Source organism: Ahaetulla prasina, chromosome 16 (assembly GCF_028640845.1).
Source record: "Ahaetulla prasina isolate Xishuangbanna chromosome 16, ASM2864084v1, whole genome shotgun sequence".
In the NCBI taxonomy this organism is placed as follows: domain Eukaryota; kingdom Metazoa; phylum Chordata; class Lepidosauria; order Squamata; family Colubridae; genus Ahaetulla; species Ahaetulla prasina.
The window spans coordinates 10,546,168-11,109,953 of NC_080554.1; the positions used below are offsets into that span (position 1 = coordinate 10,546,168).

A 563,786-nucleotide genomic window follows, 5' to 3' on the forward strand; every position below is an offset into this window, starting at 1 on the left:
TACACAAACACCCACACTCCCCCTGCTTTTGACACGCAATGGGAAAAAGATTAGCCATCACTGCCCTATACCAGTGCAGACAAACGGTTGTCCCATCTCTTCTTAAAAACCTTCACTGATGGAACGTCTACAACTTCTGGTGGCAAGCCGTTCCACTGATTAATACTTCTAATCTCCAACCCAGGGGTGAAATCCAGCAGGTTCTGGAGAACCGGTAGCAGAAATTTTGAGCAGTTCTGAGAACTAGCAAATACCACCTCTGGCTGGCCCCAGAGTGGGGTGGGAATGAGGATTTTGTAATATCCTTTTCCTGCCACGCCCACCAAGCCACGCCCACCAAGCCATACCACGCCTTCCAAGCCACGCCCACCAAGCCATACTATGCCCACCAAGCCACGCCCACAGAACGGGTAGTAAAAAAAAATAGATTTCACCACCAACCTCCAACCACTTTCTCTCTGCCCCACATCGGAGCTTCCCCATTGCCTCCAGAAGTTGTGAATGCTCCAAAACAAATTACAGGTGTTGAAGTTAAAGCTGGAATCATGTTTAGTTGTAAGTTTTTGGGGTTTGTTTTTTTAATACAAAGGTGTATACAAACCTGTATACAAACCTGTATACAAACCTGTATACTGCACGAATCAAGAAGAGGGCCGTGAAAATATTTGCAGATCCCTCGCATCCTGGACATAAACTGTTTCAACTCCTACCCTCAAAACGACGCTATAGAGCACTGCACACCAGAACAACTAGACACAAGGACAGTTTTTTCCCGAAGGCCATCACTCTGCTAAACAAATAATTCCCTCAACACTGTCAGACTATTTACTGAATCTGCACTACTATTAATCGTTTCATAGTTCCCATCACCAATCTCTTTCCACTTATGACTGTATGACTATAACTTGTTGCTGGCAATCCTTATGATTTATATTGATATATTGACCATCAATTGTGTTGTAAATGTTGTACCTTGATGAACGTATCTTTTCTTTTATGTACACTGAGAGCATATGCACCAAGACAAATTCCTTGTGTGTCCAATCACACTTGGCCAATAAAATTCTATTCTAAGTTATCTGACTCCAGGCAATTGTATGCTTGGATTGTTCCTTTTAAGATGCGAGAAGGACCATGTCTATGGAGTCCATGTCTCATCCAAGAAGCTTCTTCAGCTCTGACTGTCAGAACTGAAGAAGCTTCTTGGATGAGAAGCGAAACACCTTCGAAGGAAAACCAGAAAGTCCAGTTGTCTCTTGAAAAAGCACTTTTGGTCCGACATTGGAAGCTTTTAAGTAGAGATTGGACAACGATTTGTCTGAAATGGTAATAGGCTTTCCTGCCTGAGCAGGACTTCAATCAGTCAGTAATGGTGTAGGGTCTCCTGCTTGGATGGGGGTTTGACTAGATGACCTCCAAGGTCCCTTCCAACACTGTTGTTATTAATTCTAAGTCTGCTTGAACTCAAAATTGATCCCAGAAAGTCCTCTGTTCTCCCAAAACTGGAGCTCAAGAAAATTGCAAACAACCCGTGCCAGCAAACAGTTTACGATTAGATTAGATTAACAAAGTTGGAAGGGACCTTGTAGGTCATCTAGTCCAACCCCCTCCACCCCCCGCCCAAGCAGGAGACCTTACACCATTTCTGACAAATGGCAGTCCAATCTCTTCTTGAAAGCTTCCAGCAATGAAGCTCCCGCAACTTCCGAAGGCAACTTCTCCTCCGCGCCTTGATTGTTCTCCCTGTCAGGAAATTCCTCCTTATTTCCAGGTTGAATCTCTCCTTGATCAGTTCTCATCCATTGTTCCTCGTCTGGCCTTCGGGTGCTTTGGGAAATAGATGGATGAGAATAGGTCAATTTCGTTATTGAGAATATTTGAGGCAACAGCTTTCGGTTCTCCCACGGCAACTTCCCTACTTTTTTCCTGGACTCTTTCTTTCTTTCTTTCTTTCTTTCTTTCTTTCTTTCTTTCTTTCTTTCTTTCTTTCTTTCTTTCTTTCCTTTCTTCCTTCCTTCCTTCCTTCTTTTTCGTGCTTTTTTTCTCAAAGAGTGACTCAGCTTCGGTCTCCATGCCAATAGCATCCTTTGCACCCCTGACTCTGTTCATTTCCGTCAAGGATTTCCTGGCTGGGCTTCTGATCTGGATTAGAACAGGGTGGGCTCCTGCCCTCCTTCCGAAATGATTTGTCTGTCCCACCCTAGAGGTTTCCAAAATGCAACCTCACCCCTGTTAATTTTGCAGAGCGGCTTGTCAAGGATGCGACTTAAGGCGAGTGCAGAGATCAAGCCCATCCTTTCAGCAGGATGGGGAAGGAAAAAAAAAAGTATTTTACTAATCCATATTTATTGGTGTAAGGAAGCAGGGGAGGGGGTTTAAGCGAGGGCAAAAAGACAGGAGGAGCATCCGAAGAATGCTTTCTTACTGCGGGGGTTACCCAGGCCACAAAACTTTGCCTTTGTCTCTGGATCAGTTACATTTTGTTCTTTTTTTTTTTTAACCCCTTCTTTCCTTTCCTTTCCTTCTTCTTCTTCTTTTTTTTTGGAAGGGGTTCCCTCCACCCATCAGAGGTTCCCAGGCAACAAGAGAAGACTAACCAAGATATTTTCTTTCTCACAAGTGGAGCAGAAAAACATTACAGACGGGAAAGGAAAGGAAAGGAAAGGAAAGGAAAGGAAAGGAAAGGAAAGGAAAGGAAAGGAAAGGAAAGGAAAGGAAAGGAAAGGAAAGGAAGAAAGAAAGAAAAAGAAAGGAGAAATAGAAAGAAAGAAAGAAAGAAAAAAGAAAGGAAGGAAGGAAGAAGAAAGGAAAGAGAGAGAAAGAAAGAAAAAAGAGAGAAAGAAAAGAAAGGAAAGGTAGAGAGACAAGAAGGGAGAAGAGAAAGAGAGAGAGAAGGAGAGAGAAAGAGAAGGAGAGAGCGAGAGAAAGAGATGTTTTAGGCTGAGAAGAGAGAACGAGAAAGATATGGGAAAGAAAGAAAGAAAGAAAGAAAGAGAAAGGAAGGAAGGAAGGAAGGAAGGAAGGAAGGAAGAAAGGAAGGAAAAGAAAGAGAGAAAGAAAGGAGAAAGAAAGAGAGAAAGAGAAAGAAAGAAAAGAAAGGAAGAAGATAAGGAAGAAAAAAGAAAGAAAGGAGAAGAAAAAGAAAGAGAGCAAGTGAGAAAGAGAGCGAGAAAAAGAGAGAAAAAAAGAGAGGCTTTAGGCCCAGGAGAGAGAGCAAGAAGGATAGGGGAAAGGAAGGAAGGAAGGAAGGAAAGAAGATAAGAGAGGAAGAGAAAAGAAAGAGAAAAAAGAAAGGAGAAGAGAAAGAAAGAGAAAAAGAAAGAAAAGAAAGAAGGATAAGAAAGGGGGAGAGAAAGAAAGAAAGTTAGTTTTGTACTTGTGGACTGCAAACCCAATTAGCTTGGTGAGTTTTTGGGAGAACAATCCTGCGTGCCTCGCCTTTTTCGAGTCCTATCAACTGCCAAGAGTTAGCTGATTAAAAACCGCCATCTTCGTTATGGTTCCTCCAAAGTTGCTGCTCTCCTCATTCAATACTGGGGTAGCCGATGCTACTTGTAAGAAAGCCGCCCCTAGAACCTGAGGTGACACCTTTTACAAGCTCCCACGGTTTGTCACCAGGAAGTTCTGCTGGATTTCCTGCTTTTTTCTCAACGGCATCGAATTGCTGGACTTCATCCTTCGCCACTCCGCTACACCCCTCAAGGCGAAGGGCACAGGAAACGCACGACTATCACCAAACCATCATCTGGATGTTTTGAGATGCTCAGAAAAAGAGCTTTCTTGGTGCCGACACGCCAGGTGAAGACATGGTCTCTCTCTTTCCAGAGGCTTCTCTCTACTCAGAGTGACTTTAGAGAATAAATGGCCTTAGAGAACATATGGAGTGTCACCAGAGAAAACAGAATAAGAGTTGGAAGGGACCTTGGAGGTCTTCTAGTCCAACCCACTACTCAAGCACCATTCTGGACCAATGGTGATCTAATCTCTTCTGAAAAACTTCCAGTGTTGGAGCATTCACAACTTCTGGTGGCAAGTCGTTCCACTGGTTAATTGTTCTCACTGTCAGGAAATTTCTCCTGAGTTCTAAGTTGCTTCTCTCCTTGCTTAGTTTCCATCCGTTGCTTCTTGTCCTGCCTTCAGGTGCTTTGGGGAATAGCTTGGATCTCTCTTCTTTGTGTTGTTGTTGTTAGTTGCGAAGTCGCGTCTGACCCATCGTGACCCCATGGACCACGTTCTTCCAGGCCTTCCTGTCCTCTACCATCCTCTGGAGTCCATTTAAGCTCATGCCGGCTGCTTCAGTGACTCCATCCAGCCACCTCGTTCTCTGCCGTCCTTCTTCTTTTGCCCTCCATCGTTCCCAGCATTCGGCTCTTCTCCAGTGAGTCCTTCCTTCTCATTAGGTGGCCAAAGGATTTGAGTTTCCTCTTCAGGATCTGGCCTTCTAAAGAGCAGTCAGGGTTGATCTCCTCTAGAACTGACCAGTTGGATCACCTTGCAGTCCAAGGGACTTGCAGGAGTCTCTCCAGCACCAGAGTCCAAAGGCCTCCATTCTTTGGCGTTCAGCCTTCCTTATGGTCCAACTTTCACAGCCATCCATCGCAACTGGGAACACCATCGCCTTGAGTATACACACTTTTGTTGGCAGGGTGATATCTCTGCTTTTTAATATGCTATCTAGCTTTGCGATGGCTTTCCTCCCCAGGAGCAAGTGTCTTTTAATTTCTTGACTGCAGTCCCATTTGTGACAGCAGCCCCTCAAAAATTAAAAGACTACTACCATGTCACCTCCCCAGTCCTTCTTTTCTCTAGGCTGGCTATATATCCAATTCCTGCAACCGTGCAAAAGTCCCACGACGGGGAATTTTGATTCTTGGACCTTTTCTTCGAAGGGATCACTGGACATAACATTCATTGGTTTGTACACCAGGAAGGGGAGCTGAGCAGATCAGCTACAGATGGACACCTCTTAAAGTCAACCCAGCTGATCCATACGCGTTTCCAGTAGGCCCCGGTAGGAAAACTTGTCCTTTTCACATTGCATTTCGAAAAGATGCAGATGTCTGCAAGGAGCTTAAATCCTTCCCCACCATCATCCAGTCAGAGCTGAAGAATAGAATAGAATAGAATAGAATAGAATAGAATAGAATAGAATAGAATAGAATAGAATAGAATAGAATTTTTATTGGCCAAGTGTGATTGGACACACAAGGAATTTGTCTTGGTGCATATGCTCTCAGCGTACATAAAAGAAAAGATACGTTCATCAAGGTACAACATTTACAACACAATTGATGGTCAATATATCAATAATAATCATAAGGATTGCCAGCAACAAAGTTACAGTCATACAGTCATAAGTGGAAAGAGATTGGTGATGGGAACGATGAGAAGATTAATAGTAGTGCAGATTCAGTAAATAGTTTGACAGTGTTGAGGGAATTGTTTGCTTAGCAGAGTGATGGCGTTTGGGAAGAAACTGTTCTTATGTCTAGTTGTTCTGATGTGCAGTCCTCTATAGCGTCGTTTTGAGGGTAGGAGTTGAAACAGTTGATGTCCAGGATGTGAGGGGTCTGTAGATATTTTCACAGCCCTCTTCTTGATTCGTGCAGTATACAGGTCCTCAATGGAAGGCATTAGATAAGGCAATGAAGGCAATGGATAAGCAATCAGGAAACAATATCAATATAAATCGTAAGAATACAAGCAACAGAGTTATAGTCATGTTGTCATAAGTGGAAGGAGATGGGTGATGGGAACGATGAGAAGATTAATAGTAGTGCAGATTCAGTAAATAGTTTGACAGTGTGGAGGGAATTATTTGTTTAGCAGAATGATGGCCTTCGGGGAAAAAACTGTTCTTGTGTCTAGTTGTTCTGGTGTGCAGTGCTCTATAGCATCGTTTTGAGGGTAGGAGTTGAAACAGTTTATGTCCTGGATGTGAGGATGTGAAGAAGCTTCTTCCATGAGAAACGAAACGTCTTCAAAGAAAAACCAAGAAAGTCCAGTTGCCTCCTTTGAGACAACCATGACCTGGAGGATTGAGAAACAATCCACAAGAAACAAGCCACAAACAAACCCCCAAAACTTACAACTATAAACATGATTCCAGCTGTAACTTCGACACCTTTAATCTCTTTGCACTCTTGCTCGCTCAAATCTAATTACCTTGGGTAGTTTGTGACGTAGCAGCATTATAGCGGACTGCACACCATCACATAAAGATAAATGTAAAATAATATACACTGTTGTTTGGCTGGTGCTGGTGTTTGTGTACTTTCTAGAGTGGGGATTTAGCAGTTGCTTCTTATAATTCTTGACTTGGGGAGGTCCGTGAGTTGAGGCCTGCGTATTTCTGCGAGAAGAGACCTAAAGCTAGTTTGCGTGCTTTGACACCTATCTCTGGGTAAACCCACTTCCAAAATAGAAAGATGCTTATAACAAACCAGCATTTAACACAAGCACGTAGCATCCAGCAACGCAACCAAGCTTAACCAAATGGTTTAAATATGATGGCTACCTCCTCTTCAGTCCACATTTGCACGCTGAAGGAAGGCAGTTAGCTTTGATCAAACCTTTGATCTTGCAACACTGTAAACCATGGTGAGAAACTCCAACTGCTGCTGCTGTTGTTGTTTTTTAAAACAGAGCAGCGATCCAACCAGCCGCGCAAGAAACGCCAAGAGTGTGGAGTGTGACCCACGGAGGTTGTGTTGAAAAGAAAAACCGATTGCTAACACACTCGGGGTTAAAAAGACATTTTGCAGAACCAGCGTTCTTTTTCTCTTGGAAACCTGATCCATTATTTGTGTGTTTCTGCCCGTGTGTGTACCAAAACGACATTTACAAACTGTCTTTCTACCGCTCAAGAGGAACTTTTCCAGGGTCCTTTTAAAATGAGATCCGGCGAGCCCCCCTACTTCCCTCCTAAAACGTGTTTTTAAAAAAAAAAGAAAAGAAAAACCCCGCCATTCTAAAATCTGATGGATGCACTTCTTGGCTCCATCCTACCCACATGGTCCAGCCTAGCTTCCCTCCAGGCCAGGCCAGACTCTGGAGGGGGTGGCCTGTGTCTTTAAGAGACACCCCAGCCTGCAGCTGCCGAGTGAAAGGAGTAAAGATTCATGACCCCTTGAAAACACAATGGACATTTATCACCCTGTGGTGTTATTCAGGTCCAGTACCAATTGAATCTCATCACGATTCTCTCCTTTGCCATCCACTGCAACACACGTATTGTTGCCTGCCTCCACTAAAAACCGTGGCCCTGCACAGAAGCCGCCTTCAGTTCGCAGGCGCTTTCGGCGGGGGAGTGCTGCGCGGTGCCCAGCAGAGAGCGAAGGGAAGACAGCAAGCGGAGAGAAAGAGAAGAAGGAGAGAGAGAGAGAGAGAAGAAGAAGAAGAAGAAGAAGAAGAGAGAGAAAGAGAAGAAGAAGGAGAGAGAAAGAGAAGAAGAAGAGAGAGAAAGAGGAGAAGAAGAGAAAGAGAGAGATAAAGAGAGAGAGAGAGAGGCTTTAGGCCCAGGAGAGAAAGAAAGAAAGAAAGAAAGAAAGAAAGAAAGAAAGAAAGAAAGAAAGAAAGAAAGAAAGAAAGAAAAGGAATAAGAAAAGAAGGAGCAGGAGGAAGAAAGGAAAGGAAAGGAAAGGAAAGGAAAGGAAAGGAAAGGAAAGGAAAGGAAAGGAAAGGAAAGGAAAGGAAGGGACCAGGATGTTAACGGCTCCTGCGCGCCCATCCCTTCATCCCCGACAGCGAATGAGAAACGGCAAGGATGCTGAGCTAGTCTTGGAACGCTGCAGCTGCAGAAGATGAAAGCCGGGGAAACCAAAGCGGGGAAGCCCCCAGGAGCAACGAGGGGACCCCCCCCCTCCCAAGTGCCAGGGACCCAGCCGCGTCGAAGGGCAAGGAGAGGAACCCGGGAGCCAAGCGGAGAAGACCCAGACGGCGGCAGAAGAAGGATGGATGGATGAATGGATGGAGAGGGAGGATGCAGAAGGGAGAAAAAGCATTTTCAGCCGCATGGTTTTCCTGGGGTCTCTCTCTCTCTCTCTCTCTCTCTCTCTCTCTTCCTCTCGCCCCCTCCCTCTATTTCCTTCCTCCCTTCCCCTCCTCCCCAAATCCTGCCTGGATCTGGGGGAGGGGGGGGGGGCTACCGCAAGACAGGTATCCCTCCCAAAATCCTTGGCTTGGAAGAAGGCTAGAAGAGGGTGGTGGGTTTTTTTTGGTGTTTTTTTTTGAGAAACAGGTGTATTTGCAGAGCAACCGGGCCGATGTGGGGAGAACCCCCCCAATCGATGGAGCAAGGCAGAGGGCGGTGGGGAGAACCTCTTCTGCTTCCCGGGCTTTCGGGGTGGGGGCAATGGCAGGGCCACCATCATCCCCCCTTATTATTATTGTTATTATCATCATCATCATCATCATCATCATCATCATTATTATTATTATTATTATTATTATTATTATTATTATTATTATTATTATTATTATTGCTATTCTTTTTATTGGTTCTCCTTCAACGTTTTAGTCAGCCTGTCCCCTCCGAACGGCTTCCTTTAGAAGCCCTCCAACTGACCCACTCCCAAGTCCAGCTGGGCAGGGAATTCGAGGTTGGGAGGGGCGTTAAATTTGGGGTGGGGGGGGAGAGCTGGCTCCCTCCCTCCCTCCCTCTCTTTGGAGCCACGCACCGCCAACCAAGCTTTGCCAACTACTAGCGTGCCGGCAGATTTGATATTTCTCCCTTTCTCTGGGACTGGGCTGAAACCCCTTAATTTGGGATTTTTACACCCACCCACCGCCCCAAATTTCCTTCCTTCTTCGCTTTCGCCTGCGTCCCCCTTTTATCACCCCGCGGTCCGGCTTTTCCAAGCGGGAAGGGGAATTTCACGGGTCCGGGCGCGAGAGGTGGGGACGGGAAGACCTGGGTGTCCGGCTGTGTGTAAAGTGTGCGTGCATACACACACGCGCAGACAGACAGACAGACACTCATATACACATAGCTCCCAGTTTTCTGGGCAGGCTTCCTTCGCCTGCATCCAAAAAGATCGACCTAAACCACTTCTTTTAAGCAGAATCAAATGGCTTTCTTATTTACGGGTCTCTGGATTGATGCTTCTTTTTCATAGGGGTTTTTCTTCCCCCCAACCCCGTAGGATTGGGGTGGGGGGAATCTTAAGTTACTCAAGGAGCTTCCATTTTTGGGGGGAGGGGGGGATCGGAAGAGAAGACTGGCAGAGAGGGGAAAGGAGTAGGGGGGGGGTTTGAAAAAAAAATATCCCGATAAGGAAGGGTCGCTTGGAAGGCTTGTTGCGACCCTGTTTTGGGATCCTTCTGCTAAGAGATGGCGAGGGCAGGTAAACGAGCAGAAGTGGATTTTGATTTGAGCATGTTGGGGAAAGAAAAGTTTTTAGGGTTTTAGGATGAGGATGAGATTCTCGCTCAAAATCGCCTAGCGAGCGGTGCCCATTGGGCCAAAGGGAAAGAAGGAAGATGGGAATTAAGGAATGGATGGATGGATGGATCGATAGATAGATGGAAGGAAGGAAGGAAGAAAAAATATCTTGGGTGTGAATTAGGGAAGGAAGGAAGGAAGGAAGGAAGGAATTGGAAATGAGAAGAAGGAAAGGGAAAATATATTGAATGTGAATTAGGGAAGGAAGGAAGGAAGGAAGGAAGGAAAGAAGGAATTGGAAATGAGAAGAAGGAAAGGAAAGGAAAAATATCTTGAGTGTGAATTAGGGAAGGAAGGAAGGAAGGAAGGAATTGGAAATGAGAAGAAGGAAAGGAAAAATATCCTGGGTGCGAATTAAGGAAGGAAGGAAGGAAGGAAGGAATTAATTGGAAATGAGAAGAAGGAAAGGAAAGGAAAAATATCCTCAGTGTGAATTAGGGAAGGAAGGAAGGAAGGAATTAGAAATGAGAAGAAGGAAAGGAAAGGGAAAATACCTTGAGTGTGAATTAGGGAAGGAAGGAATTAGAAATGAGAAGAAGGAAAGGAAAAATATCCTGGGTGTGAATTAGGGAAGGAAGGAAGGAAAGAAAGAAGAGCGAATTCAGAGAAAAGCAATCCAGGAAATGGATAAAAAAAATAATTTCTCAGTTGCCTTTGTAGGTGGGTCCATCATTCTCAAAAAAACCAGAGCAATTCCTTTCAAAACGTTTCATCGCACCTTCCCTTCCAGTACCCTCTTTTTTTTTTTTTTTCTTTTGCAGTTGTGGGGGAACATGGCCTCAGAGTTGGAATAATTAAGAAAAGAAGATTCCCCCCACCCTCCAGAACCCAATCTCCTCCTTGAAAGCCCTGAAAGGTTTTCAGGGTTTATGGTTTTTTAAAATTATTTCTCTCCAACGAAAAAATGGCAAATCCTTATTGGAAGTTGGGGGGGGGGAGCATTGGTGATGGTGAAAGCTCTGCCCCCCTCCCCAAATAGGGATGGCAAAGCCCCTTCCCGCCCCCCCAGCTCCCTCCCGTAACAAACACGAAGGCCTTTTCATCTTAAGGTAGCCTCTTCATTGGAAATTAAAACACACCCCGATAATTTATTTTCCTGTCTTCAGCAGTTGGTGCGGGGTGGGGGGTAGACACCATAGGTGCAATGAAGGCCAGATTTAAAAAAAAATATGGGTTTTTTCGAGCATTCTGATTCATTTAATTCGTTTCTTTTCTTTTCTTTTTTTTTTTAAAAAAAGAATTTTCTTTCCTTATTTTTCGGGCATCGGGGGAAATGAAACAGGGTGGTGGACAAATCAAGAGAAATAAAAGGCAGGAGAAGTTCTTGCTGAATAGTTTGAAGAGGTGCCTGAGTGAAGAGCTTTTTAATTTTATTTTTTTAAAAAAATAATCTCTCTTTCTCTCTCTCTCTCTCTCTCTCTCTCTTTTTTTTTTTGCAAAGCCTCGTCAAGCCCAAAGCTGGAACCTTTGCTCCTGATTGTCCAAACGCAATTCTTGTCCAGAAAAACGTGCAAACCAAGAATTGTGTCTGGACATCGGTGGCTAAGCCTTCAAAGTCATCCATGTCGCCTGCATATTCAAAAAAAAAAGAAAAGAAAAGAAAAGAAAAAAAAGACACAAACCCGGATTTCCTCCATCTACGATGGATAGCCAGGTAATTCCTGCCGCTGTTTATTTACGGTTTTTTGGTTGGTGTGGTTCCTCTCTCTTTTCTCTAGAATGAAAATGTCTTAAAACTTGAGATTTCTGCTTTAACCCTAAAAAGATAAAAACAACAGCAGCAAATTCTCCCTTTTTCTTTTTTTAAAAAAAGCACCCAAACGTTTGTCAAATAACTCTTGTCATTTATTGCAAGTTATATTGCTTCAAAAAACGATGAAGATGCCTAAAAGTTGATTTTCCATTTCTAAACTCTTGTCTTATCGGTGCATATTTTACATCATATTAATTGACCTTTGTGTGTCTTGCTTTTATCAGCTTAATTTCACTTGAATTGTTTAACCTGCATCGTCGGCGTTTAACCGAAGAGTTGTTTTTTTTTAGGGGCTTTATTTTTTTTTTTATTTTTTTTGTCGGTTTGTTTGGTTGAAGCCGCTGCGTTTGGTTCTCCTAGTCGGGATGGAATTGTATTTTTAAAGAAAGAGCCATGCCTTTTGATAGGAATGCCTTTACAAGAATCGATTTGGAAACGTTTTAACCATCGGGGCTTCCCAGGAGAACTTCTTGCCTGGAATAATTTTTGCAAAATGCCCTGGTTAAGTGTATATGAGATATTATATATTTTTAAGCTTCAGGTTAAGAAGGAGGGAAAAATAAGGAAAGGGTAGGAAACCTTTTGATAGATAGATAGATAGATAGATAGATAGATAGATAGATAGATAGATAGATAGATAGATAGATAGATTTATTTAAGACCTGAATTATTATTATTATTCAGACCTCCTCTTTCAGGTCTTCCCCTTTCTTTCTTTCTTTCTTCCTTGCAAGAGAAGAAAATACCTTTATTTTATCTTTATTTTATCCCTTTCTAATCCTTTCTGAGTGCTTTTCATTGGTAAAAAGGGGAGTTAAGACTGCAAAACACGGGGGTGGGGGGTGGAGGGCGGGGAAAAGGGATTTTTACTAGGAGCCAAAGTTGATGCTGCTCAATTTCAGGTAGAGGAAGAGAGGTCTCTCTCTCTCTCTCTCTCTTTCTTTCTTTTTTTTTCTCCATGATGTAATATCAGTGATGGAAGGGGGAAGGAGAAAAAAAAAAATCTGGAGCAGAGATTTGTAGTTACCACGTGGTTGTAAATACTCTTATCAGAGGCCAGGGCAGAGGATGGGGAGGGAAAAATGCATTCCTACTCTTCTCTCTCCCTCCCCAAAACCCCTTTTGCAGAATTTCCCTATCTTCAAACCACTTTTTATGGGCTTCCCCTCTCCTTTTAAACCCCCTCCAATTCTGCCGCTCCCCCACCCCCCAAAAAATGTGGTTTCCCCCCCCTCCCCTTTCTTTGGATCCTTCTAAGATTTAACAGCATGGATTTTTCCCCCACTTCTTCTTCTCTGTCTCTTTCTCTCTCTCTCTCTCTCTCTCTTTTTAAAGGCGGTCTCTTTTGTAGCTGCCCCTACACCCACAAAGTCTAACTGTCTGTGTGTGTGTGGGACTGCACATTTTTAACAGGGCTGGATGTCCCTCTGTCCGTGGGGGAAACCCTCCTTCGAGAAAGGAAGCCAAGCTTGAATTAGAAAATCTTAGAGGTTGGCTGAGTGTGTGTGTGTGGGGGGGGGGCAGAATAGAATAGAATAGAATAGAATAGAATAGAATAGAATAGAATAGAATAGAATAGAAATATTTTTTTATTGGCCAGGTGTGATTGGACACACAAGGAATTTGTCTTTGGTGCATAAGCTCTCAGTGTACATAAAAGAAAAGATACCTTCATCAAGGTACAACATTTACAACACAAACGATATCAATATAAATCATAAGGATTGCCAGCAACAAAGTTAGTCATACAGTCATAAGTGGAAAGAGATTGGTGATGAGAAGAAGAAAGCACAAGGATAAAGGTCTGTTTTTTTTCCAAAAATACAGAAGTGTTATCCCTATCATTCTACAGACTTTCTCGGGGTGCAGTTTTGCACAAGACTGCATTCCTATTCTCAACCCCCCCCCCTCCAGCTTTGCTTCCAGGAGACCCAAATCCAGCTGGCAGGTGGGGTGGGGGGAAATGGCTCATTTGTGCATCTTCCAAAAAAACGAAAAAGAAAAGCTAATTCTCAACTGGTCTACTCTGGAGCAAGTGCCCCTCCCATCAGTCCCGCCCCCCATTGCCAGCCTGCAAGCCAAGAGGGGTTTGCTGAAGGAAACACATTCTGCCATTTCTTAGGGACCTAACAAGCTTTGTCTTTGAGAGTTGACTTTTTCAACTCCGCAAAGGATTTAATCCCCGAGCACCCCCGGGGCCCAAATCTCCCAGCAAAGAAATAAAATCAATAGCAATTTTTTTTAAAAAAAAACCCAAGTTCTATGAAGTATCATCAGCAAGAGAGAGAGAGAGAGAGACCAGGGTTGGAAAATAAAAAAAGAAAGAAAAGCGAAACAGTTCTACACCCAACAGAATAAGAAATAGAGAAAATAGAGGACAGGTTATTCCTGGAAGTTTTAAAATCCTATCCTTCTCAGGATGTATTTTATTGTCTTTCAAACATCCCCAGGGCAAAAAAACAAAACAAAACCCAAACTCTCAGTCTACCCATCTGTAAAATGGTCCCTTCTGTGAGAAGGAGAAGGAGAAGAAGAAGAAGAAGGAGAAGGGGAAGAGAAGAGGAGAAGAAGAAGGAGAAGGAGGAGGAGGAGGAGGAGGAGGAGGAGGAGGAGGAGGAGGAGGAGGAGGAGGAGGAGAAAATAATAACAGGGAGCATTCCCATGGAGCTGCGTTTCCCACTCTGCAAAATTCTTCTCTCTTTTTATACAGCCAGCCAAAGTGCCCCAAAACGGGAGAAACGTGGACGGTCCAATTGGGATGGGATGGGATAACGTCCACACTCCCCAGTCCGTCTGTCCTGCCCCCCCCCCCCCCAAGAAAGAAATCTAGCTGAGGGAAGAAACGTAGCTCTCTGCTGGGCAGTTAAGTCACCTGGTTGAATCCCCCCTTGCGTTCTAGCTTCCACGCCCCAACATGGGATGGAGATGCACAATTGGTGCGTCTGCTTGGAGAAACTGCAGGGTGTGTGTTGTCTTTAGGGGTGGGTGGGTGTCTTGTGTGGGAATCCCGGTCTCTGGAAACATAGCAAAGATTGTGGAAGTGCCGCCCGGAGGCCCTCAATTAGAACCATGGATGCATTTGGCAAACGTATTGGAGGGTTTGGCTCTTGCCATCTCGTGTTGTTATTATAATACGGGCCAGATTCCCAGCTCTGTTGTGCCAGGAAGCTGCCCTTTGTGTGCCTTTCTCCAAAAATCACCTGGTGTGCAGTCTTGCACGCACAGTTTGAGGCCACCAGACACATCACACAACGGCTGTGAGAAGGTCTCCCATCTATAATCCGCGTTCTGGCTCTTTTTTGAAAACAACAACCATAACAACAAACACCCTGTTGCTTGCTCTTGGCTTAAAATCTTGGGGTGTTTTTTTTTGGGGGGGGGGTGTTTAGGAGTTGCTTCAATCTTGCAGGGCAAACTTGCTTCACCCAGATGGGCTGGACTTCAACTCCCATGATCCCCCCCCCACCCGCCAGCGTGGAATTATGGAGCTACATGGGATATGAAGTCCCAACTGATCTGAAAGGTGGGTGGAGAAATGGCTGTAAAGAGGCTATTAATTATTTATTTATTTAAGTAAAATACATCCGAGCCATCGGAATTGTATTCTGTTTGCGAAGACCACGCTTTTAAATATGGCAGATATGTGGCTGGCTTGTTTTATGAAATTACTTTATGCGTATTATTTTTTTAAAAAAATGGAAATTACAAGATGTTCATTTTTGGTGATTGCTCATTTTATTCCTTTGCAATGTTTTTACTCCCTTTCCAAACGCATTTACAATCGGCAAGGAGTTGAAACGCAATCCACCAAAGCCATTTGACAGAATGAATGCCACAAATCTTTTGCCATGATCGCTTGGTTGTGTTTTGGCGTCTCATGACTCTCTAGGCCTTCACAGTTTAAGGATTGGTATTATATTATAGTTTAGACCGTGTTGTGTTTTGCTGATGTGCAACTGACCGATTGGATGCCAAGTTATGATTTTAAGAGATATTTTATTTGCTTTATTTATTATTTTATTGTAGAATTTTTAAGCGGATATTCCTTGAGTGTTTTTTTTTTAATTTGTTCTGGTCCTTTGACTGTAATAAACAACTGACTTGGCCTGACAAGGAGTTATTGTATGTTTAAACTGGCATTAAGTCAAACAACATACTGTTCCTAGATATGCTACTTTTCTACATGCAGGGAGGTTTCATTGGAATCTGTTTATCCGAGTTCTCTTGATTTACAATTTAAATGCTATAGTACGGCCAATCTAGCTAGCTCAGGGTTGCAGGCAAAACTCTAAATGGAATAGTTCAGTTTGAGGATCTGGGTTTAGTGAAATTTAGGGCTACAGTGTGTGTGTGTTTATGTGTGTGTGTGTGTGTGTTTGTGTGTGTATGATTATGACTGTATCCCCAAATTTCACTGAATCCTGATATATATATATCTTATATTTTATAATAATATGTACATACACACACACCCATATATATAATAATATAATACACCATGTTAGTGCAGCTATTCTGTAAATTGCTATCTCAAGATAAAATTCTCCTTCAAATCATACCCTTTGCAGCAAAAGGAATATTTTCCCTCTATTTGTGTAACTAAAAAGCAATTTCAAATGGTTCAGAAATCAACATATCGCCTTACGGGGGGGGGGGGAATACTTCTAAATACAAACGTGTCTTTAGCAGAGCAACTCTTAAGACAGTGCGTCTCAATTTTTTCTTTACCATGCATCCCTTTAAATACCTTTCGTGGCCGCGGACTATGGCCACGGACCCCCAGGGCTTAGCTCAAGATTTAAATCATGACATTTCTTCAAGACTTCACAGACCCCATGGGAGGGCATCGCGCCTCCCCACCCCAGGAGTTCATGGACCACAGATTGAGAACCAGTGACTGTTAAGACATGATCAGAGAGAGAAGTGAAAAAAGGATGAATTCAGCACACCTTGAAAAAAAAAACACGATTTGAGACGGAAAAATGGCAAAAAACGTGACAGTAAATTGATTTAACAAGGGATTTTCTTACCCAAGGTAAGAAGCAACTTAAACATTGCAATGGATGAAACAATTATTATTTTTTTAGTCATATTAACCAGCCATTAAATTCAAAATTGACCAGAATTTAAAAAAAAAGAAAGAAAGAAAGAAAACAGGCCTGGTTCGAATGGCCTGGGGATTTCTGGAATTGTTTGAAGGAATTATTATTATTATTATTTTTTACCTTATACTAGTTAACTATAACTGGGAAACCTGCAATTGGAAAACCATATGCGATTTGCGCCGATTTTGCTTCGAAACACTGGCTAATTAGCAGCGTCAGGAACGAGTAAGTTTTGCAGTTTTCAATTTTAAAAAGAAGAATTTTGGTTTTGAAGAGCATGGCTTCCAGGAGTCACTGGAAGCTGGAGTCACACACAGTCATTATATAGATCTATATCTCCATTCATCCAGGATTCACAATTTTTTTGTGAATTTTCAGCACAATTCCCTTGTGTTAAAAAGTCTAGATGCCTGACCATCTTTACTTAACCATCATGCGCTCAACCTAGGGCTTCATTACACAAACTTGGTTCAGGCCCCGTGCTAAGATTGGGAGGAATTTCGCGGGTTGCTGGGTTAAGAAACAAAAATCGAGAAGCCACCATTTTTAGCTTGCATCTTGTAACGACTTTGAAAATTGAATCCAGTTTATTTGGGTGCCGCTGGCAACAATATTGCTGTGAATTAGATAAAGCTGTTTTGTTTCTTTCCCGGCCCTGTTTGAACAAAAAAGCTACACAAAATGTACTTTTTTTGTAACTCATGGGAACCATTACCTCCTTGCAGTGCTGGGAAAGGGGGTGTGGCTATTCAGTGCCCCGCCTCTTTTCCAGGGTCAACTTCCTGCAGACTTTTTTTGCCCCCTCCTATTTCCGAAGCTATGTTTCCTCAAGCAATCTTATTGAAAAATTTATTTTTTATTAAAGGTATTTTGTATCAAACTGTTGTTTAATTGTTCTTCTGACTTTGCGGGCACCTGAATGAGAAAGAAGTGATTGTTGAAAGCTGTACTTGGAAAGGCTTCTTAATGTTTTTTTTTAAAAAAAGATTTTCTTCTCATATATATATATATATATATATTTAGTTTTTCATCCTGCTCTCCTGGCCTATCATGGTTTCTTGGGATGTATTCCAGAAATATCGGTTCATTTTTAACTGGCTTCACAAGCCGTTCCACCGTTTCTGTTTTGATGGAATCAGAGAACAAATTGCTTTAAAAATCGTCGAGGATTTGTTTCATTTGCTTTGTGGGTTTAATATTAAAAGAGCAAAATAAATAAATAAATAAAAATCAGCCTGTTTGAAGACAATACAGAAGAGAGGAAAAATCAACCATGGTTGACAGCTGGGCCCAGAAGATATGAGAAAACATTTTTAAAAAGGCAACATTTTTGGGCCATTGTGAGTAAAGATTTGCTAGAAAAGGAAATGATTTCAGAAGAGAATGTTTTGTCCAGTAATTTGTTCCCTCGGTCTTATTCCCTGGAATTCAGAGTCTTTTAAACAACTTTTTTTTCCCCATGGGTCCAAAGTATTTTAAACATTCCAATTCCCCCCCCCCACCCCGCTTACTCTGTCTCTGGAGATTCTCAGTCATCCAAGTCATGGTTGTCCCCAAAGATGCTTTTTCAAGAGGCAATTGGGCTTTTCCTGTTATTCTTTTGAAGACGTTTCGCTTCTCATCCAAGAAGCTTCCTTAGCTCAATAACAACAAAATAACAAGAAAGTCCAGTTGCTTCTTGAAAAAGCGCCTTTGGAGAATTTCTCTTTACTCCAAGAAATTCTCTTAAGACAGGGGCCTAAATTTCACCCCTTCTTTAAGCATCAGAAAGAATCTGGCAATACCCTCCCAGGCTAACGTATTTTATTAAAAAGCGCAACCTTTCCTGAATTAAGACGAGTACAGTGATGGCTAACTTTTTTGCCATCGCGTGCCAAAAGCACGGGGAGCGTGGGGGCGGCGTGCCCCACCTCCCTGGGCATGTGCACACAAGCCCCCCGCACTCCCCACTTTTGGCACGATAGGTTTGTTTTTTGCTCTCCCCAGGTTCCAGAGCCTTTCTAGGAGTCTCGGGAGGGCGAAAACGGCCTTCCCCACTCCCGGAGGTTGGAAATAGCCCGTTTGGCGACTTCTGGTGGGCCCAGAAGGCCCGAAAATCAGCTGGCCAGAACACGCATGTGCTCCGGAGCTGAGTTCACGTGTCCACCGATATGGCTCCGCATGCCACCTGTGGCATACGTACCATAGGTTCACCATCACGGGACTAGTACATAAAACATGTTGGTAATTCTTCCGAATGGATCCCAAGACTTGCCAGATCCTTTGCAGGATTCTATCTTTCCCAGGTTTTTAACAGCGCTTGGACCATTCCCCTTAAAACGTTTACAGCTTTGCTAGATAAATATGTTCAGCTCCGCAGATTTTACTGGGCTGATACGTTAAATCTGCTGATTCATACAATTCGTTGTTTTTTTTAAAAAAAGGATTCACAGCTCTTTAATCATCCTAGGAGTTTCCTTCAGCATTTATATTGAAAAATCATGTGTAATTTACACATCCAGAATTTGAACAGGGGTATTTGCTGGTTTTTTTGTTTATTGTTTTTGCAGACCCCATTAAACACGAAGTCAATTTTGCCTTCTGGGTTTAGGCTTTTTGAACAACTGGTCTTGGGGAAAAACAGAAACGTGGCCAGTTCTTTTGAGTCCTCTTCCAAATGTCTTGAGGTCAGCGGTGGGATTCAGCCAGTTCGCACCACTTCGGGAGAACTGGTTGTTAACTTTCTGAGCAGTTTGGTGAACTAGTTGTTGGAAGAAGCCTTGAGGGCAGAGAACCAGCTGTTAAAATCATTTGAATCCCACCTCTGCTTGACGTTTGGATTCTGCCCCACAAAAAGGCCCTTTCTGAGCACGTACAAAAACCACCAATTAATAGCGAACTTCTGAAGGCTTGGGTTCAAATCTCTCTGCATCTCCCTTTAAGCAACAGATTCTTCAGGTTGGCCAGCTGACAGGAAACCTGCAGCAATTTTGGGGGGAAAGTTTGAATTTCTTGCTCAACCTTAATAGCTCAGGCTGTTAAGAAGCCTGTTATTAGAACACAGCAGCCTGCAATTACTGCAGGTTCAAGCACGGCCCAAGGTTGACTCAGCCTTCCATCCTTTATAAGGTAGGTAAAATGAGGACCCAGATTGTTGGGGGCAATAAGTTGACTTTGTAAAAAATATACAAATAGAATGAGACTATTGCCTTATACACTGTAAGCCGCCCTGAGTCTTCGGAGAAGGGCGGGATATAAATGTAAACAAAAAAAAATAAATCTTGAATGGAAAAGCAAGAGCAAAACTTCACGATCTGCACCATCGTCTCTTCGGAATGTCGTTTGCCGTTTCGAGAAAGATTGCTTTGCAGAAAATAAGCTTGTGGTCTCTTGAGATATTTGTGTTTATTTCTCTTTTCTCCTCTTCGGTCAGTCGATCGCCTGGCTCTGCCTCTGCGGTGGGTGTATCTGATTTTTTTTTACAAAAATTGAAATAACCAGAACTTAACTATGCACGCAGAGAGAGAAATTACAATTCTGCCTTTGCAAACGCGCTCAGCTTTTCGGTTTGCACAGGTGACAAGAGGTTTGACGTCTCTCGTTGGCTGTGTCGTTGGGAGTTTATTAAAATTACCTTTCTGCCCTCGCTGCGGGGAAATAGGGTGCAGTAGGAGATCTACCAGCAAGTGATCCAGAAAAAGTCAACAATTGGTAAAAATTAAGTCCCTTGCCCCCATGAAACAGTTACCTTGTGCAAGACTATTCAGTCCTAGGCTGGACGGAACCGAAGTTTTCAGTCATAAAAACGAATGTCCTGAACGTTAAGATTGCCTTTCTCCAACCAGGTGCCCTCCAGATGTACCAGATCTCCAGTTTCTAGAATATCGTTTGGGAAATTAGGAGGATTTTATCACTGGGTTCTTCTGCAAATGTATATGCCACACACGTCCGCCATTTTGCATTCTAGGCAGACCAGTGGCCCAACTTCACTTGCGGAAACCGTTAAAAACAAGAATTATCCGCAGATGAAATGGGCGAATTAACATTGGAATTGAAAAATCAAGGCGAGTCAGAGTTATTACAAAGATATGGAACGAATTTTATCAATGATTGGAATGGAAAGGACAGATGAAAAATGTGAACTGACTAGAATTTATAGAAGAGAGAACTAAGGGTATGTATGTAATTGCAACAGAATGGAAGAGGATAAGACAAATGTATAAATAATAGAGACAGAAAAATGATGTCTTTATATATGTAAATACTGAATAGACCAAATGTATATAAGTAGCAAGTTATAAGGTAAAGGTAAAGGTTCCACTTGCACATATGTGCTAGTCGTTCCTGACTCTAGGGGGCAGTGCTCATCTCCGTTTCAAAGCCAAAGAGCCATCGCTGTCCGAAGATGTCTCCGTGGTCATGTGACCGGCATGACTCAACGCCAAAGGCGCATGGAATGCTGTTCCCTTCCCGCTAAAGGTGATCCCTATTTTTCTACTTGCATTTTTTACCTGCTTTCCGACTGCTAGGTTGGCAGAAGCTGGGACAAGTCACAGGAGCTCACCCCGTTCCGTGGCGCTAGGGATTCGAACCGCCGAACTTTCGATCGACAACCTCAGCATCTTAGCCGCTGAGCCACCGCGTCCCTATTAGCAAGGTGTATATGATCCTTATTGTTTATTTTAGTATGTGTTTAATAAAAAAATTTCAGAAAAAAAAAAGATTTATCCGCTGATAACACAGGAGCAGGGGGGGCTAGCCATTTTATTCGTTGCTACAGACGCTGGCAACAGAGCGGGCCTCTGGCGTCCCTGATGAAAAGACACACAAACCGTGGTTCGTAGGTGAAATATTAGCAAAGAAAGCTCTGCACAATATTTATTTAAAATATAGGTACAAGAAAGGCAAGTGGGGGAATCAGAATAAGAATAACCAGAGTCCAACCCCCTGCACAAGCAGGAGACACTAGACTAGTCCAGATTTTTGCACAACCTTGGCACACGCATAACGCACCACCCTAAATTCAAAGCAAGCATTTTTTAGGTGGGCTGGCACAGGTAATCTTTCAGTTCGGCTACCGAAATGCCGGTTGGGAGGCCTGCGGATCAAACGGAGGGGTAAGCCAAGGGGTGCTGTGGTCCTAAGGCCTGGAAGGCTGGATCAGAGGCGGAGAAGGTCCCTCCCTGCCTTTATCTCATCCCAGCCCTGGGATTGTCTCTCCTGGCTGCTAGAGAGAAAGAACATGGCGGCGTCTTGTTCACTTGAAAGCAAACAGGCACTGCAAATAACGACGGGGCTCAGCTGCAGACCTCTGGTTTCCCTCATTTCTCAAGAGTCAACAATGGCTCGGGAGGTGGGGGCTCGCCCGACCCACAGCCCAAGAGAAAACGGTCCAGGGTTACGTTCTTCCCATCCAAAGCTGGGATTCAACCCTGCAGGGTCCAGACTCTCCCCCCAAAAAAATTTTTGGGGGCTTTCTTACGAAGTCGGCTTAGCCGAAAGGCTGTTTGGTTTTGTTCTTGCTGTTTTGGGATTTCCCCCCACCCCCCCGGCGGGGTGGGGCCTAACCCCCGTGTAAGGTGGAGATAAAAACCACGTGATCTTGGTCTTGCAGTTGATAGTCCAGGTTGCCCTGAAGGAAGGAAGGAAGGAAGAAAGCAAAGGAGAGTCAGTGAAGGAGACGAGCAGACTGAGCTGGAAGGCAGAGTGAAATATGTCATAAGTTTAGCATCCTTGCGCTGCCACAAGAGATCCACGTCCAGCCGCCATGGAACTCTGCTTATTTATTTATTTATTTGCAAAAATTATTGGCTGCCCATTTTACCCAGGGTAACTCTTTCTGTTGACCTTTATCTAGTGCTGACCGATAAGTTAACCGGGTTTTTGTATATCGGTTTAAAACAATCAATCTTGCTGAACTACCTCTTGACCTGGGGTCCCGATCCTTTGCGCCTAACAGTCAAGGGATGGTTTGGAAGGTGCTGAAGTCCATGTTGTTCCTCCACCATCCAGGAGAAATGCCCCAAACTGGTAAAGGAGGAACTGGACACCCCAGTGGGCATCCAATAAGACAGGGATGGTTCATTTCAGCACCCAGAAAGGAAAGGGGAAGGGGCACCCCCAAAACCTGACACAACCTCTTTTGTCCTCCCCTTCTGGCCGCCGCAGAAAATAGACCCCCCTCGGCATAACCAAAATGAGACATACCATCAGCTCCCAATCTGCATCATTAATAAGCACCAGGATTCCTGGGCGCCTACAGGTAAAACAGAGAAGCTGTTAAGAGAACAGGTTTTGGGTCTAGAAACATGTACCGCAGTGGAAGGGTTTGTTGGGCGCACGTTCAAACCGTCTATTTCCGCTCACAAAAAAAAAAAAATTCTCCCGAGGTTCAGCCAAGATCTATTCCCCAGACATAAATTGAATTCGGGTTTTAGAACGTTTGTTGTTCTGCCGGGCCTTGGAAATGTTGCCGTATGCCGGAACTCTGACCCTTCCTGCTTTTAATCGTCTTCGAAGGAGGACAATCCCTACAATTTTCACGGCTTTCCTTGCTAGGCATTTACTCTGCCCTCTCTAACTAGCGACATCCATCAAGGAGGACCGTCAGCACGGTGAGCTGCAAATCTAGTCCAGCCTACTTAGCTTCTTTACGGGCTGTGCAGGCCGCTTGCAAATCGGTTTGCAACAGCTGAAGTTCACATCCGTTAAGGACCAAAGCATTTTTTTCTTTCCTTTCCTTGCGGGTTTTTCGGATTCGCCCGCCTTACAGAAGTTTTTGGGGTGGTCTCGTTTTTTTGAAGGTCCTTGGAGGCTAGTGCCCGAAAACTTGAGTGGCAGACGGCCTTGAGGCCGAGCAACCCTGGTTAGCATCAGTCTAGGCTGTGACTGATAGAGAGATACCCTTCCTTAAAACGCTCCGAGGCAGCACGTCATCAGCGGCTTGGTACAATCCTGTTCATGCCTGTTAATTTAAATCTGCCCTGCGGACTGAGCACGGCGGAAACCGATGCAATGGGGGGGGGAAAGCTAAGTAGCAGCTGAGATCCCACAGAAAGCCTGCGGATGGACAGGAATCCCCCATCTATCTTCGGCTTCCTAGGGATCGTTTCCCCCCCCCCCAAGGGTTTGGAGGGGAGGGGAAGAACTGGCGCCCCACACTGCCCTTCCCACACCGAATTGTGAGGTGGGGGAACTGGGATGTACGCTAACCAGGCCCGTCCTGGTCTCACTGCAGAGAGGAAATTTAGGAAGGGATGGGGGGAAGGATTTGAAAAGGGAGGAGGATTTCCACAAAATGGAAATGCGTGAAGCGACCCCTCAAGTTTCTTCCAGGATGCTAATGGCAGCAGCCTCTGCATGAAGACACCACCGAAGACGTCAGCTACGGGACAGCAACGCTCTCCCACGGACAGGGGCAGCGTGGCGTGGAGGATTAGGAAGACAGGCCCAGCTCAGGGAGCGATAATTGTTTCCCTTCTCTGCTTAGGGCTGAACGTTAAAGCCTCTACAATCGGAGGGTGCTTAACAAAAAAAAAAAAGAACATACAGTCAAGCAGACACAGGATCGATGCAGCCCTCCCCCCATCCTACAACAGGCACTGGCTAGGTTTAGTTGGCTGCGGGGTGGGGTGGGGGGAAGTAAACGGCTCGTAGCTGGGCTTCCTTGCAAGAGAAATTTCCTAGAAGGCGATTTCCCTCTCGGCTGCCAGTTTGCAAATGATAAAAGCTGCGAGTGTCTGTATGTGTGTGTGTTTGTGTACTCACACAGAGTCTCCTTGCACAAATAATTCAGGCCTCTCCTTCAGCAGGTTCCCTTTGATCCACGTCAGCAAATGTCGGAGGTTCCCTTAAAAAACAACCACAACACACAATTAAAAAAAAGAGAGAGAGGCTGGGAAGCCTATGGCAAGCCCCGAGGTTGGCTTGTCTCCCCTGTTTCCTTAATTCAGCAAAATCTTTCCTTTCTCCATTTAGGAAAAGCCCCCCCCCACTTCCCCCTCCCTGCAGGGAGGTCCCACCCTCCCTTTCCCCCCTTTCTTGTTTTAGTATCAATTGAACCGACAAAAGGCCCGAAAACAATTTTCGTTGAGGGGGGAACGATAACATCAGCTCATTTTGTCCTGGGGAGATGAGAAGAGGGCTGGGTGGGAGGCGGGGAGGAAATTAATTGGTTAAAAGGGTCTTTTTAAAAAGAAGGCTGGCTGGCTTATACTTCATGTGGGTAGGGGGGGGTTTCCTCTCCCCCCCCCCAGTATTTATGCTTGTTTTGTCTTTCCGCAGGGGTTGGTTCTTAAAAAGTCACTCAGCTGGACTACTCCGAGTGTCTCTTAAGGACACTGCATCAGCCCTCTGCGTAAAGTAGGTGTTAATACTAACGCTTTTAATACTAATGCTCGGTTAAAATAACAAAGACCTCCCCGCCCTTGCCCCCAGGGCTCATATAATTTCAGCCCACTCCATCTTCAAATTATCTTGAAATCCTACCGCCAATCCTTGGTCAAGACAGAGCTGTAATATAATACCTCTTACCGCAGGACGGGATAGATATAAGGACAGTTATTCAGGTCAGTGTCCATCAACAAGGATCTCCTTGATTTTATTCACTTTGGGGTTTCTTCCCCACCCCGCCCCACCCCAACCATCCACAAAGGTGCTCCTTCGTGGAACGTGGTTTTTAGAAGAGACCGAGGCAGTTTTTTTTCATTTTGTAAATAAATACTTTTTTTTATAACTCCTACCCTCAAAACGACACTATAGAGAATTGCACACCAGAACAACTAGACACAAGAACCGTTTTTTTCCCGAAATGCCATCACTCTGCTAAACAAATAATTCTCTCCACACTGTCAAACTATTTACTAAATCTGCACTACTGTTAATCTTCTCATCGTTCCCATCACCCATCTCCTTCCACTTATGACAACATGACTGTAACTCTGTTGCTTGTATTCTTACGATTTATATTGATATTGTTTCCTGATTGCTTATCCATTGCCTTCATTGCCTTATCCAATGCCTTCCATTGAGGACCTGTATACTGCACGAATCAAGAAGAGGGCCGTGAAAATATTTACAGATCCATCACATCCTGGACATAAACTGTTTCAACTCCTACCCTCAAAACGACGCTATAGAGCACTGCACACCAGAACAACTAGACACAAGAACAGTTTTTTCCCGAAGGCCATCACTCTGCTAAACAAATAATTCCCTCAACAAACTATTTACTAAATCTGCACTACTATTAATCTTCTCATTGTTCCCATCACCAATCTCTTTCCATTTATGACTGTATGACTGTAACTTTGTTGCTGGTAATCCTTATGATTTATATTGATATATTGACCATCATTTGTGTTGTAAATGTTGTACCTTAATGAAGGTATCTTTTCTTTTATGTACACTGAGAGCATATGCACCAAGACAAATTCCTTGTGTGTCCAATCACACTTGGCCAATACAAAATTCTATTCTATTCTATTCTGATTGCTTATTTGTAGCCTATGACCACCATTAAGTGTTGTATCATTAAGTGTTAAATTTGTACCCTATGACTATCATTAACTGTTGTACCTTAGAATTCTTGATGATCTTTTCTTTTATGTACACTGAGAGCGTATGCACCAAGACAAATTCCTTGTGTGTCCAATCACACTTGGCCAATACAGAATTCTATTCTATTCTATTCTATTCTATTCTATTCTATTCTATTCTATTCTATTCTATTCCATTCCATTCTTCCTCCCCCACCCCCACTCCGCCTGCAGAGTAAAATGTAATCGCTTGCCTCAACTTCCACACACAGGATTCAATTTCTAAAACTGTGATCGCCTTTTGAAGGAAACTTAAGGGCCTCCCTTAGTACGAGGGTCCTGTCTTTACAGGGTTGAGTGGAAGGATTGGGAGATAAGGGGCGTCCCCCACCTGCCCCCCTCCCCTCATGCAGAGGTCATTAAAGCAATTGAGAAGTCAAACCTAGAACACTTGGCTGAGCGGAAAGGAAGCTGTGGAAGGATCAAGGCTTTGCTCGGGACCATCACTGGGGATCCAGATTGTTGGGGGGCGGCTGACTCTGTAAAATGCTTAAGAGAGGGCTGTGAAGCACTGCGAAGCGGTATATAAATCTAAGAGCTACTGCTATTTCTCTCTATGTCTGTCTGTCTATTATGTCTCTGTCTGTCTGTCTATCTACCTACCTACTACCTACCTATACCTACCTATTTATCTAAGAGATTGTGATGGCACAGTGGTTAGAATGCAGGATTGCAGGCTAACTCTGTCCACTGTCAGGAGTTCGATCCTGACCGGCTCAAGGTTGACTCAGCATTCCGTCCTTCCGAGGTAGGTAGAATGAGGACCCAGATAGTGGGGGGCAATATGCTGACTCTGTACACAGCTTAGAGCTGGTTGTGAAGCACTCTGAAAGGGTATACAAGTCTAAGCACTATAGTTATCTATGTATCTATCTCTATCTCTGTCTGTTCTATCTATCTATCTATCTATCTATCTATCTATCTATCTATCTATCTATCTATCTATCTATCTATCTATCTGCCCTGTTTTCCCCAAAATAAGACATCCCCTGATAATAAGCCCAGTTGGGCTTTTGAGCTCATGGCAATAAGGCCAAATGCTTATTTCAGGGTTCAAAAAATATGACAGGATCTTATTTTCGGGAAAACACGGTATCTATCTATCTCATCTATCTATCTATCTATCTATCTATCTATCTATCTATCTATCTATCTATCTATCTATCTATCCATCCATCCATCCATCCATCTTCTATCTATCTATCTATCTATCTATCTATCTATCTATCTATCTATCTATCTATCTATCTATCTACCTCTATATTTATCTGATTCTAAGAGCTGAGGTGGTATAGTGGTTAGAATGCAAGATTGCAGGCTAACTCTGCCCACTGCCAGGAGTTCAATCCTGACCGGCTCAAGGTTGACTCAGCCTTCCGTCCTTCCGAGGTTGGTAAAATGAGGACCCAGATTGTTATGGGGGCAAGAGGCTGACTCTGTAAACCGCTTAGAGAGAGCTGTGAAGCTCTCTGAAGCGGTATATAAGTCTAAGTGCTAGTGCTATCTATGTCTGCCTGCGTGCCCCCTTACCTACTTTAGCTATCTATCTATCTATCTATCTGTCTGTCTGTCTGTCTATCTACCTACCTACCTATCCATCATCCATATCTATCCATCCATCCATCCTTCATATCTTTCTATCTCTATACATCATATCTATCTATCTATCTATCTATCTATCTATCTATCTATCTATCTATCTATCTATCTATCTATCTACCCATCCATCAATCATCCATCTCTCTCTCTCTCTATCCATCCATCATATCTATCTATCTATCTATCCATCCATCATCCATATCTATCATCCCCTATCTATCTATCTATCTATCTATCTATCTATCTATCTATCTGCTCTATCCATCCATCCATCCATCCATCCATCCATCATCCCTCTCTCTCTCTTTCTCTCTATCCATCCATCATATCTATCTATCTTCTACCTTCTACCTTCTAACTATCTATCCATCCATCCATCCATCTATCTTCTATCTATCTATCTACCTCTATATTTATCTGAGGTGGTATAGTGGTTAGAATGCAGTACTGCAGGCTAACTCTGCCCACTGCCAGGAGTTCGATCCTGACCGGCTCAAGGTTGACTCAGCCTTCCGTCCTTCCGAGGTTGGTAAAATGAGGACCCAGATTGTTGTGGGGGCAAGAGGCTGACTCTGTAAACCGCTTAGAGAGGGCTGTGAAGCTCTCTGAAGCGGTATATAAGTCTAAGTGCCATTGCTATCATCCTGTTCCAAAACAAGCTCTTCAGTAGGACAATGAGGTCCCCTGATTGGGGCATTTAACAAGATCTCACCGGCCAGACGAAATAACACAGGGCCACCCCAGGTTCCGTGCCTGGTATCCCAGGAACGGGACCATCCTGGGTCACACCCCATAGAGGTAGTCCTCGCCTTACAACAGTTCATTTAGTGACCATTCAAACTTACAACGGCACTGAGCAAAGGAACTTACGACCGGTTTTCCACAGTTATGACCTTCGCGGCCTCCCCATGATCAAAATTCAGACACTTAGCAACTGGCTCATATTTATGACGGCGGCAGTGTCCCAGGGAGGGTGTGTGTGTGTGTGTGTGCAAGATCCCCTTTTTGCGATCTTCTGACGAGCAAAGTCAACGGGGGAAGCCAGATTCACTTAATGACCAAGTTGCTCGCTGATCGAGTCTGGCAGTTCACTTCAAAAACCGGCGGCACAGAAAAGTTCGTAAAATGGAGCAAAGCTCTTTGAACGGAACAACGGAAATGGCGGAGAATCCATCACGGTCGCAGGTTGAGGACGACCTGCATCTCACCTTGTCTGCAAGGCCCCGGCGGAAGGCTGAGGCACCCAGGCCACCGTATTGCGGGTGGGGGAGAAGAAGGAGAAGGAGGAGGAGGAGGAGAAGAAGAGGAGGAGGAGGAGGAGCAGGAGAAGGAAAAAGATGGAAGAATGCCAGAAGAAAGGAGTAGGTGGGAGGAGGAGGAAGGAAGAAGAAGAAGGAAGAAGAAGAGGAGGAGGAGGAGGAGGAGATGGAGGAGGAAGAAGAAAAGAAGGAGCAGGAGAAGGAAAAAGATGGAAGAATGGCAGAAGAAAGGAGGAGGTGAGAGGAGGAGGAGGAGGAGAAGGAGAAGGAAGAAGAAAGAAGGAAGAAGAAGAGGAGGAGGAGGAGATGGAGGAGGAGGAGGAGGAAAAGAAGGAGCAGGAGAAGGAAAAAGATGGAAGAATGGCAGAAGAAAGGAGGAGGTGGGAGGAGGAGGAGGAGGAGAAGGAAGAAGAAAGAAGGAAGAAGAAGAGGAGGAGGAGATGGAGGAGGAGGAAAAGAAGGAGCAGGAGAAGGAAAAATCAATTGAATTCAACTATCTATTCTTTAGCTGTTTTTAATCTATTATATGTTTTCTGTTGTTTTTTGTCTGTGAACCGCCCTGAGTCCTTCGGGAGAAGGGCGGTATACAAATATAATAAATAAATAAATAAATAAATAATAAAAAGATGGAAGAATGGCAGAAGAAAGGAGGAGGTGGGAGGAGGAGGAGGAAGAAGAAGAGGAGGAGGAGGAGGAGGAGGAGGAGGAAGGAGGAGGAGGAGAAGGAGAGATGTACGGCCAAGCTAGTCAACCAGGCATTAGGGCGTCAATGCTTCCATCAAGTCTTTGAATGGGTTACTCAGACGCTTTGCTGGGGGTGGGGTAGGGGACCTGGAGCCCTCCCCTAAGCCTTTCACCCCGGTCCCCAGGGGAAGGGGATCATTTATCACAAGTGACCACAGCCCAAGCTTCAATTTGCTGAGGTCACTACCTCCGACCAATTGTCATCCCGTCGCCATGACAAAGCAACCCCCTCCCCTCCCCTCCCTCCTTCTCCTCCTCCTCCCTGAACGCTGTAGCACCTCTGTGGATTGATAGATGACTTATTCTTCACGTTTAAAAAATAATAATGAGGGGGGGAGGAGGAGGAGGAGGAGGTGGGACCCACTCGGTCTGGGGGAAGCCAAATGTGGCATGGCTGAATGAAGAGGGGGTGGGGGGGCCAGAAGGACGGACTCAGCAAAGGTCATAAGCTGAAATGAGGTAGCCTTGGGATGGCGTTTCTCATTTGTATCTCCCCCTGACATCCCCCCAAAAACCTTAAATATAATCGTGCAGGGCTGGGGTGAGGCCCCATAGGCAATGGGAAGAACCAGCCCGAAGTGTGGCTTGATAGGGAGTTAGTTGGCGTATTAAATTGAATGAACAAAACTTTTTTTTTTTTAAAAAAAATCAGATTTGTTTCAACTCTGCATCAGGGCTACCAGATCTCTCTGCTTAAATAAAACAACATCCATGGGAGGAGGAGGAGGAGGAAAGAAGGAGAAGGAGAAAGGAGAAAAAGGAGAAGGAAGAAAGAAGGAGAAGAGAAGGAAAGAGAAAGAGGAGGAGGAAGTAGGAGGAAGAAGAAAGAAGGAGAAAAGGAGGAGGAAGGAGAAAGAGGAGGAGAAGGAAGGAAGAAAGAGAAGAGAAGGAAAGAGAAAGAGGAGAGGGAGGAGGAAGAAAGAAGTAGAAAGGAGGAGGAAGGAGAAAGAAGAAAGAGAAGGAGGGAGAAAGGAGGAGGAGGAGGAAGGAGAAAAGGAGGAGTAGGAAGAAGAAGAAGGAGAAGAGAAGGAAAGAGAAAGATGAGGAGGAAGAGGAAGAAAGAGAAGGAGGAGAAAGAGGTAGAAGAAAGAAGAAGAGGAGGAGGAAGGAGAAAGAGGAGCAGAAAGAAAGAAGGAGAAGAAAGAGAAGGAGGGAGAAGAAAGAGAAAGAGGGAGAAAGAGAAGGAGGAGGAGGAAGGAGAAAGAGGAGGAAGAAAGGAGAAGAAAGAGGAAGGAGGAAGAGGAGGAAGAAAGAAGGAGAAGAGGAGGAGGAAGCAGAAAGAAGAAGGAGGAGGAGGAGGAAGGAGAAAGAGGAGGAAGAAAGGAGAAGAAAGAGGAAGGAGGAAGAGGAGGAAGAAAGAAGGAGAAGAGGAGGAGGAAGGAGAAAGAAGAAGAAAGAGAAGGAGAAAGGAGAAAGAGGAGGAGGAGGAAGAAGAGGAGAAGAAGGAGAAAGGGGGAGAAAAGCAGGAGAGTCCAGGGTGGTGTTTCACCTCAAGAGGTCACCTTCCCCGAGTATGCAGCAAAAGGGACGAAGGAGAGCAAGAGAGCCGTCCAGCCAGCCAGCCAGCCTCAGCTGCAGCCTGGTCTGGATTCAAATTCTCCCCAGGGAGTAAAGTTGAAATTTCGCTCCCTCGGCAAGCCAGCCAGCCAGCCAGCCAGCCAAGCTGGGCATCTGTTACGTTTGTCAAGATATACAAGCCATGGTAATGAGATGCAGCCCTTGGAGACAGGAGTTCTTTCGTATCCGTCTCTCCTTCCCCTCCTGCGCTCACTCTCCCCACATTGGAAGTCTCGGGTGGGGGGGGGGAGAGGGGTCTCCAGAGCCTCAGCCACGGCAGCGAAACGTGGCAGCTCAGCCAAATTCAACTCAGGGAAACTGCTTTGCCTCCACGGAGCTCTGGGAACCAAGGTCGACCCTGTGAACTTGGTAGGCTGGTCAACTTCTATTCCCCATAGCGGAAAATGGGGGATCATGAATCTAGGATTTTTCTAGGGATAGAGAAGACACCCTGGAATACTTTAGCCAACCACCCCCACCCCTTCCCACCTTTCAACCATTAAAAAAAGAAAAATCCAACAAGCTTGAGCGACATCCGTGCGAAAGAACCAGGAGTGTGGGGCTCTTTGGTGCTCTCTGAGCTTGGTGGTTTTCTTGCAGGCGTTTCATGACCCAACTAAGTAACGTCATCAGTGCTAGAAGGGAGGAGGAGGAGGAGGAGAGATGAAGGAGGAAAGAGAAAGGTGGGAGGAGGAGGACTGTGGGGTCCTTGGTGCTCTCTGAGCTTGGTGGTTTTCTTGCAGGCGTTTCATGACCCATCTAGGGAACATCATCAGTGCTACCAGTAGAAAGGAGGAGGAGAAAGAGAAGAAGACTGTAGGGTCCTTGGTGCTTGAGTAGAATGAAGGAGGAAGAAAGAAGGAAGGAGAAAGAGAGGAAGTCTGTAGGGTCCTTGGTGCTCTCTGAGCTTGGTGGTTTTCTTGCAGGTGTTTCGTGACCCAACTAAGTAACGTCATCAGCGCTAGAGGGGAGAGGGCGGGAGGAGGAGAACAGTGACTGTGGGGCCCTTGATGCTCTCTAGTTGGGTTCTCTAGTTGGGTAATGAAATGTTTGCAAAACCCCCAAATTCAGAGCACCAAGGACCACACAGTCCTCCTCCTCCTCCCTTCTTCTCTTTTCTTCTTCTCCTTCCTCCTCCCCACAAACCCCACTCCCTTCTAGCACTGATAGTGTTCCCTAGTTGGGTCATGAAATGTCCGCAAAAAAAAAAACCCATCAGGCTGAGAGAACACCAAGGATCCCACAGTCCTCCTCCTCCTCCTTCCTTCTTCTCTTTGCTGCTTCTTCTTCTTCCTCCTCCTCCTCCTCCTCACCCCCCCCCACTCCCTCCTAGCACTCATGATGTTCCCTAGTTGGGTCACGAATGCTTTGGCTGGAGAAAGAAAAGTCTACAATCAAGCTAATTTAATCGAGGATGATAAAACTTTTTTTGAGTCATTTCATTCAAGAAATCTTAGCGGGTTCAGCGAGTTAAAAAAACAACAACTTTGAAGCATTTGCATACATGAATCAAAGGCTTTTATGTTGGCTTATATATAAGCCAACACAATTCTAGGTTGCATAAACAGAGGGATAGAATCAAGATCACATGAAGTCAGTGGTGGGATTCAAGTAATTTAACAACCGGTTCTCTGCCCTAATGATTTCTTCCAACAACCAGTTTGCCAAACTGCTCAGAAAGTTAACAACCGGTTCTCCCGAAGTGGTGCAAACTGGCTGAATCCCACCACTGCATGAAGTGTTAATACCACTTTATAAGGTCTTGGTAAGACCACCTTTGGAATCCTGCATCCCGTTTTGGTCGCCACGATGTAAAAAAGATGTGGAGACTCTAGAAAGAGTGCAGAGAAGAGCAAAAAAGAGGATTAGGGAACTGGAGGGTAAAACATATGAAGAACGGTTGCAGGAACTGGGTAGGTCTAGTTTGATGAAAAGAAGGACTAGGGGAGACATGAGAGCAGTCTTCCAATATCTCAGGGGTTGCCCCAAAGAAGAAGCAGTCAAGCTATTCTCCAAAGCAGTGGCCACCAACCAGTGGTCCGTGAGAAAATTTGGGTGGTCCACAGAAAAATTATTTGCATTTTTTATATTGCACTAAATACTATTTATCTTTTTTTCAAAAAAATCATATGATTGGTCTGTGGGATTTAAAATTATGAATTTAGTAGTCCCTGAGGTCCCAAAGGTTGGTGATCCCTGCTCCAAAGCACCTGAAGGCAGGACAAGAAGCAACGGGTGGAAACTAATCAAGGAGAGATGCAACTTAGAACAAAGGAGAAATTTCCTGACAGTTAGAACAATTAATCAGTGGAACAACTTGCCTCCAGAAGTTATAAGTGCTCCAACACTGGACTTTTTAAAGAAGATGTTGGGTAACCATTTGTCTGAAGTGGTGTAGGGTTTCCTGCCTAAGCAGGGGGTTGGACTAGAAGACCTCCAAGGTCCCTTCTGACTCTGTTATTCTATTCTATTCTATTCTATTCTATTCTATTCTATTCTATTCTATTCTATTCTATTCTATTCTATTCTATATCCCTTTTGGCCTTGTCTTTAAAGAGAGTCCTTCTCCCTAAAGAGGCATTAATGTAGAAACGTCTCCCTTCCTTCAGGGATCTAGCAGCGATGAGCGCCTTCAAATAAGATTTAGGATGATGAATCTAAGTGAGCAGCAGGTCATTTCCAAACCCAATGTAGCCCAAGATTAAAGTCTCTCTTGATTTTTATCGAGTGGAGCAGGGAAGGGGGGGGGGAGAAAAAGAAAAGGATTTTTTGCTATTCAGGGGAAGCCCTTCCAAAAAAAAACACACACACACAATTCCATCTCATCCCAGCTTTGCAAAGTGGTCAAATTTTCAACTCTGACCATCCCAAAAGTTTCTACCCCCCCCCTCTCTCTCTCTCACCCCTCCCCTCTGCCCCGATCTTCAAGAAAAGACAAACAGAAGGCCTTTAAGGCAAACAGCTCCATTCTCAAACTATTTACCCCCCACCCCCAATTTTTTTTTATTTTATTTTTTTAAATCGAGACAATGTCACCCAGCTTCTCAGCAGTCATCTGAAAGGGGAGAGAAAAGCAAAGAGGAAAGGGGGGGGGAAGGGAAAGGGGGGGGAGATTTACAAATGAAAAGGAATCAAGAATGGAGCACTTTGTGGGATAAAGTTGGAGGGATAAAGAGCCAGGGCCTTTACAGATGTGTGCGGGGGCAGGGGCGGCCCATTGTTTAATTAAGCAGAAAGTAGCTCTTTTCAAAAGCAATTTTGCACAGGACAGACCGTCCCCCCCCCCACAACTCCCTTCTGCAAACACAGCCCCTAGCGAGGGAGGGAGGGCTGCCCGCGGAGGAGAAAGGAACAGCTGGGAGTGTGAACTGGGCAAAGCAAAGACCCACACAGTTTAAAGGTCTGCGGACCCACCTCCCACCCGCCCCACACTGGAGGCAGGTGGGTGGGTGGATGGGGTACACCCTTTTCTGCTTTGCGTTCGTTCTCCAGGCTGTGAATCTGTTTATTTATTTATTTTATTTTGTCACAACAGTATATATAAGCATAAGCATGAAAGTAACTATATAATATGTAAGCATATATATGAGCATAAGTATGTAAAAATTCCCACCAGACTTGAAATCCTAGGCTTAGAAAACTTGGAATTCCGTCGCCTTCGACAAGACCTAAGCTTAACTCACACAATCATCTATTGTAATGTCCTTCCTGTTAAAGACTACTTCAGCTTCAATTGCAATAATACTAGAGCAACTAATAGATTTAAACTTAATGTCAACCGCTTTAATCTAGATTGCAGAAAATATGACTTCTGTAACAGAATCATCAGTGCTTGGAATACTTTACCTGACTCTGTGGTCTCTTCCCATAATCCTAAAAGTTTTATCCAAAAACTGTCTACTATTGACCTCACCCCATTCCTAAGAGGACCATAAGGAGCGTGCATAAGTGCACAAATGTGCCTACCGTTCCTGTCCTATTGTTTTTCTTTTCTTCTTCCTATATATATGCTTATACCTCCTTATATTTACCCATATATGTGTTTATTTACTATATAATCTTTTTGTATGATACCTACATATATTGTTGTGACAAAATAAAATAAATAAAATAAAAATAAATAATAACTATATTAATTGGATATAACGAAAGGAAACAATAGGACAGGAACAGTAGGCACGTTTGTGCTCTTATGCACGCCCCTTACAGACCTCTTAGGAGTGGGGTGAGGTCAATAGTAGACAGTTTTTGGTTGAAGCTTTGGGGATTTTGGGAAGAGACCACAGAGTCAGGTAGTGTGTTCCAAGCATTAACAACTCTGTTACTGAAGTCATATTTTCTGCAATCAAGATTGAAGCGGTTAATATTAAGTTTAAATCTATTGTTTGCTCTTCTATTGTTGTGATTGAAGCTGAAGTAGTCTTCGACAGGAAGGACATTGCAATAGATGATTCTATGAGTTAAACACAGGCGGCGGAGTTCTGTTTTCTAAACCCTACTTCCTCTCTTGGAGAGTTAGAATCCTTAACAGGAACTTCCCAAGTTCGTTTGTGGGATTTTTTTCTCTCTCTGCCCCCCTCCCGCCGCCCCCCTCTTCACTTTTCTTGGGCTCCGCTCCTCTCTCTATGCAGGACACCCGGTCCTGAGCTGCCTCTTTGATTTGATACGCCTCACTGCTGGGCGACTCTGTGCAGGCCCAGCTCAGGAGAACCTGGCAGGAAAAGGCCTGGATTTTTAAAAAAAAGAAGGGAAAAAAAAACCTGGATAAAAATCAGGATCACAAAGGGCCACGTGGTCTCTCTTTCTCCACCAGCTTGCATGACGCTTTACTGCTGGAAAACCACGGTTTGCAACTCAAGGGCCAGAAAATCCTCCTTGCATGTTAACGGAAGGAGGAGGAGGAGGAAGGAGTATCAGTGCCCAGGTTTCTCTCAGCCTGGGAAAGGGGAGAACGGTTTTGAATTCCTCCAGTGCTCTTGACTAGAAAACAGCCTGAAATAAAATTGGTTTTGTTTTGGTCACCTTTCAAGCCAGCAAAGAGGGAAAACTAGTGTCTAAACACGATGAGAAACAACCAGAAAATCTTTTTAGGTAAAGGTAAAGGTTCCCCTTGCAGATCTGTGCTAATCGTTCCCGACTCTAGGGGGCGGTGCTCATCTCCATTTCAAAGCCGAAGAGCCAGCGCTGTCCGAAGACGTCTCCGTGGTCATGTGGCCGGCATGAATCAATGCCAAAAGCGCACGGAACGCTGTTTCCTTCCCACCAAAGGTGGTCCCTATTTTTCTACTTGCATTTTTTTTTATGTGCTTTCGAACTGCTAGGTTGGCAGAAGCTGGGACAAGTCACGGGAGCTCACCCCGTTACGCAGCGCTAGGGACTCAAACCGCCGAACTGCCAACCTTCTGATCGACAAGCTCAGCATCTTAGCCACTGAACCACCGCGTACCCTATAAACCTGAATTTTTTTAGGTTTAGCTTTACTTCATCCCTCAAGGTTCCTCTGTGAAGAAGAAGAAAAAATTCTCCCAGCAACTTCAAAATAATCTTTGGGCATCAGAGGTTTTTACAGCGTCTCAAGAACCCTTTGGGCATCTTAGAATCGTAGTATATATATATATATATTTTAAATCATTTTACTTTGTGAGGGATTGTCATTACGAACATCCTCCTAGGATGGTACCCTGTATGTAAATGTCTGTGCGGTTTCTAAAGATGGCTATTGTGCTGCTTTTCCAAGAGTTTGACATACATTTATGTGTTAAGGCTGCTGAGAGAGGTTGTTATGTGAATACCGTATTTTTCGGACTATCAGACACACCGGAGTATAAGACGCACTAAGATTTTGAAGAAGAAAACAAGGGGGAAAAAAGTTTTTGCCCTCCCCGGCCCCCAGGAGCACTCTGCAGGCCTCCCAAACCCTCTGCGTGTCCTGTTTTTGGCCTCCCAAACCCCCCATGTCGCAATTTTTCCCTCCCCAGCCGCCAGGAGCACTCTGCAGGCCTCCCAAACCTTCTGCGTGTCCCGTTTTTGGCCTCCAAAACCCATCACACATCGCATTTTTGCCCTCCCCAGCCCCCAGGAGCACTCTTCAGGCCTCCCAAACCCTCTGCGTGCCCCATTTTTGTGAAAAACGGGCCTATTTTTGGTGAAAATGGGATGCGCGGGGCAGAGTTTTGGGAGGCCCCAAATGGCTGTATTCGTTGTGTAAGGTGCACCAACATTTCCACCTTTTTTGGGGGGGGGGGAGTGCATCTTATACTCTGAAAAGTACAGTAAATTAGCACCTGCAAGGACTTGTTATCAGTCAGACAATACTCACAAGGTTCGGACTGCTGGGGCAAATTCACCTGATGTTTTCTCACCCCATCAAACAGGAGTTCGGCTCCACCTCTGAAATCCAAAGGGAGGGAGTGGGGAGAGAAACATAATTGTATAAGCCTGGTTTGGGAAGCATTAACGTTTTAAAGCTAAAAAGTACAGTAGAAAAAAGCAATTGCAGATAGAGAGAGAGAGAGAGTCTGGAAAGCCCGGAAGGAGAATTCACTAAGGCCCAGAATCCTTTGGTCCTTTCCTTGACCCAGACTCAAAACCACAGCTGAGCAGGTATTTGTTTTAAATCCCATTTTCTCCATTCTGCGTTTAAATAGGGGGAGTCTCAGGAAGCCTTGAGCCTGGCTTAGCCTCGGATTTTGGGCTCAGCTGTCAAAAATATCCCACTTTAATATAGACGAGGATCATGGCTAGGTTTGAAGATATTGTCAGTCCTGCTTAAAACATACAGGATAATTAGAACTGCAGAAAAAATAATTGCTACCAACCTGCCTTCCATGGAGGACCTATATACTGCACGGATCAAGAAGAGGGCCGTGAAAATATTTACAGACCCCTCGCATCCTGGACATAAACTGTTTCAACTCCTACCCTCAAAACGACGCTATAGAGCACTGCACACCAGAACAACTAGACACAAGAACAGTTTTGTCCCGAAGGCCATCACTCTGCTAAACAAATAATTCCATCAACACTGTCAAACTATTTACTGAATCTGCACTACTATTAATCGTCTCATAGTTCCCATCACCAATTTCTTTCCACTTATGACTGTATGACTATAACTTGTTGCTGGCAATCCTTATGATTTATATTGATATATTGACCATCAATTGTGTTGTAAATATTGTACCTTGATGAACGTATCTTTTCTTTTATGTACACTGAGAGCATATGCACCAAGACAAATTCCTTGTGTGTCCAATCACACTTGGCCAATAAAATTCTATTCTATTCTATTTAGCCAAGATTAACAGAAAGCAGGCATCACCAAAAACGCCCTTAGAGAATAAGTTTCAAAGATGTCGTTTCTTTTTCATGGGGGTTGGGCTAGAAGACCTCCAAGGTCCCTTCCAACTCTGTTATTCTTTACACCCCACCTTTTCAGCTTCAACGTTTGCAAGAGACCCAGCAAAGGAATATGAAAACTTTAAAATATTCTCAGTATCTTTAAATCCAGGGATGTGAAAGAGTTTTGGCTGTACTTTTTTTGGGAAGACAGCGCTTCCTTTGTAAGGCTATGATTTCTGGGTAGTTGCTCTCCTCAAAAGAAAGCCGTTGGTCTCGTCCAATTTTTCTCCCTTCCTCTCTCCCTCCTCCAAATTGTTATCTGAAAACTGAAAATAGCAATTATTAAATGTTGGACAGACCTAGGGAGTCATGCCAAATGCCAGCTTGAGCAGTGGCTGGAGAGGGGCCTCTTTTCTGCTTGCCTGCCGTGAAAACAAGCTCACACTTTGTGCGTTCCCATAGACAGTGAGGTGGCAGATAAGGTCCTTTCTGTAACATGCTAGTGGGGGGGAAATTCAGCTGCGACACTTATACATAGAGGGACCATTTAGGCTTTTCCAGGAAAGGAAGGGAGCTGACGAGAATGACTACACTCATGCCTTTCTGGAGAGTAAGAAAAGTATCAGTGTCTATAGGGGGAAAGATGCAGGTGGGCTTATCTCAAAAGGATCCCCTCTTCTCGGTCTTCCCTACCATCCTACGAGACTTATGACCCAAGAGGCATCTAGAGCAGGGGTCCCCAACCCCGATCTGTGGACTGGCACCGATCCGCGGGATGCCAGCAACCGGTCCTCTCAAAACAAGCAAAGCCCCATCCGTGGGATGCAGGCAGCACGCAAAACCTCACCCCCTCCGGTCCATGGGAAGACCTTTCTCCACAGGCCCTGGTACCCAAAAGGTTGGGTGGGGGGGAGGCACTGATCTAGTGTGCATAAACCTGGGCTTACTATAAGATGAAACGTCGGATATCAACTCACACCAGATTTAGCTTGCCCCATAGACAGGGAGGATGGGACCTGCAGTTCCACAGTCCCCGGTGGATTGCTTTTACAAAGGGGGGGGGGATTTGATTAACCTTATTTTATGACAGTAGATCAAATTAACGCTGAGAAGGTTAAACTCTGAATCCAGACTTGCTTTAAAAAATTCATTACACATTTATAAATGTGAAAAGTAATATATATATTCCAACCACGCCTCTTTATACAGTAATAGTTTAAGATGCGCACACACCCCATATGTTTAATGAATCCTGTATAGTAGAAGCAATAGAAGCCGTACTGGCCAGCTGGGTGATTTAGAAAGAGCATTAATAAGAGCAATAGTACCAAAGGGCTACCCGTGATACTGTATATACCGGCCTGTTTTGTAAGAGATAGTTCTCTATTCTGTGAAAGTCAACAGAGGGTATAAAGGTCTAAATTTTTTAAATTGTGCGCTCTTCTTTAAATGCCTATAATACTTCTCATCGCTGTACATATATGTTTCAAAGACATAAAATGCATGTTTGAATTTTAACATAGTACATCTTTCTCTATTTAATATGAAGGAATTATCCCACCTCTTCATAATGGAAAGACTGCTAAATAACTAGAAGCAATTTTTTAAGTCTAGTTTTTTTTTTAAAAAGTATATCTATATCTCAGAGAAAGAAACTTTCAGTGTGATCAACTACATATTATGGTAATAACGTGCTGGGATTTCTATTATTATATGAAAACTTTTAAATGTTAAACCATATATAAAGGAACCATTTTAGAGAATAATGAGAAAAAAAATCACTCTCTGCACGTTCATATTTATTCTTTACGGCTACTTTAAACGTCCTGCTACTCATTTAAAGAACCTTAAATTCTGGAGGCATGGACTAACTCTCAATACAGAAAGTAAATAAATAAATACATACGATGGCCCCAGGGTTCTTAACAGTTTACCAAATTCTCTAAGACATTCCACTGTAGCCAAAACCTCTTGCCTTATCACACTCTCCAATAAAGACCTTAGGAAAAAAACCTGACATTTCCAACCCCAAAGACATGAAAATACATGGAGTTTGAATCTGTTAACCTTGCCCTTGCTTTAAAAAAAAAAATACAGCATTTTTATACAAGGCCTCTTTCCAGACTTTTGTTAGACCCAAATTTAAATCTGAATGCAAATTAACCTCTCTCAGTCATTCTAATTGGGCGTCCATTTCCCCCTCTTTTAAAGTTTTTTTTTTTTAAGTTTCCTTTCTTTTAAAGTTTTACAGCTGGATCACTTCCCACTCTCCCTCCTCCTTGGTTTCTTAACGGGCCTGAGGATGAAAACTATAAAATGGCTTGAAATGGGAGGGCAGTGGGTGCTTTATTTTTGTTTGCTTGTGTTTTTTGCCTTCTTTTGGACCCAGGCAGAATAACTTTCATATCACAGCTCCCCACCTGTTCTCCCATCTTATTCCCCCACCCCCGCTGAAAGGCACCAGAAGAAGAAGTCAACTCACCATCTCCCCCATCCACAAACACGACCCCTTTCTGATATTCTCCAGGGCTTGAAAGGAGACCCCCAAAACCCCAAAGATGCTTTAAATATGGGTGGGGTAGGAACCCCCAGGAATATATTATTTTATTTTATTAACTATATTTCTACGCTGCCCTACATAATACTACTACTACTAATAATAATAGTAATAATAGGTTGATATCTAAGAGGATGGCAGCAACCCATATCAACCATGAGCATCAATGATATTTGTGATGCATTTTTGAATGTTCAGTTGACTGAGTTTCAGGTTTAATGAACAAAGTAAATAATAATAATTTATTTTTGAATGTTCAGTTGACTGAGTTCCATGTTTAATGATTAAAGTAAACAGTAATAATTTACTTTTGAATGTTCAGTTGACTTTCAGGTTTAATGAATAAAGTAAATAATAATAATAATAATAATAATAATAATAATAATAATAATAATAATAATAATAATAATAATAATAATATTTTAAGAAGATACTTGGTTAATAGCTAGGATGCTGGCAGCAACCCGTATCAACCATTAACACCAGTCAATGGTATTTGTGATGCATTTTTGAATGTTCAGTTGACTGAGTTTCATGTTTAATGAATAAAGATAATAATAATAATAATAATAATAATAATAATAATAATAATAATAATAATATATTTTTGAATGTTCAGTTGACTGAGTTCCATGTTTAATGAATAAAGTAAATAATAATAATCTCGTTTGCTGTGTATACTGTCGTTTTGTGTAATAATAATTAATAGTAATAATAATAATAATGTTATTGTTATAACTTTATCATGGGGGGGGCCGTCCACCCTCAATGAAAACGTCAGCCAGGTGACCAGCCTGCCAAGGCCTGGCTGGGGAGGATGGGAGTTGTAGTCCAAGCCATTCAAGAAGCCCCCATGGTGGAGGGATTAAAGGGAGGGGGTGTTATGTTATTACAGGGGTCCCCCCCCAACTTTCCTGGGTAACAAGAAGCGTTCTGCTACCCCCAACCTCACCCCCTGCCCCATTCCCTCGCCCCCAAGCCCACCTCCCGCTGCCCAAGCCCCCCCCTCAATCCCACAAGGGACCCCCTCCCCAAATTCCCCCTCCCCAGTTATTTTCTCCCCCACCCCCTCAGCCCCGTCGTGGGTTTCCCTCACCCGAACTCCAGCTGGACAGACAAGGGCGCCGCCATCTTGTCTCAGGGAGCCACGCTGCCCACACCGGAAGCGTCCCTCCGCTTCCGGGTTAGGCGCGCGGTCGCCAGGCAACGCCGGGGAGGACGCGTGGTTGGGTGGAAAACAGAGAGAGAGAGAGAGAGAGAGAGAGAGAGAGAAACCATAGAGAGGCCAAAGGCGGCGCTCGGTCTCTATGATCGGCTCTTTCCTCTCCCCCCCCCACTCCCGCCCCTTCTTGGAGAAGTGCTGGATTGCAGCAGCTCCCATGATGCTGGGCAGGCTGTAGGTGGATGATGGGGGTTGTAGTCCAGCGCTTCTGGAAGGGAGAGGAGTTTAAGTCGGCAAAAAGTGTGGTGGTGTTGTTTTTCTCCCCTTTGCAAGTGTTTAATGAGAAAACGAGCAACTCTGATGGTGTTAAACTGGGACACCCAATAAACATTTATTTGATAAAATGAGGGTAAACAATGAAAAATGCAAGACACACCTTGATGTATGTGGATTAAACTGATCTCCTGGTTTAGTTTCTGTACAGCCACGGCTCCTCGTGGCTCATTCTCACTAAAAACCCAAGAAAGAGAAGGGAAGAGAGAAGAAAGAGGGAAGGGAAGGGAAGGAAAAAGAAAAGTGAAGGAAGGAAAGGAAAGGAAAGGAAAGGAAAGGAAAAAAGGAAGGAAGGAGAGAGGGAGGGAGTTGGGAATGAGAGGAAGGAAGGAGGAGGAGGAGAAAGAAAGGAAAGGAGGAAAGGAAAGGAAAAATGAAGGCAGGAGGGAGGGAATTGGGAATGAGAGGAAGGAAGGAGGAGTGGAGAAGGAAAGGAAAGGAGGAGAAAAAGGAAAGGAGGAAAGGAGGAGAAAAAGGAAAGGAGGAAAGGAAAGGAAAAATGAAGGGAGGGAGGGAGGGGAAAGGAAAGGAAAAAAAAGGAGAAGGAAGGAAGGAAGGAGGGAGGGAGTTGGGAATGAGAGGAAGGAAGGAGGAGTGGGAGAAGGAAAGGAAAGGAGGAGAAAAAAGAAAGGAGGAAAGGAAAGGAAAAATGAAGGGAGGGAGGGGAAAGGAAAGGAAGAAGAAAAAGGAGAAGGAAGGAGGGAGGGAGTTGGGAATGAGAGGAAGGAAGGAGGAGGGGGAGAAGGAAAGGAAATGAGGAAAGGAAAAATGAAGGGAGGGAGGGGAAAGGAAGAAGAAAAAGGAAGAAGAAAGACGGAAGGAAGAAAGTAGGGAAGGAAAAGGAACTAAAGAGAATGGAAGAGAAGAAAAACAAGGGAGGAAAAGGGAAGGAAGTGAGAAAAGAGAAGTCCAGGGAGTTTAGAAAAAAAAACACCAATTAATTTCCAATCAAGCCTTTGGAGGCCTCTGCCCGCAGCTGCCAGGGCCCTTCACCCTGACAAGCCAGCCCGCCAGCCCGCCAAGCGCCATGGGGCATGGGCGGAGGCCTCCAGAGCCCTTGCAGGAACAACCCTGACAATGGGGGGCTTCCTGGCCCAGGGCTTTGTTTGCTTTTGCCAGCCTCGGATCTGCACCTCCCCTCTGCAGCCCAGAACAAGGGTCTGACGACAAGGACTGGGGTGGGTGGGTGGGTGGGGGAGAACCAGCCCAGCCACTGCTGCCGCTGCCCCCCCCCCCCGGGGAGGAGAAAGGTCAGAGGGAGTGAAGCTTTCTTCTCCCCCCATTCATGTGGTAATGGGGTGTCACACAGAGATCAGGGAGGCAGAGGCCTGCTTGGAGCCGGGGTTAAACTGCCAGGGAGAAAGAATGCAAGCTAGAGACTCCCGTCTGTCAACCTTGCTTGCTAGAAAACCCTTCCAGCTGCATTGGCCTGGAAGGAAAAAGAGACCTGTGCACGCATACACCAGCACACACCAACACACACACACACACACACACACACTGGCGGGCGTCCTCGGAAAGCTGCCAAACAAAGGCCCGGAGAGTGTTCAAACAATGCCAGACCCCTGCCTCAGCCTTCAATAGGCCCCTTTAAGCAGGCGTTTAACCTTTGGAGTCCCTGAAAATGATCTTCAAAAGCTGTTGGCCTCCCTCATTATCCGTCTCGCGGCAAAGGCCACTTGGCTGGCTGTGAACGCCCGAGGAAAACACACACGGAAGGACGCAAAAGCCGCCTTCCCGAGAGAGATCTGCGTCTTGGCCCAACAAACACTGGGAAATAAGGAAGGAAAAGGTGAAGCGTTTTAGGGTTTGGTTTGCTTCCCTCCCCCCCCCCCACCTTTCCAAAACAATAGCTTATCTACCAAAGAACGCTGAGAAAAAATTAACCGGTGGAACGGCTCGCCACCAGAAGTTGTGAGTGCTCCCCTTAAGGGAGGTTTTGAAGAAAAGACTGGACAGCCATTTGCCCAGAAGGGTATAGGGTCTCCTGTTCGAGCAGGGGGGTTGGACTACAAGACCTCCGAGGTCCCTTCCGGCTCTATTCTGGTTGCTTGATTGAACCAACAGAATGGCTTGCCTTCAGAAGTTGCGGGCGCTCCATCACTGGAGGTATTGAAGAGGAGACTGGACAGCCATTTGCCCAGAAGGGTATAGGGTCTCCTGTTCGAGCAGGGGGGTTGGACTAGAAGACCTCTGAGGTCCCTTCCAGCTAGGGAACTGGAGACCAAAACATATGAAGCTCTATTCTGGTTGCTTGATTGAACCAGAACAGTTTGCCTTCGAAAATTATGGAGGCTTTTAAGAAGAGACTGGAACTGTCTGGAATGCTACAGGGTCTTCTGCCTTTGCAGGGGGTTGGACTAGAAGACCTCCAAGGTCCCTTCCAACTCTATAATTCTGTTTTCTAATGTAGAGAAGGACTAGTAAAGACATGATAACAGCATTCTAATATTCGAGAAGGGAGGGTGGGTGGGGGGTCAGTTGCAAAGCATCAGAAGGCAAGACAAGAAGCAACCTAGAACTAAGGAGAAATTTCCTGACAGTGAGAACAATTAACCAGTGGAACAGCTTGCCACCAGAAGTTGTGGATGCTTCATCACTGGAGGCTTTGAAGAAGAGATTGGACAACCATTTGTCTGAAATGGTGTGAGGTTGGACTACTAAAAGACCTCCAAGGTCCCTTCCAACTCTTTTATTCTGTTTATTTTGAAAGATTTCAGAGCTGCTTTCAAAAGGCCAGAGAAGAGCAATCAAGATGATTAGGGGACTAAAATATATGAAGAACGGTTGCAGGAACTGGGTAGGTCTAGTTTAATGAAAAGAAGGACTAGGGGAGACATGATAGCAGCCTTCCAGTATCTCAGGGGTTGCCACAAAGAAGAGGCAGTCAAGCTATTCTCCAAAGCACCTGAAGGCAGGACAAGAAGCAATGGGTGGAAACTAATCAAAGGCAGAAGCAACCTGGAATTGAGGAGAAATTTCCCGACAGTTCGACCAATGAATCCGTGGAATGGCTTGCCTTCAAGAGTTGTGGGTGCTCCGTCACTGGAGGTTTTTTTTTAAAAAAAAGAAGAAGAAGAAGGAGACTGGGCAGCTGCTTGTCCAGAATGGTATAAGATTTGAGCAGAGGGGTTGGACTAGAAGACCTCCAAGGTCCCTTTCAGCTCCGTTATTCGGCATTCTGCAGGAGCTGCAATTTTTGGTTTCTTTGCAGAATGCCACTGCAGGTCTGGTTGGTATTTTCCGGGGCGCACAACTCCCAATTTTTCCTGCCTTGCTTTTTAGGGGGACGTCAGACCCATCTCTATGCAAAATGCAGGCAGGGGAGGCACACTAGAGTTCCCTCAATCAAGGTGGGACGATCTTGCGCCTTTGCACGCAAGACATGGGGGTATCCCTCTGTTCTTTCATCCTTCCATTAAAACTCTCTCTCTCCTGATTTCTTAGCAGCTTCAGGAGCTACGCTGAGCTAAGGCAACGATCCGCAAGAGAGGTAAAAAACGGGTACGAAAACCTGGCGGAAGGAAGCGCTCGTGTTTATTAGACATCGTCAGCCAACGGCACGTTTCCCCACCACCACCACTCCATCAATTCTTCTGCAGCTGCCCCAAATATTTTCAGCCCCCCCCCCCACTTCCAGCTTGTAATCAACAGACCGAAGGAAACATATTACACACTCAGAACACAGGAAATAAAAGAGGGGGGAGTTGTGTAGCCAATGCATAGAAATCAGGACCATGGACAGTACATGGCTATGCCAGTTTGGCCCCTCTGCAAAATTGTTTTTTTTTTTAAAAAAAATTGCAAGCAGTCCCCTTTCGTTGAGGGGTCATTAACCCCTGAAAGACCCTCCCCTTTGGAGCAGTGCTGGGGCTACCCTGCTGCCAGCAAAATCAAGGTTGACTCAGCCTTCCATCCTTTATAAGGTAGATAAAATGAGGACCCAGATTGTTGGGGGCAATAAGTTGACTTTGTATATAATATACAAATGGATGAAGACTATTGCTTGACATAGTGTAAGCCGCCCTGAGTCTTCGGAGAAGGGCGGGATATAAATGCAAATAAAATAAAAAAAATATCTGGCCAGCAAAATCAAAATCTTCTTTTATGGGATGAGAAGATTCCAACTGGCCTTTTCCAAGTTTTCCGCCGGAAAATTTTCTAAGCCGCGAGGGTTGGGTTCCCGTGGAAAATGGACTTTTTTTTTTTTTTTTTTGCGTGGGAAGACCACAGGGCAGTTGTGAGAGGGGCGATCAGTGATGCCTTCCATCCAGGCCAGAATTAAGATGAATCTTGGAAGGGGGTGGGGTGGGGAGGTTGCAAATGCCTCTTCTCCAGACCTGTCCCTTCTTAGCGGCCACCCCCCTCTGGTTCCCTGAGTTGGTGCTGCAATAGCACCCATTACACAAAAAAAAAGACGAAGACAACAATGAAAATCATTTGGCCTCGACGTGGAAAGACAATCGGGGCAGTGAGGGGTCGTTGGCCCCAAAGCCAGGCCCTCCAAAGCCATTATTGCTTGGATTATTATTATTATTATTTTGGTGAGGAGTGGGTGGGTGAGAAAGGGAGTTTGGGAATGACACAAGTTATCTTCAAGAAGGGAGAGGGTTTTTTCCCGTGTTCATCGCTCCACAGCATCCTTTCAAATTTCTCATCCTGCGTGAGTGCTAAGCATTGTGGGAAATTCAATGGGTGGTATGGTTTCAAAGAAGCCGGGCGGGAGGGATTTAACACCACCGGAAACCAATTCCTTGTGTGTCCAATCACACTTGGCCAAGAAAGAATTCTAATTCTATTCTGTTTTCATAACATAGACACGTTTCCAGGAAGTTGGTGTTAACACCCCACTGGAACCAGACTGCTGCCTGCGTTGTTGTTGTTTTTCAAAAAACCATTTATAGAAACCGGTTTGGCCAGTCTAATTATCTCCACTCCAAACCCAAAGCTTGAGCAGAGGCCTCCAAATTGCAAAATATCAGGAGGGGTGCCTGTTTAGCGTTCGTTTCTCAGGGATTCGACCAGGCACCCTGTAATTCTGTTTCCTGATGCATTGGACCTGTGACGCTCTTTGCCAGGTGCGTGTTTTGTCCGTCTGCTGCAGCTCGGAGTCTCCCTCATGTGAGCATCAGAAAGAACTCATCACATTTAAAAAAAAATACAGCAGGATCCTACTCGAAAAAGCTACCGGTCTCAAAAATGTTTTGGAAACGTCCGGTGGAATATAAGCAATTCCAGCTTCAGTTTTCACGGCATCCAAAGGGAAAAAAAATATGAGTGGGGGGAAGCTAATTTGAGCTGGACTTGCAGGTTGCTTAAGAGAAGTTAGGGGCCTCTGGTGGCTCAGACTGCTAAGACAGTCTGTTATTAACAGCAGCTGCTTGCAATTACTGCAGGTTCAAGTCCCACCAGGCCCAAGGATGACTCAGCCTTCCATCCTTTATAAGGTAGCTAAAATGAGGACCCAGATTGTTGGGGGCAATAAGTTGACTTTGTATATAATATACAAATGGATTGCTTAACACAGTGTAAGCCACCCTGAGTTTTCGGAGAAGGGCGGGATATAAATTCAAATAAAACAAAAACAAAAAACGTTGCCAGTCTTTCTTTGGAACGGTGGTTAATTAAAACAACAACAGGGGCCTCTGGTGGCTCAACAGACTAATGCAGTCTGTTATTAACAGCAGCTGCCTGCAATTACTGCAGGTTCTAGTCCCACCAGGCCCAAGGTTGACTCAGCCTTCCATCCTTTATAAGGTAGGTAAAATGAGGACCCAGATTGTTGGGGGCAATAAAAGTTGACTTTGTATATAATACACAAATGGATGAAGACTATTGCTAACATAGTGTAAGCCGCCCTGAGTCTTCGGAGAAGGGCGGGATATAAATGCAAATTAAAAAAAAAAAAAGGAAAATCCGATCACGGATCTCAAAACTTCTGAGCCAGATCGGAATGCTCGCTTGGAACGTTGGGAATGGGCAAAAAACTGGATAAGCAAGCAACTGCTCAGGGCACCAATCAGCCTCTTTCGCAGCCTCTTGCTCCTGGTTTTTATTTCTCTTTTTAAAAAAGCCCTTTTTGTTTTAAAAAAAGAAAAAAAAGTCGAAGACCAGAACAAGCTTGGGTGTGCATTAGAAACAAACCAGAGGCCAGCTAGATACATGTGTGATACAAATCCTCCCCCGTTTGCCACCGGTTTGCTGCCCAGGCATGCGCAAGCCAAACGCACGCTTCATGCGGAAAAAGGAGGCTTAGGAAGGTAAGTAGAACAGTGAGGGGGGGCAAACAGCTGTGCCGTGCGATTTAGATTATATATATATATATAATTATGTTGTGTCTCGCTCGCTTTCCCCGCAGCTGGGTCCCTCTTATCTCCTGCCGAACACTGAGGAATGTCCTGGCATGCCTCTAGGCCCCAATCCTGGCACCATGCCCGGACAGGCTGAGCAAGAAGAAGGGCCTGACGTGCCTCCAGCCCCTAGCCCTGGCTCCATGCCCAGGCAAACGGAGCAACTAGACCCCTCCCCCTCCCGCACAGCATGTGAGCCTGAGGAATGTGAATTACCAACAGCTGGAGGCTGGAGAGATCCTCGCTTCCGGAGAATTGATAGGCGACGTCAGCAAAAGGAAGGGAGGGGCAGGCCTGGATAAGTGCTGAGTCATGGAGCCACACCCCATGGCCTATATAAAGGATCTGCTTTCTGGCATTCTCTGAGTCAGGCAAAGTCTACCTTGGATTGCTGAAGTCACTTCCTGGTCTCCTGCCTGCCTTGAGAACTTTGCTAGGACTTTGGCAGAGCTGCAGAGGCATGCCTGATACGGACTTCCCCGACCCGGCCGTCAGCGGAGGAGTGGGACACGACAAATTATATATATTTGTTTTTGTAGGTTTTCATTTGTATATGTATGCAGGTTTTGGTATGTTCGGGTCTTTTTCCCGTGTAAGATTGGAAGTATTTAGGCAACGTTTCGATGAGATCTCACTCGTCATCTTCAGGCTTTGGCTTTGTTCTTATGTGAGCAAAGCAATTATCTATATACATACATACATACATACATACATACATACATATATATATATATAGGTCTTTGGTTGTTCGGGTTTTCTCCCGTGTAAAATTGGAAGTGTCTTGGCGACGTTTCGACGAAGTCTCATTCGTCATCTTCAGGCTTCAGCTTCGTGCTTCTGGGAGCAATGTGTGATCGCAGCTGTTTCTTCCTTTTAACTGCTAGTGGGGGTTTGAACTGATTGGGTGGGAGCTTGGCTGTGCTCTGATTGGATGGGGTTTATATATATATATATATATATATATATATATGTATGTATATATGTATGTATATATATATATATATATATATATATATATATCTTTGGTTATTCGGTTTTCTCGCGTAAAATTGGAAGTGTCTTGGCGGCGTTTCGACGAAGTCTCATTCAAACGTCGCCAAGACACTTCCAATTTTACGTGAGAAAACCTGAATAACCAAAGACCTATATACAAACACCTGCGAAACCTCAGAAAACATATATATATGTTTATATATATATATGTTTTCTGAGGTTTTCGCAGGTGTTTGTATATATATATATATATATACAATTTATATATAATAATCTAAATTATTTATATATATATATAATTTATATATATATATATATATAATTTATATATATATATATAAATAATTTAGATTATTATATATAAATTGCACAGCACAGCTGATCGTCAGAAATACCGGTTCAGAAGAATCGGTAGCTTTTTTTTACTACCAGTTCGCCGGAACTGGTAGCTTTTATCACTATCGGTTCATCCGAACCGGTGCGAACCGGTAGCATTTCACTCCTGGTGTGCAGGTCTGGGTGTATTGCATTATTAGAATGGGAAAAAAAACAAAACCCAATGTTTTCTGATTGCTCTTTCAGCGAGACCCACCCACCCCCCAATGTGTGGAGGTCTGACTTTGGAAAGCAAATCCCCCCCCCAACCATTTTGGAAAACACCCCCCCGCCCCCGTGCGATTAAAAGATGGATAAAGCAAAGCACACGCACCCCCCCCCAAAAAATCCTGAAATAAAAGCAGAGTTGGGGTGAATAAGCACCTTCCTCGTCCAGGCTGGCTCTTTTGTGCTTTTGCAAATAGCAACCCGTAATAATGAAAAGGAAAATTAGAGAGGAACCCCACCCCACCCTCTTATAAAATAAATATAAGAATGGCTGATCAGCAGAGAAAGACAGCGCAAGGGCGCCCCTTGGAGGTAATTCCCAGCACAGCAGCTCTTGGGAGATTTCAGATGCCTTGGTTGTAAGAGGAGAGGGGAGAAATCACCCCCACTATCCTCCTTCTAAATCAGGGGTGGGTGATAAGCTTCGGAGTCCCAGCTAAGGGACAAAGAAAGACAGTCCTTGCTAGATCCACTGGAGATTCACCCTTTCCCAAAAGGAGAATGAAAGCCATAGGATCCTCTGTCCTTTGGTAAAGCTGGCGCTTCCATGCTGCTGGAAATCACACAATTAAAAAAAAAAAAAAAAAGCAAACCTAATTTTTGCGGGGTACCTTTTTTTCGGGAAACGCTCATCGCAATTCCCACCCCCACCCCATTCTAGTCTGACATCACGTCGGGAGGTGATTGGCAACAAGGGGGTGGGGAACTCAAAATCCAGAAACTGACTTGGGCGTTTCCAGTTTTCCAACCCCATCATCGTAATCCCGGTCCTTCCGCTGAAGGATGTGATGAGTTTTGGAAGGGGGGGGGAAAAACGTCGTTTTGATTTCCGTCGTGTCCCCCACCACTTTTTTTTCTGTCTTTTTTCTTTTTTTTTTACAGTTTGATCTGTCCCGATTGGATCTTTCTGAAGGTGTCTTCGTCCAGTGGCTTATATCGGCATTCCCGAGGGTCCAAGTAGAATAATTTATCTTTTACCACTGTGGGGTCATAGCCTTCTTTGCGCAGATCAACTTTCTGGAACTTGAAGGTGCCTAAGAAGAAAGAATAGAATAGAATAGAATTGTTTATTGGCCAGGTGTGATTGGACACACAAGGAATTTGTCTTGGTGCATATGCTCTCAGTGTACATAAAAGAAAAGATACGTTCATCAAAGTACAACATTTACAACACAATTGATGGTCAATATATCAATATAAATCATAAGGATTGCCAGCAACAAAGTTACAGTCATACAGTTGTAAGTGGAAGGAGATGGGTGATGGGAACGATGAGAAGATTAATAGTAGTGCAGATTTAGTAAATAGTTTGACAGTGTTGAGGGAATTATTTGTTTAGCAGAGTGATGGCGTTTGGGAAGAAACTGTTCTTGTGTCTAGTTGTTCTGGTGTGCAGTGCTCTGTAGTGTCATTTTGAGGGTAGGAATTGAAACAGTTTATGTCCAGGATGTGAGGGGTCTGTAAATATTTTCCCATCCCTCTTTTTGACTCGTGCAGTATACAGGTCCTCAATGGAAGGCAGGTTGGTAACAATTATTTTTTCTGCAGTTCTAATTATCCTCTGAAGTCTGTGTCTTTCTTGTTGGGTTGCAGAACCGAACCAGACAGTTATAGAGGTGCAAATGACAGACTCAAGTTGCAGGAGGCAAAAAAAAAAAAAGAAGAAACCACAGACACATTAAGGGAAATCGCCCCTTTTGGTAGTTTCTCTCTGCTTTTGGCAATGCAGAGACACTAAATTGAAAACGTGTTGTTTCAGGCCTGCCAAATATAGTCTGAGCCCCTGCTCTGCTCGCAATATACCGTATTTTTCAGAGTATAAGTTGCACTTTCTGCCTCCCATAAAAGAGGGTGAAAATTTGGGAATGTAGCCCCATCCACCCGCTGGCCCCACCCTTTGGCCTCTGCCGCCCAGCAATTTACCTCCTTGCAGCAAGCAGCAAAAAGCAAACAGCCCGTTTCAGCTTCAGCACAGTCTGATTAGAACAAGAAAAAAAATCTGCCTCCCAGCAATTTACCTCCCTGCAGCCAAGCAGCAAACAGACCGTTTCAGCTTCAGCACAGCTTGATTAGCACAAGCAGCTGATTGTTGGTTGGATCGGCCTCCCGATCATCAGCTGTTTCAGGCTGCAGGGATTGCCTATTGCTGCCTCCGCACGCCCCATTTTCAGCCTTTGCTGTTTGCTGCAAGGAGACAAACTGCTGGGAGGCAGATTTTTTTCCCCCTTGTGCTAATCAGGCTGTGCTGAAAATGAAACTGAAAGGAGGCAAATTGCTACCGGTTCTCCTGTTATTCTGTTCTGCTAAGAACACAGGTGGTTTATAAGAAGATAGTGGACAATCATTTGTCTGAAATATTTAGAATAACAGAGTTGGAAGGGGCCTTGGAGGTCTTCTAGTCCAACTCCCTGCTTAGGCAGGAAGCCCTACACCACTTCAGACAAATGGTTATCCAATCTCTTCCAGTGTTGGAGCATTCACAGCTTCTGGAGGCAGGTTGTCCCACTGATTAATTGTTCTCATTGTCAGGAAATTCCTCCTTAGTTCTAAGTTGCTTCTCTCCTTAATTAGTTTCCATCCATTTCTGCTTGTCCTGCCTTCAGGTGCTTTGGAGAATAACTTGACTCCCTCTTCTTTGGGGCAGCCCCTGAGATATTGAAAGACAGCTATCATGTCTCCTCTAGTCCTTCTTTCCCTTAAACTAGACATGCCCAGTTCCTGCAACCATTCTTCAAATGTTTTAGCCTCCAGTCCCCTAATCATCTTTGTTGCTCTTCTCTGCACTCTTTCTAGAGTCTCAACATCTTTTTTACATCGGGGCGACCAAAACTGAATCCAGAATTCCAAGCGTGGCCTTACCAAGGCATCATAAAGTGGTATTAACACTTCACGTGATCTTGATTCTATCTCTGTTTATGCAGCCTAGAACTGTGTTGGCTTTTTGGGCAGCTGCAGCACACGGCTGGCTCATAGTTAAATGGTTGTCATACTAGGACTCCAAGATCCCTCTCACAGTTACTACTATTGAACAAAGTACCACGTATACGGTACCTGTGCATTTTTTTTTTTTTGCCTAAATGTAGAACCTTCCTTTTTTTCACCCCTGAATTTTATTTTCCTAGATAGCGCCCAATGTTCAAATCTACAGGGTTTCCTGCTTGAGCAGGGGGTTGGACTAGAAGACCTCCAGGGTCCCTTCCGACTCTGTTATTCTGTTCTGTTCAGAACACAGGAAGTTTACAAGAAGAGACCAGACCACCGTTTGTTTGCTTTTCTGACGTTCTGGCCCTCAGAATGAAACTTTCCGTCTCAATGATGCAACGTCGAATCGTATAACTCTGCACATAATGCCAACCAACACGGAGTTTGTTTTAACTGCCCAGGAACTCACTTGTCTGGTGCACTTCCTTCAGCAACCGCAGGAACACTGGCCGGGCGTAGGCGGGCAAAGATTTCTTCATTTCTGCCGCAAAGTTCTCCAAGTCGCAGGAGTGTTCCTTATCTACGACGGCAGCCATGCCGGCTTTCCCTTCTGTGCCTAAAAATAAAGTTTAAAAAACCCCAGGCATCAAAATTCTCTTTGATTGAGTATAAGGTAAAAGGTAAAGGTTCCCCTCGCACATACGTGTTAGTCATTCCCGACTCTGGGGGGGCGGTGCTCATCTCCGTTTCAAAGCCGAAGAGCCAGCGCTTGTCTGAAGACGTCTCCGTGGTCACGTGGCCGGCATGACTCAACGCCAAAGGCGCACGGAACGCTGTTCCCTTCCCACCAAAGGTGGTCCCTATTTTCCTACTTGCATTTTTTTACGTGCTTTCGAACTGCTAGGTTGGCAGAAGCTGGGATAAATCACGGGAGCTCACCCCCGTTACATGGCACCAGGGTTTCAAACCGCTGAACTGCCAACCTTTCGATCGGCAAGCTTAGCGTCTTACCCACTAAGCCACCGCGTCCCTGCTAATTCAGTACAGGGGGGCTCAATTGAGTAATAACTATTTAAATAAGTTTTTAAAATTGTATTTTAACCTGTATATTGTATTGTTGGTTTTATCTTGCCTGTACACCGCCCTGAGTCCTTCGGGAGAAGGGCGGTATAAAAATCAAATAAATAAATAAATAAATAAATAAATAAACCCCTCCCCCTCACTCCCAATCTTCCCCCCCCACCCCTCCCGTCCCCGTGGGTCTTGGGGTTTTCAGGTTTGATTTTAACATTTTTTTTGTTTTCACTAAGATGTAACTGATAGTCACCCTAGGGTAAGGGGGCAGCCAGCAGTGAAATCCAGCTGGATCTATACAGCTCACGCGAACTGGTAGCACCAGTGGTAGTAGGCTCCATCCACATGTGCAGAAGGCTCTGCCCATGCGCAATACAGGGCCCATGCACATACAGGGCCGTGGTAGCTCAGGCTGGTAAGAAGCCTGTTATTAGAACACAGCAGCCTGCAATTACTGCAGGTTCAAGCCCGGCCCAAGGTTGACTCAGCCTTCCATCCTTTATAAGGTAGGTAAAATGAGGACCCAGATTGTTGGGAGGGGCAATAAGTTGACTTTGTAAATATACAAATAGAATGAGACTATTGCCTTACACACTGTAAGCCGCCCTGAGTCTTTGGAGAAGGGTGGGATATAAATGTAAATTTAAAAAAAAAGAGGTGCGCGCGCTCACATTCCTGAACTGGTAGCGAAGATAAGTGCATTTTACCACCGGGGGCGGCCAATAAACTTTATAAATAAACAAATGAACGAATAAATAAATAAAAATGTAAGTAAATCAATAAGTAAGCAAGTGAAAAAGTAAGTAAATAAACAAGTAAACGAATAAATGAATGAATAAATAAATATGAAAATAAAACAATAAGTAATCAAGTAAAAAGTAAGTAAATAAATAAGGAAACAAACAAACGAATGAATGAATAAATAAAAATGTAAGTAAATCAATAAGTAAGCAAGTGAAAAAGTAAGTAAATAAACAAGTAAACAATAAATGAATGAATGAATAAATATGAAAATAAAACAATAAGTAATCAAGTAAAAAGTAAGTAAATAAATAAGTAAACAAACAAATGAATGAATAAAAATGTAGGTAAATCAATAAGTAAGCAAGTGAAAAAGTAAGTAAATAAACAAGTAAACGAATAAATGAATGAATAAATAAATATGAAAATAAAACAATAAGTAATCAAGTAAAAAGTAAGTAAATAAATAAGTAAACAAACGGATGAATGACTAAATAAAAATGTAGGTAAATCAATAAGTAAGCAAGTGAAAAAGTAAGTAAATAAACAAGTAAACGAATAAATGAATGAATAAATAAATATGAAAATAAAACAATAAGTAATCAAGTAAAAAGTAAGTAAATAAATAAGTAAACAAACGAATGAATGAATAAAAATGTAGGTAAATCAATAAGTAAGCAAGTGAAAAAGTAAGTAAATAAACAAGTAAACGAATAAATGAATGAATAAATAAATATGAAAATAAAACAATAAGTAATCAAGTAAAAAGTAAGTAAATAAATAAGTAAACAAACGGATGAATGAATAAATAAAAATGTAGGTAAATCAATAAGTAAGCAAGTGAAAAAGTAAGTAAATAAACAAGTAAACGAATAAATGAATGAATAAATAAATATGAAAATAAAACAATAAGTAATCAAGTAAAAAGTAAGTAAATAAATAAGTAAACAAACGGATGAATGAATAAATAAAAATGTAGGTAAATCAATAAGTAAGCAAGTGAAAAAGTAAGTAAATAAACGAATAAATGAATGAATAAATAAATATGAAAATAAAACAATAAGTAATCAAGTAAAAAGTAAGTAAATAAATAAGTAAACAAACAAACGAATGAATGAATAAATAAAAATGTAGGTAAATCAATAAGTAAGCAAGTGAAGAAGTAAGTAAATAAACAAGTAAACGAATAAAGGAATGAATGAATGAATAAATAAATATGTAAGTAAACCAATAAATAAGCAAGTAAATAAGTAAGTAAATAAGTAAACAAACAAACAAACAATAAGTAAATGACACCAGGACACTGCAGTTGTCATAAATGTGACTCAGTTGTCAAACAGTTAAATCTAAAATCATAGGACCATAGGGATGCTGCAACAGTCACACGGGTAAAAAGTCACTTATTTTTGGAACGGTCCCTAAATGAACTGTGTAAGTAAAATAAATAAATAAATAGATAAATAAGTAAGTAAGTAATAAGTTAATAAACAAGTAAGTAAATTAAGTAAATAAATAAAGTAAATAAATGTAAATAAATAAGTAAATAAATAAGTAAATGATAAGTAAAGTAAGTAAGTAAGTAAATGAATAAATAAGTAATAAGTAAGTGAAGTAAGTAAATAAGTAAATAAAGTAAGTAAATAAATGCAAATAAATAAATAAGCAAGAAAATAAAAAGCTAAATGTTAGGTAAGTAAAGTAAGTAAATAATAAATAAGTAAATAAAGTAAGTAGATAAGTAAATAAATATAAATAAATAAATCAGCAAGTAAATAAATAAATAAAAAGGTAAATGTTAGGTAAGTAAAGTAAGCAAATAATAAGCAAATAAATAAAGAGTAAATAAAGTAAAATAAGTAAATAAATGTAAATAAATAAATAAGCAAGTAATTAACAGTAAGTAAATAAATAAGGAAATAAATAAACAAATAAATACATAAACATTTGGGAGCTCTCTACGTGAGGTGAGACAGATTGTGTGTGGGGGGGGGGGAAACCCCACTCCTAACCTCCATATTTGTTTCCCGCCCTGCCGACTGACCTGGCACCGCCACGCCGTACACCACCACATCCGCCATGCTGAGGAGGCGGCTGAGGGTGCCCTCCACCTCCGTTGTGGAGACGTTCTCGCCCTTCCAGCGGAAAGTGTCGCCGGTGCGGTCGCGGAAATAGAGATAGCCCAGTTCGTCCATCACCAGAACATCACCTGTGGGACGACACCGCGAGGGTCGCGTGGGAAGTTCGTAGCGGGCCTCTCCTTCTTTATCAAGGAGGCATCCGCGGCTTACGGCCACAGTGGAGCCAGACTGTTACTAAGGGGGTCGGTTGTTCCCTCTCTCCCTCTTTTCCTTCCTTCCTTCCTCCCTCTCTGCCTCCCTCCCTCCCTCCGTCCCTTCTTTCTCCCTCTGTCTTCCTTCCTTCCCTCCCTCACTCTTTTCCCTCCTTCCTTCCTTCCTTCCTTCCTTCCTCCCTCCCTTCCTCCTTCCCTTCGTTCCCTCCCTCACTCTTTTCCTTCCTTCCTTCCTTCCTTCCTTCCTTCCTTCCTTCCTTCCTTCCTTCCTTCCTTCCTTCCTTCCTCCCTCCCTCCCTCCCTCCCTCTCTCCCTCCCTTCCTTCCTTCCTTCCTGTCTGAAACAGTATAGGATCTCCTGCTTGAGCAGGGGTCTGGGCTAGAAAACCTTCCAGCTTCTATTCTATTCCATGATATATTCTAATTTTTCTGCATTTTTTCCGGCTCCGACTAAACAACCTTTGGGCTTATTTTTTTGTATAGGTGAGAATGATTATATCCCAAAAGACAAATGGAGGAGGAAGGTTCACCTGACAGGTAAGCAGAGTCGCCTTTGGTGAAGACGTCTCGGGCGATCTTCTTGTTGTTGGCCTCGCAGTTGAGGTAGCCATCAAAACGCTGCAGCGGGTCGCTTTGGACGATGCGCCCCACCAGCTGACCCGGCTCCCCTGGGGGATAAAGAGAGAGGAAGAGGATGGATTTGAGATTTTGCAGGATCCTGGGAAATCCAACCAGGCTCTCAAATGCTAAAAATTCCAGACAGGAATTTCAAAGTGAGATTTAAAAATTTCCCAGATGAGCTACTCAGGAGACCCCCGTGAACAATATAAAGAGCTTTTATTCGCCTTCTGCAAAAGGGACCCCTTTGGGCTCATTTGAGAAACACCAAAGAGAGCAAAGAATACAGGTTTAAATACAGTTTCAGAGTAAAATCTCCTCCGCTTAATGCCCCTTATTTTCATACATTGTTGTGGTCCGCCAGCAGCCTGCAGAGCTGGCAATGGAGTCGGACAGCAATGAGGCTGAGGTGAGGCCAGGGCCATCGGGAAGTGAGGTGCGGACTCCAGAGCCTCCAGAGACTGATAGTAGTGAGGCAGAGGAACAGGAGGAGCCTGTTCCTAATGCACGCATGAGAAGAGCTGCCAGAAGGCAAGAGCAGCTCAAGCAGAGAGGACGACTCAGGAGTAAAGCCAAGAGATGATTGGCCCCTCCCATAAGGCTTAAAAGACCAGCAACGGCGTTTGGGCTTTGCCGGAAAACAACGTTGGTAGCTTCGTCTTCTTGCATTTATTTTTGTATCGGTGTCTTCTGAACTTTTGCCAAGAAAGGCCTTTGGCAGTTTGCCTAATTGGACCAAGGTTTGCGATAGGACTGAGGAATTTGTGTTGGGAGGAATTTGCTTTAATTTAGTTGGACTATGCTGAGAATGAAGTAATTCTCGGCTGTTCTAATAAAGTTTGTTTGTTTTTTACACTGACTTGAGTTTCCTACTACCTACTAGGGCCTGGGTCATAACATACATAAGGGAAGTATTTGGCTACATAACAACTGTTTTCCTCGGACAAGAACGTTTTTCTGATAATTGGTCATAACAACATTATCAGTCTAAGCAATGGTGGGTTTCAAAATTTTTTACTACCGGATCTGTGGGTGTGGCTTGGTGGGCATGGCATGGCTTGGTGGGCGTAGCAGCGGAAGGATACTGTAAAATCTCCATTTCCTCCCGATCAGAAAAATAATTTTTCTGTGGACCACCAAAATTTTCTCGCAGACCGCCAGTGGTCCACGGACCACCAGTTGGTGACCGCTGATATAAAGGATAAATATGGCTTCGCTCTGCTGTTTTACAGGAAGAATTCATCTATCTCTCAAGAACGTAGCTTGAAGGCATCTAAGAAGCTTCCACCATCAGCCAGAGAAGAACACACAATGGAATGGAGGGGTGTGTGTGGAATCTCCCTCTGCTACCTTCCAGGGCCCATTCATTTGTGTCTTAGGGTCCCCACCTTCTCTCCGCACCTATCACCACCACTTCCTGACCTCACCTGGTTCACACCTCATGCAAAGCCCATCTGGTCCCCGGATGAGCTCCATGGTGTCTTCGTTGACTCGGACGAGCTTGATGGGATAAACGTGGGGAAAGATTCGGCTGTTGAAGCCACAGGCCCCCAACTGCAGAGGGGAGAAATTTAAGAGAAGTGGGCTCAGAAGAAGAACCTTGGCACCTTGAGCTTCTCCGGACAACTGCTCCTTTGGAGACTTTGGTGCTCTCTGAACTGGGTGGTTGGCATTTCATGACCCAACGAGGGAACATCAACTTCATCATCAAGGTCATCTGATGCCTCCCACTCCTCCTCCTCCACTCCACAAACCCCACTCCCTTCTAGCACTGATGATGTTCCCTAGTTGGGCAATGAAATGTCTACAAGGAAGCCACCCAGCTCAGAGAGCATCAAGGACCCCATAGGCCTCCTCTTCCTTTTCTCCTCCTCCTTCGTTCTGCAAAACCCATTCCTTTCTAACACTGATGATGTTATCTAGTTGGGTAATGAAACGTCCACAAAAGAAAACCACCCAGCTCAGAGAGCATCAAGGACCCCACAGTCATCCTCCTCTTTCCTCCTCCTCCTCCCCCCCTTTCTCCTCCTGTTTCCTTTCTCCTCCTCCTCCGCTCTGCAAACCCAACTCCCTTCTAGCACTGATGATGTTCTGTAGTTGGGTAATGAAACGTCTACAAGAAAACCACACAGCTCAGAGAGCATCAAGGACCCTAAGGTTGTCCTCCTCCTCCTCCTCCTCCTCTTCCTTCTCACAGCATTCTCTTCCAGCACTGATGATGTTACCTAGTTGGGTAAAGAAACGTCTACAAAAGAAAACCACCCAGCTCAGAGAGCATCAAGGACCTCAAAGTTGTTTTCCTCCTCCTCCTCCTCCTCCCTTTCTCCTCCTCTTTCGTTTCTCCTCTTCCTCCTCCTCCTCTTCCTTCTCCTACTCTTCCTCCTGCTCCTCCCTTTCTCCTCCTTTTCCTTCCTCCTCCTCCCTTTCTCCTCCTCTTTCCTTTCTCCTCCTCCTCCTTTTCCATTCTCCTCCTCCTCCTCCCTTTCTCCTCCTCTTTCCTTTCTCCTCTTCCTCCTCCTCCTCTTCCTCCTCCTCTTCCTCCTGCTCCTCCCTTTCTCCTCCTTTTTCCTTCCTCCTCCTCCTCCCTTTCTCCTCCTCTTTCCTTTCTCCTCCTCCTCCTTTTCCTTTCTCCTCCTCTTCCTCCTCCTCTTCCTCCTCCTCTTCCTCCTGCTCCTCCCTTTCTCCTCCTCCTTTTCCTTCCTCCTCCTCCTCCTCCTCCTCCTCCTCCTCCTCCTCCTCCCTTTCTCCTCCTCTTTCCTTTCTCCTCCTCCTCCTTTTTCCTTTCTCCTCCTCTTTCCGTTCTCCTCCTCCTCCTCCTCCTCTTCCTCCTCCTCTTCCTCCTGCTCCTCCCTTTTTCCTCCTTTTTCCTTCCTCCTCCTCCTCCTCCTCCCTTTCTCCTCCTCTTTCCTTTCTCCTCCTCCTCCTTTTTCCTTTCTCCTCCTCTTTCCGTTCTCCTCCTTCTTCATTCTGCAAACCCCATTCCCTTCAAGCACTGATGTTCCCTAGTTGGGTAACGAATCATCTGCAATAAAACTACCAAGCTCAGAGAGCACCAAGGACCCCACAGTCATTCTCCTCTTCCTCCTCCTCCTCTCTGCAAACCCCACTCCCTTCTAGCACTGATGGTGTTACTCAGCTGGGTCACGAAACGTCTGCAAGAGAACCACCCAGCTCAGAGAGCCTGGGAACCAAGGGCTCCCCAATTCAGCCCTGAGCGCCAGAGGGTTTGGGGACTCCCCTCCTTTCTTCTCCTACCTTGTTGTCAAAATTCCCGACGCTGCAATTGCACTCGGTGGAGCCGTAAAACTCGGCAATCTGAGGGATGCCGAAACGTTCGCTGAACTCCTTCCAGATGGAGGCCCGCAGGCCGTTCCCCAGCGCCATTCGAACTCGGTGCTGGCGCTCCACCTCTTTCGACGGCTGGTTCAGCAAGTACCGGCAAATCTCTCCGATGTACTGTACAACCTGAAAGCCACAAGAGGCAAAATAATAACAATAATAACAATAACAACAACAATAACAATAATACGAGCAGAGGCCAACTTACTGGGATCTGCTCGCATAATTCGCCGATACATCACGCAGTCCTAAACGCTTGGGAAGTGTTCGACTAGTGATCTGTGATACGAAATCCAGCATAGTTATCTCGTTTGCTGTGTATACTGTCATTTTGTGTGAATAAAAGAATAATATCTATTCATTAAACATGAAACTCAGTCAACTCCGGAATAGGCCGGAATAGCTCAGGCTGTTAGAGCCTGTTATTAGAACACAGCAGCCTGCAATTACTGGAGGTTCAAGCCCGGCCCAAGGTTGACTCAGCCTTCCATCTTTTATAAGGTAGGTAAAATGAGGACCCAGATTGTTGGGGGGGCAATAAGTTGACTTTGTAAAAATATACAAATAGAATGAGACTATTGCCTTACACACTGTAAGCTGCCCTGAGTCTTCGGAGAAGGGCGGGATATAAATGTAAACAAAAAAACCCCAAAAACTCAACATTTAAAAATGTATCACAAACACCATTGACTAGTGCTGATGGATGATACGGGTTGCTGCCAGCATCTTAGGTATCAAATTATTATTATTATTATTATTATTATTATTATTATTATTATTATTATTATTATTATTATTATTATTATTATTATTATTTACACAAAATGACAGTATACACAGCAAACGAGATAACTATGCTGGATTTCGTATCACAGATCACTAGTCAAACACTTCCCAAGCGTTTAGGACTGTGTGATGTATCGGCGGATTATGCGAGCAGATCCCAGTAAGGTGGCCTTCTGCAGCTGACCAATGGTGATCTTGTCAGCGCCAATTGCTTTTAAGTGCTTGCCTTGGTCTTTAGGCACAGTCCCCAGTGTGTGAGTACCACTGGAACCACTTGCCCTGGTTTATGCCAGAGTCTCTGCAATTCGATTCTCAAATCTTGATATCTGGTGAGTTTTTCAAGTTGTTTCTCATTGATTCTGCTATCACCAGGTGAATTTAAGTTATTATTATTATTTAAATTATTATTATTATTATTATTATTATTATTATTATTATTATTATTATTATTATTATTTGCTGGCAGCAACCCGTGTCAACCATCAGCGCCATTTTTGTGATATATTTCTAAATGTTCAGTTGACTGAGTTTCATGTTTAATGAAAAAAATAATAATAATAATTTTTCATGTGTCATGTTTAATGAATTAATAATTAATTAAATTTAAATTAGATTAATGAAATTTATTAATGAAATTTATTAAAACGTGAAACTTTAATTTAATTAAATTTAATAATAATTAAATTAATTAATTAAAGTTTCATGTTTAATGAATAAAGTATATTATTATTATTATTGTTGTTGTTGTTATTTTACTGAGTTTCATGTTTAATGAATAAAATAAAATACGGTAAAAATGAAGGAGTTTTTTGGGGAGGTTGAGGGAAGCAAGGCAGGGAATACATAAGACCCACGTCTTAACCTCGTCTTATGACCCACAATTGGGGGCAGAATTTGCTACGAGCTAATACAGCGGCCACATCTCTACATCCGAGAACTATGAAGGCACTCCTGGACTTACAGAGATTCGTTTAACGACCGTTCCTAGTTACGAAGGCACTGAAAGAAAGCCACTGTCCACCAGTCCTTCGGACTTACAACGGTCGCAGCATCGCAGTGGCCAGAAAGGTCGTAGAATGGGGTCGAGATTCACTTAACGACGGTCTCGCTTAGCCATGGAAATCTTGCGGCTCAATCGTGACCTGTACGTCAAGGACTATTCGTAGTTTGTTTTCAGACAGGCCCAGAATGGCCTCGTTGAGGTACGCTGAGTTTATGATGTGTTTGTTTTGTTCAGAGATATATCTGACTTTTAAGACTGTGTTTAGATTTATGGCTTAGATTTGCGTTTAGAAACCCGCAACCCACATCTAAAACCTTTGCATCCGTTTTGGAGATTGTTCCTTTAACTCATTTGAATCTTGTATAAAACAAATTATTTTTCTTCTCTCTCTGCTGTATTTGTTCTAGAAGGCTTCCTCTGCCTAGGCGTCAAAATAAATTTAAAATAAAACCACAAGGAAAAAAAAATTACCTCATGCAATACGTTCCCTCCTTCGTTCATAAACTATTTGATAATAAATTTAAAATAATAAGCCCATGCCGGGTGAGAATTTCCTATTCATGAATGATCCGAGGGGCCAAGTCTACACCCTCGTTTTTTTAATTTAAAAAAAAAAATGCAACACCAAACGGGGGAAAAAAAGGCAGGCCATTTATTAAATGTTTACCCCCCCTTTGAGAGCGGACACCACCGGGATATTTAAAAATGTGAACGGGAAGAAAAGCCAGGATTAAGCTGGAAGGCAAACACGGGTCTGATGTGGCATTTGATGAGCTAAGCTGCTCTTTTGCACGGCTATTAAACAGAATCTCTCTCTCTCTCAGTCTCTTTCTCCTCTCTCTCTATTTTCTGTCTTTCTTTTTCTCTCCTCTCTCTCTCTTTCCCCTCTCTCCCTCTTTCCTCTTTCTCTCACCCTCTCTCTCTCACTTTCCTCTCTCCCTCCCTCTCCCACTCTTTCTCTCCTGCTCTCTGTCCCTCCCTCTTTCTTCTCCCTTTCTTCTCTCTCTCCTCCTCCTTTCTCTCTTCCTCTCTTCCTCTTCCTCCTCTTTCTTCTCTCTCTCTTTCTCCCTCCCTCTTCTCTCTCCCTCCCTCCACTGTCTCTCCCTCTCTCTCTCTCTTGTCTCTCTTCCTTCTCTCTCTTCTCTCCCTCTTCTCTTTCTCTCTCTCTCTCACTCCCTGCCTTTCTTCTCTCTCTCCTCTTTCTCTCTCTCTTTCTCGCTCTCTCTTTCTTCTCTCCCTTTCTCCTCTTTCTCTCTCCCTCTCTCTTTCGTCTCTCTTCCTTCTCTCTCTCTTCTCTCCCTGTTCTCTTTCTCACTCTCTCTCTCTCTTTCTTCTCCCTCTCTCCTCTTTCTCTCGCTCTCTTTCCTCTCTCTTTCTTCTCTCTCTTTCTTCTCTCTCTCTTTCTTCTCTCCCTTTCCTCTTTCTCTCTCTCCCTCTCCCTCTCTCCTTCCCTCCCTTTCTTCTCTCCCTCTCTCTCTTTCTCTCTTTCATATCTCTTTCTTCTCTCTCTCTCTCATCTCCCCTGTCTCTCTAACAGACTTGTGATCCCTCTTCCTTCCCGCCGAGGGTCCCCCCGCCCCCGCCTCACCGTGCAGTTGTACTTGACACAATCATCCCAAAAGTGAGAGGCCGAAAACTTCCTCCTGATCACCACCGTCATTCCATGCAGGAGACACTGCCCGACCCCGACAATATTCCCTAAAGACGGAATGAAAGGGGATAAAAATGAATAGCAAGGGAAGGACAGAGGGAGGAGAGGGAAAGAAAGGGAAGGAGGAAGGAGAAAGAGGGAAAGGGAGGGAGGAATAAGAGGAAAGAGGGAAGGAAAGAAGGAAAGAAGGAAAGAAGGAAGGAAGGAAGGAGAGGGAAGGAAAGAAGGAAGAAAGGAAGGAGAGGGAAGGAAGGAAAGAAGGAGAGGGAAGGAAGGAAGGAAGAAGAGGGAAGGAAGAAAGGAAGGAAGGAAAGAAGGAGAGGGAAGGACGGAAGGAAGGAAGGAGAGGGAAGGAAGGAAGGAAAGAGGGAAGGAAGGAAGGAAGGAAAGAAGGAGAGGGAAGGAAGGAAGGAAGGAAGGAAGGAAGGAGAGGAAAGGAAGGAGAGGGAACGAAGGAAGGAAGGAGAGGGAAAGAAGGAAGGAAGGAAAGAAGGAAGGAGAGAGAGGGAAGGAGGGGGAAGGAAGGAAGGAAGGAGAGGAAAGGAAGGAGAGGGAGGGAAGGAAGGAAGGAAGGAAGGAAGGAAGGAAGGAAGGAAGGAAGGAAGGAAGGAAGGAAGGATGACAGACAGAGAGACAGACAGATTTTGGTCAACTTTCCCCTTTTTCAATGCCTTACTTGGGGAAGGCTATTTCAGGAAGAAGGGGAGCAAAGAGAAGAAGCATCAACAGGGGATGAAAAATAAAAGTATGCGAGGGCTCTGAAGCCCAGAGCTTTGGCGTTACCTGCCGCATGGTAGAGAGGGAGGCTGTCATAAACCACATCGTCAGGCGTCATGTGAAAGCCGCCATAAACCAAGGTCGCCATCCGGAAATACCTGCTCGGAGGAAAGAGAACCCCGAGTCAGTTTGGGTGGGTCAGCCCGTGTAGAGGGGGGCTCTTGAGGAAATGGGGCCCAGATCAGATCCGAACTGCAGGAATATCTCTCTTTCTTTTCACTGACCTGCTGTGGACGATGATGGCTGCTTTGGGCAAACCGGTTGTTCCGGAAGTGTAAATGTAGAAGAGTTTATCTGGAAAAAAAAGAACGACACGGAGATTGGCAAAGGACATGGAGAACTTCAAGGGTTTGCAAACAACATGGAGAACTTTGGGAGTTTACAAAAAACATGGAGAATTTTGGGAGTTTGCAAAGAACATGGAGAACTTCAGAAGTTTAGAAAGAACATGGAGAACTTTGGGAGTTTGCAAAGAATATGGAGAAGTTTGGGAGTTTAGAAAAAACATGGAGAACTTTGGGAGTTTACAAAAAACATGGAGAATTTTGGGAGTTTACAAAAAACATGGAGAACTTTGGGAGTTTACAAAAGAACATGGAGAACTTTGGGAGTTTACAAAAACATGGAGAACTTTGGGAGTTTAGAAAAAACATGGAGAACTTTGGGAGTTTACAAAAACGTGGAGAACTTTGGGAGTTTAGAAAAAACATGGAGAACTTTGGGAGTTTACAAAAACATGGAGAACTTTGGGAGTTTAGAAAAAACATGGAGAACTTTGGGAGTTTAGAAAAAACATGGAGAACTTTGGGAGTTTAGAAAGAACATGGAGAACTTTGGGAGTTTAGAAAGAACATGGAGAACTTTGGGAGTTTGCAGAAAACATGGAGAACTTTGGGAGTTTGCAGAAAACATGGAGAACTTTGGGAGTTTAGAAAAAACATGGAGAACTTTGGGAGTTTAGAAAAAATATGGAGAACTTTGGGAGTTTAGAAAGAACATGGAGAACTTTGGGAGTCTAGAAAAAACATGGAGAACTTTGGGAGTCTAGAAAAAACATGGAGAACTTTGGGAGTTTAGAAAGAACATGGAGTACTTTGGGAGTTTAGAAAAAACATGGAGAAGTTTGGGAGTTTGCAGAAAACATGGAGAACTTTAGGAGTTTACAAAGAACATAGAGATCTTTACAACCTTGGCTAAAGGACATGGAGATTTTCAGAAATCTGTATTTTGTAGCCAGATCTATCTCCGGAGCGCCAAGTCTCCATCATCCCAGCCCCAGCCCGCCCCTTTCCTGGGAAGATTTTCTCTGCAGGTTGGGGAACAGAGCTACCTCTGGGAGGTGGGCACCGAGAGGGACCAGCTCTTTGTGGGTTTGGGGCGCGTACCTAGGAATCCCTTGTCCGGTGGATTGGGCGGCTGGCGCTGGGCTTTCTCAACCTGAGAGTCGAGATCTACCACCCCAGGCAGGGAGTTGGCGGCCTGCCGATCCCCGGAGCAGAAGAGACCGATGGACTTCTCCAGGGCGGGCTGGACTTCCTTCAAGGCTAAGAGAAGAGGAAAAAGAAGAGAGAATTGTGGTCAGTTTGTCTGGTTACATTTGGGAGCTGGGGAGGTTTCTTCTCCTAACGACAACCCTGTCAGGTAGGCTGGGAGAAAAAGAAGCAACTGGCCCCAAAGCATCCCCCAGGAGCTGAGCCATTGTGGATTGCAAACAACCGTTGCGCCTTAAAATCGGAAGTTTCTGTCTTGGCAGTCATCCTAGTTCAGAAAACAGACTCCAGATAAAACAAATCGGAGCTTAATGCTAATCACCATCATTGGGGCTCCTTCAGGAGGCCTGGGATTAAAAACAACCATGGCTGAGTCCTTGTAAAAGATAACAGAATAACAGAGTTGGAAGGGACCTTGTAGGTCATCTAGTCCAACCCCCCGCCCAAGCAGGAGACCCTACACCATTTCTGATAGCAGTCCAGTCTCTTCTTGAAAGCCTCCTGGGATGAAGCTCCCACAACTTCAGAAGGCAACTTCTGTTCCACTGATGGATTGTTCTCACTGTCAGGAAATTTCTCCTTACTTCTAGGTTGAATCAATCAATCAGAATAGAACTGGAAGGGACCTTGTAGGTCATCTAGTCCAACCCCCTGCCCAAGCAGGCGACCCTACACCATTTTTGACAGATGGCAGTCCAGTCTTTTCTTGAAAGCTTCCATTGATGAAGCTCCCACAACTTCTGAACGCAACTTTTGTTCCATGGGTTGATTGTTCTCACTGTCAGAAAGTTCCTCCTTATTTCTACATTGAATCTCTCCTTGTTCAGTTTCCATCCATTATTCCTTGTCTGGCCTTCAGGTGCTTTGGAAAATAGCTTGACCCTCTTCCTCCTCTCTGTGGCAGCCCCTCAAATATTGGAAGACTGCTATCCTGTCTCCCCTGGTCCTTCTCTTCACTAGACTAGCCAGGCCCAGTTCCTACAACCGTTCATTGTATGTTTTAGTCTCCAGTCCCTTCCTCATCCTGGTTGCTCTTCTCTGCACTCTTTCTAGAGTCTCAATTATAACGTGGTGACCAAAACTGTACGCAGTATTCTTAGTAAGTGGCCTTACTAAGGCTTTATAGAGTGGTATTAGTACTTCACATGATGTACTAATATATGGGCTAGTCGTTCCTGACTCTAGGGGGCGGTGCTCATCTCCATTTCAAAGCCGAGGAGCCGAAGACATCTCCATGGTCATGTGGCCGGCATGACTCAACGCCAAAGGCGCACGCTGTTCCCTTCCCACCAAAGGTGGTCCTTGTTTTTCTACTTGCATTTTTTTAACGTGCTTTCGAACTGCTAGGTTGGCAGGAGCTGGGACAAGTCCCGGGAGCTCACCCCGTTCCACGGCAGCACTAGGGATTCGAACCGCTGAACTGCCGACCTTTCGCTCGACAAGCTCAGCGTCTTAGCCACTGAGCCACCACGTTTTTTGGCGGCTGCTGCACACTCTTGGCTCATATCTAATCTAATCATATCTCTCAGTTACTATTAAGCCTGGTTTCTCCCAATCGATATGCGTATTTTTGGTTTTTCTCGCCCAAGTGTACGACTTTATTCTTCTCTACAAGAAAAGAGTCAACCATCTTTAGTTGACCATTCAGGACCAACCCAGCCTCTGATCTCCCTTCCTTTTTCCCCACCCTGCGGTCACCTCACCTTCCGCCAGCTCGCTTCCAAAGATGACTGCCTTGGCGTGGGAGATTCTGACGCAGTGGACCAAGGATTCCTGACGCACGTTGGAGTTGAGGAGAGCCACCTCCACCCCGATCTTGGCCAGCCCGAGCCAGAGGCCGACATACTGGTTGCAGGACTCCATGAAGAGGGCGACGGCATCCCCTGAGCGGAAGCCCTGCTCGTAGAAGAAGTTAGCCACCTGGTTGGAGTAGTCATCCAGCTGGCGAAAGGTCCACGTTTCTCCTGTGCTTTGGAAGACGAGAGCCACCTTCTCCGGGTGTCTCTGCACCGTCTGCTGGAATAACTTGGGGATGGTGGCCTGGCGTTTCACGTACCACCAGATCTTCAGGCGGGTTGACAGGACAGTTCGGGCGGTCCTACCAAGAAGAGGACAAAATGCAGAAGGGTCAAGTTAAATGCCTATGGAGATTCTCAGTCATTCAGGCCCTGTGTTGTGCCTCGCCCGCCCCCCTCTCCGCAGCCGGGCTCCTCCCATCTCCTGCTATTTCAGCCAGAGACTGATAATGAAGACGAATGGCCTGGCATGCCTCCAGCCCCCAGTCCTGGCACCATGCCCGGACAGACTGAGCAAATAAACCTCCCCCACACAGTGTGTGAGCATGATGAGCATGAAGCCAGTCACGAGCTAGAATTGCCGGCAGCTGGGCAGGCAGACGAAGGGTGGACAGATCCCCGCTTCCGGAGAATGGAGAGGCGACGTCAGCAAAAGGAAGGGAGGGGCAGGCCTCGATAAGTGCTGAGTCATGGAGCCACACCCCATGGCCTATATAAAGGATCTGCTTTTTGGCATTCCTTGAGTCAGGCAAAGTCTCATCTGGTTGCTGAAGTCACATCCTGGTCTCCTGCCTGCCCTGAGAACTCTGACAGGACTTTGGCAAAGCTGCAGAGGCTTCGTGGCCACGCTTGATACAGACTTTACAGGCCCGGCCGTCAGAGGAGGAGTGGGACACGACACCCTGGTTGTCCCAAAGGTGCTTTTTCAAGAGGCAGCTGGACTTGGTTTTCCCTGGAAGACGTTTCGCTTCTCATCCAAGAGGCTTCTTCAGTTCTTCAGAAGGCAACTGGACTTTGTTCCTCCTACAAAAAGTTTCGCTTCTCATCCAAGAAGCTTCTTCAGTTTTTCGGAAGGCAACTGGACTTGGTTTTTCCTGGAAGATGTTTCGCTTCTCATCCAAGAAGCTTCTTCAGTTTTTCGGAAGGCAACTGGACTTGGTTTTTCCTGGAAGACGTTTCTCTTCTCACCCAAGAAGCTTCTTCGGTTCATGAATAGAAAAAGCTACTTGGATGAGAGGCGAAACGTCTTCAAGGAAAAAAAACAAAGTCAGTCCAGTTGCCTTTTGAAAAAGGACCTTTGGGACAAGCGTCAAGGCAGACCCAATATGGAAACCAAAGACCTCCGTGCTAATACAACTTTTATTATACAATTACAGTTAAGAGAATCTTGTTGAGTCTGAAGACGCTATGCTTCCACCTCCCTTTATCTTCACAAAAATGTGGTAGGGTCGTGTCTGAGACCAGGGGTGGGATTCAGCCGGTTTGGACCAGTTCGGGCCAACCGGATGCTAATTTTACATCTGGTTTGCCGAACCGATAGTTGCAAGGACTGGCTGGCCCTTACTACCCACCCCTCCCTTCCCAGGAGTCTCCACACGGCCTACAGGGCCCGCGTGGAGGCTCTGGGACGGCGAAAAACGGGCCTGTTTCTGGCCTCCGGAGGGCCTCCAGAGCCCGGGGGAGGCTGTTTTCGCCTGCCCGGAAACTCGAGGAAAACCTCCAGAGCCTGGAGAGGGCGAAAACGCCTCCCCCCCTCCCCCGTGGTGCAGGAGGCTAAGTAGGCCACGCCCAAACTTCATTCCCGGAGGCTTGAGGAAATCTGGAGCCCAGAGAGGGCGAAAAACGGGCCTACTGGAATTATCAGAAGTCCAGAAACAGAGTCCCATTTCTGGTCTCTGGAGGGCCTGGGGAGACCATTTTCACCCTCAAGGAAAGCCTCCGGAGACTGGAGTGGGAGAAAACGGACCCCCCCGCCCCGTGGTGCAGGAGGCTGAGTAGGCCACGCCCACCATGGCCACGCCCACCCAGCAACCGGGCAGAGAACCGGTTGCTAAAATTGTTTTGAAGCCCAGCCCTGCGTGGAGATGCTTTCTCGGGTTACCACTTCTGGCCTGAACTCAAGATTTCTCTTCTTTCGTCTTGGCTGCGGCTCTTTGTGCAAGATGATTCCTTCTGCCCATCATGAGCGAAGGAAGGGATGTCGTCCAGTCTTTTTCAGGTGGGAGGCGGCAGGGAAGACAAATCTTTTCGGACTGTCCTCCGTAGTTGGCATTCCCCCCCCCCCCCGCAATATAAGGGAATCTCTGCAGGCTCAGGATTGGACGGTGGAGTCCTTGGTACTCTCTGAGCTGGGATATTTGTTTGCAAAGATTTCAGCTAGATAATTAGCAAGTAGATAACCGGGCCAACCTAAGAAGGAAACCAAAAGAATAGAACAAAACCTCCCTGACAACCAACACCCAAGATAAGCAGGGATGAACACCAGACAAACAATCAAGAAGAAAACAATTCCCTCATCAAAGAACTGCCAAGGAGAAAACCACACGGCCCCAAATACTGGCAGGGCAGGCTGCTTTATATAAAGCAGGGAGATAACTCCACACTCGCTAGTGCTGCTGGTGTTACCTAGTTGGGTCAGGAAACGTCTGAAAGAAAGCCAGCAAGCTCAGAGAGGACCAAGGACCCCACAGTCATCGTCCTCCTCCTCCTCTTCCCATCTAGTTGGGTCATGAAATGTTTGCAAGCTAAGACACCAACAAGGACCCAACTGTCATCGTCGTCGTCGTCCTCCTCCTCCCCCTCTTTCCCCCCCCAAATCTCATTCCCTTCTAGCACTGATGATGCTACTTAGTTGGGTCACGAAATGTCTGCAAGAAAATCACCAAGCTCAGAGGTCACCAAGCATCCCACAGTCATTCTCCTCCTCCTCTTCCTCCTCTTCCTCCTCCTCCTCCCCTTCCCCCCCAATCTCATTCCCTTCCAGCACTGATGATGCTACTTAGCTGGGTCACGAAACGTCTGCAAGAAAACCACCAAGCTCAGAGGTCACCAAGCATCCCACAAGTCGTATCTCGAAATGAAGGAAGGGTCAAGAACGTTCAACAGGAGCTGGGCCAGAAAGAGTCTCATTCTGGATTTTTCGCCTTAGCCAGGGGGTTAGTCTAGACAGCCTCAAAGGAGCCCCCCCCGCCAGCATTTAGAGTTCAGTGAATACAACCTTTTATCGTCAACTTTGGACAAGATTGTCCCCAGATGCTGGAAACTCTGCAGAGGAAATCACCCATGGTCAATCCCCCAAGCACGCACCTCCAAACCACAGCTTAGCAACTGTGCAGTGCACAAACACACACACACACACACAAAAAACCCCCACCTCCGGTTCCATGTCGAAAGCGGGTGGAACAGCTTCAACTGTCGGCTGCTGATGAATTTAAAATATCTTACTCAACGACTGCCCGGCCTACGCAGGTCGATTCTGGTCGTCGGCTTCCCCTGGCGTCCGTCCGACAGGAGTCAGCACGCCTTTGGCGGCGTCTGCCGGTTTCCCAGGTTCAAATCTCTGCAGCGTTGCAAATTCTCGGCTTTTAATCTTATGTGTTTTTTTTTTATTTGCCGGAAAAACTGGTCGGGCTAGAAGCTCAGGACTCCTTGGCATCGGCTTTTATGGGGGTTGCGATGGAAATCTGGCACGTCTAGAAGAAAAATGGCTGGGGGAAGGGGGGCTTTAATGGCCAGAGGTGGGGGCAGGTGGGCAGCGTGGCACAAAAATGTCAGCATGACACAAAACGGGTCTTCCGGGAAGATTTGGTAGCTGTTTCGAGAACGAATCACGAGCCACGTTTTTTTTTTTTTTAAAAAAAGTTAGCCGAAAGAGATAAAGCTGTCTGCTCTTTCAATGCGTCTGTCCCCCATTCAGTTTACCTGGCGTGTCAGGCAGAAGAAAGGGTTTTTGTTCATGGCTGCGAGCCTGCGGAACTCCCTGCCTCTGGAAATCAAGTCGGCCACCTTTTCTGACCTGTTTTGCCAACCGATTAACAGGCATTCCTTAACTGAGAAGGCGTTCGAAAGGGCAGGCAGCCCACGCTGGGCTGATGTAATCTGCCAGCGTTTCCTGAATTTGCCTTCTGTTTTTCCTTTTCAGGCCTTTTCAACTTTGCGTATATATATATATATATATTTTGTTCTCTCCCAAATCCAAGAGAGTCGTTTTGCAGAGGGAGAGTTAATAAATAAACACAATAACCCCTGAAAAGCAGGACACCGGGCCGACATTTCACCCTCCTTTTCTCCTCTTTGCTCTTATCCAGCACCCGGTTGGAAAAAAAACAAAAATAAAATGAGAAATGCGACCAAACAAGGGAAAGGAATTCCCTCAACCTTAGCAGCTTGGTTTGTTTTTCAAAGTTAAATCAAGATTATTGTTATTTTCCTCCTCTGTGCCTATTTTCTAACCGCTAATAATACCCAGGAGTCATTTTTCCTTTAACCTGGTTCTCGATCAAGCTCATTTTATGGCGCGGAAAAGGACGCCGGCAAAGGTTTTGGCTTACAGATAGTCCTTGGACTTATCACAGTTCATTTAATGACCATTTCAAAGTTACGACGGCACCCCCAAAAAATGACTTAGGACCGTTTTTCACACTTATGGCCGCTGCAGCATCCCCAGGGTCACACGATAGAATTCCTGAAGTTTGGCAAACACTGGCTCGTATTTTTTTTTATTTATTTACATTTATATCCCACCCTTCTCCGAAGACTCAGGGCGGCTTACAGTGTATAAGGCAATAGTCTCATTCTATTTGTATATTTACAAAGTCAACTTATTGCCCCCCCAACAATCTGGGTCCTCATTTTACCTACCTTATAAAGGATGGAAGGCTGAGTCAACCTTGGGCCTGGTGGGAATCGAGCCTGCAGTAATTGCAGGCTGCTGTATTTTAATAACAGGCTATCTTACAGCCTGAGCCACACCGCAGCCCTGTATTTATGACGGTCGCAGTGTCCAGGGATTATGTGATTCCCCTTTGCGACCGTCCAACAAGCCAAGTCAAGGGAGAAAGCCAGATTCACTTAACGACCCTGGGACTAGCTGAATAACCGCAGGGATTCACTTAACAATGGTGGCAAGGAAGGTCATAGAGCGAAACAAAGCTCACTTTTAACTGCCTCCCTTAGCAACAGAAATTGTGGTTATAAGTCAGGGACTACCTGTATCCGGTGGTGGGATTCAGACGGTTTGGGAAAACTGGTAGTTAAATTGCTGGCTGGCCCCTCTCCTCCCCGCTCCTTCTAGGAGTTCCCACGCACCGCCTTTTGGCTCCCAGGTAAGTGCCGGGAGTCCTACTAGGCCCAAAATGGGGCTCAGGGAGTGCTGGTGCCTCCCTGCAGCCCATTTTTGCCTCCCAGCCAGCCCAGGCGGCTGCAGGGAGGCCTTCTAGTATCCAAAGGGAAAGGAAGGAAGAAACAGCGTGACTTACATAAGATCTCGTTTGATGGTCTTGGCGAAAATGCGGAAGAACTTCCATCCACCGGAGCCCAAATAGAATATGAAAAGGGCAGGCAGAACTTGAACCAAGGGCAGGCCAAAAAACAGCCAGAAAATGACGGAGAATGAAAGGAGGCTCAGCCAACGCATCATATTGGCCTGAAAGAAAAAAAAAACACAACAGGAATAAAAATATTCCCATTTTAAGTCGCCGGAGGTTTTCAAGAAGAAACTGGACAGCTGTTTATCCAGAACGGTTTGGGGGGGTCTCCTGCTTGAGCAGGGGGTTCGACTAGAAGACCTCTGAGGTCCCTTTCCAACCCTGTGATTCTATATTCTAAATATGGGCACCGCAACGATGCAGATAGAAATAAAACCAGCGCAAATATTTCTTTAAGCTGGATGAATTCATCTCTCTTTGCTACATTTGTTCCTTTGGAAAAAGAAAACAAACATATTTAATTGGATGCAACGTACTGTGAGAAATGCAGGCTCCCGATCTTAGTTAATCCTCCGATTAGTAAATTTTTTCCTTCGCTTCTTTCTTCCCTTCGCTTTCCCCAACTAGAGAGAACGCTCTTAGGATCATCACCTGATTTAAAAAAAGAGTTTAGAAAGTCCAAAGTTTTAGGCCAAAAGTCCAAAGGCATTCCAGGACACGACAGCTGCTATTACAATAATCACAATCTTTTAATTATGACTTTGGTCTTCTTTGATGAGGGGAGATTCTAGGCGAGATAAGGTCCCTCTTGAGTTTTTCCTTGATTGCTCATCTCTGAAATAGTCACATTTATCTCCAATCTTTATGCTGGTTATGACTGTAATAAAGATTGATTCGAATCGATCTTTCCAACTTTAGGAGCGTCAGAAAATAATACCGGTAAAAACCTTTGCTCCCAAGCTGGGCTCACTTCGATTTTCGATACTCACATGTCTATTATTTACTTAGTCGAGGCCGAAAGAATCTTATTTTAAATAAAGCAGACCCAGCATATAATTCTACCTTTCCTAGCTGAATATCAACACCAAATCCAGCAAGTCAAATGTCAAAAGTGATGTAAAAAAAGATGTGGAGACTCTAGAAAGAGTGCAGAGAAGAGCAACAAAGAGGATTAGGGGACTGGAGGATAAAACATAGGAAGAACGGTTGCAGGAACTGGGCATGTCTAGTTTAATGAAAAGAAGGACTAGGGGAGACAGGATAGCAGCCTTCCAATATCTCAGGGACTGCCCCAAAGAAGAGGGGGTCAAGCTATTCTCCAAAGAAGCAATGGGTGGAAACTAATCAAGGATAAACAACTTAGAACTAAGGAGAAATTTCCTGACAGTGAGAACAATTAATCAGTGGAACAACTTGCCTCCAGAAGTTGTGAATGCTCCAACACTGAAAGTTTTTAAGAAGATGTTGGCTAACCATTTGTCTGAAGTGGTGTAGGGTTTCCTGCCTAAGCAGGGGGTTGGACTAGATGACTTCCAAGGTCTTTTCCGACGCTGTTATTCTAAAAGACTTTCTAAAGCCGGAAGTTATTGAGACTTTAGACCAGCTAGCAAATTTTAAAATGTCGCAGACAGAAGAAACTCGCTATCCAATGAAACACTTTAACTAAAGCTATTACGTTCATTAAGTTAAATTAATAAGTATTCATTTAAGCATATTCATAATAAAAAACATTTCACTGCATTTATTGGCAGTTCATTTCACTGTAAAGCAAACCGAAGGCTTTCCACCACCCGTCCTGAAGAAATAGCACTGTGGGAATCCAACTTTCTCTCCCTAAAGTGGAAATTTTCAAATAATGAGTCTTCAGGTGGTTTGCGAAAAGAGCACGTAGGTGAGGAGATTTAATTCCAAAAGGTAAAAAATAGAGCAGAGTAGAGTAGAATAGAATAAAGAATGAAATAATGAGTAGAATAGAGTAGAGTAGAGTAAAGTAGAATAAAGTAGAATAAAGAATGAAATAAAAGATAGGATAGGATAGGATAGGGAATGAAATAATGAGAATAGAATAGAATAGAATAGAGAATGAAATAATAAGCAGAGTAGAATAGAATAGAATAAAGGATGAAATAAAGGATAGGATAGGATAGGAATAGAATAGAATAGAATAGAATAGAATAGAATAGAATAGAATAGAATAGAATAGAATAGAATAGAATAAGGACTAGGCTGGACTGGACTGGAAGAGAAGAGAAGAGAAGAGAAGAGAAGAGAAATCAAAATAAAATAGAATAGAATAGAATAAAACTTTATTGACACTTTAAATGTATACTAATGTATACATTCAAATGAAATTGTGTTGCATTCGGCTCTCAAAAGATAACCATTATGCACACAGACACACACATGCAGGAAAAGTGCAGAGTTTAACCCGAAGCTGGGGGAAAAAAATTACACCTTGTCCAGGCTTATAACTCACATGCCTTACAGGGAAGTCAAAAAGTTCCCTACAGGATGAAAACGTTTTTAAGAAAAGCAAAGGCAACAAATTATGCCTCACGGCTGTTTAAGATGCCGCTGGAAAAATCATATTCGTAGCCGTTTGCCTTGAAGTCCCTCTTTTTTTTTTTTTTTTGGCTAAAGCCACCCGAAGCTTTGCAAAACAGCTTGCCAGATCTGCTGGAAAGATCCATTTATGTTTTGGGATGCCTTCCTCGCCTCTTGCAACCCATGCGCAGAAGCACGTCTGAACGTCCCCCTGGCAAAGATAGGAAGAAACCAGCTGAAATTGTGAGCCGCCCACCCTAAAAAAAACACACACTCACAAAATGAATGAAAAGATTTTGCCCGGGGGCATCTTGGGGCGAAGGGGAGAAGGATTTGCAAACCTTTGATTTGATTTGATTTGAGTCTGCTGGACTCAAGAGAGAAGAGAGATTTCTCCTATCGTACAAGATCTTTTGATCGCCTTGGCTTCACATCTCGACCACAAAAGTTTCCAGGCTAATCAATGTTCACCGATAAATAAAGAAATAAAGGCTCTTTGTCCCAGGACCTTCTAAAACAGGGGTCTCCAACCTTGGTCCCTGTAAGCAGTGGTGGGATTCAAGTAATTTAACAACCGGTTCTCTGCCCTAATGATTTCTTCCAATAGCCAGTTTGCCAAACTGCTCAGAAAGTTAACAACCGGTTCTCCCGAAGTGGTGCGAACTGGCTGAATCCCACCACTGCCTGTAAGACTTGTGGACTTCAACTCCCAGAGTTCCTCAGCCAGCTTTGCTGGCTGAGGAACTCTGGGAGTTGAAGTCCACGAGTCTTAAAGGGACCAAGATTGGAGACCCCTGTTCTAAAACCAATGTTTGAAGAAATGTCTCCATCTGGGAAAAATGTGCCAATCCAGACTTGAGGTTCTATGGAGGTGCTCAGTCCTCCGGGTCATGGTTAGTCCAAAGTTGCTTTTTCGCCCTCCCCTCCCCCAAAAGACCACTGGCCTTTGTTTTTCCTTGAAGACGTTTCGCTTCTTCTCATCCAAGAAGCTTCTTCAAGTTCTGACTGAAGAAGCTTCTTGGATGAGAAGAAACTTCTTCAGTTCTTCAGAAGGTAACCGGACTTTGTTTTTCCTTGAAGACATTTCACTTCTCAACCAAGAAGCTTCTTCAGTTCTTCAGAAGGCAACTGGACTTTGTTCTCCCTTTGTTTCGCTTCTCCTCAAAGAAGCTTCTTCAGTTCTGACCGAAGAAGCCTCTTGGATTGGAACTGAAGAAGCTTTTTGGATGAAAAGCGAAATGTCTTCAAGGAAAAACCAAAGCCCAGTTGCCTTCTGAAGAACTGAAGAAGCTTCTTGGAGGAGAAGCAAAACGTCTTCAAGGAAAAACCAAAGCCCAGTTGCCTTCTGAAGAACTGAAGAAGCTTCTTGGAGGAGAAGCAAAACGTCTTCAAGGAAAAACCAAAGTCTAGTTGCCTCCTGAAGAACTGAAGACGCTTCTTGGAGGAGAACCGGAACGCCTTCCAGGAAAAACCAGAGCCCAGTTGCCTTTTGAAAAAGCACCTTTGGGAGAACCCAAACTTGGAGGATGGCAGTTAGAAATCATTCCCTCCCCTCTCCCTGAAAGAGGAACTCAAGATGGCTTTTTTTCTCATCCCAGACCTTCGTTTTTCCTCTAATTAATCTACCCTCCCGTCTCTACGGTTTCCGCCATCTCTAGTGAGTTTTGAACACTCTCTCCCTGTCTTTCTTACCTCCTTGCCTGGGAGCTGGTGGTCTTAGCTTTGCTGGGCCTTCCAGAACTTCCTTCTTGGAGGCCACCTTAGGACCTACTCCGTAGCCACGTCCTCATCTCCGCTGCTACCTTCCTGAATATGCTCAAGGACCGCGAGCAGTTCCTTCCTTCCTTTCCATATGCTAACCAGGCGTCTTCATTTCCAGCTGAAGCATCCTTTTTAATTTTACTTTTTCCAGGATTGCTTTTGACAACGGGGCCCTGCCCCAGATTAGATGCTCAGCCTTCCCAAATCACCGCCTTCGTTGCCGTTTCGCTCTTGGGCAATCTTACCGCCCTGCGGGCCCTTCCATAAAACTCCCTACTTGGCTAAGCAGAAAATTATGCCCTTTGCACGGCTTGCCAAGTCCTCACTGCTACTGACTTTGATAGCACAATAACTGGATTTTCTGCCTGTTCATTGCGAGGAAGGCCGGTTTCCCCTTTTTAAAATGCTTCATCGATGCATTTTTTTTTTTTAATGGCAAGCGGCACAATTGCATTTCCCTTCCTTCTCTCAGCCCATCTTCCGGATCACCGTTTTACTATTAGCTGCATTCACACAATCTTCTAACCCTTTTAGCCGAGCTAAAGTTTTCTGAATTCACTCAATTGCTCATTTCCCCCCATATTATTAATTAATTAATAATAATAATTATTATTTGCATTTATATCCCGCCCTTCTCCGAAGACTCAGGGCGGCTTACACTATGTCAAGCAATAGTCTTCGTCCATTTGTATATTATATACAAAGTCAACTTTTATTGCCCCCAACGATCTGGGTCCTCATTTTACCTACCTTATAAAGGATGGAAGGCTGAGTCAACCTTGGGCCTGGTGGGGCTTGAACCTGCAGTAATTGCAAGCAGCTGCTGTTAATAACAGACTGTCTTACCAGTCTGAGCCACAGAGGCCCTATATACAACGAGACCTTAAATTCATCACACAGACAAGGGTTAACGCCAAAATTTTTGAAACCCACCAGGCAGAGTCAAGTTTGATCCCGATTTCGGGTTACCCCAAAACCTTTCAAACCCACCAGGCAGAGTCAAAGTTTGATCCCGATTTCGGGTTACCCCAAAACTTTTCAAACCCACCAGGCAGAGTCAAAGTTTGATCCCGATTTTGGGTTACCCCAAAACTTTTCAAACCCACCAGGCAGAGTCAAAGTTTGATCCCAATTTCGGGTTATCCCAAAACTTTTCAAACCCACCAGGCAGAGTCAAAGTTTGATCCCGATTTCGGGTTACCCCAAAACTTTTCAAACCCACCAGGCAGAGTCAAAGTTTGATCCCGATTTCGGGTTACCCCAAAACTTTTCAAACCCACCAGGCAGAGTCAAAGTTTGATCCCGATTTCGGGTTACCCCAAAACTTTTCAAACCCACCAGGCAGAGTCAAAGTTTGATCCCAATTTCGGGTTACCCCAAAACTTTTCAAACCCACCAGGCAGAGTCAAAGTTTGATCCCGATTTCGGGTTACCCCGAAAACTTTTGATATCCATCAAGCAGAGTCAAAGTCTGATCCCGATTCAAACTGGATCCATAAGTTTTTAGCCTTGCCTGACCTCAAAAATAATGTTGGCTTATCCATGGATCCACCAAGGAAAATCTTCAGGAATTTGAAGAGGGTTTTTTTTTTTACTTATGACCATTTTACCTTCGCGGAATAAGGAAGAAAAAAACCCCAACCCAACCACACTCTCTCTGACCTTGCAAAAGCGGAAGCAAAATTCCAGCTTCCAACAGGGCCGAAATCAGAAGCAGGAGAGACGGAATGGGATCCGAAAACTTGTAAAATGTGATTTGAAATATTGAAGTGGGTTGGCTAAGACCTTCCCACTCCTTGCCCTGTGCTAATTTTTTTTTTTAAAGAAATCATTGTTGAGGGGGGTGAGGAAGGAGGGAAAAGTCCATTTTTAGTCGCCGAAGGTTTTCAGGAAGAAACTGGACAGCCGGTTTGGGTGCAGGAGGGTCTCCTGCTTGAGCAGGGGGTTGGAGTAGATGACCTCTGAGGCCTCCTTTGCAACCCTGTTATTCTAATATTCCGAGTAAGGCACCGAAGCGATGCGGGTAGAATAAATCCAGCGCCACTGTTTTATAACCGTAAAACATTCATAACCGACCTCTCTTCCCTAACTAGGAGGCTGATCTCCCAGCAGACTGGCTGGAAGGCGATGGGCTTTGTAGTCCAGGCTGCTCTGAAGGACTGCGGAGTGAAAGCTGGCAAGGCAGGGGGTGGGGGGTGGGGTGGGGAAGAAGGGGCTCTATTTTGCAACCTCACCCCGCATTTTCTACCGCAGGGGCGGAGAAGAGCCTGCTAGCCTTGTCCAGCCGTCTGATTTTGATGCTCTCGGGGGGCTTAAAGATGATTTAAAGCCATGGGGAGGGGAGGGGGAGCCACCCACCCGCCGTTCCTCATCCTATTCCTCCCTTTCTCTCCTTCCCTTTTGTGGACTTGTTGGCAAAGGCTCAACACATGGTGCTTCGGCGGGGCGTTCTTGTCAACACACACCAGCAGCAGACCCGCAAACACACTCTTTCCCTACGGCAATTGCCATGCAAACAGGCCAGCGTGGGGGCACCAGCTCCCATACACCCGTTAAGAGGGCCGGAAGAAGACCCCCCCCCATAGTCATCCCAATTTGAGGGAGGGGGTGTTTACTTCTGAGTAAAGTAGAGCAAGGATTTTGCTGCAATGCTTGGAAAGGGGGGGTGGTTTGCATTCTTCACTTGCCCCCCCCCCCGCCTCCCTTTGCTGGGCCTGGAAGAACTCCCATGTTGGGGCGGGCGGGGGGGGGGGGCTGATGGGGAATATAGTCCCCCTCCCCAACCCAGGAAGGAGAGTCTCGTTTCTTTTGGGGTGAAGAACCAGGCTGGAAGGGCAGCGGCGGGGGGGGGGGAACCCCTGGATTATCCCCCTCCCCTGCATCCTCAATTCCAAAGACCCCCTTCTCTCCCCCCTCCCCATCCATCCTGGCTCCTATTTCCAGACGGTGCATTTAATTGGAGGAGGGGGGCAGCAAAAGATAGGAGAGGAGGGGGGGGAGGAACCTCTCCCTGGGATGGAATGGGTGGGGGGTCTTGGAGGGGGGGAGAGCACCCCCCCCGTTTTTGTTCCCCATGATCATATACCCCTTCATCAGGGACCCCCCCCTTCCCTCCCCGTGCCCTGCCACCCACCTGCAGCCAGGCTTGGGCGTTCCCCGCATCCCTTTGGAAGCGAAGGGGCTGCTCGCCCCCCCCCCGCCCCTGCGTGGCAAGGCAGCCCCAAGCGCAGGATCGGGCGCTTCTTCCTCCTCCTCCTCCTCCAGCAGCTGCTGTCCAAGCCCAAATCTGCTGAGCCACCGGCGTTTCCTTCCCGTCCCGGCTCGCACCTGCCTGGCCCAGCCTTCCCCATGCGAAGGGCAGCAGCGGCAGCGGCGGGAGGAGGAGGCGGAGGAGGCGGCGTAATTCCGAAGCAGCCTCCGAAGGGATGCTGGAAAAAAAAAGCCGCTCCGGTCTCTGGGCGCTGGCGGAGCCCCGAGGACCCGCCAGGGGGCGCTCTCGGCAACCCCTCCCCCTCGCCTTCTCCCGCAAGGCACGGCGGGAAGTGTAGTTTCTCCCGCGTTCCCAGCCACGGGACTCTGGGGGCAAAGGGGAGGGATGGGGGGGTTCCGTTTCTTCTCCCTCTCTTTCCCTCCCTCCCTCCCTCTTTCTTCTATCTTTCTTTCTCTTTTTCTCTCTCTCTTTCTTTTCTCCCCCTCCTTCCTTTTTTTCTTCCTTCCTTCCTTCCTTCCTTTCTCTCTCCCTCTTTCTTCTATCTCTCTTCCCCTCTGTCTTTCTCCCTCTCTCTTTCCATGCTCTTTTTCCTTGCTCTCTCCCTCCCTCCTCCCTCTTTCTTCTATCTTTCTTTCTCTTTTTCCTCTCTCTCCCTCTCCTTTCTTTCTCTCTTTTTCCTCTCTCTCTCCCTCTCTCCTTTCTTTCTTTCTTTCTTTCTTCTCTCTCTCTCTCTTTCCTCTCTCTCCCCCTCTCCTCTTTCTTTCTTTCTTTCTTTTTCTTTCTCTTTCTTTCGTTGCTCTCTTTCCTCTCTCCTTTCTTTCTCTCTCCCTCCTCCCTCTTTCTTCTCTCTCTCTCTCTCTCTATTTTTCCTCTCTCTCCCTCCCCTTTCTTTTTCTTTCTTTCTTTCTTTCTTTCTTTCTTTCTTTCTTTCTTTCTTTCTTTCTTTCTTTCTTTCTTTCTCTCTCTCTCTCTCTCTCCCCCTCTCCTCTTTTTCTTTCTTTCGCTTTCTTTCGTTCTTTTTTTCTGTCTCTCTCCCCCCCCACCATTTTCCTTCCTTTCTTTCGTTCTTTCGTTCTTTCTTTCTCTCTCTCTTCTTCTCTCCTCCCCTCTCTCTCTTCCTCTCTCTCTCTTTCTCTGCAAATTGTTCCGGAGTTCTAGAACGGCGCTGTCGAATTGCATGGGTGGGGCGAAGAAACCCCCTCCCCAAAGACCACCCCCCCGCACAGGGATTTGCACCCGTGCAACGCACAATGCACATCACGCACCAAGTTGCACGCGAAAAGCAACGGAGGGGGGGTCGGGGGGGTCGGGGGAGACCCTCCTTCTGCAAAAGGGAAGGGGGGGGTCGCGGCCGGCGCTGCTTCCCACGGATGGCCCCCCCCTCCTTCCCCCCAACTCCAGCGAGGCCAATGCAAAGCAAGGGTTGGATGGGGAAGCAGCTCCGCCGGGGCTTATGGGCCGGAGCAGAGGGCGGGCAGGCTGCGCTGCGAGAACGCGTAAGGCTCTGTGGCGCAATGGATAGCGCATTGGACTTCTAGATCAATGACGGGACGGAGTCATTCAAAGGTTGTGGGTTCGAGTCCCACCAGAGTCGCATTTTTTCCCCCCTTCCTTTTTGCGGCAGCGTTCAACAACAAAAAAGAAGAAAAGGAAAGGAAAAGACCAAAAAAAGAAGAAAAAAAAAGCGCCGCGTTTGCAAAGAACTTTTTGGGAAGGAGGAAAAAAAAAAAAAAAAGAAAACTTCGGAAAAGTTTTCTCCTACGCCGGGTTGCACGCTTTCTCACGGGACGGAGAGAGAGAAAGAGAGGAAGACCTCCCCTCCTTCTTTGCTTCTTTCCCTTTCTTCCCTTTCTCCTCCCTTGCACTCCCCCCACCCACACCCCAGGAAAGGGGTGCATTACGCCAGCCGGGCGCACGCGGGCGCACAGGGGCAGCGCCAGCGCTAATAAAGCACAATTCAGAAAGAGAATCAGGACAGAACTGGAAAGGACCCTGGAGGTCTTCTAGTCCAGCCCCCTGCTCAAGCAGGAGATCCTATACCATTGCAGACGAGTGGTCGTCCAGGCCCTTCTTAAAAACTTCCAGTGATCCACAACTTCTGGTGGCAAGCTGTTCCACTGGTTCAGGGGTCTGCAACCTTGGCAACTTGAAGACTTACGGACTTCAACTCCCAGAGTTCCTCAGCCAGCAAAGCTGGCTGAGGGACTCTGGGAGTTGAAGTCCGCAAGTCTTCAAGTTGCCAAGGTTGCAGACCCCTGCACTGGTTAATTGTCTTCACTGTTAGGAAGTTTTCTCTTTCTTTAATTCCAGGTTAATTCCAGGTTGCTTCTCTCCTTGGTTAAGTTTCCTCCCATTGCTTCTTGTCCTGCCTTCGGGTGCTTTGGAGAATAAGTTGACCCCCCGTCTTCTTTGGGGCAGCCCCTCAAATACTGGAAGACTGCCGTCATGAGCCGTGGTGGCGCAGTGGTCAGAGTGCAGTACTGCAGGCAACTTCTGCTGCCTGCCTGCAATTTGGCAGTTTGAATCTTACCAGGCTCAAGGTTGTGACTCAGCCTTCTGTCCTCCGGAGGTTGGTAAGATGAGGACCCAGATTGTTGGGGGCAAGAGGCTGACTCTGTAAACCGCTTAGAAAGGGCTGCAAAATACTTGTGAAGCGGTGTATAAGTCTAAGTGCTATTGGTATAGCTTACTTCTCTACCTTCTTTCTCTCCCTCTTGTTTCTCTTTCCTCCCTCCCTCCCTCTTCCTAAAGGTTGACTCAGCCTTCCATCCTTCCAAGGTGGGTGAAATGAGGACCCAGATTGTTGGGGGCAAGAGGCCGACTCTGTAAACCGCTTAGAGAGGGCTCTGAAGCGGTATATAAGTCTAAGCGCTATTGCTAGTTGTCTCTATGTCTGTCTGTCTATTATCTCTATCTATCTATCTATCTATCTATCTATCTATCTATCTATCTATCTATCTATCTATCTATCTATCTATCTTCTATCATCCATCCATCCATCTATATCTAAGAGCCATGGTGGCACAGTGATTAAAATGCAGTATTGCAGGCTAACTCTGCCCACTGCCAGCAGTTTGATCCTGACCAGTTGAAGGCTGACTCAGCCTTCCATCATCCCGAAGTGGGTAAAATGAGGACCCTGATTGTTGGGGGCCAGGGGCTGACTCTGTAAACCGCTTAGAGAGGGCTGTGAAGCGGGATATGTCTTATTGCTATTGCTCTCATGTCCCCCACACCCCAGTCCTTCTTTTCTCTAGACTGGCCAAACCCAAATCCTGCAGCCATTCTTCCTATATTTTAATCTCCAGGCCTTTAATCGCCTGCTTCCTCAGCTTAAGAGAAGGGACCCCAAATGAGAAGGAACTCAAAGTGAGAAGGGACCCAAAGTGAGACAGGATCCCAGCATGAGCAGGGATCCAAAGCGATGGGCAGACAGAGGCAACCTCTACAAAGTTGGGCGAGGGGAGAGGGGAGAAGACCCATGAAGAAGGGCCTCTGGTGGCTCAATGGACTAAGTCTGTCTGTTATTAACACAGCTGCTTGCAATTACTGCAAGTTCAAGTCCCACCAGGCCCAAGGTTGACTCAGCCTTCCATCCTTTATAAAATAGGTAAAATGAGGACCCAGATTGTTGGGAGCAATAAAAGTTGACTTTGTATATAATATACAAATGGATGAAGACTATTGCTTAACACAGTGTAAGCCGCCCTGAGTCTTCAGAGAAGGGCGGGATATAAATGCAAATAAATAAATAAATAAAAGAGAGATCCAAAAATTGCATTTGGGGGTCGGAGAAAAGAGAAAATCGGAAGGACGGGCGTTGAGATGGTGGTGGGGGGGCAGCCAACTTACATGGCAGCTGGCATCACGAACCACAGGGCACCAAGCTGCTCCTTCTGCATGCTGGCTGGGTTAAAAAAATAAATACGGGAAGCCCTGGACTTACAACAATTCATTTAGTGACCGTTCAAAGTTTAGAATGGCACTAAAAAAAGGGACTTGGCTTCACACCATTGCAGCATCCTCATAGTGACGTGACTTTCATTTGGATACCTGATAATGGACTCATACTTATGACCGTTGCTGTGTCCCAGAGTCACGTGATCCCCTTTTGTGACCTTCTGACAAGCCAAGTCAATGGGAAAGCCAGATTCACTTAACAACCGGGTTACTACTGCAGCGATTCGTTTAACAAACGTGGCAAGGAAAGTCGTAAAACGGGGCAAAGCTCACTCAACCGATTCCCTCACTTAGCAACGTAAATTCTAGGCTCAGTTGCGGTCGTAAGTTGAGGACCACCTGTCATTGCTTTTGCTATAAGGAAGAGGGAACTGTTTCACAGCTACCAACCTACCTCTGTGTAATTTAGAATTTAGAATAACAGAGCTGGAAGGGACCTTGGAGGTCTTCTAGTCCAACCCCCTGCTTAGGCAGGAAATTCTATACCACTTCAGACAAAGGGTTATCCAACATCTTCTTAAAAACTTCCAGCTTTGGAGCATTCGCAACTTCTGGAGGCAAGTTGTTCCACTGGTTAATTGTTCTAATTATGGCCCTCATGCTCAAGTATTTTGCATAGTTGTTTTTTTTTAAACCTTATCTAAGATAGGAATATATAATAGATTCCTTCCTAAACGTTGCATTCATTCTCCCAGGGGAAAAATGTGCTTTCCACACGCTCACCAAAATATTTATTACAATAAAGTTATCTTTGTCCCACGAAGCCAAAGTTGGTTGCCGAGTTGCCCAAAACGTACAAAATCATACTACGAGGATTACAAGCTACCATGGCTGGCTTCGAACACATGTTTTTTAGCTCGGTGTTTGAATTTAGACGATCTTTAACATCTGTAAATATATATATATTGCTCCCAGAAGCACGAAGCTGAAGCCTGAAGATGACGAATGAGACTTTGTCGAAATGTCGCCAAGACACTTTCAATTTTACGCGGGAGAAAACCCGAATAACCAAAGACCTACATACAAACACCCACGAAAACCTCAGAAAACAGATATATATATACATATATATATATATATAGAATAGAATATAATTTTATTGGCCAAGTGTGATTGGACACACAAGGAATATATATATATATATATACACACACACATATATATGTATATGTATATGTATATATATTTCCTGTGAATATAAACCATGGTTAGCAAGATCATTCGTAACAAAACGAACGTCGTGCTCACAGAAGTTAGCCCATTAGTTATTAAGTCGCGGTTTTGTCGAACCACCACGAGTATTGAACAATTCACAACAAACCAACCATGTTGTTGGCTTCAGTATGCCTGTGTGAGCCGGGCATGGTACAAACCATAGTTTAAAAACACAGATGCCATTTCGCAAACTTTATTTAGAAACTGGAATTTGAAACCATTTATAAAGATACTTAAGGAGAAGGTTTGGGACACAGAGGGTATTTTAAAGGAACCAGGAACCCTGGAACGTAAGATAAAAATCTACCACCCTATGGAGAATGTAAAGACAAAAATACACCCCTTGTTGAGATGCAAGTGATTAGCTCTGCGTATTCGCACCTGCCCTGTGATACAAGGGCTTGTGTAATCCAATTTATCACTTCCATCTGCTCTAATGGAGGGGACTTCTTGTAAACAACTCAATGGCAGAAATAAGATCGTCTCCTGCGTTTTGCTAGGCTGGGCATCGAAATAAATCCACTGGGGTTTGAGCGAGAAGGGCTGAAAATCATTGGAAAAGATTCAGGATCGATGGGTTGGAGGCAGGAATGTTCGCTCTACCTTCTCTACCGGTTCGGAAATGTGAGCGTGCTCACACTCGTCCATGCATGCGCACGGCCTTCCGTGCATGAGTTTAGCATGCGCGTGTGGCTTGCACGCATGCGCATGGCTAAAAAATGTGCCTACATAGAATAGCATGAAGCCGGAGTGGGTCTATCCGCATATATCTGAATAGCACCTCTAGTTGAGGTGAGGCTTTGAAGAGCATCCTACACGTTGAAGGACTCTCCAATCCAAACCCACGAGAATGAACAGCATGCTAAAAGGCATTATCCATTTTTGGCTTGTGAAAACTCAGCCATAAAAACAAAACAACAACCCCAAAACTCTACATGTCTCTGGAGCCGAGATCTAATTTTCGACAGCTGTTTTCCATCTTTTCCCACAAGGGCAGCATCAACATCACCTCCGTTTTTATGGTCGAGGTTGCGATATTTCTGGGTTTTGTATGGATGCTTTTTTGTGGTTTTTTTTTTCCTTTTAAACTTTCTTTTTAACAGCTTCACAGGTCGAAGAAGAAAAAGGTGGGGGATGGGGCCACTGATGAAGAAGACGGGGGTCCCAAATACCCTAAGCTTCGCCGGAGGGTTTAATTTCCAGAATTTAATTCGGGGGTTTCCCAGAATTGGAAGCCAGTGGTTGCCTCAGTAGAAGCTCAAACCTGAAGCCCGGGAGGCGACAGAATGCCAATTTCGCGGCGAAGCGATTCTACCGTTTGCTCCCAACGTTTCTCGTAGTAAAAATTCAAGATGCAGGTTGCGTTTTGTCCGCTCTGAACGGCCCACGGGATGAGCTCCGCGGTCAAAAGGTGCCACTTTCTGGGGAAGGAAATAAAAAAAATGGGGAAACGATTTATTTTATTTATTTAAAATAGGAAAAAAAAAAGTAGAAAATTGAAAAGGTTAAAAAGCTGCTGCATTCGAGACTCAAAAGGACTTCTTCGCTCCTGGGGAGCCGACCTATATAAACTCGTCTTTAACAGGTGGTGCCGTGTTTAATCCAATTTAATCCTAGCGATTTAACAAGAGCCCTGTATTAAAATTTAGGCATCGGATGAAGGTTGCGTTTGTCTAGTTTATTTCCCCAGATTGTTTTTAGGCCTGGATAGTTAAAAAAAAAAAATCAGACAATATTCTTTCCTCTGTTTAGCTGACTTTTTCCAGGGATTGCGTAGCTGCTAAGATTTTACACAGCGTTTTTACCCGCTGCTGCAAAGCAGTGCCCGATAAATTCTTACGCTTTTTGCGTGAATCATGCAGCTGCCGAAACTCCGAGAGAAAAAGAAGACACAAAACTTCCTCATATATTGGGGAACATTCCTTATTAAGGATGCTTTTGGACCGAAAACGAGATCTTTTTAAAAAGACTTTTGCAAATCCCGTCTTTCGTGTGACCTTTTTAATCTTCTCGGATTTTTTTGAAAGATGAAAAACTATAATTAAAAGTTACGGCAGCTGCTGACACTTTGAAAAAGGCAAGGCAATAATTTTCAAGGTGCAATTAGCAAATCCAATCGATCAATCAAGGGTAAAAGTTTCACCCACGCTCCCTAATGCAATGTGTGTGTGTGTTATCAATGGGAATCCAGGCCGTGATTTCGATCGAACGATATGCCAGCCAGCAAGCTTGCATTGATAAAATTCTCGACTGACCTGGTGTTTAAGCGTAAAGGACCGAAGAGGGCTCCCAGAATGCACATGGGCAGGCCAGTCTGGACAGCCTCAAACCACTTGACCACCACTTCCCCTAAGAAAGAGCATCAGAGAAGCAAGAAAATCAGACAGCCATCCTGGAGGAGCCATTAGAGAATTAGAGAAACGTGGCTTGCGCCCAGCAAAGGATAGAAAACATCAGAAAGAAACTTTTAAGTCTTTGCCTTCTCTCTTCATAGGGATAAACAGGAAACAAAACGCTTTTGAGATTTGGATTCTATGGCCCGGGTTGCCACAGGAGAGATACACAGGAAGTTCTCGCCTTACAACAGTTTGTTTAGTGACCATTCAAAGTTACAACGGTGCTGAAAAATAGGGACTTACGGCCGTTTTTCACGCTTATGACCGTTGCAGCATGGATACCTGACAACTGGTTCATACTTATGACCGTTGCTGTGTCCCTTTTGCGGCCTTCTGACAAGCCAATTTAATGGGGAAAGCCGGATTCACTTAACAACCAGGTTACTGATTTTAATAACTTCAGTGATTCGGTTAACAAACGGGGCCAGGAAAGTCGTAAAAGGGGACAAAACTCAACATAACAAATTTCTCACTTAACAACCTACATTTCAGGCCTCAACTGTGGTCGTAAATCGAGGATTTCCCATATTATTTCTTTTGGCGTCTCGTTTCCTGACCTAGCGTAGCTTGAAGGACTCATATTCAGTACCCACGTCGCTGCTGAGCTTCAGGAGACTGGTATAAATCCGGATTTTAATGGGGCAGGGTTCACCCTCTGTCTTCCAAGTCTCAAAGAATTTTGTGAGGTGTATTCACCACAGCAGTGAATACGTACAACATTTGTAACTTTTGACTATTGGTTGAAAATCCAGAGCACGAGAAGGTCACCAGCTTCCCAGGCTTGCACCTCAAAATGTTGATGAACTTCAATTCAACTACCTCTTTTGGTTCTAATTTTGGCTGTGGCCATCGGGAGTTGGCTGTTGAACTCCATTTGCTCCGTCAAACTTGGTTAACAGCCAATAGGTTAAAAGAGACTCTTAAACTGAGATAGCGAAGGAGAGCCTTAGAGCAGGGATCCCCAACCTTAACAACTTTAAGACTTGTGGACTTCAATTCCCAGAATTCTGGGAGTTGAAATCCACAAATCAGCAAAGCTGGTTTAGGAATTCTGGGAGTTGAAGTCCATAAGCCAGCAAAGCTGGCTGAAGAATTCTGGGAATTGAAATCCACAAAGCAGCAAAGCTGGCTGAGGAATTCTGGGAGTTGAAGTCCACAAGTCTTAAAGCAAAGCTGGCTGAGGAATTCTGGGAATTAAAGTCCACAAGTCTTAAAGCAAAGCTGGCTGAGGAATTCTGGGAGCTGAAATCCACAAGTTTTAAAGCAAAGCTGGCTGAGGAATTCTGGGAGCTGAAATCCACAAGTTTTAAAGCAAAGCTGGCTGAGGAATTCTGGGAGTTGAAGTCCACAAGTCTTAAAGTCGCCATGGCTGGAGACCCCTGCCTTAGAAGGCTGGTCTCTAAGTGGCTAATTTTTTTTGATCCAGGGAGAAACGAAATGGGGTAGGTTGGTGGTGGTGTCAAGAGAAAATGCCCACGTAATGGAAAGAGAAAGGGAATGTGTGTAGAAGGGCAAAGATCTCAACCCCCGTTGGTCTAAAAATAAGGCATATCGGAACCCCTCAGCCAGGCTGCTGCTCCGAGGGAGACCAGGGGGTGAGTCATCCTCTCCACCAAAGCTTTCTTGCTTCAGACCCAGCATGGGTTGCTCAAAAAAGTGTTTGGAAAAGCAACCGTGACTTCTTTTTAGCTCTGAAAAAATCCCAGTGAATCAGAGCCCAAAAGTAGGCTAAAGGTGCCCGAATTTCAACACCCTTGGTCCTGCATTATCTGTGGTCCATCAGCAGTTCTTTTTTTAAAAGGGAAGGCTGACCAGCTCTTGTGGTTAGAGCAATTATAAAGCCACACAAATCATACATTCTGTGGGAATTAAGGAGGAGGTCATTTAAGCACCTGTTTGATGGCATGGAGGCTGGATGTTTCAAGAAGAAATGAAGTGGAGGAGGAGGGAGGATGAAAGGGGGAAGAGAAGAGAAGGGAAAGGGAGGGAGGAAGGAAGGAAGGGAGGAGTTGGAAACAAGAAAAGGAAAGGAAAAAGGAAAGGATAAAATGAATGAATAAAGGAAGGAAGGAAGGAAGGAGTTGGAAAGGAAAGGAAAAAGGAAGGAAGGAAGGAAGGAAAGGAAGGAGTTGGAAATGAGAGAGGAAAGGAAAGGAAAAAATGAATTGAAGGAAGGAAGGAAGCAACTGGAAATGAGAGGAAGGAAAAGAAAGGAAAGGAAAAAAGAAAGGAAAGGAAAGGAAAAAGGGAGAAGGGAAGGAGGAAGGAGTTGGAAACAAGAGAGGAAGAAAACAAAAAGGAAAGAAAAGGAAAAAAATGAATGAATAAAGGAAGGAAGGACGGAAGGAGTTGGAAAGGAAAAGAAAGGAAAGAAAAAATGAAGGAAAGGATGAAAGAAAGAAAGGAAGGAAGGAGTTGGAAATGAGATGGATGAAAGGAAAGGAAAGAATGAATGGAAGGAAGGAAGGAAGGAATTGGAAATGAGAGGAAGGAAAAGAAAGGAAAGGAAAAAAGAAAAGAAAGGAAAGGAAAAAGGGGAAAGGGAGGGGAAGGGAGGAAGGAAGGAGTTGGAAACAGGAGAAAGGAAAGGAAAAACGAAAAAGGAAAGGAAAGAAAAAAAATGAATGAATAAAGGAAGGAAGGAAGGAGGGAGTAGGAAAGGAAAGGAAAAATGAATGAATAAAGGAAGGATGGATGGAAAGAAGGAAGGAAGGAGTTGGAAATGAGACGGACGAAAGGAACGAATGAATTGAAGGAAGGAAGGAAGAACTGGAAATGAGAGGAAGGAAAAGAAAGGAAAGGAAAGGGGAAAGGGAAGAGAAAGAAATGGGAAGATCCAAAGATTTTGATAAGAATTGGGAGTAGTAGAACCTGACACGTCTATGGGAGGGCAGACGACTGACATTTCCAGAGTAGCGACACAATAAAACCCTTCTCTGGACAGCCCTGCCTCCTTGTGCAAATGAAAATCCCCACCAGACTGAGAATTTTAATCCAGCCCTGAACCCCCGAACTTATTTTCCGTTTTGGCGAACATCGATCTCAAGCAGGAACGTGATTCCTTCTCATCTCCTGCTTCTCGTCCCCCTGGGGCTCAGGGCTCACCAATCCCCCGCATGGTGGCGTGAAGACCCCAAGACGTAACAGCCCCTGTGTTGTGTCTGCGGGGCCCGAGCTGGGCCTCCTGTCTGAGAGTGACTCAAAGTGTGAGGGGGAAGAGCCGACAGGGCTTCCCCCTGCAGAATCTTCCTCTCTGGCTCCGCTCCAGGTCGCAGAGGCAGGCCAGGTGGAGGAGGAGGAGCCGACACGGCCTCCTTCCCCCGACCCCTCCTCCTCCTCCCTGGCAGAGCTCCAAGAGCCAGCTGAGGGGGATCCAGTGTGGCTAGATGCAAGGCAGCGACGCCGAGCGAAGCGTGCGCAGCAAAAAGAAGGAAGGGGCCGGCCCAGGGAGTGCTGAGTCACAGAGCCACACCCCACAGGGTATAAAAGTGGGTGGAGCTGCCTTTGGGCTCCGTGACGGACAAAGACTGACTTCTGGGAGCTTCGGCTGTGTTATTTTATGATTCAGACTTTGACTTCTATTTATTCCTGAACTGCAAATTACGCTGGTCTGAGGAGAACTTGGCAGGCAATCACAGGTTCGTTGTCAGGACTGTTATCTGTTGTTGGAGTAAATTGCTGGCAAGGAAAGTCAGCTCGCGTGTCTTTTTGGGTTGTGGTTGGGAGGGGACAGAACACCCTGTTGGCTGTCAAGAGAACTCACCAAGCATGTTGGTGGGCATGCCGAGGAGGGTGTGTAGCAGATCGTGGACTTCTCGGTAGCGCTGGATGACGTACGCCAGGTCTTTATCGTCTATGAACCGGGCGGGCATCCTTGTGTCTGGAGAAACCCTCTGTCCGTCGGGAAAGGAAAAAAAAGGAAAACCAAATATTAAATTTCCTAGATAGGGAAGGCCCTAGCCAGGGGTGGGCTGATGACAGTTCTCCTCCTCCTCCTCCTCCCCCCCTCCTCCTCTCCACGATCCCCATTCCCTTCTAGCACTGATGATGTTCCCTATCTGGGTCATGAAACGTCTGTAGGAAAACAACCAAGCTCAGAGGGCACCAAAGACCCCCCACACACTCCTATTTGCTTTGCAAACGAAAATAGAAATAATGAATCTTCGAAAGCCAAGTTGTCACGGTACCCACATTGTTATCCAAAAAACGAATGTATTCTCGGCCGAAGGTCCCGTCGGGAAGCCCCCGAAGTCCAGCTACATCCAGGGTGGAGAGGCGGATCCGAGGCCGTTCTCTGCGAAGGGAACCAATGGAATTGAAGGCAGCAACTCAGCTCGTGAAAAGTGGACACTGGATACACAGTGGACGATGGGTATCATCTTTAGGGATGGTTCCAGAAGTGGTTATTCAGCAGGTTCTGACCAGTTCTGGAGAACCGGTAGAGAAAATTTTGAGTAGTTCGGAGAACCGGTAAATACCACCTCTGACTGGCCCTGCCCCCATCATTTCTCTGCCTCCCGAGTCCCAGATGATCAGGAAGGAATGGGGATTTTGCAGTATCCTTCCCCTGGAATGGGGTGGAAATGGGGATTTTGCAGTATCCTTCCCCTGGAATGGGGGGGATTTTGCAGTATCCTTCCCCTGGAGTGGGGTGGGAATGGGGATTTTGCAGTATCCTTCCCCTGGAGTGGGGAGGGAATGGAGATTTTGCAGTATCCTTCCGCTGGAGTGGGGTGGGAATGGGGATTTTGCAGTACCCTTCCCCTGGAGTGGGGTGGGAATGGAGATTTTGCAGTACCCTTCCCCTGGAGTGGGGTGGGAATGGGGATTTTGCAGCATCCTTCTCATGGAGTGGGGTGGGAATGGAGATTTTGCAGTATCCATCCCCTGCCATGCCCACCAAGCCACGCTCACCAAGCCATGCCACGCCGACCAAGCCACACCCACAGAACCGGTAGTAAAAAAAACTGAATCCCACCACTGGATGGTTCGATCGAATGGAGGTGAGATCCACTGCCCCCGATCCAGCTGAATGTCAACTTCCCTTGGTTTTGGTGGGATCAGGCAGTTGGTAAACCAAGATTCGTCTTTTTGGCTCGATGGGGGATTTTAGAAGGAATGCTTGGTTAAGCACCAGCTGCAAAGCCCACCAATGTGACTAGACCAGCCTGTTAAGCCAAAAACCTTCGCTGGCATTCTTTCTGCGCCGTAAAACGAGCTCGTTCGATAAGCAGGTTAAAGCAAAAATGGCTACCTTTAGTGAAAATGTATTCAACTAATTCACACAGGTGGGTTTTTAGATTTATCTCCTCAAAACCACTCATTTGTTCAGGCTGCAGGCTAAAAGAAAGGGGGGGGGGTGTCACTTACAGTAGGACTTGTCTTCCTTCTGGGTCCCTCTTCATCTGTTCCCAAAGATTCTGTAACGCTATCGAACCCGTGGTCTCTCCAAGAACAGCTATCATATCTGGAAGAAGGAAGGAAGGAAGGGAAGAAAAAGGAGAGAGAGTGATACAACGCAGCGATAATAGCAATAGCACTTAGACTTATATGCCACTTCATAGCGCTTGTCGTGCCCCTGTCAAGAGTCTGAATCTATAGAGGAAGACGAGCCGGAACTGGAGCCGACGTAGATCGAGGCTTCGTAGGCTTGGGAGGAAAATGGGGAGGAGCAGGCTCTGTCAGGTCAGGGCTTGTCAGGTTTGGGGGCGGCTTGTAGGCAGGGAGGAAGGGGGGCAGGGTGACCAAGAAAGGCTAAGCAGCGAACATGAGAGACAGAGCTCAGGCAATGATGGTGGGCTGCTGCCGGTTCGGACCGGTTCATGCGAACCGGTAGTTCTGATGATCAGCTGGCCCCACCCACCCACACCCGCCAAATCCTGTCCTATATTTCCTTCTTTCTGATTCAGCTGATTCACGCAGCTCAGGCGATAAGCAAGAACCACTCCCTCCTGATCCTCAAACATGGAGAGTGGAGAGAAGGCAAGAACAGCGCAGTAAAATCGGCCGCGCTTAGCTCTCTTGCTTAGCGTTGTGATCGTAAAGGGATGACTACCTGTGCAGAATTTGCAATGTAACTAGACCAGGCTGTAAACCATCAGGGCAGAGAGCTGGCGGGACAGGGGAGGGGGAGATCTTCACCGTTGCCGCGAAAACCACAACCCCCAGCTTACCGTGACGATAGGGGTTGTAGAGAGACATGAAGGCCGATCCGGCAGTCAGCAAGCATTTTTGCAAGAAGCTAGTGGGGATGTGGTTCGGATAGAGGGGGAAAGTGTTCGCTTCTTCCAGGGGTCTCAGGAGGGCTGAGAGGGGGCTGGTATGGCAAATCGTGCGTCCTGTAGGGAAGAGAAAGGGTTAAGGTTAGAGAACCAGAAATATTTCAAGACACCATCTTGCCTTCAGAAGTTATGGGAGCTTCAGCACTGGAAGCTTTCAAGAAGAGACTGGACTGCCATTTGTCAGAAATGGTGTATGGTCTTCTGCTCGGGCGGAGGGGTTGGACTAGATGACCTACAAGGTCCCTTCCAGCTCTATTCCAATTGATTGATTCAGCCTAGAAATAAGGAGAAATTTCCTGACAGTGAGAACAATCAACCCATGGAACACAAGTTGCCTTCAGAAGTTGTGGGAACTTCATCCCTGGAGGTTTTCAAGAAGAGACTGGACTTAGAAGGTTATGGTTTGTTATATGGATGGCACGCATATGTAATATATGACAAGAAAATTGATAAGACATTTAAGAATAATATGGTCAGAAGTGCGTTGTTGAGGATTTGGAAAAAATATCAATATAAGTTAGATGGAAAGATACCAATATGGACCATCCCCAGACATATGATAGAGAATATAAATATATTACAAAAAATGGAAGTTATCACTTACAAAGAGCTTTTGACTATGGAAAAAGGGGAATTACAGTTGAAATCTAGGGAGAAATTGAGGGATGAAGGAAGAAATTATACATGGTTCCAGTATGGACAATTGCAATCTAGATGGAAAATAGATCAGAAAATTGGTATAAGGCAAAGTGATGATAATCTGGTAAAACAAATAAAAGATCAAGGTCAACAGCATATAAAGAGATTATATAATGTATTGGTTGAAATTGATTCAGAAATGGAGTTGGTTAAAGATTGTATGGTAAAATGGGCACAAAATTTTCAACAACCTATAATGTTAGAAACATGGGAAAAATTTGGGTGAGGAATGTTAAATTCACAAGCACAAAATTTAAGAGAAAATTTTATAAAATGTTTTATAGATGGCATTTAGATCCTAAAAAACTGTCATGTATGTATCCAAATGTGAAAGCAAAATGTTGGAGATGTGATTGTGAGGATGCTACCTATTATCATATATGGTGGACTTGCAAAAAAGTTAAAGCCTTTTGGATTAAAATATGGTGGATTATGCAGAACATTTTGAAAAAGAAGATCAAGTTTGTTCCACAGTTCTTTTATTAGGAATAATCTCAGATTGCACTGTTATAGAGACAAAACTGATTCTGAATTTAATAACTGCTGCAAGATTATTGATTGCACAATATTGGAAGAAAGAAGACTTACCTACAATTGGAGAATGGATTAGTAAAGTATCAAATTTAGCAGAAATGGCAAAAATTTCTGCCTACTTGAAAGACTGTACACAAGAAAAATATATATTGGAATGGAGGAAGTGGATTGATTATATTCAAAATAAGTATCAGATTAAAAAATATCAATTAGTTTTTGAGTGAAGTTAGGAATTATTATGTATTAGTTTAAGAAAGAAGGGAATTGATAGTGTGATGGTGTGAAATGGAATATGTTTTATGTTATATTTTAGATTATGTTTGTTAGTTACAATACCCTGTATTCTGTTCTGGGAAGTCTCGGGGGGGGGAAATGGGGGAAGGGAAGACTATAAATTGGTTGGTTGCCATTGTACAGGAATAATGGTAGAATTAAACAAGTTGGAATGGTGTAATGTCGGGACTGCTCGGCAAACACTCCCGAAGGAAAGGGTAAGGAAAGAGGAGTAAAGAAGGAAGAAAGTAGGTAGGTAGGTGGGTAGGGAGGAAAGAAGGAGGAGAAGAAAGGATAGGAGGAGGAGAAGGAGAAGATAGAGGGTTAGAAAGGATGGTAGTGAGAAGTGGGAAAGAGGAGGGGAAGTAGGAAAGCGAGGAGAAGGTGGTGGGGGAAGTTTAAGAAGGATGAGAAGGGAAGAAAGGATTAAAGGGGGGAGTGGCAGTCGAGCAGGCCTGATTGAGTATAATTTGAGTATAGGACTGATTGTTGGATAAGTGATTGTATTGTACACTGGTCAAATTGTGGGAATTATTATGGAAAAATAAAAATTTTGCAAAAAAAAAAAAAAAAAAAGAAGAGACTGGACTGCCATCTGACAGAAGTAGTGTAGGGTCTCCTGCTTGGGCGGGGGGCTCCCAATACTTCTGTTCCATGGGTTGATTGTTCTTCTCCTTATTTCTCCTTATTTCCAGGTGGAATCTCTCCTTGATCAGTTTCCATCCATTATTCTTAGCCTGGCCTTCGGGTGCTTTGGAAAACACTTTGACCCCTTCCTTTCTGTGACAGCCCCTCAAATATTGGAAGACTGCTATCCTGTCTCGCCTGGTCCTTCTCTTCCCTAGACTAGCCAGGCTCAGTTACTGCAACAGTTTGGTTTCCATCCCTCGTTTCTTGTCTTGCCTTCTGGTGCTTTGGAAAATAAGTCGACCCCCACTCTTCTTTGTGGCAGCCCCTCAAATACTGGAAGACTGCTATCGCGTCATTAAAATCAAACTGAACTGAAATGCAACACTGCTAATGTTGAAGTATTGGTAAGAACGCGTGTAAAATATCGTGACCACTGCATGATCCGGTCACCTGCAACAAAAGAGCATGACTGCAAGGTGAGGGCAGATAAATGCGATATTTTTTTAGATCAGAAAGTGAGGAGTTTGGGAACGGGATCTGGAGCAAGACTTGCCTGCGAGCCAGCTGGATTCTAAAACGTTTCCCTCATTCCCTATCCAAGACAGGAATCTCAAAGCACCTCTGGACAGCAGCCTGTGCATGGTTGGGATTTTCCTCTGCGAGGCAAAATTATGCAAAAAAGAGTTTTAGTTTTTTGGGTTTTTTAATGCATTTTTTTAAGAGCAGGGAAAGGTAGCCCAGCGGGCTATCAAAGGCATTGCCAATCGAAGGATGGGAATAAAGATGTTTTAAGGTTCGGATGCGGTGCTGCAGCGCCACCCTCTGGCCAGAAGTGGCAATCAAGAGCAAAAGAGAAAGTGGAGGAGAGCGCCCTCTAGCTGCCACTCAAAACAAGCCTCAGACTCCAAAGGAATCCGCAGCGTAGGCAAAGCAGGGGATTTTAGCTGGGATTTTAAAGAACAGAATCATGCAAAATTGCTGCGGATTTTGCGGGCTGGTGAAGCGGTGCAATTCCCCCGTTTTGCAAAGCAAGAGGGAGAAAGGAGAGGGGGGACAATACACGCATATAGGACCCCAAACACCCCCACCCCACCCCTAACTGTTGCATTCTGCTCTGAAGGCCAACATCCACTCTTCCCATCCAGCAGAAAAAAATCAATAAAGCAAAGCAGATCCACTTTGTCACCTGAAAGTACAGAACTTAAATTATTCCATGTAATTAACCAGAAAGTAACCAGAATTTAAATTACTCCATATAATTAAGCAGAAAGTAACCAGAACTTAAATTATCCCATGTAATTAATCAGAAAGTAACCAGAACTTAAATTATTCCATACATGAACCACACAGCAGCAATCTCAACCTTGGACCCTTTAAGGTCCACAAGGGCAAGTGCCCATCAGGGCCAGGTCTTAAAACAGCCCTGACCCAAGGCAACGTTGCTCGACCTTGGCCCCTGAAGATGGGTGGACTTCCACTCCCAGAATCCTCTAGTCAGTAGGCTGGGGGAGGGGGATTCTGGGAGTTGAAGTCCATCCATCTTCGGGAGCCAAGGTCGAGCAACGTTGCCTTGGGTCAGGGCTGTTTTAAGGCCTGGCCCTGATGGGCACTTGCCCGTATGGGCCCCACAAGCATAAGTGGCCCCATACTAATCAGGTTATGTTAACCCTTCAATGCACCTAGTATCATATAAATTGTTGTTGTTAGTTGCAAAGTCGTGTCTGACCCATCACAATCTCCTATATCTCATCTGTCTGTCTGTCTGTCTGTCTCTCTCTCTCTCTATATATATATATATATTTATACAGGATTAGTTCAGTTTCCATTCTACCGGATTGTGTTTGTGTGTGTGTGTGTGTGTGTGTGTGTACATATATACACACTGTCTGTCTGTCTATTTATCTGTCTGTCTATTATCTATCTATCTATCTATCTATCTATCTATCTATCTATCTATCTATCTATCTATCTATCTATCTATCTATCTATCTATCATCTATCTACCAACTCTTAAATACATCCTTATCTATCTATCTATCTATCTATCTATCTATCTATCTATCTATCTATCTATCTATCTATCTATCTATCTATCTATCTATCTATCTATCTATCTATCTATCTATCTATCTATCTATCTATCTATCTATCTATCTATCTATCTATCTATCTACCTACCTACCTACCTAAAATATAAATACAGCAACATATTTATTACATTATACTGCATTTTAAAAAAATAATACTAACATGCATTAATAGAAATTAACCCTGATAAATATATCTTTAATTTTACCGAGCAGTTACATTTCTATCCCTGCGAGTAGTCGTCGTAGGGGCTCCGGAGTACACTGCTCTGCCCCAGGAGGGGGCATAATCCTGTTAAAACGGCCCTGCCTTGCTGGCATCAGCCGCCCCCCCCTCTCCACCCCGTTGCGTTCCATATCCCATCCTCCGCAGCCTGCAAGGACAACGGCGAGGGAGGGAGGGAAGGGACCCCCGAGGGACCCGCAAAACCCCCCGAACCAATTTTTTTTTCCCTTTTGCCCGAGCCACTGACCTCCAGACGCCTTTGCGCACCGATTCTCCCCAACGCGGAGTATTCTGGATTTAGGGACCGGTGTCTGTATCTTGTGTTGTGTCTTTGTGTGTGTGTGTTGTGTCCGTCTGTGTCTGTGTGTGTGTGCCTTGCCTGTTGACGTGTTGCAAAGACCCCCCTCCCCAAACCCCGATCTTCCAAGCAGCCCACCCCCCTCCAAAACAACCCGCTTTTGGCACGGCTCCTGGGGGTTTTACGCGCAGCAACCGCTTTTGCGCTTGGATTGGAGAGGCGGCTGCCGGCCGAGCGAGCGAGCTCGTGTTCCGGGCGGGACTCTATTTCCAGTAGTGCTGAACCCGGCAGTGCTAAGGCGTGGAGGGGGACCGGAGAGGCGGTTGCGCCGGCCGAGGCAGGGCGGGCACCATGCGGGCGGCGGCGGGCACGGCTTTGCAAGGGCTCTTCGCGGTGTACAAGCCGCCGGGCATGCACTGGAGGGCGGCCAAGGCGACGGTGGAGATGCATCTGATAAAAGGTGAGCCGCTTCCTCGCCTTCTCCCCCTCCCCATATTTCCCCAGTCCCCTCCCCCCCCCCGACCAGAGGCTGCTGGCAGCGCTCCCCCTCCGCCACCCACCGGTGCAGATTCTGCAAGCGCGTCGCCCGCGGGCGACTCGCCTTTCCACTCTCCCCCAAATCCCCTTTGCGCTTTGAGATTCCCAAGGGCGCGTTTGGCTCCGCTGCTTGTTCGTTGGATGGGTGGGGTGCCCTTCCCAGCTACTGCACGCAAACACAGGCCCGGCTAGAGTAGTGGCCACAATCGTGGAAACCTTTTTTTTTTGGGTGGGGGGGAAATGTATTTTCTAAAACTAGCTAATCACGCCACTATTTTGGAAGGGGGAGGAGTACCCTAAAATAAGCATCTTTCTTTCTTTCTTTTTCTTTCTTTCTCTCCCTCTCTCTCTCTCTCCTTCCTTCCTTCCAGCCTGCCTGCCCTCCCTAACCCACCCTCCTCTCCTCTTCCTTCCTTCCTTCCTTCCTTCCTTCCAGCCTGCCCTCCCTAACTCATCCTCCTCTTTCTTTCTTTTCTTCCTTCCTTCCTTCCAGCCTGCCCTCCCTAACCCACCCTTTCTTTCTTTCTCTTTCTCTCCCTCTCTCTCTCTCCTTCCTTCCTTCCTTCCAGCCTGCCTGCCCTCCCTAACCCACCCTCCTCTTCCTTCCTTCCTTCCTTCCAGCCTGCCCTCCCTAACCCACCCTCCTCTTTCTTTCTTTCTTTTCTTCCTTCCTTTCCTTCTGCCTGCCCTCCCTCACCCCACCTCCTTTCTTTCTTTTTCTTTCTTTCTCTCCCTCTCTCCTTCCTTCCTTCCTTCCAGCCTGCCTGCCCTCCCTAACCCACCCTCCTCTTCCTTCCTTCATTTTCTTTTTCTTTCTTTTCTTCCTTCCTTCCTTCCTTCCTTCCAGCTTGCTCTCCCTAACCCACTCTCCTTTCTTTCTTTCTTTCTTTCTTTCTTTCTTTCTTTCTTTCTTTCTTTCTTTCTTTCTTTCCTTCCTTCCAGCCTGCCTGCCTTCCCCTAACCCACCCTCCTCCCTCCCCTTCCTCTTTCTTTCTTTGGGGGGGCGGTGTATTTTTTAAAAGTAGCTAATAACACCACTTTTTTGGAAGGGAGTAGTACCCTAAAATAAGCCTTTCTTTCTTTCTTTCTTTCTTTCTTTCTTTCTTTCTTTCTTTCTTTCTTTCTTTCTTTCTTTCTTTCTTTCTTTCTTTCTTTCTTTCTTTCTTTCTTTCTTTCTTTCTTTCTTTTCTTTCTTTCCATGGCTAAGACACTGAGCTTGTCGATTAGAAAGTTTGACAGTTTGAATCCTTAGTACAGGGGTTGGACTAGATGACCTACAAGGTCCCTTCCAACTCTCTTACTGTTACTGAATAGCAGTTACAGTATAAAGAAGAGTGAAACCCATAGAAAAAACAAGAGATACAAAAATGATCACCATGTCAGTGAATACTTAGTTGGGTAACCTTTTAGCATGAATTATGGCCTTACAGCATCTTCCCATAGAGTGAACCGAGTCTTTTAACTCTGCAGCTGCTATCATGTGAAACCAAGATTGAATGATGGCTTCTATTAACTGGATTTTATTGCTGGGTCGCTTCTGACTAACAAGTTTCTCTAGTTGGCTCCATAGATTTTCACTTGGGTTGAGGTCTGGGCTCTTCCCAGGCCATTCCAGCAGTGGAATAGGATTTCTTGAAACTCCAAAAAAACAACAACAACAAAAAAGTGGTGTCATTAGCCATCAAACTTCAAAAATACACTTTTCCCAAAAGGTTTCCACAATTTGGGCCACTACCTAAGTTAGACACACGCACAGGATTTCTAGCTTTGGAGGGAGGGGCTGCGCTGGAGCCCCTCCCAAACGACCCTGGTTTAGGTAGGAAGCCTGCTAGATACATAATCAGTAAAGGAGAATATTTGTAGCTCAGCGTTGAAATGAGGGGTCCTTGGTGCTCTCTGAGCTGGGTGGTTTTCTTGCAGACGTTTCATGACCCAACTAGGTAACATGATCAGTGCTAGAAAGGAGTGAGATTTGTGGAGGAGAGGAGGAGGAGGAGGACTGTGAGGTCCTTGATGCTCTCTGAGCTTGGTGGTTTTCTTGCAGACGTTTCATGACCCAACTGGGGAACATCATCAGTGCTAGTACTGATGATGTTACTTAGTTTGGGTAATGGAAGGCCTGCCAAAAAAAAACAAAAAACAAACCCACCAAGTTCAGAGAGCACCAAGGACCCCTCAGATACATAATATGCCCTTTCCTAGATGTTGAGAACATCTGAAGAGCTCCAAAGGAGCAGAATGGATGGCTGTAAATGTTACCAGGAAAACTTCGTCCAACCGGACGACCATTTCCTTCCTAAAAGGCATTTAGCAAAAGGGGATGAGTTTCCAGAAAAAATAACAAAGAGTTGGAAGCCTCCTTAGAGGTCCTGTAGTCCAACCTCCTGCTAAAATGCAAATTCCTGCGGTCTGGAATCGGAAGAAAGTTCGGAACAATTCAGACATTACAGTTTGGGGATAAAGATAAGAGAAAAAACAACAACTGTGGTTTTGTTTTCTGCTTTCAGACTTAAACTCCTTAAAGCGTCCCGAACCGCGTCAACAAATATGCTTTCAGCCCACCATGTCTGAAAAGGAGACCGGGAAGGAATTGACTCTGATGGTTAGCCAGGTTCCTATGCTGGCTGACCATCCTCTGGGTAAGATGGTGTGAAGAGGATTTGTAGAAATCGGGATCCAGATAAAAGTGGACAAGGATCCAGGACCGAAGGAGAAACACAGTGTTGAGGCCTGCCAGCAGATCTGGCAGCAGGTTCGGACAGTGAGGAGGTTGGGGAGAAACATGGACCAGTCCTGGAGTCTGCGGAAGGCTCTGACAAGGGCTCTGCGTCGGAGGCAGAGAGGGGGCCAGGGCCGTCTGACAGGTATCAGCTGCCTTCGGAGTCTGGCATCAGTGAGGCAGATGAACATCTGGAGCCTGTTTCCAGTGTGCGCATGTGCAGAGTTGCCAGATGAAGGGAATAACTAAAGAACAAGGGTCGACTTGGGAGTAAGGCCACAGGTGGATGATGAATGGCCCCTCCCAGAGGGAATAAAAGAGGAGCAAAAGGGGAGGGGAGTTTGCAGGAGACAATTAGTTCACCTAATTGGTTTGTGACTCCCCGAGACTCTGCCAAGTTTTGAAGATATCGGCCTGGCAGCTCCCCAAGCCAGATGAGGTCTGTGACTGTAAATTCTCCCTTGAAAGACTTTGCTGGATGTGAATGAGAGGAATTCATTGTTTAATAAAAGTGGTTTCAGAATTCTGCTTCTGGAGAAGGCCTAGGTCAGAACACACGAACCCCTTTCCGGTTGTGTTTTGTTAAGTAACTTTTGGCTGAGCGTTTTCATGGTGTGAAATCAACCTAGCCAAACGTTTGCAAAATATTGGGCTTTTCGGGGCTGAACGGCGTGGTTGAGACCATCCGGCATCTTTAAAAATACAAACTTGGGCACTTCAAAGGAAAAAAAAAAAACAATTAAAGGAGGTAATGTTTTTTTTTTTGCTTTGCACAATGCAAGCATCCTTCCGCTGTTAAAATCCATCTTGGTTTTCTTGCCCAGTTTCAGGACCGGTTTTCACGCAATTAAAAATTGGAGTGGGAGATCTCCTGGATATGCAGTCTTCGGGAGTTTTTGGTAAGTAAAAAAAAATCTAGGCCGGTGATAACAAACCTATGGCACTTGCTGAGCATCCACGCGGGCCTTCCACTGGCCAGCTGGTTTTCAGGTCTCTGCTGTGCATGCGCGAGGCACATGGGGGGCCATATGCGCACGGGCAGGGCACCTGCGTGGGGCCGCACTGTCATGCACAGGGAGCGGGGTCAGTCGTGAAATCTGAACCGGTTTACTACCGGTTAGGTGGCTGCGCATGCGTGCTACATAGTGTGCACCACACACCAAGTGCGAGATGCGCGCATGCGCAGTGCGTGCCAAAAGGAGGCAGGGGAAGGAAGGTAAATAGAACACCATGCGGGGGGTGGTGATTAGCTGGGGCGCGTGATTGTCGGAACCTTTTTTTAAAAAACTTTTTTAAAGCATTTTTTACTACCGGTTTGGGCGAACCAGACTGAACCAGTAGCATTTCACCCCTGGGAGAGGTGCATGTGTGGGGGCCGCACAGGCATTCATTTGGGGGGGGGTCCAGGTGCACGCACGTTTTGGGCACTCGGTCCCCAAAGGTTAGCTATCACTGACCTAGGCATTAAAATCCCCCCCCCCTCGGGGTGGAGGGGCTTGATCAAACTTACTAGCCAGTTTTTAACTGGGATATCAGCAGAGCACCAATATTCTCCTGCAATTCGCATGGCTTTTAGACAGCGGTTCTCAACCTGTGGGTCGGGATCCCATTGGGGGTCGAATGACGATTTGCCAGGCCTTGCCTAAGACCATCAGAAATATGGGAAGTATACTTTGCGAGTCGAAGAATCGCACTCCAATGGTTGACTCCACAAGCCAGCTGCAGGCTCTTCAAATTGCTAGCCGAATTCGGCTTCAGGCGCGATGAATTAAAAAAGAGAGAAATCTTTGCTCTGATGTCTCCCTCTCAAGCCAGCTGCAATCACTCCCAATCGCTAGCCTAATCTGGCTTCAGGCGCGATAAACTTAATAGGGGAGGAGTCTCCGCTTTAATGCTTCCGTCCTCAAGGCAATCGCAAGCAGGTCAGATCGCTAGCCAATACAGCTTCAGGTGCGATAAATTCAAAACTAAAATAATTTTACGGTTGGGGTCGCCACATCGTGGGGAATTGTATTAAAGGGGTCACAGCACTATAAAGGTTGAGAACCACTGCTTTTAGAAAATGTTTCCGTTACCATTTTTTTCCAAATCGCATAATATTCCAAAATGGTATAGGTTAGGGGTCTGCAAAACTTAGCTCCTTTAAGACTTGTGGACTTCAGCTCCCAGAGTTCCTCAGCCAGCAAGTCCACAAGTCTTAAAGGAGCCAAGTTTGCAGATCCCTGGTATAGGTGGATAGAAAAAAGAAACAAAAATAGGTAATATTCATAAGAAAGTTGAGGAGGTATATATGTGTATATAAATGTAGATTTTACTTGAGCTGTTAATTCAAAGTATATAAAAACGACACTGTCTGTTTGACTATGTACTAGAGTTATGGAAAAGAAAAACTACAATAAAAATCTTTATAAAAAAAAAAAGAAAAGGAAAATGTTTCCATTAAACTGTTAGGAAGAGTTTGTTCAGCTTCGTCAGATTGGTTTTTAAGCTGCTCTCATCTGGAGCTTATCCAGAATTTTTCTAGGATGGGGAAATTACAATTTCGCACCATCTTTTTTGGGGGTTCACTTTGACTTGTCCGGTGCTCTGTGTTCTTCTTCCTGCCCGGATTAATTTAAAGCCAATTTGATCGGGCTGTTAGAACCTGTTGCTAGGAAGTAATGGAATTTTTAAATTCTCAATTGTTTGCATTCTGCGTTTTACTCCACCAGTGCTCGGCGTGGGTTATGGCACTAAGCTGCTCAGAGACTGGCACAACGCACATTTTACCAAGGTAAGCCATGCCCTCCGTTTCTGATGCTTAGGGTGAGGGTGAGGGTATGAGCTGTGGTGGCGCAGTGGTTAGAAGGCAGTAGTTTGATAGTTCAGTCCTCCCTGGCTGAAGGTTGACTCAGCCTTCCATCCTTCCGAGGTCGGTAAAATGAGGACTCAGATTGTTGGGGGCAACAGGCTGACTCTGTAAACCAAAGAAGCTTAGAGGCTGTGTAGCACTGTGAAGCGGTATATAAATCTAAGTGCTATTGCTATCTATCTATCTATCTATCTATCTATCTATCTATCTATCTATCTATCTATCTATCTATCTATATCTTCTCTATTTCTATATCTATCCATCTCTATCTTTATCTTCTCTATTTTTATCTCTATCTTCATCCATCCATCCATTTATCTATATCTATCTTTATCTTTATCCTTCTCTATCTTCTCTATCTTTATCCTTCTATCTATCTATCTATCTATCTATCTATCTATCTATCTATCTATCTATCTATCTATCTTCATCCATCCATCCATTTATATATTTTATATCGATCTTTTTCATCTATCTCTTCTTTTTCTCTATCCTTATCTCTATCTATCCATCCACCCATCCATCCGTCTCTGATTTATCTCTATCTTTATCTCTATCTTTATCTATCTCCATCCATTTATCTATCTTTATATCTATCTTTTTCATCTATCTATCTATCTATCTATCTATCTATCTATCTATCTATCTATCTATCTATCTTCTACAGTATCTATCTCTACCTACCTATCTTTATCTTCTCTATCTCTATCTCTATATCTATCCATCTCTCTCTCTCTAATCTCTATCACTATCTTTATCTATCTTCATCCATCCATCCATTTATCTATATCTATCTTTATATCTATGTTTTTCATTTGTCTGTCTGTCTGTCTGTCTGTCTGTCTGTCTGTCTGTCTGTCTATCTATCTATCTATCTATCTATCTATCTATCTATCTATCTATCTATCTATCTATCTATCTATCTATCTATCTATCTATCTATCTATCTATCTATCTATCTATCTATCTATCTTATCTATCCATCCACCCACCCCCCACCTAGGATCTAGTGCTAGAAGGGAGAACAATAGGTTGAGCTGTTTGTCTTTTCTTGGGCTGACATTCTGTTTTTAAGTAATTTTGCCCTGGGCCTTCGCAATCCGCAGTGTGTTAATTGGGATGTTTTCCTTTTCAAAGGCCTACACCGTTAACGGCTTGTTTGGCAAAGCCACCGACGATTTCTCCGACACGGGCAAACTGATTGAGAAGAGCACGTTTGGTAAGGGACTTGTCCGGGTGGGGAACCTAAGGTGGCCGGCACTAACAGTTGGCGATTTTTCAGGATTGGGATTTATTTTTTTTAATTGCTTTGGGAAGAAAGACGGGGAAAACCAGGGGAAAGGAAACTTAAGACTGCTTATCTCCTTCTTCTTCGAAGATCACGTAACACGGGAGAAGCTGGAGAGGATGGTTTCAGTGATCCAGGGATCCAATCACAAGGCGTTACTGCAGTAAGTATCAAAATGGCAGCGATCGTGTTTGAAAGGGCACCACGCTTCCCCCAAAGTTAGGGACATTCCAGGAAGGGAAAGGAGCTAAAGAAAAGAGAATATTTGTAGCTCGGGGTTGACAAGAAGGGTCTGTTGTGGTCCATCAGCAGCCTAAGGAGCTGGCAACGGAGTCGGGCAGCGATGAGGCTGAGGTGAGGCCAGGGCCATCGGGAAGTGAGGTGCAGATTCTAGAGCCTCCAGAGACTGATAGTAGTGAGGCAGAGGAACAGGAGGAGCCTGTTCCTAATGCACGCATGAGAAGAGCTGCCAGAAGGCAAGAGCAGCTCAAGCAGAGAGGACGACTCAGGAGTAAGGCCAAGAGATGATTGGCCCCTCCCATAAGGCTTAAAACAGACCAGCAACCGCGTTTCAGCTTGCCAGAAAACAACATTGTAGCTGTGTCCTCTGCTTCGTATATGTCTTTGCTTTTGTGGCTTCTGGATGTTTGCCAGGAAGGGCCTTTGGCAGTTTGCCTAGTTGGACCAAGGTTTGTGAGATAACTGAAGAATTTGTGTTTGGGAGGCATTTATTTTACTTTGAGTTGAACGAGGCTGGGAATGAAGTAATTCCCAGCTGTTCGAATAAAGTTTATTTTTCCACGGACTAAGTTTATTACTACTACTTGGGCCTGGGTCACAACAGGATCCTCGGTGCTCTCAGAGCTTGCTGGTTTTCTTGCAGATGTTTCATGACCCATCTAGGTAACATCATCAGTGCTGGCGATGATGTTACCTAATTAAATCTGCAAGAAAACAAGCAAACTCAGAAAGGATCTAGATGGAGGTAGGGGGAAGAAACCCTTTAAAATCTCCTTTCTGCCTGAGGATTGTTAAAACAAAATAAGCCCACTGAGAGCAGCTTTCGAAACTGAAGACTTGAGGTGTGGTGGACTTCTGAGAGAATTTCTTAGCGAAAGAACCTATATTGTACACGCACGTTTTAGACCACTTCAATTTCCCGCTACCAGCCACTTGGTAGTTCTTGACTTCTGACTGTAACTGAGCCAGGAATTACAGCTGTCAGTTGCTGCAGTCGTACGATGAGGCCTCGCAGGACCAGATTGGAAGCCGCTGCTGTTTGATTTACAATGGTCCTTAAGCGAATGAATGCAGCAGTCGTAGAGCGAAGGCATTCTCTGGGCCAGGAACAACAAAAAACTGGAAACGGGCAAAAACTGTTGAAAATCGGACATCACCTGGCCGCAGGATGGTGCAAAAGGCCATCCAGGTGAGCCGGTTGTTAAGGGCTCAAAATGCTTGACCACGTACCCGCGCAGAGGTCGTAACTCTGAAAATGGGTGCGTAAGTAGCTCTGACGTAACTTCGAATGTTCGTTAAGCGACCGGTCATAAGTCAAGGACTCCCTGTCTAAAATCCGCAGAGTCTGCCTGGAAGGTTGGAAGGTGGTTGGCCTGGCGAGGTGACACGGAGGCTCTCACCAACCTCCTTCTGTTTTCTTCGCAGGCCGCCCCCGTCCCTCGGCTTCCTCCCGCGCCGTCTCTACAGCCCGCCCAAAGAGAGCGAGGAGCCCGAAAGCTCTGAGCCGCTGCGCTTCACCAAGAGCCCCGGCAATCCCCGCCGATGGACCACGCGGCAATCCATGGGCAGCGACGACCAGCAGCCTCTGTGGCGGGCCCTGTTGATCAGCCTGACCATGACGCTGCTCCTCCTCTGGTGCTATTTGCGCCCCGAGACCGAGGCGGACAAACGGGCCGAAGAATTATTGCAATTCCTGCAGATTATTCCAAAGCAGGAAGAACTGCCACCTTCCGCCCCTTCGGGAGAGGATGGGAAGAAGCCTTAACCAGGACATGGAGGATGCGGAAACTGCCGTTCTGTACCGGCCAGGGATGGCCAGGGATTTGAATCCCTCCTGGCCCGGTTGCTTGCTTGTAAGGACCGAAGAGGAAAATGATCAAGAGACGGTTGATAAGAGTGAAGGCCGAACACAGAAATGGCTTTTAATCTAAAATAAAATGAACGGTGCCCAAGTTGGCGATGGCTCTGAATTGAAGTGGTCTATCTCCTGCGTGGCCAAATTTTTCGTTTATTTAAAACAACAAACAAACAAACAAACAAAACCAGAGAAAAGAAGATTGGTTCCCCCAAACTGCGAAATTTTCTTAGTTGGGAGATGAGGCTGAAGGGCAGCGAAACATCATTAATTTATTTTTTGGGGGGAAATGGGGTTTTAGAGCAGGAGTGACTTCCGCAGCATGTCGTATCGTAAATAAAATATTCCTATGTTTGAACCGAGCACCAAGTCTTGTAAAATGGGGGTGGGTGGGTGTTTAAACATAGGGGCCAGGTTATTGCCCGTAAAACATTTGCGACCGTGCCAACTTCTGCCTTTATAACTCCACTGAAACAGATTGTTTTAATTGGTGGCCACTTTGACCATCATGTGGGGACGCGGTGTGCGGTGGCTCAGGGGCTAGGACGTTGAGCTTGTCGATCGAAAGATCGGCAGCTCAGCGGTCCGTGCTGCCGTGTAACGGGGTGAGCTCCTGTTCCTTGTCCCAGCTTCTGCCAACCTAGCAGTTTCGAAAGCACTTAAAAAATGCAAGTAGAAACATAGGGACCACCTTTGGTGGAAAGTAACAGCATTCCTTGCGCCTTTGGCGTTGAGTCATGCCGGCCACATGACCACGGAGATGTCTTCGGACAGCGCTGGCTCTTCGGCTTTGAAACGGAGATGAGCACCGCCCTCTAGAGTCAGCAACAACTAGCACATATGTGCGAGGGGAACCCTTACCTTTACCTTTACCTTGACCATTGTAGCTACCGTTGACTTTCCAGCAAAATGTGCAGTCGGGGACTGATGGGAAAAACAGTTCCAACATAGCTGGGGCACACCAGGTTAGGGAAAGCTAGCTTCTCACAACGTACACACACCCTTGTTACAACCCTTAAGCTAGTGGTGGCGAACCTATCGCATGCATGCCAAAGGTGGCACTCAAGAGTCCTCTGTGGGAACATGCGCCATCGCCCCAGCCCAGCTCCATTGAGTTTCTCCCATGGGGGGGGGAGAGAGAGGGAGGGAGGGAAAGAGAAAGAGGGAGGGGAAGATAGAGAGAGAAGGAGGGGGTGGGAGGGAAAGAGAAAGAGGGAGAGGGAGGCAGGGAGGGAAAGAAAGGAAGTGGAAGAGAGGGAGGGAGGAAGGGAAGGCGAGGGAGGGAGAGATAGGGAGGGAGAGATAGGGAGGGAGGGGAAGAGAGGGAAGGAAAGAGAAAGGGAGGGAAAGAAAGGGAGGGAGGGAAAGAGATAAAGAGGGAGGAAGGGAGGGAAAGAGATAGGGAGGGAGGAGAAGAGAGAGGGAAGGGAAGAGAGAGAGGGAGGGAAAGAGGGAGAAAGAGAAAGGGAAGGGAAGAGGGTGAGAGATTTATGACCGTCGCAGTGTCCCAGAGTCATGTCATCCCCCTTTGCCATCTGACCAGCAAAAGTCCACGGGAAAGCCAGGTTCACTTTAAGGACCGTGTTACTAACAACTACAGTGATTCACTGCACAAATGTGGCAGGAAAAATCATAACATGCGGGGGTGGAGGTGGGGAAACTTGGTTAACAATTTTCTCACTGAGCAACATAAAAAATTTAAGCTCCGTTGCGGTCGTACATTGAGGACTTTCCTGCAGGCTTTGATCATCGCGGTAAAAGGATGCCAATCTCGCATCCCAGACTGACCGGTTCCCAAATAATTATGCTTCTGTTTTTTATCCTCATCCCTTCCCAGGTGGGCTAACCTTGACCTGAAAACTCAAGAATCCTATGAGCTGGCGGTCAAAGGTCTAATTCGGCCCATGGACAAAAGCCCCCCTTTGATCACGGCAGTGCGATGCCTCCGTTTTGAACCGCCTGAATTCCAGCTGGGTATGGCTTTCTCTTTTAGTGGTGCGGTGTCCTAGAGGTGGAGCTCTTGCTTCACAATCAGGAGGTTGGGAGTTCGATCCTAGGTAGAGGTGGATATTTCTCTCTCTGGGCACATTGAGTATATTTATATATATATATATCTGCTGACGATAACTCCGCATTGGCAATAGGAAGGACATCCACCCAGTAAACCCTCAGCTCCATTCAGTTGCCCAGACTCCACCCGGCAAGGGATTATGGGGTCATTAAAAATGATGATGATGGCCTTCTTTCTTAGATTAAGGCAGATATGGAGCCTTTGTTTTATTTAAAAATAGGAAATCAAGCTCCGGAACGCTCTTTAAATCTTTAAACTTTGTTCCTGACGCTCCAAACTGAAAAAGATGACTTTGGAAGGAATGACCGAGCAGTGGGATGGATAGCTAGTGGGGATGCGGCAAAAATAATCAGCATTGGTTTAGAGTTAATCGGTGTTTCTCAACCTCGGTCAAGAGATATTTAAAATATCTGGACTTCAACTCCCAGAATTCCCCAGGCTGGGGAATAATGGGAATTGAAGTCCAGACATGCACCAAAGGCAAATTCCTTGTGTGTCCAATCACACTTGGCCAATAAAGAATTCTAATTAAAGTGGGCAAGTTTGAGAAACTTTGATGGAGACCTGGTGATTCTTCACTTTGTCCGCCGTACTGAATTTTCAGCAACATCCAAGGAAGGTGAAAATGCTGCGATTAAAGGCAGAACCTTTAACCTGCTAAAATTCTTGATGCATCCAGTCAAGAAAAATAAAAATTGGGCCCATAACAATGCCTTTTACTCAAGAGTATAAACCTGATCCACCAGAATTGGGCTAAAAAAAAAACAACCCCAAAAGAATGAGAGCTTTCAGTAAGATGCCTAACGGCTCAAAGATTATTTCTTTCTTAGCCAGGCCGGTCTGAAATCATCTATCTATATAAAAAAGGCTGTATGTATGTATGTTCCAGCATAACTCTGGAACGCCTTGAACAATTTCAACCAGAGTTGGTACACAGATGACTTACTATCTGGAAACAAATACTGTGGGGGGTAAGACACCCTTGGTGTGTGTGTGTGTGTGTGTGTGTGTGTGTGTGTGTTCCAACATAACTGTGGAACCCCTGGGCTGTTAAGGAGAGTGAATGCGGCATCTTAAAGAGTGGTAATTGTTTGTGATGTCATGGGAGGCGGAAGGGAGACCCTGGGCCGTTAAGGAGAGCGAGTGCGGCATCCTAGAGCGGCAATTGTTTGTGATGTCAGTTCCTTCGCAGCTTCCTCTGGAAAGGCAGCAGTGATGTTCGCCCTCCAGTGGAGCAATGGGGAAGGGCCTGATGGATTTGAGGCAAAGTGCCAGGATTGTAGACAGGGCGGAATAGAGAAGCGCACAGGAAAGGGAAGGGAGAGGGCAGGGATGATGGACATGGGAGTAGGGGGAAGAAAGGCCCTTCTCAATGGCTCCCTGTCAGACAAAGGCTTCGACGTCTATAAATACCCGGGCAACGCTGGGTTTCCAGCTAGTTAGTTTAATAAACCGGGAGGGGGGGGGGGGGGAACAGATTTTTTAAGAGACACATTCAATTCTTCAAGTGGTAATTATGAATTTACAACTTTCTTGCCTTTCTTAGAAATTCACTGCTTGCACGAGACCCCGCAGTACCTCCGCAAGATCGTTCACGAAATAGGGCTGGAGCTGAAGACCACGGCGGTGTGCAGCCAAGTGAGGCGGGTACGGGACGGTGTCTTTGTGCTGGAGGATGCCCTGCTGAGGACGCAGTGGGACCTCCCGAACATCCAGCGGGCAATTTTGCAAGCCAAACAGAAAGTAGAGGCTGAACTTCAGAACAGCCTTGCGCATCGGAACGCTAGAGCGGATTGCGAAAGGGACGGAATTTGCGAGAGTTCTCAGAATATTGGGGAAAAGCCATACGAAACATCCAGGGATTCCGATTTTTAGCTTGGATCGGAAGATTCCAAGTTGGCTGGTTCCTCTCTAAAACTATATACAACATGCCAAGGGTATTGCAATTTGAAAGACAGACAGACAGACAGACAGACAGAAAGAAAGAAAGAAAGAAAGAAAGAAAGAAAGAAGAGGGAAGGAAGGAGTTGAGAGAAGGGATGGAAGGAAGATAGGAAGGAGGGGAAGGAGAAAAAGAAAAAGAAAGAGAGAAAAAGAGGGAGGAAGGAAGGAAGATGAGAGGATGGATGGATGGAAGAAAGGAAGGAAGGCAGGCAGATTGGACACTGTGCCCACATCCAGCACAGCAAAATTAGTTTTTGTGGCTGAAATGAGATATTTCAAAGTAACAGATTGTTACTACAGTTGTGTATTTCAAACACCCACTGAATTTCAATTAAAATAAGCTATTTTGTTTCTCCCTAGCACAGAAATAAACATTTTTAGCAGATATTGCTTACTAAAGGGAACTCAAAAAAAGTTTGATTTGCTTTTTCAAATTTATGCCAACGTCTGTGGAATGCAGTGTCTGGATTTTAACGCAAAAACACACCCCTTTATTTCAGCGTCAAAACTTAAACCATCTCGCAAACGCTTCTGAAACTCACTCCCAAGCAAATAACGCAGCATTTTTTTAGACAGGGTTGTTTTTCTCAATGTGTTCCAAAAGAACGGAATCCCTTGCTTTTTTCAACAGCCATTATTTGAAAAAAAACCTACATTTCAGATCATAGTTTAGTAATTTGTGGCGATTTGGAGAAGATTCCACTTTCAAATCCAGCCCTCTTTGCGGGGAGAAGAGGGCAGAACTTCAATGGACCCAAGGCTGCAGGGACTTCCATTTAGATCAGGGGTCAGCAACCTGTGGCTCTGGAGCCACGTGTGGCTCTTTCATCCCTCTGCTGCAGCTCCATCGCTCAATATACGTCACAACTGCCAATGTGCGACACCACCAGCACACAATTTATTGAGCTTTTCAACCCCTGGTAGGCTAACCATGGATAAATCCAAGAAAAGTTTCATAAGAAAACAGAATGTTTAATTCAACTACATATGCTAGTTTTGTGGCTGCTCAGGAAATAGTCAGGCACCGGAAGGGTTTTGTGGCTCCCGATGTTTTCTTTTTGGGATACGGGTCCAAACGGCTCTTTGAGTTTTTAAGGTTGCAGACCCCTGATTTAGACCATCAATCACATCTGCAACATTTATACGATTAATAAAATCTTTGCTATTTTTATGGTTGTATATTTTAAGCCTGGTCAACTCTTGCAACAAATAGCACCGCTAACAATTCTTCAATCCAGTGCAGAAAATTCTACTCCGTCCATCTCCAAATGGCAGTAATAAGCCCAACAGCTTCTCCATCCATTAAATGATTTATTTTTGCCCCTCAAATTAAAGCTATTGTTTTGTAAATATTTCTGGGGGGGGCATCATGAACTTACAGTGGTTGCCTTTTCACCACGTATTATATTTCCGCAGTCTAGGTGGTGTGTCAACATTTTGCATTCCTCCTAATCGTTAAGGTCCAGGTCAAATTCAGAGTAGAGGTCTTTGGTGGTGACACCCCGGATCGCAGCTAGGAGAAAAAACACACAAAGCAGCTTGTGTAAATGAGCGCAGAAAGAGAAAACACAAACAAGGCAGTAATTGCTTCCACAAACTCTCTGTAATTGGAAGGTTAGTCAGATTAACAGAGTTGGAAGGGACTTTGTAGGTCATCTAGTCCAAACCCCCACCTCACCCAGGCAAGAGACCATTATTATTAATTTATATTAAATAATAACAACAACCACCCAGTCAATGATATTTGGGGTAAATTTTTAAATGTTCAGTTGACTTTGTTTCATGTTTAATGAATACAAGAGATAATAGTAATTATTATAATATATACATTATATATAATATATACATTATATACAATATATATTATATATAATTTTATAATGTAATATAATATAAAAAATCAGTTGACTGAGTTTCATGTTTAATGTATAAAGTATATAATTGTAATTATAATAATCTGCACCTCTAACTGTCTGGTTTGGTTCTGCAACCGAACAAGACAGACACAGACTTCAGAGGATAAATAGAACTGCAGAAAAAACAATGGCCACCAACCTGCCTTCCATGGAGGACCTGTATACTGCACGAATCAAGAAGAGGGCTGTGAAAATATTTACAGACCCCTCACATCCTGGACATAAACTGTTGCAATTCCTACCCTCAAAATGACACTACAGAGCACTGCACACCAGAACAACTAGACACAAGGACAGGTTCTTCCCGAAGGCCATCACTCTGCTAAACAAATAATTCCCTCAACACTGTCAAACTATTTACTAAATCTGCACAAATATTAATTTTCTCATCGTTCCCATCACCTTCCACTTAGGACTGTAACTTTAGCTTGTATCCTTACGATTTATACTGATATTGTTTCCAGATTGCTTATTTGTACCCTATGACTATCATGAAGTGTACTTTATGATTCTTGATGAACATATCTTTTCTTTTATGTACACTGAGAGCAGATGCACCAAAGACAAATTCCTTGTGTGTCCAATCACACTTGGCCAATAATGAATTCAATTCAATTCAATTCAATTCAATTCAATTCTATTCTATATGTTGGTGTGCATCTTAGAGGCACTAGGTGGTGAAGGACGATGCTAAGTCCTTACCCAATCTGCCTAAAAGCATTTGTCCGGTGTCTTTGATCTCGTTGTATTCATGAAGCAGAGTAATGTGGTTTTCCAGTTCCTCCAGGTTGTATCCTCTGAAAAAAACCACCACCAAGATCAGAAAAGTCAAGACAAATCAGATGTGTGGTTCTTAACAGCTGTTGGGAGGAGGAACAAGATTTGAGAAAAAATATTTATGATTCTATTTAATATGTATTTCTCCTGTAATTTCTCTAGTAACCCCAGCCTTGCTTAAATAACATGTACCAACCCCATTCCCGAGATACTAAAATTCTAAAATACTCCACTTTATTCATTAATCTCTGGCAATCAGGCTGTGCTGGGGTCATTCAATGGTTCTCCAGAGGCTAAAACAGGAACTGGGCATGCCTGGTCGAGTGAAGAGAAGGACCAGGGGAGACATGAGAGCTGTCTACCAATATTTGAGGGGCTGCCACAGAGAGGAGGGTGTGTGTGTGTGTGTCAAGCTATTTTCCAAAGCACCAGAAGGCCAGACAAGGAATAATGGATGGAAACTGAACAAAGAGAGATTCAATGTAGAAATAAGGAGGAACTTTCTGACAGGGAGAACAATCAACCCATGGAACAGAAGTTGCCTTCGGAAGTTGTGGGAGCTTCATCACTGGAGGCTTTCAAGAAGAGACTGAACTGCCATCTGTCAGAAATAATGTAGGGTCTCCTGCTTGGGCAGGGGGTTGGACTAGATGACCTACAAGGTCCTTTCTAACTCTGTTCATCTGTATCTGTATCTGTGGAAAACAGCCTCATAATGTCAAATAATTTACTAGGACTGTATTACTATTATTCTTCTCTTCCTTACTAGTATCTATCTCTTCCCACTTATTACTATAACCATGTTGCTTGTATCTTTCAATTTATATTGTATTTTTTTCCTAGTAAGATTTGATAGCTTATTAATAATCTTGACTATCACTAAGTGTTGTATCTTGAATTTTCTTAGAAAACGCTAAGCTGTGAACCCGTATTATTAGTTGGATTGGATTTTTTGTGAGTAGGGAATGTTGCAACCTAAGAATCTATTCTTGATGAATGTATTTTATTCTCCTTGGGTACACTGAGAGCATATACACCAAAGACAAATTCCTTGTGGGTCCAATCACACTTGGTCAATAACAAATTCTATAAAAACAGAGACTACAGAACAAAAAGAGGGTTTTGGAGTTGTCCACAGCAGGGGTCCCCAACCTTTCGGACCTCAGGGACCACTAAATTCATAATTTTAAATCTCACGGACCACTAATCATCTGCCTAATGACCGGCTGGGTGGGCCTGGCTAGGTAGTCATCTGACTGGGTAGGCGTGGTCAACGATGTCACTCAAATTGAGGGGCACCTCACCGGTCTCTACTCGCCCCTCCCCTCCCAGCCCCTCCTCGCCTGCCCGCCCAGACTCCTTAGTGTCCCAATAGGAAGCAGTTGCTGGAGCTAAGCAGCCACTGGGAGAAAGAGTTGGCAAAACAGCTCATTTCAGGAGGAGGCTCAGCAGAAGCACCTCACTAAGGACTAGGAGCTTTCCAAACAGGGAAGACCTGCAGGAGTGCAAGGCCAGATACTGGTGCCTGGAAGCTCAGCGGGCTGAGAGGGTCAGCCAGTTCCAGGCCATGATGCAGTCCCATTAGAACAGGGCCCTTCTGTTCTTCGCCACCAGCGGCGCTTCCCCCCAGCCTTCGCCCAAAGCCCCACACCAGGAGGTTGAGGCAGACCCTAAGTCGGAATTTCTGTCCCCCTCCGACCCACACAAAAAGACCCCAAAGAGGGAGTCATTGCACGTATCCGGCCCAGGGGGCGTAGTTTGAGGACCCCTGAGTTAGTGCAATATAAAAAGTGCAAATAATTTTTCTGCGGACCACCAAAATTTTCTCGCGGACCACCAGTGGTCCACGGACCACTGGTTGGTGACCGCTGGTCCAGAGCACTCCATTCCCCAAGCAGTAGGTTTGGCCCACATAAATTAACTCAACTTTCCTCCTGAAAAAGTTACTGCACTCAAGCTGCCGCTGCCCACCCATGCAATATAGCAGTTTGAAACAGATGCCTTAAGGTAGGTGAAATATGTATAAAATACGCACTCGGTCTTGATTTGTGCTATTTCCTGATCCACAGCAAGCTCCTTGCGTTTAAGCTCTTCGACTTCGTGTTGCAAAATGTCCTTATCAGCAGGCTGACAGCTCCTCGGAGGAAGAACCTGTGGAACAGAGAAAGACGGACAAAGTTAAACGTTTTTATGAGGGTGGGTGGCAGAAAGCAAAGAGGAACTAAAAAGCCTCTTGATGCGGGTGAAGGACGAGAGTGCAAAAGTTGGCTTGAAACTCAACATTAAGAAAACGAAGTTCATGGCATCTGACCCTCTCAATTCCTGGCAGATAGATGGGGAAGAAATGGAGGTAATGAAAAGATTTTATTTTCCTGGGTTCCAAGATCACCGCAAATGGGGACTGCAGCCAAGAACTTAAAAGACACTTGCTCCTGGGGAGTAAAGCCATGGCAAAGCTAGACAGCATACTAAAAAGCAGAGACATCACCCTGCCAACAAAAATATGTATAGTCAAGACTATGGTTTTGCAATGTATGGCTGTGAAAGTTGGACCATAAGAAAGGCTGAGCACCAAAGAATTGAGGCCTTTGAACTCTGGTGCTGGAGAAGACTCCTGCGAGTCCCTTGGACTGCAAGGCGATCCAACCGGTCAGTCCTAGAGGAGATCAACCCTGACTGCTCTTTAGAAGGCCAGATCCTGCAGATGAAACTGAAATATTTTGGCCACCTAATGAGAAAGAAGGACTCACTGGAGAAGAGCCTAATGCTGGGAATGATGGAGGGCAAAAGAAGAAGGGGACGGCAGAGAACGAGGTGGCTGGATGGAATCACTGAAGCAGTAGGCATGAGTTTAAATGGACTCCAGAGGATGGTAGAGGATAGGAAGGCCTGGAGGAACGTTGTCCACGGGGTCGCGATGGATTGGACACGACTTCGCAACTAACAACAACAAATGAGGGTGGGTGGGATGCCAAGAGATTTTAGAATAGCTTTACAGCTATCAGGCTGGGGTGGAGGATGAACACCATAAAGAGAGAACCAAAATCTACTCAGCCCTATGTAGTATATATATATCTATTGCCAAGAAAATAGATAATTTTTACTCTAAAAAAATGTTATTGCACCATATCTCCAGTTTTCCTGACAATATTAAGACTATCAAAATAATTTTGGGTTTATAAAAAAAATAAGTCGCGATTCCAAGCCATTCTATTTACAAGCAAAAGACTTGCATATCCTGCAAAAAGGTTGCAACCTTCCCTACTCACTAAAAATCCAACCCAAGCAATAATATGGGTTCACGGCTTAGCGTTTTCGAAGAAAATTCAAACAAGAACCTCCAAGAATGTTGATTTCCCTTTAAAAAATCGATACGGTTTAGTTTTATGATTGCAAATAAAGATACAGAGCCAATCAACACACATAAATCTTATTTTGACCTGTTGAATGTAACTTTTAGTCCTACTTGGTTTACAGCCAAGAGATAACCACCAGGATCCTCCTGGCCAGGTACCAGAATCATCTACAGAACTCCTTCTCAGAGAGAGAGGGATGGAAGAAAGGGGAAGGAAAAGAAGATAGGACAGGGCAGGGGTCTGCAAACTTGGCTCTTTTAAGACTTGTGGACTTCAACTCCCAGAGTTCCTCAGCCAGCTTTGCTGGGAGTTGAAGTCCACAAGTCTTAAAAGAGCCAAGTTTGCAGACCCCTGGGATAGGGGATAAGAGTAGGGGAGAAGGTGAGAAAGGAGGGAAAGAGGAGAGGAGTGGGGGAGAGGAAGAAGAAGTAGGAGGAGGATGGAGAGGAGGAAGAAGAAGATAGGAGAGGCGAGGAGGAAGGGAGGGAAAAAAGGAGAAGGTTTGTTGTGAAATGAAAGGAAAGAAAGGGTAGAAGAGCAACCCCGAATGTAATTAAAGTGTGTTATCTTTGTGCTTTCTTTAGAAAAAAATATCTATGATTATTTATGGACAAGAGAATGTACATTTACAATATGTATATAAGAAAAGAAAAAAGAAAAAGCTTTTTTTCAAAAAAAAGAAAAAGAAAAGAACCCCTTCTCAAGGAATCTGGGCTATAAGTGTGGTTTCCAGAATTGCTTCCTACACATCCCTAGAATGTCAGACCCATCCATCAATGCACATTCTATAGAGGGATGAGAAATTTGATTTTACAGACACTTACCGGAGACTTAAAGCTTGCATTACAACTTCTCCGGGCTGCTTGAGGTGTCCTGAATTTAAAAGGAAGAAAAAAGAAGGTCAAGAAAATTTTAAAAAAAATTCTTCAAATGAGTCAGGACAAACCTGAATCGTTACGTTAAGGGCCTCTGGTGGCTCAGACTGCTAAGACAGTCTGTTATTAACACAGCTGCCTGCAATTACTGCAGGTTCAAGTCCCACCAGGCCCAAGGTTGACTCAGCCTTCCATCCTTTATAAGGTAGGTAAAATGAGGACCCAGATTGTTGGGGGCAATAAGTTGACTTTGTATATAATATACAAATGGATGAAGACTATTGCTTGACATAGTGTAAGCCGCCCTGAGTCTTCGGAGAAGGGCAGGGTATAAATGCAAAATAAAAAAAAAAGTTAGCCAAGAAATGAATTAAACCGCTCTTACCTCCCTATTAAAGGTTTGGGGGAGATTTTCCCCCTTAATCCCAGGTTAAGCTTGCCCCCTTGATTCAAAGGAGATTCATGTTCTTGTTTAGCCGGAATATTTCCCAAGCCAGTGGTAGAACTGCAATCCGCAACAACTCCCTTTTCCTTCTGCATCTGGTGAGTCATACAGTTGTCAGGCACAAGAATAAATTGATTTTTGCAGCTCACGGTCGTGCGTAATTCATAAGCATCTTGTTTGCTAGGTTGCGGTCCAAAAACTGAGATTGTTGGCTTATTTCTTGCAGGTATACCTCTCCTCTACTCTGCCAAAGCTGTGACATTAAAAAAATTACATTTTTTTTTGAAAATCAGAATGATTTAAAAGTAAAACATCAGAAAACAATGGCCAACATACAAGGGACTAAGTAAAGATGCCAGCAAGGCAAACAAGACAAAAAAAACCAACACAACAGAAAGTCAAGTTCCTTCAAGAAAATGCAAGGCAAACATCATACTAAAAAAGCCAAATTTAGATTTGTTAAACTAGGAGTTAGTGGTGTGAATAATTGGGAAGTTTTGGGACAGTAATGACATCCATGTTAAGGTGGTGCTTAAAAAGTCAATGAAGGATTTAAGGCTGGTGAAAGTCAGTATTATGGATTCCTCAACTATTAGGCGAAATGTTGCAGCCCCCTTACAATAATAATAAAAATAATTTGTTCAAGGTATTTGCTGGCCCAACTTCCACCTTTTCCATCTAAAATAGAGCTTGAAAGGACCTCGGAGGTCTTCTAGTCCAGCCCCGTGCTCAAGCAGGCAAGTGGCTGTCCAGTCTCTTTAACAGACCCTGCCTTTCTCGTTGTTTTTTTTCCCAGCAGTTTCCTTTGCATTTGGAAAAGCACCTTGGTGATTCAACCCAGCCAAGAGCCAAATATTCTGCCACGCTCCTTTATGACATGCAAGCTGCAGGCTAGTCAGTGCAACTTGGGTTGGGTCTCTGCAGGCTTGGGAAGGCGTATCTCCACGAGGAAAAACATGTTCTTTGATGGTCCTTCCCTAATCCTGTGCTCTTATGAGCCCAACCTGATTACAGAATGACTCAATGGGAAGGGACCTGATGGAAGCACCAGCTTTGATCGCAGCCATCTGGCAGACGCCTTGCCTTGCCTTGGTTAGCTAAACCAGCTTGCAAAAGGGCTGCTCAGAATTAGGGGATTTGGAGGCTGTTGGGAAGGGGGAAAATTTTTTTTAAAAAAGGAGGGGATGTTTGCAAAGCTTTGAAGATGCCTCTCTCGGCTCCCCCTTTTGGAAAGCAAAAATCACCTATATTTAAATAAATCATCATAAAAAAAAATTGTGGAAAGCAGCCCAGCAAGTTGGAACCGATATTGTAATGAATGACATTTCCCAGAAAATAAGTTTTCTTCACAAAAGCTCCTGGTTTTTTTTTTTTTTTGGTTTTTTTTGGGAGGGGTGGGTTATTGCAAAGCTGCAGCCCTCTCCCCTAATATTAGCCCCCACCCTTTCAGGGCAAGGGGACTCCAACTCCCATCTCTCTCCTGGAGTCAGGCTGGGAATGATGGGAGCTGAAGTGGGGGAAAGCCAGAAACCCCCACAGGCAGCCCCAGGAAGAGCTCTGCTGAGCCTCCAAGCTCTTGTTCTGAGGATGATGGGCGAGGTAGCTGCAGGCTCTGGGTAGCTGCAGGTGTCTCTCCCCAACCCCACTACCACCAACTCCAGAGCCCATCATCCCCAGCCTGACTCTGTCGGACTTCCCCCGCCGTTTCCCTTTGAGCCTTTTTTAAATCCTCTCTCTCTTTTTTTTTTTAACAAAACCCTTTCTCATCCCAACATTATGCGTCAGAAAAAAAGAAAGGCAGAGGCGCGTACATCAACGAAGGTGAGGAAAAATAAAAAGGGCACAACTGCCACAGTAGGGCGGCCATTACAGGCGGAAAGCAGAAGAGGGCGCATGCGCCTCCCGCCGCGCCTGCGCGGACGCGTCTCGAGCGAGCCCAGCCTGGCGGGGCGGCCGAAGCGGGCGGGGACTCCCCATTGGCCCAAAGGCAGCGCCGCCCCGCCCCCTGTCAGCCCCTCCTTTCCCCCCGCGCGCGCGTGCGCAGTAAGCGCCCGTGGCCTAAGTGGCCCGGCTGCGGGTGGAGCCTCCGTCCTGCCCAGCCGCTTTGCTGTCGCGTCGCCTGGCCGGGTTGACGTGGCCGGGCCCGGCGCGGAGATGGCGGACGACAGCAGGCAGAACAAACTGGCGGCGGCTAAGAAGAAGGTAAAGCGGGAAACGCGGGAGGCAGGAGCGGCCGGGCCGGGTTGCGTCCTGAGGCGGCGAGGCCTAGTCCGGGCCTGGCCTGGCTTCGTCGGGAGCCGCCCTCCGCCTCGGGCCCCCCGTGGAGGGACGACGCCCACCCTCCTTGGCTTGCCTCTTTCTACGCCCTCCAGGGCCCTCGCACTACAAGCCCCATCCTCCTCAGGCCTTCCGGCCCCGGGGACTACAACTCCCATCCTCCCCTCCCCGCGGCCCTGATCGCTTCTGGGAACCGGGGTGGGTGGGGAGGGGCAGGCTGATGGTCCCGGAGGTCGTCTTCGGGGAGGCGGGTGCTGCTGGAGGATCATTTTCCCCGGAAAGCGTGGCCTTTGGATGGGTGGAGGATGATGGGACTTGTAGTCAAAGGTGCGGAGGGGGGGGAAGTCCTGGGTTGTGTGTGGGGGAGATGTTTGGGGTGAAGGCGGGGTAGGAGGAAAGACTCGATCTTAGGCTTGGGAGGCTGGAGACCCTCCCCGTAGGTTAACCACTGTAGGGGTGGAGGCTGATGGGAGTTGTAGTTAAAGGTGTGGGGGAGTTCTATCTTGTAATAGGGGTTTGCGATGCTGGAGACCCTCCCCATATATCAGCCCCCTCCTCTGGGATCCAGGAGATCCCTTTGCAAACCCGGGAGGGGAGAGAGGCTGATGGGACTTGTAGTCAAAGGTGGTGGGGAGTCCTGAGTTGGGGGGGAGATGTTTGGGGTGAAGGCAGGGGTAGGAGGAAAGACTCGATCTTAGGCTTGGGATGCTGGAGACCCTCCCCATAAATCAACCCCTTCTATGGGAATCCCTTTGCAAACCTGGAAGAGAAACCATTGGATGGTGGGGGGGAGGCTGATGGGAGTTGTAGTTAAAGGTGCCGTGGTGGGAATTCTGACTTGGGGGTGCTTCTGTGGGTGCCTGCACAGAGTTTAAGTTGGGGTGACTCTATCTTGTAATGGGGGCTTGCGATGCGAGGACCCTCCCCATAAATCAACCCCCTCCTCTGGGATCCAAGACATTCCTTTGCAAACCTGGGAGAGAAGCCTCTGGAGGGGTGGAAACTGATGGGAGTTGTAGTTAAAGGTGGGAGGGAGAAGTTCTGAGTTGGGGGTGCTTCTGTGGTGCCTACAGAAGTTAAGTTGGAGTGACACTATCTTGTAATGCGGGAGACCCCATAAATCAGCCCCCTCCTCTGGGATTTAGTACATCCCTTTGCAAATCTGGGAGAGGAGCCCCCTCCTGATGAGGGCTTGGAAAAGAGGGGAGGGGGGTTTCTTCCAAAGCCTTCCTGGGGGCTAAAACTTGGATGCACCCCCTCCCTTTATTTGCCCCTTTGCAAAGATTCACTCTGTGTGCACATGGGGGAAGGAGGAACAGACACCATAAGTGGATCCCCATACAAGGGGATCCCCTCGGGATTTAGTAGAAGGGGTGGGATTCAAGTGGATAGTTTCAGGGAGGGTGAGATAAATCTGCTTTTCCTTAAAATATTTCCTTTGTTGTTGGGATTCGGGGTGAGGCCAGAGAATGGCAGCTTTTTAAGCATCAGACAGGCAATCCTCAGTTTATGACCACATTTGGCACCAGAATTTCCATTGCTAAACAAGAGGGTTGTTAAGCGAGTCACATATAATTTTACGACCTTGTAAATTGAATCGCTCCATTTAATCCTGTGAATCCAATGTTCCCCGTTGACTTTGCTTCTGGGAAGTTATTTTTAAGTTTAGAATCTGTCCCCAAATTCTCCCTGCCCTGAAATTATTGTAATAGTTTTTGAAGGGCAGAAGTTGTTCCTCCCCCCCCCTTACATAGAAAAATCTATATAGATAGTCCTCGACTTACAATAGATGGTCACACAATTTACATTCGGATGCTTGGCAACTGATTCATATTTATGACGATTGCAGTGTCCCCGGGCGATATGATCCCCTTCTGACAAAGTCAGTGGCGAAGCCAGATTCACTTAACAACCGAGTTAACTAGCTGCTGTGATTCACTTAACAGTGGCAAGAAAAAGGTCGTAAGATGTTGCAAAGCTCATTTAACCAATGTCTCGCTTAGCAACGTAAATGTTGGCCTCAATTGTGGTCGTTAAGTCGAAGATTACCTGTAGTTTTTAATCTCTCGAATGTGTTTGAGCGACGTATCCTGAAACCCAAATGGCCTGTAAAGCCAGGTGAACCATCTCTGAGGTGAGAGTTTTGCATGCCGGAAACTCCAGGCGTTTTTTTCCCCAAACTCCTGGATAAACAGACACCCATCCGTGGCATGTGCTGATTTTTGTGGCGTTTTGGTCCTTTCATGTGGATGCCTCTGGGGCGGCGCTTTCTGTGAAATAAAGACAGGATCATCCGGAATGCCTTGAAAGCCAACCCTCACTTGTGTATGTATGTGTTTCTAAAAACTAGCCATTGAAATTGGTGACTATAACATCGAGATCCTGAAATTTTCCCCTAGTGCAGAGATCAGCTAAGATTAGTTCCCGATCTCTTAGCAGAGAGTTTATTTAATCATGTGTGCTATGCGTGGGTGGCTGACTTGTTTGTGCAGGGCAGCTGGGTTCTAGAAAATAATGAATTATTTTTTTGGGGGGTGGGGCTGGTTTCATATTGTCCTCTACTTAGGAAGAGTAGACACCTACCTTAAGATCCTGGAGTATTTATTTGTAGAAAGCACAGTAAGAAAAGTAGAGACGTTTGTTGTTGTTTGACTCAACTCTCCGTAGGTCGCAGCAAATTTCCTAGCTGTTGAAGGTAGCTGGTGAATTTTATTCAGCTTGGTGGGTAGCAACTTACGCTATGCTAAACAATGCTAAATTACTACAGGAGGTTTTAAAGAAGAGATGGGACAGCCATTTGTCTGGAATGGTCTTGGGTCGCCTGCTGGAGCAGTGGGCAGGACTAGAAGACCTCCAAGGTCCCTTCCAACTCTGTCGTTCTATGATCTAACATAGAGAAAGACTAGGGGTGACACGATAGCAGCATTCTAATATTTGAGGGGCTGTCATAGAGAAGAGGAGGTCAAGCCATTCTCCAAAGCACCTGAAGGCAGGACAAGAAGCAATGGATGGAAACTAATGAAGGAGAGAAGCAACCTAGAACTTAGAAGGAATTTCCTGACAGTGAGAACAATTAATTAGTGGAACAACTTGCCTCCAGAAGTCGTGAATGCTCCAACACTGGAAGTTCTTAAGAAGAGATTGGACAACTGTTTGTCTCAAATCACATAGGGTTTCCTGCTTGAGCAGGAGGTTGGACTAGAAGACCTCCAAGGTCCCTTCCAACTCTGTTATCCTACTCTGTTATTATGTCTAGTGAAGTTGGGGTAAACGGAGAAAAATACACCCCTTTTTTTTGTCTTGTATGAATGAAAGAGTTTAAAGGCAGCTTCGGCAAAATTTCAAGGACAAGTTTGGTACAAGGACGCCCTTGGCTTCCAACCCAAATAACAAGTAAATCAAATAACAAGGTAGACTATTAGGGCACTAAGTTTAGTAGTTGTTTGTTTTTCTGTGGCTATGGCTGTGTTGTAACCTTCCGTCAAACAATGTATGAGAAATAGGTAAACAGAAGAAATCTATTTCATTTGGATTTTAATTTCAATCCAATTCTGAAATGATTGAAGGGAGAAAATGCTTCATTGTTTTAAGAAGAACAGAGTAGGTTTTGATTCATTTTTGTGATACTATATAAAGAAAGATTGCACATAGAACTGGAAAAAATGCTTCAAATTGCAGACTCCTGAGTATCTGGATGTACTTAATAGATTGTTTAAATACTTCTTTAAAAGGTTGCTATGTGGGTTTTATCCAGTCTTCAGACACTGGTTACTGTTGGTGTCACTACGTATTACAATCCTTTGGAGTGTATGAGCCTAATATCTAATAGCTAATAAAAACAGGTAATTTATATGAGAATATGTAGTAAATGCCTGGAAAATTTGGATTGAACAGTAATAACAGTTTCATATGTTGGGGGTGGGGGGAGGATTTTTGAAGACTGTCTATAAGCCAGTTGTATAATTTTCCAAAATATATATGGATATTTTTCCTTTTTTTTTTTTAGTTTGAATTTATATCCCGCCCTTCTCCGAAGATGGGCGGCTTACATTGTGTTAAGCAATAGTCTTCATCCATTTGTATATTATATACAAAGTCAACTTATTGCCCCCCCCCCAACAATCTGGGTCCTCATTTTACCTACCTTATAAAGGATGGAAGGCTGAGTCAACTTTGGGCCTGGTGGGGCTTGAACCTGCAGTAATTGCAAGCAGCTGCTGTTAATAACAGACTGTCTTACCAGTCTGAGCCACAGAGGCCCCTATGGATATTTTTCCTTGCCGCTTTTGCTAGGGATGTAACAGGAAACGAGCTTGTGAAAGCGTGCAACCACATCATCAGAACTGTTAAAATGTCACCTAACGGAAATTTAACGGATTAGGAGATCTAATATTATAAGCGATTGTTCAAACTATAGGGACCATATACTTAGCTAGTACCAACTCAGGGAAAAAATTCACCTGAATAATCAATACATTCAATAAATAAATTCCTCCTTTTCCTGAGGGTGCCCTGTTTTGTTTTATTTTTTTATTTTTCTCTGCTATATTTTAGTTTTGCATGGAGACTGTTGCAACTTCAGCTTAGATGAATTTCAAACCGTTCAACCTTTTTTTTCCCCCCTCTCAGCTGAAAGAATATCAGCAGAAAAACAGCCCTGTGTCCGCAGCGGGGGCCAAAAAGAAACGGAGAAGTAAAGAAGCAAGCCGCCCAGAGACGCCTGTTAGTGATGGAGTACAATCTCCTGAAAACGTAAGTTTTCTCTACTTACAGGGACTGGAGGCTAAAACATACGATGAACGGTTGCAGGAACCGTGCATGGCTAGTCTAGTGAAGAGAAGGACCAGGGGAGACAGGATAGCAGCCTTCCAATATTTGAGGGGCTGCCACAGAGAGGAGGAAGGGGGTCAAGCTGTTTTCCAAAGCACCCAAAGGCCAGACAAGGAATAGTGGATAGAAACCGATCAAGGAGAGATTCAACCTGGAAATAAGGAGAAATTTCCTGACAGTGAGAGCAATCAACCCATGGAACAGAAATTGCCTTCGGAAGTTGTGGGAACTTCATCACTTGAGACTTTCAAGAAGAAGAAACTGGACTGCCATTTGTCAGAAATGATGTAGGGTCTCCTGCTTGGGCAGGAGGTTGGGCTAGATGACCTACAAGGTCCCGTCCAACTCTGTTAATCCGAATCTTGTGCCACGTGCTCCAGGGTCTGTTGCTTCCTGGATTCTGCTTCAAGCAGAGCAGGGCTGGCTCAGGGATTATGGGAGTTGAAGTCCGTAGGTGATCTACGGGCCATAGTTGCGTTTCTCCTGAAATAGAGCTACCAGTTCTGAGTTGCAGATCTCCAGATGACCATTAGCTTGTAGCAAAGATTAATGGATACCTGCTGGAGTTTTTAACCTTGTGTTAAAATTGGATTGTAATTTTAGTATAGTTAGACCATGTATAATCAATCAATCGACAGACTAGATCTGATCATAGATTTTCGTTGTCATTTCTTATTTGATCACTAGAATTTTTAACTGTATATTTACTGAGTGTTTTTATTTGTTCTGGTCTCTGGTCTAGGAGGGCAATAAAACTGAATTGATTGATTGTGTAAGTCACAATGGAGGCCAAAATTTCTGTGGCTGAGCGAGACGGTTGTTCGCTGGGTTTTGTCCCGTTTTACAACTTTTCTGGCCACGGTTGTTAAGTGAATCGCTGTCGTTGTTAAGCTAGAGTCACAATTGTTAAGGAAACCTGGCTCCCCCGTTGAGTTTGCTTGTCGGAAAGTTTCAAAAGGTGGTCACATGACTCCGGGACGCTGCCACAGTCATAACTATGAGCCAGTTGCCAAGTGTCTGAATTTTGACCGTGTGACCACAGCGATGCTGGAACAGTTATAAGTGTGAAAAACGGTGCTAGGTTACCTTTTTCAGTGTCGTGGTAGCTACAGACGGTCACTAAATAAACTGTTGTAAGTTGAAAACTGTCTCTTTCTCTCTCTCTGTCTTTGTCTCTCTTCCTCTCTTTCCATCTGTCTGTCTGTCTCTGTCTCTCTCTCTCTCTCTCTCCATCTCTCTCTGTGTGTTTCTGTTTCTCTTTCTCTCCATCTCTCTCTCCGTCTGTCTCTCTTTCTCTCCATCTCTCTCTCCGTCTGTCTCTCTTTCTCTCCATCTCTCTCGCCGTCTGTCTTTCTTTCTATATATATATCTCTTTCTCTCTCTCTCTCTCTCTTTTTCTCTCTCTCCATCTCTGTCTATCTGTCTCTCTTTGTCTCTTTCTGTCTGTCTCTCTCTCTTTCTCTCTCCGTCTCTCTCTCTCTGTCTGTCTCTGGTATTAAGAAACAATAGACAACTGTAAGAAAGAATGTTTGATTGTAGAGTTGTGTCCTGGCAAGTCAGAACAAAAGTGTTCCCCCCCCCCCGCCTTAAATTCGCCATCCAAATCCTGAAAGAAACCCAAGTGCCAGCGAGTTCCACGGTCTTCAGTGGGGCCCTTGCTTGTCTTCCTTCACTTTTCCTGTGCAGGCTCTCCTTGGTCTCGTTCCTTTCGCTTTGGGGGAAAATCGACCGTTCTGTCCTGTCCTTTTTTTTTTTTCCTCCTCTCAGCTCTTTCTCTTCCTCCCTTTTTCTCTTTTGCTCCTGTAGATTGAGAACCTTCTGAAGGCGCTGGTGTCCGACTTCAACTGCTCCAATGGGGTAGCCATACCTACATTGGACAAGTGGAAGGTGAGGCAGCTTTCAGAATCGATCCGGCTGGGCTTGCTCTCCATCCATACCGCCGGCTTCCGATCCCGGGCTGAGCCCGTGGCGTCGTGCTTTTATAAACGCTGACGGGGGGCGGGGGGGGGGCAGGGAGGTTGGCAGGCTGCCTTTGCGGCCCGTGCTGGGAATGTCGTCGTGGCTTGTCTGTGCGGCATTATTTTTAACCACCTGCTTTCTTCACTCAATTCCTCCCTGCATGCAGTTCCTTAACCCGGTTCAGATTACAAGGGCCAAACAGCCCCCCCGCCCCCGCCCCCCTGGGGTTTTCAAGGCAGGTAGTCCTCGACTTTACAACCGCAGTAGAGCGGGAAGCCTTTGTTAAGTGAATTTTGCTCCGTTTTACGCCGCCTCTTGCCGCAGTTCTTAAGTGAATTGCTGCAGGTGTTAATGTTGGTCACCTGATTGCTAAGTGAATCTGGCTTCCCCTCCCCCACCCTCCCCCCCAGGGTGGATTTGATTTAAATCAAGTCGATTTAAATCCCTTGTAAAAAGGCTTTGATGTAAATCATAATTTTGAAAGCGCAATAATCATCTCTTTCCCGCAGTGGCTCCTCCTCTGACCCGCTGTTGACTCACCGACCGTCCCAGTCACTTTAATGGGACAGCTGGGGATGCGGCAGGGAGACAACAAGGTGAGGGAGGTGGCGGGCAGCAGGTGAGTGGATGCCCGCTAACAGGGCGCTGCTGCCATGATGGATCTGAAACGACAAGGCGCTCTTGAAATGGAAGGACTCATTCTTGGCTGGCAGTTAGAATCTTCAATATGATTCTTTGCAAACAAAATGAAGGCTTCGTATTTAGTTTGCAGAGCTTGGATTCATGGAATGAGTTTACCCAAAATGTAAATATTGCAGAATATAGAGCCTCATGCTATGTAACTCAGCCCCATTTCATGGTGGATAAACTTAAATTATGAATGTATCTGAAACAAAACTATCTTATAATATAATATAACAACAGAGTTGGAAGGGACCTTAGAGGCCTTCTAGTCCAACCCCTTGCCCAGGCAGGAAACCCTACACCATCTCAGTCAGATGGTTATCCAACATTTTCATATAAACCATCTTTATATAGATTTTTTTATTCCAAAAGCATTTTATGAAAATAAAGATTTTAAAAAAAACCACACGATTTAAATCTTTAAAAAAATCCGACTTTTTTGATATTTTTTTTTTAAAAAACCATCGATTTTTATCCACCCTGCCCACCCCTTGATTTTGCTCGTCAGAAGGTCGCAAAAAGGGGACTCCAAGACCCTGCAACTGTCATAAATACGAACCAGTTACGGAGCGTCTGAATGTAAATTGCGTGAATGAAAACACTATAACGGTCGTCAGTCTGAAAAAAAAACCCAATCCTAATTCACTTTTTCCCCCCAATTGCATTCTGACTCCCGACGGTCACTAAATGGAACGGTTGTAAGTCGAGGACTACCTCTAAGTAAATCGCAAGCATCTTGACCAGAGAGAAACCTCTTCCCCCATCCCCATCCCAACTTCCTTTCCGAAAGCGAGGTTCTCATAAACGAAGTGGCCTTGGTCATAGTGAATCACCAAAAGAACTGAACTGTTGAGATTCTTCTCTGCACATGCGGATTTATTTTTCCCTTAGAAACATCTCCCTAAAACTTGTGTATTCCTGTATATCTGGAATTCGGACTGTTCAAGGAGGGAAGGAGGAAGGATGTGTGTTTTCCATAAGTAGTTTAGTTTAGTTTACTTGATTGTCATTGCATCTCGTACAACGAAATTAAGTGCCATCTTCAGGGTAAAGGTAAAAGTTCCCCTCGCATGTATGTGCTAGTCGTTCCTGACTCTAGGGGACGGTGCTCATCTCCGTTTCAAAGCCGAAGAGCCAGCGCCGTCCGAAGATATGTCTCTGGTCACGTGGCCGGCATGACTCAACGCCAAAGGCGCACAGAACGCTGTTCCCTTTCCACCAAAGCTGGTCCCTATTTTTCTACTTGCATTTTTTACCTGCTTTCGAACTGCTAGGTTGGCAGAAGCTGGGACAGGTCACGGGAGCTCACCCCTGTTACACAGCGCTCGGGATTCGAACGCTGAACTGCCAACCTTTCGATCGAGAAGCTCAGCGTCTTAGCCACTGAGCCACTGTATCCCCCTTCAGTGTACATTATACATAAAAAGTCCTCCGGTTTTGAGTGGTTCTGAAACTCGCATGCCGTCTGATCTGAAGATTTCTCTGTGTGTGTTATCACATTTACATTCCGCCCATCTCACACTCAAGCGACTCTGGGTAGCTACGGACACACAAACACAACACACCAGAGGTAGGCCTCTCGACTTACGGCCACAACAGTGGAGCCCAACAACATTTCTGCTGCTAAGCAAAACATGTCTTCAGCGAATTTTCTCACGTTCTACGACCTTTCTTGCCACCGTCGTTAAATCAATCGCTGCACTGTTAAGTTAACCCCGTTGTTAAGTGACTCCGGCTTCCCTCCCCCTTGCTTGTCAGAAGGTCGCAAAAGGGGATCACATGACACACACACACACACACACACACACACACACACACACCTGGGACGTGGCAACCGCCCAAAATATGAGTCCCAAGAATTTGGATCCGGTTTCCTAGAGGATATTGCAACTGTCTTAAGTGTGAAAAAATGGTTCTGAGTTCCTTTTTCCAGTGCTGTGGCAACTTCGAACAATCGCTAAATGAGCTGAACGTTTCTTCTTTTTTCGTATTTTCTTTGACGTGTACATAGCTTGTGCAGAGTCAAATTCCATTCCCCCGCCCCCCTTTCGGACTTCTCCCTCATTCCAGCAGGCATGTGATTGTAGGTGTAGCTTCCATTCCCCGTGCAAATATTACAAGAGGGGGCCTGCCTCATAAAGCAGCGGTCGCCAAGTGGTGGTCCGTGGACCACTGGTGCTCCGCGAGAAAAATATCTGTATCCTCTTCCCACTTCAGCCTAACTTAGCAGCCCTCCGAAGCGGCAGGCTTAGTTTCCCATTGTAGAACCTTAGTGTTGTGCCTCGTCCTCCTCAGACGGCCCCTCCCGTCTCTGTTATCAGACTCCGAGTCTGATAATGAAGATGAACAGCCTGTCATGCCTCCAGCCCCTCGCCCTGGCCCCATGCCCGGAGAGGAGTCAAGGAGTGAAAACAGAAACCCAATACAGCTCACTCATACTGTGTGTGTTCCTTCGATGCAGCTGTCAGAGCAGGAATTCAGCCAAGTGGTGCAATTACCCAGACCTGCTCCCTCTGACCCCTCCCTTTCCCAGATGCCGAAGACAATTTAGAGTGGGAGGATCCTCGCTTCCGGAGATCTGAGAGGCGACACCAGCAGAAGGAAGGGAGGGGCAGGCCTGGATAAATGCTGAGTCGTGGAGCCACACCCCACAGCCTATATAAAGGACCTGCTTGTGGCATTCCAACCTTGAGTCAAGCAAAGTCTCATCTAGTTTGCTGAAGTCACAAGTTGGACTCCTGCCTGCCCTGAGAAACCTGGAAGGAATTTGGCAAAGCTGCAGAGGCTTTGTTGCCACGCTTGATACGGACTTCCTAGACCCGGTCGTCGGAGTGGGAGGGGGACACAACACTTAGCTGACTTTGGGCATTAAGAGGATTAGGTTGGGTTTTCTTTTTCTTTTTTTTTTCTTTTTCTTTTTTTTTTTGATATTAGGATAATCTTTGTGGGACAGGTTTCCAAGCGAAGCTGTACGTCTGCTTCCTTCCCCACCTCCCAGCCTGGTGGGTTTAACCCTTGTGGTGTTGTGTGTTTTCTGACAGGCCCACAACGATGGCGACATAGCCGCTGGCGTCTCCTTGCTGTCTAACAGCAAAGACGTGTCTGCCTGTGTTGCTCTAAACCCCGGGCAGCTGTCACAGGTTGGTAAACATCCACTTCTCCCGGTAGTCCTCGACTTAACGACCACAGTTGAGCCCAACTTTTCTTTGCCGAAGTTTTAATTGTGTTTTGTCCCATTTTGAGACTTTTCTTGCCCCGGTCGTTCAGTGAATCCCTGCAGTGGATTACTTAGTCACCCGGTTGTTAAGTGAATCGGGCGTCCCCCTTGACTTTGCTTGTCAGAAGCTTGCATAAGAGGATCCCAGGGACACATAAATATGAGCCAAGGGTCTGAATTTTGATCCCCTGACCGTGGGGATGCAGGAACGGTCGTAAGTGTGAAGATTCAGTGGCCCTGATAATTTTGAACGGTCACCAAATAGACTGTTGTAAAAAATTGAGGGCTTCCTGTACTTGATAAGATAGAGAGACGTTCCCTGAGGATGAGCTCCAGCATGTGTCCGAAAGCTCGGAAGACTAAACCTCTGGTCCCCATGACCGACCCAGATTAGGTCCTGCAACATTATCCTGGGACACCTAGATTCACCTTCATTTGTGAAGATGTCCTTGATGACCGGAGGCACGGCACAGAGAGCAACACAGGCAGCTGCCAGTTCAAACCGCCCCCTTTATTGCTCCCAAATTTCCCCAAATGCTTTCATGTTTCTGGCAAGCCCCAGAGCAAAGTGATGGCACAGACACACCTCAAGTAGCTGTTGTGACTCGGTAGTAAACGCAATCAGTTCAAAAAGAAAACAGACTTTATTCATTCTCAGCGTCGTCCAAACTAAAAGCAAATTCTTCAGAACACAATTCTTCAGTCTTTATCACCAACCTTGGTCTAATTAGGCAAGCTGCCAAAGGCTTTTCTTGGCAAAAGTTAAAAAGCAGAAGATGCCAACAAGAAATAAATGCAGCAAGACAAGGAGCCATTCTATCAACCTTGTTTTCCGGCAAAGAGCCCAAACGCCGTTGCTGGTCTTTTTAAGCCTTATGGGAGGGGCGAATCATCTCTTGGCCCTACTCCTGGGTCATCCTCTTGGCTTTAGCTACTCTTGCCTTCTGGCACCTCTTCTCATGTTTGCATTAGGAACAGGCTCTTCCTGTTCCTCTGCCTCACTACTATCAGATTCTGGAGGCTCTGGAGTCCACACATCACTCCCAGATGGCCCTGTCCCCATCTCTGCCTCCGACACAGAGGCCTCATTCGGGCCTTCCCCAGCCTCCAGGACTGGCCCATGCTCTTTGTCAGCCTCATTGCTGCCTGACTCTGTTGCTAGCTCCACAGCCTGCTGGCGGACCACAACAGCAGCCTCTAACTGCAAGTAGTTCAGCCCAAGCACTGTGAGCACAGCGGCGGCAAAGCAAGAAATCCAGCAGGGCAAGTCAAGGAGTCCTGGAAGCAAAGGAGCCAGGCAATTAAGCCAGAAAGCCAGAAAGAAGGCAAGAAAGTTCAAACGTCGGCACTCAACACTCCCATGAATTCAGCGTTTGTTCCCAACAAATATCCCTCCCCACAGCGTCTCCTTAAGTCTCAGACCCCAGGTGTGCCTTGCGAAGAGGGGGCGGGGTGCTCTCCTCCCAAATAGCCAGCTCAGTCTGCGCTGTTCTCGCCTTCTCTCCACTCTCCGTGCTCGAGGACCAGGAGGGGGTGGTCCTTGCTCATTGTGTGAGTTCTGTCTCTCATGTTCACTGCTTAGCCTACCTTGCCCCCCTGCCTACAAACAGTCCCAATCCTGAAAGGCCCTGGCATGAATGGGCCTGCTCTTCCCCATTTTCCAACCAAGCCACCCCCCTCGATCTCCGTCGGCTCCGGTTCTGGCTCGTCTTCCTCCGATTCAGGCTCCGATAGGGGCCCGACAGTCTCTCCGCGTCTCCCTGTGCTTTATGTGCTCTTTGAAGTATAATCTTAATTGTGCGTCTCTCTCTTTCACAGATCGGTGACGCTGATCGTAATACTGTGTTGGACGAAAATAGGTGAGAGATGTTTCTTTGGTTTCAATTTCTACGACAGAAGATCTTTCTCCCGCTCTCTCTTTTCCTGGCCAGGGACGGCCAGACGAGCGATTCCAGCTTCCTTATTAATCCCTCGTCTCTCCTTTAGGTCTCTCTCCACAACGGAGAGCCTCCGCAAGCTCTCTGAACAGTTAAACGGCATGGTCAGCCAGGTAAGAGGCCAATCTTTGAGTTTTTAGCTAATTTCTTTAAAGCTCAGAAACAAACCTCGGAATGTCTAGTTTAATAAATAAATAAATAAAATAAAATAAAAAATCTAGTTTAATAAATAAATAAAACTCGGTATGTCTAGTTTAATGAAAAGAAGGACTAGGGGAGACATGATAGCAGTGTTCCAATATCTCAGGGGTTGCCACAAAGAAGAGGGAGTCAGGCTGTTCTCCAAAGCACCTGAGGGCAGGACAAGAAGCAATGGGTGGAAACTGATCAAAGAAAGAAGCAACTTAGAACTAAGGAGAAATTTCCTGACAGTTAGAACAATAAGTGGAACAACTTGCCTGCAGAAGTTGTGAATGCTCCAACACTGGACAGTTTTTAAGAAAATGTTGGATAACCATCTGACTGAGATGGTGTAGGGTTTCCTGCCTGGGCAGGGGGTTGGACTAGAAGGCCTCAAAGATCCCTTCCAACTCTGTTGTTATGTTATGTTATGTTATGATATGATATGATATGATATGATATGATATGATATTATATTATATTATATTATATTATATTATATTATATTATATTATATTATATTATATTATATTATATTATATTATATTATATTATATTATATTATATTATATTATATTATATTATATTATATATAATGTGGGGTCCTTGTTGCCCTCTGAGCTGGGTTGTTTCCTTGCAGATGTTTCACGTCCCAACTAGGGAACATCATCAGTGCGAGAAGGTAGCACTGGGTAGAAGCTAGCGCCTCTCCAGCACTGATGATGTCACCTAGTTGGGTTGTGAAATGTCTTCAAGCATACAGCCCAGTGTTGTGGTCCGCCAGCAGCCTGCAGAACTGGCAGCGGAGTCAGACAGTTAGGAGGCTGGGGAGGACAATGGGTCAGTCCTGGAGTCAGGGGAAGGCCTGGACAAGGGCTCTGCGTCAGAGGCGGAGATGGAGCCAGGGCCATCTGGGAGCGATGCGTGAACTCCAGAGCCTCCAGAGTCGGATAACAGAGAGGCAGAGGAACAGGAGGAGCCTGTTCCTAGTGTGCACATGCGCAGAACTGTTTAAAGCAGGGGTCTCCAACCTTGGTCCCTTTAAGACTTGTGGACTTCAACTCCCAAAGTTCCTCAGGGACCAAGGTTGGAGACCCCTGCTTTAAAGAACAGTTAAAACTAAAGGGATGACTTGGGAGTAAGGCCTGGAAATGATTGGCCCCTCCCATAAGGCTTAAAAGAGGAGCAAAGGCCTATGGGCCCTTTGCAGGAAAGCAACGTTGTTAATTCTGTTCCTAGTTGGCATCTCTGTTTGATTCTGGACTCCGTGTGGCTTTGCCAAGTAGATCTTTGGCAGCGTGTCAAGGGAGATAAAGGTCGGTGATTATCCCGAAGGAGTTCTCCCGAAGGACTTTTTTGCAACTAATTAAGACTCAGCTGTGAATGAACGTAATTCACAGCTGTTGGAATAAAAGAGGTTTTTGGGACTACTCTTGTGTTTTAATGACTCAGGAAGCCTAGGTCACAACACCCAGCTCAGAAAGCACCAAGGATCTCAAATTCAACTCTGAGCTACAAACAGCCTCTTTTCTTGAAATTTACAAGGGTTCCTGATAATCAGAGTAAGGGCACCTTGACAGTGAAGCAATAAATAAGTTTTGCCATGGGGTCTGTGCAGGGTGAAATGCTCTGAAGTCTGCTACCGGTTCGCTTTGCTACCGGTTCACTGCGGATGCACAGTGCGCGCCAAATGTGCTTTGCGTGCATGCGCACTGCAGGCACTACTGCGCAGCCCTGAAAAAGGAGGATTAAGGTAAGGTTTTCTAAGGTAAGTAGAACAGCGAGGGAGGGAACAGCTGTGCCGCGCGATTTAGATTCACGAGAAAGCAGAATTTCCTGCTTTCTAGCGAATATAAATCGCGCGGCACAGCTGATCGTCGCAAATACCGGTTTGCCTGAATTGGTAGCATTTTTTTTTTACTACCAGTTCGCCTGAACCGGTAGCTTTTATTACTACCAGTCCGAACTGGTAGCATTTCACCCCTGGTTCTGTGGGAAACGTATGGGAAAACATTTTCAAGCCTTATCCCTTTTCGGGGGGGGGGGGGAATAGCATTTAAGCAGAAATTGGATCCATGAAAATAGAACAATATTGGAAGGAGAAGGGAGTTGGCACAATCAATCTGTCTGCCTTCAGGGCTCTGAAACGCCCTTCAGCTTATTTATTTATTTTAATTCTTCGATGGGCTTAAAAAGAGCCAGTCGTACTCCCATGCAGTTTTGCATTACCTTGAAATACCAATCGAACTGTGGGAACAGAATCCAGATTCTTAGGTAAAGGTAAAGGTTCCCCTCGCACATACGTGCTAGTTGTTCCTGACTCTAGAGGGCAGTGCTCATCTCCGTTTCAAAGCCAAAGAGCCAGCGCTGTCCGAAGACGTCTCCGTGGTCATGTGGTCAGCATGACTAAACACCAAAGGCACATGGAACACTGTTACCTTCCCACCAAAGATGGTCCCTATTTTTCTACTTGCATTTTTTTACGTGCTTTCGAACTGCTAGGTTGGCAGAAGCTAGGACAAGTCACAGGAGCTCACCCCGTTACGCGGCACTAGGGACTCGAACCGCTGAACTGCCGACCTTTCGATCGACAAGCTCAGCGTTTCTTACCCACTGAGCCACCGCTTATTGTCACCCTTAACCCATCTTTTGCAGACCACAACTTACATCAACGGAGAAAACATCATGCCGTCGGCGGACATGAAAGAGATGGCGGTAGGTCCGCCTTTCCGGTCGCCCCGTCAGCCAGGATTTTGTAACCATCCCGCCACGATGTGTCACCCACAAACTGCAGCTCCCGCAATGCCTTTTAAGGGGGCTTGCTGATTTGGGGGGGGGATTCTGGGTTTTTGCCTTCCCTGCTAGAAGAGCTTGGGTTGGGGGAAAGGCTTTGAGTTCAAGAGATACCCATCCCCTTGGCAGGAAAATCGGCATAGAATTTGGACCACAATTTCAGCCCAGTCGTACAAGGACTGGACTCTTCAAGGTTGCATATCTTTGATTCAGTTGTCTTGGCTTTGAAATGGGGTTGAAATTTTTAGGATGCGGTATGTGATTCAGAGGGCGATGGGTTTGGGGTTCTTTTGTTGAGGAGGGGTTGAAGAACACTACTGAATTTTTTCCCCTCTTTTTTAAAAAAAGTGTTTTGCCTTTTTTTCCCTCTCCTCTTCTTCTCCTCCTCCTCCTTCCTCCTCCTCCTCCTCTTCCACCTCTGGCTGTCTGCATGTGCCCCATCAGACTCGTTACCAGGAGCTGGCAGTAGCTTTTGACTCCAGCAATTTAACAAACAAACAACTCAGTGCAGAGATAGAGGAATTGGTAAGGAATCTAACCAGATCGTCCGATTTGGCTTTGGCTGACTGCTCTTCTCTGCTCTCTGGGCTCCTGTAAGGTCCTCCGTCCTTTCACTGTGCCACAAGACAAGATGTGCAGTGTGCGCCGCTATGAATCCATTGATTGGCATCCTTCAATAGTCACTGTCCTCAGGAACCCCAATTAAAACTATGTTCAGGGTTACGTGTTCACACCCAAGCCTGTGTGTGAAGGGCTCATTGGCTAATTCCTGACCGAGTGTCTCTGCGTTAGAATGTCAACTCGCAAAGCATCCTTCGCCTGCTCTCGAGTTGCCATAGGAAAGGGGGGAGGATGGGAAACTGATGAAATGGCACGGCAGCCCAAAACAGATGCAACATTCCAAATGTATCTGTCTCAAGGCTGTATCCCAGGGTTACTTACAGCGGCTGGAGGGGAGTGATCTCTACAACCACGAAATTGCTCCCGTTGGCGAATGTGATTGATGACACACCCTGGGGGGAGGGGGGAGAAACGGGGGCATGATTGGGGCCGTAAATTACGTGGAGTCAGAGCTGGCTTCATTTGGGAACGTGTGGACATGAAGCTCCTAATAAATAACCGGGTTTCTTTTGAAGCTTGGCTCCAGGCAAGCCAGCTCTGACCCCACATAATTTATGGCCCAATTTGCAAGCAGTTCGTTCAGACCCGTGATGGCTCTTCTGCCTGTCTCCCAACAGCCCCCCCCCTTCCCCCCCCCGGGTGGAGATCAAGTGGATTCCCAACCTGTCTGTGCTTAATCTCTGACAGGTTAATACTACTAGGAGTTTCATCGTCCTTGGAAGTGAGATCTTCAGCCTTTTAGTAGCAGAACTGTCAGAAAGGGCCAGCTTGGAGGACAGGCAGAGATTTGCCAGGAGAGAAATTTGCCACAAAATAAGGAACGATGGGCTGAATAGAAGCAGCCAGGTAACTTTAAGAAACCGCAGGTGCTTTTGGGGAGAGGGAGAAGCTGTAGGTTAAAAAGATAAGTAGTGGAATCCTTGCAGATTTTACTCCTCTAGTCGTCGCCAACTCTAGGGCTCATCTCCGTTTCAAAACGTTTCCGCGGTCATGTGGCCAGCATGATGTCACGGAGTGCTGTCAACCTTCCCACCGAAGTGGTACCTATTTATCTACTCGCATTTGCCTGCTTTCGAACTGCTAGTTTGGCACAAGCTGAGCCAAGGACGGGGTCTCACCCCATTGCATGGCCCTTGGGTCTCGAACTTGAGCTGCCGGCTTTCCAGCCCACAAGCCCAGCGTCTTAACCGCTGAGCCACCGCACCACTCTAGAACCCGTAGGGATGAACCCAATTCATCCCGTCAAGTCGGGGAGAGTGGAAACGGGTTCAAAACTCAGTCCTGAAACCCGTGCTCACCCCAAGATAACAATCCCGACTTTCCCTCATTTGTTCAATATTGAGCCTTCCAGCAAGAGCAGATCTTTCTAGACCGAAACTTAAGATGAGCCGGATGCCTGTTCTACTCTTGTGACACCGTGAGGAAGCCCACGTGGGCCATCTTGTCTCGTGGCAGCTTCTTTTCCTGCTTGCCTCCTTCCGTGCAACTGAAGGCTGTTTTTGGGTAGCAAAAGGGGCCTCGCTGTGTTTGAAACCTTCCTTCTTGTCGTGTCGCACTCTCCAGCTTGTTTGCACGCCCTGTTTTTATCCCCCCCCTCATTTTTTCCCCTTTTAAATTCTCATTCCCCACCTTCTCTTCTCCCACTCTGGTGGGTCATGAAGTCCTTTGCGTTGGAACGCTGCCCTGTCTCTTGACAAGGCAGGAACATAAGTCCCAAGTCGCTTCTTTTCTTTTCGTTGTGGTGGTCTCTAAACGGACGGTTGTAAGTGGAGGACCCCTGTATCCCCGAAAGCAACGCGGCAGGGGTTGGGGGGGACCCAGGCTGGGGTGCTTCTGCTGGCCCTGACATCGGCACCTGAACTGTGTTGCTCCCCACAAAAGGCTTACCCAGCATTGCCTAGCTTCAGAAGTGATCCTTGCGTCTCCGTTTTGTTCCTTCTGCAGAAACAACAGAACCAAGAAGTTGTGAATGAATTGGAGAAGGTAACGGAGAAATATATATTCCAGAGATATAAAAATGGTGTTAATTTTGTTTCTTCCCCCCACCCTCGTCCTTTCTAAACTTTATTGGGAGGGTTTCAACTGTCTTACCTGCAGTTAATTTACAGACCCTCCCCCCTCTAATCTTATGGGTCGTGAAATTGCATTTACCCTCCAGGGTAGAGGTGTAAAAATTACAACTTAATTCATACGGTTTGGTTTCCCTCCAATTTTCAATCTGAACCGGGTCTTTGTGGCACGCAGAACAAAAACACACATTTTTTTTTGTTCCTCCATTCCTCACAGTTGTGTGGCTTGCCATCGAGTCACAGTCGTCCTATTGTTTGCTATTGTTCATTTTCTTAATGTAAAAGCTGCTGTTGGCGGCTGTATCAGCTACTTCCTGCCCTTCCAGATGCAAATAATTCTGCATTTTTTTTGAACATGGACCGATTAGTCTTGCTCAGCTGAGGGGGTGGTCCTTCTGTTTTAAAAACCTTACACCTTTTCACTTAGTTTTTTTTTTTTTAAATTAACACAATAATGGCATGCATTTTCAAAGGAGGTATGGGTTAGCAACAACTTGAGTCCGCCAAATAAACATGACTGCCAGTTTAGTCATCAAAGTATGAAGGAACAGAGACCACTCTCCAAGGATAATTTCCCAGCCTCTTCACCAGCATTTCTGTAAAGTTGTTTGTGGCAAGACCGTAGAAAGCTTTTAAACACTGCGTCCGGGCCCGAGCGGTTCTAGCAATATCTGACTATAATAAAGCAGTGTTTCTCAACCTTGTGTTCTGACCTAGGCTCCCTTAAAAAGCAGGAAGCAGAGTCTTGGTCCTGACAGAACCGCTTTTATTTACATGACTGTGAATTCCTTTCATTCACAGTCAGCAAGTCTTGTCCAAACAGTTTTTCAAAGGAATATTTATCAACACAAACCTTATCTCGCTTGGCAAGCTGCTACCTAACTTGTTTCCAAATGCAGCGTAAGGCAAAACTTGGCACAGAGTCTCTTAGAGTCACGGACAGAACTTTCCACTCTTGAAATGACCGACCGAATTGTTTCCTGCAAAAGCCCCCTCCCTGTTGGCTCCTTTTTTATTTCCTATAGGAGGGGCCAATCACCTCCAAGGTGTGGCTTTATTCCCAAGTCGACCCTGCTTTCTGAGTTGTTCTTGTCTTCTGGCAGCTCTGTGCATGCACACACTGGGAACAGGCACCAGCTGTTCCTCTGCCTCACTGCTGTCTAGCTCCCTCTCTGCCTCCGACGCAGAGCCCTCGTCCGAGCTTTCCCCAGCCCCCAGGACTGGCCCATGTTCCTCCCCAACCTCCACACTGTCTGGCTTTGCTGCCGGATCTTCCGGCTGCTGGCGGACCACAACACCTTGGCAGTTTGAAGATGGCTGAACGTCAACGCCATCCATCTTCAAACTACCAAGGTTTGAAATGAAATCCATCATGGTTGACAAACACTGCGCTAAAGGCTGGAAAACAGCGCCGCTAAACTTGACTGCCGATCTGGCCGAGCGTTAAATAAATTGTGTTTCCACAGGAGAAGAAGGGCTTTGAGCAGAGATTTGCGAAGGAGCAGGCCACCCTACGAGAACAATTACAGGTAAATACCCGTATCAGGCTCCCATCCCTTGTGCTGGTGGCCGCCTCAACTTACAGGAGGAAGCACCTGGTTTTGCGGGAAGCCGCCCGCTGGCTCCCTCAATGTTTGTTCAGCTCATCTCCTCCTTGGCTTCCTTTATAGGTCCACATTCAGACCATTGGCATCCTGGTCTCTGAGAAGTCTGAATTACAGACAGCCCTCAGCCACACACAGCAGGCCGCCCGGCAGAAAGCAGGTGGGTACCTATTCTGACCTAGGCTTCCCCAAATCATGAAGCACACTCCTTGTCCTGACAAAAAAAAACCCCTTTTTAACTAAGTTACTGTGAATTTCTCTCTTTATCAATCAGCAAAGTCTTTCAAGGGTGAATTTAGAGTCACAGACCTTACCTGGCTTGGGGAACTGCCAGGCCGATATCTTCAAAACTTGGCAAGGAGTCACGAACCAATTCAGCGAACTAATTGTCTCCTGCAAACTCCACTCCCCTTTTGCTCCTCTTTTTTTTCCTCCGGGAGGAGCCATTCATCGTCCACCTATGGCCTTACTCCCAAGTCGACCCTTGTTCTTTAGCTGTTCCCTTCGTCTGGCAACTCTGTGCATGTGCACACTGGGAACAGGCTCCAGCTGTTCATCTGCCTCACTGATGCCAGACTCCAGAGGCAGCTGATACCTGTCATACAGCCCTGGCCACCTCTCTGCCTTCGATGCAGAGCCCTCGTCAGAGCCTTCCCCAGACTCCAAGACTGGCCCATGTTCCTCCCCAACCTCCTCACTGTCCAAATCTGCTGCCAGCTCTGCTGGTGGGCCACAACAGTACCCTTTAGAGTGCTCCTTTCCTGACCGCCCTCCTTTTTAATCACCTGGAGGCATTAGAGACCTGGCACTTTTCCCCCCACTGCCCAGGATCCCTTTGTCCCATCTTCAAAGAAATCCACTTCGATAGGCTTGAATTTAAACTTATCCCAGCTCCGTTCCTTTTCCTTTTTGATCCTGGAGTTTGTTGACACCAACTTGGGTCCACCTCTGCATTTTGGAGCAACCCAAGTGCTCCTGCATCCTGTTGGCATTATGGGGTTCAGGTGCGCTTGTGTTGTATTTGCGCCCCCCCCCCCCAAGCCGGGGCCCCTGCCAGAAAGTGACTCGGAAAGTGAGGGGAAGGGCCATCAGGACTTACCTCTGGAGCACCGGCTTCCCTGGCTCAGCTCCAGGAGCCAGAGGCAGGCCAAGTGGAGGAGATAACGAGGCCTCCGTCCCCTGACTCTTTCCCCCCCCAGGTCACGCCTCCAGACCCGGCTGATGGCAATCAGGCCTGGCTGGACCCTAGGTTTAGTAGGCAGGAGAGGTGGGAACAACAGAAGCAAGGGTGGGGCAGGCCTAGGAAGTGCTGAGTCATGGAGCCACACCCACAGGATATAAAAGCAGCAAGGGCTGCTATACCACTTCGTGGCAAGTAAATCAACTGCTTAACTAGAGCTGAAGTACTGTTTGTTCCTGGTTGACTCATCGGCATCAAGCGAGATAACAGTTTGCTGCCAGAAGCTGATAGTTGCCGGCTAATGAAGTCATTGCTCGGACTGAGGCGAGGGGGACAGAACAGCTTGGATGCCGGCGCCCCTAATCTTGTTTATTTTTTATTTTTTTTGGGACAGGGGAAGCTGAGGACCTGGCCGCTAGGCTGCAGTCATCCCGCCAGAGAGTCTCAGAAGTGGAATACACTCTCTCCTCTCTCTCCGTTCAGCAGAAGCAGACCGAGAAAGTAAGCATGGGACACTTCCTCTCTTTTCTCCTTGTCGTCTTTGACTTACTTTGTGTGAAATAAGGCCTATTTCCCTGCTCCAAATGCTTGCAAAGCAAGTAGAAATAAGTTGGTGTGGCCTGTTATCCAGCAGCCGAATCAGATGAGGAGGAGGTGTGGGAGTCAGGGCCAGCGTCAAGGCAATTTGAGAGCTCTGGGGGAGGGGAAGAAGGAATGGAGCTGGCAGAGAGAGAGAGAGAGAGGTGGAGCCTGGGCTGTCCATCAGCCCTCAGATGGAGAGTCAACAGCCCCCAGGTCTGGAGGTGGCTGATGAGGAGGAGGAGGAACAGCTGGGTCCAGTACTGATGCAGAAGAATAGAATAGAATTTTTTTATTGGCCAAGTGTGATTGGACACACAAGGAATTTGTCTTGGTGCATATGCTCTCAGTGTACATAAAAGAAAAGATATCTTCATCAAAGTACAACATTTACAACACAATTGATGGTCAGTATATCAATATAAATCATAAGGATTGCCAGCAACAAAGTTACAGTTATACAGTCATAAGTGGAAAGAGATTGGTGATGGGAACAATGAGAAGATTAATAGTAGTGCAGATTCAGTACATAGTTTGACAGTGTTGATGGAATTATTTGTTTAGCAGAGTGATGGCCTTCGGGAAAAAACTGTCCTTGTGTCTAGTTGTTCTGGTGTGCAGTGCTCTATAGCGTCGTTTTGAGGGTAGGAGTTGAAACAGTTTATGTCCAGGATGCGAGGGATCTGCAAATATTTTCACGGCCCTCTTCTTGATTCGTGCAGTATACAGGTCCTCAATGGAAGGCAGGTTGGTAGCAATTATTTTTTCTGCAGTTCTGTTTTTTCTACAGAGGAGAGGAGAGCAGTGGAAGTCTATGGGCCGATCCTTGGGACAGAAGAGCCACCACTGCTAGCAAAGCCCCACCCTAGCTCTGGGGATAAAAGGCAGGGGTCGGAGATGAATAGATGTGGTAGACAACTATTCATCTTCGGGCCAGCCTTGTTAGCCTGCATTGGAGAGAATTAATTTAGTTAACTACAGAGTCGTGTTTGGGAGCCAAGTCAGAACATAAGGGTTTGTTTATTTGTTTTTAAAAATAGCTCTGCCGATCTTACACACTTTGCCTTATCTTTGTCAGCACAGATTAACTCCACGGTTAACTTCAGACCAACCATCAAGTAGTAAACAATATCCCAATCAGGAGGTCTTAACCAAAAAAACCCCTTCTTTCTCCAGCCAAGACCTTTGCTCAACTCTTTAGGGACGAGGAAAGGGGCATTTAATTCAGATAGAGCTGTTAGCATCTTAGCTGCTCTGGCTATACAAGCTATAATATTTCCATGCGGGGGGATGAAGACTGGCAAATATTCAGCTTTTTCTGGCTGAATTTTGCTTCGGCAGAAGTCAGCGGGCAAATTTGCTGTAGAATTCTGCGTAACGGTTTACAAGATCTTGGTGTTTTGTTTTTTTTAAAAAAACCATCCATTCCAATTTTTTTTCAAAGCGGTAAAGGGAATCGGACCAGCCAGTCAATTTAAATTATTTAATAAAATAATGGTATGGTCCAATTTCTTATGGTCCAATTTTATCTAATTGGACCATAAGAAAGGCTGAGCGCCAAAGAATGGAGGCCTTTGAACTCTGGTGCTGGAGAAGACTCCTGCGAGTCCCTTGAACTGCAAGGCGAACAAACAAGTCAGTTCTAGAGGAGATCAACCCTGACTGCTCTTTAGAAGGCCAGATCCTGAAGAGGAAACTGAAATACTGAAATAATGCTGGGAAAGATTGAGGGCAAAAGAAGAAGAGGACGACAGAGAACGAGGTGGCTGGATGGAGTCACTGAAGCAGTAGGCATGACTATATAGAATCCTTAATTTTGACAGTTAAATGGCCATCGCAGGAGGGAGATACTGCAGGTGTTCTCAGTTTCTTACCTGAAGACATTTCTTCCAGTGAAATATTTGTCTTTTTTTTTTTTTAAACGCCTGTTTTGATGGGTTTTCCTTTTTTGACCACAGCACAACAAAGAGCTAGCGAAGGAACGAGATAACCTCAAACTGGAACTGTATAAGCAGAGGTGAGATTCGTCCTTTTTTGCTTTAGCGTTTAGAGGTGAGATTTATCTTTTTTTACTTTAGGGTGATTGTTTGTGGTATTGACTGTAACAGGAGTGGTGCAGTAGCCTAGAGGCGGAACTCTCGCCTCACAATCAGGAGGCTGTGAGTTCGATCCTAGGTAGAGGCAGATATTTCTCACTCTGGGCACACTGAGATTATATCTGCTGAACAAAACTCCACATTGGCGACAGGAAGGGCATCCGGCCAGTAAAACCCTCAGCTCCATTTAATTGCCCAGACTCCACCCCGCAAAGGATTATGGGGTCCTTAAAATAAGATGATGATTGATAGTAACGAATTGAGATCTTCATTTATTTTTATTTTTTTTGGGCTGCTCGCTCGCTTTCCCTAGTAAAACCAACGAAGAACTCAAGCAGCAGACTTCGGAGTTGTCCGAGAAACTGCGCAACCTCATCTCTGAAAATTCAGCCATGAAACTGGACATGGAAGATTTGCACAAGAAACTGGAAATGGCAGAGCTGGTGATTCAGCAGGTATCGGCGTTATTACAACTTGGATGGAATATTCCAGGTGTGGCCTCACTTAAAGGCTTTATAAAGTGGTACTAATCCTTCACGTGATTTTGATTCCGTGCTTCTGTCTATACCAGAGGGTCACTAACTGGTGGTCCGCGAGAAAATTTTGGTGGCCGGCAGAAAAATTATTTGCATTTTTTATATTGCAGTAAATCAGGGGTCCTCAGACTTTGGTCCCTGGGCAGAATACATACAACGAATGGTTGTGAGAGAGCCTCCCCCTTTGGGGTCTTTTTGTGTGGGTCAGAGGGGGGCAGAAATTCCGACTTGGGGTCTGCTTCAGCCTCCTGGTACGGGGCTTTGGGCGAAGGCTGGAGGGAAGGGCCGCTGGTGGCGAAGAGCCGGAGGGCCTTGTTTCAGTGGGACTGCCTCATGGCCTGGAACTGGCTGATCATCTCAGCCCATTAAGCCTCCAGGCGCCTGTACCGGGCCTTGCACTCCCGCAGGTCTTTCCTCTGCTTGGAAAGCCTATGCTCGTAGTCCTCAGTGAGGTGCTTCTGCTGAGCCTCCTTCTCAGTCAGATCCAATTTGAACTGAGCTAGCTGTTTCGCCAACTCTTTCTCGTGGTGGCTGCTTAGCTCGAACAACTGCTTCCTGTTGGGGCCCTAAGGATCCTGGGAAGGCAAGGAGTGGCTGGGAGGGGCGAGTAGAAGCTGGCGAGGCAACCCTCCATGTGAGTGACATCGAGTTGGCGACGCCCACCCAGTCACATGACCACCTAGCCACCCCCACCCAACCGATTATAGACAGATCATATTAGTGGTCCGCAGGATTTAAAATTATGAATTTAGTGGTCCCTAGGTCCGAAAGGTTGGTGACCCCTGGTTTATACAACCAAGGATTGTGTTGGCTTTTTTTGGCTGCTGCCGCACACAGCTGGCTCATCTTTAAGCGCTCGTCCACTAGGACTCCAAGATCCCTCTCACAGTTAACTTTTTGAGCCAGGGTTCACCTACTCTGTCCTTGTACCTTTGGTTTTTTCCTGCCTAGGTGTAAAAACCTTGCTTTTCTCTGCATTCAATTTCATGTTGTTGTTTTTTTTATTTGCATTTATATCCCACCCTTCTCCAAAGACTCAGGGAGGCTTACACTGTGTTAAGAAATAGTCTTCATCCATTTGTATATTATATACAAAGTCAACTTATTGCCCCCAACAATCTGGGTCCTCATTTTACCTACTTTATAAAGGATGGAAGGCTGAGTCAACCTTGGGCCTGGTGGGACTTGAACCTGCCTGGTGGGACTTGAACCTGCAATAATTGCAAGCAGCTGCTGTTAATAACAGACTGCATTAGTCTGTTGAGCCCCCAGATAGAGCTCATTGTTGGGTAGAACCCATTGTTCAAGTCCATCAAGGCCTTTTTGGATCCTGAACCTTATTTTCTGGGGTGCTGATTCCTTGTAGCCTTCCCCCCGCCTCCAAGAATTGTATGAAGTAGGCTATGCTAAGCCACCTGAGTCTCCGTAATTCACTGCTCTAATTAATGCTGCACTCTGGACCTCACCTTGACAAATCTTTCTCAGACAAGGGGAGAGAAGAAAATGGCACAAGAAGGACTCGGATAACTATATGTGTGGGTTTTTTGTTTTTTTTTACCCCCTTCTGCTAGTTTTCAAGCCAACCAGGAATCTCAGATGCTACTGCTCAGCAGCTTCAGGCCGCCCTGGAAGAAAGAGCCAACTTAGAAAGCCAAATCGCCCAGGTAAGGTGGATGTTCAAAAAAAAAAAAAAGAAGGCCAGAGATTTGGCCTTGATGGCAGTTAAGTCCTTTGAGAATCTGATTCGCACCCACCGGACTCTTCTCTTTCCGTCTTCTCCGCTGAGCAGCTGTCGGAGTCTCTGCAGAAGCTGCAAGCCGAACGCGATCAATACGTCCTGCGCCTGAAGGAGGAAGGCAACATCTGGCAACAGCGAGTCGAGCTCCTCTCCGAACAGGTGAGGACTATACGTGGGAGATCTTTTGCGGGATCTCTAACGTTTTGGGAGGCTGCCCTTCCAGCTTGGTACAAACTGGGTTTGCCCACAGGTCCGGACGCTGATGGGAGAGAAAGAACTTGGCGAGATTCGAATTGGGGAGCTGGAGACCAACCTCTCGGAGCTGCTCAGCAGTCAGTCAGGTAAATGCCGGCATTCGCAGCCAACAAAATACCTCCTTCCAGTCACCTGATTCTTCTAAGTTGGGGCGCGGTGGCTTAGTGACACTGGAGATGATCTTGGCTCCAGCGGTTCGAGTCCCAAGATGGTGTCAGGGACAGAGAGTGGGAAGATCTGGAGGGCCGTTATGTCTCCAGCTAGACCAGCGGTTCTCAACCTGTGGGTCGGGACCCCATTGGGGGTCGAATGACGATTTGCCAGTGGTCGCCTAAGACCATCGGAAATATGAGAAATATACTTGCGAGTCGAAGAATCGCGCTCCAATGGTTGACTCCACAAGCCAGCTGCAGGCTCTTCAAATCGCTAGCCGAATTCGGCTTCAGGCCTGATCAATTAAAAAAGAGAGAAATCTTTGCTCTGATGTCTCCCTCTCAAGCCAGCTGCAATCACTCCCAATCGCTAGCCTAATCTGGCTTCAGGCTCAATAAACTTAATAGGGGAGGAGTCTCCGCTTTAATGCCTCCGTGCTCAAGGCAATCGCAAGCAGTTCAGATCGCTAGCCAATACGGCTTCAGGGGCGATAAATTCAAATAATTTTATGATTGGGGGTCGCCACATCGTGGGGAATTGTATTAAAGGGGTCGCAGCACTATAAAGGTTGAGAACCACTGATCTAGACCTTGCCATTAGAGTCGGCTTGATCCAAGGATGTTAGGCGTCAATGAACCGCCTTTCTTCCCCGCTGGATTCAATAGCGGTGAAGGCCCAGGAAACCCAGCCCGTCCCTGCTGCCCCGGGGCCTTCGCCAACGGAAGTGCGCCTTCAAGAGGAGCTGGCCCGGCTGGAGAAGGAGAAGGAGGAGCTGCTGGAGCGATGGCAGACCCAGGTGCGAGACAACGGGCAGCTGAGCCAGCTCAACCAGGAGCAGGAGGAGCGGCTCCAAGAGCTGGAGAAGGCCTTGCAGCGCTACAGCGAGGAGGCCGTCGACAAGCAGCAGATCTTGGAGAACATGCAGAGCGACAAAGCCACCATCAGCCGGGCTTTGACTCAGAACCGAGCTGATATTCAATGCAATGCAAGTCTCCGAAGACTCAGGGCGGCTTACACTGTGTCAAGCAATAGTCTTCATCCATTTGTATATTATATACAAAGTCAACTTTTATTGCCCCCAACAATCTGGGTCCTCATTTTACCTACCTTATAAAGGATGGAAGGCTGAGTCAACCTTGGGCCTGGTGGGACTTGAACCTGCAGTAATTGCAAGCAGCTGCTGTTAATAACAGACAGACTTAGTCTGCTGAGCCACCAGAGGACCCTATTTATGGAGAGGAAGTCTAAAACGGACTCTCCAACCTTGGCAACGTTAAACCTGATGGACTTCATCTCCCAGAATTCCCCAGCCAGCTTTGCTTTGCTGGCTGGGAATTCTGGGAGTTGAAGTCCTCCAGGCTTAAAGTTGCCAAGGTTGAAGACCCCTGGTCTAAAAGATTATTTGCTTAGGTCTGTTACATTTGCCTCCTTTAACTTTCTTTCCTCCCCCTCCCCCCCCCCCCAAAAAAAATCCCTCAAGGTAGCCACTAAACATCTCTCATCGGTTTGATTTGGGTACAGGTAGACCTCAACTTAAGAGCAGTTCGCTTAATGACCATTCGAAGTTAACAATGTCACTGAAAAAAGCGACTTTATATGACCATTTTTCACCCTTGTGACCGTTGTAGCATCCCCATGGTCACGTGCTGCTTGACAAGTGACTCACATTTATGACCGTTTCAGTGTCTCTTTAAGAGTCACGTGATCCCCTTTTGAGACCTCCTGACAAGCCAAGTCCAGGGCGGGAAGCCCGATTCACTTAACGACCGTGTGACTAGTTTTAACAACGGCAGCGATTCACTTAACAGATGCGGCAAGAAAATGTGGCAAATTAACAAATTTCTCACTCAGCCGCCTAAATATTGGGCTCGGTCACGGTCGTAAGTCGAGGCCTACCTGTATTTCCCTTGAACCATCTCTTCCCTTTCCTCTCCTTTCAGACCAACGAGAACATGGAGATCGCAAGTGCCTTGCAGTCTGAACAGCACGTGAAGAAGCAGCTGGCCAAGAAACTGGGAGAACTTCAGGAGAAGCTGGTGGACTTTAAGGAGAAGGCAAGGCTCTTTGGACTTCTAGGGTCCTGAGTCCAGTCTGGCTTTTACCCTGGGAGCAGAACTATTTTGCACAGGTGGCAAAATAGTTGATTTTGATTTTGGGGGTTAGGCTGCGTAGTGCAGCTTTCCAACACAAGAATTTGGAACTTCTTGACTCATGGGAATCCAGCTCCTTGCTGTCAGACCATTGCTGTTTGTTGATTGTCCCTGCAATTGTTTGCAATTTATTTTTGTCAATCATATGTAAGATAACAGGTAAAAATATAAACATAATTTGGAGACATGAAAAGAGTAAGTAAAAAAGGAATATTAGGACAGGGATGGAAGGCACGCTGGTGCTCTTATGCACGCCCCTTACAGACCTCTTAGGAATGGGGTGAGGTCAACAGTAGACAGTCTAAGGTTAAAGTTTTGGGGGTTTGGGGAAGAAACCACAGAGTCAGGTAGTGCATTCCAGGCATTGACCATTCTGTTGCTGAAGTCGTATTTTCTGCAATCAAGTTTGTAGTGGTTTACCATGAGTTTGTATCTATTATTTGCTCATGTATTGTTTCTGTTGAAGCTGAAGTAGTCATTGACAGGTAGGATATTGTGGTAGATAATTTTATGTACTATGCTTCGGTTAGATTGAAGTCGGCATAGTTCTAAGTTGTCTAAGCCCCAAAAGCCCAATCCTCCGTCTTTGACTAGGGTAGTGATATGGCAAATCTTTTCGGCACCAGGTGCCGAAAAGGGAGCGTGCACACATGCTCGTTGGGCCCGCAACCTGGAAAAGGAGCTGCCCAGAGGGCCTGCGCGAAATGAACTTTTGGTTTCCGGCGTGTGTATGCACACCAGCCAGCTGGTCTTCCAGTTTTCAGACGATCAGCTGGCTGGCGTGCATTCACGCACCAGAAACTGGAAAACCAGCTCTTCCAGTTTCCGGTACTGCTGCATGCACAAAGGCCAGTTGATCGTCACACGCTCATGCGCGCCAGAAACCCAGAAGAGGAACAGGTGACATGGCTCTGCATGCCGCTTCGGGCACGTCTTTGCCATAGGTCCGCCATCCCAGGACTAGGGTTTCTCAGCGCTGGCCCCTTTAAGATAGGTGGACTTCGACTCCCAGAATTCCATGGCGGCTGGGAAACTCTGGGAGTTGAAGTCCACCAATCTTATAGTTGCCAAGGTTGAACCCACTCTGTGGTCTGGATTTTGGGGGGAAGCAAAATTGATCATCTTCTTAAACATGAAATGATGGCTGAGATGCCCTCAAACTAGGGAGAATTAGTTTTGGGGAGCGGGGAGAATCTTGGGGAAGGCAATATGTCACCCTTGATTGGGTTTAAGTTTGACCCTCGTGATGTTGGCAGGAGAGTTTCACCTTCTATACATAGTTATGGGAGACGGCGGGAAGGGATGTTGTTGGATGAGATCTTCGTTCACTGGGTCTTGTTCCATCCAAGATGGCGCTGAAGACCCACGAAGCTCAGGACTTCCAGGACCAGAGGGACCAGTATTTGGCCCACCTCCAGCAATACACCGCAGCCTATCAGCAGCTGACCGTTGAGAAGGAGGAGCTACACAAAAAGTATCTCCTGCAAACCCAGCTCATGGACCGTCTGCAGCACGAGGAAGTCCAAGGCAAGGTGAACGCCGAAATGCACTTCAAAGAACTTCAGAAAGCTAAGGTGAGCCCTGCAGATTTGACCTCTGGATTCTCTTTTGGGAAAGCCAACAGATAGATCTGGCTAGCACTGATGAGGTTCCCTAGTTGGGTCATGAAACGTCTGCAAAAAACCAGCCAAGTTCAGAAAGCATCAAGGACCCCACAGTCGTCCTCCTCTTCAAAGATCCCACTCTCTTTATTCGCTGATGAAGTTCCCTAGTTGGGTCATGAAACGTCTGCCAGAAAACCACCCAGCTCAGAGAGCACTGAGGACCCCATGATTAGATCTAAGCTTGAGAGCATCGGCACCATCCAGATTCTCTACCAGGCGGAAGCCGATGGTTGCGAAGGGTTGATGTGCCTTCAGATTGCTCTCTCCATCTTCAACGCAGGGATATTATTTGGCATTTGTCGGCCACCATATCGTGTCAAGCATGGAGGGGGCCAGACCAGAGAAAGGGCAAAAAACGCTGTCCATCAACCTCCAGCTTGAGTATCCAAAATAAACATCCAGGATCATTTCAGTTGTGAAAAGCTTACTGTTTATTGAATACATAGCGTAGGAATGGTGAGGTAAAACCGACTGAATTTCTTTTCTTTTTTTTAATGAAAAAGAACAACAATACATAACATACATCGACATAAAACATATATTCCTTCTTTACATCAGCTTTGTTTCCTTATTCTTCTCATATTTACATCCTTATTCCCCCTCTCGTTTCATTTATCTTTTTTGTCCCGTTCTTTCTTACTTCTTTTTATCTTCTATCTATCCTTCTGACTATTCATTTTCTTTCCATACATTGCCATTTTATATACAGGTATATATAAGCTTTTCACCTTTTTTCATCATCGAGTATTTCTAGTCTCTAGCCAATTATACAATTCGTTCCATACTATGTAACATTCCGACTCTTCTTTTTCTTTTAACTCTTTTGTTAGTTTATCCATCTCAACACAGTCCCAAGATTTTCTTTATCCCTTCTCCGTTGGTATAGTCTCGTTTTTCCACTTCTGTGCGTATACTATTCTGGCAGCTGTTATTATATGTAGAATTAAGTATCCTATTTCTTTGCTGTATTTCGTGTTGAATCTTCCCAGCAGGAAGGTCTCTGGTTTCTAGTCTGTATGTTGATTAGTTATTTCTTCCAGCCACTTTTTAATTTTAACCCAGAATTTTTTCGCTGTGCTATTGCTATAAGCCAGTGGTAGTCAACCAGGTTCCTACCGCCCACTAGTGGGCGTTCCAGCTTTCACGGTGGGCGGTAGGGGTTTTGTCCGATACTGAAGCATTTTCCTTTTTTTTAATTTAATTGACTTTTAAAAAAAATTCATAGCATTATTTAAAAACATTTTCATTAGGTTTTTCATAAAATTCCATGTGACAATTTAAATTTCTAAAATATACTATTGGTATCGCCCGCATATAAGTTTAGTTCACGTTACGTAAGTGAAACTAAATGGCGCTATAGTGCGACCCCAAAGAAAAGAGCCTCGTCCCAGTATAGCTCGCGCATCTCCCCCCACACCACCCAGTTGTAATAGAAAAGCAGAGCTGGTAGCCGGCGCCCCCCCACCCCCACCCCAATCCACGATGTGCGAGAGGGATGTGCAGACGACGATACACGGTGTAGTACTGTGGAACCAGTGGGCAGTTAGAAAATTTACTACTAACAGAGATACAAAAGTGGGCGGTAGGTATAAAAAGGTTTACCCCTGATGTAGACTGTATTAAAAAGTCCTCTTCATCATGGGAACCATCTGCCGCCTTCTACACACCGGGTGATTTGATCTTGAAAGGTTTCCAGAGTTTTCCAAGCTCCCATTGAACTGAAGACGTTTCGTTTCTCCAAATTAACCCATTCATAGTCAACATCCCCCCCTCCCTTATTCTAATCAGAGGTTGAGATGAAGAGTCACGTAGCTGCCCATGTTTCACTCTTGACATTAGCTTTGGTGAAAAACGGGAAAGATTAAGAGATTCCTAGATTTCTTTTACAAACATTGCGGGAGTAATTTGGCCAGGATTGTTCTCAACCTCCTGATGTAAAGTTGAACACTTGCTGAAAAAAGACCCTTCCTGTCCCTGACAGAAAACCCTGGAATCCTTTTCTAAGGAGAACAAGGAGCTTCAAGCCCAGGTCACCCAACTCATGGCTGAACTGGACGAAAGGATGCTTCCCAGGGCCCAAGGTGAGTAGGATTGGGACGGGATGAAGCACGGACTGTCAGATCCCAGCGAAAGGTGATTCCTACCCATCCTCTCTTGTGGCTTTGCAGGGGATGGAGTGGAAGCGGCCGAGTTTGTGGACTCGAGGACTTCTCAGCTCAGCATTCCGGAGGATTTCGAGAGTAAAGAGGAAATGGTGAGCCCCTCCGTTCTCCTCCTTTGCCATTGTTGTGGCCTGCCAGCAGAGCTGGCAGCAGATTCGGAGGTTGGGGAGGAACATGGGCTAGTCCTGGAGTCTGGGGAAAGCTCTGAAGAGGGCTCTGCGTCAGAGGCAGAGAGGGGGCCAGGGCCATCTGACAGTTGTCTGCTGCCTTCGGAGTCAGACATCAGTGAGGCAGACGAACAGCTTCAGCCTGTTCCCAGTGTATGCATGCGCAGAGTTGCCAGACAAAGGGAACAGCTAAGGAACAAGGGTCAACTCAGGAGTAAGGCCACAGGTGGATGGTGAAGGGTCCCTCCCAGAGGGAATAAAAGAGGAGCGAAAGGGGAGTGGAGTTTGCAGGAGACAATTAGTTCGCTGAATTGGTTCATGGCTCCTTGCCAAGATTTGAAGATATCGTCCTGGCAGCTCCCCAAGCCAGATAAGGTCTGTGACTGTAAATTCTCCCTTGAAAGACTTTGCTGGATGTGAATGAGAGGAATTCACAGGAACTTAATAAAAAGGGGTTTTTGTCGGGACCAGGAGCCTGCTTCGTGGTTTGGGGAAGCCCAGGTCAGAACAGCCGTTTGCGCTGTTGCCTGAATTGCGATCACAAGGGCAGTGCAAAAGTCACGAGGGCCACTGCAAGTCAAAAGTGGCTTTTTCCGAAGCTGTCATAACTCCGGTCCGTTAAACCAACGGTCGTAAGTCGAGGGGAGGTCAGCCACGAGAGTGGCTGGGCTGGGAGGAAGCATGGTCCTCAATCCCAGCCACCCTCATGCTTCCTAAGGGCCGCAGAGTTTGAAGTTTGAAATTTATAGCCGTGCCGCCCCACTCAAATCACCCAGCCTTCCTTTCCTAGGTGGCTTTCTTGACCTCCGCCGTGTCCCAAGCGGAGGGCGAGCGCGAAGAGATCAGACACCAGCTGATGGAAAAGAAAAGACAATGCAGGGAGCTGTTGCAGCAGATAGCTAGCCTCAAGAAGGAGCAGCAGCTGCAGCTCACGTCCACAGGAGGTAAGAGACCCAAACTGGAGAGGGAGACCCCTCCCCACCAGCCTCCCTCCTTGGGCTGTGCTTTGGCAAAGATCTTGTGCTTCTGTGGCTCTCACACTCCACCTCTCACCATTTCAGGCTCCGATGCCGATTCGGTTCCAGGAGAAGTTCACGAAGCCTTGAAAAGCGCCATGGAGAAGCTGCAGGTGAGCCTTTGGGAGACTCCTGATGCCGACATGACGGTAATTCCGGGGTCTGCGATGCTCTCTGAGCTGAGTGGTTTTCTTGTAGGCATTTCGTGTCCCAACTAGCTAGCGGCATCAACGCTAGAAGGGAGAGAGAGAGCAAATCCCACATCTTTCTAACATTGTTACCTAGTTGGCGAGTGAATTGTTTTCAAGAAAACAATCAAGCTCAAGAGAGCATGAAGGACCACACAGTTGTTGTCGTCCTCCTCCTTCTCCTCCCCCCATATACCCCATTCCCTCCTAGTACTGATGATGTTATCTACTTGGGTCATGAGAAGTCTGTAAAAAACCCCACCAAGCTCAGAGGGCGCCAAGAACCCCTCAGTTCAACCCTGAGCTACAAATACTCTCTCCTGTTATGATAACTGAATTATCTTCGCCCAGGATAAATTCCAAGGAAGCTCCACCTTGCTTCAATTTTAAATAACCGCAACTCAAGTCGTTGTAAGGTACCATGTTACCTTTCAAGAGGCTCCAGGCCTCTGCTTGAAGATCCATTTTGAAAATCTCTGGCCTGCTTCTCAGTGGAAGCGACGGAAGCCCTTTCCCTCTTGACTGATCTCTTCCCGGAACAAAGTTCAAGAGACACTTCCAAGAATGACTTCCTAAACTAGCATCCTTTGGATGAAGATACTTGGGGAATAATCCTTGTCAGGAGAATTGTGGCTGTCTCCAGAAGGTGGCATTCAGCTGGTTCAAACCGGTTCGCCCAAACCAGTAGTGGAAATCCCAGCTCTATGCCATCCTATTTAGGTGTTGTGACCCAGGCCCAAGTACGTAGTAGGAAGCTCAGTCCATGGAAAAAAACAACGTTATTTGAACAGCTGAGAATTACTTCATTCCCAGCCTCGTTCAACTCATATTAAAGCAAATTCCTCCCAACACAAATTCTTCAGTCCTGTCGCAAACCTTGGTCCAATTTGGCAAACTGCCAAAGGCTTTTCTTGGCAAAAGTTCAGAAGACACCGATACAAAAATAAATGCAACAAGACAAAGCTATCAACATTGTTTTCCGGCAAAGAGCCCAAATGCCGTTGCTGGTCTTTTAAGCCTTATGGGAGGGGTCAATCATCTCTTGGCCCTACTCCTGAGTTGTCTTCTCTGCTTGAAGGCCCATTTTGAAAATCTCTGGCCCGCTTCTCAGTAGAAGCGACGGAAGCCCTTTCCCTCTTGACTGATCTCTTCCCGGAACAAAGTTCAAGAGACACTTCCAAGAATGACTTCCTAAACTAGCATCCTTTGGATGAAGATACTTGGGGAATAATCCTTGTCGGGAGAATTGTGGCTGTCTCCAGAAGGTGGCATTCAGCTGGTTCAAACCGGTTCGCCCAAACCGGTAGTGGAAATCCCAGCTCTATGCCATCCTATTTAGGTGTTGTGACCCAGGCCCAAGTACGTAATAGGAAGCTCAGTCCATGAAAAAAAACAACGTTATTTGAACAGCTGAGAATTACTTCATTCCCAGCCTCGTTCAACTCATATTAAAGCAAATTCCTCCCAACACAAATTCTTCAGTCCTGTCGCAAACCTTGGTCCAATTTGGCAAACTGCCAAAGGCCTTTCTTGGCAAAAGTTCAGAAGACACCGATACAAAAATAAATGCAACAAGACAAAGCTATCAACATTGTTTTCCGGCAAAGAGCCCAAACGCCGTTGCTGGTCTTTTAAGCCTTATGGGAGGGGTCAATCATCTCTTGGCCCTACTCCTGAGTTGTCTTCTTTGCTTGAGCCGCTCTTGCCTTCTGGAAGCTCTTCTCATGCGTGCATTAGGAACAGGCTCCTCCTGTTCCTCTGCCTCACTACTATCAGTCTCTGGAGGCTCTGGAGTCTGCACCTCATTCCCCGATGGCCCTGGTCCCAGTTCTGCCTCATCGCTGTCCGACTCCATTGCCAGCTTCACAGGCTGCTGGCAGACCACAACACTAGGCACGTTTTTGAGGCCAGGCGCATGCGCAGAAGGCCGTGTGGACATGTGTGGACGGAGTGTGTGTGAGCGAAGAGACCTCGCTCGTGCACTCACATTTGCGAACCGGTAGGGAAAATAAGTGAGTGCCACCCCTGCTGTGTCTTCCCCTCCTTTCACCCGCACAATCTCCTCTTGTCTGCTCTACCTTGTAGCTCCGGTTCACGGACCTGATGCGCGAGAAGGCGGAGCTGAAAGAGCGCATGGAAGAACTGGAGCACCACTGCATCCAGCTGTCCGGAGAAACGGACACTATAGGTAACCCTTGGCCCGTCTTGTCTGATAAATCTAGCGTGATCATTTTGCTTGAACGTTGCGCGCTATCCAACAAAAAGGAAACTCAGTGGTGAAAAAAGGAAAGTTCTACATTTAGGCAAGAAATGTCGTATGTCAGGCTACCTCCGACTATAATTAGGAAAGAATACACCTTGACTTCATTTGGAACAAAGACAAGTACTTTTACTTTTTACAATCATGATAGCAGCCAAGCTAAGTTGGAACTGAGACAAAATATGGTTAACATATCATATCCCCCCATTTGTCCCTCCTCCTCCAGGAGGTCAGGCTGGTTTGGTCCAATGCCAGCTTCTTCTCAGCCCCTCGTGGTAATCTTCTTCCACAGGTCTCTAGATGTCAGTCATCTTAGGAATGCAGTGTCTGTTAGAAAAACGCGCGCTGATAACACTCAGTCGTTAATCATCCCTCCCCCCTGTTATGTCAGCCGACACTCTTAATAGGCTCCTTTCCCTTACCCTGTACGGTGGTATGATACATCTCATTTCCTAAAGAGTTTTATAATACAGAAATAAACATTTTACATTCTATCTACTGATATAATCATTCAAAGCATATGAAGATTGGAGTGGAGGCTGACATTCGCCCTCCTGCAACAAGGACGTCAGTCCTAGAAAGAAAAAAGAGAAGTTAGGGTTTGTCAGGATATTTTTTATAGAATTGTGCTATCTTTTCCGATGCACGAACATCTTCTTTGTTCACCCATTCAGCTTCGGATAATGAGAAGTGTTTCCAGGAAATAAGATATTGAATTTTATTTCTATGTTTTCTTGAATCTAAAATTTCTTTTATTTCAAAGTGTTGTTCTCCTCTATGAGAATTGGTATAGGAGGGGTGTACGGTTAGGACGGAAAGCAGACGTGTGTTCAGGTTTCAGCAAACTCACATGGAAAACGGGTGGATTCTCCTAAGTGTTTTTGGTAAATCTAGTTGTACCGTCACGGGTTGATGATTTTACTATGGGGAAAGGTCCCACATATTTGGGTCCAAGTTTCTTAGATTTCTGAGTGGTTTGAAGATATTTGGTGGAAAGATAAACCTTATCGCCCACTTGATATTGTTCTCAGGGACCTTTTTATCTGCTTGTTTTTTATGCGCACGATGAGCGTCGTCGATCGCTTTGCGAGTCATTTTCCATGTGCTTTGTATTTGATCTATCCATTCTGACAAAGAGGAAACAGTAGTTTTTTCCTTTGGGAGTTCCGAGATAGGAACAAAATCTTGACCTGAAGCTATTTTAAAAGGAGTAAATCCCGTGCTACTATGAATTGAGTTGTTGTAGGCAACTTCAGCAAAAGGTAAGAGATCTGCCCAATTGTCTTGCTGGTAGTTAACATAACACCGCAGATATTGTTCTAGTACAGAGTTCGAACGTTCACAGCTTCCATTAGTTTGGGGATGATGGGAGGAGCTCAATCCTTGGGCGGAGCCAATGAGTCGTAAAAATTCTCTCCAAAATTGAGAAGTGAATTGAACTCCTCGATCTGAAATGATACGATCAGGAACTCCGTGGAGTCTATAAATGTGTTGTACAAACAACTTTGCTAGAGTCTTTGAGGAGGGTATTTTTGAACATGGAATAAAATGAACTTGTTTGGAGAAAAGGTCAGTTACCACCCATATAACAGTATTGCCTGAACTTTCAGATAATTCCACTATGAAATCCATGGATATTTCTTTCCATGGGGTTCCTGGTCTGGCTACCGTTTGAAGTAGTCCAGGAGGTTTTCCCGGAGGCCTTTTGGATGATGCGCAAATAGGACAACTTGCTACATATGCTTGAATGTCTTTTTTAAGACTTGGCCACCAAAATTGTCTTTTAAGAAGATGTAAAGTTTTCACAAATCCAAAATGTCCTGCCATTTTGGCATCATGGCATCGTTGTAGGATGGTTTCTCTGAGTGATAGAGGAATATATAGTTTTGTTCCAATCCAAGCTAGTCCATCACGGAGTGTGCATTCATGGGAATGCGTTAAGTACCAGTCATCGGTGTTTAAAGCTTCTTTAAACGACTTGGTCAGTTCATCTGGGAGCGAGGGGTCAGCCTTGGAGTGGCTTCTAGTTATTGCTGGGGCTGCCAACTGTTGCACGGGAAGTATTGGTCGAACCACCTCGGAACGAGTGCAATTGTATTGGGGCAAACGTGAGAGAGCATCCGCTAAGAAGTTTTTCCCCCCAGGAATGTAATGTAAAGTAAAATTAAAACGGTTAAAATATTGAGACCAGCGAGCTTGTTTAGGTGAAAGTTTTCTAGGAGTCTTTAGAGCTTCTAGATTTTTGTGATCAGTCCAAACTTCAAAAGGATGATTTGAACCCTCTAAGAATTGTCTCCATGTCCGTAGAGCCCAATGAACTGCAAATGCTTCCTTTTCCCAAATAGCCCATCGTCTTTCAGTTTCAGTCAATTTTCGCGAAGTGAAAGCACAGGGTTGTAGTTTACCATCAGTATTGTTTTGGAGCAAAACGGCTCCGACTGCTACATCACTTGCATCAGCTTGTATTACAAAAGGAACATCCATGTCAGGGTGCTTTAAAATAGGTTCGGCGGCAAAGAGTCGTTTCAATTTTTCAAATGCTGCCTGACATTCCATTGTCCATTCGAGAGGTAATGATGGTTTGGGTTTCGTGTCTCCTTTAGTTTTCAAGAGGTTGGTGATTGGTAAAGCAATTTGAGCAAAGGAGGGGATGAATTGACGATAGAAATTTGCGAATCCTAAAAAACTTTGGAGTTGCTTGCGTGTGCGTGGGGGGGCCCATTCCAAGACAGCTTTCACTTTTTCTGGATCCATTTCTAACCCATCAGCTGAAATGCGATATCCTAAATAGTCTATTTTGGTTTGATGGAAATCACATTTGGATAGCTTGCAATATAGTTCTGCAGATAATAACTTTTGAGAACAGCTCTTACTAATTTAATATGTTCTTCCATTGTTTCTGTATAGATAAGTATGTCGTCAAGGTAGACAAGAACTCCTTTGAAGAGATGCTGATGGAGTATTTCATTAATTAGTTGCATAAAAACTGCGGGCGCCCCCTGCAGTCCAAAGGGCAGTACTCGAAACTGGAAACATCCTAGTGGACAGTTGAAAGCGGTTTTCCATTCATCCCCCTCTTTTATACGAACTCTGTAGTAGGCTTCTCGCAGGTCCAGTTTGGTGAAGAATTTTCCCTTCGCTAAATGTGCTAACATATCTTTCATGAGTGGCATGGGTATATGTTTTCAAGACACGCGCTTAGGTTCCTATAGTCAACTATAAGACGAAACGAGCCATCTTTCTTTTCCCGGAACATCACTGGCGCAGCCACGCGAGGTCTAGCCGGTTGGATAAACCCTCGCTCAAGGTTTTTGTCTATGAATTTGCGTAGCTCACCCAATTCTTTTTGGGTCATGGGATAAGCTTTTGGTTTTGGAAGCTTTACCCCCGGAAGGATGTCTATGGCACAGTCAATAGGCCTATGGGGAGGAAGTACGTCTGATGCTTTCTCACTAAAGACTTCTCGCAAGTCCCAGTATTCCTTGGGTATTCTCTCCTCCCCGTCTATCCGTTCGATTATTGCCCCCAACGTATCCTGGTGCATGGCCACAGTAGATCCCTTCTTGGGTTCCCCCTTTTCCCCTTTTAATGTTTTGGAACGGAAACGAGGGACTCTGCTCTCCAGTTAATATGGGGTTCCATTTCCAGCCATGACAGGCCTAGCAACAGGGGTTGGTCCATTCCTGGGGCTACTATGAAGTTCAGAATTTCGCGGTGGTCTCCTATTATCATTTCTATGGGTTCTGTTACGAAATGGGCGGGCCCTCCCCCTGCCACAGAGCCATCCAACTGGGCAAACGCTATGGGCCTACTTAGGGTTCTCAATCTTAGTTCCATTTTTTCTACTAGTTCGGGACTGACCATACATCTAGTGCATCCAGAATCGAGTAGTGCTAGCAGTTCCCCCTTATTACCCGAAGAGGGTACATGTATATTGACTGGAATGTCCAAGGGGCCCCGTGCCCAACTCACCAGAAGGTCTTCATCGGACTCTGATGTGGTTTTGCTGTCGTCAGTATCGGTCGACGCTTCGCCATCCTCTTTGATGGGCGTGCCCTTCTTGGCAACGCCCTCCCCCACTTTTGCCGGTTTACGCGCCTTAGCCGCTGGTTTCACTGGTTCCTTTTCACCACCAGAGGTCGCGCTTGGTATCAACTTAACCCTACAGTCGGCTGCTCGGTGGCCTTCTTTTCCACATCTGTAGCACGCAGACGAACGTGGTCTTCCTCCCTCCAATCTAGGGGCGTCCCTATAGGTACCTCCTGGAGAACGGCCAAGGATGGCCTCCAGTGCGCTGTCTTCTGCCACGGTCCTTCACTAGTTCGATTTCCATCTCTGCTGCCAGGGTGTACCAGCCATACAGCGAGTTGGAGAGGCTCGTGCTCGACACAGTTCGTAGAGATCTCCATTCAGACCATCTTTGAAAATGTCCACAAGGGTCACCTCCGACCACCCTCTCATCAAGGGAACTAAATCACTGAACTCCTGGTTATAATCAGCCACCGGTCTCCTCCCTTGCCTGATGGTTTTCATACGACCTTTGGCCTTTTGCTCTGCCAGGGGGTCCTCAAACCTCCTCCTCAGTGCAGTCATAAAATGCTCGTAGTTTTGCAGTAAGGGGGAGTGGTTGGTATATAACGACACATACCACGCAGCTGCTCTTCCGGTCAAATTGTGGGTCACAGCTCTCACTTGTGCTGCCTGTGACCAATAATCTTCCCCCCAGTCTATCATGTGGTCATTCACTTTCGCCAGGAACAGTCCCAATTCCTTCGCATTTCCATCAAATTTCTCTGATATGGGGGGAATTTTGGGCTTTTTCCTTCCCCTGCGCGGCCTTGCTTGGTCAGCAGGTGGCGCCCAGCCCCCAGCCAATTCAGCTTCCTCTGGGGAGAGAGTTCCCGGCTCTTCAGAAATCTCACCGCCCTGGGAATCACCTCTAACGGGCCTCTTTGTAATTTCTTCTTCCTCTTCTCCTCCCCCCTTGGAGGACTGAACAGGATTCATACCTTTGGCGAGCAGCTTGCCTTACTTTCACTTCACGGAAATAGGCGTAGTGCTTCTTCCAATTGGAGGCTGTCTCTTATCTCTCTTCCTGCCAATCCGAAAGTCTTTCTCCTTTCTCCTTGTAGTTACTCCAGAGGGAGGTTCCTTGGTTTCCACCTTCCTCTTCCAGCTTTAATTGCTCAATCCACGAGCTCTGCAATCTTCCAGCTCAGGGTTAAAAGTGTCAGCAGAAATTCCTCCGGACGCCTCCCCAGCTCAGCCGGCAGCAGGCCTTCCATCACATTTGGGTTTTCTTCCCCCCCGGTATTGCGATTGCAATCCTGGTTGGTAGACATGATGTTGGGTTCCAACTTAATGTCAGGCTACCTCCGACTATAATTAGGAAAGAATACACCTTGGCTTCATTTGGAACAAAGACAAGTACTTTTACTTTTACAGTCATGATAGCAGCCAAGCTAAGTTGGAACTGAGACAAAATATGGTTAACATATCATATTCCCCCATTTGTCCCTCCTCCTCCAGGAGGTCAGGCTGGTTTGGTCCAATGCCAGCTTCTTCTCAGCCCCTCGTGGTAATCTTCTTCCACAGGTCTCTAGATGTCAGTCATCTTAGGAATGCAGTGTCTGTTAGAAAAACGCGCGCTGATAACACTCAGTCGTTAATCATCCCTCCCCCCTGTTATGTCAGCCGACACTCTTAATAGGCTCCTTTCCCTTACCCTGTACGGTGGTATGATACATCTCATTTCCTAAAGAGTTTTATAATACAGAAATAAACATTTTACATTCTATCTACTGGTATAATCATTCCAAAGCATATGAAGATTGGAGTGGAGGCTGACATCGTGTCCCACTCCTCCGCTGACGGCCGGGTCAGGGAAATCCGAATCAGGCGTGCCTCTGCAGCTCTGCCAAAGTCCTAGCAAAGTCCTCAAGGCAGGCAGGAGACCAGAAAGTGACTTCAGCAAGATATGTTCGACTTTGCCTGACTCAGAGAATGCCAGAAAGCAGATCCTTTATATAGGCCATGGGGTATGGCTCCATGACTCAGCACTTATCCAGACCTGCCCCTCCCTTCCTTCTGACGCCGCCGCCTATCAATTCTTCTGAAGCGAGGGTCACTCCAGTCTGCAGCTGTTGGTAATTGACCTCCCTCAGGCTCACATTCTGTGGGGGAGGGGGAGGGGTCTAGTTGCTCCGTTTGCCTGGGCATGGAGCCAGGGCTGGGGCCGGGAGGTACTTCTTCCTCCTCAGCCTGTCTGGGCATGGAGCCAGGGCTGGGGCCGGGAGGCATACTAGGACATTCCTCAGCGTTCGGAAGCAGATAAGAAGGCCCCGGCTGCGGTGAGAGCGGGCAAGACATAACAAGAAAAACCAAATGCACAGGTATGGTTTAGGTGGTACCTGGCTCAATTACTATTGAGTAACTGTGAGAGGGATCTTGGGAGTCCTAAAATGGACAATCACTTGCATTCTTTGACAAAGTGACAAAATTAGTGGACCAGAACATTATACTGTTGATATAATTGACTTGGACTTCAGTAAGGCATTTGATAAAGTAGACCTTAACCTACTACTAAATAAAGTAGAAAAATGTGGGTTAGACAGCATCACCACCAGATGGATTCGTAACTGGCTGACCAACCGCACTCAACGTGTAGTCCTCAATGGAACAGCATCTACATGGAGGGAAGTATGCAGTGGAGTACCCCAAGGTTCTGTTTTAGGCCCAGTACTCTTCAACATCTTCATCAATGATTTGGATGAGGGGATAGATGGGGAACTCATCAGATTTGCAGATGACACCAAGCTGGCAGGAATAGCCAACACTCCAGAAGATAGGCTCAAGATACAGAAGGATCTTGACAGACTTGAACATTGGGCTCTTGTCTAACAAAATGAAATTCAGGGGTGAAAAAAGGAAGGTTCTGCATTTAGGCAAGGAAAACCAAATGCACAGGTAGAGTATAGGTGGTACCTGGCTCAATAGTAGTAACTTTGAGAGGGATCTTGGAGTCCTAGTGGACAACCATTTAAATAGGAGCCAGCCGTCTGCAGCAGCTGCCAAAAAAGCCAACCCAGTTCTAGGCTGCATCAACAGAGGGATAGAATCAAGATCATGTGAAGGGTTAATACCACTTTATAAGGCCTTGGTAAGGCCACGCTTGGAATTCTGCATCCAGTTTTGGTTGCCATGATGTAAAAAAGATGTGGAGACTCTAGAAAGAGTGCAGAGAAGAGCAACCAAGAGGATTAGGGGACTGGGGGCTAAAACATAGATAGAACGGTTGAAGGAATTGGGTATGTCTAATTTAATGAAAAGAAGGATTAGGGGTGACATGAGTCTCCCAATATTTGAGGGTCTGCCACAAAGAATAGAGGGGGGTCAACTTATTCGCCAAAGCACCTAAAGGCAGGACAAGAAGCAATGGACGGAAAGTAACCAAGAAGAGATCCAACCAGAAGTGGTATTCAGATGGTTTGAACCGGTTCTGACGAACTGGTAGCAACAAAATGTGAAAACCCACCACTGGATCCAACCTAGAACTAAGGAGACATTTCCTAACAGCGAGAACATTAACCAGGGGAACGGCTTGGCTCCACAAGTTGTGGGTGCTCCACCACTGGAGGTTTTCAAGAAGAGACCGAACAGCCATTTGTCTAAAGTGGTCTAGGGCCGTGTTGGCGAACCTTTCGTGTTCTCGCGTACTGGCCCGCGTGCTGGAAGTGGCACACGAAACCGTCACGTTGCCGGCTCCTGTTGTGTTCCTGCGCTCAAATGCGCGCCAGCGACCCTGGAAGTGTGACGATCCATCACGCATGCGCGCAGTGCCAACCCGGAAGGCCGGGTGCCGGTTCACGCATGCGCGATAGACCGCTGCAGTTCCGGGGTCCGCCGCAACCGCGCGTGCGACGGCCAGCTTGCCGGCCCACGTTTGAGCGCAGGAATGTGACAAGGAGTCAGTGAGGCCGCGCATTCGGCACGGAATGGTTTTATGTGCCATTTCCAGCACTCGTGCCATAGGTTTGCCAACACTGATCTAGGGCTTCCTGCCTGAGCAGGGGGTTGGACTAGAAGACCTCTAAGGTCCCTTCCAACTCCTATTGTTCTGTTAAAAGTGTTGGCCCGAGTTGGTATTGATGATGGGAACCTCACAGCTCTGGGCTTCAGTATATTTATTCCACGCCGGTTGTCTCTCCTAACCCTGCAGGCGAATACATTGCCCTGTACCAGAGTCAACGCGCGATCCTCAAACAGCGCCACAGGGAGAAAGAAGACTACATCAACCGGCTGGCTCAAGACAAGGAGGACATGAAGGTCAGGCCAAATTCCGCTTTCCTGGCCGTTCCAGTCAGGATTGGGCCCTGTCAAGTCAGGTGCAGCCCAGGCGATCCCTGGACTGCATCCGTCTCTCCTTTCGCCACCGGCGGTCCTTATTTTTAAAGCATGGTGCACAGTAACCCCTGGAGGGCTTTGAATCTCTTTTTTGAAGCGCTGGCTCCTTTTGAGTTTTGTGTGTGTGTGTATCATTGTGTACGTGGGTGGGTGCATATTGCTATCTTTCTGCTCCCAAGAACGAAGACCTTCCGTTCCTTCCCCAAGTATGTAGCTTTTTGAGCGACTTAGCAGATGTCCAGAGAAACACGACCGACGTTGAAGCCGAAGACTCATGATGACTAGCCCCTTAGCCTTCGTAGCTTAGCTAACAGTGAAGTGAGGAAAAGGGACTTCCTCACAGGGCGAAGGAAGCCTTCGGTGCGCCGTGCTTCTTTCCATTATTCTTTTTTGTTGTGGCTGCAGATGAAGTTACTGGAGCTGCACGAACTGGTGATGCGCTTGGTGGGCGAGAGGAATGATTGGTACACCAAGTACATGATGGCAACGCAGACTGGGGAGCCACAGCCCGGGCACGAGAGGGAGGCTGGTGCCCAGACGGATGGCGTCCTCGACTCGAACGCTTCCAAGGTGGCAGGTGAGAGGCAGGAAACTGGGGTGGGGGGAGGATTCCTTTTAAGGGGCCATCCAGGTAAAGGCCCGGCTTTATTTCCCCATAACTGGACTCCTGTCCCTTCCCTCCCCCTCCCCATTCTGCCCTATCAATACCGGGCTGGGGAATTCTGGGACTTGAAGTCCGCACAATTTAAAAGTGGCTTAAGGTTGCGAAATACAGCTTTTAAGAGTGTACGGCCTCAGTGAAAAAGTGATTTCGGACCGTTTTTCATACTTACGAACCGTGGTCATGTGATCAGAATGGGATGCTTGGCAACCGGTTCATATTTATGATGGTCGAAACGTCCCGCGGGGCAAGGGGGGGTGTCACGTGATCCCCTTTTGTGACCTTCTAATGAACAAAATCAACGGCGAAGCCAAATTCTCTTCACATCCGTGAACCGCAAGCGTTTCGCTCAACAACTGTGGCGAAAAAGGCCATAAAACGGGGCAAAACTCCCTTAACCAAGTTCTCCCTTAGCAACCTAAAATTCTGGGCTCAATTGTGGTCCTACGTCGAGGACTACCTGTACAATTCCACCAGGGAAGCCCCATTTCTCTCTTCTTCTCGCCCCCTCCCCTTTCTGCTTTCCAGACCTGCGAGAAGTGAGCCTGACGGACAGGCCCGAACTGGATGCTGTTGCTTCGCAATCCCACCCATCCCACAGCGAACCCCAGGGCCCCCAGCCCGCTCCTCGGGACCCCACGGCCCAGCAGATCCTGCGGCTTCTCCGCGAAATTCAAAACCCGCAGAATCGGATGGGATCCCTCTCGGAAACCCCGTGCATCCCGTTTTTCTACCGGGTGGACGAAAACGACGAAGTGAAGCTTCTGGTGGTTTAACCGCGAAGGGACGTTAAGGGCTCCCGAGGGGCCTGGGTGGGGTGGGGTGGCCGGGCTGCTACGAGGGCACGTGCCGGGTGGGCCTGGGTGGGTCAAGCTTTTGTGCTGGCTGCGAAACACACCGTCGTCCAGTAAAGCTCAGAATTTTACGCCACCCAACAGCCCATTGGTTCCTCCCGTTCGCGGCTTGCGAATTTCATTCTCTCTACCACGGTTGCTTAGCCTCTCCCCCTTTGGGTATTTCGGCTTTCTTTAGATCAGATTTTACGCCCTTCTTCCAAAATCTTCCTTCCCCTTTTTAACTTGCATGACCCCAATCCCACAAACCACCCCACTCTAGCCTCCCCCTCCCAAAAGTTAGCCGGCTGTCTTTCTAGCAAAACGCCATCTCTCTCTCTCTCTCCCCCCACTTGCCCCAAATCCTCTCGTTTGGTTAATAATGGTCGGAAAGGGCTCTGAGCTCCTGAAGCCAGATGGTTTTGCGGGGAGGGGATAAAACCTGCCTTTTTATTTTTTAAAACTGGATGTACGGTTACGTTAGGAGGTGGAGGGTTTTATTTATTCTTCAAATTTGCAGAAGGCAAGCTCGGGAAAAAAAGGAATAGACTTGGGGGAGTCGATTCCATCTCTTGCGCGCGGAATCTCTTTTCTCCCGGGTCAAGCCAAACTTTATTCCAACCATCTTAAGATACTTTGAAATCTATTTTGACGGTTGACGGTTTCTCTCCTTTCCATCTCTGAACGTGGAGCGTGAAGAAAGAATTCACTTTATTTGCGAGAGTGTGAAGCAGTGAACCGGTTTGATTGAAATTGGTGGTGACTTGGTGTGCTTGGCACAAGATCCCGTTTTAGAAGGACAATGGCACGTGTGTAACAAAACGAAAACAAAAAAATAGGATTAAGAGGCAGCCCAGCTGACTAGTTTTTAGCCCAGGTTCCTGCTCCTGGGAAAGAGACGCCGGCGAAGTTGCATTTTGCACAAGTTTTCCTCCTGGGACAGCTTGCTTGGAAAGAAAACCTACCTAAAGCACAGAGGGAAGTTCGAAAACCAAAAGAAACTTCCGCTCCAATTTTCTAGCAAAACCGCATGTTGACTACCCACCTTTGCAGGTTGTAAAGCAGAAGACGCGCCCCCATTAAAAAAAAAAACGACAACACCCACAAAACAGAGACAGTTTTCCACCATCAGTGTTACTCATTCCCTCGGTGCATTAGGTCAGGAGGCTGGTGAAAGTGGGCTGGCAAGCCACCGTTGGCACAATTGTACATATTGTATCTGTGTAATATTTTTGTACATACCTTGAATAATAGTAATATTAAAAGAGAGAGAATAAAGCCCATGGGCAGCGTTTTTCTGGCTGCCGGAAGGCTACTCTGGTAACCTTGTACGATATTTGGAGGGGGGAAAAAAAAGAAATTAACTTTAGTTGAGGTGGGAAGGGCAAAGCAGAACAGGAATGTGATTTACTGTAGAATATTATTCCATATTTATTAGGTGTGGGGTTTCCGGGGAAAACGTGAAAAGCAAAGCAAAAGAAGGAAACAAAGCCGGAGCGAACTCTCGCATTCTGTTGCTGAGACAAATTATATCCTGTTATAAAAAATTTGGTCTTTCTGAATAAATCTGTTTCACTTCACTCGCGTTGCTCGTTGCTCTTTGCTCTTCTGTCCCTCAGGAGCGTTGGGGGGGGGGGGCATGCATCCGGAGGGTGGGGGGGTTAGTTGTCCGCAAAACAAGCTTTGCGGCGTTCCTCCTGCAAAGTGATTTCTGACCATTTTTTCAAACAAAGCCGTGGTGGCGCAGTGGTTAGAGTGCAGCATTGCGGGCTAACTTCTTCTGACTGCCTGCAATTTGGCAGTTCAAATCTCACCAGGCTCAAGGTTGACTCTGCCTTCCATCCTTCCGAGATGGGTAAAATGAGGACCCAGATTGTTGGGGGCAAGAGGCTGACTTTGTAAACCGCTTAGAGAGGGCTGTAAAAGCACTGTGAAGCGATATATAAGTCTAAATGCTATTGGTCTGTGTCGTATCTATCTTACTCTATGTCCAATTATCTATCATCTGTGGTGGCATAGTAGTTAGAATGCAGTATTGCAGGCTAATTCTGCTGACTGCCAGCAGTTTGATCCTGACCAGCTCAAACTCGACTCAGCCTTCCAGCCTTCCGAGGCGGGTAAAATGAGGACCCAGATTATTGGTGGCAATACGCTGATTCTCTAAAACTGCTTAGCGTGGGCTGTAAAGCACTGAAGCGGCATATAAGTCGTAACTGCTGTTGCTACGACCGTTGCAGCATCCCCATGGTCAGAGGATTAAAATTCAGACTCGGCCACTGGTTCATATTTACAACGGTCACAATGGCTCAGAGTCATGCCAATCCCCTTTTGCAACCTTCTGAGTCAACGGAGAAAGCCCGATTCACTTCGCCATCAGGTTACTCATTTATCAACCGCAGTGATTCACTTAACAACTGTGGCAAGAAAAGTCGTAAAATGGAGCCAAACTCACTGAACCGATGTCTCACTTAACAACAGAAATGTTGGACGCAATTGTAATTGTAAGTCGAGGACTACCTGTTCCCTTTTTTTGAAGGGAAAAAAAATCACAAATTTAAGTGTGGGAAAAAGATCATATTCGTGTTCATACATTCCCTCAGTGTGGCCTCACTTGGAGGTTTAAAGAACAGCCTGTTCCTTCAGTTTTGTAACTTGATGGTTGCGAAATTGCTTTCGTTGTGCATTTGGCTGCTGTGTGAGATGCGGCGGGATTTTTTCTCTCTCTCCAGACAGGATCCGGCATAATTTTGACTTCCAGAACTACTGGAAAAGGAAACATCGGTTTAACCCATGGGAATGTGAACTGAGGTGACCCCGAGTTAATTCAGATAAATCCTCGGATCATTGCAACTCCTTTTGTTTTGCAATCTGGCTTGTCGTAGTAAATTACTCCCGTCAGTGGCTGTGTTCACACAATATGGACCAGTTGCCAACTTAATCCGCTTTGTAAAGATTGCATGATACCCTAAATCCTACAAAACTCATGTTAAAATGAACCAAGTTGGTCATCTGGAGCAAACACGCACATGTGGTGTGAAAGACCACCGAAATGTATTGCAAGAAAGGGACGGCAAAGAAACTATCTATCTATATATAAAAGGCCAAATCCACTCACTCATTACGAAATCTCCAGAACTGAAAAGCCTACAAACTTGAAATTTGGCACGTACGTTCCTCTTCGCTTCTAGGTGCTCGCTAAAAGATTTTTTGAAATGACCATCAGATCATTATTTCATATACAGTATATTCATATACAATATATTAACACACTGTGATGGAGTTAGACTTCTACTCCCCCCCTCCCCACCTGAAAAGAACTCTGTTCCAACTGCCACTTGCTTCACATTCCGTTACCCCAGTTCAAACAGAAGCGGTCTGAGACTCCTTATAGTACTAAACATCGTTAACTCACCAAAATGTCTACGCTTTCCACCTATGGAACTGCTTCCGTACTTTAACACTAGTTAAAGGTTGTCTTTCTGCTACCCGGAAGTACAACGGATGCTTCCAAATGACGTCTTTTGGAGCCAGAGAGGTGAAGGAGGGAAAATTTATGCCAAACGTTCAAAGTGCAGAGGCAGGTCTACCACAGGATAGGAAGTATCATGGCGGGGCCTCAGCAGCAGCCTTCATTTCTCCAGATAGACTTTGTTGGGGATAACGACAATGAGAATCTGTCAAGACCATGGGGATGCTACAACGGTCGTAAGTGGAAAAATGGTCATAAGTAACAAATCATGGGTATCCAGCTAGTAGTAAATAAACAAACGACGCTGTGTTGGATTCCTGCAGCGGAAGACTTTTTCCCCATCAAATATGACATGCAAAAGAACCGAGAGAGGCTTTTATTGAAGGCATGACATCTCTCTTATACAGAAATAATTTATTTCAGCCAGTGAACAGGAGATGATAGGTCACACACGGCGTTACAAGTACTACCAGGACTGCAAAAAAGAAAAAAAAAATCACCCACGATTTGGGAGCAATAACCCAGCTGCAGCAACTGAATTACAGTTTTTATCAGGTGCGCGCGTGTGTGTTCTACGCACACCTACAAACACACATTCTTCCTACTCAAGTATTTGCTAAAATCAACAGTTGGAGGCATTTAAAGGCTTTTAAAACATCTGGACACCATATAGATTTTAGATCTTTATATATATATATGTATATATTTATAGATATTTATATAACAGTAAAGATGTGTTTCGTTACTACAATATAACTCATTGGCTTTGTTTAAAAGTTCTTTTTTTTTTAAGCAACCAGAAAGAAGGACCAAAAAAAAAAAAGGACAAAAAAATAAAACAGTTTCACTAGAGTCGTATCTGATATGTGCAAGCCACAAGCTACGACAGAACAAAGCTGTGGGATATTTTTTTTGTTTTGTTTTGTTTTTAAGATGTGCGTTTCGATCATTCCAGGACAGGACAGCTAAGAGGCAGATTAAAAAGATGGATGAGCAGAGTTACATGTCAAACGATGCCTTTGGGCTCTCCGGACGAGAGGGACTGGCTTTGCTAGGCCGGCTGGAATTCAAAAAAGAAAGAAAAGAAGAAGACAAGGAGAACAAAAAGAAGAAGAAGAAAGAGGAGAAGAAGGATATGGGGAGGAACAAAAGAATTAAAACAATAGTTAAAACACAGAAAGGAACAGACATCAAAACTCAACTCAAAACACCGTTCGGCTCAAGGAACGTAAATTGGAAGCAGGGTCGGACTTAAATGGTGGCTTTTAGAAGGGTAGGAAAATGGCGGACTTTTGTTTGTTTTTCTACATTTATTCATAAATAGATAGGTCACAGAGACGGTGCCGAGGGACGTCCAAGTTTGACGATAAAAATGTGTCATTTTTTTTTGGCCCCGTCATGAAATACGTACGTCCCGCATGCAAGGAAGCGAATGGAATCACCAGAATACTCAAGACATCGACACACATTTGAAGAGGTCCTTGATTTGATTTTTGTTGTGGTTGTCGTCGGAAGCAAAAGCTCATAAAACATTTACACAGCAAACTCTTTTTTTTGTTTTTGAAATATCAGCTTGTCCGTTCTGGCTGAGAAGGAACTAGCTTAAGCCACGGTCTCTCGGTCATGCCAGAAAAGCTAGCTGAAGCCACCAAGCCTCCTGTCGCGTCTCTCCGAGAACGGAGGCTGACCTCTGAACGTTGGTTTCAATCCCATCGGATCAGATCCTCCAGAAGTCTGCGCCATCCATCCAGGAAGGAAGCCCCACCCTGGCCACCAAACCGGTTGGCCCTGCTTGGAAAAAAGAGGATCAGCCCCCCCACAATCGGGCCCCCGTGGCCGCACCTTGAATCCAATCCCGCTTCTCAAGAACATGAAAGCATTCCAGTCCAGGTTCTCTCGCCGAGTGTGGTGCTCCTCAAAAGAGTTTCCAGCACAAGACCATGTGTGTTTCTGTCTTTACTACAGAGTAAAAGGGAGGAAATGGACTACGTTGCTATGCATTAAAGGGCTACAGCTGAACCAGGCAGGCAGGACACCGAACCCAAGATGAGTCGGGTACGTCGAGACTCGGATGCTCCCGTAAGTCTACGCCTTGGAGAACTCAACGGCATTCACGATTCATGCCCTTCGACTAGGACTACTCTAGGCTCACAAGCAATAACGGACGCACAATAGTAGACAAAGTGCTCAATTCACTAAACGAGCATGTTTTTTTTTTTAAACCACATGGAGGAAGGGGCAGAGGAGCCAAGGGGGATGCTGGGTTGGCAGAGTAGAGGGGAAACCCAGGCGTGGGCAGGGGGCGGGAGACTTGTCACCAGCTGTCTACAGGCCTTGGGTTATAAATCTAAGAGGGAAGGTTCAGCTGATCGGATTAATGTGGCTCGTGTAGGTGAAGAAGGGCCCTTCCGGCTGTGAAGGCAGAAAAAGATAAAAAAAAGAAAGCGAGAAGAGAAACACACAGACGGAGATTAGCATGGTAGCCAGGCCAACTGCAATCGGTCATGTTTCTCACCACCTCATCTCAGCCAGGACCACAGATATAATGCCCGTGTGTCCCCGACGGCAGCCGCTTACTCATTTTAACACCCCACCCCTTTCCACATCCCAATTGTTGATTAAAGAGAGGACGTTCTAGTGACCCATTGGATGGAATCTGGTGGTTGGTCTTCTAGATCAGGGGTCTCCAACCTTGGGAACCTTCAGACTTGTGGACTTCAACTTCCAGAACTCTGAGAGTTGAAGTCCACAAGTCTGAAAGTTGCCAAGGTTGGAGACCCCTGTTCTAGATGGGATCCATCCAGGACTTTCCCGAGTCTCACCACCTGGAAAGTGGTCCTGGCCCCTAGATGACCGTTGAGAAGCATGAAGCACAAGTATGGCGATGTTGTTCGTCCAAGCGCATGAAGAAAAATGTTATTTGAGATGGAGGTGCCCCGCGCCCTGTGAAAGGCCTGTTTCTGAAGTTGACAGCTAGTCCATCAACCTGAATCCCTGGTTCTGCACCTTCTAGGGCTTTCACCCGTTCACTTGAAGTCCCAAGTGGGATTCCCCCACACCGTCTTCCAGCCTTCTCGGATGTGAGGGCCATTCCAAGGGGATGAATGGGGTGAGATCTTTCCTGGTGGGAGAAGCAACCATCCATGATGCTTTCAACTCATGTACAACTTGATTGGATTCACTAATGGACTGGATTCAACGTGAACGCTGGAGAATCCTAACTACTCTAAGCATATTTTTAAAAGAATTATGGAAGACAGTTGAGGCTATCTGTCTGAAGGAGCCTTGACCTCCATCTCTGAAGGCCTCCAAGGCCATCTCCATTAGCGAAGTGCCTCTGTCCCCGGTTTCCTGAGGTTGAAGAACTTCACAGTTATGACCATGTCATGTTCATAGCCGTAATATGGAAGGGTCTTCTGGTGTTTTTTTTTCAACTTCCCAGTTGACCTAGGCTACAACCTTGGTCTTCCAAGATCAACCAAGGTTGGCTGTGTGCTGTGGCCTTCGTGGGCATTTCTGGTCCATCAACCCCCATTTACTTTGGGAGATGACCAATGGAGGAAACGTATCTGGCCAAACGATTTATTCTATCAGCTACTTCTTCCAATGGAGCTCTGTTGACTTGTAGATGAGACCATGTGGCCTTTTCCAAGTCGCCTCAAACTTAATTTTCTCAGGGCTTCCTGCAATCTTTGGTGGTTTTTAAGAGTGGGTCTCAAAAGGGGCAACAGCGGAGCCCCTTCAGAAAGACCAGCTCTTGTAAGTAGCCCAACAAAAACTGAGTAGCCATGCCCGAATTGAATTGGATGGACTAGAAGCCAGGAAGTCACCGTGACTTAAAACACCTTGGAGAAGTAAGGCCAACTTTCACCTATGGGTGGATTGCTATGTTGCCAGTTGAGCTCCAAGCCTCTGATGTAGGAGGGATCTAACCACAGTTCTGGATGGTGGAATGAGATATGTTGGAGATTAATGTGCCCCACCCATATACCATTGGCCTCCTCCTGGTTTTTTTGCTTATGCAAGAACAAGATCTCTCTCACACACCCCGTGAAGGTCTGGAGTCCACCTCGTAGAGATTGGGCCTCTTAAAAGAGGACTTTCTCAGCATTTCTATGCTTCTTTACCCAGTCTCTCTCTCTCTCTTTCTTTCTCTCTGTTTTTCAGGAACTTGTTAGAAAAAAAACATCAACAGCAAATGCTGGGGAACTTTTAAAAGGAAACAAGTGTGTTAAGGACTTGTGCTTATTAGGGAAGGGGCAGGGGGGATAATCGGGGTAAATTCCTTATTTGTTTTTTTTCTTTTAGCACATAGACATGTACAGGCAAACACACACACACACACACACACACACACAAAGATTGGGCAGGGACTTGGCAATCTAAAAACGTCCAGTCGAGGAACCACGTTCATGCAACTCTAAGCAGAAATAGACGGGATAATCTTGATGCATCACATTTATGCTGGTCATAAATGTTGACCTTCTTGGCTGCCAATGCGCTACAACTCTTGGTTGATTGTCCGTATTCATTTTTTTTCCAATGCTTTGGACCTCAAGTTTGTAGGAAGGAGGAGCTCACGTTCTTCCAGATGTTGATGGACTATGGTTCAGGTGAACAGGTAGTGGCGACCTGCGGGTAGGCTGGCCCACCCGCCCCAGTGCTATTCCGTCCAATGCCATCCTATTTAGCCACATGTTGTGCCTCGCTCACTCCCCCCACAGCTGGGTCTCTCTTATCTCCTGCCGGACGCTGATAGTGCTGAGGAATGTCCTGGCATGCCTCCAGCCCCCAGTGCTGGCACCATGCCCAGACAAACGGAGCAACTAGACCCCTCCCCCACAGCATGTGAGCCTGAGGAATGTGAATTGCCAACAGCTGAAGGGTGGAGAGATCCACGCTTCCGGAGAATGGAGAGGTGACGTCAACAAAAGGAAGGGAGGGGCAGGCCTGGATAAGTGCTGAGTCATGGAGCCACACCCCATGGCCTATATAAAGGATCTGCTTTCTGGCATTCTCTGAGTCAGGCAAAGTCTAACTTGGATTGCTGAAGTCACTTCCTGGTCTCCTGCCTGCCCTGAGAACCCTGACAGAACTTTGGCAAAGCTGCGGAGACTTTGCAGCCACGCTTGATACGGACTTCCCCGACCCGGCCGTCAGAGGAGGAGTGGGACACGACACCACATTTTCTAAGCCGCGTGCATGCGTGCAAGCCACACGCACGAGCAAAGCGCCTGTGCGGCAGGCTGCGGGCATGCACGACAGGTGCGCGCACTCACATTTTCAGTGCGTGGTGAACCGGTGGTAAAGTTATGTGAAGCCCACCTCTGCAGGGTATGTAAGGAGCTGAAACTCATGAATAATCTAGAATAATTATCTTGTTTCTTAACTGCGGTGTTGATTGTTGGGACTTTTGACGGGAAAGCCGGGGCAAAAGTGTGATACCCAGCATCAACAAACCGCATCACAGAATAGGGACCCGTTCCCAGAGATTGGAATCTTGCAACGGTCCTACCTTAATTTCACAAAAATTTACGAAGTCTATTCAGGGTTTTCCCCACCATCTGTTATTCTTTCCCTCAAATTAAGGTGGTGTTGTGGTCCGTCAGCAGCCTACGGAGCTGGCAACAGAGTCGGACAGCGATGAGGCTGAGGTGAGGCCAGGGCCATCGGGGAGTGAGGGGCGGACTCCAGAGCCTCCAGAGACTGATAGTAGTGAGGCAGAGGAACAGGAGGAGCCTGTTCCTCATGCACGCATGAGAAGAGCTGCCAGAAGGCAAGAGCAGCTCAAGCAGAGAGGATGACCCGGGAGTAGGGCCAAGAGATGATTGGCCCCTCCCATAAGGCTTAAAACAGACCAGCAACCGGTGTTTCAGCTTTGCTGGAAAACAACATTGTAGCTGCGTCTTCTGCTTCATCTTCTGCTTCGTCTATGTCTTTGTTTTTGTGTCTTCTGGACATTTGCCAGGAAGGGCCTTTGGCAGTTTGCCTAATTGGACTAAGGTTTGTGAGATAACTGAGGAATTTGTGTTGGGAGGCATTTGTTTTACTTTGAGTCGAGCAACGCTGGGAACAGTGGAGTAACTGTTTGAGGGTGATAGGATGGGGTATCCGGAAGGATTTGCAGAAAAAAAGAGAATAGATACAGAGTCGGGGCAGCCTCTATAGTGGAGGAAATGAAATTGGGTACAGGAGATTCAGAAGAAAACTCATGACTCAAATTGTCATTGGACTGGAGGCATTGTCTATGCCTTCTCCCGTGTGATGAATGGAGGTGATAGGATATACAACTGGGCAGCACCTGAGCTGGGAAAGCTAAGCTAGCATTGAGCCCCTAGAGAAGATGGCAGGTCCTTCTGTCAGGGAAGTGTCACGTTGTCACCTGCAAACCCTCTGTCCCTAGAGTTGGTGGGATTCAACTGGCCACCTTCTTGTTCTACGCAACATTGCCACACCACTGACGGACGTGGTCTTGACACTGAAGACATGACAAACTTCTGTGTTTTAGCGATGAGAAGATAACACAAGAACAGCAAAGGATGTTATGGTTCTAAAGTTCTTCCTCAAAGCGTCCTTCAATGGGTGAGACGATGGCTCTTCATCCTCCTTAAAAATAGGAGTTGAGAGTCAATCTCCCCTAGAGCGCAATCTCTTAAGGAACGTTCTTCCAGAAAGGTCACTAAAACACACACAACTAATGTGGCTAATCTACTGGAATCTTGGGGTGCACTAGGAGATGAATGCTGAGGAAAAACTTTAGATAAACATGAGAATACACACCAGGAATTAAAGTGGTGGGAACCTGACTTGCGGTTTTGTGATTGGGACCCCAGAAACAATACTCCAGGCTGAGACAACAATGGGTGGATCAAAGCTGGGAGTTCACCCATGTTTACAGGAATGGACAATGGAGAAGACTTCACTCTGTCTCTTCTTCTCTGTCCCACTGCCCAATTTCATGGGATCTACTGTGTTTCCCCGAAAATAAGTCACCCCCTGATAATAAGCCCAATTGGGCTTTTGAGCGCATCCCCAAAAATAAGCCCTTCCCGAAAATAAGCCCTCCCTGAAAATATTTAACTGCATGCGCAGCCGGTCCCCGCCATTTCCTCTGGTTAGTGTTAGGGAGACAGAGCTGGAAATCAGGTAAGACGGCAAGAGGAGCCCCGTCTTGCTCCACACGCCCCAAAATAACAAGAACTCAAAAATAAGGCCAAGCACTTATTTCGGGGTTCAAAAAATACAAGACGGTCTTATTTTGGGGGAAACACGGTGGTTCTTTGTCTCCTTCCTACAAATGAAGTCTTTGCTAACTGAAGATTTTCCCGGTCCTCCCAACAGCCAAGAGAGTTTGCAGGCTGGAAGGAGAAAACAAGAAGGTATCCCCTACAGACACTCCCCCTCCCCATCTGGTCTAGGAGAGGCGAGTGGCAGAAGGGTGAGGGGGGGGGAACGAGATGGAGAGGAAATGGGGACGAGGAGACAGAAAGGTTAACCACACCGACTCGTGCATCAGCGAAGGCCGGGGTGAATAGACAGCGAAGAACGTACCGGTCTCTGCCAGTCCTCAAGGGTCAGTGATAGTGATTCTGCAAAGACAACATGAGAGCAACAGGGCAGTTCAGACACTGAGGCAGAAGGGCGGACAGCTTGGAGAAAAACGCACAGGCTCGTGTACCCCCAGCGAGAGGCCGGTGAGGAGAAGCGAGGCGTGGCCCATGCTGGCACTTGCCCCCTCTCCCCCAAGCGCACAGAGAAGACAAGGAGTCAGCAAGTCAGAAGACGTAGCTATGAACCACTGCGCAGCGGACACGGAAAGAGACAATGGGTTCCACGCAGACGTTTGGACTCACACTCACTGGGAGCACGTCAACGATGCACACCCAGGCCAAGAAGAGCCAATCGGCAGCGGCCTGGACTGGGGTAAATGCACACACCGCACACCGCTTGACACCTCATCACAGTCAAGAAGGTGGCCCCCAATTTGGTGTTTGCTCAGCACTGGGGTGACAGCCGACATAACCCAATGCAGTTTGAGGTTCTTAACTCTGTAGACAGGGAGCGGGAGGTCTACCCTGGGGCACGTGAGGGCAGGCCTTCAAAATACTCATCCCAAGTATTTCAGGTAGTAGAAGAATTCTTCCGGAGACAGACAGATTCACACACAAACACACTGCAAAAGTTTGATGTGCTTCTTCTCAATCCCACTCCGGGCGCCATTTATTATTATTTTTTTTCTTCCTCCCAATGGGAAGAAAAAGAAGCGAGGGGAGAGAAAGAAGGACAAACAATGACAAAAATGAAGATGGTGGACTCCTGGCAAGAGGACAAGGCCATCTGGCAAGGGTGAACCAACTTATTCTATATACAAGAGATGGCCTAAGGAGCCCTCAGCGTGCCATCTCAGGTGTTGTGGCGAGGGGCACCTAATAGGAAAGGAATTAAACTGGGAGCGGAGGAGGAAGAGAGAGAGAGAGAGAGAGATTCTGCGCCTACTTGATTTGGGAGATCAATCTCAAGAGGTGGATTTGTTTTTGTAGATCCCTTGTGAGATATTGTAGACCACAACCTCTACGGAAGGACTTCCACCTGTGTAAGGCTCCGCGACAACATTCATGGACCCAAATCTACTTCTCACGAAATGTCCTATCTCGGTGAAATGTTTAACCTCGTGGTGACTGGCTGCTTGAAGGTTGCTCTACATATCTTAACAAGTTGTGATTTGACCATCTGGACAAAAAAATAAATCAGAGCAAAGCTGGAAGGGACCTCAGAGGTCTTCTAGTCCAGCCCCCCTGCTCAAGCAGGAGATCCTACATACCATTTCAGACAAGTGACTGTCCAGTCTCTTCTTAAAAGCCTCCAGCAATGGAGCACTCACAACTTCTGGTGGCAAGCTGTTCCACTGGTTAATTGTCTCATGTTAGGAAGTTTTTTTCCTTAATTCCAGGTTGCTTCTCTCCTTCATTAGTTTCCATCCATTTTTTTTCCTTGTCTTTGGAAAATAAGTTGACCCCCCTCCCCTTTCTTTGTGGCAGCCCCTCAAATACTGGAAGACTGCTATCATGTCCCCCCTGGTCCTTCTTTTCTCTAGATTAGCTGAACCCAAATCCTGCAAATATGGGAGGGGACCTGCAAATTCTTTTTCCACAGCAGCTGGAATGTAGAGTTAGGTTCCAGAAACATCTGTAGAACCCAAACCAGGAACAGGAACCACAGCATAATTCCTACATCTCTTTTGTGGTATGTGGGAGGTGAGGATCAACTTCTGACACGTGACCCAAACTTTCATGGTGGGCCGTGAGGCTACGGAATGGGGCAGTAGGTTTAAAAGCCTGAAGTGCTCAGTGACTCAGCACTCTCTGGGCCTGCCACACCTCTTCGTCTGTTGTGCACGCCTCCTTTGCTGACGCTGCTTAAGGTCAATCCACGATTGATCCTCCTCGTCCTCTGTCTGTGGGGGCTCTGACATGCCTGCTTCCTGGCCTTCCGCCGGCACCTGAGGCGTTGCCAGGAAGGAGGGACCTGGAGAGGGAGGCCTTGTCGGCTCCTCTCCCTCACTCTCCGAGTCATCCTCCTCCATGAGGACAGGCTTGTGGGCCGGAGTCACAGCAGAGGGAGAACATTTGATTTCAGCCCCTCTGGAGTCCCCTGCCTGTATATAGAATATATAACCTGAATGAAGGAATGGAAAACAGGGTAGAAAAATTGAAGAAGAGAATGGAAACAGACCCTGGAGAGGATGGACACTGAAATTCAGCCCAAATGGAAGTAAAGGAAGATAAAGGAGAGGGGAAAAAAAAAAAGAACCAGAAAATGAGACGAGATGGAGGAAAAACCAAAACAGCTTGCGTAGAAGTAGCAGGACATGCAGACAACCAGAGAGACGGACAAAGCAAGCTGGTCAAAAAGAAGAAAGGAACGGAAAACAGTCCCCTAGGCATCTGGAAAACAAGGCACTAAGTGGGAATGCTGTGGGTTGAAACAACCATTGGCACAACACAACCGCGGCTTGTTCGGCATAAACCAGCATCCTGTACCATTTCTAACTCATCCTGTCCAGTGCTGCAGGGCATCAGGCAATACCTAACTCGGGCAGCCTAAGATGTGAGTAGTGATGGACAGATTCCTCCGTCTGATTCATACCCTCCCATATTTCGCAGAAAATTTGGAAAAAGAGTTTTGCAAACATGGCCAGGTTTTTCTACCTCTGCAAAACCAGCAGGAGTGTTAAATTTAAAGCTGAAAGCACAGCTGGTCCTCGTTTAGCGATGTCCTCGCTTAGCCACCGTTCACGGTTACAACGGTGGTGAAAAAGTTACCCTTTGCCACCAATCCTTGGGTTTAGGAAACCAAAATAAGGCGACGAGCAGTTGGGGTCCAATTTAATGACTGCTTCATCGCCGGTCCCAACTCTGGTCGCTAAACGAGGACTTGCTCTAGTCTTCATAGAGGTGATCAAGAAGCAGCATTCGGAAAGATGTGCCTCTTGAGATAACTCAAAACTTTGTAAGTGGAGGCAGGGGAACAGAAAAATTGGGATTTTTGAGGCAGCGCCGTCGTTCTCTCGGCATCTCTAAAATCGTGTACGGATCGGAAGCGTTTACAAATTCTGGAGGATTCTGTGCCTAAATGCGAGAAATAAGCAGGAGGTATGGAATTTTTTTCTCTCTGAGAACCAGTAAACCTTTAATTCTGCACTTACCTCTAGGACAGGAGTCGGCAACCTTAAACACTCAAAGAGCCACAAAAGTCCTAACCAGAAGTCCCCGTTCAATTCTGAAGCCGACCGGAAGTCCGGTTCCCCTACCATAGATTCTCCTCCTAGCGTGGCACCCTTTCTCCTCTACCTGTCCTAACCGAAAGTCCTATCAATTGTGCAGCTGACCAGCAACAGGGAGCCGCAGCAGAGGGATGAAAGAGCCACATGCGGCTCCAGAGCCACAAGTTGCTGACCCCTGCTCTAGGAGTTTTTCTTTGCAACCAAAATAATCAAAGGTGAAAACCCATTACACACACTACTGCTTTACAGAACCGTTTTCTTTTTTGTTGCATAATTCAACTGAACAGCAAACCAAAAATGATTTGACGCGCATATAAAGGCAAAAAATCCCACCGCAAACAGGCCTCGTTTCCCATTGGATCCAGAACGATGACTTCTCTTAAATGTGTCTAATTCCCTGGAGCATGGGTTATTATTTTAATTCGGCAGGATGTTTGTTACCCAAAGTCTACAAACTTCGGGTTGAAATGTGTCGCGGTAACACAAAACCATTCCTGTTCTGCAGGAAAAGGATTCTTCTACACTTCATCTTACAATAACATCTTTGGCTTTGTTTGTTTGTGTGTGTGTGTGTATGTATGCATGTCTTTGGCTTTTGTGTTTTTCCAGGTGGAAGTTTGCGAGATTTCCGCCCCTCCCCTCCGAGAAGAAAGGGTGGACCACAGGAGATCCAGACGTGATCCTCCCACTTTTAGATTCTGCCTTCTGCTTAAAACCTTGACAGATCTGTTTTGCCAAAAGGGAAATCTTCTGGACCTTTTTTGACATTCAACAACACAAAAGAAAGGGGATGTAATACCCCCCCGCTGCCACCCATTCCCCAAATAATCCTATGGGTGTCCAGGATAGTGAGCGTCGGCCCCATTGTTACAAGTGATTCAACACACCAATTTGGTTAAAGGACGCCAATTTTGGAAATAATGTCGGCTTGAGTTAATGCTGCCTACTGCGCGTGGTCTTGTCTCACCTACCTTGGGACCCCCGGGGGGGCGCGGTTGGGCCGCGAGGGGACTTGTGGGGGTGGCCCGAAAGGATCAGGAGAGGCCCCCGGCCTGGAAGGCACAGGGGGAGCACCACCGAGGCTGGGACCACCAGCAGGCGGAGGTCCAGGAGCCGGGCCCCGCGATCCAGGTCTGGTGGGAGGGACTGCCGGCGCTCTTCTCTGTGGTGTGGGGCTGGAGGTGGGAGACCTGCCAAGGAAGAGACAGGTCAGCTGGAGGGGTCCTTAGTGGAGACGCCCCAAAGAGCATTCAAGAGAGATTGAAGGCGGTCGGATTCCGGGAATGGGTCATCGTCCCCGACTTTACAACGGTTCAAAAAAATGTGACTTACGACCGGTATTCACACTGACGACCGTTGCAGCCTCCCCGTGATCAAAATTGAGACGTTCGACAACTGGTTCGTTTTTGTGATGGTCCCTCCCCCCTTTGCGATGGGGGAAGATGGATTTGCTTAACCATTGGGTTACTAATTTAACAATGGCAGGGATTCGCTTAATAACTGTTTCAAGAGAGGTCGCAAAACGGGGCAAAACTCACATAAGAAATGTCTCGCTTAGCGACAGAATCCAGATGCACTTCACAACCAGGTTACTCACCGATCAGCTGCAGTGGCTCACTTAAGAATGGAGGCAAGAAAGCTCGTACCACGGGGCCACAAAAATGCCTCACTTAACAGGAATTTGGGGCTCGGTTGTGGTCGTAAGTCAAGGACTACCTGCGTCTGCTGGTGCAACAGTTCCTTCTTGTTTGCCCTCATCGGTCGCCCCAAAGAAGCCAAATTAAATCCTGTTCACCCCATTTATGAGCTTGGATGTGGTGTCTACATACATACAGGTTATCCCGGACTTAACGACCATATTTGAGCCCGAAATTTCAATTGCTAAGCAAGATTGTTAAGTGAGTTTTACCCCATTTTATCAACTTTCTTGCCGCCATTGCTAAACGAACCGCTGCGGTTGATAAATCGGTAACCTGGTCATTAAAGTCAACCTGGCTTCCCCATGGACTTTGTCAGATGGTCACAAAAAGGGGATCACGTGACATGCCCCCACCCCCTCGTCATAAATACAAGCCAATCTGCCGAGCATCTGAATTTCAATAGAGTGACCATGGTGGATGCTACAACAGTCATAAGTGTGAAAAATGGTGCTGGATCCCTTTCTTCAGTGCCCTTGTAACTTTGAACGGTCACTAAGTGAACCGTTACAAGCCGAGGACTGCCGATAGGGGCCTCTCAGTCGGCTCTCCAATTCTCCACACTTGCTGACAATTTTCCCAGCAATCTGTAGGTGTCTGTGAAATGGTGAGGGATTCACTCAAATCAGTGATGGGATTCAGCCAGTTCTCTCTGGATCGGGCGAACTGGTAGCGGAGACTGTGGGAGGCTCCACCCACCCGCCCACCCGGACGTAATGCGCGAGCACTCCACATGTGCAGAAGGCCTTGTGCGTACACAGACGACACGCACACGCTCACATTTGCGAACCGGTAGGGAAGGTAAGCGAATCCCACCGCTGGTTCCAATGGACTCCAACCAAAAATGGTCGGAAGGCTACATGGTCTTCTCCTCCTCAGGCAGGGGTGTCCAAACTTGGCCCCTTGAAGAGTGGTAGACTTCAACTCCCAGAATTCCCCAGCCAGCATGAGCTATAAACACGAGCAAGTTGCTGGCTGGGGAATTCTGGGAGTTGAAGTCCACCACTCTTCAAGGGGCTAAATTTAGACATCCCTGTCCTAAGGTGACCAAGCTGGAAAACAACAAAAGCTTGTTTCCACAGGGAAGAGAAATTTGGACGTACGGCCTGGTTCACCCGTTCTTTCCCAACCAACTTGAACCTTCTGGGCTAGAAAAACAGCTTGATGGGTTCCATCACAAAAAACCTTATGTACCCCACTTGGCTCTGCCCCCTCCAAGCAGATCCTATGGACGCCACAGTCAACACAGACTTCCCAGCCCCCCTTCCTTCCTGTTTCTACCGGGGGGGGCCACCTATCCGGCTTGGGCAGAGGCGCCAGGAAGGTCAGCGGGGCCTCCCCCCTGCGCCTCGGGTACCTGCGTCCGGACGGTATGTTCTGCACCTGCAGCCAAGAGTCGTCCACTGGCGGAGGCATCGGAATGCTGATGGTGGTAGTGTTGATGTCCCCGATGATGTTAAGGGCCTCCCTCAGGGCGTGATACATGCGCAGCATCTCGTCGCGATGCTGGGCTTGTTCGAGTGACTCCTCCATGAGGGTATTCTGGTCGCCACAGGAGTAAAGGTTGGCGAGGAGCTCGGAGTGGATGAACTCCTTGGTCTGCCAGAGAGGAAGAACGAAGTTCATTTATCTGGACAGCTCTACGACGGTTCCTTCTTTGGGGTCAGCCTCATCGCTTACTTTTTCCCTAGGACAGGGGTCGGCAACCTTAAACACTCAAAGAGCCATTTGGACCCGTTTCCCACAGAAAAGAAAACACCGAGAGCCACAAAATCCTTCCGGTGCCTGACTATTTCTTGAGCAGCCACAAAAGTAGCATATGTAGTTGAATTAAACGTTCTGTTTTCCTTGAAACTTTTCTTTTCTTGGATTTATCCATGGTTGGCCTACCGGAGGTTGAAAAGCTCAATAAATCGTGTGCTGGCAGGTGTTGTATATTGGCGGTTGTGACACATATTTTGAGTGATAGGGAGCCGCAGCAGAAGGGGGAAAGAGCCCCAGGTTGCTGTCCCCTGCCCTAGGAGCATCTTCTCTCTGCTTCCAACATCCCAGAATAATCACCTTAAGTTAACTCCCCCAGGGACCTTAGATTGTGGTGGTGGAGGAATTGACTGGGTTCCTTCATCCAACCATCTGAACTATCTATCAATCCCCTTCAAGGAGCACCTCTGGTGATCATGCGTGATCCCTAACCAGTCAGAAATGATCGAAGTTCTGGATTCCTCAATGGTTGCCCGCTCCCTGATTTAAATCTGAGAATTTCTCACACTTTGCCAGCAATGGAACTCGGAGAACAAGTGCATGGAGCTGGCTTCTCGCTTCACTTTCTGCGTGCGTGTCTTAGATTGAAGCTTGAGTAGGTACAAAGGCTTTAAACCAATGAGTAAAGGAACCCAATGGAGTAACAATTCTCCCAACACAAGAACATCTTCATGAGTTAAGCTAGGCTGGTCGAGAGAACTTTCCCCACATCTCCTAGCCAGGTCTAAGTGGAGTTTTCTCCAACTCCATTCTACCATGCTACCAGTCTCTTTTTTGTCCTGCCAATCTTCTAGGCTCTGGTGAATCACAAGATAATATCTTCTTATTTTCCTGTTCCTTCGTCATCAGTTTTCCTCACTCCCCATGTCAGATTAAGTGGGAAGTGGCTGTGGATGCCGGCACCCCGATTCAGTCAGCTGCAGCCGCGGCTGGCTGTTGGAGGCGAGTTACTGGCCCCAAAGGATAGGGTGCGCAACTTGGGTGTCCTCCTGGATGATCGGCTGTCGTTTGAAGACCATTTGACGGCCGTCTCCAGGAGGGCCTTCCACCAGGTTCGCCTGGTTCGGCAGTTGCGCCCCTTCCTTGATCGGGATGCCTTATGCACAGTCACTCATGCGCTCGTTACCTCTCGCTTGGATTACTGTAATGCTCTCTACATGGGGCTCTCCTTGAAGTGCGCTCGGAGGCTTCAGTTAGTCCAGAATGCAGCTGCGCGGGTTATAGAGGGAGCTACGCGTAGCTCCCATGTAACACCGCTCCTGCAGACTGCACTGGCTGCCTGTGGCCTTCCGGTGCACTTTAAGGTGTTGGTTATGACCTTTAAAGCGCTCATGGCTTAGGACCTGGGTACTTGCGGGACCGCCTGCTGTTACCACACGCCTCCCACCGACCCGTACGCTCCCATAGAGAGGGACTTCTCAGGGTGCCGTCCGCCAAACAATGTCCGCTGGCGGCCCCAGGAAGGGCCTTCTGTGGGCCCCCACACTCTGGAACGAGCTTCCCCCGGGTTTACGCCAAATACCTGACCTTCGGACATTTCGTCGCGAACTCAAGACTCATCTTTTTATCCGCGCGGGGCTGGCTTAAATTGGGATTTTAATGTTAAATTTATTAATTTTAAACGGGGTTTTTTAGTATGGTAAATTTTAATCACTGGGCTAATTTAAATAAGTTTTTTAAATCGTATTTTAAACTTGTATATTGTATTGTCGGTTTTATTATGCCTGTACACCGCCCTGAGTCCTTCGGGAGAAGGGCGGTATAAAAATCAAATCAAATCAATCAATAAATAAATAATTAACAGAGTTGGAAAGGACCTCGTAGATCATCTAATCTAACCCTCCCCACCCAAGCAGGAGACCTTACACCATTTCTGACAGATGGCAGTCCAGTCTCTTCTTGAAAGCTTCCAGAGATGAAGCTCCCACAATTTCTGTTCCATGGGTTGACTGTTCTCACTGTCAAAAAATTCCTCCTTATTTCCAGGTTGAATCTCTCCTTGTTCAGTTTCCATCCATTGTGCCTTGTCTGGCCTTCAGGTGCTCTGGAGAATAGCTTGACCCCCTCCTCTCTGTGGCAGCCCCTCAAATATTGGAAGGCTGCTATCCTGTCTCCCCTGGTCCTTCTCTTCCCTAGACTAGTCTGTTGAGATGGCCAACAGTTGACTTTTTTCTCCTGTCAATCAACCTGCTACTCCAGAACCAAACCACTCATAAAACCATTATACAATTCATACACACCGACCAGTGTGTCATTACATTATACGTACATTGTTTATCATAAGGTGCATGATTGTCTTGGGCATCAGATCACGGATGGTTTTGTTGACGATGGCCATGTAGGAATCGACAAGGTTCCGGATCGTTTCCACTTGCCTCTCCAGCTGGGGATCCATTGAATGCATTAAGCTGTCCGAGCCGTTCTCTTCTGACTCCCCAGACTGCAGAAGATCGACGGGGAGACAAAGCAAGCCATTAACCCATCAGACGCCAAAGAGGGCCGCGTTTTAAAGCCCATGATCTCCTACTTCCCATGGAGCTTCTCTGAACCTCTAGATCAGTGATGGTGAACTTTTATGTCACCGAATGCCCAAACCAGAACGTGTGTCCATGTGCATGCATGTGCGCCCGCTGGAGTGCCGGAAATCTGAAGACCAGCTGGCCGGTGCATATGTGTGCGCCATCCAGCTGATCTTTGGACTTTCGGCACGTGCATGTTGTCAGCCAGCTGGTCTTCACGTGCACCAGAGCACCGGAAAACTGAAGACCAGCTGGCCGATGCACATGTGTGCGCCACTCAGCTGATCTTTGGGCTTCCGGCATGTGCATGTCACCAGCCAGCTGGTCTTCACGTACACCTGAGCGCTGGAAATCTGAAGACCAGCTGACCGGTGCACATGTGTGCGCCATCCAGCTGATCTTTGGGCTTCCGGCATGTGCATGTCGCCAGCCAGCTGGTCTTCACGCCTGAAAATGGCTGTATTCCAAAAAACAGCCTGAAAAACGGCCTGGTTTTTGGCTGTTTTTTGGGCAGTTTTCAGGCCGTTTTCTGGTGCTCCAGCTCCCGCGAAGACCAGCAGGTGACGGAGCGCGTGCCTTCAGAGAGGGCTCTGTGTGCCACCTCTGGCACACATGCTATAGGTTTGCCATCACGGTTCTAGAAAAACAACCTTCATTAGCAAGGGCACCACAAAAGGAAGTTAGTATCAGATCCAAAGCTTAATCTGGACCTTTGTTGAATTACCACCGTTCCTCTCCCTTTGCAGTTGATCCAAATAATTTACGGACGACTGTTTCTCCCAAGATATGAAACTCAATGTGGTAGAAGGACAAGTTTTACCACAGGTCTCTTCTGTTCGCCATCACTCCCTCCTTACATTGGTGCTCTAAAGCCCTTCTGCATCCAGGAGAGGCGAGATCGAATTCCAAAGGTCGGGAATTTGGGATTCAGATTTTTGTTTCGATCTGAAAACCAGAAAACCAATTCCACTCTCGCTCTCCAGATCGTATAAATTCTTCTTTCGAGTTAGCGCAAAATGAACATTTGGAATTTTGACGTGCAATTGCGACTCGGTTCAGAGACTCGATCCAACAACGGCGTTTGGATTTAATCTCTAAACCTACGATTTGCGTGATTACGTACGTAGCTTGCAGGTACCTGGGGAACCAACAACTGGGAAACTAGATATTAGATAGATAGATATTTTAAAAAAGAAATAAATGCGAAAAGAAAATTTTAAATCTTTCCCCCCCCCCTCTTTCTGTGGTAGTTTAGGAATGGGGGTAGGATATGTTCCAGAGAAGACGAAAACAAGCAGAAAGGAACATTCTAGAAAAGGTAAGAAACGAAACCAAGCAGGCAACGCGGTATGAAGTGGAGAGAAAAAAAGGGTGAAGGACAAAGTTTCTCTTAGAATATAGGGATTAAAGTTTAAATTAAAGGGGGGGGAAAAGGAGTTTAAAAATGCGTCCAATATAAAAAAAAAGTATAATTCAAAGGAAAATGGCACAGGAAAAGAACGGTCCATCACTTACTTTATCTTTGTCCTGTGAGGCCAGTTTGAGCACACAAAAAAAACACAAGAAAAAATGTGATTTTTTTTAAAAAAGTAAGTAGGCATATTTCCTGGCTAACTAATTCAGTGTATTCAATAATCGGAACAGGATCTTTACAAAGTCAAAAGGCAATCCATTAAAAATAAAATTGGCTTGAGGGCAACATTGGAAGAACTTCAGGATCAGGTTGGAGATGGATCATTATGGGCAGGGAAAAAAATCTACCTTGGTGATCTTTAGGCCTTGAGAATGATTTGAAAAGACCATCATCAATCAATCGATCTTTAAATACCACTTCTTAAAACAAGTGACTTATGAACAAAGCCATTTTCAGGCCGTTTTCAGGTCATTTTCAGGCCGTTTTTGGGGCTCTATTTGGCCTGAAAAATGGCCAAAAAATTCCAAAAAACAGCCTGAAAAACGGCCTGGTTTTTGGCTGTTTTTTGGGCAGTTTTCAGGCCGTTTTCTGGTGCTCCAGCTCCCGCGAAGACCAGCAGGTGACGGAGCGTGTGCCTTCAGAGAGGGCTCTGTGTGCCACCTCTGGCACACATGCTATAGGTTCACCATCACGGTTCTAGGAAAACGACCTTCATTAGCAAGGGCACCACAAAAGGAGGTTAGTATCAGATCCAAAGCTTAATCTGGACCTTTGTTGAATTACCACCGTTCCTCTCCCTTTGCAGTTGATCCAAATAATTTACGGACGACTGTTTCTCCCAAGATATGAAACTCAATGTGGTAGAAGGACAAGTTTTACCACAGGTCTCTTCTGTTCGCCATCACTCCCTCCTTACATTGGTGCTCTAAAGCCCTTCCGCATCCAGGAGAGGCGAGATCGAATCCCAAAGGTCGGGAATTTGGGATTCAGATTTTTGTTTCGATCTGAAAACCAGAAAACCAATTCCGCTCTCGCTCTCCAGATCGTATAAATTCTTCTTTCGAGTTAGCGCAAAATGAACATTTGGAATTTTGACGCAGTATCATGACTCGGTTCAGAGACCCGATCCAACAACGGCGTTTGGATTTAATCTCTAAACCTACGATTTGCGTGATTACGTACGTAGCTTGCAGGTACCTGGGGAACCAACAACTGGGAAACTAGATATTAGATAGATAGATATTTTAAAAAAGAAATAAATGCGAAAGAAAATTTTAAATCTTTCCCCTCTTTCTGTGGTAGTTTAGGAATGGGGGTAGGATATGTTCCAGAGAAGACGAAAACAAGCAGAAAGGAACATTCTAGAAAAGGTAAGAAACGAAACCAAGCAGGCAACGCGGTATGAAGTGGAGAGAAAAAAAGGGTGAAGGACAAAGTTTCTCTTAGAATATAGGGATTAAAGTTTAAATTAAAGGGGGGGGGAAAAGGAGTTTAAAAATGCGTCCAATATAAAAAAAAAAGTATAATTCAAAGGAAAATGGCACAGGAAAAGAACGGTCCATCACTTACTTTATCTTTGTCCTGTGAGGCCAGTTTGAGCACACAAAAAAAAAACACAAGAAAAAATGTGATTTTTTTTAAAAAAAGTAAGTAGGCATATTTCCTGGCTAACTAATTCAGTGTATTCAATAATCGGAACAGGATCTTTACAAAGTCAAAAGGCAATCCATTAAAAATAAAATTGGCTTGAGGGCAACATTGGAAGAACTTCAGGATCAGGTTGGAGATGGATCATTATGGGCGGGGAAAAAAATCTACCTTGGTGATCTTTAGGCCTTGAGAATGATTTGAAAAGACCATCATCAATCAATCGATCTTTAAATACCACTTCTTAAAACAAGTGACTTATGAACAAAGCCATTTTCTCAGCATTGGTGCAGGACTGAACAGCCAACGGACAAAACCCGAGGGATTGGTACCCATAAAATATAACACTTGGACGGGGGAGTGCAAAGAAAGAGAAATAAAAATAAAAGAAAGACAAGGGAAAAAATTGGTTAGAAACTGAAATCTTAACCAGAAAACACAATGTATAGATGGAGCCAGTGAAGGTGCTGTCGTTCCAGAGCCTCGCCAACAGATGGCGATGTTGTCCTTCTGGTGGACCATTCAACATGGCAGCCCACCAGTTAGAAGCTCATATCGGGGGTCTTTTCTCTCTGCCCCCCTCTGCGCATTGACCAAAAGTCTTGGGAAAAGAATTTTGCAAGAGTCTAATAATTCAGGTTGCCATTCCCTGGTTTCTCCTCCTGGGGGAATGCTGTAGTTCAGAGATATCCAACCTTCTCAACTCCCAGAATTCCCCCAGTCAGTCAGCTGGGGGAATTCTGGGAGGTGAGGACCACAAGTCTTCAAATTCCCAAGCTTGGTCACTCTCCTGCTGTACATGCTCCCAATTTTAAACTGTGAGGGCCCTACTTAATAAAATTAAGACTTTCCCACCACGGATTGTGTCCTGCAAAGAACGCAACTTCCGTTTGAAGTAGGGGGAAAGGAAGAAGAGTAGAATTTTTCCTCTTCTTCTTGATTTTCACCCAAACCAATGATCCTTCTAAATTTTAGATTCTAAACCAGGGGTCACCAACCTTTCGGACCTCAGGGACTACTAAATTCATCATTTTAAATCCTGTGGAGCACTAATATGATCTGCCTAATGACTGGTGGGGTGGCTAGGTGGTCATGTGACTGAGTGGGTGTAGCCAACTCAATATCACTCACATTGAGGGGCGCCTCACCGGCCTCTACTCACCCCCCCCCTTGACAGTCACTCCTCACCTGCCTGCCCGGGCTCCTTACGGCCCCAACAGGAAGCAGTTGTTGGAGCTAAGCAGCCACCACGAGAAAGAGTTGGCAAAACAGCTCAGTTCAAATTGGATCTAATTGAGAAAGAGGCTCAGTAGAAGCACCTCACTGAGGACTACGAGCATAGGCTTTCCAAGCAGAGGGAAGACCTGCGGGAGTACAAGCCCAGGTACCGGCGCCTGGAGGCTCAGCGGGCTGAGATGTTCAGCCAGTTCCAAGCCATGACGCAGTCCCACTGCAACAAGGCCCTCCGACTCTTCACCACCAGCGACACTTCCCTCCAGCCTTCGCCCAAAGCCCCATACCAGGAGGCCAAAGCAGACCCCAAGTCGGAATTTCTGACCTCCTTCAACTCACACAAAAAGACCCCGAAGGGGGAGACTCTCTGCAGCAACACAAATATTCATTGCACGTATCCAGCCCAGGGGCCGTAGTTTGAGGACCCCCCGATTTAGCGCAATATGAAAAATGCAAATAGTTTTTCTGTGGACCACCACCATTTTCTCGCGGACTACCAGTGGTCCACGGACCACCGGTTGGCGACCGCTGTTCTAAACCAAACACGGAACTAAGTCCGGTTTATCCGCCATCTCAGTGAGACGGTTTGACTTCCAACTTTCACGCCTGCTCACGTTTCATTTTCCACCGCTCCTCAAACTCACCCCAACACGTTCTGGGTAAACTCCAGCCCGCAGGAAAGACGCCTTCCAACTGTCGACCTCCTCCTGGGTTTCGCACGCCAGTTCCAGTTGACGGTAATCTTTGTAAACGTTCCTGGGTGGTGGGGAAGGAGAGAAGGTGAGACCTTGCGTGGATTTGCCTACTCGCTGAGCTCATCGTCTCGAGCCGGGACAGAAGACGAACTGACCTTTGCTCAGTGTTGAAGAGGGCGAAGATGTGCTTGCTGGACATGAAACCTTTCTCAATGTCTCGTACCTTCAGGTTGTCCACCGGCAACATGTACTTCTTCTCTTTCTCCTAGAAGACAAAAGCCACGGACCCAGGGGTGGTATTCACTGACTTTCCCTACCGGTTCGTAAATGTGAGCGCCTCGCTTCTCTCGCACGCGCCCCATTCCACACATCTCTGACATCAATACAATTGAACGTGTCCAGAAATATTTTACAAGAAGAGTTCTCCATTCCTCTGAAAACAACAAAATATCTTATCCCACCAGACTTGAAATCCTAGGCTTAGAAAACTTGGAACTCCGTCGCCTTCGACAAGACCTGTGTTTAACACACAGAATCATCTATTGTAATGTCCTTCCTGTCAAAGACTACTTCAGCTTTAATTGCAACAATACTAGAGCAACTAATAGATTTAAACTTAATGTCAACCGCTTTAATCTAGATTGCAGAAAATATGACTTCTGTAACAGAATCATCAGTGCTTGGAATACTTTACCTGACTCTGTGGTCTCTTCTCATAATCCTAAAAGCTTTAACCAAAAACTTTCTGCTATTGACCTCACCCCATTCCTAAGAGGACCATAAGGGGCGTGCATAAGAGCACAAGCGTGCCTACCGTTCCTGTCCTATTGTTTTTCTTTTCTTCTTCCTATATACATATATGCTTATACCTCCTTATATTTACTCATATATGTGTTTATATATTATATAATCTTTTTGTATGATACCTACATATATTGTTATGACAAAATAAATAAATAAATAAATAAATAAATAAATAAATAAATAAATAAATAAATAAATAAATAAATAAATAAATGTGCTTAGCTGGCGCCTGGCCTTCCATGCATGCGCTTAGCTGGCGCCTGGCCTTCCATGCATGTGCCCCAACCTCAAAAACAGGCCTAAATAGGATGGCATAGACCCAGGACGGGGGCGGGCCAACCAGTGATTTCTGCTACCAGTTCGGGCGAACCGGCGCAAACCGGCTGGACACCACCTCTGCACGGACCGCATGTCATCTCCAAGCTAGACGCGCCAAGACATTCTATACCTTCTCTCTTGGTTGATGATTCGGGCAGCTGCGGTCCCAAACATTTGGTAACTTTTTTATTTTTTTACATTGGGTGGAATGGATGCTGCGAAGACTACAAGTAGAAAGTAACAATGGTGGGATCTGGATAAAATCCGAATCAGAATAGAGCTGGAAGAGACCTTGGAGGTCTTCTAGTCCAGCCCGCTGCCCAAACAGGAGATCCTATATACTATTTCAGACAAGTGACTGTCCGGTCTCTTCTTAAAAACCTCCAATGATGAAGCACCCACAACTTCTGGAGGCAAGCTGTTCCACTGGTTAATTGTCCTCACTATTAGGAAATTCCAGGTTGCTTCTCTTCTCGGTTAGTTTCCATCCATTGTTTCTTGACCTGCCTTCTGGTGTTTTGGAAAACAAGTTGACACCCCCCCCCTCCTCTTTGTGGCAGTCCCTAAGACACTGGAATCCTGCTATCATGTCTCCCCTAGTCCTTTTTTTCTCTAGACTAACCAAACCCAAATCCTGCAACCATTCTTCCTATGTTTTATTCTCCAGGCGCTTAATCATCTTAGCTCCTCTTCTCTGCACTTTTTCCAAAGTCTCAACATCTTTTTTGTAATGTGGTGACCAAATCTGGGTGCAGTATTCCAGGTGTGGCCTTACTAAGGCTTTATAAAGTGGTACTGATACTTCACATGATTTTGATTCTATGCCTCTGTTTACACAACCAAGGATAGTATTCGCTTTTTTACCTCCTGTCCTGCTGCACACGGCTGGCTCATGTTTAAGTGATCATCCACTAGGACTCCAAAGTCCATCTTGCAGGTACTGATTTAATAATAATAACAGAGTTGGAAGGGACCTTGGAGGTCTTCTAGTCCAACCCCCTGCCCAGGCAGGAAACCCTACACCATTTCAGACAAATGGTTATTCAACATTTTCTTAAAAATTTCCAGTGTTGGAGCATTCACAACTTCTGCAAGCAAGGTGTTCCACTGGTTAATTGTTCTGACTGTCAGGGAATTTCTCCAATTTCTCCAATTATTCTAACTGTCTCCAATTTCTCCAATTGTTCTAACTGTCAGGAAATTTTAAGCCAGGTTTTGCTAATCTGTACTTGTACTTTTGGTTTTTCCTGCCCAGGTGTGCAAACTTTGCTTTTCTCCACATTAAATTTCATGTTGTTGGATAGGGCCCATTAACTTTGTCTCAATGGGACTTCTCAATGCTTAATCCTTCCTCAAAGTGCTCACAAGATAAAGTGACCAGATTTCAGCGATGGCAAAGCGGGACACCATTGACGGTGGGGGGCTGCGCATGCGCGCTGAGTCTTGCCACCTGCCTGAAGGAGGAGGAGCGGCTGCTGCTTCTCCGCTCTTCCAGGCAGGCTCGTCTCTCCTCGTCTCTCCTCTCCTCTCTTCTCTTCCTCTCGGGTGAAGTCAAGCGGCGTCTCTCCTCCCTCTTGCGCCCCCTTCTCCACCACTCTCCCTTCTCCGCCTCCTCCTCTTGCATTGCCGCCTCCCATTTTCAGAATGGGAGTGAAACAAAACAAAAAAAAAGATCGGGAATTTTTGGAATTGCCGCGGGACGCGGGACAAATTATTAAAAAGCGGGACTGTCCCGCCAAAACCGGGACGTCTGGTCACTATATTATAAGACCATGTGATCAAATCCGTCCCTCGCTTGTCTTTCTTCTAGAAGCCGTCAGTCAAACCAGAAGCTGACCTGATGGCAGCCATTTTGATGCTTCAGTGTTGCCACCCTATGGGGGGTGTTGTGTTCAATAAACACGGAGGCGCGTTGAATCAACAACTATTCTTTAATCTTAGAATGCTCTCGAACAGGCACGAACTGTGCTCCAACCCAACGAACGGAACTAACTAAACTCTGACAGGAACAAACGTTTTTTCCTCTCAGCAAGACACAACATTGCGAACTGTCAGATGGGGAGCCAATCACAACGCTCCCGGCTTCTCGCTTCTTCTGTTGCTTGCGTCTCAGCCAATCAGACTGAGCGGTGCTCGGATTGGCTGATACGCAGGACACAACAGGGGGAATAGAGATAGCCGGGGGTTTGAAGCCAAAATAAAACACTTTTCTCTGGGAACCAAGGGCATTCTAAACACCTGGCCAGTGAGAGGAGGAGCGACGTTACCAGGTGACTAGACCAGGGGTGAAATCCAGCAGGTTCTGGAGAACCGGTAGCGGAAATTTTGTATAGTCCGGAGAACCGGCAAATGCCACCTCTGGTTGGCCCCAGAGCGGGGTGGGAATGGAGATTCTGCAATATCCTTCCCCCAGGAGTGGGGAAGGAATGGAGATTTTGCAATATCCTTCCCCTGGAGTGGGGTAGGAATGGGGATTTTGCAGTATCCTTCCCCAGGAGTGGGGTGGGAATGGGGATTTTGCAGCATCCTTCCCCTGCCACGCCCACCAAGCCACGCCCACAGAACCGGTAGTAAAAAAAAATTGAATTTCACCGCTGGACCAGGCAGCGCCTTGATTGGACCATGTGACTGATTGTTTGGGGAAAGTGAAAACTTTTAATTTGGGGGAAACCACAGGAACCTTCTGAGTTGGTTTTCACCAGAACTGTGCCAATATGATACATCCAATAAAGCTATTTACAGCTAGTTACAGATTGACTGTAACACCAAGGCCGTACGGACTGACTTGGAGGAGAATGGCTTGTCATCTGGACCTGGGAAAGTGGGGCCGTTTGGGTTTGGGGGTAGAATAACGGCCCCACGGAATCCTGGAAGTCCATGGTCCATCTCGCCAGCTAGGGAGTCTAGTCTTGCTGCAATGACATTTTGCCATCTTGACCGGCTTGGATGGACTGCTGACTGTACTGTATTTTTATTGATGCGAAGATTTTCAACTGCGGACCTTCTTGCCCTCAAGTAGATTCCCCTCTCTCGCAGGTCTGGCCCTCCACACTATCGAGGGCACATCTCGAGGACGGGTTTTGGAACCCCGAGAGTTGGCATGCGAAATCTAGGAGGCTTAGGGGATTTTTAATGAACTGTTTTAATCGTTTTTTACCAGGGAGTTTTAAGGGGAATTTTAAGGGGAGGAAACTGACGGGTTTGGTTCTGGGGTGGATGGGCCCGTCAGGAAGGGGCTAGGTCCACCATGTGTTCAACGGTAACTTAATAGGTCCTGGGGTTATGGCGAGGGTGTCGCTCCAGTTTGTCAGGGTCGAGCTATTACTACGGTAAGTGGGAGAGGCAGATATGACGGAAGGGGGCACATCAGGTTTCGGGGGCTCGCTCTCGCTGTTTACGAGCGATTGCGTGCTCCGGCCCCCCAGAATTTTCCGTGACCCGAGTGGCCAGGATAATCGGGAACTGGGCCTCCGGCTGGTGTTATGTAATGGCAGGTCCGCGGTTAAGAAAGCCCCTGATTTCAGATCTTATTCAGGAAGGGACCGCGGACGTTATGGGCGTTACGGAGACCTGGTTGGGCACCAAGGGGGTTCCCTAGTGGAGATGTGCCCACCAGGCTTCCGAGCATTCCATCAGCCGAGGGCCCAGGGTAGGGGTGGAGGGGTGGCGGTTATCATCAAGGAGAGTCTGGAGCCGAGGGAGACCACTGTGCCTCAGATAGCTGGGTGTGAATCCCTCTTCGTGAAGTGGGGTCGTAGAACTCAGGTGGGCTTGTTGATCACGTACCTGGCTCCTTGCTGCGTGACTACAGCCCTGCCTGAGCTGTTGGAGTTGCTGGCCGGGTTGGCAGTTGAGACCCCCAGACTGCTGGTCATGGGGGATTTCAATTTGCCATCAGCCGGTGCAGCATCCTCGACAGCTCAGGAGTTCATGGCTTCCATGACGGCCATGGACCTGATTCAGTTAATTGACGGCCCTACCCACGTCGGGGGAGGTACCCTAGACCTGATTTTTATTTCTGGCCAGTGGTTTAATGATCTGGTTTTAAATGATTTAGTTGTGGAACCTTTGTCATGGTCAGATCATTTTCTCCTTCGTCTAGACTTTCTGACCGCTACCCACCATCGCAGGGAGACGGAACCAATGCGTTGGTTCCGTCCCAGGCGCCTGATGGACCCGGAGAGGTTCCTGACGGAGCTTGGGCCGTTTCCCGAACACCTGTCCCACGACTCGACTGAAGAGCTAGTTGCGGCCTGGGAACGGGCCGCGGCTGGAGCTTTGGACCGTGTCGTGCCTTTGCGGCCTCTGACCCGGCGTCGGTCTCAACCAGCTCCTTGGTTCTCCGAGGAGCTGAGGGAGATGGAGCGCCGGAGAAGACGCCTAGAGAGTGCCTGGGGATCCAGCCGCTCTGGGGCTGACCGGGCACTAGTTAGGTCCTATAGTAGGACCTACCTAGTGGCAATGAGGGCTGCGTTCCCACGCTTCCTCCCTCATTGCGTCGGCAGATAACCGCCCGGCCGCCCTCCAACAGGAGGGGCGGGAGGACCCCCTACAAGGGCGTGCCGAGGAGTTTAACGGTTATCTATACGACAAAATCGTTCAGCTTCGGGACGGATTGGATCAAAATTGGGTAGATCCAGGCGAGGGTTCCGAGGCCCGTCTTGTTGAGGTGGTTTGGGATGACTTTGATCCTGTGACTCCCGAGGACATGGACAGGTTGCTGGGCAGGCTGAACGCCACCACATGTTTACTGGATCCGTGCCCCTCCTGGTTAGTACTGGCTACTCAGGAGGTGACACGAGGCTGGCTCCAGGGGATTACAAATGCTTCTCTGCGGGAAGGGGTCTTTCCGGCAGCCTTGAAAGAGGCGGTGGTGAGACCCCTCCTCAAGAAGCCTTCCCTGGACCCAGCTGTTTTAGGAACTATCGCCAGTCTCCAATCTTCGCCACGGCGAAGGTTGTAGAGAGTGTGGTGGCATGTCAGCTACCCCAGTACCTGGATGAAGCTGTCTATCTAGACCTGCTCCAGTCCGGCTTCCGCCCGGATACAGTACGGAGACAGCTTTGGTCGCGCTGGTGGATGATCTCTGAGGGCCAGGGATAGGGGTTACCTCTGCCCTGGTCCTATTAGACCTCTCAGCGGCTTTTGATACCATCGACCATGGTATCCTGCTGCGCCGGTTGGAGGGGTTGGGAGTGGAGGCACCGCTTATCGGTGGTTCTCCTCCCACCTCTGATCGGACGCAGACGGTGTTGACAGGGGGGCAGAGATCGACTCCAAGGTGCCTCATATGTGGGGTGCCGCAGGAGTCGATTCTCTCACCCCTCCTGTTCAACATCTATATGAAGCCACTGGGTGAGATCATCAGTGGCTTTGGGGTGTGATACCAACTGTACGCTGATGACACTCAGCTGTACTTTTCCACCCCGGCCACCCCAGTGAAGCTGTCAAGTGTTGTCCCGTGTCTGGAAGCCGACGGGTCTGGATGGGGAGGAACAGGCTCAAACTTAATCCTCCAAGACGGAGTGGCTGTGGATGCCGGCACTGCACAGTCAGCTGCAGATGCGGCTGTCTGTCGGGGGTGAATCATTGGCCCCGATGGAGAAGGTACGCAACTTGGGCGTGTTCTGGGATGGCCGGTTTCCTTTGAAGACCATTTGGCGACTGTCTCCAGGAGAGCATTTTATCAGGATCGCCTGATCCGCCAGTTGCGTCCCTTCCTGGACCGGGATGCCTTATGCACAGTCACTCATGCCCTTGTTACCTCGCCTGGACTACTGCAATGCTCTCTACATGGGGCTCCTTGAAGAGCACCCGGAGACTTCAGCTAGTTCAGAATGCGGCTGCGCTGGGTTATTGAGGGAGCGCCTCGAGCTCCCACATAACACCTATCCTGCGCAGACTGCACTGGCTACCTGTTGTTTTCCGGTGCGCTTCAAGGTATTGGTTACCACCTTTAAAGCGCCCATGGCTTAGGACCGGCTATCTACGGGACCGCCTACTGCCGGCTTCTATCTCCCATCGTCCGCACGCCCCACAGAGAGGGACTCTCAGGGTGCCGCCAGCCAAACAGTGTCGACTGGCGGCCCCAGGGGAGGGCCTTCTGTGGGAGCTCCGACCCTGTGGAACGAACTTCCCCTCGGACTTCGACAATTACCTGACCTTAGGACCTTTCGCCGCGAACTTAAAACTTATTTATTTCATATGGCTGGACTAGCCTGATTTTTATTTTTATTGGATGGGGTTTTTAAAAGTATGTTTTGGGCATTTAAATTAGTTTTTTAGGGGTTGTTTTTAAATTATTGTGTGTATTTATATTTTATCTGCCTGTTCACCGCCCTGAGTCCTTCGGGAGAAGGGCGGTATACAAATTAAAATATTATTATTATTATTATTATTATTATTATTCTTTGAGGAACCTACTTGCCTCGGAGGTTTACTTGCCATGAGTGTATTACTTGGAACCCTGGCAGCTTCTTCTAATTAAGAGACGACGAGTACTATTGCAAGTATCCTAAAGGGGGACCTCTTCTTCTACAAAGACCATCCTGGACTCCAGCACTCAACTCTTGGCGGTGTGTTTTATGCATCACGGGCTTTGACTGGAAAAAATGAAGAGCTGTGGTTGCTCACAGCAGGAAAATGAATGGAACGAAGAAGAAAACCCACATAAGACGTCCAAACGAGTCCCAGGAGACCCGTTTGGAATGGTGGCCTCCAGCTTAAGGTAGTCCTGCTGGCCATGAGCTTGTCTACTCCGCCATGAAAAAGTCTCCAAGTACGCCGCGGCCCCAAAAAGAGGGCGTGCCCCCAAAATTCGCCTTGACTGCATTTTATTTTAAGAGTCATGTAGCCACCAGGAATTTTCCTTCTGCAGTTTTAAAAGACAAAGACAACAGGAAGCCCTAGGAGAGAACGTGAACATGGAAAAATGGATGCCTTATTTTTTGTAAAAAAAAAAAAACACCCCTCCCCAGAGTCAGGTTTCCAAGTCTCTTCCAAATCTTGGGGGCCGTGACCCCTTAAATCTTGGAAAATGGGGCTGAGGGCTGCGGAGCAGTGGTGGGTTGTTACCGGTTCACCCCGAATCAGGCAAACCTGTAGCGGCGGTGGCGGGAGGCTTGCCCACCGCCTGGACACTTCTGCATATGCCTGTGCACGAGCGAACCGGTAGCAAACTAAATTAAAATCCACTACTGCTGCAGAGCCCCTACTGCTACGGGGGACCAGGCTGTTCTGGTCAGCATGGTACATAGATCTGAAGCCCAAATGTAAAATAATGTGATTAGTAGAAAGGACTTTACACCGGGGAGAATGCGTTACCGAGATGAGAAATCCTATAGAAACACAAGAGAACCAAGGCTTGAATAAAACGTAATTTTTTTTTAAAATGGTAATCGCGTTGAACTGGAGGTTGGAACGAGAAGGAAGACTGAGAAAGCAACTAGAGAGACGTGTCCAAAGCTATTTCCCTTATTTGCATTGTCCAAAGATTTCTTCTATCCTGGTTATCTCAAACAGTTGATCTCCCTCTCTAAGAGGACGGGGCGGGGGTTACGTCTTCCTTTCCCAGGACCAATCTGGCGGGCGCCACCCTGCTCCAAAGCGTCTCCAAAAACCCAAACATTCAGCTGAGCTTCGTGGCAGCTCCGACTTGGTCTGCCCGATGATTGAGAACCCAAATGAGGTGTTGCCAACTCATTTCACAGAAAACGATGGTCCTCTAAATCGGGGAGGTCTCCAACCTTCAACCTTTAAGACTGATGGACTTCAACTCCCAGAATCCCTCAGCCAGCACGGTGTCCATCCTGCAGCATGGCTGGCTGAAGAATTCTGGGAGTTGAAGTCCATCAGTCTTAAAGTGACCAAGGCTGGGGACTCGAAGTGCTTCCAGATGGGAGGGAAGCTTTATGGGTCTCTTGTCAAGAGATCTGGCGGGCGGTCCTCAAACAGGAGAACTGACAGCTGGATCGCACACTCTTGGCTTGCCCATATTTAGGGTTCCCCACCTTGTTTTGTGTCAATCATGAGGTTGTAGCCTGATTGTCTGGAGCTGGGAGTCAAGGAAGACTCTCCTAAACTCCAGATTCATCATTTTGAGCAAAGTCAAATGGTTTGGCCAAACCTTGATGCCTTGCAAGAGAGTTTAGCGTGCCACAAGGAAGGTCAAGAGGAGAAGAAGAACCCAACAGATCTTCTGGAAGACGGCCAGATGGTCCTGCTCCTTGCTAGACCCTCACTCCGACCTTGATAGAGGAGAGACATCTTCAAACAACCCACACTCCACAACAGGGGTCACCAACCTTTTGGATCTCAGGGACCATTAAATTCATAATTTTTGAATTCCACGGACCCACTAATATGATCTGCCTAATGACTGCCTGGGTGGGCGTGGCTAGGTGGTCATGTCACTGGGTGGGCGTGGCCAACTCAATGCTACTCACGTCAAGGGGCACCCCGCCAGCCTCTACTCGCTCCTCCCACCCACTCCTCTTCTGCCCACCAGGGCTCCTTAGGGCCCCAATAAGAAGCAGTTGTTGGAGTTAAGCAGCCACCATGAGAAAGAGTTGGCAAAACAGCTGGCTCAGTTCAAATTGGATCTGACCGAGAAGGAGGCACAGCAAAAGCATCTCACTGAGGACTAGGAGCATAGGTTTTCCAAGCGGAGGGAAAACCTGCGGGAGTGCAAAGCCAGGGACCGGTGCCTGGAGGCTCAGTGGGCTGAAATGGTCAGCCAGTTCCAGGACATGATGCAGTCCCACTGGAATGAGGCCCTCCGGCTCCTTGCCACCAATGGCGCTTCCCCCCAGCCTTCACCAGGAGGCCGAAGCAAACCCCAAGTCAGAATTTCTGCCCCCCTCCGACCTGCATAAAAAGACCCTGAAGGGGGAGACTCTCTGCAGCAATACAAATATTCGTTGCACGTATCCGGCCCAGGGGCCATAGTTTGAGGACCCCTGATTTAGTGCAATCTAAAAAATGCAGATAATTTTTCTGCAGACCACCAAAATCTTCACACAGACCAACCAGTGGTCCACGGACCTTCAGTTGCTGACGGCTGCTCCAGAAGACAAACGAAAGGAGTTTCTTCTGTGTCGAAAATGTTTTAACATCTTGGCTTTGTCATTTTTTCCCCCCCCCGCTCTGGGTTGGTAGCTAAGAGGTTGCATAAGCCAAAATCTGGGCTGCCTCCTCCTCCTCCTCCTCCTCCTCCTCCTCCTCCTCCTCCTCCTCCTCCTCCTCCTCCTCCTCCTCATTTCTGCTTCTCATTTTCTGGAGGCCCAGAGGCGTCCTTCAAAATAACAGCAACGCTGGTATTTGGCTTCCCAGCCGGCTGACTTCCCATTTCAATTTTTTTTTTCTCCTTCTTCTCCAAACTAAACATCGGCGTTGCTGATTAATTCCAACCCTTTTCCAGCTTGCTTGCCCACCCAGCCGCCAGCGGGGTTGCTCAGTATCCGAGAGCTTCTTTCTAACAAATCGAGCCAAACTTTTAGAAATTTGCAGACAGCGAAAGCCTCACGGAATTGCACCCAGTTGCTAGTGGGGGGGAAAGTCCGTGAAAAGGCTTCAGTTCCATTAACGCGTGTTTTTATTTTTAAGAAATTCGCTTCTTTCCGGGCATTAAAACCCCACAGACATGCATGTCATCGCGAAGGAAAAATCTCTGCATGTAGCCACTAAGAGTTAATCAGGACTTGATGGCATGTAATCCATCCATTAATGCAGAAAACTAATGCCACAAGTCCAATATCTCAGGGGCTGCCACAAAGAAGAGGGCGTCAAGCTATTCTCCAAAGCACCTGAAGGCAGGACAAGAAGCAATGGGTGGAAATTAAGCAAGGAGAGAAGCAACTTAGAACTAAGGAGAAATTTCCTGACATTGAAAACAAGTAACCAGCGAAACAACTTGCTTCCAGAAGCTGCGAATGCTCCAACACTGAGAGTTTTTAAGAAGACCTTGGACAACCATTTGTCTGAAGTGGTGTAGGGCTTCCTGCCTGGGCAGGGGGTTGGACTAGAAGGCCTCCAAGGTCCCTTCCAACTCTGTTATTCTAAAAAGTAACTGAGTGAGTGGTTTGACCTTATGCACAAAGCTTGGAAAAAGGCAGATTGTACAGGCATTTTATGCAGGATTTTTTGGGAGGGCAGTTGCATGTAATTTTGGTGTGGTGCCTTAGGACCACCCTTTAAAAATTAACGAAGAAAAAACAGCACATCTCCAGTATGATTGGACTGAGATGTAACTCTCTTTCAGGGAATTAAATATTTCCTCCTCCTCTCCCAATAAAAACCAACATCTAGAGTTGGTCTAAACTCGATGTAACATTTCACAGAAAAAAATGTTAAGACGCCACATAGATTTTAAGCCAGAACTATTTTCGTTAGGCATCATACCAGAAAAAAATAAGTATTGCTATGTAAATGAATTGACCCAGGGGTGAAATCCAGCAGGTTCTGACAGGTTCTGGAGAACCGGTAGCAGAAATTTTGAGTAGTTCGGAGAACTGGCAAATATCACCTCTGGCTGGCCCCAGAATGGGGTGGGAATGGAGATTTTGCAGTATCCTTCTCCTGGTGTGGGGTGGAAATGGAGATTTTGCAGTATCCTTCCCCTGGAGTGGGGTGGAAATGGGGATTTTGCAGTATCCTTCCCCTGGAGTGGGGAGGGAATGGGGATTTTGCAGTATCCTTCCCCTGGAGTGGGGAGGGAATGGAGATTTTGCAGTATCTTTCCCCAATAGGGAGGGAATGGGGATTTTGCAATATTCTTCCCCTGGAGTTGGGAGGAAATGGGGATTTTGCAATATTCTTCCCCTGGAGTTGGGAGGAAATGGGGATTTTGCAATATCCTTCCCCTGGAGTGGGGAGGGAATGGGGATTTTACAGTATCCTTCCCCTGGAGTTGGGAGGAAATGGGGATTTTGCAATATTCTTCCCCTGGAGTTGGGAGGAAATGGGGATTTTGCAATATCCTTCCCCTGGAGTGGGGAGGGAATGGGGATTTTACAGTATCCTTCCCCTGGACTTGGGAGGAAATGGGGATTTTGCAATATTCTTCCCCTGGAGTTGGGAGGAAATGGGGATTTTGCAATATCCTTCCCCTGGAGTTGGGAGGAAATGGGGATTTTGCAGTATCCTTCCCCTGGAGTGGGGAGGGAATGGGGATTTTGCAGTATCCTTCCCCTGGTGTGGGGTGGAAATGGAGATTTTGCAGTATCCTTCCCCTGGAGTTGGGAGGAAATGGGGATTTTGCAGTATCCTTCCCCTGGAGTTGGGAGGAAATGGGGATTTTGCAGTATCCTTCCCCTGGAGTGGGGAGGGAATGGGGATTTTGCAGTATCTTTCCCCAGTAGGGAGGGAATGGGGATTTTACAGTATCCTTCCCCTGGAGTGGGGAGGGAATGGAGATTTTGTAGTATCCTTCCCTTTGAGTGGGGAGGCAATGGAGATTTTGCAATATGCTTCTCCCAGGAGTGGGGAGGGAGTGAGGATTTTACAGCATCCTTCCCCTGCCACGCCCACCAAGCCCCACCACGCCCCACCAAGCCACGCCCACAGAACCGGTAATTCCACCACTGCATTTTAAATACTTAAGAAAAACCACGTGGCCTTCAAAACATCAGCAAAGATACCCACGTTTGGTCTGTAACAGAAACAAGAGTCCAAGGGAGGGACCTTGGAGGCCATCTAGTCCGACCCCCCTGCTCGCGCAGGGGAGCTGTACCAGGGATTCGAACCGCCGAACCGCCGACCTTTCTGATCGACAAGCTCAGCGTCTTAGCCAACGAGCCGCCTAGAGCCAAACTCAAACTCTTCCGAGACCCAAGGGAAATGGATTTCCAAAGCTTCAAGGTTGACCCGAAGCTGGTGAAGCTCTCAAAAAAGTTCGCCGTCTTTTTTCGCGACTCCAGTTTTGGGCACCCCGAGAGGGGGTGCCCAACACCCGTCCCCCTCTCTGCAAACCCCTGGCCTCTCCGGTCTCCTCTTTCATGCCCAGCCTGTTTTATATCAATGCTCTGACTTCATTTCCTAACAACAGACGAGACAAGAAAGCAGACGGTTGCAAGCGAAGTTATAGAGGGGCCAGGGTTTTTCCGAAAGGGGCTGGCCGCCAGCCGTCTTACCCATGTGTTAGCAATCAGGCTGCTTGTCTGTGGTGGGGCCAGTCCCGCCAAGCATGGAGAGTTGGAAGGGGGGGAGAGAGTTGCAGGCAGGATTAGGGCCAACGAGAAGGGAGGAGACCTCTCCCTTCTTGGCCCAAGACCAAAAAGCCACACTTCATTTTTCATGCTACAGGACGATGTCCCAGCGGTTGGAGGTTCTGAAAAGACATGATTTGGGCGAAGCGAGATATCTAAGAAGAGTTGTTATCGTCTCCTAGGACCAAGAGATATGTGTCTCTCCCAGGACCGAGAAGGAATAAGGGACATAACTTCTGGGCTCCATGGTTGAATTTGCGGAATACAAGAGGAGGAGCTCCTGAGGTCAAAATGGACTTCCATCTACTTCTACATTTCAGATCTAAAGATCTTCTAGACGAGGAACGCCACCCTATCTCATATCACTGCCCGGGTCTCATTATAGATGCCTTTCCAGTTAGAATAAGGTCAAGTCCAATTCAGAAGAAGTCTCCAGATGGCCAAGACAAGGCCAAGAGGCCACGTCAAGAAGTCCAGAAGTCTCCAGAATCCAGAAGAAGCTTCTAGAAGTCTTCCATTGATTAAGTGTTCCTGACAGTGAGAACAATTAATCAGTGGAACGACTTGGCTCCAGAGGTTGTGGTTGCTCCAACACTGGAGGCTTTTTAAAGAAGAGGTTGGACAACCATTTGTCTGACATATCCAATATTTGATGGGCTTCCCCAAAGAAGAGGGAGTCAAACTATTCTCCAAAGCACCTGAGGGTGGAATAAGAAGCAACTCATCAAGGAGAGAAGCAACTTAGAACTAAGGAGAAATTTCCTGACAGTTAGAACAATCAATAAGTGGAACAACTTGCCTGCAGAAGTTGTGGGTGTTCCATCCCTGGAGGTTTTTAAGAAGAGGTTGGATAACAATTTGTCCGAAGTGGTGCAGGGTTTCCTGCCTGGGCAGGGGGTTCGACTAGAAGACCTCCAAGGTCCCTTCCAACTCTGTTATTCTATTCTATTCTAGTCTAGTCTATTCTAGTCTAGTCTAGTCTAGTCAATTCTAGTTAATTCTATTCTATTCTATTCCTATTCTAGTCGATTCTAGTTGATTCCAGTCTATTATATTCTATTTTATTCCTATTCCTATTCCTATTCCTATTCCTATTCCTATTCCTATTCCTATTCCTATTCTGATTCTGTTCTATTCTATCCTATTTGATTCTGTTCTATTCTATTCTATTCTATTCTAGTCTAGTCAATTCTAGTCTATTCCTATTCCTATTCCTATTCCTATTCCTATTCCTATTCCTATTCTATCCTATCCTAGTCTAGTCTAGTCTAGTCTAGTCAATTCTAGTTAATTCTATTCTATTCTATTCCTATTCTAGTCGATTCTAGTTGATTCCAGTCTAATATTCTATTTTATTCCTATTCCTATTCCTATTCCTATTCCTATTCCTATTCCTATTCTGATTCTGTTCTATTCTATCCTATTTGATTCTGTTCTATTCTATTCTATTCTATTCTAGTCTAGTCAATTCTAGTCTATTCCTATTCCTATTCCTATTCCTATTCCTATTCCTATTCCTATTCCTATTCCTATTCTATCCTATCCTAGTCTAGTCTAGTCTAGTCTAGTCAATTCTAGTTAATTCTATTCTATTCTATTCCTATTCTAGTCGATTCTAGTTGATTCCAGTCTATTATATTCTATTTTATTCCTATTCCTATTCCTATTCTATCCTATTTGATTCTGTTCTATTCTATCCTATTTGATTCTGTTCTATTCTATTCTAGTCTATTCTATTCTAGTCTAGTCTAGTCAATTCTAGTTAATTCTATTCTATTCCTATTCCTATTCCTATTCCTATTCCTATTCCTATTCCTATTCCTATTCCTATTCTATCCTATCCTAGTCTAGTCTAGTCTAGTCTAGTCTAGTCTAGTCTAGTCAATTCTAGTTAATTCTATTCTATTCTATTCTATTCTATTCTATTCTATTCTATTCTATTCCTATTCCTATTCCTATTCCTATTCCTATTCCTACTCTATCCTATTCTAAGAAATGATCCAGGGTGTCCTGTCTAAACAGAGGGTTGGACTAGAAGGCCTCCAAGGTCCCTCCCAACTTCAAGAAAACGTTAGCGGCTGCTTTCAGAAGATACCAGGGAGGGAGCCAAGAATGAGGTATAATAAGGATTGAGATCTTCATCCGGCTTTTGAAAAGCTGATAAACAGAGGTAGGAACAAAACCAAAACCAAACAAAAACCAGGGGATTCCAGCTCTCCAATTCCCTATTTTGAAATTCTAGCTGGATCATCTCCCTCCCGAGGAAGCCCAGGAGGTTCTGCAGCAGCTCTGGTCCTTCCACAAAAGAGAGCGAGTGACTCTGTGGGCCCAAGAGAGGAGGGGAGGGGTCTGGAAAGGGGGGAAAGGAAAGACACCGCTCTCTCTGATTTATGGGAGGTTGCGAAATATAATGACCGCATTAAGGAGAAAAAAAACAACATGTCCACCCATCTCCTTCTTGGATGCTTCCCTTTCTCTGCCATGAGTCAGTTACTCATGAGATGGATGACTAAAGTCGATAAATACATAAATAAACGAGAAGAGCAGCTGAACGTAGTGACCCTGAATCTGCTATGTGTCTGGACCGACTTACTCCTGGCCCAGAATAGGCCGAGATGCCTGCTGGAAAGGCAAACCAGACCCTTCTCACGTTGGCCATCTCGGAGGAGGTCAACCCAACATATGGGCCAAGCCAAAGAAAGTGGGCCTTCTTAAGTGTCCTGGATGGACATCCCTTTCCCTCTTCCATGTGGCTTCAGGAGGTCTTTCCAGTTTGGTGGAGGAGAAAGCCAGATCTCATCTGAGAAAGCTCTCAACCGCTTGGTAGACTTTCCAAGGGAATTAAAGGACTCTAGAAAGAGCGCAGAGAAGAGCAACAAAGATGATTACGGGACTGGAGGCTAAAACATATGAAGAATGGTTGCAGGAACTGGGTAGGTCTAGTTTGATGAAAAGAAGGACTAGGGGAGAGATGATAGCAGTGTTCCAATATCTCAGGGGCTGCCCCAAAGAAGAGGGAGTCAAGCTATTCTCCAAAGCACCTGAGGGTAGAACAAGAAGCAATGAATGGAAACTAATCAAGGAGAGAAGCAACTTAGAACTAAGGAGAAATTTCCTGACAGTTAGAACAATTAATAAGTGGAACAACTTGCCTGCAGAAGTTGTGAATGCTCCAACACTGGAAATTTTAAAGAAAAGGTTGGATAACCATTTGTCTGAAATGGTGTAGGGTTTCTTGCCTGGGCAGGGGGTTGGATTAGAAGACCTCCAAGGTCCCTTCCAACTCTGTTCTTATGTCTACGTTTAAAGGAAATTATGTGCGAGCTACGCATGTTCTCCGGTTGTGAGTTCACAAAAGCTACCGGGAAATCCCAACAAAGAAAGGTATGGAAGCTCATGGATTTGCTCTAAGATTCCCCTCGCAAAATATCTCCCACCCCACCCCGGTGGTGGGAAACTCGTCAATGACACCCAGATGTTGCTCATGACCTTCAACGGGTCTGTATTTCTGAACCGATTGGCCTCTTTCTGCCTTCCCGTCCCAGCACATTTCAACCTACTAAACTGGCTTCCACTCCTCCGAAGTCATCAAGGAGCATTTAAAAAAAGAAGAAGAAAGTGAGGAGGACGGAACCAGCCAGCAGTCCTCAAGCGTCGGGCAAGAGAACCGACGGCAACAGCATCCTTCCAGAGTCTCTATTTATTTGGTTTCTTTTCCCGTTTTTTTTGGCGGATTGGCGCGCTCCGCTTCTCCCCTTCTGGCCTCTCTCTCTCTCTCTCTCTCTCTCCCTGGCGCACGCTGTTGAGTCTCTGCATCACACATAAAGCCCTCTTTATCCCTGACAGCCTTGGAGAGGAAGCTGAGTGCATGGCCCAAGGAACATCTGGAATTACTACATGGAAGCTATGCACAAAAAAGGGGAGGATGACATCCCTCAAGGCTCCCTCCAAGGTAGGGAGGCTTTCTCTCTCTGTCTCTCTCTCTCCCCCACCCTACACACACCCTCCCACCAACCTTCCCCACCAGACGGCTCTTGGTTCTTCTCGAACTCTGACCTTCTGGGAGGGGGGTGGTGGATTGACAAGCTCCTCCTTGGACGCAAGTAAGTCCTGCCACGTCAATTCAGGCAGAGAATCTGAGGAGAAGCAAGAGGGAAGGAAGGAAGGAGGGAGGGAGGGTGCGAAAAGGCTGGAGGAAGGGAGGAGGCACGAGTGCGCCAGATGCTGGGTGGGGGGGGGGCACTTGAGAGGCCACAAAGGAGGGGGAGGCAGATCGCTCGACGGACGTACGTGGTCGCCCAGAGGCGAACGGCACAGGCTACCAGCCAAGGTGGGTCAACAAACTTGTGGCCAGCTTGAGAACCAAGCAGCGGGATCTCTTGACCAGCCAGCTTGAGAAGCCAAGTGAAATGGGGTTCTTTGAACGACCCCTCCTCCTCTCAAAATCTCCCCCCCCCCAAAACACCCCAAGGCTTTTTTTGGGGGGGGGGAAACGTGATGTGGATGATTGGGGCCCAAAAGAATTGGCCAGAGATCAGGAAACTCGATGGTGCCCAAGGAACAAGTCTACCTTTGGGGACCCGGCCGCGTCGTAATTGCCAATTTATTTATTTACTTGTTTCCTCTGAAGGATTTTTTAAAAGATTTGTTTTGTCTGTTGCATTCTCCCTCCAACTTTCTTCCTAGGAGCTTGGGTGGAAAAGGAAGAAGAAGGGGAAGGAGAAGAAGAAGGGGAAGGAGAAGAAGAAGAAGGAGAAGAAGAAGGGGAAGGAGAAGAAGAAGAAGAAGAAGAAGAAGAAGAAGAAGAAGAAGAAGAAGAAGAAGAAGAAGAAGAAGAAGAAGAAGAAGAAGACGTCGTGGATGAGGAGGAGGAGGAGGAAGAAGAAGAAGAAGAAGAAGAAGAAGAAGAAGAAGAAGAAGAAGAAGAAGAAGAAGAAGAAGAAGAAGAAGAAGGAGAAGGAGGAGGAAGAAGAAGACGTGGAGGAGGAGGAGGAGGAAGAAGAGGAAGAAGAAGAAAAGAAGGAGAAGGAGAAGGAGAAGAAGAAGAAGAAGGAGAAGGAGAAGGAGAAGGAGAAGGAGGAGAAGAAGAAGAAGAAGAAGAAGAAGAAGAAGAAGAAGAAGAAGAAGAAGAAGAAGAAGAAGAAGAAGAAGAAGAAGAAGAAGAAGAAGAAGAAGAAGAAGAAGAAGAAGAAGAAGAAGGAAGAGACCCGAAGATCTCAAAATGGAAAGAGCCACGTACGTCTTCAAACTTCTTCGTCTCGCCAAAGTAAGTCTCCATCCCTGGATGCAAGATTTGATCTCTCTCCCTCTCTCTCCCTTTTCTACCTCTCTAGGACTATTTTGACACCTCTCTCTTTCTCTTTCTCCCCCCCCCCTTCACCTTGGTTTCTTGCAAAGAAGGGATTGGTGGTGGGGAGGAGGAGAACCCGGCGCTCCCGTACTCCATCCAAAGTCTGGACCGCGAAGATCCACTCCGTCTGCCCAGTGTTCGGACTACCTGTTCAGGACTACGAGATTGTACAGTAGTCTGCACATTGGTTAGGCTGGGCTGGGATATGCAGCAGCTGCTGGTGCCACCAAGCCGGGATGGAGGAATGAGGCGTCTGCATTGGCCAAGGAACACCACGGCTGCGTGTGTGTCGGCTTCCTCAAAGACCCCTGTCCTCCTGTCTCCAATTTGTCTCTTGTCTTTCAAAGTTCGTCCCTCTCTCTCTCTCTCTCTCTCTCCTGCCGTGTGGATTCTCCATTTTTGCAAAGCCAGGTCTCTCAAATTACCTGGGCCGCCCTTTAGATTTTGAGAGCATCTTCTGGCTTAGAATAGAATAGAATAGAATTTTTTTATTGGCCAAGTGTATCATATCGATATAAAGAAGAAGGACGTTGCAAAAGATTTGGGAGCTTGTCGGGGTGGGGGTGTGGGACTGTCCCGGGAGGATCACGATGATGTCGATGAAAAGGATCAAGATCCCCACCCCACCCCCACAAGGTACTTTTTTCAAGAGGCAACTGGACTTTCTGGATTTTTTTTTTCTTTGAAGACATTTCGCTTCATCATCCCAGAAGCTTCTTCGGCTCTGAAGGAGAGAGAAGAAGAGCTGAAGTCAAGAGCTGAAGAGGCTTCTGGGATGATGAAGCGAAACCTCTTCAAAGAACAGCCAGAAAGTCCGGGGGCGGAAAAAAGCACCATGACTTGGGTGACTTGAAAATCTCCATAGACATCAGCGGTGGCGGAGGGTTTGTAAAAATGTAAAGATTTGATTATAGCTTGGGACGGAGGGACAGCAAAAGCGGCGAGGGAGGGGAGAGAGGAAGAGAGAAAGGGAGGAGGAGGGAGATGAAGTGGGGGGGGGCGGAAAAAAATGCAGGAAGACATATGGAAGATAATCCACGCGGTCGGGAAGAACGGTTGAAAGCCAAAAAAATTAAAAAAAATTAAAAAAATCGTGGAATGGAAAAGGATGGATCTGTTGAATCGCATTGGTGGGTTGACTTGCATCACCCCGGAGTCATGTGGCTGAGGAAGGAGACCATCAACGCCCGCAACTCCAGCTAAGCATCCCCCAAAGGGGCTGGCTGGCTGGCTGGCTGGCTTGCTTGCGTGGGTTGTGGCTCTCTGGCTTGCTTGTGAGGGTTTTCAAGGACAGACAAAGGAAGAGAACCAGATCGGCGGGAGGGGCAACTTAAGGGGCAACTCCGTATTGCGATTAACCACCGAGTCGACTTCAGGTCTACTTGGCTATCCCGAGTGAGGGAGGGAGGACTGTAGGATGGGTGGGTGGGTGGAAGGATTCTTGTCAATCAAAAGAGACCCGCGGTTATTTTAATAAGGGGTCACTTTGCAGCCTCTAGCATCTCTCATGCTTCTTTAATGTGAGCTTGAGCGCAAACAAGCAAGATTTTTTTTTTGGAGGGGGGCTGTCTTAGAGGCATCCATCTTCAAAGCGACCGTGAAATCTGCGGTCCTACCTAGAAGGATGAGGGGAGAAGATCCCAAGTCCCATCAAGTTTGCATCTCTTAAACGAGAACATCGGCAGAAGGCCACTTAAGGGCTTGTGTGAGGCCGCCAAAGCTAGACATCAATGTTATAGAAAGGCGGCCCTATTTATGGATCTTTATCAACAAATCGGGCTTCTGGTCCCCTGTATCTAAGATCTTCAAGGTAGGCAAGACCACTGGACTTCTCCTTGTTTTAATTTAAACAGGGAAAATCTTCCCCTTAAAGATCTTCTCTCTTTGAAAAGATAATACAGAGACTAGAAAAGCCAAGAGAACAAAACCAGTCTGGACTGAAAGGCTTTTGAGAACCTGGGGGAGAGAAATATTTGATTTGAAATAACTTTATATATATATATATATATATATATATATATATATATATATATATATATATATATATATATATATATATATATATATATATATATATATATATAGAGAGAGAGAGAGAGAGAGAGAGAGAGAGAGAGAGAGAGAGAGAGAGAGAGAGAGAGAGATAGATAGCCTGGAATAAATTGGATTTCAATTTCCTCTTTTTTAAAAAAAATTTGATTGGATATCCTTTAAAAAAATATAACCATGTTAGTCTTCTTCTTCTTTGAAACAAAATTGGAACATGAAAAAGAGATGTCTTTGATATTCTGATTTCAAACGTACACCCGCCTTCAAACATTCCATGATTGATTGATTTTTAATTTTAATTTTAACTTGGTAAGGCTAGACTTGGAATCCTGCATCCAGTTTTGGTGGGCACGATGTAAAAAAAAAAAAAGATATTGAGACTCTCGAAAGAGTGCAGAGAAGAGCAAGAAAGATGATGAGGGGACTGGCAGCTAAAACATATGAAGAATGGATGCTGGATAGGTCTAGTTTGATGAAAAGAAGGATTAGAATAGATAGGATAGCAGTCTTCCAATATCTCAGGGGTTGCCACAAAGAAGAGGGAGTCAAGCTATTCTCCAAAGCACCTGAGGGCAGGACAAGAAGCAATGGGTGGAAACTAATCAAGGAGAGAAGCAACTTAGAACTAAGGAGAAATTTCCTGACAGTTAGAACAATAAGTGGAACAACTTGCCTGCAGAAGTTGTGAATGCTCCAACACTGGAAATTTTTAAGAAAATGTTGGATAGCCATTTGTCTGAAATGGTGTAGGGTTTCCTGCCTGGGCAGGGGGTTGGACTAGAAGACCTCCAAGGTCCCTTCCAACTCTTCTCTTCTCTTCTCTTCTCTTCTCTTCTCTTCTATTCCATTAAGAAACCCCCTGAGCAGGGGGTTTGGACTAGAAGACCTCTAAGGTCCCTTCCAACTCTGTTATTCTATTCTTCCAACTCTATTATTCTATTCTATTCTATTCTATTCTATTCTATTCTATTCTATTCTATTCTATTCCTATTCCTATTCCTATTCCTATTCCTATTCATCAATAGATTTAATCAATAGATTTTTTAAATCGAGAAAAATTAAAAAGCCCTGGTTTACAAAAAAAGGCATGCGCAATCATGTTTCAGAGGTTTCGAAGTGCCGTTCCTACGGTGGCCTCACTGTCAAAGTGGAGGAGAAACAAAGTCCAAAATATTTAACCGGCCGGTAAGTGGGTTGCTTCTCCTCTTCTATCACAAATCGTATCTGGAGCCTCTCCAGAAATAAATCTCTTTCAATTCAACGGAGCTTAACCCCAGAAGATAAAATGGATGCTCTTGTTTAGGATATAACTAAAGGTTGGTTCCTTTTCAAGTGAACCACAAAAGAGGACTCCTGGACCTTAGCAAAGGCCAACATTCCGGGTCGCCAAAACCCATCAGTGGAACAGGATAGCGTTCATATTCTCGTCCTTCTGTCCCAGCAGCTGCTCTTCAAGAGAACATCTTAGAAGACCTCAGAATCATAACCAACTTCCCTCTCGATTTGAAAATCCCTCAAACCCATCCTTCCAATTGTCCTTTTTCCCTCCCGACCCATCATCTTGCAGTTCTGTGTGTTGAAGGCATCATCATCAACAACAACAACGACAACAAAAATAGCCATTGAGATCCATTAGATGTCCTAACTTTATCAGACGTACCTCTGTGTTTCCTAAATCGTGCGTTCCCTTCCGCAAGGAAGGGCTTTTTTTCCATTTATTAAATTTCTATGTCTTCCTACATTGGAATCTTACATTGATTTCCCGACTTAAAAACCCAGGAGCCCTACAAAGCTACACTTTGCCAACTCTCCCAGGTACAAGTTTCATAGACTGGGCCATCAAAACCATGCGTAACCCAACAAGGCATGGGCAGAGGTGTTACAGAAGGGCGTTCCAATGGTTTAGCGCAGGGGTCTCCAACCTTGGCCACTTGAAGACTTGTGGATTTTAACTCCCAGAGAATTCTGGGAGTTGAAATCCACAAGTCTTAAAGGGACCAAGGTTGGAGACCCCTGGTTTAGTGAGTTTAACATGTTGGCTATTTATGATTTCCAGGTCTCTTTTCCATCCCTCCCCGTGAGGAAGGCTCTGGCAAACATCTCAGTTTGTTATATCAGCTTGGTTTGGAAACACCATCACAGAAGACGATTAGTTAATTCTCAGGAAATTTCTCCTTAGTTCTAGGTCAGGTATTCTGTCCCCCCTCGCCTCCGTCCGAGCGATGGCTTAATTAGCCGGCACTATCAGCTCTGGCAGCAAACTAGCGAGTGTCTGCCAAGTGACTCTGTTATCTCCCTTGATGCCGATGAGTCACCCAGGAACGAACAGTACTTCAGCTCTAGTTTGTTTATTTATTTATTTATTTATTTATTTATTTATTTATTTATTTATTTTGTCATAACATTATAGGGGCCTCTGTGGCTCAGACTGCTAATGCAGTCTGTTATTAACAGCAGCTGCCTGCAATTACTGCAGGTTCTAGTCCCACCAGGCCCAAGGTTGACTCAGCCTTCCATCCTTTACAAGGTAGATAAAATGAGGACCCAGATTGTTGGGGGCAATAAGTTAACTTTGTATATAAATATACAAATAGAATGAAGACTATTGCTAACATAGTGTAAGCCGCCCTGAGTCTTCGGAGAAGGGCAGGATATAAATGTAAATAAATAAATAAAAATATATACAGGAACATATATTGAAAGGAAACAATAGGACAGGAATGGTAGGCACTTTGCCTGCTACGAAGAGGCATAGCAGCCGTCACTGGTTTTACATCCTGTGGGGTGTGGCTCCATGACTCAGCACTTCCTAGGCCTGCCCCACCCCTGCTTCTGTTGTTCCCGCCTCTCCTGCCTACGAAACCTAGGGTCTAGCCAGGCCTGATTGCCATCAGCCGGGTCTGGAGGCGTGGCCTGGGGGGGAAAGAGTCAGGGGACAGAGGCCTTGTTATCTCCTCCACCTGGCCTGCCTCTGGCTCCTGGAGCTAGCCAGGGAAGCCGGTGCTCCCAAGGTAAGTCCTGATGGCCCTTCCCCCTCACTTTCCAAGTCACTTTCTGGCAGGGGCCCCGGCTCGTGGGGGCGCAGACACAACATCAGGGGTCTCCAACCTTGGTTACTTGAAGACTTAGGATTTGAACTCCCAGAGAATTCTGGGAGTTGAAGTCCACAAGTCTTAAAGGGACCAAGGTTGGAGACCCCTGGTTTAGTGAGTTTAACATGTTGGCTATTTATGATTTCCAGGTCTCTTTTCCATCCCTCCCCGTGAGGAAGGCTCTGGCAAACATCTCAGTTTGTTATATCAGCTTGGTTTGGAAACACCATCACAGAAGACGATTAGTTAATTCTCAGGAAATTTCTCCTTAGTTCTAGGTCAGGTATTCTGTCCCCCCTCGCCTCCGTCCGAGCGATGGCTTAATTAGCCGGCACTATCAGCTCTGGCAGCAAACTAGCGAGCGTATGCCAAGTGACTCTGTTATCTCCCTTGATGCCGATGAGTCACCCAGGAACGAACAGTACTTCAGCTCTAGTTTATTTATTTATTTATTTATTTATTTATTTATTTATTTATTTATTTATTTATTTTGTCATAACATTATAGGGGCCTCTGTGGCTCAGACTGCTAATGCAGTCTGTTATTAACAGCAGCTGCCTGCAATTACTGCAGGTTCTAGTCCCACCAGGCCCAAGGTTGACTCAGCCTTCCATCCTTTACAAGGTAGATAAAATGAGGACCCAGATTGTTGGGGGCAATAAGTTAACTTTGTATATAAATATACAAATAGAATGAAGACTATTGCTAACATAGTGTAAGCCGCCCTGAGTCTTCGGAGAAGGGCAGGATATAAATGTAAATAAATAAATAAAAATATATACAGGAACATATATTGAAAAGAAACAATAGGACAGGAATGGTAGGCACTTTGCCTGCTACGAAGAGGCATAGCAGCCGTCACTGGTTTTACATCCTGTGGGGTGTGGCTCCATGACTCAGCACTTCCTAGGCCTGCCCCACCCCTGCTTCTGTTGTTCCCGCCTCTCCTGCCTACGAAACCTAGGGTCTAGCCAGGCCTGATTGCCATCAGCCGGGTCTGGAGGCGTGGCCTGGGGGGGGAAAGAGTCAGGGGACGGAGGCCTTGTTATCTCTTCCACCTGGCCTGCCTCTGGCTCCTGGAGCTGAGCCAGGGAAGCCGGTGCTCCCGAGGTAAGTCCTGATGGCCCTTCCCCCTCACTTTCCAAGTCACTTTCTGGCAGGGGCCTCGGCTCGTGGGGGCGCAGACACAACATCAGGGGTCTCCAACCTCGGTCCCTTTAAGACTTGTGGACTTCAACTCCCAGAGTCCCTCAGCCAGCACAGCTGGCTGAGGAACTCTGGGAGTTGAAGTCCACAAGTCTTAAAGGGACCAAGGTTGGAGACCCCTGTTCCAGATGAGAAGCAACGTAGAACTAAGAGGGAGAAATTTCCTGAAAGTGAGAAGACTTAATCAGGGCAGCGAGTTGCCCTCTAGAAGTTGTTGGAGCTCCATCCCTGGAGGTTTTTAAGAAGAGATTGGCCAACCATTTGTCCGAAATGATAGGGTTTCCTGCTTGAGCAGGGGGGTTGGGCTAGAAGACCTTCAAGGTCCCTTCTAATTCCGTTATTCTCTAAATCCAGATCAATTAGTCGATGGAAGCTGCCTCCAGAAGTTATGGGGGGCTCCATCACTGGAGGTTTTATAAGAAGAGATTGGACAGCCATTTGTCTGAAATGGGACAGAGTCTCCTGCTTAAGCAGCGGGCTGGACTAGAAGACCTCCAAGGCCCCGTCCAACTCTGTTATTCTGTTAAATTCCCTGACCGTAGGGATAATTAATCCGTGGAACAACTTGCCACCAGAAGCTGTGGGTGCTCCAACCCTGGAGGTTTTATAAGACGAGACTGGACAACCATTTGTCTGCAATGATGCCCGAGCAAGGGGTTGGACTAGAAGACCTCCAAGGTACCCTTGATTCAGTTATTCTGTTAAGAGAGATAATGACCATGGGCATATCTTGAAAGCAAGCTCCCCTGGTAAATCAGACCCCTGGGCAGTAGTGAAATTCAATTTTTTTTTTACTACCGGTTCGGTGGGCGTGGCTTGGTGGGCGTGGCCAAGGAAGGATATTGCAAAATCCCCATTCCCACCCCATTCTGGGAGCAGCCAGAGGTGGCATTTCCCGGCTCTCCAAACTGCTCAAATTTCTACTACCGGCTCTCCGAACTACTCAAAATTTCTACTACCGGCTCTCTGAACTACTCAAAATTTCTACTACCGGCTCTCCGAACTACTCAAAATTTCTACTACCGGCTCTCCGAACTACTCAAAATTTCTACTACCGGTTCTCTGAACTACTCAAAATTTCCACTACCAGCTCTCCGAACTACTCAAAATTTCCACTACCGGTTCTCCAGAACCTGCTGGATTTCACTCCTGCCCCTGGGAAGGGGCAGTGAGACCCACCCCATTTATATCTCTAAACCCTGAATCGATTCCAGCTGCTGGCTGGGAATCTGAGCCTTAAAGGAAGGCATTTCTCACTGCAAACCCCTAAAATCCATCGGAGGGGCAGAACAACCTTACCATGGGCTGCCCACAAATCAAACCACTTTTCCACCCCTCAGAGAAAATTGGAGGGGGGGGGGCGGTAAAGAAAACAGAAATAATTCCAAAAATAAGATGGGTTTTGGATCCAGGGGCTGAGCGGGGAGTCGTTTTTTTCCACTCCCACGTGGTTTTAACTTCTGCTCCATCGGGAGAGAAACTCCTTCCACGTCCTGTCTGGAGTCAATAACCCTCCATTTGCATTTCATGTCTGCTTTTAAGAATGAAGATTGAGGAGGGGGAGAGAAAGGAGAGGCTGGGGGTGGGGTGGGGTGGGGGAATCAGTTTTTGTGGGAAACTGGCTGGTATTTCGTTAATGTTCCCCAGATGTGTTTCCTTCGACCGATCCAACTTTTCTGCGGTGGGGTGAGCGGGAGAAATGGAGTCCCAAACCAAATGTTCAAAAAATAAAAGAAAAATAAAAACGAAGGTTTCCCTGCTCCTTCCAAAAAAAAAAATGGGCGAATATGCACCGATCCTATCTTTCTTTTTACTATCCTTCGGTTAGAGTCAGCGTGTAAACCTTTCCACTTTCTGACGGTTCTATAGAGTAGATAGAATAGAATGACAGAGTTGGGAAGGGACCTTGGAGGTCTTCTAGTCCAACCCCTATCTAGTTGTTGTTGTTGTTGTTGTTGTTGTTGTTGTTATTATTATTATTATTATTATTATTATTAATTAAATTTTTATACCGCCCTTCTCCTGAAGGACTCAGGGCGGTCTACAGCCATAATAAAAAACAACAGCAATATACACATAAAACCATAATTTAAAAAACTTATTATACAAATGGCCGAATTAAAACATTTAGAATAAAACCCCAAATTTTAAAATGTTAAAACATTAAAACTAATTAAAATCCTATTAAAATCCTATGCCAGTCCTGCGCGAACAAACAAATAGGTCTTCAGCTCTCGGCAGAAAGTCCGAAGGTCCGGCAGTTGCCGAAGTCCAGGGGGAAGTTCGTTCCAAAGGGTGGGAGCCCCCACAGAGAAGGCCCTTCCCCTGGGGGCCGCCAGCTGACATTGCTTGGCGGAGGGCACCCTAAGGAGTCCTTCTCTGTGCGAGCGTACAGGTCGGTGGGAGGCAAACGGTGGCAGTAGGCGGTCCCGTAAGTATCCCGGTCCTAAGCCATGGAGTGCTTTAAAGGTAGTCACCAACACCTTGAAGTGCACCCGAAAGACCACAGGTAGCCAGTGCAGACTGCGCAGGAGAGGTGTTACATGGGAGCAACGTGTGGCTTCCACTATCACCCGCGCGGCTGCATTCTGAACCAACTGGAGCCTCCGGGTGCTCTTCAAGGGGAGCCCCATGTAGAGAGCATTACAGTAGTCCAAGCGAGAGGTAACCAGAGCATGAGTGACCGTGCATAAGGCATCCATAAGTTGGATAATGAAACATCTACAAGGAAACAACCCAGCTCAGAAAGCACCAAGACCCCTCAGTCGTCTCCTCCTCCTCCTCCTCCTTCACTCCCTTCTAGCACTGATAATGCTACCTAGTTAGGTAATGAAATGCCTGCAGGGAAACCACCAAGCTCAGAGAGCACCAAGGACCTCAGTCGCTTCCTCCTCTTCCTCCCCCCCCCCCAACTCTCTTCTAGCACTGATGTTGCCTAGCCAGGTAATATATCTGCAAGAAAACAACCTAGCTTAGAGCGTGCCAAGGACCCATCGTTTCAACCCTCAGCTACAAACGTTTTCCTCCATCTTTCCACTTTCGTTTTCCCTTTTTTTTTGGCTGTTCCAAACTCTGACCCCGGAAAGATGCCACCTCTTTAGAAAAAAAAAAAAGTTTGAAAAAGGACCAACGGTGATGCTTACCAGAGGCAGCTCCTCCCCGGATGCCTCAATTAAAACCCTACTTTTATGTCAGGGGTGAAAAACTGTTGATTGAGGTAGGCTAACTTGCAGAGCTAAGGAGGGCAAGCAATGATTACAGCTGTGTAAAAAGGAGGGACGTGGTGGCTCAGGGGGCAAGGACGTTGAGCTTGTCGATCGAAAGGTCGGCAGCTCGGCGGTTCGAATCCCTAGTGCTGCCATGTAACGGGGTGAGCTCCCGTCACTTGTCCCAACCTAGCAGTTTCGAAAGCACATAAAAATGCAAGTAGAAAAAATAGGGACCACCCTTGGTGGGAAGGTAACAGCGTTCCATGCGCCCCCTAGAGCCGGCAACGACTAGCACGTATGTGCGAGGGGAACCTTTACCTTTACCTTTAAAAAGGAGGAGGAGAAGGAGGAGGGGGGAAGGGAGAAGAAGGAGAAGGAGAAGAAGAGGAGGAGGAGGAGAAGGAGGAGGGGGGAGTGGGGAAGGGAGGAGAAGGAGAAGAAGAAGAGGAGGAGGAGGAAGGAGGAGGAGGAGGGGAAGGAGGAGAAGGAGAAGGAGAAGAAGAAGAGGAGGAGGAGGTGGAGAAGAAGAGGAGGAGGAGGAGAAGGAGGAGGAGGAGAAGAGGAGGAGGAGAGAAGAAGAGGTGGAGAAGAAGAGGTGGAAAGGAGAAGGAGGAAGAGGAGAAGAAGAAGAAGAAAGAGGGAGGAGGAGGAGAAGTGGGAAAGAAGAAGGAGGAAAGAGAAGAAGAAGAAGAAGAAGAAGAGATTCCTCTATGGGGCACAGGAAGACTCTGCAAAATTGCCGCCCCCACATAAGAGGCAGGAAGAGAGTGGGAATGAGGACAGCCAAAGGAAGAAAAAAAAAAGAGGATGCCAAGCTTTTAACTTTCCCCAATTGGCTCATTAGGGTGCCAAGCTTGGCCAATACAAACACCAACTCTGGCCCGATGGGCAGAGGTTGGAAGGAGACTTCTGTCAAGGGAGAAAAATATCCCTATTGATTGGCGGTTGAATGCTAAGAGAGATGAGAAGGTTGAACTTAAGAAGAAAAGACTAATTTTGTTTGCTTTGTGCCTGAAGAGAAGAAAAAAAAACCCTACAAAAATGCTGACTTCATTTAAGAAGCCACTCCACCCCGTAGGAGAATCACCTATGTGAGCAGGGCAGAGGTTTAGCAAACATCCTCCAAAAAAAAATGGGACTTTTTAAAAATCCACATTGATTCTCAATTCTGTCAATTCTTGAACGCAAAGAAGAAGCACCTCTTAGCTCTTAATTCATTGGGAATTAATCTGATGACATCTAGAACATAGCATAACAGAGTTGGAAGGGACCTCAGAGGTCTTCTAGTCCAACCCCCTGCTTGAGCAGGAGACCCTATACCAGAGGTCTCCAACCTTGGCCACTTTAAGACTTGTGGACTTCAACTCCCAGAGTTGAAAGTTCAACTGGGAGTTGAAGTCCACAAGTCTTAAAGTGACCAAAGTTGGAGGCCCCTGGCCTATACCATTTCAGACAAATTATTGTCCAGTCTCTTTTTGAAAGCCTGTGGCTCAGGCTGTAAGAAGCCTGTTATTAAAACACAGCTGCCTGCAATTACTGCAGGTTCTAGTCCCACCAGGTCCAAGGTTGACTCAGCCTTCCATCCTTTATAAGGTAGGTAAAATGAGGACCCAGATTGTTGGGGGGGCAATAAGTTGACTTTGTAAATATACAAATAGAATGAGACTATTGCCTTATACACTGTAAGCCGCCCTGAGTCTTCGGAGAAGGGCGGGATATAAATGTAAACAAACAACAACAACAACCGAAAAGTACGCAACTATAGAATACAATCAAGATCAAGGGAGGTCCTAATACCACTCTATGAAGCCTTAGTAAGACCACACCTAGAATCCTGCATCTGGTTTTGGTCACCACACTATAAAAAAGTTGTTGAGACTCTAGAAAGAGTGCAGAGAAGAGCAACTAAGATGATGAGGGGACTGGAGGCTAAAACATATGATGACCGGTTGCAGGAACCATGCATGGTGAAGAGAAGGACCAGGGGAGATAGGAGAGCAGTCTTCCAGTATTTGAGGGGCTGCCACAGAGAGGAGGAAGGGGGTCAAGATGTTTTCCAAAGCACCTGAAGGCCAGACAAGGAATAACAGGTGGAAACTGACCAAGGAGAGATTCAACCTGGAAATAAGGAGAACATTTTCTGACAGTGAGAACAATCAACCCACGGAACAGAAGTTGCCTTCGGAAGTTGTGGGAGCTTCATTCCTGGAGGCTTTCAAGAAGGGACTGGACTGCCATCGGTCAGAAATCATGTAGGGTCTTCTGCTTGGGCAAGGGGTTGGACTATGTGACGTCCAAGGTCCCTCCGACTCTGTTCACCTAGAAAGATGGCGTAGTGTGAAATTGTCGGGTTCGTCAGCCCCGAGGTCTGACTTTCTACCGGACGTTGCAAGAAACAGATCGGCCAATGCCAAGAAGCTTCCAAAACTTGGACAGAAACGAAGCCTTCCATCTGGAGGGGACCAGACCATTTTAGGTTTTTGTTTTTTTTTTAAATCCCTGCTGCAGAGGAGGGGGAGGAGGAGGCCGGGGCTGAAGGATTGGGGATTTATGGACAGGGTGGAGGCCTGGATATGTCGTTGGGAAGGGTGGGTGGGTGGGTTTACTGGAAATTGTGGAAGAAGAGGAGGGGAGGAAAGAGAAACACATAAACTGCACCCCACTCTCTTTTCCTTGCGGTGAGAAACAATAGTTCCTTTCTCTCGTGGTCTTTCCTGCTCTACCAGCCCAGGGGTCTCTGTGCTGTTATTTATTATTTCGGCTGGCAGGTAGAAGTTTTCTTTCAGCCCATCAAATGGCTCAGACATCTACAGATGGCTCCCACCCCACAGCCTCCCCCTTGCCCCCACCCCCAGGATTAAAGGGAGCCCCAATTCCCCCCCTTCCCCTTCTTTCTTCCAATCCCGCCCCCACAGCTGGAAGTGGTTAGAAAGGCTTATGCTACTCAACTGAAGTCTTTCCAGGCACCTTTGAGCAACTGCAGTCAAGGATAGGGTGGAAGGGGGGGGGAGGAGAATTTGGGCCACCTCTGGAATCCAGATGCGGAGGCCAATCTGAAATCTAAAACTCATGTTTGTTTTTGGGTTGGCAGGGAAGAGGAGGAGGAGAAAGAGAAGAAGAGGGGGAGGAGAGGGAGGGGGAGGAGGAGGAGGAGGAGAAAAAGAAGAGAAGAAGAGAGAGGAGGAGGAGGAGGAGAAAGAAGAAGAGGGGGAGGAGAGGGAGGGGGAGGAGGAGGAGAAAAAGAAGAGAAGAAGAGAGAGAGGAGGAGGAGGAGGAGAAAGAGAAAGAGAAGGTGGGAGGGGAGAAAAGAAAAGGAGGAGGAGGAGAGAAGAAGAGGAGGAGGAGAAAAGAAGAGGAGAAAGAGGAGGAGAAGGAGAAGGAGAAGGAGAAGAGAAAAGAAGAAGAGGAAGAGACAACGAAGAGAAGGAGAAGGAAGGGAGGAGGAGAAAGCAACTGAGGAGGAAGAGGAGAAAAGAAGAGGAGGCAGAAAAGAGAAAGAACGGAAGAAAAGAGGAGAAGGAAGAGGAAGGGAGGAGAAAGCAAAGGAGGAGGTGGAGGAGAAAAGAAGAGGAGGAGGAGGAGGAAGAGAAGAAAAGAGGAGGAAGAGAAGAAAAGGAGGAAGAGGAGAAAATGGAAAAGGAGGAGGAAGGAGAGAAGAAGAGGAGAAGAAGGAAGAGGAGGGGGAGGAGGAGGAAAAAGCAAACGAGGAGGAGGAGGAGGAGGAGGAGGAGGAGAAAAGAAAAGGAGGAGCAGAAAGAGGAGAAAAAGGAAGGGGAGGAGGAGGAGGATTAAGAGGAGGAAGAGGAAAAGGAGAAGGAGAAGAGGAGGAAGATCCAGGCCAGGAAATTTTAGCGGGCCAGAACAGCTGGGCAATTTTAGTCAAGGAAGGGTGGAGAAGTAAATATGATTCAATCTTAGTGTGATTCAATCTTAGGAATGGTCTCTTCCAGTTGAGTCCCCTTCTGAGGTTTTGGATGGCCTTCAAAAGTCACCCGAGAGGAGAAACATCTGGAAATCTTAAACCGGAAAACCCGCTTGGTACTCCAGAGAGGTTGAACTCAAAATCCAGCCATCCTGTGCAAAAAGTCTTCCAGACGATTTTGGCTCCAGATTATAACGACGTAACTCAAGAGGTTGATGGGAATCTTTTTCCAAGTCAACTTCGTGGAAAAATCCACGGCCATCTCTCAACGATTGCAGTGTTTTCCATTCCAACCTTGGAGACTTTAAGACGCCAGGTGGACTTCAACTCCCAGAATTCTGCTGGCTGGGGGAATCATTCTGGGAGTTGAAGGCCACCCGGCTTAAAAGCCTCACCAAGGTTCGGAAACATTTGAGTCAGGAGTCTGCAAACTTGGCTCTTTTAAGACTTGTGGACTTCAGCTTTGCTGGCTGAGGAACTCTGGGAGTTGAAGTCCACAAGTCTTAAAAGAGCCAAGTTTGCAGACCCCTGATTTGGGTAATCAGAACACCTATCCATTAAATACTTAGAAGCAGTGGTAAAATGTAAAATTTGTTACTACCGGTTCTGTGGACGTGGCTTGGTGGTGGTGGTGGGGTTTAATGTGACTGGATGGGTTGTTGTTTTTTTACTTTTAAAAGCATTTTTTTTGCCTTTAAAAGAAAAGAAAAGCCTCTGACAATCAGGCAACTCAGCTGGGGAGGCGGGGTCAGAGGAGCCTTTTAAAAGCATTTTTTACAGAAAAAATGCTTTTAAAAGGTTCCAACGATCCCTGTTTTTTTTTTTAGAATATATACCATTGCTGATACGACAAGCTGTAAAATATGCTAAAATACGCTATGTTTGTTATGTGTTTTTAATGTGTTTTTGTTTTGTCGTTGTGTTTTTTTCTTCATTTTGCTTTTAAGGGTGAAAAGCTTAATAAAAAATATTTTTTTAAAAAAAAGGTTCTGACAATCCCAGCTGAGCCGCGCGATCATCAGAGGCTTTTTTAAAAAAAACTTTTAAAAGCATTTTTTTGGCCGAAGAAAAAATGTTTTTAAAAGTAAAAAAAAAAAAAATCCTCTGATGATCGCACGGCTCACTTGGGCATGGGGTGGGGTGGGGGCAGGGATTTTTGCTACGAACCACCCGCCGCCATCGCTACCGGATTGGGTGATCCAGTCCGAATCAGGAGCATTTCACCCTGCCTTGAAGCTGTCATCAACCTCCCCAGCGGTGGGGTTCAGATTATATTACTATCGGTTCGCCGCACGCACTCACACTTGCTTTGTGCAGGCGGGCGCCCTGTTCGCGCACACGCCTGCCTTCTGCAGATGCGCCCAGCCTCAAAAACTTGCCTAAATAGGATGGCATAGAGCTGGGGTGGGTGTGCATGTCCACCTGCAATTTCCGCTACCGGTTTGAGCGAACCGGTTGGAATCGGCTGAATACTCCTCCCGTGAGTACCTTAATTTATTGACTTGACCTCTCAGCTGCTCCACTCTCAAAAAGATCTTATAATAATAACAGAGTTGGAAGGGACCTTGGAGGTCTTCTAATCCAACCCCCTGCCCAGGCAGGAAACCCTACACCTTTTCAGACAAATGGTTATCCAACATTTTCTTAAAAATTTCCAGTGTTGGAGCATTTACAACTTCTGCAGGTAAGTTGTTCCATTGATGAATTGTTCTAATTGTCAGGAAATTTTTCCTTAGTTCTAAGTTGCTTCTCTCCTTGATTAGTTTCCACCCATTGCTTCTTGTCCTGCCCTCAGGTGCTTTGGAGAATAGTTTGACTCCCTCTTCTTTGGGGCAGCCCCTGAGATATTGGACTGCTATCATGTCTCTCCTAGTCCTTCTTTTCATTAAACTAGACATACCGAATTCCTGCAACTGTTCTTTGTATGTTTTAGCCTCCAGTCCCCTAATCGTCTTTGTTGCTCTTCTTTGCACTCTTTCTAGAGTCTCAGCATCTTTTTTACATCATGGCGACCAAAACTGGATGCAATATTCCAAGTGTGGCCTTACCAAGGCCTTATAAAGTGGCATTAACACTTCACGTGATCTTGATTCTATCCCTCTGTTGATGCAGCCCAGAACTGTGTTGGCTTTTTGGGCAGCTGCAGCACACAGCTGGCTCCTAGTTAAATGGTTGTCATACTAAGACTCCAAGATCCCTCTCACAGTTACTACTATTGAACAAAGTACCACGTATACGGTACCTGTGCATTTTCCCCCCCCTAAATGTAGAACCTTACTTTTTTCACTGTTGAATTTCATTTTGTTAGATAGCGCCCATAGTTCAAGTCTGTCAAGATCCTTCTGTATCTTCTTCCAGTGTTTCCTTTTCAAGCACAAACCCTTTGCCATCCTTTGAGTTGATTTCTAATTACCATCTCTGCCGCTGTTTGCCAAAAATGCTCCAAGCTCGAAGGTCAGGCCTAGCTGCTCTAAAAGATGGTTTTTTTAAGCTCTCCTGGCAGGAAAAGAAAACTTTAATGGTGACGACAAACGTTTTTTACAACTGCCTCCAGCCAAGGCGAAAGAAATCTCCACGGCCCCTGATTTATGGGGGGACACCGCTGGATTTATTAGCGATATGCTAGCTAGGAAGTTTGCCAAGGAGAAGGAAGTATTATGTTTTCTCTCTCCCGAACTAGCAGAATCCCTGGTGAGCCTGAATATCAAAAATTGTCTGTGTGTTTTTGTTTTAGACAGATGCATAGAAAACAGCACAGACAGATGTTTTTCCCATAAAGCGACTGTAAAAAAAAAAGAAAAAAAAAAGGAGATGACGATGGAGAATCTCAATCATCCAATCAATCCGGGTAGAACTGGAAGGGACCTTGGAGGTCTTCTAGTCCAGCTCCCTGCAGGAGACCCTGTACCAGGGGTGAAATGTCAAATTTGTTACTACCGGTTCTGTGGGCGTGGCTTGGTGTGTGTGTGGGGGGGGTTAATATGACTGGGTGGGCGTGGCCAACTTTTTTTTTTAACTTTCAAAAGCATTTTTTGGGCCAAAGAGGTTGTATTTTAAAAAAATGTTTTTAAAAGCCTCTGATGATCCCAGCTGAGCCGCACGATCATCAGAGGCTTTTTTTTTAACTTTTAAAAGCATTTTTTCAGCCGAAGAAAAAATGCTTTTAAAAGTAAAAAAAAAAAAAGCCTCTGATGATCGCGCAGCTCAGCTGGGCATGGAGGGGGAGAGGGATTTTTGTACTGGTTCTCCGAACCACCCGCCACCATCGCTACCGGATCGGGTGATCCGGTCTGAACCGGGAGCATTTCATCCTTGCCCTGTACCATTTCAGACAGATGGCTGCCTAGTCTTTTCTTAAAAACCTCCAGTGATGGAGCGCCTACAACTTCCAGTGGCAAGTTGTTCCACTGGTTAATTGTTCTCGCTATCAGGAAGTTTTTCCTTAATTTCAGGTTGCTTCTCTCCTTGATTAGTTTCCATCCATTGTTTCTTGTCCTGCCCACTGGGTGCTTTGGAAAATAAGTTGACCCCCCTCTTCTTTGGGGCAGCCCCTCAAATACTGGAATCCTGCTATCATATCGCCTCTAGTCCTCCTTTTCTCTAAACTGGTCAAACCCAAATCCTGCAACCGTTCTTCATATGTGTTAGTCTCCAGGCCCTTAATCGTCTTAGCTGCTCTTCTCTGCAATTGTTGTGTCTGCGCCCCCCAAGCCGGGCCTCCTGCCAGAAAGTGACTTGGAAAGTTGAGGGGGAAGAGCCGTCAGGACTTACCTCGGGAGCACCGGCTTCCCTGGCTCAGCACCAGGAGCCAGAGGCAGGCCAGGTGGAAGAGATAACGAGGCCTCCGTCCCCTGACTCTTTTCCCCCCACAGGCCACGCCTCCAGACCCAGCTGATGGCAATCAGGCCTGGCTGGACCCTAGGTTTCGTAGGCAGGAGAGGAGGGAACAACAGAAGCAGGGGTGGGGCAGGCCTAGGAAGTGCTGAGTCATGGAGCCACACCACACAGGATATAAAGGCAGCGAGAGCTGCTGTGCCTCTTCGTAGCAGGCAAATCAACTGAGTAACTAAGAGCTGAAGTTTGTTCCTGGGTGACTCATCGGCGTCGAGGGAGATAACAGAGACACTTGGCAGATGCTTGCTATTTTGCTGCCAGAGCTGATAGTGCTGGCTAATTAAGCCATCGCTCGGACGGAGGCGAAGGAGGACAGAACAGCACTTTTTCCAAAGTCTCAATCTCTTTTTTTGTAATGCGGTGACCAAAACTGGATGCGGCGTTCCAGGTGCGGCCTTACTCAAGGCTTTAAATAAAGCGGTACTAATACTTCACGTGGTTTTGATTCTATGCCTCTGTTTATACAACCCAGGTTTGCATTAGCCTTTTTGGCTTCTGCCGCACACCGTCTGGCTGATGTTTAAGGGATCGTCCACTAGGACTCCAAGATCCCTCTCAACAGTTACTGTTTTCAAGCCAGGTTTCACCTACTCTGTGCTTGTACCTTTGGTTTTTTTTCCTACCCAGGTGTAAAAAAAAACCTTGCATTTCTCCAACATTAAATTTCATGTTCATGCTCTCGTGACATCTCGTCTGGATTACTGCAATGCTCTCTACATGGGGCTCCCCTTGAGGAGCACCCGGAGGCTCCAGTTGGTTCAGAATGTGGCTGCGTGGGTGATAGAGGGAGCCCCTCGTGGCTCCCATGTGACACCTCTCCTGCGCAGACTGCAGGAGCTACCTGTGGCCTTCCGGGTGCGCTTCAAGATTTTGGTAACTATCTTCAAAGCGCTCCATGGCATAGGGCCAGGTTACTTACGGGACCGTCTGCTGCCACCGATTGCCTCTCACCGACCCGTGCGCTCTCACAGGGAAGGACTCCTCAGGGTGCCGTCGGCCAGGCAGTGCCGACTGGCGACACCCAGGGGAAGGGCCTTTTCTGTGGGGGCTCCCACCCTCTGGAACGAACTTCCCCCAGGACTTCGCCAACTTCCTGACCTTCGAACCTTTCGCCGCGAGCTTAAGACACATCTGTTTATTTGCGCAGGACTGGACTAGAATTTTAAATTTTGAATTTGGTTTTAATTGGGTTTTTATTACTTTTATTGCTATTTTAAATATTCGGCCTTATTTAATAAGTTTTTTAATTGATGTTTTATTCTGTATTTATATGTATGTTTTTTATCAGGCTGTAAACCGCCCTAAGTCCCTTGGGAGATAGGGTGGTATAAAAATGCGAATAAATAAATAATAAATAAATAAATGTTGCTGGATAGGGCCCATTGCTCAAATCCGTTAAGATCTTTTTGGATTGTGTCCTTCACCCCTCAAGAATTGTATGGAGTAGGCTTTGTTAAGCCACCTGAGTCCCCCTAATTCACTGCTCTAACCACTCCACCACCCTGGAACTCACCTCCACAAATCTCTCCTGGAGAAAAGGAGAGGGAAGAAGATGGAACAAGAAGGACTCGGATAGCCGGGTGGTTATTTTTTACCCCTAAACCAGCCAGGCGCACAATTTTTTTGGACAATGACAACATTGACCAAACACCGTGCGCCAAATTGACTCAGATTCCGAGTTGCCCAGGCATTAAGCGAGAGGAGATGCCACTTACCAACTGCCACGCCCAACATTCTTGGCGCTAGTGACCTCTATTTCCACTGGTAGATGACCCGCCTTGCAAATGATAGGTCACTTCTCAGAGAAATCAAACCCAACTCTCATGATTCATGACATAACTCAAAGGAAGAAGCCCTCCCTCCCAGAAACAAGTCATCTATGAGTAAAGAAGGAAGAAGAAGGAAGTTGAAAGAGATTCCCCGAGCCAGTTTGATGGTGAAAATCAGCTTGAAATTAAACTTGAGTTAAGAGTTTGTAGGACAGTGGACTGGGTATATTTCTGTGGAGCATCTGGAGATGAGTAAAGGCTATAAAACAACTCATCTCTAAAGGAGAGATTTCCAAACTTGGCAAATTTGAGACTTGTGGGCTTCAACTTTCAGAATTCTGGGAATTGAATATTATCATATGGGGTGGACATGCCCAAAGGCAAAAAAAATATTGGACAAAAATACATACATGGTGTTGTGGTCCGCCAGCAGCCTGCGGACCTGGCAGCGAAGTCGAACAGTGAGGAGGCTGGGGAGGACGATGGGTCAGTCCTGGAGTCTGGGGAAGACTCGGATGAGGACTCTGCGTTGGAGACAGAGATGGAGCCAGGGCCATCTGGGAGCGAGGCGCGGACTCTGGAGCCTCCAGAGGCGGACAGCAGAGAGGCAGAGGAACATTCTGTTCCTAGTGCACGCATGCGAAGAGCTGCCAGAAGGCAAGAACAGCTGAAGCAAAAAGGATGACTCGGGAGTAAGGCCAGGAAATGATTGGCCACTCCCATAAGGCTTAAAAGAGCAGCAACAAGCCATTGGGCTCTTTGTAGAAAAGCAACATTGATTCCAGTGCTTCTTGTCAGCGTCTCTTGAACTTTGTGGGTTGCCAATGACATCAAAGGTTGGTGATAAGGCCGAAGAATTTGTTTTAGACTAAACCTGAGAATGAATTAATTCTCCGCTGTTTTGATAAACTAAGTTTGTTCAGGACTGAATTGTGTTTGGTAATCACTACTTGGGCCTCGGTCACAACGTATTGTTGGAAAAAAATGATAAAGCAACATATTTGAAACTAGAAATATTTTTGTCAGGGATCCCTCCAGGAAAATACAGTAAAGGGAATATATATTTAATTTTACACATGCTAACTGCAGCTAGAATTAAATTTGCGCAACAATGGAAAAGTGAAGAGATCCTGACAGAGGAAAATGGAATTAAAAAAAACATTAGAACGTGCAGAAATGGATAGATTAACGCTTACAATCCAGGAAAAGAAAGGAACGGAATATTTTTTAACATGGGACTCATTTTATCGATGGCTAGACAACAAAAACAGAAAGTTACAAATATGGAAATATAAGAGAAGGATTAATTTTACAAAGAAGACTTATTATACTGGACAGATAAATATTATTACAATTATGTGATCAATATTAATGTTATGAATATTATTGTTATTTTTATGATGATGATTTCTCAAAACAGATTGTACTCAGTCAACACACTCTTTATGTAAAAATGGAATTCTTCATATTTAATAAAAACTTTTTAAAACTTAAAAAAAAAGAAAAAGAAAACTCGGAGTTGAAGTTCACCCATCTTGAAATGTGATGGCTGAGGAATTCTGGGAAGTTGACGTCCACAAATCTTAAAAGTTGCCAAGGTTGGAGGATCCCTGCTCTAAAGGATTAGATCATTAAGCAAGAACCGGTCGTGTGATCTGATAGACTCCATGGACAACTATGGATTCCAAGAATCCATGGATTTCGAATTTCTTCTCATTTATGACGGAGGAAATGGAGAAGATAAACTCAAGGTCCTTACCTCGTCATCTTTGTACCACGAAAGATTCTCAGCGGTCAGGACGAACCAGTATTCTTTGGAGCCGCCTTTCATGATGCCGATGTTGTTGATCGTGAGCCAACCCTTACGGATCACCTGCGGTCACCGAAACACACCAGAGTCATGAATGCTGCGATCAAGGATCCAGACAAATACAAACACAACTGCACCACACCAAACACGATCAGCGGCAGGATTGGCTGAGAAGCTGTTCCGGGGAGCATACAACTCAAGCCAACGATCTGAGATTAGTGATGTGAAGTCTTGAAGGAGGGGGAAAAAAAATATCTGGAAAAGCTTTAAGGGAAATCACATTTTTTCCTGCCCCCACCCCACCCTCACCCCCGGCCTTCGCCACCCCACCTCACCCCAAGTCTAAAAGGGGAAACTTTTTGCAAAACTATGCAATGCATGCAGCCGTATTTGCATAGTCAGGGTTATTGATTAAGCAGGGAAAAGGAAGAGATGAGAAACGAAGGAGTTAATAAGCATTTCACAACTAAGCAAGGACAGTGCGCGGGAAACGAAACCGGAGTTCCTCTGTTGGGTTTGTGCTGCGTGTGTGTATGAACCCATCAAGCATCCTCACAGCTTGACCGTGTTCACACCATGAACCTCAGCACCTTGGAAAGTCATGTTCTCCACCTATCTAAAGAACAACCAGTTTGGGGTTCCCCACTTTCCACAACCACCACACACCCCTGGAACAGGGTTAAATTCAAGAAGTCCCCACGTTCCTAAGATGGCGGCCTTCAAAAGGTTGGGGTTTTGACCACCAGGAGCTCCAGAAAAGATGGTCTGGAGAGAGTGACAATTATCCACCGCATCTCCAGAACATCAGTTTGGAGGCACTCTACTGAAGAGGTCCCATCTCAAGCTACTACTAGAGGTTTTTATTTACTCAACTGGTCACTGCAGGGCCATCCCATTGACCTACATATCCTTTGCACAGTGCCCTCAGGAGACAACCGTGTTGGGTGCCAGCACACAAATGACATTGTTGTTGTTTTTTTGGAAATGTGTTGATTTCCATACCTATCATCCTAAATTCTGGTCAACTGATATCCGTTGCCTATTTCTCACCCCCACCATTTGTTGAGTATTCCATGCTTCTCCCCAGCTTGGAAACTGCCTGTTGAGTTTCAGATACATTTAAAAGCGCTCGTCTATATGTCCTGCTCCTTAAAAGGAGCATCTCCCAGACGGAAGACGATGGGAGAGCTGTAGTAACCACAGCACCGGCTATGGCAGTTATGGGCATTTGAATTAGTTTTTTAAGGGATGTTTTTAATTACTGTGTGTATTTATATTTTATCTGCCTGTTCACCGCCCTGAGTCCTTCGGGAGAAGGGCGGTATACAAATTAAAATATTATTATTATTATTATTATTATAAGAAGCGAAATCGCCTTCCCAAACTGGAAGCTAATCAGGATGGGTGACTTTGCAAATATGAAACCTCTGGGATGTTGGAAAGGTGGAATTTTAAACAATTTTAATTGTTTGAATTTTACTATTCCCTTCACGTTTCTCTGATCCGCCTGACCCTTGTCCAATTTGAATATTTTTGCTTCCTTATTTCTCTTTCCCGAGAAACCTGGGTCAGATTTTGACTCCTTTCTCCTCCCTGCCTTGTCGGCACATCTCCCAGAGGTTCTAAAATTATTATTATTATTATTATTTTTTCAGACATGGCCACAAACAACGAGTGGCTATTTTATTTTCCCACCCCCCTCTTCTTACTCACCAGGATCTCATCCTGAAAAAACAGAGCCGCACCAGCAGAAACAACAGGAGCAAAGAAAGGAAAAATTATTACTCAAAAAACAAAACAACAACCAAAAAAAAGCAATTGGAAGGAAGAAGCTGCGCACACCAAAAGTGTGTGTATATATACATAGAGAGAGAGAGACACACACATAAATGCATAGATGTATATACACACATATACATATAGCTTTCCCGATTTGATTCCACTGAATGCGGGCACCACAATATTCAGACTTACTCCATGCTTGTAGAGGACGATGGGAACTGTAGTCTCAAAGCATTTGGAGGATGCTGACTTTGGAAAGACAGGTAGATGATAACACCCCTGCCCCCCCAAACCCACCCCAAATATTTATCACTGGAGGTTTTTGCTCAAACCAAATAGCCCGTAACATTAAAAATAAAAAAACAAAGCTCATGCCACAAAAGGAGATTTGCTTAAGTTAAAAAGGAGAAAAAAGAAGAAAGGAGGAAAAATTAAGCATAGGGGCTGATCTTGAAGGACCCCTGAATTGAGATTATGGATGGCACAATTATGGGGGTGCAGCGTTTCCACTCAACTTAAGACAAGTTTAGGAGCTGGGGTCCAAAATTGACGGAGAAGGAAGGCAAAAGCAGATTTAAGAGTACATCTTTCCTAAGACGATATATATATATTATTTTATTTTTCTTTATGTACACTGAGAGCTTATGCACCAAAGACAAATTCCTCGTGTGTCCAATCACACTTGGCCAATAAAGAATTCTATTCTAATTCTAATTCTAAAAGACGTGTTGATGAAAAAGACAGAAAACTCGACGTTGAAACTGGACGGCCTTCCTTATCTGGGTGACCCGTTTCAACTTACTACAGACAGTCCTTGACTTACAACGGCTCATTTAGTGACCATTCAGAGTTTCAAGTGAAACAAGGGACTTGTGGCCGTTTTTCACACTTACGACCGTTGCGGTGATCCAAATTTGGATGCTTGGCATCTGACTCAGTGTCCCGGGGTTCCTGCGATTCCCCTTTTATGACCGTCTGACAAGCAAAGTCAAATGGGAAGCCAGATTCACTTAACGACCATATTTACCAACTGAACAACGACCGTGTTACCTCCAGAGTCGGACATCAACGAGGAAGAGGAACAGGGGGAGCCTGTTCCCAGTGCGCACATGCCCAGAGCTGCCAGAAGGCAAGAACAATTAAGACAAAAGGGATGACTCGGGAGTAAGGCTTGGAGATGATTGGCCCCTCCCATAAACCATAAAGGAGGAGCAAAGGCACGTGAGCCTTTGCAGGAAGCAACTTTGTTCATTCTGGTCGGTTTAAATTCTGAAGCTCCGTTTTGACTCTGTGCTCCGTGTGGCCTCGCAAAGCTAATTGACCATTAGGTCTTTGGCAGCGTGTCAACGAAGATAAAGGAAGCCTGGGTCAGGACACTTACCCATCTTGAAAAATGGGGTGAAAACGGGCGCCGATGGATGGCCAACGTATAGAAACCGAATTTATCTACGTAGATGACACAGTCCACATCATCCCCCGACATCCACAATGGACATTAATGAAAGCATCCACCATAAATCATGCCAAATAACAGGGAAGACCCCTGACATCCATTCAGGACACTAAGTTTCAATTATTTGAAGGATTCTTACTTGATTCCCGGCTGTTTTCTTCTTACTCATTTGGCTGCTCCTTTGCTGAGCGCTGCAAAAGAGACATTTATATAATTTAAATTCCAATAATCCTTTGCAACTTTGCAACGTTAAGTTCTCAAGCAAGCAAGCAATCAGAAATAGAGCTGGAAGGGACCTTGACGGTCTTCTAGTCCAGGGGTCTCCAACCTTGGCAACTTTAAGCCTGGAGGACTTCAACTCCCAGAATTCTGGTTGGAGATTCTGGTTGCCAAGGTTGGAGATTCTGGTTGCCAAGGTTGGAGACCCCTGTTCTAGTCCAACCCCCAGCTCAAGCAGGAAACCCTATCCCATTTCAGGCAGGAGGCTGTCCGGTCCTTTGTTAAAAACCTCCAGTGATGAAGGACCCACAATTTCCAGAAGAAACTGTTCCGCTGGTTAATTGTCCTTACTATTGGGAAGTTTCTCCTTAATTCCAGGGTGCTTGATCAGTTTCCATCCATTGCTTCTTGTCCTGCCCCCTGGTGCTTCGGAAAATAGGTTAACCCCCTCCTCTTTGTGGTAGCCTCTCAAACATTGCAACATTGCTATCATGTCACTTCTCATCTTTCTTTTCTCTAGACTGGCCATACCCAGTTCCTGTAACCGTTCTTCATATGTTTTAGTCTCCAATCTCCTAATCATCTTAGTTGCTCTTCTCTGCACTTGTTCCAAAGTCTCAAAACAGGCTGGAAGTGTCTTCTGGTGCCATTAAATTCTCCCTCCCAATGTGTTCAGATCAGTTAAGTAAAGGTAAAAGTCCCCCTCGCACAAATGTGCTAGTCGTTCCCGACTCTAGGGGGTGGTGCTCATCTCCATTTCAAAGCCGAAGAGCCAGCGCTGTCCGAAGACGTCTCCGTGGTCATGTGGCCGGCATGACTCAACGCCAAAGGCGCACGGAACGCGGTGACCTTCCCACCAAAGGCGGTCCCTATTTTTCTACTTGCATTTTTTTAAGTGCTTTCGAACTGCTAGGTTGGCAGAAACTGGGACACGTCATGGGAGCTCACCCCATTACGCAGCACTAGGGATTCGAACCGCTGAACTGCTGACCTTTCAATCGCTCAGTGTCTTAGCCTCTAAGCCACCGCGTCCCTTTTATCAGTTAGTGACAGGGAAATCTGGTGAGGGATAGGGGTGTGTTGTGCCTCGCCCGCCCTCCTCTCCGCAGCCGGGCCCCTCCCATCTCCTGCTATCTCAGCCAGAGACTGATAGTGAAGAAGAATGGCCTGGCATACCTTCAGCCCCCAGCCCTGGCACCATGCCCGGACAGACTGAGCAAACAAACCTCCCTCCTATAGCATATGAGCATGAAGCCAGCCACGAGCTAGAATTGCCGGCAGCTGAGCAGGAAGATGAAAAGTGGACAGATCCCCGCTTCCGGAGAATGGAGAGGCGACGTCAGCAAAAGGAAGGGAGGGGTAGGCCTGGATAAGTGCTGAGTCACGGAGCCACACCCCATGGCCTATATAAAGGATCTGCTTTTTGGCATTCCTTGAGTCAGGCAAAGTCTCATCTGGTTGCTGAAGTCACACCTTGGATTCCTGCCAGCCCTGAGAACTCTGACAGGACTTTGGCAAAGCTGCAGAGGCTTTGTGGCCACGCTTGAGACAGACTTCCCCGACCCGGCCGTCAGAGGAGGAGTGGGACACGACAGGGTGGTCTCTTTGTGATTTCGCAGGATGCACATTTCATGAGAAATGCTCCTCACAAGTTGCAGACTGCCTCAGTATTCAGAATTCTTTCATGTCCCCAGCCTATTCGTTTTACTTATTAACCAGTTGGTTCTCCTGCCACATCTCGGTGGGTCACAATTACAAAAAAAAAACACAACCCACTAGAATGGTACAAGAGGCTAAGAAAATATATTAAAAACCTAAAACTTTATATGCCCTCTGGAAAACCCAAAGATGCTTTTTCGAAAGGCAACTGGACTTTCTTTGCTTTTCTTTGAAGATGTTTTGCTTCTCATCCAAGAAGCTTCTTCAGTTCTTCAGAAGGCAACTGGACTTCGTTTTTCCTAGCAGAGGTTTCACTTCTCATCTACGAAGTTCTGACTGAAGAGTCTTCTTGGGTGAGAACTGAAGAAGCTTCTTCGATGAGAACGGTGGCGAAATCCAATTTTTTTTACTACTGGTTCTGCGGGCGTGGCTTGGTGGGCATGGCAGGGAAAGGATGCTGCAAAATCTCCATTCCCACCCCACTTCAGGGGAAGGATACTGCAAAATCCCCATTCCAGGGGAAGGATTCTGCAAAATCCCCATTCCTACCCCACTCCAGGGGGAAAGATACTGCAAAATCCCCATTCCCATTGCACTTCAGGGGGGAGGATACTGCAAAAATCCCCATTCCCATCGCATTCCAGGGGAAGGATACTGTAAAAAATCCCCATTCCCACCCCACTCCAGGGGAAGGATTCTGCAAAATCCCCATTCCTACCCCACTCCAGGGGGAAAGATACTGCAAAATCTCCATTCCCACTGCACTCCAGGGGAAGGATACTGCAAAAATCCCCATTCCCACCCCACTCCAGGGGGGAGGATACTGCAAAATCCCCATTCCCATCGCATTCCAGGGGAAGGATACTGTAAAAAATCCCCATTCCCACCCCACTCCAGGGGAAGGATACTGCAAAATCCCCATTCCCACCCCACTCCAGGGGGAAGGATACTACAAAATCCCCATTCCCATTGCACTCCAGGGGAAGGATACTGCAAAAAATCCCCATTCCCACCCCACTCCAGGAGAAGGATACTGCAAAATCTCCATTCCCTCCCCACTCTCGGGCCAGCCAGAGGTAGTATTTGCTGGTTCTCTGAATTTCTCTAAACTACTCAAAATTTCCGCTACCGGTTCTCCAGAACCTGTCAGAACCTGCTGGATTTCACCCCTGGATGAGAAGCGAAACCTTTTCAAGGGAAAAGAAAATCCAGTTGCCTTCTGGAGAACTGAAGAAGCTTCTTGGATGAGAAGCGAAACCTCTTCAAGGAAAAACTAAGTCCAGTGGCCTTCTGGAGAACGGAAGAAGCTTCTTAGATGAGAAGCAAAACCTCATCAAGGAAAAACCAAGTCTAGTGGCCTTTTGAAAAAGCACATTTGGGACAACCATGACCTGGATGATTGAGAACCTCCATAGCCCTCTGGAAAAGCCGTGTTTTTAACTTTTCCCAGAAGGCAGATAATAAAATAAGAGTTAACATCTGGGTGAGATTTGTCAAGAGGAACAACTTCAACACCAAAGTGTTAGACAGGAGTCATCTCATAGAAGTAGGTATTGACTTACTTGGCAAACCCGATGAAGTCTTCATGGTTGGTATTCATGTAGGCCAATTCAATGTCTATCAGGAGCATGACCTGGGTACGAAAACCATGGCAAGGAAGAGATGAAGCATCTCAAAACGACCTTCATCAACATCTCGACACTAAGCTCAGGGCCTCCAAAACTGTGGGTCTTCTGCTCCTGTAACCCATAGGGAGGGGGATTATGGGAGTCGAAGTCCAGCTTGTTTGGCGGCTCTCCAGAGGTGGAAAGCTAGGCTTTGTCGGGGCGGTGGGGGAGAAGCGTGGACTCCAAATGAAAAACTGTCCAAGGGGTCCCTCTGGAAGGTGGCAGTTGGGGGGGCTACAGAAATGGGAAGCGTCTCCAGATAGACCAGGGGGTCACCAACCTTTCGGACCTCAGAGACCACTAAATTCATCATTTTAAATCCCGTGGACCACTAATATGATCTGCCTAATCACTGGCTGGCTGGGCGTGGCTAGGTGGTCATGTGACTGGGTGGGCGTGGCCAACCGGATGTCACTCATTTTGAGGGGCGCCTTGCCAGCCTCTACTCGCTACTCCTTGCCTGCCTGCCCGGGCTCCTTAGGGCCTCAACAGGAGGCAGTTGCTGGAGCTAAGCAGCCACCACCACGAGAAAGAGTTGGCAAAACAGCTCAGTTCAAATTGGATCTGGCTGAGAAGGAGGCTCAGCAGAAGCACCTCACTGAGGACTAGGAGCATAGGCTTTCCAAGCAGAGGGAAGTCCTGCGGGCGCGCAAAGCCAGGTACCAGCGCCTGGAGGCTCAGCAGGCTGAGATGGTCAGCCAGTTCCAGGCCAGGATGCAGTCCCACTGGAATGAGGCTCTCCAGCTCTTCACCACCAGGGGCGCTTCCCTCCAGCCTTCGCCCAAAGCCCCACACCAGGAGGCTGAAGCAGACCCCAAGTCGGAATTTCTGCCCCCCTCCGACCCACACAAAAAGACCCCAAAGGGGGAGACTCTCTGCAGCCACACAAACGTTCATTGCACGTATCCAGCCCAGGGGCCGTAGTTTGAGGACCCCTGATTTAGCGCAATATTTAAAAATGCAAATACATTTTTCTGCGGACCACCAACATTTTCTCGCAGACCACCAGTTGGTGACCGCTAAGATAGAACCTACCTGGTCTTTGGTCTTTCCTTCTCTGTCCCGGATGTGGGTGGTCACGATACGTTCCATCTCCTCTCGCAGGTGGGGATATTGGCTTAGCTGTATGGGGAGGAAAAAATGGAGAAGGAAGAATGTCCAGACAGAGAAGAAGATGGTGGAAAACATACCCCGACACCCTCCAGGAATATCTGGCCAACATTGTTGGGGAGCGTGAGAAAGCACGAGGGAAGAATATGGAAAAAAGCAAGCAAGCTGTGAAGATGTTTTCCAACGTTCAACCAAGTTTGGAAGTACTTCCTTAAGGCACATTGTATAAGCCTGCTTTCAATCACACTGGGCTCTCTTTTCAATAGAGGACAAATACATCCATGGTGGCTTGCAAATCATGGCTTAAGGAATCAGTAGGTGGAGGGCGTCTGGCCAACCGGGCCTTAGCCAATCAACCATGTTTCAAGGAACCATGGCTTGGGGCGACGCCGACCGCAACTTCTTCCTTGCCAGGAGGACGATGCTGAATATGAGTTACGGAGTACATCCAAACACATTTTGATTTTTTTAAAATTTAATTTTATGGAATTAACGATAGCCAGCCCTTCAGAAGACTCTGGGTGGGTTTAACAAGGACGCCATCCTTAACCATCATTTAACAAGGGGTGAGGAGACTATTTACAATGTTTGGACGTTTGCTGTTGTTGCGAAGCAGTGTTTCTCGACCTCGGCCCCCCTGGAAGGTGTCTGGACTTCGACGCCCAGAATTCAGCGGGCTGGGGGATTCTGGGAGTTGAAGTCCGCACGTCTTCAAACAGCCAAGGTGGAGACAGCGAAAACCAAATCAATAAACCAAACCCAGTTTGGGAATTGGAAAACATCTTCCCAACTCTTCTCACCCAAAACAGACCCCACTCCATTCCTCTCCCACCCGCACCTCTAAAAAAAAATTGCAAAAAAAAGTAACCCCCCCCACCAGTTTATGCCACGTTTTGACCATCGCCATTTGGCGCGTCTCATGCGGGGGAGGGGGGAGAAGCATCCAACGTTGTGGGAAAGCGAGGACATGCACGACAAGGACACGGGTGGGGCCACGAGCCACTCACGATACAGATACATCTGTTTCCCTACCCACCCCGACCCCCCCAAAAAAGGATCATGCATTGGGGTGCAAAGGGGAGGGGAGAGGGGGCTGTAAGATAAGCAGCACCCAGAAAATGCCATCCTTTTGAACGGGCAAACCGGAGGAGGGGACTGGCGGATGCCTTAAAATTAGGGGTGTCGTCAAATTCAGCCTCAAGGGACACCCTGTTTCTGGCTCCTAAATCTTTCTAACCGTGATCCCAGAGGAAGATGCCTTTCCCTGCAAACTATGGCTTGTCAGATCCCCTGATCCACCACTAACCTACATCTCCAGATAGATGGAATTGATGCAACCCGGTCGCCCCCACCTCTTCCTATCCATGGCCACGATCCAGGGGGGATCCTAACCCTGACTTGGAATTAGGATTTCATGGTAGGCATGATCAGGGGTGAAATCTAAACATTTTCCCTACCGGTTCTGTGGGCGTGGCTTAATTTGTGGGCGTGGCTTGGTGGTTCAGGTGACCCAGTGGGCGTGGCTTGGTGGTCAGGTGACTGAATGGGCATGGCCAATAATAATAAATAATAAAAATAATAAACGAAATATACAAAACTTGGGAGCACACCGGTCTACCTTCTTTAAAAATAGAGGCACCAGTCTAGTAATTGCCTTGTTTTGGGGAGCACACCGGTCTGCCTTCTTTAAAAATAGAGGCATCGGTCTACTAATTGCCATTTTTTGGGAGCGCACCGGTCCACCTTCTTTAAAAATAGAGGCACCGGACTACTAATTGCCTTTTTTTGGAAGCGCACTGGTCTACCTTCTTTAAAAATAGAGGCACTGGTCTACTAATTGCCTTTTTTTGGGAGCACACCGGTCTACGTTCTTTAAAAATAGAGGCACCGGTCTACTAGCCACCTACAGTGCTGATCAGCTGTAGTGCGGCCCTTTGAAGCACTGCAGCAGTCATTTAAGGCTGTTTGCAGCTATATCATCACCAAGAGCTTCAGGGACAGAGAAGAGGAACAGCGAGGCGTGGGCGGTGGGGGGGGAGGGCATGGATTTTTGCTACCGGTTCTCCAAACTACCCGCCCCCATCGCTACCGGATCACGCGATCCGGTCCGAACCGAGAGCATTTCAACCCTGGGCATGATGCTGACATGCTTTGCTCCCGGACATAACGCCAGATCTGACTCACACGTGAAAGAAGCCGTGGAAAAGAGCCCTAGCATGTGGCTTGTTGGTTAGTTTGTGGCTTAATACCCTGTGCGAACATAGAAAATGGCTGCCAGGGGTCCCGATGCCAGGGAAATGAAATTGGTGAATTCTAGAGAGCGAGAGCAAAACTCCACCACAACAGATATCATCCTTTACCCAAGTTCATGCTTCACTGGCTTGGACTACATGTCCTATCGTTCTTGATTGCCTCCCAAACCCAACCTCATTTCCCAAGCGCCCTCATATTTTTCCTTGCTTCGAGAGGGCCAGGATGCTTTTATATTAGAGCTGGAAGGGACCTGGGAGGTTGTTGTGTCTCGTCCGATCTCACCACAGCCGGGGCCTTCTTATCTGCTTCCGAACACGGAGGAATGTCCTAGTATGCCTCCCGGCCCCAGCCCTGGCTCCATGCCCAGACAGGCTGAAGAGGAGGAAGTATCTCCAGCCCCCAGCTCTGGCTCCATGCCCAGGCAAACGGAGCAACTAGACCCCTCCCCCTCCTCCACAGCATGTGAGCCTGAGGGAGGTCAATTGCCAACAGCTGCAGACTGGAGTGACCCTCGCGTCAGAAGACTTGATAGGCGGAGGCAACAGAAGGAAGGGAGGGGCAGGCCTGGATAAGTGCTGAGTCATGGAGCCACACCCCATGGCCTATATAAAGGATCTGCTTTCTGGCATTCTCTGAGTCAGGCAAAGTCTAAACATATCTTGCTGAAGTCACTTTCTGGTCTCCTGCCTGCCCTGAGGACTTTGCTAGGACTTTGGCAGAGCTGCAGAGGCACGCCTGATTCGGATTTCCCTGACCTGGCCGTCAGCGGAGGAATGGGACACGACAGAGGTCTTCTAGTCCAATCCCGCTGCTCAGGCAGGAAACCCTAGACAAATTTCAGACAAATGCTTGTCCAATCTCTTTTTGAAAACTTCCAATGTTGGAAGCACCCTCAACTTCTGGAGGGAAGCCGTTCCGCTGGTTTATTGTTCTCGCTGACAGGAAATTTTTCCTCAGTTCCAGGTTGCTTTTCTCCTTGGTTAGTTTCCATCCATTGCTTCTTGTCCTGCCTTCAGGTGCTTTGGAGAATAGCTTGACTCCCTCATCTTTGGGGCAGCCCCTGAGGTATTGGAGGGCTGCTTTCATGTCTCCCCTATTCCTTCTTTTCATCAAACTAGACACACCAGTTGCTGCAACCATCCTTCATATGTCCAAAAGGTGTTTTTTTCAAGAGGCAATTTTAGTTTCTGGTTTTTCTTGGAAGACGTTTCACTTCTCATCCAAGAATCTCCTTCAGCTCTGGATGAGAAGCGAACTGAAGACGCTTCTTAGAATAGAATAGAATAGAATAGAATTTTTTATTGGCCAAGTGTGATTGGACACACAAGGAATTTGTCTTGGTGCATATGCTCTCAGTGTACATAAAAGAAAAGATACCTTCATCAAGGTACAACATTTACAACACAATTGATGGTCAATATATCAATATAAATCATAAGGATTGCCAGCAACAAGTTATAGTCATACAGTCATAAGTGAAAAGAGATTGGTGATGGGAACTATGAAACGATTAATAGTAGTGCAGATTCAGTAAATAGTTCTTGGATGAGAAGCGAAACGTCCTCTTGAAAAAAGCACCTTTGAGGGAATTATGACTGAGAATCTTCGTAGACATCCTTCATACACTTTAGCCTTCACTTCCCCTAATCATCTTGGTTGCTCTTCTCTGTAGTCTTTCCAGAGTCTCAACATCTTTTTTTTATGTTGCGATGACCAGAACTGGACGCAGTATTCGAAGTGTGGCCTTACCAAAGCATTATAAAGTGATATTAACACTTGGTGTGATCTTGATTCTATCCTTATACTAGCTGGATACCTGTGCTTCGCTACGAAACTATGTGATTGGGTGGCGATTCGTAAGTGGAAGGCGTAGACATTTTGGTCAGGCAGCAACATTTAGTACTGTAAGGAGCCCCAGACCCCTCCTGAGCGAAGGAGTGGAACGTCTGCCAGCTTGAACTGAGGTAATAATGGAACGTGAGGCAACTGGCAGTTGGAACAGAGTTCTTTTCAAGTGGGGAGGGGGAGTAGAATGCCTAACTTCTTAGCATCAGAGCATGTTAATCAGGGGTGAAATGCTCTGAAGTCTGCTACCGGTTCACTTCGCTACTGGTTCGCTTCATGCGTGCATGCGCGGTGCAAGCCAAACGCACGCTTCGTGCACATGCGCACCACAGGTGCTACTGTGCAGCGCCGAAAAAGGAGGATTAGGAAGCTTTTTCTTAGTCTGCAAAGGTAAGTAGAACAGCGAGGGGTGGGGAACAGCTGTGCCACGCGATTTAGATTCACCAGAAAGCAGGATTTCCTGTTTTCTAGCGAATATAAATCACGCGGCACAGCTGATCGTCGGAAGTACTGGTTCGCCCGAACCGGTAGCATTTTATTTATTACCGGTTCGCCCGAATCGGTAGCATTTCACCCCGGTGTTAATATAATACTGTATACAAAATACTAATGATCGGATGGTCATTTCAAACAATCCTTTCTTAGCAAGCACCTGGAAGCCAAGAGGAACGTATGTGCCAAATTTCAAGTTTGTAGCTTTTACGGTTCTGGAGATTTCATGATTTCGCTATTATAGAGAGAGATTCTTGAGATCCTTTCTATATTCCTTCCGAGGCCACGTTGGCCTCTGTTCCACCCCTCCTTCTCCCAAAAATTTTGATTTCTCTTTCAGGCAGATCTGTCATCTCTTCTCCATTCTTCACCGACACCCACACAGGGACTCTTGGAAAAAACAGATGGATCTATTTCCTGTCTCGTTTAGCAAATTCTTAGGAATGATTTTCCTTCCCCCCCCCCTCCTCCTCTCAAATGCAGGATTTTTAAAACGTTTTTTTTCTTTTTCTTTTTCTTTTTTTTTTTGCAGCCACGAGGCGGGTTTTGCCTGAAATGAGTTCACCGTTGAGGAATTTGGGGAGCAGAAAGCCCTTGTCGGGAAGAGAAGAGGAAAAAAAAAACCACGTGAAAGTGCTGTTTAAACAGCTCCAGTTTTCATTCATCCCCGATGCAGGGAGTCCTCGATTTGCAACCGGTCATTTTGGTGTCCGTTTTGAAGTCACGACGGCACTGAAAAAAGTGAGATGTCGCCACATATTTCACTGCAGCATCCCCATCTTCACATGATCATGGTTGACTCGGCCTTCCGGCCTTCCATTGTTCGGTAGACGAGGACCCAGATTGTTGGGGGCAAGAGGATGACTCTGCAAACTGCTTAGAGAAGGCTGTAAAAGCACTGTGAAGCGATATATAAAGTCTAAGGGCTATTCTGCTATTGCTGTAGCTGATCGGATGTTGTATTAGGAGCCGTGGTGGAATAGAGGTTAGAATGCAGAATTGGAGGTTAATTCTGCCCACTGCCAGGAGTTTGATCCTCTCTGGCTAAAGGTTGACTCAGACTTCCATCCTTCTGAGGTTGGTAAAATGAGGACCCAGATTGTTGGGGGCAAGAGGCTGACGCTGTAAACCGCTTAGAGAGAGCTGTAAAAGCCCTGTGAAGCAGTATATGCTATTGGTCCGTCTGACTGTCTCTCTGTCTCTCTGTCTGTCTCTCTGTCTCTGTCTCTGTCTCTCTCTCTCTATGTCCAATATCTATCTATCTATCTATCTATCTATCTATCTATCTATCTATCTATCTATCTATCTATCTATCTATCTATCTATCTACCTACCTACCTACCTACCTACCTACCTACCTACCTACCTACCTACCTATCTACTGTGGTGGCACGGTGGTTAAAATGCAGTATTGCAAGCTAATTCTGCTGACTGCCAGCAGTTCGATTCTGACCAACTCAAAGTTGACTCAGCCTTCCATCCTTCTGAGGTGGTTAAAATGAGGATCCAGATTGTTGGGGGGCAAGAGGCTGACTCTGTAAAATTGCTTAGCGAGACCTGTAAAAGCCCTGTGAAGCGGTATATAAGTCTATTGATATTGGTCTGTCTGTCTATCTGTCTGTCTGTCTGTCTGTCTGTCTCTCTCTCTCTCTTTCTCTCTCTGTCCAATATCTATCTATCTATCTATCTACCTACCTACCTACCTACCGTGATGGCACGGTGGTTAAAATGCAGTATTGCAAGCTAATTCTGCTGACTGCCAGCAGTTCGATTCTGACCAACTCAAAGTTGACTCAGCCTTCCATCCTTCCGAGGTGGGTAAAATGAGGACCCAGATTGTTAGGGGTCAGAGGCTGACTCTGTAAAACCGCTCAGAGAGGGCTGTAGCGGTATATAAGTCTAAATGCTACTGCTGTCAAAATTTGGGAGTTTGACAGCTGGCATGTATCTACTATGGTTGCAGCGTCCCGGGGTCAAGTGATTGCCATATGCGACCTTCTTACAAGCAAAGAAAGTCAATGGGGGGGAAGCTGTCTTTGTTAATGACCGTGTGATTCAGTTAATAACAATTCAGGCATGATTCACTGAACAGCTGCCTTGCTTTAGCGATAGAAATTCTGGATTCAATTCTCACTTTGCACAACACAATAACAGAGTTGAAGGGACCCTTGGAGGTTTTCTAGTCCAGCCCGCTGCTCAAGCAGGAGACCCTAGACCATTCCAGACAGATGGCTGTCCAGTCTTTTTTTAAAAGCCTCCAGTGATAAGAGCATCCACAACTTCTGGTGGCAAAGCTGTTCCACTGGTTAATTCTTCTCACTGTCAGGAAATTTTTCCTTACTTCTACGTTGCTTCTTGTGTTGCCTTTCTGATATTTTGCAGCTGACCCCGCTCTTCTCAAATATTAGGCTGCTGTTATCATGTCACCACTAGTCCTTCTGTACATTAGAAAACAGAATGATAGAGTTGGAAGGGACCTTGGAGGTCTTCTAGTCCAACCCCCTGCTCAAGCAGGAGACCCTAAACCATTCCAGACAGGTGGCTGTCTAATCTCTTCTTAAAAGCCTCCAATGATGGAATACCCATAACTTTCGAAGGCAAACCGTTCTACTGGTTCAATCAAGCAACCAGAATAGAGCTTCAACATGTTTTAGTCTCCAGTCTCCTAGCTGGAAGGGACCTCGGAGGTCTTCCCCCTGTTCGAACGGGAGACCCTATACCCTTCTGGGCAAATGGTTGTCCAGTCTCTTCTTCAAAACCTCCAGTGATGAAGCGTCCGCAACTTCTGAAGGCAACTTTTGTTCCGCGAGTTAATTGTCCTCCCTGTTAGGGAACTTTCTCCTTCCTCATTTCTATCTTCACCTCCATCAGATGCAGACGCTCGAAGGAGGCTCTTGTCTGCAGAAGACTAAAAAACAGGAAAATAACAGAATATATTTTCCTTCCAATGTCATTTTTCGGTTTCGGGAGCTGAGTTTCGGGTAGCTGCAGCTGCTGAAATCTGCGCCTGGTGCAGTTTTTCAAACTGAAGACTTTTCAAGCAACTCTTCAAAAGACAGGGGGGAAAAAAAGCTAGAGAGAGAGAGAGAAAGAGAGAAAGGAAGAGCCAGTAGGGTGGCTTCCCTCCATCGTCCGAGGGAAGTTGCCAATAGGAAGGAATTCCCTGAGGCAGGAATTGAGAAAGGAAACAAAAGTTCATCCTTTAATCGCCCAGGAATCCTTTTTGTGGGCTATTGTTTTAAGCGAAGAGCAACAAAGCTTCGCCAAGCCTGACCTGCCCTTTTGCTGTTGCATCCAAACACGCATCCGTATTTTCTTCAGATAAGGATGTTAGCTCATCCTTTTCTTGTCTCATTCTTGGTTCCGCCCAAAAGTCTTCCTCGCCCTGCCTAGATCCAGTCTTGAAATACACCCGAGAAGCTGCGCCGTCGTAACCGTTCGAGGTTTTTGGTCTCAACCAAAAAGTCAAAACTTGAGAATTCGAAGTTGGTTCCTGTGGTTCTGTTCGCTGGGTAAATCGAGAGAGCCAAGGAGCCATATTCAAGAGACGTGTGGCGCCATCTAATGGTGTCCAGATGTCCTAAGAACTGTACCCCCTTAACGTAGACCCTGAATTGCGGGTTTTTTTTTGGAATAGAATTGAAATAGTGTTTGGTGATTGTGATTCTCTCCTATTTCACGTGGGATGTTTTGTTTTGTTTTTGTAAATTGATGGAATGCCAATCCGAGGAGAAGAAGGGTTAAGAAATGAGGTTTTGAAAGAAATAAAAGTTCAGATGGGCGCCAACAAGAAGAAAACTGGAAAAAAATGGATGTTGTCGTTTTCGGGCATCAGGATGAAACCCTGCTTAGACCTGAACTGAAGAAGCTTCTTGGGTGAGAAGCGAAACCTCTTCAAGGAAAAACCAAGAAAGTCCAGTTGCTTCTTGAAAAAATACCTTTGGGACAACCGTGACCTGGATGGCTGAAGATCTCCATAGACATTTAGCTACGCCAGAACTGAAGAAGCTTCTTGGGTGAGAAGCAAAACCTCTTCAAAGAAAAAACAAGAAAGTCCAGTTGCCTCTTGAAAAAATACCTTTGGACAACCGTGACCTGGATGGCTGAGGATCTCCATAGACATTTAGCTACGCCAGAACTGAAGAAGCTTCTTGGGTGAGAAGCAAAACCTCTTCAAAGAAAAAACAAGAAAGTCCAGTTGCTTCTTGAAAAAATACCTTTGGGACAACCATAACCTGGATGGCTGAGCATCTCCATAGACATTTAGCTACGCCAGAGCTGAAGAAGCTTCTTGGATGAGAAGTGAAATGTCTTCCAAGAAAAACCAAGAAAGTCCAGTTGCCTCCTGAAAAAGCATCTTTGAGACAACCATGACCTGAATGACTGAGAACCTGAGACCAAGAGTTTGCTCCAGATGGCAAGTAGGACATTTTAAGAACATCTCAGACTACTTTTCTCATTGAGTGGCCACCCCAGGACTTTGAAGCACTCAGAAGAAAGAGAAGATAGAAAACCAACCATCTTCTCCATTGTCCTTCAGAGCTAGAACCTGTCTACTTATGGCCCAACAAGCATCTTCACCCCCATCATCCCTGTTGTGGCCTGCCAGCGGCCAGCAGAGCTGGCAGCAGATTCAGACAGCAAGGAGGTTGGGGAGGAACGTGGGCCGGTCCTGGAGTCTGGGGAAGGCTCGGGTGAGGGCTCTGTGTCGGAGGCAGAGAGGGAGCCAAGGCCATCTGGTAGTTCTTTGCTGCCTCCGGAGTCTCCAGAGTCTGACATCAGCAAGGCAGAAGAACAACAGGAGCCTGTTCCCAGTGTGCACATGTGCAGAGCTGCCAGGAGACAGGAACAATTAAGGAAACAGGGTCGACTTGGGAGTAAGGCTTGGAGATGATTGGCCCCTCCCTTAAGAAATAAAAGGAAGAACGAATGGGATGTGAACTTTTGCAGGAAGCAATTAGTTCATCTGGTCGGTAAAAGCTCTGGAAAAGCTCTGCTTGACTCTGTGCTAAGTTTGGTCTTGCCTTGCGTGTGGCAATTAGTTCCCTGGCAGCATTCCGAGGGAGATAAGGTGGGTGTTTGTAAACACTCCCCTGATAGACTGTTTGAGAAGCCTTTCAGACTGGGAATGACAATAATTCACAGCCCTACGAGTAAAAGAGGTTTGCCGGGACTAAGATTGTGCTGTATGCTTTCTAAGGAAGCCTGGGTCTAACCAAAAAAAAAAGGCACATGGACACATTTTGTGGGTTTCTGTTGTGCCTCGCTCGCCCCCCTCTCCGCAGCCGGGCCCCTCTCATCTCCTGCTATCTCAGCCAGAGACTGATAGTGCAGAAGAATGTCCTGGCATGCCTCCAGCCCCCAGCCCTGGCACCATGCCCGGACAAACTGAACAAACAAACCTCCCCCCGATAGCATGTGCGCCTGAAGCCAGCCACGAGCTGGAATTGCCGGCAGCTGGGGACGAAACGATGCAGTGGATAGATCCACGCTTCCGGAGAATGGAAAGGTGACGTCAGCAAAAGGAAGGGAGGGGCAGGCCTGGATAAGTGCTGTGTCAAGGAGCCACACCCCATGGCCTATATAAAGGATCTGCTTTCTGGCATTCTTTGAGTCAGGCAAAGTCTAATTTGGATTGCTGAAGTCACATCCTGGTCTCCTGCCTGCCCTGAGAACTCTGACAGAACTTTGGCAAAGCTGTAGAGGCTTTGCGGCCACGCTTGATATGGACTTCCCCGACCCAGCCGTCAGAGGAGGAGTGGGACACGACAGTTTCTCTGTGTGTGTGTATCTGCAAAATGGCATTTTTTTTTTAATGGAGGGGGTAGGGAAGTAGCTTTCTCTCCCTCCTTCATAGGATCTTTACCTTGTTGCTACACTTTCTGATGGTGGACGTTAGCTCACTCACTACCATGTCCACACACTTCAAACAGGGCTCCTTCAGTTTTTGCATTTGCTTTTTCACTATGGCTTCGAAAGCGAGGTCAGGCGTGAAGAGACCAGTTCTGCACGATGAAAAGGAGCAGGGGGAGGAAGGGGGGGAAGGTGGATGGGAGGGAGGGAGAAGAAGCAATGAGGAGGGAAAGGAAGGCGTGAAGCAGACGGAAGGAGGAGAGAGTCAAAGAAATACAGAGAGAGAGAGAGAGAGAGAGAGGAGAAAGAAAAGAAGAGGAGAAAAAAAAACACAAGGTAAACAGAGAGAGAAGTGAGTTCTCTTTTCTTTTTTCTTTCTTTTTTTTTTCTGGATCGCTTCGCTCCACGGACAGATGTTTTCCCCAAGAGAGCATCGCTACAGGGTTCCATGTGCTGCCAAGCATCTAGTGAATTCTGCAGGTTAGAAAAAGGATGGGAAATGGCAAGCTACGGGATGAGTTTTTTTAAAAAAAAACGATGAAGGGGAACACGCAGAGATGGGATCTCCCCATTCTTGTCCTCCTTTCCTTTCTCAAACCAAGACTGGGATCCAGCTTGGTTGTCCTTCTTCTCTTAATGTGGTTGTCCGATTTACTCAGGGTGTTCTGTCCCCCTCCCCACCTCACACAGAAGAACGCAGGAGCGAGCGTCTAACAGTCATTTATTCTACAACCGACCTGAATCTCCTTTGTGGATAAAAAACTTGGCAGCTACAGTTCAAATGCCTGCCAAATTCCTTATCACTGTCAGAGATGGGAGTCCACTCGTCCGTAGGCCATTGCCGGGGCAGCCAAGAGTACACAGAATAATTCCTTCACACAGTCCAGGCCTTAACTCAAAAACAACCAATCCGAAGTTCGTGCTTTGCAGTTTTTGTCCGTCACAGGGGCTACAGAGCAACTCCACCTGCTTTTATCCCCTGTGGGGTGTGGCTCAGTGACTCAGCACTCTCTGGGCCTGCCACACCTCTTCCTTTGCTGTGCATGCTTCTCCTTCCGACGCTGCCTGGGATCAATCCAGGATTGATCCTCCTCACCCTCTGTCTGTGGGGGCTCCGACACGCCTTCTTCCTGGCCTTCAGCTGGCACCTGAGGCGTTGCTAGAAAGGAGGGACCTGGAGAGGGAGGCCTTGTCGGCTCCTCCCCTTCATTCTCAGAGTCATCCTCCTCCATGAGGACAGGCTCGGGAGCCGGAGTCACAACACAGGGTGACATCTCAAGGGAACAAGGAAAGTGTGGCATCTTGAGAACTTGAAGACCATAGCTACTACGCATGTGTTGGCATTATGGAAGCTTATCTCCCTAAGGGACTTTTAACTTTGGAAACCGAGTTAAATCTTCCCGTCTTCTTAAAATCATTGAGGTTCGAAGACATGTCTAGGCCTCCTGAGCCAAACTTTATTCAGCCTTAACATCTACCAGATTAATGTTTCTCAACCTTGATCCCTTTAAGATGTGTGGAGTTCGACTCTTAAAATTTCCCCAGCCAGCATGCTATAATCAGCCTGCTTTCCTTCCTTCCTTCCTTCCTTCCTTCCTTCCTTCCTTCCTTCCTTCCTTCCTTCCTTCCTTCCTTCCTTCCTTCCTTCCTTCCCTTCCCTTCCCTTCCCTTCCCTTCCCTTCCCTTCCCTTCCTTCCTTCCCCCCCACATTCTTTCTTCTCCTGTCCTTCAGAACAGGTCAAGGCTCTCTTAGCGGTATGGATTTTCCTGCTCTTCGGAGTGGGTGAGGTAGGTGGGAAGAGGAGGGGGAAAAAACGTAACGGAGAAAGGAGGTGGAAGAGAAGAAATAAATTCAGAAGCAGAAAGGGGCTTAAAGAAAAAGCAAAGAATGTGGATTTGACTCATAGGAAAATTAACGGGGAAGGCGGAATGAGGAAGATCGGTCCTTCTGATTCCCATCGTTCAAAGGACACTGTACACTTGGCAGCCCAAGGGCTAAAGATTTCCAGGAGCGAATGGCACATTTCTGGGTGCTCCTCATAGACACAGGAACCCCTTCCCCCCTCCCCCACCAAGACAGCAGGATAGAAAAAGAAAACTCCCCCCAGCATTCTAGAACCTTGAGGAACCTGCAACAGGGATGCCCGTTTCGTCAAAAGGACCCTAACCCAACCTTACGGCGGTTTCTTGCCAAAGTAGACATGAATCTTGTCCTTTGATGGGAACTGTCTACCAACAAGGGCCTTCTCAAGCTTCGTCCATCTCTTCCCCAATCCCTTACTTACTCCCTACTGGCCAACAACTTGTCCAAGATGGGTTAAGTTCCAGATTCCCACATTTTTAGTCAAATGCCTCTTTCCTTTTGAAGAAAGAACTTCAACCACCATCTTGCTTGAGGTTCTGACTTTTCCTTGCCATTATAATTTCTCTTCAGCTTTGGAAAATGAATAGCTGAGATTGGAACCCGTTCTATGTGTTCCTCTGAATCCATACGTTAACGTATCTGGTTTCTTTCAAGGCCGCCCTTTTCGTGAGGGACTGAGAGAGGGAGGTGTTTTTTAAATTGATGATCTTCAACCCTTTGCTACTCTTTGGGGGCAGGACCCAGACCAAGCCAATCAGAAAACCAGGCCAAGCTCCGGAGATGTAAAAATGGAGCCCTACGATACCATTTTCGCAATCTGAAGACTCAACCCATGTGAATATTTCAAAGGTGAAGACAGAGATAGGATTTTAAGAGTGGTAGAGTCGGTTCAACAATTCCAAAATGGAACTGTTGAATTGTCGGTTGTTATGGATTGATATGAACGGTTCCAAAAATGTGTGATTTGATTGTTCCAAAATGTGTGTGTGTGTGTGTGTGTGTGTGTGTGTATACAGAATTCATCCCCAAATCTATAGATAAATGATAGATAGTTAGATAGGATGAAATAGATAGATAGATAGATAGATAGATAGATAGATAGATAGATAGATAGATAGATAGATAGATAGATAGATAGATAGATAGATAGAATGAGACAGACACAGACAGACAGATAGATAGAATGAGATAGATAGTTAGAGTTAGGTAGATAGGTAGGTAGGTAGGTAGATAGGTAGGATGAGACAGACAGACAGACAGAAAGACAGATAGATAGGATGAGAGAGATAGATAGATAGATAGATGGATGGATGGATGGATGGATGGATGATAGGATAGATAGACAGATAGATAGATGATAGATAGATAGATAGATAGATAGATAGATAGATAGATAGATAGATAGATAGATAAATAGATAATTTGGGGAATTATGGGGGGAGAAATGAGTGAGACCCAGCTAACTATGTTAGAGAGTACATCACTTCACCTTCCTTCATCAAATTGTAAAATGATTCTGCCAACATGGATCAAATATTTCCAAAAAACACTTTGGCAAAGGGAAGGATCATTCCTGGATTTTCAGTAGAATATCCCAATTTTTTGGGGGGGAAAAAAGGCAACAGACGAAGCCAGCCCCAGGTGAAGGAAAGCACTAGCAGAGTTAACTTTGCGATTACCCATTCTTATCAAATCTCAAAAAAACCACACTGACAAGTCCGGGATAATTGTACCGACTCTTTAAAATCCTACCTCCAAATTTGGTTTCTCCGAATTGTAGGTCTCCCGGGCATGAAATGGAAACACTGGCCACCCAAGAGACATTGTTGTTTTTCTTTTGGAGGGGCAAAACAAACAACAAGAACAACAACTCTATAAAGCGAAGAGAACGCAATTATCCCACCTTCTCCCTCTTGACCTGGTACAATCCCAGAATAATTCTAGAACCCCCAAAACTTTGATCGGAGAACCATTGAAAGGCCGGGTTTTACCCTCTTCAGCGTCGCCGTGGCTTTTCTGATCGGCTAAGAAACATCCAGCAAGGTTCTCTCAAGTCCAGTCATGCTGTGAAGAAGGCCAACCCAGGACAAAACGAAAGGACGTTTGCGCCAGGCGGGATCAGCCCCCTAGATCAGAAACGCTGTGCTTCGGCTGGTGGTGGCGGCAGCGGGGTGGGTCGCGAGCATATCGGGGTCCCATGCTCCCCCTTCCCGGGTTTTACCTTCTTGGTGCACTGTCTAACCGTACTGATTAACTCCGAAATGACCATGTCCACGCATTTCAAGCAAGGCTCTTTAATCTTCTTGACTTGCTTCTTCACAATGGTCTCAAAAGCCATGTCAGGCGTGAAGAGACCAGTTCTACGCACGCGGGGTAGTGGTGGCGGTTAGAAGAGGAGGACAAGAGGACAAGGGCGGAAGGAGATAGGGCGAGGAGAACGTCATCGCATTGCACAAGAGGATAATAAAAGCAGGGGGGGCCTATGATGCAGAGACTCAGGCGCCCCTTGAGGAGGGAAAACGTGAAGCCCAGAAGGACAAACCATAGTGGGTCAACCAAGTTCTCTATAGAAGAGAATATTTATATAACAGTAACAGAGTTGGAAGGGGCCTTGCAGGTCATCCAACTGTCCAAGGTCCCTTCCAACTCTGTTGTTGTTGTTGTTATTATTATTATTATTATTATTATTAACCCCCTGCTGACACAGGAGACCTATACTAGGGATTTGAACCGCCGAACTGCCGACCTTTCTGATCGACGAGCTCAAGTGTCTTAGCCGCTGAGCCACCTAGTCACTATTTGTGGTTACTATTTGCAGAATATTTGTAGCTCAGAGTTGAACTGTGGGGTCCTTGGTGCTCTCTGAGCTTGGTGGTTTTCTTGCAGACGTTTCATTAAGGATGATGTTCCTGTTGTGGCTCCAGCCCCCACCCCACCCCACCGCCCAGGCCTGGTCCCTTCCAGAAAGTGACTCAGAGAGTGAGGGGGAAGGGCTGTCGGGGCTTCTCTCTGCGGGGCCGGCCTCTCTGGCTCAGCTCCAGGAGCCAGAGGCAGGCCAGGTGGAGGAGGTGATGAGGCCTCTGTCTCCTGTATTTCCCCCCTGCCCAGGCAAAGCTTCCAGACCCAGCTGTGGACAATCAGTCCTGGTTAGATCCCAGGTTTCGTAGACAAGAGAGGCGGGAACAACAAAAGAAGGGGTTTGGCAGGCCTAGAGAGTGCTGAGTCACGGAGCCACACCCCACAGGATATAAAAGCAGGAGTTTTGCCCGTCTACTACTTCGTGACAGACAAAACAAACTGACTGGAGAAAACTTGAGCTGAACTATTTGACTGAGCATTTGGCCTGGATTGCTGTTTGTTTCTGACTTCCTGGTTGCTCCGGTAACGAGCTTCTGTGACGCCGGCATCAGGGAAGATAAAGAAAACCTTGGCAGACATTCACTGGTCTGCTGCCAGAGCCGATAGCGGCCGTGGACTAAATTGCTGGCTAATTGAGTCAGTTCACGTGTCTCCCGGACTGAGGTGGGGGGAACAGAACAGTTCCTTAGTTTCGTTATGAAACATCTGCAAGAAAACCACCAGAGAACACCAAGGATCCCCGCAATCCTTAAGGTCTGTCCAACCAGTATCTTTGACCTTCATTCATCCTTCAGGGATCCAACTCCATTCCCAAAGAACAGTCAGCAAACCTGCTGGTTTTCTCCTAGTTCTGGAACACTTTAGAGTGGATTCCAAAAACCATGTCTCCTTTTGCACCTTGATTTGGTTTGGATGGGGCCAACCTGGTTCGTTGAGCTCCAAGATCAAATTCTACCGAATGATAAAACGTCTCAGCCTTGAGGGACGTCTACAATAATAGGTTCTGACCTTTAGAAAGTCAATCTCTGAGAAGCTTCAGACATATTACTGGATCTCTACTGGATTATGAAGCTGAGCTCTGGTCAGTATTCAGAAAAGCGATCTAAAATTATCCATAAGCAAGTGATCCTAACTTCCCCACTTCCTTGTCCTCTTCGGGACAACGTATCTTCCCAACATAGAGACAAGACTTGATCTCAGGAGGAAGAACCTGCGACCACGAATAAGTCATAGCAGAACCCACCAAACCGTTTCAAAGTCAGTGGTCTGGGGAGGTATTTGGGCCAAGCTACCATACCTCTGAAGTCTTCTGGCCTGAGAATTCAAGAGTTATGCTCAGAAAAAGTTAGGAGACCATCAATACGTACCTGATACCATGGATGTTCTTAATCGCATAGCTGATCTCTCTTCGGAGTTCCTTCTCATCAAATTCCATCTACACCAGGAGAAAAAGACATGGATGAGGAACACCAAGAGGAGAACACTTTATGGACTCCAAGGATTCACAAGGAAAGAGATACAGTAGTGGCCGAAATTGTGGAAACCTTTTTAGGAAAAGTGTATTTTTGAGGTCTGAATGGCTAATAACACCAGGGTTTTTTTGGAGTTTCGAGAGAATCCTATTCCACTGCTGAAATAACCTGGGAATAGCCCAGACCTTCACCCAATGGAAAATCTATGGATTTTCCGACTAAAGCAACTTGTTAGTGAGAAGCGACCCAGCAATAAAACCCAGTTAACGGAAGCCATCATTCGATCTTGGTTTCACATGATAACAGCTGCAGAACTCAAAGACTTGGTTCACTCCATGGGAAGACATTGTAAGGCCGTAATTCATACTAAAGGCTACCCAGCTAAGTATTAACTGACATGGTGATAATTTTTGTATATCTCGTTTTTTCTACGTGTTTCCCTTTTCTTCTTTATACTGCAACTGCTTTTCGAAAAGCAAATCCTTCCTAAAAGTGATTGCATGACATTCTTGATTCAATTATCCTTCCATTAATATATAATTATACGTTACTGCTCCACCAAAAAAGTGGTGTTATTAGCTAGTTTTAGAAAATACACTTTTTTCCCCAAAAGGTTTCCGCAATTTTGGCCACTACTGTTAGATCAACCTTCTTCTTCTTCTGACATTCCTAGAAAATATCACCTTTTTTAAAAAAAATTCTCTGTACAAGAGTAGCCTGGTCCTACCAAACATCTTCTAGATGTTCATCTCTAATCACCATGGGAGATGGTTATTTTTATTTATTTTTGTCTATCACATTTATATCGCCGTCCATCTCGCCATACATGATGCTGGATGGTGTACAATAAATTCTGCTGTTAACAAAGCTATGTGTTTACTGAAAACCGGTATGGGGACGGTGAAGAAGCCAGCTTGGCAACTAGAACGTAACTGTACAGCTGTCCTACCACCTTCTTTCTTTATATCGGACAAATTTCTGCTGTCCATATTTTATTAAAACTCTAGGTCACCCCTAAGTGATCTGATGTTTTGCTGTAAAATGGATGAGATCTTACAACTGCTTAGAAATTGGGGAATTAACCATTTGGAGGATATCTGGAAGTATTCTACTTTGATTTGATATAGAAGAGGAGAGGAGAGGAGAGGAGAGGAGAGGAGAGGAGAGGAGAGGAGAGGAGAAGGGAAGGGAAGGGAAGGGAAGGGAAGGGAAGGGAAGGGAAGAGAAGAGAAGAGAAGAGAAGAGAAGAGAAGAGAAGAGAAGAGAAGAGAAGAGAAGAGAAGAGAAGAGAAGAGAAGAGAAGAGAGCTGGAAGACCTTGAAGGTCTTCTACTCCAGCCCCCTGCTCACGCAGGTGACCCCATCCCATTTCAGACAAGTGACTGCCCAGTCTCTTCTTAAAAACCTCCAGTGATGGAGCACCCATGATTTCTGGTGGCAAGCTGTTCCACTGGTTAATTGTCATCACTTCTAGGAAATTTCTCCTTAATTCCAGGTTGCTTCTCTACTTGGTTAGTTTCTATCCATTGATTCTTGTCCTGCCCTCTGGTGCTTTGTTGAATAATTTGACCACCACTCCTCTTCTTTGTGGCAGCCCTCAAATACTGGAATACTTAATATTTAAATATTAATGATATCAATCAAAACTGAATACAGTTATGTAGCGCTGTCTTGAGGTGGAACCTAGAAATTCTGGACTTATAGGTCTAAGTTTATGTTTTAGCTCTTAAGACTGACCTAAAGATACAAGCTGGGAGATATGGATTAAGAAGGACATCAAGGTATGAGGATAAGTGCCTAAACAGTCAACGGAGGTTTAGTTTTACCTTCACAAGCTCAAATGGAAATCGCTCATGAAAGATACGATTGATCCGAGCGCCACCGGAGAGTTCATAGGTATCGATCTGATCTCCAGAACCTTCGATGCGTTTCTCAAAATCCACAGCAAACTGCTGGACCATCCTGGAGGAGGAGGAGGAGGAGGAGGAGGAGGAGGAGGAGGAGGAGGAGGAGGAGGAGGAGGAGGAGGAGGAGGAGGAGGAGAGAGAGATGGTTATGGTGGAAATATCTGCTCTAGCTTCCACTTTGTTTCCAAGAACACTGACGGATCTTCACCTATTAACAGAGTTGGAAGGGACCTTGCAGATCATCTAGTCCAACCCCCTCCACCCAAGCAGGAGACCCTACACCATTTCAGACAGATGGCAGTCCAGTCTCTTCTTGAAAGCCTCCAGTGATGAAGCTCCCACAACTTCTGAAGGCAACTTCTGTTGCATCGGTTGATAGTTCTCAACTGTCAGAAAATTCCTCCTTATTTCTAGGTCGAATCTCTCCTTGATCAGTTTCCATCTATTATTCCTTGTCTGGCCTTTGGGTACTTTGGAGAATAGCTTGACCCCCTCCTCCTCTCTGGGGCAGCCCCTCAAATATTGGAAGACTGATATCCTGTCTCCCCTGGTCCTTCTCTTCACTAGACTAGCCATGTCCAGTTCCTGCAACCGTTCTTCATATGGTTTAGCCTCTGGTCCCCTCACCATCTTGGTTGCTCTTCTCTCCACTCTTTCTAGACTCTCAACCTCTTTTTTATATTGTGGGGACCAAAACTGGATGTTGTATTTTAGGTGTGGCCTTACCTTCAGAACCCTAACCTTCTGCTTATAGTCCATAATCTGGGCTGCAGGAACTTTTCTGGAACATCCTTGACTCTTTGGCCTATCAAGTTCCTATTTAGTCCATGAAAAAGATGCTAAACTATAGGTCTTTACTTAGAAAAGACAGAGTTGGATAGGATACTCATGGGAATAGAGGATAAATTAATTTTTAAAAATTTATAATTTTCTACTTGGCATTGATTTAGAGGAAGAACAAGTAAAGGAAACAATGGTAGCTTGGGCAAAGAATTTTGGATATTCAATTGATCTAGACCAGTGGTTCTCAACCTGTGGGTCGGGACCCCGTTGGGGGTCGAATGACGATTTGCCAGGGGTCGCCGAAGACCATCGGAAATATGGGAAGTATACTTGCAAGTCGAAGAATCGCGCTCCAATGGTTGACTCCATAAGCCAGCTGCAGGCTCTTCAAATCACTAGCCGAATTCGGCTTCAGGTGCGATGAATTAAAAAAGAGAGAAATCTTTGCTCTGATGTCTCCCTCTCAAGCCAGCTGCAATCACTCCCAATCGCTAGCCTAATCTGGCTTCAGGCACCATAAACTTAATAGGGGAGGAGTCTCCGCTTTAATGCCTCCATCCTCAAGGCAATCGCAAGCAGTTCAGATCGCTAGCCAATACGGCTTCAGGCGCGATAAATTCGAAACAAAAATAATTTTATGGTTGGGGTTGCCACATCGTGGGGAATTGTATTAAAGGGGTCGCCACATCGTGGGGAATTGTATTAAAGGGGTCGCAGCACTATAAAGGTTGAGAACCACTGATCTAGACAAATGGCAACAGTTATGGGAAAGGAACTCTAAATTAACAATGTCTACGGCATATAAAGAAAATCAATATAAAATGCTTTATTGATGGCATATGCCCCCTGAGAAACTGGTAAAAATGTTTAAAGATAAATCAGCTAAATGCTAGAAATGTCACCAGTTACCAGGATCTTATTATCATATGTGATGGGCATGCCCGGAAGTTAAAAACTATTGGAATAAAATTAAGACATGGCTAGAAGAAATGACACAACAACATACTGATTTAAAACCGGAGCTGTTCCTATTGGGTATCCGCCCAGAGAAATTAGTAAAGAAAATATTTATTTGATTATACATGTAATAACAGCAGCAAGGGTGGCTCAGACTGCTAATGCAGTCTGTTATTAACAGCAGCTGCCTGCAATTACTGCAGGTTCTAGTCCCACCAGGCCCAAGGTTGACTCAGCCTTCCATCCTTTATAAGGTAGGTAAAATGAAGACCCAGATTGTTGGGGGGGCAATAAGTTGACTTTGTATATAAATATGTATACAAATATTTATATATTGTATAGTACTATATACAAATATAGTATTGTATACAAATAGGATGAAGTCTATTGCTAACGTAGTGTAAACCGCCCTGAGTCTTCGGAGACGGGCGGGATATAAATGCAAATAAAATAAATAAATAAAATAAAATTGGAAAGCAGAGAAAATACCCCTGGAAAACAAAGTTATTAAAAAAAAGTTAGACTGTGCAGAAATGAATAGATTAACTTTGATGATCAAAGACAGAGAGGACTCAGAATATTTTAAGACATGGGATCAATTTTACCATTGGTTAGAAAAAAGATATAGATAAACAAATTGATAATTATGTAAGAAAATGGTATAATCAGAATATTGTACTTATATTATATTTTATTCGTGGTTAGATAATAAAATATGTTAATGAAATTTGATAGAGATATGTATAATGTAAGAACTGTTTGAAAGATGTAAATGCAAAGTAACATTACCAGTTTGAATTAAGATGTGGAATGAATGTTATAAGGTAAGCAATCAAAAATGTACATATTATATGAAGGTAGAGTGGATATATTCATACTTAAATGAATGATATCAAAATAATTGGATATACATTAACATTGGTAAAATGTAAAATTAGAAGAATTATACATTATAAGTATGGTGAAACTGCACAAAAAGATTTGTAAGTAACCAACTGACACGCTGTTTGTACTTTTATTGAAGATGTTTTTATGTATGTTTGTTTAGTTTAGAAAATAAAAAATTTTCGAAAAAAAAGAAGACTATTTTAAAACATGGGATCAATTTTACCATTGGTTAGAAAAAAGATATAGATAAGCTAATTGATAGTTATGTAAGAAAATGGTATAATCAGAATATTGTACTTGTGGGAAAAAAGTGTAACAGATTAAATAAAAATGAAACTAGAAGAAGCAACAAAAAGTCAAGGAGAAAACACCGAGATGTCACATAGAAGGAATGACTGATGTATTAAAGGTTTTTTTGTGTATAAAATAAAATAAAAATTATTCCAAAAAAAAAAAGTTCCTACTTAGTCCCGTCTTCCCACGCATCAATACAACGTAGGACTTACTGGAGCAAAGCTTTGGTCTTGCGTGCAGGATCGTCTGGGCGGAAATTCTTGTATTCTTCTACTTCCTTCTCAATAGACAGCAGCTGACTTTGGAGCTTGTTCCTCAGGCCTGGGAGCGTGTCGCGGATGTGATTGGTCAGTTGCTACGCACAACAGAAGCAAAAATGGGGATCAGAACACGAACCGAAATTCTACTTTTATACGCTCCTCCTTCCTTCAGTAGCCTCACACTTCGTCTTCGATCGTCTTCGAGACCTTTTTCCGCGGTGGTTGTTAGGCAGACATCGTATGAAGCAAACCCCATGGTCATTAAGCGAAACTATTTTATCTCGCGGGAGCTGTGGTGGCGCAAGGGTCAGAGCGCGGTACTGCAGGCTACTTCTGCTGCCTGCTGGCTGCCTGCAAATTTGGCAGTTCGATCCTGACCGGCTCAAGGTTGACTCGGCCTTCCATCCATCCGAGGTCAGTAAAATGAGGACCCAGATTGTTGGGGGACAAGAGGCTGACTCTGTAAACCGCTTAGAGAAGGCTGTAAAAGCACTGTGAAGCGGGATATAAGTCTAAGGGCTATTGCTATCTGTCTGTCTGTCTGTCATCTATCAGCTGTGGTGGCACAGTGGTTAGAATGCAGTGTTGCGGGCTAATTCTGCCCACTGCCAGCAGTTTGATTCCGACCAGCTCAAGGTTGACTCAGCCTTCCATCCTTCCGAGGTGGGTCAAATGAGGACCCAGATTGTTGGGGGGCAAGATGCTGGCTCTGTAAACCGCTTAGAGAGGGCTGTATAAGTAAGTGCTATTGCATTTCCTTCCTTATCTTCCTTCCTTCCTTCCTTTTCTCCCTCCCTCCCTCCCTCCTTCCTTCCTTGCTTCTTTCCTTCCCTCCCTCCCTGCATGTGCCACTGTGGTGCAGTGGTTAGAATGCAGTGTTGCAGTCTAATTCTGCTGACTGCCAGCAGTTCGATCCTGACCGGCTCAAGGGTTGTTGTTGTTTTTTTGCATTTATATCCCGCCCTTCTCCGAAGACTCAGGGCGGCTTACACTATGTTAGCAATAGTCTTCATTCTATTTGTATATTTATATACAAAGTCAGCTTATTGCCCCCAACAATCTGGGTCCTCATTTTACCTACCTTATAAAGGATGGAAGGCTGAGTCAACCTTGGGCCTGGTGGGACTAGAACCTGCAGTAATTGCAGGCAGCTGCTGTTAATAACAGACTGCATTAGCAGTCTGAGCCACAGAGGCCCTTAAGCCTTCCAGCCTACCAAGGTGGGTCAAATGAGGACCCAGATTGTTGGGGGGCAATATGCTGGCTCTGTAAACTGCATAGAGAGGGCCGTAAAGCATTGCCGTAAAGCAAAGTGTATAAGTCTAAGTGCTATTGCCATTGCTATTAAGTCAGTCTATTTTATCTAACAGGCATATTTGTTTTTTTTTGTTGGAAACTGGAAGCAATGCCGGAAACCAGCCCCCCCCCCTTCTCGTCTGGATTATTGCAATGCTCTCTACATGGGGCTACCCCTGAAGTGCACTCGGAGGCTTCAGTTAGTCCAGAATGCAGCTGCGCGGGTGATTGAGGGAGCCACATGTTGCTCCCGGGTAACACCGCTCCTGCACAGTTTGCACTGGCTCCCTGTGGTCTTTCGGGTGCGCTTTAAGATTTTGGTTACTACCTTTAAAGCGCTCCATGGCTTAGGGCCCGGGTACTTACGGGACCGCCTGCTGTTACCCTATGCCTCCCACCGACCCGTACGCTCCCACAGAGAGGGTCTTCTCAGGGTGCCATCCGCCAAGCAATGCTGGCTGGCGGCTCCCAGGGGAAGGGCCTTCTCTGTTGGAGCACCTACCCTCTGGAACGAACTTCCCCCTGGTTTGCGTCAATTACCTGACCTTCGGACCTTTCGCCGTGAATTGAAAACGTACTTGTTCATCCAAGCAGGACTGGCTTAATTCCTAATTCTTAATTCTTAGTTTTTAAATTTTGAATTTTTTTGAATTTTAATAATTTTAAATTGGGTATTCTGTTTTATTGGGTCAAATTTGACGGTTTTTAAATTTTTCGGCCATTATAGAATATGTTCTTTTAATTTGTTGTTTTAAAATTGTATATTGTATTGTTTTAATTTGGCTGTACACCACCCTGAGTCCTTCGGGAGAAGGGCGGTATAAAAATCTAAATAATAAAATAATAAATAATAAATTTAAAAAAACCAACATCATCAAAAATCATGGACAGGTGAGCGTAGGATGCTGCAGGCAGCTATAAAGGTGACCTGGTTGCCAAGCCCCTGAAATGAGATCACGTGAACATGGGGCGAGCGGGGGAGGGGTGGCTGTGGCCGTCGTAACTTTGAAATCAAGTTGTAAAATAGCTTTGGGAGGGGGTGGAAAGGGTCCGTCGTAACTTTGAACGGTTGTCAATTGAGGCCTGGGCAGATTTCTGCGACTCAGGCGGCTCTGCGGGTAAACGTTACCTGATTCAAAGTTTTCTGCAGGTAGGGAGTGCCCATGCGATCCGCCATGTGCCGATACGCTGGGTGGGAGAGGAAAAACTTGCGTTCGGCCGCTAAAGCCGCCTGAATGTCCTTCTTCCCATCGATGTCCTTCTGGCTGCGGTTTACCACCCCGATGTAACCTATGGAATGACACCAGACATTAGAGGACAAAACACCTGGAAATGCTACCTTCCAAAATTACAAAATAGAGAAGGGTCTAAGAAGTTGTGTTGTGGGCCGCCAGCAGCCTGCAGAACTGGCAGCCGAGTCGGACAGTGAGGAGGCTGGGGAGGACGATGGGCCAGTCCTGGAGTCAGGGGAAGGCCCAGATGAGGGTTCTGCGTCGGAGGCAGAGATGGGGCCAGGGCTATCTGGGAGTGATGGGTGGACTCCGGAGCCTCCAGAGGCGGACAGCAGAGAGGCAGAGGAACAGGAAGAGCCTGTTCCTAGTGCACGCATGCAAAGAGCTGCCAGAAGGCAAGAACAGCTGAAGCAAAAAGGACGACTCGGGAGTAAGGCCAGGAGATGATTGGCCACTCCCATAAGGCTTAAAAGAGCAGCAATGAGCCGTTGGGTTCTTTGTAAGAAAGCAACGTTGATTTCCATGCTTCTTGTCAGCGTCTCTAAGGCCGCAGGACTGTTTATGAAGAATTTGTTTTGGACTAAGCTGAGAATGAATTAATTATGTTCCAAGAAGTTCCAAGAAGAACAGTTCCAAGAAGGCTCCACGCCCATTTGCACCACTCAGGGGACCCTGAAGACACAGATAAACCCCCACGTGGCCTCAATGACTCTCTAAAAGGATGCAAATGACCAGCTGTCTGCAAGGAGTATCAATCTTTCCATCCCCCAGTCAGAGCTGAAGAAGCTTCTTGGATGAGAAGCAAAACGTCTTCAAGGAAAAACCAAGAAAGTCCCGTTGCCTCTGAAAAAAAGCACCTTTGGGACAACCATGACCTGGAGGGCTGAGAATCTCCATAGATATCAAATTATTGTTTGTCGCACTCAGCCAGATGTTCAGACTGAAGTTGGCATTTATGGCCACCTATCATATCTTTACGGATGCGGTGGCTCAGGGGCTAGGATGTTGAGCTTGTCGATCGAAAGGTCGACAGCTCAGTGGTTCGAATCCCTAGTGCTGCCGTGTAACGGGGTGAGCTCCCGTTACTTGTCCCAGCTTCTGCCAACCTAGCAGTTCGAAAGCATGTAAAAAAATGCAAGTAGAAAAAATAGGGACCACCTTTGGTGGGAAGGTAACAGTGTTCCGTGCACCTTTGGCGTTGAGTCATGCCGGCCACATGACCACGGAGACGTCTTTGGACAGCGCTGGCTCTTCGGCTTTGAAACGGAGATGAGCACCGCCCCCTAGAGTCGGCAACGACTAGCACATATGTGCGAGGGGAACCTTTACCTTTACCTATCATATCTTTCCCAAAGACCTTGGATAGACGGATGTGGATGTTTGATGGGATTAAAGGTCTCCTCGCAGGATGCAAGCTGTTCCAAACAAAGCTGCCTTCTGCAATTGACCGATGGGGATTTTGTCAATGCCGAGAAAGCTCTGTTGATCAAATTTATTTGCAGCCCATCTCGTTCAAGTTTGAATCTCTCCAGTCTTTTTTTAAGATGTCACGTTCTCAACACTTCAGTAAAAAGTACAACATCTTTGGGACAATTCCAAGTTTGCATAACTGCAAATAGGTTGCATGAACCCTAGCAGCAGGAAAGCTGGGCAGAAAAGGGGAGTATTTGAAACTGGAATTTGAGGCCACGAACAATTGTGTCTATTTCCCTTCTTTAACAATGGACAGGATGCCTCGGAAATCATTTCCTTCCGGTTAGCATCTATCAAAGAATGAAGATAAGAAGCCAGCCAGGAAATTCTGCTACCTTCCCTCAGCTTTAATTCTATCAGAGAAAAATGAGAACATGGTGTTTTTTTTCCTTCCTCGAAACAACAGGATGCTAATCAAAGAATTCCCAGATTCCTAGAGATAGACGGTATAGAAGAATCGAGACATCCTAGAAGAAATAACTTAACTCTCCATCTTTTATACATATAGAGACAGAGAGAGAGAGAGAGACATAAGTGGGAAGGCATTTGACAAGCTCGTTGGAGTGAATTCTCCATGGAATCTGGAATCTGGTCTGACTTTTTTACAAGCTGGAATTATTGTTTTTGGGAGGAAGAATAGCAAAAGAAAGTTTTCAGCAAGATTTGACAGAGAAATGAATAGAGGTTTAGGCAAGAAAAACCAAATAGTATAGGTGGTACCTGGCTCAATAGTAGTAACTGTGAAAGGGATCTTGGAGTCCTAGTGGACAACCATTTAAATAGGAGCCAGCCGTGTGCAGCAGCTGCCAAAAAAGCCAACACAGTTCTAGGCTGCATAAAACAGAGGGATAGAATCAAGATCAAGGGAAGTGTTAATACCACTTTATAATGTCTTGGTAAGGCCACATTTGGAATCCTGCATCCAGTTTTGGTCACCATAATGTAAAAAAGATGTTGAGACTCTAGAAAGAGTGCAGAGAAGAGCAACAAAAAGGATTAGGGGATTGGAGGCTAAAACATATGAAGAACGGTTGCAGGAACTGGGTAGGTCTAGTTTAATGAAAAGAAGGACTAGGGGAGACAGGATAGCAATCTTCCAATGTTTGAGGGGCTGCCCCAAAGAAGAGGGAGTCAAGCTATTCTCCAAAGCACCTGAGGGCAGGACAAGAAGCAACAGGTGGAAGCTAATCAAGGAGAGAAGCAACTTAGATCTAAGGAGAAATTTCCTGACAGTGAGAACAATGAACCAGTGGAACTACTTGCCTCCAGAAGTTGTGAATGCTCCAACACTGGACAGTTTTTAAGGAGATGTTGGGTAACCATTTGTCTGAAGTGGTGCAGGGGGTTGGACTAGAAGACCTCCAAGGTCCCTTCCAACTCTGTTATTCTATTTCTATTCTAAGAGAACAAGGGAAAGGACCTTTACCTCTCCTTAATGGAAGCAGCTTGTTCTCCAAAACATCTCGAGCATCGGTTCCTTCATCCATGAGGTCCAATTTGGTGATGACTCCGATGGTACGTTGGCCTGTTAGGTCACAAGCAAGTCAGACAACTTTTGAATGACTAAGAAGAGAGTTACGGGCCATCCACTGAGTGGAGTCATTCCACCATAAAGCCTAGACTTTCCCATTAAGAAGAAAGCAAAGGTCTAGCTTCGGGATTAGCACAACCTCCAACTAGCCCTGATGATGTTATCAAGCTGGGTCATGAAACATCTGCAAGAAAACAACCAAGCTCAGAGAGCGCCAAGGACCCATCACTTCAACCCTGAGCTACAAATATTCTTTTCTATTGGAATCGCTGGTTAATATGAAATATGTTTTGTTACTGGATACTTTCATTGACTGTTATAACCCTCCCTCCCTCCTTCCTTCCTTCCTTGCCATGGTGGTACATTTCTCTTTCCTTCCTTCGTCGGTCCGTCCTTCCTTCCTTCCTTCCTTCCTTCCTTCCTTCCTTCCTTCCTTCCTTCCTTCCTTCCTTCCTTCCTTGCCATGGTGGCACAGTGGTTAGAATGCAGTATTGCATGCTAACTCTGCCCACTGCCAGCAGTTCGATCCTGACCAGCTCAAGGTCGACTCAGCCTTCCATCCTTCCAAAGTCGGTAAAAATGAGGACCCAGATTGTTGGGGGCCATAGGCTGACTCTGTAAACTGCTTAGAGAGGGCTGTAAAGCATTGTGAAGGGGTATATAAATGCTATTGCTATTGGTTACTTCCCTTCCTTCTTTCTTTCCCTGTCATTTCTCTTCCCTCCCTCCCTCCCTCCCTCCTTCCTTCCTTGCCATGGTGGCACAATGGTTAGAATGCAGTATTGCATGCTAACTCTGCCCACTGCCAGCAGTTCGATCCTGACCGGCACAAGGTAGACTCATCCTTCCATCCTTCCGAGGTGGATCAAATGAGGACCCAGATTGTTGGGAGTCAATAGGCTGACTCTGTAACCACTTAGAGAATGCCCTAAAGCACTGTGAAGTGGTATCTAAGTGCTATGATTATGGCCATTTCCCATGCAGAGTTTCAGTTCAAAAGGTACGACTTTATACGAGATGTCTGATAAATTTATAATCGTGAATCCAATTTCTTTTCTTCCAGTTCCTGAATTCCTTTGCAATCATTCATAATTCAGGAGACAAAATGAAATTGGTTTGCAGAAACCAAGGTCAAAAACCCCAAGGCTGGTCCTTACCTTGAGGGTCAACTTCTTTGGCGATCTTAAGAGCATCGGAGTTGGCCAGATCGCTGTTGGCTGGAGAGACCGCAAGGATGAGACAGTTTTCTTTGGTGACAAACTGCATCAACATTTCACGGATCTGGAATTCGATGTCTGCTGGCTGGTCTCCAACTGGAACCTTGGTCATCCCAGGAAGGTCCACCAGAGTCAGACTTAGGACTAAAGAAAGAAGAGGAAGAGTGTTGTGGCCTGTCGGATGCCAGCCCCTCCAGCAGCCAAATCAGATGAGGAGGAGGAGGAAGCGCGGGAGTCAGGATCAGCATCAAGGCAACCTGAGTGCTCCAAGGGGGGAGAAGAGGGAATGCAGCTAGCAGAAACAGACAGAGGCGGAGTCTGTCAGCCCTCAGATGGACAGTCAACAGCCCCCAGGTCTAGAGGTGGCTGATGAGGAAGAGGAGGAACAGCTGCGTCCAGGCAGAGGAGAGGAGAGCAGTGGAAATCTATGGGCCAGTCCTTGGGACGGAAGAGCCACCACTGTTAGCGAAACCCCACCCTAGCTCTGGGGATAAAAGGCAGGGGGCAGAGATGAATAAATGTGGCAGACAACTATTCATTTTATGGCCGGACAGCCTTGTTAGCTTGCATTGAGAGAGAAACATTTTGCCGAGGTTGCTGATATTCCTAATAAAGGAATCTTTGAGTTCACTTCAGAGGGTTTGTCGAGTTTGGGGAGCTGGGTCAGAACCAAGAGATCCAAGACCCAGAAGGACTCATGGATGGACAGGCGTTCAAAGCTGGAAAGGAACCTCAAGTAGAGTAACTTGCTATCAAGGTGGGACGGGGAGTTAAGAATGAAAAATATGAACCCCAAGCCAGCCATATCATGATAAGCTTCAATAACAGGTTCCTTTCCTGGTTAAGTTTTGTTTCCACTTTAAATACATATTCTCAAAATCCGAGACCTTCTCACCACCACCCAAAAAACCCGGGATGGTAGAGTTCTACTCCGCGCTCTCGATACGTTCCACGACTTACCGTTTGGAGAATAAACTCGTAGGTTGATCGGGACGGAGGAGATACCCTTGTTGGAGCCGGTGACTCTGTCGGTCTCGGCTTCGATCTCGACCCGTATCTCCTCGAAATCCATGAACTTCTTCCCTTTGCAGTGTAGGAACTCGCCATATTCTAGAGCAGGAGGGTGATGGTTAGAAGATGATTAGGAGATGGGCCCAGGGGTGGGCTGCTGGAGGTTCACAGGGGTTCGGGAGAACCTCTAGCTAAGGTTCTGTGCTGACCAGCAGAGTCGGCGGGAGAAGCTCCAAATTCTACTCCTAGCTGGCCCCGCCCACTTCTCCCCGCCCCACCCAGGAGTCCCCACACAGCCCGTTTTGGATGCATGTAAGTGCAGGGCTCGGGGAGGGCGAAAAACAGGCCAACCGGACGTTTGGGCCCATTTCCGTCCTCCAGAGGGCCTCCAGAGCCTGGGGAGGCCATTTTTGCTTTCCCGGAGACTCAAGGAAAGCCTCCGGAGCCCGGGGAGGGCAAAAATGCCCCACCCGCCATGGTGCAGGAGGCCAACTAGGCCACGCCCACCCAGCAACCGGGCAGAGAACCCCTTGCTAAAATTTTTGAAGCCCACCCCTGGATTGGCCAGGTGGCATAATCAAATTAGAATAGGGATAAAAACAAGAGGGGGGTGTTTAACAAAATACACATTCTTATATAATAAGGAGAAGTAATCGTAAGAATAGAATAGAATAGAATTTTATTGGCCAAGTGTGATTGGACACACAAGGAATTTGTCTTGGTGCATATGCTCTCAGTGTGTACATAAAAGAAAAGATACGTTCATCAAGGTACAACATTTACAACACAATTGATGGTCAATATATCAATATAAATCATAAGGATTGCCAGCAACAAGTTATAGTCATACAGTCATAAGTGGAAAGAGATTGGTGATGGGAACTAAGAGGGGAAATTAGAATAAGGGACGTGGTGGCTCAGGGGCTAGGACGTTGAGCTTGTCGATCGAAAGGTCGACAGCTCAGCGGTTCGAATCCCTGGTGCTGCCGTGTAACGGGGTGAGCTCCCGTTACTTGTCCCAGCTTCTGCCAACCTAGCAGTTTCGAAAGCACGTAAAAATGCAAGTAGAAAAAACAGGGACCACCTTTGGTGGGAAGGTAACAGCATTCCGTGCGCCTTTGGCGTTGAGTCATGCCAGCCACATGACCACAGAGACATCTTTGGACAGCGCTGGCTCTTCGGCTTTGAAACGGAGATGAGCACCGCCCCCTAGAGTCGGGAACGACTAGCATGTATGTGTGAGGGGAACCTTTACCTTTACCTTACTATTACTAAGTATATTTAAATAACATGGCGACTTTCATAAAAATAATGTATTGAACTATTGATTAAATGAATAATGAAAGATTATAATTCGATATAGATATGCATATGTTTCTTCAACGTAAAAATTATGATTAAAAATATTTTATTTGTATTAAAATGTATGACATGCAGAATATGGAGTTTGATATAAAAATAACATACTTGAAATACCGAATAACTAAATAGTGAAGGATTATAAGTTGAACAAGCAAATAATGGAAGATTTCAATTTAACATAAACGTTTGTATTATTATTAGAATTATATAAGCTTGCTAAATGTAATTAATATGATTAATAATATTCTATTTGTATTAAAAGGTGTAACACTTAGAATAGGGTGATTGGGCATAAAAATGACACATTGAAATATTGAATAGCTAAGTAACGAAAGATTATAATTTAATAAAAATATGTATATCATTACTAGAATGATATAAGCTTGTTAAATGAAACAAATACGATGTAATGCTATTTTATATTTATCAAAAATGTATGACACTCAGGTGCCACACTGTTTAGGCATTGATATGTTTGTAAAAAAATAAAAAATAAAAACCTTGAAGTAAAAAAAAAAAAGGGAGATGGGCCAAGGAGAAGACAACAGAAAGTGGCAACTCTTGGGTGCAAAGAAGAGGTAACAGTAAGAGTAACAGTGTTGGAAGGGACCTTGGAAGGTCATCTAATCCAACCCCCTGCTCACACAAGAGACCTGTACTAGGGATTCGAACCGCCGACCTTTCTGATCGATAAGCTCAGTGTCTTAGCCACTGAGCCACCTAGTCGGGCACAGCTCATGGATGGGGAGATCTTAAATCCAGATCTCTTGATGTTCTCTTGGCCGCCATTTATCCGGGTTGGGTTTCAACTTGGGAAAGAGGCACCGATATTTTGCTCTCGGGAATTATCTTCATTTTTGCCCCCCGCCCCACCCCCAGTAATGAAATCCTCCAAGGATTGCCACCGGTTCTCTGCCTGTGTATGCACAGTGCATACCAAAAGCACGCTTTGCACGGAAAAAGAAGGCTTGACAAGGTAAGTAGTATCGGAAGGAGGGAGGAACAGCTTTGCTGTGCGATTTAGATTCACTAGAAAGTAGGATTTCCTGCTTTCTAGACTAGAGAATATAAACCGTGCAGCACAGCTGATTGTCGGAAATACTGGTTCAGATGAACCGGTAACTTTTTTTCTTTTTTTACTACCGGTTCTCCCAAACCGGTAGTTTTTATCACTACCGGTGCAAACCGGTCGCATTTCACCCCTCCCCTCCCCTCCCCCCCTTTCTCCTCCTTGTGAGCAAAACAGATTGGTTTGGACTGAGTAACAGTAGAGGAAGGTTACACATCAGATTATAGTTCCCAGAAGGCCTTCTCTCTCCCAGCCCTGGACTTGAATTTTTGTGTGTCGTGACAGAGAGAGAGGATTAAAAAGAAAATTCACATACCAGTCGGGGCATTCACCAGTTGCAGAACCAGGGGGCGACGGGTCACAATTCCTGATCCACGGGGCAGAAAGTCCCTAAAATTAAAAGAGAGTGGGGAAAAAAACCAACATGCTCAGAGATTCTTTCCTTTCGGTCTTTGTTTTTCAACTGCAGCATAACCCATCAGGATGGCTCAAACTCAGCCTGCCCCCCAAATCTGCAAAGCTTTCTGGACACTGCAATTGTGGGGGGAGGGCTTCTGCTCCATCTTTCTAGCACTTCCACCAAGCGGTTTCTTCTTCCTTCATCGCCCCGGGAGGGATCACCAGTTTCCATGGCAACCAGACGAGAGGATGTTTATGCTAGTTTAACCACCACTGCAGTGGCCAGCGTGAGAAGGGTGGATGGATGGATGTGAGAAGGGTGGATGGATGGATGGATAGACGGAGGGAGGGAGGGAAGGAAGGAAGGAGAGGAGAGAAGGTTGGATGTGTGGGTGATGGGTAGATGGATGGATGGATGGATGGATGGAAGGACAAAAGGATGAATGTGTGGGTGGATGGAAGGAAGGAAAGAAGGAAGGAAGGAAGGAGAGGAGAGAAGATTGGATGTGTGGGTGGGTGGGTGGATGGATGGATAGACAGAGGGAAGGAGGGAGGGAAGGAGGGAAGGAAAGAAGGAAGGAAGGAAGGAAGGAAGGAAGGAAGGAAGGAAGGAAGGAAGGAAGGAAGGAAGGAAGGAATTTTATTTTAATTTTGGCTGTAAACCGCCCTGAGTCCTTCGGGAGATGGTGCGGTATAGAAATGTAATTATAAATAAATAAAGGAAGGAAGGAAGGAAGGAAATGAGAGAAGAGAAGGATGGATGTTTGGGTGGATGGATGGAAGGAAAAAAGAAAGGAAGGAAGGAAATGAGATAAGAGAAGGATGGATGTGTGGATGGATGGATGGAAGGAAGAAAGGAAGGAAGGAAATGAGAAAAGAGAAGGATGGATGTGTGGGTGGATGGATGGATGGAAGGAAGGAAGGAAGGAAGGAAATGAGAGAAGGTTGGATGTGTGGGTGGGTGGGTGGATGGCTGGAAGGAAGGAGATGAGAAGAGAGAAGGATGGATGTGTGGTAGGTGGATGGAAGGAAGGAAGGAGAGGAGAGAAGGTTGGATGTGTGGGTGGGTGGGTGGATGGATGGATAGAGAGGGAGGAAGGGAGGAAGGATTGAGAGAAGAGAAGGAAGGATGTGTGGGTGGATGGATGGAAGGAAGGAAATGAGAGAAGAGAAAGATGGATGTCAGGGTGGTAGACGGATGGAAGGATGGAAAGATGGAAGGGTGGAAGGATGGAAGGAAGGAAGGAAGAAGGAAGGAAGGAAGGAAGAAAGAAAGAAGGAAGGAAATGAGAGAAGAGAAGGATGGATGTGTGGGTGGATGGATGAAGGAAGAAAGGAAGGAAGGAAATGAGATAAGAGAAGGATGGATGTGTGGATGGATGGATGGAAGGAAGAAAGGAAGGAAGGAAATGAGAGAAGAGAAGGATGGATGTGTGGGTGGGTGGATGGAAGGAAAAAAGAAAGGAAGGAAGGAAATGAGATAAGAGAAGGATGGATGTGTGGATGGATGGATGGAAGGAAAAAAGAAAGGAAGGAAGGAAATGAGAGAAGGTTGGATGTGGGTGGGTGGATGGATGGATGGAAGGAAGGAGATGAGAAGAGAGAAGGATGGATGTGTGGTAGGTGGATGGAAGGAAGGAAGGAGAGGAGAGAAGGTTGGATGTGTGGGTGGGTGGGTGGATGGATGGATAGAGAGGGAGGAAGGGAGGAAGGATTGAGAGAAGAGAAGGAAGGATGTGTGGGTGGATGGATGGAAGGAAGGAAATGAGAGAAGAGAAAGATGGATGTCTGGGTGGTAGACGGATGGAAGGATGGAAAGATGGAAGGGTGGAAGGATGGAAGGAAGGAAAGAAAGAAAGAAAGAAAGAAAGAAAGAAAGAAAGAAAGAAAGAAAGAAAGAAAGAAAGGAGCCACGTAGCCTCCAACGCCCGGAATCCCCCAGCCACCCATTGCAACGTGACGCATTCAGACGCCATTTGTAACAGCCACCCTAGAATAGGGAAGGGTTCAAACCCCAAGCAAGCCCTCGCAGGCCCGCCGATCTCAAGTTTATTTCAGATGGAATAGAAGGTGCAACACTGGTCAAAGCCCTTTTTTTTTTTGCAAAGCCAGGGATAGGCTCTCTCTAGCGAAGTGAAGGACATTTTGCCATCGGCCTCTGCGGACAACGCACACCCAGCGTCTCCAGACGTGGCCGGCGGAGAACGCAGCTGACCGTGACTCACCAGAACTCTGAATCGTCACGAACCAAGAGCATTTTGGCACATGACGCTGGGACTAGGAGGAGGAGGAGGAGGAGGAAGAGAAAAAAAACATTATCTTCCTCCATGGAGGCCTCGGGAAACGCAGCGCATCTCAAGGCTGCTGGATGCTAGGCTCGAGTCGCCTGTGTTTCCCAAGGTAACAACCTTGTAACAAGCAGATGATCTTAATTGCTTCTGAAAAGGAAGCTCGGGCGCGTGGCAGCCACCGTGGTGCCCTTCGCAGGAGGGCAGTGGAGGGCTCCTTCATGAGAACCTGCTATCTTAAGATCACTTCTTGATCTCCTTTTGGGGTCTCCTTGCTTGATGGCCTTCACTTCGCTAGAGAGAGCCTATCCCTGGCTTTGCAAAAAAAAAAAGGGCTTTGACCAGGCATTGTTGCAAAGCCACCAGAAGGGTATTTGCACGCACACACTCCAACTGGCGTTCTCTCCCTTCTTGCCAAAGGCAAAACAAAAACAAAAAACTCGCAGAGAGAAATTCCCACAATCCTTACAGGAACGGTTAAAGGATGCCTATCCTTCATTCTATCTACCCCGTTTCCCCAAAAATAAGACCTAATCAGAAGTCCTAGCAGGATTTTTCAGGATGCTCGTAATATAAGCCCTACCCCAAAAATAAGCCCCAGTTAAGATTGTCAGCCAGATGGATGCCTTTAGTACCGTATTTTCCCCAAAATAAGACTTAACCCGAAAATAAGCCTTAGCATAATTTTTCAGGATGCTCGTAATATAAGCCCTACCCCCAAAATAAGCCCCAGTTAAGATTATCAGCCAGATGGATGCCTTTAGTACCGTATTTCCCCCAAAATAAGACCTAACCCGAAAATAAGCCTTAGCATAATTTTTCAGGATGCTCGTAATATAAGCCCTACCCCCAAAATAAGCCCCAGTTAAGATTATCAGCCAGATGGATGCCTTTAGTACCGTATTTCCCCCAAAATAAGACCTAACCCGAAAATAAACCCTAATGAGCAAAAATTAATATAAGACCCGGTCTTATTTTTGGGGAAACACGGTACCTTCCCCTTCGTTTGTTTTCTCCCTGGCTTCTCATAGGGGAAGGGAAGATATCCAAAAGGCCCCTTCGTCCAAATAGGAGGGGAAAAAAAATCTGGAAGTTCATAGACCATTTTCGGTACGCTGTTCACATGACGCTGCCGTTGGCAGAAAATTTGCAGGTGGAAAAAAATAATAATTCAGAGCCACAAAGCCCTGGCTAATATCACCCTACTTGCCTTTCATTTCCTCTTCCAAGATCTGCGGAACTCCTTGCCACAGGAGGTTCCTCTTTAGCCCTTCTTTCAGACACCTGACCGGCATGAATTAAAACGTGCTGGATTTTAGCTGAGAAGGTGCTTCCAATTTCTCTCTCTCCCCCCACCTCTCTTTCGTTATACATTTCTATTTTCTGAATGATGCATTTCATTATGATCTATCTCTTTTTCTATCCCCTCACTGTTTTCAGCACCATTTTGAAATGGAAAGCTGGGGGTACGAATGCAAGAAGCCAAAGAGAGCTTTTGCAAAATTGAGGATTTGGGTGAACCTGTTCTTTAGAGTCAAAGTGTTTAGAGTTTACAAACCAGCTCTTAAGATTTAGCGTAACTAAACCTTAACAATTCAATCACAATTAACTAGCAACTGACTTAGCCATCCCCAGCATTGGCCTCCAGATGGGTTCATTTGTATTACATGCATCTATTTTAAAACTAAATGCATAAATCGTACACCAGAGATTTTATAACAGCGGCGTTCAGCTCTCTGACTTTAAATCTAGCCAGAGTTTCCACTAGCTCCAGATTGACCCTTGTTGTTTTCTAGAATCTCAATTGCAGAGACTCCGTTTCCCATAAGACACTGCAGCACAAGAGCTGGAAAGGCATATAAACAACAAGAATCTGGAGTCCCCGTTCATATTTGCATCTCAGTAGACGTCCCCAGCCATAAAACCAGCAGGGGAGGAGAAAATGACATTCCCTCCTGTTTCAATTTAAAATTTAATCTTGTAAATGGCAGGCAAAGGGAAGATATTCCCCATACACAACCACCTGCCTCAACATTTATTTTTTTTTGCCAGGGGGAATTTTGCAGAATTAAGACGTGAGGGTTGCAAAAGCATTCACACGCACGCATATACGCGTGAGGTTTTAGCTAAACCTGGTTTAATTAATTGTACGGATTTGCCTGCCTCGCCTCTGACTCCAAAGTCCAGCAAGGAATTATTTATATATATATATATATATATATATATATATATGTATATATATATATATATATATATATATATATATATATATATATATATATATATATATATATATATATGTTTTCTGAGGTTTCATGGTGTTTATATGTAGGTCTTTGGTTATTTGGGTTTTCTCACATAAAATTGGCACCACTGCTTGATGAAATTATTCGTCATCTTCAGGCTGCAAACACCAGCCTGAAGATGACGAATGAGACTTCGTCGAAACGTCACCAAGACACTTCCAATTTTACGCCGGAGAAAACCTGAATAACCAAAACCTACATACATATACATATACATATACATATACATATACATATACATATACATATACATATACATATACATATACATATACATATACATACACACACACACACACACACATATATATGTTTTCTGAGGTTTTCGCGGGTGTTTATATGTAGGTCTTTGGTTATTCAGGTTTTCTCGTAATTAGATATGACGTTGACGAAGTCTCATTCGTCATTTTCAGGCTGGTGTTATCAGCTTCGTGCTTCTAGGATCACACATTGCTCCTAGAAGCACAAAGCTGATAACACCAGCCTGAAGATGACGAATGAGACTTCGTCAAAACGTCACCAAGACACTTCTAATTTTACGTGGGAGAAAACCCAAATAACCAAAGACCTACATATATATATATTTAAAGGAAGGAAGCAAAACTTTGGTTGAACCCCGCAGGAAAGATTTGTTTCTTAGAGCTCAAGGGGATTGCATTTTCTCCAAAGCATCATTTGGAAAAAGTGGGGGCTCCGATTGCACCATCTCCCATCTCCCATCTCCCCAGACTCAATTGTGGACTTGCCCAAAAGCTGCCCCTCTCGTACTCGCACCCAACTGGGTTGCTTTAAAATATTAATCAAAGCCCTCAAAGACTTCCATTTGATCCTTCTGAAAAACATAACCATCTCGAAAAATCGATGTCAACCCGAGTTTAGCGAACAAACAAAGGCAAGTTAAATTCCTGACTGACGTTCTCCAGATGTTATTAAATACGACTCCCGTCACTATTGACCTCTCACATGCTTCTCCGTGACATACGGGGTAGGCCTCGACTTACGACCGCAATGGAGCCCAGCATTTCTGTTGCTAAGTGAGACGTTTCTGAACAGAATAGAATAGAATAGAATAGAATAGAATAGAATAGAATAGAATAGAATAAGGGTAGGGTAGGGTAGGGTAGAATAGAATAGAATAAGGGAGGGAGGGAGGAGGGAGAGAAGAGAAGAGAAGAGAAGAGAAGAGAAGAGAAGAGAAGAGAAGGGAAGAGAAGAGAAGAGAAGAGAATAAGGGTAGGGTAGGGTAGAATAGAATAGAATAGAACAGAACAGAACAGAACAGAACAGAATAGAATAGAATAGAATAGAATAGAATAGAATAGAATAGAATAGAATAGAATAGAATAAGGGTAGGGTAGGGTAGGGTAGAATAGAATAGAATAAGGGGAGGGGAGGGGAGAAGAGAAGAGAAGAGAAGAGAAGAGAAGAGAAGAGAAGAGAAGAGAATAAGGGTAGGTAGGGTAGAATAGAATAGAACAGAACAGAATAGAATAGAATAGAACAGAATAGAATAGAATAGAACAGAACAGAATAGAACAGAACAGAACAGAACAGAATAGAATAGAACAGAATAGAACAGAATAGAATAGAATAAGGGTAGGTAGGGTAGGGTAGAATAGAATAGAATAAGGGGAGGGGAGGGGAGAAGAGAAGAGAAGAGAAGAGAAGAGAAGAGAAGAGAAGAGAAGAGAAGAGAAGAGAAGAGAAGAGAAGAGAAGAGAAGAGAAGAGAAGAGAATAAGGGTAGGGTAGGGTAGAATAGAATAGAACAGAACAGAATAGAATAGAATAGAATAGAATAGAATAGAATAGAATAGAATAGAATAGAATAGAATAGAATAAGGGGAGGGGAGGGGAGGGGAGAAGAGAAGAGAAGAGAAGAAAAGGGAAGAGAAGAGAAGAGAAGAGAATAAGGGTAGGGTAGGGTAGGGTAGAATAGAATAGAACAGAACAGAATAGAATAGAATAGAATAGAATAGAATAGAATAGAATAGAATAGAATAGAATAGAATAAGGGTAGGGTAGGGTAGGGTAGAATAGAATAGAATAAGGGGAGAGGAGGGGAGGGGAGGGGAGAAGAGAAGAGAAGAGACGAGAAGAGAAGAGAAGAGAATAAGGGTAGGGTAGGGTAGAATAGAATAGAACAGAATAGAATAGAATAGAATAGAATAGAATAGAATAGAATAGAATAGAATAGAATAGAATAGAATAGAATAAGGGTAGGGTAGGGTAGGGTAGAATAGAATAGAATAAGGGGAGGGGAGGGGAGGGGAGAAGAGAAGAGAAGAGAAGAGAAGAGAAGAAAAGGGAAGGGAAGAGAAGAGAAGAGAATAAGGGTAGGGTAGGGTAGAATATAGAATAGAATAGAATAGAATAGAATAGAATAGAATAGAATAGAATAGAATAGAATAGAATTTTTTATTGGCCAAGTGTGATTGGACGCACAAGGAATTTGTCTTGGTGCAGATCCTCTCACTGAAGTGAGTTTTGTTCCATTTTACGACCTTCCTTAATTCATTATTAAGTGAATTGCTGCGGGTGTTAAAATTAGTCACACGGTTGTTAAGTGAATCCCCTATTGTCTTTGCTTGTCGGAAGGTCGCAAAAGGGGATCACGTGACCCCGGGACGCTGCCACCGTCCTAAATACGAGTCACTTGCCAAGCATCCGAATTCTGATCACGGACCGTTGGGGAGAAATGCTGCAACGGTCGTTAAGTGTGAAAAATGGCCATAAGTCGCTCTTTTCAATGCCGTTGTAACCTTGAACTAAATGAAGTGCCATTAAGTCGAAGACGACCTCTATCAATCAGTCAGTCAGAATAGAGCTGGAAGAGATCTTGGAGGTCTTCTAGTCCAGGGGTCTCCAACCTTGGCAACTTTAAGCCTGGAGGACTTCAACTCCCAGAATTCCCCAGCCAGCCTGGCTGGGGAATTCTGGGAGTTGAAGTCCTCCAGGCTTAAGTTGGTCCTCCAGGCTTAAGTTGAAGTCCTCCAGGCTTAAAGTTGCCAAGGTTGGAGACCCCTGTTCTAGTCCAAACCCCTGCCCAAACCCCTGCCTCTCCTCCTGGCCTCAGAGGGTAAATCAAATCCAAAACATCCAGCGGGGAAACTGAGGCACCTGTAAAGTCAAAGGTGGAACCAAGGTGAGTCACACGGTGGAAGCTGTAACGCTTGCGGGAAAAGAGGAGGAATGTCACGTGTGACTGTCTTCCCAAAGGAGACCAGGGCCATTGACAGGAGAAGGAGAAAAATAGACTGAAATTCAGTAAAGTTATCACCAGAGAATGGATTGGGAAGGAAGGAAGGAAGGAAGGAAGGAAGGAAGGAAGGAAGGAAGGAAGGAAGGAAGGAAGGTCCTTTTTCCAATTTCTCTTTCCATTCTCTCTCCTCCCTACCTCCTTCCTTCCATCCATCCCTCCATCCTTCCACTCTTCCTTCCTCCTTCCCTCCCTCCCTCCCTCCTTCTCAGAATATTTTCCACATCTACCTTCTTTCCCTCATCTCTCTTTTTTTCTTCTCCTTCCTTCCTCCTTCCCTCCCTCCTTCTCAGAATATTTTCCATATCTTCCTTCCTTCTCTCATCTCTCTTTTTCTTTTCCTTCCTTCCTCCCTCCTTTCTTCTTTCTCAGAATATTTTCCATATCTTATCTTTCCATATCTTATCCATATCATATTGCAATAATACAAGAGCAATCAATAGATTCAAACTTAATGTTAACCGCTTCAATCTAGATTTCAGAAAATATGACTTCTGTAACCGAGTTATCACTGCTTGGAACACATTACCTGACTCTGTGGTCTCTTCCCATTATCCCAAAAGCTTTAACCAAAAACTGTCTACTATTGACCTCACCCCATTCCTAAGAGGACTATAAGGGGCGTGCATAAGAGCACAAACGTGCCTACCGTTCCTGTCCTTCCTCATCTCTTTTCTTCTCCTTCCTTCTCAGAATATTTTCCATATCCTTCTTCCTTCCTCATCTCTTTTCCTTCCTTCTCAGAATATTTTCCACATCTACCTTCCTTCCTTCTCTCATCTCTTTTCTTTTCCTTCCTTCTCAGAATATTTTCCAAATCTTCCTTCTTTCTCAGAATATTTTCCAAATCTTCCTTCCTTCTCAGAATATTTTCCAAATCTTCCTTCCTTCTCTCATCTCTTTTTCCTCCTTTTCCTTCCTCCCTCCCTCCTTCTCAAAGTATTTTCCAAATCTTCCTTCTTTCCCTCATCTCTCTTTTTCTTTTCCTTCCTTCCTCCCTCCTTCCTTCTTTCTCAGAATATTTTCCATATCATCCTTCCTTCTCTCATCTCTTTTTCTCCTCCTCCCTCCCTCCTTCCTTCTTTCTCAGAGCAATCAATAGATTCAAACTTAATGTTAACCGCTTCAATCTAGATTGCAAAAAATATGACTTCTGTAACAGAGTTATCAGTGCTTGGAACACATTACCTGACTCTGTGGTCTCTTCCCATAATCCCAAAAGCTTTAACCAAAAACTGTCTACTATTGACCTCACCCCATTCCTAAGAGGACTATAAGGGGTGTGCATAACAGCACAAACATGCCTACCGTTCCTGTCCTATTGTTTTTTCTTATATATATATGCTTATACTTCCTCATATTTCCTCATATATATATTTATACACTATATAATCATTTTGTGTGATGCTTGTGTATATTGTTGTGACAAAAAATAAAATCTTCCTTCTTTCTCAGAATATTTTCCATATCCTTCTCTCATCTCTCTTTTTCCTCTCCTTCCTTCCTTCCTTCCTTCCTTCCTTCCTTCCTTCCTTCCTTCCTTCCTTCCTTCTTCCTTCCTTTCTGATGAAATTTTTCACCAGGCCAAAGACCAGTCACTCACTCACTCCATCCTCCTTCCTCTCTACTTCTTTTTCTGCTGATTACACAACAGCATTTTGTCAGGAGGGGGGGGAGACAGGGACAACGAGACACACACGCACTTTCTCTTAGACAATGAAGAAAATGCCCGAAGAGCAGCCAAATTCATCACCGGAAGAGATAAGAAGAAGAGAAACCAAATGGCTCCCCGATTCCTCCACATCCCCGCACCCCAAAAATCCACACCTCGGATTATTTCTGCTCTTTTGGTCCAGCCCGCTCGCCTCTGGCCTACACCTCCAAACCCCGCTTTTAAGTTTAAGAACCCTCTGCTCTTAAATTCCAGAACGGATCTAGAATTCTGTTTCCGGAAAGCCCGTTGTTAACATCATCTTATTTTAAGAAGGGAAGAGAGGAAGAATCTCGGCCTCATCCACACAACTTGGGAGGGGGGAATTTGTCGTCAAAGAAATCCCAGTTCCATTTTGATAGGTTTATTTCTCTAGGGGGGGAAATCAGAGGGCGTCCCCAAAGCAAAAGGGGGCCTAGCACAGGCTCTTTCTCCCCACACACCCCCACGCCAGCCATCTGCTCAACCTCGTACATAATCTGCCATTTTCAGAAGCTTCCCTGGAGGCGGATATGAAGGTCACATGAATATATATATATATATATATATATTTGTTTTCTGAGGTTTTCACGGGTGTTTGTATGTAGGTCTTTGGTTGTTCGGGTTTTCTCCCGTGTAAAATTGGAAGTGTCTTGGCGACGTTTTGACGAGGTCTCATTCGTCATCTTCAGGCTTCAGCTTCGTGCGCTTCTGGGAGCAATGTGTGATCCTAGAAGCACGAAGCTGATAACACCAGCCTGAAGATGACGAATGAGACTTCGTCAAACGTTGCCAAGACACTTCCAATTTTACGTGGAGAAAACCCAATAACCAAAGACCTATATACTAACACCGTGAAAACCTCAGAAAATATATATATATATATATATATATATACATACATATATACATATATACATATATACATATATATATATATATATATATATATATATATATATATATATATATATATATATATATATATGTTTGTAGTTTTGCTGGCATTTTCTGACAAGGTTGTGGGGGGGGGGGAAGGGGAATGTCCCCAACTTGGGAGGACGAGAAGCTCCATGTTTTCATTTGCAAGAGGTTTTGGTCCCTGCCCCTTGCATCCCTCACCTCCACCTGGCTGGCACCAGGCATTGGATCGCCCAGGCGCTCAGGTGAGACATGTAAACAGAGGGGAGGGGGCAGAGGAAAATAGGGAAGGATCGGCCGTGCAATGGGGTTTCTTGACGTGGATACTGTTCAGCAGCTGCTCCCAATCCCCCCCCCCGTTAAGACCCCCCCCCCTTTAACGCATGAGCAGATGCTGGCTCTCAGTTATACCTTTGGGGGAAACGGAGGGAGAGGGTGGCCGGGACAGGTGTCCACCTTGGGAAAACACGTTGAGGCGCCTGGAAAAGGGGGAGGGAGCTCTTTCCCCCTGCTGTTGCTCCTCCTCCCACCCCCCAAAAAAAAGCAATATTTCGGCGCATCCTTGAGATGACATAACAGTCGGTGGCTTCTGCCCGAGCCTTTGGCAGGAGGCCTTATTGGGCAAAGTGCCTTCGCATCATCACCAGGTATGGCCCTCTGGCCAAAATATTTCTCTCCATGCCCACTTCACCCACCTGAAAAAAGCAGCAGCAACAGCATGGATGGAAGGAAGGAAGAGAGAAAGAGAGGGAGAGAGAGAGATGGAAGGGAGGGAGGAAGGAGGGAGGGAGGCAGGCAGGAAGGAAGGAAGGAGAGAGAGGGAGGGAGAATGGAAGGGAGGGAGGAAGAAAGGAAGAAGGGACAGAGGGAGAGAGACAGGAAGGAAGGAAGGAAGGAGAGGGAGGGAGGGAGAGTGGGAAGGAGGAAGGAAGGAAGGAAGGAAGGAGGGAGAGAGACAGGAAGGAAGGAAGGAAGGAAGGAATGAGAGGGAGGGAGAGTGGAAGGGAGGGAGAAAGAAAGGAAAAAGGGACAGAGGGAGAGAGACAGGAAGGAAGGAAGGAGAGGGAGGGAGGGAGAGTGGGAAGGAGGAAGGAAGGAAGGAGGGAGAGAGACAGGAAGGAAGGAAGGAATGAGAGGGAGGGAGAGTGGAAGGGAGGGAGGAAGAAAGGAAGAAGGGACAGAGGGAGAGAGACAGGAAGGAAGGAAGGAGAGGGAGGGAGGGAGAGTGGGAAGGAGGAAGGAAGGAAGGAAGGAGGAGAGAGGAAGGAAGGAAGGAAGGAATGAGAGGAGGAAGAGTGGAAGGAGGGAGGAAGAAGGGACAGAGGAGAGAGACAGGAAGGAAGGAAGGAGAGGGAGGAAGGAGGAAGGAGGAGGAGGAAGGAAGGAAGGAAGGAAGGAAGGAAGGAAGGAAGGAAGGAGAGGAGGAGGAGGAAGGAAGAAGGACAGAGGGAGAGACAGGAAGGAAGAGAGGAAGGAGAGGAGGGAGGTGAGAAGGAGGAAGGGGAAGAAAGGAAGGAGGGACAGAGGGAGGAGATAGGAAGGAAGAGAGGAAGGAGAGGAGGAGAGTGAGAAGGAGGAAGGGAAGAAAGGAAGGAGGGACAGAGGAGGGACAGGAAGGAGAGGGCTAGAAGGCAGGTAGGAAAGAAAGGAGAGGAAGGAGGAGAGAGAGAAGGAAGGAAGACATGAAAATATTCTAAGATGGGAGGAAGGAAGGAGAGAGAGGAGGAGGGAGGGAGGAAGGAAGGAAGGAAGGAGGAGAGAGGAAGGAAGGAATGAGAGGGAGGAAGAGTGGAAGGAGGGAGGAAGAAAGGAAGAAGGGACAGAGGAGAGACAGGAAGGAAGGAAGGAGAGGGAGGGAGGGAGAGTGGGAAGGAGGAAGGAAGGAAGGAGGGAGAGAGACAGGAAGGAAGGAAGGAATGAGAGGGAGGGAGAGTGGAAGGGAGGGAGGAAGAAAGGAAGAAGGGAGAGAGGGAGAGAGACAGGAAGGAAGGAAGGAGAGGGAGGGAGGGAGAGTGGGAAGGAGGAAGGAAGGAAGGAAGGAGGGAGAGAGGAAGGAAGGAAGGAAGGAATGAGAGGGAGGAAGAGTGGAAGGGAGGGAGGAAGAAAGGGACAGAGGGAGAGAGACAGGAAGGAAGGAAGGAGAGGGAGGGAAGGAGAGTGGGAAGGAGGGAGGAAGGAAGGAAGGAAGGAAGGAAGGAAGGAAGGAAGGAGAGGGAGGGAGGGAGGAAGGAAGAAGGGACAGAAGGAGAGAGATAGGAAGGAAGAGAGGAAGGAGAGAGATGGAAAGGGAGAAGGAGGGAAGGGGGAAGAAAGGAAGGAGGGACAGAGGGAGGGAGATAGGAAGGAAGAGAGGAAGGAGAGGGAGGGAGAGTGAGAAGGAGGGAAGGGGGAAGAAAGGAAGGAGGGACAGAGGGAGGGACAGGAAGGAGAGGGCTAGAAGGCAGGTAGGAAAGAAAGGAGAGGAAAAGAGAGAAGAGAAGAGAGAAGGAAGGAAGGAAGACATGAAAATATTCTAAGATGGGAGGAAGGAAGGAGAGGAGAGAGGGAGGTGGGAAGGAGGAAGGAAGGAAGGAAGGAGGGAGAGAGGAAGGAAGGAAGGAATGAGAGGGAGGAAGAGTGGAAGGGAGGGAGGAAGAAAGGAAGAAGGGACAGAGGGAGAGAGACAGGAAGGAAGGAAGGAGAGGGAGGGAAGGAGAGTGGGAAGGAGGGAGGAAGGAAGGAAGGAAGGAGAGGGAGTGAGGGAGGAAGGAAGAAGGGACAGAAGGAGAGAGATAGGAAGGAAGAGAGGAAGGAGGGAGGAGGTGAGAAGGAGGGAAGGGGGAAGAAAGGAAGGAGGGACAGAGGGAGGGACAGGAAGGGAGAGAGGGCTAGAAGGCAGGTAGGAAAGAAAGGAGAGGAAAAAGAGGGAAGAGAGAAGGAAGGAAGGAAGACATGAAAAATATTCTAAGATGGGAGGAAGGAAGGAGAGGGAGAGAGGGAGAGTGGGAAGGAGGAAGGAAGGAAGGAAGGAGGGAGAGAGGAAGGAAGGAAGGAATGAGAGGAGGAAGAGTGGAAGGAGGGAGGAAGAAGGGACAGAGGGAGAGAGAGAGGAAGGAAGGAAGGAGAGGGAGGGAAGGAGAGTGGGAAGGAGGGAGGAAGGAAGGAAGGAAGGAGAGGGAGTGAGGGAGGAAGGAAGAAGGGACAGAAGGAGAGAGATAGGAAGGAAGAGAGGAAGGAGAGGGAGGGAGAGTGAGAAGGAGGGAAGGGGGAAGAAAGGAAGGAGGGACAGAGGGAGGGACAGGAAGGGAGAGAGGGCTAGAAGGCAGGTAGGAAAGAAAGGAGAGGAAAAAGAGGGAAGAGAGAAGGAAGGAAGGAAGACATGGAAAATATTCTAAGATGGGAGGAAGGAAGGAGAGGGAGGGAGGGTGAATGGGAAGGAGGAAGGAAGGAGGGAGGGACAAAGGGAGAATGAGAAGGAGGGAGGGAGGACGAAAGGAAGGAGGAAGGGAGGGAGGGAGGGAGAGATAGGAAGGAAGGGAGGGCTGGAAGGAAGGTAGGAAAGAAAGGAGAGGAAAAAGAGAGAAGAGTGAAGGAAGGAAGATATGGAAAATATTCTAGGAAGGAAGGAAGGAAGGAAGGAGGGATGAAACAGAAAAAGACAGAAAAAAGAGGGTTTCCTGCGGGCATCTTCCCCAACCCCCTCCCAGCGCTGCAGATAGATAAATAAAGCATTTAGGATTACAAGAGTTAATTCTCTTGCGCCAACGCCGTGGAGGCGAGAGGGCGGCGGCGGCGGCGGCAGGCTGCGCTTCCAACAAATGGCTCCTTTCTGCGCGCGTGTTTGTGCGTTCGCCTCTGGGCGTGTGTGTGTATATGTGTGTCTCTCTCTCTTTCTGCGCGCGTGTCTGTGCGCGTGCCCGGCAAATCCCTCCAACTCCAAAGGAGGGGGGGGGGAGAAGGGAAAAAAGAAGAAGAAAAGTAGGGGTGGGCGCAAGGCTGAGACTGGCTGCGCACCCCCCACCCCCACCCATCCTACCCCACCCCTCCCTGCCTTGTCCATTGCCCGAAATATGCCCAGATCCGAGTCCGGGCTAAGCCCCCCCGGCTTGTCCTGCAGCACAAATCCAAGCTTAAGCTCCAGGATTTCAGCATCGGTGCGCGCACACACACATGTACACGTATATATCAAATATACATTTGAGGCATCGAAATGGAAGCGGGCGGGCTTTTCTAGCGGTCAGATCAAGGGGAGAACGTCAGCTGTCAATCAAGCGCCTTTTTGAAACCTCCCCCCCTTCATTATTATTTTTTTTTTGGGGGGGGGACAGGCGAGAGCTTCCCCCTGCGCCCCCCCGTCCTCCTCCTCCTCCCGCGAGCATCTGCAATGTGTCAATCGAAGGGCGGGTGGAAAAGATGGAATCCTGGCCGGGGAGAGGTTTGGATGGGTGTGGGGGGGGGGAAGAGAGAGAGACAGAATGGCCCCTCCCGACGCGTCTCTATGCATAGCATCCTATTTTTGGGGATGATTTTTGTTGGGGAAGAAAGGAGAATCAGCCATTAAGCCTCCTGACTCAAAGACGCATTCCCGAGGGGTTTTCTCTCTCTCTCTCCTCTTTCTTTCTCTCTCTCTCTCTCTCTCTCCCTCCTCTAATTCTCTCTCCCTCCTCTCTCTTTCTCTCCTTCCTCTCTTCTTCTCCTTCTCTCTTTCTTTCCCTCTCTCTCTTCTTCTTCTTCTTCTCTCTTTCTTTCCCCGTCTCTCCCCCCTCTAATTCTCTCTCCCCCTCCCTCTCTCTTTCTCTCCTTCCTCTCTTCTCCTTCTCTCTTTCTTTCCCTCTCTTCTTCTTCTTCTCTCTTTCTCTCTCTCTCCCTCCTCTAATTCTCTCTCCCTCCTCTCTCTTTCTCTCCTTCCTCTCTTCTCCTTCTCTTTCTTTCCTCTCTCTCTTTCTCTCTCTCTCTTCCTCTCTCTCTCTCTCTCTTTCTCCTTCTTTCTCTCTCTCTGTCTCTCTTCCTTTCTGTCTTTCTCCCCCAACCAGAAAGCCATAAGGCGGGAGGGAGGGAGGGCTTTCTGCAAGGGAGAGAAACCCCCCGCCGCCGCCGCCGCCCTCCCTTGCAAATCCGCCCCTGGCCCCACGCGCCCCCTCCTCCTCCTCCTCCCGCGAGCATCTGCAATGTGTCAATCGAAGGGCGGGTGGAAAAGATGGAATCCTGGCCGGGGAGAGGTTTGGATGGATGGGGGAAGAGAGACAGAATGGCCCCTCCGACGCGTCTCTATGCATAGCATCCTATTTTTGGGGATGATTTTTGTTGGGGAAGAAAAGGAGAATCAGCCATTAAGCCTCCTGACTCAAAAGACGCATTCCCCGAGGGGTTTTTCTCTCTCTCTCTCTCCCTCTTTCTTTCTTTCTCTCTCTCTCTCTCTCTCTCTCTCTCCCTCCTCTAATTCTCTCCCTCCTCTCTCTTTCTCTCCTTCCTCTCTTCTTCTCCTTCTCTCTTTCTTTCCTCTCTCTCTTCTTCTTCTTCTCTCTTTCTTTCCTCTCTCCCCTCCCTCTCTCTTTCTCTCCCCTCCTCTCTCTTCTGCTTCTCTCTCTTCTCCTTCTCTTTCTTTCCTCTCTCTCTTTCTCTCTCTCTCTCTTCCTCTCTCTCTATCTCCTCTTCTCTCTTCTCTTCTCTCTCTCTCTTCCTTTCTGTCTTTCTCTCCCCCCCCACAACCAGAAAGCCATAAGGCGGGAGGGAGGGGGGCTTTCTGCAAGGGGAGAGAAACCCCCCCCGCCGCCGCCGCCCTCCCTTGCAAATCCGCCCCTGGCCCCACGCGCGCTTCCCCCTCCCTCTCTCTTTCTCTCCTTCCTCTCTTCTCCTTCTCTCTTTCTTTCCCTCTCCTCTTTCCTCTCTCTCTCTTCCTCTCTCTATCTCCTTCTCTCTTCTCTTCTTCTCTCTCTCTTCCTTTCTGTCTTTCTCCCCCACAACCAGAAAGCCATAAGGCGGGAGGGAGGGGGGCTTTCTGCAAGGGGAGAGAAACCCCCCCCCCCCCCGCCGCCGCCCTCCCTTGCAAATCCGCCCCTGGCCCCACGCGCGCTTCCCCCTCCCTCCACTCCACGAAATTTTCCCTTCCCACGAAATTCTCCAGCACGGAGCTCTTGCCGGCGCTCTGTCCCCCCACCACGGCGATCTGGGGCAGGTCGAGGTTGGCGTTCTGGCCGATGGCGGAGAAGGCATCCTGCAGGCGGTTGACCAAAGGGATGAGGTCTTCCATGCCCCGGTTCCCCATGATTGCGGCGCTGCTTCGGTGGGTCGCCTCGGCTTGGGCTGCCTTGGGCTCAAGGGATGCTCATCGGAGGGGAATCCGCGCCTCCCCTGCGCCCCTTCCCCTTGGAAGACCCTCGCCCGTCCGTCCGGTCCCTCCAGCCAGCTGCGCTTCTCCGCCTGGCTCCCGGAGCTCTGCGGCAACCCAAGACAAGCCGGCTGGCACCTCCGTCTCTACCTGGGTCCTCGCCGGGGCTGGGAAACGCGCGTTCCCGCGGCCGCCGCTAGCGGGCAGGCAGGAGCCTGGTCCCGGAGAGCATCATGGGCGTTGTAGTTCTGGCTCGCCTTCCCCACCCCACCCCCACCCCATCCCTTACCCTGGCCAGCCTTTTTTACCGAATCATTCCCCTTCCCCCACCCCCCCACCCCGCAAAAGCCAAGTGCGGCTTGGAGACGTGGCAGGATTCGAACTGGCGTCTTACCCGGGTTATGCGGAGGGACGGGCAGGATGGGCTTTGGTGGGGGGAGGAGAATCCCCTTTGGGGGGGAGGGGGCTTGGTTTATGGTTTTAATTCATCCGGGGGAGGGGGATGACTTTAACAGTAACGGAATTGGAAGGGGCCTTGGAGGTCATCTAGTCAACCCCCCCCCCCCCGCCCAAACAGGAGACCCTACAATCCAATCTCTTCTTGAAAGCTTCCAGGGATGAAGCTCCCACAACTTCTGAAGGCAATCTATTGCACTGGTCATCTAGTCCATCCCCCTGCTCACACAAGAACCGCTGAACTGCCGATCTTTCTGATGGATATGCTCAGGGTCTTAGCCACTGAGCCACCTAGCCAGGCTTAACTAGGGGTCCCAGTTGGTAGCACAAACGCAGGTGTGAAGACATCGGAGGAGGGGAGAGACAGGGAGGGGAAGAGCAGAAAGGGGTGCTTGTGAATGCAAAAGCTTTGGGGGGAGGGGCGCTCCCGAAGCCAGCTGGAGGGCCCAATGAAAAAGACATGCATTCTCCCAAGCCGAAACTTTCCTACCTCGCAGGGCTGTTCGGAAATTCAAACAAACCCTGATTCTTCCATCAACCATGTAATGGAACAGAAGTTGCCTTCGGAAGTTGTGGGAGCTTCATCCCTGGAAGCTTTCAAGAAGAGGCTGGACTGCCGTTTGTCAGAAATGGTGTAGGGTCTCCTGCTTGGGCGGAGGGTTGGACTAGATGACCTCCAAGGTCTCTTCCAACTCTGTTATTCTATATTCAATGGAATAGATCCCCTTCAAAAGTTGTGGGAGCTTCATCCCTGGAAGCTTTCAAGAAGAGACTGGACTGCCATCTGTCAGAAATGATGTAGGGTCTCCTGCTTGGGCGGGGGGTTGGACTAAATGACCTCCAAGGTCCCCTTCCAACTCTCTTGTTCTGTTGTATTCTCTTCCTTTTTTGAAACCAGAGGGATAAATATCAGTTCTGCAATCACCGTTCGCCCCCTTACTGGTTCTCTTTATTTGAATAATTGTTTGCCTAAATTGGAATCTGGGTTCAACTATAATGCAAGGGACTAGAAACCTGTCCAGCAAACAAACAAACAAACAAACAGAAACGTGCTAACTCGTATCAGTTATCTTGGTAAAAGGAAGCAACTCCCCTCCCACGTGGTTTTTAGATCAGTTTTACAAAAAAGGCACACGGATTCCGTTTTTTTTTGTTTTGTTTTGATTTTTTTCTTCGTTTTAATCGGCTTTAATCCGCACAATTCGTTTTCAGTTTCCATCTCGGTGTCTCTTTGGCTGTGCGGAGGGGGAGCTACTAGGCATGACTTTGGGATGGAAATTTTATCTTTTCGTGCAACAGCCACCCCTGACTAATTTTGAGAATCCGGCTTTTTCTCCCCGGGAAGGAACCATCTGCCAGGATCATCCTGTCCTTTTGTGCGGGTATATAAAAAAAGGACAGCCCAGATGGAGCGCGGGCCCCCCCCGCCTCAAATCCTGCTGGGAAAAAACGTCGGATGCAGAAAGTGCTGGGATGGAATGGAAGCCCAAAACGGGGGGGGACGGGACGGTGTGTGTGTGCCTGGGGATCAGTGGAAGGGGCCCCCCTTGACTTAAACCAGGATTCAGTTTCAGAGCCTTTAAGCCCGGAGAGAAACCAGCGAATGCCAGAAGCGGAGCTGTGGTTTGGTAATCTTAGTTTAGGCCCTGGGTGGATGTTTCTTCATCTTGCCAATTTTAACAATAATAGTTGGAAGGGACCTTGGAGGTCTTCTAGTCCAACCCTCTACTTGTGCAGGAGACCCTGTAAGACCAAGAAGAGGGCCGTGAAAATATTTACAGATCCCTCACATCCAGGACATAAACTGTTTCAACTCCTACCCTCAAAATGACGCTATAGAGCACTGCACACCAGAACAACTAGACACAAGAACAGTTTTTTCCCGAAGACCATCACTCTGCTAAACAAATAATTCCCTCAACACTGTCAGACTATTTACTAAATCTGCACTACTCTTAATCTTCTCATAGTTCCCATCACCCATCTCTTTCCACTTATGACTGTTTGACTGTAACTTTGTTGCTGGCAATCCTTATGATTTATATTGATATACTGACCATCAATTGTGTTGTAAATGTTGTACCTTGATGAACGTATCTTTTCTTTTATGTACACTGAGAGCATATGCACCAAGACAAATTCCTTGTGTGTGCAATCACACTTGGCCAATAAAATTCTATTCTATTCTATTCTATTCTATTCTATTCTATTCTATTCTATTCTATGGAGTTCAATAATAATAATAATAATAATAATAATAATAATAATAATAATAACAACAACAACAACAACAGCAACAACAACAGCAACAACAAAGTTGAAACAGTTTCACATTTAATACGCGAATGCAGCAAAATTGCACAAACTGATTACAAAACTAGACACGACCGAGTTGCTAAATTAATCCACTGGTCGTTACGTAAAAAATACGACTTGCCTGTATCCAAAAAGTCATGGGAACAGAAAGTGGAAAAAGTTATAGAAAATGAGAAGGTGAAGATCTTGTGGGACTTTCAAGTACAGATGGATCGTCACTTGGAACACAACACACCAGATATCACAGTTGTCGAAAACCGAAACGTACAATTTATTGACATCGCGGTACCAGGAGATGCCAGAGTCGAAGAAAAAGAACTGGAAAAAATCATTAAATATCGCGACCTGGTCATCGAAACTACACGGCTACGGATGAAACATGTAACAGTGATACCCATTGTCATCGGGGCACTTGGTACCATGTCCAAGAATTTTATAAGATACATTAACAAATTGTAGTTTCCTGCAATAACACCAGCAGAACTGCAAAAAAACTGCGCTATTTGGAACATTGTACATCTTAAGAAGGTACTTGGTTGATACCTAGGATGCTGGCAGCAACCCGTATCAACCATCAGCACCAGTCAATGGTATTTGTGATGCCTTTTTGAATGTTCAGTTGACTGAGTTTCATGTTTAATGAATAAAGATGATGATGATGATGATGATGATGATGATGATGATGATGATGATGATGATGCTTGGGAAGTGTTCGACTAGTGTTCGACTAGTGATCTGTGATACGAAATCCAGCATAGTTATCTCGTTTGCTGTGTATACTGTCGTTGTGTGTAAATAAAATAACAACAACAACAACAATAATAATCATCATCTCCTCCTCCTCCTCCTGTTACGTGTTTGGAAAGGAGAAAAATCTTTATTTCTTCTTTTTCTCCTCTTCCTCCTCCCCCTCCTCCTCTCCTCCTTCTTTCTCTCTTCTTCTCCTCCTCCTCCTCCATCTCCTTCTCTGCTATTATCTATTTTCTCCTCCTTCTTCTGGTCTTCCTTCTCTTTCTCTCCCCCTTCTCCTCTTCTCCTTCTCCTTTTCTGCCATTATTATCTATTTTCTCCTTCTTCTTCTCATCTTCCTCCTATTTCTTTCTCTCCCTCTTCTCCCCCTCCCCAATGTGTAAAATGTATCCACTATATAAGGGAACCTTTAATCTAGATTGCAGAAAATATGACTTCTGTAACAGAATCATCAGTGCTTGGAATACTTTACCTGACTCTGTGGTCTCTTCCCATAATCCTAAAAGCTTTAACCAAAAACTTTCTGCTATTGACCTCACCCCATTCCTAAAAGGACCATAAGGACCATAAGCGCACAAACGTGCCTACCGTTCCTGTCCTATTGTTTTTCTTTTCTTCTTCATATATATATATGAATATATATATATGCTTATACCCCCTAATATTTACTCATATATATGTTTATATACTATATAATCTTTTTGTATGATACTTACATATATTGTTGTGACAAAATAAATAAATAAAATAAAATAAATAAACCCTGCCATGGCCCTACAGCTTCTGCCAGGCCCAAACAAGTCCCACGTTTTGCCATCATCAGTCTCCTGTTTTGCAGAAGCTTCTCCAAGCAAGGACGCAAGATCCGTTGACATGGCAACAGCTGTGGGGATTTTTAATTTGTTTTCACTTTTGCGGCAAACCTGTCCTGCTTTCACTCGAGCTGGGCATCATCAGCTAGTGGCAGCTGGCAAAGTCCAGGTGGAGGTGTAGGAGGGGGAGTTGGTTCTTTAAAAAAGCACCTTGACGCTCATTTGTTTCCGTAGGTAGAAAGAACCCCGTTAGCAGTGACCCAATCTCAGTTCTCAAGGTGTAAAGAACCTCAGTTCCTGCGGAGGGGAATTTAGGCAGCTGCTGCTTCGAAACAAACCCCAAAAAGAACAATTTTATTGAAGAGGGAGGAAGAATAGAATTGGTTTAATAAGAACGAAGAAGTGAGTCACAACGGCTATGAAATTGTAAATTGTGTCTGAGAGATTGATAGATATGTAGATATATAGATAGATACGTAGATAGATATGTAGATAGATAGATATGTAGATTAGATAGATAGATAGATAGATAGACAGACAGATAGAAAGAATAGAATAGAATAGAATAGAATAGAATAGAATAGAATAGAATAGAATAGAATAGAATAGAATAGAATATATTATTGGCCAAGTGTGATTGGACACACAAGGAATTTGTCTTGGTGCATCCGCTCTCAGTGTACATAAAAGAAAAGATAACTTTATCAAGGTACAACATTTACAACACAAATGATGGTCAATATATCAATATGGGCCTCTGGTGGCTCAGACTGCTAAGACAGTCTGTTATTAACACAGCTGCTTGCAATTACTGCAGGTTCAAGTCCCACCAGGCCCAAGGTTGACTCAGCCCTCCATCCTTTATAAGGTAGGTAAAATGAGGACCCATATTGTTGGGGGCAATAAAAGTTGACTTTGTATATAATATACAAACGGATGAAGACTATTGCTTAACACAGTGTAAGCCGCCCTGAGTCTTCGGAGAAGGGCGGGATATAAATGCAAATCAAAAAAATCAAAAAAATCATAGATAGATAGATAGGTAGGTAGATAGATGAGATAAAAGATAGAATAATAATAATAATAATAATAATAATAATAATAATAATAATAATAATAATAATATTTTTATTTATAGACCGCCCTTCTCCCAAAGGACTCAGGGTGGTGTACAGCCACAAATAAAATACAGAAAGAAACAACAATACAAAACTAAAAACAACCCTTAAAAAACCTATTTAATTTGGCTACTTATAGATAAAAATATTCCCCCTAAAATTTACTAAAAAATTTTAAAACCCATAAATCAATTTAATAATATAAAATTTAAGCGAATACATGACAGGTAGATGGGTAGATGATAGATTAGACAGACAGATAGTCAAACAGATAAATGGTAAGAGATAGATACATGATAGATAGATAGATAGATAGATAGATAGATAGATAGATAAATAGATAGATAGATAGATAGATAGATAGATAAGATGAGATAGATAGATAGATAGATAGATAGATAGATAGATAGATAGATAGATAGACAGACAGACAGACAGACAGACAGACAGACAGATAGACATGGTAGATAGACATAATAGATTAGGTAAATGAAATAGATGTTAGATAGGTAGGTAGATGATAGATTAGACAAACAGACATAGAGAGATATACATGATCAATTAGATAACTGGATGGATGAGATAGACAATAGGTAGGTAGGTAGGTAGATGATAGACATGGTAAATAGACACGACAGACAGATTAGATAGGTACAACAACGAAATAGACGTTAGACAGATAGACATAATATAGATATCCACGATAAATTATAGACAGACAGACTTGACTGACTGAGCAGGGACTTCAAAATCCCCCGAGTATTTTTTTAAAAATTCCTAAAAGGATGGGGGGGGTGGCATTTAATCCCTCCGCCCTCCCCCTTTGAGCCCCCCCCCCAGTTCATGCTCCTCCTCCTCCTCCTTGCACCCCCAGGAGTTGGGGTGGGGGGCCCTCGAAAGACCCTCTGTGTGTCTGTGTGTCTGTGTGTGTGTTTGTTTGTGTGTGTGTGTAAGGATTGCTGCGCCCAGCCTCGCTTCCAGCCCAGAGCGCAGGACCGGAGCCGGAGAGGCGCGCCGCCTTTCGCCTCCGCCCCCAGCAGCAGGCGCGTTCCCGAGCCTGCCGAGCCAGGAAGAGCCGCCTCCTGCCTCCTTCCTCCTTCTCCTCCTCCGTCCGCCAGCCGAGGCCGGGTTCCCGGTCGGTCCGCCTGCCTTTCCCCTCCCTTCCCCGCGGCTGCCCCGGCGCCTTCCTCCCCAGCCGGCCATGTTCGGCCAGCAGCATTTGCTCCGCTTGCAACATCTCCTGCAACAGCAGCAGCAGCAGAGCCCGGCGGCGGCGGCTCCAACCCAAGCGACGCCCAGCCGGTAAGCCTTTGGCTGGCCAGGCCGGCGGCCTGGGCTTGGCTCCCGGCCCCGGGGAGGACGAGGAAAGGGGGGGTGTCGGTCCCCCCGCCGCGCCCCTTCCTCTGCGCGCCTCCTTCCCCTGGCCCGTGCGTAAAGGTGCCCAAAGGGGAGACCGCGGCTGTTGCGCGCCCCCCGCGGCCAGATCTTGGGGGGAGGGAGGAGGAGGTGCCGGTTTGGGGGTGGGTGGGGGTGGGGCAAATGGGATTTCCTGCCGGCGATCCTCTGCAACCCTTCCCCCCAACTCTCCTCCCCCCTCCCCCCCAAGATAGAGGGATGCATGCGCTGCCCAGCCCAGAGGAACCGGCTGCCTTCCTTGGAAAGGTCCAGTTTTCTCCCAAGTTCCTTAAGACTCATGTTCCCAGGCTTCCCAGCTCAAGATTCCATGCTTCTCAGCTCAAGATTCCACGCTTCCCAGTTCAAGATCCCATGCTTCCCAGTTCAAGATCCCATGCTCCCCAGCTCAAGATCCCATGCTTCCCAGCTTAAGATCCCATGCTTCCCAGCTCAAGATCCCATGCTTCCCAGCTCAAGACCCATTGCTTCCCAGTTCAAAATCCCATGCTTCCCAGCTCAAGACCCATTGCTTCCCAGTTCAAAATCCCATGCTTCCCAGCTCAAGATCCATTGCTTCCCAGCTCAAGACCCGTTGCTTCCCAGCTCAAGACCCATTGCTTCCCAGTTCAAAATCCCATGCTTCCCAGCTCAAGACCCATTGCTTCCCAGTTCAAAATCCCATGCTTCCCAGCTCAAGATCCATTGCTTCCCAGTTCAAGATTCCATGCTTCCCAGCTCAAGATCCCATGCTTCCCAGCTCAAGACCCATTGCTTCCCAGCTCAAGACCCATTGCTTCCCAGTTCAAAATCCCATGCTTCCCAGCTCAAGACCCATTGCTTCCCAGTTCAAAATCCCATGCTTCCCAGCTCAAGATCCATTGCTTCCCAGTTCAAGATTCCATGCTTCCCAGCTCAAGACCCATTGCTTCCCAGCTAAAGACCATTGCTTCCCAGTTCAAAATCCCATGCTTCCCAGCTCAAGATCCCATGCTTCCCAGCCTGCGTACAACCTCTCCCCCCCCCCCGGCCCCTTACCCTAAGGAGAGCACCCCCTCAGCTAAAGCACCTGGGCTTGCAAACTCTTTTGACACCCCACTGTTCAAAAGAATAGATCTCTCCCCCCCACCTCCTCTGGTCTTTGGGATTAGAATAGAATAGAATAGAATAGAATAGAATAGAATAGAATAGAATAGAATAGAATAGAATAGAATAGAATTTTATTGGCCAAGTGTGATTGGATACACAAGGAATTTGTTTTGGTGCATATGCTCTCAGTGTACATAAAAGAAAAAGAAAAAAGAAAAAAAAATACATCAAACATTCAACATTTACAACACAAATGATGGTCATAGGTTGCAATTTAACCCTTAATGATAGCAACAAAAAGTTACAGTCATACAGTCATAAGTGGAAAGAGATCGGTGATGAAAACGATGAGAAGATTGATAGTAGTGCAGATTTAGTAAATAGTTTGACAGTGTTGAGGGAATTATTTGTTTAGCAGAATGATGGCCTTTGGGGAAAAACTGTTCTTGTGTCTAGTTGTTCTGGTGTGCAGTGCTCTATAGCATTGTTTTGAGTGTAGGAGTTGAAACAGTTTATGTCCAGGATGTGAGGGATCTGCAAATATTTTCACGGCCCTCTTCTTGATTCGTGCAGTATACAGGTCCTCAATGGAAGGCAGGTTGGTAGCAATTATTTTTTACAAAGCCCATTACTCCCCACCACCATCCAAGGAGCTAGAGTAGGAAGCTGGCTGTGGAGGATGGATGTTTGGCTGGCTGGCTTTCTTTCTTGCCCAGGCACACGAGAAAGGGCCATGTGTGTGTGTGTGTGCACGCACACACACAAAGGAATAACAACTTTTTGGGCCTCCGCCTGCGGGAGAAGTTGTCGGGTTTTTTTTTCCTCGTTCAGTGACTGCAATTGAGACTCGGTCGTTAAGCAGAGCGGTTGCTGAGAGAAACCCTCACATCCGAGAGGATCTCGCAGTGGCCTCCAGTTACGTTGCTTCACGCGCTGGAGGTTTTATTGCTTAAGAGAAAAAACACATTTTCCATTCCATTCCAGCGTGCCTGCAGCCCGAAACATGGCGTGCAAAAGGAATTTGACCAGCGATCCTTTTTTTATGAAGCAGGATTACAAAATTCAGCCACCCTAGATCCGATGGGGTCTGTGAAGAAAGCGTCGAGCAGATGCTGAGGATTTTGGGACCGGGGTGTTTGAGATGATGGGGCCCCCCAAAATTGCAAGAAAAAAAAGAATCCTGCTTAGGCTTCTAATTTGAAACATATTTAGTTTCACAGAGTCTTTTTAGTGGTGCCCCCCCCCACAAATTGAAAAACACCAAGCGAGGCCCCATCCCTCTTGCAAGGAAGCCGGGAAGCTGGTCAACCACAGCTGGATGCTGTTTGTTTGTTTGTTATTATTAATTTATGATTTGCCGTCCATCTCGTTTCCAAGCGACTCTTGACTTCTGCTTACGGCAGAAAGAAACCCATTAAAATCATCAAATATAAACATACCCAATAATATCACAATCCAAATAGAATAAAATCATTTTTTTTTGTGTGTAAAATTTTTTATTTTTAAAACACATTAAAACCAAAGACAAAACGTGCAACATTTATATAGATATCACTGTTTATCAGCTATTCAAGGCAGTCCTTTCCTATTATTTAGACATATTTTAGTTTTGTTTTTTTGTTTGTTTGTTTACATTTATACCCCGCCCTTCTCCGAAGATTCAGGGCGGCTTACAGTGTATAGGGCAATAGTCTCATTCTATTTGTATATATTTTTACAAAGTCAACTTATTGCCCCCCCAACAATCTGGGTCCTCATTTTACCTACCTTATAAAGGATGGAAGGCTGAGTCAACCTTGGGCCGGGCTTGAACCTGCAGTAATTGCAGGCTTTGTGTTCTTAATAACAGGTCTCAATAACAGGCCTTACCAGCCTGAGCTATCCGGCCCTTATCTTACTCTACTTTTATTTATGTACCGTTCCTATTTTCTAACCATTTATACCATTTGCTCCAGGCCTTACAATATTCTGTGTCCTTTTTCTCTTTAATTTCTTTTGTAAGTTTGTCCATCTCTGCACAGAATAAAATCATTGATGGAGAAAAGAGGCAGATTGGATGTTCACATGCATTTTTTGGGGGGACGGGGAGAGAAGTTAGAGGTTTTAAATGCAGGTAGTCCTCGACTTACGACCACAACTGAGCCCAAATTTTTACGTTGTTAAGGGAAACATGTGCGAAGTGAGTTTTGCCCCGTTTTACGACTTTTCTTGTGCGCTGTTGCTAAGTGGAACCCTTGCAATTGGTAACTTAAGAACACGATTGGGAAGCGAATCCGGCTTCCCCCGTTGACTTTGCTGGTCAGAAGGTCACAAAAAGAGGATCGCTGCAACCGTCATAACTATGAGTCAGCAAATATGAGTCAGCCTCCGGATGATACAAGCATCCAAATGTAAATGTGTGCGACCATGGGGATGCTACAATGGTCATTAAGTTTGAAAAACGGTCGTAAGTGCCTTTTTTCAGGGCTGTTGTCCATTTAACGACCACAGTTTTAAGCAATAGAATGGAGCTGGCAGAGCGTTTTAATGGCCGGATGCCTTTCTTGTTGCCAGTGCGGAGTTTTGTTCAGCAGAATATATATTCTCTTTGTGCCCAGAGAGAGAAATATCTGCCTCTACCTAAGATCGAACTCAGAGCCTCCTGATTGTGAGGCGAGAGCTCCACCACTAGGCCACCACACCACTCGAGCGGAGAACATAGAATAGAATAGAATAGAATTTTTTATTGGCCAAGTGTGATTGGACACACAAGGAATTTGTCTTGGTGCATATGCTCTCAGTGTACATAAAAGAAAAGATATGTTCATCAAGGTACAACATTTACAACACAATTGATGGTCAATATATCAATATAAATCATAAGGATTGCCAGCAACAAGTTATAGTCATACAGTCATAAGTGGAAAGAGATTGGTGATGGGAACTATGAAACGATTAATAGTAGTGCAAATTCAGTAAATAGTCTGACAGTGTTGAGGGAATTATTTGTTTAGCAGAGTGATGGCCTTCGGGAAAAAACTGTTCTTGTGTCTAGTTGTTCTCGTGTGCAGTGCTCTATAGCGTCGTTTTGAGGGTAGGAGTTGAAACAGTTTCTGTCCAGGATGCGAGGGATCTGCAAATATTTTCACGGCCCTCTTCTTGATTCGTGCAGTATACAGGTCCTCAATGGAAGGCAGGTTGGTAGCAATTATTTTTTCTGCAGTTCTAATTATCCTCTGAAGTCTGTGTCTTTCTTGTTGGGTTGCAGAACCGAACCAGACAGTTATAGAGGTGCAAATGACAGACTCAATAATTCCTCTGTAGAATTGGATCAGCAGCTCCTTGGGCAGTTTGAGCTTACTGAGTTGGCGCAGAAAGAACATTCTTTGTGGTGCTTTTTTAATGATATTTTTGATGTTAGCTGTCCATTTGACATCATGAAGACCTCAACCTGCTTCCTCCCTGCTCCAAGATAAAGCGCCACTCCACTTTATAACACTCCAAATGAACTGTTATAAATCAAGGATTACCTATATTCTGGTCCTTTCCCCCCCTCTAGAACGGTGACACCGTCCCAGCAACAGATGTTAACTCTGCAGGCACCCAATCCGGCATCGCTGCTGAACGCTAATCCTGTGCTCCAGCGAGCTCTTCTCCTGCACCAAATGCAAGGTACAATCTCTTCCACGTTTTCCTCTCCTTCCTTCCACCCTGATCCAGACAGATACCTCGACCCCAGAACCTTGATTTCAGTTTTTGGATGCTATCTTTAATATCCAGTTTTGGATAAGTCCAGGAAGCCCATTCTGTAATTGCTAAATCCTGGTTTACAGCTCAAATTGTCTTGGGCCAACGTTTATGAAGACCTGTGTGGTCCACAAATACAAATAATAATAATAATAATAATAATAATAATAATAATAATAATAATAATAATAATAATAATAATAATAATAATAATAATAATAATAATAATAATAATATAACAACAGCAACAACAACAACAACAGAGTTGGAAGGGACCTTGGAGGTCTTCTAGTCCAACCCCCTGCCCAGGCAGGAAACCCTACACCATCTCAGACAGATGGTTATCCAACATTTTCTTAAAAATTTCCAGTGTCGGAGGATTCACAACTTCTGCAGGCAAGTTGTTCCACTTATTAATTGTTCTCACTGTCAGGAAATTTCTCCTTAGTTCTAAGTTCCTTCTCTCCTTGATTAGTTTGTATCCATTGCTGTCCTCAGGTGCTTTGGAAAATAGCTTGACTCCCTCTTCTATCTATCTATCTATCTATCTATCTATCTATCTATCTATCTATCTATCTATCTATCTATCTATCTATTTATCTATCCATCCTCTTATATCTATCTGTCTGCCTTCTATCCTATCTATCTAATCTCTTTGTCTGTCTTCTGTCTATCTGATCTCTGTCTATCTGTCTCTGTAATCTCTTGTATCTATCTGTCTATCTTCTGCCTATCTAATTCCTCATCTCTTCTCTTCTCTTCTCTTCTCTTCTCTTCTCTTCTCTTCTCTTCTCTTCTCTCTCTCTTATCTATCTTGGGCTTGACTGTCTACACAGGCTTCTGCTAACTAACACTGTTTCTCTAGAACCATCACTTGCTGAAACCTCAAACTTTGTAGCAATAAACTTAAGCTTATTTCTTAGTTCTAAGTTGCTTCTCTCCTTGATTAGTTTCCACCCATTGCTTCTTGTCTTGCCTTCAGGTGCTTTGGAGAATAGCTTGACTCCCTCCTCTTTGGGGCAGCCCCTGAGATATTGGAAGACTGCTATCATGTCTCCCCTAGTCCTTCTTTTCATTAAACTAGACATACCCAGTTCCTGCAACCGTTCTTCATATGCACATGCGCACGCAACCCCACCCCACCCCCGCTGCCTCCCCTCCTGGCACGCAATGGCAAAAAGGTTAGCCATCACTGGTATAGGGTCTCCTCCTTCAGCAGGGGGTTGGACTAGAAGACCTCCAAGGTCCCTTCCAGCTCTATTCTATTCTTAATCTGGCCATCGCTTTTTGATTCCTCCTGTATGTAACTTGGGAGGTTTGCAGGGAGCAAAACAACCTTTGGGATCCTTTTTCAGTTCTTGCTGCTAGGTGAGGTTTCCGCCAACCGCGATCTGAACCCTGAGCCTCCTTTGGTCACCGACGGTTTCCATTTCGGAATATTCGATGCCAAGAGACATTTGAGAAAAGAGCCCGTGGCTGAATAATTCAGGAGCTGCTCCGTTTATGGCCCTTTCAAATGTCATCCGGATATCAGCTCAGGGTTTCCTCTCCGCGAATCGCAAATATTACCCTTGAAAGTGTCTGGATGGATCTGCAATAAAACCAGAGGAAAGGGATTTATTTTATGGCTTGATCACAATTAACGGTAGAATCGGTTCCTCCTTGTTCCAAATGCAGGGGGGGAAACTCCAGTTGTGTCCAACAAACTTTGATTTTTCTTGCCCGCCTCCTGACCTTACCCGTTAATACTATTATTATTTATGATGTATTTTTAGAACATAATAACAGAGTTTGAAAGGGGCCTTGGAGGTCTTCTAGTCCAACCTCCGCTCAGGCAGAAAACCCTATACCAGTGATAGCTAACTTTTTTGCCATCGCGCGACAAAAGCGGGGGGGGGAGTGCCCACACCCATAATTTTATGCCCCCTGTGCATGCGCGTGCAACCCTCCCACATTCCCACCGCTTTTGGCACATGGTGGCCCGGTAGGCCCGTTTTTTGCTCTCCCCAGGCTCCAGAGCCTTTCTGGGAGCCCGGGGAGGGCAAAAATGTCCTTTCCCACCTCCCCTGGAAGCCCTCCGGAGGCCAGAAACAACCTGTTTCCCTACTTCCGGTGGGCCCAGGAAGCCCAAATATCAACTGGCCGGCGTGTGCATGCGCACCGGAGCTGAGTTCGTGTGCCCACTGATATAGCTTCACGGGCCACAACTTCTGGAGGCAAGCCATTCTTCTGGTTCAACCAATCAATCAGAACAGACCTGGAAGGGACCTCGGAGGTCTTCTAGTCCAGCCCCCTGCTCAAGCAGGAGACCCCATACCATTTCAGACAGGTGGCTGTCTAGTCTTTTCTTAGAAAACCTCCAGTGATGGAGCACCCACAACTTCTGGTGGCAAGCTGTTCCACTGGTTCATTGCCCTCCCTGTTAGGAAGTTTCTCCTTAATTCCAGGTCGCTTCTCTCCTCGGTTAGTTTCCATCCGTTGTTTTTTTTTTTTTGTCTTGCCTTCTAGAAAATAAGTTGACCCCCCCTCTCCTTTTTGTGGCAGCCCCTCAAATTACTGGAATACTGCTTTCCTGTCACCCCTGGTCCTTTTTCTTTTCATTAACCTGTCATTTTTTATTTTTTAATTAAACTATTAATTTGTAACTCAAGGCTGAGAACACCCTTACTATCCCTTCCTCCTCCTATTTTCCTCACAACAGCAACAGACAAAGTCACCCAGCCGGTTTGTTTTTTTTTAATTGAAAAAGTTTTACAACAAACAAGTTTTTTTTTAAAAAATTCCCCCCTTCACCCTCCTCCCCTCTCCCTCCCCCTTCACCCCCCCCCCCGAGACTTCCCAGAGCAAAATACAGGGTATAACATCTAACAAACATACGCTAAAATACTACAAAAACCATACCCCATAATCCCTTCTCCCCCATTGATCCCTTAACTCCCCATTCCCCTTTTAAACTAATACCCAGATACAATACAATCCCTACCATCTACTCATACGCTATTTGATACTTTTTGGTCTGATACTTATTTTAAATATAATCAATCCATTTTCTCCATTCCACTATGTATCGTTCTTGTGAGCGGTCTTTCAAATATGCAGAAATTTTTGCCATTTCTGCTAAGTTTGAAACTTTTAAGTGTCCATTCTTCAATTGTAGGCAGTTCTTCTTTCTTCCAATGTTGCGCCACCAAAAGTCTCGCTCCTGATATTAAGTTCGATATCAATTTAGTCTCTATTACTGTACTGTCCGTGATTATGCCTAGTAAAGACAATTAGGCGTAAACTTTTATCTTCTTTTTCAAAATGTTCTGCATAATCCACCATGTTTTAATCCAAAACGATTTAATTTTTTTACAAGTCCACCATGTATGATCATAAGTAGCATCTTCACAATCACATCGCCAACATTTGGGTACCCAGCCGGTTTTCACGCCTTAGGTAGGACTATAACTCGCTGTCTCCCGGTTTTTAGGCCGGCGCCTGAACCACTATACCCAATGGGCACATTTATTTTATTTATTTATTATTTAATTAGATTTCTACCCTATGGAACGAGCTTCCCCCTGGACTTCGCCAACTTCCGGACCTTTGGACCTTTCGCCGCGAGCTTAAGACCTATTTATTTATCCGTGCAGGACTGGCATAGAATTTTAGTTGTTTTTAGGGTTTTAAATTTTTAAATTAGATTTTGGGATTTTAAAAGTATTTTTAGATTGGGCTAATTTAAATAAGTTTTTTAATTAATATTTTATTCTACTGTATGTATTTGATTGTTGGTTTTATTTTGCCTGTTCACCGCCCTGAGTCCTTCGGGAGAAGGGCGGTGTAAAAATTAAAATATTATTATTATTATTATTATTATTATTATTATTATTATTATTATTATTATTATTCTGATGCCATTCTAAAATCTCTTTTCTTGTATTGTCTTGAGTTTGGTTGTTCCCGCCCAAGGTGATGTGGGGGGGGGGGCCAACACACCGAGCCTCGGTTAACTTAAACTCCCTGGACTGTAGGATCCTGGGTTCGAAACACACCCTGCGTTGGCAGCCTGGTCCAACCAATCTCCCCATAACTACACCCATTCAGGGCAAACTTTGGTTTGTTAGGAAAATACAGTTGTTCAGCAGCGGCTGGAATATTCCTTGGGTGGGCAAGGCAGCGTGGGGAGCAGCCAGCCAGCTTTGGAAGGCCCCACGTTTTGCGCAATGTCTAATGTGTTTTTTTTTCCTCTCTCACTCTTTCTTGCTCTCTTTTTTTTTGGGGGGGTGTCTTTACAGGTAACCTGAGAGGCTTCAATGTGGCCGCCGCTCCTGTATTACAGCAGTTCTTCCCTCAAGCCACCCGCCACTCGCTGCTGGGCCCCCCACCTGTCTCCCTCAAGCCCCCCCACCTGGGTTTCCCAGCCCTCCCGTTTCATCGCCAGAACCGTCCCTTCCGTAAGGTGAGTCCCTTCCTCGCATTTAACGTCTCACCGATCCTCGCAAGGACCGGCCCTGGTGTGAACAACACCCCTGCGAGGTAGGCAGAGTCAAGAGGGAGCCCTTGGCAGTCCGGGGGCGAACAGATCCTCCGTCTTTCTGGTCTAAAATCCAAACCATTTTTTAGCCATTTTTCTCCCTCTTCTGGCTACAGACTTACAACCTTCCGTTTAGCGACCTTTCAGAGTGACAAAAAGGCCCTGAAAAAAGCGATTTACGAGCCGTTTTTCCACACTTAACGACCGCTGCAGCATCCTCCATGGTCGTGTGATCAAAATTCAAGCGCTTGGCAATATAATTTATAGTTACGACGGGTTGCGCTGTGTCCGCGATCCCCTTCGGCGACCTTCAGGCAAGCGTTGTCGATGTGGGAAGCCGGATTCTTGTAACAACTGTGTTCCTTTTCTTTTTTTTTTAATTAATATTTTTTTATTTTTTAACAAAAGAAGACAGGTAACCAACAAGACATAACAAACACTAACGTAAAACATATAGTCCTTCTTTCCATCAGCTTCGTTTCAGTATTCCTCTGATATTTATATTTCCCCCCCCCCCGTTTCATTTAATTATACTTATCTTTTTTGTCCCATTATCCTTTATTTCTATATATATATACTATCCTACCAATCCTTATGACAATTCATTTTCTTTCATGCACTACCCTTTTTTGTATGAGTGTATATGAGCTTTTCACCTTTTTTATCATTTAGCATTTCTAATTTCTATCCGGTTATACAATTTGTTCCACAATATATAATAGAATTGAATTTTTTTTTATTGGCCAAGTGTGATTGGACACACAAGGAATTTGTCTTGGTGCATATGCTCTCATAAAAGTACATAAAAGAAAAGATACCTTCATCAAGGTACAACATTTACAACACAATTGATGATCAATATAGCAATATAAATCATAAGGATTGCCAGCAACAAGTTATAGTCATACAGTCATAAGTGGAAAGAGATTGGTGATGGGAACGATGAGAATATTAATAGTAGTGCAGATTCAGTAAATAGTCTGACAGTGTTGAGGGAATTATTTGTTTAGCAGAGTGATGGCCTTCGGGAAACAACTGTTCTTGTGTCTAGTTGTTCTGGTGTGCAGTGCTCTACAGCGTCGTTTTGAGGGTAGGAGTTGAAACAGTTTATGTCCAGGATGCGAGGGATCTGCAAATATTTTCACGGCCCTCTTCTTGATTCATGCAGTATACAGGTCCTCAATGGAAGGCAAGTTGGTAGCAATTATTTTTTCTGCAGTTCTAATTATCCTCTGAAGTCTGTGTTTTTCTTGTTGGGTTGCAGAACCGAACCAGACAGTTATAGAGGTGCAAATGACAGATGCAAATATAATATTCCGTATCTTCTTTTTCTTTTATCTCCTTTGTTAATTTATCCATCTCGGCACAGTCCAGAATTTTCCTTAACACTTCCTCCTCTGATTGTGTATTCTCATTTTTCCAATTCTGTCCATAAGCTATTCTAGCGGCTGTTATTATATGTAAGATTAGGTATCTTATTTCTTCATTATTTTCTTTTTTTTCCTCCCGTCTATACTGTATTGTTCCGTTCTCATCCTGCAGTTGATGTATTGTTCTTTTTGCTTTTTAACAACCGTGTTCCTAGCTTAAGAATGGCCGTGATTCGCTTAACCACGTAGGCAAGGCAGGTCGTAAAAGGGGGCAAAACTATTTAACGACCGTCCTGCTTAGCAACAGAAATTTTGGGCTCAATCGCGGTCGTAAGTCCAGCACTATATATATATATATATTATGGGAGTGATAACAACGCTGGTTATCCTTCAATCTTCATCCCGATGGTTGCTCTCTTTTCCTCCCATCTTTTTATCCATTTATCTGCTGACTTCAAGCCCTTTGAGCGGGAAAGTCAGGAAAAGTTAACAGTAAAAATCAGAATAAAAGATAAAATGGATTTTTACTTCTTTTCACTGCAAATGCAGGTAGTTTTTTTCAGAGGGTATCAGCAACAATTAATTTCCCATTTCTGCTTTCCTGTTCCCTGTTCTCATTGGACAGTTTGGGGGTTCATTTTCTGATTTTGCAGAGTCCCGTCCCACGCCCCACCCCCGTCCTCTTTTCCTCCTGCGTGTCTGACTGGAAGCGTTGAGCCCCTTCTCTGGATTATTATTGGTCTTTCTCTGCTTTTCTGCCTCCTCCAGAAATGCCCTTCCAAAGGAATTATGAATATTGGAATGTGCAGAAATGAACAGATTAACGTTGGTAATTAAGGAGAAAGAACAAACTGAATATTATATGATACGGGAATTATTTTATCAGTGGTTAGAGAATAAAAATGGAAGTTGGAACTAAAAGAAGGAGATTAAAGAAGAGTAGAAAATACGTTAAGATAGAGGTGCAAACAATATGATAATTGTTAGTATTATGATTATTATGCTTAATATTATATTCTTATTAGAAGACACGTTAATAGGGAAAAATGAGCAAGTTTACTATGCTCAATTGTTCAATATACTATAATTGTAAGATTAGAGAATTAATATCGATGTAGTGAATGATGTTGCAAATTCTGATGCTTTATTGCACAGAGATATCCGTACCCAGACGACACGCTGTTTAAGAGAAGATGGATTGTTTAAAAAACAAAATAAAAACTTTTTATAAAAAAAAATAAACGGATTTATGAAAAGTTATCCTTGCAATTCACTCCCCTGTTTTGTTTTGTTTTTAAAAAAAACACCTATATCTTTTGTACTGCAGGAGTTTCCCAGGGTTGCGGAAAGGAAGCGAGAGGCAGACGGCGCCTCGTCATCCGTACCAGGACAAGGCGAGGAAGGGGCTGCACCGGTGGGAAAGCAGCCCGGCTCTCCCCCTTCAGGTAGGACAGGGGTCGGCAACCTTAAACACTCAAAGAGCCACAAAGGTCCTAACCGGAAGCCCCCATTCAATTCTGGAGCCTACCAGAAGTCCAGTTCCCCCCACCATAGAGTCTCCTCCTAGCACGGCGTCCTTTTTCCTCTACCTGTCCTAACCAAAAGCCCTATCAATTGTGGAGCCGACCGGCGACAGGGAGCCCCAGCAGAGGGATGAAAGAGCCACATGCGGCTCCAGAGCCCCAGGTTGCTGACTACTGAGGTAGGGTAAGGCCTCTCCTAGTAACTCAAAAAGAGGCTGGTTTGACTTGCAAATGAGATATTGGATGAGGAAAGAGACAGGGTGGTGGATTCGATTTAAATCGAGTCGATTTAAATTACGATTTAAATCACTAGTAAAAAAAGGCTTGATTTAAATCAGCTCGATTTAAATCATAATTTTGCAAGAGCAGCTGTCGTCTCTGTCCCGCAGCGGCTCCCCCTCTGACCCGCTGTTGACTCACCGACCATCCCAGTCACTTTAATGGGACGGCTGGGGATGCGGCAGAGACGCCACAAGGTGAGAGACGTGGCGGGCAGCGGGTGAGTGGATGCCCGCTAACAGGCGCCGCTGCCATGATGGATCTGAAACGACAAGGCGCTCTTTAAATGTAAGGGCTCATTCTTGGCTGGCAGTTAGAACCTTTACTATGATTATTTGCAGATAAAAAGGAAGGTTTCCTATTTAGTTTGCAGAGCTTGGATTCATTGAATGAGTTTGCCCACAATGTAAATATTGCAGGTTCGAATCCCTAGTGCGGGGTGAGTAATGGGTGAGCTCCCATTACTTGTCCCAGCTTCTGCCAACCTAGCAGTTCGAAAGCATGTAAAAAAAAAAAAAGGCAAGTAGAAAAAATAGGGACCCCCTTTGGTGGGAAGGGAACAGCGTTCTGTGTGCCTTTGGCGTTGAGTCATGCCGGCCACATGACCATGAAGACGTCTTCGGACAGCGCTGGCTCTTCGGCTTTGAAACGGAGATGAGCACCGCCCCCTAGAGTCGGGAACAACTAGCAAGTATGTGTGAGGGGAACCTTTACCTTTTTTAACTAAGCTCCATTTCATGCTGAATAAACTTAAATTATGAATGGATCTTAAATCGAAAACTATCTTTAGGGAGAGATTTTTTTTTTTACTCCAAAAGCATTTTATGAAAATAAATTTGATAAAAAAAAAATCCGATTTCAATTTTTAAAAATCCAATTTAAAATTTAAAAATCCAATTTATTTATTTTTAATAAAAATCATCAATTTTTATCCACCCTGGAAGGGAGAGAGATCTTCAGGACCCCGATAAGAGCGGGAAGAGGCGTTGCAAATCCCTCCCTGGTCACATGATCAAAATTCAGAGGCTTGGCCACTGGCATGTACTTACGACAGTTGCAGTGTCTCGGGGTCACGCCATGATCCCTTTTGGGGACTCCTTGACCCACAAAGTCGATATGGAAGCGAGATTCACTCGACAACCCTGGTCCTCACTGAACGACCGCAGAGCTTCACGTAACTGCAGGTAGTCCTCGACTTACGACCACAGTTGGCCCCCAAATTCCTTTTGTTAAGTGAGACATTGGTTACCGTTCTTGCCACTTGGCTTGTCAGAAGGTCGCAAAAGCGAACCACATGACACCAACCGTCATAAGTATGAACCACTGAAGCCACTGAATTTGGATCTCGTGATGCTGGGGAAGGGGGAGAAACTCTGAAAAACGGTCAAAATGGGACCTTTTTTGTCCGCGCCGTTGTAACTTTTGCTCACTAAACGGACTGTTGTCATTCGAGGACTACCTGCACGGTGCCAAGGAAGGTTGTGAAATGGGACGAAAACTCACTCAACGGCCGCCTCGCTTGGCCACAGATATTTTGGGCTCAACCGGGGGGGTCGTCAATCTATTTTTCTGCGATTATTTATTTTAATTGATACGTTTATAGATAGTAAAAGTTATGAAGTTAAGCTGGAAATATTATATTTGAGAGATCTTATTTGAAATGATATTTGATTGATGGAGTAGTATTGGAGGATTGGATATTAAATCTTACGACAATTGAAGAAATATATAAGTGATGAAAATTTGAATTTGAGAAGCTGGATTGTAATTTAAGAAATGGACTTATGAAATTTGAAGGAATATATAAGTGGGTGGAAAAAAAAATTGAACTTTAGAAGATGGACTAATTTTTAAAATGGACTGTAAGAAGAACGGACATTAAATGTTATGGCAACTGAAGAAATATATAAGTGATAAAAATTTGAGTTCGAGAAGATGGACTGTAATTTGAGAAATGGACTTATGAAATTTGAAGGAATATACAAGTGGAAAAAAATTGAATTTGAGAAGATGGATTAATTTTAAAAATGGAATGTAAGAAGAAGTAATATGTGAAGTTGGTATTGCTTCTTTTCTTTTTTTCTTTTTATTATACTTTCCTATCTTTTATTCTTAATGTGAGGATCTAAAGTTTTAAATTTTTAAAGGTGGGAGGTTATGTATATTTTGCATACTTTAGCTTGTGATTGTTGGTTATAATACCGGTATTTGCTCTGGGAAGTCTGGGGGAAGGGGAGGAGGGGGGGCGGAAATGATACATGGATTGATTATTAATGTACAGTAATTTTTGAAGATATGAAATTAAAAAAAAATTAAAATGATATTGGGGATGCTCGACTGCCATTTCAGGAAGAAAAGGAGAGAAAGTAGGTAGGAAAGAGTAGAGAAGGAGGAGGGGAATAAGAAGGTTAGATAGGGTGGAAGAAGGGTGGAAGAAGGGAGGAGTGGAGAAGGAGGAGAGGAAGTAGTAAAGTGAAGGAGATGAAGGATGGGAAAGTAGTAGAGGGTAGAGAGGGAGGTTGTGAAGAAAGGAAGTGGCAATCGGGCAGGCCTGAATCAGTTATAAATAAAAATTAATGATTAATGATGGATAATAGTTTGTACATAAATATGATGTTGGAAAATGGAAATAAAAATTATTCAAAAAAAATAATAATCTATTTTTCTGCCTTGCAGAGACCTTCCTGGAGTCTTCTCAAGATGGCGAACCAGCAGCCAAACTGCCTCGAAGGTAACCATTATTCCTGCAAAGGTCATCTGAAACTTCCTCCCTTGGATTTTTATTATTTTTATTTATTTATTCGAATTTTTATACCTCCCTATCTCCCGAAGGACTCAGGGCGGTTCACAGCCAGATAAAAACATGCGAATAATACAGGTTAAAAACAACAATTAAAAAACGTATTAATTAGGCCGAATTAAAATATCACTAGAATAAAATAACATAAAACCCCATTAAAAACTAAATTTAAAAACTAAAACCCTAGGCTAGCCCTGCGCAAATAAATAGATGTGTCTTAAGCTCGCGGCGGAAGGTTCGGAGGTCAGGAAGTTGACGAAGCCCTGGGGGAAGCTCGTTCCAGAGGGTGGGAGCCCCCACAGAGAAGGCCCTTCCCCTGGGTGTCGCCAGTCGGCACTGCCTGGCGGACGGCACCCTAAGGAGTCCCTCTCTGTGAGAGCACACGGGTCGGTGGGAGGCGATCGGTGGCAGTAGGCGGTCCCGTAAATAACCCGGCCCTATGCCATGGAGCGCTTTAAAGATGGTAACCAAGACCTTGAAGCGCAACCAAAAGGCCACAGGTAGCCAGTGCAGTCTGTATTGCAGATATGGAGATCCTCCATCTGCAGATATGGAGATCCTCCATCATCCAGGTCACGGTTGTCCCAAAAGTGCTTTTTTGGTTTTCTAAGAGGCAGCTGGACTGTCTTGGTTTGTCTTTGAAGACGTATCGCTTCTTGCCCAAGAATCTTTTTCCCCTCTGAAGAAAAGAGCTGAAGAAGCTCCTTGGATGAGAAACGAAATGTCTTCAAAGAAAAACCAGAAAGTCCAGTTGCTTCCTGGAAAAACAAAAAAAAAAACCCACCACCTTTGGGATTCCTTTAGTTGGAGTTTCTTCCTCGAGTTCTACTTTCCAAAAGTCACAAAAAGATTTTGGCACGCCTGCCGTGGCCCGTTGGACATGCTCTGAATTTCTTCTCATGTCCCTTTATCACTTGTTGCCTTTACGTACAGTGAGAGCTTCTGCACCAGAGACAAATTCTTTGTGTGTCCAGTCACACTTGGCCAATAAATAATTTAACATAAATTTATCCTATCAATGAATAGAATTAGAATTAGAGTAGAATAGAAATAGAAATAGAAATAGAAATAGAAAAGGATAGAATAGAATAAGGAATGGAATGGAATGGAATGGAATGGAATAGAATAGATTTATCCTATCAATCAATAGAATAGAATAGAATAGAATAGAATAGAATAGAATAGAATAGAATAGAATAGAATAGAATAGAATAGTTTATCATAAATTTATCCTATGAATGAATTAGAATAGAATAGAATAGAATTAGAATTAGAATAGAATAGAAATAGAAATAATAGAAATAGAAATAGAAATAGAAAAGGATAGAATAAGGAATGGAATGGAATAGAATAGATAGTTCATCATAAATTTATCCTATCAATCAATAGAATAGAATGAGAATAGAATAGAAATAGAAATAATAGAAATAGAAAAGGATAGAATAAGGGATGGAATGGAATGGAATGGAATGGAATAGAATAGAATAGAATTAGAATAGAATAGAAATAGAAATAGAAATAATAGAAATAGAAATAGAAAATGATAGAATAAGGAATGGAATGGAATAGAATAGATAGTTCATCATAAATTTATCCTATCAATCAATAGAATAGAATGAGAATAGAATAGAAATAGAAATAATAGAAATAGAAAAGGATAGAATAAGGGATGGAATGGAATGGAATAGAATAGAATAGAATAGAATAGAATAGAATAGAATAGAATAGAATAGTTTATCATAAATTTATCCTATGAATGAATAGAATAGAATTAGAATAGAATAGAATTAGAATTAGAATAGAATAGAAATAGAAATAATAGAAATAGAAATAGAAAAGGATAGAATAGAATAAGGAATGGAATGGAATAGAATAGAATTAGAATTAGAATTAGAATTGAATTGAATTCTTTATTAGCCAAGTGTGATTGGACACAAAGGCATTTGTCTTTGGTGCATAAGCTCTCATTGTACATAAAAGCTATAAGTGATAAATCATGATCTTAGTCATCATAAGAATACATTTATCATCATAAGATACAGCACTTGGTGATATCTAATCATAGGATGCAAAATAATCGATCAAAATCACACTAGGAAACTAAATTAAACAATATAAACCGTAAAGATACAAGCTGCAAGGTTATAGCCATAAGTAGAAAAGGTAATAGGTAATAGAAAGGATGAGAAGAAGAATAGTAATAAAAGCTTAGTAAATAGTTTGACAGTCTTGTAGGAATTAAGTTGTTTAGCAGAGCGATGGCCTGGGTGTGGGGGGCAAACCCTGAGAGCTTCAAATTCCTCCTGTGTGTGTCCAATCCCACTTGGCCAGGGGTCTGCAAACTTGACTCTTTTAAGACTTGTGGACTTCAACTCCCAGAGTTCCTCAGCCAGCAAAGCAAAGCTGGCTGAGGAACTCTGGGAGTTGAAGTCCACAACTCTTAAAAGAGCCGAGTTTGCAGACCCCTGCACTTGGCCAATAAAGAATTCAGTTCTGTTCCTATTCCTTTTCCATTCTATTCCAATTTTTTTTTTTTTTTGGGTTCTTTGCCCAAGAAGTGAAGTGGAGATCTGCGATGCTGACGATACAAAAAGAGAAGATATTCAAACAGGAAGAGATTCCGAATCCATGGCAACAGGTAGGGATTGAATTTATTTTATTTATTTATTATTTATTTTATTTAATTAGATTCTTATACCGCCCTTCTCCCGAAGGACTCAGGGCGGTGAACAGCCAAATAAAACAGCTAATACATAAATAAGCTTAAAAACATATTAAAAACTAATTATAAACTGGCCAAATTTAAAATTAACACTAAAATAAACAGTCCTAAAACAGTCCTAAAATGCTGTTGCGATGTTTTGAGGGGGGGTCCCATGATCACCATTGGCCGGCTTCCGACCAGCAAATTCAAGGTGTGGGGGGGAGAGAGAGACGGAACTGCCTGATTCACTTAGTGACTGTGGCGAAAAAGGTCATAAAATCAGTCAAACGATGATCCCCCCTAATGATTTATATCCCATTATAAGCAAAATCCAGATGTATAATCCCAAATATAATCCAAATCCAGATTATATATAATGATTATATTAGCGATGGAAATTCCAGTCTCAATGATGGGGTCAAGGACTATCAATGCAGGTAGTCCTCGATTTATAACAGTTCATTTAGTGACCGTTCAAATTTACGACGGCGCTGAAAAAAAACTGACGACTGATTTTCACACTGGGATTATACATTTGGATCGAAATTCAGATGGTTGGTAACTGGTTCGTATTTATGACGGGTTGCAGCGTCCCGGGGTCACGTGATCCCCTTTTGCGACCATCTGATGAGCGATTCACTTTATGACCGTTTTACTGACTTATCAACGGCAGTGATCCACTTAACAACGGTGGCAAGAAAATGGAGCAAACTCGCTTAACAGATGTCCAGGTTAACAACATAACTGCTGGGCTCCATTGTGGTCGTAAGTCAAGGCCTGCCTGCATAAAGATCTGCAGCCAAGGAGAAAAAATAAAAAACATGCTAAAGACATAAAGTTAAATATTCTTAGAAGTTCTTTGTATCTCATAGAAAAAGGAATCAATGCTTCTTAGTTGGAGAGAAAAGCCAAATATTTTGAGAAAGCTTTCCTGCACCGAGCAGGGGATGGACTAGATGACCTCCAGGGGCCCTCCCAACTTTCGACAGCTCAATAAGCAGGGGTCCTGAAGGCCATGCAGTTCAGGCACCATTCGGCAGAGCGAAGGTTTGCCTTCGGCTCAATTATACGCAGCCAAAGAGAGTCCACCTGCCCTTCTTCTGTCTCTGAGGATCTGAGTTTGAATTCAGACTTCCCTACAGTGTCTTGTTTCCTAGATGCTGGGGAAGGGAACGTCACCGTGGAGGCTTCGGAGGAGAACTTTGAAGAGGAGGAGAAGACCTCAGAGGTGAGCCAAAAAGGGTGGGGACAGTGAATGGAGGTGGACCGGCCCTGAGTTCCCCTGCTGCTAGGATCATCCCCAGGGGGTCTATGACAATTTGCCACGGCCAACTCATCATGGTCAACTGGCCACATCCAACTCACCATGGCCAACTCATCATGGCCAACTTGCCATGGCCAACTCATCATGGCCAACTCACCACATCCAACTCACCATGGCCAACTCATCATGGCCAACTCATCATGGCCAACTCATCATGGCCAACTCATCATGGCCAACTCGCCATGGCCAACTCCTCATGGCCTCGTGGCTCCCATGTGACAGCACTCCTGCGCAGACTGCACTGGCTACCTGTGGCCTTTCGGGTGCGCTTCAAGGTTTTGGTAACCATCTTCAAAGTGCTCCATAGCTTAGGACCGGGTTACCTACGGGACCGTCTGCTGCCACCGATTGCCTCCCACCGACCCGTGCGCTCTCACAGGGAGGGACTCCTTAGGGTGCCGTCCGCCAGGCAGTGCCGACTGGCGACACCCAGGGGAAGGGCCTTCTCTGTGGGGGCTCCCACCCTCTGGAATGAACTTCCCCCGGGACTTCGTCAACTTTCCGACCTTCGAACCTTCCGCCGCGAGCTTAAGACACATCTATTTATTTGCGCAGGACTGGATTAGAATCTTAATTTTAAATTTAGTTTTTAACGGGATTTTATTATTTTAATTAGAATTTTAAAATTCGGCCTTATTCAATAAGTTTTTTAATTAGTGTTTTATCTTGTATTTATATTTGTGTTTTTAATAGGCTGTAAACCGCCCTGAGTCCCTCGGGAGATAGGGCGGTATAAAAATGTGATTAAACAAATAATAAATAAATAAATAAATGTGAATGGCAAACATGGAAATCTTTTGGTATCGGTTTTCAACAATTAAATGGAAATTGTTAAGTTCTCTTGCAGCAAGTTGGCCGTGGCAAGTTGTCCCATTCTGATATCCCAGTTGCCTGAGGGATACAAAACAGCCGCCCAAATGTGGCCGGAATAGGAACTCTTCCTTTCTGTTTGGGGAAAAGGCCTGTGTTGTGTCTGCGCCCCCCAAGCCGGTCCCCTTGCCAGAAAGTGACTTGGAAAGTGAGGGGGAAGGGCCGTCAGGACTTACCTCGGGAGCACCGGCTTCCCTGGCTCACCTCCAGGAGCCAGAGGCAGGCCAGATGGAGGAGATAATGAGGCCTCCATCCCCTGACTCTTTTCCCCCCACAGGCCACGCCTCCAGACCCAGCTGATGGCAATCAGGCCTGGCTGGACCCTAGGTTTCATAGGCAGGAGAGGAGGGAACAACAGAAGCAGGGGTGGGGCAGGCCTAGGAAGTGCTGAGTCATGGAGCCACACCCCACAGGATATAAAGGCAGCAAGAACTGCCGTGCCTCTTCGTAGCAGGCAAATCAACTGATTAACTAAGAGCTGAAGTTTGTTCCTGGGTGACTCATCGGCGTCGAGGGAGATAACAGAGACACTTTCCAGACGCTGGCTCTTTTGCTGCCAGAGCTGATAGTGCCGGCTAATTAAGCCATCACTTGGACGGAGGCGAAGGAGGACAGAGCAGCCTGCCAGCCCCAGAGAGTTGAGCCATGCCTATCCTCCCATGCCAGGTGCTGAGCAACGCCGGTGCCCTGAAGGTGACCATCCAGCAGAGCAGCGAGAGCCGGGCCATCAGCACCACGTCGGCCATCAAGCCGGGCCCCTCCGGACCTCCCCTGCAAGCCCCTCCCGGGGCCGCCCTGAAATTCTACTGCTACGTCTGCAGAAGCAACTGTTACAACCAACAGGTGCGGAGGGGAGGGGAGGCGGGGGCGGGGGGTGGAATTTCCCAAGAGGGGCGGGTTGGGGGAGGCCAGAGGGGGGTTTGGGGGCAGAAGCACACGTGGGTTCTGCAAGCGCATCTGTCTGGGGAGAACCAGGATTTCAGATCCGGGTTTTGTTGAAGAAAAAAATGCTGAACTCCTTCGAGAAGGAGAACAATGCAAGCTTGGCTCTAAAAGAAAGAAAAAAACCAGACAGCAAAATCTATCAGTTGTGGTTCCTTGTCTGCATCTACAATGGCCCTCCCGCCCTCCTTTCCCTTCTCTCACCTTCCTTCCTTCCTCCCTCCCTCCCTCCCTCTCTCCCACTCTCTTTCGCCTTCCTTCTCTCCTTCCTTTCATGCCTCCATCCCTTTCTTCCTCTCAACTTTCTCTCTCCCTCCCTCTCTTCCTCTCATCTCCTCCCTCCCTCCTTCCCTCTCATTTTCCTTCCTTCCTTCCTTCCTTCCTTCCCTTCCCTCCCTCCCTCCCTCCCTTCCTTCCTTCCTTCCTTCCTTCCTTCCTTCCTTCCCTTCCTTCCTTCTTTCCTTCCTTCCTTCCTTCCTTCCTTCCTTCTTTCCTTCCCTTTCCCCCTCTTTCCTTCCATTCAAAAGCGGGTGTGACTCACTTAACAACGGTCTTACATAAGCGTGGAAATCCTGGTCCCAATGATGTGGTCATAAGTCAAGGACTACCAGTGTCACCAAGCTGGTCTCCTTCCCTTTAGCTCTCAGTAAAAAAAAACCAGATTCGGTTTTCTTGCTTGCTTTGTAAGGGTCCAGATTCCAAGGAAGGGACTGTTTGGATGGGAGAGCTAACCAATTTTCTCTCCTCTCCTCTCCTCTCCCTTTCCTCCCCTCCTCTTTTCATCCTTCCCCTCTTCTCTTGTCCCCCTCCTTTCCTCTCCTTTCTTTCCATCCTTTCTCTTCTCTTCTCTTCTCTTCTCTTCTCCCCTCCTTTCCTTTCCTTTCCTCTCTCCTCTCCTCTTTTCATCCTTCCTCTCTTCTCCTCCTTTCCTTTCCTCTCTCCTCTCCTTTTCCATCCTTCCTTTCTTCTCTTCTCCCCTCCTTTCCTCTTCTTTCTTTCCATCCTTCCTTCTCTTCTCTTCTCGTCTCTTCTCCTTTCCTTTGCTTTCCTTTCCTTTCCTCTCCTTTCCTCTTTTCATCCTTTCTCTCTTCTCTTCTCCCCCTCCTTTCCTTTCCTCTCCTCTCCTCTCTTCTCCCTTCCCCTCCTCTTCTCTCTCTCCTTTCCTTCCTTCCTTTCTTCCTTCCTTCTTTCCTTTCTTCCTTCCTTCTTTCTTTCTTTCTTTCTTTCTTTCTTTCTTTCTTTCTTTCTTTCTTTCTTTCTTTCTTTCTCACACTTGTCTTGCTCCAGAATTTCCAGACTCACCTGTCAGGAGTTCAACACCTGCAGCGGCTTCAGGAAGTCCAGGAGAGAAGCACCGTTTGCCTCGTCTCCCAGCTGCCTTTGGGAAAGGAACCGGCGATGCCAGCAGAGACAGACGGGTAGGTGGGCAGCATGCAATTCAAGAACCTCAACACACACAGACACGTACACACCGCTGACACACACGCAGTGAAGGTTCGTTGTGACCCAGGCCCAAGTAGGTAGTATCAGACGCAATCAGTTCGAAAACAAAGAGACTTTATTAGAACAGCTGAGAATTAAACTCATTCTCGGCGTCGTCCAAACTAAATCAAAGCAAATTCCTCATAATACAATTCTTCAGTCTTATCACCAATCTTGGTCTAATTAGGCAAACTGCCAAAGGCTTTTCTTGGCAAAAGTTCAGACGCAGAAGACGCCGACAAGAAATAAATGCAGCAAGACAAGGCTATCAATGTTGTTTTCCGGCAAAGAGCCCAAATGCCGTTGCTGGTCTTTTAAGCCTTATGGGAGGGGCCAATCATCTCTTGGCCCTACTCCCGAGTTGTCCACTTTGCTTGAGCTGCTCTTGCCTTCTGGCAGCTCTTCTCATGCGTGCATTAGGAACAGGCTCCTCCTGTTCCTCTGCCTCACTACTGTCAGCCTCTGGAGGCTCCGGAGTCCGCACATCACTCCCCGATGGCCCTGGCCCCATCTCTGCCTCTGACGCAGAGCCTTCATCCGGGCCTTCCGCAGCCTCCAGGACTGGCCCATGTTCTTCCTCAGTCTCATCGCTGTCCGACTCCGTTGCCAGCTCCGCAGGCTGCTGGCGGATCACAACAATGCCTTGCTCTGGAGCAAGAACCAGACTTGGAAATCCTCCGGGTTGCAAACGAAAGAAAATCAAGCAGCTTTCCTTCCGATGGAGCCGTTGGCTCTCTCGGGCCAAAGGATGAGATGGTTATCGGAGAGCTTGGGAGGGGTAAGGGGGAGGATGGGAGGGGGGCTGAAAGGAGGCCGAGAAACCCTTCTGGGTTTTCTGGTTTCCTTGAGAGGTTTCCCTTCCTTGCAGGGAGAGCCAGCAGCGCTGGTGTAATACCTGCCAGGTGAACTTCAAAGGTGACCTCATCAAACACCGGAGGACTCAGGAACACAAGGTAAAGGGCACCTGGATTCAGCAGGTCAAGGGCTCCTGGATTTTGGGAAAGTGGCAGAAAATTGTTCAGCTGACCTAAATATCCCTCCTTTCCTCCCTCTTCTTCGTTTCCTTCTTTCCTTCCTTGCTTTCCTTCCTCCCTTCTTTCCTCCCTCCCTCCCTCCTATTCCCAATCCCTTCCTCCCTCTCCTTCCTCCCTCCTATTCCCAATCCCTTCCTCCCTCTCCTTCCTTCTTTCCTTCCTTGCTTTCCTCCCTCCCTCCCTTCTATTCCCAATCCCTTCCTCCCTCTCCTTCCTTCTTTCCTTCCTTCCTTCCTTTCCTCCCTCCCTTCTATTCCCAATCCCTCCCTCCCTCTCCTTCCTTCTTTCCTTCCTTCCTTTCCTCCCTCCCTCCTATTCCCAATCCCTTCCTCCCTCTCCTTCCTTCTTTCCTTCCTTCCTTTCCTCCCTCCCTCTTATTCCCAATGCCTTCCTTCCTCCCTCTTGTTTTCTTGCTTCCTTCCTCCCTCCCTCCTATTCCCAATCCCTTCCTCCCTCTCCTTCCTTGTTTCCTTCCTTCCTTTCCTCCCTCCCTCCCTATTCCCAATCCCTTCCTTCCTCCCTCCCTCCCTTCTTTCCTTCCTTCCTCCCACTTCCTTGTTTCCTTCCTTCCTCCCTCCCTCCCTCTTCCTTTCTTCCTTCCCTTCCTTCCTTTCCTTCCTTTCCTTCCATCCTCCCTCCCTTCTATTCCCAATCCCTTCCTTCCTTTCATTCCTCTCTCCCTTCTATTCCCAATGCCTTCCTTCCTCCCTCCCTCCCTTCCACTCCCAATCCGTTCCTCCCTCCCTCCTATTCCCAATCCCTCCCTCTCCTTCCTCCGTCCCTCCCTCCCCCCTTTTCCTCCTCCCCTCTCTCGCCTCAGCTGGCCAAACGCTTCCTGCGCCCCTTCTGCACCGTCTGCATCCGTTACTTCAAAACTCCCCGCAAGTTTGTGGAGCACATGAAATCCTTGGAGCACAAGCAGAAGGCTAAAGAGGTCAGAGGTTAAACAAACAAACAAAAATGGGGTGGGGTGCAGGGAGGGGTCCAGGGCCTTCTCGAACCCTCTTTCTTCTTGCCATCTGCCTCTCCCTCCCTCCTGACTCCCTCTTTTCCCGCACCTGGCCAGGTGAGGCTGGGCGAGAAAGACCTGGGCAGTCCCGAGGACTCCGAAGAACTGATAACGGTGGACGCCGTGGGATGCTTTGAAGAGCAGGACGACGACGATGACGAAGAAGACGAGGAAGCAGGGGAGGGGCCTCAACTAGATCCAGCGGAGGCTGTGAATCAACAGGTAAGGGAGGGCCTTCTCAGCAGCTCCGTTTATTTGCAGGGAGGAAGAGCAGAGCCAAAGGGGCTGGCCAGGAAATTTAGAAATGGGCTTTATTCAGATATTTATAGCGCCCCGCTGCCTTACAAAAGGAGGGGGGGTCAAGTTATTTTCCAAAGCACCCAAAGGCCAGACAAGGAACAATGGATGGAAACTGATCAAGGAGAGATTCAAATATACAAATAAGGAGGAATTTTCTGACAGTGAGAACAATCAACCCGTGGAACAGAAGTTGCCTTTAAAAGTTGTGGGAGCTTCATCCCTGGAAGCTTTCAAGAAGAAACTGGACTGAAATCTGTCGGAAATGGTGTAGGGTCTCCTGCTTGAGCCGGGGGAGGTGAGGGGTTGGACTAAATGACCTACAAGGTCCCTTCCCACTCTGTTAATCATCCCCCTTTCAGGTTGGGCAACGAGAAACGTCTGTGGAAGACCCAGGAGGAAACGCCGAGTATTGTCCGGACACGGTCTATGGTAAGAGAAGCGAGTTGGCACCCCGTGTTGTATCTTTGTGTGTGTGTTTGTGTCTGTGTGTCTTTTTCCTCTTTCTCTTGCTTTTCCCCCTGCAAGAGGCTCAACAGGTAGGCAAACACCTCCTGGTTTGAAAAGCCCCCCCCCTCCACATCCCCTCCCCCACTCCTCTCCAATCCTGCCCGCCTTCCTTAACGTTGTCCTCCTTCGGTAGTCCTTGGCTTACGGCCACCGTTTTGAGCCCAGCGTTTTCTGTTGCTAAGTGAGACATTTGTTCAGCGAGTTCGGACCCCGAAGAGCTGCAGTGCTGCCTTTTGTGCTCCTCCTGAGGGTTTTATGCTTTCTTGATCCGTGCCTTCCCTTTCTCCCCCCTCCCTCCCTCCCTCTTCTGCCAGGCCTGGATTTCCTGGTACCCGTGGCAGGATTCTTGTGCCGGCTGTGCCACAAATTCTATTCGAGCGACTCGGCCATGCGGCTCACCCACTGCAAGTCCCGGATGCATTTTGAGAACCTGCAGGTTAGTGCTTCCTTCCTTCCTCCCGCTCCCCCTCCTTCCCTCCCTCCCTCCTTCTCATCCCCATCTCTCTCCTTCCTTCCTCCCTCTTTCCCTGCCTCCTGTCGTGTCGCACTCCCCCTCCGACGACCAGGTCTAGGAAGTTCATGTCAAGCGGGGCAACGAAGCCTCTGCAGCTTGTCAAATTCCTTCAAGGTTTCTCAGGGCAGGCAGGAGTCCAAGTTGTGACTTCAGCAAACTAGATGAGACTTTGCTTGACTCAAGGTTGGAATGCCAAAAGCAGGTCCTTTATATAGGCTGTGGGTATATAGGTGTGGCTCCATGACTCAGCATTTATCCAGGCCTGCCCCACCCTTCCTTTTGCTGGCGTCGCCTCTCAGATCTCCGGAAGCGAGGATCCTCCCACACTGAATTCTCTTCAGCTGGATCTGCTGTCAGTAATTCCAGCCCGTGGCTGGCTTCCTGCTCACACGCTGTAGGAGTGAGGTTTATCAGGTTTGGTTGTTCATTCCTGGAATCCTCTCGGGGCATGGGGCCAGGGCCGGGGGCTGGAGGCATGACAGGCCGTTCATCTTCATTATCAGACTTGGAGTCTGATAACAGGCCCGGGTGTAGACGGGGAGGGGTCGGCTGAGGAGAGGAGGGAGGACGAGGCACAACACCTCCCTTCTTCCTTCCTCTTTCCCTGCCTCCCTCCTTTCCCATCTTCCTCCCTCCCTCTTCTTCCCTGCCTCTCTTCTCCTTCTCATCCCCATCTCCCTCCTTCCTCCTTCCCTCTCCTTCCCTGCCTTCCTCCTTTCTCATCTTCCTCCCTCCCTTCTTCCCATCTTCCTTCCTCTCTCCTCCTTCCCTGCCTCCCTCCTTCTCATCCCCATCTCCCTCCTTTCTTCCTCCCTCTTTCTCATCTTCCTCCCTCCCTCCTTCTCATCCCCATCTCCCTCCCTCTTGCCTCCCTCCCTCCTATCTTCCTTCCTCTCCTTCCCTGCCTGCCTCCTTCTTTCTCATCTTCCTCCTTCCTTCCTCCCTCTCCTTCCCTGCCTCCCTCCTTCTCTTTCTCATCTTCCTCCTTCCCTGCCTCCTTCTCATCCCCATTTCCCTCCTTCCTCTCTCCTTCTTTCCCATCTTCCTTCCTTCCTCTCTCCCTCCTTCCTTCCCCTTTCCCTGCCTCCCTCCTTTCCCATCTTCCTCCCTCCCTCTTTCCTTCCCTGCCTCTCTTCTCCTTCTCATCCCCATCTCTCTCCTTCCTCCCTCCCTCTTTCCCTGCCTCCCTTCTTCTTTCCCATCTTCCTTCCTCCCTCCTTCTTTCTCATCTTCCTCCTCCTCATCCCCATCTTCCTCACTCCCTCAGTGGTGGGTTTTTTTTTCTGCCTGCAGCGATACAGGGCCTCCCGGCTCCAGGCTACGGCCGGACAGACAGAGACCCCCTCTCAGCTGACTGACCCCCAACCTCCCTCCACGACCAAAGCGCACGATCCAGAAGAGGCCGTTACCGGACAGCAGAGGATCCCGCCCCCTTGCGAGTCCCCCGAGGTCATCCAGACGTGTTCGGGGTACTTTGAAACGGAGGATATCTGCGGAGTCCTGGTCATCGACGAGAGAAGCCAGCCGTCCTCGCCGCGGAGCAGCAGTTCCGTGGGGCAAGACGCCGAGGAGTCAGGCGAGGGGGCCAGACTGCACCCCCTGGAAGAACAGTCCGGCTTGGAAATTCAGCAAAAAGCGGCGGTAGATTCTGCGTCAACGGAGCCGGGGGTAGCCGAACCGAGCGAAGGACCAGCCAGCCAGGATGGAGCGCCTTCCACGCCGGCCGAAGAAGAGACGGTCTGCACCCCCCGGCGGTCCAGCCGGCGCAGGGCGAGATGAGAGCGGAGGCAAAACTATTTCCCCCCCCCCCACTGTAGTTTCTCCCCACCCCACCCCCGAGAGTTTCTTCCCTCCCGTCGCCTTCCACTTTTAGCAAAAGAGAAACATTCTAGTTTTCCTAGTTGGTTGTTTTCAAAAATAAAATTTAAAAAACAAAAACAAAAAACAGCAACACCCCAGTAATTTTTTTTCTGTCTTCAACGCAGGGCTTAGTGTAGTGAAAGGAAGAAAGGAAGGAAGGAAGAAGGGAGGGAGGGAGGGGAAGGAAGGAAGGAAAGGGAAAAAAGAAAGAAGGAAGAAAGGAAGGAAGGAAGAAAAAGAAAGAAAGAAAGAAAGAAAGAAAGAAAGAAAGAAAGAAAGAGAGGAAGGGGAGGGAGGAGGGGAAGACATGCAGACTGGAAGGAAGGAAGGCAGTAAAGAAAGAAAAAGAAAGGAAAGAAAGAAAGAAAGAAAGAGGGAGGGGAAGGAAGGAAAAAGAAGGGAAGGAAAAAAAGAAAAAAGAAAGGGAGGGAGGAAAAGGAAGGAAGGAAAAGGAAAAAAGAAAAAAGGGAGGAAGGGGAAGGAAGGAGGGAGGGGAAGGAAGGAAAAGGAAGGGAAGGGAAAAAGGGAGGGAGAAAAAGGAAGGAAGGAAAATGAAGGAAAAGAGGAAAGGGAATAAAGAAAAGAAAAAGGGAGGGAGGGAGAGGAAGGAAGGAAGAAAGAAAGGAAAAGAGAGGAAAGGGGAAAAAAAGAAAAGAGAAAGTGGGAGAGGGGAAGGAAGGAAGAAAAAGAGAGGAAAGGGAAAAAGAAAAAGGAAAGAAAGAAAATAAATGAAGAAAGCTCTTTGAAACAGGAAAGAAAATCTGAGACATTTTGTACACTGTTCCATTGTTTAATCGGTGACCAAATTCAGGCCAGGATCTAAGTTAACTGCAAGAAAAATGTTTTCCAGGGTTTGTGCAATAGGCTCAGCCAGGAACGGTAAATCATGGTTAAAAAAAAAAACTTGGCCTGTTTTACAAACATTCAGGGGCAGAACGTAGCCTGTTTTGCCCCTTTTCAATCAGACCCATTCTGGTTTAATCTTAAACTAGACATTCACAGTAACACAAGAATTCTATCCAATTATCCAAATAAAGAGAGCATGGCAGTTGCAGGACTTATGACCACAACGGAGCCCGAAATTTTTGTCGCTAAGCAAGACAGTGGTTGAAAATATTTTGAGCCCCATTTTTACGCTCGCTCTTGCGATCCCTGTTAGAGTGACTCCCTGCAGTTGTTAGTAACCTGGTTCTAAAGTGGCTTTCCCCCCCATTGTCAAGTTTGCAAAAGGTGATCATATCACCCCTGGGACATTACAACTGTCATAAATAAACTCCCAAGAGATCCACCTCTGCAGTGGCCTAGAAGTGGAGCTCTTGCCTCGCAATCAGGAGGCTGTGAATTCGATCCTAGGTAGAGGCAGGTCTCCTGCTTGGGCGGGGCGGGGTGGGGGGGGATGGACTAGATGACCTGCAGGGTCCCCTTCCAACTCTGTTAGATAAATCTGTTAGAAAAAGGACTGCCAAGCATCTGAATTTTGATCACGGGGATATTGCAATGGTCGTAAGGGTGAAAAACGTAAGTCGTAAGTCAGGTTGTTTTTTTTTTCATTGTAACTCAAACCGCTCACTCAATGAAATTTAAAACGAGTGTAAAACACACCCTACCTCTCCCTACGACAACTCCCACAACCACCGCACCCATTTATTAAAAAAACAACAACACTTGCTTAAGAAACACTTAACGAGATCTACAGTAAGGTTGAGATTTTTGCCATCTCAGCCAAGTTGATAACTTTCAATATCCATTCTTCTATCGTAGGTAATTCTTTTTTCTTCCAATATTGTCCGGTCAGCAGTCTTGCTGCTGTTATTAAGTTCAAGATCAATTTAGTCTTTAGAAAGACAAGCCGCAGGAAAGATATTTAATTGAATGGAAAAAAATGGATTGATTATTTACAAAATAGATATCAGATTAAGAGATATCAGGCTGCCTTTGAATAATAAGGATGTGTTGTTTTAGAATGTTATGGGGGAGGTTAGGAAATGAAAAGACTCGGATGATGAGGCTAATTGGGTTGGAAGGGAAAATTTTAGTCTATGTTTGGCTTATGTGTAATAATACCTTGTGATTGATCCGGGAAGCCGGGGAGGGAAGGAAGGAGGAGGAAGACATGCAGACTGGAAGGAAGGAAGGCAGTAAAGAAAGAAAAAGAAAGGAAAGAAAGAAAGAAAGAAAGAGGGAGGGAGGAAGGAAAAGAAGGAAGGAAAAAGAAAAGAAAGGGAGGAGGAAGGAAGGAAGGAAAAGGAAAAAGAAAAAGGGAGGAAGGGGAAGGAAGGAGGAGGAAGGAAGGAAAAGGAAGGAAGGAAAAGGAAGGAAGAAAAGAAAGAAGGAAGGAAAATGAAGGAAAAGAGGAAAGGAATAAAGAAAAGAAAAAGGGAGGGAGGGAGAGGAAGGAAGGAAGAAAGAAAGGAAAAGAGAGGAAAGGGGAAAAAAAGAAAAGAAAAAGTGGGAGAGGGGAAGGAAGGAAGAAAAAGAGAGGAAAGGGAAAAAGAAGAAAAAGGAAAGAAAGAAAATAAATGAAGAAAGCTCTTTGAAACAGGAAAGAAAATCAGACATTTTGTACACTGTTCCATTGTTTAATCGGTGACCAAATTCAGGCCACGATCTAAGTTAACTGCAAGAAAAATGTTTTCCAGGGTTTGTGCAATAGGCTCAGCCGGGAACGGTAAACCATGGTTAAAAAAAAAAAAAAACTTGGCCTGTTTTACAAACATTCAGGGGCAGAACGTAGCCTGTTTTGCCCCTTTTCAATCAGACCCATTCCGGTTTAATCTAAGCTAGACATTCACAGTAATGCAAGAATTCTATCCAATTATCCAAATAAAGAGAGCAGGATTTATGACCACAACGGAGCCCGAAATTTTTGTCGCTAAGCAAGACGGTGGTTGAAAATATTTTGAGCCCCATTTTTATGCTCTTTCTTGCAATCGTTGTTAGAGTGACTCGGTGCAGTTGTTAGTAACCTGGTTCTAAAGTGGCTTTCCCCCCCATTGTCAAGTTTGCAAAAGGTGATCATATCACCCCTGGGACATTACCACTGTCATAAATAAACTCCAAGAGATCCACCTCTGCAGTGGCCTAGAAGTGGAGCTCTTGCCTCGCAATCAGGAGGCTGTGAGTTCGATCCTAGGTAGAGGCAGGTCTCCTGCTTGGGCGGGGCGGGGTGGGGGGGGATGGACTAGATGACCTGCAGGGTCCCCTTCCAACTCTGTTAGATAAATCTGTTAGAAATAGGACTGCCAAGCATCTGAATTTTGATCACGGGGATATTGCAATGGTCGTAAGGGTGAAAAACGTAAGTCGTAAGTCAGGTGTTTTTTTTTCCATTGTAACTCAAACCGCTCACTCAATGAAATTTAAAACGAGTGTAAAACACACCCTACCTCTCCCTACGACAACTTCCACAACCACCGCACCCATTTATTTAAAAAAAAAAAAAACTTGCTTAAGAAACACTTAACAAGATCTACAGTAAGGTTGAGATTTTTGCCATCTCAGCCAAGTTGATAACTTTCAATATCCATTCTTCTATCGTAGGTAATTCTTTTTTCTTCCAATATTGTCCGGTCAGCAGTCTTGCTGCTGTTATTAAGTTCAAGATCAATTTAAGTCTTTAGAAAGACAATACGCAGGAAAGATATTTAATTGAATGGAAAAAAATGGATTGATTATTTACAAAATAGATATCAGATTAAGAGATATCAGGCTGCCTTTGAATAATAAGGATGTGTTGTCTTAGAATATTATGGGGGAGGTTAGGAAATGAAAAGACTCGGATGATGAGGCTAATTGGGTTGGAAGGGAAAATTTTAGTCTATGTTTGGCTTATGCGTAATAATACCTTGTGATTGATCCGGGAAGCCGGGGGGGGGAGGGGGTTTTGAGGGGGGGGGGAAATGTTGGTTTGTTTTCTAAAACTTTTTCAATTATAAAAAAAACCACAAGATCTACAGTATGGGGATCCCTCCAACTCGACCACGAGATCCTGTGATTATTTTTTTAAAGCCGGATTGAAGAGAATCTGCCGGCGAACCTCATGAGCCAGACAGCTGCAACCCTTCAAAAGTTGATTTTCAACTCTTTAAGAATCCGGTTGAGCTTTTCGGGGTTCCCCATCCTGTCCAAGCTGCTGCTGCTGTTGGAACTCCAGACGAGTTTGCCGGTTCGATTCCAGCAGCTCCTTCAGCTGGGTGTTTAAGTGATCGTTTTTCTCCTCCAAGTGATCCAGGCAAGAGTTGATCTGGTCCAGCATCAAGTTGATGGAGGCGTATTCTGTTCGGGAGGGAATGCAAAAGGCAAAAGTGCTTTTCAAAGGGATCCTGGAGGTAACTCCACTCTTTCTCCCCTCTGGGATGTCTTTTAATTCATAAAGGAGATTTGGAGCTCAGGGTTGAAATGGAAGGGTCCTTGGTGGTTTTCCTGCAGATGTTCCATGACCCAACTAGGGAACATCATCAGTGCTAGAAGGGAGAGGGGTTTATGGAAGGGAGGAGGAGGAGGAAGAGGACGACGGCTGTGGGGTCCTTGGTGCTCTCTCAGCTTGCTTCTTTTCCTGTAGACGTTTCATGACCCAACTAGCTAACATTATCAGTGCTGGAAGGGAATTGGGTTTGGAGGAGGAGGAGAATGACTGCGGGCTCCTTGGTGCTCTCTCTCTCAGCTTGCTTCTTTTCCTGTAGACGTTCCATGACCCAACTAGGTGTCGTCATCAGTCCTAGTTAATTATTAATTCTTTTAATTATTTCATTGATAAATTTATTGACCGCCTGTCTCCTAGCAAATGAGCTTCTAGGCATGCTTACAGCATAATAAACATTTTTTTAAAAAAACCATTAAAAATCGGATATGAAATAACCTGTGTAGTAATTGCAATAAATAAGTAAAATTTATTTTAGCCTTGCCTTCTGGGATGCAGGGGGTGGGGGGGCTCCATAGCCGGAGGTTTTCCAAAATAGACTGCATAATCATTTGACCTGGATGGTATAGAAGTTCCCGGTTTGAACAGGGGTTGGACTAGATGACCTCCGAGGTCCCGGTTCCAACTCTATGATTCTATTTTAAAATCTCTCTAGGTGCAATCTTTTGAGATGATTGCCAGACTGGCTAAAACCCAGACAGGCAGCTCTTCCACAGCGTGAAGAGACAGAAACCCACATATGGAGGGGCCTCTGGTGGCTCAGACTGCTAAGACAGTCTGTTATTAACACAGCTGCTTGCAATTACTGCAAGTTCAAGTCCCACCAGGCCCAAGGTTCTCAACCTTCCACCCTTTATGAGGTAGGTAAAATGAGGACCCAGATTGTTGGGGGCAATAAAAGTTGACTTTGTATATAAATATATAAATAGGATGAAGACTATTGCTAACATAGTGTAAGCCGCCCTGAGTCTTTGGAGAAGGGTGGGATATAAATGCAAATAAAAAAAAATTTAATGTAACAGTAACAGAGCTGGAAGGGACCTTGGAGGTCATCTAGCCCAACCCCCTGCTCCTGCCGGAGACCTGCACTAGGGATTCGAACCGACGAACTGCCGGCCTTTTCTGATTGACAAGCTTAGTAATTAATATTAATCCTATTTATACGGCCATCTGGCACAAAAGGATAGATCTACAAAGGATCACGGGAGTGGGGTGGGGTACGGAAATGCTTTCTGGGCAGATCCTCTGGATCTGCTGGCTTTCCGCTTGCCAGGGATCACCAATAAGATCCCCTCTCCAGCTCCAGGCACGTTGCAAAAGCAGCCCCCCTCCTGGCTTGATCCCTTGGGGGGGAGAAAGCAAAGGAAGATCCTCCCCCAGAGAGGGATCCACTGAGGGGGATCTACCCTTGCAAAGGGATCTCAAGGTTACCTGCCTCCCCGAAGCCTTCCTCCTCCTCTTCCTCCTCTTCCTCGCCGCCCCGCCCCAGATGGAGCTGCGGCTCCCCGTTCGGACCTGACATCCCGGCTTGGGAAGCGCCCGCTAAGCCACGCCCACCACTTCCCGGATGGAACGCAGAGACAATGTTGCAAAACAGCCAGGCCACGCCCCCTCGCGGGCTTCCGGCCCCGCCCCCTCGCCCCAGGTTATTTACAATTCCCACCCCCCCAGATATTAATAATCGTGACTATGAAATCGAAGACGTATTAATTTAAGCATTTATGTAATAATAATGTATTATTTATAATAATGATTTATTATATACATATACACATATATATACATACATATATATACGAAAACAAATAGACCTACAAACCAAAGACCTACAAACAAATATATATATATATTTGTTTTCGACTTCGTTGAAACGTCGCCAAGACACTTCCAATTTTACGCGGGAGAAAACCCGAATAACCAAAGACCTACATATATATATATATATATAAATATAAATTATATAAATTATATAGATATAAATTATATAATTATATAATTATATATATATAAATTTTATATATTTATATATATAATTTATATATATGTATCTATTATTTATATATATAGATATACAAATTATAGATAGATATAATAAATTATATATATATATATATATATATATATATATATATATATATATATATATATATATATATATATATATATTTTATTTATATATATATATATATATATCTGTGTGTGTATATATGTGTGTGTATATATCTGTGTGTATATGTGTGTATATATATGTGTGTGTGCATATATGTGTGTGTGTGTGTGTATATATATATATGTTTTAAGATTTATTGGGTTAGTGCTTTTCTGCCTTCACTGTGAGTTGTGTTGTATTGTGTTATGTTGTGTTGGGGGTGCAGTGAGGGATCTCAAGGTTACCTGCCTCCCAGAAGCACGAAGCTGAAGCCTGAAGATGACGAATGAGACTCCGTCGAAACGTCGCCAAGACACTTCCAATTTTACGTGGAAGAAAACCCGAATAACCAAAGACCTACATACAAATACCTACATACAAATACCAACGAAAACCTCAGAAAACATATATATGTTTTAAGATTTATTGGGTTAGTGCTTTTCTGCCTTCACTGTGAGTTGTGTTGTATTGTGTTATGTTGTGTTGGGGGGTGCAGTGAGGGATCTCAACCAATCTCATTGCACATAAATTGTGCACTGACAATAAAAGATTTGAATTGAACTGAATTAATTTAAGCATTAAAGGCAGCAAACGCTCTTAATGGCGTTCATAGTGATTGATGATGCGCAATAAAAAATCAATAGAATTTAATTGGGAGAAAAGGGGGGGAGGTAATTTAAGGGAGGAAGCACCCAGCAAACAAAAGATTTATTCACATCACCCCCCACCTTTTTTTTAAAAAAAAATCAATGAAGGATCACCAAGGTCCCTTTTTTTTTAAAGGGGCGGTGAAATGAAGAAGAGCAATTGACCTCCTCCGAAGGTCAGCGCCTGCGCCTCTAAGAAACCCCGCCCCTTCGTTTGCTTTAAAGTTTATGGTTCTAGGCACGGCCCGCCGGTTTGGATGGACGCGGGCGGGCGAGGCGATTGACAGCTATGCTGCAGATGGAAGCATAAAAGCAAATAATTAATAATTATTATTATTTTATTTTCCGAGAAGGGGAATAATCAAGGGAGAGAGAGTGGGGGGCTTCTTCCTTCGAGGCCTCCTCCTCGCGAACCCGCTCCGACCCCAGGCGTGCCTCGATCCTCAGCGGGCCGCGTTCACACGAGACCCGGGCTCAGCACACCCGTGCAAAACGGGGAAGCGTCGCTTTAGCGAAGGGAGGGGGCTATTTGCAGTGCACGCTTTGCATTAACCCCCCTCAAAAAAGCAACACCCCCAAAACCCAGGCGCAAGGCATCGACCCTCCGCCGCTGCACGTGAGAATGCAAACGCGTGTCAGCCTGCAATTCCCCGGATGCATCTTAACGTGGATTTCTTAGACCCAAGCGGAGTTTGCATGGATTGCAAAGCTCCCCACCCAACCCAGCCCGGGTTTCCCCTGGCGCCCGCCCGCCTTCCTCCTTGCAAAAGGCGAAGATGGCGTTGGTGCGGGTTGCATGCAACGGCTGGGCCGGCCTGGGGTGGAGGAGCGCCTGGCGGCTGCCCCGGACCGATTTCTCCTCCTTCTCCGGGAGCCCCGGCCGAGGCTGGAGCTGGCCTCCCTCCAGGGTCTTGCTAGGGGCCGCCTTCGCGCTGGGAGCCGCGGTGGGCACCGGCCGGACTCTGTACCGCCGCTTCGGAGCCCAGAAACAGTTGGCCGAGCAGCACCGGGACGGGGTAAAAGCGAGGAAGAGGAGGGCGGGGGGGGTGGGGTGGAGGGAAGAAGCCAGATGTGCAAACCTCTGCTCTGCACCGGGGGGGGGGGTCGTTGCAATTCTTGCAATTTGCAACCATCGTTGCAATTCTTGCAATTTACAACCATTGCAAATACCCATCCGGGGGTAAGGTGGGTGGGGATTGCAACTCCCATGGGGCGCAGCGGGTTGTGGATACTTGGGGAGAGGGAGGATTTTTGGGCGGTTCACCTTGCAATCTGGTGTCTCTTCCTACCCCCGGATCCTCAGGAAACTCCCTCCCCCGCCAAAAAAAAGCAGCCGCCCCAAAGGTGCCTTTTTAATTTTAATTTTAATAATTTTTTGCTGAGCTTTGCCAGATGGTTGAATCTCAAGCCTGGGCCCCTTGAAGCTGCCTGGACTTCAACTCCCAGAATTCCCATGCATTCATGCAAGGTGGGGCAGGCAGGCGGAGGAATTCTGGGAGTTGAAGTCCACAGGGCTTTAAAAGCAGGCGAGAAAGTCTTGAATGCCAGCTAAAATCAGAGCCTGCAGAATTTTGCAAAAGCAGAGAATTTGTAAAAAAGGGGGGTTTTTTAGGTTAGAATAGGGGAAGGAGCAACGTGTGTGTGTGTTTTCCCCTGGGTTGTGTGTTTTCATTCGGGGAAGGAATTGCCAGCAAATAGCCCGAAGTTGGATATATCTTCAATTGCCTTCTAGATCCAACTTGTGTGTGTGCGTCTTGTTTGTTTTCCCCTGGGTTGTGTGTTTTCATTTGGGGAAGGAATTGCCAGCAAATAGCTCGAAGTTGGATATATCTTGAATTCCCTTCTAGATCCAACTTGTGTGTTTGTGTGTTTTCCCCTGGGTTGTGTGTTTTCATTCAGGGAAGGAATTAACAGCAAATAGCCCGAAGTTGGAGATATCTTGAATTCCCTTCTAGATCCAACTTGTGTGTGTGCGTCTGTGTTTGTTTTCCCCTGGGTTGTGTGTTTTCATTCGGGGAAGGAATTGCCAGCAAACAGCCCGAAGCTGGATATATCTTGAATTCCCTTCCAGATCCTGCCTGATGGCCATCTCCATCTGACACTCTACCAGTATAAAACCTGTCCGTTCTGTAGCAAAGTCCGAGCTTTCCTGGATTATCACCGGCTGCCGTATGACATTGTGGAGGTGAACCCGGTAATGAGGAGAGAAATCAAGTTTTCCTCCTACAGAAAAGTCCCCATTCTTCTCATCGATACGGAAAGTGCTCTGGTGAGTTTCTGAGTTGGCCAATCCCTCTTTGCTTCGTATTATATTGTATTTATTTACTTCGTCCTGGTTTGTTTTGGTTTTCAATTTTGCTGACTTTGAATAAATATGATGATCGATTTCAATTATCTTCTCCCCCCCCCCCCATCCGATAGAGGCAAATGTATTGTGTGTTTTTTGGGCACAAAGGATTTGCCTGGTCCTTAACCAGATTATTGTAACAGAATAAGAGAGTTGGAAGGGACCTTGGAGGTCTTCTAGCCCAACCCCCTTCCAGTCTCTTCTTAAAAGTCTCCAACGATGGAGCGCCCACAACTTCTGGAGGCAAGACATTCCACGGGTAGGCCTTGACTTAACGACCACAGCCAAGCCCAAAATTTTCTGTTGCTAAGTGAGACATTTGTTAATGGCTGCCGTCGATAAGTTAATAATCTGCCTTCCCTGTTGACTTTGCTTGTCAGAAGGTCGCAAAAGGGGATCACATGACCCCCCCCCACACACACACCCCGATACTGTGACCGTCATAAATACGAGTCAATTGTCAAAGCAGCTGAATTTTGATCACGTGACCATAGGAATGCTGCAAGTGTGAAAAACGGTCATAAATCACGTGTCTTCAATCCCGTTGTAACGTCGAACGGTCACTAAATGACCGTTGTAAGTAAGTCGAGGACTCCCCGTATTGATCCATTGTGCTCACTGTTAGGAAATTTCTCCAGGTTGTCCAAATGATTTCAGACTGGCAGCTCTTATTCTGGTTCTGGTTTCAATAAATTAAACTGCAATGGTGTTAGAATAGATCAAAAGCTGAGCTAAGTGTGAGAAAGAGGTTTTGTATCAGGGGTGCTATTCACTTACTTTCCCTACCGGTTTGCAAATGAGAGTGCACACGCGTCCATGCATGCAGCCGGCCTTCCGTACATGTGCTTTGCTGGTGTGTGCGCTTTCCGCACATGTGCCACGACACAAAAACGTGCCTAAATAGGATGGCATAGAGCTGGGGCAGGGTTGTGGTCCGCCAGCAGCCTGCGGAGCTGGCAACGGAGTCGGACAGCGATAAGGCTGAGGTGAGGCCAGGGCCATCGGGGAGGGAGGTGTGGACTACAGAGCCTCCAGAAGCTGATAGTAGTGAGGCAGAGGAACAGAAGGAGCCTGTTCCTAATGCAGGCATGAGAAGAGCTGCCAGAAGGCAAGAGCAGCTCAAGCAGAGAGGACAACTCAGGAGTACTGCCAAGAGATGATTGGCCCCTCCCATAAGGCTTAAAAGACCAGCAACGGTGTTTGGGCTTTGCCGGAAAACAATGCTGGTAGGTTCGTCTTCTTCTTCATCCACATCTTGCATTTATTTTTGTGACTTCTGAACGTTTGCCAAGAAAGGCTTTTGGCAGTTTGCCTAATTGGACCAAGGTTTGCGATAGGACTGAGGAATTTGCGTTGGGAAGAATTTGCTTTAATTTAGTTGAACTACGCTGGGAATGAAGTAATTCTCAGCTGTTTGAATAAAGTTTGTTTGTTTTTTCACAGACTGAGTTTCCTACTACCTACTTGGGCCTGGGTCACAACAACCGGTTAGGGTGAATCGGTCCGAACCGGCTAAATACCACCTGTTTTGGATTCTGGCTTATGGATGCTTACCGTTCATTCTGTGTTTTTTTTTCCAGCAACTGAACGATTCTTCCGTCATCATCAGCGCCATTAAATCCTACCTTATATCCAGGTAAAAGATCATTTTTCTGTCTTTCTTTTAGGGAGAGAAGGAAAATTCTTCCATTCTTCTTCCCGCCAAATAAGTTTAGGTCTATATTTTCCACGTTGAGAGGTTTTAAAAGACTGGGCAACTCCTCAGACCTGTTTCCTGAGGCTCGCCGTTGGTATTCCAGAAAAAGAGAAATTTGTAGGAAGTGGTGAAAGAAAGATGAAATTGGGAAACTGGTTACTTTTTGGTAACTCTTTTCTCTTCAGCTAGTTGCGTATCTGGGTCCTAGGGCTTTCCTTTTTTCCTCAAGTTTTTTATTTTGTTACCAGCATATCAATGCACGAACTGCACGGCACCTGGGTATCATGCATTTTAATACAAATAAAACCAGTAAAATTAATCATAGTTATTACATTCAATCAAGTTATATATTTCTAATAATACACATTTATATTAAGTTGCAGTCTCATTATTCAATTATTCCATGTTTTTTCTTGTTATTGCTTTTATTTTATTATATAAAGGTGCATACACTAATATTCCCCTTTTCTCTTATTTATAGAATAGAATAGAATAGAATAGAATAGAATAGAATAGAATAGAATAGAATAGAATAGAATAGAATAGAATAGAATTTTATTGGCCAAGTGTGATTGGACACACAAGGAATTTGTCTTGGTGCAGATGCTCTCAGTGTACATAAAAGAAAAGATAGGTTCATCAAGGTACAACATTTACAACACAATTGATGATCAATATATCAATATAAATCATAAGGATTGCCAGCAACAAGTTATAGTCATACAGTCATAAGTGGAAAGAGATTGGTGATGGGAACTATGAAACGATTAATAGTAGTGCAGATTCAGTAAATAGTTTGACAGTGTTGAGGGAATTATTTGTTTAGCAGAGTGATGGCCTTCGGGAAAAAACTGTTCTTGTGTCTAGTTGTTCTGGTGTGCAGTGCTCTATAGCGTCGTTTTGAGGGTAGGAGTTGAAACAGTTTATGTCCAGGATGTGAGGGATCTGTAAATATTTTCACGGCCCTCTTCTTGATTCGTGCAGTATACAGGTCCTCCATGGAAGGCAGGTTGGTAGCCATCGTTTCTTCTGCAGTTCTAATGATCCTCTGAAGTCTGTGTTTTTCTTGTTGGGTTGCAGAACCGAACCAGACAGTTATAGAGGTGCAAATGACAGACTCAATAATTCCTCTGTAGAATTGGATCAGCAGCTCCTATCTATCTCTTATTCTAACTTTTAATCATCTTACCTTTTATTAAAAAAACATTTTCTTTCTATCCTACTTAACTTCTAGTCATGTCACCTACCTAAAAAAAGGAAAGAAAGAGAAAAGGAACAGCAAATCAGAAAAAACAACAAAAAGGAGAAATCATCTATCCGTCATCTCTTGCCCGCTTCAATACTTCAATCGCTACTGCTTTTTTTTGACTGGCCTCCCGTATTCCACTCTTGGATCTTTATCTCCATCCACTTCTTGGCTGTTCAATCTAGATATTTCTCCCACCTCTGCCCTCTTCCACTCTCTAGTGGGTCATAGGGATTTCCTGTTTGGGGTTTGCAAAACAAAAAAGGTGTAATAGAAAATGTATGCATTTGTTGGCTATATGTTGAAGGGGTTCAGGGCAGTTTTTAATACTATTTTAATGTCGGTTTGATTTCAGCTTTTGACTGCTTTTCACTTGTTTCTATGTTAAATTTATATTTTACCGGCAAAGAAATAAAGGGAGACTAGTAAGCTATTGTAGCTCTCATCAGAGTTCAGTCTAACTGGGGGGGGGGGGGAACACTTGTTTCTAAAATTTGCAAACTGCCCAGAGTTACCTTGTAGGGGAGATGGATGGCAGAGAAATGTAATAAATTAAAATATGTGTGTCTGGATAATCTTGTTCCTTTATTTTATATATTATGTTACGTTATGCTATATTTATTTATAATATATTATATTATATTATATTATATTATATTATATTATATTATATTATATTATATTATATTATATTATATTATATTATATTATATTATATTATATTATATTATATTAATAATTTAATTTAATTTAATTTAATTTATTATTATTTTCACTGAGAGCTTCTGCACCGGAGACAAATTCCTTGAGTGTCTAAATCACCCTCGGCCAAATAAAGTATTTTAATTCTAATTCTTATGAAATTCATTCTCCATCCATGTTGTATCCTAGAGTAGATCCTAGAATGGTGCGGTGGGCTAGAAGGCGGAGCTCTCGCCTCACAATCGGGAGGCTGTGAGTTCGATCCTAGGTAGAGGCAGATATTTCTCTCTCTGGCCACAATGGGAATATATCTGCTGAAACAAAACTCTGCATTGGCGACAGGAAGGGCGTCCGGCCATTAAAACACTCAGCTCCATTTAGTCGCCCAGACTCTACCCCGCAAGGGATTATGAGGTCGTTAAAAGAGGATGATCCATGTCGTATCCAGCGATTCTGGGCGGCTTACAATGTAACTGTTGTTATGAAAGAAGGATCCGAGCCTGCTTTGACGGGGACCTAATTCTCTTTTCCAGGAAGAGCTTGGAAGAAATCGCCACTTACTACCCTTCCATAAAAGCCACAAATAGCGAAGGGAAGGAGGTGACTGAGTTTGGGAACAAGTATTGGTTGATGCTGGACAGCAAGGAAACTCTCAGCGTTTATCCTGTCGAGGAAGTAAGGAAGTAAGTGGGTCTCGCTTGGAGGGTTTTGGGGGGGCGAAGTTTGCAAAAATTGTACTTATGGGGAGAGGGAGGGTGCAAAAATCCAGAGAAACCTGAAACCACCATAGTTTTAGATGCAACTTCCTGCCCAGATTGCTGTTAAAAGAAGTCCTGTCTATCTTTTTTTTTTTTGTTTTCTTTTTTTGATAAGAGTATTGTTGACTATTATATTGTCAACAATATAATATTATATTGCAGAAAATATGACTTCTGCAACAGAATCATCAGTGCTTGGAACACTTTACCTGACTCTGTGGTCTCTTCCCGTAATCCCAAAAGCTTTAACCAAAAACTTTCCACTATTGACCTCACCCCATTCCTAAGAGGACCGTAAGGGGCATGCATAAGAGCACAAGCGTGCCTACCGTTCCTGTCCTATTGTTTTTCTTTTTTTCTTCATATATATATATATATATATATATATATATATATATATATATATATATATATATATATATATATATATATATATATATATATATATATATATATATATACTTATACCTTCTTATATTTCTTCATATATATGTTTATATACTATATAATCTTTTTGTGTGATGCTTATGTATATTGTTGTGACAAATAAATAAATAAGAAAATAAATTATATATTATTATATATAGTATATATATAATTAATATTTTATTATATAATAAAATAATATTGTATTGTATTGAGGACGCGGTGGCTGAGTGGCTAAAATGCTGAGCTTGTCGATCGAAAGGTCGGCAGTTCAGCGGTTCGAGTCCCTAGTGCCGCGTAATGGAGTGAGCTCCCATTACTTGCCTTCTGCCAACCTAGTAGTTCAAAAGCATGTTAAAAAAAGGCAAGTAGGAAAATAGGGACCACCTTTGGTGGGAAGGGAACATCATTCCATGCACCTTTGGCATTGAGTCATGCCGGCCACATGACCACAGAGACGTCTTCGGACAGCGCTGCCTTTTCGGCTTTGAAACAGAGATGAGCACCGCCCCCTGGAGTCAGGAATGACTAGCACATATGTGCGAGGGGAACCTTTACCCTTATTGTTGAGTAGGGAAGGCTGCGCACGTTTTATCCTAAATGCGTTCTGAATTAATCTCATGCCGGGAAAGGCTGCGCTATCTGGATTTTCTGCATGCTAAAAATGGTTTAATCAATGACCCCCCCACCATTACAATGGCAGCGAAATTGACCGGCAGTGCTTAAAAAAAAAATACTACGTCTGGGTGCATTTTGTATGGATACTCTTCGGCTTATGACCGTTTGTTTAGTGGCAGCTTGAACGTACAACACGTCTTAACGACCGTCGCAACCTTCCCGTGGCCACGCGAACGAAATACAGCTGCTTGGCAGCCGACTCGTGCTTACGACGGTTGCAATGTCCCACTGGGGGGGGTGATGGAATCTCGTTTTGCGACCTTCTGACAAGCAAAGTCAACGGGGAAGCCGAGAGTGTGACTAATTTAACGACGGCCCTGACTCCCTTAACGGTGGCCAGAAAATGGGGCAAAACTCACTTAAAAACTGTCTCGCTGAGCCACAGGAATGTTGGGCTTTATCGTGCTCGTACGTGTTCTGACCTAGGCTTCCCTAAAAAGCAGGAAGCAGAGTCTCGGGCCCAACAAAACCCCTTTTATTTACACAAACTGTGAATTGCTTTCATTCACAGTCAGCAAGGCTTGGCCTTATCTCGCTTGGAAAGCTGCCATGCCAATAGTTTCCAAACGGAGTGCAAGGCAAAACTTGGCACAGAGTCTCTGGGATCTTCCCACTCTTCAAACGACTGAATTGCTTCCTGCAAAAGCCCCCTCCCCGTTCGTTCCTCTTTTGTTTTTATTATTATTATTATTATTATTTATTTGATTTTTATACCGCCCTTCTCCCGGAGGACTCAGGGCGGTGTACAGGCAAAAGTAAAAACAGACAATACAATATACAATTTAAAATGCAAATTAAAAAACTTATTATAATTGGCCTAAAACTTTAAAATATATAGAAACTAAAACCCCATTTAAAAATTAGTAGTAGAAAATTTAAAATCAATAAAATTTAAGCCAGCCCCGCGCGAATGAAAAGATATGTCTTCAGTTCGCGGCAAAAGGTCCGAAGGTCAGGTATTTGGCGTAAACCCGGGGGAAGTTCGTTCCAGAGTGTGGGAGCCCCCACAGAGAAGGACCTTCCCCTGGGGGCCGCCAGCCGACACTGCTTGGCGGACGGCACCCTGAGAAGTCCCTCTCTGTGAGAGCGTACGGGTCGGTGGGAGGCATGTGGTAACAGCAGGCGGTCCCGTAAGTACCCAGGCCCTAAGCCATGGAGCCCTTTAAAGGTCGTATAACCAAAACCTTAAAGTGCACCCGAAAGGCCACAGGTAGCCAGTGCAGTCTGCGCAGGAGCGGTGTTACACGGGAGCTACGCGAAGCTCCCTCTATCACCCGCGCAGCTGCATTCTGGACTAACTGAAGCCTCCGAGTGCACCTCAGGGGGAGCCCCATGTAGAGAGCATTACAATAATCCAAGCGAGGAGAGGGGCCAATCACCTCCAAGGTGTGGCTTTACTCCCAAGTCGACCCTGTTTCCTTAGTTGTTCTTGTCTTCTGGCAGCTCTGCACATGCGCACGCTGGGAACGGGCTCCAGCTGTTCCTCTGCCTCGCTGCTGTCTAGCTCCCTCTCTGCCTCCGACGCAGAGCCCTCATCCGATGCCTCTGACGCAGAGCCCTCGTCCGAGCTTTCCTCAGCTCCCAGGACTGGCCCAAATTCTTCCCCAGCCTCCTTACTCTCTGACTCTGCTGCCAGCTTTGCTGGCCGCTGGCGGGCCACAACATTATGTCAAGGAACCTCTGTAAATTCGGAGAGCGGGGTGGGGAGAGGGGCTCCGGTTTTGGTATTTGGATAGGTGGGGTTTTGGAAAAGGCTAAGTGGGGGCTGTCTCTCCCTCTTCCTGCTTGCTCCCCCACCCAGCCAAGGGGACTATATCGCTTCCTGCTTTTTTTTTTTCCAGAGAGGAAATGAAATGGCGGAAGTGGGTGGACGATCGGCTGGTCCATTTGATCTCTCCCAATGTTTACCGCTCGCCGGGAGAAGCCCTGGCTTCCTTTGACTACATCGTGCGGGAAGGGAAGTTTGGCCTGGTGGAAGGCTTCTTTGCCAAATACGTGGGGGCGGCGGCCATGTTCTTCGTAAGCAAGAGGTTGAAGAAAAGGTTGGTTCTTCCTGATGCTTCTGCAGGCCCAGGTCGGACTTCTGTACACTTAACGTGCAGATCAAGTAGTGTTCAACTTGACTGCTTGAAGACCCGTGGACTTCTAACTCCCAGAATTCCCCAGCCAGCCATGCTTCAATTCTGAGAATTGAAATCCATGGGCCTTAAAGTGCCCAAGGTTGGATACCCCTAATCCAGTCCTTTTTCCTTCCTTCCATGCTAGCTGGGGAATTCTGGGAGTTGAAGTCTACAGGTCGTAAAATGACCAACTATTGTGTCTGCGCCCCTGGAGACGGGGCCCCTGCCAGAAAGTGACTCGGAAAGTGAGGGGGAAGGGCCATCACGACTTACCTCGGGAGCACCGGCTTCCCTGGCTCAGCTCCAGGAGCCAGAGGCAGGCCAGGTGGAGGAGATAACTAGGCCTCCGTCCCCTGACTCTTCCCCCTCCCCACAGGCCACGCCTCCAGACCCAGCTGATGGCAATCAGGCCTGGCTGGACTCTAGGTTTCATAGGCAGGAGAGGAGGGAACAACAGAAGCAGGGGTGGGGCAGGCCTAGGAAATGCTGAATCATGGAGGCCACACCCCACAGGATATAAAAGCAGCAAGGGCTGCTATGCCTCTTCGTAGCAGGCAAATCAACTGCTTGACTAGAGCTGAAGTACTGTTTGTTGACTCATGGGCATCAAGGGAGATAACAGAGACACTCGGCAGACGCTCGCTAGTGTGCTGCCAGAGCTGATAGTGCCGGCTAATTAAGCCATAGCTCGGACTGAGGCGAAGGGGACAGAACACCAACCTTAAAATGACCAAGGTTGGATGCCCTGATATAGCCCCTAACCCACTCCTTCCCAAACTTTTTCCTTCCTTCCATTCTGCCTGGGGGATTCTGGGAGTTGGTCCACGGGGGGATTCTGGGAGTTGGTCCACGGGCCAAGGTTGGACACTTCTACTGTAAATAGAAGAATAGATTTCTCACACGGATCTTTGCTTTTCGATCCAGGCACCATATGCGGGACGATGTCCGGCAAGACTTGTACGAGGCGGTCAACGATTGGCTCAAGGCTGTTGGCAAGCACCGGAAGTTCATGGGAGGAGACCATCCTAACCTTGCCGATTTGGTAAAGAGATGAGGCCGTGGCTGATTAAAACTGGGGGTGTCTCGGGGGTTCTTGGCACCCACAAACGGCGAGCCTGGTTCCCCCGTTCGGCGGGTGCCCTTTGCTTTGCCCAGTTGTTAATTGAAATGCAGCCTCTCCGTTTCCTGCTTTTACCTGTTGGACTTCAACTTTTTGACACAGCTGAAGGCTGTGCTGGCAGAAATTTGGGCTGCAGAGAGCGCCAAATTCCAGAGCTCTCTAGCTCTGATAATAACTCTAACATTTTCTGAAATGGTTGTTCGGCTTCCCCCTGCAAAAAGCAAGCAGCTTTATGAGATGGGATGTATCCTGGCAAGGAAGGTTAACCAAGTTGGAAGGGCCCTCTTAGAGGTCTTCTAGACCAACCCCCTGCTCAAGCAGGAGACCCTGTACCATTCTGGACAATGTCTGTCCAGTCTCTTCTTAAAAGCCTCCAGTGATGGACACACCCACAACATCTGGAGGGAAGCCATCCCGTTGATCAATTCATTGTTCCTAACAGAACAATTAATTAGTGGAAGAACTTCTGGGAGAAGCTTCTTCTGGACTGGACTTCTTGACTTGGCCTCTTTCCATCATTCTAACTGGAGAGACACCTAGAACTAGAACTGGGCAGTGATACAGATACAAATTAACAGAGTTGGAAGGGTTCTTGTAGGTCCTCTAGTTCAAACACACACACACCACCCAAGCAGGAGACCCTACACCATTCCTGACAGATGGCAGTCCAGTCTCTTCTTGAAAGCCTCCAGGGATTTTTATTTTTATTTATTTATAATTTAATTTCTATACCGCCCTTCTCCCGAAGGACTCAGGGCGGTTTACAGCCATATTAAAATACAAAGAATAAATAGCAAATTTAAAAAGAATTTAAAAACAAATATTTAGTAGGCCAATCAAACTAAAACGGTCATAGACCGACATAAAACCCCATAAAATTTACAATTAAAAATACACTTAGGCTAGTCCGGCTCGATGAAATAATAAAGTCTTCAGTTCCCGTTTGAAGGCCCGGAGGTCAGGGAGATAGCATAACCCCGGAGGCAACTCATTCCAAAGGGCCGGTGCTGCCACAGAGAAGGCTCTCCCCCTGGGGGCCGCCAACCGACATTGTTTGGTCGACGGCACCCTGAGAAGGCCCACTCTGTGGGAGCGCACAGGTCGTTGGGAGACTATCGGTGGCAGAAGGCGGTCTCGTAGGTATCCCGGTCCTAAGCCATGGAGCGCTTTAAAGGTGGTAACCAGCACCTTGAATTGCACCCAGAAGGCTACCGGCACCCAGTGCAGGCCATGGCGGATGGGTGTTATATGGGAGCATCGTGGTGCTCCCTCTATCACCCGCGCAGGCGCATTCTGGACTAGCTGGAGCCTCCTGGTGCTCTTCAAGGGGAGCCCCATGTAGAGAGCATTGCAATAGTCCAGGCGGGAAGTCACGAGGGCATGAGTGACCGTGCGTAAGGAGTCCCGGTCAAGGAAAGGGTGCAACTGGCGAATCAGGCGAACCTGATAAAATGCTCCCCTGGCGACGGCTGTCAAATGTTCTTCAAAAGACAGCCGATCGTCCAGGAGAACGCCCAAGTTGCACACCCTTCCCCTGGGGGCCAACACTTTACCCCCAACAGTCAGCGAAGGCGTAAGCTGACTGTACCGGGGCGCCGGAACCCACAGCCACTCTGTCTTGGAGGGGTTGAGCTGGAGCCTGTTCCTCCCCATCCATGAAGCTCCCATAACTTCTGAAGACAACTTTTAATTTTAATCTTTTAATCTTCTGAAGGCCACTATTAATTTTAATAGGGTTTTTTATAGTTTTACTGTGTATTTTAATTAATGGGCCAAATTGAATAGGTTTTTTAAAATTGGTTTAAATTGTATATTGTACTTTTTTACTGTGTTTTACTTGGCTGTAAACCGCCCTGAGTCCTTCGGGAGAAGGGCGGTATAGAAATTAAATTATTATTATTATTATTATTATTATTATTATTATTATTATTATTATTATTATTATTATTATTATTATTATTATTATTATTATTAACTTCTGTTCCATGGGTTGATTGAGTTATGGGATTGATGTGAAGTTATGGTAGCATTCCTTGGAGTGGTGAAATCTGAACCGGTTTACTACCGATTTGCTCGCTGTGCATGCACGGTGTGCACCACGCACCAAATGCAAGGTGCGCGCATGCACATTGCATGCCAAAAGGAGGCATGGGGTAAGTAGAACAGCACACGGGGTGAGGTGTGATCAGCTGTGGCGTGCGATCTTTTTTTCACTTTTAAAAGCATTTTTTTACAACCTATTCGGTGGAATAGGTTGTAAAAAAATGCTTTTAAAAGTAAAAAAAAAAAAAAGGCTCTGACGATCAGGCAGCTCAGCTGGGATCGTCAGAGCCTTTTTTTTAACCTTTTAAAAGCATTTTTTAAAAGAAGCGGCAAGTGGGGAAGTGGGTGACCGGGCATGGGGTGGGGGCTAGGGATTTTTTGCTACCGGTTCTCCGAACCACCCGTTGCCATGGCTACCGGATCGGCCGATCCAGTCCAAACTGAGAGCATTTCACCCCGATTCCTTGCCTAGAAGGTGCGAAATTGTAGAGTAGATGGAAGTCTATTTTGGCCTCAGGAACTCCTCTTGTATCCTAAAAACGCATCGTGAAGCCCAGAAGTCATGTTCTTTCTTCCTTTTGTTCCTTCTCGATCCTAGGAGAGACACAAATTAAGAGTTTAGTTTAGTTTAGTTTATTGTCGTTGCACATTGTACAACGAAATTAAAAGCCATTCTTCAGTGTACATTATAACTATAAAAATAAGAACACAAAGACACATCCTTCCCATTCTATATAATTGAAAATCTGATATTGCGTTAATATCGCACTATACCGTAGAATTCAGTATAGTTACTGCTCTGGGATAGAAGCTGTTTTTCAGCCTATCTGTCCTTGTTTTTATTACCCTGTACCGGCTGCCAGATGGTAATAGTTAAAAAAAAAAAAGGGTGCCCAGGATGAGATGGATCTTTAAGAATGTTTTAAACTTTCTTAAGGCAGCGGGAGCTATAAAGCTTTTCCAAGAAGTGGAGGGGGCAACCAATGATTACTGCAATGCTCTTTACATAGGGCTCCCCTTGAGGAGCACACGGAGGCTCCAACTGGTACAGAATGCGGCCGCGCGGGGGATTGAGGGAGCCCCCCGTAGCTCCCATATAACACCTCTCCTGCGCAGGCTGCATTGGTTGCCGGTGGTCTTTCGGGTGCGCTTCAAGGTATTGGTTATCACCTTTAAAGCGCTCCATGACATTGGACCGGGATATTTACGGGACCGCCTGCTGCCGACAGTTACCTCCCATTGTCCGGTACATCCAGTGCGCGCTCACAGGGAGGGCCTTCTTAGGGTGCCGTCAGCTAGTCAATGTCGGCTGGCGGCCCCCAGGGGAAGAGCGTTCTCTGTGGGGGCCCCGGCTCTGGAATGACTTGCCGGTGGGACTCCGTCTCCTCCCTGATCTCCGGAACTTTAAACGTGAGCTCAAGACTTTCTTTTTTCACCAAGCGGGGCTGGCCTGATTGGTTTTAGTATGGGGGGTTTTAGCGGGTTTTAATAGGGTTTTAGTTTTTGAAAAAAATTTTAGCTAATATTTTAAGTATACAGCGGTTGAATCAGATTTTTAGAATAGAATAGAATAGAATAGAATTTTATTGGCCAAGTGTGATTGGACACACAAGGAATTTGTCTTGATGCATATGCTCTCAGTGTACATAAAAGAAAAGATACGTTCATCAAGGTACAATATTTACAACACAATTGATGGTCAGTATATCAATATAAATCATAAGGATTGCCAGCAACAAAGTTACAGTCATACAATCATAAGTGGAAAGAGATTGGTGATGGGAACTATGAGACGATTAATAGTAGTGCAGATTCAGTACATAGTTTGACAGTGTTGATGGAATTATTTGTTTAGAAGAGTGATGGCCTTCGGGGAAAAACTGTTTTTGTGTCTAGTTGTTCTGGTGTGCAGTGCTCTATAGCGTCGTTTTGAGGGTAGGAGTTGAAACAGTTTAACTTGTTATAGTATTTTAATTTGTTTAGGATTTCTGTTGTTTTATTGGCTGTACACCGCCCTGAGTCTTCGGAGAAGGGCGGTATAAAAATATGAATGAATGAATGAATGAATGAATGAATAAATAAATAAATAAATAAATAAATAAATAAATAAATAAATAAATAAATAAATAAATAAATAATAAATGATCTTCTGGGCAATGACGTTGACCCTCTGGAGCGCTGTCCTATCTTGCCACTGTGCAATTGGCAAACCATATGCGGTAATTATTTTCCACTTTTTTCCCCTTTTCTTCTCCACCCAGGCAGTCTATGGAGTCCTACGGGTCATGGAAGGTTTGGAGGCTTTTGACGACGTGATGGAGAACACTAAGATCCAGCCTTGGTACCAACGCATGGAAGATGCAATCGGTCAGGGGGAGGCAGCCAACTGGGCACGGTGCTGAGTTTCGGGGATCAAGATTTTTTTTGCCTTGCTTAGGAAAAGCTGTTTCAATTTAAAGCAGTGTAGTTCTGCGCATTGGACTGGAGTAGAACTAAAATCACGGTCATGGGGAGAATCCCGAGCAGAAGAATGAAAATACAGATTTATTTTGATTTTAAGGAAGAGGGTTAGAAGAGCCAATAGGAGGCCGTGTTTGTTTGGAGGCTTAAATTTTGAATTAAAAGCAACTATCTTCCTGGTCAACTTTCCAAAACACGAAATTCAAGCCCGGATGGAAGGAAACGGATGCTCGGACGCTATTACGAAGCCGCTTTTGCCCCAGTCAAAAAAACATTTTGAATTGTCCTTGAACGCGGCCTTCGTTGCAAGCTGGCTGAACTGTAATTTTACTGCCAGCTTACGAAAGGAAATGCTTGTTTTTCCATGTTTGGTTTTAACGGTTATATATTCTGGGATGCAATTCCTTGGTGGTTGTTTTTTTTATTTTATTTCTAGAAGCCTCCGTGCTGCTTATAGGTGACAGTTATAGACAGATACGATGCTTTTATTACTGTACAGTTTCGAAGAGTGCAATAGTCTTATTTGGTGGACATCTCTTATTCGGATTCAAATAGGAAATTGGGAGTAGACATTTGGGGGAAAAGGATATATAAGATCCTGTCCTAAGAAATTTTATGGGGAAAAAACAGATTTAGCTAAGCTTAAAGAGTCCTTGGTGCCAGAATAGTTCAGGTATGATTCCTGTGCACTATTTTTAGCTGATAAATTTATTTACTGTGGCTATGATAGATCAAGGGAACTTGCTCACGAATGAAATAACCTGCCACGTTGATATAGCTCTACGTTTCAGACTTTTAGAAGAGACCTATTTAAGAATTGGCATCTGAAATGATTCTCGTGAAATTATTATTATTATTTTGGTCAGAAGGATTTGCAGTTACCCAACAGCTGCCAAGCTGTTCCTTGTTGGTTTTAGTGAAACAGGCCTTTACTTAACACCCCTGCCTCAAACGTAACATTTGAGAAGTAAATTGAGGTAGAATGAATGATTGCGTTGTGTATGAAATAACAAATATAGACTGGTTTTTATTTTTTTCCCGGAGAAATATAGTGAGATACAGATTTCTCAAACTGGATTTTTGATCTGAAGCCAGACCTTTTTTGAGAGGCAGATTTTGAGGCCAAAAAAAAATTAATAATCTAGTTTTCTGGGTGATCCCTAAACCAGCTGTGTGATTGTTCAGCTTAGGAGGCAAAACCTTCCCAAAGTTCTTCCAGCTCAGGAAAGCAAAGGTTACAATAAAATGGTTTTTTTTTTGTTTTTGCTGCTGTGTCTTGGTATGGTTTCCTACTGCAAAAAATTTCAAAATACCTAAATATTTTTTGGAGCCAAATCCCATAATGAGCTTTATGGGAGCTTTGAAGAATACTTGTGTGTGTGTGTGTGAAAAGTAAATTTTATAAGGAAACAAATGATGACAAGGAACCTTTTACACAAGTTTGTAAACTTGTGTAACTCCTGGCCTGATCCAGAAATGATCCTTTTTAATTGTTTTCCCTCCCTTAGAAAAACCCCAGGTGTGTTACTGGGTGTAAAATGCTTACTGTTTGCTCATTCTTCCCAATTTGATTTCTGCTTAAAAGGTAAAGGTTCCCCTCATACATATGTTCCCGACTCTAGGGGGCAGTGCTCATCTCCGTTTCAAAGCTGAAGAGCCAGCACTGCCTGAAGATGGCTCCATGGTCATGTGGCTGGCATGACTCAATGCCAAAGGCACACAGAACTATGTTCCCTTCCCACCAAAGGTGGTCCCTATTTTTCTATTTGCTTTTGAACTGCTAGGTTGGCAGAAGCTGGGACAAGTAACAGGAACTCACCCTGTTACACAGCACTAGGGACTCAAACCACTGAACTGAAATTGACAAGCTCAGGGTCTTAGCCACTGAGCCATCACATCTGTGCTTACACACTCAATACAAAGGAAGGGATCAAAATGCATTTCTTAAGTGTGACACTTTTATTTCACTGCAACTTCTACAGGAAAGAATGGGACTTAAAAGAGGAATAGATGGCCAGCCCATGGTCTTATGGGCAGAGGCATTTAGGCTTTGAAAGCTCTACACCAATTAGAGCCTTCCCCAAGCAAAGTTCTGGTCCTCACAATAGCCAAAGTCTAAATTTAAAGTGAAGTTTCTTAAAGTTCTCTTTCTGGTCCTCCAGTGCAGAGGTCTCCAACCTTAGTAACTTTAAGGTTTGTGGACTTCAATTCCCAGAGTTGGGGAGTTAAGTCCACAAGGCTTAAAAGTTGCTAAGGTTGGAGACCTCTGCACTCCAGTGGTCACTGCTTTCTTGTCCTGATTCTAGGACTTCAGCTCCAAGCCAGAGGGTGAATTAAAGCAGAGAGTTCTCTCTCTGGTCCTCCCAATAGCTTCTCTCTGGTCTTTTCAATGTCTAGGACTTCAGCTTAAACACCTACAGTGACTTCTTCCCTTTCTTCAGGGATTGGATTTAGTGGTGTCACTTTTCCTTCTTCGGATTCTTCCTTGGCATTGCTGCAGATGACCCACAAGTCTGTTCTTGGTGTTCAGCTCAAAAGCTTCCTCTTCTCCAAGTTCTCTTCTTGTCTTCTGCCTTCTACCTCTACTATCTTCAGAGTCTTCTAGCCTTCCTTTCTCTTCCTCCTGACCTCCAGCTCTTCTGAGGGGCAAAGTGGCTCCTGCTGGCAGCTGCCCCCTTTATATACCATCTCCCCCCATAACCCCCCCCCCTTCTCTGCCAAGCCAGCACTTACCTAATTGGTGGCCCAGCTTCAGACTTCTCTCTTCTATTGGCTCTCTTATCTGGCAAGACGATTGGTCCTTGTGCCCGCAGAAGGACCAATAGCCATGTGGTTCCCTGTAACCTCTTCCCATTAGCTGAAAGCGAAAGGCTTTCGACCCTTAGGGTTCATATAAAAGGGTGTTCAACCAGCACAGTACCTCAGAAATGGCTATTGGATCTGGAATATGAATGTTAAGCCAAAGGTGCTTTTTCAACACGATTTTTTTGGTTTTTCTTTGAAGATGTTTTGCTTCTCATTTCAAGAAGCTTCCTCAGCTCTATGTTAGAGCTCTATCTATATTATGGGTTTATTGACTGTACTATAGGTTTTTTTTAAAGGTTTTTTTTTTCAAATATAAACATTCCATCTTCTCTTAAACAGTGTGTGGTCTGGGTACAAATATCTCTGTGCAATAACCATCAACAACAACATTCACTACTTTGATATTAATTAATCTTACAATTATAGTATATTTATCAATTCAGCATAGTAAACGTTTTCATTTTCCCCTCTTAACGTGGCTTCTAATAATATAATAATAGTAAGCATAATAATCCTAATAATAATGCTAACAATTATATTGTTTATATCTCAATATATTTTCTACTTTTTTTAATCTCCTTTTATTTCCAACTTCCACTTTTATTCTCCAACCATCGATAAAACCATTCCCATATTATATAATAATCAGTTTGTTCTTTCTCCTTAATTGCCAGCGTTGAATCTGTTCATTTCTGCACATTCTAATATTTTCCTAATCACATTCTCATCATCTTCGCTTTTCCAATTTTGTGCGAATACAAATTCTAGTTAATAGATGAATAATTAAATATGTGTTCTCTTTACTATAAGTTTCTGGTAACATTCCCCAACAAGAATATTTCTGGTTTTAAATCAATGTGTTGCTTTATCATCTTTTCCAGCCACGTATATGTATTTTTGTCCAGTATTTTTTTGGCTTCTACACATGTCCACCACGTACGATACATAAGACGGCTGGACCATAGTTAAATATGGCAAGTTGTAAACCATAATCAGGGCTTACAGTGGATTTCCCTGTCATTTTGAACTCAAACTATCACAATCAGTTCTTGAACTTAAGGCTGTTTCTTCACAGGACCATTGTCAGCACTCCCAAAGGAGCTGAGGGAGACATTTTATTGTAATTCTGATTAAAATCTCACCCCTCTTAAGCCGCTACAAAGCCCTAATGAAGAACTGGCGAAGCCAGGTTTCTGTATTGATGCTTTTGTGTGTCTTTTGGGGTTTTAATTCTACACGTTGTAACACCTGTGAAGCCTTAAAAAAAAAAAGGCCCGAAGAGCAATTTAAAAACACCGTTGGTGGAAAGGATCTGATGCTGAAGATATAATTTTATCTATTTTTTATTAAATTCATACGGTGCCCATCTCGCCATCCAAAACAATTCTGAGTGGCTTACAAGATGGATGGATGGATGGATAGATAGATGGATGGATGGATGGATGGATGGATGGATGGATGGATGGATGGATGGATGGATGGATAGATGAGAGGTGATAGGTGAGAGAGATGAGAGATAGAGATGATAGATAAGAGAGGTGATAGATGATAAGAGGTGATAGATGATAGATGTGATAGAGGTGATAGATAAGAGGTGATAGATAAGAGGTGATAGATGAGAAATATGATAGATATAGATGAGAAATATGATAGATAGATAGATAGATAGATAGATAGATAGATAGATAGATAGAAAAAGAAAGAAAGAAAGAATTCTTTATTGGCCAAGTGTGATTGGATACACAAGGAATTTGTTTTTATATAGTCAAATTGACTAGTCAAAACAATTCTTTAAAAAAAATGTTCCATATAAACCCCTTGATTTGCTATAATGCATATAAAGCCAGGGGATGATGGGAACTGTAATCCCAAACCCAGAAGGGTCTTTATTCCCTCAGGGGGGCCCCAGTATGAATGAAGTCCAATCCAAACAGATACATCCAGGCCCGAGTTCCCCCCCCCCCAAGAGCCTTTGATCTGATCTAAAGGAACCAAGGTGGTAGGAGATGACGGGAACTACAGTCCCCGAGCTCAGAAAGGGTTACAATATATATATATATATATATAATGTTCCCTTTAGTTGTATTCATTTTATGTATCAATTCATGCTTATACTTATATATATATATATATTATTTAATATGTATTTGACAAAATAAATATTTTCCCCAATCCGACAGCCGTATTCCAGTTCCAGGTTTTCCCCAGAGCCGTTAGCAGAACCGAGGCCTGTCAGTTTTTTTTCCCCTGCCCCTCCCTTCGTTTCCCCGGCAACGGCGTCGCGGCATTTCTTCCCCCTCCCATCTCTCTCTCGCGCGGCGGACGCGCCTTGTGACGCCCCGCGCGGCGTCTCCTGGCAACGGAGGGCGGGACTAAGGGCGAGCGAGCCGGGCGGCGGGCTGCAGGCGCGGGCCGGGCGGAAGCGGAGGCTGTCACGAGGGTGCGCGCCGTTTGGCGTGGGGTTTAAACCGTCCAATGGGGGAGCGGCGGGCGGGGTCTCGGAGGCGGAGCCGGAAGCCGCTCTGCGGGTCGTGGAGCGGCGGCGGCTGTTCGGCGGCGGCCGCGGCGGCGGGAGCCTGCCGGTGCTACAGCAGCGGCGGCGGGAGCGGAGGCGGCGGCTGCTACGGCGGCGGGGGAGGCGGCGGCGGCTTCTGGCCGCGGCCGCCGACGCCCCGGCTCCCGTGTCTCCATGGTAGCGTGGGCAGCTACCGCCGCCTCATCCACGGCTTCGAGGACGTGCTGAGGCGGAGGCTCCGCGGTCATCTCCGAACCTCACGGTGAGCCAAGGGACCACCCCCCCACCATGGAGGGAGCGGGGAGTGGGGGGGAGAAGGGGAGGGATCAATGTCAGCGACGGGAAGCCGCGTGGGTCAAAACCGCCGCTTCGCTCTCCTCGGGTAGACTGCCCCTGCACGGGGAGGCTCTGCTTCCGCCTCTGAAAGCCTCCATAGGAGGTTTCTGGGCCTGGAATTGACTGACCGGCCGACCGCTTATAGAATAGAATAGAATAGAATTTTATTGGCCAAGTGTGATTGGACACACAAGGAATTTGTCTTGGTGCATATGCTCTCAAGTGTACATAAAAGAAAAGATACGTTCATCAAGATACAACATTTACAACACAATTGATGGTCAATATATCAATATAAATCATAAGGATTGCCAGCAACAGTCATACAGTCATAAGTGGAAAGAGATTGGTGATGGGAACTATGAGAAGATTAATTATCTTTTCTAATGTAGTCTATCTCAGGGGTCTCCAACGTTAGTAACTTTAAGGCTTGTGGGAGTTGAAGTCCACAAGCCTTAAAGTTACTAAGGTTGGAGATCTCTGTTCTATCTAATCTCTCTCTCTCTCTATATATATATATATATTATCTAATCTCTTATCTACATCTACTTATATCTATCCATTCATCTATCCTCTCTCTTTCTCCTACCTACCTACCTATCTATCTTATCTATCTTATTACCTGTCTATCTCATCTATTCCCTCTTTCTCTCTCTCTCATCTAGCTAGATAGCTAGCTATCTAGTTATATATCCCTATCATCTGTCTGTCTATTTCTCTATCAATTGTCTGTCTGTCTATCATTTAGTGTCTTCTATCTGCCTTCTATTTTCTCTGTATATCATCTGTCTACAATAGCTATCATCTATCATCTAATGTCTTCTGTCTTCTATTTTCTCTCTATATATATCTATATCTATATATATGTATCATCTATCTGTCTACAGTATCATTATCATCTAATGAGGATCCAGATTGTTGGGGGCAATAAAAGTTGACTTTGTATACAATATACAAATGGATGAAGACTATTGCTTAACACAATGTAAGCCGCCCTGAATCTTCGGAGAAGGGCGGGATATAAATTCAAATAATAATAATAATAATAATAATAATAATAATAATAATAATAATAATAATAATAATAATAATAATAATAATAATGTCTTCTATCTGTCTTCTATTTTCTATCTCTATATGTATCTATCTGTCTACAGTATCTATCATCTAATGTCTTCTATCTGTCTTCTATTTTCTCTCTACATATGTATCATTTATCTACAGTATCATCTATATAATGTCTTCTATTTTCTATCTCTATATGTATCTGTCTACAGTATCATTATCTTCTGTCTTCTGTCTTTTATTTTCTCTCTATATATGTATCATCTATCTACAGTATCTATCATCTAATGTCTTCTATCTGTCTTCTGTTTTCTCTCTCTATATGTATCATCTATCTGTCTACAGTATCTATCATTATCTAATGTCTTCTATCTGTCTTCTGTTTTCTCTCTATATATGTATGTATCTGTCTACAGTATCTATCTTCTTTCTATCTATCTATCTATCTATCTATCTATCTATCTATCTATCTATCTATCTATCTATCTATCTTATCTATCTTACCATCTATCTCAGAGGTCTCCAACCTTGACAACTTTAAGCCTGGCGGACTTCAATTCCCAGAATTCTGGGAGTTGAAGTCCTCCAGGCTTAAAATTGCCAAGGTTAGAGACCACTGATCTATCTAACGTCTTGTTTTCTGTCTTTCTGCTATCTAATCTCGCTCTCTGTATATCTACTATCGATCTCTTATCTATACTTATCTATATTTATTAATTCATTTATTATATTTATTTATTAAATCGATTGGCTGCCATCTTATCACAAGGTAACTCTGGGAGGCGTACAATCCTAAAAAAAAATCTAGCCGTATACATTGAAAGATACAGCAAACCACTAAAGCCAAATTACACAGGGGGAAGGGGAGGTGGGATTTCTTGTTAACTCGTTTTCAAAGGCAGGCTGGCGTTGCCAAAAACCTCTGGGATGGGTGTGCGCTTGAAATAGAAATACAGGTAGTCCTCGTTTTGCGGCCACAATGGAGCCCAAAATTTCTATTGCTAAGCAAGGCACCGGTTAAGTGAGTTTTGCCCCACCTTGCCACAGTTGTTCATGAAGCAATGCAATTGTTAAGTTAGTAACCTGGTTAAGTGAACCTGGCTTCCCCATGGACTTTGCTTATCAGAAGGTCGCAAATGTAGATCACGTGACCTTGGGGCACGGCAACCCTCATAAAAGCCAGTGGCTAAGCGTCTGAATTTTGATCACATGATCATTGGGATGCTGCAGCGGTTGTAAATTGTAAGGGGAAAAAAAGCCATAAGTTGCTTTTTTCAGTGTCGTAACTTCGGACAGTCACTAAATGAGCTGTTGTAAGTCGAGGATTACCTGTAAACATTGTGAGTTAAAAGAGAGAGAGAGAGAGAGAGAGAGAGAGAGAGAGAGAGAGAGAGAGAGAGAGAGACCTTTGTGGAAGGTTTCTGCCCAGGAGAAAGAAACACTGAATTTCCTTGAAAAGCGCTAACTTCTTTTTCCATTTTTGCTTCCAGATTGTCCCCATCGATCAAGAGTGGAATAATCATCACAACCCAGAAACCCTGCACCCAAGACAGCGATACGCTATCTGTAGGTTGCTGCGCCCACCGGGTCTCCCGTGAAGCCCCTTTTGACACTTGAAATAACAGCACTAACCTTTTCCTTTTTAAAAAAAAAAATGGGGTTGCTTTATTTCAGATGGTCAGATGGAGTTGTTTATAGTGGTTGGATGGCGTCTAGGAAGCTTTGTGATCGCCAGTGACCTGGGGAGTAATCTTTTATTTGTTGCGTATCTAGGGACAAACGGTGGTAGATTCCAAAAAGCAGGATAGTGTTTACGGGATGGGTGTGCACATGAACCGGACAAAGTTCTGATTGTTCAGCTAAACGAACAATTGCTTGGTGCTCCTGTTTTTATGACGTATATGGGAAGTCCTGAAATTGAGCTGATCCACAAAGTTTCGGATTGCCACTGCGTGCATCGTTGTGACATGCCGGTTAAAAGAGAACGCGATTTGCTCGTGATACAACTCTTAAGTCACAATTTAGCCAGATGAGAAAGCCTTTTCCTTTATATCGGTGGTAGTCAACCTGGTCCCTACCGCCCACTAGTGGGCATTCCAGCTTTCATGGTGGGCGGTAGGGGTTTTGTCCGATACTGAAGCACTTTCCTTTTTTTTAAAATTTAATTGACTTTTTAAAAAACTTTCATAGCATTATTTAAAAACATTTTCATTAGGTTTTCATAAAATTCCCCGTGACAATTTAAATTTCTGAAAATATACTATTTGCATCGCCCGCACATAAGTTTAGTTCACGTTACGTAAGTGAAACTAAATGGTGCTATAGTGCGACTGCAAACAAAAGAGCCTCGTCCCAGAATAGCTCTCGCATCTCCCCCCACACCACCCAGCTGTAACAGACAAGCAGAGCTGGTAGCCGGCGCCCCCCCCAACCGAATCCACGATGCGTGAGAGGCATGCGCAGATGGCGATACACGGCACATTACTGTGGAACCGGTGGACGGTTAGAAAATTTTACTACTAACAGAGATACAAAAGTGGGCGGTAGGTATAAAAAGGTTGACCACCCCTGCTTTATATGAAGGAACTGGGAAGCTTTCAAAAAAAAGGACATTGATTTTTAAACCGCTTTATTTGAACTGGTTCAGACAAGAAACATCCACTTGCCGGAGGTAAAAAAAATTTCAGCCGTGCTAAATGAGAATGGGAAGCAAAGGCTACAATTCTCAGGAGTTTGTTCTGCTTGTGCTCATCGGTCGCTGAAAGACATCAGGGCACCATGCTCTGTAGAGACAGACGTGTGCCTCTTTGATAGGATGTGGCTCAGTGGCAGGTTAAATTTGTGGAACGCGGACGGTTTCTTCCATAGGTCTGAGGAAGTGGCTCCTAAGGCTGTGAGAGTGGTCAAACGTTCTCTTTTGGCGTTGTTGTTCTTCTTGTTTTTTAACCTTAGTGGCACTCGTGTTATTTCCAGTCTACTTATTCACAGGTTGCCCTTTCCACTCTTATTGAATGCCCTTTCCTGTTTGCCCGACGAGAAGCATGAAGAGCCGTTCCACAACTCCCCCCTTGCACGTCCACGTGGATGAAAGTACCCCTGTCCATGTCCATATTAAAAAGGGTCAGAAAACGCCACCGTCGGCAAAAACCCAGGTACGAAGGGGCAGCCGGGCACCTTCCCGAGCTCTGCCCCCTGCAAGGCCAAGTGTCTGTCTGCTTTGTGGCTGCTCCTCAGTATCCATGCCAGCTTAACTCCCTCTGTTGCTGCTGCTGTTGCTTGATGCTTGCTCTCTCTTTGCTGGAAATTGTGCGTAACTGTATATAAAATTGGGGCGAGTGTTTTGTAGTCGTGGCCCCAGTTTTCTCCATCCAAAATGTAGGACTTTTGCTCAGCGTCAGCTCTGCTGCTCAGGAGGATGGATCCTGACTCGTTCTCTTCTGTAGTCCCTTCTAAGGGGAGGTTTGTCACTGAGCTGAGCGAGGACAGCTCGAAGGAGGAGGAGGAGAAGAAACTATAACATTTCTTAGCGGGGTTGTGTGACTTTCCTATCGATCAGCGAGCTCCCGGAGGATGGAAGGAATAAAACTCGGTTTAAAAGTTCCCCGTGTGAAGAGGTCCAAAACCGATTAAAAGTTCTTAGGAAGGAGTTATTTCGGATCTCCCACGCTTCCTGTCCTTGTCTCATTGGCTTAGCGTTGCTTAAGTCACAATTTGTGTGGCTGTGCTTAACTGAATTGTCTGCACTGAGGTCCCCACACCTCTCCTTAGAAACCTTGCCTAAATGATGCCGGGGCGAGTGGAGGGAGGGCTTCCCCTTCAACTGTTCCGGGCTTCTGTCAGAAGAGGCCAGGGCAGGGGCTGTGGTTCTTCGGCTGCCACGCTCCAAATTGCCCCCCATCTAATCTTCCCAGGGTAACTAAGGGCCTGCTTCGCATCACAAGAGGCTAGGCAACCTGGGTGATGTCACAATGGCCTTGGCTAACCCAGCCCAATGCTCTTGCCAGTCTGTCCCCATACTCTCCTAGCTATGCGGTACCTATATTTCTTTTTCCTGAGCGTGATTACTGAGACTGATCTGTGATGTAGAGGGTGACGCTTTTTCTGTGGTACAAGTTCTTGGCATGCCTCCGGGCAAGGGGGGAGCAGGGGTGGCGGGCAGAGGGGAGGGAGGGGGGGAAGCCACGGTTTGCTTTGCAGAGTCTCGCCCCCCCGCGGTCACCGTCGTCGTCCGGGAGCGGGAACCGAGGCTCAAAAGCTCCTCTCCCTCTCCCCCTCCCACCTCTCCCGCAGCAGAGGCACAAGCAGAAAATGAAAGGGGATACCGTCAATGTGCGCCGCAGTGTCCGAGTAAAAACTAAAGTCCCCTGGATGCCCCCAGGCAAAACATCTTGCAGAGAATCATCGTACAAGTGGGAGGTAGGCAACAACACCCTTCCCTCCCTCCCTCCCTGCAGCCGGGCCGGCTCTCGGTTCTTCTTGGGGAGCCAGGATTGGGGGGATTTTTCGGCTACCTTCCACAGACAGGGTGGCTGTGGCTGTCTAAACTAGCGGTCCCCAAACTTTACGGCTTGGTGGCCCGGCGGGGATGGCCAAGCAGAGGGGAACCGGCCCGGCATTTGTATAAGCCGAGCTGCGGCGTGCGCGCCAAGCTGCTGCTCAAACACATAAGCCGAGCTGTGCATAACCATTTGCGCGGCCCAGTCCTGAACACATCACGGTGGGTTGCGGCTCGTGGGGCTGAGGGCACTGGTTTAAACCACGCGGATTGTTTTATCTCTCGGGTACTGAGGCTGAAGTGCCAGTAGAGCAGGGGGGGACAGACAACATAGGTACTGGGATGGGGTGGGAGGTAGCAGGCCCCAACCTTTGGGGCGCCAGGGATCGGTTCCGTGAAGAGAGGTATTTCCACGGCCCGGAAGGAGCGTGGTTTTGTGCGCTGCCTGCATCTCATAGGGCTTCGCTCGTTTGCGTGGCCTGGTTTCTGGTGCGCTGAGGACCGGTGCTGGTCTGCAGCCCAGGGATTGGGGGACCCCCAGTGTAAGTCTCATGTGGAGCAGGAGGGAGGGGGGAGAGAAGTGGTTTGGTTTAAGAACTAAGCATTTCCGTCCCCTGGTTGCTTTTCTTTTTGATTTTTAAAAAAATGTTATTCAAAGCATTCAATTATAGACCAGTGATGGCTAACCTTTTTGCCATCGCGTGCCAAAAGTGGGGTGTGTGTGTGCAGGGGGGGTCGCGCACCCCACACCCATAATTCTATGCTTCCCACGTATGCACGCGTGACCACCCCACACTCCCCACGCTTTTGGCACGTGATGGCCTGGTGGTTCCGGTAGGGCCGCTTTTTGCTTTCCCCAGGCTCCAGAGCCTCTCTAGGAGCCCGGGGAGGGCAAAAACGGCCTTCCCCACCCCCAGAGGCCCTCCAGAGCCCAGAAACAGCCTGTTTCCCTACTTTTGGTGGGCCTAGAAGGCCTGAAAATCAGCTGGCCAACGTGCGCATGCGCACTGGAGCTGAGCCCGGGTGCCCACCGATATGGCTCCGCGTGCCACCTGTGGCACGCCTGCCTTAGGTTCGCCATCACGGATATAGACTTTAAAATACTTAAAATGTAGGCTACAAAAACTAAAATGCAGAACATGAAATGAAAAAGCAGAACAAAACTAGACATCCCCACCCCCCAAAAAAAGGGAATAAGAAGAAAAACCAAAACAAATATAAATTGTCCCCCCTACTTGAATACTGATAAATATATTTCAAAGATAATTTTTTTTTTAATTTACATTTATATCCCGCCCTTCTCCGAAGACTCAGGGCGGCTTACAGTGTATAAGGCAATAGTCTCATTCTATTTGTATATTTACAAAGTCAACTTATTGCCCCCCCCACCAATCTGGGTCCTCATTTTACCTACCTTATAAAGGATGGAAGGCTGAGTCAACCTCGGGCCGGGCTTGAACCTGCAGTAATTGCAGGCTGCTGTGTTCTAATAACAGGCTTCTTTACAGCCTGAGCTACCACGGTCCTGTCCATCCCCCTCTCCCCCAGTTGCAAAGCAGCCAGGCAATTTATAATTTTCTACAACATGGTTTATCCAACCCGCTTGGCCTGGAATCTGTCTACTAAATATGGAAAAATAAACATAGTTAACGGGTAAAACCAACAGCAAAATTAAACTTCAACACCCTCTGTTAACAGTCCATTATAGGTAGTTCTCAATTTACGACCACAATTAAGCCCAAGATTTCTGCCACTAAGCGAGACAGTTGTTAAGTGAGCTTTCCCCGTTTTACGACCTTTTGTTGCCACAGTCGTTAAGTGAGTCCCTGCGGTATTTGAATTAGTACATTGAATGAATCTGGCTTTTCCCCCTTGACTTTGCTTTGTCAGAAGGTCGCAAAAGGGGATCGCGTGACCCCAGGACCCTTCAACGGTCATAAATACGAGTCAGTTGCCATGCACCTGCATTTTAATCACGTGACCGTGAGGATGCAACGGTCATTAAGTGTGAAAAAGTCCCATTTTTGCCAACACTGTCGTAACTTTGAACGGTCACTAAACAAACTGTTGTAAATCAAGGACTACCCATATTGTATTTTCCCTTGCGGAAAGTCCCTCGGTGGATTCTGGTCTAACCTAAGTCATCCCAATGCTCGTCCCGCATGTTTTAACACACCTTCCTCTGAAGAGGTGCGCTGTGGATGCTGCCTCCAGTCGGTCTGACCCTCCGCCCTCTTCTTTCCCTGGCACCAGTTCAACCGGTTTGGAACGGTTTGGGCGAACGAGTAGTGGCGATCTGCGGGTGCCGGCGCTATGCTGTCCTATTTACCCACGCTTTCTAAGCCGCACAAGCAAAGCGCACCCGCGGAAAGCTCGCGCTCACATTTTCGGTGCGCGGCGAACCGGCGGTAAAATGATATGAAGCCCACCTCTGCCCGCCAAACTTCCCGTTTTCCACTTTTCCCCCCACCGCTTTGATTTCTGGAGGGCAGCCAGCTTAGGGGAGGCTGCTCCGGGGTTTTGGGCTCTATCCTGTTTCGCTCTTGCCACCCTTAATCAGGGACCGACCCATCGCCTGGAAATCACCCCTCCAGATTCCGACAAGCTGCTGTCTGTGCTTCGCTTGAGTGATCTCTCCACCGACGAGGAGGACGCCATTCATTGCAAGATGAACAAATACGAGAAGAAGATCGACAGCTTACTCAATGTCGTGGGAACATTGAAAAACGAGGTGGGGGAACTATGCATGAATTGTCCCAAAGGTGCTCTCCCCCCCCCCCCCCGGTTATGAAGACGTTTCGCTTCTCATCTAAGAAGCTTCTTCGGTGAGGAATGGAAGGATTTGTATCCCTTGCAGACAGCTGGTCATTTGCATTGTTTTTAGAGTCCTTGAGACCGCCTGGAGGTTTGTTTGCGTCAGTGAAGGGACACAGGGCAGAAAACCTCCTGCAGCCAAGAAGGCTCCACACTCATTTGAACCACTCAGGTGACCCTGAGAACACAGATAAACCTCCAAGGGGCCTCAACGACTCTCTAAAACAGCGGTTCTCAACCTGTGGGTCGCGACCCCATTGGGGGTTGAATGACGATTTGCCAGGGGTCGCCTAAGACCATCGGAAATATGGGAAGTATACTTGCGAGTCAAAGAACGCGCTCCAATGGTTGACTCCACAAGCCAGCTGCAGGCTCTTCAAATCGCTAGCCAAATTCGGCTTCAGGCGCGATGAATTAAAAAAGAGAGAAATCTTTGCTCTGATGTCTCCCTCTCAAGCCAGCTGCAATCACTCCCAATCGCTAGCCTAATCTGGCTTCAGGCACAATAAACTTAATAGGGGAGGAGTCTCCACTTTAATGCCTCCGTCCTCAAGGCAATCGCAAGCTGTTTTATCGCTAGCTTCAGGCGCGATAAATTCAAAACGAAAATAATTTTATGGTTGGGGTCGCCACATCGTGGGGAATTGTATTAAAGGGGTCGCAGCACTATAAAGGTTGAGAACCACTGCTCTAAAAGGATGCAAATCAGAGGTGAAATGCTCTGAAGTCTGCTACCTGTTTGCTTCGCGTGCGCATGCGCACCACAGGCGCTACCGCACAGCACTGAAAAAGGATTAAGAAGCCTTTTCTGAGTCTTCAGAGATAAATAGTACCGCGAAGTGGGGGGGAACAGCTGTGCCGTGCGATTTAGCTTCGCTAGAAAGCAGGATTTCCTGTTTTCTAGCAAATATAAATCGTGCAGCACAGCTGATCGTCGGAAATACCGGTTCGCCCGAACCGGTAGCTTTTATCACTACCGGTTCGGTAAACTGGTCTAAACTGGTAGCATCTCATCCCTGATGCAAATGGACAACTGTCTGCAAGGAGTATATAAATCCAAGTCGGAGCTGAAGAAGCTTCTTGGATGAGAAGCGAAACGTCTTCAAAGAGAAAAACAAAACCAGAAAGTCCTGTTGCCTCTTGAAAAAAACACCTTTGGAACAATTGTGACCTGGATGACTGAGAATCTCATAATAGACATTATGCTTGAATTGTATCCGTCTCTCTATCCTCCCTTTTCACACGCATGAGCCAAAACGTCTGGAAGGAGCCATATCTGAGGACCCAGCATTGACTGAGTTTTTGAAAGAAATATGAAATGGTTCTTTCCTCACCTCACCCCCCGCCCCTCAAAAGTAAAAGCAGTAAAATGAAGAGATTAATTAAGTTTTTCCAATATTTTTTTCACGGTCTTTGACCAGTCTTGAATTAGTTTTTCTTTTCTGCAAATCTTTGATTTACCATTAGGCAGCTAATTAGAATTAAGTAGAATTTGCTTTTTTTCCACCTCCTCTGCTTATTTGGAGCTGCCTCCTTAGAAAAGAGCCAAAGCAAGAATAAAACTGCCAGTGCTTATTTTTCCAAAAATACGAGAACAGTTTAACGTTGAAAAATCCTCTTTGTTTACTCAACTTATATAGGTACTAATAACTGCCTGATAAATCAGATTAGAGCAGTGGTTCTCAACCTTTATAGTGCTGCGACCCCTTTAATACAATTCCACATGATGTGGCGACTCCAACCGTAAAATTATTTTCGTTTTGAATTTATCGTGCCTGAAGCCGTATTGGCTAGCGATCTGAACTGCTTGCGATTGCCTTGAGGACGGAGGCATTAAAGCGGAGACTCCTCCCCTATTAAGTTTATGGCGCCTGAAGCCAGATTAGGCTAGCGATTGGGAGTGATTGCAGCTGGCTTGAGAGGGAGACATCAGAGCAAAGATTTCTCTCTTCTTTAATTCATCGCGCCTGAAACCGAATTCGGCTAGCGATTTGAAGAGCCTGCAGTTGGCTTGTGGAGTCAACCATTGGAGCGCGATTCTTCGACTCGCAAGTATACTTCCCATATTTCCGATGGTCTTAGGCGACCCCTGGCAAATTGTCACTCGACCCCCAACGGGGTCGCGACCCACAGGTTGAGAACCGCTGGATTAGAGTGTGTTGACTTGTGCCTGTGATTATCCACACACTGATAAGGAGAAATGTTGGAGGCCTGAATGATGGCATTCAGAAAATTTAGGATCGACAACTGGGGCGGGTTGACCAAACCGGAACACAATTTGTGATTTCGTCCCACATTCCTAAGAGTGATCTATCACAGGGGTCACCAACCTTTCGGACCTCAGGGACCACTAAATTCATAATTTAAAATCCCGTGGACCACTAATACGATCTGCTTAATGTAGCTAGGTGGTCATGTGACTGGGTGGGTGTGGCCAACTCGACACTCACGTTGAGAGGTGTCTCGCTGGTCTCTACTCACCCCTCCCCTCCCAGCCACTCTTCACCTGCCTGCCCAGGCTCCTTAGGGCCCCAACAGTTGTTGGAGCTAAGCAGCCACCACGAGAAAGAGTTGGCAAAACAGCTTAGTTCAAATTGGATCTTACCGAGAAGGAGGCTCAGCGGGAGCACCTCACTGAGGACTAGGAGCATAGGCTTTCCAAGCAGAGGGAAGACTTGTGGGATTGCAAGGCCAGGTATCAGCATCTGGAGGCTCAGCGGGCTGAGATGGTCAGCCAGTTCCAGGTCATGATGCAGCCCTCCGGCTCTTTGTCACCAGCAGCACTTCCCCCCAGCCTTCGCCCAAAGCCCCACACCAGGAGGCTGAAGCAGACCCCAAGTCAGAATTCCCCCCACCCTTCTAACCCACACAAAAAGACCCTGAAGAGGGAGACTCTCTGCACCAACACAAGCGTTTGTTGCACGTATCCGTCCCAGGGGCCGTAGTTTGAGGACCTCTGATTTAGTGCAATATAAAAAATGTGAATAATTTTTCTGCAGACCACCAGTGGTCCACGAACCACCAGTTAGTTGGCGCCCGCTGATCTAGCGTGAGTTTCTGGAGTGCCACGGATAAACTCGCGCGTTGACTCGGTTCTGCTTGTCCACAGGTCAAATGTCCACAGATGCCAAAGCCTGTTGGGACGGGCTGTGTGGCCAAGCGTCTTCTGGAGGAGCAGAAGGACGAGTTGGACGAGGTCACTCAAGAGCTGGTGGAGACCGAACACGAGAACACAGTCCTCCGTCGCAATATTGAAAGGATGAAGGAGGAAAAAGATCTCAGCATGTAAATGAAATGTTGATCAACTTGGGCATTGGGAAGGACCATCAAGGAATGGTCTTCTCTAAAAAAAAGTTAGGACAGGTTCCTCCCAACACAATTCCTCAGTCCTATCACCAACCTTGGTCCAATTAGGCAAACTGCCAAAGGCCTTTCTTGGCAAACGTTCAGAAGACACCGATACAAAAATAAATGCAACAAGACAAAGCTATCAACGTTGTTTTCCGGCAAAGAGCCCAAATGCCGTTGCGGGTCTGTTTTAAGCCTTATGGGAGGGGCCAATCATCTCTTGGCCCTACTCCCGAGTTGTCCTCTCTGCTTGAGCTGCTCTTGCCTTCTGGCAGCTCTTCTCATGCGTGCATCAGGAACAGGCTCCTCCTGTTCCTCTGCCTCCCTACTATCTGTCTCTGGAGGCTCTGGAGTCCGCACCTCACTTCCCTCTGGCCCTGGCCCCACCTCTGCCTCTGATGCAGAGTCCTCATCCGGGCCTTCCCCAGCCTTCAGGACTGGCCCATTTTCTTGCTCAGCATCATCGCTGTCTGAATTGGTTGTCAGCGCCACAGGCTGCTGGAGGACAACAACAGGAAGGATTTATGCTCCTTGCAGACAGCTGGTCATTTGCATTAGAGAGTCGTTGAGGCCACTTGGAGGTTCATCTGTGTCCTCAGGGTCACCTGAGTGGCACAAAAGGATGTAGAGCAGTGATGGCAAACCTTTTCGCCACTGAGTGCCCAAACTGGAATGTACACGTGTGTGCTTGGAACCCTAGAAACCCAAACACCAGGTGGTCTTCACGTTTCCGGTGCTCCGGTGCGTGGAAATCAGAAAAGCAGCTGGCGACAGCACATGTTGTGTCTGCGCCTCCCAAGCCAGGCTTCCTGCCAGAAAGTGACTTGGAAAGTGAGGGGGAAGGGCCGTCAGGACTTACCTCGGGAGCACCGGCTTCCCTGGCTCAGCTCCAGGAGCCAGAGACAGGCCAGGTGGAGGAGATAACGAGGCCTCCATCCCCTGACTCTTCCCCCCACCAGGCCACGCCTTCAGACCCAGCTGATGGCAATCAGGCTTGGTTGGACCCTAGGTTTCGTAGGCAGGAGAGGCGGGAACAACAGAAGCAGGGGTGGGGCAGGCCTAGGAAGTGCTGAGTCATGGAGCCACACCCCACAGGATATAAAGGCAGCAAGAGCTGCCGTGCCTCTTCGTAGCAGGCAAATCAACTGATTAACTAAGAGCTGAAGTTTGTTCCTGGGTGACTCATCGGCGTTGAGGGAGATAACGGAGACCCTTGGCAGCCGCTGGCTATTTTGCTGCCAGAGCTGATAGTGCCGGCTAATTAAGCCATCACTCGGACGGAGGCAAAGGAGGACAGAACAGCACATGTGCGCCCACAGAGAGGGCTCTGCGTGCCACCTCTGGCACGCATGCCATAGATTCGGCATCACAGGTGTAGAGCCTTCTTGGAACCCTTGAAAGGACTGTGTTAGATCTTTCAAAAAGGCTCCACACCCATTTGCACTACTCAGGTAACCCTGAGGACACAGATAAACCTCCAAGCGGACCACTAATATCATCTGCCTAATGATTGGCTGGCTAGGTGGTCATGTGACTGGGTGGGCGTGGCCAGCTTGATGTCACTCACATCAAGGGGCGCCTCGCCGGCCTCTACTCGCCCCTCCTCTCCCAGCCACTCCTCTCCTGCCCACCTGGACTCCTTAGGGCCCCCGATAGGAAGCAGTTGTTGGAGCTAAGCAGCCACCAGGAGAAAGAGTTGGCTCAGTTCAAATTGGATCTGACCGAGAAGGAGGCTCAGCAGAAGCACCTCACTGAGGACTAGGAGCATAGGCTTTCCAAGCAGAGGAAAGACTTGTGGGATTGCAAGGCCAGGTATCAGCATCTGGAGGCTCAGCGGGCTGAGATGGTCAGCCAGTTCCAGATACAGGCTCCGCTGGAATAAGACCCTTTGGCTCTTTGCCACCAACGGCCCTTACCTCCAGCTTTCGCCCAAAATAATTTTTCTGCGGACCACCTAAATTTTCTTGTGGACCACCAGTGGTCTACGGACCACCAGTTGGTGACCCCTGCTCTAAAAGATGCAAATGACCAGCTGTCTGCAAGGAGTATCAATCCTTGCATTCCCTACCACCATCCAGTCAGAGCCGAAGAAGCTTCTTGGATGAGAAGTGAAACGTCTTCAGAGGAAAACCAGAAAGTCCAGTTGACCCTTGGTGGGGAGGTGAGGGACTACAATGCATTTGTGCATGCATTGAGTTGTGTAGGCCGAGCTTTTGACCTTAGGGATCAAGCCCATCCCTCGCTTTTTAGCTTAGAAGCCAGCCTATTAAAAGAGAAACTCAATTTTTTTTTCTCTTCTCTCCCTCTGTCATGTCCCACTCCTCCGCTGACGGCCGGGTCAGGGAAATCCGAATCAGGCGTGCCTCTGCAGCTCTGCCAAAGTCCTAGCAAAGTTCTCAAGGCAGGCAGGAGACCAGGAAGTGACTTCAGCAATCCAAGTTAGACTTTGCCTGACTCAGAGAATGCCAGAAAGCAGATCCTTTATATAGGCCATGGGGTGTGGCTCCATGACTCAGCACTTATCCAGGCCTGCCCCGCCCTTCCTTCTGTTGCCTCCGCCTATCAAGTCTTCTGACGCGAGGGTCACTCCAGTCTGCAGCTGTTGGCAATTGACCTCCCTCAGGCTCACATGCTGTGGAGGAGGGGGAGGGGTCTAGTTGCTCCGTTTGCCTGGGCATGGAGCCAGAGCTGGGGGCTGGAGGTACTTCCTCCTCCTCAGCCTGTCTGGGCATGGAGCCAGGGCTGGGGCCAGGAGGCATACTAGGAAATTCCTCCGTGTTCGGAAGCAGATAAGAAGGCCCCGGCTGTGGTGAGATCGGACGAGACACAACACCCTCTCTCTCTCTCTTTATGGTCTTGCAACTCACCCCTTCCCCCTTCCGCACTCTTTCTCTGATATTCCCACGTTCTCCTGTTTCAGACTCCAGAAACGGCATCTGTTGCATGAGAAGGAGTGTTTGATGTCCAAGCTGGTGGAGGCTGAGCTGGATGGGGCAGCCGCTTCCAAACAGATCCAGGCCTTGAAGGACGTGATTGGGAAGCTGAAAACGGTACGGACAGAGCTGGCTGTGCAGAGGGGCAGTTTTTCCTCTCCTGGGAGGTACAGACCGTCCTTGACTTACGACTACAATTGGGGCCGGCCTTTCCCACCGATACGTGACCTTCTTCGCCCCTGCGAATCATGGGACAGGTAGCCCTCGACTGAACAACGGTTTCATTTTGTGACCGTTCAAAGTTACGACAACGCTGAAGGGGAAAAGAAAAAAGGAACTCAAGACCGTGTTTCACACTTACGGCCTTCTGCAGCCTCCCCGAGGCCACGCGATCAAAACTCAGTCACTTGGCAAGTGGTTGGTCCTTATGACCGTCGCTTTGTCCCAAGGTCATGTGATCGCTTTTTTTGCGGCCAGCAAAATCAGTGGGGAAGCCGGATTTACTTAACGACCATGTTATCGACTGGAGCGGGTCACTTAACAACGGCCAGAAAGGTCGTAAAACGGGGCAAAACCTGCTTAACCAATGTCTCGCTTAACAACAGAAATGCCGGGCTCCATTGCAGTCGTAAGTCGAGTGAATTGCGCAGTCCATAAGCGAATCTGACTTTCCTCCTGGCTTTGCTTGTCACTGGGAATTTGTCACTTTACAATGACAAATGTAAATGGACGGTTGCCATGTACCCAAATTTGAATCCCATTGTTGTGACCCGTCGGCCGCCGGCCCATCCAACAGCCAAATCGGAAAAGCAGGAGGAGGCGTGAGAGTCAGGGCCAGCATCAAGGCAACCTGAGAGCTCCAAGGGGGAAGAGGAAATGGAGCTGTCAGAGAAAGAGAGAGAGAGAGGGGGGGGGGGCGGAGCCTGGGCCGTTCCTCCCCTCCAATGGAGAGTCAACAGCCGCCAGGTCTGGAGCTGGCTGATGAGGAAGAGGAGGAACAGCTGGGTCCAGTGCCTGACGTGCTGCAGAGAAGGCAGAGGAGAGGAGAGCAGTGGAAATCTATGGGCTGGGAGCTAGGTCAGAATACCCATGCCATGGGAATTCTGCAGTGTTTATAAGCGTAAGAACTGATCATCAGTCCCTTTTTTTTCAGGGCGCTGTAACTTCAAACGGCCGCTAAACAGAACGATTGTAAGCCGAAGGGCTACTTGTGTTTGTGGGGGCCCTTAGAAAAGACGTCCCTTCGACTGTGGGTTTGTGAGCGTGTCAGATTCAAAAAGGGCATTTTAACGTGTGGGTTTTTTTTCTTCTTTTTCATGTGGCGTTTTGTGAAACCTGATCTTCCCGAACCCGCAGGAGAAGAATATGACCGTTTCGGACATCAACACCCTGACTAGGCAGAAAGAGTTGTTGCTGCAGAAGCTGAGCACTTTCGAAGAGACCAACCGCACTCTTCGAGACTTGCTCAGAGAGCAACACAACCGGGAGGTGAGTGAGGCTTTTGAGAAGATTCTGGTCCGGTCAATTCCTCGGCCCCAACCAGGCCCAGCCTCTCGTTTTAGAAAATCAACATTTCTGATCAAAATATTGGGATCAGCGTTCGGGTGAATACTAAGCAGATGTGATCCTGCAAATTCTTTTCAAGATAACCAACACTCTGGAAGATAAAGGCTTAAGACACAGAAGGATCTTGACAGACTTGAACATTAGGCGCTATCTAACAAAATGAAATTCAAGGGTGAAAAAAGGAAGGTTTTACATTTAGGCAAGAAAAACCAAATGTACAGGTGATACCTTGCTCAATAGTAGTACCTGTGAGAGGGATCTTGGAGTCCTAGTGGACAACCATTTAAATAGGGGGTTGGACTAGATGACCTATAAGGTCCCTTCCCACTCTGTTAATCTATTAAATATGAGCCAGCAGTGTGCAACAGCTGCCAAAAAAGCCAACACAGTTCTGGGCTGCATAAACAGAGGGATAGAATCAAGATCACGTGAAGTGTTAATGCCACTTTATAAGGCCTTGGTAAGGCCACACTTGGAATATTGCATCCAGTTTTGGTCGCCACGATGTAAAAAAGATGTGGAGACTCTAGAAAGAGTGCAGAGAAGAGCAAAAAAGAGGATTAGGGGACTAAAACATATGAAGAACCGTTGCAGGAACTGGATATGTTTAGCTTAATGAAAAGAAGGACTAGGGGAGACAGGATAGCAGTGTTCCAATATCTCAGGGGATGCCCCAAAAGAAGAGGGAGTCAAGCTATTCTCCAAAGCACCTGAAGGCAGGACAAGAAGCAATGGATGGAAACTCATCAAGGAGAGAAGCAACTTTGAACTAAGGAGAAATTTCCTGACAGTTAGAACAATGAATCAGTGGAACAACTTGCCTCCAGAAGTTGTGAATTCTCCAACAATGGAGGCTTTTAAGATGTTGGATAGCCATTTGTCTGAAGTGGTATAGGGTTTCCTGCCTAAGCAGGGGGTTGGAATAGAAGACCGCTAAGGTCCCTTAAAGCTCTGTTATTCTATATTCTATTCTATTCTAAGATCCCCCAGGAAATCTAAGGGGATCCCGTCTTCTAAGGCATTTGCAACATCTATCCCACCCCTAATACAAAACCCAGAAGTGTGGCAAAATTTGACAGGGAGCATTAGGGTGGTGTAAATTAGGAGTGGTGCGGTGGCCTAGAGGTGGAGCTCTCACCTCACAATCAGGAGGCTGTGAGTTCGATCCTAGGTAGAGGCAGATATTTCTCTTTGAATTCTCTCTGAGAATATATCTGCTGAACAAAACTCTGCATTGGCGATAGGAAGGGCATCCGGCCAGTGACCACTCTGCTAGCTCCATTCAGTTACCCAAACTCGACCCCACAAGGGTTTATGGGGTCGTTAAACGACGACGATGATGATTAAGGTGGTGTAAATTCCTTTACAGTGGCACATTTTGGTGAGATTTTGCCCTCGACAGTTTGTACTTCTTTATTTTGCGAGGGTTTGCATGGCTGAAAGGTATCGGTGCCCCTAAAATCGGAGTCTAAAAGTTTTTTCAGGAGCCGCGTAAAAGCTTCTCCAAACTAGAAGGCCCAAGAAGAATGTTCCCTTAGTCTGTGCACCATTCCCACTGGATTAGCTGACCTCAATTTTGCCGTTTTATTCCTCTTTTTACAGAAGGATGCGCAAAAGTTGACAGAGCAGCAAGCTACCCTGATGAAAAGGCTAACTGACTCCGATACAGAGAAGGCGGTAAATATGCTTACATAGTAAATTTACTATATACATATGAATACATATACATACATACATACATACAGTAAATATATAGAATCAAGATCATATGATGTTATACACTTTATAATTTATTTATTTTATTTTATTTTGTCAAATACATATTAAATAATATATATAAGTATAAGCATGAATTGAATACATAAAATGAAGACAACTAAAGGGAACATTGGGACAGGGACGGTAGGCACGCTGGTGCTCTTATGCAAGCCCCTTACAGACCCCTTAGGAATGGGGTGAGGTCAACAGTGCCCTCTGGTGGCTCAACAGACTAGTCTGTTATTAACACAGCTGCTTGCAATTACTGCAAGTTCAAGTCCCACCAGGCCCAATGTTGACTCAGCCTTCCATCCTTTATAAGGTAGGTAAAATTGAGGACCCAGATTGTTGGGGGCAATAAGTTGACTTTGTATATAATATACAAATGGATGACGACTATTGCTTAACATAGTGTAAGCCGCCCTGAGTCTTCGGAGAAGGGCGGGATATAAATTCAAATCAAAAACAAAAACAAAACAAAACAGTAGACAGGTTAAAGTTTTGGGGATTTTGGGATGAGACCACGGAGTCTGGTAGATTCCAGAATCTCAACATCTTTTTTATATTGTGGCAATCGAAGCTGGATGCAGTGTTCCAGCTGTGGCCTTCCCAAGTCATTATAGAGAATAACAACCAAGATGATCAAAGGCCAGGAGACTAAAACATAGAAGAACGGTTGCAGGATTTGGTTATGGCCAGTCTAGAGAAAAGAAGGACATGGAGGAGACATGATAGCAGGATTCCAGTATTGGAGGGGCTGCCACAAAGAGGAGGAGGGTCAACCTATTCTCCAAAGCACCTGAAGGCAGGATAAGAAGCAATGGATGAAAGCTAACCAAGGAGAGAAGCAACCTAGAACTAAGGAGAAATTTCCTGACAGTGAGAACAATTAATCAGTGGAACAGCTTGCCTCCAGAAGTTGTGGGCGCTCCATCACTGGAGGCTTTTAAGAAGAGATTGGACAACCATTTGTCTGGAATTGTAGAGTCTCCTTCTTGAGCAGGGGCTTGGACTAGAAGACCTCCAAGGTCCCTTCCAGCTCTGTTATTGTGTTACATTACTCAAATGTTGAGTTTTCTTGCCAGCGTACCAATAACACTTCAGTTAGAACTTTCTTTTTTATTATTATTATTTTAAATTGGGAGTGACAGGTGGTGCTCTGGGACCAAGGGGAAATTCCACCCCCCTCCATACCTGATCTGATCGAAATAATCTGCTTAAAATTTGTAGGTTTTTTTTCCAGTCTGCTTTTGCAAGGAACGTAACCTGCATTTACAATAGCTGCGTTCTCACACAGCAAATTACCTGTCACTACCTGAACCTTGATACCTGCATTTTCTGAGTCCCCTCTTGTGTATAATTGTCTTGGATACTGTTGTGACCCAGGCCCACGTAGGTAGTAATAAACTTAGTCCGTGGAAAAACAAACTTTATTCGAACATCTGGGAATTACTTCATTCCCAGCGTCGTTCAACTCAAAGTAAAACAAATGCCTCCCAACACAAATTCCTCAGTTATCTCACAAACCTTAGTCCAATTAGGGAAACTGCCAAAGGCCCTTCCTGGCAAACGTTCAGAAGCCACAAAAACAAAGACGTAGACGAAGCAGAAGACGCAGCTACCAACGTTGTTTTCCGGCAAAGCTCAAATGCCGGTGCTGGTCTGTTTTAAGCCTTATGGGAGGGGCCAATCATCTCTTGGCCCTTCTCCTGAGTTGTCCTCTCTGCTTGACCTGCTCTTGCCTTCTGGCAGCTCTTCTCATGCGTGCATTAGGAACAGGCTCCTCCTGTTCCTCTGCCTCACTACTATCAGTCTCTGGAGCCTCTGGAGTCCACACCTCACTTCCCGATGGCCCTGGCCTCACCTCAGCCTCATCACCTCATCACTGACGTAGGCTGCTGACGGACCACAACAGATACACTGTTTCATGAAGCCTGCAATTTTACCTCTTTTTTTTTGATTTTGCAGCAATTAGTCAAGAAACTACAAGAGAAAGAAAAGGAAGTGGATGATTTACTGATTCAGATACAGACCGAAAAGGTAGGTTCTCTCATTATTATAAAATAATGCAAAGGAGGGTTTTTTTGTAGGTCGCGGAATCTTTTTATGCATTCTTTGCGTTCTGCATTTCATTTTTGCCTTCTAGGATCAAGCCAAAACGGCCGCTGAGCTCTCAAAGTCTATGGAAGCTGTGAGGGGTCATTTACAAGCACAGCTGCGGAATAAGGAAGCCGAGAATCACCGCTTGGGTATCCAGATCCGGGTATAGTGCCTTGTCCTTCTTTGGGGAGAGGGGGCCCTGGTGATACCAGTGCAACAAGTACTGGAGACTCCCTTGGACTGTGTCCCGTCAAGCATTAGAGCAGACGTGTCCAACCTTGGGGACTTTTAAGACTTCTGGACTTCAACTCCCAGCCCTTCCCTAGCCAGCCAGGAATTCTTGGACTCGAAGTCCCTCTTAAAGTTGCCAAAGTTGGCCATCCCCACTGTAGAGTCTTATTTTTAAACACTTCTCTAGTTGTTTATTTGAAGTCATAAAGACGGCAGAGGTGTTGAGCCTGTCTCCCTCTCTGGGCTGTTAGCTTGCTCGACCCTTGAGGAGATTTTAACTTAAAAGAGGATTATTGAAAAGTCATCCTTTGAGTACAAGTAGGTCCATTCAGGTTGCTGCATGGGTAGACCAACTCCCAGTCTTTGAATAGATAGCAGTTTTGGAGGAGTGATGAGTACAATTACGGAACAATTTATCAGAGCTTCTTGCAAAAATCAAACCCAGAAGCACACACGGATAACTGAATCAGCTGGATTCATTAACGTTCTTTATATTCATAATAACACATAAAGTATATTTACAATACCAACAGTTGATTCTTCAGCTCAGATCAGCAGACATGTTCACACACAGAGTACAGCAGAGGCACACACTGGTTTCAGTTTCTCTTTCTCTGCACAGAATCAGAAGCTGCAGACTAAGACACACCCTGGCTCCAGTCTGTCTCAGCTCCCAATTGGCTAATTTAGTTGCTATGCCTATTCATTGGCTGACTTTGATATCATGTCTTCCCAGTCATGAATATTCTGCCACAATTGGGATCTGGAGCAGTCTTCCAGTAAGACAAGAAGATCTTACTTCAGAAGAAGTGGGATCCATCTCCAATCGCTGCCTAGAAATAGCTTCCTAGATCTGGTTTCTCTCTCTCTCTCTTGGCCATCTTCTCCAACTTTCTCGTCAGTGGAAGAAAAAGTCTGAGATACTGGCTATCCCAAGAAATGGCGGCTTTTACGGGACATATATTTGACCTCTCTTGCTATTAGTTGTGTCTGCTTTGGCTAAACATTGATCTTGCATTTCTGCCCCCTCTACTTTGAGGACCTGAATTGTCTAAACATCCCTTCGGGTATCCTGATTGCCTGTCTGCCTTCCCTCCTTCCCTCCCTACAGAATCTGGAGCGGGTAGCAGCTCAGCACAAGGCCGAAGTGGAGAACATCATGGAACAGTTGAAGGAGCTGAAGGCCAAAGGAGATCGGGACAAAGAAGCTCTGAAGAAAGCCATCAAGGCGCAGAAGGAACGAGCAGAGCGGGCTGAGGAGTTTGCCGATCAACTGAACGTCCAATTAGCTGAAAAGGTGACAGCTGGGCGTTTCAGGCTCTCAGGCCACAGCTTGGAAAGGACCTCCTGAAGCCACCTGGAAAGGAGGCATTTATTGAGAGACGTGATTCAGAGTAGGGAGAAGGAGAAAGGTTTGGGGTGACAGAAGAAGAAAGGCTGTCTTGATTGTAGAGTTGACCCAAAAAAAGATGGTCTGGTAGTCAAATGATATTTAATTGGCTTGAAGGTATCTGAAGATACTTTGAAGGTGTCTGAAGGTGCCTAATGTTATCTTGAAAGTATCTAATGATACCTTAAAGTTATCTGAAGATATCTTGAAGGTATCTAATGATATCGTGAAAGTATCTGAAAATACTTTGAAGGTCTCTGAACAGCAGTTGGCCTGGAGGGAAACACCTTCGATGTTTCTCAAAATTAAACTTTTAGGAATGTTCTGGCTTCTACCTTCTTCCTTCCACTCCTTTTCTCTTCTCTCCTGTATCATTTCTCCGCCCTAGATTTAGAGTGGCTTAACGTAGCCACAACTGGCTCTCAAGCTCAACCTTGTCTTTCCCTATGTCTCCCGGCTTACTTGGTAGGACGCCTACGTGGCTGAAGCACTGTCCACCCTAGAATCCTGGCGGAATCGTTACAACCAAGTTGTGAAAGATAAAAGTGACCTCGAGGTGGAGATTGTGATGCTGAATAGGTGAGAGCCGCGAGGGGGAGGGGACGGCGAGGAACGGGGCCTCTTGCGGTAACCACAAACCCAGCTGGCCACACCTCAGCCTGATCACCTAACGCAGTGCATTAATTTCAGCCAATGAAATTGGTTACTCTGGCTGTGCGGTTTGTGGCTGTGAAGGATGGAGCCTTCTCAACAGCAGCCCCAACCTGTTGGAATGGCCTCCCTTGAGTAGGACACCTGATTGGGGGGGGGGTCCCCCTTTGGATGGATGCCAATTCAATACGTTTAGTTGCAGCTGCATTCATTACTAAAGCAGTTACTGACTTAACAACTAAAATAATTGTGCTTTGAGTTAGCGTCTTGTCTACAGCTCCCTTCTTCTGTGTCGTTTTGATGAGGCCCAGATTCAGTATCTTGGGATTGGTTTATTGAATCTGAATTATGACTGCTCTCGGAGTTGTTGTTGTTGTTTCTTTAGCCAGAAAAGCAGCTCGTAAATCTTAAAAGCGCTAAGATGGGTTCATCCCCCTGTCACTCCCAAACGGTGGGAAGCTTGCGGCCTTCCACGCCTTGCGAAATTCTGTGTCGCGTCACGAGGCTGCCGCTGGCTTCCTGGACGGTAACGGTTGATTCTCCTTGTTGTGCGGCAGCCGGATTTCCGAACTATTGGAACAGCAGAATACCATGGAAGAGAAAATGCGAGAAGACCGAGATACCTTGGTAGATAAACTGCACAAACAGGTCACGGAAAGCACTGCTGTCAAACTGGAGAACGAGAGGCTGAAGGTGGGTAGAGAAGAACGAATGCAAGAGTTAGACGAATGATGGCAAAAGCTTTTGGGAAAGAAAATTGTAAGTTAACAATGGCAACTGGATATAAGGAAAACTCATATAAAATGTTCCATAGGCGGCATTTACCACCGGCAAGGTTAGCAAAGATGTTTAAAAATATGTCCGCCAAATATTGGAAATGTAACCAGACACCGGAGACATATTATCACATGTGGTGGACATGTGAAAAAGCAAAGTAATATTGGACAAAAATACATACATGGTTGGAGAAAATATTAAAACAACACATACCCTGTTTCGCCGGAAATAAGACCCAACCGGAAAATAAGTCCTAGCATGATTTTTCAGGATGCTTGTAATATAAGCCCTACCCCCAAAATATGCCCCAGTTAAGATTGTCAGCCAGATGGATGCATTTAGTACCATATTTTCCCCAAAATAAGATCCAACCGGAAAATAAGTCCTAGCATGATTTTTCAGGATGCTTGTAATATAAGCCCTACCCCAAAATAAGCCCCAGTTAAGATTATCAGCCAGATGGATGCATTTAGTACTGTATTTCTCCAAAAATAAGAGCTAACCAGAAAATAAGCCCTAATTTGGAGCAAAAATTAATATAAGACCCGGTCTTATTTTCGGGGAAACATGGTAGATTATAAGCCAGAAATATTTTTGTTAGGCATAATGTATGAGAAGTATGATAAAGGGAACCTATATTTAATAATTACATGTTTTGATGCAAGCAAGAATTTTGTATGCACACTATTGGAAAAATGAAACACCCACAGAAAGACGATGTAATTTAAAAAAAAATTAGATTGTGCAGAAATGGATAGATTGATATTAAAAAGAAAAGAAAAAGAAGACTCGGTATTTCCAAATGTAGGACTTGTCTTATAAATGGTTGGATAGTAGAAATTAAAAGTGGGAAGAGTATTACTGCATAAAAACAAACTGGTCCAGACAATACGCTGTTCATTAAGCACTTATGTATGTATCTAATGAAAATATAAACTGTTAAAGAAAAAAAAGAGAATGAATGCAAGAGCAGAATTGGACTTGGATTGCTTGTGTCATCACAAAAGCATCAACTCTTAGTGACCAAACACAGATTTTCTCCCAGATGATCTGTCCCGAGTCTACTTCTTTTAATTTCACTGGAACTGGCCGAGATGCTATTCGCAGTTTACCAAAATCGGGGAATCGCCACATCTACACCTAACCCTGGTTTTGCAACTTGGAACTGTTTGCAGGGGATCTGGCAGAAAGGCCAGCAGGCTTGCTGTGTGTCCCTTTCGGGATCGTCACTGGCTTTGACGAAAGCAGATCCTGGCTTACTTAGCCTCTTGCCCTTGATCGCAAGAGAATCCCCTTATCCCGAGTGAACCTAGTTAGGGAATCCTCCATCCCGAATAAACCGAGTTATTTTGTGCCCCTCCCCCCTGCAGACTAGCATGATTCCAGTGGAGGAGCGGCTGAACCAGGCTCAGCAGGAAGTGTCGAAGTTGAAGGCTTCGCTCAAGAACTACGAAGGCCTGATTGAAACTTACAAGAATCAGGTAGAAGACTTCACTCTTTTGATCACCTCTTTGTTTCCTCCTCCAGGAGTCGTATTGTCAATCTGGGCCTAAGGAACAGAACTGAGCTCTGTTTGCTATTCAGGTTTTCTTGCATTCCACATGATCAGAGGTGGAATTCAGCCGGTTCGCCCGAACCGGTTGTGGAAATTAGGCACGTTTTTTGAGGCCGGGCGCATGCGCAGAAGTACGGGCACATACGTGGACACACGCACACACATTTGCAAACTGGTAGGGAAAGGAAGTGAATACCATCCCTGCACATAATGTGCTTTCATTCTGGGCGTTTGTTGAGAGCCCGTATCCAGCTAGAACCCGCTTGGGTGATTAAACAGAACTAGCCCATCCTCAGTGTTATCCTGGTCCAAGAAATAGCAGCTCTTGGGTTTTTTTTAAGATGGTTTCTGCCAGGGCCGGTCCCCCAAGCCTCAAATGGAAAAAAAAATTCCCAGCGGCAGGAGAAGCTGAATTGAAGGAACAAAATATAGAGAAAGACTCAGGTTATTATTAGTTTCATCCTGGCATCTCCAGACAATTTCCATAATTTGGATCTAGAAGGTGGAGGGGAATGACGTAACCTAAGCCAGTGCTTCTCAATCTGTGGTCCATGAACCCCTTTGGGGAGGTGGCGATGTCATCACAGGGGCTCCACAAAGGCTTGGAGAAATGTTGCAATTTAAATCTTGATTTAAAGTCTAGGTCAGGGGTCGGCAACCTTAAACCCTCATAGAGCCGTTTGGACCCGTTTCCCACAGAAAAGAAAACACCGGGAGCCACAAAAAAAACCCTTTGACATCTAAAATGAAGATAACACTGCATATATCATGTGTTTTTTTTTTACCTTTATGCTGTGTATAAAAAAACTTATTTATCCATGGTTGGCCTACTTGGGGTCGAAAAGCTCAATAAATCATGTGCCGGTGGGTGTCACACATTGGCAGTTGTGACGCATATTTTGAACGACAGGGAGCCGCAGCAGAGGGACGAAGGAGCTGCATGCGGCTCCAGAGCCACAGGTTGCTGACTCCACAAAAGGTTTTTAAAGGTTAGGGTTAGGTTTAAGAAAAGGCGTAAGCCATTATTTTGCTTCTGGAAATGGTGGATTGTCGTGCCCATCATCCTGTCTGCCCCTCCACTACCATGCCGTGAATTTATGGGATTTATAGTTGGATGCACCCTGAGGGCTCCAAGTTGACTTTATCTAAACCCCAGTTGATGCTGCAATAAGCAAGTGTTACAGCTTTGACCAAATTTATCTTGGAGGTTTCCGGATTATCTATTTCCCCCCCCCCCTTCGTTTTTAACTCTTATTTCTTTTATACCAGGTGGTGAAAACCCGAATGGAAGCCGATGAGGTGACAGTGAAACTGGAACTCTGCGACAAAGAGAACAAAGCCCTGAAAGAAGAAATGGCCAAGGAGATTGAAAATGCAAGTGCCCGGTTTCTTTTCTTGAAGCTTTCCAAGGCCTGTTCAGTCCCTCTCTTTTTTTTTTGTAAAGGGCTGAACGGGGAGCCTGCATTGCATTCATTCCCTTTTGAAGAGAAAAAAATTCTGCCTGAATTAGAGCTGCTGGCTCGAATTCACTTCTAATTGCCGCTTTAAAAAAAAAAAAAAAGACAAATAACAATTTGGACTGGGGCATTGCTGTAGCTCGGGGGGGAGGATCGTGCATAAAAATTGTCCATCCCGTCTCGGAATGAGTGGCTTCTCAAATTCATTTCAGCTTTCTTCCCATCATCCTAGGCTGGACACAGCCACGGACAGTTAGCACATTACAGTAGTGGCCAAAATTGTGGAAAACTTTTGAGAAAAGTTGTATTTTCTAAAACTAGCTAATGGCACCACTTTTTTTTTTTTGGAGCAGTACCATAAAATTATATATCAATGGAAAGATAATCGAATCAAGAATGTCATGCAATCACTTTTATGAAGGATTTGCTATTAGAATAGCAGTTACAGGATAAAGAAGAAAAGGGAAACACGGAGAAGAAACGAGATAGACAAAAATGATCAACATAGAAAAAACGAGATATACAAAAATGATCACCATGTCAGTTAATACTCAGTCGGGTAACCTTTAGCATGAATGGCGGCCTTACAACGTCTTCCCATGGAGCGAACCAAGTCTTTGAGTTCTGCAACTGTTATCATGTGAAACCAAGATTGAATGATGGCTTCTATTAAACTGGGGTTTATTGCTGGGTCGCTTCCGGCTAACAAGTTTTTTTAGTCGGTTCCATAGATTTGCAATTGGGTGAAGGTCTGGGCTATTCTCAGGCCATTCCAGCAGTGGAATAGGATTATCTTGAAACTCCAAAAAAAGTGGTGTCATTAGCCATCAAACCTCAAAAATACACTTTTCCCAAAAGGTTTCCACAATTTTGGCCACTTCTGTATGTAGTTAATGTGCTAGATGAGAGACGGCCCTCCAGAAGACAGTGGAGTGTAATACCCATTGGGGTTAGGAGAGGGGGTCCCCCAACATCCAGAGGGCTGAGCAGTTAGATGGTCTCCTGAAGGGACCAACTCTTCACTCCCGCCGTTCTTCCTTCTGCCCACAGGCTCGCAAGCAGTTCCAGAGCCAAGTGGCCGAGCTGGAAAAACTTCCTGAGATCTTAAAGATGACCGAGACCAAGCTGGCTGAGTGTCAGGAGCAGCTTAAGAGTTATGAGAAGAAAAATATGGATCTGTCTGCCATGATTACAGACCTCCGTCAGCGGGTAAGGGATTGGCAGAAGGCGCCCACGCGAACCTCCAGCCGGGGACCAAAATGAGCTTCTAAGCATCAGGAAGGTGCAATCTTTGTCTCTTGTCTCTTTTTGAAATGATTAAAACAGCTGCACGGCAGAATAAACAGACCCATCGCATGCCTGTCTTTCATTTGTGTTGTGCTGTCTCCTTCTAAGCTGTGTAGAATTGGCTCTTCGGGCCGTCTATCCCTCTCTGTTTGTCTTCCTGGGCCGAGTGTCGAAATGTCTCCATCTATGTGCTTCGCTTTGCTTGCAGGTAGCTGACAGATCCCGGGGGGAGCCGAGGAGAAGCCAGATTTATCGCGCCAGATCAAACTAGCGTCTGAAAAGGCCACCAAAAACGGTGGAGGGGTTGTTTTTTTTAATGCGCATGGTGAAGATGCTCGCCTCCTACTCAGAAGGTTGAGAGTTCAATCCTAGGTAGCGGCAGATCTTTCTCTCTTCTAGGGCGCAAAGAAAAAAAAAACACATCTGCTGTGAACTCCCCGTGGCGTCAGGAAGGGCATCTGGCCAGTAAACGCTCAGCTCCATCCATTCGCCCCGACTTTACCCTGAATTAAGGGATTACAGGGTCGTAGAAAGGAGTTTTATATATATATTCCTGTTTTGTAAACCTTCAGATAGCCACCACTATTCAAAGAAACTTATCTGTGGTTGTTTAAAGGTGGGATAAACATTATCATGATCAAAAGCTGCTGCAGCTTTCTATTCCATGCATGCCAGAAATTTGCCTGCCCTGAAACAGATCCCAGCACTCAACTCCCATTGGCTATATTTCTATAAAAGCTGCTATCTTTTCCTGCCCGTTTGCACTCAAGCTGGTTTTATTGCCTTGACCGCTTTCTGTTTCCAAGAGCAAGTTGACCTCAATAGAGGGACAAGAAGCAGCATCCGTTCCCTAAATTCTCTGTGTTGTCTTCTTTCCCCCCCCCCCTCCCATTTTCTTTTAAATCCTTTCTTTTTAGATTGAGCTTCAGGGGGACAAGATGGAATTGACAAGAGAAAAGTATCAGTCAGCCCAGGAAGAGAATAAGCAGCTGACTCTCAAGTTGGAGGAGATGGAGAGGTTAGGAAGGGTGGGGTGATACTCCAGGGTGGAGGAAGACGTCACAATGTTGGTGTAACTGGCATTTCTTAGAAAATTCTATGTTCTTGACAAACGTGCTCCTCTAACAGCATTTGGTGTCTTTAATCGGTTTACCGTATCTTTCGGAGTATAAGACGTATACGTTAAATTATAAGACGGAGTATAAGTATAAAAGAGGATAGAAATTTGGGTGTGTCTCATACACCAAACGTAGCCAAAACTATGAGGCACAGAGGCGGCGATGGTCTGTGGCAATCCTTGCAGCCTGGAACAGCTGATTGGGGGTATTCCGGAAGGCCGATCCACCCGCCAATCAGCTGCTTGTGCTGGATCAGGCTGCAATAATGGGTTGAAGCTGACCTGGCTCTTTGCTATTTGCTGCAAGGACGTGTCAAGAGTTTGCAGCAGCAATCATATCCAGAAAGCGCACACAAGTAACTGATTCAGCAGGATTCAGTAATTTCTCTTTATATATAATACAACATGTGAAGTAAATATACAATACCAAAAGCAGGTTTTCCAACGTGGTAGTAAATACAAGTAAAACACAAGCAGAGGAGAGGAGTTTCAGTTTCAGAAGCTTTAGTACAGAACAGTTGAGCTAAGCCACGCCCAGGCTCCTTGCTGTCTCCTTGTTGCTCACACAACAAATACTGTTTCAGTTTCCAAACAGCCCTCAACTCTTCTCACACACTGACAGGACGCTAGCCAGATGAATACCGATGGATGCTGGTAGGCAGAGGCAGATTTTTTTTTCCTCCCCAAAAACTAAGGTGCGTCTTATACTCTGAAAAATACGGTAATTATTGGGATCAGAAATCAAATGTCCTAATAATCCATCAAAACCATCTCTTTGGTTTAATTCAGGGCTCTCCAAACTCAGCAACTTTAAAGACTTCTGGGCTACAACTCCCAGAATTCCTCAGCCTCCATGCTTGACTGAGGAATTCTGGGACTAGAAGTCCACAAGTCTTTTAAAGGGGCCAGGTTTGGAGACCCCCTGGTTTAGTCCGTAAAAGAAAACGTATCGCTCGTCTACTGATAATCATGTCGGAGCTCTTTATTTCGAAAGGCCCCAGCTGCCCGTAAATCACGTGTGGTTACACTTTAGGAAACTTGAAGCCACAAGTGGGCAGAACGTAGAATTTCTCCAGATCATCGCGAAAAGGGAAGAGTCCATCCACCAGGCCCAGCTCCGGCTAGAGGAGAAGACCAGGGAGTGTGGCTCCTTGGCACGCCAGCTGGAGATGGCCTTTGATGATGCCAAGAAGCAGGTTGGTCCCTCCTTGGGCATTGGGTGGGATAGCTGGGTCTTCTCCCAAGTCATTGGAAGAGTCAGTTGAGGAAGACTTTAACAAGGAGAAGATTGTGGTGATAACTCCATCGCATCTTCCTTCCAACACCTTTTGATGGTAACGTTGGCCTTTGAGAGATCACAACTAAACAAGGATCCTCATTTGAAGATGGAAAAAGGGACCAGACAGCCCTCTTTCCTGAAATGGGAGATGGATTGACCCTCGCTTACCCTAATTGCTCTCTTTCTGCCTTCAGTTGGAGCAAACAAGGGATCGTGCGGCAGTAAGAGAGAGGACCGCCCAGGCAAAGATGCTGGATCTGGAAACCCAGCTGAGCAAGACAAAGACGGAACTGAACCAGCTACAACGCAGTAAAGATGATGTAAGGAGCCTACAACAATAGACCTCTATGTTAGGAGGCCTAGCCTGGCTGTTTTTATGTGGGGAAGACACACATAGGTCCAGTGGTGGCCTCCTGTTGGGCATGTACAAATGCTGATTCTTTATCTTGGAGCAGGGAGGAAGCAGTTTGAGGTCTTCAAGATGTTCTCCCCTTGAGTGGTGCGGTGGCCTAGTGGTGGAGCTCTCGCCTCACAATCAGGAGGCTGTGAGTTCGATCCTAGGTAGAGGCAGATATTTCTCTCTCTGGGCACAAAGAGAATATATATCTGCTGAACAAAACTCCGCATTGGCAACAAGAAAGGCATCCGGCCAGTAAACGCTCTGCTAGCTCCATTCCGTTGCCTAAAACTCCACCCCGCAAGAGATGAACGGGGTCTTTGAAAGAAGATGATGAAGATGACCAAAGCCAAAGGGGTTGTGTGGGGATTGTAGCTCAGCTCATCGCAGAGCAGAAGGCTTTCAAAGTCCTAGACCAGGGGTCTCCAACCTTGGCAACTTTAAGACTTGTGGATTTCAACTCCCAGAATTCCTCAGCCAGCAAAGCTGGCTTTTCGGGTTCAGACTGTTTTTCGTTTTTTGGCCTGGAAACGAACCGATAACTGGGCAAAAAAGTAGTTTTTGGGCTCTTTTCAGGCCATTTTTCAGGTTCAGGCTGTTTTTTGGGTTCAGGCTGTTTTTCTTTTTTCTTTTCCTGGAAACGGTCTGGAAACGACCTGAAAACTGAGCAAAAAAACAGGCTGTTTTCAAGCTGCTTTTCGGGTTCAGGTTGTATTTTGTTTTTTGGCCTGAAAACGGCTTGGAAACGACCTGAAAACCACCCCAAAAAAAGGCAGTTTTCAGGCTGTTTTCAGGCCGTTTTTTGGGTTCAGGCTGTTCTTCGTTTTTTGGCCTGGAAACAGCCTGGAAACTACCTGAAAACCGGCCCCAAAATAGGCAGTTTTCAGGCCGTTTTTTGGGTTTAGGCTGTTTTTTATTTTTTGGCCTGAAAACAACCCGAAAACTGGCCAAAAAACAGACTGTTTTTCAGGCGTTTTCTGGCCAAAACTGGCTTAAAAACTAGCCTGAAATTGTCCAAGAAATGGCCTGAAAACGGCCAAGAACACCCAAAAAACAGGCATGTGTGTGCCAGCCAGCTGGTCTTTGGGTTTCCAGCAGGCGCACATGCACATTCCGGTTTGGTCCCTCGGTGCCAAAAAAAGCTTCGCCATCCCTATCCTCGCGCGTCCATCCAAAGGATGTCTCGGTGAATTCTTTCATCAGAAAAAGCGAGAGAAATGGCTTTGGGCTCTCCCATTTTTCAAACGAAGGAAAGGACGCAAGGGGTTCACGTGACCATATCTTTTTCCCTCACTCAGGGCGAGCGCCGCTTCCAGAGCCACCTCCAAGACCTGAAAGATCGCCTCGAGCAGTCGGAAAGCACCAACCGCAGCATGCAGAACTACGTGCGGTTCCTGAAGTCTTCGTACGCCAACGTCTTCGGAGACAGCATCTTGTCCAGTTCTCCCATTCGTCCCCAGTCTCCTCTTTAGCCCAACCCTTGGTGCTCTCTGCCCCCCCCCCCATCGTTCCTTGCACCAGGATGGGTGGGAGGGAGGGAGGGAGGGGGCGCATGACCAACTTACAAAGCCATAATCCGATTCTGGAAACTGCCTCTCTCGCAATTCAGCTCCGACTGTTGGAACGAGGGAGGCGCCTTGTCCAGGGGGACCCAAACCGCCTCCTGCCAAGACTCCTAGTGCCTTTACCCAGCTTCCATCGTGGGCGGTACCCTGCGTGGTTTTTTTAATCAACTTTTTAATCTTTTTTTCTGGAAAGTTTTATATTGATGTTTTGGGAAATTGCTTTTGTTCCCTGATCCCTCCCAGGTTTCCAAAGATCATGTGGTAGGATAACGAAACCAATGGGAAGTCTACTTGCTGGCTAGCGTGTTAGCAATTGTGTGGGATTTTGTCGTCTCCCCACCCCCTCGGACCGCCTGTGTGTTGCGTGCGAAAAAACACAGTTTCTTCCCACCCCTCATCCCAACTTTTATTTCGACGAGCGATACTGTAATGACACATTTGGTGCCGCAGTTTCACAAGAGAAGTATGTTAAATATCCTGATTTAATGGCACAGTTCTTAATCTCCCCACTATTTTGTAAGCGTTAACTAGGGCCTGCATTTACAGAGCCACGAATATTTTCTTTCACGTAAAAAGCAAGGGTTATTTTGTTTGTTAAAATATCACTCTTAATCAGTTTTTCTCCAAATGGGCAGGCGGGGCGAAATTGCAAATGTTCAGGATAATATCTTAACTTTTACTCTGATTAACCAGGAGATTTCAATTCTTTCATATATTTTTTTTCCTCGACTGACTTAGAGAAACTATTTTGCTTTGCAAAATGTAAAACACGGTGTTTCTGTGCTTCTATCACATTTTTGTTCTTTGTTGGGTGGGTGGGGGGTGCAAGGAATCAACTAACGGAGTCACCGTATTTTTGATTTTTCGTATTTATGTGTGAAACCACAAGATTTGCCTTGAAAAGTTTTAAAAAATCCCGAATTGACGTGTGGCTTTTTTAAAATGTGAAAAGATACTATGATAAAAACTTTTTTTTCCCCTCTTGAAATATCTTAGTTTTTAATTTTTATTTGTGGGCATGCTTTTACAATTCTTTTTTTAAAACAAAAAACCCCAACTCCTTTGCACAAAAGACAATTCTATCATAGGCCGTAATGCATTTTTCGGAATAATGTGAATTGCATTAAATGCAATTCAGATTATTTGTGAATGTGTGAATTTGTGAAGCCACACTTGCTGGTAATCCAATTCACAAACCGAAATAATTTGCAGGCTCCATTTGTCATCTCATTTCATGAATCATCCATTGATCCCGGGTTCAAAAAGTCATTTCTTTCTGATCCACTTTAAAACAAAACCTGATTGAGGATGATGATGTGCGGTGGGGAAATGGAGGGGAAGCTCCCAGGAAAGTGCCCCAGGAGGGGAGAGTGCTGAGGGGGCGGAATGAGTGTGTGTGTCTGCTCTGCTCTTCCTCTGCCCCTCCTCTGGTTCCCCCACTCGACCCCCACCCGAAGGTCATCTGGTAGTTCTTTGCTCCTTCCGGAGTCTGACATCAGCGAGGCAGAAGAACAGCATGAGCCTGTTCCCAGTGTGCGCATGCGCAGAGCTGCCAGGAGACAGGAACAATTAAGGAAACGGGGTCGACTTGGGAGTAAGGCTTGGAGATGATTGGCCCATAAGACATAAAAGAAGCAAACAGGGCATGAGTTAATCTGGTCGGTAAAAGCTCTGGAAAAGCACTGTTTGACTCTGTGCTAAGTTTGGTCTTGCCCTGCATGTGGCAATTAGTTCTCTGGCAGCATTCCAAGGGAGATAAGGTGGGTGTTTGTAAACACTCCCCTGAAAGACTGTTTGAGAAGCCTGTCAGACTGGGAATGACAATAATTCTTATTTATTTATTTATTTATTCAATTTTTATACCGCCCTTCTCCCGAAGGACTCAGCCAAATAAAACAACATAAACATAGACAAAAATTAAAAACTGATTAAAAACTGATTATAAAATGGCCTAATAGAATTAAAACTAGGATAAAACCATCATAAAACCCCCACTTAAAAATTTCATCAGGCTAGCCCCGCACGGTGGAATTAAAAAGTCTTGAGCTCGCGTTTAAAAGTCCAGAGGTTGGGGAGTTGACGCAACCCCGGAGGTAACTCATTCCAAAGGGCAGGAGCCCCCACAGAGAAGGCCCTCCCCCTGTGGGCCGCCAGTCTACATTGTTTGGCTGACGGCACCCTGAGGAGGCCCTCCCTATGGGAGCGCACAGGCCGATGGGAGGCTATAGGTGGCAGTAGGCGGTCCCGTAAGTAACCCGGTCCTGTGCCATGGAGCGCTTTAAAGGTGGTAACCAACACCTTGAATTGCACCCGGAAGACCACCGGCAACCAGTGCAGGCTGCGCAGGAGAGGTGTTATATGGGAACATCGCGGTGCCCCTTCTATTACCTGCGCAGCCGCGTTCTGGACCAGTTGGAGCCTCCTGGTGCTCTTCAAGGGGAGCCCCATGTAGAGAGCATTGCAGTAGTCCAGGCGGGAAGTGACAAGGGCATGAGTGACCGTGTGTAGGGAATCCCAGTCAAGGAAGGGCGAATCAGGCGCACCTGATAAAAAGCTCCCCTGGCGACGGCCGTCATAGGTTCTTCTAAAGACAGCCGATCATCCAGGAGAACGCCTAAGTTGCGAACCCTCCCTCTGGGGGCTAATGATTTGCCCCCAACAGTCAGCGATGGAGTAAGCTGGCTGTACCGGGACGCCGGCATCCACAGCCACTCTGTCTTGGACGGGTTGAGCTGAAGCTTGTTCTTCCCCATCCAGACCCGCACGGCCTCCAGACACCGGGACATCACTTTGACGGCTTCATTGGAGTGGTTAAGGGTGGAAATGTACAGCTGAGTGTCATCAGCGTACAGATGGTATTCCACCCCAAAACCACGGATGATCTCACCCAGCGGCTTCATATAGATGTTGAACAGGAGAGGCGAGAGAACCGACCCCTGCAGCACCCCACGTATGAGGTGCCTTGAGGTCGATCTCTGCCCCCCGTATGAATTAAAAGAGGTTTGCCGGTGCTAAGTTTGTGCTGTATGCTTTCTCAGGAAACCCAGGTCAGAATTTTTCAGAAAAGCCTCCATTTTCTGAAGCCACATTAAGGAACCTGATGGTTAGGTGGGTCTCGCCTCTGGCTGTTCCTGGAAAGAAGGGAGCAAGAGCAGTTTTTCGGGTCCTCTCCAGTCAGAAGACAAGGCCAAGATGGACCCCAGCTGCACATGAGCCCTGGCTGTGGTGAGACCCCGAGCAATCAATCAGTAGAGCTGGAAGGGACCTTGGAAGTCTTCTAGTCCGATCTTGTATATCATTTCAGACCAATGGCTGTCCACTCTCTTCTTAAAAGCCTCCAGGGATGGAGCACCCACAACCTCTGGTGGCAAGTTGTTCCACTGATCAATTGTTCTAACGATCAGGAAATTTCTCCTTAGTTCTAGGTTGCTTCTCTCCTTGATGAGTTTCCATCCATGGCGTCTTCTCCTGTCCTCAGGCGCTTTGGAGCAGGGGTCTCCAACCTTGGCAACTTTAAGCCTGGAGGACTTCAACTCCCAGAATCCCCCTGGGAGTTGAAGTCCTCCAAGCTTAAAGTTCCCAAGGTTGGAGACCCATGCTTTGGAGAATAGGTTGACACCCCCTCTTCTTTGTGGCAGCCCCTCAAATATTTGCTATCAGTCTTTCTCTTGGTTAGGCTAGACATACCTAGTTTCCTCAACCATTCATTGTACAGCTTTAGCTTCCAGATCCCTTAAAAAGTGAGGCTGTTTTCCGAGACCAAGGATAACACAAAGATAACACTTAGCCACCATAGAAAAGCTCGTCTGCTGTGCCCAAGACAATATTTGCAAAATCAGTGAACTGGCAACGGAAGGGAGCTTCGCATGAGAATGAAGGTCTTCAACATGTTATGTCCTCCTCGCCTCTGTCCGAACGATGGCTTAATTAGCTGGCTCTTATCAGCTCTGGCAGCAAAAGAGCCAGCGTCTGCCAAGAGCCCTCGATAGCTGCCAAGACGCTGGTGAGTCACAACCTTCAGCTCTAGTCAATCCGTGGATTTGCCTGATACAAAGAGACACACCAGCTCTTGCTGCCTTTTATATCCTGTGGGGTGTGGCTCCATGACTCAGCACTTCCTAGGCCTGCCCCTCCCCTGCTTCTGTCGTTCTCTTCTCTCCTGCCTACAAAACCTGGGATTGAGCCAAGCCTGATTGCTGTCAGCTGGGTCTGCAGGCATGGCCTGGGAGGGGAAGAGTCAGGAGAAGGAGGCCTCATTATCTCTTTCGCTTGGCCTGCTTCTGGCTCCTGGAGCTGATCCAGGGAGGCCGGTGCTTCCAAGGTAAGTCCTGACGGTCCTTCCCCCTCACTGTCCAAATCACTTTCTGGCAGCAGGCCCGGCTCCAAGGCACTTTCGGGCATGGGGCCAGGTTCGGGGGGCGGGAGCCACAACACAACAGCTATAACCATTTCAGACTCTTCTTCAAAACATCCAGTGATGAAAGCCCACACAACTCCTGGAGACCTTGGTTAAGACCCACACCTGGAATACTGCATCCAGGTTTGGTCACCGCGTTATTAAAAAAAAAAGATGTTAAGACTTTGGAAAAAGAGCAAAGAAGAGCACCTTACGACGATTAAAAGCCTGGCGTCGAAAACATGTGAAGAACGATTGCAGGAACTGGGTTTGGCTAATCTAGAGAAAAGAAGGACAGGTTGAGGGGAGGGGGGAGACGAGACTGGACAGTCCCTTCTCTGAAATAGTATAGGCAGGGGTGAAATACTCCCGGTTCGGACTGGATCGCTGGATCCGGTAGCAATGGCAGCGGGTGGTTCAGAGAACCGGTAGCAAAAATCCCTGGCCTCCCCCTGCTCAGCTGAGCCCTGCGATCATCAGAGAGGTTGGGGTTTTTTTACTTTTAAAAGCATTTTTTTTTTCGGCCGAAGAGGTTGTAGAAAAAATGCTTTTAAAAGTTAAAAAAAAAAAGTTGGCCATGCCCACCCAAGTCACATTACCCCACCACTAAGCCACACCCACTGAACCAGTAGTAACAAATTGGTATACGGGTCTCCTGCTTGAGCAGGGGGCTGGACTAGATGACCTCTTATGATTCTGATTCAAGCTCTTACGATTCTGATTCAAGCTGTCCCACTTTGTTAACTCTGCATGGGTTTTTTTACCCACTCAAAAGGGGACCCCCAACATCAGCGGTGGAGAACGCCCATATACGTATTCTGCATTTCTAGTACCGTAGTTTCAAGTTCAAAATCCAGAACTCTTCATCTGCCCACAGACGCAAACCATGCAAGGAAACCGACATTCAAAGCAGACCCCGGACCTCTTAATACTTTTTAAGACTGCTATAAACCAGGACAGCATGCAAAACAGGACCAACCGTGAGATAAACCGTCTGGGAACAAAACTGAGGCATAGCCCGCATAGTTCACGGCCTCAGGATTTCCCCTCCTGACGGACTTGCATCCGAGGCATGTTATCTTTCTGCAAACAGGCGTCAGAGAATGCAAGAAAGAAAACCGTAGAGATTCTCTGGGCACCCTCCTTCTCAAAGCGCCAAGCGTTGGCATAAGCAGAGTTAGATAAATTTACAGTTGTTGTTTTTTAAAAGAAGGAACAGACCCGCTTAGAAGACAGCCTAAATCTCCCAAGCTGCTTCTATTAAAGTTCCCAGGTTCTATTAAAGTTAGATTAGATTAGCAATTCTTTATTGGCCAAGTGTCATTGGACAGACAAGGAATTTGTCTTTGGTGCATATGGTCTCAGTGTACATAAAAAGACAAGATACATTCGTCAAGAATCATAAGGTCCAACACTTAGTGATAGCCATAGGGAACAAATAAGCAATTGAATCAAATAGAAGAGAAGAGAAGAGAAGAGAAGAGAAGAGAAGAGAAGAGAAGAGAAGAGAGAATTATTTATTGGCCCAGTGTGATTGGACAGACAAGGAATTTGTCTTCGGTGCATAAGCTCTCAATGTACATAAAAAGACAAGATACATTCGTCAAGAATCATAAGGTACATGATAGTCATAGGGTACAAATAAGCAATCGAATCATACTAGGAAACAATATAAATCGTGATACAGCAATAAGTTACAGTCATGCAGTCATAAGTGGGATAAGATGGGTGATAGGAACGATGAGAAGATTAATAGTAATGCAGACTTAGTGAATAGTTTTGACAATATTGAGGGAATTATTTGTGTAGCAGAGTGATGGCGTTCGGGAGAAAAGCTGTTCTTGTGTCTAGTTGTTCTGATGTGCAGTGCCCTATAGCGTCATTTTGAGGGTAGGAGTGGAAGAGGCTGGGTTTTCCCGGGGCCTGTGATGAGAAGTTGCCTCCTCTGCTGCAGGGTGTCTCCCGCGCCCCCATGGAGAACTGCAAAGAATTGTAGCAATAGCACTTAGACTTATATGCCGCTTCACAGTGCTTTACAGCCCCCAGCGTCGGCCTCTTGCCCCCAACAATCCTCATTTTACCCACCTCGGAAGGATGGGAGGCTTAGTCAACCTTGAGCCAGTCAGGATCGAACTGCTGGTAGTCAGCAGAATTAGACTGCAATACTGCATTCCAACCACTGTGCCATCACGGCTCTTAGAGACAGAGTTAGAGATACAGATATGATAGATAGATAGATAGATAGATAGATAGATAGATAGATAGATAGATAGATAGATAGACAGACAGACAGACAGACAGACAGACAGACAGACAGACAGACAGACATAGAAATAAATAGATAGCAATATTATATGCTGCTTCATGTTGCTTTACAGCCCTCTCTAAGCAGTTTATAGAGTCAGCCTCTTGCCCCCAACAATCTGGGTCTTCATTTGACCCACCTCGGAAGGTTGGAAGGCTGAGTCAACCTTGAGCTGGTCAGAATCGAACGGCTGGCAGTGGGCAGAATTAGCCTGCAACACTGCATTCTAATCAATGTGCCACCACAGCAGATAGATAGATAGATAGATAGATAGATAGATAGATAGATAGATAGATAGATAGATAGATAGATAGATAGATAGATAGAGAATAACAGTTGGGACCTTGGAGAAAGGAAGGAAGGAAGGAAGGAAGGAAGGAAGGAAGGAAGGAAGGAAGGAGACAGACAGATAGCAATAGCAGTTAGACTTGTATACTTCACAGTGCTTTGCAGCCTTCTAAGCGGTTTATAGAGTCAGCCTCTTGCCCCCCAACAATCTGGGTCCTCATTTTACCCACCTCGGAAAGACGGAAGGCTGAGTCAACCTTGAGCCTGGTGAGAATCAAACTGCCAAATTGCAGGCAGACGGCTGCAGTACTGCGCTCTAACCACTGTGCCACCATGGCTCCTAAATTTCATGTAGTGTTTGACTTATAACAGTTCATTTAGTGACTGTTCGAAGTTTAGAGACTGTTGGAAGTCTACCCAAAGTCTCTTTGTGTTGTCCCCTCTGACGGTGCCGCATGAAAGGGAAAATATTGTTTTTATTGCAAAGGGCTACACAGCTGCTTGTTTCTCTTTTGTTCCAAGAGAGGGGTCATTTTGGTTTGTTCTATTTGTACTTTTTTTCTACTGGGGAAAGAAGGAAAGGGGAGGAGAGAGGAGAGAAAAAGGGAAGGGAAGGAGAAAAAGAAGGAAAAGAAAGGGAAGGAGGAAGGGAAGGGAAGGGAGGAGAAAGGGAAGAAAAAGAAAGGAAGGAGAAAGGAAAGGGAGAGGAAAGAAAAGGAAGGAGAAAGGGAAAGAAAAGGAAGGGAAGGGAAGGGAAGGAGAAAGGGAAGGGAAAGAGAAAGGGAAGGAACAGGAAGGAAAGGAAAGGAGAAAGGGAGGGAAGGGAAGGAGAAAGAAAGGGAGGGAAGCAAAGGAGAAAGGGAAGGAGAAAGGGAAGGATGGAAAAAGGGAAGGATGAAAAAAGGAAGGAAGGAGAAAGGGAAAGAAAGGGAAGGAGAAAGGAGAAAGGAAGGAAGGAAGGAAAAGAAGGAAGGGAGGAGAGAGAGAAAGGAAGGAAGGAGAAAAGAAGGAAAAGAAAGGGAAGGAGGAAGGAAGGAAGGGAGGAGAAAGGAAGAAAAGAAAGGAAGGAGAAAGGAAAAGAAAAGGAGAGGAAAGAAAAGGAAGGAGAAAGGGAAAGAAAAGGAAGGGAAGGGAAGGGAAGGAGAAAGGGAAGGGAAAGAGAAAGGGAAGGAACAGGAAGGAAAGGAAAGGAGAAAGGAGAAAAGAAGGAAGGAAGGAAGGAAGGAAGGAGAAAGGGAAGGAGAAAGGGAAGGATGGAAAAAGGGAAGGATGGAAAAAGGAAGGAAGGAGAAAGGGAAAGAAAGGGAAGGAGAAAGGGAAGCGAAGGAGAAAGGGAAGGAAAAAGAAGGGAAGGGAGAAGGCTAGTAAGATGTGTAAGCTTTTACTACAGCCCCAAATGCAATCAGAAATAGTCTGAATTCCTGATAGTTCAGCAGAGAACAGCCCTGGGTTGACTTAACTAAACACTCACTTCCTTGCGAACAGTTCTCCGCCTTAGAGATAAACAAATGGTCCTAAAGAGCCCTTTTCCTACAAACTGCTTTAATAAATACATGAAGTTTTTTTTTTTTCTTCCTCTTGCTCTTAAAAGTTGCCCCAAAGGCCACTTTATCTATTTCTCCAAGCTGGCCCAAAACCCACTCACCTCCACCACATTTAAGGCAGCCTGGCACTAGAGAATAAAATAGTCCAATCAAGGGGTTAGTGGTTTAGCCCTTTCCATAAATAAAGCAAGGATTCTCTAAAAAAAAACAAACCCAAAAAACCTCGCACTCTCTTAAAGGGACATTTATTTATTTATTTTTATTTTATTTATTTCGTCAAGCATGTATTTTTATGACAGATACAAGTGTAAACATAATTATAAATACATGAAAAGGATGGGAATAAAAGAAAACATTAGGGCAGGGACAGTAGGCACGCTGGTGCGCTTATGCACGCCCCTTACAGACCTCTTAGGAATGGGGTGAGGTCAGGGGTGAAATTCAGCAGGTTCTGACAGGTTCTGGAGAACCGGTCGCGGAAATATGGAATAGTTCGAAGAACCGGTAAATGCCACCTCTGGCTGGCCCCAGAATGAGGTGGGAATGGAGATTTTGCAATATCCTTCCCCTGGAGTGGGGAGGGAATGGAGATTTTGCAATATCCTTCCCCTGGAGTGGAGAGGGAATGGAGATTTTGCAATATCCTTCCCCTGGAGTGGGGAGGGAATGGAGATTATCCTTCCCCTGGAGTGGGGAGGGAATGGAGATTTTGCAATATCCTTCCCCCAAACTGGGGAGGGAATGGAGATTTTGCAGTATCCTACCCATGCCATGCCCACCAAGCCACGCCCACAGAACCGGTAGTAAAAAAATTTGGATTTCACCACTGGGTGAGGTCTACAGTAGACAGTCTAAGGTTAAAGTTTTGGGGATTGGGGGAAGAAATCACAGAGTCAGGAAGGGCATTCCAGGCGTTGACCACTCTGTTGCTGAAGTCGTATTTGCTGCAGTCTAGTTTGGATCGGTTTACCATGAGTTTGCATCTATTGTGTGCTCTCGTATTGCTTTGTTTGAAGCTGAAGTAGTCATTGGCTGGTAAGACATTGTAGCAGATGATTTTATGTACCACACTTAGGTCAGTCCGAAGACAGGAAAATTCCAAGTTGTCTAAGCCCAAAATTTGGAGTCTGGTGGCATAAGGTGTTTTGTTGCGAGCAGAGGAGTGGAGGACTCTTCTCGTGAAATATCTCTGGACTCGTTTGATTGTATTAATGTCTGATATGCAATGCAGGTTCCAGACAGATGAGCTGTATTCAAGAATTGGTCTGGCAAAGGTTTTGCATGCCCTTGTTTGCAGTTCAATATTACCTGAGAAGAAGCTATGCAAGATTAGGTTAACAACTCTTAATGCTTTTTTAGCAATTAAGTGAGCCAGTGAACTCTGGCACTTATTCATTTTATTTATTTATTTTGTGAAATACGTATTAAATAATATATATAAGCATGAATTGAATACAGACCAGTTGCTCTAACATCTGTAGTCATGAAAACCTTTGAAAGGCTAGTGCTTTCCTACCTGAAAACCATCACGAATCCGCTCTTAGACCCCTTGCAATTTGCATACCGAGCAAACAGATCTACAGATGATGCTGTTAATATGGCTCTGCACTACATCCTACAACATCTTGAGTCTCCAAAGACCTATGCAAGGGTCCTTTTTGTAGACTTTAGTTCAGCATTCAATACCATCATTCCAGACATTCTTCTAACTAAGCTAAACCAGCTACAGGTACCGGAACAGACTTGTAAGTGGATCACAAGCTTCCTAACAAACAGGAAGCAGCAGGTGAAGCTAAGCAAGATCACATCAAATACCTGTACAATTAGCACAGGGGCCCCCCAAGGCTGTGTGCTCTCCCCACTTCTCTTCTCTCTGTATACCAATGACTGCATCTCCAATGATCCATTTGTTAAGCTACTGAAGTTCGCAGATGACACAACAGTGATTGGTCTCATTCGAGACAATGACGAATCCGCATATAGGCGAGAGGTCGAACAACTAGCCTTGTGGTGCAACCAAAACAATCTGGAACTGAACACATTCAAAACCGTAGAAATGGTGGTAGACTTTAGGAAAAACCCTTCCATACTTCCACCTCTCACAATACTTGACAACACAGTATCAACAGTAGAAACCTTCAAATTTCTGGGTTCTATCATATCGCAAGATCTCAAATGGACAGCTAACATCAAAAACATCATTAAAAAGGACAACAAAGAATGTTCTTTCTGCGCCAACTCAGTAAGCTCAAACTGCCCAAGGAGCTGCTGATCCAATTCTACAGAGGAATTATTGAGTCTGTCATTTGCACCTCTATAACTGTCTGGTTCGGTTCTGCAACCCAACAAGAAAAACACAGACTTCAGAGGATAATTAGAACTGCAGAAAAATAATTGCTACCAACTTGCCTTCCATTGAGGACCTGTATACTGCACGAATCAAGAAGAGGGCCGTGAAAATATTTGCAGATCCCTCGCATCCTGGACATAAACTGTTTCAACTCCTACCCTCAAAGCAGCTATAGAGCACTGCACACCAGAACAACTAGACACAAGAACAGTTTTTTCCCGAAGGCCATCACTCTGCTAAACAAATAATTCCCTCAACACTGTCAGACTATTTACTGAATCTGCACTACTATTAATCGTTTCATAGTTCCCATCACCAATCTCTTTCCACTTATGACTGTATGACTATAACTTGTTGCTGGCAATCCTTATGATTTATATTGATATATTGACCATCAATTGTGTTGTAAATGTTGTACCTTGATGAACGTATCTTTTCTTTTATGTACACTGAGAGCATATGCACCAAGACAAATTCCTTGTGTGTCCAATCACACTTGGCCAATAAAAATTCTATTCTATTCTATTCTAAAATGAAGACAACTAAAGGGAACATTAGGACAGGGACGGTAGGCACGCTGGTGCTCTTATGCACGCCCCTTACAGACCTCTTAAGAATGGGGTGAGGTTAACAGTAGACACTTAGATAGTTTGAGATGAGTACTCCAAGGTCCTTGACAGAGTGAGGGTCATCTGATAAGCAAAAGGAAAAATATGGAAAGAGAAAACATTGATATGAGGATTTGGGTTGGAAGAAAAAGGAGGAGGAGGAGGAGGAGGAAGAGGAGGAGGAGGAGGAGGAGGAGGAGGAGGAGGAGGAGGAGGAGGAGGAGGAGGAGGAGGAGGAGGAGAGGAAGAGGAAGAAGAAGAGGAAGAAGGAGAAGGAGAAGGAGAAGAAGAAGAAGAAGAGGAAAAGGAGGAGGAAGAGGAGGAAGAGGAGGAAGAGGAAGAGGAAGAGGAAGAAGGAGAAGGAGAAGGAGAAGGAGAAGGAGAAGGAGAAGGAGAAGGAGAAGGAGAAAGAGAAGAAGAAGAGGAGTGGGAGGGGAGAGGAGTGAGAGGAAGAGGAGAAGAAGAAGCAGAAGAAGGAGGAGGAGGAGGAAGAAGAAGAGAAAAAAGAAAGAAAAAGAAAGAAAGAAAGAAAGAAAGAAAGAAAGAAAGAAAGAAAGAAAGAAAGAAAGAAAGAAAGAAAGAAAGATGCTAAATGCTTAAACTCAATTCCATTTGAAAAGACTGTAAAGATAATATTTTAAAATTTAAAAACTTGGCAGAGAAAAAAAAAAGCTCTTTGCTGAGGCTGAAAGAGATTGAGTGAGGTCGGTCCAAATAATCAGATTATTTGAAGAGCCACCCGATGGATTTCATGCAAACCCCCAGGACTTTGTGATCATCCTAGGACCAGGTGCAGAAAAAGATTTTCAAATCCCAAACTTCGTAGCAGAGTAAACTCCAGACCCCTGATCTGTTTTTCATCTAAAGGGTTTAAGATTAACAAAGCACCTTTCCACACACTATCCATCTTGTTGAAAGCAACGGTTCTGGACAGTGGTGGGATTCAGCCAGTTCGCACCACTTCGGGAGAACCGGTTGTTAACTTTCTGAGCTGTTTGGAGAACTGGTTGTTGGAAGATATCATTAGGGCAGAGAACTGGTTGTTAAATTATCTGAATCCCACCACTGGTTCTGGACCAGATGTGCCGGCATTAACAGCTGCTGGGAACGCTGGGAACTCTTGTTTTTAGTTGCGAAGTCGTGTCCGACCCATCGCGACCCCATGGACCACGTTACTCCAGGCCTTCCTGTCTTCTACCATCCTCCGGAGTCCATTTAAGCTCATGCCGATTGCTTCAGTGACTCCATCCAGCCACCTCGTTCTCTGTCGTCCCCTTCTTCTTTTGCCCTCCACAATTCCCAGCATGAGGCTCTTTTCCAGGGAGTCCTTCCTTCTCATTAGGTGGCCAAAGTATTTCAGTTTCCTCTTCAGGATCTGGCCTTCTGAAGAGCAGTCAGGGTTGATCTCCTCTAGGACTGACCGTGTTGTGTCTCGCTCGCTCCCCCTGCCGCAGCCGGGTCCCTCTTATCTCCTGCTGGACGCTGATAGTTCGGAAGAATGTCCTGGAATGCCTCCAGCCCCCAGCCCTGGCACCATGCCCGGACAGGCCGAGCAAGACGAAGGGCCTGACATGCCTTCAGCCCCCAGTCCTGGCACCATGCCCAGGCAAACGGAGCAACTAAACCCTTCCCCCACAGCATGTGAACCTGAAGAATGTGAAGCCAGTCATGAGCTAAGATTACCAACAGCTGGAGGCTGGAGAGATCCTCGCTTCTGGAGAGTAGAGAGGCGACGTCAACAAAAGGAAGGGAGGGGCAGGCCTGGATAAGTGCTGAGTCATGGAGCCACACCCCATGGCCTATATAAAGGATCTGCTTTCTGGCATTCTCTGAGTCAGTGTCGTGTCCCACTCCTCCGCTGACGGCCGGGTCAGGGAAATCCGAATCAGGCTTGCCTCTGCAGCTCTGCCCAAAGTCCTAGCAAAGTCCTCAGAGCAGGCAGGAGACCAGTAAGTGACTTCAGCAAGATAAGTTCGACTTTGCCTGACTCAGAGACTGCCAGAAAGCAGATCCTTTATATAGGCCATGGGGTGTGGCTCCATGACTCAGCACTCATTAAGGCCTGCCCCTCCCTTCCTTCTGTTGCCTCCGCCTATCCAATCTTCTGATGCGAGGGTCACTCCAATCAGCTGTTGGGAATAAACCCTCCTCAGGCTCACATGCTGTGGAGGAGGGGGAGGGGTCTAGCTGCTCCGTTTGCCTGGGCATGGAGCCAGGGCTGGGGCCGGGAGGTGCTCCTTCTTCTGCAGTTTGTCTGGGCATGGAGCCAGGACTGGGGCCGGGAGGCATACATTCCTCCGTGTTCGGGAGCAGATAAGAAGGCCCCGGCTGCTCTGAGGGCGGGCAAGACACAACAGTCAGGCAAAGTCTAACTTGGATTGCTGAAGTCACTTCCTGGTCTCCTACCTGCCTTGAGAACTCTGATAAGACTTTGGCAGAGCTGCAGAGGCACGCTTGATACGGACTTCCCTGACCCGGCCGTCGGCGGAGGAGTAGGACACGACAGACCGGTTGGATCGCCTTGCAGTCCAAGGGACTCGCAGGAGTCTTCTCCAGCACCAGAGTTCAATGGCCTCCATTCTTTGGTGCTCAGCCTTCCTTATGGTCCAACTTTCACAGTCATCCATCACAACTGGTAACTATACGCACTTTTGTTGGCAGGGTGATGTCTCTGCTTTTTAGTACGCTGTCTAGATTTGCCACAGCTTTCCTCCCCGGGAGCAAGCCTCTTTTAATTTCTTGGCTGCAGTCCCCATCTGGGGTGATCTTGGTAGTTCCATCCCATCTGGATGCCATCCAGTTGGCACATGCTATTCTGGAGTCTAGCCAGAGATGCCAACCTTTTGAAATATTGTTTGTTTGTTTTTTTGCCCCAAAGCCCTGCGGCTTCATTCTTTTGCGAAATGTCTTTCCATTGTTCCTCCTTGGAATTTACTGCTGGTTAGAAAGAATGCCACAAGAAAGAGAGAGAGAGAGAGAGAGAGAGAGAAAGAGGGTGGGGGAGGAAGAGAAAAATATCCTTAGGCAAGGAGAATTGTTCAGACCGGGAAGGGGAAAGCAATAAGAGGAGCCTTAAAGCTTTCTCTTCCCAATTGCGGGTTCAACGCAGAGCTCCTAAATGCCTCCTAAGAGAACCTGGCTGAGACCAAACACCCCACCCACCAGGGACCACAACAATCCAGAAATCAGAAGACAACCACAAAATCAAACATCTGCTGAGCGGATGACACCAAGGGAAAACAGCTGTCCAAAGGGAGCATCAGTTCTGAGTTTGGGTCGGCTAAGAATTTTGTTTTCTAGGACTTCAAGGAAAAGTAGGGAGGCGCTGAGAACGGGCCCATCCCCTGCCTGTCCATCCTTCATTTATTTCTTTTTAATGTTTTTATTGTGCATTTTCCTTTATAATACATCACATTTTCCATTTTACAACAACAGTCCGTCTCTTTCCATCTCTTTCCGTCTCCTTCCTTCTCCTTCCTTCTCCTCTCCTCCCCTCCCCTTCCCTCTCTCCTTCTCCTCTCCCCTCCCTACTTTCCTCCCTTCCCTTTTCCTCTCCTTCTCTCCCCTCTCTTCTCCACTTTCCTCTCCTTCCCTTTCGCCTCTCCTCCTCCTCCCTCCCTCTCTCCTTCTCCTCTCCTCCTCCTCCTTTTCCTCTCCTTCTCTCCTCTCTCCACTTCCTCTCCTTCCCTCTCCTCCCTCCCTCTCTCCTTCTCCTCTCCTCCCTACTTCCCTCCCTCCCTTTCCTCTCCTTCTCTCCTCTCTTCTCCACTTCCCTCTCCTTCCTTCTCCTCTCCTCCTCCTCCTCCCTTCCCTTTCTCCTTCTCTTCTCCCCTCCCTACTTCCCTCTCCTCCCTTTTCCTCTCCTTCTCTCCCCTCTCCTCTTCTCCGCTTCCCTCTCCTTCCCTTTCTCCTACTCCTTTCCTCCACTCCACTTCCCTCTCCTTCCCCCTCTCCTTCTCCTTCTCCTCTCCCCTCCCTACTTCCCTCCCTTCCCTTTCCCTCTCCTTCTCTTCACTCTCCTCCCCTCCACTTCCCCTCTCCTTTCCCCTCTCTGCTTCCCTCTTCTTCTGTCTCCTTCCTTCTCCTCTCCCCTCTGCCTTTCTCCCCTCCTCTCCTTTCCTCCCCTCCCCTCCCTCCCTTCAACTCTCCGCTTCTCTTTCCGTCCATCTTTTTATTTTCGTTGTTGTATATAAATTTCCATTTCCCTACAAAATACAGTGTATTTTTTTCCATCTCTTTCAAATATAACTATACATTTTCTTGAAATTACATTAGTCCATGCTTCACTTATACTGCAGGGGAGGCAGTGGCTCATTGGCCAAGATGCTGAGCTTGTCGATCAGAAGGTCAGCAGTTCAGTAGTTCGAATCCCTGGTGCCGCGTGACGGGGTGAGCTCCCGTGACTTGTCCCAGCTTCTGCCAACCTAGCAGTTCGAAAGCAGGTAAAAAATGCAACAGGGACCACCTTTGGTGGGAAGGGAACAGCGTTTCGTGCGCCTTTGGCGTTGAGTCATGCCAGCCACATGACCACGGAGACGTCTTCGGACAGCGTTGGCTCTTCGGCTTTGTAACAGAGATGAGCACCGCCCCCTAGAGTGGGGAACGACTAGCACAGATGTGCGAGGGGAACCTTTACCTTTAATTTAGACTGCCTTCTTGGCAAGCCCAATTGTGCTTCCTCTCACAGATAGTGGCCCACCACGGCTGAGACTGGGTCTCCAAGGGTGGTGAGGATTTGGGCATTTCGAAACCATCGATCCAAGCCAGGGCAGCTAAGAAGATTTGATACCCAGGTCCAGTCTTCCTAAGGAAGTTATTATTCTCGACCACCCTTCCCTGGGCAAGCAAGCGATGAGAAAGCTCATCAGGAGCTTAGGGTGAAGCGTGCCACATGCAACCCCAAGCCTGCGGTGACCAAAGGGGTCCCCCAAAAGTCCCCATCGCTTCCTGAAGTCTGGAGTCAAAAAAAACCCCCACAAAAGCGGATGGCTGCTTATCATCCTGGCTAGGACCCAGGAGTGGGGTGGGGTGGGGGAGAGAGAGAGAAAGAGAGACCATATCTTGGAGAGAAAGGGCTGGGCATCCGGAGAACATTCAGGACTGAATAGAGCTGGGAGGGACCTTGGAGGTCTTCTAGCCCAGCCCATCACCCCTGCTCAAACGAAGCTTCCTGGGCTTCTCCAAGCTTCAGGGTTTGGTTTGGTGTTTTGTTTTGTTTTTTTCCTGCCAAAGGTATTTTGCCCAGCGCTTGGCACAAAAGGCCACCCAGGCTCCTGCAACCAAGCAGATGCAAAGGCTCTTTGACAAGGAGAAGGAGGAGTTTTGGAAGAAGGTGGAGACCAGGCTGTCTTGGAGGAAAAAGCCCAGGAGTCCGCTCAGCTGCCTGGTGGAACCAGGCTGATCCTCCCTCCCTCCTTCCTTCCTTCCTTCCCTCCTTCCTTCTTTCTCTCCTGCACAATGCAATGTAAGTCCCAGGCCAGTTCCAGGCTCCCCACCCACCCACCCACCCCTACCTTCCTCCCACCCACCCCTAATTATTTCCTTTTCTGTTTCCAGGCTCGTGGGCTGCCTTCCTACCCTTGGCGTTGCTGGTGGCTCTCAATGCCAGCCCAGGAGACTCCGGTTCAGGTAGGGTGAAAAAGGGGGACGAAAACTTCAGCTGTTTGAAACAGTGTGTGTGTGTGTATGTAAACCTTTTGCCACCCTCTCCTCGGAAGTTGCTACCTGTTAGTAAACTCCTGAATGCGATAGGGATGGGGTAAGGAATGATTGATGGCACGCATTCCTAGGACTGGAGATCTTAGGAGGAAGATGTTGAATTTTTCCTCCGGGCCTGTTTGCTCTGCATTTTTTGGGTGGGTGTGATTGTTTTAAGACAGCAGGTTGAAAATCGGTTGGGAAGCAAGCAATCCAAATGTTACGGGACTGACATAGCAAACTTAATAATTCACTAAGTCTGTATTACTTTTCTTCTTCTCTTCCTTACAAGTATCTATCTCTTCCCACTAAATGACTATAACCATGTTGCTTGTATCTTCAATTTAGATCGGTTTTATTTGTTTCCTAGTACGATTGGATAGCTTATTTAGTAACTTTGACTATCACTAAGTGTTGTATCTTTTTATTCTTGATGAATGTATTTATTCTCCTTATGTACATTGAGAGCGTATGCACCAAAGACAAATTCGTTGTGTGTCCAATCACACTTGGCCAATAAAGAATTCTGTTCTATTCTATTCTATTCTATTCTATTCTATTCTATTCTATTCTATTCTATTCTATTCTATACCATCCTATCCTATCCTATCCCATTCCATATTCTATTCTATTCTATTCTGTTCTGTTCTGTTCTATCCCATATCCCATCCCATCCCATCCCATATTCTATTCTATTCTATTCTATTCTATTCTATTCTATTCTATTCTATTCTATTCTATTCTATTCTATTATTCTATTCTATTCTATTCCAATTCTCTTTTCTTCTCTTCTGATTTCTATTCTATTCTATTCCGATTTCTTTTCTATTCTATTCCGATTTTTTTTCTATTCTAACTATACTATATTATTCTATCCTATTCTATTCTGCATTCTATTCTATTCTGCATTTTATTCTATTCCGATTTCTTTTCTTTTCTAGTCTATTCCAATTTCTGTTCTATTCTATTCTATTCTATTCTATTCTATTCTATTCTATTCTATTCTATTCTATTCTATTCTATTCTATTCTATTCTATTTATTCCATTCCATTCTATCCTACTCTATATTCTGTTCTAATTCTCTTCTCTTCTCTTCTCTTCTCTTCTCTTCTCTTCTCTTCTCTTCTCTTCTCTTCTCTTCTCTTCTCTTCTCTTCTCTTCTCTTCTCTTCTCTTCTCTTCTCTTCTCCTCTCCTCTCCTCTACTCTACTCTACTCTACTCTACTCTACTCTACTCTACTCAAAGCAACAATTATGCCTCTCTCTCTCCCGTTGGGACCATCTAAGAATTTGAATGTGGTTGGCAGATGACCAATGTGGTTTTGTGGCGGCTGAATTTCTAATTCTCCCACCTTTTGCCGGCAAGCTGGACTTTTGCAACTGTGTGAATTTGAAGGTTTATCTAGTTTGGCTCTGAATCCAAGATTTTCAGAAGAGGCAGAGATAGCCGGCTAGAGATAGTCAGTCTGAATTTCCCGGAATTTATCGTTTGCTGTCCAATTTTGCTGTGGGCTTTTTTGTTTTCTTTTTCTTTTTTTTGAAATGGAAGCAATAATAGAAAACTCTCTCTATTCCGCCTTCTCCTTTTGTCCCAATTCCTTCCCACGAAGGGCCGTTTGCAATTAACATAGGATGCTGTGTGGTTTTTCCCTAATAAAACCTTGTGTGTCTGTAATGTTCCCAGTATATTTAGACAACTATTGAGTTCAGAGTCTTTTCTTCTCTGGAGCTTGCATGTTGTTCTTCATCCTTTGGATCGGTCCAGTTGTGCCTGTTGCTTCTTTGTCGCCTTCTGATTGCCATTCCTTCCACTGTTCATAGTGGTCCGCCAGCATCCTGCAGAGCTGGCAGTAGAGTCGGACAGTGAGGAGGCTGGGGAGGAACATGGGCCAGTCCTGGAGTCTGGGGAAGACTCGGACGAGGGCTCTGCGTCGGAGGCAGAGATGGGGTCAGGGCCATCTGGGAGTTATGTACTGACTCTGGAGCCTCCAGAGTCGGACATCAGTGAGGCAGAGGAACAGGGGGAGCCTGTTCCCAGTGCGTGCATGCGCAGAGCTGCCAAAAAGCAAGAACAGTTAAGACAAAAAGGGGAGACTCGGGAGTAAGGCTTGGAGACGATTGACCCCTCCCATAAGACATAAAGGAGGAGCCTTTGTAGGAAGCAACTTTGTTCATGCTGGTCGGTTTAAATTCTGCAGCTCCGTTTTATTTATTTATTTATTTTATTTATTTATTTTATTTTTTATTTATTTATTTATTTATTTATTTATTTATTTATTTATTTATTTATTTATTTATTTATTTATTTATTTATTTATTTATTTATTTATTTATTTATTTATTTATTTGCATTTATATCCCGCCCTTCTCCGAAGACTCAGGGCGGCTTACATTGTGTTAAGCAATAGTCTTCATCCATTTGTATATTATATTCAGAGTTTTGACTCTGTGCTCCGTGTGGCTTTGCAAAGCTAATTGCCAATTAGTTTTTTTGGCAGCGTGATAAGGGAGATAAAGGTGGGTGCTTATCAGCCTTATCCCGAAGGACTGTAGCAGACTTCTGTCGGACTCTTTACCAACTATTTGTGACTCATGAATGAAGAGAATTCACAGCCGTTGAAAGAAAAAGAGGGTTTTTGGGACTAATCGTGTTGTCAGCTTTGGAAGCCATATTAGACCGGAAGCTTCCGTGCTGCCACTTTCTCATGTGTGGGAAAGTAGGAGGGGGAGATTTAGTAGAGGGGTTGTCTTTAGACATAATAACATTCTTCCTGTCGGGGTCAAGGTCAGGCCTATCCTGCATCTGGAGAAGGAACGGTCGGAGTGCTGTCTCGAGGTGGGACAGATGGTGATCAGAGCATGTGATCGACTGCGGAGTGAGGGGATGGTTTTGGGGGGTTTGATTTACTGAGGGGAAACCCTCAGAAACTTTCCGATTCTGGTTTTCCCAGATGTGCCAGTTTACCTTTCCTAGTAAATAGAACTTTGAAAGATGCTTGCTTCGGAGTTTTTACTTGGAGTTTTTTTTCCTGGAACGCTGACATGTTTGCTTTATACCAGGGGTCTCCAACCTTGGCAACTTTAAGACTTGTGGACTTCAACTCCCAGAGTTCCTCAGCCAGCTTTGCTGGGAGTTGAAGTCCACAAGTCTTAAAGTTGCCAAGGTTGGAGACCCCTGCTTTATATTGTCTCAGGAAGCCTCGGTCAGAACAACAACGAGTGACGCTTGAGTACATGACTCAAATCTCCCTCTTTTCTCTGTTCAAAGGCCCTTCTTGACGTTTTTTCTCCTAGGGGAACCACGCTTAGAACTTCTGATCTTTCACAACTCCAGAGGGGTCTTAAAATTGGCCTTAAAAGAAAAAAAAATCAAAGGCTTCCTTGGTCGTTCCCAGCCTCCTGAATACATCCATGCTTTCGTTCAGACCGTATCTTGAGATCTTATCAGACCTCTGCCTTTTAAGACACCATAAAACCACTGCTTGCCCCCAAGGGCTGCAGAAGATGGACACGAAGGGAAAGGCAAGGCAATGTTTGAGACCAGGAGCCACCAGGGAAGGCCAACCTCCATCCTCACCACTCTGGGTCACTAGAACCATCCACTACCACAGGTCACAAATGTGCACCAGGATTGCAACCCACGATAAACCCTCATAACTCTCCTTCCCACTTAAAGTTCAACGGAAAAAGCATCCAGTTCTGGCCACCACACTACAAAAAAATAATAATGATATTGAGACTCTGGAAAGAAGGCAGAGAAGAGCAACAAAGAGGCCTGCGGGAAGGGAGGTTAAAACATGCAAAAAACCAGGGGTGAAATGCTCCCAGTTTGGACCGGGTCATCCAATCCGGTAGTGATGGTGGCGGGTGGTTTGGAGAACCAGTTTAGATCAAAAATCCCTTCCCCCCCACCCCCGCAGCCCTAGCTGAGCCGCGCGATCATCAAAGGGTGTTTTTTTTTTTACTTTTAAAAGCATTTTTTTCTTTGGTCGAAAAAATGCTTTTAAAAGTTAAAAAAAAAAGCCTTTGATGATCGTGCAACTCAGCTGGGATCATCAGAGCCTTTTAAAAGCATTTTTTTCTACAAGTTCTTTGGCTGAAGAGATGGTAGAAAAAATGCTTTTAAAAGGTTCTGGCGATCAGGCAACTCAGCTGGGATTGTCTGATTATCACAGGCTTTTAAAAGCATTTTTTTACAACCTCTTCAGCCGAAGTGCTTGTAGAAAAAATGCTTTTAAAAGTAAAAAAAAAATAATTGGCCATGCCCACCCAGTCACATTACCCCACACCCACCAAGCCATGCCCACAGAACTGGTAGTAACAAATTTTACATTTCACCCCTGCAAAAAAACCCACAATCCAGTTGCAGGTATTGGGTCTGTCTTCTAGTCTAATGAAAAGAAGGACTAGGGGTGGCATGATAGCAATATTCCCGTATTTGAGGGGCTGCCACAAAGAAGAGAAGCTCAACAAAAAGTGCAGAGAAGAGAAACCAGGCTGATTAAGGGACCAGAGACTAAAACATACGATGAACAGTTGCATAAACTGGGCATGGTTGGTGTTGTGTCTGCGCCCCCCCCCCCCCGAGCTGGGCCTCCTGCCAGAAAGTGACTTGGAAAGTGAGGGGGAAGGGCCATCAGGACTTACCTCGGGAGCACCAACTTCCCTGGCTCAGCTCCAGGAGCCAGAAACAGGCCAGGTGGAGGAGATAACGAGGCCTCCGTCCCCTGACTCTTTCCCCCCCAGGCCACGCCTCCAGACCCAGCTGATGGCAATCAGGCCTGGCTGGACCCTAGGTTTTGTAGGCAGGAGAGGCGGGAACAACAGAAGCAGGGGTGGGCAGGCCTAGGAAGTGCTGAGTCATGGAGCCACACCCCACAGGATATAAAGGCAGCAAGAGCTGCTGTGCCTCTTCGTAGCAGGCAAATCAACTGATTAACTAAGAGCTGAAATTTGTTCCCGGTGACTCAACGGCGTCGAGGGAGATAACAGAGACACTTGGCAGATACTCGCTATTTTGCTGCCAGAGCTGATAGTGCCGGCTAATTAAGCCATCGCTCGGACGGAGGCGAAGGGGGACAGAACAGTTGGTCTAGTGAAAAGAAGGACCAGGGGAGACAGGATAGCATCTTCCAATATTTGAGGGGCTGCCACAGAGAGAAGTGGGGTCAAACTATTTTTCAAAGCACCTGAAGGCCAGACAAGGAATAATGGATGGAAACTGATCACGGAGAGATTCAACCTGGAAATAAGGAGGAACTTTCTGACAGCGAGAACAATCAACCAATGGAACAGAAATTGCCTTCTGAAGTTGTGGGAGCTTCATCACTGGAGGTTTTCAAGAAGAGAGTCAGAAATGGTGTAGGGTCTTCTGCTTGGGCGGGGGCGGGTTGGGCTAGATGACCTATAAGGTCCCTTCCAACTCTTGTTAATATGTTAAACTTATTTCTCCAAAGCATCTGAAGGCAAGACAGGAAACGATGATTGGAAACTGACCAAAGAGAGAAGCAACCTGGAATTAAGGAGAAACTTCCTATTAGTGAGAGCAATTCACCAATGGAACAACAGAAGTTGTGGGTGCTTCATCGCTGGAGGTTTTTAAGAAGAGATGGGACAGCCATTTGTCTGAAATGGGATACGGTCTCCTGCTCAAACAGGGGGTTTGAGTAGAACAGTGGCTCCCAACCTTTCTGGACACCAGGGACCAGTTGGGGACCTCTGGATTAGAAGACCTCCAAGGTCTCTTCCAACTCTATTATTCTACAGTAGTGGCCGAAATTGTGGAAACCTTTTGGGAAAAGTGTATTTTCTAAAACCAGTGAATAGCACCACTTTTTTTTTTTTTTTTGGAGTAGTACCATAAAATTATATATCAATTTATCCAAGCGAAATGTTGGAGGTGTGATTGTGATGACGCTACATATTTTCATATTTGGTGGACTTGCAAGAAAATTAAGGCCTTTTGGATAAGAATTTGGTGGATTATTCAAAATGTACTGAAGAAGAAGATAAAGTTCCTGCCACAATTTTTCCTTTTGGGAATTATAACGGATTGTACAGGGATTGAGACTAAACTGATTCTGAATTTAATAACAGCAGCAAGACTGTTGATTGGACAATACTGGAAGAAAGAAGAGGTACCTACAATAGAAGAATGGATACTGAAAGTCATTAATTTGGCTGAGATGGCTAAAATCTCAGCTTTTTTAAAAGACAATACGCAGGAAAGATATTTAATTGAATGGAAAAAAATGGATTGATTATCTACAAAACAGATATCAGATTAAGAAATATCAGATTGCCTTTGAATAATTAGAAAGTTATTTTATGTAATGGGGAGGGGGTTGGGAGATGAAAAGCTTTGGATGAGGTTAATTGGATTGGAAGGGAAAATTTTATTCTATGTTTGGTTTATGTATAACAATACCTTGTGATTGACCCGGGAAGCCGGGGGAAGGAGGGGAAGGGGGTTTTCTGGGAGGGAGGGGGGAAAAAAGGGGGGAAAATGTCTTTGTTTTTTTAAAACTTTTTCAATTAAAAAAAAATAGAAAAAAGCAAAAATTATATATCAATGGAAAGATAATTTAATCAGGAATGTCATGCAATAATTTTTATGAAGGATTAGCTATTAGAATAGCCGTTACAGGATAAAGAAGAAAAGGGAAACACGTAGGAAAAAAATGAGATTATACAAAAATGATCACCCTAAAAAAAACAAGATATACAAAAATGGTCACCATGTCAGTTAATCCTTAGTTGGGTAACCTTTAGCATGAGTTACAGCCTTACTATGTCTTCCCATGGAGTGAACCAAGTCTTTTAGTTCTGCAGCTGTTCTAATGTGAAACCAAGATTGAATGATGGCTTCTGTTAACTAGGTTTTATTGCTGGGTCGCTTCTTACTAACAAGTTTCTTTAGTTGGAAAATCCATCAATTTTCAATTGGGTGAAGGTCTGGGCTATTCCCAGGCCATTCCAGCAGTGGAAGAGGATTATCTTGAAACTCCAATAAAAAATATAAAATGATGTTATGAGCCATCAAACTTCAAAAAAAAAAAAAAACACTTTTCCCAAAAGGTTTCCACAATTTCGGTTGCTACTGTATGTCCTAAGAGTTGGCCTCAAGTTTATCTCAATCCCAGATTCTGTTTCTTTTTCCTTCTCGTCTTATTCCACCAGCCAAGAAACGGGCATCACCCAGAGATGAAGATGAAGATAGGAATTTCGCTTAGCGTTTTGCAATACACAAAGAGTAGCAGCAAAATTTCAACTCCAGACAGCTGGCTTTGCTCTGCTCTGCTAAAAAAAACCACAATTCTGCCCCAGAGTGATGCAACCATCATCAGGACAGGCTAGGTGCTGGGCAGACTTCCTGCTTGGACGAGACTGCAGTTTTTAAAAAAGAAAAGCCAAAGTTTTAAAGCAACTTCCCTGTTGCTTTGTAAATTACTGTATTCGTTTTTTGGGGTGTTTTTTTTTAAAGCTAAAAGTTCTGCTGGTTAAAAAAAGAAAAGTAAAGTAAACAGACTTAGAAGTTAATTTTCCACTTGCTTGTTACTGGAGCTATGTTAAGTAAACAGCCTTCCATCCTTTCAAAGTAGGTAAAATGAGGACCCAGATTGTTAGGGGAAAGAGGCTGACTCTGTAAACCGCTTAGCAATAGCAATTATTATTATTATTATTATTATTATTATTATTATTATTATTATTATTATTATTATTATTAATTAGATTTGGCGGTGTACAGCCAAAATAAAAACAAACAATACAATATACAATTAAAACAAGAATTAAAAAACTTATTACACAATTGGCCTAAGACTTTAAAACATTTAAAATTCTAAAAACCCATTAAAATTCATAATATAAAGTTAAAAACCAACAAAATTTAAGCCAGCCCCGCGCGAATAAATAAATGTGTTTTCAATTTGCGGCGGAAGGTCCGAAGGTCAGGTATTTATACTTATATACCGCTTATATACTTAGACTTATATACCGCTTCACAGTGCTTTACAGCCCTCTCTGAGTGGTTTACAGCATCAGTCTCTTGCCCCCAACAATCTGGGTCCTCATTTTACCCACCTTAGAAGGACAGAAGGCCGAGTCAACCTTGAGCCCAGTGAGATTCGAGCTACCAAATTGCAGTCAGCAGAAGTAGTCTACAATACCGCACTCTAACCCCTGCACCACCAAGGCTTAGAGAGGACTGTAAAACATTATGAAGCGGTATATAAGTCTGCTATTGCTATCTCTCTATGTCTGTCTGTTGTCTGTCCATCCATCCCTATCTATCTATCTATCTATCTATCTATCTATCTATCTATCTATCTATCTATCTATCTATCTATCTATCTATCTATCTATCTATCTGCCATGATGACACAGTGGTTAAAATGCTGGATTGCAGGCTAATTCTGCCCACTGCGAGCAGTTCGATCCTGACTGGCTTCAAGGCTGACTCAGCCTTCTTTCCGTCCTTCTGAGGTATTAAGAGGAGGACCCAGATTGTTGCGGTTTGTGTGTATGTGTGTGTGTGTGTGTGATAGGCTGACTCTGTAAACCGCTTAGAGAGGGCTGTAAAAGCACTGTGTATAAAAACGGTATATAAGTCTAAGGTCTATTGCTGTACAAGTTTCTGCTCACAGGTCAACAATCAGTTGTTTCTATCTGCAACAGAGTTGTCAGTTTGAGGACACAATTTAACGAGGGCCAGTGGCTAATAAACTGCATTTGCTGCCATGAAAACAGACAGAGGTTAAGTCTGCCGAAAGAGTGAATTTATTACAATTTTTTTATTACTCTTGATGCGGGTGAAGAAGGAGAGTGCAAAAGTTGGCTTGAAACTCAACATTAAGAAAACTAAGATCATGGCATCCGGCCAGCTCAATTCCTGGCAAATAGATGGGGAAGAAATGGAGGTAGTGACAGATTTTATCTTCCTGGGCTGCAAGGTCACCGCAGATGGGGACTGCAGCCAAGAAATTAAAAGACGCTTGCTCCTGGGAAGGAAAGCTATGGCAGATCTAGACAGCGTACTAAAAAGCAGAGACATCACCCTGCCAACAGAAGTGTATATAGTCAAGGCTCTGGTTTTCCCAGTTGCGATGGATGGCTGTGAAAGTTGGACCATAAGGAAGGCTGAGTGCCAAAGAATGAAGGCCTTTGAACTCTGGTGCTGGAGAAGACTCCTGCGAGTCCCCTGGACTGCAAGGCGATCCAACCGGTCAGTCCTAGAGGAGATCAACCCTGACTGCTCTTTAGAAGGCCAGATCCTGAAGAGGAAACTCAAATCCTTTGGCCACCTAATGAGAAGGAAGGACTCCCTGGAGAAGAGCCGAATGCTGGGAACGATTGAGGGCAAAAGAAGAAGGGGACGGCAGAGAACGAGGTGGCTGGATGGAGTCACTGAAGCAGTCGGCGTGAGCTTAAATGGATTCCATAGGATGGTAGAGGACAGGAAGGCCTGGAGGAACGTGGTCCTTGGGGTTACGATGGGTCGGACTCAACTTCGCAACTAACAACCACAAGCTTCCAAGTGTATTAAGAATGGAGGACATATATCCTATATCCTGAAGGCTAGTTATTTTAGCTTTTATTTACACGGAAGTCTTGATTGATCGATTGATATATCAAGTTGCCACACCGCCCTTCTCACTTGAATGACTTTGGGCGCTGTCTTGATCTGTCCATTGTCAAGTTTTGTGCCCTACCCATTTTTATTTTGTTTTGGCAGCAAACAAATCCCGAGCTCTTGCTTCTCGCCCTTCCTTGCCTTCTCCTTTTCTCCTTGCAGTGGATCCGTGCTGTTATTTCCCGTGCCAACACAATGGTTTGTGCGTCCAGGTTGGCACGGAAGAGTACGAATGTGATTGCACCCGGACGGGATACTATGGCACCAACTGCAGCTCACGTGAGTATCGCTTCTGACTCTTGTGTGCAGGTACACAAAGAGAGAGAGAGAGGCATAGAACCTCCATGTCAGAGGCAGTCTACCTCAATGTACCACCCCACCTCATTCCCTAGAACTGAGGAGGGAAGCTTCCTATGGGTTTTCTCCGTAAATCCTCCAAATGGGACTTTCAGGGTTCCAAGGAACACCCCCAACGAAATAAAGCTCTGAGGCTTGAGGTTCCTCAAAGTTCCAATTTATTAGAGATGTCATGTTGGCACAGCTGGGAAAACCCGAAACTGAAAGCTTCCAGGTTTTCCGCACCCAGTTGAGAGTTCAAGCCCTGCCCCACACTCACAAGTTCATCACATTGTCCAATCAACTCTTTACACTCAATTGGATACAGTCTTCAGGCAGTCTACATCAGACGCAGGTAAAAGTCCTTGAATACGGAATGTTGTTAGGACTAACTTTCTACCGCTCCAACAACAACCCCCTCCCAACTTCCCCAGCTAAAATATGTGGCAGTTAAGAAGCAAAAAGAAAATTGCCTTCCAAAACTGACAGGGACATTTTTAGGGAAATATCTGTGGTGTTTTTGTTTTTTTTAATGTCTTTGCCCTCCCCCACCAGCGGAATTCTGGACGTGGGTACACGACACCCTTAAGCCGAGCCCGTCTTCCGTTCATTACCTGCTGACCCATTTCACCTGGCTGTGGAGCATCGTGAATAGGACTTTCCTCCGAGGTCTTTTGATGAGAGTGGTGTTGACGGGTGAGTGGGTGAGGGGGTGGGCACATGTCTTCGGAAAGGTTGGACTTGAGAGGCGCACCACGGCCAGACGCCTCTCCCAGTTGCCAGTCCTGCGACGGGATTCAGCGGAGAATCGCCCGAGGGAGGAACGCCGGCAGAGAAGGAGGGGAGGCCAAGGGTACAAGACAAACAGTCCCATTCCTCCCTCCATGCCCTCTTTCCGAAATCCCATATCCCTTTTTCTGCCTCTCGCCCTTCAGCCCGCGCCAACCTCATCCCCAGCCCGCCCACCTTCAGCGGCAACTATGGATACCTGAACTGGGAATCCTACAGCAACCTCAGCTACTTCACCCGCATCCTCCCGCCAGTGCCCCCCAACTGCCCCACGCCGATGGGGGTGAAAGGTACTGAAGGGGCCATACCCCTTTCCCAGCTGCCTGGCTCTGCTTTTGTCAGGAGGGGGAGGAGGGGGAGGAAGAGGAAGAGGAGAAAATTGGGGAGTAGGGGAGGCAGGGGGAGAGGGAGGGGGTGTCAGAGTTTCTTGCAAAAATCCAATCCAAAAGATAACACAGATAACTGATTCAGCTGGATTCATAAACTTCTTTATATACATAATAACAGATGAAGTATGTATGTACAATACCAATAGTTGATTCTTCCAGCGTGGTAGAAGTTACAGCACAAGACAGGAAAGAACAGTTAGTTTCATTTCAGCAGAGGAGACAAGGCTAGCATCATTTTAGATCTGAGCACAGAGCAGGCAAGCAAGTCCAGGCTTGTTTAGTTTCTGTTTCAATTCTCTGCACAGACTCAGAAGCTGCAGACTAAGACATGCCCTGGCTCCAGTCTGTCTCAGCTCCCAATTGGCTGACTTAGTTGCTATGCCTATTATTTGGCTGACCTTGTTACCATATTCTGCCAGTTCATGAATAATCTGGCAAGGGGTGGGGGCAGGAGGAGGAGGGGAAAAAAGGGAGGGGAAAGAGGGGAGGACAGAGACAGGAAGATGGAGGCGAAGGAAGAAGAGGAGGAGGAGGAGGGAGAGGGAGGGGGAAAAGGAGGGGGGTGATTAAGCATGTGCCAGGAGATCAGGCTTGGGCAGGGCTTTCCTCTCTACCCTACAGGACCACTGGAGCTGCCAGAAGCCGAACTGGTAGCGGAAGAACTTCTGCTGCGTCGGACTTTCCACCCGGACCCACAAAGGACCAACCTGATGTTCTCTTTCTTCGCCCAACACTTCACGCATCAGTTCTTCAAGACGTTTGGCAAGATGGGCCGCGGGTTTACCTGGGCTCTGGGCCACGGGGTGAGGAGAGAAGCGGGCGGGCCCCGACCTTAATCTCCCCTGGCTGTGAGGCTGTTGTGGGCAAATCTGGAGGTGGGGAAGGGCCACGCTTAGGCCCTCCCCCCAGAGGGGAATTTGGGGGCCTCAGGTCTTAGGTCTGGTGGGGAGGCTCCTGGGGAGGGCAGATCCAGAATTGATTCAAGGGTCCCCAACATTTCTCGTGGTGGATGAGGGGGGCTCGGCTTAGGCCACTGGCTGTTCTTGAACCAAGCACTAAACAGCGTGGGTAAAACTTATTTCCTTCTTCAGAGTCGAACAGATTAACACACACACACACACACACACACACACACACACACACACACAAACAAAATCTGGCCTTCTGCGTGTCTTGTGAAAGCTTTGCCACAAACACACCTTCAAGAAATGACCATCGAAACTCCAAGCACCTTTTGCAGAAGGAACCGTGCCTCTTTCTCCCTCCCTCTCTTTCTCTCTCTCTCTCTTTCTCTCTCTGACTTTCTCTCTCTTTCTTTCTCTCTCCCTTTCTCTCCCTTTCTTTCTCTTTCTCTCTCTCTCTTTCTCTCTCTGACTTTCTCTCTTTCTCTCTCTCTCTTTCTCTCTCTGACTTTCTCTTTCTCTTTCTTTTTCTTTCTCTCTCTCTTTCTCTCTTTCTCGCTCTCTCTTTCTCCCTCTCTCCCTCCCTCTCTTTCTTTCTCTTTCTCTCTCCCTCTCTCTCTTTCTCTTTCTCTCTCTGTGTTTCTCTCTCCCTCTCTCTCCCTCTTTCCCTCTTTCTCTCTCTCTTTCTTTCTCTCTCCCTTTCTCTCCCTTTCTTTCTCTTTCTCTTTCTTTCTCCCTCTCTCTTTCTCTCTTTCTCTCTCTGACTTTCTCTTTCTTTTTCTTTTTCTTTCTCTCTCTCTTTCTCGCTCTCTCTTTCTTCCTCTCTCCCTCCCTCTCTTTCTTTCTCTTTCTCTCTTTCTTTCTCTTTTCTCCCTCCCCCCTCTCTTTCTGTCTTTCTCTCTCTCTCCCTCTCTCTCTCTCTCTCTCTGACTTTCTCTTTCTCTCTTTCTTTCTCTTTTTCTCCCTCCCCCCTCTCTTTCTGTCTTTCTCTTTCTCTCCCTCTCTCTTTCTCTGTCTTTCTCTGTCTTTCTCTTTCTCTCTCTCCCTCCCTCTTTCTCTCTCTCTCTCTCTCTTACACACACACAGACACACATGCTCACATAGATACAAGGGAGATCAAGTAATGACTCCCCTGTTGCGTTTTCTCTTTCCTGCAGGTGGATCTTGGCCACATCTACGGAGACAACCTGGAACGCCAACATCAGCTACGCCTCTTCAAGGACGGGAAGCTGAAATACCAGGTAAGAAAGTTGAACAAAACTCTCTTGCAGCCTGTGAAAAACTCTGATGAAAAACTCAAGATGAAAATTTTGTTCCTGGCCACGGAATTCATACCGCACACACACACACACCCCAAAATGAATCTCCGCTATGGGGCACGCTGGCAAATATCCCCCCCCCCTTTCACAATCCTCCCCATATGCCGGACCACTCTGTCTCTCGTTCCCAGCCAGCAAGGGATGATGGCAGATGGATTCCAAGAGGAAGAAAAGTTTGGCACCTTCCCAGCTTTTCCCTGCCTGTCTCCTCTCTACTCTGGGTGTGTGTGTGTGTGTGGATTTAGCAACGGGGAGGGCCCTCCTTTGCCTGCCCAGATGTGTTTTCTTTGCAATAAATAAAACACAGGACAAAAAATGTGTAAGGGCACAGCAAACCCCCAAAGCTAAGAATCTTTTACAGATTGACAGAATGGGAAGGGACCTTGTAGGTCATCTAATCCAACCCCGCACCCAAGCAGGAGACTCTACACCCGTGATGGTGAACCTATGGCACGTACGCCAGAGGTGGCATGCAGAGCCCTCTCTGCGGGCACGCATGCCATCGCCAGCTGGTCCTTTGGTTTCCAGCATCCACATGCACGCCGGCCAGCTGATCTTCGGGTTTCTGGCGCTCTGGCACCCATGCACATCCCGGTTTGGGTGCTCGGGGCCGAAAAGTCCTCCATCACTGCTCTACATCATTTCTGACAGATAGCAGTCCAGTCTTTTCTTGGAAGAACTTTGAAAGATGTTGGCTTCGGAGTCTTTTCTGCAGGAGAGGTTTTCTGGAACGTTGACATCTTAGGGATGAAGCTCCGACGACTTCTGAAGTTCTAACCCTTGGTGGGATGTCAATTGTTTGATAACAGCCTTGTCTGAGGTGTTATCCAGAACAATCGATGGCAATGATTGGGGCAGCCTAGAATAGGGGTGCCCATTACCCCCGGCCCATCCACCGGCACCGATCCACAGCATGCCTAGAAACCGGGCCACGCAAACAAGCAAAGCCCCATCTGTGGGATGCAGGCAGTGCACAAAACTATGCCCCTTCCGACCTGCAGGAAAACTGCTCTCCATGGAACCGGCCCCTGGTGCCCAAAAGATTGGGGCAGTGCTGAAATCTGAACCGGTTTGCCACTGGTTCACTGGCCGCGCATGCGCGGATGCATGCCAAACACGCACTCTTTGTGCACATGTGGATGGTGCACAGCAAAAGCATGCTGCATGCGCACCAAACGCGTAGTACATGCCAAATGCGCACCTTGCATGGAAAAAGGAGGATTGAGAAGGTAAATTGAACAGCGAGGGAGGGGAAGAAACAGCTGTGCCTCGTGATTTCCTGCTTTCTAGCGATTTTTTATCGTGCGGCACAGCTGATCGTCGGAAATACCAGTTCCAAGGAACCAGTAGCTTTTTTTTTACTATTGGTTCACCCAAATCGGCAGTTTTTATCACTACCAGTTCGCCTGAACCGGTGCGAACCGGTAGCATTTCACCACTGGCTTTATGGCCGCTGGCCTAGAAGTCCTTCTTTGATACCCTTCCATTCTCCTAACTGTCATCCTTTGTTCTTCTCTCCCCAGCTGATGAAGGGAGAAATGTACCCCCCAACAATCAGGGAAGCTGCCGTGCACATGATCTACCCACAAGGCACCCCTCCGGAGCAAAGGTTTGCCACGGGCCAGGAGGTCTTCGGTCTTCTCCCGGGCCTCCTGATGTATGCCACCCTCTGGCTTCGGGAGCACAACCGTGTCTGCGACTTGCTGAAGAAGGAACACCCCACTTGGGATGACGAGCAGCTCTTCCAGACCGCCCGGCTCATTCTGACAGGTGGGCGACTTGGGGGCTGCAGGCAGTCCTAGTCGCCTGTCGTAGAGTTTGGGATTGACCGGAAGTCCCAAACAGGCGCCGTAGATAAGCTACTATTATGCAAATAGTAGATGCTGAGCTTGTCGATTGAAAGGTTGGCAGTTTAGCGGTTCGAGTCCCTAGTGCTGTGTAACAGGGTGAGGAGCTCCCGTGACTTGTCCCAGCTTCTGCCAACCTAGCAGTTCGAAAGCACCTAAAAAATGCAAGTAGAAAAATAGGGACCACCTTTGGTGGGAAGGGAACAGCGTTCCATGCGCCTTTGGCGTTGAGTCATGCCGGCCACATGACCATGGAGACGTCTTCGGACAGCGCTGGCTCTTCGGCTTTGAAACGGAGATGAGCAATGCCCCCTAGAGTCGGGAACGACTAGCACGTATGTGCGAGGGGAACCTTTACCTCTACCTTATGTGAATATTGTTCCCAACTCATAGCTAGTACAGAAGATATGGTAAATGCCTTCACAGCCACTGCCATTTCCAACTTGAGTTGTCACCTTAAAACCGTGGCTACCAGTGGCCAGAGTTTGCAGCAATCCAACCAACACACAAGTAAATAATTCAGCAAGATTCATTTATTTAGAATAAATGAATACAATAATATAAAACATGATACATGTATACAATACCCATGCAGCTCTTGCAAGAAGCAGAAGCAGAAATCACAGAAGCTATATTGCAAGGACAAAACAACTCATATATATATATGTGTGTGTGTGTGTGTGTGTGTGCGTGTTAAAGGAGTTAAAAGGAAGAAACAGCTGCGATCACACATTGCTCCTAGAAGCACGAAGCTGTAAACACCAGCCTGAAGATGACGAATGAGACTTCGTCGAAACGTTGCCAAGACACTTCCAATTTTACACGGGAGAAAACCCGAATAACCAAAGACCTACATACAAACATCCGCGGAAACCTCAGAATGAATATCTCTATCTATCTATCTATCTATCTATCTATCTATCTATCTATCTATCTATCTATCTATCTATCTATATGTCTTTGGTTGTTCGGGTTTTCTCCCATGTAAAATTGGAAGTGTCTTGGCGACGTTTCGACCAAGTCTCATTTGTCATCTTCAGGCTTCAGCTTCGTGCTTCTGGGAGCAATGATGACGAATGAGACTTCGTCGAAACGTCGCCAAGACACTTCCAATTTTACACGGGAGAAAACCCGAACAACCAAAGACCTAGATACGAACACCCGTGAAAACCTCAGAAAACAAATATATATACACACACACACACACACACACACACACACACACATATACACATACACATATACATACATACACAGATCCGTTCTACTGGTTCAGGCCGGTTCAGGAGAACCGGTTTGTCCCGATGATCAGATGGGACCCGTGCTATTTTTCTACCTTTATCTCCTCAGCTGATTCGTGCGGCAGAGCTGATTGGAGCGCGAATCAGCTGTGTTACTTCTCCGAATAAACCCGGAAGTGAAGACTTCTTCAAACTGTGCACGTGTGCGCAATCCCCGAACCGGTTGTTAAACCGGGAGGAGCCCATCACTGTACAGTTCAGTCAGGCTAAGTAAGCCACACCCGGGCTCCGAGCCGCCTCACACGGCTCACAATGGATCCTGTTTCTTTGTCACCAAACAGTTCCCGTTGGCTGATGTTGTTGTTGTGGGCTATCCCAACTTGTAATTTCTGATACCCTTGACAACAAGGGAGTCTCAGCTGCATCTCTCACAGGGGCTTTCCTCCCACCTTCCGCTCCTTCCAGGTGAGACGATCAAAATCGTCATTGAGGATTACGTCCAGCATCTCAGCGGCTACCACCTGAAGCTGATGTTTGAGCCCGAGCTTCTCTTTGGGGCCCAGTTCCAGTACCAGAACCGCATCGCTCTGGAGTTCAACCAGCTCTACCACTGGCATGCCTTGATGCCGGATTCCTTCCAGCTGCCAGATAGAGAATACAGTTATGACCAGTTTCTTTTCAACAACACCATTCTCACCCACTACAGCATAGAGACCCTGGTAGAGGCCTTCTCCAAACAGCGAGCCGGCCAGGTGGGTCAATGGCCAGATCTGGGGCGGAGGGAGGGGGGGGTCTGGGGGAGGAGAGGACAGTTGGATCCAGCCAGTCTTCTCCAAATGGGCCACCTTTGGAGTGACCGTTTGTCTCCGGGTCAGAGAATCCTATTTGATCATGAAAACGAAAGGTTTGTAAGACACGACTGGGCAGTCACCTGTCTGAAATGGTACAGGGCAGGGCTGAAATCCAATTTTTTTCCCCCTACCGGTTCTGTGGCCGTGGCTTGGTGGGCGTGGCAGGGGAAGTATACTGCAAAATCTCCATTCCCACCCCACTCTGGGGCCAGCCAGAGGTGGCATTCGCCGGTTCTCCGAACTACTCAATTTTTCCGCTACCGGTTCTCCAGAACCTGCTGAATAGCACCTCTGGTACAGGGTCTCCTGCTTGAGCAGGGGGCTGGATTAGACTGTGCTGCAGCTGCCAAAAAAGCCAACGCAGTTCTAGGCTGCGTCAACAGAGGGATAGAATCAAGATCACAGGAAGTGTTAAGGCCACTTTATAAGGCCACACTTGGAATCCTGCATCCAGTTTTGGTCGCCACAATGTAAAAAAGATGTGGATTCTAGAAAGAGTGCAGAGAAGAGCAAACAAGAAGATTAGGGGACTGGAGGGTAAAACATGAAGAACGGTTGCAGGAATTGGGTAGGTCTAGTTTAATGAAAAGAAGGATTAGGGGAGACATGATAGCAGTCTTCCAATATCTCAGGGGCTGTGTCGTGTCCCACTCCTCCGCTGAAGGCTGGGTTAGGGAAATCCGAATCAGGCTTGCCTCTGCAGCTCTGCCAAAGTCCTAGCAAAGTCCTCAAGACAGGCAGGAGACCAGAAAGTGACTTCAGCAAGATATGTTCGACTTTGCCTGACTCAGAGACTGCCAGAAAGCAGATCCTTTATATAGGCCATGGGGTGTGGCTCCATGACTCAGCACTTATCCAGCCCTGCCCCTCCCTTCCTTCTGACGCCGCCGCCTATCAATTCTTCTGAAGCGAGGGTCACTCCAGTCGGCAGCTGTTGGTAATTGACCTTCCTCAGGCTCACATGCTATGGAGGAGGGGGAGGGGTCTAGTTGCTCCGTTTGCCTGGGCATGGAGCCAGGGCTGGGGCCAGGAGGTGCCCCCTCCTCCTCAGCCTGTCTGGGCATGGAGCCAGGGCTGGGGCCGGGAGGCACACTAGGACATTCTTCAGCGTTCGGAAGCAGATAAGAAGACCCCGGCTGCGGTGAGAGTGGGCAAGACACAACAGGCTGCCCCAAAGAAGAGGGAGTCAAGCTATTCTCCAAAGCACCTGAAGGCAGGACAAGCAGCAATGGGTGGAAACTAAGCAAGGAGAGAAGCAACTTAGAACTGAGGAGAAATTTCCTGACAGTGAGAACAATTAATCAATGGAACAACTTGCCTGCAGAAGTTGCAAATGCTCCAACACCGGAAGTTTTTAAGATAACCATTTGTCCAAAATGGTGGAGGGTTTCCTGCCTAAGCAGGGGGTTGGACTAGAAGACCTCCAAAGTCCCTTCCAGTTCTATTTTGATTGATCTAAGTTGTTCCCCCCGCCATATCTCTTTTCTTAAAGAGGGTTCGGATAACACGTAAGATCTCACACGTTCTTTTTTTTTTAAATCTAATTTGTCATTTATTTGGGGGCATTAAAATGTAATTTATCGAAAACTCCCCCTCTAAAAGTATGGAGAATCCTTTGGTGTTCAGAGCTGAAAGATTTTTCTGGCTTCATGTTCAACACTGAAGAGTTTGTTGATGTTCTGCTGGAAGAGAAGGAATGTCTCAGGCTATAGACCAGAATCGGAATAGAATAGAGCTGGAAGGGACCTTGGAGGTCTTCTAGTCCAGCCCCCTGCTCAAGCAGGAGAATTTACATCCACTTAGATAAAGTGACTGTCCAGTCTCTTCTTAAAAACCTCCAGAGGTGAATCATCCACAACTTCTGGTGGCAAGCTGTTCCACTGGTTAATTGTCCTCACTATTAGAAAGTTTCTCCTTAATTCCAGGTTGCTTCTCTCTTTGGTTAGTTTCCATCCACTGTTTCTTGTCCAGCCTTCTGGTGCTTTGGAGAATAATTTGACCAGCTGTGGGGTTCAAGCAACTGGTTCTCTGCCTCAATGACCTGGGTCTGGATGGGCGTGGCCAGGGTGTGTGTGATAGGCAGCACTCGACCTTCTGCACCCCCCTGGGAGCAAAAATCGGCCATGGGGGGGGGATGGACGCACCCCCCCACAATGCCCCATTTTGGGCCTAGTAGGCCTCCCTGCACTTACCTGGGAGCCAAAATCGGGCATGTTGAGACTCCTGGAAAGGGGCGGGGCGGGGCCCAGCAATTTAACTACCAGTTCGTCCGAACCGGCCTGAACCGGCTGAATCGCACCACTGAATTGGACCCCCTCCTTTTTGGGGCAGCCCCTCAAATACTGGAATATTGCTATCATGTCATTTTATTTATTTATTTATGTCATCCCCCACCCCCAGTCCTTTTCTCTAGACTGGCCATACCCAAATCCTGCAACCGTTCCTCATATGTTTTATGAAGTTAAATACTGCTACTTCCTAGATCGAAAGACCCCGTCTATATCGGACAATTTAAAAAAAAAAAATATTGACAAAGGAACTTCTTTGGTTTTCTTTTTCAGATCGGTGGGAAGCCAAATATCAACAAGAACCTTCTCAAAGTGGCAATTGGAACGATCAAGGAATCGCGGCTGTTGCGTTTCCAGCCGTTTAATGAGTACCGGAAGAGATTCCATCTTAAGCCGTACACGTCGTTCCGGGAACTGACAGGTACTTTCCCCAGAAGAAACTTCAAAGTCACCGGAGCCCCCTTGAGATGGTGTTGTTGTGACTCAGGCCCAAGTAGGTTGTAGGAATCTCAGTCTGTGAAAAAACAAACAAACTTTATTTGAACAGCTGAGAATGCCTTCATTCCCAGGGTCTTTCAACTAAATTAAAGCAAATTCCTCCCAACACAAATTCCTCAGTCCTATCGCAAACCTTGGTCCAATTAGGCAAACTGCCAAAGGCCTTTCTTGGCAAACGTTCAGAAGACACTAATACAAAAATAAATGCAACAAGACAAAGCTATCAACGTTGTTTTCCGGCAAAGAGCCCAAATGCCGTTGCTGGTCTTTTAAGCCTTATGGGAGGGGCCAATCATCTCTTGGCCCTACTCCCAAGTCTTCCTCTTTGCTTGAGCTGCTCTTGCCTTCTGGCAGCTCTTCTCATGCGTGCATTAGGAACAGGCTGCTCCTGTTCCTCTGCCTCACTACTATCAGTCTCTGGAGGCTCTGGAGTCCGCACCTCACTCCCCAATGGCCCTGGCCTCACCTCAGCCTCCACTGGTTGGCTCCAAACTTTTTCACTTGGGTGAAGGTCTCCAAAGTTTTTCACTTGGGTGAAGAGCAGTGGAATAGGATTATCTTGAAACTCAAAACAAAAGAAAAAAAACGTGGTGTAATTAGCCGTCAAACTTCAAACATACACTTTTCCCAAAAGGTTTCCACAATTTGGGCTGCTACTGTATGTTCTAAGAGTTGGCCTCAAGTTTATCTCAATCTCAGATTCTGTTTCTTTTTCCTTCTCGTCTTACTCCACCAGCCAAGAAACGGGCACCAACCAGAGATGAAGATGAAGATAGGAATTTCGCTTAGCGTTTTGCAGTACACAAAGAGTAACAGCGAAATTACAACTCCAGACAGCTGGCTTTGCTCTGCTCTGCTAAAAAAAAACCAATTCTGCCCCAGAGTGATGCAACCATCATCAGGACAGGCTAGGTGCTGGGCAGACTTCCTGCTCGGACGAGACTGCAGTTTTTAAAAAAGAAAAGCCAAAGTTTTAAAGCAACTTCCCTGTTGCTTTGTAAATTACTATATTTGGGGGTTTTTTGGTGGTTTTTTTTTTTAACTAAAAGTTCTGCTGGTTAAAAAAAGCAAAGCAAAGCAAACAGACTTAGATCTGAAGTTAACTCTACACTACTAACATACATTAGAGCATACAAAACATTTGCTAGACCTATTCTTGAATACAGCTCACCTGTCTGGAGCCCATACCACATCTCTGACATTAATACAATTGAACGAGTCCAGAAATATTTTACAAGAAGAGTTCTCCGCTCCTCTGTAAACAACAAAATACCTTATACCACCAGACTTGAAATCCTGGGATTAGAAAACTTAGAACGCCACCGACTTCAACAAGATCTGTGTTTAACACACAGAATCATCTATTGCAGTGTCCTTCCTGTTAAAGACGACCTCAGCTTCAATCACAACAATACAAGAGCAAACAATAGATTCAAACTTAATGTTAACCGCTTCATTCTTGATTGCAGAAAATATGATTTTTGTAATAGAGTTGTTAAAGCTTGGAATACACTACCTGACTCTGTGGTCTCTTCTCAAACTCCCAAAAGCTTTAACCAAAAACTGTCTACCATTGACCTCACCCCATTCCTAAAAGGACTATAAGGGGCGTGCATAAGAGCATGAAAGTGCCTACTGTTCCTGTCGTATTGTTTCCTTTCATTGTATGTGCTTGTATATAATGTTGTGACAAAAAAAAAATTGCCACTTTGATGTTACTGGAGCTATGTTAACTAAGCAGCCTTCCATCCTTCCCAGGTGGGTAAAATGAGGACCCAGATTGTTAGGGGAAAGAGGCTGATGCTGTAAACCGCTTAGCAATAGCCATAGCCCTTAGACTTATATACTGCTTCACAAGTGCTTTACAGCCCTCTCTGAATGGTTTACAGAATCAGCCTCTTGCACCTAACGATCTGGGTCCTCATTTTACCTACCTCGGAAGGACGGAAGGACCAGTCAACCTTCAGCCAGGGAGGATTGAACTGCTGGCAGTGGGCAGACTTAGCCAGCAATACTGCATTTTAATCACTGTGCCACCATGGCTGATAGATAGATAGATAGATAGATAATAGAAATACTGTTGATAGATAGATAGATAGATAGATAGATAGATAGATAGATAGATAGATAGATAGATAGATAGATAGATAGAGATAGATAGATAGATATACTGTAGATAGATAGATAGATAGATAGATAGATAGATAGATAGATAGCAATAGCCCTTAGACTTATATACCACTTCACAGTGCTTTACAGCCCTCTCTGAGTGGTTTACAGAATCAGCCTCTTGCCCCCAACAATCTGGGTCCTCATTTTACCCACCTCGGAAGGACGGAAGGCTGAGTCTACCTCTTTTCTTCCCCTTGGTGCAGATGATGAGAACATGGTTGCCAAGCTGGAGGAGATGTATGGAGACATCGACGCTCTGGAATTCTTCCTGGGCCTGTTGGTGGAGAAGACCTACCCCAACAGCATCTTTGGAGAAAGCATGATCGAGATGGGGGCTCCCTTCTCCTTGAAGGGGCTTCTGGGGAACCCCATCTGCTCCCCCGAATACTGGAAGCCCAGCACTTTTGGGGGCGCCGCCGGCTTCCGAATCGTGAACACGGCCAGCTTGCAAAAACTGGTTTGCCTCAACGTGAAACGGTGTCCCTACGTGGCTTTCCACACGCCCGATCATGGAGAGGCCGAAGGCTCCGAGAAGAAGACGCCGCCTTCAACGGAACTCTAACAAAGCTCTCTTCGGTTGAGTTTTATACAGGTAGTCCTCGATTTAAAACAGTTCGTTTACCGACCGCTCGGCCCTGAAAACAGTGACTCGTGACCATTTTCTCACCCTCATAACCCGGGCAGCCTCCCAAACAGCCACGCGATTTACATTCGGGATGCTTAACCACTGCTTCACGTTTGTGACGGTTGTGGCGTCCCGGCTTTCTGACGAGCCAAGTCCGTGGGGAAGCCAAATTCACTTCACCACCGTGTGACGTCATTTAAGAACTGCACTTAAGAAATGCGGCAAGAAAAAGGCGTAACGTTTTTTTAAAAAATCAACACCTTTCTCACCGAACGGCAGAAATGTTGGGTTCGGTTGCGGACGTAAATTGAGGATTACCTGTACTTCCCCTCCTCCAGGTGTGAGACCAGGGAGGCCGTGACGGCATGAGAGCAACGAGGAAAACGAGCGTGTATGTGTGTGTGTGCGTGGATGTGTGGGCCCGACTCTCTCATCTTGTAGCCTTGCCCCCTCCCTCACATTCTGCAAATGCCTTCAGCGATCCTGAAGAAGCACCGGCTTAACTGTTTCTGGACCTTCTCAGCCCTCCAGGGCTGTCCCAAAGGGGCTTTTTCTGAAGAGGCAACTGGACTTTTCTGGTTTTTCTTGAAAGACGTTTCGCTTCTCATCCGAGAAGCTTCCTCGGTTCTGACTGAATGGTGGAGGATGGAAGGATTTAGACCAGGGATGAAAACCAATCTTTTTTTTTTACTTCCGGTTCTGTGTGGCGTGGCTTGGTGGGTGTGGCAGGGGAAGGACATTGCAAAATCTCCATTCCCACCCCATTCCGGGGGAAGGATAGTGCTAAATCCCCATTCCCTCCCCACTCCAGGGGACAGATATTGCAAAATCTCCACTCCCTCCCCACTCTAGAGGGAAGGATACTGCAAAATCTCCATTCCTTCCCCACTCCAGTGGGAAGGATACTGCAAAATCTCCATTCCTTCCCCACTCCAGTGGGAAGGATACTGCAAAATCCCCATTCCTGGGGGAAGGATATTGCAAAATCTCCATTCCCACCCCACTCTGGGACCAGCCAGAGGTGGTATTTGCCATTTCTCCAAACGACTCAAAATTTCCGCTACCGGTTCTTCAGAACTTGTCAGAACCTGTTGGATTTCATTCCTGATTTACACTCCTTGCAGGCAGCTGGTCCTTGGCATCCTTTTAGAGAATCGTTGAGGCCCCTTGGAGGTTTCTCTGCGTCCTCAGGGTCACCTGAGTGGTGCGAATGGGTGTGGAGCCTTCTTGGAACTGTTGTAAGGACTTGTGTTGTAGATTGGAGACAGATGATGTTGTATATCCCTCCCCCTATCTTGAGAGAGGGGCTGTCCGGTTTGGACCTAGATGGCCTCTTTAACCCTTCTTTCAAACCAGCGGTCCTCTCTGTCCAAAATGTGGACTTTGCTGCCTTTAAAAAAAAGCCGCCTTTGTCTTTAAAACGCGGATGGACCGCCGAATCTGGTCCTGACCGGGTTTGTTCTCCTATGTCGAGCCACGCGGTTGTGAAGTGGTGGTTTTGTTTCCCCCACAAATCACCAGCTGCCTGCAAGGAGGATAAATCCTTCCATTCCTTGCCATCCGGTCCAGAGCTGAAGAAGCTTCTTGGATGAGAAGTGAAACGTCTTCAAAGAAAAAACAAAACCCAGAAAGTCCAGTTGTTTCTTGGTGGGTGGGTGGGAAAAGCATTTTTGGGACAGCTTAACGGAGCGGAAGGATTCCCATCTCTGGCCAATCTTCGTGGCGGCCTTCAGCTGCCTCCCTGCCTTCTTTTTATCTCTGCCTGTCAGAGCTGCCCCCAGGAACTCCTGCAAACAGGAACCTGCTCTGGGTGAGAGTTTTGGGATCCACCTCCATCTCTGCTTTCCAGCTTATTCGTGCAGGCATGTGCTTTGGTGTCAGAGGCCAGTAGAAAAACCGACAAGCGTGGGTGGTGGGGGGGTGGGGGAGGAAGGAGATGTTCAAAATAAAACGGAAAACCTGATTTGCTGAGCTGAAAAAGTATTCATAAATCGGCATTTTCTTCTCCTCCAGGTAAGGGGGGGAATATTGTCACCAGCATTGCCTGGAGAAGATGCTGGGATCCAGGTGCGCTTGGAGAGCTTCGCTCGGCAACGCTGGCACCAGCCCCTTTGTAATCCTCAAGCTGGTTTCCCAGCATTTGGGGAAGGGAGGAGTTTGTGTACCCCCACCTGAGCGTAAGACCCAGAAGCCTTCTCCCTTTATCAGGAGTGGGAGGCCTGTGGCAAAGAGGCTGCCGCCCCCACACATCTCTTGCCCCACTGCGGCTCTTTTCAGGGTGCTTAACTGGAATGAGGGCCAGGGAAGGAGAGGTGTGATGGGGGAAAAATAGAATAGGATAGGGAAGAATAGAAATAGAAATAGAAATAGGAATAGGAATAGGAATGGAATAGGAATAGGAATGGAATGGAATAGGAATAGGAATAGGAATAGGAATAGGAATAAGAATAGGAATAGGAATGGAATGGAATAGGAATAGGAATAGGAATAGGAATAGAAATAGAAATAGGAATAGGAATGGAATGGAATAGGAATAGGAATAGGAGTAGGCCTTGAACTGCCATAAGAATATCTTCTCTTATTTTTGCATTAAAATTCTCCATCATCTCTTTCTGCCTATCTTCAGAAAGTTTTAATTGTTCTTTCAATATTTCCTCAAGACTTGGTTCAGATCCCCTTCTTCCAGAAGGCTTTAAAGGTTTAGCTGCCATTCTGTCTTCAAAAGAATCAGGAATTCAAACTTAATAACTCTCCTTCCCTCCTTTCAGTATAAAAAAACTCCGTTTGTAACAATCCACAAATAATGCTGCTTCATCGTACTAAAAAAATTTACTTTCACTTTCAGACGCCATTTTAAAAGTCAATTAATCAAAGACAAAGAAAGGTTTCAAGTTTCAAAAAGGGAGTCGGTACTTGCCGTGCTGATTCTGCATCAAAGTTCGAACGCTTGTGAAATTCCCGTCTGCTTGGAATATCAATCAATTTAATAAGTCCTCTAGAGCAGAAGCGACATTCCTCTCCTTTTCCCTGATAAAAACAGGGGCGTGCTGAAGTTGGAAGGAGTGGAATTCGGTGGGGTCATAAATCCAGGAAAATTCGCTCTTGAGAGCAAACCCCCTGTCAGACCTGCCACTCTTCCACAATTCTGATAACCTCTTTCACCCAGAGATTATGCTAAGCTCAGTGAACAGTGATTTATTTTCTGTTTCACTGACTTTTACAATCTACAAGGAGAGAGATTGAGAAAGAGAGAGAAAGGAAAGAAAAAAATAAAAAGAAAGAGGGAGGGAGGGAGGGAGGGAGGAAGAGAGGGAAGAAAGAAGGAAAAAAAGAAAAAAGAAAGAAAGAGTGGGAGGAACGGAGAGAGGAAAGAAAAAGAAAGGAAGGAAGAAAGAGAGAGGGAGGAAGAGGGGGAGGCAAGAGAAAGGAAAGAAAAAAGGGAGGGAGGGAGAGAGGGAAGAAAGGAAGAAAGAAAGAAAAAAGAAAGAAAAGGGAGGGAGAGAGCAAGGAAAGAAAGAAAGAAAAGAAAAGAAAAAGAGGGAGGAAGGGAGGGAGAGAGGGAAGAAAGAAAAGAAAGAAAAAAGAAAATAAAAGAAAGACAAAAGCAAATTACAACATATAATCACACAGCACCTATTTCACCTTCACTCCATTCTCTTTAAATTTTAAATTTTACCACTTCCAGCCTGGTTTTTCCAGCCCCCCTTGTTCCATCCTTGCATTCGTTTCTCGATAGGAAAAAAAAGAAAAAAAGCCCCCTGAAATCCAACAAAAGGGCCACTCTCTCTCTCTCTCTCTCTGTGTGTGTGTGTGTGTGTTGTGTGTGTATACATGTGTCAAACTCACTCGCAGGCAGCTTCTTCCTCTTTAGGGTGGGGCAAAGAGAAATTTTAACCTCTGTCCCTTGGATTCCGAAAGGCCAAACCAAAACCTGATGCATTTCTCAACCCAATGACAAACACCCTTCCGCCGTGCGCAGGTGTGGTACCTGCGGCCCTCCAGGGAATGCTACCTTTCCCCTCCCATCATCCCCCGCTCAGCAGCCTGGCTGGGGGAGGAGGGAGCCTATAACCCATCTGGAGGGTGCAACAGCTGGGGAAGGCTGCTGCAACATAGGCTCAGGGGGCTCCAGGGCTTTGTCTGAGCAGCTGCTAGGCTTAATTTCATGCTAAAAGGACATCAACAAATGTTGACTGCCTGAGTCACCCACGCATATAAACCAATGTTTACGGCCTGAGTCACCAAATGTTCCTTAAGAGCGCCCATCCGCTCTTCCCGGCACGCCCTCAGGGATTGTTGTTGTTAGTTGCGAAGTCGTGGCCGACCCATCGCGACCCCATGGACAACATTCCTCCAGGCCTTCCTGTCCTCTACCATCCTCTGGAGTCCATTTAAACTCATGCCTACTGCTTCAGTGACTCTATCCAGCCACCTCCTTCTCTGCCGTCCTCTTCTTCTTTTGCCCTCAATCTTTCCCAGCATGAGGCTCTTCTCCAGGGAGTCCTTCCTTCTCATTAGATGGCCAAAGTATTTCAATTTCCTCTTCAGGATCTGTCCTTCTAAAGAGCAGTCAGGATTGATCTCCTCTAGGACTGACTTGTTTGTTCGCCTTGCAGTCCAAGGGACTCGCAGGAGTCTTCTCCAGCACCAGAATTCAAAGGCCTCCATTCTTTGGCGCTCAGCCTTCTTTATGGTCCAACTTTCACAGCCATCCATTGCAACTGGGAAAATCATAGCCTTGACTATACGCACTTTTGTTGGCAGGGTGATATCTCTGCTTTTTAGTTCGCTGTCTAGATTTGCCATAGCTTTCCTTCCCAGGAGCAAGCGTCTTCTAATTTCTTGGCTGCAGTCCCCATCTGCGGTGATCTTGGAGCCCAGGAAAATAAAATCTGTCACTACCTCCGGGACTGAGCCCCCCGCCCCCAAAGGAAGCTCAGGGCAGACGGGTTCCTGCAAAGGCGAAGGTTCTGCTTCCTGGCATTGTAGGAACCATAAAATCATGGATAAACACATGCAGAAACGTTGGGAAACCGGGCATATTCAGCAAAATAAGCCAAATTTTTTTGTTTTGTTTACATTTATACCCCGCCCTTCTCCGAAGACTCAGGGCGGCTTACAGTGTATAAGGCAATAGTCTCATTCTATTTGTATATTTTTACAAAGTCAACTTATTGCCCCCCCAACAATCTGGGTCCTCATTTTACCTACCTTATAAAGGATGGAAGGCTGAGTCAACCTTGGGCCGGGCTCGAACCTGCAGTAATTGCAGGCTACTGTGTTCTTAATAACAGGCTTTTACCAGCGTGAGCTAAACCGGCCCTTAATTTTAAGTTTCTTGCGTCACTCCGAAACTGCTCCTGGATCGTTTCTCCTCTCTGGACTGGGTCCGGAAAGGCCAAACGTAGGCTGGTTGCGCCAGAGGAAATCTGGTCGCCCAGCCACCAGCTTTAGGGGTGCCGCCAGAAAGGGTGTAGGGGTGTAGTGGGAGGGGCTGCCTGTTTTCGCTCTGTACCTGGTGGCCAGAACCAAGGGTGGGTGGGTGGGCTGAGGGACACAAGAAAGGAGAATATTTGTAGCTCAGGGTTTGAAATGAAGGTCCTTGATGCTCTCCGAGTTTGGCGGGTTTTCTTTTCTTTTCTTTTCTTTTTTTTTTACATTTATACCCCGCCCTTCTCCGAAGACTCAGGGCGGCTTACAATGTATAAGGCAATAGTCTCATTCTATTTGTATATTTTTTACAAAGTCAACTTATTGCCCCCCCAACAATCTGGGTCCTCATTTTACCTACTTTATAAAGGGTGGAAGGCTGAGTCAACCTTGGGCCGGGCTCGAACCTGCAGTAATTGCAGGCTTTGTGTTCTAATAACAGGCTTCTCTATTGCCTGAGCTATCCCGGCCCTTTTTAATAGATTATAGCCATGTAGGTAGACAGAATTGACAGTATAGCTAGCTAGCTAGCTAGGATAGATAGATGATAGGATGGATGGATGGATGAATACATAGGTAGGTAGGTAGGTAGATAGATATAGGTAGGTAGATGGATGGATGGATGGATGGATTATAGCCATGTAGGTAGACAGGATGAATAGACAGACAGACAGACAGACAGACAGACAGACAGACAGACAGACTGGATGGATGGATGGATGGATGGATGGATGGATGGATGGATAGATGGATAGATAGATAGATAGATAGATAGATAGATAGATGGATGGATGGATGGATGGATGGATAGATAGATAGATGATAGATAGATAGATAGATAGATAGATAGATAGATAGATAGATAGATAGATAGATAGATAGATAGATAGATAGATAGATAGATAGATAGATAGGATGGATGGATGGATGGATGGATGGATGGATGGATGGATTATAGCCATGTAGGTAAACAGAATGACAGGATGGATAGATAGATAGACAGATAGATAGATGGATTATAGCCATGTAGGTAGACAGAATGTCAGCATAGCTAGCTAGCTAGCTAGGATAGATAGATGATAGGATGGATGGATAGAGAGACAGAGGGAGAGAGAGAGAGAGAGAGAGAGGGAGAGAGAAAGAGCTAGATAGATAGGTAGACATCACGTAGGTAGACAGAATGACAGGATGGATAGATAGATTGATAGATAGATAGATGGATGGATGGATGGATGGATGCCATGTAGGTAGACAAAATGACAGGATAGATGTTAGTTTTCTTGCAGACGTTTCGTGACCCAACTAGGTAACATCAGCAGTGCTAGAATGGAATGGGGATTGTGGAGAAGACTGTGGGGGTCCTTGGTCTTAACCTTGGCTGTTTTCTTGCACGTTTCATTATCCTACTAGATAACACCATCAGTGCTAGAAGGGAGGAGGAGGACAATGACTGTGGGGTCCTTGGTGCTCTCTGAGCTTGGTGGTTGTCTTGCAAACGTTTCATAACCCAAAGTAGGGAACGTTATCAGCACTAACACTGAGAACGTTACCTAGTCGGGTCATGAAATGTCGGCAAGAAAACCACCAAGCTCGGATATCACCAACAATTCCTGAAGGATACAAGGTGCGTTCTTCACCGGAAGCCCCTGGTTTAGAAGGAACTTTGCAACCAAAGTGTTGCCATGTGAAGCATTTTTTTATTGAAAGGAGCAGTTTAGGAACGAAGAAGAAATATCCTAATGGGGAGAACAATTAGCCAGTGGAACAGCTTGCCTCCAGAAACACTGGAGGTTTTAAGAAGAGACCGGATGGTCATTTGTCTGAAATGGTATCTAGGGTTTCCTGGGGGGATTGGACTAGAACAGGGATTGGACTAGCAGGGGATTGGACTAGAACAGGGGTCTTCAACCTTGGCAACTTTAAGCCTGGCGGACTTCAACTCCCAGAATGCCCCAGCCAGCAAAGCTGGCTGGGGAATTCTGGGAGTTGAAGTCCGCCAGGCTTAAAGTTGCCAAGGTTGGAGACCCCTGGACTAGAAGATCTCCGAGGTCCCTTCCAACTCATTATGTAGCTAGACAGAAGTCTATCTGGGTTGACTTACGCCAGGGGTCGGCACCCTTAAAGAGCCACAAAGGTCCGAACCGGAAACCCTCCATTCAATTCTGGAGCCGGCCGGAAGTCAGTTCCCCCACCATAGAGTCTCCTCCTAGCGCGGCATCCTTTTTCCTCTACCTGCCCTAACCGAAAACCCTATCAATGGTGGAGCCGACCAGCGACAAGGAGCTGCTGCAGAGGGATGAAAGAGCCACATGCGGCTCCAGAGCCGCAGGTTGCTGACCGCTGACTTAACGCCAATCTCTGCCCTGCCTGACAGCTCAATCACCCCCCCGCCCCAACCTCCTCACTGCCTTTGAAGCGGCTTAAGCCCCGGGCATCGAGCGCCCAAGAGAGTTTTTTTATCCCGTTACGATAATCCAAAGATAAAACCAGGAGCAGCTTCCAAACCTCTTTCTTTCTAAATGTGCCAGGAAATGTGAGGCTGCATCATCTCCAGCTCCCTCCGGCCTCAAAAAAAAACCCCACCTCTCAACTGACACAAGAGAAAAAGTTTTGGGGGTGCCACTTCTTCCCCTCTTCCCCTCCCGCCCCCCGTGATGGCTCCAAAAGTTTTGCTGACACAAACACACACACCTTGCCCAGGACGGCCGTCTCCCGCCTAGGGTTTGATCAAGCAACTATACACTCCGTTAGAAGCTTCAGATTTTAAATCTTTTATTGCGTTAAGAAAACGGGGTAAGTTTTGCTAGGCATGAAGAGGTCTTCAACGGTCAATCTGCACAAGATTGGGGGGTGGGGGAGAGAGACCCCAGGATGGCCACGATCAGAGAAAGCGAGAGACGAAGACCCGCCGGTTCCCAAAAATTTTCACGGGATGGGAAAAGGTCGCCGGGCTAGGAGCGCCCCCCCCTCCACCTCAAGCCACTCCAGAGTTATCTGTGTCGATCGATCGCGGTCAGGTTGAAGCGAAGGACGAGAGGCTCTCTCTCTCTCCAAGGAAAGGGTGGGGCTGACCCACACGCCCCCTCCCCAACCCCCCGCTCTGGGGGCGGCTGCAATGACAGGACTCCAAACTAAAAGGCCTATTTCTGAATCTATGCAGTTGCCCAGGAGGAGGAGGACGGTAGGGCTCGGGGGCTGACCTGCCCGATGGGTCTGGGGGCTCTAGGGTGAATGACTACTACCCTTTCCAAGCCAGCCAGGAGCCCTTGGGGAGGGAGGGGGAGGGGGGGAGGAGGGGACGGGAGGAGGGACCCCGTGGTTCTGGCTCGCTCAGTCGATTTCCAAGTCGCTGTCCTCGTCGTAGCAGGAAGCCGCGTTGCAAATGGAGGTGGAGTAGAGTACCACGTCTTTCTCCGGCAACAGGCTGAACTCCTGCAGGAAAGCCTCCAAGTCCGCGGCGAAGAAGTCTTGGCCCAGCTGGTCGGTGAGGCGGATGAAGTTGCCGATCAACTCCCCACCCTTGTAAACCAGCAGGGCCGGCAGGGCGTTGCTGGTGAAGCGGGAACTGGTGCCGATCAGCGAGCTGCGCACCCGGCAGAATTTCACCGTGGGGTACTCGGCGGCCAGGCAGAGCATGCAGCCGTCCAGGGCTTCGGCCCCAGGGATGTGGTCCTCGTAGATGTGGATCATGACCAGGGTCTTCTTGTTGCCTTGGTCCACCGTCTCCAAGAAGGCCTCGGCGCTCTGGATCTCAAAGACCTGCTTGAACTGCTGGCCCGGGTGCAGCTGGCGGCGCATTTCCTCCATGCGCTGCTTGCGGTATTGCTGCAGGAACGCCTCGTCGTCTTCTTCTTGGTGCAGTGCCAACTGAGGGGGGGAGGAGGGGAAAAAAGAGGCCACAGCTTTTAATAGGGTAGAAGGAGTCGGGGGGGGGGGGAAGAGGAGGGGAGGGGATCCTGCTTGTGTCAGGCCTGGAAGCCATCTTTTGCATTGGACCTTCAGGCCTGCCACATTTGACTACTGTGGGAAACTGGGAGCGAGGATTGTACGCAGCAGGGATGATATGTAGTCAAAATAACATTCCTTTCACAGAGAGTCAAGGATGTCTTGCCCTGCATCTGGAGTGGTGTGACTGGGAGGCATCTCCAGTTGGGACGGTGCATTGTTTGGACCACGTGATGAACTTCTAGTCATGGGGGACTTTAACTTGCCATCTTCCGGCTCGTCATCGACAGCAGCTCGGGAGTTCACGGCTTCCATGACGGCCTTGGACCTGACTCAAGTAGTTGATGGCCCTACCCACACTGGGGGTGGTACACTCGATCTGATTTTTGTCTCTGGTCAGTGGTCGAGAGATCTGGACTTAAAGGAAATAGTCATCGAACCTTTGTCATGGTCAGATCACTCTCTCCTTCGCCTGGACTTTCTGACCGCCATCCAACACCGCAGGGAGACAGAGCCGATGCATTGGTTCTGTCCCAGGCGCCTGATGGACCCAGAGAGGTTCCGGACGGAGCTTGGGCCATTTCCTGAGGGTCTGGCTCACGGCATGTCTGAGGAACTTGTTGCGGCCTGGGAACGGGCCGCGGCGGGGGCCTTAGATCGTGTCGTGCCTTTGCGGCCTCTGACCCGGCGCAGGTCCCAACCGGCTCCTTGGTTCTCCGAGGAGCTGAGGGGGATGAAGCGCCGGAGAAGACGCCTAGAGAGCTCCTGGAGGTCTAGCTGCTCAGAGGCTGATCGACACTAGTGAAGTCCTATACTAGGACTTACCTAGTGGCATTGAGGGAAGCGAGGCGTTGCTACGCCTCCTCCCTCATTGCGTCGGCAGATAACCGCCCAGCCGCCCTGTTTCGGGTGACTCGTTCCCTCCTTCACCAGGGGGAGCGGGATGACCCGCTGCAGGGACGTGCTGAGGAGTTTAACGGTTATCTATACGATAAAATCGTTCAGCTTCGGGACGGGTTGGACCAAAATTGCAGTGACTCAGGTGAGGCGCCCGAGGGTGGTCTTGGTGACATTGTCTGGGATGAGTTTGACCCTGTGGCTCCCGAGGACATGGACAGGTTGTTGGGTAGGCTGAATGCCACCACGTGTTTACTGGACCCGTGCCCCTCCTGGCTGGTGCTGGCCACTCAGGAGGTGACACGAGGCTGGCTCCAGGCGATTACGATCGCTTCTTTGGTGGAGGGTGTCTTCCGCCGCCTTGAAAGAGGCGGTGGTGAGGCCCTCCTCAAGAAGCCTTCCTGACCCGCTGTTTTAGGTAATTATCGTCAGTCTCCAACCTTCGCTCGCGAAGGTTGTAGAGAGTATGGTGGCATATCAGTTTCCCCTACACCTGGATGAAACCGTCTATCTAGACCTGCTCCAGTCCGGTTTCGGCCCGGCTACAGCACGGAGACGGCTTTGGTCGCGTTGGTGGATGATCTCTGAGGGCCAGGGATAGGGGTTGTTCCTCTGCCCTGGTCCTATTAGACTTGTCAGCGGCTTTCGATACCCTCGACCATGGTATCCTGCTGCGCCGGCTGGAGGGATTGGGAGTGGGAGGCACCGTTTATCGGTGGTCCTCCTCCTATCTCTCCGACCGGTCGCAGTCGGTGTTGACAGGGGGGCAGAGGTCGGCCCGGGCGCCTCACTTGTGGGTGCCGCGGGGTCGATCCTCTCGCCTTCTGTTCAACATCTACATGAAGCCGCTGGGTGAGATCATCAGTGGTTTGGCGTGAGGTACCAGCTGTATGCGGATGACACCCAGCTGTACTTTTCCACGCGGACCACCCCAACGAAGCTATCAAGTGCTGTCCCGGTGTCTGGAGGCCGACGGGTCTGGATGGGGAGAAACAGGCTCAAGCTCAATCCTCCAAGACAGAGTGGCTGTGGATGCGGCATCCCGGTACAGTCAGCTAAATCGCGGCTGACCATCGGTGGCGAGTCATTGGCCCGATGGAGGGGTGCGCAACAAGCGTCCTCCTGGATGAACGGCTGTCTCTAGAAGATCATTTGACGGCCGTCTCCAGGAGAGCGTTCTACCAGGTTCGCCTGGTGCGCCAGTTGCGCCCCTTTCTGGACCGGGATGCCCTATGCACGGTCACTCACGCACTCGTGACGTCTCGCCTGGATTACTGCAATGCTCTCTACATGGGGCTTCCCTTGAAGGGCATCCGGAGGCTACAGTTAGTCCAGAATGCGGCTGCGCGGGTGGTAGGGGGGGCCCCTCGTGGCTCCCGTGATAACACCCATCCTGCGCAGGCTGCACTGGCTACCTGTGGCCTTCCGGGTGCGCTTCAAGGTTTTGGTGACCACCTTTAAAGCGCTCCATGGCATAGGGCCGGGTTATCTACGGGACCGCCTACTGCTACCGAATACCTCTCACCGACCCGTGCGCTCTCATAGAGAGGGACTCCTCAGGGTGCCGTCAGCGAGGCAATGTCGTCTGGCGACGCCCAGGGGAAGGGCCTTCTCTGTGGGGGCTCCCACCCTCTGGAACGAACTGCCCCCAGGACTTCGTCAGCTTCCGGACCTTCGGACCTTCCGCCGCGAGCTTAAAACATACTTATTTAATTGCGCAGGACTGAGCTAGATTTTAATTTACGGGTTTTAAATTGGGTTTTATTCTTATATTTTTAATTATTAGGCTTTTAGAATAAGTTTTTTAATTGTTTTTAGACTGTATTTATCTGTTTTTAATGCCTGTAAACCGCCCTGAGTCCTTTGGGAGATAGGGTGGTATATAAATATGAATAATAAATAAATAAATAAAACATGTGGGTGCAGGGGGAAGGGACTTGGACTTTCTTTTGGGTGGGGGAAAACCTGAAAGCTTTCAGATCTGGGTTTTTCCAGATGTGCCAATATGACATCTTCTAATAAAATGGAACTTTGAGGGACTTCAAGCCTTGGAGTCTTCTTTTGTTGGGGGGGTATTACTTGGAACCCTGACAGCCTGGGTGCCTGCAGACTTATGCCTGGGAGAGATGGGGCATCAATGCTAACAAGCGATGGAACTCTGCAAATAATCAGGAAGCACAAAGATAACGGAAGAGGGACCTTGGAGGTCTTCTAGTCCAACCCGCTGCTCAAGCAGGAAACCCTATACCAGGGGTGTCAAACTTAAGGCCCGCAGGCTGGATCCAGCCCGCAGGGGGCTTAGATCTAGCCTGTGGGGCCGCCCTGGAAACAGCGGCCCAGGTGCCCATTTTTGCTGGCATTTTCGCAACACAGGCGCCACTGACATGAGTTATGGTATGCTGGCCACGCCCCCCACAAGGTCAAACACAACCCTGATGCCTCCCTCAATGAAATCAAGTTTGGCATCTCTGTCCAATTTCTTCTTGAAAATCTCCAGTGATGGAGCATTCACAATTTCTGGACGGAAGCCTTTTCACTGATTAATGGTTCTCACTGTCAGAAAATTTCTCTTTATTGCTAGGTCGCTTCTCTCCACAATTCTGTTGTTTCTTATGTTGCCTTCAAATGCTCTGGAAAATAGGCTGAGACACCCCCCCCCCACCTCCTTCTTAGCTGTTTCAAAGCAAACTAAGATGATCAAAGGCCTGGAGACTTTAGAAAGAGTGCAGAGAAGAGCAACCAAGATGATTAGGGGACTGGAGGCTAAAACATATGAAGAACAGTTGCAGGAACTGGGTATGTCTAGTTTAATGAAAAGAAGGACTAGGGGAGACAGGATAGCAGTCTTCCAATATCTCAGGGGCTGCCCCAAAGAAGAGGGAGTCAAGCTATTCCCCAAAGCATCTGAGGGCAGGACAAGAAGCAACGGATGGAAACTAATCAAGGAGAGAAGCAACTTAGAACTAAGGAGAAATTTCCTGACATTTAGAAGAATTGATCAGTGGAACAGAAGTTGCCTCCAGAAGTTGTGGGTGCTCCAACACTGGAAGTTTTTAAGAAGAGGTTGGACAGCCATTTGTCTGAAATGGTGTGGGGTCTCCTGCTTGAGCACAGGGTTGGACTAGAAGACCTCCAAGGTCCCTTCCAGCTCTATTCTGATTTTGATTCTCTGTGGCAGCCACTCACGTACTGGAACGCTGTTATCATTTCACCCCTAATTTTTCTCTTCGTTAGGTTAGACATATCCAGTTCCCGTATATGTATATATATTTGTATTTGTATGTGTGTATATATAGAGAGAGTCTGTCTCTCTCTCTCTCTCTCTGTATATATATATATATATATATATATATGTTTTCTGAGGTTTTTTGCGGGTGTTTGTATGTAGGTCTTTGATTATTCGGGTTTTCTCCCGCGTAAAATTGGAAGTGTCTTGGCGATGTTTCGACGAAGTCTCATTCGTCATCTTCAGACTTCAGCTTCATTGAAGATGATGAATGAGACTTCGTCGAAATGTCACCAAGACACTTCCAATTTTACGCGGGAGAAAACCCGAATAACCAAAGACCTACATATATATATATGTAGGTAGGTAGGTAGGTAGGTAGGTAGGTAGGTAGGTAGGTAGATAGATAGATAGATAGATAGATAGATAGATAGATAGATATAGATATAGGTATGTATGTATGTATGTATGTATGTATGTATATAGATACCCTGTTTCCCCCCAAATAAGACTTCCCCTGACAATAAGCCCAATCGGGCTTTTGAGCGCATGGCAATAAGGCCAAGTGCTTATTTCAGGGTTCAAAAAAATATAAGGCAGGGTCTTATTTTCGGTGAAACATGGTATGCATGTATATGTGTGTGTGTATATATGTGTGTGTGTGTGTGTGTGTGTGTGTGTATACATACACACACATATACACAAACATATATATATATATATGTGTGTGTATATGTGTGCATGTATATGTGTGTGTATATGTGTGTGTGTGTGTGTGTGTGTGTGTGTGTGTGTGTGTGTATATATATGTATGTATGTAGGTCTTTGGTTATTCGGGTTTTCTCCCGCGTAAAATTATATATATATAAAATTTCCTTTGGTTGCTGCTATGGAAGTTCTGCCTTCACTTGGTTGCCAGCCGGGATTCGAATCTCATAAGCCACCCAGAGTTACCGCGCGGCACGGTGGGCAAGCTAATAAATCGTACAAATAAAGTTAAATTTCTCCACAGCCTCTGCGCCACTTGCCGAACGTCGGAAAAACCAATCCGAGATCCCACCGGGAGAATTTGTACCTTGTCGTTCAGCTTCTCTTGCAGCTCCTTCTGTTTCTGCTTCTCCTTCTCTTCATCCAGGTGTGACTGGCAGGTCATGGAGAGTTTCTTGATCAGCCTCTGCATCTCCCGGCACTGTTCCTCCCTCTGCTCCGTTTCCAGCTGTTTGAACCTCCTCCAGTCGTTGATCACACCCTTAGGGCCTGAGGGGGAAAAAAAGAAAGCACAACGCGTCCCATCACTCAAACTGCGGCTTAATCAATCTCGGTTTTTTTTAAAAAAAGGACCACCCGATGTCCCCATTACGGTGAGGGGTGGTGGTGGGTGTTGTTTTGGTACTAAGTTTTTATTTTATTTTCTAACGTACCAAATTCCAGGGTGTTGTCCAGGTACAAATCATTTTAGGAAATAATAATCAAAGTGTTTACAACAATATTCCTTGCATTAATATCAATTATATTAATAACTAGCGGGATACTCGTGCTCCGCCACGAAACTATGTGATCGGGCTTGATAAATCACACTTACAGCTTGAAAAATGAGTAGTTACGATCGGCTTCTCCTCTCCCCTTTTCTCCCTCAGCCTTGCCCCACAGAAGCCTCCCCTATCCTATCCCCCTTCTCTCCCTCAGCCTTGCCCCACAGAAGCCTCCCCTATCCTATCCCCCTTCTCTCCCTCAGCCTTGCCCCACAGAAGCCTCCCCTATCCTATCCCTCTTCTCTCCCTCAGCCTTGCCCTACAAAAGCCTCTCCTCTCCTATCCCCTTCTCTCCCTCAGCCTTGCCCCAGAGAAGCCTCCCCTATCCTATCCTCTTCTCTCCCTCAGCCTTGCCCCATAGAAGCCTCCCCTATCCTATTCCCTTCTCTCCCTCAGCCTTGCCCTTCAGAAGCCTCCCTATCTATCCCCTTCTCTCCTCAGCCTTGCCCCACAGTAGCTTACCCTATCCTATCCCCTTCTTTCACCCAGGCTTGCCACACAGTAGCCTTCCCATTCTATCCCCTTCTCTCCCTCAGCCTTGCCTCAGAAACCTCCCTATCCTATCCCCTTCTCTCCTCAGCCTTGACAGAAGCCTCCCTATCCTATCCCCTTCTCTCCTCAGCCTTGCCTACAGAAGCCTCCCTTATCCTATCCCCCTTCTCTTCCTCAGCCTTGCCCCACAAAAGCCTCTCCTATCCTATTTCCTGCTTGCTGCTGTGAAACTAAAACTGAAACTCCTCTCCTCTGCTTGTGTTTTGCATTTGGAACAGATTTCTTTTCAGGTGGGCAGGGGGAGTAAAACTCCTTAGCATCAGAGCGTGTTAATCATAATATAGGAAATACTAATGCTCTGATAGTCATTTCGAAAAATCCTTTCTTAGTGAGCACCTAGAAGCCAAGAGGAATATACATGGCAAATTTTAAGTTTGTAGGCTTTACGGTTCTGGAGATTTTGTGATGATGTGTGAATGGTATTTCGCTTTTATATAGATAATCATCATCATAATGGCAGGCCTAAAGATCCAATGCCCAAGATGGTTTCCAGGCCTCATAATATTTGTTTAACCAAGTTAACAAATCTTCCTTATATTACTGATCCTTCTATATAGTTCTCTGTTTCCACTCCCTATTTTTGTCAGCTAGCTACTGATAAAATAAGTCCCAAGTCAAAAAAATTTCATATTTAAATTAATATTTAAATATTTTAAATGAAAACAGTGAGGTTTTAAAGGGGGGGGGAGAACGACGATAGGAAATTGTCAATTAACAATCTGTTATCTGTTAAATTTTGTTACATACAGCTCTCAAAGGGTCACCACCTCCAATACACACTACATAAACGTCACAAAATAAATAAATTCAAAATTATGCAATAATAATATTATATGACACAGAGAAACAACACAGTCCGGATTCATTTCCAGATTCTCTGGAGAAAGTTAGAAAAAAAACTAAGTGCCACCAAAACGGTCTCAGTACGCATGTAGAGTACAGACAGTCCTCAACTTACGACCACAACGGAGCCCAAAATTTCTGTGGCTGAGTGAAATATTTGCGACCGTCATAAATATGAATCGGTGGCCGAGTGTCTGAATTTTGATCGTGGGACCACAGATGCGGCAAGGGTTAGAAGTATGAAAAAAACCGTTGTTAAGTCCCTTTTTTCAATCCATTCGCAACTTTGAGCGGACGCTAAACGAACTGCCCTTAAGCCTCCTACCTGCTGAGGATTCAAAGGGCCACGTTCAAAGGTCGTTTTCGTTTCATCTGGAAGGTAAACCGCGTAACTGCGGGGGATGCCGTAACGGTAGTTAAGGGTGAAAAGAGGTCGTCAGTCACATTTTCCCAGTGAGGTTGTAACTTCAAACGGTCCCTAAGTGAACCGTTGCTAAGTCGAGGACTACCTGCAACAAGCTCCTTCCTTCAGGTGTGCACCGGACTGAGATAGCTCTAAAGCCATGATGGTGAACATGCGTGCCAGAGGTGGTATGCAGAGCCATCGCTAGCTGCTCTTTTGGTTTCCGGTGCGCATGCTGGTCTTTGCGGAACACCAGAAAACAGCCAAATACGCCCCAAAAAACAGACCAATTTTCATGCCCTTTTCCAACTGTTTTTCGGGCCCTTTTCCGGCTGTTTTTGGCCGAAAAAATGGCCCCAAAAAGGCTTGAAAAATGGCCAAAAACGTTCATGTACCGGCCGGCTGGTTTTCGGGTTTCCGGCACACTTCCGGTTTTGGCACTGTGACGAAAAGGTTCGCCATCCCTGCTCTACAGGAAAGTGGTACCTGTGTTGATGGCACTGCCGTCAGCGCTGAGGGTCACCTCTTCCGCCACGGCGGCATCGTGGGCAGCGGCAGTTCCCTCGTCGTCCTCCTTCTCGCTATCCTCCTCCTCGTCGCTGCTGCTGTAGTAGTACTGGAGCTTCTCCCCCAGCAGCTTATCGTCCAGGGTGGTCATCGTGGGCGGCTGCGAAGGAAAGAAGAGGAAGTCACAGGGAAGCCGAAGGGCTGCGCGGGAACGGAGAGCCTGCCCTGGCCGCCGCCATACCGCCTGTCCGCCCGTCACCGAGAGAGAAAATAAAGTCCACGACAACAGGGGAAAAACAACCGCACAGCGCAAAACAGGTTGGGAACCTCTGGGACCAGCAAGACCTACCTACCTACAACACGAAATTATAGGTTCGATGCCAATAGGGGATTCTTCACCTCAGCCCCAATCCAGCCGGTGGATTAATATTAGGACTACGCCCTCTCCTGCTTAACAGATTCGATCGTTTTAATTCCACCCATCCACCCAGCCTAAAAATGGTCAAATATAGAGATACGAACGAGGGAGCATCAGCCGCAAAAAGGGGCATTAGAAACCTCCCCCCCCCTCTTCCTTAATCCCCCTCTTTATCCTCTCAGCAGGTTCTGGATTTGCCGGCAGGAATTTTAAAAGCCATCTGGCAGTTCAGTTGTTAAAAGTTTAAAAAAAGAAGAAGAAGAAATGATATTTCTCTGGGGTTATGAATTATGGGACAAGAAGAAAAGCGGGTTGTTTTTTTTTTTCCCCCCTGATTTTTTGGGGTGGGGGCGCGAAAGCAGGGCACTCTGCCTCTCAATTCCGGCTTAGGGGGCTTTTAGGAGGATTTCCGGAGCAGCTTGCAAGGCCATCTGAGGAATTCTGCCGCTGGATGCGGAGATTAACAGGTTGAGCAATTACGGCTGCTGGCCTGAAGCTAAAACTGCTCCTTTTTTTTTAAGAAAAAAGAAAAAAAGAAAAGAAAAGACAGGGCAGGACAGCCACTTGTCTGAAGTGTTCTGCTTGGGGTTGGACTAGAAGATCTCCAAGGTCCCTTCTAGCTCTATTCTGATTGACTGATTGGTCAATCAATCAATCTCCGGAACTCGTTCCTTTCCCAATGGTCCCTTTTTGTGAATCTGCCTTAACCCCCTTTCCTGTGTGCAAGCCAGCTCTCCCGTGGGGGCGTCCTCTTTTCCAACACCCTTCCTGCAGGGCAGACCAGCTTCCCAGCTCTGTGGGGCAGGTGCCTCCTTGCCCAGCCCCTCCTTTCCAACCCTCTTCCTGTGGGGCAGGCCAGCCCCTTTGGAGGCCCTCTCCTTTTCAACACCCTCCCTGTGGGGCAGACCAGTCTCCTTTCCCAAATCTATAGGGTACACACCGCCCGCCTTCCTCCCCTCCCCCCATTCACATCCCTTTACTCTAGGGCAGATCAGTCTTCCCTTCCCAGCGCTATCGGGTAAGCATCCCCTTTCTCCCCGCTCAATTCCTTTCCAGCGCTCTCCCTGTAAGGAAGGCCATCCCTTCCTTTCCCAGCTCCTGCTTGTGGGCCAGGCCAGATACCCCCAAGGCCCCCCCCTCCCCACGGAGAGGAGGCCAGCCCCTTCCCGAGTCCTTCCTTTTTTACACCCTCCCTGAGGGGCAGGCCAGCCCACCCCCCTTTCCAGCCCTATGGGGTAGGCGCCCCCTTTTTCCCAGCCCCCTCCCTGAGGAACTCCAGCCCCCCTCGTTTTCCCATCTCTTCCCTTTGAGGTAGCGCAGCCCCCTCCCCCGTTTTTCCAACACCGTGCAGGGGAGACCAGCCACCCCTTTCCAGCCCTATGGGGTAGGTACCCCGCTTTCCCAGCCCCTCCCTGAGGAATAGCCCACCCTCCCTTTTCCCCATCTCTTCCCTTTGGGGCAGCCCAGCTCCCCCACTTCTCCCCTTTTTTCCAACACCCTCCTTGCAGGGGAGACCAGCCCCCCCCCTTTCCCGCCCTATGGGGTAGGCGCTCCCTCTCTCCCATCTCTTTCCTTTGGGGCAGCACAGCCCACCTTCCCAGCCCCCTTTGTTCCAACACCCTCCCTGCGGGGTAGACCAGCTCCCTCTTCCCATCCCTATGGGGTAGGCGTCCCCTCTTTCCCAGCCTCCTCCCTGAGGAATTCCAGCCCCCTCTCTTTCCCATCTCTTCCCTTTGGGTCAGTCCAGCCCCGCTTTGTTCCAACACCCTCCTGTGGGTAGACCAGCCCTCCCCTTCCCAGTCCTATGGGGCAGGCATCCGCTCTTTCCCAGCCCCCTCCTGAGAAATTCCAGCCCCTCCTTTCCCATTGCTTCCTTTGGCTCAGCCCAGCCCAGCCCCCACTTTTTCCAACACCTCCTGCAGGTAGACTCCTTCCCAGCCCTATGGGGCAGGCGCCCTCTTTCCCAGCCCCTCCTTTCTCATCTCTTCCCTTTGGGTCAGCCCAGCCCAGCCCAGCCCCCACTTTGTTCCAACACCTCCTGCAGGGTAGACCAGCCCCCTTCCCAGCCCTATGGGGTAGGCACGCCCTCTTTCCCAGACCCTCCCTGAGAAATTCCAGCCCCCTCCCTTTCCCATTGCTTCCCTTTGGCTCAGCCCAGCCCAGCCCCCACTTTTTTCCAACACCCTCCCTGCAGGGTAGACTCCCCTTCCCAGCCCTATGGGGCAGGCGCCCCCTCTTTCCCAGCCCCCTCCCTTTCTCATCTCTTCCCTTTGGGTCAGCCCAGCCCAGCCAGCCCCCACTTTGTTCCAACACCTCCTGCAGGGTAGACCAGCCCCCCCCCTTCCCAGCCCTATGGGGTAGGCACGCCCTCTTTCCCAGACCCCTCCCTTCCACCACGCCCCCCTCCCCGTTGTGGGGCAGCCCAGCCCCTTCTCCAGCCCCCTCCCCGATTCCTCACCCTCCGAGGGGCGGCTTCTCTCTCTCTCTTTCTTTCTCTCTCTCTCTCTCTCCCCCCCCTCCAACCGACGCCAAAGAAGACGCGCAAAGGAGGCTGGGAAAAAAGGGGCGGGGCAGGAAGGAAGGAAGGAAAGAAGGCGGGGCCAGCCAGGCCATAGAGGTAAAAAAAAAAGAGACTTCTCTCGCACTGAACCACTTCCGGTTCCTTTTGAAACCTGCACCCATTCACCCCCAAAAGAAACACCAGCCACTTAACGTGGCCTCATCCACGCGTGGCCTTTTAATAGACAGTCTTTTCTCCCCGCCCCATCATTTCGCTGCCATTCAAACCGTACTCCTTTCGCATGCAACGGGGAGTTTTCTGGGCTGGTTGCCGAGTCGCTCCTAAAGGGCGAAAAAGGCCGCAAACGTCCCCGTTCGCTCCAATTCTCCGTTCCCCAGAGCTGCGGGCCACGGGGGGAAGTCTCGGGGCAGCCTGTTGCACGATGAACCCCTCCATTTGGCTGGCTGGCGCACCCCTTTTCCACTTTGGCCCCGCAAACGGTCGCTTGGCAACCGGAAGTGCGCGCATGTGGCTCGGCGGGAAGAGGAAAGGCAAGTAAACGGCCGCTCGGCCCCCTGCCGGCGGGAAAGGGGAATCCATCAATAAATAAACCGGTTGCTATGGTGATTTCAGGCCTAGTCGCTCAGCCTTAAGCCTGCTTGCCAAGAGGAAAAACAATAACAAACTCCCCAGCACCAGGCTGGATTTGTTTTATTTTATGCCCAGTCGTTGTTATATACGGGGAAACAATTTGAGTTTAAGCCCCAAAAGCCACGTTAATATATTGCAGGGGTCTGCAAACTTGGCTCTTTTAAGACTTGTGGACTTCAACTCCCAGAGTTCCTCAGCCAGCAAAGCTGGCTGAGGAACTCTGGGAGTTGAAGTTCACAAGTCTTAAAAGAGCCAAGTTTGCAGACCCGATACATTGCAACTAAGCAACTTCTCTTGCAATCCAGAAAGAAAGCGCAGCCTTCCAGTATTGCTAAACTACAACTCCCAGCAGCACCCGCTGCAAAGCAAAGCATCCCCAGAGGTGGCTGCATAACCACATCTGGAGGGTGCAGTTGGGCCTCATTTTGCTGAGGATGAGGATGGTCATCCATGGACCGTCAGAAGCATGGAAAGCACCTTCAAAGCATCCCAAAAGGATGACAAGAATTGGGGGAAGGAGCCCAGGATTGGCCCCTGGGGATCCAGCTGTTGTACCGGGAGGGTGCCGAGAATGGAAGAGGATCTTTGGGTCTATATCGGTGGCCGTGCCTTGTCATTCCTTGAGGGATGGCAAGTTAGAACCTTTTGGCCAAGGTGGATCCAATTCTTTCTTGAGTATGCAAGAAACGTGGACCAAGTCAAAAATTCAGGGGAACTTCACAAAATACAGGACTCAGCTCCACCAGTTGTCTCTTATTCTACACTCAGCAGGTCAATGAACTCAAAAGTTTTACAACCATGCGCATTATTGCCCATCTCTTTTTTTTTTTTTTTTATTAAAAAAGTTTTACAACAATTGAATTTTTCCCCCTCCCCCCCTCCCTCCTAAACCCCCCTCCCCCCCCCGGACTTCCCGGAGCAAACACAAGGTATAGTTCCTTAAACAAAACAGTCATACATTAAACTTTTTAAAATCTAACACAATTATAATCTTTCTCTCTCACATAACCTGACTTCTTCCATTAAAATCAAAAATAACATCCTTCATTCAAAAGCAATCCGAAATTTCTTAATCCGATATCTATTTTGAATATAATCAATCCAGTTCTTCCATTCATTTAAATATTTTTCTTGAGTACTGTCTTTCAGGAAGGCTGAGATTTTAGCCATCTCAGCCAAATTGGAAACTTTCAATATCCATTCTTCTATTGTGGGTAATTCTTTTTTCTTCCAATATTGTCCAATCAACAGTCGTGCTGCTGTTATTAAGTTCAGAATCAACTTAGTCTCAATCACTGTACAGTCCGTTGTTATTCCCAAAAGGAAAAATTGCGGTAGAAACTTTATCTTCTTCTTCAGAACATTCTGCATAATCCACCAGATTCTTATCCAGAAAGACTTAATTTTCTTACAAGTCCACCATACATGAAAATATGTAGCATCATCACAATTACATCTCCAACATTTCGCTTGCATATCTGGATACATACATGATAATTTCTTAGGATCTAAATGCCATCTATAAAACATCTTATAAAATTTTTCCTTAAATTCTGCGCTTGTAAATTTAACATTTCTAACCAAATTTTTTCCCATGTTTCCAACATTATTGGTTCTTGAATATTCTGTGCCCATTTTATCATACAATCCTTTATTAAATCTCTTTCAGAATCTATTTCTATCAACACAGTATACAATCTCTTTATATGCCCCTGAGTTTGATTTCTAATTTGTTTAACCAGATTTTCTTCATTTTGAATGATACCAATTTTCTGATCTTCTTTCCATCTAGCCTTTAACTGTCCATATTGAAACCAAGTATAATTCCTCCTTCTTCTTTTAATGTATCCAAAGATTTTAGTTGTAAATTTCCTCTCATTGTATAAAAGATCTTTATAAGTAATCATTTCTTGTTCCTGTTCTATATTTATATTCTCTACTGCGTGCGAGGACATACCCATATAGGAATTTTATAATTTAACTTATAATAATATTTTTCCAGACACATGAAGAGAAATTCTCAACACATGATTCTTAAAAGCTTTATCTACTTTCTTATCATACAATAAATATGCATGCCAACCATATAATAAATCATAACCTTCTATAATCAAAATCCTTTCCTCCGTCAAATTAAACCAATCACTTATTACCGAAAGGACAACTGCTTCATAATACAGTTTTAAATTAGGCATTTTAATCCTCCTCTTTCCGTGTATCTTGCATTATTTTCATTTTGACTCTCGCTTTTTCCTTCCCATATAAATTTATTAATTCCAATCTGCCATTCATCCAAATTTTTATCTTTCTTAATTATTGGTATCATCTGAAACAAGAACAAGAATTTAGGCAGAACATTCATTTTATAGCTGCTATTCTCCTAACAAAGATAATTGTAATTTTTCCAAGTATTCATTTCCTTCTGAATTTTTTTCCATAACACATCATAATTATTCTTATACAATTTTCCATTTGATGAAGTAAGAAAGACTCCTAAATATTTAACCTTTTTTACAATTTCAAATCCTGTTATTTCCTCTAGTTTTTCTTTCTGGTTCTTAATCATATTTTTGGTTAACACTTTTGTTTTATTTTGATTCACTTTAAACCCTGAGACCCTTCCATATTGATTAATTACTTCCAACAAATATACACTGAATTTATAGGCTGAGTCAACATAACAACCAAATCATCTGCAAATGCTCTAACTTTATATTCATATCTTCTAATTCTAATACCTCTATCTCCTTAACTCTCTTATCTTATCCAATAAAGGTTCCAAAGATAAAATAAACAATAAAGGTGATAAAGGACACCCTGCCTTGTTCCTTTCGCAATTTTAAAACTATCTGTCAAACTACCATTAATTATTATCTGAGCTGTTTGCTCTCCATAAATTGCCCTAAGTATTCGTGTAAAACCATTTCCAAATTGCATTTTGTCTGATAATTTAAATAAAAATTCCCAATGCAAACGATCAAAAGCTTTCTCTGCATCCAAGAATATAAACGCTGCCGGAATCTGATTTTTCTTTTCCAAATATTCCAATAAATTCACTATCTGCCTAACATTATTCCTCATTTGTCTCCCTTTTATGAAACCAGACTGGTCAGTGTGAATCCTTTGTTGTACAATTTCCATTAACCTATTTGCCATTATTTTTGCAAAAATCTTATAATCATTATTCAAGAGTGAAATCGGTCTATAATTCCCAGGCTTAGTACAATCCTGATCCTCTTTTGGTATCAATGAAATAAAAGTAGTCCTCCATGATGGTGGTACCTCCTCCCATCAATATCTGATTAAATAACTCCATAAGTGGACCAACTATCTCATCCTGTAACTTTTATAATATATTGCTGTAAGTCCATCTGTGCCTGGGGATTTCCCTATTTTTAATTGCTTTATTACCAAAATAATTTCCTCAGAAGTTATAGGCCGATTCAACTCTTCCCTTTGTTCATTAGTTAAACCTTTAACTTTATATTCTTTCAAATATTTATCAATATCCATATTCAATATTGTATCTCTGGCATATAAATTTGTATAATATTCCAAGAAAGCTTTTTTAATTTTATCCTGTTGAAATCGCACTTTACCCTTGTATTCAATTCCTTCAATAGTACGTGCTTTCTGTCTTTTCCTTAACATATAAGCCTACCACCTCCTGATTTATTGGCATTACAAAAGTATTATGTTTAGCATATTGTATATTGGTTGCCACCTGATCTGCCATTAACATATTAAATTGACTCTGTAATATCTTTATCGCTCAGTAGTTTTTAAATCATGTGGATTATATACCAATAATTGTTGTTTCCTCTGAATTTCCTCTTCTAAATCCCTACGCTGTTTTTGTAGTTTTCTCCTCTGTCTACTATTAATATATATCAAATTTCCTCTCATAAAGGCCTTGCTCGCGTCCCACACCATTTCTATCGAAGTTCCCTTTCCCAAATTATAATCAAAAATTCTTTCATTTGTTTTTACATTGATTTACATTATCCTCATATCTAAACAAATTTTCATTTATTCTCCATGATCTTCTTCCACCTTCATATTGCAACTCCATCCATACCGGACTATGATCAGTTAAACACCTTGGAAATATCTTTGTTTTCCTAACCCTAGAAAGCAAGTCATTGGTAATTAATATAAAATCAATACGTGAAAAAGATTGATGCCTGTCCGAAAAATAAGTATAATCTCTATCATCAAAATTCTGCCTTCTCCATATATCTTTCAACTCAAAATCTTCCATCAAATCAAAAAAAGATTTAGGCAATTTTGCATGCATAGGAATTTTCTTAGAAAGAGTTCTTTTATCTCTTCTAGTGTCCATTACACCATTCCAATCCCCTAATATAATAAATGTTTTATAGTCCCAAAAAGTCAATTTTTCATGTAACAGTTTATAAAATTTTTCTTGTTGTTGATTAGGTGCATATATGCCAATCACAAGTGTCTTTTCCTTCTAAAATCAATTCAATAGCAATATATCTTCCTTGAATATCCGTTTCAATTAATTTACTTGATATATTTTTCTTCAAATATATAACTATACCATTTTTCTTATTCGGAGCAGAAGAAACAAAATGTTTAACTAATTTCGAATTAATCAAATATTTCTGATCTGATAATTTTATATGTGTCTCTTGCAAACATATCACATCATTTTTAAATTGTTTCAAATAATGGAATATTTTTCTTCTTTTCTGTGCTGAATTTAAACCATTAACATTCCATGTCAAAAATTTATTTGCCATCTCTGGCCTCTTGAAGCTTCTGAGCAATTAGCTGAAGACCTCACTCTTCGGCTTGGCTCCTCCCACAGCTTCAGTAGTAGAATCCGTTCCTGTCTTTGAAGTCGTTCCTCCATCTCCTTACGCCTAATAGCTCCCTTGTCACTCTTTTTTCTTGAGATTGTTCTTGAGGTACTGATATCACAGGTGCAGTTTCAGCTTCCCCACTCTGTTTCTCTTGAAGACTTTTATCCACTGTTTCTACATCCACTTTCAATACATTAAAAAGAAAATCTTTTGCTTTCAATTCAGTATCAATTCGATATCTCCTGCCTTGAAAAATACTGTTAAACCAATTGGAACCTCCCATCTATATTGAATCTGATGCTTCTAAGCTCTTGTGTAAAAACCTAAAATCCTTCTATCCTTTAACATTTTAGCAGGGATCTCTTTCAAAACCAACACCTCCTGTTCTGCTATTTGCAATTTCTTTTGGTATGTAGCTTGCAAAATCTGATTTCTTATTGTAGAAGTTAAAAATAATTACAATATCTCTTGGGAGCTTTTTCTGCCTCGCTACCCAAGAATTAACCCTATATGCCTTATCAATTTGAAAATCAACTTCGAGGGTCCATGCCTAACATTTCAGCTAAGGCTTCTGATATAACTTTTTAAGATCTTCTTCCTTCCGGTCTTGAAGACCCCTAATTCTCAAAGCCTTCTCCAACGCTCTATATTGCAATACCACCACATGATCCTCATTTTTAACCACTTTATTTTGAAGCTCTCCAACTTTATTATCCAAATACTGATTTGCTTGACTAATTACTTCCACTTTATCCTCCATTACTTCCAAATTTTTGCCAAACCTTGAAAACCATCAATAAATCTTCTCTAATTTTTTTATTAGTCTCTTTAATTTCTTCCCTAAGTTGATCCTTCACACCATGAATATTATTCATAATTTCTTTAAATCGCTCTTCAGAAACTCTATTCTGTTCCTTTAATATATCTTCTAAATTAGTTTCAGACCCCCTTCTCGTCATGGAACTTTTGGTGGCTTAGAAGCCATTTTAATTTAAGTAAAGTCTCTAATTAGAATTATAAAATCTCAAAGTCTCAAAAAGTCTCCAATTAAAGTTGTAAAATAAAAACTTTCACCTTGCCTCCTCTGGAAAGCTTCTATTCAGCTAAAATCCACAAAGACGAACTTCACTTTCTCTCACAAGCAGCCTCCAATCCACTTCCTCTCAGACGCCATTTCTTCCTTCACTAAGTTCAAGTGAGAAAAAGTTTTCCCCTTTTAAAAAGGAGTAGAAGTCAGCTCTCTTCTTGCTTCCCCATTAATCGATCACTTGTATTTGCCCTGTCTGCTTTAAGTTATTCAAAACGGAATCAATTGAGCAGAGGTGGGCGTTTTCCTCTTGTCCTGCTTAATTAACAGGATCGAGCCGAGTCTGGAGTGGGGCTGGGTTATGCAGGCAGCCCTCCGAGACTCTGCATAAGAAAGCAGAGCCCCTGGGGCAATCTTCTGCTCTCCAGCCACTCTGGCTAATCTCTTTCACCCAGAGAAAAGCTTTGAAGCTGGCTAACAGCCGTTCTCCCGCTGTTTCACCAGCTTTTACAGAATCTCAGTTCCGGACGCCATTCCAGGCGTCCTCCTCGGGGAAAACGAAACCACCGGAAGCCCGCATTATTGCCCATCTCAACATGGTTCCTAAGCCATTCCTTCGATCAAAACCACCATAGGCTTAGCATCCCATCCCAATGTGGGGCTTTAAAAATTCTTCATCTTTGGGAATTGGAAAAAATTGGGCTTTGATAAATTTTCATCCCGCATATTTTGTGCAAGGTTGTTGAGCAAGACAGTGACTAACACAAAACCATCTATAAATTCTGGTCAGCAACTTTTTTTTTTTTAATTTGCATTTATATCCCACCCTTCTCCGAAGACTCAGGGCGGCTTACACTATGTTAAGCAATAGTCTTCATCCATTTGTATATTATATACAAAGTCAACTTATTGCCCCCAACAATCTGGGTCCTCATTTTACCTACCTTATAAAGGATGGAAGGCTGAGTCAACCTTGGGCCTGGTGGGATTTGAACCTGCAGTAATTGCAAGCAGCTGTGTTAATAACAGACTGTCTTAGCAGTCTAAGCCACCAGAGGGCCTTTACCTGCATTCCTAAAACTCTGGACATAAAAACACATCCGCTTAACATTTCCCTTGGCCCCATATATAATACATATTTTCCTGCCCCAACACCACAATAAGATGAAAACAAAACAAGTTTAAGCAGATATTTCTTTTTTTTATTTTACGGCATGCAATTACATTTCAAGTATTGCAAATTGATTTTATTAAGTCTCTCTTGAAACACTGGAAAAAAAAACAAACGAACAGACCACAATTAGCTAAAGTCTGTGACCAGCCTTAAAGCTAACAATCTCTACTTCAGTGCTACAGTAAACACACACGTACATACTATTCAGGCTAAATCACAAAGCCAGTTCCCATTTTTTCCGACTTTCCCTCCCAAAAATACAGACCGTACGGTCTAAACATTCCTGGTTTAAATCCTATTCCACTAAACACAAAAGAGGAAAAAAAAAATAACGATAATACAATTTGGAGATTTAAAACAGAACAAAATGGAATAGAATTCATTATTACCCCGCCCCGAAATATATTCCCCCTTTTGTTTTTACAGATATTTTTTTTTAAATTATATTTTTAAATAGAAGCTGAGAATGCACCATTAAAAATGAGCATTAAATCCATCGTAGCAATGGAATCGGCTTTATTATATATGATGGGTGTACACCATCTTTTATCTCATTTACATTTTAATCGAACAATAGATTTGCAAAGAAAATGTCTAATACAGACGTAAGAATATTCACACTTGAGCTTTACAAGCAGTTGTACAATTGACAAAAAAAACTGGCTTCTTTTCCCAAATGTTCCAGATTAAGCAGGTTTATAAAATTTTAAATCAACTCAAGGAAACGAAGTCTTTCCCCCGCCCCCCTCCTCTTTCTTTTTAACTTTCAGGGAAAAGAATATATGCAGTATATAGTGTAAATGTGGAAGTAGATACTGCATGCTAAATTACAACACTCTGGAGTGGCTGTACAGTCGGTCTGTGTAGTAGAAAAAAAAGAACCACAGGTGTTGTATCACAACTACAGTATAATGGATTTATCCACCCCAAAAAAAGAGAAATGCATGCATTTCCTATGTCTTGGATTAATTGACCGAGAATTCGTTAGGGGAGGACTAACTAATAATTGCAAATGAACTTTGTCCCTATGTCTGGCACTTGCAAGATACAGTCAGGAGTTCTTTAATGTCAGATTTTTGTCAAGTACAATAAAAAGTTCATTAAAGCTTTGCAAAAGCATAGTTGTGTGAATGTGTGTAGAAAAATCTTTCGTCAGCTCCTTACTGTAGGAGGCGAACAGGATATCCTGATCTACAACACCCCCCCCGCCAGCTATCTGACCAAAGCAAGTAGATATCTTGGCTGTGAATGATGGATTTTGCAGTCCAACACCTCTGGAAGGAAGGCCCGAACACGTGCAACCAAAACAATGGTGCTGGGACCCTCCCGTGTGAAAGAAATAATTGAACTTTGAAAAGAGCTGGCATTAGCCGTTATCACATTCGTAACTGATGACTCTAGTCCTTAAGAGATAATGGATCTTCCTGAATACAAGGTGCTGCAAAACAAACTTAACCCCTGGATAGTGCATCGCTCACTTTCTGCAAAGCTGTGCTTTGCAGAGTTTAAATCTGAATGCACAAGATTATAAATACTGGAAAAACGTATCTGCTGACAAAAAAAACCACATCTCAAAAAATGGCCACCACCTTTCATTTCCGATTGCACTGTACAGAACCTAGCCAGTCCAAGCTCTGCAAAAAAAATCCTATGATTATTTATTTAAGACAACGTTCACAACAACTGGTCTGGATTTCTGTTTTTGTTTTTTGTTTTAAAGCTTATCCTCCGTTCCTCTATTCTGGCTATTGTGCGTTTGCCGCGTGCCGGAATGTTCTGCCTCTCTTCACGTATCCAGATATACTTCTGAAGTGCCTTTCTGGGCAAAATAACGTATTCAGCAAGGATGAGATATCTGCATTTGGGTGCAGTGTGTGTTGAAGCACGGCTCAACCACTCACCGCTGTTGAGAAACCTGAGGGTAACTTGTCTACTGAAGTAATAGCGCCGAACAGTTTTGGCAATGCCAAACTTCCCCTTTGAAGTTCAAATCAATGTCTTTGCAACACTGATTCTCCCCTTAAGCCTAGGTTGATACAGACAGTGGCCATCCCTCTGTTGCTGCTCAAACTCTGTTAACTGAAGGGCTGAATCAGAATAAACCGATTTCGACTCTTTTCTGCTCTTACAGTAAGCGTGTGTGTGTGCACGCGCACCTGAGAGCCACAACATCTCCTTCATTTCGCAGTAACAGGGCTACTTCTCTGCTAAGGAAGGAGGCTGGGTCTTCCTTCCTACCTGGCTACCTGTCCTTCCTTCCTACCTGTCCTAGTTCTATAAACTCAAGAGCCTTAAAACAGACCCTGCTTCTCATCTGGCTGCCTCAGGACCATCGCTCTTGCCTGCAAAAAAGAGAATAAAACAACTGGAGATGCTATTAAGTCACAATCAGCGCTCAACTGAAAACAAACAAACAAACGAACAAACAAACAACCCACAGGATCACAGAGCAAGATGCCAAGGTTGGGTTGAAAAAGCACACACACACACACACACACACACACACACACACACATAAAAAAGAGCATCTGGTGGCAAGAAGGACATCTGGCCATTAAACACTCTGCTAGCTCCATTCAGGTTGCCCAGAGCAGGGGTCTCCAACCTTAGTCCCTTTAAGACTTGTGGACTTCAACTCCCAGAGTTCCTCAGCCAGCACTTGAAGTCCACAAGTCTTAAAGGGACCAAGGTTGGAAACCCCAGGCCCAGAGTCTACCCCGCAAGGGATTATGGGGTCGTTAAATGATGACGAAGATGACCCTAGATATCTTAGGAACAAACCCAGCTGAAGGGGAGCTTTCTGACTGTGACGCACCAGAGAAAGAGACAATGGTTATGTAAACAATGGATTGCAAATAGCCAAGTCCTGAGAAAGAAAACACAGTTCGTTAAAAAGCAACCCGGCAAAAACCGAAACACGTTAATGGCTAAAAAACAGACGATCTGCTCAGGTAACGCACATTGGATCCTCAGACTGTGCTAACAACTGGTGGCACTCAATTTTACAAAAGGGCTATTTCTGTTGGGACAAAAAATAAGGACCGCTCCAACCTTCTATTTTAATAACAAACTAGCAATGCAGAGTTTTTTTCCCCCAATCCTTCTCTTTTTGGAAAAATCATTTTGCCTTCAGTGTGAGATACGTAACCAAAAAAAAATAAATCTTGATTTTTAATTCCCTTGAGTTTAAGAGCTACGGTAAGAAAGGAAAACTTTGGGAACTGTTAGGAAACCAAGGGAAGGAATTTGGCTGGTATAGAAATAGCCTTTTTGCACCTCACTATTAAATTAGCAGATAAAAAAAAATTTTTTTACAACATTGCTGGAATTATCAATACAAAGTAGTCTTTGCATTTTTCAATCCCTGTGTACAACGTAGTTTTTCCAAATGACACTATAGATCAGAAGTTGAGATTTTGTTTTTAACCAATGATCGAAGTTAGAGCTGTAACCCGCAGAGGAATGCCACAATGTTGTGAGCATAAAAACCATTGTGATGCCACAATTACCAGCTTTATTCTGCCAACAACATGATCAGTTTTGAATGTTTTCTTTCAACACCCAGTTGATAGAAGGATGAGCCCTTGTATATATTTATATATACAAGTATATATATATAGATATATATGTAAATATAGTACACCCTGGTGAAAGGGCTGCTTGGCTAAAATATTCCAGTACGATTTCCAAAGTTAAACAACTTCACAGAAGTTAATTAACAAACATTTTCTTAAAAAAACAAAAAAAAACACAAAAAAAAAACCAGAAAAAGGAAGAAAAATGTAAAAATTATAAAAAAAAAAGGAAGCTGCAGAGGAGGACCGATAGAATGTTCTTACCCGATAGCTTAAGTTATCTTACCTTGCTCTGCAGAAGCAGCCTGAATTTATTAAAGAGGGAAAAGAACACAGCTAAGAGGTCGTAGGGGAGAATGGTCCAATTTTAGAGCTCTATGGTTTTCAAATAATAATAATAATTTTTAAAAAAATCACATTTTAAAGAGGACTTATCTCCCCCCCCCCCTTGTTCTGTACAAGCCCAGCTCAAGCTACATCATGAAGTCTTCAAGATATCATCGGAGTGAAATCACTAACAAATCTCAATATTAGCATTCTCAGCAGTAAGATGGCTGACTCAATATCAGGAACATCTAAAGCAGGGGTCTCCAAATTTGGAAACTTTAAGACTTGTGGACTTCCCAGAATTCCACAAGTCTTAAAGTTTCCAAGTTTGGAGACCCCTGATCTAAAGGACTGCTAATCAACCGTGTGTTTTTAACGAAGAGAAAGGGGAACAAACACGGGTTTTAGCTGTGTCGATTATTTTGCAGAGAATAATTGGGGAGGCATTGAATGCCAAGCGGGGAAGCTGGGTCGAGGGGCTGAGGGATTGACAGCGTTCTCGCCACGCATGTGCTGAGGCTGTCACCGAACGCCGTGATTCCCGCTTACAAACTTTGAGCAAGAAAGAACCAAGTACGTTAAGTGGGGGAAATAAAACCCAGGCACTTGATTTGGCTTCGTTACCGATCGATTTGTATACGGGAGAAGTCCCTCAATGGCCAAGAAAGGCCAAGCTGCCAAAGAGAAGGGGAAGCCGTACGGCAGGGTGGGAAGGAGTGACCCTTTGCTACGTACCAGTTGCAAAGCTTGTGTGGGGATCATACTCATGCCCTCTCTTTCCTCCCAAGTGCTTCTCCGAACAAAGCAACTTACGACAATTCCTGCGAGCCACAACATTTCCCCTGAAGCGACTGACTTTAGTTTTGGATGCTTCTCTACAAAAGGCATCGCAAAACAAGAATGACTTGGTGCAGGGGTCTCCAACCTTGGTCACTTTAAGACTTGTGGACTCGGGGAGTTGAAGTCCACAAGTCTTAAAGTGACCAAGGTTGGAGACCCCTGACTTGGGAGGGGTGTGTGTGTGTGTGTGTGTCTAACAACCTCACTGAAAAACCACTTTAAAGGGAAAACACCTCCACATTCCACACGGCTGGTGCTGTCTGGCTCTGTCACTTTTCTCGCTTGTGTTATCCCGAAGACACAAAAGAGTCCGATGTATCAAAATGTCCACAGGAAAGGATTTTCTTTCCAAGAGAGGGAGAAAGAGAGAGAGAGAGAGAGAGAGAAAGAGAGAGAGAGAGAGAGAGAGAGGGACCAAAACAAAGTTAAACCGCTTCTGAGCATGGTCAGCAGCGTGAAAGCCAAGCAACTTCTCATGTGTTCACCATTTTGCCGTTTGAAATCGGCCTTAAAAAGTCATTCTGCCCTTCCACGATGCCATGGGCTGTTTTGAGAAGAAGGCTGCGCATGCCAGCCGACGATGTCATGATGGGCAGGGAGATCCTGCTGCCTGCAGAGGACTCCGTCGGTTGGCTGAAGCAGGACGCGGCCGGCACGACTCCCTTCTGTTTCTCCCTGGTGGGTGAGTGATTGGGTGGGGAAAACAAAAGGAAACCTGGTCACACAAGCGCCTTTACCTGCATTCTGTCAAGGGGAAAGAAGAGTTATCAAGTCCTAGAGAGGTCTTCCACTGGTGGAGGTAAGGCAGATGACTAGAATCACTGGTGGGCTTCACAGAATTTAACAACTGGTTTGCCCAGAATCGACAATACAAGTGTGCGTGTACGCATGCTTGCTTTGCTCACACATGCCTTGCGCACACGCGCATGGCGTCAAAAACACGGCAATTGTATAAGACGGGATAGCTCGGGGGGTGGGGGCAGTCCTAGCTGCTGGCCGTAACTACCGGTTTTCCTGAACCGGCTGAATCCCATCCCTGACTAGAATACTTACAAGTACTAGATGAATATGTCTGTGGAGATTCTCAGTCACCCAGGTCATGGTTGTCTCAAAGGTGCTTTTAAAAAGGCAACTGGACTTTCTTTGAAGATGTTTTGCTTCTCATCCAAGAAGCTTCTTCACCTTCACAGTTGCCTCTTGAGAAAGCGCTGGACTTTCTGTTTTTTTTCTTTGAAGACGTTTCGCTTCTCATCCAAGAAGCAACGTTCTTGGATGAGAAGCAAAACGTCTTCGAAGAAAAACCAGAAAGTCCAGCTGCCTCTTGAAAAAGCACCTTTGGGACTATTAGATGAAGAGTTTTAAGATGGTCTGGAGATTGTCGGCTGTAAACATGGTTAAGTAAAGACATACGAAAATGTAGGATATGGGGCAAATGTCTAATTCTCAATCATCCAGGTTGTCCCCAAATGTGTTTTTTCAATGGCACTCTCTTGGTTTATTTTATTTTTTCCCCTTGAAAACGTTTTGCGTCTCAATCTGGAAGCTTCTTCAGGTCTGAACGGAGGAAGCTTCTTGGATGAGAAGGGGAACATTTTTAAGGAAACAAACAAGCTAAGGAAGTCCACTTTTCTTTTGGAAAAGCACCTTTGGGCTAGGATATGGCTCAGCCTTGATATTTAACAATGGTTTGGGGGTCTACAGCCATTGAGAGTGTCAGTTTTGGAAGGCAATTTTCTTTTTGCTTCTCAACTGCCACATATTTTAGCTGGGGAAGTTGGGAGGGGGTTGTTGTTGGAGCGGTAGAAAGTTGGTCATAACAACATGCCGTATTCAAGGACATCCTGCATCTGATGTAGACTGCCTGAAGACTATCCAATTTTTTTTAAAATTTGAACTGATATCCCGCCCTTCTCCAAAGACTCAGGGCGGCTTACACAGTGTTAAGCAATAGTCTTCATCCATTTGTGTATTATATACAAAGTCAACTTATTGCCCCCAACAATCTGGGTCCTCATTTTACCTACCTTATAAAGGATGGAAGGCTGAGTCAACCTTAGGCCTGGTGGGACTTGAACTTGCAGTAATTGCAAGCAGCTGTGTTAATAACAGACAGACTTAGTCTGCTGAGCCACCAGAGGCCCAATTGAGTGTGAAGAGTTGATTGGACAATGGGATGAACTTGTTGGTGTGGGGCAGGGCTGTGAACTCTCAACTGGGTGTGGAAAACCTGGAAGCTTTCAGTTTCAGGTTTTCCCAGTTGTGCCAACATCACATCTCTAATAAATTGGAACTTTGAGGAACCTCAAGCCTCAGAGCTTTATTTCGTTGGGGGTGTTCCTTGGAACCCTGACAGAGGGATGGGGGTGGGGGGAGAAAGACAGCAAGAATCAGATATGAGAAGCTCCAACCACAGCAAGGAAAGAACACTGGATGGGAAGAATGTGGATGAAAACTTTGCCCTGAGGTCTTGAGCTAGATTGGACCTTCCCATTTTGTCCCACACTCACAAAAGAGCAAGTTCTTCATGCAGGAAAGGCCTCTTGGCCTGCCTGATGTCCATTGGGGGCTGCTCCGATGGGTGACCATTCTCCAGAGCTGACCCACTGAAGAGGTTATCGTTCTGACCATTGGTGCCAAGCTGCAGGCCCAGCATCTCCTAGAGCAAGGAAGGAAAAAAAGAACAATGATGGGTAGGATGTTTTTAACCAGGACTGCATTGATAGCAATGCTTTATTGAATTCTTATAAGCTTCCCCAGAGTCATGTCACGTGGGGCGCAGGGGTTAGAAATGCAGCATTGCAGGCTAATTCTGCTGACTTGACGACTGTCGGCAGTTCGATTCTCACCAGCTCAAAGTTGACTCAGCCTTCTGTCCTTTCAAGGTCGGTCGAACGAGGACCCAGACTGTTGGGGGCAATAGGCTGACTCTTTAAACTGTTTAGAGAGGACTGTAAAGCAGTATAAAAGTCTAAGTGCTATTGCTATCTATCTCTATCTCTATGCCTGTCTGTCTGTCTATCTATCTATCTGCCATGGTGGCACAGTGGTTAAAATGCAGTAAAGGTAAAGGTAAAGGTTCCCCTCGCACATACGTGCTAGTTGTTCCCGACTCTAGGGGGCAGTGCTCATCTCCGTTTCAAAGCCGAAGAGCCAGCGCTCTCCAAAGACGTCTCCGTGGTCATGTGGCCAGCATGACTCAACACCAAAGGCGCACGGAACACTGTTACCTTCCCACCAAAGGTGGTCCCTATTTTTTCTACTTGCATTTTTACATGCTTTCGAAACTGCTAGGTTGGCAGAAGCTGGGACTAGTAACGGGAGCTCACCCCGTTACACAGCAGCACTAGGGATTCGAACCGCCGAACTGCCGACCTTTCAGTCAACAAGCTCAGCTGTCTTAGCCCCTGAGCCACCGTGTCCCTTTGCAGTACTGCAAGCTAATTCTGCCCACTGCCAGGAGTTCGATCCTGACCGGCTCAAGGTTAGCTCAGCCTTCTGTCCTTCCGTGGTGGATAAAACGAGGACCCAGACTGTTGGGGCCAATAGGCTGACTCTGTAAAACTGCTTAGAGAGAGCTGTACAGCAACATGAAGCAGTATATGAGTCTTAGTACTGTTGCTATTGTGAGATAAGTGGCTACATTACCTTTGATAGATAAATAAATAAATAAATAAATAAATAAATAAATAAATAAAGGGCCTCTGGTGGCTCAGACTGCTAAGACAGTCTGTTATTAACACAGCTGCTGCAGGTTCAAGTCCCACCAGGCCCAAGGTTGACTCAGCCTTCCATCCTTTATAAGGTAGGTAAAATGAGGACCCAGATTGTTGGGGGCAATAAGTTGACTTTGTATATAATATACAAATGGATGAAGACTATTGCTTGACATAGTGTAAGCCGCCCTGAGTCTTCGGAGAAGGGCGGGATATAAATGCAAATAAATAAATAAATAAAAATAGTTACAATGGGCATCTTGAGTTGAGCCTTGTAAGGAACTGTGGTCCTTGACCCAGTGGGTTATCTGAACTGGAAGAACTGGTACCACTCTGACACTCTGGGGACAGAAGACACAAAATAGCCCACGTGTGGGTAGAACTGAGAGAACGTACTTCCATTTGCTCTCCCGGCCCCTCGGCCTCCTCCGTGTCAAGCGACGAAAGTTCCAGTTCAATGTCTCGGTTAGACTTGGCGCCCATGCTGTCCTCGGGGGAGTCGGCCTGGGGAGGGTGCAGGAAAGGAAGGGAACATAAAACAGGTGGGAACGAAACACGTCTCAGTGCAGCGGATTTGGACGGGGGTGTGGGGAGGGGAAAGGAAAAGCCTCCTTACCTGGCCATTCCTCAGCTCCATTTCCTTGCTTAAAAGCTTTAAGGTGAGGGCACTGCCTTCGCTCAGGGAGTCCCAATTCTGCTGCGTAGCCAGGGCATTGGCCTCTCTCTGGAGCAGCACTGAGTTACTTTTGGCCTGTGTGGAAAAGCAGAGAAGGCCCCTGAATGGTCAGGGGAGAGGGCTGCGCGCTCCCTCCCTGCCCAGGGATGTAGATCAGTGGTGAAATCCTCCGTGGATCGCCACCAATTTGCTGCCTGCACATGCGTGGTGCGCACCAAATGTGCACTCGATGCACACATCCACAGCTGCACACATGCACGCCAAACACGCAATTCACACGGAAAAGGAAGACTTCAATAGGTAACTAGAACAGCGAGGGGAGGGGGGAACAGGTGTGCAGCACGATTTAGCTTCGCTAGAAACCAGGACCGTCAGAAATACCGGTTTGGATGAACCAGTAGCTTTTTTTAACTATGGGTTTGCCTGAATCAGTAGCTTTTTTTTTTTAACTTCCGGTTCGCCTGAACCGGTAGTTTTTATCACTACCGGTTCACCCAAACCAGGGCGAACCGGTAGCATTTCATTCCTGCCGTGGATCCTGTTTCAATCAGGAAGCTGTGCTCCTGGCTCCAAGAATCGCAGGAAGGACACTTGCTAAAATCACTCCCTTCCCAAATACCCAGCCTTGGGGCGGGGTGGGGGGGTGAGTTGTACCTGTTGTAATTCAGTGCTCAGGAGGTCTCCGGTGCTCGAGTGCTTTTTGGGAGCGGATTCCCCGGGAGCGACAAACTGGTCCCTTGAAAAGAGAGAAGAAGAAAAGCCAAGCTTCAACCTTTGGGCCCCGGATGCATCTGCAAAAAGGCCTCTTGTGTTGTGGCCCGCCACCTGCCAGCAGAGCTGGCAGCAGACTCGGATGATGAGGAGGTTGGGGAGGAACTTGGGCCAGTTCTGGAGTTGAGGGAAGGCTCTGATGGATGCTCTGCATCGGACGCAGAGATAAGAGCCAGGGCTGTCTGACATTTCCCAGCCACCAGAGAGGCAGCTGCCTTTGGAGGCTGTTATGAGTGAGGAGGAAGAACAGCTGGGGCCTGTTCCAGATGCACCTATGCGCAGAGCTGTTAGGAGAGGAGAACAACGGAGGACAAGGAGTTGATTCGGGAAGCAAGGCACACACGGATGCTGAATGGCCCTCCCTGGCTGGGAAATAAATAGAAGGAAAGGCGGAGTGGTTGTCGTAGGAGACAACCGTTCGCATTCTGAAGATTATGCTCATGGTGTTTCGTGCATCAAAGACTGCTTGCCAGAACTTAATTTACAGCTTTGGGGTTGGAAGCTCCCGGCCTGGCAATTATCTGAAGGAACTGATAAGGTCTATTACTGCAGTTAACTCTTTAAAATTATTGCCTGGACTTTTCGGTGTGTGAGTCCCATTAATTCACAGGCGGTAAATAAAGAGGGGTTTTTCAGGACAAGGAGCCTGTTTCTTGTTTCTGCTAAGGGAAGTGGCTCACCAGGCTAATGCAGCCTGTTATTAACACACAGCTGCCTGCAATTACAATTACTGCAGGTTCGAGTCCCACCAGGCCCAAGGTTGACTCAGCCTTCCATCCTTTATAAGGTAGGTAAAATGAGGACCCAGATTGTTTGGGGGGGTGGCAATAAGTTGACTTTGTATATAAATATACAAATAGGATGAGACTATTGCCTTACACAATGTAAGCCGCCCTGATTCTTCGGAGAAGGGCGGGGTATAAATTCAAATTAAAAAAAAAAAAAAGGCTGGGTCAGAACATCTTGTGGGAAAAACTGCATTTTCTCCCCAGGTAGACTCTGACCTCAAAGAGTTTGCGTCCTGACACCGTGGAGCCTGTTCTCGCTTGCCAAGGAGACTGGGGTTCCTTGGCTCTCCTCCGTGAACAAGCCAAGGGGCTGGGGAGACCCAGAGCTCAGCCGTGGCTGGATCTATCCGGGAAATCCATTCCGCCTACCGTTCTAGGAAAGGTGCCGAGGAAGTCGAATCGGACGCATAGCAGCTCCACCTCAAGTCCACCGAGCTGATGCTGGGGATATAATCTGGAAGAGGTAAAAGATGGGGCTCAGCAAGGGGGAGGGGGCTTGCCCTGCTCCTCTCCTCCTCCCCCCTCCCTCCCCTTGAAGGTGCTGCTGCCCGCACCTGACATGCTGATGGGTTTGGTAGTGCTTCCTTGGGAAGCAGTTGCCTGGACAGGATCCGTGGTGTGGTAGCCGGTCCGCGATGACCTGGAGATGGCGCCCCACTTGGAAATGATTGGCCCGTCGCCAAAAGGGATGATGGGGTCTTCCTCCTTGGCTTTCCTCTGGGTTTCAAAGAGGTACGCCGCCGGCCTCTTGGGGTCTCCGCTGTCCAGATCCTACATGGAAGGGAAGGCTGAGAGGGGCACGGAAACACCAGTCCCGAAGGATCCTTCCAGATTCCCAAGATCACTTTAGGTCAACTGTAGGACATCCTAAAGGTGCTTTTTCAAAAGGCAACTGTTGTTGTGGTCCGTCAGCAGCTTGTGGAGCTGGCAACGGGAGTCGGACAGCGATGAGGCTGAGGTGAGGCCTGGGCCATTGGGGAGTGAGGTGCGGCTTCCAGAGACTGATAGTAGTGAGGCAGACGAACAGGAGGAGCCTGTTCCTGATGCACGCATGAGAGGAGCTGCCAGAAGGCAAGAGCAGCTCAAGCAAAAAGGACAACTCGGGAGTAGGGCCAAGAGATGATTGGCCCCTCCCATAAGGCTTAAAACAGACCAGCAACAGCGTTTGGGCTCTGCCGGAAAACAACATTGGTAGCTTCATCTTCTGCTTTGTCTATGTCTTGCATTTATTTTTGTATCGGTGACTTCTGAACGTTTGGCAAGAAAGGCCTTTGGCAGTTTGCCTAATTGGACCAAGGTTTGCGATAGGACTGAGGAATTTGTGTTGGGAGGAATTTGTTTTAATTTGAGTTGAATGACGCTGGGAATGAAGTAATTCTCAGCTGTTCGAATAAAGTTTGTTTGTTTTTTCACGGACTGAGTCTACTTGGGCCTGGGTCACAACAACTGGGCTTTTGTTGGGTTTTTCTTTTCCCCTTGAAGAGGTTTCACTTCTCATCCAAGAAGCTTCTTTGGTTCTAGAGGTGAAGCGAGGAAGCTTCTTGGATGAGGAGCAAGACGTCTATAAGGGAAAAAAAACACCAAAGGAAGTCGACCTGCCTTTTGAAAAGCGCTTTTGGGACGTTCATGACCTGGATGACTGAGAATCTCCACAGGGTGTGGCCTTACTAGGAGGATTGTGGTGGATTTAGCCAGGACGTCCTTCGGTTCAGCCTCAACCGCGCTGATGCACGAACTGATGGTGCTGCAGGACCAGGGCGAGTACTGGCACAGCTGCCCATCTTCATACTTGGTGTCGCTTGAGCTGCTGGAGTTCTCGCTGAACTGCAAGAAGCAGGAGGGGGAAAAAAACAACACCCTGACCATCTTGCAGAGACCATACTTGTCAGCCTTGGGGTGACTTTCCAGAGGCACAAGAGGGAAGCGATGGACGGAATGAAAGAGGAAAAGAAAGCAATCTGGTCGCACGTGATAGAAACCATCAGGGGGGAAGAGAAGAATGGGGCGAAAAGGATGAATATATTCAAGGTATTTGGGTCCTTTCCCCAGACTAAATATTACCTGCTCCCAGGCTGCAAAAGGGAAGGGAAAAAAGAAAGGAAGGATAGAAGAGAAAGAAAGAAAGAAAGAAAGGGGAGAAGAAAGGAAAAGGAAGGAAGAAAGAAAATGGAAAGAAGGAATAAAGAAACAAAGGAAGGAAGGAAGGAAGGAAGGAGAGAGAGAAATAATGGAAGAAAGAAAAGAAGGAAAGAAGAAAGAGAAAGATAGAAAGGAAGAAAAAGAAAGAAAGAAAGAAAGAGGGGGAGAAAGGAAAGAAGAAACAAAGAAACAAAGGAAGGAAGGAGAGAGAGAAAGACAGACAGAAAGGAAGAAGAAAGAAAGACAAAAAGAAAGAAGAAAAAGAAAGAAAGGGGGAGAAGGGAAAGAAGAAAAAGAAGAAAGAAAGACTGAAGAAAGGAAGAAAGACTGAAGAAAGGAAGAAACAAACAAACAAACAAAGGAAGGAAGGAGAGAAAAAAATGAAAGAAAAAAAGAAGGAAAGGAAGGAAGTGTCCCTCCTTCCCTCCCAGGGGTCCTGGGGCCTTACTTCAGAACTGAAGTCCACACAGAAGAGAGGGGAAGGGGATGACGGAGAAGGTGTGGCTGCAGGAACCGTGGATGTTGTCACCAGGGGCATTTTCGGAATGTGGCAAGGAGCCCACTGTTCTGGCTTCTTTCTGAGAGGGTCCTCGTAGGTCGGCTTCAGATGTCCACAAGGTTCCTACAAGGAAGATCAACAGTGGGTGGGTGGGTGTCTGAAGGCCAAGCGACACTCGAACTTGCTCCGAGCACGCCCGACCACTCAAGCATTCCAAGTATTCAAGCAGGACAAGGGGTCCTTGTCTTAACGGTCGCAACCAGGACGACCAGAACTGGGGTCGATGAGCAGGGCAGTCATGTGATCTTCCACCCGATGACGGCTTCGCTTAATAATGGAAATTCTGGTGCCAACTGGGGTCGTTAAACAAGGACTGGTTGGTGGATATTCTAGAACAGGGGTCTCCAACCTTGGCAACTTTACGACTTGTGGACTTCAGCTCCCAGAATTCCTCAGCCAGCACATTTGATTGACCTTGGAATGGTAGAAGGCTGAGTTAACCTTGAGCCGGTCAGGATCGAACTGATGGCAGAGGGCAGAATTAGCCTGCAATGCTGCATTCTAACCACTGTGCCACCACGGCTCTTAGATAGATATCAAGATGAGAGAGAGAGAGAGAGGGAGAGAGAGAGAGAGGGAGAGACTTGAACACTGGGCCCTGTCTAACAAAATGAAATTTAACGTAAAGAACAGTAAAGTCCTACACTTAGGCAAGAAAAACCAAAAGTACACATATAGACTGGGTGAAACCAGGCTTAATAGTAGTAACTGTGAGAGGGATCTTGGAGTCTTAGTGGACAACCAGCTAAATATGAGCCAAGAGTGTGCAGTAGCAGCCAAAAAAAGCCAATACAATCCTAAATTGCATTAACAGAGGGATAAAATCAAGATCAAGGGAGGTACTAATACCACTCTATAAAGCCCTAGTAAGACCACACCTAGAATACTGCATCCAGTTTTGGTCACCCTGCTATAAAAACCGGTGTTGAGACTCTAAAAAGAGTGCAGAGAAGAGCAACCAGGAAGATTAGGGGACTGGAGGCTAAAACATACGATGGACGGTTGCAGGAACTGGGCCTGGCTAGTCTAGTGAAGAGAAGGACCAGGGGAGACAGGAGAGCATCTTCCAATATTTGAGGGGCTGCCACAGAGAGGAAGGGGTCAGACTATTTTCCAAAGCATCCGAAGGCCAGACAAGGAATAATGGATAGAAACTAAACCAGGAGAGATTCAACCTGGAAATGAGGAGAAATTTCCTGACAGTGAGAACAATCAACACATGGAAGTGTTGCCTTTGGAAGTTGTGGGAGCTTCATCCCTGGAAGCTTTCAGGAAGAGGCTGAGCTACCCTCTGTCAGAAATCATGTAGGGTCTCCTGCTTGGGCAGGGGGTTGGACTAGGTGACCTCCAAGTTCCCTTCCAACTCTGCTCATCTATTAAATCAAGACAGGGGTCACCCTGGCTAAGCTTTGGAGAACCTACCTTTGCCCAAGGGATGGCCCTCTGCTCCGCTGGCACCTGGCAGGGCACAGAATAGTAGCTGTCCAAAGAGCCGTATCTTTCCCGCAGAAAGCTGTGATAGACGGAGGGATGGGTGACTTCCATGGGAGGTAAGGAATTGCTCCGGATGATATCATCCCTCTGGTACATCGGCGGTCGCCAGATACGCCGGCTGTCGTAAACTGGAGCGTACATCCCGGAAGGAACCGGCGGCACCGGTCCGTAGGCTGGCTGCGGCGGGGCCTGTTGGTAAGCAGTGGTGAGTCTGTCCCGAGCAGGAAATGTGCTGTAATGCTCACTATACGGTACAGAGGCCGACGGGAGAGGGGATTCCGAGATGCTGCTGGACCTCACAAAGCGGGGGAGGCAGGGCGGCACAGCCGCGGGGACGACCGGGGGGCCTGGATAGTATCCTACAGAAGGAAAAGAGAAGTTGAACTCTGTTGTGACCCAGGCCCAAGTAGGTAGTGATAAACTCAGTCCGTGGAAAAAACAAACTTTATTCTAACAGCTAGGAATTACTTCATTCCCAGCGTCGTTCAACTCAAAGTAAAACAAAGGCCTCCCAACACAAATTCCTCAGTTATCGAACAAACTTTAGTCCAATTAGGCAAACTGCCAAAGGCCCTTCCTGGCAAACGTCCATAAGCCACAAAAACAAGATGGATACGAAGCAGAGGACGCAGCAGAAGACGCAGCTACAACGTTGTTTTCCGGCAAAGCTGAAGCACCATTGCTGGTCTGTTTTAAGCCTCATGGGAAGGGCCAATCATCTCTTGGCCTTACTCCCGAGTTGTCCTCTCTGCTTGAGCTGCTCTTGCCTTCTGGCAGCTCTTCTCATGCGTGCATCAGGAACAGGCTCCTCCTGTTCCTCTGCCTCACTACTATCAGTCTCTGGAGGCTCCGGAGTCTGCTGCACCTCACTCCCCGATGGCCCTGGCCTCACCTCAGCCTCATCGCTGTCCGACTCCGTTGCCAGCTCTGTAGGCTGCTGACGGACCATAACAAACTCTTCTTACACACCCAGAAGGAAAAAACGTAGGAACCCCCACTGAGGATACTTCTTGAAGTCAGAAGGGATGCCAGGCAGACCACACTGGGCGGAAAATACCAGTAAAGACCAGTACAGGTAGTCCAGTATTGGCAAACCTTTTTGGCACGGGAAACGGGGAAGTGCACACATGTGTGTGCCGGAAACTGGATGAACAGCCGCCCGGTATGCATGCGTACGCTGGAAACCGGAAAATCATCCTCCCAGCGCACACATGAGCATGGGGCTGCTGTTCTTCCGGTTTCTGGTGCACATGCGCACGTGAAGACCAGCTGCCTGGCGCACATGCTCGGAGAAGTAAAAAGCACCCAATGAGTCCCGAAAACCCTCTTTTTATTTCAACGGCTGTGAATTCTGTTCATTCCCAGCCTGTCATGAGTTACAAATAGTTGGTCCGACCGAAGTCTGCCACAGTCCTTCGGGATAAGGCTGATAAGCAGCTACTTTTATCTCCCTTGTCACGCTGCCAAAGATTGCCTAACTGGCAATTAGCTTTGCAAGGCCACACATGTCAGCGTTCCAGAAAACCCTTTCTGCAGAAAAGACTCCGAAGCAAACATCTTTCGAAGTTCTTTTACTAGTATGGCTTCCAAAGCTGACAACACGGAGCACAGAGTCAAAAGGGAGCTTCAGAATTTAAACCGACCAGCATGAACAAAGTTGCTTCCTGCAAAGGCTCACGTGCTTTTGCTCCTCCTTTATGTCTTATGGGAGGGGACCAAACGTCTCCAAGCCTTACTCCCGAGTCTCCCCTTTTTGTCTTAATTGTTCTTGCTTTTTGGCAGCTCTGCGCATGTGCGCACTGGGAACAGGCTCCCCCTGTTCCTCTGCCTCGCTGATGTCCGACTCTGGAGGCTCTGGAGTCTGCACATAACTCCCAGATGGCTCTGGCCCCAACTCTGCCTCCGACGCAGAGCCCTCATCAGAGCCTTCCCCAGACTCCAGGACTGGCCCATGTTCCTCCCCAGCCTCCTCACTGTCCGACTCTGCTGCCAGCTCTGCAGGCTGCTGGCGGACCACAGCAACTGCAAATTCTGGCTGGGAGTTGAAGCCCGCACACCTTAAAATGGGTAAGCTTGACGAACGCTGCTGTTGTCCCACTCTGCCAACTCCCAGGTCGCTGGAGAAATGGGCAAGTCGTGTGCAAATCCCCACTCGCATGAGCGGAGGCCCACCTCCCGTTCGCGTGAGTGCCCTCCAATCACACAAGGGTGCGTGCATGCGCCACTCACAAGGGTGGAGCTGTGCACCATAGGTAGGTTGCACATAATTTTACCACTGCTTCACCGCACACCAAAAATGTGAGCAAGTGCCTTCCACGCATGCGCGCGGCGTAGAAAACGTGGCTAAGTAGCACCACTACCAGTTCGCCCAAACTGGTCCGAACCAGCTGTGAATACCACCACTGCTGTGCACGCACATGTTGCCTGCTACTCTGACGGCCGGGCCGAGCTGCCAACCTAGGAAAGGTTGGGGATTTCACGAGCCGGATGCTCACCTGTTTGAGGGTAAGGTGGAGCTTCGTAGGAGAGGTGAGCCCGAGGATCCTGGAAATAGGGAAGGCTCTCCGAGTGAGCCGGGTAGATGGGCAGGCGAGCGGTGAAAGGGCTGGGTTTGGGAGCGAGGGGGCTTATCTCGCTGCCCGCAAGGGCAGGGGAGGGAGGAAGAGGAGGAGGGGGAGGAGGAACGGGGCCTGCTGAGGTAGCTGAGGTCTGGTTCACAGGCGTTTTCAGAGAGGAGCCGGTTTGACTGTAAAGAATCAGAAAGATTTAATTAGAGCTGCTGCCATCTGCATTCAAAAGGGACAAGATGAAGAACACCTCTATGAAATGTTTTATAGATGGCATTATTCACCTGCAAGGTTAGCGAATATGTATAAAAATAAATCTGTTAAATATTGGAAATGCAACCGAATACCAGGCTCATATTATCATATGTGGCAGACGTGTCCCAAAGCCAAAAAATACTGGAAGAAAATACACATATGGCTGGAAATGATGACAACACAACACATAGATTTGAAACCTGAGACATTTTTGTTGGGCATCCTTCCAGGAAACTATAATAAGGGTAACACATATTTAATTTTACATATCCTAACAGCAGCCATGATTGTATAATGCACAATACTGGAAAAATCCAGAAACCCCTTCAGATGATATTAGAATCAAAAAAAATCTGGAATGTGCAGAAATGGATAGCTTAACCTTAAAAATAAAAGGAAAAGACGACTCGGGATATTTTATAACATGGGAATTATTCTATAAATGGTTAAGTGACAGATACTGAGCAGGGTGAAATCCAAATTTTTTTATTACTGGTTCTGTGGGCGTGGCTTGATGGGCGTAGTGTGGCTTGGTGGGCGTGGCAGGGGAAGGATACTGCAAAATCCCCATTCCCTCCCCATTCCAGGGGAAGGATCTCCATTCCCACCCCACTCGGGGGCCAGCCAGAGGTGGCATTTGCTGATTCTCTGAACTGCTCAAAATTTCCGCTACCAGTTCTCCAGAACCTGCCAGAACCTGCTGGACTTCACCCGATACTGAGGTTAGAGGAGTGGATTTATGCGAAATATGGACTACATGAGAAAGAAAAACTGATTAGTAAATATTTTGATGGTTATCTATAATGGAAGATAGTACACTTTTCAATAACATCTATTATGTTATTATTAATAACATATATTATCGCATATATGTTTATGTATATATGATTATAATGACTATGATGGTGATGTTTATATGTTAACACATTGGACCCCTGAAAAACACACTGTTCAACATAGAAATGGAATATGTGATATAAAACAAGAAGGAATATTTAACGAAAGGGACAAGATGAGCTGATCCAAGCAGAAGGGACCAGAAGGGGCCAACCCGGCCGCCTTCCCTTTTCCTGGGGAGCCCCAGAACTTACTGTTCAGGTAGAGGCTCATTAGGAGACAAAGTGGGGTTCTGGCCATTCGCCATGGCCTTCCCCCCTTTCTTCATGTGCTCCAGAGTCCGTAACGAAGGGCTGTTGATACAACGGGGAATCAGCTGGGGGCCGATGCTCTCTGGGCTGGGGCTCCTGTTGGTGCTGGATGCTGCCTTTCCCACCGGGTCTGTGTTTCCTATGATGGAAATGACATTCCCCGCGGTAGGAGGGATGGCGCTTGTGATGCTGGCTTTCCCAAGCAGAGGGAAGGGTCTCGTGGTGGCGGCACCGATTTTCTTGTTTCTTAACCGATACCTGCAGCGGACAGAGAGGAGAGCAGAGCTCGGTAAAGGTTCCCCTTGCACATATGTGCTAGTCATTCCTGACTCTGGGGGGGCGGTACTCATCTCCGTTGCAAAGCTGAAGAGCCAGCTCTGTCTGAAGATGTCTCTGTGGTCATATGGCCAGCATGATTAAACGCCAAAGGCGCACGGAACGCTGTTACCTTCCCACCAAAGGTGGTCCCTATTTTTTCTACTTGCATTTTTTACTGCTTTCGAGCTGCTAAGTTGGCAGAAGCTGGGACGAGGAACGGGAGCTCACCCCGTTACGCAGCACCAGGGATTCGAACCGCTGAACTGCCGACCTTTCAATAGACAAGCTCAGCGCCTTAGCCACTGAGCCACCACATGTCCCTGTACTTTAGTGAAGCTTAAAAGGGTTACTAAAGTACAAGCTGAACGTGAGGTTTTCCCATGGAAACATCACAAAGAGCTGAAGAAGCTTATCGGGTGAGAAGCGAAACGTCTTCAAAGAAAAACCAGAAAGTCCAGTTGCCTCTTTTGGGACAACACAAACGGAAGTTCTTTCTCCCACCCCCCATCCATTCCCCCCATCCCCCAGTTATCTGCAAATATCCAATCAAGTGCTTGTATGCTGTTCAGGAAACAGGTGCTCAGTTCCCAATTCTGTGTATCTTTAATGACCTTGGCTGGCTGGAGCTTCTCACACAGCTCAGCTGGCCTTTCCTTCCCACCCTCCCTTCTTCCTTACAGCCTGATCTTTCCTTCCCTCCCCCCTTCTGATAATGGCAGGCTGTCAGCTCAGGAAGCTTGGATAGGTGAGATGCAGCCACAACACTCGTCCACTCTGAATTTTAAGGATTTGCTCTATTGTTTTTGAACCCAGTTGCTAACCTGGATCAAGGCTGCCAAGCTGACCTTACAGTAGTGGCCAAAATTGTGGAAACCTTTTGGGAAAAGTGTATTTTTGAGGTTTGATGGCTAATAAGATCACTTTTTTTTTTTTTAAGAGTTTCAAGGTAATCCTACTCCACTGCTGGAATGGCCTGGGAACAGCCCAGACCTTCACCCAATGGAAAATCGATGGAGCTGACTAAAGGAACTTGTTAGTCAGAAGTGACCCAGCAATAAAACCCAGTTAATAGAAGCCATCTTTCAATCTTGGTTTCACATAACAGCTGCAGAACTAAAAGACTTGCTTCACTCCATGGGAAGATGTTGTAAGGTCGTAATTCATGCTGAAGGTACCCAACTAAGGATTAACTGACATGGTGATCATTTTTGTATAATCTTGTTTTTTCTACGTGTTTCCCTTTTCTTCTTTATCCTGTAACTGCTAATTCTAATAGCAAATTGCTTAACACAATGTAAGCCACCCTGAGTCTTCGGAGAAGGGCGGGATATAAATTCAAACAAACAAAAAAATCCTTCATAAAAGTGATTGCATTACATTCTTGATTCAATTTATCTTTCCATCGATACAGAATTTTATGGTACTACTCCCCCCAAAAAGAGGTGTAATTAGCTAGTTGTAGAAAATACACATTTCCCAAAAGGTTTCCACGATTTTGGTCACTACTGTAGGCCCCAGGCAGATGGGGGTGGGGTGGAGGTGTTGGTCCCCCCCCCAAAGACTTACTTCTCCAGCTCCTCCTGCGAGTGAGCGAAGGTGCAGTTGGTTCCGCGCGGACACCCGCCCTGCTGTCTGAGGTCGCGGCACAGGCTGGTTTTATATTTGCTGTTCGGCTGCGGCTTTCAAGAGAAGAGAGGAGAGAAGTGAACGGGCACTACCGACTTCTTGGAGCCCAGTTATCTCTGTTCAAGGGCCAACCACGTGGCATGCCACCATGGGGGACCACCGGCGTTAACAACAGTTGTGCTAGTCCATTTCTGGAGCAACATCGGAAATGGGCGTATCTGCAGTCACTGTTGTGCCTTGTCCTCCCTCCACTCCTCAGCCGGGCCCCTCCCATCTCCACCCGGGCCTGTTATCAGACTCCGAGTCTGATAATGAAGATGAACGGCCTGTCATGCCTCCAGCCCCCGACCCTGGCCCCATGCCCAGAGAGGATATCAGGAGTGAACAGACAAGCCCGATAACCTTCACTCCTACAGCATGTGAGCAGGAAGCCAGCCACGTGCTGGAATTACTGACAGCAGATCCAGCTGAAGAGATTGCAGAGTGGGAGGATCCTCGCTTCCAGAGATCTGAGAGGCGACGCCAGCAGAAGGAAGGGAGGGGCAGGCCTGGATAAATGCTGAGTCATGGAGCCACAGCCCACAGCCTATATAAAGGGCCTGCTTTTGGCATTCCAACCTTGAGTCAAGCAAAGTCTCATCTAGTTTGCTGCTATCGGACTCTGTTGCTGAAGTCACACCTTGGACTCCTGCCTGCCCTGAGAAACCTCGAAGGAATTTGGCAAGCTGCAGAGGCTTCGTTGCCACGTTTGATACGGACTTCCTTGACCCGGTCGTCGGAGGGGGAGGGGGACACGACAGTCGCTTTCGGCAATATCACCATCTTTCTCTTTGCTTTTTTACTGTACGCAACGTAAATGATTTCAGAGTTATTTGGAGTTGTGCAGCAGCTAAATTGAACAATGTGGAGAAATGCACACTCAAGGAACAAGCAGCTAATGAGAGGGCTTAAAGAAGGCTTCTCCAACTGGATCGGTTCCAGCTGTGTAAACTGTCAGCTTTGGAAGCCATATTAACACCGGAAGCGTCCAGGCTGCCACCTTCTTGCGCTTGGGAAAGTAGGATTTAGCAGAGGGTTTATAGTTAGGCATAATAGCAATCTTCTTTTCGGTCAAGGTCAGGGTGTTTCTGCACCTGGAGGAGGAGTGGTTGCAGAGGTGTCTCAAGTCGGGACAGAGGGTGATTGGGCCATGTGACGGACTGATAGGTGCAGGGGCTGGATTTGGGGTTTTGATTTACTGAGGAAAAACCCGGAACTCTCAGATTCGGGTTTTCACAGAAGTGCCAGTATACCTACTCCAATAAAATGGAAGTTTTGAGATGATGCCTGCCTCGGAGTTTTTGATTGGAGTTGGGCATTCTGGCTATTGCAGAGAATTTGTTTTGACCCGGCCTTCCTTCGCAGATGCAAGAAACGGACTCCCCACAAAGAAAACCCCCCTCTTTATTTACACCTTGGGAATTAAATTGCTTTCACCAACAGAAAGTCTAGGCAAGAGTCCTGCAAGGAGTTTAACTGAAACAATAGTCCTTATCAGCTCGTTATGATAAATGCAAGGTTGGGAGGCTGCAAATTAACTCAGTTCAAACAGAGAAACAGACAAACCTCAGTTCTGGCAAGTTATCGCACGAAACACACAAGGAGCAAACTTTCTAGAAATGCAAACAGTTGTCTTCTGCCTTTTCCTCCTATTTATTCCCAGCCAGAGAAGAGCCAGTCAGCGTCCATGTTTGTTTTGCCTCTCCTACCTGTTCTGCGCATACTTATATCTCGAGGAGCTGTTGTTCCTCCTCCTCACTCATATCTGACTCCAAAGGTGGCTGCCTCTTTGGCTGGGAAATGCTGGACGGCCGTGGCTGTGTCCAACGCTGAGCACCCATGAGCCTTCCCCAGGCTTCAGAACTGGCCCAAGTTCTTCCCCAACCTTCTCATCGTCTGAGTCTGCCGCTAACTCTGCTGGCAGCTGGCGGGCTACAACAAAATTCTGGGAAATGACCTCTAGGTTAGGAAAAGAAGAACTTAAAGAAGGGCTGTCAAACTCCCAGATGTCTCACACGCTGCCCACACCCGGCTCAGCGAAAAAGGTCCCGATACATCACATGACGCCACCATGACGACGTGAGTTTGACACCCCTGACTTAAAGCATTGGACCAAGGAGGAAAATCCAGAGTTATTTCTCTCCAAGCTGGTGGCTTTCTGACTTTCAGCACCCACAACTGTCAACTAACAAAAGATGAGAGTTCAACCGGGCATTTAAAAAAAATTAAACCAGAGAGTCATCCGTAATTTTAATTTTGCGTGTGCGACTATCTACTTTTAACCTTACTTGCTGTTTTATAGGTCGGTGTGAGAATCAAAGTGCCGTGTTACGACAAACCAAATCGCAACGACCAACCTGTGGAATTTCGGGCCCTTTTCTGCTGTGGTTCTGGATGAAATCCACAAGGCCACGCACCACAGTCTTAACGGCCACCGTGGCATTTTCCAGCTGCTCCCATGTTGGAGACACTGCATCTGGGAGGGTGCGAAAAGGGAAGAATTAAAATGAACTTTCAGTAGCTACCAGGAACTGATTGTGTCGTTTTCCATTTTGCAGCTGTGAAAAGTGATTCGCTCTTTCGTCTAATTACTTCTTCGCTTGCCACTTGACAACAATTGGGAGGCTTAGGGTTAGTTGGAATATTGTGTGTGTGTGTTAATTAGTTAGTTAGTTGGAAGAATGCTAGTTGGAATGTTGCGGGTGGGAATGGAATGCCAAGACTGCTTCTGCAGACGTGAGACCCAAGGCCACGCCGCGTAGCCATTTGAACAATGCAGGCTGTTCTCATAACAAAAGAAGCATATTTAATTGGACAAAACAATGAATTGAGTGCCGATGGCCAAAAAGGGGAAACCCTAATTTAACTGTGTGGACTTTCACTCAGAGCTGGTTTCACTTCTTCGGTACCAATGTTGTGTATTCAGTAAAGCTTTATTTTGGGGAAGAACAGAGTCCCAGGAGTTTTGGGGATTCGCTAGCTGGAAAAGCCGACCGCAGGCCTCCTCCAAAGAGTCCCGTTCATGTGAGCAAAGCTGCTTTTTGAACCACCCAGCAGGATTAAGCTTTCTTTAAAAATGGTTGTCTTACCGACGGGCACTATTTCCCCTGTCTTACTCTTCTTCCCAATCCCAAGAGGAAATTACCTGTGGCAGAGTTGACTAGCTGTCGGGGCTCAGAGGAATGCCCTAATTAACTCATGAGCCTGGAGCCAAGTTTCAAAAGAAATCCAGTTATTTATTAGGAGCAACATGTCAGCAGCTTGCCAAGCATAGTCAACTCTGCCGCACGTAATTTACAGTTCAACTACGACCTGTTCCCCGCCTCCTCCCAGGCTGTAGAAACCATGGCTCACAAATTGGCTCTGGTAATCGGAGATCCAACGTTGGAGGGAAGATATCACCTTTTGCAACCAACAAAGACTGGAAAAAGCATCGTGTGAAAAGGATCAAACCATGTTGCCTTTAAGGAGAGGAGGAAAGAAAGAAGATGGAACAGGAGTGTGTGGGGCTCTGCCTTCTCTCCGACTTACCTGGATTAGGATCTATGTTAGCCAAGAATTCCAAATGGGGACGCAGCCGATTGAGGTTAGCGGGGTCCCCTGTTCGCTGCAGAACAATGGTTAATTCCTGCACGCTTTTCGCAAACGATTCCGGAGACTGGAGCTACGTGAAAAGAAACACACGCTCACACACACACACATGCTTTGCATCCATCTTTTGCCGACAGATTGAACATTTCCAAGAGCTTTCCCCTAAGGTGGGTGGGACGACAGTCTAAAATATCAATGCAGGGCCAGAATTTTTGGAGGGGTTTTTTCCCTGGTATTTGAAAGGAACGAGCATTATTTCCAGGGGCGGGCTTCAAAAATTTTAGTAAGGGGTTCTCTGCCCGGTTGCTGGGTGGGTATGGCTTAGTCAGCCTCCTGCACTACGGTGGGAGGGGGGCATTTTTGCCCTTCTTGGGCTCTGGAGGCTTTCCTCGAGCCTCCGGGAGGGCGAAAACAGCCTCCCCAGGTTTCAGAGGCCCCCAGGTTCCAGAGTTCCCAAACTTTCACTAGGCCCATTTTTCACCCTCCCCGAACCTCCGCGCACGCCCTGCATTTATCTGCATCCAAAACGGGCCGCGTGGACTCCTGGGAGGGGGGTGGGCGGGGCCAGCCAGGAGTGGGATTTTAACTGCACAGAATTGCAGCTATAGGTTCTCCCGAACCCCTGCGAACCCCCAGCAGCCCAGCTCTGATTATTTCTTAACCCAGCACCCATGTCACCACTTAACCTATGGATTTGGGAGTGGGAGGGCATATAAAAATATTATCTAGGCGCTGAGCATGGCCCTTGTGTGGTAGGAAGAAAAGGCAGCTGCACTTCCATCCAAGTCTCAGAGGTGGTTTTTCAGGACTTTTTTGTCTTTTCTTTTGAAGACAGTTCACTTCTCATCCAAGAAGCTTCTTCAGCTCTGACAAGATGGTAAGAAATGAAAGGATTTATATTCCTTGCAGACAGCTGATCCTCTGCATCCTTTCAGAAAAGGGGTTCCCAACCTTTCCTATACCCCGCACCCCTAGAAAGCTTCTGATATAATCTTGCACCCCTTAAGAAAGTAAATAATTATATGCATATAATTATGCAGATACACTGTAATTTTGAAACTTCTAAACCCAAGTTTTCGCACCCCCTGGAATATCGTCTCGCACCCCAGGTTGGGAACCCGTTTTAGAGGGTAATTGAAGCCACTTGGAGGTTTATCTGTGTCCTCAGGGTCACCTGAGTGGTGCTCCTGTAGTCTGCAATTTTTTCCTCTGGAAATCCATTCCTGCTCTCACCCCATTCCAAGGGTATTCATCGCAAATTGTATAGCTAAAGGTCTGTAGATATTCTCCGTCATCCAGGTCATGGTTGAACCAAAGGTGGTTTTTTTATCAGGAGGCAACTGGACTTTCTCATTGTCGTTTTTTTGAAGATGTTTCGTTTCTCATCTGAGAAGCTATTTCAGCTCTGACTGGATGGTGGTGGGGAAGAGAAGGATTTATATTCCTTGCAGGCAGCTGGTCATTTGCATCCTTTTAGAGTCATTGAGGCCACTTGGAGGTTTATCTCGGGGTCACCTGAGTGGTGTTCCTATAGTCTGCAATTTTTTCCTCTGGAAATCCATTCCTGCTCCCACCCCATTCCAAGGGTGTTCATCCCAAATTGTATAGTTAAACGTCTGTAGAGATTCTCAGTCCTCCAGGTCATGATTGTCCCAAAGGACTCTCTAAAACAGGGGCCTCCAACCTTGGTCCCTTTAAGACTTGTGGACTTCAACTCCCAGAGTCCCTCAGCCAGCAAAGCTCCATGACTCAGCATTTATCCAGGCCTGCCCCTCCCTTCCTTCTGCTGACGTCGCCTCTCAGATCTCCGGAAGCGGGGATCCTCCCACTGTGGGTTCTCTTTCTCTGGATCTGCTGCCGGTAATTCCAGCACGTGGCTGGCTCCATGCTCACACGCTGTAGGAGTGAGGGTTGTTTGCTCATTCCTGACATTCTGTCCAGGCATGGTGCCAGGGCTGAGGGCTGGAGGCACGCCAGGCCGTTCCTCTTCATTATCAGACTCTGAATCTGATAGCAGGCCCGGGAGGAGGCGGGAGGGGCCCGGCTGAGGAGAGGAGGGAGGACGAGGCACAACAAGGCCGCGGTGTGGCTCAGGCTGTAAGATAGCCTGTTATTAAACACAGCTGCCTCCAATTACTGCAGGCTCGAATCCCACCAGGCCCAAGGTTGACTCAGCCTTCCATCCTTTATAAGGTAGGTAAAATGAGGACCCAGATTGTTGGGGGGGCAATAAGTTGACTTTGTATATAAATATACAAATAGAATGAGACTATTGCCTTACACAATGTAAGCCGCCCTGAGTCTTCGGAGAAGGGCGGGATATAAATGTAAATAAATTTAAAAAATCCTTCCCTTCCCCACCAGGCAGTCAGAGCTGAAGCAGCTTCTTGGATGAGAAGTGAAACATCTTCAAAAGGAAAAAAAAAAAGCAAGAAAGTCCAGTTACCTCCTGAAAAAAAAAAGGCCAGTTACCTCCTGAAAAAAAAAAACACCTCTCGGACAACCACGACCTGGATGACATAGAACGTCTACAGACTTCCATCCAAAGATTCTGGACTTTAGAAAGGTTTTGGAAGGCAGGGCAACACAAAGGGCAGAGGAAAACCGCTCCCCCCCACCCAAAAAACCCACAGCTGCATCCTCAGTCCGCATAAACAGAAGATCAGCGTTTAGGAGCCACAACTCCCAGCTCAGAATCTGCCCTATGCAGCTTCATCATTGGAATGCATCGAAGCTCGCTTGCTGTGTGGGTGGGTGGGTGGAGGGGGCAGCAAAGCAGCTTCTTTGGAGCTCACCTTATCGATGATGGACTGCATGTGGGATTTGTGGGCCAGGTCGCCGTAGAGGAGGGAGGACCACTGCTCGGGAGAAATCCGCAGACCGGCTTCCAGGGCGATGTGGACGATCTGCGCGTCGTGCTCCCTCCTCAAGGCCTCGTAGCTGCGGAATTCCTCCTTCAGCTGCATCAGGGAGGAGTCCTCGTCCCTCTTGGTGACCTGCGTAAAGATACACAACCCTGCTCGAGCAGTCCTTTCCAAGATGGCTGGAGTCACTGTGTGTACATTTGTTTCATGAATCAATAAGGTACCCGGATGTCCAGCGGTGGGTTTCAGAAATGCTTACCGCCGGTTCACCACGTGCCATGCGCCTTCCGTGCACGGCCTCGAAAATGTAGCTAAATAGAACATCTTGGGCCAACCCGCAGTCGCTGCTACCGGTTCGACCCGAACCGGCTGAATACCAGCTCTGCAAATGTCACACCTTGAAGCAGGACGCCCGATAGAGCAGCTGCACCACATGGCCGATGCTGGTTTTCGACGCCTGAGGGAACCTGGGCTCCAGGCGCTGGACCACAAACAGCACCAGGACTTTGCGGGAGAGGGCCGAGCCGTCTTCCAGCGCCAGCAGGACCAGTTTCAAGGCTTCCTCCTGCATAGCTGGGAGACCAAAGGATGGAGTTACGGTGGGGACAGCCGAACCAGGAGAAATGAGGGGAGGGGGGTTGTCTCCTTTCTCTTCCTTGCCAGGAGCACCTCAAAATATCAATCAGAACAGAGCTGAAAGGGACCTTGGAAGTCTCCAAGCCCAACCCCCTGTTGAAGCAGGAGACCCTATTGTCAGCTTTGGAAGCCATATTAGGCCGGAAGTGTTGTGGTCCACCAGCAGCCTGCGAAGCTGACAATGGAGTCGGACAGCGATGAAGCTGAGGTGGGGCCAGGGCCAATATCCTTGGGTATTCTGACATGAATTGACACCGTTTGGAGCTGAAGGAGGATGGAGCCTTCAGCCAAAACATCAAGGAGTCAAGGACATTCCAAAGACTGGCTGACCAGAGGAGGAGAAGGAGAGAAGTCGCCAAGCAACCAGCTCCCATCTTGGCTGGACAATGTGGCGATTTGTTTTGGAAACTTGAGAAACTGAAACTTACATTGGCGTGAAAAGCCTGGAACCTTCAGTATTGGCCTTTCACCAGTTAGTGCCAAGACGGTATATCTAAATAAATTTGTTCCTTGAGAAAACGGAATGCCTCCGAGTTCAATTTATGATGGATGCATTACTTGAAACCCGACACGGCGAAAGGAAATTGCGCTCTTTCTCCTCCTCCACCCACCACTCACCCGGCCCAAGGAACTGGCACCCCCTGGCCCGGACAGCGGCCCAGAGATTGGCCGAGAGTTGCTGAGGGTTCTGGTGCGCCAAGATCAGCTCGGTAACGGTCCTTTCCCCGAGGGAGCGAGCTGCCCGCATGGCCCTGATGCGGCCTTCTTCTTCCACCAGCTGGCAGTTCACCAGGGTCACCAGCTTCCGTTGCATCGGCCGGCTCAGCGTGCTCTGATTTAAGCTAGCCACACCTTTGAAGAACAACATAACAGTTACGTATCAGTCAGAGGCGGGATTCACTTACCTTCCCTACTGGTTCGCAAATGTGAGAGCGCGCGCTTTGCTTGTGCGCGCCTCCTCTGCGTATGCACACGGCCTTTGACGCATGCTCTTTGCTAGCGCGTTACGTCTGGGTTTGTGGGCGGAGCCTCCTGCAGTCGCCATTACCGGTTTGCTGGGACCGGCTGAATCCCACCACTGGCATCAGTGCAAGGATTCCCTGCTTCTCCTTCAGAAACTGTCCCCAAAGTAGACTTTATAAGCAGGTGGCTCTCATGTTCAGGGCCCCGATTCAAGCACCAGCTGAAGGAGAGACCTTGCTCTGGCCCAGAGGAAGCCAGAGGGAGGCGCAGGAACTTACCCTTACTTCCGCTCAGCGGCTTTAAATAAAGGGCCAGATCTTCCACACATTTCTTCGCCACCTCGTAGTGCCTGTCTTCTCCAAGGTTACTCAGCTGCAGAGCGTGGCGGTCGGGCACCTAGAGGGGTCCCGAAGAGAAGCCACTTGTGAGCGCACCTTCGTTTAAAAAAGGGGGGCGGGAGGGAAAATGCGATTTGGGAAAGGGTGTCCCATTTCGAGATTAGATGGCAGATTTACAAAGTGTTGTGGTCTGCCAGCAGCCTGCGGAGCTGGCAATGGAGTCGGACAGCGAGGAGGTAGAAATGGGGCCAGGGCCATCGGGAAGTGAGGTGCGGACTCCAGAGCCTCCAGAGACTGATAGTAGTGAGACAGAGGAACAGGAGGAGCCTGTTCCTAATGCACGAATGAGAAGAGCTGCCAGAAGGCAAGAACAGCTCAAGCAAAGAGGACGACTCGGGAGTAGGGCCAAGAGATGATTGGCCCCTTCCATAAGGCTTAAAAGACCAGCAACAGCATTTGGGCTTTGCCGGAAAACAACGTTATGCGTGCATTAAGAACAAGCTCCTCCTGTTCCTCTGTCTCACTACTATCAGTGTTCTGTCCCCCCAACCACAATCAATTAGAAACGCAAACTGACTAGATGTGCCAGCAATTTATTCTTGCCAAGTCCGCTTATCTATCAGAGCGATTGCAATCCGAGCTGGAACAATCCCGAAGTTCAGAAGGAAACGAAACAGAATCCAGGAGCCAAATTACAGCCAATGTTTTCAACAGTCAATTATTTGTTCGTCACAAGAACTATAGGGCAGCCCCTCCTGCTTTTATATCCTGTGGGGTGTGGCTCCGTGACTCAGCATTCTCTAGGCCTGCCCCCCACCCTTTCTTTTGATGTTGCTGTCTCTCCTGTCAGCAGCTGGGTCAGCAGCTGGGTCTTGAGGCACGGTCTGAGAGGGAGGAGATGCAGGCCTCGTCATCTCCTTCACCTGGCCTGCCTCTGGGACTTGGAGCGGAGCCAGAGAAGGAGCTCTGCAGAGGGAAGCCCTGTCGGCTCTTCCCCCTCGGGCTCTCTGAGTCACTTTCTGCCAGGAGGCCAGGTTCGGGGGTGGGGGGGCGGCAAAGACAAAACACTCAGTCTCTGGAGGCTCTGAAGTCCGCACCTCACTCCCGAATGGTCCTGGCCTCACCTCAGCCTCATCGCTGTCCGACTCCGTTGCCAGCTCCGCAGGCAACAGTCACATCTACCTGACTCCCCAGAGTGAGGAGGCAAAAAATTTGCAAGTCCCATCCCCCGAGGAGGTCCATCTGGCAGGACCTAGAAGAAGGGCCTTCTCTGTGGTGGCTCCCTCCCTCTGGATCATCATCCTTCCAGAAATTAGACTGGCCCCCGTTCTGACACTCTTTTGGAAGGCCCCGAAGACATGGCTTGGGAACCCAGAGCGGGATGGAGCCCATTAAATGGCCGATTTGAGTGTGTGTTGTAGCTGAGGTGGTGGGTTATAAGTTGTGGGGCATCATTATTTTATATTTTATTATTTTTATTTATTTCATATGGTGTTTTACCGTGTTTCCCCAAAAATAAGACCCAACCGGAAAATAAGCCCAAGATGATTTTTCAGGATGCTTGTAGTGTAAGCCAAACCCCCAAAATAAGCCCCAGGTAAGATTGTCAGCCAGATGGATGCATTTAGTACCGTATTTCCCCCAAAATAAGACCTTACCAGAAAATAAGCCCCTAATGTGACTTTTGGAGCAAAAATTAATATAAGTCCCGATCTTATTTTTGGAGAAACACAGTATATCCTTCAGTTGCCATGTGCAAGTATATGGCAATATAAAATTTCTAAATAAATAAACAAACATGCAATTAGTAGGCCATGAAATCTGAATTCTCCTCAACATGGTTCAGGCAGATTTTGCTTGCTAACGGCGGTATTGTTTGGGGGCAGCGGTTAAGCTGCTGGCCCAGAAACCAGGAGACTATGAGTTCTAGTTCTGCCTTAGTTGTGAAAGCCAGCTGGGTGACTTTGGGCTCATCCTTCTCTCTCAGCCCAACCCAACTCACAGGATGGTGGCTGCCGAAAAACAGGCGGAAGGAGGAGGATTAGATACGCTTGCCCCTTCGAGTTACTTATAAAATAATAAAAGCAGGATAAAAATCTAAATAAGCAAATAAATCTTCATTCTCCTGTCTGATTGCCCATTGCAGACTTCCTTCCTTCCCCAGCCTCTACACCAGCGGTTCTCAAACTGTGGGTCGCACCCCATTGGGGGTCGAATGACGATTTGCCAGGGGTCGCCTAAGACCATCGGAAATATGGGAAGTATATTTGCAAGTCGAAGAATCGCGCTCCAATGGTTGACTCCACAAGCCAGCTGCAGGCTCTTCAAATCGCTAGCCGAATTCGGCTTCAGGCGCGATGAATTAAAAAAGAGAGAAATCTTTGCTCTGATGTCTCCCTCTCAAGCCAGCTGCAATCACTCCCAATCGCTAGCCTAATCTGGCTTCAGGCGCCATAAACTTAATAGGGGAGGAGTCTCCGCTTTAATGCCTCCGTCCTCAAGGCAATCGCAAGCAGTTCAGATCGCTAGCCAATACGGCTTCAGGCGCAGATAAATTCAAAATGAAAATAATTTTACGGTTGTGGTCGCCACATCGTGGGGAATTGTATTAAAGGGGTCGCCACATCGTGGGGAATTGTATTAAAGGGGTCGCAGCACTATAAAGGTTGAGAACCACTGCTCTACACCGTCAACATCTGTGCGTGTGTGCTTGTGTGATGCCCCTCCCTTTACCTGGGCTCCCACTAACTGGAGCAGCGCAAAGTTGACGGGAAGCACATCGATGTCAGTGTGGATGGCGGTCTGGTCGAAAGGGCAGGCCTTGCGGTGCAGTTTACTCAGGCAGCTCTGGCAGACGGTGTGGGAGCAGCCGAGGCTGATGGGCTTGTGCACGTTCTCGTCGAACTCATTATAGCAGATGGGACAGGACAGGAACTCCGTCCACTGGGCGGCCTGCACGGGCATTGTGGAACGCAGGGCCCTCGTTTCAGCCGCTAGCACTCCATGTTGGTACCGCCCAGGGGTCGGGAGCTGGGAGAGAAACAAAAATATGTCAGAAAAATTTGCTAAGGGAAGGATGTATTTAGTATTGCCTGTCTGAACAACAGCGAGGATCATCTTTGCCACAATATTGGAAAGATGAGCAAACATCGCAAGATGAAGAGATAATTAAGATACTAGACTCGTGATGGAGAACCTATGGCACAGATGCCCAAAGTGGCACGCGAAGCCATGTTGCCAGGCACACATGGCCTTTACCTGTTTGTTTTCCGGGTTTCTGGTGTGCATGCGTGCGTGATGATCAGCTGTCTGTGTGCGTGGAAATGTTGAAAACCAGCTTGCACATGTGCGCCAATCAGCTGATTGTTGGGCGCGCATGTGTGCTAGAAACTGGAAGTTTGGCTTTTCCAGAGTGCAATCCCTTCGCGCATGCGGCAGTGCCGAAAACCTGCCAGTTGATTGTTGTGTGTGTCGTGTCCCACTCCTCCGCTGACGGCCGGGTCAGGGAAATCCGAATCAGGCGTGCCTCTGCAGCTCTGCCAAAGTCCTAGCAAAGTCCTCAGGGCAGGCAGGAGACCAGAAAGTGACTTCAGCAAGATATGTTTAGACTTTGCCTGACTCAGAGAATGCCAGAAAGCAGATCCTTTATATAGGCCATGGGGTGTGGCTCCATGACTCAGCACTCATTAAGGCCTGCCCCTCCCTTCCTTCTGTTGCCTCTGCCTATCAAGTCTTCTGACGCGACTTGACTCCAGTCGGCAGCTGTTGGCAATAGACCTCCCTCAGGCTCACATGCTGTGGAGGAGGGGGAGGGGTCTAGTTGCTCCGTTTGCCTGGGCATGGAGCCAGAGCTGGGGGCTGGAGATATTTTCTCCTCTTCAGCCTGTCTGGGCATGTAGCCAGGGCTGGGGTCGGGAGGCATACTAGAACATTCCTCCGTGTTCGGAAGCAGATAAGAAGGCCCCGGCTGTGGTTAGATTGGGCGAGACACAATAGAACCCAGAAGTTCAGCTTTTCCGGAGTATGGGCCAAACGAGCGTGCGCACGCACAAGTATTAGACTGCACTAGTCTAGTACGACACGTACACATGTACTACACATACTCACTGTACTAGACTGTGCAGAAATGGATAGACTTATATTGAAAATCAAACAGAAAGAAGACACAGCATATTATCAAACAAGGAACTTATTTTACCAGTGTTTTGGAAAAAAAGGAGTGGAGAGTTAAGAATGGAATCTGTATTGTTAAGCAAACTAAATATCCAGACAGCAAGATGTTTTATCAAGCATGAAGAAACGTAATTAATAGAAAATTAGTAAAATTTATTTAAAAAAAATGTTTATGCACCAGCCTCCTTTGGGCTCAATTAGGGTCGTAAATCGAGGACTTCCCTGTCTTCTGGATTCATTTCACCAAGCTACTTTGCCCACTGTTTACATCTTCTCTTTCAGCCATTTTGATAAATTCCATTTATGTTTATAATCAGCGTTCACCAACCGGTGGTCCGCGAGAAAATTTTGGTGGTCCGCAGAAAAACTATTTGCGTTTTTTTATATTGTACTAAATACTATTTATCTTTTTAAAAAATCATATTAGTGGTCCACGGGATTTAAAATTATGAATTTAGTGGCCCCTGAGGTCCGAAAGGTTGGTGACTCTTGCTTTATATGGTTTTTATAGGAGGTGTTATAAAACCATCCCCAGCATCTGGCATCAAAGGAAATACTGCTTCACAGCCGAAGACGGATTTCTGGCAGCTATTGCTAAGAGCTGTTGCAGACAGTTTCTACTGACTTGGGAATTTGCTGGGCCAGAGATCTCTACTACAATTAGCCACGGTTAAAAGAACACCCATGCCCAGAGGCAGCGTTTCACCATCTTCAATCAAATAATAAGTTCTGATAGGAACAATAGAGAATTCATAATGCTTTAACTTAACTGAGCCTTAAGCAACATTAAAAAAAAAAGATACAGGGAAAGTCTTCAAAAGTCTGCACAAGAACATAAATCTTAATATCAAAAATAAGTTCATACGGTCATTCTGTCCCTGCCAGGTATTTTAAATCTGGCAGGACTCACAAATTAATAGAATAGAATAGAATAGAATAGAATAGAATAGAATAGAATAGAATAGAATAGAATAGAATAGAATAGCAGAGTTGGAAGGAACCTTGGAGGTCTACTAGTGCAACCCCCTTAGGCAGGAAACCCTGCACCACTTCACACAAATGGTTATCCAACATCTTAAAAACTTCCAGTGTTGGAGCATTCACAACTTCTGGAGGCAAGTTGTTCCACTGACGAATTGTTCTAACTGTCAGGAAATTTCTCCTTAGTTCTAAGTTGCTTCTCTCCTTGAGTAGTTTCCACCCATTACTTCTTGTCCTGCCTTCAGGTGCTTTGGAGAATAGCTTGACTCCCTCTTCTATGGGGCAGCCCCTGAGATATCGGAACATTGATATCATGTCTTCCTTGGTCCTTCTTTTCATTTAATTGTGGTTTGTTCAATAAATCAGTTAGTCCTAACAGGACTAGTGGAAAAATGCACTGTCTGGGAATATTGCACAAGTAGAACAAACAAAAAAACCCAAAACAAAACAAAACTCAAAAGCCCTGCATGTGGCAATTCATGGTTTTGCAGCCTGGAGATACAAACCGCCAACTTTGCAACAACAAAGTCGAAACTGTTTCCCATTTAATATGTGAATGCAGCAAAATCGCACAAACTGATTTCAAAGCTAGACATGACCGAGTTGCTAAATTAATCCACTGGTCATTATGTAAAAAATATGACTTGCCTGTATCCAAAAAGTCATGGGAACATAAAAGTGGAAAAAGTGGAAAAGAAAATGAGAAGGTGAAGATCTTGTGGGACTTTCGAATACAGACGGATCGTCACTTGGAACACAACACACCAGATATCACAGTTGTCAAAAACCGAAGTGTACAATTTATTGACATCGCGGTACCAGGAGACGCCAGAGTTGAAGAAAAAGAACTGGAAAAAATCATGAAATATCACGACCTGGCCATTGAAACTACACGGCTATGGATGAAACATGTAACAGTGATACCCATTGTCATCGGGGCACTTGGTACCATGTCCAAGAATTTTATAAGATACATCAACAAATTGCAGCTTCCTGCAATAACACCAGCAGAACTGCAAAAAACTACGCTACTTGGAACATCGTACATCTTAAGAAGATACTTGGTTGATACCTAGGATGGTGGCAGCAACCCGTATCAACCATTAGCACCAGTCAATGGTATTCGTGATGCATTTTTGAATGTCCAGTTGACTGAGTTTCATGTTTAATGAATAAAATATTATTATTATTATTATTATTATTATTATTATTATTATTATTATTATTATTATTATTATTATTATTTTAAGGTACATGGTTGATACCTAAGATGGTGGCAGCAACCCGTATCAACCATTAGCACCAGTCAGTGGTATTTGTGATGCCTTTTTGAATGTTCAGTTGACTGAGTTTCATGTTTAATGAATAAAAGAGATAATAATGATAATGATAAGATGATGATAATTATAATTATAATTATTATTTATTATTATTATTACTAAACGCTTGGGAAGTGTTCGACTAGTGATCTGTGATACGAAATCCAGCATAATTATCTCGTTTGCTGTGTATGTCATTTTGTGTTAATAATAATAATAATAATAATAATAATAATAATAATAATGGTATTTGTGATGCCTTTTTGAAAGTTCAGTTGACTGAGTTTCATAATGAATAAGAGATAATAATGATAACGATAAGATGATGATAATAACAACAACTAAACACTAAACGAAGTGTTCGACTAGTGATCTGTGATACAAAATCTAGCATAATTATCTCGTTTCCTGTGTATACTGTCATTTTATGTTAATAATAATAATTATAATAATAATTATTATTATTATAATAATATAATAATAATAATAATAATAATAATAATAATAATAATTATAATTATTATTATTACTAAACGCTTGGGAAGTGTTCGACTAGTGATCTGTGATACGAAATCCAGCATAATTATCTCGTTTGCTGTGTATACTGTCATTTTGTGTTAATAATAATAATAATAATAATAATAATAATGGTATTTGTGATGCCTTTTTGAAAGTTCAGTTGACTGAGTTTCATAATGAATAAGAGATAATAATGATAACGATAAGATGATAATAATAACAATAACAACAACTAAACACTAAACGAAGTGTTCGACTAGTGATCTGTGATACGAAATCCAGCATAATTATCTCGTTTGCTGTGTATACTGTCATTTTGTGTTAATAATAATAATAATGGTATTTGTGATGCCTTTTTGAATGTCCAGTTGACTGAGTTTCATGTTTAATTAATAAAGATAATAATGATGATGATGTTCTACCAAGTGTATATGTGTATGTGTGTGTGTGTGGGGGGGACACTATGGCCTGCACCCCCTTCCTCCCCCAACCTCCAAGGCTGGCAAGCCAGGGTGGCCTCACCTGCATCCCGTCACCCCCAACTTTGGTCCAGGAGGGACCCCAGAGACAGGCTGCCTTTCTGCACACACACACGCGCGCCACCACGCCCCCCCTCCCCCGTCCAGGAGCTGCAAAGAGAGGGCTAAAAGCCCCCCTCCCAAATCATGCAACCCTTTTCCGGGTGGTCGTGGGGAGGAGCGTCCCCTCCCTGCTCCTGCTGACCCCCGGCCCGCTCTGTCCCCTCTTGGGGGGCCCCTCCCCTCCCTGAAAAGCCGCCCCTCCCTCGGGGGGGGGTCTTTCCTCGGGAGTGGGGGAGGGGTCTCCTTCTGGGCGCCTCACAGAAGGCGTCCCCCCTCGGGCCTAAGGCCCCCCACCTCCCTTCACCGCGGCCCCACCTCCCCTTACTTGCGGGAGGGCCCGGCCTCTCCTCACAGCCCCCGAGGGGCGAACCGCGGAGCGGCCCGGCGGCGGCGGCGGCGACGACGGCGTCGCCTCCTCATCGCGGTGACAGCCGGGAGGCCCGCCCACCCAAGCCGCGCCCCCTCCTCTCGCGAGACTTCTCGCGCTCGCCTCCCGCCAACCAGAGAGACGAGGCGCGCGTGCCGGAGAGGACGCTCCCTGGCACGCGCGCTCTTTCGCACATTCCTCCCGTCCATCCCCGCCCCGCCAAGGGCGTGGCTCAGATTTGCATAGCCACCGGCCCCTCCCATCGGAGCGGCGGAGGCGGGGCTTCCGAGCTTTGCCCGAAGGATGCAGAAAAAGAGGATTGATGTTAAGCAAATAATTGGGAATTTGTAAAAGGGCGTTTTTTTTAAAAAAGTGGGCGATAGAAGAACCAGCAGATCAAAGAGTTGCCTTCAGACGTTGTGGGTTCTTCAGGGAGGTCAATTAACCAGTGGAACTGCTTGCCACTGGAAATCAACCAGTGGAACTGCTTACCACTGGAAATCGTGGGTGCTCCATCACTGGAGGTTTTGAAGAAGAAACTAAACAGCTACTTTTCTGGAATGGCATCGCCTGCTTGAGCAGGGGGCTGGACTAGAGGACCTCCAAGGTCCCTTCCAGCTCTGTTAGGATTCTGATGGGAAAACTGGAATTCCAGTATTTCAAACAATTGGGTTACTGATGTTGGTCTCTTGCTTTTTTTTCTTTTTGACAACGCTCCCTCTTTTTTAAGGTACAGGTAGTCCTCGACTTATAACCACAATGGAGGCCAAAATTGGTTGCTAAGCGAGGCATTGGTTGGCAAATGTTCTGTTGCTAAGCGAGACAAGGAAGACTTGCCCCATTTTTACGACCTTTCTCACCACAGTTGCTGAGTGAAATCATTGCAACTCGGTTTAGCGAGCCGCCCGGTTGTTAAGTGAAACTGGCTTGCTTGTGGACTTGGCTTGTTGCCAAAGGAGATCGCCTGCAACGGTCATAAATATGAATCAGTGGCCAAAACATGCACATTTTGCTCACGTGACAACGGGGATACTGCAATGGGTGTAACACAGTCCTTAAACTCACTTTTTTCCCCAGTGCCGTCGTAACTTTGAACGGTCACTAAACCAGCTCCTGTAAGTCGAGAAGTATCTGTAATACGTTCAATTACAAAAATGGAATTCTTGGTCCTGTCTTGTCCACAAAAATGCTTTTACAATGATTTTGCACAGCAGTTAAAAGTATGTTTGCGTATTTCAGTGGTCTGGCTTTTGCTCTCATAATCCCCTCCCCTATATATAACGTATATAAAATGAGTGCTAGATCATATAAACTTTATGTAATATCCGAGTGCTATAATGTATATAAAATGAGTGCTAGATCATATAAACTTTATATCAGTGCTATAATGTATATAAAATGAGTGCTAGATCATATAAACTTTATGTAATATCCGAGTACTATAATGTATATAAAATGAGTGCTAGATCATATAAACTTTATATAATATCAGTGCTATAATTTATGTAAAATGAGTGCTAGATCATATAAACTTACGTAATATCCGAGTGCTATAATGTATGTAAAATGAGTGCTAGATCATGTAAACTTTATGTAATATCTGAGCGCTATGATGTATATTGCAAGATTTATTTATTTATTTATTGTTTCAATTTCTATACCGCCCTTCTCCCAAAGGACTCAGGGCGGTTTACAGCCAAAGTAAAGACAATTAGTACAATTTTTAAGACCAGTTTAAAAGGAAAATTTAGAGTTGGTTGAAGAACTTAAAACCAATAAAACCCCTTATTAAAACCCCACTAGGCCAGTCCTGCACGGTGAAACAAAAATGTTTTCAGCTCGCGTCGAAAGGTCCGAAGATCAGGGAGTTGACGGATACCTGGTGGTAACTTGTTCCAGAGGGTTGGTGCCCCCACAGAGAAGGCCCTCCCCCTGGGCGCCGCCAGCCGACATTGACTGGCCGACGGCACCCTGAGGAGAACCTCCCTATGGGAGCGCACTGGTCGATGGGAGGTCGCCGGTAGCAGCAGGCGGTCCCGTAAGTAACCTGGTCCTATGCCATGGAGCACTTTAAAGGTGGTAACTAACACCTTGAATTGCACCCGAAAGACCACCAGAAGCCAGTGCAGCCTGCGCAGGAGGTTTTAGGAGCTACTATATAAAGTCAGCAGGAAAGCTTTAAGCCAGGGGTCTCCAACCTTGGCAACTTTAAAGCCTGGAGGACTTCAACTCCCAGAATACCCCAGCCGGCGCATGGTGGCTGAGGAATTCTGGAAGTTGGAAGTCCGCAAGTCATAAAATTTGCCAAGGTTGTAGACTGAAGATAAAGGATGTTGTCTATCTCTCCCCTCTGTTGAGAGGGAGGGACGTGACATTCTGGGAGTTGAAGTCCTCTAGGCTTAAAGTTGCCAAGGTTGGAGACCCCTGCTTTAAGCAATTCAGGGACCTCCAGGGCATCTCCTAGTTTCAAAATTACACAGTTTGGTCAGCCAGAAGGCAAAACTTTATTCCCATTACAAATCAAACGGCAAATGTGGTATACATGCATAGTCAAAGCAGAGCCACAAACAAAGATGATCAAAGCTCTCAACGTCATTAATGGGAGCCCTTTGGCCAAGCGAATGCTTTTTTTCTCAAAACTGCACAGCTCCCACTCGTGTTACAGACACAATTTGCTAACCAAAAAAAAAAAAAAAACACCTGGAGAAAGTGTCTTTTAAAACGTTGGGAGCACCCAACGAAGTTCAGAAGCAAGAGACCCCGACAAGAAACAATTGGAACAACATTGCTTTCCTACAAAGAGCCCAAGAGCCGTTGCTGCTCTTTTAAGCCTTATGTTTAACACGAAAGCACACCGAAAAGCAGACACACACACACACACACATTTACAAAAAGCCAAGGAGAAGCAGTCCTAATGTTATCAAACGGCCTTCTCAAAATGCCAGCAAACCGACAGGACTGTTCTCTTTGATAATTTATGCAACTGCCACGGGCATTTCAGGGAAAGCATGAATCCATCACACACACACACCAATTAATACCTGTATTTTAATATCTCAGGTTGTTTTTGTTTTTTTCCTCTCTTGAAAGTTGAGCACCCCTGGGAACGGCAATTGATCCATTCATCGCAGGAGATAACCTAGCTTGTTTGCATTATCACAAAAAGGTATCTATTTATACTGCCTTTAAAAAAATCACAGAAGTGCCTGGATGAAGACGATTGTGCGTTTCTAACGCGTCCAGAAAGAGGGAAAAGGCTGTACTTATGTAACCTGCAGGGATCACTAACAATGAGACTGAATTTCAGACTGAAGTGAAAATGGAATCTACATTTGATTCTTGCCGAACATGGGGAGGAAAAATAAAATAAAATAAAAATAAGGTCGTTGGCTTGATTGTGCATCGGGTACTTGAGTCAATCCCTGGCCATGGTGCAGGTCACTGCGAATAAGACAAACTTGCAAGTTTTCAATAATCAAAAAAAGTCAGACAGCGATGAGGCTGAGGAAGAACGTGGGCCAGTCCTGGAGGCTGGGGAAGGCCCGGATGTGGGCTCTGCGTCGGAGGCTGAGGTGGGACCAGGGCCCTCGGGGAGTGAAGTGCAGACTGCAGAGCCTCCAGAGGCTGATAGTAGTGAGGCAGAGGAACAGGAGGAGCCTGTTCCTAATGCACGCATGAGAAGAGCTGCCAGAAGGCAAGAGCAGCTCAAGCACAAAGGACAACTCGGGAGTAAGGCCAAGAGATGATTGGCCCCTCCCATAAGGCTTAAAATAGACCAGCAACGGCGTTTGGGCTTTGCTGGAAAACAACGTTGATAGCTTTGTCTTGTTGCATTTATTTTGTATCGGTGTCTACTGAATATTTGCCAAGAAAGGCCTTTGGCAGTTTGCCTAATTGGACCAAGGTTTGCGATAGGACTGAGGAATTTGTGTTTGGAGGAATTTGCTTTAATTTAGTTGGACTATGCTGAGAATGAAGTAATTCTCAGCTGTTCAAATAGTTTGTTTGTTTTTTCACTGAGTTTCCTAGTACCTACTTGGGCCTGGGTCACAACTCATGGCGCCTCATGGCAATGAACTCTCTGAGGATCTAAAAAAACGAATACTTTACATTGTAGCCAAGTGTCATTTCTTCAGTGTTTTCACATGAAAAGATATACTTAAAATATTTATAAAATGTGAGGGGGTGTACTCACTTCTGTGACATACTGTATATACCGCTTCACAGGGCTTTTATAGCCCTCGCTAAGCGGTTTACGGAGTCCGCCTCTTGCCCCACCAACCATCTGGGTCCTCATTTTCCCGACCACGGAAGGACGGAAGGCTGAGTCAATCTTGAGCCTGGTGAGATTCGAACTGCCAAATTGCAGTCGGCCGGCAGTCAGCAGAAGTGGCCTGCAGTACTGCACTCTGACCACTGTGCCACCGCGGCTCATATCATGGGAAGAAGGGCAGCTATTCGAAAGCCTGCAGGGGGTACCGTATTTGTCGGATTATAAGACGCACTCCCCCCACCCCCATAAAAGAGGGTGAAAATTTGGGTGCGTCTTATACACCAAATGTAGCTCCGCTCACCCCGCTTTGGCCTCTGCCTCCCAGCAGTTTACCTTCTTGCAGCAAGCAGCAAATAGCCCATTTCAGCTTCAGCACAGCCTGATTAGCACAAGAAAAAAAATCTGCCTCCCAGCAATTTACCTCCTTGCAGCAAGCCGCCCATTTCAGCTTCAGCACAGCCTGATTAGCACAAGAAAAAAAAATCTGCCTCCCAGCAATTTACCTCCTTGCAGCAAGCCGCCCGTTTCAACTTCAGCACAGCCTGATTAGCACAAGCAGCTGATTGTGGTTGGATTGGCCTCCCGACCCTCAGCTGTTTCAGGCTGTTTTATTGCCGCGCAGGCCTCCGCTGTTTGCTACAAGGAGGCAAATTGCCGGGAGGCAGATTTTTTTTTCTTGTGCTAATCAGGCTGTGCTGAAAATGAAAATGAAACTACAGCAGGTTGTCTGCTGCAACGAGGCAAATTGCTGGGAGGCAGAGGCAGATTTCTTTTTCTTGTTTTCCTCACCAAAAATGGTAGTCTTATAATTCGGAGGCGTCTTATACTCCGAAAAAATACGGTATTTACATGCAGGATTGGAGCCTGTAGTGGGGAGAAAGCGGGGAGGAGTCTTGGTGCTCAGCATCAAAAATCAGGCCTTAAAAAAAAAAAAAAAGATATCCCAAACGACATCTACTCATAGTCTATTCTGACTTCCGTGATGCCATCAAAGCCAGATTTGTCCACCCCGGCCCTTCCGTGGACGGAGGTCAGGTGTTTTTTGAGGGCGGACTTGTGCTTGAAGTCCATGTCGCAGCAGTGGCACTTGTAAGGCCGGTTGCCACTGTGGATGTTAAGGTGGTCCTGGAGGGTGCTCTTGGCGGTGAAGGTCTTCAGGCACACCATGCACTGGAAGGGGCGGATGCCCATGTGGCCGCGAATGTGCCGGTTCAGGTTCTTCTTCTGAGTGAAGGTTTTCCCGCACTGCAAGCACAAGGACAGTTTGTGCATCTTTAAGTGGCGGAGGTAGTTTTCCAAGTGGAGGAAGCCGCGGGGGCATTTGGGACACTGATGGCGCCACGTGTAGCCAGCGTCCTTGGAGGTCGGGAAGTCCGCGTGGGCGGCTCCTTCCGGATTCTCGTTGCCAAAGCTCTGGAACTGGGCTACTTCGCTCATCCGGCTCTCCACGGTGGAGTTGATCAAGGAGTGCTGAGTTTCCGGGAAGTACAGGTTGGTTTTCGAAGAGGTGCAAGGCTGCGGAAACGGCTCGTCGTCCAGACTGGGGACGTCGATGGAATCCATCTCGAAAATGCAGATTTCATCGTCCTTGTAGCCGATCTCGACGGTGGATATTTCCGGGCTTTTGGCCTCCTTCCTGTCCGACATTAAACCTTGCAGGGACGCCGGCTGAACGTCTCCTTTCTCCTGCTTGATGTGCTCGTCTACACACACGGGGCTGTCTGCGGAAATCTCAATGATTTCACAGTCTTTATCAGGGCAGCCCCCTCTGCTGCCCAGCTCCATGTCAGAGGAGTGGCATTTCTCAGCATACCTGCCGTTGCCTTCGACCGAAGCATCGATTTCAAGGTATCTGGAAAGGGCCTCCGTGCACTTCTCCACGATGTGCACCATCTGCAGGTAACTTGCCGCCGTGAGGTATTTCAAAAGCTCCTTCTTCTTCACTTCCAGAGCCCCCGTGTAACACGAGAGCAGCAGCTTCCGGCCGACTTCGGCGCTCTGCAAAATAGTGATCCGGACATGCTGGGATTCACTGAGCAGGAACTGGTCCCGCATGAAGGTGGAGCAGGCGGCGAAGATCACCTTGTGCCCGTGGAACTCGGTGTCGTTGATGTAGATGGAGACGTCGCAGAAGAGGTTCTGCTGCCTCAGCAGGTTCATCTTCTGCAGCACGGCGTCGCCCTGCTGCTCAAACTGGAAATGGAGCACGTCCGAATCGGCAGCCATAATGACGATCCTGCTGGGGAAGGGGGGGGGAGGGAGGAGAAAATGGAATGAAAAGGAAGCTCAACACCGCGAAACAAGCTGTTTTTACCAAGAGTGTCATCGGCCGAAGATACTTTGTGCTGTTCTAGGGAGCCCATTTGTTCTCCCTCTACGGAGCCTGTGAAAACCATCCTCTTCTTAGTGCCCCTCCAGAATAGGGATGAAAAAAAGGAAGGGAAAGGAAAGGAAAAAGGAAGGAAAGGAAAAGGAAAGGAAGGAGAAAGGGAAGGGAAGGAGAAAGGAAAGGAAATAGGAAGGAAAGGAAAGGGAAGAATAAAGGAAGGAAAGGAGGGAAGGGAAGGAGAAAGGATATAGGAAGGAAAGGAAAGGAGAAAGGGGAAAGGAAAGGAAAGGAAGGGAAGGGAAGGAAAGGAGAAAGGAAGGAAAGGAAAGGAAGGGAAGGAGAAAGGAAGGAAAGAAGGGAAGGGAAGGAGAAAGGAAAGGAAAGGGAAGAATAAAGGAAGGAAAGGAGGAAAAGGAAGGAGAAAGGGAAGGGAAGGAGGGAGGGGAAGGAGAAAGGATATAGGAAGGAAAGGAAAGGAAAGGAAGGGAAGGGAAGGGAAGGGAAGGAAAAAGGAAAGGAAGGGAAGGAGAAAGGGAGGAAAGGAGGGAGGGGAAGGAGAAAGGAAAGGAAATAGGAAGGAACAGAAAGGAAAGGAAGGAGAAAAGAAGGAAAGGAGGGAATGGAAGGAGAAAGGAAAGGAAAGGAAAAAGAGCTCAATGCATTCATCCCTGCACCTCCATCCCTCAAGATTATCGCTTTATACCAGGCCTCCTCAAACTCTTCAGCTATTCGTGAACTTCCAGTTTGTTCACTGACCCCCAAAAGACATCATATGAAAAACAACTTAATAAACGCTAAAACCACTTTCAATCAACAATAAGAGCCTTTGTCTAGCCCAGGTCTCTCAGGAAGGACTCGGTTAGTGGGTTAAAAACCCCGAAATCCAGTCTCCGCATCACGCTAAGCATGCAATGAACCCTCTATAACCCCACCGACTCTGGGGTGCGAATGTGTCGATATCGACCACTTTGGGTCACGCTGCCTGATCTTCACCAAAGGCCCAGAGCCTGGAGGCTTTCGAGAAGAGATTAGATGGCCATTTAGCCAGAATGGTCTAGCCTAGGGGGTTGGACTAGAAGACCTCTAAGGTCCCTCCCAACTCTCTGTTATATCCTGCTTCATTTCTGAACCTTTTACAGCGAGGAGGCGGGCGGCAAGGCTTTTCAAGGAGACACTTAATGCAAATCCTTCCCCCGCCCCAGGAATTTAGCAAATCGGATCTCGAGGGAAACTGGAGCTACTTTTCTATATGAAGAAGCAGCATCGTTTATACCAGTGTTTCTTTCTTTCTTTCTTTTTTATTTAAGTTTTTAATTTTTAAATGTTTATAACTGTTATACATGAACGGTGTAGTTTATGGGTATTAATTCTGATACCAAATAATAATAATAATAATAGAATTGACAATTTTGATCACCTTACAAGAGACATACTCGCATCTTTCGAATAACATAATACAATCACCTTTCCACTTCTTATCCTGTCATCGACCTGCCGATTTTAACAGATTAAATAACAATATTTATTGTAGTATTTCCCCTTCTCTGATTTCTACCTCTATTTCGTATTTTAATAATGCTACTCCTGTTAGTAATTATTACATTTCTATCCTTCATCCCTTATCCATCGTATTTTTATTAATTACATTAGTCCTAATCATTATCATAACATTATAAATGTGAGATTAACATTGTTAAGATTGTAATATTTGTTTCCACCTTGTATTTAATCCCTCATCATGTAGTTGTTCAATGTTAAAAATATTTGCAGATCCCTCGCATCCTGGACATAAACTGTTTCAACTCCTACCCTCAAAACGACGCTATAGAGCACTGCACACCAGAACAACTAGACACAAGAACAGTTTTTTCCCGAAGGCCATCACTCTGCTAAACAAATAATTCCCTCAACACTGTCAGACTATTTACTGAATCTGCACTACTATTAATCGTTTCATAGTTCCCATCACCAATCTCTTTCCACTTATGACTGTATGACTATAACTTGTTGCTGGCAATCCTTATGATTTATATTGATATATTGATCATCAATTGTGTTGTAAATGTTGTACCTTGATGAACGTATCTTTTCTTTTATGTACACTGAGAGCATATGCACCAAGACAAATTCCTTGTGTGTCCAATCACACTTGGCCAATAAAATTCTATTCTATTCTATTCTATTATAAATTATTATTATTATTATTATTTAGCGTATGGCAAATATATGGACTTATAGTGGTTCAAATGTTAATATCCAGTCCACCCAGCCATTCAGTAATATATTATGAGTAATATATTACTCAATGGCTGGGTGGATCACTGGGTGGACTGGACATTAACATTTGAACCACTATAAGTCAATGAGGGAAGGATCAGTAGCTGAAAGATGATTCTATTATATACCTTTAAGTAATATTATTATTACTATGGTTATTAGCAATAGGGACGTGGTGGCTCAGTGGCTAAGACACTGAGTTTGTCGATCGAAAGGTCGGCAGTTCAGTGGTTCGAATCCCTAGCGCCACGGAACGGGGTGAGCTCCCGTTCCTTGTCCCAGCTTCTGCCAACCTAGCAGTTTGAAAGCAGGTAAAAAATACAAGTAGCAAAATAGGGACCACCTTTGGTGGGAAGGGAACAGCGTTCCATGTGCCTTTGGCGTTGAGTCATGCCGGCCACATGACCACGGAGATGTCTTTGGACAGCGCTGGCTCTTCGCCTTTGAAAGGGAGATGAGTATTGAGTATATATGTATATTACTCAATGCTAATAACCATAGTATATATTATATTAATACATTAATATAATACAAGTTCGATATATAATATTTACATATACATACATACTTATTTTCTGAGGTTTTCGCGGGTGTTTGTCTTTGGTTTTTCGGGTTTTTTCCTGCGTAAAATTAGCTGCGATCACACATTTTCCTAGAAGCACAAAGCTGAAGCCTGAAGATGACGAATGAGACTTCGTCGAAATGTCACCAAGACACTTCCAATTTTACGCGGGAGTGTAGGAAGGGAACTTCACCTAGGCAGTATTGAGCAAAGGGAAACCATGAGAAACAGGGAGAACACTTGAGGTAATCAAATAGTTAGAATGAATAGATTAAACCGGAACACACACCTGAACACGAAACCCACCCACATTAAAATAATCAGCAAGACAAAACACAGAAAACTTAGCAAGCACATACACAAAAGGGAAACCCATCAAGCGCACCCAAAAGCAAGCAAATACACAAAAGGGAAACCCATCAAGTGCTCCCGAAACAAAGAAATATAAAGGGAAAAAGGGTATAAAAAGTGTACACTTTTTTTTTTTTACAATTTGAATTTATATCCCGCCCTTCTCTGAAGACTCAGGGCAGCTTACATTGTGTTAATACACTTACTGTATATGGTTGTCAGCTGTATAAGCAATACACTTTACTGTATATGGTTGTCAGCTCACCCAGAAACGCTGGTCCATGCAGCTTGCTGGATTCGTCTTCCTGCAAAATAAAAAAAAACTTGCTTTCACGCAGCTTGCTTCGATCTCAATTCTTCTAATACATCGGCAACACTCCAATCTGCTGGAGAGGCTCTCCCAGCCAGGAAATTCGAACCCATTCGGGGAAGGATCTATCAGGAGAAAACCCGAATAACCAAAGACCTACATACAAACACCTGCAAAAACCTCAGAAAATATATATATATATATATATATATATATATATATATATATATATATATATATATATATATATATATATTTGTTTTCTGAGGTTTTCGCTGGTGTTTGTATGTAGGTCTTGGTTATTCGGTTTTCTCCGTAAATTGGAAGTGTCTTGGCGGCGTTTGACGAAGTCTCATTCGTCATCTTCAGGCTTCAGCTTCTGGGAGCAATGTTCGTGCAACATTGCTCCCAGAAGCACAAGCTGAAGCCTGAAGATGACGAATGAGACTTCGTCGAACGTCGCCAAGACACTTCCAATTTTACACGGAGAAAACCCAACAACCAAAGACCTATATATATATATATATATATATATATATATATATATATATATATATATATATATATATATATATATATAGGTCTTTGGTTGTTCGGGTTTTCTCCCGTGTAAAATTGGAAGTGTCTTGGCCAACACAGGACACACCCCCAGCCAATCAGAGCACAGAAAAAACCCCATCCAATCAGAGCACAGCCAAGCTCCCACCCAATCAGTTCAAACCCCCACTAGCAGTTAAAAGGAAGAAACAGCTGCGATCACACATTGCTCCCAGAAGCACGAAGCTGAAGCCTGAAGATGACGAATGAGACTTCGTCGAAACGTCGCCAAGACACTTCCAATTTTACACGGGAGAAAACCCGAACAACCAAAGACCTATATACAAACACCCGTGAAAACCTCAGAAAACATATATATATATATATATATATATATATATATATATAAATATAAATAAATATATATATATATAACAACCAAGCCCCCACCAACACATGACACACCCCCAGCCAATCAGAGCACAGAAAAACCCCCATCCAATCAGAGCACAGCCAAGCTCCCACCCAATCAGTTCAAACCCCCACTAGCAGTTAAAAGGAAGAAACAGCTGCGATCACACATTGCTCCCAGAAGCACGAAGCTGAAGCCTGAAGATGACGAATGAGACTTCGTCGAAACGTCGCCAAGACACTTCCAATTTTACACGGGAGAAAACCCGAACAACCAAAGACCTATATACAAACACCCGTGAAAACCTTAGAAAACAAATATATATATATATATAATATAATATATAAAATATGTATATGTATATGTATATATGCATATATGCATATATGTATGTATAAAACACATAATTATTCAATGATAATAACCGTAGTAGCCTTAACATTATAAACTATTGTAAGGTTCACTTATTAATAAGTGATTGGCTCATAACTGCCAATCAAGAGACTTAAACAGAGGCTTGAGTAAAATAGCATTTAATCCTGATCAGGTTCAAATGGATAGTCGTTCCAGACACATAGATGTACATACATGCAAGGAAGGAGCTACAAAAGTCATGAGAGAAAGTAATGTCCTCTTATACCCAAAAGGTCATAAATCCTCAATTCTGACCTCTGCATATTCTGGAATCTGGTTTGTGTATTCCCATAGTAAAAGTCAGTGAATGTAATCTAACTCTAGATTTACATCGGGTCACACAATAGTAAAAGTCAGTGAGTGTAATCTAACATCTTTCTGTAGTGTTATCTTTTCCCGTTTGTCTTCCTAATTAGTCAATTAGTCGTCGTCTCCCCCCCCCCTTTAAGACAACAAAAGGTGACAGCACAAAAGGTATGTAGATTGCTCTGATACCTTCCAGATATTCTCAAGATGAGGTATATGCCATATATTTTCAGGGTGATAATAATCCAGGAATTTAGTCAGTGTGACCTCAATAACAATCCATGATGGCATATTCAATAGGCTTAATAGGGGTTTTTAATTCGTTTTAAATGGGGTTTATTTTTATATTATGTATTCTATATTTAAATTTAGGCCAGATGGAATAAGCTTTTTAAATAGTTTTTATTGTATAATATATTGTATTGTTTTACTTGGCTGTTCACCGCCCTGAGTCCTTCGGGAGAAGGGCGGTATAAAAATTAAAATATTATTATTATTATTATTTATGTTCTAACTACAAAAGGGCATAATATATATGTCAGTGTCATCGGAAACAGATATTTGCCACATGCAGTTATACAAACAAGAGACCATGCAGGTATACAATATCAATAGCAAGTTTCTACTAATCCTAATTCTAGTATTTCAGTATATATGTTCCCTTCACTATAAAGCTCCTGATCCTTCCTCCCCCTCCAGGCTCCCTGCCTGAGAAGCTGACCTGGGCAGGGGGCGTGTGGAGAGAGAGTTCCCCTCCCTGGGGGGGGGGGGACGGGGGGGGAGGGGAAGGGAGAGGACGACCACCCTGCCCTCCCCGCTCCCCCCCTCCGCTCACCGGGCGGCTGCCGACGTGGAGTAGGAGGAAGGGATGTGGGGGGGGGGGGCTGCAGATCGGTTCGTCGGCTGGCGGGGAGCGACTTCCGGGAATGCTCCGACGCCCTCTTCCTCCTCACCCCTCCGTGACCCGGAAGAAGAACCCTTTCAGCCAGCACGTGCTGCGCCGGCTCCTGATTGGCCGCCGTTCCTCGTTGGGAGGGGGAGGGCTCAGGCAATGGGAAGGAGAGGCGCTGGGGCGCATGCGCGCGGCTTTTTCAAAAGGGTTTTTCCCGCCGCGCTGGGAAAGCGGGGCGGGAGGGATGGGATTGATCCCGGGATGTGGGTCGATTCCCCGCGATCGAGGAAATGGGTCGTTTTGGAGGATCCGGTTGCAAAGCCCACTCAGGGAGGGCATTGCAAAGGAATAAATCTCGCCCTGCATATATATCTGGGATGGGATTAATGCAGGCTGATGGGGGGAAATGCGGTCCCTTTCCCGGGCTTTCCCTGTACAGGCACTCCTCGACTTACGACCGTTCATTTAGTGACCGTAAATGCCGTCTCCTAGAATTTCCCTATAAGGCTGTCCTCAAGTTACAACGGTTCATTTAGTGACAGTAGTCCTCGACTTAACAACAGTTCATTAATGAACTCCTGCTCACGCAGGAGGACTATTAATGTGGTCTCTGCCCTAGACTCCAAGTACAGGCTGTCCTTGACTTAACAGCCATTCATTCAGTGGCCGTAAATGCAGTCCCTTTCCCGGAGTTTCCATGTACAGATAGTCCTCGACTTACAACGGTTCACTTAGTGACCGCAAACCAGGTTGTTCTGCAATGAACCGTTGTAAGTCAAGGACTACCTTTACAGGAAAACTTCAGGAAAACCCTCATTTATTATCACTAAATGAGACTGCATTAACGGTCACTAAATGAACAGTTGTAAACCGAGGACTACCTGTACAGGGAAACTCCAGGAACGAGACCACATTAAGAGTCGTTAAATGAACCATTGTTAAGTCGAGGACTACCTGTACAGGGAAACTCCAGGAAAACCCGCATTTGCTGTCACTAAATGAACTGTTGTAACTTGAGGACGGCCTGCAGAGGGAAACTCTAGGAGACTGCATTTATGGTCACTAAATGAACCATTATAAATTGAGGACAATGCGTACAGGGAAACTCCAGGAAAGAGACCGCATTAACAGTTGTTAAACGACTGTTAATGTGCTCTCTTTCCTGCAGTTTTCCTGTACAGGAAGTCCTCAATTTATTTATTTATTTATTTATTTATTCGTATTTGTATACCGCCCTATCTCCCGAAGGACTCAGGGCGGTTCACAGGCAAATAAAAACATTTATGTACAAATTAAGATAACCATTAAAAAACTTATTCTAAAAGCCAAATTATTAAAAAATAATATAAATATTAAAACCAATTTAAAACCCCTATAAATTTAAAATCTAGTCCAGTCCTGCACAGATGAATAAATGTGTTTTAAGCTCGCGACGGAAGGTTTGGAGGTCCGGAAGTTGACGGAGTCCTGGGGGGAGTTCGTTCCAGAGGGTGGGAGCCCCCACAGAGAAGGCCCTTCCTCTGGGTGTCGCCAGTCGGCACTGCCTAGCCGACGGCACCCTGAGGAGTCCCTCTCTGTGAGAGCGCACGGGTCGGTGAGAGGCATTCGGTAGCAGTAGGCGGTCCCGTAGATAACCCGGCCCTATGCCATGGAGCGCTTTAAAGGTGGTTACCAAAACTTTGAAGCGCACCTGGAAGGCCACAGGTAGCCAGTGCAGCCTGCGCAGGATAGGTGTCACACGGGAGCCACGAGGGACTCCCTCTATCACCCGCGCAGCCGCATTCTGGACTAACTGAAGCCTCCGGATGCCCTTCAAGGGGAGCCCCATGTAGAGAGCATTGCAGTAATCCAGGCGAGACGTCACGAGGGCGTGAGTGACCGTGCATAAGGCATCCCGGTCTAGAAATTTACAACTGTTCATTTAGTGACTGTTATGACAAGACTGAAAAATGTGATTTAGGACCGTTTTTCACACTTTGCAAGCATTACAGCATCTCCATGATCACGTGATCAAAATTCAGATCTTGGCAATGGACTCGTATGTATGACGGGCGCAGTGTCCCCTGGCGGGTCACATGGTCCCTCTTTTGTGACCTCCTGACGAGCCAAGTCAATGGGGAAACCAGATTCCTTTAACAACCGTGTTCCTAACTTAACAACCGCAGTGACTCACTTAACAACGGTGGCAAGAAAGATCGGTAACGGGGGCACAACTCACGAAACACGTCTCACTCGGCAACATAAACGTTGGGCCTCTTTTGTGGTCGTAAATCGAGGACTGACTGTAATGCTTAATTTAAGATGGATTATTGAGAGCCTCAGGGGGGCTTCTGACAGATTTCGCTGGGAGATCAGACTACAGCTCCCATCCTCTCTAACCTGACGGTGGGTGGGGTTGAGTTTTGGGAGATGGAGCCCAGCACCCTGGACAGCACCAGGCTGGCAAACACAGATTATAGACAAAATAGACAAAAGAAGGGAGGGAGGAAAGAAAGAAAGAAAGAAAGAAAGAAAGAAAGAAAGAAAGAAAGAAAGAAAGAAAGAAAGAAAATAGACAAAAGAAAGGAAGAAAGAAAGAAAGAAAGAAAGAAAATAGACAAAAGAAAGGAAGAAAGAAAGAAAGAAAGAAAGAAAACAGACAGAAGAAGGGAAGGAGGAAAGAAAATAGACAAAAGAAGGGAGGGAGGAAAGAAAGAAAGAAAGAAAGAAAGAAAGAAAGAAAGAAAATAGACAAAAGAAAGGAAGAAAGAAAGAAAGAAAGAAAGAAAGAAAGAAAGAAAACAGACTTGGAGGTCAACTAGTCCAACCCCCTGCTCACGCAGGAGGCCTATACTAGGGATTCGAACCTTCGACCTTTTTTTTATTTATTTGAATTTATATCTCCGAAGACTCAGGGCGGCTTACAAATGTGTTAAGCAATAGTCTTCATCCATTTGTATATTATATACAAAGTCAACTTTTATTGCCCCCAACAATCTGGGTCCTCATTTTACCTACTTTATAAAGGATGGAAGGCTGAGTCAACCTTGGGCCTGGTGGGACTTGAACTTGCAGTAATTGCAAGCAGCTGCTGTTAATAATGCAGCTGTGTTAATAACAGACAGACTTAGTCCGTTGAGCCACCAGAGGCCCCTGGTGGCTCTTTCTGATCGACGAGCTCAGCGTCTGAGCCACCGAGCCACCTAGTCAGGCTAATCTCTGCATTGGGATCCGGCGTCTTTAACAAGAGAAGCCCCATGCACACCCTAAGTCAGTGGTGGCAAATCTTTTAGGCACCGAGCGTGTGCACACACGCGAACTTGTGCCTGCGTGGACAAGTTCATGCGCAGCAGAGCAGCAGAGCCCCGAAGACCAGCTGGCCGATGGCAGGTGGGGCAACCCATCACCCGCAGCTCGGCAAGAGATAAGATATTTTTCTTTCGTGAGCTTCTGTTTCCTGTCGTTTTGCAGGAAAACAGAAGCTCACGGAAGAAACGCCACGGAGATCTGACCTGGGGCGACGGCGCGCGTGACAGCGGAGAGGGTTCTGTGTGCCACCTCTGGCACGTGTGACATAGGATCACCACCACAGCCCTAGGTGGATGGACTGTGTACATCAGGGGTAGTCAACCTTTTTATACCTACCGCCCACTTTTGTATCTCTGTTAGTAGTAAAATTTTCTAACCGCCCACCGGTTCCACAGTAATGCGCCATGTATCGTCATTTGTGCATGCTTCTCGCGCATCGTGGATTGGGGTGGGGGGTGCACCGGCTACCAGCTCCGCTTGTGTGTTACAGCTGGGTGGTGCGGGGGGAGATGCGCGAGCTATTCTGGGACGGGGCTCTTTTGTTTGCGGTCGCAAAGAAAAGCACCATTTAGTTTCACTTACGTAATGCGAACTAAACTTATGCGCGGGCGATACAAATAGTATATTTTCAGAAATTTAAATTGTCACGGGGGGTTTTATGAAAACCTAATGAAAATGTTTTTAAATAATGCTATGAAATTTTTTAAAAATGTCAATTAAATTTAAAGAAAAAGGAAAGTGCTTCAGTATCGGACAAAACCCCTACTGCCCACCATGAAAGCTGGAATGCCCACTAGTGGGCGGTAGGGACCAGGTTGACTACCACTGGTGTACACAACCACGGCAGGGTAGTGAGGTAAGCTTTGAACTAATGATATATAAGTGGTATATAAGTCTTAAGTGCTATTGCTATTGCTAATGGTCTCTCCTCCACGCTGATGTTCCTTTTGGGTGGATAAAAACCGATGATTTAAAAAAAAAATCGGATTCTTTTTTTATTTAAATTGATATTTTTGATTTTTGTCCAATTTATTTTAATAAAATGCTTATGGAGTGAAAAAAAATCTTATCTAAAGATAGTTTTCTATTTAAGAGACATTATTTAGTTTATTCAGCATGAAATTGGAGCTTAGTTATGTAGGAGGCGGCTGTATATTCTGCAATATTGGGACTGTCAGTGAGTTCAACAGCTGGTCAGAGGAAGAGCCGTCGCGGGACAAGAAATCACAGTTGCTTTTTAAAAATTATGATTTAAATCGAGCTTTTTTACTAGTGATTTGAATCAGGGGTCTCCAAGCTTAGCAACTTTAAGACTTGTGGACTTCAACTCCCAGAGTTCCTCTGAGGAACTCTGGGAGTTGAAGTCCACAAACCTTAAAGTTACTAAGCTTGGAGACCCCTGATTTAAATCATTATTTAAATCGTGATTTAAATCATTATTTAAATCGTGATTTAAATCAACTTGGGTTTCAATCAAATCCACCCTCTGTATAACTCACTCTTGTGACCAGCTCAGCCTGCCCGCAAGATTTCAAAATGACAGGAATCTTAAACTGTTCATTTAGTGACCGTCAATGCGGTCTCTTTCCCGGAGTTTTCCTGTACGGGTAGTCCTTGACTCACAAACAGTTCATTTAGGGACCATTTGAAGTGACAACGGCACTAGAAAAAAGTGACGTATGATTGTTTTTCACACTTACGACCGTTGCAGGATCTCCATGGTCACACATACAGAATTCAGACACTTGGTTCGTATTTATGACCTTGGGTCGTACAATCCCCGTTTGCGACCTTCCGACGAGCAAAATCAACGGGGGAAGCCAGATTGACTTAACCCGCCGTGTGAGTAACTTAATGACGGCAGTAACGATGGCAAGACAGGTCACAAAACAGGGGGCAAAGCTCACTTTTGAGAAGTGCCTCGTTTAGCAACAGAAACTTGGGGCTCCAGTGTGGTCGTAATGGTAGGTTCCCCTCGCACTTACATGCTAGTCGTTGCTGACTCTAGGGGGCGGTGCTCATCTCCGTTTCAAAGCCGAAGAGCCAGCGCTGTCCAAAGACGTCTCCGTGGTCATGTGGCCGGCATGACTCAACGCCAAAGGTGCATGAAACGCTGTTCCCTTCCCACCAAAGGTGGTCCCTATTTTTTCTACTTGCATTTTTTACGTGCTTTCGAACTGCTAGGTTGGCAGAAGCTGGGACAAGGAACGGGAGCTCACCCCGTTACTAGGGCACCAGGGATTCGAACCGCTGAACTGCCGACCTTTCGATCGACAAGCTCAGCGTCTTAGCCACTGAGCCACCACGTGTCCCTGTCATAATGGTACCTGTACCACTAAAAGGAAAAAAAAAAAAAAAAGGAAGGAAAACTACACATTGGAAGGTGGAGTAATTGCTTTATTCTGACTCAGTACACAAACAGAAGGGTAAGCCTTTTGGACACTAGAATGCATTCACAGATCAAGTCGGCCGTCTCTCCCCCCAAGAGGTTTGCAAGGTGTTGAGGGCGAGACGGGGGGGGGGATCTCTCCTCGGGGAACCCCTAAACAGGGAGAAAGGACAATAATGCTGGTTGTGTGGTTCTACCTACAAATTGCTACAGTCGCAAGATTCCCCCACACACACACTTGAGGGGGATCGAGCGTTGAGGGCCCAGCTTTTCCACCACCTGCTCGCTTAAAATATTTGAGCCACCCTCACCTTTCTACGCACACAGTTACTACTCCTCTCCCACTTCTGAGCTAATGGATGAACGGAAGTGACAAAAGGGGCGAAGAAGAAAGAAGAGACGGGATAGGAAGCAAGGAAGCTGCGTTCGCACAAGCTCTCTGGCGAGAAAGGCAAGTGTTTCCTCTTGACATGCGTGAACATTTGGAAGGTCTCTTTGGAGCAGCCAGACATCCTGAGGCCTGCGGAACTGGCAACAGAGTCTGACAGCGGTGAGGCTGAGGAAGAACATGGGCCAGTCCTGGAGGCTGGGGAAGGCCCGGATGAGGGCTCTGCGTCGGAGGCAGAGATGGGGCCAGGGCCATCGGGGAGTGATGTGCGGACTCCGGAGCCTCCAGAGGCTGACAGTAGTGAGGCAGAGGAACAGGAGGAGCCTGTTCCTAATGCATGCATGAGAAGAGCTGCCAGAAGGCAAGAGCAGCTCAAAAAAAGAGGACGACTCGGGAGCAGGCACAAGAGATGATTGGCCCCTCCCATAAGGCTTAAAACAGACCAGCAACGGCATTTGGGCTCTTTGTCAGAAAACAACGTTGATAGACTGGGCTTCTTGTCTTGCTGCATTTATTTCTTGTCGGCGTCTTCTGCTTCTGAACTTTTGCCAAGAAAAGCCTTTGGCAGCTTGCCTAATTAGACCAAGGTTGGTGATAAGACTGAAGAATTGGGTTATGAAGCATTTGCTCTGATTTAGTTTGGACTACGCTGAGAATGAGTTTAATTCTCAGCTGTTCTAATAAAGTCTGTTTGTTTTCGAACTGATTGCGTCTAATACTACCTACTTGGGCCTGGGTCACAACAGAGGCTTCCCTCAATCATGTTTTTCCCAAGAGGAAACTGTTTATTAAGAGAGTAAATAGTGCAAATCTGCAACTAGGGCTTCCTGGCTTTGCCAGCACAGGGGGAAAAAAAAGACCACCGTGATCTAGAAAAAACATATCCAGGGTCTCCTACGCCAGAACTCTGGCTAAGACTAACTGAAATACGGCTCATATGATACGCTAACAATCCACCTTCAACTACTAATTGTTTTTTGACTGCTTGGGAATGCCCTCTCCCCAGGAATAATTCCAAAGAGTGAAGACCCTATTGTATGCTCTGGAGACCCTCTCCCTTTTCAGTGGTCTCCCGTGCCGAGGGGATCCTTTTTAAACAAATCCTGCGGCATGACTTCTAACCATTTGGCCAAATGCCGCTAGTATTTGAAGCACCATATATAATCTTTTTTTAAAAAAAACAACACAACAACAAACCCACAGACTTGGGATTTCAGGGACAACGGAAGAACCGATCACAGGGATGCACGTCAGAAAATAAAGAGAGATGTGAGCCGAGGCCCTTCTAGCATCCGAAGGGAAACCGTTAGCAGAGAAAAACCCAATTTGCGTTGTAAAGGATCTTCACGGATGAGGAGTGGAGACACATGCAAACTTCGACCGTCTTAGCCTAAGCACCGTTTCTACAAAGGATGGGATGAAACCAATTCAGGGTGGGGTGGAGGATGGGGTGGGGTGGGGTAGGAACTGAGCCTGAGCAGAGAGACGAAGGAGAGGGTCATCCTACGGCACAAAAGGCCATTCCACCAGTCTGCTGGTCCAATTCTTGCCCCAGGTTTGCTCTGAAGCAACTGTGCTGCTTCCCTGCCCCCCGTCCTATTGGAAAGGAACGACCGTGTTAAAAGAGTTGATGCTCCTTAGGGAAGGAGGAGCCAAGAGGAAAGTACCTGATGGGTTTTTAATAAAGAAATACAAAAGAAGACGACCGCCCAGAGAGGCGACCAAGTAAAAAGACTTTAAAATTATCCAGTGTTTTTTTTTTCTTCCTTTTTTCTAAGAATGCAGTCCTGTCTTTAGCTTAAAAACTCCGCCAACAACGGGGCGTATCTGTTCCTGGTTTTTCGTTTATGCCTTTTACGGCTGGCTCATGACCAAGTGGCTTCTTTTTCGGCAGAACCTAACCAAACCAGGGTTCAGCCCCCTTGCCAGCTCTTGTAATATTCACAGGAGGTTTTGTTTGCAAAAGGAACAAAAGTCGCTTAGACACCCCGAAGGGAAGCCTGCTACAAGGTCAATTTCAGGCCTCCCACCCCCCACCCCACCCCGGAGCTCAAAAGAAGGTGGGGGGAGCCTTTCCAGGTTTGAGCACCTATGCCAGCTCCCCCCTCCCCCACCCCTGCAGCGGTTGGTGGTCTTCTCGCTCGCAAAGAGAGGCTGGGCGGGTGGGTGGGTGGGAGGCAAGCCAGCCAGCCCTTAATTCGCGCAGGCGCTTTCACTCCGTAGACTGAGCACGGCCTGGGCCAGTTTCCCTGCATCCAGCACCTGGCTGGCTTCGTTGGCGGGGCAACCTTTGGAGTCCGCCCCCGAGCTGCAGCCGAAGGAATCGAAGTCCATGGCGGAGTCCTGAGCGCTCCTCTCGTTGGCGTTGTCGAAGCTGTTCTTGCCGTGAAGTTGCTTGAGGTGCTTCCGGAGGACCGGCTTGTGGGCGAAGACCATGTCGCAGTAATTGCATCGGTGGGGCTTGTCCCCGCTGTGCAGGTTGAGGTGGTCCTGCAAGGAGCACTTCTGGGAGAAGGTCTTCCCGCAGATCTTGCACTGGAAGGGCTTGATGCCGGCATGGACTCTCATGTGCCGGTGGAGGTTGCCCTTCTGGGTGAAGGTCTTCCCGCACAGGAGGCACATGAAGAGCTTGTGCATCTTCAGGTGGTTGGCGTAGTTCTCCAGGTGACGGAAGACCCGGGTGCATTTGGGGCACTGGTGGTGCCACTGCAGGCCCTTGTCCACCCCGCGGTTGCTGGGGCCAAAGAGGTCCTTGGAAGCCACGATGAGGTTGTCGGCCGGCGAGTAGGCGAGGGCGTAGTTGTGGAGCTGGCTCTGCTCCAGGTCGCCCACTCGGTTCTCCACGGTGGAGTTGATGAGGGAGTGCTGGGGCTCAGAGGAAGGGAGGGAGCTCTGCTGTTCGGAGGAAACGAACGGGGCGGGGTCCTTTTTGCTCCCCACCTCGGCCACTTCCCCGATGGACTCCACTTTGACGATCTGGATGTCGCTATCGTCCATATCCATGCTGTCCTCCGAGGGCTGGAGGCAAGGCGAATCAGGCTGCAGGGAGTCTTCTTCTTCCTCCTCCTCCTCGTCATCTTCCTCTTCCTTCTCCTCTTCCCCTCCGCTGGCTCCGACAGCCTCCTTCGGCTGGGAGGATTTGTCCCTGGCCTGGCTCTCCTCTTTGCTTTCCAGCTTCTGCTTCGGCCTGATGAACTTCCAGAGAGCCTCCGTGCATCGCTCCACGATGTGGCTCATCTGGAGGAAGCTGGCGGCCGTTAAATAGTTCACCAGCTCCATCTCGGGGAACTCCAGGACGCCGCTGTAGCAGGAGAGGAGCAGCTGCCGCCCGACTTCCGAGCTCTGCAGGATGGAGATCTTGACTTCCCTGGAGTCGTTGAGCAGGAACTGATCTCTCAGGAAGGGCGAGCCGGCGGCGAAGACGATCTTGTGGCCGTGGACCTCCAGGTCGTCGATACAGACGGTCACGTCGCAGAATTTGTTCTCCTCTCTCAGCTTGTTCATCTTCTGCAGCATCGAGTCCCCGTAGTTGTCAAACTGGAAGTGGAGGCTGTCGGTTCTCTCGGTCATGTTGACAAAGCCCTAAAAGGGGAGCAGCAGAAGAGAATATCTATAAGGTCAGGGTTCACGCGAGGGGTTCTCAATGCACTCCGAGGCTGGTGGTTTTCTTAAAGACGTTTCATTACTCAATTAGGTAACGTAATCAGTGCTAGAGGGAGTGAGATTGGGGGGAGGAGGAGGAGGACTGTGGGGTCCTTCGTACTCTCTGAGCTTGGTGGTTTTCTTGCAGACGTTTCATGACCTAAACTAGGTAATGTCATCATGGATGACTAGCACTGGTGATATTACCTAGTTGGGTCATGAAACATCGGCAAGGAAACCACCAAGCTCCGAGAGCACCAAGGACCCCATAGTCCTCCTCCTCTTCCTCTCTACAAACCCTCCTCCCTTCTAGCACTGATGATGTCCCCTAGTTGGGTAATGAAATGTCGGCAAGAAAACAGCTAAGATTTTCTTAGAAAGACCCACAAAATTCTCCTTCTCCTCCTCTTGTCTCCCAGCCTCTGGCTTTTCTTCCTCCTTCTCTCTTCTCCTCCTTTTCCTCTTCCCTTCTAGCACTGATGATGTTACCTAGTTGGGTCACGAAACATCTGCAAGAAAACCACCAAGCTCAGAGAGCACCAAGGACCCTACAGACTTCCTCTCTTTCTCCTTCCTTCTTTCTTCCTCCTTCATCCCTCCCCCTCCCTTCTACTGGTAGCACTGATGTTACCTAGATGGGTCACGAAACGCCTGCAAGAAAACCACCAAGCTCAGAGAGCACCAAGGACCCCACATTCTCTTCCTCCCTCCTCCTCCTCCTCCCCCCCCCACTCCACAAAGCCTACTCCCTTGGATTTACAGACAGGAGAAGTGAAAGGAGAAGGAGGACGGTGGCGACCTCAATGCTCTCTGATCTTGGTGGTTTTCTTGCAGATGTTTCACGATCCAGCTAGGGTACAACACCAGTGCAGGAGGGAATGGGCTTTATGGAGTGGTGGAGGAGAAAAAGTGGAAGAATGGGGGAGGCGGGGGGGGGAGAAGAGGTCCTCTATACTCTCTGAACGTGCATGTTTTCTTGCAGACATTTCGTGACCCAACTAAAGTACATCATCAGTGCATGCCTAAAGAATGCCAAGCATCAGGATTTGGGTTTGGCTAGGCTAGAGAAAAGAAGAATTAGGGGTGACGTGATAGCAGTATGAGGGGCTGCCACAAAGAAGGGGGGGGTCAACTTATTCTCCAAAGCACCTTAAGGCAGGACAAGAAACAATGGATGGAAACTCATCCAGGAGAGAAGCAACCTGGAATTAAGGAGAAACTTCCTAACAGTGAGGACAATTAACCAGTGGAACAGCTTGCCACCGGAAGTTGTGGGCGCTCCATCACTGGATGTTTTTAGGAAGAGACTGGACAATCAGCTGGCTGAAGTGATATGGGATCTCCTGCTTGAGCAGCGGGTTGGACTAGAAGATCCCTTCCAGATGTATTCTATTCTAATCAGAAAGTGTCATTCCCCAAGTGAGGCCTGAAGGGCCACCCCCATAACCTCAACCCAGACCTCGCCCCAACTTCCCCTCATCTCCTTCCTTCCTTCTCTACTTTCCTTGTCTTTGTCCCCTTCCTTCCTTCTGTCCTTCCCTCCCTTCTATCTTTCTCTTCCTCCTCCTTTTTTTCACTTTCTCTCCTTCCTTCCGTCTTTCTCTCCTTCCTTCCTTTCTATCTCTCCTTTCCTTCTTTCTTTCTCTCCTTCTCTCCTTCCTTCCATCTTTCTCTCCTTCCTTCCTTCTCTCCTTCCTTTAATCTTTCTCTCCTTTCTTTCTTTCTCTCCTCTCCTTCCTTTCTTTCGCTCCTTCTCTCCTTCCTTCCTTCTTTCTTTCTCTCCTTCTCCTTCCTTCTTTCTCTCCTTTCTCTTTCTCTCCTTCTCCTTCCTTCTTTCTCTCCTTCCTTCCTTCTCTTTCTCTCCTTCCTTCCATCTTTCTCTCTCCTTCTTTCTCTCCTTCCTTCCATCTTTCTCTCTCCTTCTTTCTCTCCTTCCTTCCTTCTTCCTCTCCTTCTCTTCTCCCCGACTTCCCTGCATCCTCTAACCTCAATCTCGCCGGGGGGGGGGGGGGGACCACCAGCATTGACGTCCCTCACTCTTTTTCTGCCCCACCCGCCTTTGTACCCCCCCTCCGCCCTCTTCCCAGGGTAGATTTTAAGGAAGGGGGTGGGGCGGCGGCAGCTGCACTAGCTGCGCGCCGGGCTCCAGTGGCCGCGAGTTCCACCGGCACCCAGAGAAGAGGCGGGTTGGGTTTAAAGGGCCTCCCGCCGGGCTTGGGCTCACCTCCTCTCCGCCTCCCCCCGGCGCCGCTGACCGGGGTCCGCCCGGGGGGGGAGGGGGGAAGGCCCGAGCGCGGGACGCCTGGCCGAGAGACCGGCTCGCCGCCACCGGAAGCTGCTCTGCCAAACTTCCGGCGCCGCCTCTCTTTCTCTCCCTCCCTAAGTCGGCGCGAAGAAAAGAAAGGGGCGGGGCCGACGCGGGTTGCTAAAGAAGAGGCGGGGCCGCCCAACCGGAAGTGCGCGCGCCGCCTTTCTTTCTTTCTTTCTTCCCTCCCTCTCACTCCCTCCCCGCCCAGGCCACCGGAAGGGGCACTCACCGCTTCCGGCCGGGCCCGGTCACGTGACTGGGGTTGGGATCGGGGGCGCTGGGGCGGCCTGACGGAGGCCCGTCAGTGGCGGCGGCGGCGCTGCTGCTCCCGCGGCGGGCGAGAGGGACGGCGGCGGCGGCGGCGGGCCGGCCCATCTGGATGAGGGTGAGCCGGACGGGAGCGCCCCCCCCTCACCACATCGATGAGGGGCGCCCGAGGGGGGCGGGGCCGGCGTTGGGGGAGGGGAGGAGCCCGAGGGGTGGGCGGGGCTAGGGAGTGCGGGAGGGGGGAGGCACGAGAGCCCAATAATCCATAATTGATCGTCGCAGCTCAGCCAGTAGCTGTGGTCAATAAAGGGGAGGGGGGGTCTGTTTTGGTCCCCAAGGGTCCTGAAGACCCCCCTCCTCACCGTTATAAATGACCCCCCCTTTGCTCTCGGGGGCGGGATGCTGCTGCTTTGGGGTGAAACCCCCCTCCCCTCTTTTATTAATCCTGGTCCTGTACCAGAGCTTGGCATCCTTTGGATGGGGCACCACCAGGAGATCCCAAGGTTTGCGTGTGTGTGTGTGGGGGGGAATAACGTCCCAACCCTCAACTTGCTAGCCTTGGGATCTCCTGGTGGTACCCCGTCCCTTGGCAAGTTGGGGGTTGGGACGTTATTTCCCCCCCCAAACGCCCCAAGCCTTGGGATTTCCTGCTGGTGCCCTGTCCCTTAGCAAGTTGGGGGTTGGGACATTATTTCCCTCCCCCCAAATGCCCCAAGCCTTGGGATCTCCTGCTGGTGCCCTGTCCTTTGGCAAGTTGGGGGTTGGGACGTTATTTTCCCCCCCAAACGCCCCAAGCCTTGGGATCTCCTGGTGGTGCCCCATCCAAGGGACGGCCCAGCCCTGGAACAAGATCAGGATCGATAAAGAGAGGAGGAAAAGGGAGCACAGACCTCCCTCCCCAATAAATAGATATTTCCATTTCGTTTCCTTAACTTCCCGTAAATTCACCATCCCGATTCCAGCTTGACTCCCGAGGCCATTTTTATATCTATGTTCCTGACCAGAAGGGAAGCTTGGCCAGGAAAACCCCTTTTGCCTGCTGTTTACTTGGGAAGAAACAATCGAGGCATTTGTGTCCTGGTTATTCTGGGTATCCCTTCAAACTTAACTAAAGTTCCTGCTGAATTGGCTCTTTATGTACGTCTTGGGTGTTTGTCATCAGCGGCCATCCTGTTGATAAACACAGACACATATACATAATCTATAGGCACCCACACACATAGATACATCTACTTGCACAGGGTGTGTCTGTGCGTGGGTGTGCATATTCTTATGTGTGTGTGTATACAGACAGACAGAGAAAACAATATATATATATATATATATATATATATATATATATATATATATATATATATATAAACTATATATATATCAGCAAATATATATATTATATATACACACACATGCAAAACACAAACATAGATACATAGAGAGAGAGAGAGAAAATAAAAACAAGAATATATATACCGTGTTTCCCCGAAAATAAGACCCTGTCTTATATTTTTTTGAAACCTGAAATAAGCCTTATTTTCGGGGAGGTCTTATTTTGGGGAGCGTGGAGCAAGATGGGTCTCCTCTTGCCATCTTACCTGATTTCCAGCTCTGCGTTTAAATATTTTTTTTGTGGGGGGGGGAAGGCTTATTTTAGCGCATGAGGTCAAAAGCTCGATTGGGCTTATCAGGGGATGTCTTATTTTCGGGGAAAGAGGGTACAAACACACACTCACACAGACACATAGATAGAGAGAAAACATAAATGTACACACACACACATACATAGGAAACATAAGTATATATATACACACACATACATGCATACATAGAAAACATAACTATACACACACACACATATATACGTACATACATAGAGAGAGAGAGAAACGTAAAAATATCCATATTTCTTTTGAGTTGGAATCTTTTATGCTTTTGCTTTTGAGAAACTGTTAGCGTGTTAATCGTGATAAATATGCTGCCATAGATATTGTGTAATGGGATTGTTGGAATGTGGGGTCCTTGGTGCCTCTCTGAGCTTGCCGGTTTTCTTCCAGACGTTTCCTGACCCAACTAGGTAACATCATCAGGGTGCATTGTGGATTGTTGGGAGTGCTCTGAGGGTGTTCTTGTCAGAAATTTCTTTTGGAACCGAGATTGGGAAGAAAAACCCTGATTATAATTCCACCGGAACCTGCCCTGTTTGCATGCGATGAACTCAGCTGTACTGGTGAAAACTTCTAAATGTTATTTATTCATGCTGGTGAGGTCTTTGCCTTCATAAAGCAATGTTTCCTAGAGTCATTTTTTTTCTTTCCAAAACAAGTCCCATCATTACGCTGATGAAGCTTATTGTGTGTGGGTTAAATCTGGGAGCTGGCTCTTAAATTCCATTTAAAAGAAATGTGGAAGAAAATCTAATTATTACTGTTTGTTCTGCTTACGACAGATCTGCTGTTAAACCTCATAGCTTGCATGTTGTATGACATTGCTCTTGCATAGAAATTTTAAGAAAACCGCTTTTACTAACACTGGTGATCTGTTGGAGTGGCTCTTTTGCAGTGGCTCACATTGACAGATGCTTCGAAAGGTGATTGTGACATGTGACTGTTGCTAATATTATTGGACGCATTGTGTAATGAGATCCCATATTCGGTATCTTTGTCAGTGCAGAAATAACAATCTCAGAGACCAACAGGATTGGAAAAAACTGCTTCAATCCATTTCGACATATATTTTTTTTTACAAGGGTTGCCTTTTGTGGTTTTGAAAGTTAAGAAAAGTGAAGGGGAACTCTGGAACGCTTCAGATGTTTCAAACGTTACCTAATGACCCTCAGAAATTGCAAAAGGCTATTGTGTAAAAAAAAAAAAAAGGGAATTGCATGCGCTTCAACCAGGAACAGACGATAATAAACATGCATGCACAATATATGACTCAGAATTTCTTCTCCTTTCCTGAGAATACTTGCTCAAAGCCATTTAAGAGGTGTCAGAATAACTAATAAAATATTAGTTGAGCCATTGTTGTTCCAATAGCGATAATCCAAGAGGAGTGCGTGAAATTAAATTCTGCCATTCGTGTTTTAAAACAGACAGTGGGGATATTTTATTCTGCCAGTAAATAGTCTTTGATTTTAGAAGGAAGCTAGATGAAGTAATCCACCAATAAATTCCAGCCTTTTTCTATCTGTGTCTAGCGATCAGCCCCACCGTGGCACCAGCCTTATCTGGAGTTAATTATATTACTAACTCTCATGACCTGCATTTTGCTTGCTTGTTTTCTTTTAATTTATTTATTTGTATTCTATTTGTGGACGTCAGGATTTAGATTGCCAGGCAAACAAATCATATTGCATGGGCAATAAAAGGAAAGGGGAAGGGAATGAAGGTAAAATATGGAGGGGCGGATGGAAGATAAAAAAAGAGGAAAAGGAGGAAAGGGCAGGAAGATAGAAGGAAAGGGAGGAAGGAAAGAAAAGGAAGATAAGAGAGGAGAGGGAAAAGAAGGAAGAGAAAGGAGAGAAGGGAGTTAGGGAGGAAGGGAGGCGGAAAAAGGAAAGGAAAATGAAAGGAAAGGGGAAGGGAAGGAAATATGGAGGGGAGGGGAGGAAGATAAAAGGGAGGAAGGAAAGAAAAGGAAGATAAAAGGAGAGAGGAGAGGAAAAGGAAGAAGGGAGAGAAGGGAGTTAGGGAGGAAGGAGGCGGAAGAAGAAAGGAAAATGAAAGGAAGGGGAAGGGAAGGAAATGGGGAGGGGAGGAAGATAAAAGGGAGGAAAGGAAGAAAAGGAAGATTAAAAAGGAGAGGGAAGGAGGAAAGAAGAAAGGAAAGTAAAATATAGAGGAAAGGAAGATAGCAGAAGGAAGGGGAGGAAGAGAAAGGAAAGGAGGAAAGAAGGAAGGAAAGAAAAAGAAAGTAAAGGGGAAGGGAAGGGAAGGAAGATAACATGTGGAGGGGAGGAAGATAAAAGAAGGGAGGAGGAAAGAAAAGGAAGATAAAAAGGAGAGGGAAGGAAGGAAGGAAAGCCTTTCTCCCTCAAAAACAACCCTTCTATTCAGTATAGGTAGTCCACGACTTACGACAGTTTACTGAGTGACTGAAGTTACAACGGCACAAGTTACGAAAACATGACTTAGAACCACTGTTCACAGTTACGACCGTTGCAGTTCAGTCCCCATGGTCCAGTGATCAAAATTCAACTGCTTGGCAACCGACTCATATTTATGACGGTTGCCACGCCCTGGGGTGTGTGTTTGTGTGTGTGTGTGTGTGTCATTTAATCCGCTTTTGCAACCCTCTGACAAGAAAAATCAACGGGGAAGCCGGATTCCCTTAACAATCGTGTTGCTTACTTTAATAGCTGCAGTGAGTGACTTTTACAAATGCGGCAAGCAAAGTTGTAAAACGGGGCGAAAACTCCCTTCGCAAATGTCTCACTTAGCAGCCTCGATTTGGGGCCTCTTTAAGTCGAGGCCTACCTGTATTTCCTTTGCACTGTTTCAATGGAAGCGTGGAGCAACTGGATTTAGCCAGCCTCAAAATACGAAAATGAAATTCTGAGCTGCCTGCCAATATTTATTTGTGGTTTCCGTCCTGTGGATTGATTGAGTCAGACTTGCGCCTGAGCGTGCACCAGAGGTTGCCAGAAGCTGCCAGGAACTACATGCAGGTCATCCAAGGAGCATCCTCCTGTTACCGGACATGTAGAATTTTGGGGAAGAAGGTAGTAAAATTTGTGCTTCCTTCCCACGTTGGATTGAGAGAGATTTTTTTACCTCCTCATCTGATGTTGGAAGAAATGTGGATAGGATAGGATAGGTTAGGATAGGATAGGATAGGATAGGATAGGATAGGATAGGATAGGATAGGATAACAAAGTTGGAAGGGACCTTGGAGGTCTTCTAGTCCAACCCCCTCCTTAGGCAGGAAACCCTATACCACTTCAGACAAATGGTGATCCAACATCATCTTAAAATCTTCCAGTGTTGGAGCATTCACATCTTCTGGTGGCAAGCTGTTCCACTGGTTAATTGATCTAGCTGTCGGGAAATTTCTCCTTAGTTCTAAGTTGCTTCTCTCCTTGATTAGTTTCCACCCATTGCTTCTTGTCCTGCCTTCAGGTGCTTTGGAGAATAGCTTGACTCCCTCTTCTTTGGGGCAGCCCCTGAGATATTGGAAGGCTGCTATCATGTCTCCCCTAGTCCTTCTTTTCATTAAACTAGACATACCCAGTTCCTGCAACCATTCTTCATGTTTTAGCCTCCAGTCCCCTAATCATCTTGGTTGCTCTTCTCTGCACTCTTTCTAGAGTCTCCACATCTTTTTTACATCGTGGCGACCAAAACTGGATGCAATATTCCAAGTGCGGCCTTACCAAGGCATTATAAAGTGGTATTAACACTTCACGTGATCTTGATTCTATCCCTCTGTTTATGCAGCCCAGAACTGTGTTGGCTTTTTTAACAGCTGCTGCACACGGCTGGCTCATATCTAAATGGTTGTCCACTAGGACTCCAAGATCCCTCTCACAGTTACTACTATTGAGCAAGGTACCACCTATACTGTACCTGTGCATTTGAATTTCCTTGCCTAAATGTAAAACCTTCCTTTTTTCACCCTTGAATTTCATTTTGTTAGATAGCGCCTAATGTTCAAGTCTGTCAAGATCCTTCTGTGTCTTAAGCCTTTTATCTTCCGGAGTGCTGGCTATTCCTGCCAGCTTCTCAGTTCAGTTCCAAGACACTGGAGAGTGCTTAGAAAGATGGTTTTTAATGGAGGACAGGAAGACCATATGGTTTGAGGTCCTGAGGGGGGGAGGGGGAAAGGAAGAGATGCTGTGAGTGCCTGGGTTTTATGCCCTCTCTGGGCTTTTTGAATTTGAGCTTGTATTCTGATTGGTCGTCGGACTCCCATGGGGTCATGCAAGGGACAACTCTGTAGGCTGTCCTAAGGCCCAAGCTTGGTTGACTCTTGCTGGGTGATGATGTAATGAAAGGGGCTTTGGGCAATTCCTATTATAGCTCTGCCTGAAGGATCTTTGTTATATAGAATAGGCCGGCCCATTGATAAAAGGGGGGGCGGGCTGCGTTTCAGTCTCACTTTTAGGGAAAATATTCTGCCCTTTTAATATTCCCTAAAATATTTCATTTTCTTAGGAGAGGGTTGGGCACTAACTTCCTACACCGAGAGTTGCTGTCAAAGTACAGGTCGCCTTGACTTAAAACAGTTCATTTAACGACCATCTGAAGTTACGACGGCACTGAAAAAAGGGGCTGTTTAGAAGAAGACTCTTTTAGAACAACAGAGTCGGAAGGGATCTTGGAGGTCTTCTAGTCCAACCCCCTCGCTTAAGGCAGGAAACCCTACACCCACTTCAGACAAATGGTTATCCAGCCTCTTCTTAAAAACTTCCAATGTTGGAGCAGTCACAACTTCTGGAGGCAAACTACAGCGAGTCACTTAACAACCGTGGCAAGAAAAGTCGTAAAACGTGGGGCAAAAGCCACGTAACAAATTTCTCACATTCTGGACTCCATTGTGGTCGGACGTCGAGGACCGCCTGCATTGAATTTGGCAGCCAGATTTAAGGCTGTGCTAGTATACCAGTCCTCGGCGTACAGCCACACTGAGCCCGTTTCTGCCGTTAAGTGTTAAGCATTGGTTACGTGGGTTTTGCCCCGTTTTACGACTTCTCTTCCCACCGTTGTTTGAGCAAATCGCTGACATTTTTCAGTGAGTAAGCCCGGTTTGTTAACACGAATCTGGCTTCGCCCTTGACTTGGCTTGTCAGAAGGTCGCAAAAGAGGGAATCGCATGAATCTGGGACGCACAGCGACCGTCGTAAATACTGAGTCCATTGCCAAAGCGTCTGATCACGTGATCACTGTTTTTCAACCCCGTTGTAACTTTGAACCGTCAGTAAATGAACCGTCGTAAGCCTTCATACCTGTAAAGCAGGGGTCTCCAACCTTGGCAACTATAAGCCTGGAGGACTTCAACTCCCAGAATTCCCCAACCAGCTTTGCTTTGCTGGCTGGGGCTTTCTGGGAGTTGAAATCCTCCAGGCTTATAGTTGCCAAGGTTGGAGACCCCTGCTGTAAAGGATTCGAAGTACCACTCTGAAAGGTAATTGTTATAATTTGTGTGGAATCCACACAACAAAAATAACCTTCTAGAGGCTTATTATGGGAATTCTGCATCATTCCAAGGCCCCGTTGCTGGGGAATCAATTTTAAAAAGGGCTTTTGCTACCCCCCGCACCAAGGCAGACTTGAATCTGTTTTTGACGCCTCTTTTTGGGGCTTCGCCATCATCTCAAGGCTTCTGGATGATTCTGCTCCTGAGTTATAAAATCCTTGGGTACCGGATAATGTTTGTAGCTCAGGGTTGAAAGGAAGAGTCCTTGGTGCTCTCTGAGCTGGGTGGTTTTCTTGCAGACGTTTCGTGACCCAACTAAGTAACGTCATCAGTGCTAGAAGGGAGGGGGGTTTGCAGAATGGAGGAGGAGGAGAAAGGGGGAAGGAGGAGGACTGTGGGGTCTTTTGTGCTCTCTGAACTTGGTGGTTTTCTTGCAGACGTTTCATTACCAAACTAGGTAACGTCATCAAGGATGACTAAAACTGATGATGTTACCTAGTTTGGTAATGAAACGCCTGCAAGAAAACCACCAAGCTCGGCGAGCACCAAGGACCCCACAGTTCTCTTTCTCCCTCCTCTTCCTCACCCCTCCTCTCCACAAACGCTACTACCTTGGAGCACTGATGATGTTACCTAGTTTGGTAATGAAACGCCTGCAAGAAAACCACCAAGCTCGGAGAGCACCCACCATTCTCTTCCTCCTCCCTCTTCTTCCTCTTCCTTCCTTCCTCCTCCTCCTCCTCCTCCTCCTCTCCACAAACCCTCCTCCCTTGGAGCACTGATGATGTTACCTAGTTTGGTAATGAAACGCCTGCAAGAAAACCACCAAACTCGGAGAGCACCCACCTTTCTCTTCTTCCTCCTTCTTCCTCCTCTTCCTCCTCTTCCTCCTCTCCACAAACCCTCCTCCCTTGGAGCACGTAGTTTGGTAACGAAACATCTGCAAGAAAACCACCAAGCTCAGAGGGCCACCAAGGACCCCTCAAAATCGTTTGGCGCCAGGAACCCGCAAACGCCTAGAATTTGACTTATTTGGGGTAGCCTGCGTCGAGGAACCCCCCCCACCCCCACCCCCCCAGAGCTCATCCCTTCCTCTTCTCGGAGCCCTCCGGAAAGCAGCGACGCTGACGTCATGCCGTTCGTGTTTTCCAGGTCCCTCCTCCTGCAGGCCACCTACGATTCCCCTTTCCCCGGCGTCCCTTGTTTTAAAAAAAAAAAAAGAAAAGAAATGGATGACAAGGCTTCCGTGGGCAAAATCAGTGTGTCTTCCGATTCGGTCTCGACGCTCAACAGCGAAGATTTCGTCTTGATTTCCCGGCAAGGCGATGACACCCCTTCCACCAATAACGGCAGCGATGACGAAAAGACAGGGTTGAAGGTAAGAGGGGCGGGAGGTTCTTTGCGCCTTGGGAGACGGGTCGAGTGGGCAGGTGTGTCAGGCCTGGAAACCATATTAGACTTTAGGTTTCCAGACACTGCCACATTTTTCCCCTGAGGGGAAGAAGGGGGGCTGAGGGGTATGGTAACATTCTTCAGACGGTCAAGGTCGGATGGGGTTCACATCTGCAGGAAGAGTGGCAAGAAGATATTCGAATGGACTGGGAGAACGTGGCACCATGTGACCATCAAAGGGGTCAGGGGGGTGGGACTCTTGGGGTTTGTATAACTGGGGAAAAGAATCCGGAAATTCAGTTTTGGAATTGCACTCATCGTGTGCCAGTCTCCTCATGCTAGTAAAGAACTCTGGAAAAGAAATGTCTCTGAGTTTCTTTTACGCAGAAGAGGTATTTCTGGAACCTTGACATTATTCCAAAACTGAAGTTCCGGATTCTTTTCCCCAGTTATACAAACCCCAAGAGTCCCACCCCCCTGACCCCTTTGATGGTCACATGGTGCCACGTTCTCCCAGTCCATTCGAATATCTTCTTGCCACTCTTCCTGCAGATGTGAACCCCATCCGACCTTGACCGTCTGAAGAATGTTACCATACTCCTCAGCCCCCCTTCTTCCCCTCAGGGGAAAAATGTGGCAGCGTCTGGAAACCTAAAGTCTAATATGGTTTCCAGGCCTGACAAGGTGTCCTGAAAAAGGGAACGGCCATCTTTCTGGCCTCACCAAACCAGGAATGCCTTTTTTTGTTTTTTTTCCTGCTTGGAAACCGGCCAATTTTGCCTCCTATCCGCCCGGATCTCTGGCACGCCAGGAATGTCAGCAAAAGACCATCCAAGGGCTGGGAGGCTGCCTGCAGTGGGGCTGCTGCCCTCTTGATTCTCCGCTGGGGAATTCTCCCAGGAAGGTGGGGGTGGCAGGTAGTCCTCAACTTAACAATGGTTCAACCCTCAAAAGGACGCTATCGAGCAGCGGTCACCGAAAATTTTGGGTGGTCCGCAGAAAAATTATTTCCGTTTTTAAATATTAAATCAGGGGTCCTCAAACTATGGCCCCTGGGCTGGATACGTGCCATGAATGTTTGTGTTGCTGCAGAGAGTCTCCCCCTTTGGGGTCTTTTTGTGTGGGTCGGAGGGGGGCAGAAATTCCGACTTGGAGTCTGCTTTGGCCTCCTGGTGTGGGGCTTTGGGCGAAGGCTGGAAGGAAGCGCTGCTGGTGGCGAAGAGCCGGAGGGCCTTGTTCCTGTGGGACTGCATCATGGCCTGGAACTGGCTGACCATCTCAGCCCGCTGAGTCTCCAGGTGCCGGTCCCTGGCCTTGCACTCCCGCAGGTCTTCCCTCTGCTTGGAAAGCCTATGCTCCTAGTCCTCAGTTAGATGCTTCTGCTGAGCCTCTTTCTCAATCAGATCCAATTTGAACTGAGCTGTTTTGCCAACTCTCTCTCGTGGTGGCTGCTTAGCTCCAACAACTGCTTCCTATTGGGGCCCTAAGGAGCCCGTGGTGGGGAAGAGAGGAATGGCTGGAAGGGGAGGGGCGAGTTGAGGCTGTCGAGGCGCCCCTCAATGTGAGTGACATCGAATTGGCCACACCCACCCAGTCACATGACCACCTAGCCATGTCCACCAAGCTGGTCATTACGCAGATCATATTAGTGGTCCACGGGATTCAAAATTATGAATTTAGTGGTCCCTGAGGTTCGAAAGGTTGGTGACCCCTGCTATAGAGCACTGCACACCAAAACAACTAGACACAAAGATAGTTTTTTCCCAAATGCCATCCCTCTGCTTAATAACTTAGGGGCCTCTGGTGGCTCAGCAGACTAAGTGTCCTTGAGTGGCGCAGACTGCTAAACAGTCTGTTATTAACAACAGCTGCCTGCAATTATTGCAGGTTCAAATCCCACCAGGCCCAAGGTTGACTCAGCCTTCCATCCTTTATAAGGTAGGTAAAATGAGGACCCAGACTATTGGGGGCAATAAGTTGACATTGTATATAATATACAAATAGGATGAAGACTATTGCTTAACATAGTGTAAGCCGCCCTGAGTCTTCGGAGAAGGGCGGGGTATAAATGTAAATAAATAAATAAAAAAAATAAAATAAAAAAAATAAAGTCTGTTATTAACACAGCTGCTTGCAATTATTGCAAGTTCAAGTCCCACCAGGCCCAAGGTTGACTCAGCCTTCCATCCTTTATAAGGTAGGTAAAATGAGGACCTAGATTGTTGGGGGCAATAAGTTGACTTTCTATATAATATACAAATGGATGAAGACTATTGCTTAACACAGTGTAAGCCGCCCTGAGTCTTCGGAGAAGGGCGGGGTATAAATGTAAATAAATAAATAAAAAAAATAAAATAAAAAAAATAAAGTCTGTCTGTTATTAACACAGCTGCTTGCAATTATTGCAAGTTCAAGTCCCACCAGGCCCAAGGTTGACTCAGCCTTCCATCCTTTATAAGGTAGGTAAAATGAGGACCTAGATTGTTGGGGGCAATAAGTTGACTTTCTATATAATATACAAATGGATGAAGACTATTGCTTAACACAGTGTAAGCCGCCCTGAGTCTTCGGAGAAGGGCGGGATATAAATTCAAATTAAAAAAAAAAACCTAATTCCCACAACACTGTCAAAAAATTCACTAAGACTGTATTACTATTATTTTTCTCTTCCTTACTAGTATATCTCTTCCCACTTATGATTATATCCATGTTGCTTTGTATCTTTCGATTTATATTGTTTTTACTTGTTTCCTAGTACAATTTGACAGTTTATTTGTAACCTTGACTTTCACTTAAATGTCGTATCTTTTTATTCTTGAAGAAGGTATTTTATTCTCCTTATGTACACTGAGAGCATATGCACCAAAGACAAATTTCTTGCGTGTCAATCACACTTGGCCAATTAAGAATTCTATTCCGTTCTATCTATTGCTGACTGGAAAAAAAAGCAACTTTAAGGCCGTTTTTCACACCACAACATCCCCCCCCTCCAAAATCCAGATGGTTTGGCCAACTGGTTCACATTTATGACGGTTAGAGTGTGCCGGGATCCCCTTTTGCGACCTTCTGACAAGCCAGATTCACTTAACGGCCACGTTGCTAACTGAACAGCTGCAGTCGTTCACTTAAAGAACTGTGGCAAGAGGGACAGACTTCACTTAAGCACTGAGTCTCAAAATATCAAGAGAAATTTTGGGCTCGTTTGTGGTCGTAAGTCGAGGACCACCTGTACATTAAAATACAGGTTTGTTAACAGGATGAAGGATCCGGTCCGATCAGATGCAGGTCCGGTGCTGGCCAGTGCCCGGCTGGGCTTGCATGCAACAGTAGAATAGAATAGAATAGAATTTTTTAATGGCCAAGTGTGATTGAACACATAAGGAATTTGTCTTTGGTGCATACGCTCCCAGTGTACATAAAAGAAAAGATACCTTCATCAAAGTACAACGCTTACAACACTTAATGATAATCATAGGGTACAAATAAGCAATCAGGAAACAATATCAATATAAATCATAAGGATTACCAGCAACAAATTTACAGTCATACAGTCATAAGTGGAAAGAGATTGGTGATGGGAACGATAAGAAGATTAATAGTGCAGATTTAGTAAATAGTTTGACAGTGTTGTGGGGATTATTTGTTTAGCAGAGTGATGACATTCAGAAAAAAACTGTTCTTGTGTCTAGTTGTTCTGGTGTGCAGTGCTCTGTAGGGTCGTTTTGAGGGTAGGAGTTGAAACAATTTATGTCCAGGATGTGAGGGGTCTGTAAATATTTTCACAGCCCTCTTTTTGACTCGTGCAGTAAGCAAATCCTCAGTGGAAGGCAGGTTGGTAGCCATGGTTTTTTCTGCAGTTCTAACTATCCTCTGAAGTCTGTATCTGTGTCTAACTATCCTCTGAAGTCTGAAGTCTTGTTGGGTTGCAGAACCAAACCAGACAGTTATAGAGATGCAGATGACAGACTCAATCATTCCTCTGTAGAACCGAATCAGCAGCTCCTTGGACAGTTTGAGCTTCCTGAGTTGGCGCAGGAAGAATATTCTTTGCTGTCCCTTTTTGATGATGTTTTTGATGTTAGCTGTCCATAAGCCAGGATTGTAAGCCAGGATTGTGAGAATCATTGTCATATCTTAGCCTGTGAATGGAGCCCTTGTCACTTTCGGAGTGATTTGGATTTAGAGGTTTGTGTTTCCACTGTGCACTAAGCCCGTGATGGCAAGCCTATGGCATGCGTGTTGGAAGTGGCACACAGAGCCATTTTTCCAGGCAGGCGACTTGTCGCCCAACTCATCTGCAGCTGCGCATGCACGCGTCCCTCCCACAGCTGGGCCTCCGGTGCACATGCGCGCAATTCAGAGAACCCAGCTGGTCTTCGGCGCTCTCCTGCGCATGCGCGTGTGTTTGCGTTTGCGCATGCGTGCGAGAGTACTGGTGCGTCGTGCATGCATGAGCTGATGGCATCTGTGCGTGTGCATTGCGCGCGCGAAAACCATGTGCATGTGCAGATGGTGTGGTTGTGCGTATAGTGCACGGGGGCGCGTGCAAAAGCTGTGCGCATGCTTTACCGTGGATGGCGCACGGAAAGTACGCGAAGCACATACCTGTTCGGCACTCGGTGGGTAAACGGTTCGCCACTGCTGCACTAAGCCATCACTTCGTTGGATTTGGGCTTGTGAAATTGTATCAACCCTACCAGCGATTAGCTTTACGCAGTAAACCCATGAGAGCAAACCATGGCTTAGTAGAGTCCTTGTAACTTCTGCCGCCTGCCATTTTCGGCCCTCCACCTCTCTCGAAGTCACATGGCCTCTCCTTCGGTCACTCCACCCTGGGCTCTGGACGACGCTAAAGAATTCCAGGGACCGGATGTGGCTGGGGTGTGTGATCCCGATGGCAGAAAGTGTCAGAAACCCTTGTTTGTTGAAAGACCGGTTTTAGAACCGCAAATAAATAATTATGGTTGGTTTGCTTAGCCGAGATAGGCTTGGAACCCTGCCCTCGTTTTGCAGCCAGAGTTTTTTGGCTTCCCTCCTGCCTCCGACTTTGAAGGAATCGCGGCAATGTTGGTTGAGCCCCTTCTGCCCGTCGGCCAGATGTTTCCTGTTTCCCAGCTTCCTCCCCGTCTCCCAAGCCACCGTCCTTCTCCTAAAGGAATTGTGTTTGCTGCTGAAGGACGAAGGGCTTGGCCTGGCGGCCCTGCCTGGAAAGCAATGGAGGGGAAAGGCGGTTGTTGAGCCCAGCTCTCTGCTTCTCTTCTGGGTACACCCAGAAGTTGTGTTGTGTTTGTGCTCTGCTTGCCATAGGAAGCCTCAGCCAGCCGGGAGGGAGAGTTGCCGCTGCACACAATCTTTGGAAAGCATGCATACACACACACACACACACACACACACACACACACACACACACACGTATTTTCACTACTTATTGGAGCCAGACATGGTTGAAGAGAAGCTGTTTGAGCCTGCAAGTCACCGTAGCACTGCCTGGTTCACTTCAGGGAGGGCTGGGAGTTAAGTCACAGGCCTCAGTCGAGAGAACAAGAGAGATTAGGTAGGTAGAGAGGTAGGTAGGTAGGTAGAGAGAGAGGTAGTAGAGAGATAGGTAGAGAGATAGGAAAGTAGGTAGGTAGGTAGATAAAGAGGGCTAGGTAGTTAGAGAAAGAGATAGAGAGGTAGGTAGGTAAATAAAGAGATAGGTAGATTTGATAGATAAATAGGTAAGTAGGTAGATAGGTAGGTATATAAAAAAATAGGCAGACAGATACAAAGAGATGAGATAGGTAGGGAGCTAAGTAGATTAGATAGATGATATAGATAGATAAATAGGTAAGAAAGATAAGTAGATAGTTAGATGATAGAGATGGATAGTAAATAGATAGGAAAGATAGATATAAATAGATAAATAGATAAGATGGATAAGTAGATACAGTGGATAGATAGATGATAGATAATAGATGATATAGATAAGATAAGTAGATAGAGATATTTATTTATTTATTTATTTTGTCACAACATTATGTATAAGCATCACATAAAAAGATTATATAGTATATAAACATATATGAGGTAATATAAGGAAGTATAAGCATATATATATATAAGAAGAAAAAAGAAAAGAAGAAACAAGCAAACAATAGGACAGGAAAAGTAGGCACGTTTGTGCTCTTATGCACATTATAAATCCTCTTAGGAATGGGGTGAGGTCAATAGTAGAAAGTTTTTGGTTAAAGCTTTTGGGATTATGGGAAGAGACCACAAAGTCAGGTAATGTGTTCCAAGCACTGATAACTCTGTTACAGAAGTCATATTTTCTGCAATCTAGATTAAAGCGGTTAACATTAAGTTTGAATCTATTGGTTGCTCTTGTATTATTGCAATTGAAGCTGAAGTAGTCTTTAACAGGAAGGACATTACAATAGATGATTCTATGAGTTAAACTTAGGTCTTGTCGAAGGCGACGGAGTTCCAAGTTTTCTAAGCCTAGGATTTCAAGTCTGATGGCATAAGGTATTTTGTTGTTTTCAGAGGAGTGGAGAACTCTTCTTGTAAAATATTTCTGGACACGTTCAATTGTAATGATGTCAGATATCTATAGATATATAGGTATATAGATATATCTATATATAGATATATATATCTATATAGATATAGATAGATAAATAGATAAGATAGATAAGTAGATGATAGATATAGATAGATAAGATAGATAGATACAGTAGATAGATAGATGATAGAGATAAATAGATAAGATAGATAAGTAGATAGATATATACAGTAAGTACAGTAAATAGATAGTGATAGATGGACGGATGGATCAAGGCCAAGGCCCTCTCCCTCTGTGCCAGCCTAACAGAGGGAAAGTTCAGCTTAATGGCGGCTGGGTGGGGCTCCTCTTGGCCGGGAGCCCGCACAATCACGCCCAGCCTCTCCAGCGAGCTCCTCCAGTAGTGCTTCTCCCCTCCTGGCCTCCTCCCCTCTTCCCTGACCCCCGTGTAAACTGGAGGGTTGCCAGCTGCCAATTCGTACCGCGCGGCTTTTTTCCCCACCCCACGAAATCTCCCTGGCTTGCCGATGCCGTTTCTCCCCCCACTCCGCTCTGCCCAGCCCATCCCCAAAGGCCAAGCCTCCTGCTTTTCATTAAAAGCCTTCTCCCCCCACTCCGCTCTGCCCAGCCCATCCCCAAAGGCCAAGCCTCCTGCTTTTCATTAAAAGCCTTCTCCTCCCCCACCCCACCTCCATTCTTAAGGCATTTGTGCCACTGTCTGGTAGGGAGGAATTTAACCCCCAGACCCAACTGGGAGAGGCCTGTACAGACCCCTCTCTGGCTTGAGAAAGTGCTCTCTCTCTCTCTCTCTCTCTCTCTCTCTCTGTATCAAAAGTGGGTTTTTTATTTTGAACAAAAGGCAACTGGGCTGATTTTTTTGGGGGGGGGGGAGCGAGGAAGGAAAACCAAAAATGTTTTGCTTCCTATCCTGGAAGCTTTCTCGATTCGGTTGCATTGGATGCTGCGGGAGATGGAAGGACAGTTAACGGCCAGTTAAGGTTGTTTTCCTTGCCGGTCAGTTGTGCAGTTGTGTGAGTGCCAGTCATAAGGTTCCTTTTTTCCACTGCTGTTGTAATTTGGGTCGCTAAACAAATAGTTGTAAGTCGAGGACTACAGGTGCAAGCCAGGCTTATTGAGTCACATTTCTAACAAATCTTATCTTTCCCTCCAAATACAAATACAATTAACGTCTGTTAACATTCATAGTAGCTGGGCTAATAGTTATCCTGCATCCAAGACAACTGTATTATTAGCTTTTTCTTCCTCACGATGTTTATGAAAATACTCAGTATTAACTTGTTTCCCCGAAAATAAGACCCAACCGGAAAATAAGTCCTAGCATGATTTTTCAGGATTTTCGTAATATAAGCTCTACCCCCAAATAAGCCCCAATTAAGACTGTCAGCCAGGTGGATGCATTTAGTACCGTATTTCCCCCAAAATAAGACCCAACCGGAAAATAAGTCCTAGCATGATTTTTCAGGATTTTCGTAATATAAGCTCTACCCCCAAATAAGCCCCAATTAAGACTGTCAGCCAGGTGGATGCATTTAGTACCGTATTTCCCCCAAAATAAGACCCAACCGGAAAATAAGTCCTAGCATGATTTTTCAGGATGGTGGCAATATAAGCTCTACCTCCCAAAATAAGCCCCAGTTAAGATTGTAAGCCAGATGGATGCCTTTAGTACTGTATTTCCCCCAAAATAAGACCTAATCAGAAAATAATCCCTAATGCGTCTTTTGGAGCAAAAATTAATATAAAATTCGGTTTTATTTTCCGGGAAATATGGTATTTAGCACTCCGCTTACACTCACGAACACAACTGCGGAAGTGCTGAGAACGTCTTACTCAAGGGCTCCTGTGGAAAGCAAAGCTATGACATAAGCAGGCCATTCGAGTATAAATTTAGGTAAATTTTAAAGTTAGTTGAATTGTAAAGAACGTTTTTCTCTGTGTCCCATTCCCAAACCCGCTCGGTATTGCGCGCTAAATGGATCAGATTGAAAACCAATCACGTTGCTGAAGGTATCTCTTCTAGGCGGAATCATTCTAAAATTTTCATTCGATTTGGTTAGATCAGGGGTGTCAAACTCAAGGCCAGCGGGCCAAATCCAGCTCGTCTGACCACGAGGAGGTTTACCTGTGACCTCAGGGCCACCTGAATCCGAGGGGCGGCATCTTCTTGGAACAGCCAAACGGACTTCATTATAAATTGGGGATAGGTGGCATCTCTTATCGCTCCTCCTCTGTTGAGAGACGGCGGCTCAGTGTTAACATAAATGGCCTCTCTAACCCTTCTTTCAAACCAATGGTCCTCGCTACCCAAAATCTGGATAAAAATTGACAATTAAAAAAAAATAAATCAATTTTTTTAAAATTTAAATCGGATTTTTTTTAATCGAATTTATTTTAATAAAATGCTTTTGGAGTAAAGATAGTTTTCTATTTAAGATACCTTAATAATTTAGATTATTCAGCACGAAATGGAGTTTAGTTATGTAGCACGAAGCTGTATATTCTGCAATATTGGAACTGTCGGTGAGTTCAACAGCGGGTCAGAGGAGGAAGGAGTATGCTTTCAATTTCAACCCTGTTCCCTACAAGGGAATTTAAAAATTCAGTGTGTTTTAAGCAAGTCTTTTGTCTTATTGTTTTAAGCGCGTTAGTCATTCGAACTTCTTTCGCGGAAGAGTGCAAATTCTTCCGCGTTTGCCGAAAAGCAAAAAGAAAAGTAACAAACCACTTTTAGATGCTGTCAAAAACCAGTGGATGGATTTGAATCCCATGTAAGGTAAATAAAAATTGATGATTTTTTTAAAAATAAAAAAAATCGGGTTTTTTTTAAAGATTTAAATCAGATTTTTTAAAATTTAAATCATTTTAAATTTAATTTTAAATAATTTTAAATTTAAATTTTTGCCCTCCCCAGGCTCCAAGAAAGCCTCTGGAGCCTTGGGAGGGGGAAAAGCGAGCCTACCAGAAGTCTGGAAACGGGACGTTTCCGGCCTCCGGGGGCTTCAGGAAGGCCTGCTAGGCCCAAAACAGGGTGCACACACAAGCGCGGGGGGGGGCAGTGCGCTGGGGGGCATTGAATTATGGCTGTGGACATGCACGCGCTCCTCCCGTGTTTGGCATGCGACAGCAAAAAGGTTAGCCATCGCTGGTCTAGACTCTTCTGAAAAACCTTCAGGGATGGCGCGCCCACGATTTCTGGAGGCCACAAAAGGGGATCAGATGACCTTGGGACACCGCGACCGTCATAAATATGAACCAATTGTTAAGCATCCAAATTTAAATCACGTGAACACGTGGGTGCAGCGACGGTTGTGTGAGAAATGGTCGCGAGACTCTTTTTTTCTGTGCCATCGTAACTTCAAACAGTCACTGAATGAATTGCTGTAAGCCTGGGACTACCTTTATTCTTTCCCGGCTGCAAATGCGTGTTTTCTTGGCTGCCTCACAGGCACCCTGCTTCTCTCAGGGTGTCTGGCTGAGATCCGCCAATGCTTTCTCTTCCGCCTCCCAGATCGTAGGAAATGGGAGTGAGCAGCAGCTGCAGAAGGAACTGGAAGACGTCCTAATGGATCCCCCCATGGAGGACCCCTCAAATGACCGGGAGGGGGAGGAAGAGAGCCCCTCCCAGGACGGAGAAGGGGATGAGCTGGTTCTCCTCGAGGCCTCCGCCTCCTCCACCATCAACCCTGTGTCTGTGACGGGACCCTCCAAGCCAGAAATGAGGCTCCCGGTGAAGCCATCCCAGGGAGGTGAGTTCCCACCAAGGCTAAAGAAGGTGGGAGGAGGAGGCACCACCGGCGGAGAGCTGACCTTCCAGGCTTTCTTCACGCTCTAGACCAGCAGTTCTCAACCTGTGGGTCGGGGCCTCGTTGGGGGTCGAATGACGATTTGCCAGGGGTCGCCTAAGACCATCGGAAATATGGGAAGTATACTTGCGAGTCGAAGAATCGCGCTCCAATGGTTGACTCCACAAGCCAGCTGCAGGCTCTTCAAATCGCTAGCCGAATTCAGCTTCAGGCGCGATGAATTAAAAAAGAGAGAAATCTTTGCTCTGATGTCTCCCTCTCAAGCCAGCTGCAATCACTCCCAATCGCTAGCCTAATCTGGCTTCAGGCGCGATAAACTTAATAGGGGAGAAGTCTCCGCTTTAATGCCTCCGTCCTCAAGGCAATCGCAAGCAGTTCAGATCACTAGCCAATACGGCTTCAGGCACGATAAATTAAAAATGAAAATAATTTTATGGTTGGGGTCGCCACATCGTGGGGAATTGTATTAAAGGGGTCGCCACATTGTGGGGAATTGTATTAAAAGGGTCGCAGCACTATAAAGGTTGAGAACCACTGCTCTAGACCTTTTGACCATTCATAAAATGTGTTTCTTTTGAGTGGTGCAGTGGCCTAGAGGTGGAGCTCTCGCCTCACAGTCAGGAGGCTGTGAGTTTGATCCTAGGTAGAGTCTGATATTTCTCTCTCTGAGCACAATGAGAATATAACTGCTGAAAAAAACTCCTCATTGGCGACAGGAAGAGCATCTGGCCAGTAAACACTCTGTTAGCTCCATTCGGTTGCTCAGACTCTACCCCGCAAGGGATTATAGGGTCATTACATGAAGATGATGATAAAACATGTTTCTTTCTTTCCCTTTCTCTGCTGACTCCTTCCCTCTTTTTTTTGGGGGGGGGGCTGGCAGATTCGGAGGAGTCCAGTCCCTTCACCCCGGTGGCCGACGAGGACAGCGTGGTCTTCAGCAAACTCACCTACTTGGGCTGCGCCTCCGTCAACGCCCCCCGGAGCGAGGTGGAGGCCCTGCGGATGATGGCCATTCTGCGCAGCCAAGGCCAGACCTCCGTGGACGTGACGCTCTCTGTGCCAAACGTGTCCGAGGGCACCGTGAGGTAGACGCCCACCTTCTCCAGGACTAGGCTTTGCCAAGGGAGCTACCTCACGCCTCTGTCGGGCCCTTCCCCTTCACTGTCTTTATGTAATGTAATAGAGCCTGCCAATTACATTCGTAGCCAGAGAATTCATTTGGTTGAATCACGTTAAATGAACGTGATCACTCCCTGCTTTTCCCAATGCATTTGTTAATCGAATGCACAGGTCATTAAATGCATATGAGATATTTCAGAGTGGGGAAGTGCATGCTCCAGCATTAGGCCCCGTTTTCGCTAGCAGAGGTACCGTGGGCCAGTCCTTTGCTATTTCCAGGCTGGCTCTGCGGGCCGGATCTAAGCATTCCATGGGCTGCATCTGGCCCACGGGCCTTGAATTTGACGCACTACATAAATATGACTAAGGTAAAAGTAAAGGTTCCCCTCGCACATACGTGCTAGTCATTGCCGACTCTAGGGGGCGGTGCTCATCTCCGTTTCAAAGCCGAAGAGCCAGCGCTGTCCGAAGACGTCTCCGTGGTCATGTGGTCGGCATGTCTTAACGCCAAAGGTGCACGGAACACTGTTACCTTCCCACCAAAGGTGGTCCCTATTTTTTCTACTTGCATTTTTACGTGCTTTCGAAATTGCTAGGTTGGCAGAAGCTGGGACAAGTAACGGGAGCTCACCCTGTTACACGGCAGCACTAGGGATTCGAACCGCTGAGCTGCCGACCTTTCGATCGACAAGCTCAACGTCCTAGCCCCTGAGCCACCGCACCCCTCAAACATGACTACATAAATAAATAAATTTATATAAATAAATAAATAATATTTATTTATTTATTTAAACATGACTACATAAATAAATAAATACAAAATTATGCATATACCCACATATATGACACAGAGAAACACCATAGTCTAGTTCAGATGTATAAATGTACATCGTGAGAAAAACGAATCTTGTGAGCTAACCAAATGGATAGCATAGGGAACAAAGCTGTTACAGAATCTGGTAATCCTGGTAGAAATACTTTGAAACTTCCTCCCAGAGGGGAACGACAGAAACAGACTGTGGAGTGGGTGTGTGGGGTCTCTAACAATTCTTCGAGCTCTAATCAGGTAGCGCTTATAAGCAGTATCCTGAATAATGGGAAGCTTCTCAGCTGTCTTCACCACTACTCTGTAAGGACTTTCTATATGAGGCGCTGCCGCCACCAAACCAGACAGGGATGCAGTTTGTTAAAACCCTCTCAATCGTGCTTCTGTAAAAAGTGACCAGGACAGACACCTATCCAGGAATCTCCAAATTTGGTAACTTTTAAGACTTCAATTCCCAGAATTTCCCAGCGAGTCCACGAGCCTTAAAGCTGCCAAGTTTGGAGACTCTCTGCCCTAGATTAATTGGGAGTACTCGGTACTTAAAAACTTGTGTTGGATGAAATGAACGGGTATAATTATGAAGCTGGAGGTGCTAGGGAAGGTGGAAGGATTTGCCAAGCTGCCCGTTGCCTCACTCTTACCCCTGTGTGGGGTTTCCTCCCTCCCACAGGTTGCTGGAGCCTCCAACAAACACCGAAATAGCCAACTATCCCATTTACAAGATCCTGTTCTGCGTGCGAGGTCACGACGGGACTCCGGAAAGCGACTGCTTTGCTTTCACGGAAAGCCATTACAACTCTGAGCTCTTCAGAATTCACGTCTTCCGATGCGAGATCCAGGAAGCTGTAAGTTCAAAGCGTGGAGCTGGGGGAGGCCTGGGGTGCCTGGGCAGGAAGCAGTTGAGGAGACCTGTCTTCCTTCTGTTGGGATATGAGGTTACACTTCCACCTTCTCCATCCTTATTCTCTCTTTCTCGTCTTGTCTTGTCTCTTCTCCTCCCCTCCTTTCCTCTCCCTCTCCTTCTTCTTTCCCTCCCTCCTTCCTTTTTCCCTTTTCTTCTTTTTCCTTCCCTCTTCATTCTCCTTTCTTCTTCCTTCCCCTCCTCTCTTTCTCTCTCTTTCCTTCCCTCCCCACCCCTCCCCTCCTCTCCTTTCTCTCTCTCTCTCTCCTTCCTTCCTTCCTTCCATCGGTCTCTTCTCCTCCCTCCCTCCTCTCCCATCCTTTTCTCTCCCTCTCCTTCTTCTTTCCTTCCCTCCCTCCCTCCTTCCTTCCTTCCTTCCCTCCCCTCCTCTCTCTCCTCTCCTTTTTCTCTCCTTTCTTCCTTCCTTCCTCCTCTTTCTCTCCCTCCCTCCCCTCCCCCTCTTCCTCCCCTTCTCTCCTTCTCTCCCTTCCTTCCTTCCTTCCCTCTCCACCCCTCCCCTCCCCTCCTCTCTCCTCTCCTTTCTCTTTCTCCTTTCTTCATTCCTTTCTTCCTTCCTTCATCCCCTCCTCTTTTTCTCCCTTCCTTCCTTCCTTCCCCACCTCTCCCTTCCTCTCTTTCCTCTCCTTTCCGCTCCTTTCTCTCTCCTTTCTTCCTTCTTCCTCTCTTCTCTTTCTCTTCCTCCCTCCCTTCCTCCCCTCCTCTCTTTCTCTCCCTTCCTTCCTTCCTTCCCTCTCCACCCCTCCTCTCTCCTCTTATTTCTCTCCTTTCTTCCTTCCTTCCTTCCTTCTCCACCCCTCCCTTCCTCTCTTTCCTCTCCTCTTCACTCCTTTCTCTCTCCTTCCTTCCTTCCTCCCCTCTTCTCTTTCCTCCCTTCCTTCTTCTCCTTCCCTTCCCCCTCCTCCTTTTCACCTCAGGTGAGCCGGATCCTGTACAGTTTTGCCACCGCTTTCCGCCGTTCTGCCAAGCAAGTCCCGCTCGCGGCCCCTTTGACTCCGGAGATGCCGGACAGCGACATCTTCACCTTCTCTGTCTCCCTGGAAATCAAGGAGGACGATGGGAAAGGCTGCTTCAGGTACCAGGTTTTCCCACGGAGCGTTGGGCGAAGGAAGCTTCCGATTTGACAGGCCACCCACGGACCTCCTTGCCCTCCAGAATCAGATTCGGGAATTTAACGCCTGCCTCTTTCTGAGTGCACTTCTGGTATTCTTGCAAAATCAATCAATCAATATCAATCTTGGTAGAAAGGAATTAAATTATCATTGCTGCTGGCCATTGCTTAGGAACACCATTTTTTGGAAACTTAAGCTGTGACCCCATTCAGCACCCTCAAGTCTGGTCAATTTCATACTGCCTGACTGATCCAAAGAAATGTGAAAATGTAAACAGAATTAATAGAATAGAATAGAATAGAATAGATTAGAATTAGAATAGAATAGAATAGAATAGAATAGAATAGAATAGAATAGAATTACAATGGAATGGAATAGAATAGAATAGAATTACAATGGAATGGAATGGAATAGAATAGAATAGAATTACAATGGAATGGAATGGAATGGAATAGAATAGAATAGAATTAGAATAGAATAGAATAGAATAGAATAGAATAGAATAAAATTACAATGGAATGGAATGGAATGGAATAGAATAGAATAGAATAGAATTACAATGGAATGGAATGGAATGGAATAGAATAGAATAGAATTACAATGGAATGGAATGGAATGGAATATAATAGAATTACAATGGAATGGAATGGAATGGAATAGAATAGAATAGAATAGAATTACAATGGATGGAATGGAATAGAATAGAATAGAATTAGAATAGAATAGAATAGAATAGAATAGAATAGAATAGAATTACAATGGAATGGAATGGAATGGAATAGAATAGAATAGAATTAGAATAGAATAGAATAGAATAGAATAGAATAGAATAAAATTACAATGGAATGGAATGGAATGGAATAGAATAGAATAGAATAAAATTACAATGGAATGGAATGGAATGGAATAGAATAGAATAGAATTACAATGGAATGGAATGGAATGGAATATAATAGAATTACAATGGAATGGAATGGAATGGAATAGAATAGAATAGAATAGAATTACAATGGATGGAATGGAATAGAATAGAATAGAATTAGAATAGAATAGAATAGAATAGAATAGAATAGAATAGAATAAAATTACAATGGAATGGAATGGAATGGAATAGAATAGAATAGAATAAAATTACAATGGAATGGAATGGAATGGAATAGAATAGAATAGAATTACAATGGAATGGAATGGAATGGAATATAATAGAATTACAATGGAATGGAATGGAATGGAATAGAATAGAATAGAATAGAATAGAATTACAATGGATGGAATGGAATGGAATAGAATAGAATAGAATTACAATGGAATGGAATGGAATAGAATAGAATAGAATAGAATTACAATGGAATGGAATGGAATGGAATAAAATAGAATAGAATAGAATAGAATTACAGTGGAATAGAATAGAATAGAATAGAATTACAGTGGAATAGAATAGAATAGAATAGAATAGAATAGAATAGAATAGAATAGAATAGAATAGAATAACGAGAGTTGGAAGGGATCTTGGAGATCTTCTAGTCCAACCCCCTGCTTAGGCAGGAAACCCTACACCACTTCAGACAAATGATTATCCAACATCATCTTAAGGGGAAGAAATGAATAAAGTTTACTATGTTCAATACTACAATTGTAAGATCAGAGAATTAATATCAATTTAATGAATACTGTTGTGAATTTTGATAGCTACTGCACAGAGATATTTGTACCCAGACGACACACTGTTTAAAGGAAGATGGAATGTTCATATTAAAAAAAAAATTTATATAAAAAAAAAGACTATACCTGTTGAAGAAACCTCCGTATTGGCGACAGGGAGGGCATCCGGCCAGTAAACACTCAGCTCCGTTCAGTTGCCCAGACTCCAACCCTCAAGGGATTATGGGGTTCGTTATAAAGAGGATGATGAACAAGGGGGAGACACGTCTGGAAGTCCTCCGGGATGCCTCAACTTTCGACGTAACCTTCTTGGTTTTCCTTCCCCTCCCCCAGTGCCGTCCCGAAAGACAAAGACAGACAATGCTTCAAGTTACGGCAAGGGATCGACAAGAAGATCGTCATCTATGTGCAACAGACCACTAACAAAGAATTGGCCATCGAGAGGTAAGGTGGCACCTATCGGGCCTCCGCACTGGTGCTTAAGGCCTGGCCAGGTGAGAGAATGATCTCCTTCTTCCTCTTTGCCTCCTTTGGCGCTATATCGGGGTGTCCAACTTTGGCGAGTTTAAGACTTTGAGGACTTCAATTCCCAGAATTCCTCCAGCCAGCATGTCTGGCGGCGGGGGGAATTCTGGGAGTTGAAGTCCTCAAGACTTAAAGTCACCCAAGTTAAACACCCCTGCTTGAGATATTTCAATATCTGTTGGATTCTCCCTCAAACTCACCTGGAGAAGCCAAAAATTACTGAACAAAAAATACATAGGTGGTTGGAGAAGGTGATACAGCCACATATTGATCTGAAATCTGAAATATTTTTCTTGGGGATTTTACCAGAAACTTATAGTAAAGAGAATGTATATTTGATTATTCATGTAATAACTGCAGTTGGGATTGTATTTGCACAAAATTGGAAAAGTGAAGAGATTCCTACGGATAAGAATGTGATTAGGAAAATATTAGAATGCAGAAATGAATAGGTTAACACTTGCAATCAAAGAAAAAGAACAAACTGAATATTATATTATATGGGAACTCTTTTACCGATGGCTAGAGAATAAATATGAAAGAAATAAAAATAGATGAGAGAAATAGAGAAAATATATTTATAGAATTAAATAAGAAGAGAATTGTTAACAGTGTTAGACATGCTATGTATATCAATATTAAATTTAGAATAGAATAGAATAGAATAGAATAGAATAGAATAGAATAGAATAGAATAGAATAGAATATGGAATGGGATGGGATAGGATAGGATGGTATGGAATAGAATAGAATAGAATAGAATAGAATAGAATAGAATAGAATAGAATAGAATAGAATAGAATAGAATAGAATAGAATAGAATAGAATTCTTTATTGGCCAAGTGTGATTGGACACACAAGGAATTTGTCTTTGGTGCATATGCTCTCAGTGTACATAAAAAGACAAGATACGTTTGTCAAGAATCATAAAGTACAACACTTAGTGATAGTCATAAGGTAGATACTAATAAGCAATCAAATCATATTAGGAAACAATATCGATATAAATCGTAAGGATACAAGCAACAAAGTTACAGTCATACAGTCATAAGTGGAAAGAGATTGGTGATGGGAACGATGAGAAGATTAATAGTAGTGCAGACTTAGTGAATAGTCTGACAGTGTTGAGGGAATTATTTGTTTAGCAGAGTGATGGCCTTCGGGGAAAAAACTGTTCTGGTGTCTAGTTGTTCTGGTGTGCAGTGCTCTATAGCGTCGTTTTGAGGGTAGGAGTTGAAACAGTTTATGTCCAGGATGCGAGGGGTCTGTAAATATTTTCACGGCCCTCTTTTTGATTCGTGCAGTAGACAGGTCCTCCATGGAAGGCAGGTTGGTAGCCATGGTTTTTTCTGCAGTTCAAATTATCCATTGAAGTTTGTGTCTGTCTTGTTGGGTTGCAGAACCAATAAATAGATAAATAGAATAGATAAATAACGAATATGGCTGTACATTTTAATTGTTATTGTACAAAATGTTTTGTACCCAGACGACACACTGTTTAATGAAAGATGGAGTGTTTGTATTAAAATAAAATAGAAAAAAAAAACCTCAACCCGGGGAAAGCTCAAACTCACCTGACCTGTTCTAGAAAGCCGTTCTGGAAAGTCTTGCTACCCTTTTTCAGGCTAAAAAAATGAGGAGTGGTTTTTAGAGTAGAAGGCCTCCTTTTGTTTTCTTCTGGATTTGATCAGGGCCTGGGAGGACTGTGTTGGGGTATACCGTCTCGCCAATCTCCTTCTCCTCCTCCTTCATGTTTGCAGATGTTTCGGCCTCCTCCTCAGTCCCGGAAAAGACGTACAAAGCGGAGACATGCATTTGCTGGATTTGGTAAACGGCCCTCCTGCCCCTCACCCCGTGCCCTCGGTCTCCCTCCGAAGGTGCCCCCTCTCTCCCTCCCTCCCCTATGGGGTGCCGTGCTGTGTGTTCCATCCCGGTCTCTCTGCTGCTCTCTTTAGGAGTCGATGGGAAAAAGCTCAGACGGGAAATCGTACATCATCACCGGGAGTTGGAACACCAAGTCTCCGCACTTCCAGATAGTGAACGAGGAAACGCCCAAAGGTTCGTAAGGGGTCTGCAACCCGCGGCTCTGGAGCCGCCTGTGGCTCTTTCATTCCTCTGCTGCGTCTCCCTGTCGCTCACAATATGCGTCACAACCACCAATGTGCGGCACTCGCCGGCACGTGATTTATTGAGCTTTTCGACTCTTTTTTGTTTTTTCGGAGTTCAAAATGTTTTTGTTGCACGGAGAAATAAAAATGTGTTTTTTCTGTAACAGGTCATTGGAATAGAATAGAATAGAATATAATTTTTATTATTGGCCAAGTGTGATTAGACACACAAGGAGTTTGTGTTTGGTGCATATGCTCTCAGTGTACATAAAAGAAAAGATACCTTCATCAAGGTACAACACTTACAACAATGATAGTCATAGGGTACATATTTAACAGTTAACGGTACAGCACTTAATAATAGTCATAGGCTACAAATTGATTTCATAAATGCAACACACTCTAGTTTTTTTATACAGAGCATTAAGGTAAAAAATGATACATGCAGCGTTATCGTCATTTTAGAGGTCAAAAGGGATTTTGTGGCTCCTGATGTTTTCTTTTCTGTGGGAAACAGGTTCAAATGGCTCTTTGAGTGTTTAAGGTTGCTGACTCCTGTCCTGACTGGTAGTGCCACCCCAATCCATGGGGCAGTGATGAAGAATGGGAATAGGAATGGAATGGAATAGAATTACAGAATAGAGTAGAGTAGAGTAGAGTAGAGTAAAACGGAACAGAACAGGAAAGGTTATCTGAGGGACCGTCTCTTGCCGTTCACATCTACCCGACCCACCAGAGCGGGGAGGCAGGGAATGTCACGGGTCCCATCTCCGAGGGAGATACACCTGGTGGGACCCAGAAGAAGGGCCTTCTCCATGATGGCTCCGTCTCTCTCTGGAACATCATCCCCACAGAGATTAGAACAGCCCCCACTCTAAGACTCTTCCGGAAGGCACTGAAGACCAGGTTCTGCCAGCGGGCCTGGGGAACCCAGAGAGGGATGGAGCCCATTCAATGGCTCGTGTAATCTAATGTCTCCAGGGTAGGGGGGTGATTTTATTCTATTGTACTATATTAATTTATTTGATTCTTTTTGTTACTTTTTATTGTTTTAAACATAGTTTTATATTCTGTAAACCGCCTTGTGTCGCCATGGGCGAATAGGTGGCAAGATAGATAGATAGATAGATAGATAGATAGATAGATAGATAGATAGATAGATAGATAGATAGATAGATAGAAAAATAGATAGATAGACAGACAGACAGACAGACAGACAGACAGACAGATAGATAGATAGATAGATAGATAGATAGATAGATAGATAGATAGATAGATAGATAGATAGATAGATAGATAGATAGATAGATAGATAGATAGATAGATAGATAGATAGGACAGGATTTTGTTTTTGGCCAACTGTGGCACAAGGAATTAGTCTCCAGTGCAGAAGCTCACAATGTACATATAAACGGCAAGTAATAGGTCATAGGCCATAAATCATAGTTGCGATCATTAATCATAAGTTACAGACAACCGTTGATAAATCGTAAGAAACCAATAGGAGAAGATGAGGAAAAGTTGAGAAATGAGACAGTGCTGGGGGAATTAAGTGTCCAGCAGAGCGATGACACGGTTGGAAAAAAAACCTGCTTGTTTTGGCATGTAGTGCTCTATAGTGGCATCCTGAAGGGGAGAAGTTGAAGGAAATAGTGTTTTTTGTCTTAAAAAGTTTTATTTTGACATTCTTATCCAATAACATATCCAATAACATATTTAATGTACCCTCATATACAATTAATCGGGTTTGCCCGGTCACCACCCCCTTCCTTTTCCTTTTACTCTCCTTCTTTACCTTCTTCTACTTTCCATAACCATCCTCCCCCTCTCTTATCTACATCCTCTCCTCTTTCCTCCCTACTCCTTTCTTCTCCCTCTTCCCTCTTCCTTCCTTCCTTTTCCTCCTCCTCCATCTTCTTCTCCTCCTCCTTCTCCATCATCTTCTCCTTCTTTCCCTTCATTCTAAAGTAGTAACCAGACAGGTCCGATCTTACATTAATTATACATCTTCAATCATCTTTGTACATTAACTATCAATCCATTTTCTACCCCTCCCCTCCCTTCCTTCCTCCCCCACCCCCAGGACTTCCGAGAACCGAGTACAGGGTATAAAACTAACAACAAAATTAAAATCTAGCACAAATCATAATCCATAGTCATTCCTTAAAACCTCCACTCCTTCCAAAGACAAAGAAGATACTTTTCTTCCACTCCATTATATATCAGACCATTCCACTCCTAGAATTCTCAAAAGTTTCGATTGAGTTAGTGTTTATTCTTGAATAAAGTACGTAGTTTTAATATCCAACCTTCATCAATCAATATCAAAACAACGTTCCATCTTCCAATATTCACCAAGGTTTCTTCTAAAATGTCTTTCTTCCCTTAGCAGTCTCTCAAAAATAGTTCATATTTCCAACTTAGTTTCTTTAATTTTTCTGTCCAACCTTCAGGGGTAAGCAATAGTCCATCTTTTCACATCTTTAACATTTATATATACAACAAATAATATTACAAATATCTAAAGTGTCAATTGTAATAATTAAAATCTTCACTTTACCTTACTTATGTCAAATAACATTGTTAAAATTACACCTATAACATCCAAAATATATCTATTATAACAATTACTTTCTAGTTAACATTACATCCATCTCTTAAATATAATATTTTAATATTTTAAATTTTTAGGCAAATTATAATAAGGTTTTTAATGTTGTATTTTATAGAATATTGTCTTGTCTGTTTTTATTGGCCTGTACACCGCCCTGAGTCCTTCGGGAGAAGGGCGGTATAAAAATCAAATAAATGAATGAAATAAATGAATGAATATTTAATCCAAGTTCCTGTAGGAAATAGTGTTGTGACCCAGGCCCAAGTAGCTAGTAATAAACTCAGTCCATGGAAAAACAAACTTTATTCGAACAACTGGGAATAGCTTCATTCCCAGCGTCGTTCAAGTCAAAAGTAAAACAAATGCCTCCCAAACACAAATTCCTCAGTTATCTCACAAACCTTAGTCCAATTAGGCAAACTGCCAAAGGCCCTTCCTGGCAAATGTCCAGAAGCCACAAAAATAAAGACATACACGAAGCAGAGGACGCAGCAGAAGACGCAGCTACAACATTGTTTTCTGGCAAAGCTGAAACACCGGTGCTGGTCTGTTTTAAGCCTTATGGGAAGGGCCAATCATCTCTTGGCCCTACTCCCGAGTCGTCCTCTTTGCTTGAGCTGCTCTTGCCTTCTGGCAGCTCTTCTCATGCGTGCATTAGGAACAGGCTCCTCCTGTTCCTCTGCCTCACTACTATCAGTCTCTGGAGGCTCTGGAGTCCGCCCCTCACTTCCCAATGGCCCTGGCCTCACCTCAGCCTCATCACAACAATATGTTCCCAAATCCCCTTGTGCTCCCAGAGTGGAGGTTGGATCCTCCAGGTCACCTTAGCGGAACATACAGGCCCGGGGATCCACCCGCCCCACCCCATCCCTGTGGAATATTCTGGGTTAGATTCAGGAGTTTTCCTGCCCAGCCTGAAGATGCTGCCGTGGACAAGAGTCTTCCTGCCTTGCACTTCACTGTTCAGCAGCAGCCCATTCTCCAGGGGTAAAATTCAGCTCGGGCGAACCAGTTGCAGCGGCTGCGGCAGGCTCTGCTCACCTGCGGGGATGTGATGATGTCGCTTTTTTTTGCGACGATTTTAAGCCTCTGCGCATGCGCGGACGCCACAGCAAGTGCGTGGGGGACACGCAGATTTGCAAACCGGTAGGGAAAGTCAGGGAATTTCACCCCTGCCATTCTCTAACCATTAGATTTTGCCCTTCTCCTCCTCCTCCTCCTCCTCTGCAGACAAGGTGCTCTTCCTGACCACAGCTGTGGATTTGGTGATTACGGAGGTGCAGGAGCCCGTCCGCTTCCTCCTGGAGACCAAAGTCCGCGTCTGTCCCCCGAATGAGAGGCTCTACTGGCCCTTCAGCAAGAGAAGCTCGACGGAAAACTTCTTCCTAAAATTGAAGCAGGTGAGACACCTGAGCCTCTCCCCTCCTCCCACCCTCAAACCTGTTGGGTCACTCCTGGGTTCCCTGGGACGTTTCTGTTAAGCTTTGAACCCAACCCCGGGATGGGTGTTGTTGATCTCTTGGCTCAGATCAAGCAGAAGGACCGAAAGACCAGCACTGACACTCTCTACGAAGTGGTGTGCCTGGAGAGCGAATCCCAAAGGGAAAGGAAGAAAACCACGGCCAGCCCCGCCATCCGTCTCCCCCAATCCGGCTCCCAAGGCTCTATGATCCCCTCCCCTCCCGAGGATGATGAAGAGGAAGGTAAGGTAGACTGGAAAGGCAGCTATTCCAGGGTGGGTCATTGGCGGGCTGTGGGCTAGCTGTAGCCTTCAATAAGAGATTTGGGACACGGCGCCTCTGTGTGTGTCTCTCTCGCTCACTGCGTAAGATGTCTCAGTCAAAGTCCCCATCAGTCTTCCTAACCACTTTTGGGTCCAGGTTCTGCAAATCGCCCCGTTTGGTCGCTGTGAAAGATGTCCAGCTGTAACAGAGGCTGCCCCTTAGGTCTGAAAGTGCTGCCTGCATTGGATTTGTTCCAGGAAAGCAGGTGTCAGACCTGCCTCAGTCAGGCCCCTTGGGAAAGAAAGACCCTCGACTCCATTTGGTTGAAGTGACAGGTTCTTTTACTAAAGGTTGCTGGCTGCGGTAAAGTCAGCCTAGAACGGGGGTCGGCAACCTTAAACATTCAAAGAGCCACAAAGGTTCTAACCAGAAGCCCCCATTCAATTCTAGAGCCGACCAGAAGTCCGGTTCCCCATTATAGTCTTCTCCTGGCTCAGCATCCTTTTTCCTCTACCTGTCCTAACCGAAAGCCCTACCAATTATGGAGCCGACCAGCAACGGATGAAAGAGCCACATGCGGCTCCAGAGCCGCAGGTCGCTGACCCCTGGTCTAGAACTAAATTTCCCACCTGATAAGATTACAGATTATCCCCCCCCCTCCCAAGCCCTCCCGCCTTGGACCAGTTTGTCTTCAGCCAACGAAGAGCCCTTTAAGGAGAACGCTGAGATGTTTGGGGCAACCCACATCCCAATCACAGGGTGCGCTGGCCTTGTCATCTGGCACAAAGTGGTTTCGTGCTTTCCTGGTCTTCGTCAAGCTGTCCCCCTCCCAAATTCCCATCGTAACTCCTTACATGCTCATTGCCCATTTGTCCCCCCCACCTTTTCCTGTCTAGCCTTTGATGGCAGGATGCCAGCGAGGCGCCAAGCCGAAGATGGCAGACCTGACAGCAGGCTTCAGGCAGGCAGCCTGTGGAAGAGTGGCTCCCCGCTGTGGGGCGCATTTGGTAGCCTTGTGCTTTGCACCCTCCCTCCGTGTTGTGACCCAGGCCCAAGTAGGTAGTAGGAAACTCAGTCTGTGAAAAACAAACAAACAAACTTTATTCGAACAGCTGAGAATTATTTCATTCCCAGCGTAGTTCAACTAAATTAAAGCAAATTCCTCCCAACACAAATTCCTCAGTCCTATCGCAAACCTTGGTCCAATTAGGCAAACTGCCAAAGGCCTTTCTTGGCCAACGTTCAGAAGTCACCGATGCAAAAATAAATGCAACAAGACGAAGCTATCAACGTTGTTTTCCGGCAAAGAACCCAAACGCCGTTGCAGGTCTGTTTTAACCCTTATGGGAGGGGCCAATCATCTCTTGGCCCTACTCTTGAGTCGTCCTCTTTGCTTGAGCTGCTCTTGCCTTCTGGCAGCTCTTGTTGTGTCCCACTCCTCCGCTGATGGCCGGGTCAGGGAAATCCGAATCAGGCGTGCCTCTGCAGCTCTGCCAAAGTCCTAGCAAAGTCCTCAGAGCAGGCAGGAGACCAGAAAGTGACTTCAGCAAGATATGTTTAGACTTTGCCTGACTCAGAGAATGCCAGAAAGCAGATCCTTTATATAGGCCATGGGGTGTGGCTCCATGACTCAGCACTTATCCAGGCCTGCCCCTCCTGTTGCCTCCGCCTATCAAGTCTTCTGACGCGAGGGTCACTCCAGTCGGCAGCTGTTGGTAATTGACCTTCCTCAGGCTCACATGCTGTGGGGGAGGGGGAGGGGTCTAGTTGCTCCGTTTGCCTGGGCATGGAGCCAGAGCTGGGGGCTGGAGGTATTTCCTCCTCTTCAGCCTGTCTGGGCATGGAGCCAGAGCTGGGGCCGGGAGGCATACTAGGACATTCCTCCGTGTTCGGAAGCAGATAAGAAGGCCCCGGCTGTGGTGAGGTCGGACGAGACACAACAGCTCTTCTCATGCGTGTATTAGGAACAGGCTCCTCCTGTTCCTCTGCCTCACTACTGTCAGCCTCTGGAGGCTCTGCGGTCTGCACCTCACTCCCTGATGACCCTGGCCCCATCTTTGCCTCCGACGCAGAGCCCTCATCCGGGCCTTCCCCAGCCTCCAGGACTGGCCCACGCTCTTCCTCAGCCTCACCGCTGTCCGACTCTGTTGCCAGCTCCGCAGGCTGCTGGCGGACCACAACACTCAGCCTCTCCTTGTCTTTTGCAGATAACGACGAGCCTCTGCTCAGTGGCTCAGGGGACGTCTCTAAAGAGTGCGCAGAAAAGATCCTGGAGACCTGGGGAGACCTGCTTTCCAAGTGGTAAGCCCTCTGCTTCCTGTGTCCACGTTCCAGGAATTGTCCCCGTTCAGATTATCCAGTCAGGAGAAGGCCGGGGGGGGGCATGTAGGCAAAGCCCCAATAGAGCCGCTCCCCCCCCCCCAAGCCTTGTGGGTTGAGCCAGATTCTTTGTGATTTGCAGAAGGGAGGTGCCATCATGGCTGTCCCTTCCGCTCGGCTCTTTCTTACACGCATAGCCCAACTTCCTCCCTCTAGGACAGGCGTGTCAAACTCAATTTCATTGAGGGCCACAATAGGGTTGTGTTCGACCTGGGGCCAGGCGTGGCCAGGGTGGGTGTGGCCAGGGTGGGTGTGGCCATCACTCATGTCAGGAACACCTGTGGTGGCCAAGTGCTAAGGCAGGGCTTCCCTCAGACCCCCCTCCCTCTCCTTATAACCAACCTTCCTTCCTTCCTTCCTTCCTTCCTTCCTCCCTCCCTCCCTCCCTCCCTCCCTTCCTTCCTTCCTTCCTTCCTCCCTCCTTCCCTTCCTCCCTTCCTTCCTTCCTTATCTCTTTCCTTTTCATATCTTCCTTCATTCTTTTCATATCTTCCTTCATTCCTTCCTATACCTTCTGCCTCTTTCCTTCCTTTTCATAATTTCCTCCTTCTTTCCTTCCTCCCTCCCTTTTCCCCTCCAAATCTCCCTCTCTCCCTCCCTTTCTTCCTTATCTCTTTCCTTCCTTCCTTTCTTTTCATAATTTCCTCCTTCCTTCCTATACCTTCTGCCTCTTTCCTTCCTTCCTCCAAATCTCCCTCTCCTCCTTCCTTCCTTTTCATAATTTCCTTCCTTCTTCCTTCCTCCTTCCTCCCTTTTCCCTCCAAATCTCCCTCCTCCTTCCTTATCTCTTCCTTCCTTCCTTCTTTTCATAATTTCCTCCTTCCTTCCTTCTTCCTCCCTTTTCCCTCCAAATCTCCCTCCTCCCTTATCTCTTTCCTTCCTTCTTTTCACAATTTCCTCCTTCCTTCTTCCCTCCTTTCCCTCCAAATCTCCCTCCTCCCTCCTCCTTCCTTATCTCTTTCCTCCCTTTCTTTTCATAATTTCCTCCTTCCTCCTTCCTCCCTTTTCCCTCCAAATCTCCCTCCTCCTCCCTTATCTCTTTCCTTCCATTCTTTTCATATCTTCCTTCATTCCTTCCTATACCTTCTGCCTCTTTCCTTCCTTTCTTTTCATAATTTCCTCCTTCCTTCCTTCCTCCCTCCCTTTTCCCCTCCAAATCTCCCTCCCTCCCTTATCTCTTTTCTTCTTTTCTTTTCATATCTTCCTTCATTCCTTCCTATATCTTCTGCCTCTTTCCTTCCTTTCTTTTCATAATTTCCTCCTTCCTTCCTTCCTTCCTTCCTTCCTTCCTCCCTTTTCCCCTCCAAATCTCCCTCCTTTCCTTCCTTCTTCCCTTTTCTTCTTTTTCCTTCCCTCTTCATTCTCCTTTCTTCTTCCTTCCCCTCTTTCCTTCTTTTTTCCTCCCTTCCTCCCTTCCCATCTTTCCTTCTTTTTCCTCTGTCTTTCCTCTTTCTCCTTTCTCCTTTCCCGTCTCTTTTTGCATGCTCAAATGCAAAAAGGGGAACATTTCTCCTTTGGTTTTCGTTTTAGTTTGCTTTGCTAGCCCTCTGCCAGCGAAAACGGAGCCGGCTCACCGAGCTCCGTTTTCGCTGGCATGAGGCACTATGGGCCGATCCTTCGCTGTTTCCAGGGTGATCCCGCGGGTCGGATTTAAGTAACCCCCAGGCTAGATCCACCCCGCCCCCCCCCCAGGCCTTGAGTTTGACACCTCTGCTCTTGGAAGTCACTGATCTGCCTCCTCTCTTAGCCCTTGAAAAGGGCCCTGTTGATTGAGCCAGCTGTGTGCAGCCGTAGCCAAAAAAGCTAATTCAGTCCTGGGTTGTATAAACCAGGGGTCTCCAACCTTGGCAACTTTAAGGTTTGTGGACTTCAACTCCCAGAGCTTTGCTGGCTGAGGAATTCTGGGAATTGAAGTCCACAAGCCTTAAAGTTGCCAAGGTTGGAGACCCCTGGTATAAACAGAGGCATGGAATCAAGTTCGTGTGAAGTATTAGTACCGCTTTAGAAAACCCTTATTTATTTATTTATTTATTTATTTATTTTATTAGATTTATAGACCGCCCTTCTCCCGAAGGACTCGGGGCGGTGTACAGCCAAGGTAAAAAAGAAACAATGTACAATTAAAAGTAGATTAAAAAACTTATTATACAATTTGGCCGAAAATTAAAATGGTTAAAAAATCTAAAAACCCCAGTTTAAAACTTAAATAAAATTTAAAATTCGAAATCTAGACAATTTAAGAAAGCCCCACGCGAACAAACAAATATGTTTTCAGTTCGCGGCGAAAGGTCCGAAGGTCAGGTATTTGGCGTAAACCAGGGGGAAGTTCATTCCAAAGAGTAGGAGCCCCCACAGAGAAGGATCTTCCCCTGGGGGCCGCCAGCCGACACTGTCTGGCGGACGGCACCCTGAGAAGTCCCTCTCTGTGTGAGCGTACGGGTACGGTGGGAGGCATAAGGTAACAGCAGGCGATCCCGTAAGAGTAGTAAGAGCAGACCTAGAATTCTGCAACCAATTTTAGTCACCACACTACAAAAAGGATGTTGAGACTGGAAAAAGTTCAGAGAAGAGCAGCTAAGAGGATCAAAGGCCTGGAGGCTAAAACGTACGAAGAAACCGTTGCAGCATTTGGGTTTGGCCAGTCTAGAGAAAAGAAGGACTAGGGGCGACATGATAGCGATATTCTAGTATTTGAGGGGCTGCCAAAAAGAAGAGGGGCTCAAAATATTCTAAAAAGCACCCGAAGGCAGGACAAGAAACAATGGAGGGAAAATAATCGAGGAGAGAAGCAACCTGGAATAGTGAGGACAATCAACCAGTGGAACCAGCTTGCCTTCAAAAATGGTGGGCGCTCAAACACTGGAGGTTTTTAAAAAGAGACTGGACAGTCCTTTGTCTGAAATGGTGATGACGAACCTATGGCACGCAGAGCCATGTCGCCCGGCATGCACGGCGTCGCCCGTTCCTCTTCTGGGTTTCTGGCGCGCATGCACGCGTGACAATCAGCTAGCCTTTTTGCACGTCGGCGGTGCCAGAAACTGGAAGAGCTGGTCTTCCGTTTTCCTGCAGGAGCATGCGTGCCGTCCAGTTGATCGTCACGCGCACATGCGTGCCAAAAAACTGGAATAGTAGCGGCTGTGCGTGCCTGCGCATGCTGGAAACCAGAAGTTCATTTTCGGGCAAGCGCACACCCCCTGGGCGGTTCCTCTTCCGGGTTGCGGCCCAGACGAGCACACTCGGTGCCAAAAAGGTTCGCCATGACTGGTATCGGTTCTCCTGCTTGAGCAAGGGGCTGGACTAGAAGATCTCCAAGGATCCTTCCAGCTCTACATTCTATTCTGATTCTGATTGGTTGATTAACTTGCTCCCGGGGTGTGTGCCTTCCCTTGTGCCAAGCCCCCGGCTGAGCTCTTGCTCCCTCCTTCCTTCCTTCCCAGGCACTTGAACCTGAGCGTGCGGCCCAAACCCTTGTCTGCGTTGGTGAGGAGCGGCGTCCCCGAAGCTCTCCGGGGAGAGGTGTGGCAGCTTCTGGCAGGATGCCACAACAACGATTTCCTGGTGGAGAAATACCGGATTCTCATCACAAAGGTGGGTTTGTTTGTTTGTCTTTTCATAATTTCCTCCTTCCTTCCTCCTTCCCTCCCTTTCCCCCTCCAAATCTCCCTCCCTCCCTCCTTTATCTCTTTCCTTCCTTTCTTTTCATAATTTCCTCCTTCCTTCCTCCTTCCCTCCCTTTCCCCCTCCAAATCTCCCTCCTCCTTCCTTTATCTCTTTCCTTCCTTTCTTTTCATAATTTCCTCCTTCCTTCCTTCTTCCTCCTTTCCCCTCCCTCCCTCCCTCCCTCCCTCCCTTATCTCTTTCCTTCCTTCCTTCCTTTCTTTTCATAATTTCCTCCTTCCTTCCTTCTTCCTCCCTTTTCCCCTCCAAACCTCCCTCCCTCCCTTATCTCTTTCCTTCCTTTCTTTTCATAATTTCCTCCTTCCTTCCTTCTTCCCTCCCTTTTCCCCTCCAAACCTCCCTCCCTCCCTCCCTTATCTCTTTCCTTCCTTTCTTTTCATAATTTCCTCCTTCCTTCCTTCTTCCCTCCCTTTTCCCCTCCAAACCTCCCTCCCTCCCTCCCTTATCTCTTTCCTTCCTTTCTTTTCATAATTTCTTCCTTCCTCCCCTCTTCCCTCCCTTTTCCCTCCAAACCTCCCTCCTCCCTCCTTATCTCTTTCCTTCCTTTCTTTTCATAATTTCCTCCTTCCTTCCTCCTTCCCTCCCTTTTCTCCTCCGAATCTCCCTCCCTCCCTCCCTTTATCTCTTTCCTTCCTTTCTTTTCATATCTTCCTTCATTCCTTCCTATACTTTCTGCCTCTTTCCTTCCTTTCTTTTCATGATTTCCTCCTTCCTTCCTTCCTCCCTCCCTTTTCCCCTCCAAATCTCCCTCCTCCTTCCTTTATCTCTTTCCTTCCTTTCTTTTCATAATTTCCTCCTTCCTTCCTTCTTCCCTCCCTTTCCCTCCAAACCTCCCTCCTCCTCCCTTATCTCTTTCCTTCCTTTCTTTTCATAATTTCCTCCTTCCTTCCTTCTTCCTCCCTTTTCCTCCAAACCTCCCTCCCTCCCTTATCTCTTTCCTTCCTTTCTTTTCATAATTTCCTCCTTCCTTCCTTCTTCCCTCCCTTTTCCTCCAAACCTCCCTCCTCCTCCCTTATCTCTTTCCTTCCTTTCTTTTCATAATTTCCTCCTTCCTTCCTTCTTCCTCCTTTTCCCTCCAAACCTCCCTCCCTTCCTTTATCTCTTTCCTTCCTTTCTTTTCATAATTTCCTCCTTCCTTCCTTCTTCCCTCCCTTTTCCCCTCCCTCCCTCCCTCCCTCCCTTATCTCTTTCCTTCCTTTCTTTTCATAATTTCCTCCTTCCTTCCTTCTTCCCTCCCTTTTCCCCTCCAAACCTCCCTCCCTCCCTTATCTCTTTCCTTCCTTTCTTTTCATATCTTCCTTCCTTCCTTCCTATACCTTCTGCCTCTTTCCTTCCTTTCTTTTCATAATTTCCTCCTTCCTTCCTTCCTCCCTTTTCCCCTCCAAATCTTCCTCCCTCCCTTCCTCCCTCCCTTCCACTTTCTTCCTTCCCCCTTCCTTCCCTTCCACATCTCCTTCCTTCCTCCCTCCCTCATGGCTGGAATGCAGTATTGCAGACTAACTCCGCCCACTGCCAGCAGTTTGATTCTCCCTGACTCGAGGCTGACTCAGCCTTCCATCCTTCCGAGGTGGGTAAAATGAGGACCCAGATTGTTCTCCCCAAAGTGTCCTGACTCTGTAAACCACTTAGAGAGGGCTGTAAAGGGGTATGTAAGGGCTATTGTTACAAGACGGAGCCTGCGTCAAAGGTAACCGAAACAATTGGACGGACAGGTGAAGGGTGTCAAATCTGTCGGAGTGTGTGACATTTGGAAAGAAGCACATATCTTAGGTTAGGGGGGTCCCACAATCTTCATCCTCCCGGTCCATGGACTAGCATTGGTCCGCACCAGTCCATGCAAAGAGGTGAAGGCCCATCCGTGGGAGGCAGGCAGTTCACGAAACCGCGCCCACTCCGGTCTGTGGAAAAACCTGTCTCCACGGAACCCGTCCCTGGTTCTTCAAAAGGTTGGGGGCCACTGTCTTAGGTCATGTGCGTCTTTGTGTTGTGAACAATCGCATGCGTGCTTTTTCTCCCACAATCTGATGTTTCAAACTTAGTGACATGTTGTTGCAGAGCTGGCAGCAGATTCGGACAGTGAGGAGGTTGGGGAGGAACATGGGCCAGTCCTGGAGTCTGGGGAAGGCTCTGAGGAGGGCTCTGCGTCGGAGGCAGAGAGGGGGCCAGGGCCGTCTGACAGGTATCAGCTGCCTTCGGAGTCTGGCAGCAGTGAGGCAGACGAGCAGCTGGAGCCTGTTCCCAGTGTGCGCATGCGCAGAGTTGCCAGACAAAGGGAACATTTGTTTTGGGTTTTGCCCCATTTTACAATCTTTCCAGCCACCGTTGTTAAGTTAATCACTGCAGCTGGAAAGCTTCGTAATCACTCAGGCGTTTGTTGTGTTTTGGCCCCTTTTACGACCTTTCCAGCCACCGTCGTTAAGTGAATCACTGCAGTTGGAAAGCTTCGTAATCACGGCAGTTTGGTAAGTTAAGTAAATCCAGCTTCCCCATTGCTGGTCCGAAGGTTGCAAAAGTTGATCCCATGGGACCCAGCAACGGCCGTAAACATGGTGATCTGAATTTCGATCCCCAGATCATGGGGATGCTGGTGGAAAGGCAACGGTTGAAAAACAGCCGCAAGTCCCATTTTTTTCCAGCCTCGCTGTAACTTTGAACCGTCACGAAACGAACTGTTGTAAGTCAAGAACTACCTGGAGCAGCCGGGAGCAGTTTTTTTAACATTTCCCCCCCCCTCCTCCTCCTTTTCTTCCTCTATTTGAGTTAATTGCTGCCACCCATCTGGGTGGCAACCTTGAATCCTTGGGCCTTCCTCCCTTTTTCTGCCTTCAAATGGCACTTGACCAGGGGTGTCAAACTCGATTTCATTGAGGGCCGCATCAGGATTGTGTTTCACCTGGGGGTGTTGTTGTGACTCCAGCCCCCGAACCTGGCCCCATGCCCGAAAGTGACTCCCAAAGTGAGGGGGAAGGGCCGGTAAGGGTTAACTCGGGAGCACCGATTCCTTTGGCTCGGCTCCAGGAGCCAGAACCAGACCAGTCGGAGGACGTAATGAGGCCGTCATCCCCTGATTCCTCCCTTCCCCAGGCTACGCCTTCAGACCCAGCTGATAATAATAATCAAGCTTGGCTTGACCCGCGCTTCAGAAGATTAGAGAGGCAGCGTCCTCAAAAGGAGGGGCGGGGCAGGAGCCCCACCACACAGGATATATAAGGAGCTTTGGGACTGTTCTCACTCCACGGGAAGCAAAAGTTTAGCTGATCCGTTTCAAAAAGAGCTGAAAGTCTTGCTACGTGAGTCATTTGTTGGAACTTTGGCAGGCAGCTGCGATTTCTCTGCCAGGATTGATAAGAGCCGTGAATCCACTGGCTGAAGGCCAGCTCATGGGTCTGAAGTGGGGAAGGAGACAGAACAGGTGTGTGCCCGGGGGGGGGGGCATGCTCATCTTGACATCACTCTTGTCGGGGGGGTGTGCCTGTGGCGGCCCGAGGGCTCTTCCGGCGAAAACGGAGCAGCCTTCCCAAGCTCCGTTTTCGGCTGCGACGGCCTCCTGCAACCTTCTCGCCAGCGAAAACGGAGCTCAGAACTGGAAGCTTTTAAGAAGAGGTTGGACAACCGTTGGTCTGACGTGGGGGGTAGGGTTTCCTGCCTAAGCAGGGGGTTGGACTAGAAGACCTCCAAGGTCCCATCCAACTCTTTGTTATTCTATTCGAAGGATGTTGGGAAGACGTTCTTTGGAAACGAAGCAGCCTTCTTAATTTCCTCCTAAGCCAGCCCATTTTAAGAGGCAAATTCAACCCATTCTTGGAGCGGAAGTCCAAGTCTTTAACGTGGCACAGGTTGGCAGCCCTACGCTAACCCAAACTAACCTCAAAAACAAGCTTCACTCTCTGTAGGCCATGACAAAGCAGCAGGTCCTTAGCTGGCGTTCTTCAGTAGGTTCGTTCTTTATTCTTTTATTGGCCAAGTGTGATTGGACACAGAAGGATCTTGTCTTGGGTGCATAAGCTCTCTTTTTAAGACTAAAAGACCTCCAAGGTCCCTTCCAACTCTGTTATTTTATTCTATTTGAATTTGGATCACATGAGCCTGCAGCGGTCGTAAGTGTGAAAAACGGCCCGAAGCCGCCTTTTGCGGTGCTTTGAACGGTCACTAAATGACCTGTTGTAAGCAACGGACTCCTGGAACTTCTACTGGGACGGTGCTCCTTGCCTGAAAAGCCATCCTTCTCCATCGTCCCCTCGAGAGAGGGGCCTTTGTGTGAACACGCGCCTCGGTCCTAACAGCTGGTTCTTTGCTCCAAGCCCCGTCCAGCCTTTTTCTCCGCATTTGCTCCCTGGATAAATAGCATGGTGCACATCACAGGAATCCCGTAAGCCGCTTCGCACCAGCTCCGAGATCCTTCCTGCCGTTGTTTTTCCTCCTGATTTTTTTTATTTTGTATTTAACCAGTACACAAGTCTAAGGGGGGAAAAAAACCCGCACACCTTCACACGACTCTGTGGATGTTGTGACCCAGGGCCAAGTAGGCCGTAGGAAACTCAGTCAGTGGAAATAACAAACAAACTTTATTAGAACATCTGAGAATTACTTCATTCTCAACTAAATTAAAGCAAATTCCTCCCAACACAAATTCCTCAGTCCTATCGCAAACCTTGGTCCAATTAGGCAAACTGCCAAAGGCCTTTCTTGGCAAACGTTCAGAAGACACCGATACAAAAATAAATGCAAGAAGACGAAGCTACCAACGTTGTTTTCCAGTAAAGCCCAAACGCCGTTGCTGGTCTTTTAAGCCTTATGGGAGGGGCCAATCATCTCTTGGCCCTACTCCCGAGTCGCCCTCTTGCCTTCTGGCAGCTCTTCTCATGCGCGCATTAGGAACAGGCTCCTCCTGTTCCTCTGCCTCACTACCATCAGTCTCCGGAGGCTCTGAAGTCCGCACCTCACTCCCCGATGGCCCCGGCCCCACCTCTGCCTCCGGCGCAGAGCCCTTGTCTGGGCCTTCCCCAGCGTCCAGGACTGGCCCAGGCTCTTCCTCAGCCTCATCGCTGTCCGAGTCAGTTACCAGCTCCGCAGGCTGCTGGCGGACCACAACAGTGGATCAGTTGTGGAGTGAAGAGGCCCCGAGAGCTCAACTTCTGTAAAAGGAGGCTCAGTCCTCAACCTAACCCAGGATCGCAGACCTTTGCTGGTGTTTCTTTTGACTGACCTCCATCGTGGACGTAGGATCCTGCGATTCAAATATCTGAAAAAAATGATTTGGCAAATTTTGCTCCCTTGGCTTTGGAAGGGTGGACTTAACCTGCTGCAGGGAGAGGCAGGAGATACAGTGGTGGCCAAAATTGTGGAAACCTTTTTGGGGAAAGTGTATTTTTGAAGTTTGATGGCTAATAACACCACCTTTTTCAAGATAATCTCATTCCATGGCTGGAATGGCCTGAGAATAGCCCAGACCTTCACCCAGTTGAAAATCTATGGATTTTCCGACTAAAGAAACTGGTTAGTCAGAAGCGACCCAGCAATAAAACCGAGTTAATAGAAGCCATCCTTCAATCTTGGTTTCACATGGTAACAGCTGCAGAGCTAAAAGACTCGGTTCACTCCATGGGAAGAAGTTGTAAGTCCCTAATTCATGCTAAAGGTCACCCAACAAAGTATTAACTCATGTGGTGATCATTTTTGTATGTCTCATTTTTTCCTACGGTGTTCATTTTTGTGTATCTCGTTTTTTTCTACGTGTTTCACCTTTTTTTCTTTTATCCTCTAACGGCTATTGCTAATAGCAAATCCTTCATAAAAGCGATTGCATTACATTCTTGATTCAATTATCTTTCCATTGATATATAATCTCATGGTACTATTCCAAAAAAAAAAAAAAAGTGGCGTTATTAGCTAGTTTTAGAAAATACACTTTTCCCAAAAATTTTCCACAATTTTGGCCACTATTGTTAGATCTTTCCATTAAAACTGGAGGCTCTACAGTCTGTATAGATCCAATGTCTCATAAATTTTGATATCTTGTGGGAGGGGGAAAGTGCAAAGAAAAGCAACCAAGATAATTAAAGACTAAAACATACGAAGAACAGCTGTGGGATTTGGGTTTGGCCAGTCTAGAGGAAAGAAGGACTAGGGGGGACATGATAGCAGTCTTCCAGTATTTGAGGGGCTGGCACAAAGAAGAGGAAGGGGTCAACTTATTCTCCAAAGCCCCAGAAGGCAAGAAACAACGGATGGAAACTAACCAAGGAGAGAAGCAATCTGGGATGAAGGAGAAACTTCCTAACAACGAACCAGTGGAACGGCTTGCCACAAGAAGTTGCTTCATCCCTGGAGGTTTTTTAAGAAGAGACTGGACAGCCACTCATTTGAAATGGCATAAGGTCTCCTGCTTGAGCAGGGGGCTGGACTAGAAGACCTCCAAGGTCCCTTCCAGCTCTAGTCTGATCGATCGATCGATTGATTGGTTGGTTGATTGATGGCTGGATCCCTCCTTTTTCCGTCTTCTAAATCATCTTGTCTTTTTCTGACCTGAAGGAGAAGGTGGGGGGGCGGGACAAACCGGAGATGCATTTTTTTAACCGGACAGTAATTTTTATGCCTAGGTTGATTCACTGCTTAGGGGCACCTTTGTTTCTTCCTAAATATTCACACCATAAGAAAGGCTGAGCACCAAAGAATGGAGGCCTTTGAACTCTGGTGCTGGAGAAGACACCTGCGAATCCCTTGGACTGCAAGGCGAACAAACCAGTCAATCCTAGAGGAGATCAACCCTGACTGCTCTTTAGAAGGCCAGATCCTGAAGAGGAAACTGAAATACTTTGGCCACCTAATGAGAAAGAAGGACTCCCTGGAGAAGAGCCGAATGCTGGGAACGATGGAGGGCAAAAGAAGAAGGGGACAGAGAACAAGGTGGCTGGATGGAGTCACTGAAGCAGTCGGCTTGAGCTTAAATGGACTCCAGAGGATGGTAGAGGACAGGAAGGCCTGGAGGAACGTGGTCCATGGGGTCGCGATGGATCGGACACGACTTCGCAACTAACAACAACAAAATATTCACACATTTATTAGCACCTGACTCAGGTGCGTACTTAACATCAAACCAAGAAAAAGGTCCCATTAGCCAGAAAAAACTTCTACTTCACACCGGACTAAACAGGAAGAGGGGATACATATATATATATATATTGGGATATATATATATATTGGGAGAATTCTCTACGCAGTTTTTAGGAGAATGTCCTTGAATCATCCCCTTGAAATGGTTTTTTTTTTTTAAAAAATTTTTTGGGGAGCAGTCTCTAATCGACTTGATTCAAGGCGGTTCGCTTTTTGCACCACCCGGCCCGCATCCGCCTGTCCGTGAGGATTTCTTGACCGAAAAGCTGCAGAGAAATGAGGAGGCTGCCTTTTCCCATCCTTCGGATTCCGAGTTTCCACGGGGAAAAAGAGCCAGTTTCTATGGTAACCGAAGGAGCAGGACGGAGAGGGAGATGCTCCGAAGGAACCTTCTTCTCTTCAATGGCTAACTAAGGAATCACCTAGGTTGCTTCAAAGGATCCTGCCTGATGGCCAGCTAGCTCTCCCTCCCTTCTCGGCTGGCCCTTAAATCTGAGCTCCTGCTCCGGTCCTGAGATTATCTCGCCTGGCTATGAATATTCAAAGCAGAATCTTTCTCCCATTCCTGCCAAACTTGTGGAGGGGGTGGTGGAAATATATATAAAAGAGGAACAGAAAGCGTTGGGGCTAAAGGGATCTGGAAGCGCAGCCGAAGACCTGAATCCTGGTTTAATCCAGAGGCTTCCCTCAAAAGAGAGCAGGATCCCGGGTTCTTGGTGTTACTTCTGTGAAGCCACCTTTGGATCAGGCGCCCGGATTTCAGTCCCGTCAAAACTCCTGCAAGGGTCACTCTGGTGGATCTCGGGTCACAAGGACGGGGCACCGTTCCCTTGGCTGAGGGGTGGGGAAGGGAGTGCCATGTTTCGGCTTCCCCCTTTTGGGTTGGGGAGGGTCAGGGCTGCCAAAATGCATCAGGGAGAGAGAGAGAGAGGGAGGGTCCCTCTCTCAGCAGCCCTCCCGAGGGGCTGCTACCTGGGGGGGGAGGGGCTTGGCATCCCTCCCCTTCCCTTCCATCTGAAGGGACCAGCCTGCTTTCTTTGGGGCCGTTGGAGAGATTTCGACCTCCCAACTGCATCCGTAACTCCTAGGCAGAGCTGAGAGGCAGGGGCAGGTGGGTGGGTTTGATTGATGCTCCCCCCCCCCACGCCAAGAGAAACTTTCTGCAGGGGCGGTGGGCTTGGCAGTGCAGTGGAGAGCGAGCAAGCGCGCTGGAGGAGCCTGGGCGCACGCAGGCGCGCCCGCGCCCACCCGAATCTGCAGAGCCAGCTGGGTGGAGAGAACCAACCGAGGGGCTGCGCTGCCTTTTCCTCCCCTTCTGGACCTGCAGCGGGCAGACACACAACCCAAGCCAGCCCCAGGCAGACACACAACCGTCTCCTGCCTGGCTGGCTGGCTAGGAAGAGCTGGCCTTTGTCCTCCTCGGAGCATCGGCAGGTAGGAGGAGGAGGAGGAGGGGGGGGCAGTCTCCAGAGCATCCCTCCTCCAGATATCGTGGGAAGCTGGTGGGCAGCTGGCCCCCCTCTCCTCTCCCCCTCTCCTGCAGTGTTGGGGGCGGGGAGGCCGCCTGGCGCATCCAGGGAGGAAGGGAGGGATGCTGTAAACCGCCCCTTCTTTCTTCCTCCCTCGGCTTCCAAGAGGAACCGCCTCCACGTGGCTCCACTGGCCGCCTCTCCTCCCCTCCCTCCCTCCCCCAACCCTCCTCGCCAGCCTCCCTCCTCCTCCTCCTCCTCCTCCTCTTTCAGCCAGAGAGCCGCCCAGCAGCAGCGCACCTCTGCTCCCCCCCAGCGGCAGCCAGCCGCCTGCTGCCAGCCAGCCAGCCAGCCCAGCTGGAGGAGGGGGCGGTGGCTGCCGGCAATAGCAGCAGCAGCAGCAGCAGCGAGCCAAGAGGGAGCATTGCGGACAATGCCCGGGTGGCTGCCACACTCCTCCTCGCCTTTTCCCGAGGAGCAGCAGCAGCAGCCGCCGCCGTCGCGCACGCAGGAGCTGCCGCAATGACAGCCGGTGCAGCAGCTGGGCAGCGGCCGCCGGCGTGAAGGGGGGGAGACCCGTGGGCGCCATTCCAAGATGAACGCCTCCCTGGATGGCAGCAGCCCTCCCGGCAACGGGAGCGGCGGCGGCGGTGACAGCGGCGGGAGGCCCTTCTGCCTGCTGGCATCCGGCTACCCGGACAACCTGGACGTCTGCCTGCTGGAGGTGATCATCATCGTCTTCCTCACCGTCCTCATCATCTCGGGCAACCTGGTGGTCATCTTCGTCTTCCACTGCGCCCCGCTGCTGAACCACCACACCACCAGCTACTTCATCCAGACCATGGCCTACGCCGACCTGCTGGTGGGCGTCAGCTGCCTGGTGCCCTCCCTCTCCCTGCTCCACCACCCGGTGGCCTTCCTGCCGGAGTCGCTGGTCTGCAAAGTCTTCGGCTACGTGGTCTCGGTGCTGAAGAGCGTCTCCATGACCTCGCTGGCCTGCATCAGCCTGGACCGCTACATCGCCATCACCAAGCCCCTCACCTACAGCACGCTGGTCACCCCCTGCCGCCTGCGCACCTGCATCCTGCTGCTCTGGCTCTACTCGGGCGCCGTCTTCCTGCCCGCCTTCTTCGAGTGGGGGAAGCCCGGCTACCACGGGGACATCTTCCAGTGGTGCGCCGACTTCTGGGACACCCGAGCCGTCTTCACCCTCTTCATCGTGGTCATGCTGTACGCGCCGGCCGCCTTGGTGGTCTGCTTCACC

At 46.2% G+C, this 563,786-nt stretch overlaps 18 protein-coding genes, 1 long non-coding RNA gene and 1 other non-coding gene across 53 annotated transcripts in view; 9 read left to right on the forward strand and 11 right to left on the reverse strand.

The window, feature by feature from the left end:
• Window positions 1-20,970: 20,970 nt before the first annotated feature.
• On the reverse strand, window positions 20,971-42,122 carry URM1 (ubiquitin related modifier 1). Of its 3 annotated transcripts, none has more exons than XM_058159632.1 (5): window positions 42,029-42,122; window positions 37,354-37,424; window positions 24,047-24,128; window positions 22,487-22,535; window positions 20,971-21,090 (listed from the first exon to the last, which is right to left on the reverse strand). In XM_058159632.1, exons 1-5 carry the CDS (start codon window positions 42,061-42,063, stop codon window positions 21,004-21,006), a joined length of 324 nt encoding a protein of 107 aa, XP_058015615.1. In that variant the 5' UTR covers window positions 42,064-42,122; the 3' UTR covers window positions 20,971-21,003. The 3 variants fall into 3 exon arrangements, with proteins under 3 accessions (XP_058015615.1, XP_058015616.1, XP_058015614.1); XM_058159633.1 differs by lacking the exon at window positions 20,971-21,090 and adding an exon at window positions 21,117-21,911 and having other exon boundaries at window positions 42,029-42,116; XM_058159631.1 differs by lacking the exon at window positions 20,971-21,090 and adding an exon at window positions 21,928-22,321.
• An 8,327-nt stretch (window positions 42,123-50,449) lies between these two features.
• SLC27A4 (solute carrier family 27 member 4) lies at window positions 50,450-81,812 on the reverse strand. 7 transcript variants are annotated; one of them, XM_058159614.1, is made up of 15 exons: window positions 78,522-79,138; window positions 76,843-77,040; window positions 74,822-74,936; window positions 74,337-74,503; window positions 68,767-69,161; window positions 66,959-67,117; window positions 65,798-65,867; window positions 65,580-65,671; window positions 64,734-64,843; window positions 61,273-61,482; window positions 59,445-59,571; window positions 57,930-58,067; window positions 57,152-57,316; window positions 53,765-53,911; window positions 50,450-51,407 (listed from the first exon to the last, which is right to left on the reverse strand). In XM_058159614.1, exons 4-15 carry the CDS (start codon window positions 74,495-74,497, stop codon window positions 51,250-51,252), a joined length of 1,932 nt encoding a protein of 643 aa, XP_058015597.1. In that variant the 5' UTR covers window positions 74,498-74,503; window positions 74,822-74,936; window positions 76,843-77,040; window positions 78,522-79,138; the 3' UTR covers window positions 50,450-51,249. The 7 variants fall into 7 exon arrangements, with proteins under 7 accessions (XP_058015597.1, XP_058015596.1, XP_058015595.1 ...); XM_058159613.1 differs by lacking the exons at window positions 76,843-77,040; window positions 78,522-79,138 and adding an exon at window positions 81,724-81,812; XM_058159612.1 differs by lacking the exon at window positions 76,843-77,040.
• Window positions 81,813-83,301: 1,489 nt separating this feature from the next.
• TRNAR-UCU (transfer RNA arginine (anticodon UCU)) lies at window positions 83,302-83,395 on the forward strand. The gene is made up of 2 exons: window positions 83,302-83,338; window positions 83,360-83,395. It is a non-coding gene; the product is annotated as a tRNA-Arg (tRNA).
• Window positions 83,396-88,145: 4,750 nt separating this feature from the next.
• COQ4 (coenzyme Q4) lies at window positions 88,146-100,753 on the reverse strand. Its single transcript, XM_058159571.1, has 8 exons — window positions 100,730-100,753; window positions 100,350-100,572; window positions 95,546-95,710; window positions 94,743-94,839; window positions 93,564-93,666; window positions 93,136-93,265; window positions 89,232-89,325; window positions 88,146-88,397 (listed from the first exon to the last, which is right to left on the reverse strand). The coding sequence occupies exons 1-8, from the start codon at window positions 100,751-100,753 to the stop codon at window positions 88,235-88,237; spliced, it is 999 nt and encodes a 332-aa protein (XP_058015554.1). The 3' UTR covers window positions 88,146-88,234.
• TRUB2 (TruB pseudouridine synthase family member 2) lies at window positions 100,689-114,119 on the forward strand. Of its 2 annotated transcripts, XM_058159623.1 has the most exons (8): window positions 100,689-100,860; window positions 103,445-103,576; window positions 104,481-104,555; window positions 106,368-106,429; window positions 107,645-107,726; window positions 107,886-107,958; window positions 111,728-111,864; window positions 113,508-114,119. In XM_058159623.1, exons 1-8 carry the CDS (start codon window positions 100,752-100,754, stop codon window positions 113,834-113,836), a joined length of 999 nt encoding a protein of 332 aa, XP_058015606.1. In that variant the 5' UTR covers window positions 100,689-100,751; the 3' UTR covers window positions 113,837-114,119. The 2 variants fall into 2 exon arrangements, with proteins under 2 accessions (XP_058015606.1, XP_058015607.1); XM_058159624.1 differs by lacking the exons at window positions 111,728-111,864; window positions 113,508-114,119 and adding an exon at window positions 109,461-109,991 and having other exon boundaries at window positions 100,696-100,860.
• A 737-nt stretch (window positions 114,120-114,856) lies between these two features.
• On the reverse strand, window positions 114,857-123,214 carry SWI5 (SWI5 homologous recombination repair protein). Its single transcript, XM_058159629.1, has 6 exons — window positions 123,086-123,214; window positions 121,215-121,527; window positions 120,779-120,827; window positions 118,634-118,749; window positions 116,524-116,618; window positions 114,857-115,418 (listed from the first exon to the last, which is right to left on the reverse strand). The coding sequence occupies exons 2-6, from the start codon at window positions 121,379-121,381 to the stop codon at window positions 115,354-115,356; spliced, it is 492 nt and encodes a 163-aa protein (XP_058015612.1). The 5' UTR covers window positions 121,382-121,527; window positions 123,086-123,214; the 3' UTR covers window positions 114,857-115,353.
• GOLGA2 (golgin A2) lies at window positions 123,153-171,071 on the forward strand. Its single transcript, XM_058159636.1, has 28 exons — window positions 123,153-123,476; window positions 128,181-128,303; window positions 130,188-130,268; window positions 134,066-134,164; window positions 136,060-136,100; window positions 136,228-136,291; window positions 139,014-139,073; window positions 139,596-139,676; window positions 141,717-141,755; window positions 143,308-143,370; window positions 143,512-143,605; window positions 145,020-145,126; window positions 147,163-147,221; window positions 147,614-147,755; window positions 149,408-149,500; window positions 149,626-149,733; window positions 149,825-149,915; window positions 150,648-151,000; window positions 151,923-152,036; window positions 153,482-153,706; window positions 155,778-155,877; window positions 155,965-156,050; window positions 156,916-157,069; window positions 157,187-157,254; window positions 159,415-159,517; window positions 167,808-167,914; window positions 168,398-168,569; window positions 169,182-171,071. Exons 1-28 carry the CDS (start codon window positions 123,168-123,170, stop codon window positions 169,427-169,429), a joined length of 3,384 nt encoding a protein of 1,127 aa, XP_058015619.1. The 5' UTR covers window positions 123,153-123,167; the 3' UTR covers window positions 169,430-171,071.
• Window positions 157,277-291,461, reverse strand: DNM1 (dynamin 1). Of its 8 annotated transcripts, none has more exons than XR_009152327.1 (20): window positions 291,080-291,461; window positions 274,454-274,524; window positions 271,656-271,805; window positions 270,636-270,839; window positions 269,374-269,472; window positions 266,372-266,532; window positions 263,899-264,041; window positions 260,684-260,819; window positions 258,754-258,821; window positions 256,749-256,887; window positions 242,146-242,232; window positions 241,006-241,076; window positions 237,705-237,756; window positions 234,280-234,393; window positions 194,860-194,969; window positions 194,654-194,765; window positions 189,466-189,636; window positions 186,819-187,034; window positions 184,710-184,928; window positions 157,277-157,374 (listed from the first exon to the last, which is right to left on the reverse strand). XR_009152327.1 is itself a non-coding variant. In XM_058159600.1 (20 exons), the coding sequence occupies exons 1-20, from the start codon at window positions 291,241-291,243 to the stop codon at window positions 157,356-157,358; spliced, it is 2,532 nt and encodes an 843-aa protein (XP_058015583.1). In that variant the 5' UTR covers window positions 291,244-291,461; the 3' UTR covers window positions 157,280-157,355. The 8 variants fall into 8 exon arrangements, 5 of the variants coding, with proteins under 5 accessions (XP_058015583.1, XP_058015580.1, XP_058015584.1 ...); XM_058159600.1 differs by having other exon boundaries at window positions 157,280-157,374; window positions 186,793-187,034; XR_009152325.1 differs by lacking the exon at window positions 157,277-157,374 and adding an exon at window positions 173,626-174,015.
• Window positions 291,462-297,810: 6,349 nt separating this feature from the next.
• CIZ1 (CDKN1A interacting zinc finger protein 1) lies at window positions 297,811-326,062 on the forward strand. 5 transcript variants are annotated; one of them, XM_058159609.1, is made up of 15 exons: window positions 297,811-298,060; window positions 302,778-302,890; window positions 307,246-307,409; window positions 310,182-310,299; window positions 313,333-313,387; window positions 316,012-316,094; window positions 317,303-317,388; window positions 319,021-319,197; window positions 320,593-320,714; window positions 321,647-321,731; window positions 322,633-322,746; window positions 322,879-323,043; window positions 323,481-323,550; window positions 323,943-324,064; window positions 325,436-326,062. In XM_058159609.1, the coding sequence occupies exons 1-15, from the start codon at window positions 297,960-297,962 to the stop codon at window positions 325,919-325,921; spliced, it is 2,061 nt and encodes a 686-aa protein (XP_058015592.1). In that variant the 5' UTR covers window positions 297,811-297,959; the 3' UTR covers window positions 325,922-326,062. The 5 variants fall into 5 exon arrangements, with proteins under 5 accessions (XP_058015592.1, XP_058015591.1, XP_058015589.1 ...); XM_058159608.1 differs by having other exon boundaries at window positions 297,813-298,060; window positions 316,015-316,094; window positions 320,584-320,714; window positions 325,436-326,059; XM_058159606.1 differs by having other exon boundaries at window positions 297,813-298,060; window positions 320,584-320,714; window positions 325,436-326,057.
• A 3,372-nt stretch (window positions 326,063-329,434) lies between these two features.
• Window positions 329,435-331,982, reverse strand: BBLN (bublin coiled coil protein). Its single transcript, XM_058159634.1, has 2 exons — window positions 331,854-331,982; window positions 329,435-330,277 (listed from the first exon to the last, which is right to left on the reverse strand). Exons 1-2 carry the CDS (start codon window positions 331,942-331,944, stop codon window positions 330,087-330,089), a joined length of 282 nt encoding a protein of 93 aa, XP_058015617.1. The 5' UTR covers window positions 331,945-331,982; the 3' UTR covers window positions 329,435-330,086.
• Window positions 331,983-333,484: 1,502 nt separating this feature from the next.
• On the forward strand, window positions 333,485-349,215 carry PTGES2 (prostaglandin E synthase 2). The gene is made up of 7 exons (XM_058159622.1): window positions 333,485-334,234; window positions 335,290-335,487; window positions 337,146-337,201; window positions 339,743-339,892; window positions 342,913-343,113; window positions 344,116-344,233; window positions 348,616-349,215. Exons 1-7 carry the CDS (start codon window positions 333,995-333,997, stop codon window positions 348,754-348,756), a joined length of 1,104 nt encoding a protein of 367 aa, XP_058015605.1. The 5' UTR covers window positions 333,485-333,994; the 3' UTR covers window positions 348,757-349,215.
• Window positions 349,216-349,855: 640 nt separating this feature from the next.
• On the reverse strand, window positions 349,856-353,078 carry LOC131186254 (uncharacterized). Its single transcript, XR_009152328.1, has 2 exons — window positions 351,079-353,078; window positions 349,856-350,970 (listed from the first exon to the last, which is right to left on the reverse strand). It is a non-coding gene; the product is annotated as an uncharacterized LOC131186254 (long non-coding RNA).
• A 1,016-nt stretch (window positions 353,079-354,094) lies between these two features.
• On the forward strand, window positions 354,095-387,243 carry ODF2 (outer dense fiber of sperm tails 2). 4 transcript variants are annotated; one of them, XM_058159605.1, is made up of 20 exons: window positions 354,095-354,396; window positions 357,026-357,101; window positions 359,826-359,951; window positions 362,591-362,761; window positions 365,954-366,129; window positions 369,113-369,242; window positions 370,482-370,613; window positions 372,294-372,368; window positions 374,418-374,489; window positions 374,596-374,712; window positions 375,892-376,077; window positions 376,640-376,749; window positions 377,379-377,514; window positions 378,969-379,079; window positions 380,423-380,527; window positions 381,661-381,819; window positions 382,815-382,915; window positions 384,048-384,210; window positions 384,488-384,613; window positions 385,989-387,243. In XM_058159605.1, the coding sequence occupies exons 1-20, from the start codon at window positions 354,095-354,097 to the stop codon at window positions 386,160-386,162; spliced, it is 2,748 nt and encodes a 915-aa protein (XP_058015588.1). In that variant the 3' UTR covers window positions 386,163-387,243. The 4 variants fall into 4 exon arrangements, with proteins under 4 accessions (XP_058015588.1, XP_058015585.1, XP_058015586.1 ...); XM_058159602.1 differs by lacking the exons at window positions 354,095-354,396; window positions 357,026-357,101 and adding an exon at window positions 358,577-358,687; XM_058159603.1 differs by lacking the exons at window positions 354,095-354,396; window positions 357,026-357,101 and adding an exon at window positions 358,669-358,687 and having other exon boundaries at window positions 359,829-359,951.
• Window positions 387,244-401,826: 14,583 nt separating this feature from the next.
• PTGS1 (prostaglandin-endoperoxide synthase 1) lies at window positions 401,827-439,244 on the forward strand. 2 transcript variants are annotated; one of them, XR_009152290.1, is made up of 14 exons: window positions 401,827-402,188; window positions 402,979-403,210; window positions 403,303-403,374; window positions 413,237-413,353; window positions 413,966-414,106; window positions 414,346-414,489; window positions 415,210-415,391; window positions 416,648-416,731; window positions 418,333-418,579; window positions 420,363-420,649; window positions 423,310-423,457; window positions 425,910-426,298; window positions 435,854-435,942; window positions 438,515-439,244. XR_009152290.1 is itself a non-coding variant. In XM_058159177.1 (13 exons), the coding sequence occupies exons 2-12, from the start codon at window positions 403,204-403,206 to the stop codon at window positions 426,266-426,268; spliced, it is 1,788 nt and encodes a 595-aa protein (XP_058015160.1). In that variant the 5' UTR covers window positions 401,827-402,188; window positions 402,979-403,203; the 3' UTR covers window positions 426,269-426,298; window positions 435,854-436,470. The 2 variants fall into 2 exon arrangements, 1 of the variants encoding a protein (XP_058015160.1); XM_058159177.1 differs by lacking the exon at window positions 438,515-439,244 and having other exon boundaries at window positions 435,854-436,470.
• PDCL (phosducin like) lies at window positions 434,517-446,664 on the reverse strand. The gene is made up of 4 exons (XM_058159178.1): window positions 446,543-446,664; window positions 443,646-443,826; window positions 440,905-441,086; window positions 434,517-435,628 (listed from the first exon to the last, which is right to left on the reverse strand). The coding sequence occupies exons 2-4, from the start codon at window positions 443,815-443,817 to the stop codon at window positions 435,092-435,094; spliced, it is 891 nt and encodes a 296-aa protein (XP_058015161.1). The 5' UTR covers window positions 443,818-443,826; window positions 446,543-446,664; the 3' UTR covers window positions 434,517-435,091.
• An 8,047-nt stretch (window positions 446,665-454,711) lies between these two features.
• RC3H2 (ring finger and CCCH-type domains 2) lies at window positions 454,712-491,517 on the reverse strand. Of its 2 annotated transcripts, XM_058159256.1 has the most exons (21): window positions 491,391-491,517; window positions 486,226-486,522; window positions 483,433-483,550; window positions 482,810-483,043; window positions 481,953-482,128; window positions 481,487-481,687; window positions 478,632-478,764; window positions 477,458-477,576; window positions 475,002-475,114; window positions 473,061-473,375; window positions 471,643-471,893; window positions 469,076-469,506; window positions 467,543-467,716; window positions 466,624-466,779; window positions 465,510-465,726; window positions 465,325-465,409; window positions 464,051-464,132; window positions 463,337-463,471; window positions 463,117-463,224; window positions 461,515-461,663; window positions 454,712-459,682 (listed from the first exon to the last, which is right to left on the reverse strand). In XM_058159256.1, the coding sequence occupies exons 2-21, from the start codon at window positions 486,454-486,456 to the stop codon at window positions 459,481-459,483; spliced, it is 3,630 nt and encodes a 1,209-aa protein (XP_058015239.1). In that variant the 5' UTR covers window positions 486,457-486,522; window positions 491,391-491,517; the 3' UTR covers window positions 454,712-459,480. The 2 variants fall into 2 exon arrangements, with proteins under 2 accessions (XP_058015239.1, XP_058015240.1); XM_058159257.1 differs by lacking the exons at window positions 483,433-483,550; window positions 486,226-486,522; window positions 491,391-491,517 and adding an exon at window positions 483,097-483,380.
• Window positions 491,518-493,031: 1,514 nt separating this feature from the next.
• ZBTB6 (zinc finger and BTB domain containing 6) lies at window positions 493,032-504,128 on the reverse strand. Of its 8 annotated transcripts, XM_058159278.1 has the most exons (5): window positions 504,039-504,128; window positions 501,431-501,529; window positions 500,880-501,066; window positions 500,655-500,752; window positions 493,032-497,941 (listed from the first exon to the last, which is right to left on the reverse strand). In XM_058159278.1, the coding sequence occupies exon 5, from the start codon at window positions 497,929-497,931 to the stop codon at window positions 496,660-496,662; it is 1,272 nt and encodes a 423-aa protein (XP_058015261.1). In that variant the 5' UTR covers window positions 497,932-497,941; window positions 500,655-500,752; window positions 500,880-501,066; window positions 501,431-501,529; window positions 504,039-504,128; the 3' UTR covers window positions 493,032-496,659. The 8 variants fall into 8 exon arrangements, with proteins under 8 accessions (XP_058015261.1, XP_058015260.1, XP_058015253.1 ...); XM_058159277.1 differs by lacking the exon at window positions 500,655-500,752 and having other exon boundaries at window positions 493,032-497,944; XM_058159270.1 differs by lacking the exon at window positions 500,655-500,752 and having other exon boundaries at window positions 500,876-501,066.
• A 5,636-nt stretch (window positions 504,129-509,764) lies between these two features.
• ZBTB26 (zinc finger and BTB domain containing 26) lies at window positions 509,765-516,157 on the reverse strand. The gene is made up of 2 exons (XM_058159269.1): window positions 516,027-516,157; window positions 509,765-513,742 (listed from the first exon to the last, which is right to left on the reverse strand). Exon 2 carries the CDS (start codon window positions 513,728-513,730, stop codon window positions 512,354-512,356), a length of 1,377 nt encoding a protein of 458 aa, XP_058015252.1. The 5' UTR covers window positions 513,731-513,742; window positions 516,027-516,157; the 3' UTR covers window positions 509,765-512,353.
• Window positions 516,158-516,340: 183 nt separating this feature from the next.
• Window positions 516,341-563,786, forward strand: part of RABGAP1 (RAB GTPase activating protein 1) — a 99,648-nt gene continuing 52,202 nt past the window's right edge. For both annotated transcript variants that reach the window (XM_058159259.1, XM_058159258.1), the window contains exons 1-13: window positions 516,341-516,495; window positions 524,661-524,886; window positions 534,977-535,214; window positions 536,155-536,359; window positions 537,890-538,064; window positions 539,056-539,213; window positions 541,246-541,356; window positions 543,198-543,264; window positions 543,393-543,495; window positions 547,390-547,559; window positions 547,688-547,862; window positions 550,091-550,184; window positions 553,700-553,850. In XM_058159259.1, the coding sequence (XP_058015242.1) occupies window positions 524,737-524,886; window positions 534,977-535,214; window positions 536,155-536,359; window positions 537,890-538,064; window positions 539,056-539,213; window positions 541,246-541,356; window positions 543,198-543,264; window positions 543,393-543,495; window positions 547,390-547,559; window positions 547,688-547,862; window positions 550,091-550,184; window positions 553,700-553,850 (1,797 nt within the window). In that variant the 5' untranslated portion in view covers window positions 516,341-516,495; window positions 524,661-524,736. The remainder of the gene's footprint in view (window positions 516,496-524,660; window positions 524,887-534,976; window positions 535,215-536,154; window positions 536,360-537,889; window positions 538,065-539,055; window positions 539,214-541,245; window positions 541,357-543,197; window positions 543,265-543,392; window positions 543,496-547,389; window positions 547,560-547,687; window positions 547,863-550,090; window positions 550,185-553,699; window positions 553,851-563,786) is intronic.
• The window catches only part of GPR21 (G protein-coupled receptor 21), a 3,937-nt gene continuing 3,122 nt past the window's right edge, over window positions 562,972-563,786 (forward strand). Inside the window, exon 1 of the mRNA XM_058159279.1 lies at window positions 562,972-563,786. This exon is cut by the window's right edge and continues 3,122 nt beyond it. Within this exon, the coding sequence (XP_058015262.1) occupies window positions 563,118-563,786 (669 nt within the window). The 5' untranslated portion in view covers window positions 562,972-563,117.

What these genes read in the sequence shown, in the direction of transcription:
- URM1 (XM_058159631.1), bottom strand. Translation starts at nt 42,063, where the DNA reads ATGGCGGCGCCCTTGTCTGTCCAGCTGGAGTTCGG. An exon ending in TCTGTCCAGCTGGAGTTCGG is followed by an intron (nt 37,425 to 42,028) that starts GTGAGGGAAACC and finishes TTTGGATTTCAG; the next exon opens with AGGTGGAGCCGAACTCCTGT. An exon ending in TTTGTGCAAGGAGACTCTGT is followed by an intron (nt 22,536 to 24,046) that starts GTGAGTACACAA and finishes TTTTACCTGTAG; the next exon opens with GCGCCCAGGAATCCTGGTGC.
- SLC27A4 (XM_058159613.1), bottom strand. Translation starts at nt 74,497, where the DNA reads ATGATGCGTTGGCTGAGCCTCCTTTCATTCTCCGTCATTTTCTGGCTG. An exon ending in GCCATCATCGTCCACAGCAG is followed by an intron (nt 65,672 to 65,797) that starts GTCAGTGAAAAG and finishes TCCTCCGAGCAG; the next exon opens with GTATTTCCGGATGGCGACCT. An exon ending in CGACTCTGCTTACCTGTCAG is followed by an intron (nt 57,317 to 57,929) that starts GTGAACCTTCCT and finishes GTCGTCCCACAG; the next exon opens with GTGATGTTCTGGTGATGGAC.
- TRUB2 (XM_058159623.1), top strand. Translation starts at nt 100,752, where the DNA reads ATGCGGGCGGCGGCGGGCACGGCTTTGCAAGGGCTCTTCGCGGTGTAC. An exon ending in GGAGATGCATCTGATAAAAG is followed by an intron (nt 100,861 to 103,444) that starts GTGAGCCGCTTC and finishes TTCTGCTTTCAG; the next exon opens with ACTTAAACTCCTTAAAGCGT. An exon ending in AATCACAAGGCGTTACTGCA is followed by an intron (nt 107,959 to 111,727) that starts GTAAGTATCAAA and finishes ATCCCTTCCCAG; the next exon opens with GTGGGCTAACCTTGACCTGA.
- COQ4 (XM_058159571.1), bottom strand. Translation starts at nt 100,753, where the DNA reads ATGGTGCCCGCCCTGCCTCGGCCG. An exon ending in TGCCCGCCCTGCCTCGGCCG is followed by an intron (nt 100,573 to 100,729) that starts GCGCAACCGCCT and finishes TAAAACCCCCAG; the next exon opens with GAGCCGTGCCAAAAGCGGGT. An exon ending in GAAGGAAGACAAGTCCTACT is followed by an intron (nt 93,667 to 94,742) that starts GTAAGTGACACC and finishes TTCCCTTCGCAG; the next exon opens with AGAACGGCCTCGGATCCGCC.
- SWI5 (XM_058159629.1), bottom strand. Translation starts at nt 121,381, where the DNA reads ATGACTCACCAGATGCAGAAGGAAAAGGGAGTTGTTGCGGATTGCAGT. An exon ending in ATGCAAGCTTTAAGTCTCCG is followed by an intron (nt 118,750 to 120,778) that starts GTAAGTGTCTGT and finishes TCTGTTCCACAG; the next exon opens with GTTCTTCCTCCGAGGAGCTG. An exon ending in ATAGCACAAATCAAGACCGA is followed by an intron (nt 116,619 to 118,633) that starts GTGCGTATTTTA and finishes GGTTTTTTTCAG; the next exon opens with AGGATACAACCTGGAGGAAC.
- GOLGA2 (XM_058159636.1), top strand. Translation starts at nt 123,168, where the DNA reads ATGCGCCTCCCGCCGCGCCTGCGCGGACGCGTCTCGAGCGAGCCCAGC. An exon ending in TAAACGGCATGGTCAGCCAG is followed by an intron (nt 136,292 to 139,013) that starts GTAAGAGGCCAA and finishes CATCTTTTGCAG; the next exon opens with ACCACAACTTACATCAACGG. An exon ending in GGCCGCCCGGCAGAAAGCAG is followed by an intron (nt 143,606 to 145,019) that starts GTGGGTACCTAT and finishes TTTTTGGGACAG; the next exon opens with GGGAAGCTGAGGACCTGGCC.
- DNM1 (XM_058159597.1), bottom strand. Translation starts at nt 291,243, where the DNA reads ATGGGGAACCGGGGCATGGAAGACCTCATCCCTTTGGTCAACCGCCTG. An exon ending in AGAAAACAGCCGGGAATCAA is followed by an intron (nt 234,394 to 237,704) that starts GTAAGAATCCTT and finishes CGGTGACCGCAG; the next exon opens with GTGATCCGTAAGGGTTGGCT. An exon ending in TTTACCCAGAACGTGTTGGG is followed by an intron (nt 189,637 to 194,653) that starts GTGAGTTTGAGG and finishes GATCTTCTGCAG; the next exon opens with TCTGGGGAGTCAGAAGAGAA.
- CIZ1 (XM_058159606.1), top strand. Translation starts at nt 297,960, where the DNA reads ATGTTCGGCCAGCAGCATTTGCTCCGCTTGCAACATCTCCTGCAACAG. An exon ending in AGAACCGTCCCTTCCGTAAG is followed by an intron (nt 307,410 to 310,181) that starts GTGAGTCCCTTC and finishes TTTGTACTGCAG; the next exon opens with GAGTTTCCCAGGGTTGCGGA. An exon ending in GGAGGACTCAGGAACACAAG is followed by an intron (nt 321,732 to 322,632) that starts GTAAAGGGCACC and finishes CTCTCGCCTCAG; the next exon opens with CTGGCCAAACGCTTCCTGCG.
- BBLN (XM_058159634.1), bottom strand. Translation starts at nt 331,944, where the DNA reads ATGTCAGGTCCGAACGGGGAGCCGCAGCTCCATCTGGGGCGGGGCGGC. An exon ending in GGAAGGCTTCGGGGAGGCAG is followed by an intron (nt 330,278 to 331,853) that starts GTAACCTTGAGA and finishes CCTCCCGAACAG; the next exon opens with AATACGCCTCCATCAACTTG.
- PTGES2 (XM_058159622.1), top strand. Translation starts at nt 333,995, where the DNA reads ATGGCGTTGGTGCGGGTTGCATGCAACGGCTGGGCCGGCCTGGGGTGG. An exon ending in AAATCCTACCTTATATCCAG is followed by an intron (nt 337,202 to 339,742) that starts GTAAAAGATCAT and finishes TCTCTTTTCCAG; the next exon opens with GAAGAGCTTGGAAGAAATCG. An exon ending in ATCCTAACCTTGCCGATTTG is followed by an intron (nt 344,234 to 348,615) that starts GTAAAGAGATGA and finishes TTCTCCACCCAG; the next exon opens with GCAGTCTATGGAGTCCTACG.
- ODF2 (XM_058159605.1), top strand. Translation starts at nt 354,095, where the DNA reads ATGGGGGAGCGGCGGGCGGGGTCTCGGAGGCGGAGCCGGAAGCCGCTC. An exon ending in GGTCATCTCCGAACCTCACG is followed by an intron (nt 354,397 to 357,025) that starts GTGAGCCAAGGG and finishes TTTTGCTTCCAG; the next exon opens with ATTGTCCCCATCGATCAAGA. An exon ending in TGATTGGGAAGCTGAAAACG is followed by an intron (nt 369,243 to 370,481) that starts GTACGGACAGAG and finishes CCGAACCCGCAG; the next exon opens with GAGAAGAATATGACCGTTTC.
- PTGS1 (XM_058159177.1), top strand. An exon ending in CACGCCGATGGGGGTGAAAG is followed by an intron (nt 414,490 to 415,209) that starts GTACTGAAGGGG and finishes TCTACCCTACAG; the next exon opens with GACCACTGGAGCTGCCAGAA. An exon ending in GTCGTTCCGGGAACTGACAG is followed by an intron (nt 423,458 to 425,909) that starts GTACTTTCCCCA and finishes CCCTTGGTGCAG; the next exon opens with ATGATGAGAACATGGTTGCC.
- PDCL (XM_058159178.1), bottom strand. Translation starts at nt 443,817, where the DNA reads ATGACCACCCTGGACGATAAGCTGCTGGGGGAGAAGCTCCAGTACTAC. An exon ending in CGGCAGTGCCATCAACACAG is followed by an intron (nt 441,087 to 443,645) that starts GTACCACTTTCC and finishes TTTCCCCCTCAG; the next exon opens with GCCCTAAGGGTGTGATCAAC. An exon ending in AAGAGAAGCTGAACGACAAG is followed by an intron (nt 435,629 to 440,904) that starts GTACAAATTCTC and finishes TCCCCCCCTCAG; the next exon opens with TTGGCACTGCACCAAGAAGA.
- RC3H2 (XM_058159256.1), bottom strand. Translation starts at nt 486,456, where the DNA reads ATGCCCGTGCAGGCCGCCCAGTGGACGGAGTTCCTGTCCTGTCCCATC. An exon ending in TAACATAGATCCTAATCCAG is followed by an intron (nt 477,577 to 478,631) that starts GTAAGTCGGAGA and finishes GCACCCTCCCAG; the next exon opens with ATGCAGTGTCTCCAACATGG. An exon ending in GGCCGGGAGAGCAAATGGAA is followed by an intron (nt 461,664 to 463,116) that starts GTACGTTCTCTC and finishes TCCTTGCTCTAG; the next exon opens with GAGATGCTGGGCCTGCAGCT.
- ZBTB26 (XM_058159269.1), bottom strand. Translation starts at nt 513,730, where the DNA reads ATGACCGAGAGAACCGACAGCCTCCACTTCCAGTTTGACAACTACGGG.